Raw genomic sequence first — 543988 nt, 5'->3', positions numbered from 1 at the left:
CATAATTCTCCTGCTAGCCCTAATTCCCCATCCCCACTGCCACCCCCTCACCTTCTCTTGCTGGATTATTCTAATAGACTCCTCTCTGATGGCTCTGCCTCCGGAATAGCCAAAAAGGATCATCTTTTTAAAATGCAAACTTGAAAAAATAAAAATAAAAAAAATAAAATAAAATGCAAACTTGATCCCATCGCACTGTGGCTGAAAATCAGTGCCCCATTCCCTTGGAGATTAGGTCCTAACTTATTGGCGGGGTCCCCAGGGCTACACACTTCTTAAGTGAGCCCCTGGAAGCAGGTTGTCAGTATTCACATATAGGCTTTGCTACTTACTAGTCGTGGGATTTGGGTTGGTTATGGAATCTCCCTGCGTTTCAATGTCCCCATATGGAAAATGGTAAAAACCTTAATGGGTCACTAGTAGTTTATTTACTGAGATAAAGTGTTCAGAACCTGACTGGCCACAATCAGTTATTATGGTTGTTATTAATATCTGGCCCTTGCCTGATTCTTCGGCCACTGCCTCCTCCCCTCCCAGTTAGCAACCGTGGTGACTCATTTAGAGTTCCTTAAACTCACTTTAGCCTTCCTCCTTGTCTCTTTGCCACTGTCTCTGACTCTCCTTTACCTGGATGACCCTTACATACCCCTCAAGACTCAATTCAGAAGCTTCCTCCTCCGGACTTCTCCCCACCTCTGGGGGAGGAGGCTAGCGATGTGTCTCCTCCAGGGTGACACTGAGAACACTACTTTTAATTGTCTCCCCCGCCACACTGCAAGTTACTTAGGAGAAGGAAACACGTATTCCCAGCACCCCATATAATTCTGGGAGTATAATGTGTAGTCGATAAGCATTTGTGAAATTAAGAAGGAATGGCTTTAGCGAAAGCCCTAGAGTGGACAAAAGCCTCCTTTACAGAGGAAGGAGTCATGTCTGAGTAGCTGGAGAGCATAGGAAGAGGTGGAAATTTTCGCCACAAAGGGAAGTTGGGTCAGTGAATGGAGTATCAGGGAATGTGGACTTGATCTCTAGGCTGAGAAAGGTTCTGTAGGAGGGGTGAGGTATCATCAGTCCAGGAGTCACTATCCAGAGTACTCACTTGGAGGTTTAAGACTCCATTTATCCTGCCCCAGTTTCCAAGTTTTTAGAAACCAATAGATTATTCTGTTGGGCTGCACTGCCCAATATGGTACCTGCTAGGGTGGCTATTTGATATGGGGCTTTTCAAACTAAGTTGAAATTTAAGAACTCAGTTCTGTAGTTCTGCTAGCCACATTTCAAGGGTTTGATAGCCACATGGAGTTAGCTGGCTACCACAGTGGACAGAAAACACTGTGAAAATTTTCCGTCATCATAGAAAGTTCTGTTGGACAGAGCTGATCCAGAGGCTGAAAGCTGGTGGCTTGAGGCTGTCGTATGCTGTATGCTGTCATCGAGGTTATTTTTCTTCCTTTTCATTTTTTTTCCACCATTAAGTTGGCTACTAACATTTATAATTGGAGTAACAATCTGGATTTCTGGCCTCTCTTAAAACAAAACAACAACAACAACAACAAAACTCTCAGGAATCTGGTAATGCTGGACTTCTATCTCCTTCCTCAAAACTGTCTGAAGTTGAAGCTGAGTAGTTGCTGTCTCCCCAAACCCCCAAAAGATGTTAAATCTACCAGTTCACAATGATCTTAAGAATAATGAATTGGTCCCTTGTGGAGGAAGGTAGGGAATCAACTTATTATTCTGAAAACTGGTAAGTAATGGGGGAAAAGAAATCACACATTTATCCAGCTTTTCCTGCATGACCTATGTCTCAAGGTAAACAATGAGTTGATGAAGGCACATTCTTACCTATAGAAGAATAACAGGTGACAAGCACAGAGAGGAAGGATGGAATTAAGACATCCCTGTTTTGCAACTCCTCATGAAATAATGCAGCGAGGCAGTGGTGGTCAATGAAAGCAGTAGGTAAAAAGCTGACGGGAACTTTATAATGCCAGCCTCAGTCTGACTACGCCTGAATCCAGCGCTCAGATTTAACACCAGAAAAAGAGAGAGAGGCAAGCAGCCAGGATTAGCCTTCTGATGTAATGGAATAGGAAGGACAGGCCAACTCCCAAGGTGTCTATTTACCAGGAAATCGAATGTGAGACTCCTCAACCACTACTAGATCTAACAACCAGTTTACAAGAAGGAGGAGGAACGGGTCAAATGGCAAGACCAGAGCACTGCCTATAAAGGGCCCTGTGTTTTGATCAGAGAAATTGCAAGGAAGGAAGAAGGAACAATCTAAGATGAGAAAGGAAAGAAGAAAGAAAGAAAGAAAGAAAGAAAGAAAGAAAGAAAGAAAGAAAGAAAGAAAGAAAGAAAGAAAGAAAGAAAGAAAGAAAGAAAGAAAGAAAGAAGGAAAGAAAGAAAAAGAAAGAGAAAAAAGGATTTAAGAGACACATCAACCAAGTGCAACGTATGGACATATGTACATATGATGGGTATTGGGCAACCTGAGCTCTTTGGTCACGTCTGGGATTTGCTCTGCAAAAACCTGGTGGGCCTGGGAGGGAGCCAGGAGAGTCTTGCTGAAACAAGGGTGGCCGCGTAGTGGCAACCTTCGGAGCAGAATGGCAGGCTTCGAAGGGGTTCATCCTCCGATTTTCTTTATTTTTACATCTATTTGAATTTTTCCATGATGAAAATATTTTTTTTCCCCTAAGCTCTTTTCTGACCAAATCAAATGTTAGGAGGTGTGGGTTTCGACCCTGGGGCCAGGGGACCCCGCCCCTCACCTCACCCCTCTCCCGCTTAGGGAAGGACACCCGGTCACCAGCAGTACCTCCGACGGCCACGGGGTGGCTCTAACACTCACTTTTGTGTGACCTCTGCGGAGCACGCTTCTGTGAACGAAGGTCATGAGGAGCAAGGGGATAGACCTAAACGCCTGCTCACTGTTTATTAATTCATAATGTGAAATGTGACTACCGAGTTCTTACTATCTAGTAGGTTCCCGGGGCAGGAAGCCTATTATAAACAGAATGCCCCAAACTTTCCATTGCGGGAGCCCAAAATCTAACTCACTGTCAACCTTGACCCCTTCCTTTTTCCCACCTACTCAGAGCTCGGTGTTTAGACCTTCCTATCTTTTAATGATCTCTTGATTCCTTACACTTTGCCCCACTTTCCTTATTCCACCCTGGTCCACCCTCATTCTGTCTGTTGGCTTCTTCACAAGCCTGCTACTTAACATCTCAAAATCGTTTCTCCGCGTTGCATCTTCTAGAATACAGACCTACGCGGTCTGTTCCCATGGCAGCAAAGCCATGCACCTTGTCTGCTCACCCCACCCCACCCCACTCTACCCTGATCTCTTCTTCCCCTTTGGTTACTAGACTTCAGATATGCTAGCTTCCTTTCTGGTCAATGAACACACACTGGCCACCTTCCAACCTAAGAACCTTTGCACTTGCTCTGCCTCTGCCTGGAAAGTTCTTTTCCCGCAGCATCTCCACACGGCTGACTCCTCTTCATTCTTTTTGTTCCGGGACCTTGGAAAATTTTGCAAAAAACAGGTCCTGGGTTTTGCTCCCTTTCACTGGATGACAGTGCTTTCTTTGTGAATAGTCAGATTTGATAAACTGTCACTGGGGGGAGCTTGTTCTGAAGACCTGGGCTTCCCATTCCTAGGAAAAAAATCACGTGAGTTATAGGCAGACGGAGGCAACCTTCAGTCCTTGCATCTTATATGTGTGCTCAGAATATTTCCGTGTTCCCTCTGCTGACTTCTGTATTTCCCATGGTGGAGAGCACATGGAGCCCCCCTCATTGGACTTAGGACGTCAACATTATCACTGTATTGAGGGTCTCATGCTGGTGAAGGTCACCTCAAGGGTGAGAAGCAGTTGGGTCCACTGTACTTTTGCCTGTCTCTCCCCTCCTGAGGTGGGGGAGGTTTGAAAATATTTTCAGGACTTTAAAACAGTTTGACAATTAAAGAGAGAACCTCCCCTACACACCTGAGAGCTCAGAAACCCGTGCAGGGAATATTTCATTACCATCCAAAATTTTAGGAGTAAAAAAATAAGAGACTTGGCTGAATCTTACCCTTTATACAAATAATTCCTCTGAAAAGTCTAAAAGATTGTTTTTTAGTTTACGAGTTTTGGTGACCACATAGTCTCTGTTATGAGATTGAGGCTGTATTGGCTTAATCTTAAAGAGGTGGTTTAATGTGAAAATGTCACTGCATAGTTTCAGTATATAGGAGTTCAACATGTAGGGACCATCAGTCCTAGAAAACATTCCTTCTTTTTATAAAGCAACTTAATGCCTTAATGATACTACTACAGAAGACCCAGAAGGAAAACATAAAGGGTTGTCATTTAAAACCTTTTATTTTAAATAACTTGAATTACTGAAAAAATGCAAAAATAATATAGAGGGGCACCTGGCTGGCTCAGTCCCTAAAGGATGTGACTGTTTATCTGGGGTCGTGAGTTCAAGCCCCAGATGGGTAGAGGGCTTACTTATAAAAATAGATATAAATATAAACACATAATAAAGAGAATTCCCATGTGCCTTCAGGGCAATGTTCAATGTTCATTTTATTATTGCCTCTCTTTCTATCTCTACAGACACACATGTATTTTTCTAAACCATTTGAGAGTAAATTGCAGACATAATGGTCCTTCACTTCTATTTCAGGAGTGTATTTTCTAGCAAGAAAATACATTCTCTTCCCTAAAGGTGGAATTATAAAAAATCTGGAAATTAACACTGATAATACTGCAGCCTAAACTAGAGACCTTATTCCCAATTTGCCAAGTGTTCCACTAATGTCCTTCGCAATAAAAGAGAAGGTCTTTGGGTTTCTTTTTCTTGTCCCAGGTTCATGGTATTTCTCATCAAATATGTCACAGGTCTTTATAAAGTCTCTCTAAATCTGGAAGAGTTCTTCCAGTCTTCCTCTTTCGTGACCTTGAGCAAACGTCTCTTTGCTCTTTGAGCTGCATTTTTACACACTGGTTTAGAAAAAAGGAAATTATATTGGGGTCCTCAAATAGAGAAATGCGTTTCCTCTCAATTTTGATGTTTCCTACAACAAAGTTTAAGAATAAATGACTCGGGATCCCTGGGTGGCTCAGCGGTGTGGCGCCTGCCTTTGGCCTGGGGCCTGATCCTGGAGACCCTGGATCATAGTCCCACATCGGGCTCCCTGCATGGAGCCTGTTTGTCTCTGCCTCTCTCTCTCTCTGATGAATGAATAAATAAAATCTTTAAAAAAACAAACAAACAAACAAACCTCCAGGAAGGTAGTGAGCCTTCTGTCTTGTCAAGAACACGAGCCCAGCACTTGCATAAATATTTGTTGCACGAAATTAGAAATCCCCCCCCCCCCGGCGTGCGTGTTCAGCTCAGCTCGGCCAGAAAGCTCTGCGATGCAGAGGAGGCAGGGAGGGAGATGATCTGGAAGCCGGGCTGACGAGAACTTTCCGTTCTGCAAGGATCTCAGATCTCGCAGCCGGGGCCCCCAAGGTCACCGAGGACACCGACAGGCAGAGCTTCTGGGATGCAGCTGGGCGAAGTCGCGGAGGGAAGGAAATCCCAGCAGAGACTGCAGCCTGGCCTTCCCGGGGGCGGCAGGGTTGCGCGCCCTCAGCCGGTCACCTGCTCCCTTCCCCACACGCGCCCCTCAGCCACGCAGAGGGCTGGCCATTTTCTGCTCTCTGCCATTCCCCTCCCCAAACGGAGCAAAGTCGTCTGGGGACTCGCGGCGGGGGTCAGAGGATCAGGGAAGGTTCCGGTCCCGGGTCCTGTGACAGCCTGGGGCTCCGTGATCATCTAAGGAGTGATGGCCGGACGACGCAGGGACATCCACCTCCCGAGAGACACAGACACAGACACAGACGCAGAGACCCGGCCTTAGGCCCGGCGGCGCCCTCACGCCGGCAAGGGCTGGACCCCTGTCTCAAGAGCACCGGGGGCGGAGGGTCTTCCCGGACCACGCCCCCCGCAGCCGAGCCCTGGCTTGCGTCATGGCCGGGGGCCGCCGCCGCTCGAGAGTGGACTGCTCTCGCGAGATTTGCCGAGATCCCGCCGCAACGCCCGTGGACGCGGTTGCCAAGGCAACTGGGCGGTGTCAGCGCGAGCGGGAAGGAGGCGTCGGTCGAATTTTTGCGTGCGGGCCTGCGAGGCTTGAGCAGAGGGCGTTTCCCGAGCCTTGAGCCCCGCCGAGCGCGGCCTCCGCGCCCGTCGGTCCCCCTGCGCCGGCGGGGCCATGGGGCGGATCTCGGGACTCGTACCCTCTCGCTTCCTGACGCTTCTGGCGCATCTAGTGGTCGTCATCACCTTGTTCTGGTCGCGGGTAAGATCCACGGCCACCCCCCTCTCGCGCCCTCCCGCCCCCACAGGATCCCTACGTTGGGGTGCTCCCAGCCTCCCATGCCCCTTCCCCAGGGCCGTACGTGGAGGGTCCTCCCATCCCCTGTGACCCCAGTGCTGCCCCGCAGCCCGCCCCTCTTTCACTTTGTTCCTCTTTGCCCTGCTCCCCAGGACAGCAACGTCCAGGCCTGCCTGCCTCTCACGTTCACCCCGGAGGAGTATGAGCAGCAGGACATTCAGTGAGCACGTGGGGTGGGGGCGGGGTTCGGGCTCAGAAGTCAGCAGCAGCGGGAGTGGAGGGGTCTTTGACGAAGTTCAGGAGGCCCGAGCCCGCCTCCTTCCTCTCTGCAGGCTGGTGGCAGCGCTCTCTGTCACGCTGGGCCTCTTTGCCGTGGAACTAGCCGGTTTCTTCTCAGGAGTTTCCATGTTCAACAGCACCCAGAGCCTCATCTGTATCCTTTTATGCACAGGCCATTGTTTCCCTCCTAGGTGGGGAGCTACCTAACTAGGCGTTTCTGGCGCAATGGTGTGTGCTCTGGCGGGCAGTCTGTCCAGTTGATATATCATCTTAGGCAGTGTGGAAGACTTAATACGATCTTCAATCGTTTGTTAAGCTCCCCGCGATGCACCAGATGCTGGAGATCCCAAACGGGAGTAAAACAGTTTTGTACCTCGAGGAAGAGGCAGAGACACAGACATCTATAATTCACTGTGAGAAGCACTGTGCTAAGGGCGTGCGCCAATATTTGAAGCTCTATAGAAACTCAGACAGCAAAATGAATACAGAAATAAAGACAGAAATGAGGAGGATGGATCAGGGAAGGCTCTTGATGCTTGAACTGTAGACGGGGAGGACCAGGGTGCTGCATGGTGATTCCAGCGGTGTATCAAGTCACTGTGAGCATTCTTGTGTGCCTAGGTTGTATGGGGAGCCAGCTCCTGGACCTGAATGGTCCAGGCTAGCCCCTGGATACCGGGGTTTGGGTAGCCTGGGGTCCCAGCGCTGCAGGCCCAGCCCTGGTCTCTACTCACATGGTTCTTCTTTTTATTTTATTTTTTTAAGATTTTATTTATTTATTTGACACAGAGAGAGAGAGACATAGAGACAGAGAGGGGGAGAGAGAGCACAAGCAGCGGGAGCAGCAGGCAGAGGAAGAGGGAGAAGCAGACACCAAACTCCATCCCAGGACTCTGGGATCATGACCTGAGCAGAAGGCAGACACTTCACTGCCTGAGCCACTCAGGCGCCCCTCACATGGCTGTCCTTAAATTTAGAAGTCAGGGTTGCTGGTTCTGGCCTTTGCAGTGTGGTGAGGGAGCAAGAAGGGAACCTGAGTTGCAGGTGTCAGTCCCAGCAATGGCCTTTCATGGCTCATCACTACTTTTTCTACCTATTGAACTGAAGGCTTTCCTTGACTCTGGTGCATTCCCAAGCCATTGCAGCTCACTGTAGTGCCTCGGTGGCCCTATCCTTTTTCATATTCGAACGTTGGGAGTGCACCACTTACTGGTACATTTTTGTCTTCTGCAGGTACGGTAGCATCCGATGTTTGGGGATGGGGGAGGAAGGTTTACTCAATCTGAAGGTTCTTCTCCACCCCTCCCCCACTACCCAGGCCTTTACTCCATGCCCATGCAGAAGAAACCAGACCCACTCCACATCCTGTAGTCCCTTGAAGTCCCCCTCTCCCACACTTTGAGGGTGGAGTCTGTAGTTTGGGAATGTGGGTCATTTTCTTGGAAGGAGCCTTGAACCCATCACCTTCTGTCCGCAGTGCCCTCCCAGCTGTCACCGAAATGGCATTATTCGTCAGTGTCTTTGGGCTGAAAAAGAAACCTTTCTGATACCTTCCTGACGCGAGCACAGGGATGAAGACTGGAGGAGCAGGGGACCACTCAGCATTGCCAAAACAAGGAAGGCAGTCTACAGTCCTCCCTCTGACCCTGCAGTTGGAAGATGTCAGTGTTCACGTTAGGGTAATTATCACTCCAACCTGCGATGATCATCGTTTTATTTAGTGCTTTGTAATAAAATATATTTTAGAGTAAGATCAAGACATACAAAACTTTTAGGGGAGTCCTGGGGTAGCCATACTACTTGGAGAAACGGAAGGCTCTCTTCCAGCCTTGCAGACTGTAAAAAAAATCAGAGGTATCGCTTTTATTTTGGTTATTACGGTAGCGTCTGGCGGAAGGGGGTGGGCGGGAATATGTAAATATCCAGCGGCGTCCGCGGTTAGCGTGCCAAGGTCTGGAGTGGAGCATTCTGGGAGAGATTGGTTTATGTTTTTATGCAGCCAAATGGGGGGGGGGTGTTTTTTAATATCTGCAAAACATATAGCAATAGAGATGGCAGATCCTAGATAGCCGCAGGTTGCTGGGGCTAGCGCGCTCTTTACTCGCCCTAGCCGATAGCGGCATGGTGTGCCCTGAGTAAGGAAGGCGCATGAAAACTTACTATCGTCAGGTAGGATAATCCTTACCTGTTCCTCCTTCGGGAGGGCAGATCGGAACATGATGATTGGAGCTCGCATGATTCGTGATTAGCGTCTCTGCGTAGCTGGGACTTGCAACACCCCGGCTGCTCCTGTCTGATTCTTCCTGACGATCTTCTCTTTATTATTTGTCTAAACGGGCAGAGTTCGGCAGCGTTTGGGGTTCTTTGCACTTTCGTGGTTTTTGTTGTTGGTGCAGGTCTTTTGTGGAAACGGGGGATCTCTGCGGGGGGGGGGGGGGGTTTGCGCGTGTCTGAACTTCACGGTCTCGATTTACTACAGAGAACTCGTGCGTTCGCCGCAGAGGCTCAGGCCCTGCCCCTGTCCCAGGGTGGATGGATGTTCCCAAAGTCCTGTTGCCCAGCGAAGGCTCAGTGTCTGTCCCCAAAGCTGCTCTCTATAGTTTCACTCCTACATGGTGGAGCCCGGGCATCCTAAACAGACTTCCAAGGACAGGCATTCTGGGAAGGCCCTTCCCTTCACGCCTGTCCCTTCTGGCAGCCCTTTATCCTGGGCATTTATTCAATGAATATTTACTGAGCACTGAAGTATATGCAGAGCATCCGGGAAGGTACTGAGGGAATAGTTGTGACTCTGATCCAAGTTCAGCCTCAGCCAGCACGGATCCTGTGACTCATGGAGAGGAACAAGAAGCGTTTTTCCCCTACTCCCAGAGGCACTGAGCAGCACACTGTGGGAAGAACTACCACGGAGACTTACAGATGCCCTGGTCTAGGGAATCTTTTGCCCCGGGTGACAGGACTGGTGCTCCTGGAGGAGCAGTCTGAGGTCAGATTGTGCCTGAGGCCAGGAAGGTGGACATTTGGGGCCCGGCCAAGGTTATGGGTTCAGGAAAGTCCCATCCCCCCACCCCCGCTATTGGTGTGGTTCACTGATTTCTGAAAGCCAGCTTGTTTTTCAGAAACACTGTGGGCTAGTTGCATAACAGCTATTATCAGAAATTATGCAAACTAACATTATACTTAAAAACAGAGGTAATACTCAAACTCATTACTTCCTGATTCCTTTTTCTTGTTTCTTTTTTTAAGTTTGTTAGGAATTTTATTTTATTTCTTATTGAGTATAGTTGATGCGCAATAGTCCATTAGTTTCAGGTTCCTGATTATCTTCTACGTTTTACTATAATGTGCTAATAGTAAATAGTATTATTTACTATTTGAGCTTATTTACATTTATCATATTTGTATAGTGGGAGTGCTATATAATAATGGGCTACTACTTGTGTGTATCTCTTCGCAACTTATAGACATCAAGTTGGGATTTTGAATTTGGCCCTGGTAGTATTTACAGAAATTGGCGAACGCTGTGCATCAGGCTTTGTTGTCTAGATTTAAGAAGACAATGGAGAAAATGTTAATAATGCAGATTAAATTTTAAAATATCCTGCCTGGGCAGCCCAGGTGGTGCAGCGGTTTAGCGCTACCTGCAGCCCAGGGTTTGATCCTGGGGACCCTGGATGAGTCCCATGTTGGGCTCCCTGCATGGAGCCTCCTCCCTCTGCCTGTGCCTCTGCCTCTCTCTCTCTCTCTCTCTCTCTCTCTCTCTCTGTGTGTGTGTGTCTCTATGAATAAATAAAATAAATAAAATCTTTTAAAAAAGTAAAATAAAATGTCCTGCCTGTAACCATTACATTGTGAATAGCACACAAAATGGAGGACATATTGCCCTGGAGGTTGAACATTATTGTCAGATTCAGCAAAGAAGTCAGTCATTGAAGAAAGAGTGAAGTCTCTACATACTCTCAGTGTTTCATTTTTGTCTTCCTCAAAAATATAAATAAAAGTATCAACCAGCATTCATACTGGAGCTACTCCTGTGGTTGGGACACAACTCCATCTATGAAGTCATGAAAGCAAAAGTGGAATTTACAATAAACAATATTGTCTTTTATTATTGTAAATTCTGTTACACATCCTTTGTGTCAGTAAGATAATAAACACACACATACATAAGCTCATACTATTTCTGGAGAACTGGTTGTTTTGGGGGTTTCTTAAAGATTTTATTTATTTGACACAGAGAGAGAATGAGCACAATCGGGAGTAGCAGAGGGAGAAGGAGAAGCAGACTCCCCGATGAACAGGGAGCCCGAAAGGGCCAGATCCCAGGACCCTGAGATCATGACCTAAGCTGAAGGCAGAGGCGTAACTGGTTGAGCCACCCAGGTGCTCCCAGATAGCTAGTTAAACATTTATCAGCAGTTCCTGCCCCCACCATCCCAAGAAATGGCTCATCACCAATCCTTGTTTCTAAATCTGGAGGGCATTTCTCAGACTTTGGCATGATCTCTTTTCAGCATCTAATATGTTGACCACTCCTGCCTTTTTAAAAGATTTTATTTATTTATTAGACACACAGAGGCAGAGACAGGCAGAGGGAGAAACAGGCTCCGTGCAGGGAACGTGACCTGGGACTCAATCCCGTACTCCAGGATCATGCCCTGGGCTGAAGGCGGCGCTAAACTGCTGAGCCACCAGGGCTGCCCTACTCCTGCCTTTTGAAAATTGTTCTCTGGCCTCTGAAAAATAGTTCCCCTCCTTCACCTCCCACTCTTCTGGCTGCTTCTCAGGCTTGTGTAATATTGACTTTGCTTACAGCTGGTCAGTCCCTGGGGACATGCTACTGGGTTGCTTCCTGCCCTTGCCCCTTATGTGTTCCTGAATGCTGCTCTCTGGATAGCTTTACCTGCCTCTTGTCCATGTAAATGCCGCAGGTTTCCAAGCATTGGCTCTCCTACATGAGCCGTTGTCCAGGGCACAGCCTATGGGAACAAGCTGTGGAGTCCATCCTGGGTTCATCCTGTTCTTGGCTGTGTGATTGGCAATGGGTCACTTAACTTCTCTGTGCATAGCTCCCTTCACCCACACTCCCGAAGTAGGTACTATGAGCACTTCAACTATCCGTCTCTTAGTCAACACCAGAGGCTTTGCCAACTAGCATCAGAAGTGGGCTTTCATTTTATTGTGAAGTCAGTGGCTCATCAATCAGAATAAGCCAGTCCCAGGAGACAAATACTAGGGTGGTCCGAGTCCTACAGAGGGAAAGTAGAATGGTGGATGCTAGGGGCTGAGGGTAGGGGGTTGGGAGTTGTTGCGGGGGTAAGAGGGTTGCAGTTTTGCAAGATGAAAAGAGTCCTGGAGACCAGTTGTAAGACAATATGAACGTACTTTACACTGTGAGCCACATGCCTCAAAATGGTTAAGATGGCAAATTTCATGGTATGTTACTTCTGACAGTTTAGAAATTAAATCAACAATTTAAAAAATAAAGACCCCAGTGGGGAAAAGAGAAATCTATTAATAAAGGTTATTAGAAAACTAGTAGCCATCTGGGAAAAAGTATGGATCAGTATCTTACCACCAGTATTACTGATAGATCAAAGGTCAGGGTGCAAAAAAACACAAGCATAAGAGATCCAAAAGAAAACTTCCCATTCTAACTGTGTATCTTGACATGTCAGGCCTACAGAAAAGTTGCAAAATAGTACAGTTTCCTGAATACCCTTCCCCAGCTCCTCCAAGTGTTAACATCTTGCATGGATGTGTCATGATTATGGGAACCAGGAAATTAGTCTGATGCGGCACTATGACCTCATCGACAGCTCTGATTTGAATTTTGCCAGCTTTCCCACTAATGCCCCCTTTCTGCTTCAGGCTCTAATCCAGGATTTCACATCACAGTACGAAAACAAAACAGAAGTCCTCAAAAGCCTGATGAATTCATTTTTAAAAATGCATTATTTTTTAAAGATTTTATTTATTTATTAGAGAGTACAAGCAAGGGGAGTTGCAGGCCGAAGGAGAGGGAGAAGCAGACTCCTCCTGAGCAGGGAGCCCCATGGGTGTGGGGCTGGATCGCAGGACCCTGGGATCATGACCTGAGCCGAAGGCAGAGACTTCACTGACTGAGCCACCCAGGCGCCCACCTGATGCATTTAAATACATATTAAAAAGACAAAAAGTGGGAAACCTGGGTGGCTCCCGGGATGAGTGCCTGCCTTCGGATGAGTGCCTGCAGATGAGTGCCTGCCTTCGATGAGTGCCTGCCTTCGGCCCAGGGTGTGATCCTGGAGTTTCAGTCTTGCATTGGGCTCCCCGCAGGAATCCTGCTTCTCCCTATGCCTGTGTCTCTGCCTCTCTTTCTCTCTCTCTGTGTCTCTCATGAATACATAAAATCTTAAAAGAAAAAAAAAAGGTAAAAAGTATACATGATAAAGAATCATAGGCAAAAGCTAACAGATAAATGACAATCTAGGGAAAATATAATTCATATTGCAGAGAAAGGGCTAATTTTGAAACATGAAAATCTACAAATCTATAAGAAACATACCAACAATCCAATAATAAAGGCACAGAAGAATTGTATGCATATTTCACAGGAAAGGAAATAAAAGGACTCTCAAATATATGATGCCTAAACTCATTCACCATAAGAGAAACGCAAATCGTGTTTATCTTATATTTGTAACCCTCAAAAAGTTTCATTAAGAATTAAAGAGAGTCATCTGGGTGGCTCTGTTGGTTAAGCGTCTGCCTTTGGCTCAGGTCATGATCTCAGGGTCCTGGGATAGAGGCCCACATTGGGCTCCCTACTGGGGGCATCTGCTCCTCTCCTCTCCCTTCTTGCCTCCCCCTCCTCCTGTTGGAGCTATCACTCTTTCTCTCTCTCAAAGAAAGAAAGAAAATCCTAAAAAAAAAAAAAAAAGTTGAGGGTATGGGTTTAAGGAAACAGGTCTCACCTGTTGGTTGGTGGGAGTAAAAATGGGTCATGTACCCACAGTGCCCAATTTGGCAAAGGCCACAAAAATCCAAAGCAATCAAAACCACACTCATGCCCTTTTGACCTAGGATTTTCACTACTAGGAATTAGCCCTGCATATTGACACATAGGTGAAATGGGAACATGCAGATTGTTCTTTGCAGCTTGGCTTGAGTTGGCAAAAGTAGGCTTGTCAACAGGAGATTGGTTGAATTATGTTACAGTGTCAAGAGGGGTCAAGAGGAGTCTGTCTCAGTGGGAGGAGCATGGGACTCTTGATCTCAGGGTCATGACTTTAAGACCCCCTGGGAGTGCAGAGTTTACTTAAATAAAGAGAAAACTTAAAAACAAAAACAAACCCAATATCCAAGATCCGTTAAGTGACAAAAGGACCTTGTGGGATGGTTCCTATGGTTTGCCTCCATCTGTGTAGAAAGTGGAAGTGGAAACCATCCGCACTGCACTTGCACTGAGTCTAGAAGGAGGCCAAGGTTATGGAAGATTGGTGTTGAGGGCAGAAGCTGGGGGGTGGGGAGTCGGGACAGGAGGGAGACCTTCTCCAGGTGCTCTTTTAAACTTTTGGAGTTTTGAAGCACATGTATTATTTAAAAAGACAAAACTGGGGATCCCTGGGTGGCTTGGCGGTTTAGCACCTGCCTTTGGCCCAAGGCATGATCCTGGAGTCCCCGGGATTGAGTCCCACATCAGGCTCCCCGCAGGGAGCCTGTTTCTCCCTCTGCCTGTGTCTCTGCCTCTCTCTCAGGAATAAATAAAATCTTAAAAAAAAATAAAAAGACAAAACTGTAACATTTGAATGTGAGCCCATAGCATACAGCATCCGATGTTTCCTGTCTGGATATGAAGCTAAGTCAGAGTCTCAAAGCTAGAGAGACAGACCCCTGATGACATCCTGTGAGTGTCTGTTAACTTAGACTTTCCAGTCAAGTTGCAATATGTGAGGCCTCAGCTTCTCCTTGGTTTAAATCTGTTTGAGCAAATAAAAATAAAAATAAATCTGTTTGAGCTGTGTTGGCAAGTATCTTGATTGTTACTTCCATCAAAGATCGCCATGTGTGGGGTTTGTTGGTTTTTTTCCCCCGGCTTTATAAGGTCTAACCGACAGACATACTGTGTTTTGATGATCTTTCTTGTGTATTATTGTCGCTCCTGGTGCCAGCACGGAGCGAAGTGGAATGAAAGAGTCCTCAGTTTGCCAATGAGGAACATGAGGCCCAAGGAGAAAGCCATTACCTTCATCGGAAATGGAGAGCTGGGGCTAGAACCCGAGTCTCTAGCTGTCAGGCCAAATCAGTTGACTCAACTCAATCAGTCCTCATTGAGGGGCTCAGGTGGTAGAGCATGTAACGCTTGATCTTGTGGTTGTGAGTTTGAGCCCCATGTTGGGTGTGAGATTACTGGGGGTAAAAAAAAGCCAACAAGTCTTCATTTAGCGTCTTCTACCTCCCAGGCTCTGGACATGGTGTGTGAGATGGAGGGGAAATAAGGATGATGTGGGTTCTTCCTGAACCACAGAGTCTGGAGCTCCCCTACCACCCAGAGGAACCTGTTAACCCCAGTGAATTTCTAATGAATAGAGGGTTGCAGAGTCAGGATTTGGGACCAGGAGATCTCCCAGGTCTGGAAAACTGTGATCTGCCTATGTCTCGGCTTACCCACATTGGGCTCTGGCACCTGGCTTTCCCACTACTCTGAGGCCCAGGCCTGTCCTGCAGCTCTGACAAGAGCTGGCTCCCTGGCCACCCTGCCCGCAAATGATCAGGGCTTCACCAGCTCAAACAGGGCTGTCCTCACAGGACAGGGGCATAGGGGGCACACAGGCCCTGCCTGAACCCCTTCTCCCCAAACAGGTGCCTAGGCAGTCACCACTGGCAATCCATCTGACCGCTCTGCTGGATTGGCGTTGAAAACACCCCCCCCCCCCCAAAAAAAAGAAAGAAAGAAAGAAAGAAAGAAAAGAAAACACACCTCACTGGGACACCTGGGTGGCTCAGCAGTTGAGTGTCTGCCTTTGGCTCAGGGTGTGATCCCGGGGTCCCTGGATCAAGTCCTGCATCAGGCTTCCTGTGAGGACCCTGCTCTGCCTCTCTCTGTGTGTGTCTCTTCTGAATAATTAGATTAAATATTTAAAAGGAAAAATAGAAAACACTCCTCACTGAAACTGTAGTTCACTGCTGTTCATTAGTCACACGCCTGCCTTGTTTCTGGCACTGTGCTTGGTACTTGTGTAGGGAGAACAGAAAAGGTATCACTTTCTCAATGTCTGTTTTATACAAAACAAAAAACACCTTTTAAAAGAGGTATTCTGTATGTGAAAGAAAGTAGATTACCAACTTAAAAAGACTCTACCAAGGCATTTCTCTGAGCCTCATTTTTCCCAAATACAAAATCAAGACCTCACATGGTCGTGATGGTCGTGAGAGCTGGTTGATCATAGGATTTACAACAGCATTCCTAAGAGCACTGTTATAGGAGCAAAAGAATTAGAAACTTAAAAGCTGATATCTGAAGGACTAAACTGTGGTGAGCTTTCTGGCTAAATATGGAAGTCGGCCATGAGCATTTGTCTTCCCTCCCCTCCAAAACTGAAATAAATCACAGGAGAGGAGTCAAAGATGGATAAATTGACAAGGACCAAGAGACCGGAGAGACAATAGTGGACGAGAGATTTCAACAAAGCTTTGGAGGCTGGATAGTGGCTGAAGGGGGTGGCAGCACTAGCAAGGGCAGGGGCTGTCAGGACAGGACATCCAGAGATCGTGGAGGTCACCGGATCCCTAGTCAAGGCCATCAAGGCCAGGCTGAGAGCCCAGATCCAAAGTGTTGAGACTCTGGGGCCCCTGGGTGGCTCAGTCAGTGAAGCGTCTGCCTTCGGCTCAGGCCATGATCCTGGGGTCCTGGGATCCAGCACCGCATCCCATGGGGCTCCCTGTTCAGCAGGGAGCCTGTTTCTCTCTCCTCCTCCCCCTTACTCTGTTTGTGTTCTCTCTCAAATAAATAAAAATCTTAAAACCAAACCAAACCACAAGTGTTGAGACTCTTGGTGCTCCCTCACCTCTCACACCTTAGTCCCACACACCATCCCCCACATCCCGATTTTCAGGGAGGCTTTTTTTTAAGGGGTATTTATTTATTTTGTTCATTAGAGACTCCGAGAGAGAGAGAGAGAGAGAGAGAGAGAGAGAGAGAGAGACCCAGGCAGAGGGAGAAGCAGGCTCCCTATGGGGACCCCCATCCCAGGATCCGAGGGTCATGACCTGAGCCCAAGGCGGATGCTCCACCACTGAGCCCCCCAGGTGTCCTTTCAGGGAGGCTTTGGACTTGGAGATGGCAAGAGCAAAGACTGGAGGCTTTGGAGGCTACAAACAGGAGCCTCAACCCTCTTTCCAGATTCTGCCCCTTTCATTTACAGGGAGGAGGGATGGAGAGTAGAGGATATGCTTCTCTCTGAACAGCCCCAGCAGAAAGCCTGCTACCTATCAACATTTCAGAGTCCCTGGGTGGCGCAGCGGTTCGGCGCCTGCCTTTGGCCCAGGGCGCGATCCTGGAGACCTGGGATCGAATCCCACGTCGGGCTCCCGATGCATGGAGCCTGCTTCTCCCTCTGCCTATGTCTCTGCCTCTCTCTCTCTCTGTGTGACTATCATAAATAAATAAAAATTAAAAAAAAATAAACCTATTAAAAAAAAAACATTTCAGAGTCCCCATGAAAAGGCTTCTTCCACTGTCCTGCAGGAAAGCCAAGGGTCCGTGAATGTTCCCCTAATACACACACACATCTTCTAATCAGCCTGTTGGTGTCTCCGTAATAAAGCCAAGGAGCAGCACACCTGCAAAATGAAAACGAGAATCCTCCCATGTATTAAAAAAAAAAAATCCATAATTAAAAAAAAAAGTGGAACAGGGCCACCTGGGTGGCTCAGTCGGTTAAGATCCAGCTCTTCATTTTGGCTCAGGTCATGATATTGGTGTTGTGAGATTGAGCCCTGAGCTGGGTGTGGAACCTGCCCAAGATTCTTTCCCTCTAACCCTCTCTCCCTACTTCTGCTCATTCTCTCTTTCTCTCAAAAAACGAAACAAAACAAAAAACCTGGAAGAGACTGAGAGAGATGGGGGGGTGGGGCAAGAAAAAAAATAGCCTATAATTGGAAAGCTAAAAAAAAAAAAGGAAGGGGCTTAATGCATATAGTCTGTGAGCATTTGTGTTTTTAAAAAGAGAAAAGAAGTATCTGTATCTTTCTGTCTCTGCACCAAGCATTCTGGAGGGCTTAAAAACCTGGAGAGAGTAGCTGTGTTGCATAGGGGTCTGGGGGCAGCTCAGGAGGGTTGGCTGTGCATTCTTTTGAACCTTGGAATTTTCAGTTTTGATTATGTAACCTATCACCTATTTTAAAACCTAATACTGGGATCCCTGGGTGGCTCAGTGGTTGAGCATCTGCCTTCGGCTCGGGGTGATCCCAGAATCCTGGGATCGAGTCCCGCATTGGGCTCCCTGGAGGGAACGTGTTCTCTCTTTGCCTGTATCTCTCTGTCTGTCGTGAATAAATAAATATTAAAAAACAAATAAAATCTAATACTGAATAATGGAAATACAATTATTATCATCAGAGAGATAAGAGAAGAAATTGCATTTTGGGGAAGGAAAAAAAATCACAAAAACCGTTTTTTCCCTGCCAAAAGAAGAATACACAAAACTTTCTAGGGCATAAAACAAAAAGACAGATGAGTTGGGGGGTGGCCAAGGGAACCTCAGCTTTATGTCTAATGTTTTAATATTTTATAATATTTAATATTTTAATTAAATATTTATATATAATTATATATAATTATATAATTTATATTTATAAAATATATAATTATATATGATTAAATATAATTAAATATTTAAATATATAATTGAATATTTATAATATTTAATATTTTATAATTTTTTTGAAGACATTTTAAGAATAGTTTAACTTTTGCCTTATTCTTAAAGAGTTCCTTCGATGGGAACAAAGTAAGAATTTTATATCAGAAGGAAAGAAAAACACTTGTGAACACGTATAATGCCTCCTCAACCTGAAAAGCAGGAAAGGATAATAGCAAAAATCAGATAAAAATACTTCTATTATAATAGACACCATATTGCAAGTGCATTTAAAATGAGCAATGCCTAACATTTATTTCCTTGACATTTGTCTTCCAAAGACTTCACAGTGTTTCCGTGTCAGTTGAAACAGGGGAAGAATCTCAGGGAAGAATCCTTCACATAATAATAGGACCATTGGTGATAATGTCTCTCAGTTCTTTCCAAATCCATAAAGATGCATTTCCTGATGATTGACTGAGCTCGTGGTCCAAGTCCCTCCTCCGCTGTGTCGGGTATACTTGGTCACAAGCTCAAGCTTGTAAATAAACCCTCGTGTGTTTGCATGGGTGTCGGCTTCTCGGTGGTTTCTTGGATTCGCAATCTTGGGCACAACAGTCCTGTGGTTCTGAGTAGTCCCTTCTGATGTGGACGTGGCCCCCAGTGGCGCCTCCATAGTCCTCCACGGTGTCCTGAGGAATCCGGGCTCCTGTGAGTGCGGACGTGACCCCACGTCCATTTTAATATTTTATTTTATAAATATTTTATTTATTTTATAATGCAGTCACATTTTTTGTGTAATTAAAAAGCAGTCCATTGGCAATCCCTGTAAAGCACCTAGCACAGGGTAGGCTCCTGGTAGTTTGTTTTCCCTCCAGGAGCCCAGGGCTGGGCAGGCAGCCCTGAAGTCTTTCAGAACTGGAGGGCTCAGCCAGAAGTCTCAGGGATCACAAGGCTTGACAGCTGATTGGGATAGAGGTGGGCCAAGCCCCTGGGTCCCTCCCTGTTCCAGGCTGCACTCCCAAGGGCGTGCTCCTTCTGTTCCTAATTAGAAGGCCTTTTCCTTATAAGCATTGAGGGACACACGAGGTTTCTGAAATTAATTACTATGTGGTCAGGTTTGACTCCCGGATGGAGCAAGTTTATGAGTCAGTGTGAGAATGACCTAGCCCTATTCCATCCCAACTTCTAAGTCAGCCGTTGTTGCTAGAAGAGGAAAACATAAAAGAAAACCTTTATTAAAGTTTTTCCCTGTGCCTCCCACATCCCAGGCACCAGAGGTGCTTGTTAGAAATGAACTTGGGCCCCCCTCCCCCATCTTTTGAATGAGCCTTGTGAGTGGAGCCCAGAGATTTGGTTTGCGGAACCCTCTGGAAATAGGCAAACACAGAAGCCACCATCTCAGTCTGCAAATATATTATTCTATTTTTCTTTAGTTCAGCTTCTATTTTGGGTCTCCATTCTACTGCTTGCAGAAAACATTACCTTACCCACTTCCAGGTGAACTGCCATCCTATGCCACCCCTTCTCCTGCCTCCACCATTGATCTAAATTTGGGGGAGCCCCTTAGCACTGCAGCATAGGTGGGGTGGCAGGGAGAGCTCTAGCTCTGAGCTATATTTTCCTGGGTCCTCACATCCATGGATCATCCATGCCCTTGTTTCCATGCTCCTGCTGCTGCAGCCCCCAGGACCCCAATAATGATGTGCCAGCTTTGAAAGCCACACTCCACGACCTTGGCTTCCCAGATGTATTCTGAGTTCTGTCCCTTCCATGTTCTCTTCACATGCCCATTGGGGAAAATGAAGATCCCTGCTAAAACAATGTCTAATGCCTTGTCTGGTCCTCCAGTAGCTTCTCCCCAGCTAGGGCCAGGGTAGCAGGGCAGGTGGGGGTGGGGGCTTTGCCTGTTTGTACCTCCTTCCTCGTGTTAGACCCAGATCCAGACACTGCAGCTTTTGAACTTAAAAGCCTGGAATTTGGCATCTTTGTTGTCGGGCTAGAAAATAGACTAGTCTAGGGGCCAAAAAGCAAAAGCTAGCACCCCACAGTGCCATCTGGGCCCTCAGACAAGCCACTCTTTTCTCCCTTTTCACATAGGCCAAGCCAGCGAGCCATTCTGTGCCAGAGTACACCAGGACCAAGGAAGTGGCTGCTCCCTGCAGGGGGAGGGAGCTGAGAGGATCTTATCTTAGATCTGCTGAGTCCCCACACCCAACACATGCTCCCTGTTCACTCACCTCCCCCAGACAACTGGGAAATGACACCTCTGGTCACAGAGCCAGTCCCCAGGCTTCTGCTGGGAGGGGGTGGGGCACTGCATGAGGGAGGCTCTCACACCAGAGGCCCTGGGAAGCCTGGGTGGGGAAGGGAAGAAGCTGGCTTCTCTTTGTTTTCAAGAGGCCAAGACCACCAGCCTCCCTCTGCTCCTCTTACAGGGATGGAAGGAGCACCCCTGTCCCAGAGCCATGATGCCTCCCCTAAGACACCTCCTTCTTCACTTTTGAGGCTTGCTTTGACCGACCTCACAAGATAGGTGGCTCATCTGGTCCCATCTTGTCCCTGAAGAGCCAGGCCTGCTGGGGATGAGAGGACTGAGTGTGTGGAGCTGCTGTTTAAAGGATCTAAAGAGAGACCAGTTAGGGATGGAGGGGGAGTGGATAATCCTTTCCTACCAGGTTCCGGATCAAACCACTGAACATATATGTTAGTGCCTACAGTTGTAATACACGTGGAGTCCAGAGATAGGACAGGAACTGGCCAAGGTCACACCTATGAGGCTAATGCACATGTAAAGTAGTACCTTGTACCTGGCTACTGCAGGGGGTAGGCAGCCCTTGCCTACCGTCTTTCCCCTTGAAGAAGAAAAACAGAACGAAGAGAAAACCCCCAAAACCCCCTTTCTGTCGCAGTCTGGGATCAGAAGCTGAGCTCTCCTTCTGTTGCCTGGGAGCGGCCCCAGCTCTGGGGCAGGTCCGCAGCCACCAGGGCCACCACGTGAAGCAGCCGCATGGGACAGCCTAGTGCCCTCCGTTGGCCTTAACCTTGCCCTACCTCCGTCAAGCACCTCTGGTCTGCGCCCCGGTTGGGTTGTGAGGAGCTCACACACCCTGCAGTGGCTTGGTGGGGGCGGGGGCGGCCTGCCTCTTCTGCTTTCCTTCACACCCCGAACTCAGCCAGCGGCCGGGGCCCCAAGCCCCCCAGGCCTCCCCTGAGCTGTCCACCTGCAGGGCTGGCGGAGGGGGAGGGGAGGGCCCCAGCTCCCGCCGCCGCTGGCCCACCGCAGCTGCAGGGGTCCCGGCAACCTGCACCTGCCCCTTCCCACGGCCCACCCCAGCCGGCTGCAAACGCTGGAGCTGGTCGCCAGCGCGCAGGCCGAGGCCTCGCGGGGGTGTGTGTGGGGGGGTGCGCACTGGTTTGCGGGTTTCGCGGGTGCTGGAGGACGTAGCCTGGGGCTCACGGGCATCCTCGAGGCCGGAGGCGGGGGACGCAGAGGCGTGGGGCGGCCCTGAGGGCTGCAGCCGGATGCGCGGGGATCGCGGCTCCCCAAGCTGCGGCAGGTGGGGGGCTGCCCCGCCGCCCGGCCGCGCCCCGCCCCCACCGCCCCGCGCCCGCCGCGCCCCGCCCCCGTCCGCAGTGCCCGGATGTGGGTGACGCGCGGCCGCCATCTTCCCGTCCCGGGCAGCCAGCGCCAGTCGGAGCCAGCGCGAGCCGCTGCCGCCGCCGCCGCCGCCGCCGAGCCGTCCGCCTGCCGCCCCCGCCATGTGAGTCGGCCGCCCGCGCCCGCACCGGGCCTGCCCGCGCCGGCCGCCGCCCTTGGGAGCCGGTCCGGGGAGCGCCCGGGGTTCGGCCGGCGCCCCGAGGCCAGGCCGGCGCCCGTGACTGCGCGCGGGCGGCTGCAGAGAGCGCCGCGTCCCGGGCTGGCCGCGCGGGCGGAGGCCGCGGGAGGGAGCGGGCCCGCCGTCCGCCGCCCCTGGCCTCGCCGCCGCCCGGCATTGCGGGTCGACCCCGCACCTTGTCTTGGTGGTCGCCCTAAAATTTGATGGACGGGGAAACTGAGGCCCTCTCAGGAGGGGGGAGGGGGCCTGACTCAAGGTCACGCAGCTAGGCGGCGGTGGGGCCGGACGCCGCGCAGGGCTCCCCTCGGTGGCCTTCCTCCGGGGAAGGAGAAAGGGAGGGACGGATGGATGGACAGGAGGATGGGCGGAGCCCTGGCCGCGGGGCCGGCGGCTCCAGGCCTCGGGTCTTACTCCGTCCCTGCCCCTCAGGTCGGCTACCGCTGCCACCGCCCCCCCTGCCGCCCCGGCTGGGGAGGGAGGCCCCCCGGCGCCCCCTCCAAACCTCACCAGTAACAGGAGACTGCAGCAGACCCAGGCCCAGGTGGATGAGGTGAGTGTGGGGGGTGTCAGGCGGCGGGAAGGACCCCGACGGTTGGCACCGGTGGGGAGGGGGCATCCTGTGTTGGAGATGCTGAGTTTATGAGTTTAGGGACAAAGACGTACCCTGCCCCTGCCCTGCTCAGCTTGCACTTGGAACGGTCTGGGGTGTTAGTCAGCCTTGATGGGCTGGGGCGTTTGGGTCCCGGCAGGTGTGGTCTGGCGACAGACAGGCTGCTTAGAGGGTGCTGCTCTGACATCTGAGATGTCTGGCTGTCAGCATGCCCCTGATGTGTGCTCCTTGCATGTCCCCAGGTGTGCTAGGGATGTTCTCTGTGTGTCCTTGGCATGTTAGCCGGGCAGCATCGGGGTGCATGTTTCCTCTGTGGGTGCATGGTTGAGGAGTGCCCTCACTGAGGCGGCCTTGGCACACCCCCTGCCTCGTGGGCCCCTCCTTCAGGTGGTGGACATCATGAGGGTGAATGTGGACAAGGTCCTGGAGCGGGACCAGAAGCTGTCCGAGCTGGACGACCGTGCAGATGCACTCCAGGCAGGGGCCTCCCAGTTTGAAACAAGCGCAGCCAAGCTCAAGCGCAAATACTGGTGGAAAAACCTCAAGGTAAGGGTGGAGGCACGCAAGAGGGCTGGCATGAGAACTGGTGGGTGACGAGGGTGTCACGGTCTGTGTCACTGAACCCCCCCTTTCTCGCCCCCAGATGATGATCATCTTGGGAGTGATTTGCGCCATCATCCTCATCATCATCATCGGTGAGTAGGGCAGGATTGGCTAGGGCCCTTTCTCTGGAGGGGTTTCCTCTTCTAGGTCTTGAAGGTCATTAACCTAGTTTTTACTATTCAGCAGAAAGTATATATAGCTGGCAGTGCAGCTTTGATTCATCTAGAGCCCCAAACCTTGCTGCACTTTGTTTGGTTCTAGGCAACTCTTGTTAAGATTTTTGGAAACAGGAAAGCTAGTGGATTAGCACTGCTCCCTTGAGGATCCTTTTTGGGCCTGAACCTAGTCTGGGAACCCTGGAATTGGGAAGTGGGAGAGCAGGCGAGGCCCAGGGGCTTGAGACATGGCTAGGAAGCCAAACACCATACTGTTTGAGAGCTTGTGGGCCAGACACACAGATGATTGGAGTCTGTGGCCCCAAGGCCATACTGTGGAGTTGTAGAGACCTTGGAACCTACCAGCTCAGTCCGTTGCTTTACAGATGGAAACCTAAGGCCAAGAGGGCTGGGGAGTGGGGAGGCTGGGAGCAGGGCCAGGCCTGACACACTGCTTTCTCTCTCTTTCTTTCTCCCCCCTCTCTCCTTCCTTCTCTTTCCCTCTCTACAGTTTACTTCAGCTCTTAAACCCCTGAGGAGCCTGCCCTGCCCAGAGAAGGGCCTCTCCCCATCTCCCCCCACCCCATCCCCAGCAGCTCCTCCACCTCTCAGCCATATCTTCCAGCCCCCTCCCCTGGATCCGCGTGTGTGTGTCCCCGTGTGTGTGCACCCCTGTAAATAGCCAGCTGTTATTTATACATATATAATATTATATATATTTGGTCTGTTTGTAGTTTTATTACTAGAAGATTTTTCCGGTTGTCCTTAACACCCCTTCCTGAGGTTCCCATCTCTTTTCTCTTTTCCTCCTTCCCCTTCCGTCTCTTTCTGACCTGCCCTGAATCCCTTCATTTGCATCTGCTATGCAATAGTCCCTCTTCCTCTTTTCCTTCCCTTGGATTTAGCAGATCCTTCCTCCTACCCTGGCCTTCCCCATACCTCCACTCCCTACAAAAAAAGAAAAAAAGAAAAAAAAGAAAAAAAAAAAAAAAAAAAAGCAACTGTCCAGGCCTCCCTGGGTGCATCTTTGCATCTTTGGGAGGCCCTGAGACTGGCCCCACTTGGTCCTAAGAATCCCAAGGTCTTCTGGGAGCTTCCAGCATGTTAATTAGCATTCATTTACATACTGACATCCCTTTTGGTTTCCTCTTTTTTTGTTCCATTACTCTTCATTCTTTGAACCCACGTTTCTTTTTTACTGAGGAGTTAGTCCCCATGGTCCTTGTATTAGTCTTTCATTTGCATGACATTACTTGCAGGTGGTGGGAGCCTGGGCTTTTGGGGAGCCAGGCCCTTCTGGCCCCCCAGAATCACCCCCTCCTGGCCCCTCTAGTCTGGTTTGCCTCCCTATCCCCATTTCCCAAACCTCTTGTCCCTTCCTCCCCCATCCCCCAGCTGGTGTGTAAGTGTCTTGGAGTTCAGTGTGTCATGATGGACCAATAGTTTTGCCACTTGGAGTCTCTCCCCACATTCCTGCTCCCCAGTTTTCATGTGGGGCACTCAACCGACATTCCCATGGGGTCTCCCTCCCTCCCGTCCTCCTGATCTGCCTCCTCCTCCTCCTCCCATCAGGAGAGTTTGGGGGTTGGCCACAATCTGACTCTTTGGGAGAGATGGCTGCCAGTGTGTGGGGGGTCATCACTGCCTTGGGGAGGAGTGGGGCAGGGCAGAGAATCCCCCCAATTCCTGCCTGAAATCTGGCCCCACCCTTGCTGGGGTTTGGACTGAAAACTCCCCTCCCCAATTTGAGGGGGTGTTGCTCCCATCACTGCCCAGCTCCTCTGACTGCCCCCCTGAATTCAGGGTGGGGGTACTAGTCACTGCCAATGTGTGTATGGGACTTGCTGGAAGATGGGGATTCTCGCCCCTCTCCAGGGCAGTTGAGCCCAGAGAGTTGTCTTCTCCTTAGGTGAAGTGATAGAGGAAGGGTCTAATGTCTTTAAATGGCACAATTTTAGGGGTCTGAGGGTGCAGTCCCTTAACTTGGAGGGGACCCCCCCAAACTCTTTCTTACCCCCACACTCAAGGTTTCTGTATGGAGGGGGAGCAGGGAGATCTAAGCTGTGGTGTGAAAGGGTAGGGAGAGATGCTGGGGGTGGGGGTGCTGTGTTCTATACCCCCCCATATTATCCCAGTGTCCCCTGCCCCCCCTTCCCTCCCCCCATGCCCCCAATTCTGTGACGCATCCAGATTGTGAAAATGTACAATAAATGTGTAATGAGTAACCAGTTGGTGTGTGTGCTGAGACCTTTTCTTAACCAGTGGGAAGGGTACAGGATCTGCAGGTCTAACAGGAAAGTTGAGAAGATACATTCGAAATGGACTGAGCTTTGCTGGAGGGCCTGACCTTGGGCAGAGCCAAGTGTGATTCCCAAAGTGGCCACGGGTGGGCATCAGGCGCTGCTGGAGGAAGTGTTCTCGATTGCCTGGGTCAGCCTGGTTCCAACTTCCCAACTTCCCTGGTTTCTCTTCTCTGGAGGCATGCTCTTGCGCTTTATGGCTCCCTCTCTACCCCTTGATTTAATTCCCAGATGCTCTGCAGTTGCTCCCGGGGTCATTTATTCCTAGGCCTGAAGTAGATGGCCAACTTCTGCAAACGTCCCCTCCCCTTGGTGCCTCTCACAGAGCTGGCATCCTGAAGGGGTTAACAAATAACAGAGCAGGGCAGCCCTGGGTGGCTCAGTGGTTTAGCGCCTGCCTTTGGCCCAGGGCGTGATCCTGGAGACCCAGGATCCAAGTCCAACGTTGGGCTCCCTGCATGGAGCCGGCTTCTCCCTCTGCCTGTGTCTCTGCCTCTCTCCCTGTGTCTCATGAATAAATAAATAAAAATCTTAAAAAAAAAAAAAAAAAAAAAAGATGCTCTAGAGGCGCCTGGGTGGCTCGGTCCATTAAGGGTCCTGGGATCGAGACACTCCCCCCCTCCCCCCCCATTGGGCTCCCTGCTCAGCAAGGAGGCTGCTTCTCTCCCTCTGCCCACCCCTTGTGCTCTCTCTTAACAGGAAATCTTAGAAAAACAAAAACAAATAAACGTTCTAAGGGTCCCAGGTGATCTTAAAATTAAGTACGCCGTCCTAATAAAGCCTCGTTCACCGAGGGCTACGTTCCTCACGGTGCTCAGGGCGCTCGCGTACTGCATCTACGGAGGTTTCCCAGCTGCCCCGGACCCGCCCCTTTACAGTGTCAGGGACCTGGCTTTAAACTGCGGCCCGATCCCTGACTGGAGTCTTAATCCAGATTATGCAACCTCTCTGGAGCCCAGGCGGAGTAGTAGTGGGACGGCCTCTAGGCTTTGTGACAGGCGCCTCGCTTGGTCCACAGAGAACGACCCGCGGGCAGCCGCCGTCATCATCATCATCATCATCATCATCATCATCACGGAGCGCTGAGGTCTGAAGGCTGCTCCACCGTTAGGCCGGCCCCTTCCAGCTTCACGGGGCCTTAGAGACACAGGGCCGGAGACCCAGCGCGGAGGGGCGCCCCGGTCACGCCCCGGTCGGCTCGCCTGGGTCTCGGCCCAAAGCTCCCCAACCAACGCCACCGCCGCTCACATCTGCGCCTGCGTGCAGGTCACATTCGCTGCGCCTGCGCACACTCCGCGGGCTCCGGTTAGAGTGTCGTCAAGGAAAATCCCCAGCTTCCAGGTAAACAAGTTGCCGCGTGAGACTGCCGGCACGTGTCCTCTACAGCTCCGAGACCTCCCGGCCTATGAGAAACTTTGGAGGGCTGGACAGGCAGGTCGGAGGATGGGCCACAGCCAATAAGAACTTCTGAAGTGGATGGAGGCGTGACTTTCGGCCAGGCTCCCAATCAACGCGCCGGGGCGGCCCCTCTTGCACGTGGAGCTGTCGTTGCTGGCGGGCAAGCTGACCAATGAGCAGATGACGGCGGCCACGGGCGCCAATGGCGGCTGCGCGGGGGCCGGGCGGCCGCACGCGGCCCGGGGCATGGGTCGGGGCCCCCGGGCCAATGAGCTCGAGGGGCGTGGCCGCGTGGCGAGTGGGCGGGCCTGGGGTGGGGGGGAAGCCAGTGCCCGCGCCCTGGTCCGGCAGGGGAAGAAGCCGTGGCCTCTGCGTGCGCGCCAGGGTGAGTGCTCGCGGGTGGGAGGAGACGAGCAGCGGCCGTGTGTGCTTCTCCCGAGTGCTGCGTCCAGTTGGGGGCGGTATCAATGGAGTGGGACGGGGGGTCGTGCGAATGCAAGATCGCCGCGGGGGGAGCTCTGAGGGTCGTGGGGAATGGGACCCCAGGCTCAGCTCCAGAGGGACGAGGGCGGGAGTCTCCGCCATCTGACAGATCCCTCACTGCTCTAGGTGCCTGGACCACTCCCCACCCTCAACCCCGACTGGCCCAAGGGGTCCTGGGAAGTTGGGCTCGGAAGCCCTCAGCTACCCGAGGGAGCCGAGACCCCTACCCCCAGAGTCCCTGACAGTGCGTGGGGGCCGTTCCAGCCCTTGGCTACTGTTTAGATAGGCACCCTAAGCACTTAAAAGACACAGGGGTTCTGAGGCTGGAGGGAGGCCCTTGTAGGGCAGGTCGGAGGGTACCAAAGGGTTGACATGGTGATTCGAGAAAGGGTGGTGAGATGATGTGTGTGACCCTGAGCCCGTCGCATCCGTCGCGGATCTGGATATCGTTCTCCTGCGTAGAGTGGAGGGGCTCCCAGAGGCCCACCTTAGAGCCATCCCTGGGTGTAAAGGTGGAGTAGCTACTGTCCTGAGAGGGAGGGCAGAGTTGTGCGGATTGTCTGTGCATGTGTCTTCCTGAGCCCCTGGACGCCAGGAGGCTCCAACCTCTCCATATAGCTTTGCTTTCTGTACAAACAGCCGGACCTGTGGCATGGTGACCCGGGGTTGGGTGGAAGAGTGAGCCGGTGGGGCCCCTAGGAAATCCCTGGGGTCAGTGGCTGCTGGGGTGATCTCAAGGACTTTGTGAGCGTGTGAAAACTGGGGCTGAGATGATTGGGGCACGCATGTGGGGAGTGCAGACTGGATGTCTGAGACCAGGCTCTGGGAGAGAAGGGGATGGGTAGATCTATGTTCTAGGCACCAAACTTAGAATCGGCTGGATATTAAGAGAAGTGCTGATCCCCCAAATGCTGCACAGGTGCCCAAAAGGTAAGACGCCAGAATGACAAGCCATCATCAGAGCTCAGAGTTTAACCGTGGGCTCCATTTCTTAACAGCCGAGAACACATTGTGAGGCAAATTCAGTAACTTCTGAGCCTTAGTTGCTTCTGTGGAATGAGGGTAATCCCCATCACCCAGGGGTGTTCTGGGGATTAAATAAGATAATAGACGTATGGTGCTTAGTGCAATGCCTGGGTCATGGCCTAATGTTTTTGTTTGGCTTTTAGCTAAAAAACCAAAAAACAAAAAACAAAAAAGCCTATAGGATCTCAAAACAACAGTGACAGGAATGCTGTGGTTGGGAACTATTCTCATTCTCAGGTTTTTCTACAAATTTTGGTGACTCCCTCCTCATTTCCCTCTTGGCCTTCTGGTGGTCAGGCACCAACCCAAACCCTCTCCCAGGATCCAGGCCCCGACCTGGGCCACTTGCTCTGTCCCAGTTCGATTTCCTCATCCTACACCCATTCTTCTCCACGCCCCTCCTCCCCTCTCTCTGCTGCCATAGTAACAAGAGATTCCAGCTCCGAGGGGGCCTCTGGGAAGGAGCAAAGGTGCGTGTTCTCTCGCAGAACCTGGGCCTCCAGCGTCTCCGCCCCAGCTCTTTGGGATAGGGCCAGCAGATGTGTACAGTTTGACAGAGGGGGGAAGCCAGTGCCAGGAGCTGCGAGAACAGGCCGAGGGGAGGGGCGGCTGCGAATCTCGAGAGGAGAGCCAGGCGCAGGGGCAGGGGCGGGGGACCCCTTCCTCCTAATCCTCTCTCCAGGAATCCCTGGCTTTGGGACAGGACGGCTGTCTTCGGTTGGGGGAGGCGCCCAGGCTGGGTGCATGTCCTGGGCCGCCGGCCAAGAGAACACGATGTTCCCAAGTGCGCTGGCCGCCGCCCTCGGGCTGGCCGCCTCCCAAACCGCTGCCTCTCCAGCCTCCCCGTCCCACATTCCCCGGCTGCTTTGCTCCGCCCTCTTCCTTTGCTTTGACGTCACCGCTCCCTCCCGCCCTCTCTCCTCCATTGACGGCAGCAGGGCCTGGTTACTGTGGGGACTGGGAGGCAGGACAGCCGGGGCCTTGGGAACTGGTGGGGTAGCTGCGGGAGCGCTGGACCCCTTTGTCTACGCAGAACACAGACGTGGAGGTGGGGGTAGGAGAGCCCGGGCTGCCCGTTTATGCGGAGATCACACCCATACCCCGGAGGAGAGCCGGGGAGCAAGGAAAACCGGGTTTCCAGAGGAGAGGTGTCTGCACATGAGACAAGGGACCGGGCCACAGTTTAGGAGTTGGGGGGGCATTTCCAAGGAGATGACACTGAAGATCCAGACTCCTGAGTCCTTTGTTTCCTGTGTTTCCTGGCTTTGGTTTTTCTGGGTTGTTTTATGACCCCACTGTGTCCCATCTTTTGCACAGAGCCCTCCCCTTGTCCCCTCCACGGGGATGGCCATTGTTAAGGAGAGCTTAGGCCACGTGACAGTGAGGGAGTGCACCCCCATCTGATTATGTCAGCGTCAGCTTGGGGGCCTCTTCAATTGCCACCCACAGTAACAGGGAGCCCTGGGAGGCACTACCCATGGCTGTCTTGGATGGAAGAGTGTGTCACTGCGGTTGTTCCCCAGCTCATCCTGGCACTTTATTTCCCCAAATCAGGACTCAGTGTTCTGTCCCTCTCCCCTTTACAGAAAGCATGCTTTCCAGCCCCTGCTCCATTGCTGAGGCCCCTTGTCCTCCCTCAATCTATCCTTGTTTACAACAAAGTCACTGTATTTGTTGATCACCTATGGTGCTACATCAGGCTGTGTCCTGGGTACTGGGGAATACTGTGAGGTGACAGATGAGGTCCTCGGCTTTCTCTTGTCCCAGTGGTGGGGATCTGAAGCCCTTGCCGCCCACCTGTGTCTCTCTAGGGTCCCACTTGGTCTCTTCCCTTGGCCACTCCCTTTGTTTCCCTGTAGTCCTGGCTTCCTGGCCCCCACTTTGGGGCAGTCCTGACTGTGGGTGGCTGCATCCTCAGGAGAGAAGCAGCACCAGTCATTGGGTGGTCATTGGGTACGGAAGCACCTGGCATTGTTTCCTTTCACAGCCTTTAAGGATCCTGGCTGCCCCTTTTGTTTGCATCCTCCCCTGCACTCCACCCCCTATCACAAGGGAACTCTCAATATCGTCGTGGCTGTCCACAGGATCTGAAGTCTCAGAGGAAGAGGCTGGATAAAATGGCTTTATTGTGATGACAAGGGTGGACAGAGGAACCCAGGAGAGGCCAAGCTGGGTTTCTGTGTGCCCCACCCCCTCTCACCTGTCCTCCCAGGGACCAGCCATCTCATCCAGCCTGGCCCACCCCCAGGGTCTGCGTTCCTTTCCCCCACCTCTGGCAAGGCCAAGGTGTCCTGTTCTGCAGGGCTGTACAGTCCAGGGAGTGGACTTCTCTTAAGCACCCACCGCGGACGGCGATTCCCCTGAAGGGCAGCTTACCTCCCCACCCCTCCCTCCCTCCCGTTATTCACTGTGCAAGGCGTTCTGCGCCCGTTGGCTGCGTGGTGGTGTCTGGGGCCCTTCAGCCCAGCGCCAGCACCCAGGTCCACGTGCGCCCGTGTGTGTGACACAGCCCTGACCTCAGTAGGGGCCAGTAGCCAATCAGGCGCCGGGACGGGATCCCCAGCCAATCGGGGGCGGGGCCTGCGGCTCCGCCGGCAGGAGGCCAATGAGGGGCAGTGCCTGGCATTATGCAACCCGCCTCCTGGCCCCGCGAAGCTTCCACTCGGCGGAGGGCTGCAACGGCGGCGGGCAGGAGGCCGGAGAGAGCTCGCGCGGCCAGGTAGGCATCCCCAGGGCCCCCCGGGGCCGGTCTCCTGCGCCGAGTCAGGCCGCCACCGTTTCCAGCCTCAGGCTCTGCTTTGGGCCCCGGCGCTCGGACAGCGTGCCGGCAATCCGCCTTCCCTGGCGCGGCCCACCCCCTCTGTGCCGTCGGGAACCGAGGTGTTCCTCGCAACCCTGCATAGGCTATCCGCGCGCCTGATCCGCTTACCTGAACCCCGGCCTTGACCTCTCCTCCCAGCGAGCCAGGCCCCACACCCGAACCTCGGCAGGCAGGCCCCCGCCGCCTTTCTCGTCACTCGGGGGTCCCTGCTTTTGCCCCGGCTCCGGGACCCCTTCAGGCTTTCCGCGCTCCCCGCGCTCCCCCCTCCAGTCCCTGGCCCCGCGCCGGCCGTGATGTAAGCCTGGTTCAGGCTGGAACATCCCGTTCCCGGCGCTAGTTCCTGCTGCTGGCCACAGCCTTCCTTTTTCTACTGGCGCTCAGAAAATGCTCCGGGGGTTGGGGGTGTGGTTGGACGAGGAGTAGGGGACGAACTACCCTCTGGTGGCGGTGTGGCCCCTGCTCACAGCTGAGTGTGTCCGCTTCGGATGGGGGTGGGGTGATGGGGTGGAATCTGGAAAAGTAGAGGACCGAGGAGAGAGGATTCCCGTGTCCCTGACAATGGCGGGTGCCGGCGTGGGGTCTGGGGGCCGGGAGAACGTGCAGGGGCCGGTGTCGCCTCGTCTTGACCAGAATGGCCGGGATCCCGGCGAGCGCCGGGCCGGGGAGCCTTTGAGCCGAGGGCGGTGGCAGTTGTGTTTTGCCCTGGGGAGCAGGGTCGGCCGCTGGTAACCCGATGGGCTGCCCTTCTTCGTGTGGCCACCGGGCCCTCCCGGGCCTGAGGGTGCATTCGTGGGCAACTCGCGGCCGCGCCCGCCAGCGTGGGAGTGGGTCGATCCCCGGCTCCGTCGGGAAATGGGGGAAGGGTCGCCCCTCCCGCCCTCCCGTGGTCCCTCCAGCAACCGCTGAGCTCAGCTGCTGACGTCGGTTTCCTTGGCGACCGCGGCGGCGGCGGAAGCGCGTGGTGGGGCCGCGGGAGTCCGTGCGCATGTGCAGCGGGGGTGGCGCCGCCCCCGGATAAAATTAGCCGGGAGGCCTAAATATAGGAGGCGACCGGCATGCCCCCTGCCCCGAGGCCTCGGAGTCCCTGCAGAGTGGGGGCCTGCTGGGGATCTGGGGATAGGAAGCGCTCAGGCTTTGGCTCCACTCTCCTGGGCCACGGTGGCAGGGGACGTGGATGGAGGAAGGCCGGAGAAAGGCCCCTTCCCACCTGCAGCAGCCCCCTACCCGCATGGGAAGCAGAACTTGCCCAGGCTCCCTGTTGGCGGAATGCCTGGGTCTCCGGGGACGCGGGGGCACACGGGGGAGGTCTGGGTGAAACCCGGCTGCTCACCTTTCTCCAAGCCTGCGTTCTTTGGTCTCCCTGTCCAGGTGCTGTCTGTGATCGAACTTCTCAATCCTCTCACCTCACTCCCCCAGCCAGGCCGCCCGGCCCCCTTGTGTGCTCGTGGTGGCCTCTCGGCCTTCCCTGTTTTCCTCCTGCCCTCCCCATGGCCCAGACATGAGCGGCCCCCTAGAAGGGGCTGATGGGGGAGGGGACCCAGGGCCAGGGGAGTCCTTTTGCCCTGGAGGGGCCCCATCCCCTGGGCCTCCACAGCACCGGTCTTGCCCTGGCCCTGGCCTGGCAGATGATACAGATGCCAACAGCAATGGCTCCAGCGGCAATGAATCCAATGGGCCAGAGTCCAGGGGAGCATCTCAGCGCAGCTCCCATAGCTCCTCTTCTGGCAATGGCAAGGACTCCGCCCTGCTGGAGACCACTGAGAGCAGCAAGAGGTGTGTAGGGATGTATATTGCAGGGTAGGGGAGTAGCTGAGCTAGAGGACAGGCCTATGCTGTTGGCCACTTTCTCATCTTGGGTCTGTTGCTTCTCCCCCAGCACAAACTCTCAGAGTCCATCCCCACCCAGCAGTTCCATTGCCTACAGCCTCCTGAGTGCCAGCTCAGAGCAGGACAACCCGTCTACCAGTGGCTGCAGGTTCGTGGGCTTGGGGGCCAGAGGAGGGTGTGGGGGGAGTGGGGAGCCTGTGCCCTGATCTGGGGCTAATGTCTCTACCCCCGTCCATCCCTGTGGGCCCTGCAGCAGTGAACAGTCAGCTCGGGCAAGGACCCAGAAGGAACTTATGACGGCTCTGCGGGAGCTCAAGCTTCGGCTGCCACCAGAGCGCCGGGGCAAGGGCCGCTCTGGGACTCTGGCCACGCTACAGTATGCTCTGGCCTGTGTCAAGCAGGTGCAGGGTGAGTGTGGCGCTTCCGGGGAAGCCAATGCCAGGTCCTGGGCTCCTGCACTAGGGCAGTCTCCACACTAAATACCTCACTGCCTTCACCCTGCAGCCAACCAGGAATACTACCAACAGTGGAGCCTGGAGGAGGGTGAGCCTTGTGCCATGGACATGTCCGTCTACACCTTGGAGGAGCTGGAGCACATCACGTCTGAGTACACGCTTCGCAACCAGGTGAGCCACAGCCCGGCCTCTCTGTCCTTACACACCACCCTCCTCACATGCATAGCTGCTGAATCTTCCTCCATCTTCACTTTCCTGCCTAGGATACCTTCTCCGTGGCTGTCTCCTTCCTGACAGGCCGCATCGTCTACATTTCCGAGCAGGCAGGCGTCCTGCTGCGCTGCAAGCGGGATGTGTTCCGGGGCACCCGCTTCTCAGAGCTGCTGGCTCCCCAGGACGTGGGCGTCTTCTATGGTTCCACCGCCCCCTCTCGCCTGCCCACCTGGGGTGCTGGGGCCTCAGCAGGTGAGGCCCCCAAGTGCCTGCGAGGAGGGACCAGCAGTCCCAGGAAGCTCCTGCTGTGGGGGACCCAGGGACCCCAGCGTTTCCTGGCTGGGTGCTTTTCAGCCCAGGGTGAGGTTGGCGGGGGTCATTCTTAGTGCTTTTCTGGTCTGTTCCAGGTTCGAGCCTCAAGGACTTCACCCAGGAGAAGTCTGTCTTCTGCCGTATCAGGTAGCTGGGGGAAGTGGGAGCAGAACCCCTCCCACCCTCCGCTCCCTGCCTCTTTGCTGCGTGGGCGGTGGCCTTGAGGTGAAGGGTGGGTGGCCCTCCACGGAGAGTCACTAATGCCTCTTTCTCTCCCTTGGTAGAGGAGGTCCTGACCGGGATTCAGGGCCTCGGTACCAGCCATTCCGCCTAACGCCGTATGTGACCAAGATCCGGGTCTCAGACGGGGCCCCTGCACAGCCATGCTGCTTGCTCATCGCTGAGCGCATCCACTCGGGTTATGAAGGTATGTGGGCATCGGGCCTGGCCTAGTAGGAGGCAGGGTGACTTCCCTGGGCTATGGGTGAGGTCTCCATTCTTCAGAATTTTGGGACAGAGAAGGTACTAGAAGGAAGAAAGTTTGAGGCCCTTTTTAGAGGGAACATTGGACGAGCACCAGGAACTAGGAGCTGGGAAAGGAGTATGCTTTGATCCTCAGGTTCACTCTGGGTGTGGAGTAGGGGAATTCTCCAGACCCTCTTTGTAGGCTACACAGCCCTGGGCTGAGCTGTGGGGAGGATTGCCAGCCAGCTTGGGCCCTAGGTGGCATGGGCGGGCAGGGAAGCTGGACCCTTCTGGAGAGAACCCAATGGCCATGTTTGCTGTGCCTCAGCTCCCCGGATCCCCCCTGACAAAAGGATCTTCACCACTCGGCACACACCCAGCTGCCTCTTCCAGGATGTGGACGAAAGGTGAGCTCAGGACGTGGAAGAAAATGGGGTGGCCAGGGCTGAGGCCATGGCTACTCTGATGCCACCTCCCCTTTCAGGGCTGCCCCACTGCTGGGCTACCTCCCCCAGGACCTCTTGGGAGCTCCAGTGCTCCTGTTCTTGCATCCTGAGGACCGACCCCTCATGCTGGCCATCCACAAGAAGAGTGAGTTCTCTATCCTGCTCTCCCTTCTCAGCTATCTGTAGGGCTTCTCGATGGCCATGCTTGTGGTTGTATCTTTCGGGGCCTTGGTCTCCCAGGTCCCCAGGGGATGGTCTTCCGTCCTGCTGAACCTCACCTCATTTCCCACCCCTACAGTCCTGCAGTTGGCTGGTCAGCCCTTCGACCATTCCCCTATCCGTTTCTGCGCCCGCAATGGGGAGTATGTCACCATGGACACCAGCTGGGCCGGCTTCGTGCACCCTTGGAGCCGTAAGGTGGCCTTTGTCTTGGGCCGCCACAAAGTACGCACGTAAGTGGGCCATGCCCCAGGGCTGGCTCCATGGGCTGCGTCTCTGCAGGACGGGGCAGGCCTCAGCTTACCCTCCCCCACCCCACAGGGCACCCCTGAATGAGGATGTGTTCACTCCCCCGGCCCCTAGCCCGGCTCTGTCACTGGACTCTGATATCCAGGAGCTCTCAGAGCAGATCCACCGGTTGCTATTACAGGTGAATGTGGAGGGGTGGGGCTTGGAAATGAGGAGATGAGGTAGGGGTGGGGAGCAGAGCTGAGCCATCTAACCCGTTTGTCCTCCTGCTTCAGCCTGTGCACAGCCCCAGTCCCAGTGGGCTCTGTGGAGTGGGCCCCATCACTTCCCCAGGCCCTCTCCTCAGCCCTGGCTCCTCCAGTGATAGCAACGGGGGTGATGCCGAGGGGCCTGGGCCTCCTGCACCGGTGAGTGTCCCTCCTCCACTCCACCCTCCAGGCTTGCATTCCCCTGGTGCTCTCAGAACCATCATGGCCAGGCCCAGAGGAGCTCAGCCCCATCTCTCTGCCTTTTCCTTCTGGTCCTGCTCTCACCATGGCCTCCCTGCCTGCTCACTGGTACCTCTCACTGCTCTGTGCCCTGGGCTTCTGATGTTGGCTGGACGCTCCCAATGCTGGCCTGCTCTGTCACACAGGTGACCTTTCAGCAGATCTGTAAGGATGTGCATCTGGTGAAGCACCAGGGCCAGCAACTTTTTATTGAGTCCCGTGCCCGGCCTATGCCCCGGCCCCGCCTCCCTGGTGAGTTGTTTGGGGTGTGGGTGAGGAGTGAGACCTGGAGGTTCCTTGACTTCCACCCCAACTCAGAGGAACTTGTTTCTCTGTTTTCTGTCCTTGGCCCAGCTACAGGCACGTTCAAGGCCAAGACCCTTTCTGGTCAGTTCCCGGACCCAGAACTGGAGATGGTCCCTGCTCCAGGCCCAGCCCCACTCACCTTGACCCCTGAGGAGGCTGAAAGGAAAGAAGCCTCCAGTTGTTCCTACCAGCAGATTAACTGCCTGGACAGCATCCTCAGGTGAGGCCACTGTGAAACCTTCCCCCACTTGGGCCCTGGCTCACCCCACCTCTAGCCCCACTCTCACATCCTCTGCCGGCCCCTCAGGTACCTGGAGAGCTGTAACATCCCTAGCACGACCAAGCGTAAATGTGCCTCCTCTTCCTCCTGCACCACCTCATCGGCCTCCGATGATGACAAGCAAAGGACGGGTCCAGTCCCTTTGGGGACCAAGAAAGGTAAAGACCTGGCGCGTGCCCTGCCCCTGCTGCCCTGTCCTGCTGGCTCTGTGTCTCTACACATCTGCCTTTGGGGCCCCCCACCTTCCTCTACCCTGTCCCCCTCTGGTCCTTAAGATATGCAGACTCCTGCCTCCTGTCCATGCCCCCCACCCCTGCCAGATTTCCTCTTCGGATCTCCTAGGGGTAACTGGCGCCATCTCTCTGCACAGATCCACCGGCAGTGCTGTCTGGGGAGGGGGCCAGCCTGCAGAAGGAGCCAGTGGTGGGAGGCGCCCTGAGCCCACTCGCCCTGGCCAATAAGGCAGAGAGCGTGGTATCTGTCACCAGCCAGTGTAGCTTCAGCTCCACCATCGTCCATGTGGGAGACAAGAAGCCCCCGGAGTCGGGTATGGGCCTGGCGTCAGTTCGCACACAGAGCCTAGGATGGGGGGTTCAGGCGTCAGGTGCCTGCAGTGTTTGAGGGTAAGGACTGTCGAAAACCCCCAGAGGGTCTTTGGGCATCCGTCATACATGTGAGGGAAGGTGAGCTTTCCTTTGGAGGAGAGAGGAGAGGCATGGAGGTGTCACCCTAAGGCACTGTCATTGGAGGGGACTCTGTATTCTCTCTTGCTCAGGACCACTTTGCACAGAAATGAGGGCCCAGAATGGGTCCTCAGTGGGGAGGAGGTCAAGAGATGCACCTGGGCCCCGGCTTGGCCGTGGGGCAGTGGCCAGGGGTTGGCTGGGCTGCTGAGGGGAGGCTGTGGTGTGGCTGCAGGAATGCCTGAGGTAATTCCAATGACCTGTTTCCTCTTTCTCAGACATCATCATGATGGAGGACCTGCCTGGCCTGGCTCCGGGCCCAGCCCCCAGCCCAGCCCCCAGCCCCACGGTAGCCCCTGACCCTGCCCCAGATGCCTACCGCCCGGTGGGCCTGACCAAGGCCGTGCTGTCCCTGCATACACAGAAGGAGGAGCAGGCCTTCCTCAGCCGCTTTCGAGACCTTGGCCGACTGCGGGCGTTCGACAGCTCTTCCCCGGCCCCCCTGGCCCCTGGCGAGCGAGGTAGCCATCCGGGATGTCCCTGAGCCTTGTCCTCTGCTCAGTCTAGGACCAGACTCTTGGGGGCCAGGGGGTGCTTGAGGGAGACAGTCCTGCTCCAGGGCCCTGGGCTGGTGCTGCCTCCATTCCAGGGCCGGGCTTAGGGACAGGCCCCCAGCTGGCCTCTCCCCACAAGGCTGGGGTTCTGGGCTGCAGCCAGAGGAGGGCAGCCCCGGGGGGCTGGCACTGAGACAGGCAGGCAGAGCTGCTCTGCTCCAGGTAAGCGGTTTTAAGCCGAGTTTGGGGCCAGGGGCCAAAGAACGCCCTCCTATGACCAACTTGTCGCTGGTTAAGAGACCCATAGAGACTCCTGGTTGAAGTCAGGCCAGGCGAGCTGGGACACCACCCCCTGGGGTTGGGGCTTCAAGGGCAGGATGTCAGCCCTCCAGGTGCCTGAGAGAGGCTCCCTGCAGGCGGACACAGGACCCGGGACTGGGCTTTCCTGCCCGCCTCATCGCTCGAGCTAGGCCGAGCACGGCCTCGACGGGCAGGAGGAGCGCCCAGGCTGGCATTGCTGTGGGAGTTTGGCGGATGGACCGGAGCCGCCTGCCCCCTCATCCGCGGACCTGCCCTGCTTCCTCCCATCGGCCGACGTGCCCCTGTCTTCCGTACACCCCCAGCTCCCCCCCACCTGTAACTTTTCCTCTCCTGGCTCCTTTTGCAATAAATCCCCGTGGCCCTGCCTCCTGTGATTCTTCCCTGAAGATTCCCTCTCCTTCCCCAGGGTCCCTCCTTGTTCTGTGTGGCCCGGGGGCCGAGCTCTTCCTGGGGCCCTCTCCTGCCCTCACCCTGGTCGGAGTGGCAGGGCAGTGAGGGTGGCAGGGATGCCGACAGCCAGGTTGAGGCCCTTGCTGATAACCCTGGTCTCTCCCCACAGGCTGCCACCATGGCCCCGCTCCCCCCAGTCGCCGACACCACTGCCGATCCAAAGCCAAGCGCTCACGCCACCACCAGACCCCCCAGGCCGAAGCCCCCTGCTATGGCTCCCACCCACCACCTGTGTCACCCTCTGCCCCCTGGCCCCCCCCACCTGCCACTACTCCCTTCCCGGCTGTCGTTCAGCCCTACCCTCTCCCGGTGTTCTCCCCTCGGGGAGGCTCCCAGTCTCTTGCCTCTGCCCCTACAGCTGGGCCCCCTGCAGCCTTCCCTGCCCCGCTCGTGACCCCAATGGTGGCCTTGGTGCTTCCTAACTATCTGTTCCCTACCCCGTCTGGCTACCCCTATGGGGTCCCCCAGACGCCTGCGGAGGGGCCTCCCACCCCTGCCTCCCACTCCCCTTCTCCATCCCTGCCCCCACCACCCCCCAGCCCTCCCCGCCGGTCGGACTCGCCTCTGTTCAACTCGAGATGCAGCTCCCCACTCCAGCTAAACCTGCTGCAGCTTGAGGAGCCTCCCCGTGTTGAGGGGGGTAGTGCTGGGCCTGGGAGTAGTGCTGGGCCCCCGCCTCCCAGTGAGGAGACTGCTGAGCCAGAGGCCAGACTGGTGAGCACTGACCCCTGCCCTGCGTCCTTTCACCAGCTCCCACTCAGCCCCCTTCCCTTCTTCTTCCTCCTCCTTGCACATGTCCCTGACTTGTGTCCTGTATCTCACTGTCTCAGTCTCCAGAAGATGGTGTCGTAGGGTGGGAAACCCCAGCTGAATTTCTGAAGGAGGCAGAAATCCACTGCCTCATCTGTGGAGTGGGGACAGTCCTGTCTGACAGGTGGCGAGGACATCCCAGTAGCTTCTGAGAGCACTCCTGCCTCCTAGGAAGGGTCCGGCACCTCGTCCCTGCTCTTCCCCAGCTGGCCTTGCTGTCATGGGGTGGGAACAGGGAGCACTGGGCCCAGCCGTGTCCCCACCCCCCCAGCCTAAGGAAGCCTTGGTGTTGATCTCTTGATCCTGTCCTGTCCACCCCCCTCCAGGTGGAGGTGACAGAGTCCTCCAACCAGGACGCGCTGTCTGGCTCCAGTGACCTGCTGGAGTTGCTGCTGCAGGAGGACTCTCAATCTGGCACAGGCTCTGCTGCCTCGGGCTCCTTGGGCTCCGGCTTGGGCTCTGGGTCTGGCTCGGGCTCCCATGAGGGAGGAAGCACCTCAGCCAGCATCACACGTGAGTGCCCCTCTCCCTCCCCAAACACCTGCACCTCAGGGCAGGGCAGTGGAACGGGGAGGCCAGGCCCTCCTCCTGCAGGCCTGGGGGGCTGCAGACATGGCCTTGAGCAAGGGCTCACTGGTAGGTGCAGTGGTTTGACTCTGGTGGCTGCCCCCCCTTTGCTTCACAGGCAGCAGTCAGAGCAGCCACACGAGCAAGTACTTTGGCAGCATTGACTCTTCAGAGGCTGAAGCAGGGTCTGCTCAGGCCAGGGCTGAGCCTGGGGACCAGGTCATAAAGTACGTGCTCCAGGATCCCATCTGGCTGCTTATGGCCAACGCTGACCAGCGTGTCATGATGACCTACCAGGTACCCTCCAGGTGAGGAGTGTTAGAGGCCCCCTCTGTCCACCTCCCAGTCCACCCTCATTTCCCACCGAATTTAGGGGTTTCTTTTCCGGGGCTGGCTCTGCCCTAGGCCTTCCCGCCCTGCCCCCTGCTCCTCGGAGCCCCACCATTAGTTCCTTTCAGAATAAGCTTTCCTGGGTCTTGGAAGCCCTGAACTCCCTGAACCCTGGTTGAGGGCAGGAGGCCATGGGTGGGAAGAACAGTAGCCTTGTGGGCTCTGGCCCTGGCTCCTAGCCTCTACCGTCCAAACCCCCTCCCCGGGCAGGGACATGGCCACTGTGCTGAAGCAGGATCGGGAGCGGCTGCGGGCCATGCAGAAGCAGCAGCCTCGGTTTTCAGAGGACCAGCGCAGGGAACTGGGTGCTGTGCACTCCTGGGTCCGGAAGGGTCAGCTGCCTCGGGCCCTCGATGTGATGGTGAGAGACGATAGGATCGAGGCTGGGGGCTGATCCCCTCCTTGTCCTCGGGGGGGTTGATTCTGAAGGATGTTTGCTGCAGGGTTAGATAGCATTTAACCGCACGAGTCTTTGTAGACCTTTTCTGGGCCAACGCTATGCAGATGGACACTGTCTTGTGGTGGGTTCTAGATAACAGGGTACAGTACACTTTCCCATCTTGTTGGCCCACACGCATCTGTGTAGACGAGTATATTTCTTTGGGAGGACATTCTGGGAAGTGCTCCTGGGCTGGGGGACACGAGGAGCTGGGGTGGCAGGTGAGCAGTGAGAATCCCTCCTGACTTATTCCCTTTCTCCCTCCAAGGCCTGCGTGGACTGCGGTAGTAGCACCCAAGACCCCAGCCACCCCAATGACCCCCTCTTCTCGGAACTGGATGGACTGGGACTGGAGCCTATGGAGGAGGGTGGAGGCGAGGGCGGAGGCGAGGGTGGAGGCGAGGGTGGGGGTGGTGAGGGTGAGGGCGGAGAAGAAGCCCAGGCTCAAGCTGGGGCCAGAGTCTCCAGCTCTCAGGACCTGGCAATGGAGGAGGAGGAACAAGGGGGGAGCTCATCCAGTCCAGCCTTACCTGCCACAGAAAATGGCACCAGCTAGACCACATTTGGGGGCCTCCTCCGAGAGTGCATGAGAAGCTTCCTTCTCCCATGTTCCACCTCTCAGAACTCCAATGTGGCTGGACCAACCAATAGGAGACTGGCCTGGCTTCTCCCACTTAGGGGGCGGGACCCCCGCCAGCAGCCCAGGGTACAGGGGCTGCCAGGGCTTCTGAGGGGACACGGTGGGATTCATAAACCCGGCCCAGAGAAGCCTCATTTCCCACCTCTGGTGAGGAGCCCTTCCTTCCCCTGGGCAAGGTTGCTGACAAGCTGCTGAAGTGGTCTCTCCCAAGTCCCAGCTGAGCCCAGTCCCAGCTGAGCCCAGTCCTGGTCCCTGAGGGTTGGGGCTGCACTTATTTATTGGGGGGAGACAGCTCTCTCCCACCTCCTCCCTGGGCGGGAGGAGGAGGGCCTGAGGCCCAAGCAGGACCCAGCGGTCCAAACCCCTAGCTGCTCCAGGGTGGGGGAGGTTGGTGGACCATGGAGTCCCTGGTGCTGCCCCTCAGGTGGGACCCAGGTGTTCTCAGCTGTACCCTCTACCGATGGCATTTGTGTTTTTGATATTGTGTCTTGTTATTTTTTAATACAAAGAGATAAAAACAAACCACCCCGGCCTTTGTGGAATGAAATGTGGGGTTGGGGGGAGGTGTGGCCCCGCTTTGGGGGGGGAGGGGGTGCAGGGAGAGTGACCGCCCCCTGCCCTGGTGCCCCCAGCCCTCGGGGAGGGGCACCCCTGCGGGCAGAAGGGCCTTGCCCTGCCTGTAGCATCTCCTCGGCCCTGGGCGGCTGGTGCCGTCGGGCTCGCCCGCAGAGAGGGGAGCCCGCCCGGCATGCAGGGGCCCCGAAGCAGGTGAGGGTGATGCAGGGGCCCCGAAGCAGGTGAGGGTGCTGCTCTGTCACCGGATCCCACGCAGCAGAGGGCCCCGTCGACGGGGGCTATGGGGCGTCAGCTCACGTACCCACTCAACGCTCCGGTTGGCCCCCCGAGGTGTGAGGGACAGCCGGGGCAGAGCGTCAACCCTCCGGCTCGGACCTGGGAAGGGTGGGGAGGTCATGGAGACCCGCGGGACCCGCAGGAACCATCATCTTCAGGCTGTCTCATTTCCCGAGTCCCCCGATAGCTCATCTACCTCCAGATGCAAACTGCCTTCTGCCGGCGCCGTGGCTTAGCTGGTTAAAGCGCCTGTCTAGTAAACAGGAGATCCTGGGTTCGAATCCCAGCGGTGCCTGGCTCCGTAAGAAGCAGTATATTATTGCTGCGAGAGCACCGCGCTTCCAGCTCTCTCCAGAGCCTGTGGGTGGCCGGCGCCTTGCGGAAGATTCTTATTCTTCCCCAGCCGATCCCACCTTGAGCTGCCGCTCCGCGCACTTTTAGTGTGAATCCGGACCCTGACACTCCACTTTGCTTCCAGGAACCGGGGTGACGCGGGCATCCCGCGTTCGAGGGCGTGCGGCCCGGGGCTCGGGCTCATTTTGCCCGGGCCGTGCCAGGGCGGTGCGCGCGGAGCGGGGGCGGGAGCATAGCGGCCCTCGCAGAGCAGGCGCGGGCGGCTGCAGGGGGAAGTGCTGGCCGCGGCGCACGCGCACAGCCGTCCCGGGCGGAGGGGCGGGGCCGGCGGGAGGCGGGCCCGTTGATAGGCAGCTATAGTGGCGCAGGCCCCAAGCCGCACGCGGCTGTGATGGCCGAGTGGTTAAGGCGTTGGACTCGAAATCCAATGGGGTCTCCCCGCGCAGGTTCGAATCCTGCTCACAGCGTGTGTACTTTTGGGAATGCGGAGGAGAAAGCTATTTGTTTTCCTAGTGCTTCTTTCCCTCGGGGGAGGAGGACACCGCCTGTTCCTCGGAACCTCCGCCCCCCCCAACCCCCCGCTACCAGCCCGCCAGCGCCCCTTTGCGGGCCCCACGCGCCGGTGTGCACCTCCTCTTACGGCTGTGCCTGAAAAAGGCACCTCACCACTAATTTGACTTCTTGTCTTCAGCCGACTGGGGTGTGTGTGTGTGTGTGTGTGTGTGTGTGTGTGTGTGTGTGTGTGTTCTCGGTGCTACTGGGCCATCGTATTGCATTCCCTTTACCGACCCCGCAAGTCTCTCTTTGACTGTTTCATCCCTTCTCCTTTCGCCCTAGACCATGAGTCCATCCTTCCTCCCTCAGTCTCACTCCCTGTGTCAACTGAGAAAATAAGGCTTTCTGGATAGATGTCCCCTCGATACCCACAGTTGCGCCTGCCTACCTACCTGGCTGCCTACCTGTCTGTGGTTCCACTCCGGTCCTTCCCCATCAGTGGTGTGGGTGAGCCTTCCATCACCTAACCTAGGCACCCAGGCCCACCCCTAAGCTTCCTAGAGCTCCCATTCCCTGCCCCACAGGGGCTCAAGGACATTGCCTCCTTCCTGCACCGTCACACTTTTCCTCTCTACTTGGATCACTTCCACCAGCCCGCACACATACCCAAAGGCATCCCAATTAGCAGGACACCAGAAGCTCTCCTGAAACTACACAATCCCCTTTAAGCTACCACTCTGTCTCTCTGTTCCCCTCTTCTGCAAAACCTGGTATAATATACCCACTCTCCCCCAATTCCATCTTCCCATTCTCCTCTGAACCCTCTCTAATCCGGTGCCTCCCCTACCCCATCCATCAAAGATGCTCTTGCTAAGGTTACCAAATGCCTATGTGTTGCTAAATCCATCGATCATTACTTACAGGTGCTTAGTCTCCCCTTAAAAAGGCTCTCTTCACCTGCCCTCTGGGACACCCTAAGGCCTCTGATATTCCTTCAACATCATCAGCAGCTCATGCACAGACTCCTTTGCTGGTTGATCACCTTCTGATCTCTAAATGTCAGAGAGTGCCCAGGGTTCAGCTTCCCAACCTCTTCTCTATCTGTACTCACTCCTTTAACGATCTCTTTACGTATCAACTAATAATATATTAATACATCCAACATGTTCATCTTCAGCCCCACAACTCTTCCCTGAATTACAGATGCATATATACTACCATCTACTTATCATTCCCACTTGGATATCTAATATCATTTCTGTTTGTGATATCTGATCACAAACAAAATGGCCAGACCAACTCCTGGCTTCCTTCACCTGTAGTCTATCTCAGTAAAGGAAAGAAAATTCCATTTCTTCAGTAGGTCAGACTAAAAGCCTTAGGATAGTCCCCGATTCTCTCTTCCTCACACACACGCTGCATTGAAGCAGTCAGCAGTTTCTTATTTAAAAGATGTTAAAATCACCACGTCACCACGACACCCCGGTCCAAGCCACCCACATCTCTCACAGATTCTTACAATAGCCACTAAATTATTTCTTTGCTTCCTTTCTTGTTCCTTGTTCCTTTACAGTCTGCTGGGAACATACTGGGCAGAGTGATCCTTTTAAAACATGAACCAGTTTCTGTCATTTGTCTCTTCACCATCTTCCCATGGCATGTTGATAGGAATTCATGATTTTCAATGTGTGTAGATATAGAAATAAATGTATGTTATAGTAACATATAAACATACATACATAAACATAAGGATATATACATCTATGTTTATTTCCTAGCTTAGGAAGTAAATTTTGTGTATATTTCCTATATATATATATTTCCTCTATATATTCATATATATATTCCTAGCCTGGAACGTATGATACACAAATAGCAATAAGTACATCAAGTGCCCAGATCGTGATTACTAAATACCATTCTCCTCTAAAATGAACCAGGGCTCCTAGGAAAAAAGGCTGATTCCAGGGCTGCAGTTAGGGAATTATAAGACAGTTTTGGAACATTTTGTTGCAAGAAAGTTAAGAAATTTTCAAAGAATAATGGATATCTATAAAGCAACAACAACAACATAACAGCTAGGGATTATAGCGAAAGGTGCTCCTGTTGGTTTAATCTGGGATAATTTGGGGCTTAAAATAAGGAGTGATTGTGATGGATGATAATTCCTTGAATCAGGTAAGACTCCAGAGTTCCTAACAGTATGAATAAATAAAGTGAGAAGGAAGGGGACAGCTCTTTTTACAGTAAACTGCCACCTAATAAATATAGAGTTAGAGAAACCACCAATGAATACTCGAGCAGTGAGTGAACGTTAATGGAGCTAGAAGTAGCAAAAAGTCTCAACGTATCTTCTGACAAATTACATATTAATTATTCCTGGGGGAGGGGATGATAACTTTACAGTGGACAGCTCTGGCCAACGCCACCTAACCACGTGACCAAAGTCAGTATCTCAGTGTTGAGACAAACCTACATGTGTCTTCAGACGTGATGTGGAAGATTCGAGAAGGCTCTGGCATCCATGGTGATGTTCCTGCCAAGAAGGTATAATCTGAATAACTTGATTCTAACCATGAAGAAACATCTGACAGACCAAACGGAAGGACACTCTGCAAAATAATGGTCCTGAGCTCTTCCAAACTGTGAAGATCAACAATGAAGATTCTTCCAGATTCAATGAGATGGAAGAGGCATAACAAGGAAATGCAATCGTGTGATCCTGGGTTGGCTCTGGGATCAGGACAGAAGAACTATAAGGACATCACTGAAACACTGATATTTGAATGTGGACCAGGGGATGGAATATGGCATTATATTAATTTTAACATCTCGATACTGGGAACTGTCCTATTGTGTTAAGGTTGTCCTCGTTCTTCAGAATTACACACCGAGGTAACTAGGGGCAAAAGGGCCTGATGGCTCCAATTTACTTCCAGATGGTTTCAAAAGCAAATGTTTTCTACTCATCCTGTATTTGGAAAGACGTGACGAAGCAAATGGGGCAGATGTAAAAAACTCTTGGACTTTTCTAAAGGTTTGAAATTCTATAAAAATGAAAAGTGCCACAAAGCTGTGGTCATCAAGACAGTGTGGTACTGGCACAAAAACAGACACATAGATCAATGGAACAGAATAGAGAACCCAGAAGTGGACCCTGAAATGTATGGTCATCTAATATTTGATAAAGGAGGAAAGACTATCCATTGGAAGAAAGACAGTCTCTTCAATAAATGGTGCTGGGAAAATTGGACATCCACATGCAGAAGAATGAAACTGGACCACTCTCTTTCACCATACACAAAGATAAACTCAAAATGGATGAGAGATCTAAATGTGAGACAAGAGTCCATCAAAATCATAGAAGAGAACACAGGCAACACCCTTTTTGAACTCGGCCACAGTAACTTCTTGCAAGATACATCCACAAAGGCAAAAGAAACAAAAGCAAAAATGAACTATTGGGACTTCATCAAGATAAGAAGCTTTTGCACAGCAAAGGATACAGTCAACAAAACTAAAAGACAACCTACAGAATGGGAGAAGATATTTGCAAATGACATATCAGATAAAGGGCTAGTTTCCAAAATCTATAAAGAACTTATTAAACTCAACAGCAAAGAAACAAACAATCCAATCATGAAATGGGCAAAAGACATGAAGAGAAATCTCACAGAGGAAGACATGGACATGGCCAACATGCACATGAGAAAATGCTCCGCATCACTTGCCATCAGGGAAATACAAATCAAAACCACAATGAGATACCACCTCACACCAGTGAGAATGGGGAAAATTAACAAGGCAGGAAACAACAAATGTTGGAGAGGATGCGGAGAAAAGGGAACCCTCTTACATTGTTGGTGGGAATGTGAACTGGTGCAGCCACTCTGGAAAACTGTGTGGAGGTTTCTCAAAGAGTTAAAAATAGACCTGCCCTACGACCCAGCAATTGCACTGCTGGAATTTACCCCAAAGATTCAGATGCAATGAAACGTCGGGACACCTGCACACCGATGTTTCTAGCAGCAATGGCCACAATAGCCAAACTGTGGAAGGAGCCTCGGTGTCCATCGAAAGATGAATGGATAAAGAAGATGTGGTTTATGTATACAATGGAATATTGCTCAGCCATTAGAAACGACAAATACCCACCATTTGCTTCAACGTGGATGGAACCGGAGGGTATTATGCTGAGTGAAGTAAGTCAATCGGAGAAGGACAAACAGTGTATGTTCTCATTCATTTGGGGAATATAAATAATAGTGAAAGGGAATATAAAGGAAGGGAAAAGAAATGTTGGGAAATATCAGGAAGGGAGACAGAACATAAAGACTCCTAACTTGGGGAAACGAACTAGGGGTGGTGGAAGGGGAGGAGGGCGGGTGTTGGAGGGGAATGGGTGACGGGCACTGAGGTGGACACTTGACGGGATGAGCACTGGGTGTTTTTCTGTATGTTGATAAATTGAACACCAATAAAAATTAATTTTAAAAAAAAAGAAGCTCTGATCAACAGAATGTGGCAGAAAAAAAAAAAAAAGAAAAGTGCCAGGAACAGAACAAAACAAAAAGGCTAGTTGTGGCTGGAGTGGGGATGGGGAAGAGACCTCCAATGGGCTCTCATCTCACTCAGAAATGGGTGAATCCTGACAAAGTCCTTGGAATAGCCTAGAAGGTACTAGGTGATCAGCAACCCCCCTCCTCCCCAATCTCTCTGATGTCAGCTCCAGCACTACCTTCACTGGCCATGCCAACCGTGTCCTATGCCGCCATCTGGTCCTCTGACAAGCCAGGCATGTCCTCCCTTCAAGACTTTCCTGCCAGCTGGTCTCTGCCTGGGGTGCTCTTCCCCTCTCTTTCCTCTTAAATTTCACTTTCTCATTGAGTCCTTCTCTGATCATACCCTCTCTGAAATGACAATCCCCACTCTCCACTCCTTTGCTTGCTTTTCTCCAAAGCACTTAACCACCATCTGAGGAATAAGGTTTGCATAATGTTCCTGTGACTGTTTCCCCTATAAGAACATCTGGCCCATCAGGACCCAGGATTATCCTGTTTTGTTTTGGACTGTTTGGGGTCTTCTATCCTGATTCTTCCCTTAGCCCCCAGGGGCCTGGTCCTCCTACTTCCCAACCCCCAAAGCCCCAGGACCCAACCCTGCCTCCAGCAACTCCCCCTACCTTGGGACCCAGGGGGTCCCAGGAAGCCAGCCTCCCCTTTGAAGAACAAAGAGGGAGATGCTGAGCCTTGGAACCCAGGCCGGGAGACGGCCCAGCGGGGGAGGGGAAGCTCAGACACTCCACCAGCTGTGCTGTCTCCCTTCCGTTCCTGCCGAGCCTCCTGCCTCCTTAGGGGCCCAGCGCGTGTAGGACACGAGCTCCCCTCCCCCAGGCCCAGATACAGTCTCCGATGAGATGGCCACTGGCTAGGAAGAGGCTGGAGGTCCAGACACCCATACGCACACCATGTGCAGGGGACCTGCACCCAGGCCCAGGCCATCAGAAGCCTGCCACCCACAAGGAGACCCTCACCCCAAACCCTCAGAAACACTGGCCATCCGCTCTTGGCCACATATCTGTGTGCATGAGCGACAGCTGGAGAAATAGTGCAGCCAGGACAACAGGTCTCAGATTTGGGGGGCCTGAAATGTATATCATTTAGCAGGAAGGCTTTTCAAGGAAATCATACAAAAGTGGGTACCAAAGTAATACTCAGGGTGCAAGGAGAGATCACAATAACTGACAAATTGAAAACGCTGACCAATGCCACAGATGTCACAAAGTCCAGAACAACTTATTTGTGTTAGTGAGCCGCCTGCACATTGCTATCATACCTTCCTCAGACTAGCTACTGGTTCAATTTCAAGTCTTGCTTCTCCTCCACTGTCCACGTACTTCAGGTGACAAGAGCCACTGGATACATGCATATCATGTGTGCCCTCTGGCTTTGCACCTTCACAGCACATCACCAGGGCCTGGTGATGAACACAGGTGGTGGGAGCTTTCTGGAAGCCGTTCCTAACCCACTCTACATGGACCCACTTAACATATCCCACAACACAGTAAATTGTATATCTCTCTGACTCACCTGTCCCATAGCTGGATCCCAGAATAGCCACAGAGGGAGGGAGTGACAGGCAAGCAGAGTGGAGAGACAGCAGTCTTTACCATTTACAGTTAAAAACTCTTACTTTTGCAAATTTTACAGAAGCACATGGCCACACGAATGCATCTGCTAGGGCCCTCCCAGGAGCCTGGGGAAGCCTGAGGTGGGGGTGGGGGGTGGGGGGTGGGGGGTGGCGGGGGTGGTTCCTGAAGCATAAACTTAATTAGCTTCATGGTGAATTGGCCTCTGCACTTGAAACTTTTGATCCCACATCTAGATGGATTCTCAACCTGCCTAGAAATCCTACTCTTCTAGCCTCCAAGGCTTTTCCTTCTCTCCAAAATGATCGTTTCACACCTTCCTTCTCCTCAAACGACCTGCAGTGAGCTGGACTCTTCTTTGAGGACATGAGAGCAACCAGAAGAAACTGTCTCATCATTTCCTGCACCCCAACTGATCCACACCCTCTATCTCCCCTCATCTCCCTGTGGGTGAGGAGTCTTCCTACTACCTGAGGCTGATTTCTGGCCCTGCAGTCTACTGCCCTGCTCCTGCCCCCCTCCCTACTCCCCTTCTTTAGCCTCCCGGATGGCCAGTACCCCTCCCCACCACACACTGTTCTGCTCACCATTTGTGGCAGAACTTGCTGGAGATATCTACAGCTGCTGTCTGCATGCCTTCACTGCCATTCCTCTGTCAACCCATCCTGGTGGGACTGCACCCAGTCACCTCTCCTCCCAGGTCATCCATGATGTCCAAGACGCTAAACTGATGCTCACTTAGCTCTCTTGTCCTGACTTGACCCCCCAGCCGCTTAGCTAGAACTGGTGGCTCCCTCCTTCATATACTTGCTGTTCCTGGTTTCCCGAATGCTTGTCCCAGGGACACTGGCTCCCTTTTTGAAGCCTGCACTCTTCTGGCTTTTCTGCTACCTTCCTGGTCATTCTGGATTCCTTTGCCAATTTCTCCTCCTCAGCCTGGCCTCTAAGTGTTGGGGAGGGGGGGGGCAGGGCTCCTTGTTCAGCCCCTCTCTTCTCTCCACCATCTCTCCCTGGGTGCCTTTGTCTCATAGCATTAAAGCCACCTATCTCCCAGGGACTGCCCCACATTTGCCCTCCAGCTCTGACCCCCAACTTGATATAACCCTGGCCTACTTGGATAACCAAGGGGATTTTAACTACCCTGCCTAAAGCTGAAGTGTAATGTTTGGTCCCTCTCTCCAAAATTTTCCCATAGCTCCACATTCCTGGCGTTTCCCAACTCAGTAAAAGGCATCACCATCATCCAGCCAGTTACTTAAGCCAAAAACGGAGAAGAAACCCATTCACTTCTGTCTCCACTGTTTCTGCCTCACAGGCCACCACCCATGTCTTGCCTAGAATGCTGCTCCAGCAACCCAAATGCTCTCTCTGCTTCCATTCTTCACACAGCAACCAAAGCAGTCATTTAAACAGAAGCCAGTGAACATGACCTCACGGATTAAAACCCTCTGCTTGCTTCCCATTGCACATAAGAGTACAATCCAAAGTCCTTGCTGAGCTTGCAAAGCCCTGTGTGATGAGGACATGCCTGCCTCTCCCTTTTATCTCTGCAGCACTCCAAATCTTCCGTCCCAAGGACATTGGTTCTCACCAGCACTCACTCTCTAGCTCCCACCAGCAAAGTCCATTCCTGCCTCAGAGCCTTTGCACTTGCTGTTCCTGTCATCTGTTTCTTTCGTCTGCCTGGGCTGGGCTGGGCTGAAATAGCACCACTTCATTGAAGCTACCTCTGGCCACCCGGAATAACATAGCACTGTGCTCTCAAGCCACTGCCCTGTCTGGTTGTACCACCTCTCTCCCTCAACCTTATAACCATGTTATATGATTTTCTGCTTCCTTAGTTACTTTCTGGTCTCCTCTCCCCCGATAGTGTAGCTTCAGGAGAGCCCTGAGCCAGTGCACCCTCAGTGAGTGAGTAATAGGACAGACAGATGCCCAGATTGTTGCCCAGTTTCCTTCTGGAAGTCACTTTCGCCTTGCCAGCAGTGAAGAGAGGATTCCCTGGTAACCGACACAACCCAGAGATAGGAAACCCCCAGGAAACAGGCGAGACAGAAGGCAGAAACCAGAGACGGAGCAGGCCCAGGGCGAGCTCCAGAGAGAGACCCCGTCTCAGCGAACCAGAGCTCCGGGCCGCAGGAGCCCAGCGGGCAGCAGCGCGGCAAGCCGCGGTGTGTGTGTGTGTGGGGGGGTGGGGTGGGGTTGGGGGTCGCTCCCGCCCCCATTACCCGCTCACAAGTGGCCGCGGCAGCTGGCGGGGGCGACCCGGCCGCCCGCCGGCCCGACGCGTGCGGGATCAAAGCGGCCGGGAAGGGGCGGGCGGGGAGGTGGCGGGGGCCAGGAGGTGTGAGCGAGCCTCCCAGGGGGCCTGGCAGGAGCGTGGGAGCGCAGAGTGTCGGAAGGCGACAGAGACCCGGAGAGACGACGAGAGATCAGCAAGCGACCGGGGCGCGCGGGAGCCGAGTGGCGCGGGCGGGAGAGGGAGCTAGAGGCGAGCGCTCGCAGGTGCACCGCCAGCCCGACCGCGCGCACGTTGCCGAGACACCCGGCAAGAGATCGAGCCGCCCAGGGGCGGCAGGGCGCACAGGAAGGCCGGGACCCGCGGATTAGAAAAAGCAGGCGCGCTTCGGAGAGGATAGTAACTAGGATAGACGGAGCGAAGAGGAGAAATGGCCAGGAGAGCCCCGCCCCGCCCCCGCGGAGGGTGGGAGGCCCCTCGGGGTAGGGATCCGAGCTGCGTGGTCTTTCTCAGGGTCACGCCTGCGGAGGTTCAGGGACGGGAGGGTGGGTGGGGCGGTGAGGCATAGAGGGAAGAGTGTGGAAGGCAGCAGGAGCCCCCCTGGGTGGGAGGACAGGAGTGGGAGCATGTGGGAATCCGGATCTGGATCCAGAGCCTCCAACTCTGCCACAGGGTAAAAAAGTTGAGGATTAACGTTTGCTACGAATGTTGGACGGAGATGCTTCTCTGACACTTCATCAGACTTCTCCCATTTGGGGGCAAGGGGGAAAAAAAAAAAACCTAAGGCAGTGCATTGGCCGGGAATCGAACCCGGGCCTCCCGCGTGGCAGGCGAGAATTCTACCACTGAACCACCAATGCAAGCAGTGGTAGCTTCCTTGGTGGCCCTACCTGAGCTTGAGGCCACTGGTCGGGCAGAAGGTGTAGGCCCAGCCCTCAGCAAAAGAGTGCTCCCAGGAGCTGACGTGGGTGGAGCGTCAGGCCATCCTTCCTCCCGCCGGGATCCGGCCACCCGGCCATAAAGTCGCCCCATATGGCCAGGGGCGGCCCCACACCCAGGTGCGAACAGCCCGGGGCCCCAAGCCTCGCGTGCAGGTGAGAAAAACTCAGCCGGAGCGCAGGTTCCCAAGGAGGGGGGCCAGGGGGCTGTTGGGGCCACACATCTGCGCTCCCATTTGGCTCAGGTAGGGGGAGGTGGGATGTGCTGGTGGCCCTGATCCCAAATGGGAGCACCCACCCCAAAGTCTGTGTCTCTCCAGGCTCAGGCTTTGGCAAGGCGGGCTCCGTGAAAACAACCACAACCACCACCACAACAAAAATCTCCTCAAGGTGTGGAGAGGCCCTGGGAGGGCTCCGAGGGCCTGGTTGGCTGGGACTCGGCAGCTTATCTTCCGTCGTAGTCTGCAACCTTGTCTCCCTGTGTCCTTGTCCCGGGCAGTCTGGTTGTCCCGTTAAATCTCTGATTTTATCTACTCAAATACTTTATTCTGAAGCCTCCAGGTGTTCACGTATCATTCTGCAGAGGGTCATGTTCTTGGCTTGAGGTGGGTGTTGATCATTTTTCGTATCTCTTTCTTGTCCCTTTAGAAAGACTGCCAGCCCCTTGCCCCCCTGTGGGCGGGACGGGTCCCCAGGAGCAAGTTGCCGGAGCTCTACTGGCATCAGGTGTCCTGGAAGCCATTGGCCTGAATCTCCTAGAATTAGTTTTGAATCAAATACTTCAATCAACAACAACAACAACAAACAAAAAAACCCAAATACTTCTATGTGGGGAGATGTCCCCACGTCCTGCCCAGGCTTCAAAGTCTTGCTTCCTCTTCCCTCAGGGCCCGTCCCCCTACTCCCCCGTGCAGCCACCAGTCAGTATGACCCTTTCCCCAGCACCTAATTCACTCTGCTTCTATACTGGTGACTTGATGTCACATCGTTTTTCCACTAGATCCTGGAGAGCTAAGCTGGGCATCTGGTGCATATGTCAGTATCAGCCACCCCATCCTAGACCAGTGCGCGCAGTGTTGGGGGAATAGAAGAAGATTCACTTAGATGGAGCCAATGGGCTTGTTCACCTACGGACAGACAGAGCCTCAGTTGATTTAGATTTCACCCAGCACACTCAGATGGCACCCTTACCCAATTAGGAGGTGAATTTTGGGGAAAGGTGCATATGATACAGACTGGGAGGCTGAGGGGTGCTAACTTTTATTTCAGAGTCGGTGGGGGGAACCGTGAGCTCCTAAGAAAGCTGCGACTGGTGGTGGTGGTGGAGGTGGTGGTGGAGGGGGGTGGACTCTGAACATTCCTAAGTCCTGTCCCAAATCACTTCAACTCCCTCTCTCCCTAATAACCTCCTCCCTTCAGCTGGGTTCCGCCTCATTATACAGCCATAAGGGCCTCAAACCGGCCGGTGCTCCACTGGCCTCTCATTTCCCACACTCCCAGGCAGTTCCACGCCTTCTCCTCTCCCTTGCGCTCCTCCCCTTTCCGGGAGCCTCGTGCCCGGGGTAGCGGTGGTCGGGATTCGGGTGCCGAAAGGGGCGGGTCCGGGACCAACCCCCACCTCCCCAACCCAGGGGCCGGCGAGATATAAGGCACAAGGCGGGCAGGGGCTCGGTCCACACCAGTGTCCAGAGGAGCGATGGTCACTCGGGATCGAGCGGAGAATAGGGACGGCCCCAAGGTGAGAGGCGGGAGGGGAGGGAGCAGAGGCCCCTGGTCTGGTCAGGGCACGGCGTCCCTGAGGCCCCGGAGAGGGCGCTGAGTTGGAAGGGGGGGAGAGATGCGTGGGGGGACCCTAGGAGCAAAGAGCTGGGAAGGAGGCTGGGACGTCTGATGAAGGGGTCAGGTCAGAGCAGGAGCTGCGTGGGGTGCAGAAGTAGAGGTCTTGGGTTTGGGTAATGGGGTTTGGCACCTTGCGGCTTGGAGGGTGTGGGAGGGGCCGGAGTCAGAGTTCAATAAGCCAGGGGAGCACAGAGATGGGTGGCAACAAAAAGCCGAGGGGGTAGGCACTTGCTCCACGCGAGCCCAGAGTTGGCCCAGGGCAGCCTTATAGACGAGGTCCGAAGGCACTGGTTCCAGAGACCTGAAACCTGGTGGAAGATTTTAGAACCAGTGGAGAAAGGTGACTGCATAGATACGTTAGAGGGGGAATAGGAGGCGCGGTTGCGCTGGTTATCCCCCTTTCTACACTCAGGGCCGCCAACTCAGAGCCCGCACCTTGCGGCCCACGTGTCTGGGCGCAAAGAGGGCCCCCCCAGAGTTCTCCACTGAGACAGAGACTGCACCAGGCGGAGACGTAGAGAGAAAAGAGAAGGAGAGACACAGAGAGGGGAGGAGGGAGGACGAGACGAGACCCGGGAAAGAGGAGGCGAGCTACAGGCATTGATTGACCCTAGGGGCGTCGGGAGGGGGAGCGGAGAGGGATCCCCGAGGAGCCCGGCCCTAGGCTCCGGTGGGGGCGGAGGCGGGACTATCCCAGCCGCGGGACCCGAACGCCGGCGCGGCCGCGCTGAGCCCCGGTCCGGTCGGCCCGCTCTTCCTTTCCTGCTGGTCGCAGATGCTGAAGCCGCTGGTGGAGAAGCGGCGCCGGGACCGCATCAACCGCAGCCTGGAAGAGCTGAGGCTGCTGCTGCTGGAGCGGACCCGGGACCAGGTCAGTCCTTCTGCCGGCCCCGGACCGCCCCCAGCACCCGGGTCCTCGCGTCCCATGGCTTTCCTACGGGGGTGGGGGACACATGCTGCATTGGCGACCCAGGCCCCCAGGCATCCTGACCCGAGTCCCGCCCTTGGAATCCCATCCCAGAGCCCCCTGTCGCCCTCAGAACGCGATCTTCAGGGCCGCCCCTCGGGTCTGTAAGTTTCACACGGGGCTCTGTAAATTTCACTCCCAGGGTCGGTCAGCGTTCCCACGTCTGGGTCTGTAAATGCTCCCTCCTCCTCTTCCCCCGCGCCCCCCTCAGAACGGCCTGCTGGGTGGTTAACTTCAGGCCCGGGGGTTGCCGGTTTCCAAACCCCTTCCTCACACTGTGGGGTCTGGTTTCATCCCCTCGGGTTGGACGGTGTGGTCTCAAGGTTTTCCCAGGACCATTCTTGGTCGTCGCCAACTCCGCGTTTGGTGGCGCGCTCCGTGCGCAGCGCGCGCACGCGATCGGGGGGGCACCCCCAGCTCCCGCATCCCCCCCTCCCTTCTTCCCCCTGCCACTTCCCCCCTCTCTCCCCACCCCTTTCTGTCTCTGCGCCCAACCCCCCTCCCGTCTGTAGAACCTCCGCAACCCGAAGCTGGAGAAAGCAGAGATACTGGAGTTCGCCGTGGGCTACTTGAGGGAGCCGAGCCGGGTGGAGCCCCCGGGTACAGCGCGGGGGGGTGGCGCCGCGGAGGGCGGGCGGGGGGGTCCCGGAGGCCCGGGCCGGGGTAGCTGGGGCGGACCGTGCGATGGACGGGGGGGCTTGGGGAGTGGTAGGTCTGCTCCGAGGCGAGGTTAATAACGCCCGCGCGTGTCTGTCTCTGTGTCTCCCTCATTTTGCTCCCTCTGTCCGTCCATCTGGCTTCCTGTCTCTGTGCGGCTGTCGGGCCTCGGTATCTCTGCGCCCCGCCCCTCCCCTCACCCCTGCGGGGCCCCGCCCTGCCCGCCGGTCCTCCCGCCGGCCGCACCCGCCGCCGCGGCTCCAGGGGTTCCCCGGTCCCCATCTCAGGACGCCGAGGCGCTCGCCAGCTGCTACTTGTCCGGCTTCCGCGAGTGCCTGCTTCGCCTGGCGGCCTTCGCGCACGACGCCAGCCCGGCCGCCCGCGCCCAGCTCTTCTCTGCGCTGCACGGCTACCTGCGCCCCAAGCCGCCCCGGCCAGAGCCGGTAGATCCGAGGCCTCAAGCGCCTCGCCCTCCGCTGGACCCCGCCGCCCCGGCGCCCGGCCCCGCGCTGCACCAGCGCCCCCCAGTGCACCAGGGCCCCCGTAGCCCGCGCTGCGCCTGGTCCCCGTCCCCCTGCTCGCCCCGCGCCGGGGATCCCGGCGTGCCGGCGCCCCTCACCGGACTGCTGCCGCCGCCGCCGCCGCCGCACAGACAAGACGGGGCGCCCAAGGCCCCGCCGCCCCCGCCACCCGCTTTCTGGAGACCTTGGCCCTGAGCTTGGGGGGGGTGGGGTGGGGGCGGGGGCTGGGGGTGAGGTAGAGACTCCAGCCCGAGGGCAGCAGAGGGACCCGGGCGTCGGGGCGAGCAGGTGTTGGGGAGGGCGGAGGGGCGCGCGGGCGCAGCGCGCGGGTGAGATGTGGTCTATATTAGAGTATCTATATAAATATATATTTCCCTGGTTCCTGTCCCTTTTCCCTGTCCCCCTTGCGTCTAGGATTGTACCCTCTCTGCCCCCGGCCCAGCCCCAGCCCCTTCCCGAGTCCCTAGTGCATGGAATAAAGTGGTTATTAAATCCCCGTGTATCCCCGAGCCAGGGGCCTGCCTTTATGTCGGCGTCCACGCCCACTTCTGTCTCCCTTTCCTTCTGTCTCCCGCCCTCCCTTCCCCCCACCCCCAGTCCTGCTCTCCATGGCCCAAGCCCCGGGGCAGACAGGTAAGTAAAGAGAGCAGAGCGGAGACTGAGGTTGGAGCTGACACCAGGTGGAAAACACTGAAATAGGGTAGGGGGAGAAGGGATGGGAGCCTTTAAGGAAGAGCCGGATAAAGAGGAAGGGGGATTAAAAAAAAAAATTGAAATAAAATCGACTCTGGTGGGATTCGAACCCACAACCTTTGAATCGCTCTTTCGTCACTAGAAGTCCAATGCGCTATCCATTGCGCCACAGAGCCACCTGGCGGGCGGCGGCGTCTGACGGCTTACGGGTACTAGCACCGGCGCAGGGGCGGGGAGGGAGAGGGGTGCGAGGGAATTGCGCGGGGCGTGCCGAGAGCGCGTGGTTGGGACGTCGCAGGCCTGCTCCGGAGCGGCAGCGGGCCCAAAGCACCAGAGGCAGGCGGGCTTGCGGGCGCGCACAGGTGGGAGAGAGCATAACTGAACTGCAGCGAGCGAGCCCAGAGCTCCGGCTGCCCTCTTGGGGGATGCTTCCAGCCCCCCCGGCGCACCCCACTCCCAGATACGCCCCGCCCCCCCCCCCCCCCCGTGGAAATAAACTCTTTCCGTTGTAAATACCGGTGTGCCTCTGCTTCCTCCGCTCCGTCAGCTTCGCCCCCCGCTGTTCACCACTCTCCGGCTTCTCAAGAAGGCCGGCTGACCCGCGGGCACAAGTATCACGAGCCCGTCTCGCCCCTCTAGTCTCTTAGGAGGACTACGGGGAGGACTCTCCTCCACGCAGGTAGCGTGGCCGAGCGGTCTAAGGCGCTGGATTTAGGCTCCAGTCTCTTCGGAGGCGTGGGTTCGAATCCCACCGCTGCCAAGTTGGAGTTTTTCTGGTGGCCTGGGCACCCCAGAACTCCTAAGACCCTCTCCTCCGGGGGATGTAAGCCCCTTGTTTTTACGAGGACTCGCCATCCTCTCCTGTCTGGCATTCTGGTCGGCCTAGCTGGTGCCAGCCAGGACGCGGTGGGAGCTGCCAAAGTGACCTTCCGTTCTGCATAAGGCACTTCCGCTGTATGATGCATCCTCAAAAAGCATCCTTCTCTCCCCAAACTAGCACGATCTGCTAATTTTGTAAGTGCTGACCGAGTGTTCTGACGGTGTCTGGGCTCCAGTGCCCAAGTCCGGAAAGCTCTAACGACAGCACCTTCGTTTGCTGACCTCAGACTCGGGTGACAAGAGCTGCTCACGTAAGAATCTGATACGTAAGAGAGTCCAGAGGGTACCCAGTAGAGACAAAAAAGGCTGATACATAAAATAGGCCAGTGGGTACTGGCTAAAATGCAAGGTTCCACCGAGATTTGAACTCGGATCGCTGGATTCAGAGTCCAGAGTGCTAACCATTACACCATGGAACCAACTTCGGGAAAGCTACTTCTGGGAGTGCACATATTACTGAAGTTCTTGGTCTGCGCGGCTCCCTCCCCTCCCATCCTGCCATTCATAGGAGACAAAAGAAGAAAATAATATGCCTGCCGGAAGCAGTGGACACCTCTACGCAGCACCTGAAGTACAAATTGAGATGCGCTGTGACGTTTAAAATCCGCACCATCCTCAGAAGACACGGGGCTTACTGAAAAGATTGTTAAGATCCATTCATAATTTAAAAATAGTGATCTCGTGTTAGGATGATAAGATTTCATTGGGTTAAAGAAATTGTTATTAAAATTAATCTCAAAAAATTAATCTCACGTGATTCTTTCTACTTTGTATTGTGCCTACTAGCACGTTTAAATTATCATAAGAGAGCTCTACTTTCCCTTCACGGTCATTCGTTCTACTTTTTGAAAACTAAAGTCCTTGACTGGGTTACTATCATATTTCTTTTTTAAAGACATGTAACAAAAAATAAATAAATAAAGCTCTGTTACAGCACTTTCACGATCCTTTTCCCCTTGGTTTTGTTTATTTATTTATTTATTTATTTACCCCTTGGTTTTGTTTAAAAGAATATAGATATTACGTGTATTCAAGAAGAGATCTAATCTATACTCCTTGAGAGGGGGAAAAAAAGTTGAGCGCCCGAACAGGGACTTGAACCCTGGACCCTCAGATTAAAAGTCTGATGCTCTACCGACTGAGCTATCCGGGCTCTTGCCTGCTCCTTGCTCCATTGCCTATTAGAGCTATCTACCCCACGGAAGTCCAGGCTCTTGGAAACCGAGGCTGATTGCATGCACGAGCGCAGTGCCCCGGGCGCGCGCCGGGAGAAAGCAAGGGCAGCCCCGCGGCTGCCGCCTGCGCTCTCCCGGCCTCGCTCCAGCAAGGTCCCCGCCCGAGTCGGACCGCCGGGGCCGGAGCGCGGCGGAGGCCGGGCCGCTGCGGTGCCGGGACTGGCCGCGCGGGGCCGCTGCCGCCTGCGGACCTCCCCGGCGAAGCGGTTCATCCGTCAACCGGCTGACCCAGATCCCGGCCACCCCGGCACCCACCCCCGCCCTGCAAGCCGCGCGGGAGCCTTCAGGAGCCGGGAGCTCCGGGCGCACTTTGGGGCCCTGGCCGGCCCCACCCCAAGGAGGGACCGAGATCGGACGGGCGGCGCGGGGGCCCGGGGGCGGGCGCCGCTTGGGGACGGTGGTGCGCGGTGGGAGCGACGGGAGAGCTGTCTGACTCCTCTGCACGGTGCCCCCAGGGCACTCGCCTGGTCACGCGCGGTTTATCCCAAGGATGGCTCACTTGCAAAGCCTGACTCACGTGGATGACTTGCAAGTAGGGAATGCGGGTGCCCCGTGCCCAGGCCCGGCTGAGAGGGGGAAGGGGTCTTGGGATAAGTTGGTGACGGGGCAGACTGAGGCCCCAGCGTATCGGTGAGCCCCTGACCGAGAGCAGGGCAGGGTCCCACTCATACAGGTGTCACCTGCTCCTCGCCTCGCTCCCAGCCTCTGGTCCCTCCCTCCCCAGTGGGACTGGGCTCCTGATATCCATCTGGGTGAGCCCTGTCCTGCCAGCCAGAGAGACCGGCTGTGCTAGAGGCAAACAAACAACTATTAGGGTGGAGAGAGGGAGCCGGCAGTGAGCCAGGACAGAGACTGGGAGCTTCGAGGGAGAGAGGTGAGTGAGCCCCAGAGCATCCCAGAGAGAGCTGGGCCTTCCCGCGGTGGCCCCCCTGTCCCTGCCCCAACCCCCCACTCAGAGGATCCGCAGCCACCGCTCAGCCCCGCTTTGCCCTCTCTACGCTCACCTCCTCCCAGGCCCCCTGCTGCTGTGGCCACCGCTTGTTCTGGGGCATCCCTCCCTCCCTCCTCCCCACCATGGCTGTGTACCGCGTGTGTGTGACCACGGGTCCCTACCTGATGGCGGGGACACTGGACAACATCTCTGTCACTCTGGTGGGCACCTGTGGCCAGAGCCCTAAACAGCTGCTGGATCGCCTGGGCAGGGACTTCGCCCCTGGATCTGTAAGTATGGAGGAGAGGGAGGAGGGACCAGCAGGGTCAGGGCCAGCAGGGGACCCTGTCAGAGGGGAGGGTCATTCCCCCAGGCCTTCCTCCCACCCTGCAGAACTCAGGGAGCCCGTCCTGAGCTCCTCACCATCCTATCCTGGTCTCTGGCTTTGCTGGGGTTGTTGACACCTTCTACCCAGGCAGGACTGCCAGGAAGGAGCCCTGGGCAGGGGGGGTTGCAAGAATTTTGCCTGCTTCCTGGCTCCCCCACCTCGTAACTGAAGGTGGGCTCTGGGCAAGTCGCTTGCTCTCTCTTCTCTGGAGGGGACCTGCTTGCCTCCCTGCCAGGCCCCAGGATCATGTGCTGGGGGCCTGTACAAGGGCTTGGGGGCCAAGGAGGCTGGGCGATCCGGAATCCACTCTGCTCACACAGCATGCCTCCAGGAGCCGGGCTGCTTCTGCCTGGACGGAGGGGAGCCTTTTCCTTCCTTCCTTTCTTTCTTTTTCTTTCTTTTTTTTTTTTTTTTGTATATTTTTTTTTATTGGAGTTTGATTTGCCAACATATAGCATAACACCCAGTGCTCATCCTATCAAGTGCCCCCCTTCACCCAGTCACCCCAACCCCCCGCCCACCTCCCTTTCCACCATGCCTTGTTCGTTTCCTAGAGTTAGGAGCCTCTCATGTTCTGTCACCCTCTCTGATATTTCCCACTCATTTTCTCTCCTTTCCCCTTTAACCCCTTTCACTATTTTTTGTATTCCCCAAATGGATGAGACCATATAATGTTTGTCCTTCTCCGATTGACTTACTTCACTCAGCATAATACCCTCCAGTTCCATCCACATTGAAGCAAATGGTGGGTATTTGTTGTTTCTAACGGCTGAGGAATATTCCATTGTATACATAGAGCACATCTTCTTTATCCATTCATCTTTCGATGGACACAGAGGCTCCTTCCACAGTTTGGCTATTGTGGACATTGCTGCTATAAACATCGGGGTGCAAGTGTCCCGGCGTTTCACTGCATCTGTATCCTTGGGTTAAATCCCCAGCAGTGCAATTGCTGGGTGGTAGGCCAGGTCTATTTTTAACTCTTTGAGGAACCTCCACACAGTTTTCCAGAGTGGCTGCACCAGTTCACATTCCCACCAGCAGTGCAAGAGGATTGAGGGCTACTGCACCCTAGAGCTGCACCCAGGAACAGATGGGCCAGAGGCAGCGGCTGGCCTATGTGGTGGACAGCATCCACGGGGGTCAGGGCGAGGGGCCTCCTGGAGCCCAGGCTGTGGGGACAGGGGTGGGGTTAGGGTTGCTGCACCTTGGAATCCCCAGTAGATGCTTTCTGAACCAAAGTAAGCCTCTAAAGCTCTGAAATGCAAGGAATTTCTGGGCCGTATATACCCCTCTAGAGACCAGACACGCACTCTCATCCACTCACACTACACACATCCTCTCCAACATTTGTTGTTTCCTGTATTGTTAATGTTCCCCATTCTCACTGGTGTGAGGTGGGATCTCATTGTGGTTTGGATTTGTATTTCCCTGATGGCACGTGATGCGGAGCATTTTCTCATGCGCTTGTTGCCATGTCTGTGTCTTCCTCTGTGAGATTTCTCTTCATGTTTTTTGCCCATTTCATGATTGGATTGTTTGTTTCTTTGCTGTTGAGTTTAATAAGTTCTTTATATATCTTGGATACTAGCCCTTTATCTGATACGTCATTTGCAAATCTCTTCCCCCATTCTGTAGGTTGTCTTTTAGTTTTGTTGACTGCTTCTTTTGCTGTGCAGAAGCTTTTGATCTTGATGAAGTCCCAATAATTCCTTTTTGCTTTTGTTTCCCCTGCCTTCGTGGATGTATCTTGCAAGAAGTTGCTGTGGCCAAGTTCAAAAAGGGTGTTGCCTGTGTTCTCTGCTAGGATTTTGATGGAATCTTGTCTCACATTTAGATCTTTCATCCATTTTGAGTTTATATTTGTGTATGGTGCTAGAGAGTGGTCTAGTTTCATTCTTCTGCATGTGGATGTCCAATTTTCCCAGCACCATTTATTGAAGAGACTGTCTTTCTTCTAGTGGATAGTCTTTCCTCCTTTATCGAATATTAGTTGACCATAAAGTTGAGGGTCCACTTCTGGATTCTCTATTCTGTTCCATTGGTCGCCTTTTCCTAACTCGCACACAGGCATGCTTGGGTGAGTAGCAGCTCAGGTTTATATGCCAGGACAGGTGGGGGCGTAGATGCTCCTTGCAAGGTGTCAGAAGGCCCCCGCAGGTCCTTGCCTCTCACCTGCTGGCTGTTTGGTCCTCTCAGGTGCAGAAGTACAAGGTGTGCTGCTCCGCGGAGCTGGGCGAGCTCTTGCTGCTGCGTCTACACAAGGAACGCTATGCCTTCTTCCCCAAGGACTCATGGTATTGCAGCTGTGTCCGTGTCACTGCCCCCGATGGCACCTGTTCCCACTTCCCGTGCTATCAGTGGATTGAGGGCTACTGCACCCTAGAGCTGCGCCCAGGAACAGGTGGGCCAGAGGCAGCGGCTGGCCTATGTGGTGGACAGCATCCACGGGGGTCAGGGCGAGGGGCCTCCTGGAGCCCAGGCTGTGGGGACAGGGGTGGGGTTAGGGTAGCTGCACCTTGGAGTCCCCAGTAGATGCTTTCTGAGCCAAAGTAAGCCTCTAAAGCTCTGAAATGCAGGGAATTTCTGGGCCGTATATACCCCTCTAGAGACCAGACATGCACTCTCATCCACTCACACTACACACAGCCACAGATACACACACAGACACAGACACACATGGTTTGCTTTGGGCTGACTCCCTCTGCACTCCGAGTGAATCCTTCTAGCATCCAGAGTGGACTTAACCTGCAGGCAGAGTAACTGGGTGCCAAGAGGTGCAGAAGCCCTGAATATTGAAAGAATTGAGCTGGGAAGGCTCTGCCGACTACTACTGTCTTTCCTGGTGTGGCAGATGTCCCTGTCCCTGTGAGGTGCTGTTAGGATTTCCTCTTGCCGCTGTGTGTGTGGGGGGTGGGGGCTTTCAAGGACACTGAATCCAGCTCCTTTGGTGTCTGGACTCCCTCGGCTTCTAAGCCCTCTGATCCCCAGAGGCACGACCAGGGCTGGTCTAAGCATTGACATGAGTCTTTGGGATGAGAGGTGATATCCTAGGTCGAGATGAGGTGAGTGATGGTCGCTCACCCCCTAGCGAGTTCTTCACAGACCTCGGAATCCCCACCTATCATCATAACATGTCCATCCATCCACCACTTCCCCAAAAATGTTCATTCATCATTTGTCAAGTGCACGTTATGTGCACAGGGCCGGGGTGGCATGCTAGGTGCTGGGAAGACACAAAATGACTGCAATTTCTGCCCCGAAAGAGTCTTGGGAAGGAGACAAACATACAAACAATTGGGACAGCTGTTACAACTTTCGGGGTAAGGTTGTCTTGAGTCACTTCTGCTGATGAATACTCTTGAGGGCACGGGGTATCGATGTCACTGAGTAATTGGGTTCAAGAGTTAGGGCGCTCAGGCCAGCTCTGCTGGAGGTGGTGGCGTTTGAAAAGAGACCTGTATAATGAATAATTTTCATTCCCTGCAGCGAAAACGATTTGTCAGGACTCCCTTCCCCTCCTTCTGGATCACAGGACTCGGGAACTCCGGGGCCGACAGGACTGTTACCGGTGAGGATAGCCTAACCTGACTCCTTTTCCCATCTTTATTCTAACTTCAGCCTCAATGAGACTGTTACTAACTTTGACCTCAGATCCAGCCTTGGGGGCCTGGCTCCAATCGGGATCCTCGCGTCAACTTAACTTCCATCTAAGGTTAAATCTAGACCCAGAACACCAGTACTGATAGTTGTCCCTATACCATCCGTGACTCCACACTCTACCCCCACCTCCCTCAATAATGCTCTTGATATCACCTGGATGTCAGATATGACCCTGGTGTTGGCCAGTCTCAGCCCCAGCCTCACCTCTCACCCCGAAAACCAGCCATGGTCTTAATCTCAATGCAAACCTAACTCAGGTCTAGTCATCCTCAAATGCTACCCTGATCTGAAGCCTGATGCCTTCAGGGAGAAGATTCCAATTCTTTGTCACCTACCCAGAAAGTGGGGGTTTCTGAGAGTTTTAATTTAAAGTCATGTCTTTATTTATTTGGGAGAGAGAGACAGAGACAGTGAGGAGGAGGAGAGGGAGAAGCAGGCTCCCTGATGAGCAGGGAGCCCGAAGCAGGACTGGATCCCAGGACCTTGGGACCATGTGTCACCTGAGCCAAAGGCAGACATTTAACAGACTGAGACCCCCAGGTGTCCCAAAGTCACATCTTTAAAAGCTAAAGTCTATTAGTACCCTGAATTTGACTAGCCACCCCTGACCTTTCTCCCCTGAAAGCTGGAAAGTCTATGCCCCTGGCTTCCCTGGCATTATAGACGTCAGCAGCTTTGAGGAGATGGAGACAGACAAGAAATTTGCCTTGACCAAGATGACACCTCGGGTGGACCAAGGGGACAGGTGAAGGGGGGCCCAGGCTGGGGACCAAGGTTGGGACCATGGGGCCGGGAGGCCAGGAAAGAGGATGGTGCAGGGAAATAAATCCAAGAGGCAAGGGCAGCAGGGGCCGGGTGACCCCGAGGGTCTGGTGGGGAGGTGGCTTCAGGCGGACAGGGTCGGGTGGAGTCTGGAGCCAAGGGAGGGCCCAGGGCAGGAATGAGGGGAGCGGGCTGCAGGTTCCCCTGACCAGTGTCCGTCTTTCTGCCTCCCCCGCCGCCCTCCACAGCAGCGGGAATCGCTACCTGCCTGGCTTCCCCATGAAAATTGACCTCCCATCCCTGCTGCACATGGAGCCCAATATTCGCTACTCGGCAACCAAGACGGCCTCCCTGCTCTTCAACGCCATCCCTGCGTGAGGCCACTGCCCTCCCTGCACTCCTGTCACTGTCCCTTCGCCTCCACCTTGCCATGCATATCCCCCCTCTGTCTCCCTGTCTCCTCCTCTCTGTCACCTGTGTCCCCGTCTGTGCCCCCCATGTCCTCCCCTCTGTCCCCCATGTCCCTCTCTCTGTCCCTATCTCCCCCCTCTGCCCCCATGTCCCATTCTCTGTCTCATTCCCCCTCTCTGTCCTCCATCCCCCATCTCTGTCCCCAGTCTCCCCCATTCTCTATCTCCCCATCACCTCCTCTTTGCTCCTTTGTCATCACTTCTCTCTCTATTCCTTGAATCTATGAAATGAGCTGAGTGCCTTCTCAGTGCAGAGGTTGGTCCTAGGCGCATAGGTGGGTAGGACAGGGAGCAGGACGGGAGCAGGATGGGGGACAGGACGGGGAGGCCTGGCTCTGAAGCCATAAGGAGGTGAAGTCAGACCACATCGCCTTCGCATCCTAGCACCCACACTTTCCAGCTGTGTGACCTTCATCCACAGCCTCTAAGCAGTTCCCTCATTTGTAAATGATGGTAATAGCTGTGCCTACCTCCTTGGTCTAGGGGAGAGTAAGCCAGATGACACCAAGTACCAAACAATCTCTGAGCGGATGTGACTGAGCATTAGGATGTCATCTTCCACCTCGAGGAGCTCCGTGTCCCCAGGGAGACATGTGGCACAGTTAGTTAGGACCTGGTGGGGCCGTGAGCAGACTGAGTCCATAGCTGAGGCTCTGAGTGTGACTTGGTGGAGGGGTACAGTCCACACTCCTGACCAGTGTCAGCAGGGGTGAGCCGGGGCCAGGAGGTGGCTTCCGGGGAGGCGGGTGGGATGGAAACAGGCTTTGGGCCATGGAGAGGACAAGTGAGGAGAGAGTGGGTGGGTCCTGGGCAAAGCCAGGTTGGTTCGGCCGGAGGACAGAGAGGCTCACCTGGCCACCGGTGCAGTAGCTGCATTAGAAGGCCCGGCGGAGTCGAGGGCAAGGGGCTGGATCCTCATCCTCGGGGCTTCTGTGCCGAACTGATTCTTTGGGAGAAGGACTACTGGGAGGTGCAGAGGTGGGGTGAGCAGGGAGCTGGGGGGTGTCTGGGCTGGAGTGCAAGGCAGTTGCAGGTGGCTCGGGGCTTCAGGGCAAGGACCCGTGCGAGGCCCTGGCAGGGCTGAGGGACCAGGATCGGCTGAGCTGGTCCCCAGATGGACATGTGGGTCTAGGCCAGGGAAGGCCCGAAAGGCCACTAGGACAGCCTGCGAGGGGCTCAGAGAAGGGCCCGTGAGCTGAGGGAGCTGGCATTGGGCAGCCATCAGGGATTCAGAGAGGAGGGCTGGTAGCTGAGCTTCCATGTGGGCAATGGCAGGGTGTTCTGAAGGACAGTTGCACCAAACCCTTGGAAAAGGAAGACATTATCTTTCTTCTCCTTTGTCTCTGCCTTTTTTTTTTTTTTTTTAAAGATCTTATTTATTTCTTTGAGAGAGATAGCATGAGTGAGGGGTAGGGGTAGAGGGAGAGGGAGAAGCAGACTCCCCAACAAGCAGGGAGACCAACACGGGCCTTGGTCCCAGGACCCTGAAATCATGACCTGAGCTAAAGGCAGATGCCTAACCCACTGAGCCACCCAGGGGCCCCTCCTTGCTCTCTGCTTTAACACCAGTCTCCTGCCCCTTTCTCCTCGACTTTGGGGCCTTACTGGGCAGGTGCTCAACAAATGCTGTGAACTGAGGGGCCGGCAACTCAGTGGACACTCAGGAAGTTGTCCCTGGGCTTGTCAGGTCATGGCACCCCCACCCTTCAGGGCACCTGAGCACACCTGCCCACCACTTGCCACACACCCACCTATTAGATGTTGCATTCCCTTCCATTTGACTTGATGCAGTCAGTGAGTGATTATTATGAACCAGTATGTTAGGGCATCCGGGGCCAGTCCTGGCCCTAAGGGGCCCATAGTATACTGTGTCATCCCAGGTGGTAGGAGTACATGGGATTCACAGTGTAACACAGGGAGTGAAGAGCGTTTTGTGGAAGATACACACCAGGTGGGGCACCAGCCAGCCAGGAGCCAGTGATGGTCGGCAACAAGACAGGAGCTTGGGGAAAAGGCCAAAGCACCCATGAAGGTGACCTGTCTGCCACAAGTGGCACATATATGTGTGAAGTCCACCCTACGAAGCCTCAGTGGGCCACTAGACTTTTCTCACCCTTGTTAGGTGCCTCTATTCTGGACGGTGACCTTGTCAGGTCCCTGCAGGCCTCTAGGCAGGGGGCACAGTGCCCCTGTAGCTCCAGGCCACACCCTCGCTTCCCCTCGCCCTCAGGTCCCTGGGCATGAAGCTCCGTGGGCTGCTGGACCGCAAGGGCTCCTGGAAGAAACTGGATGACATCCGGAATATCTTCTGGTGCCACAAGACAGTCACTTCAGGTGTGCAGAGCCAGGCAGATGTCCAGCCTCCTCCTGACCCCATGTTCAGAGCCCTCTGCCCCATTCTGGGAAGGGGACCCTCTCCCAGCCCCCTCAGGGAGACTGCAGGATCCCAGTGGGTGGGGGTCCTGGTTCCATGGGTGGCAACCTCACATATTCCCCTTGGGAGCTCATGTCACCTCCCCTTTCTCTGGGACGGGACAAGAATAGGGGAATGAGGACAGAGAGACACTCTGCTTCCCTGGGAGATGGCCAGGGGTCCTTTAGGGAGTTCTGATCCCGATCAGGGCCCCTTTGGGGCCAGGCTACACCTACCTCGTAGGGTTGCTGTGAGGAAAGCCTAAACCATAGTGAGCAAAGGGCTGGACTCGAGCAGGCTCTAGGGGAGAACTTTCCAGACCGAACAGTGCCCTCTCTTGCCCCCCTAGAGTATGTTACAGAGCACTGGTGTGAGGACTCCTTCTTTGGGTACCAGTACTTGAATGGCGTCAATCCCGTCATGCTCCACTGCCTCTCCAGCTTGCCCAGCAAGCTGCCTGTCACCAATGACATGGTAGCCCCCTTGCTGGGACCCAACACCTGTCTGCAGACAGAACTAGAGGTAGGTGAGGGGCATTATGGACAAGGGATGGGTGTGGAGGATAGGAGTGGGATGGCTGGGGCTGCATCCAGCCTGCAGGCCTCATCCTCTGGGCGGCCCCTTGCACATTTGAATTGGAGCAGGTGGGATGAGAGCCGGGGGGTGGGGGGTGGGGACAGTGAGCATGACTGGGAGCCAGAGGTGAGGCTTGGTGAGTGGTATGAGGGGTCCTGGGATCGAGTCCCATATCCGGCTCCCTGCCAGGCGCCTGCTTCTCCCTCTGCCTGTGTCTCTGACTCTCTGTGTCTCTCATGAATAAATAGGTGAAATCTTGGGGCGGGGTTGGGGGGGAGCTATTTTAGGGCAGTGGAAGGCAGTGCCACTAGATATAAGAGGAACTGTCATGGAGATTAGGAGCTCGGAGGATGTGGGAAAAGATGATGCTCAGTCTCTCTGGGGCAGCCAAGCCCTCAGGTATCCTCCAGAAGGCTGGAGATGTGACAGTCAGTTCTCAGTGTGGGGCCATTTTCCTGTTGTTGGATAGACCGACAGGGTCACTGCGTTGAGAGGGCAGGAAGGACCAGGTAAGGGGGGACCGGGAGAGGATGCCAGCTTATCCAGGCGCAAGGTTGTGCAACGCGGGACTCAGCTGGACCTCATTCCGGTAGTTCTGCGGAGGGTGGGGTACCGGCCTCGGGCCATGAGTGCGCATTATTGAGGCCCCGGCTAGGGTGCGAGTGGGCGGGGAAACGAGGGGGCGCGCAGCGCGGGTCAGAGGGCCGGTGTGCCTTCCGCAGAGGGGGAACATCTTCCTAGCCGACTATTGGATCCTGGCGGAGGCCCCGGTCCACTGCCTCAACGGCCGCCCGCAGTACGTGGCCGCCCCGCTCTGCCTGTTGTGGCTCAACCCGCAGGGGGCGCTGGTGCCCTTGGCCATCCAGGTGAGACCTGGGCGGGATTCCGGAGGCGGGCCCAGCAGGCACACTAGCAGCCTCGAGCCTCACCCCGTTCTTATTCCTGGGCGCAGCTCAGCCAGACCCCCGGGCCCGCCAGCCCCATCTTCCTGCCCACTGACTCCTACTGGGACTGGCTGCTGGCCAAGACGTGGGTCCGCAACTCGGAGTTCCTGGTGCACGAGAACAACACGCACTTTTTGTGCACGCATTTGCTGTGCGAGGCCTTCGCCATGGCCACGCTGCGTCAGTTGCCGCTTTGTCATCCAGTCTACAAGGTCTGTGTGGGATCCCCCTCACCCCAGGCGGGCCCAGAAGGGACGGGCCAGCTCGGCCTGCTGCCCTGACCTTCGGCCCCTGTGCCCTCATCCCGCTCGCAGCTCCTGCTCCCCCACACTCGCTACACGCTGCAGGTGAACACCATCGCGCGGGCCACGCTGCTCAACCCCGAGGGCCTAGTGGACAAGGTGCGGCCCGCGTCTCTGAAGCCCCGCCCCATCGCCGAAGCCCCGTCCGAGGCAGCTTTTCCCCGCCCACAAACATCTCCGGCCTCCAATCCCGTTCCACGGTCCCCGCCAGACCCTGCCCACAAGCCCCGCCTCTCCGCGCCGGTCCCCTCCTCGCCCCGCCCACAAGCCCGGGCCCCGCCCCCTCGGGCCCAGCTTCCAAGGTCTCCAGGAGGTGGGCAGGGCGGCCCCCCTCGGTCACAGACCCCCTCGGTCACAGCCCCCGGCCCGCCCTGCGCCCAGTAAGCTCTCGCGTCTCCCACTCCCACCCCCCACCCCGCATCACTGCTTTCTTTTGGTTACCAAATACCCAAGCATTTCCTCCTATGCACATAGTAGGGCCACCACCCCCGCAGCCCCAGCCGGTCCCCCTGGGGGTTCGGCCCGAGGTCTTGGACTTCTTGATTAAGTGAAAAATCCACTGGGCTGAGTCACTGGCCTTCTCTGGACCCCAAGCCAAGCGGTGTTGTGTTCTCAGGTCACCTCGGTCGGGAGGCAAGGCCTCCTCTACCTTATTAGTACTGCTCTGGCCCACTTCACCTACACGGATTTCTGCCTTCCGGACAGCGTGCGGGCCCGCGGTGTCCAGGCCATCCCCAACTACCATTACCGGGACGACGGCCTGAGGATCTGGGCGGCCATTGAGAGGTGCCGGGTGCGGGCCTGGGCCCCTCCTGCAGCCAGTCTGGCCCAAAGAGGGCACGGGGCAGTGTGGCTCATGTACTCATGGGGCCCTTGGTGCTGGGGGTCACAGGTGCTTCAGGCCCCAGCAGGGAGCACCCCAAGGGTGAGAGTTGGGGTCAGGGTACTTAATGAAATGATAGGTAGCTGCAGGCTGGGGAGAGGCTGGGCTGTGCATGGGCCCCGTGGAGGAAGGAATGGACAGAGTGTCCAGAGGAATCAGGGCAGGTGCAATTGTTTGAGCTGGGGCCCTCCAGCTCTCCTCAGGGGTTCCCCACCCCCAGATCCCTGGGTGGGAAGGAGGCCCTGAGCACCCATGACTCAGGGGTGCCCAAACCTGGGCCCTCGGGTTCCATCTGGATCTGGGGGCTCCCACTGGGCCCTGATGGGCTCTCAATGGACACTGGCTGTCTGGCTCTCCCCAGCCTGAGTGGCACTGGGTCTTGGATTTCAGGGCAGGCCTGAGCCCAAGGTCACCCCCTCAGCACGAGCATCTCTTTCCTGCAGCTTTGTCTCAGAAATCGTGGGCTACTATTATCCCAGCAATACGTCTGTGCAGCAGGACTCAGAGCTGCAGGCCTGGGTCCGTGAGATTTTTACTCATGCATTTCTACGCCGGGAAAGCTCAGGTACCCCCTCTCTGTCCCCCGACCTTGGGCTCCCAGTGACCCTGTGCTCCCTCCCCTTGGCCTCGCTTGTGACTCAGTTCTTACTTATGGACAAAGGTTTGAAGTCCATCCTATTATTAACCCCACTGACAGATGAGGAACAGGCTTTGCAGATAGTAAGTGGCAGAGGCAGGATCCAGAGCCAGCTCTCATCATCCCCAAAGTCCTTGCTTTCAACCACTGCACTGTGACCCTCTCATTCCTCCTCGACTTTTACTTGAGTCTGTCCATTCACCGCTGCTTGCTGAGCTTTGTGGTTGTGTCCCATCATGCGGTAGGAGCCATGTCCAGCCTCAAATGTTGAGGCTTCTGGAACCTTCTCTCATACTTCCTCATGCTTGTCCCCTCTAGCCACTGACCTCTTTCATTTCATTTGGCCTCATGAGTGACATGGTTCTGATGCCGCCTGATTCTTCCCTATTAACACCTGTCACCTGGCTTTAACTCTTCCCCCTTCTTCTGACACTGCCTGAGAGGCTTTGGCTCCCTCTTCAGCCTGCTTTGCTCAACTTCAGTGCCAGGCAGATGCCTCAGGCCACCCTCCCTTAAAATCTTGCCTTGGCCCCAGGGAGGAGATGTCCTCTGTGCCTCCCACCTCCTCCCAGGCCCCTGCCATGTCTCCACCCCAGCCGTTGTCTTGTCCTGCCTGGGTCTCCATCTCCTCTCTACCCTTTCATAATGGAGTGATCCTTTCTTGGCTTCTCTTCGGTAGCTGATTGCATACTTGCAAATCCCCCTTCCTTCCATTCCCTGAAGAACTTTCCATTTTAGCTGTCTCATCGTCACCTTTGAGAACAGCACACAAAATCAATAATCCATCAGTTGTCTTCTGGCCTTGCTCAGGGTATATACCCTATTGCTTCTCTTTGTAGCCTTCCTCCCTCGTGTCATGGTATTATGTGGGCTCCAGACACTGGAAAAAGTAGACAGGCCTTCTTCATACCTGGGTGCAGTGAAAGACAAGGAAAAGCTCAAAGTGGCCCAAATGTCCACCCTGCAGTTCCCCCAGCCCTGGCCCCCAGGGTGGGAGACTCTCAGGGCCTGGGATGCGGCTTCTCAGCTTACTTAGTGCATAGGTGGCTTCATGGAGGGGCTCCTGGCTGGGGAGACCCAGGGAGGAGGGATGGTCTCTTGTCACCTGCAAATAGAACAAACTACTGCAACCCTACCTATAATAGGTTCTGAGGCTTCCCCCCGCCTTAAACAACAAATTTTAAACACATAGAAAAGTAGAGAGTATAATGTAATGAACCCACCCAGATCCACCCACATTCAACAAGTGCTAATTTGATCAATCTGTTGCTTTTCTTTATTGCTGAAGTCTTTTAAATTACACATATTTCATATTTTATTACTGCTCAGTATGCAACTAAAAAAAAAAGTTTTTTCTACACAACCACGATACTGTCATCACGCTCGACAAAATTGACATTAATCTCCAATGTGGCGTATATTCAAATTTCCCACTTTCCCCACATTTCCCTAATTGATCCTGTGGATTCCAGAGCCAATCAAGGACCACACGAGTCTCTTTAAATTTCAGATGGCCCCTCCCCCTCTTTAAATCACATGATGTCTGCCATCAAAAACCCAGGACTAGTTGTTCTGCAGTGTCCCACCTTCCGTGAATTTATCTAATGGTTTCCTGTCAACTGGAAGGGATATGTAAAGGTTAAATGTTTTTGGCAAGAGTATTTCTCAAGCGATGCTGTGTTCTCCATGATTCATAACAGTTGGAGGCACATAGTATCAGGTCTTCTTATTATTGGTGATGCCAAGAGTGATTTCTGGGTTTTTATTATTTTATTTTATTTTATTTTATTTTATTTTATTTTATTTTATTTTATTTTATTTATTTTATTTTATTATCTGAGAAAGAGAAAGCATAAGCAGTGGGGAGAGGGATAAGCAGTCTCCCCACTGAGTAGGGAGCCCAACATGGGACTCAATCCCAGGACCCCAAGATCATGACCTGAGCTTCAGGCAGATGCTTCACTGTCTGAGCACCCCCAGGCGCCTTTCCTTTGGAACTTTAAAAGATGACCCATCCCTGCTTTGCAAACCCAGTGCTAATCCTTGGGCTGGCCAGATCCTGACTGCACCTCCCCCATGGCAGTTTTTTTTTTTTTCTAGTTGGGGCTGTTTCCTACTTAAGACCTGGAGTAGGGGGGTGTCTAGTTACTGTTGGCTGACTCTCCTATCTTACCTTATTCAACCTGTCTCTGACTCAGTACATCAGAGCCTTCTTCAGGTTGACAGACATCTCTGTGCAGGCTTATCGCAGATTCCTGTTTTATGGCAAGGCACACTCATTAATTAACTTCAGTCAGTGTGCCTTTTGCTTCCACATTTCAAGGGGAGCGAATAAGGAAGAGGAGCTACGGAACAATCCCCACAGGTAGTCCAACCTCCTTGCCTTTTAATCTCAGCCCTCCAGGTTAGAATATCTACCGCAAAGGGAACATTCAGGAAGTTCACACAGGCTCCCTGGCAGACGCCCAGTCCTTCCTCCAGCCCTCTCGGCCTGCTCTACTGAACTTGAAGCCGTCTTTGGCTCATGTACCCCTCTGTCTTCCCGTTTCCCTAAATCCAGTTGGGTGGCCAATTCCTATTGTCCCCCTTGTGTCCCACTGTCACCACCCAGTCCTGGTCCTCATACTCCTGCACAGTGGCAGCTGCTTCTCTATAGGCCTCACCATCCCCAGCCTCTTGCTGCCCACCCTCCAGGTCTGTGGGGGCCCCTGCCCTGGCAGTCCTCTGAAGTTCTGCCCAGAAACTGTGTGGCTGGTCGCACTGCTGTGACCTCGCCTCCAGTGAGTTACCCTCCCTGCTCCCTCTCCTTGCTGTTGCCTCAATCTGCCTTCTTCCCTTCTTAGGATTCACACCAGTCAACCAATAATTACTGGGCTCTTAATATTACGTATTTTTCTGGGTGCTGGGGCTCAGTAGTGAATATGACAGACAAAAGTCCCGGCCTTCAATGGAGCTTCACATTCTCAGTGGGGAGATTCAGATAATCAACAAACAATTGTATTAGGTGGTTGGTTATAGAGCACTCAGGAAAAGGAATTGGCATGTTGAGGTAGGGGGGTTATTTCAGGTAGGTGGTCGGTCTGGGGGGGCCTCTCAGGGGAGGTGATGTTTGGAGGAGAGACCAGAAGGAAGTGAGAGAGCTTGTTCTGTGGATCAGTGGTTTTAGCAAGGAGGTGACATGACCAGATTTATGCTCCTAAAGGATCAGTCACTCTGGCCGTCGTGTGAAGAACGGGCTATTGGGGGCAAGGGTGGAAGCAATTGGATCCCTGCAAGAGTTACACATTGGAGACTGGGTGGCTGGTGGTGGAGCCCGGAGGTGGTGAGATGAGATTGGCTTCTGGAAGTATTTGCCGATATGCATGGTACGAGATAAAAAGAGGAAAGACCACACAGATTGTGGCCTGAGCAACTGGATAGAGACGGGGATGGGAGTGTTGTGTGTAGGGAGCAAGGCAGGCATCAGGCTCTGCAGATTTGCAGATGTGACATCTGGGAGACCTTATTGACACCCAACTTGGAGTGTCAGGTGGCAGCCATTGATTTCCTGCCAGAATTCAGGGGCCTGCAGGAGCCGGAGGTGTGATTTTGGGAGTAGTTGGCCAGCAGGAGGCGGTTAGAGCCATTGATTTGGACGAGGGGAGTGATGGACAGAGGAGAGGACCCAGGGCTGAGCCTGAAAATGCCTTCCTCTGTCATCTTTTTCCCAAAGCTCACCGACTCTTCAGCTGAGGGGGAGCCCTGTCTCTTCCTGCTGGGGAGTCTCCCCTAAGCACCTCAGCCCCAATGCCCGACTCTGACCCAAGCCTGGCCTTGGGGACCCCTTCTGCTTCCATCACTGGGACCTTAGGAGAAACATACTCTGATCACCCACCTCTCTCACTAAAGCCCAGCTGTGGGTGTTCCACTACTGGGTACTTGGACAAATCTTGGTGAACGGGGTAAAGTTAAATCATTAGGTGCTGGGTTGCCTGAGTAGCTCAGTCTTTTGGGTGTCTGGCTCTTGGTTTTGGCTCAGATCATGATCTCGGGATCCTTGGGATCAGGAAGTCTGCTTGAAATTCTCTCTCTCCCTTTGCCTCCTACCCCTATTTTCATTCTCATTCTCTCAAATAAATCTTTAAAATAAATTAAGTGCTATCGGGGGCTGCAGATAAAAGTGCCTTGGCAGTCAGGGAGAAGAGCCAGCTTGACTGTCAGCTTGAATTTGGCTCCTCCCTTGCGAGTTCTGGCTGGACATTTTCTGGTTGGATCCCAGCAGCTGGCTCCTATCCTGACCCCATTCAGAGAGCACAGACCTCGATGATGACCGTCCCTAACCTCAGCCCAGCCCTCATCTTAGTCAAAAGACAGTGGTGGCCAAATGCTCAGCCCTGTCATCCCCAATCTCCCTTTGCGGTAAGCCCCAGCCCCGCACTGCCCCTAGGAATCCAGTCCCCTCCCTCCACACCCTTTCTCCTTCCTCCCACATCCAGGCTTCCCACACCGGCTGTGCACTCCAGGAGAACTGGTGAAGTTCCTCACTGCAATCATCTTCAACTGCTCCGCCCAGCACGCCGCTGTCAACAGTGGGCAGGTGAGGCCGCTGGGGGTAGGAGGGCAGGCCTGGGGGCACTGGGCTAGGCAAGGTTGGGCTCAGCATGGGACAGGAGGCCAGTGTTGGGGTTGAGAGCATGGGTGGGTCAGGGTTGGGATTGGTTTAGGATTGGGGCTGAAGTTGGGTGGTGACTGGGTGGAGTGAAGGAGTGAAGGGCTGGCTGGTATTGGATGAGAACTGGGGTGGAGCGGGGTTCAGGGTGGTAATGGTGACTCCAGCTGGTGTTGTGCAGGGAGTAGAACCTGGACCTGTCACGGTGGGGACGAGGTTAAGGGGGAGTATCAGGTGGCTCTGGGTGGTGTGCTAACCCTTTGCTACGACCCTTATTGGACTCTGCTCCTTCGTTGGTGATTTGCAACCCCCCAGTCCTGAAACACAGGGTGGGGAGTGACAAGGGGTGAGTCTCCTACCCCACATCTGGAACTTCCTACCCTATACCTCTCTGACTCTTCCCTTTCCACCATCCTCTCCTTTTCCAACTGCCAGACCTGGGACAATAGGTGCAGGATGGGGGATGATGAGGGAACTGGTTCTCCCACCTCTGGCCAGCTGACTTAACTGGGGTGGGGTCTCTACAGCATGACTTTGGGGCCTGGATGCCCAACACCCCGTCATCCATGAGGCAGCCTCCACCCCAGACCAAGGGGACTGCCACCCTGAAGAGTTACCTAGACACCCTCCCAGAAGTGAATGTCACTTGTAACAACCTTCTCCTCTTCTGGTTGGTCAGCCAGGAGCCCAAAGACCAGGTGGGTACAGGATGTGGGATGGGGTGGGGGTGACGGTTTACAGGGCCTAGGCAGTGACAGTGGCAGTAGCTGTTCTAGAGAGGGCTTGGGGACTGAGTGCTGCCATTTATGCCCACTGCTGAACTAGTCTTGGGTTCCTCGGTTTTTTTAGGAAACTGTAGTTGATCCCCAAAGGCATACATTGAAGCAAATACCAGCTTAGTGGCTGGGGCACAATGTCTATTGAATTCACCAGTTTACCAATCCATCCATCCATCCATCCATCCATCCATCCATCCATCCACCTGTCCATCTATCCATCCACCCATCTGTCCGTCCATCCATTCATCCATTCACCCACTCACCCACCCATCTATCCATCCATTATCCATCAACCATTCATCTGTTAACTGCTCATCCATTCATCTAGACATTCAACATACATTATTTTGGATTCCTTCTACATGTCAACATGGCACTGGGCACCAGGCATATAAAGCAGAATGAGACCTTCCTGACTTCAGGAATCCTATGGTTTGGTTGAGGAGGCATACAGGAAGATGAAAAAGGTACCACAGTGCTGTAGGAATCATTTAGGTATGAACACATACGTCTTGAGCACTTGCAATGTGTCAGACATTGGTGGGCAGATACGAACCCTCTCCTCATGAGCTTAGTCTCATAACAGAGGTGAGAATGGGGACTTGTGGAACCTGAATGAGTCTGGGCAAACCTGGGAAGGCTTCTTGGAGCAAGTGACATCAAAGCTGAAACCTGTAGGACAAGTAGGAACTTGGCAGGCAGAGGGAGGGCAGGGTTAGTTTCTAGGCAGAGGAAGGACATAACCAAGTGCAACAAAGTGAAGGTGAGTTGGTGTGTTGGTAGGATTGCAAATGGTTCAGTGTGGGCACAGTGTTTATTCAGAGGAGGATGGGGAGCCATTGACGAGCTTTAAGCCCCAGGGTGACGCGGCCAAATCTGTGTTTAAGCAAGGGCACCTCTGTGGATGGTTGGGAGGGGCAGTTCTAGGGAGGAACAGATGAGACAAGGAGGCTGTCAGGTCAGCTTGGCGAGGGGAGCGGCCCCTTGATCCCCAATTACCAATGTTTCTGTTCATACATGGGGTCATCGGTCCTGCCTCTGCCCTCCTGGTCTTATTCACAAGCTCTCTGATGTCACAGGAATGTCCTTATGTCTCATACTTGACTCTGTTCCGTGCAGATGTGTGTTATCTTCCTAACAAGTTTTAATTACAATCTCATAGACTAGGAATGCCAGGAACTTGTCCCTGGATCCTGCTCCTTCCTGGTCCCATTTCCCAAGGGCTTGGAGACATTCATTGTTGTCATTATAGGGGAAAGCACGCTGGTTTTTTTGGTCTATTCTATGACTGTTCCCAGTACTCTCACTCAATACTTCTGGCCACTGAATGTGTGGGGGACGAGCTGGGTATTGGATAATTTAACTCTACTTGCAGATAGTGTCAGATCCCACGGGTTCAGACTCAGACCCACAAGACTACCCCCCTGACTCCCAATGCCAACCACAAGCCCAAGTTGTCACCTGTGCTTCTGATCCACCAGCTAAAAATCAGAGGTTTCTAAGACCCCCCCCTGCCCAGCCCCCATCAGTTTTGGACATTTGCTATAATGGCTCACAGAACTCAGGAAAACCAGTTTACTTATTAAATTACTGGTTTACTTTAGTATTTTTTTTAACTTTTATTTATTTATGATAGTCACAGAGAGAGAGAGAGGCAGAGACATAGGCAGAAGGAGAAGCAGGCTCCGTGCACCGGGAGCCCGACATGGGATTCGGTCCTGGGTCTCCAGGATCACGCCCTGGGCCAAAGGCAGGCGCTAAACCGCTGCGCCACCCAGGGATCCCTACTTTAGTATTTTTTTAAGAGAGAGAGAGAGCACAAGCAAGGGGAGCAGCAGGCAGAGGGAAAGGGAGAAACAGACTCCCTGCTGAGGAGGGAGCCCAATGCGGGGCTGTATCCCAGGACCCAGGGTCATGACCAGAGCTGAAGACAGATGTCTAACCGACTGAGCCACCCAGATGCCCCAGATTACTGCTTTATTATAAAACGACATAACTCAGGAACAGCCAGAGATGTGCTGGGCAGGGTGTGTGGGAGGGGATGCCGGGCTCCCATGCAGTCTCTGGGTGCACCACCCTCCCAACACCTCCACCTGTTCACCAGCCTGGAAGCCCTCCAAACTGCTAGGGTTTTTCTGTCTCACTACCTAGGTGTGATTGATCGAATCATTGGCCATGGGGGATGAAGTCAACCTCCAGCTCCTCTCTCCTCCCTGGAGGTTGGGGGCAGGAATTGAAAGTTCCAACCCTCTAACCACGTAGCTGGCTCTCCTGGCCACCGCCCCCATCTTTATGGCTTTCCAGAACACCTTATTAACATAAACTCAGGTGTGGTTGAGAGGGCCTTATTATGATAACAAGAAGCCTTTAACACTAACACAGAATTATAAGGGTTTTAGGAGCTCTGTGCCAGGAATGGGAGGAAGCCCAAATGTATATTCCTTACTGTAAAGCACAATATCACAGTAGCAAGGGATGATAGGCAAGAGATGAGGGTGAAGGGCTCCCACCTAGAAGCCAGTGAGGGGTCTCATTAAGTCAGGTATCTTGGGCGCCTGGGTGGCTCAATCAGTTGAGCATCCACCTTTGGCTCAGGTCATGATCTCGGGGTCCTGGGATCAAGCCCCACATCAGACTCCCTGCCCAGTGGAGAGACTGCTTCTCCTTCTCCCTCTGCCCTTCCCCACCCTGCTCATGCTTGCTCTCAATCTCTCTCTCAAATAAATAAAATTATATAAAAAAATAAATCAGATACCTCACGTATGCTATTTTAAGACACAAAGTAAGTAAGAAGCTTACTTATTTAAAATGCTTAATACAAAAAAATGCTTAATATAGTGCCTGGCATACAACTGTTCAATAAATGGTATTTGCATTTTTTTAAAGAATTTTTTTTAATTAATCTCTACCCCCAACGAGGAGATCAAGACCCTGAGACTCACAACCCTGAGATCAAGAGTCATGTGCTTCACGGATGGAGTGGGTCAGGTGCCCCAAATAGTAGTTGTATTTTAAAGGGAAGAAAACTAAACAAATTGGTTCAGAGACGCTAAGTAGGTTGCCCAAGGTTACAGAGCTAGGACATAGGCTTTGAACCCAGCCTGTCATGTTTCTGTGTTCTGCTTTTTGGAAAGCTACACTATAGTTTTAGGAATTAGATGTCAATCTGGTAAATAAGACACACAACTGATTCTTTGAAAAGACCAATAAAATGAAGAAACCAGAGACAATCCCAATCAAGAGAAATGAGAGGTGCAACATTAGGTAGGAGTGGAAAGACAAACAGCCAATAATTGAGAAGGTAGAAGAAATTACAAGAAAATGCTACTTGTAGTTTTGCACAAACAGCTTTGGAAATCTAGGTGAAAGAGGTGATTTTCTGGGAAAACAATAAAGAAAACTTTGATGCCAGAAGACATGAAAACCACACATAAATAGAAAAGGGTGTGAAAGATCTGATCCCTCTCCTTGCAAAGGGATATTCTATGATTCTATTAAACCTTCAAGGACCAAGTGATTCCTAAGTCACTCAAATGGCTGGGAAGTTTAGAAAAGAAGTGGAAGCTCCCCAGATCGTTTTACTGGGAGCCTTGGTACCAGCACCTGGCAGAGGAGTACTCTTAAGTAGAGAAGTGGGTCTCCCGTAGAAGGTTCCAGTCCCAGATCCACATTTCCCACCTGTGTGACCCTGGATATGCAATTAGGCCTCTCCAGGGCCTGTTTCTTTATCTGTTAAAGTGGGAATGATAAGAGCAGCTGTCTCACAGGATTGTTGCCCTGTCGTGATAGTCCGCGTAAAGTGCTTGCAACACGTTAGCTGTAATTAAGAAAATGAAGTGACAAACTTGTTTCACTTAGCTATAACAATCTTAAAAATATATCATTAGCCAACGAAGGCTAGTGCTACCTAATAAGACAATAATCCGACATGTGAGGTCTAGTTTATTCTAGGAATGAGAGGAATGAGAGGTCAGCTCAATCTGATGAAATCTAACAGCGTAATTTCTTACATCAATAAAGAAACACACCATGTAATCATCTCAATATGTGAAGGAAGTGTGTGGTAAGTGTGAACAGTCATTTCTAATGAAAACTCTGTGTAAAATGAAGCTCCCATACCAAGGTGTTTTTTTTTTTTTCTTTAAGAGAGCGAGCGCAAGCAGGGGCGGGGTGGAGGGAGAGGGAGAAGCAGACTCCTCGCTGAGCAGGTAGCCTGACATGGGACTTGATCCCAGGACCCGGGGTTGGAGGCCTGAGCTGAAGGCAGAGGCTTAACCCATGGAGCCACCGAGGTGCCCCCCTCTACTGAATTTTGATTAAAAGTATATTTCAGGGGTTGCCTGGGTGGCTCAGTGGTTGAGTGCCTGCGTTCAGCTCAGGTCGTGACCCCAGGGTCTCGGGATTGAGTCCTGCATCGGGCTCCCCATAGGGAGCCTGCTTTTCCCTCTGCCTCTCTCTGGGTCTCTCATGAATAAATAAATAAAATCTTTTCAAAAAAAGTATATTTCAGGAAACACTGTCTTTCTGGTGAAGCAGCAGAGGCCTCGCAAACAGCAAAGTACTGTGCGCCCGGACTGCCCTGACGTAGCACTGTTCTGGAGGGCTCTGCCCGGGCAGGAAAACAAGATCAGGCGTGTTTATAAAAAGACTGATTGATTTTAGAGATGGGGGAGGGGCAGAGGAAAACAATCTTCAGGGATCCGCAGGGATCACGGAGCGCACCTCCTTGAGGCCCCATCTCAGAACCTGGAGATCGTGGCCTGAGCTGAAGCCAAGAGCCAAATGCTTTAACCGACCGAGCCACCCAGGTGCCCCGAGACCAAGAATTTTTAAGCATCAGGGTTCTTGGCAACGGTTACATTGGTTACATCGTATGAAGGGTACAGAGGATGGGAGGTGCGCGTGTTGGGGAGGAGGCTGGACTGCGGAGGTGAGCTGGTTGAGCGGGCTGATCATGGAGAGGGGCCCAGGGCGGCGGAGGGGGGGGGGGGGTGGCGCGTGGAGGGCCCTGTACTGCCACGGGATGGCATCCGCTACAAGCTCACTGCGATCCTGGCCGTGGTTGTGCAAGTGGTTTGCTGTGCTGTAGGGCGAGCTGGTGCAGGGCTGTGGTGCTGGGCGCAGTGGCAAGATGCCTTCAGACCCGATTGTCTTGGGGGGTTGAATTCTGTGCAACGGTGGGGTAGCAGGTGTCTCCTTGGTCGTATTTGCTGGAACGTATTTATGTTGATTTCATAATGTGTCGTGTTGATTTGTGTGACAGAAGTGCTTGCTTGTGTGCTTTGAGTTCACAGAGCAGTGGGCCAGGCCCTGGAGGGGCCTTTACAGGTGTTCTGGTCCCCAGTTTCATTCAGGCCCAGGTGCGGAAATGGTCTCCGACCTGAGGAACAGGCCCAGGGCTACCAGCAGAGGGAGCACTAACCTTGGGCTCTGGGCGCCCGGTCCCATTCCTGCCCCAACGCACTCCCTGGGTGTCAGGTGTTGGGTGTTGGGGTGTCAAGGTGTCGGTGGGGCTGCTCCGGGCAGGTAGCCTGGAGTGGGGGAATGCGGGTTTGGAGGGCTTGCGTTTGCGGTAGCTGTGGCTGCATCATGCTCTTAGAGCTACCTTGACTACGTGTTGGCAAATTTGCTCCTTCATTATCCTTCATCCCATCCTGAATGTCACCCCGATTTCTCCCAGAGGCCTCTGGGCACCTACCCAGATGAACACTTCACAGAGGAGGCCCCTCGGCGGAGCATCACCGCCTTCCAGATCCGCTTGGCCCAGATTTCCAGGGAGATCCAGGAGCGGAACAAGGGCCTGGAGCTGCCCTATGCCTACCTGGACCCTCCCCTCATCGAGAACAGCGTCTCCATTTGACCCCCTCCTCTTACGGCCCTGGAAGAAAGGCTCCAACATGAGGACTCGCAGAGGGCCAGCTTGTCAGGGTCCTCCAGGCCTCCCATCCTTGGTCCCAGTCAACCCAAGCCTTCTCTGCACTTGGGGACCTTTCTTCCCAGGATGGCTCCAGCCTCACATGGGCGGCCCCTGAGCCGTGAGGGACCAGTACAGCAGTGTCCGGGCTGAGAAGCCGCTGCCTCCCATCAAATGCGCAACAGGCCCTTGGAGAGGAAGGAACCCCATCACCTCATCACTTCCCTCTACTTTGAAAACCTACCTCCTGGGGTGCCTGGGTGGCTCAGTGGTTGAGCATCTGCCTTCCACTCAGGGCGTGACCCCAGGGTCCTGGGATTGAGCCCTACATCAGGCTCCCCATAGGGAGCCTGCTTCTCCCTCTGACTGTCTCTGCCTCTCTCTGTGTGTCTCTCATGAATAAATAAATAAAATATTAAAAAAGAAAAGAAAACCTACCTCCTCCCATTTGGGAGCCCCACAGGGACTCTTGAGCTCTCCCCTCTAGTTCTCCCCTTTCCCCAAACTCTTCCTCTTACCTGGTCACCTCGTTTTTGCTTTCCTCCAAACCTAGGACTGACCAGTCTAACTCCCCTTTCTGGGAGAGTCTGGGAAATGGGCAAAAACAGACGTCTGCCCTGGGTCTGTCCGGTGGTCCCCTTTGACGTCAGCGTCTTTAAGGGGAGGGTTAGGATCAGAGAGCAGTTTACCTGGACTTATAGCCGTAGTCCTCAGGGCCAGGCTCCTTGGCCTTCCCAGCCCTCACCCTGTCCCCTCCCTCCTGTTTTCCTGTCCTTGAGCTCAATGAATTTAATAAAATCAAACACATTTGGCTCCCATTTCATTCTTTCTGTTTTGATGTATGTATATGTATCTGTCTGGGAGGCCAGGGGATGGGAGAAGGAGGGAGTAGTCCCTGGGTCATCTGCTCAGCCCCCCACCTAGCCAGGCCCTACCGTCCTGCCCTTACCTCTCAGAGTGTGTCGTCTATCCAGAGGTGAAGGAATATCCAGATTCAAGGGGCGGATAGGAAAAAAGTAGGTACTTTGCAAAGCTTGAGAATCCAGTTGCTCCTTCTAGTCTGCCCCTGGGATCTGGTTCCTCTTCTGGACGCAGGGAAAGCTCTGTCTCTGGCTCCCTCGTGGATGGGGGGAGTCATGATGCGCTCTGGCCAGCCGCTCTGAGCAGAAGGGATGCGGTCATCTCCAGGCTGGGGCACTTAGCCGCCAGCAAGAGCCCCTCCAGAGTTCCCATTTCTCTGCCTCTGCTGTTCTAGAAGCCCACGCGGAGACGGCACAGCCATCCGCTCCTGTCTCGGATGAACCAGGATGGAGCAGGGCTGGATGCAGAGCTGAGCGAGAAATATGCCTTCACTGGGTCTCCCACCTCTGAGATTTGGGGGTGACTCATCATTGCAGGATTACTGACACAGATGGTGATCTGGGGAGTCTGATGTTCTCACTTCCAGCCCCCAAAGCCCTTAATAGACCTCAGCTTAGCCCTCCGTATCCGTATCCAATGATCCCACCTCTGTTCCTCCTTTCCCTTGACCTCAGATCCAGCCCCTTTACCTACTCTACCTGTGGAGTCAGATTCTATGCCTGAGGAACCCTGGGATAGAGGGTTCAGCCTCTCTCTGGCTAGAGTCACTGTGTCTTCAGCCAGTGACATGTAACTAATCCTCCATCCCTATAGCGCTGGTGGCAGGGGACTTAATCACATGACTTTACTACCCCCTAACTGGTGACCCATCCAGAGAATCCCCTGGGTGAGGGTTTTGCTAGACTGCGGAGTCTCCCAGCCCTGCTCCAGACCCCACCTGGCGGGGCCTCGGGAGTGGGGTCCTCCAGCTGCCATGGCCTTGGCCACCAGGGTTGGGGATGACAGGAGTGCCAAAGCCCTTCTCCCTCTGCCACAGGTGAGAGGGGACAAGTGCTGGGGGCAGGAAAGGACAGTCTTGGGCCATCGTTGGAGGTGGGGTTTTCACTTCCTGCACCTGTGACCCTCAGGGAAGAGCATCCCCGAGCCACGGTGCACGAGGAGGTGCACCTGGGAACATCTCACTGGTAGGTTCCAATCCGAGAATTTTGCCAAATCTCCAGATTCTGTTCACCTTCAAACAAGATCAAAGGACTAAGAACTGGCCAGAGGCACCCCTTTGGGGCTGGGACCCTGGCAGAGGCTGGATGGTCGGTTGGGCCCCTTACGCCTGGGCTCTGGCTTAGCGCAGCATGACAGGCTATGCTACGGTGGTGGCAAGACGCACGCACTCACGCAGCCTGTCCCTCCAGGAAGCCAGATACTCCTTGGTGTCCACCGGAGTTAGCATTCGAGGCATGCCCAAGCTAAAAATGCCCCCAAGCTGGAGAGGGAGGGATGGGGGTGGATAATTAGAATCTGGTTTCCCAGAAAGCCAGCTTGGAAGAAGACTTACTGGGGAGACACACCCAGCCATGCATGGGATTCTGCACCCGCTCTGGGGACAGAATGGAGGGTAGGGGGGGCTCGAGCCCTGTCAGATAGGGGCCTTCCTTCAGCCCCACTCTGGACCCCTGTACATTGTTTGGTCTGGAAAGCAACTGGTATAGTAGGGAGCACACCAGCCTCTTTCCCCAGCTGGCTCTGAGCCAGCGCCTCAGCCTCAGTGGCCCCAATGTGTCGTATAAAGGGGAAGACCAAGAAGACCTGGAAAGTCCCTTTGAGCATTGGCATTCTAGGATCTGCCTGCCTCACGGCTCCTGTGTCCCTGGACGCTGTTCCATGTCAGGGAAGCAGTCATGAAGTCCCCTGGCCCCATCTCTACTGCCTCCGGCTTGTGGGGAGACCAACTGACTGGCACACAAACAAATCAATCCTTTCAGACATTTGCGGGTGGGGCTGGGAGACGCAACAGGGCGGTGCGTCAGCATGACTGGCGGTGGGGTGACGTTAGGTCTGGTGGTCAGGGAAGGCCCCTAGGGGGAGGTGCCAGCCAGTTGAGACCCAGATGACTGAACAAACCCACTGAAACAGCTTGGTGCTGGTGGGGTGGCAGGTGCCACAGACCATGTGTTCAAGGAACAGAGAGAAAGCCAGGGTAGCTGGGGTAAGGTGACTGAAGGGTGGATAGGAGAGAGTCATGCATAGTCCTGAAGTCCGCAGTACATCCTTGGATTTATTCCTTTTTCTTTTACGATTTTATTCATTTATTTATTCATTTATTTATTCATTCATGAGACACAGAGAGACAGAGACACAGGCAGAGGGAGAAATAGGCTTTCTGTGGGGAGCCTGATGCATGCGGGACTCGATCCCAGGACCCCAGGGATCACTCCCTGAGCCGAAGGCAGACACTTAACCAATGAGCCACCGAGACACCCCTTGATTTGATTCTAAGGGCAACATCATATTACGCTCTGGTGAGTTTTAAGCAGGAGAGTGACCCCATTTGATTTTTTTCCTGTGTCCTAGGGAGGTGGGGCTTGCCTTGCAGGACTTGGGGTGGGGTAAGCAGGGGGTGCCTCAGCAGCAAGGACTCAGCTTCCTGTGTGGGTGGCCATTGCGAGCCAACTCAGCAAGCTCGCATCCTTCCCAGAGACCTCTCCTGCTCCCTGGTCCACCCCAGGTCCAGGAGAACCAGTTCTTCAGCCTAGTGAACACCTACCCAGAGGCACGCAGTGTCCACGTTTTGGCCCTAAGTGGGGAGTGCCCCATCTGCGTTCTCATGCCTGGTCCCATCCATGTCCCCAGCCACGTTTGCATCCCTACCATCCTCCACTGTGCCTGTTTCCTTTAGGGACCTAATTCCCAACTCCAGACTCTTGCCCTCATCAAACCATCACTCAACAGCCATCACTCCTGGTGTTTTGGGGGGTAAAAACAGATTGGCAGAGGGAGACCTTATTGAGATTGTGTTATGATTTGAGAAGGCAGCTTTTGGGGGATGGAGGTAGATCCCCACGGTTTGTGGTGACACCCAAACACTTCTACACCATTAGCTCCCTGTTCTGCTTCCCCTTGCAGGCCCTCTCGTGCCCCTGCCTCCTCCACACACTTCACTGTGTGATTTTACCATTGGATTAGAAGGTCAAGGCGGGCCTCTCACCCCCACTGCTCAAGAGTCTGGTCCCAGAGGGGCCTGCAAGTGCCACTTCCCAAACTCCGAGGCCTCAATCCCCAGGCCACCCTGCCCAGCCCAGCTCCTCACCAAGATAAGCAGCCCCCTGGGGCACAGTCTCAGGAAAGGGGAGTGGCGCTACAAGGTCAGAGGAGGCTGGGAGAGCTGCCCTGCATGGAATTTGCATCTTATGATGCAAATTTGCACCATCAGGCTCCTAGCATCCCCCCCCAGAGTCATCTGCATGGCTGAGCAGAGCCCAGGAGGGCAGGCCCGACCTGCCTGACAGCTCCTGTCCTCAGCCCAGGGCAGCCCTGTGCCCTGGCAGATGAGACAGCCCTCCCAGTCATCCGGCACAGGCATGACTACCCCCAGCCTTCAACCCAGGCCAACCCCCCCCACCCCGTCCCCTTAACCCATTCCTCTCCCCTCCACATTGCCACCCGCACCCCACCCCTGCCTGGTGCTTACCCCCTTTGAGCTCTCCTCTCTGAGTCTCCCCCTAATCCAACCCCATCTCTGATGCACTTCGCAGCCCTGACCTGGTCCTTGTCACACCAGCCCACCCAACCATTAGGAACCATGTTTGGGGCGGCTGGGGGGCTCAGTCCAGTAAGCATTTGCCTTTGGCTCAGGTCATGACCCCAGGTTCATGAGATGAAGTCCTGGATCGTCTGGCATCGTTCCATATCAGGCTCCCTGCTCCGTGAGGAGCCTGATTCTTCCCTCTCTCTCTGCCGGCCGTTCCCCCTTCTCGTACTCTCTCTCTCTGTCAAATAAATAAATAAAATCTTAAAAAAAGAATCGTGTTTCAAGAGTCTCCCGGGTGCCAGGTACTATGCCAGGAAGTGGGGAGAAAATCCAACCAAATGACAGACATTCTAGCTGGGAAGATGGGCATCAATTGAAAATCTTAGCTGGGGATCCCTGGGTGGTGCAGTGGTTTGGCGCTTGCCTTTGGCCCAGGGCACGATCCTGGAGACCCGGGATCGAATCCCACATCAGGCTCCCAGTGCATGGAGCCTGCTTCTCCCTCTGCCTATGTCTCTGCCCCTCTCTCTCTCTCTGTGACTATCATAAATAAATAAAAATTAAAAAAAAGAAAAAGAAAATCTTAGCCATAAATAGTTAAATTTGGCTTTCTTTGATGAAGCCATTATCTTTTTTTTTTAATATTTTATTTATTTATTCATGAGAGGCACACAAAGAGAAGCAGAGACACAGGCAGAGGGAGAAGCAGGCTCCATGCAGGGAGCCCGACATGGGACTCCATCCCAGGTCTCCAGGATCACACCTCGGCCGAAGGCAGGCGCTAAACCGCTGAGCCACCCAGGGATCCCCGATGAAGCCATTATCAAGCTAAGATCAGAAGGGAAGAGGAAACTAAACCAGGTCTAGGACGCAGAGTGGGACAGCATGTGCAAGGGCCCTGTGGTTGGAAGGGGGGGGGGTGCTTTGACCTCACTTCCTTGGTGCCTTTACTCAAAAGTCCCCTTGTCAAAGGCCACTTTCCTGACCCCTCTCTACCTAACGTTTGCTCTCTCATACTTTACAATTGCCTTCCTTCCTTTGTTTTTTCTCTCCAGCGCTTAATCACTATTTAATATAATATTTTATTGACTTTATTAGCAGGCTGTACTGTTTCCTCCACTACAATGCAAGCTCCAGGAGGAAGGGCGGGGATTTGCTTTGGGTACAGGGCACACTTAGGGCCTGACCTAGGGCCTGCTGGGCACACAGCAGGGGCTCTGTTAGCATCTGGAGCTGGCGAATGGAAGGCACCCAGGAGGAGCAAAGGGGACAGTGGTTGGGGACAGACCTCAGAGACAGGCCACAGGAGCTAAGGGAATGGATGAGGTCATTATCTAGAAGGTCAGAAGGAGCCACGGCCAGGCCTGAGCTGGGGTTGGATGGGGTGAGGGTGTCATTTCACTCCCCATCTCCAATCACATCCCTGTCCCTAATTCAGCTCACCCTGAATTGCAACCTCATCCCCATTCCTCCCCCAATCCAGAACCTACTGGAATCTTCTCTCCATCTCACAATCCCAGCACTCTTTGGCTCTAAATTGGCCCTGGGCATTGTGTGACCTTCCCTCAATGGTGGCCAAAGGGTGACACCTCAGCAGGGGCCTGGGCTGGTGCTTCCTGGTTGGCAGGAGCTGCCCCCTGGAGGCAGGAGAGAGGGCAGGTCTGAGGGAGCCCAGTGGGTGGGAGCCCCCTCATTCTCCTTGAGAGTAGAACTCCCACCCTCTCTCCTAATCTACTCAGGGTCCTGACACCAAGTCAGCTCTATCCTGGGGCCTCGGCCCTAGCCACTCCTCATGGCCCCCACCTCAGTGATTCTATCCCAAAAGCACCCCCGACCCTGACCCCAACTCCCTTCCTGCTCTGGATTTTCTGCAGAGCACATAATATCCAAGCCCACCACAGACAAAACGCTTCTCCCCTTCTCGCCCATCTGCAGTAGTTCTGTGAGCACTTCATTTTTTCTCCACATCTGCAGTGCCTAAAACAGAGCCTGGAACGCTGGGTGCTCCCTGAACTTCTCCTGAAGGAACGAAGGCAGAAGGAAGCAATGATTTAGTTCCGAACCCACTCAACTCTGTTAGGATTGTGCTACAGATTACATGTCTGCCCCTTGGCTTACTTCTTGTGGTCCCAGTTTCTCTGCAATTGTCACTACTGTCATTTGTACATCCGTCCCTCATCTCAGCTGATCCTGGTCCTGCTGGAAGGGACGGCACTCTCTCCCCCAGCCCTGATCACTGCTCCCTGGAGCCTCTCTGCTCCCTACAGCCCAAGCTCCACTTGGGCATCTACCACTCTTCGTCTCAAGGGCTCTGGGCCCTGGGACAGGATGGGGACGGGCTGGCCCCATGTGCTGTCCCTCGTGTGTTGGCCCCCACCCACTGCGTGTAGGGGGGTAACCCGCTGCCCAGGGATCTGCTCAGCAGGGGTGTCCGGTGCTGCAGCCCATGGGGGCGGGCAGGAGGAAGGCGCTTATTAGGGTGATAAAGATCTGGGGGCCCCTCCCAGCCCTGTCCCCTCACTTCCCTGGGGCCCCGGCTCAGGCCAGACTGGCTCTCCCACCCTGAATCCTCCTTCATCCAGGCATGTTCCATCCACCCTCTCAGAAGCCAGCCCAGCGCTGCGCTGTCTGCTGTCCCTCCCCGCGGCTCCTGGAGGCCTGGCGGCTCCCCTTCGACTTCGCCCCGCCCTGCTCGCGCTCCCCGCCTCTCCAGGCTCCTGGCTGCCAGTGGGCCAGACGTCCCTGCCTCACCTCTCCCTCTGGGAGACTGGCCCCATCCACCTCCCTGCGTCCAGCTTCCCCTGCCAGGCCTGGGCACCCCCGTGTGGCCCCCCACCCCAACCCACGGTGTCCAGACTCAAGCCCTCCCTCGTACCCCCTGAAGAGCAGCCATGGCTGCCTACAAAGTCAAGGTGGCTACGGGTACCGACCTCTTGTCGGGCACGATGGATTCCATCTCACTGACCATTGTGGGGACCCAAGGAGAGAGCCATAAGCAGCTGCTGAACCATTTTGGGAGAGACTTTGCAACTGGGGCGGTGAGTATGTGCGTGTCTGTGTGAGTGTGTGTGTATGAAGTGTGTATGAAGTGTGTGAGTATGGTGTGCGGTGTGTGTATGTATACAGCATACGTATGTGTGTGTGTCTGTGCATGTGTGTCTGTGCAGTATATGTGGTCTGTGAATGTGCGTGTGTAATGTGTGTGGTGCGTGTGAGTCTGTGTGTGGTGTGTGCAGGTATGTGGTATATGTATGTGTGATACGCGTGGATGTGTGTGTTATATATACGTGAGCGTGTATGTGGTATGTGGCATGAGTGTGATGAGTGTGAGTGTGGTGTGGTGTATGCGTCTGTGTATGTATGTCTGAATGTGTGGTATGTGTGTATGTAAGTGTGGTGTGAGCGTATGTGATGTGTATGTGGCATGTGAGTGACGTGTGCAGTGTGGGAACATGGGGCATGTGAGTGGGAGTGACTGTGTGTGTGTGTGTTGTGTGTGTGGTCTGTGTATATGTGTGTGTGGTATATGAATGTATGTGTGCATGAGTGCATGTGTGGTGTGAGGGTATGTACGTGTTTGTGTGTGCTGTGTGTGTATGGGTTGTATGTGTGTGTGTACTGTGTGTGAGTGTTTGTGTGTGTGTATGTGTGTGTGTCGGGGAGCACGAGGTGGGACGGAGGTGTGCAGGGGAGGGAGGCCGTGGGCAGGAAGAGATGGGACACTATGAAGGACTCTGAAAACTGTGGCTTCAGGGGGGCTGTGGATGCCCTCCCCCCAGACGAGGCTCCCAGCAGTCCCTGCTCTCTCAGCCGTCCTGCCTCACCCCTGCTCTAGCACCTCTCACCCCTTTGTGGTCACTTCTCATCTCTCCCACCCTGTCTCACCTCATCTCATCTCTCTTCCTCTTCATCACTCTCCCCCTTCCTCATCCCTCCCCATGTCTTCTCCCCCTCCCTCATCTCTCTCATTTCAGGCCCCCCCTCCCTCGAGCCCTCCCCTCACATCCCTCCCCACAGCCTCTCCCTCTCCCTCATCCCTCTCTGTCCCATCCTCAGTCTTCCTAAGTTAACTTGCATCACAAGTGGCTTAAAAGCACATGGGATTATCTGTGATTTAAAATGGCATCAGACCAGCCTGTCCAGTGGCACCTGCCAGCTCCACGATGGAAGGCGCTCTTTGCCACCCCTTGGCCCTGATTCTCAGTCAGGTTGAGCCACCCGCTGCTATGTCATCTTAGTAGGTCACTCTGCCCCTATGGCCATGTCTGTATCTCCACATCTTCATTGATAAGGAGGAGGAAAGGGGGCTGGCTGCACCACCTCTGTCCATCTAAGACTGTAGGAGGTCTGGGGGGCCCAGGACCCCACTTGGGCATCTTTGTAGATCTGCCTCTGGGGGCCTGCATGGCTTCCGCAGCCTCAGGTGGCTGAGGATGGGGGCTGAGGATGGGACCTGAAGAGGGTGCCTAGGAATGGGGGGGGTATTGGTGTCCTGCTCAGCCCTGGGTAGATGGACCCAGCAGGTGACCCCCCACCAATGGAGGGGGGCAAGTGTCCTGCTCAGCCCTGGGTAGGTGGGCCCCGTAGTTGCCGGCCCATTGGAGAGGAGAGCCCAGCGATTGGGTCTCCAGGGAGCAGACCCTGGGTGAAGGGCCGGACAGGTGGGGGTCCTGGCACTCATTGGGGCCTGTACCCGCCAGGTGGATGAGTACACCATCCGCTGCCAGCAGGATCTGGGGGAGCTCATCATCATCCGCCTGCACAAGGAACGCTACTCCTTCCTACCCAAGAACTCCTGGTACTGCAACTACGTGCAGATCTGTGCACCCGACGGCCGCATCTACCACTTCCCCGCCTACAGGTGGATGGATGGCTACGAGACCCTGGCCCTCAGGGAGGCTACAGGCAAGCCCTGAGCACCCCACCCCTGCCGCCAGGCCCCCAACTCCCACATGGCTTTCCCCTGCTGGGTCCAGTCACTCTGGGGCCAGCCCTGTGGGAACTCCTGGGACCACCTGCCACCCTCACACATCACCCTCAGTCACTGGCCCTGCAAGACCCCAGCACCGGGCTGCACCCTGTCGGGACAGAAATGAGGGCAGCTGAGGGCCACCCTCAGGACCTCAGGTCTCGGCTGAAGACAAGCGTACTCTCTACCAGCTCCCCCTGCAGTCTTGCCACCGCCCCCCCTCCTTTGGGTTGGGACACCTGCCAGGCTACAAAGACCCCTGGCTGCTCTGAGTACAGCCTGGGGGAGGGGGTCTGTTCATGCCAAATAGCATGTGTTGCCACTACAGCAAGACTCCCCGGTACTCCAGTGGGGTCTGTTCCTGCAACAGGATGCCTTGTCCCTCTGACAGGACTCCCCCCCCCCCCACCAGCTCCTGCCTGTTCTGTTCAGAAGCCCTGTTCAGAAGTTCACCTGGGTGGGACTGTGGTTGGTGGTGCATAACAGGAGGCTTGGCACCTTATTATAAGAGCCCTGGGTCTCCAACCGGGCAGTCTTTAGAAGGCTGGGGTGCTCTGTGGCTCCAAGGGCCTCTGTACTCCTCCATCAGGACACCTGATGTCTCTAATGGGACTCACTGCTGTTCCGAGGGGCCCTCCTTCACCCAGTAAGGCTCCATCATGGCCCAGTAGGAGCACTTGTTGATTGTAGATTGACTGGGTGTTCTTTAGCGTCCGGTCAGGGCTGCTGGCTATTATTCTGGTCACTTGGCTACTCCCTTGGAAAAGGGACAGGGACTCTCAGCTTCGTGTGCCCACCCCTGCCACAGCCCTTGTCTGGCGGGCTTGGGTCAGTGTCCTAACAGGTGGCATCTGGTCCTCTTTTGTCCCCTTGGCTCTACCACCCAGCTTCTGTTGGCCTCCATCAGGATGGGCAGGAGGGGAGGGCACAGCCAAAGGGGTCTGGGGGTTGGAGATGCGTCCTCCCAGCAGCTGACCAGTCTCTTGCACTTGTTGTTTCCCTGGCAGTGGGGACACAGAGCCTGAGCTGGGGACAGAGGCGGGGGGCAGAGTGAAGCAGGGCTGGAGGAGGATGGGGAGGCCAGGGGGAGATTCCCCCCACCTCGGGGTGGGGGGGATGCAGAGCATCGTCCCACAGCCGCAGGTCTGAGTGGCAGGGAAGCAGGGGAAGGGCAGGATGATGCGGGGTGGTGGTGCAGGAATGGCGCTGGGTGGAGCAGCTGTCCTGCAACAGCAGGGCCGGGAGGCTTGAGTCACCTACTGGGCCCTGGAAGGAGTCCGCCACCCCCCCAGGGGAAGCCGAGCTGCATCTCTGGCTTGCACAACTCCAGGGGGCACTGTTCACCCGGAACACAATGTGAGCTGAGGCAGATGGAGGAAGGGGAAGGGGTGGAGAGGGCCTCAAAGAAAGAGATGGGGCTGCCAGCCAGGACCCTGGACAGAGATGGGCCGGGTGCGGATCTCTGCTCCACCCCCTACTAGCTGGACAGCTGGGTCTACTTCTGAATTATTATTGTTATTTATTTATTATTATTTAATTTACTCACGAGAGACACACAGAGAGGCAGAGACACAGGCAGAAGGAGAAGCAGGCTCCCTGTGGGGAGCCCGATGCAGGACTCGATTCCGGGACCCCGGGATCATACTCTGAGCCGAAAGCAGATGCTCAACCGCTGAGCCACCCAGGTGCCCCTACTCTTGAATTCTAAGCCTCAATGTTCTCCTCTATAAAATGGGGCTAACAGCAGAGCCTACGTCATATGGAGGACGCGAGAATCCAGGTACATAGCCTCTAAAAGTTTTAGTTTTTTTTTTTTTTAAGATTTTATTTATTTATTTGAGAGAGAGCACACACACCTGGGGGAGGGGCAGAGGGAGAAGCAGCCTCCCTGCAGAGCAAGGAGCTGGAAGCAAGACCCGATCCCAGGACTCCCGGGATCATGACCTGAGCAAGAGGCAGATGCTTAACCACCTGAGCCACCCGGGAGCCCCTAACAGAAGCTTTAAAAGGCTTACCAACTCTTGGTGGTTGTGGATGGTGGGTGAGTGGTCAGAAGCAGACTGCCTTGGATCAAATCCCAGCTCATGCTCTCTTTCTGGGTAACATTGGCTGTTTTCTCCTAGTAAAACAAACGCCATGATATCATCCCTCAGCTGAAATTTTTGGGGTTGAGAATGTCTTAAAATTCAGATTTCAGGGGCACCTGGGTGGTGCAGTGGGTTAAGCATCCAACTCTTGGTTCGGGTCAGGTCGTGACCTCAGGGTCCTGGGATAGAGCCCTGCATCACTTCCCTGCTCAGCGGGGTGCCTGTCATTCCCTCTCCCTCTGCCCCTCTCCCTGCTCATGCTCTTGCTCATGGTCTCTCTCCCAAATGAATAAATTTTAAAAAGAGAGAAATGCAGATTTCATTTAGAATATGCGTGTATAAATACATCTATATCTGCCGATTGCATTCACACAGTCCACACGTTACCTGATGTACCCACCAGGGTACCCCCTAGTCAACTCTGGCAGAAACCACCAACGGCTACACCAAGTGAGTTCAGTAAAAACTGTGTACGGCCTCTGGTAAATTCAGAGTAGGTTTTGCTGACTGAGGAATTTGGGCCAAAGGTGTGAGAAAAACAAAGTTGATTTCTATGGTCTTCCTGGTTTTGGAATTGTGGAGAAGGGATCGCAGGCTTATATATAAGGGTCACCTGCCTTGTGAGGTCATTACTGGGTGGTCATCAGAGTGTCCAGAAAGTGCCTGGTGCCTCCGACTTGCCACACAACTGCTCTTGATTGATGTTTTAGTGGGGCCAGAAGAGGGCTTCCCTCGCAGCAGCAAGCCTCGCTCCAAGGGTAGAGTGAGTGGGAGGAGGGTGCTCTTTGATCCTTCTGAGTTTTGGGGAGGACACACGCCCCCCTCCCCTAAGCCCTCCCCATCCTTGTCTGTGGAACCCCAGAGCCAATCTACAGGGCAGGAGCTGAAGTCTGATCCTGGAATTCAGGCAGGGCTGGGGTCAGACCCTGAGCCTCCTCTATGGTCTCCCCTGCAGGAAAGACGAGAGCAGAAGACACACTCCCCATTCTTCTGGAGCACAGACAAGAGGAGATCAGAGCCAAGCAGGACTTCTACCAGTGAGGGCAGGGAGGCCCGGTGGCGGGGGTGATGGCTTGGCCTTCCTTCCTGGGGCTGGAGCACCAGGGCCCACCCACTCCCTTCTCTTTGCAGCTGGAGGGTGTTCGTTCCTGGCCTGCCCAACTATGTGCATATCCCCAGTTACCGCCCTCCTGTCCGGAGAAACCCCAACAGGCCTGAGTGAGCACCTGCGGCTGCCCTGGGGCCCCTCCCGTGCCAGATCCCTGGGCAAGGGATCGAGGGTGCACCCCTGCACTCCCTGCCCCCCACCCCCACCCTGCGCCTGGCCCCAGGTGCCTGGCCCCAGGTGCCCGGCCCCAGCCCTGCACTTCTTCCTACAGGTGGAACGGCTATATCCCCGGCTTCCCCATTCTCATCAACATTAAGGCCACCAAGTTCCTGGACTCAAACCTCCGCTTCTCCTTCATCAAGACCGCCTCCTTCTTCTTCCGTCTGGGGCCCATGTGAGTGCGTGAGCGAGGGGTGGTGTGGGCACCTGCAGGGCACCTCTGTCCCTGCTCCACCGCAGCCCCCGCAGAGGTGGCTGCCCAGACCCCTGGACGCAGAAGGACCCGGAGCGGTGGCGCCAGAGCCCCGAGGGCCAGAGCAGAGAGGGCAGCCTGTCTGATCCCCTCCCCCTTGAACCCCGTCTCCTAGGGCGCTGGGCTTCAAGCTCCGCGGCCTGGTGGACTGCAAGCAGTCGTGGAAGAGGCTGAAGGACATCAAGAAAATCTTCCCCGCCCACAAGTCTATCATCTCCGGTACCTGGGCGGGGGGCGGGGCACGGCGGAGCGGGCCAGAGGCGGGACGCCCCGTCGGGGCAGCGGGACCCCAGGAGCCAGCCGGGCACCCGGCCCTAATGGGCGGCTGGGCGGGCGCGCCCTCTGGCGGCCTCGGGGGAATGCGGCCCCGGGGGAATGCGGCCCCGGGCTCACCGAGACGCTCAAGGGGAGGTGGGGGCTTCCTGGCCCCGGTGGTCTTCGTCCTGGGCCCAGGGGGACCCGGGCGCGTGGTGACGCCCCCGTGGTCCCCCACCCAGAGTACGTGGCCGAGCACTGGACAGAGGACAGCTTCTTTGGGTACCAGTACCTCAATGGCATCAACCCAGGCCTGCTGCGCCGCTGCACGCAGATCCCTGACAAATTCCCGGTCACAAATGACATGGTGGCCCCATTCCTGGGCGAGGGGACATGCCTGCAGGCGGAGCTGGAGGTGAGGCCTGAGCCGGTGGAGATCTCTCCTTCCCTGGCCCCCGGTCTCTCCACTCCCACCTTTGCCATCTGCAGAGTCCCATCTGCGGCTGTATTCCCCACCAGGATCCTCACCCAACCCTGCATTTGGGGGACCAGGATGACCTTCGCCCAAGGTGTGGGTCACAGGTGCGCCATGTTGGTGCCCACCTGCCCTCTCATTGCGGCCCTCTTCCAGAAGGGGAACATTTACCTGGCGGACTATCGCATCTTGGACGGCATCCCCACCATCGAGCTCAACGGGCGGAAGCAGCATCACTGCGCCCCCCTCTGCCTGCTGCACTTTGGCCCCGAAGGGAACATGATGCCCATCGCCATCCAGGTGCCTAGAATGCAGGCCTGGGGCCGCTGCGTGAGCACATTGCCAATACAAGATGTGTGTGTGTGTGTGTACCTGTTTGTGTCTGTGTGAGTGTGCATATCTGCATGCTCGTGTGTGTCCACGTGAGTGTACATCCTTGTGTGTGCATCTGAGGATGCGCATATGTTTATGGATGTCCCTGCTTGTCCCTGCATGTGCGCATCATTGTGCTACCACCGTGTGCTTGGTGCCCGTGCATGAACTTGGCTTCCCGTGGCTGCCCTTGTGTGCAAGTCCCCGTGTGTGTAGAGTATGCGTGCTGTGTATATATGTGCACACATGACCAGATGGGAATGTGCTTGCTTTGCTCGAGCTGTTGTCTTTGGGTCCATTCATCCAGTTACTTGATAAACCAGCTCCTGCTGTGGGCCAGGCCTCTGCTGGAAAGATACTGGGCTAAGCCGACTTAGCCGCTGCCTTGACAGTCGCCTGGCATGAAAGGGGAGTGAGGTGCTGTGTTCCCAAAGGTCTCCACCAGTGTCACCTCCAAATTAGAGAGAGGCACCTGTGTGGGCCAGGGGTGGGGGTGGGATCAGCCAAGCCCCCGATGCTCCTGGCTCATTAATAGAACACCAAAAGCTAGATTGCAGCGACTCTCTCTGCCCCGGGGGTCTGGGCGCCCTTGTGCAATGCACACACAGCTTGCACAGCTGAATGTGGTGCCTGTGGGGTTGAAATAAGAAAATCTTCTCAAAGAAGGGAACTTGCGAACTGCTTCTTGAATGAATGGGAGCTGAGAGAGGTAGAGAGAGGGAGAGGAGGAAGCAACTACAGGCAGAGGGGAGAGCAAGAGCAAATGTGAAGAGAGAGAGCAGGGCCCTGGTGTGCTCGGGACCAGAGGGCCTAGAGTGCACAGAGTGGCTTACTCTTCTCTGCCTCCTTCTATCAGTGGCGGCCCTTGTGCGGGTGTGTGCCTCTGCCCTCACCTAACTCTCCGTCCTTCCCCATCCCCAGCTCAGCCAGACCCCTGGACCCGACTGTCCCATCTTCCTGCCCAGCGACTCAGAATGGGACTGGCTGCTGGCCAAGACGTGGGTGCGCTACGCCGAGTTCTACTGCCACGAGGCCATCTCCCACCTGCTGGAGACACATCTCATTGCGGAGGCCTTCTGCCTGGCCATGATGAGGCAGCTTCCCATGTGCCACCCCCTATACAAGGTATGGACGTGGCCTCAGGACCCCCCCACCTCAGAAAGGCACCTGGCTCACTCAGCAGTCAGGGGGGCCCCAGGGAGACTTGGGGACGTAGGTGGGGACTCACGAGGGAGGGTTTGGGTGGGGCCCCCCAAAGCGAGAGGGTCTGATACTGCACAAGGCAGAGGTGGGTGGGTGCTGAGGCCCTTTGGGGCTAACTGTAGTCCTCCCTCCTCATCCTCCTGCTTCCTCCCAAGCTCCTCATCCCCCACACCCGGTACACCATCCAGATCAACAGCATCGGGCGGGCCCTCCTCCTCAATGAGGGGGGGCTGTCAGCCAGGGTAAGACTCCTGCCCCAACCCCAGCAAGACATCTGCTGCCTTTCTGGGCCTTTGCCCTTAGACTAAAAGTAGGATTTCCCACTTGCCTTCAGATCACAAGGGGGCATGGTGGGTGTGGACCAGTGGAAGTGGGTGCTGTGCCTATGAAGGTGCACTGGGGTGCTGGCCCAGAGTGGGGGAGCTCCTGGGGCTGGGGCTGGGGCTGGGGGAGCACTCACTGAGTGTGTGCGGTGGGTGTGATCCTCAGAGGGGAGGCCCTGCCAGGACCCTGCTGGCCTCAGTGGCTGCATCCCCCCAAACAGGGCATGTCCCTGGGTCTGCAAGGCTTTGCTGAGGTGATGGTGCGGGCTCTGTCAGAGACAACCTACGACAGCCTCTACCTCCCCAATGACTTCGTGGAGCGCGGGGTCCAGGACCTGCCGGGATATTACTACCGCGACGACTCCTTGGCAGTGTGGGACGCACTGGAGAGGTGAGGCTGGGCGGGCAGCAGGGTGAGTGCCCTGGGATGTTGCAGCTCCGGGGCAGCCGAGGCCAGGGCATCCAGGGGGAGGTGGGAGGACCTGTGCTGGGGAGGGAGAGGATGCAAACTGAAGCCTGTCCCTGGTCAGGTACGTGACAGAGATCATCACCTACTATTACCCATGTGATGCGGCTGTGGCAGGTGACCCGGAATTGCAGTCCTGGGTGCAGGAGATATTTAAGGAGTGCCTCCTAGGGCGTGAGAGCTCAGGTATGGGCCTGGGTGCCGGGCACCCGCAGGGACATGGGGCTAAGGGGTGGGTCCTCCCAGATCATGTCATGCTGGGGGCAGAGGGAGCCAAATCTCAGAGAGGCTGGGGAAGGAAAACTGTGTGAACTCAGAGCCTGTGGGGCAGGGTCATCTCTGGGGAGACCTGGGGGGCCCCCAGTCCCTCACCCTGAAACGAGCCTTTGTGGCCTGAGAAATGAGCTCAAACAGGAAAGAGTAGAGTGTTCTGGAGGCCAGGGAGCTGGTGGGCTCCAGCAGGACGGGGAGCATCCTGGAGTCAGGCCGCTCAGGCACCACCCAGCAAATATTTAGTGAGCATCTATGTTGTGACAAACGCTGTGCTGGTTACTGGAAGGCAAAGGGAATGAGACGGGAGAGGTGCCTGCCTTCAAGTCTTGGGGGGTGGGAGGGTGGTCCACTCAGTAGAGGGGCAGGTATGTTATCTTAGGACTGCTACAGTGCAGGGTGGGATGGGTGGGGTGGGGGTGCATAGGAGCCAGAGGAGGCACCTGGCCCAGCTGGAAGAAACGGGGGAGAGCAGGGGGTTGCAGCATGCTAAGATCTGGCTGAGATCTAACATCTGGCTAGCGCCTGCAGGGATGAGGAGGTTAGCCTGGAGGTGTTAGAGAGCTCTGAGTGGGAAGGCAGAGCGGGCAGGGGGAGTTCCGGGAGCTGCTTAGAGGTCCCTGCATCTGTGCTGAGGATGGGAGTTGGCTGGGGCTCTCCAATGGGCTAAGCTAGGGCTAAGCTAAGGCTGAAGCACGGGCAGCCACCCTTCGCAGGCCTGGTTAGAGATGTTGGGATTACCCTGAGCACCAGAGGGTGCCATCGAGGTGGGTAGTGTGCAAGGAGATCAGGTTTGCACCTGCCAGGCTGCACCTTGCAGTTGGGAGACAGTTCAGGAAGCTGCTGTCTGTCTGGAACAGGGGTGACAGGAAACTGGCTAGGGTGGCAGTGGCAGGAAAGCAGAGGATTGCCGAGCTAGCCAGGAGATAGAGATAAATGACAAGCCTTGGACACTGGTTGGGGTTCAGTGGTGGGTTTGGAGGGAGGGGCCAAGGATGACTTCCAGGTGTGGAGCTATCATAGCTGGGTGGGTGGTGGGTGTCATCCTGTGAGTTGGGGGCCTGAGGAGTGAGGAGTGGTTTGGGGAGGAAGACAATGGTGTTAGGCTTCTGGAACCTGGTGGCAATGGGAAGGAGAAACAAGCAGCTTGGTTACATGTGAGACCAAGAGTCAGGCTACTGGCATGAGTGCAGAGGCTCAGAAGAGTGTGCGTGTGTGTGTGTGTGTGTGTGTGTGTGTGTGTGTTTGTGTAGTGGGGTGTGTGTGGGTGATGCACTTTCCAGGTCAGGAAAGCAGGGAAAAGCCTAGTCCAAAGCCTAGTCCCTCCTGTGTCCTGGGACCAGAGAGGCCCCCCTAAGGGAGCTGGAATAAAGATCTCAGGGCCCCACCTCAGGCTGGTGCCCTGAGCAGCCCTGGAGAACATCTGGCCGAGGACTTTGGGGGCTGCCTCCCAAGGCTTGTGCCCTGGACGGTGTGGGCGAGGTGAGTGGGGTTGGGTTGCGGTCACAGGAGGGCCAAGCAGGTGGAATGAATGGGCAGCACTACCCCGAAGTGGCCCCTAGGAGCAGGGGCAGGACAACGGGGTGGGGGTGGGGGGGTGGGGGTGGGGGTGGGGACACACACACACCCACACACACATAGGACCTGGGCTTGCTGGTGCCTTCTGCTGGCCACGCGGGACCAGGGCAGGACTGACGCCCTCTCCCCGCCCCCAGGTTTCCCGCAGTGCCTGCAAACTGTGCCAGAGCTGATCCGATATGTCACCATAGTCATCTACACCTGCTCCGCCAAGCACGCAGCTGTCAACACAGGGCAGGTGCCTGTGCTCCCCAGCCCCAGCCCCAGCCCCAGCCCCAGCCAGGCCTCCCCCCACGTTCCAGCCTCACCCCCCAGCTCAGTTTAAACCTCAGAGTCCCGGGGTGCTCGCTCTGTGACCCAGAACCCCTCCTCTACCTGTTCCCCGCCCCCACCGCAGCTGGAGTACACCGCCTGGATGCCCAACTTCCCCTCATCCATGAGGAACCCACCGATGCAGGCCAAGGGGCTGACCACCCTGGAGAGCTACATGGACACGCTGCCAGATGTGAAGACCACGTGCATCACCCTGTTGGTGCTCTGGACACTCAGCCGGGAGCCCGACGACAAGGTGCTCCAGGGGGCCTCGAGGTGCAGGCGGGGGTGGGGGGGCTACTCTGAGTACAGGCAGAGGGAGGGCTGGGAGCTGGGGGCGGGCGACAGGAGAGGAGGTGTCCAGGGTGCAGAGGCAGGGGCAGAGAGGGTGCTGCAGGGGCAGGGCAGAGGGGTGGCTGGGGGGGCTGGCAGCAGGCGGTCGCATCTGCCCGGTTCTGTGTCCGCAGCGGCCCCTGGGTCACTTCCCTGACATCCACTTTGTGGAGGATGCCCCGCGGAGGAGCATGGACACCCTCCGGCGGCGCCTGGCCCAGATCTCGCACAACATCCGCCAGCGCAACAAGTGCCTCCCGGTCCCCTACTACTACCTGGACCCGGTGCTGATAGAGAACAGCATCTCCATCTAGGCTGGCTCTCCCTCCTCGCCTCTCCCAGCCTGCACCTGTTTTCAAAAAACAAAAAAATTTTCACTTTAGACATGCCTGGCCTGTCTGTGCACCTGGCCATTTACTGGGGGCCCCGTGGGGGTGCAGGCTGGGGCCATGCCATTCACCAGAGTGGGTCTGGGTAGGCTCAGGGCAGCACCAGGCCCTAGGTCCCACCCTCATGTCCCATGAGATGCAGGCCAGAAGGCTCTGGAAGGTGCTTGATACCCTGACCCCAGGCTCCTGAGTGAAGTGCTGGCAGGTGCCAAGGTGCTCCTGGGGAGGGCAGGAGAGAAGGCTAGGACCTCCACACCCTGCCATACCCAGGCCCTGTTTTTCAACCCAAAGCCATTCTGGTTCACCTTAAGAACCCCTACCTAGGGACCCAGACGTGTGAGGATCCCAGTCCACCAGAAAATCTACCAAAGGACCAGCCCTGCCCACCTAGGCACTCAGACCACCCAAGACTAGTCCAACTTGAGATGTAAACTACTCATCTACCCAGGCAAGAGACCACCCTAAGCCCAGCCTACCAGAAACCTAGACCATCCAAGCCATGCTCACTTTGAAACCCAGACAACCCTAAACTCCACCTACAATGGACCCATAATACCCGAAACTACACCCCATTACCTACCAAAACCTACATCACTCCAGGCTCTGCCCACCCAGGAGCCCAGCCTGCTCAGCGCACCCTCCAAGTAACCTGTCCCCAAGATCCCTTCCTCACCGCAGGAACCTGAGAATCGCCCCCTTCTGCTCCTACACTGGGCCTAGCTTATGGTTTCATCGCTGACATCCCGGAGGAGCACAAGGGCTTGGCATGTGGAGTTGATCTCAGGGACTGAATCCAACAGGTCTGTCTGGCATTTGGTGGTAGGTGGTGGTGGTGGTGGTGGTTGTTCCCACCCCGCAGGGGTGGACTGCGTGGTGGTAGGAATATTGGGCATCCAGGCACTGAATTCAAGCTGATCCCTCAAACTTGGTAAGCACAGAGTTGCCAGTGCTCCTGTTATGTCCCCCCGTGACCCTGCTTATCCCCCCAGGTGTGGCACTGGCTCACCTGGCCACTGTCGGTGGCAGCGTGTTGGGCTGGGCAGTTGAAGGTGGTCATGGGGAGACATCTGATGAGCTCCCCCCAGGGCAAAAGGGACCCATACGTGGGGGTGGGGTGGAGAGAACAGAGCTGAAACCCCAGGGCTGTGGGGTCTAGAGGGCAGAGGACAGGTGTGGGCATCTCACTGGGGCTCACAAGTCTTAGAAAAAACCCTCCTGTAAGACTTCCCTGACCTAGGCCCACAGCTATGTTTGGATTGGCTGCCAAGGTGTCTTATTTGTTCCTTTTTCAAGTTGAATTAATGGCCAACCCTTAAATCTTAGACAATGTCTGGTTTCTCTTGAAAATTCTAAAGACCTGGCTATAGTCATAGCTGGGTGGCCAATGTCCCCATTAGACAAGTAATTCTCCCTGGCCACAGTCCCCACCCACCTGCATCCCTTGCTCGTGCTGCTTGCAAGTGCTATAGGCACATATTCCAGCCTCCTGAGGTAGAGCAAGCCACAGGGAAAGGTCAGATGCCAGGGCCCCTCTGCTGGGACCAGGGGATTGGATCCATCTGTGCCACCGGTTCCCAGAGGGCAGAGCTGATCCGCCTCATTCAGCCTGGCATCCAGCCTCAGCCATAGTTAGGACTCATGAACCCATGTGGATCTGTGGGGTGCCCCTGAGGATTCAAGGGGACATAGGGCGTGGGCTAGGCTCAAAGGGGCAGCATTTGGTTAGGGAGAGAGGGAGCATTGGGGTACCTGGCCTCCCCTGGCTCTAGTCTGTGCTGAGACAGAAGAATGGGGAAGGGGGGCAGGCAGGTTCCAGAGGGGCTGAGACGCCACAGTGGACACTGCATTCCGGTGGCCAACATGGAGCCGCGTGAGGCTAATGAGCAGGGCTGCCCTAAATCCCAAGGCCCAAGGAAGGTTGTCATGCAGATTAATGGCAGGAGATGGAGACCCACAGGGAGGCCACACCACCGGGGTGAAGGCCAGAGGTACATCCTGCAGGGGTCTTCTGTGGCAGAGATTCGGAAGGAAACCCTAGAGACTCTTCCTATTCACCTGAGGTTTGTTCTTATGGCATTACATTTAATTCTTTTTTTGGAAAGATTTTATTTATTTGATAGAGCACAACCCAGGGGAGTGGCAGGCAGAGGGAGAAGCAGACTCCCCGCTGAGGGACTCGATCCCAGAACCCTGGGATCACAACCCGAGCCGAAGGCAGACTCATGAGCCACCCCGGGTGCCTCACATTACATTTAACTCTAATAATAGTCTGTAAGATGGTGCTCTTCTAGTCCCTGTCTTCAGATGAAAGAGACACAGAGAGATTAAGTGGCTTGCTCAAAGTCACACAGCAGAGAAAGAAGAGGATGCAGGGGGCGCCTGGGTGGCTCAGCAGTTGAGTGCCTGCCTTCGGCTCAGGGCGTGACCCTGGGGTTCTGGGATCGAGTCCTGCATCAGGCGCCCCACAGGGAGCCTGCTTCTCCCTCTGCCTGTGTCTCTGCCTCTCTCTCGGTGTCTCTCAGGAATAAATAAATAAAATCTTTGAAAAAAAAAAAAAAGAGGAGGCAGGAAGGGGCTACGAAATAAGTGTATTTGGGCAGAAGGGGCAGGGGAGCTCTCAGGCCCCGGGGCGGGAGGAAGGGGGCTACATCTTTGGGGATCAGCGTCATGCAGCCTTCCCGTTCTGTCCCAGCAACACTGACCGGTGAGCAGAGAGCCCTCACTGCCCAGGGCCAAACCTCAGCCGCTCCCGGGCCCCTACTCCGACCACTGGACTCCCAGGCCTCCCCGGGCCCTGCTGCTCCATGAGCTTTCCCGGTGAACGGAGCCCAGCATGGGGCTCAGTGTTGATGTCCCAGTGTAGTAGAAACAGGGACAGCCAGGGTCAGAGGTTAGATGAGGCCGCCCCAGGGCCCCAAGACTCCAGGCACTGTGTGTGTGGGGTCCTCCCTACCTTGAAGACAGGGTGGCCCAAGGGCAGCTACTGCACCTGCAGAGAAAGGAGGTCTCCGTCATAAAGTGGATTCAAAGCAGATGAGTGAGCGTCTCGCGTGCGTGCCAGGACCACTGAGAGGTGGACCTGGGTCTTGGCCGGGAGCCAGTCCTCAGCCACGTCCCTGGTTAGGAACATGGAACTGTCTGGGCAGATGTCTCAGTGGGCTGGAGTTGGGGGGCAGTGTACAAGGGGAGGGTAGCATCAGGTGGAATCTGGCTGCAGAAAGTGCCCTCTGTTACCATGTCCATGGGGGCAAATCACCTGGTGGACTTCCCTACTAGCTGTGTCTCTTTGGGAAAGTTAACCAACCTCTCTGTGACTCAGGTTCTTCATGTATAAAGCGAGATTGATGGGGACACCTGGGGGGTGCTCAGTCAGTTAAGCTCAGGTCATGATTCAGGGTCCCGGGATGGAGTCCTGTGTTGGGCTCCCTGCTCCGTGGGGAGTCTGCTTCCCAGAACCTCTGCCCCTCCCCCTGCTTGTGCGTGCTCTCTCCCTCTCTGTCTAATAAATAAATAAACAAATAAAATCTTTAAAAAAAAATGAAGTGAGGTCGATGACAATCATCCTTCCTTCCTTGGGTTGCTTTGAAAGATTACATGAGTTAAATCTAGGGAGGTGCTTAGACCAGCGATGGCGTGCTCTAGGCGAGGTATGAAGGTTCCCCGTTCTGATCACTTCTGGTAATACAGGAGAGGACACGGTCACAGGGAGGTGAATCGGCCTGAGCCACCTTGTGGGCGCATGTGGCAGAGCCTGGTGAAGGGCTGCTGGTCCGAACCCAAAGTCACCCAGATCCCTGGTTGTGTGGGGACAGAGCCTGGAAGGTGGAAGTTTGGGTGTGGAGATGCCTTCCAGAAGGGGTTCCGTTTTTAACTGTTGGGAAGCCAAGACTATTCCACTTAAAGGAATTTCATTCCCTGGAGCCAGTGGCATTGAACCCAGAACCACCCTCTGATTCTAAAGAAAGAGGCCCACCCCCAATATCCCTCCCCTCCCCCACTAGAGTACTGGAGGTGCTTTTCTGTGGTCAGGCTGGGCTTTAAGAATAGACAGTGACACAAGTGACCCTTACGAAGCAGAAGCACTGCCCTGGGGTTGGGGCACATCTCTTCCCAGTCGGCCCTCAGAGGGGAGCCTCAGCGGACCAGCTGTAGGGCAGCCTGAGAAGCCGTGACAACTGGCAGGTGTCCTGCAAGTGCGCGGATCCAGGCAAGGAAGCAGGACAGAGCACTCCCCACTCAGCCCTCCCTGTCACAGAGTTACACCCCTCCCTGCAGGGATGAGCAGGAGGCACTGAGCTGGCTGGGAAAGGAGGGGGACGCAGGGCAGCAGGACATTGGGAACCTGGGCCCTGAAGGCACTGGGGTGGGAGGGAAGGGTGGCTGGACCAGCACAGCGGTCTGTGGCTGCAGTGATGGGGAAGTTCTCCAGGATGCAAGATGGTGCTGGACCGGGATGGGAACGAGGCCATTCAGGAACTGGGAGGCAAGGAAGGTGTCCTCCTGTGAATGTTCAGACACATACTCTGCAGAGAATGGGTGTGGGAGTGGCGAGGGCCACCCTGGTGACCCAAGCCCCCACATCTAGCATCTCCACGGCTCTGAGAACCCAGATCTCCAGTTGCCCACATTGGTCTCACCATGATGTTCCCTTTCTGCTACTCCAACTGGTTGGGTGACTCTACTAGTAAGTGGTTTCTCAGAAGAGAGGGTGTTGGAGGCCTGGGTTCTGCCGGAAGGAGGGAGCCACTGACTCCGGCAGCCGTGCCCATTCCCAGCACAGCTTCCGTGCTCCACAATGTGATGTGCGCCAAGACGGCATCTGGGATTTGAGTGCCATGTGGGAACATCAGAGGGAGGAAGGCGGGAGACAGCAGAGCCTGGCCTGCTCTCTCATCCTTCCTGGATGGCTGCTCTCCCGCCTCCCTCCAATTCCCAGCTAAGAGTCACCGGGCCGTGTCCTGTTCTCCTGCTCTTACCTGCGGGGCTCGCCAGGCTCACTGGTGCGCTGTCCCAGGTCCCTGAGCCCAGCCAGGGGCCGGCGGTCACACGTCCCAGTCCTCACGCACCTGCTGTCCATGCAGTCCCTGCTGGCGTGGGGTTGAGAGGTGCTGGGGCGGCTGGCAGGCAGTTCTGGGGAGACCCCGAGGCACCTGTCACTGCGTGGGTGTGCACCCACCCTGGGCTCCTGTCGCTGCAGCCCAGGCTGCCGCCTCCTCACTGACCTCAGTCTGCTTTTGGCTCCAGGACATTCCTGGTCCCCTCCTCCAAGGTGTGGGGATAAAGGGCTGTCTGTCGATGCCTCCTCCTCTGTGTCTGTCTGTCCAGCGGACTCCCAGCCCTGGAGGCCAGTGTCCTGTAAACCCCTCCGAGCACCCCCACCCTTGTGCCATGTCCCCCCTCTCTGCATTCTTGCTTTCCTTGCCTCCATCCCCTTCTATTCCTCTTCCACAGAGCAGTGGGGGTGGGGGTGAGCCGTAGTGATGTGATCCGCTCTGGGGTCCTCCGGGGGGACAGAGCAGAGGCTTCTGTCTCTGGAGGTGGGGGTGCACCCCCGAGAACATAAGGAGGAGGCTGGGAGAGGACCGCAGGGGCAGGGCCCTCGCTCCAACCTGTCAAAGTATCATTTTCATGAAAATTACCAACACGACTCATAAAATTAGAATGGACACAAGTTAAAGGTTTAATTCCACTTGGTTAAGGTGGTAATGGTGGTTCCAAGAGCAATTAGGATGCTGCGTGCTTAGCGGCATTCAGGACCATGCCTTGTTTTGTTGTGTTTCAGGTTATTGTGCTTCACAGATATTATTTGCTTTTTTTTTCCCCACACATTGAAGAGTTGCGGTGACCCTGCATTGAGCAAGTCTATGGGGTCCATTTGCTCACTTTCCCTGTGTCATATTTTGGCAATCCCTGCCGTATTTCAGACTTTTTCATCATTATCTTTGTTATGGTGATCTGTGATTAAGGAGGATCTTTGATGGTACCATTGCAATTGCTTTGGGGTGCCATGAACTGCACCCATATGAGATGGTGTGGGTGTTCTGACTACCCCACTGACCAGCCATTCCCTGGTCTCTCTCTCTCTCCTCTGACTTCCTTATTCCCTGAGGCACAGCAACACTGAAATTAGGCTAATGAATAATAACCATACAGTGGCCTCTAAGTGTTCAGGTAAAAGGAAGAGTCATGCGTCTCTCACAAATCAAAAGCTAGAAGTGATCATGCTCCGTGAGGAAAGCATGTTGAAAGCCGAGATCGGCTGAAGGCTTGGCCTCTTGTGCTAAAGCAAAATTAGCCAAGTTGGGAATGCAGAGGAAAAGTTCTCGAAGGAAATTAGACTGCTACTCCAGTGATCACACAAATGATAAGAAAGAGAAGCAGCCTTCTTGCAGATGTGCAGTGTCAGTGGTCTGGATAGAAGACCAAACGAGCCCCAACATTCCCTTAGGACGAAAGCCTAATCCAGAGCAAGACCCTAATGTTCATCCATTCTGTGAAGGCCGGGCAAGGTGGTGACCTCAAAGTGCAAGGGCAAGGAGCAAGTGCTCCAGAAGAGGGAGCTAAGGTAACGAATGAAGGTGGCTACGCTCAGCAGCAGATCCTCAGTGTAGATGAAACAGCCTTCTGTTGGAAGAAGATGGCATCTAGAACTTCCACAGCTGGAGAGGAGAAGTCAACGCTAGGTGCTCATGCAGCAGGTGACCTCAAGTTGAAGCCAGTGGTCGTTTGCCATTCTGAGAATCCTGGGGCCCTTCAGAATGAGGCTGAATCTACTCTGTGCGCTGTCCACAAAGCCTGCGTGACGGCACCCCTGTGTACAACCTGGGTTACTGAATATTTTAAGCCCGCTGTTGAGACCCATGGCTCAGAAAAAAAGGATTCTCTGCAAAATATGACTTCCTATTGACAGTGGACTGGGTCTTCCAAGAGCTCTGATGGAGGTGGGCAATGAGGTGGTGTTGCTTCCATGCCTGCTAACGCCACGGTCATTCTGTAGCCCATGGGTCAAGGAGTCATTTTGACTGTGAAGTTTTAGTAATTAAGAAATACATTTCATAAGGTTCTAGCTGCCACAGATAACGATTCCTCTGATGAATTGGAGCAAAGTAAATTGAAAACCTTCTGGAAAGGATTCACTATTCTAGATGCCTTTGAGGACACTTGGGACTCCAGGGAAGAAGTCAAGATATCAACATGACCCAGGGTTTGGAGAAAGTTGATTCAACCCTCACAGATGACTCTGAGGGGGTCCAGACTTGAGTGGGGAAGTTACTGCAGATGTGGCGGCAATAGCAGGAGACAGAAGTAGAACCCAGAAATGGGACCGAATCACTGCAATCTTATGAAAAAACCTAAACAGATGAGGAGTTGCTTTTCTTTCTCTTTCTTTTTTTTAAAAATAGGTTTTTATTTAAATTTAATTTATTTAAATTAAATTTTTATTTAAATTACTTAACATACAGTGTAATATGAGTTCCAGACGTACTATATAGTGATTCGACACTTCCATCCATCCCCTGGTGCACCTCATGACAAACACACTCCCTCATCCCATCACCTATTTCCCCCATATCCCCATTCCAGTGCTGGGTAATTTTTCTTAATAAGGCTATTCCCTGCGAGCACAGCAGGCAATCACATAGATCTCTTCTGGGTTTCTTCTCTCTCTCAATGGAAAGTCCCCATGCCCTGACTCCTCACCTGGTCCTGCTGTGCAATCCCTTCTCTTCTTCACCCAGCAGGTGGGTTTGCATCTTTCCAGACTTCCTCCCAGGCATTGGTATTTATTAACAAAATCAGATTTTTTTTAAACCGTAAAAGGTATCACACCATGCTTATTATTGTATGACTTGTTTTCCACCTATGTTAATACATCATGGATGTTTTCCCTATGTCGCCGTTTATGGGTTGATCCTATTATGAGCTATGTTATTTTTCCTAGTTGAACATTTTCTTCCCGAGGGACACTTGGCTTTTTAAAAGTACTTTTCCTGTTATACACAATACAGCATAGAACACCATTGCAGGGGCGCCTGGGTGGCTCAGTTGGTTAAGCATCTGACTCTTGGTTTCAGCTCAGGCCATGATCTCAGCGTCATGGGATCAAGAGCCCTGAGTCAGGCTCCTCTGCTCAGTGCAAAGTCCACTTGAGATTCTCCTTCTCCCTCCCCCATGGCTCTCCCCTTCAGCCCCTTGCCCTCTGCCCCTCCCCCAACTCATGTGCACTCTCTCTAAAATAAATAGGTAAAATCTTTTTTTTAAAAGATTTTATTTATTTATTCAAGACACACACACACACACACACACACAGAGGCAGGCAGGCATGCAGAGAGGCAGAGACACAGGCAGAGGGAGAAGCAGGCTCCATGCAGGGAGCCCCATGTCGAACTCCATCCCAGGTCTCCAGGATCACACCCTGGGCTGAAGGCAGCGCTAAACTGCTGAGCCCCAGGTCACCTGGGTTGCTCAGTGGTTGACCATCTGCCTTCGGCTCAGGGCATGATCCTGGGGTCCTGGGAATAAATAAATAAAATATTTCAAATAAATAAATAAGAACAGTGTTGTAAACATTTATTTATGCAAATGTGGGAATTTTCAGTAAGACTCCTCTTTATAGGTGGTTTGTTGGGTTAAACTTTTTTCTTTTAGATTTTTTAAAAAAGATTGTATTTATTTATTCATGAGACACACAAAAAGAGAGGCAGAGACATGTGGGACTTGATCAAAGGACCCCCCCCACCCCCGGGGGCAGCCCCCGTGGTACAGCGGTTTAGCAGCCCAGGGCATGATCCTGGAGACCCTGGAACCAGTCCCATGTCAGGCTCTCTGCATGGAGCCTGTTTCTCCCTCTGCCTGTGTCTCTGCCTCTCTCTCTCTCTGCATCTCTATAAAAAAAAAAAAAAAAAAAATTAAAAAAAAAAAGGACTCCGGGATCACCAGATCACCAACTGAACCAAAGGGAGACGTTCAACCACTGAGCCACTTAGGTGTCCCTGAATATATTTTCTTAATGATCAGTGAGATTAAATATCTTTTCACAGGTTGGTTAGACATTTAGGTTTATTTTATGGACTATCTTTTAAGAATGTCCTGTAAAATTTGTGCCCTCTTTTCCGGGGAGTTACTGATTTGTACAAGCTGTTTATATATTTTAGATATTTGCTCCTGTTTGTATATAGTTTTCCTTCTTTGTTATTTGCCTGCAATTTTATGCCTGCCTGCATTATTTCATTAACCCATTCTGTGCTACTGTCTTAGAGCCTTGCATCTCTGTTTCTAACTCTTTTTCTGCCACCTACCCACACCTTTGTCCCCCTCCTTCTCTGGTGACTCATTCCATCTAGTCCTGGAACACTGGGCAGGGAGTGGCAGGGATAAGCTGGGCTTCCACTCCACTTTTAAGGCCATGTGCCCTACACTCCCTCATTCCTGAACTGAAAGGCTGGAGTCATTGGGGTTGTAAAGAGGGAGCTGTTCCTCTCTCTCTGGCCGGCAAGCCCAACTGGAATGGGAGTCTCCACAGCATGACTTTGGGACCTGGATGCCCAATGACTAATTGTCCATGAGGAAGTCACCATCCCAGGTCAAGATGACCACCATTCTGAACTAGATCTCTCCTAGAGGTGAATGTTACCTGTAACAACCTTCTCTTCTTATGGGTTGTCAGCCAAGAGTCCAAGGACTAAGGGTGTGTGTAGTGAGAGACAGAAGAGAGATAGAAACAGAGAGAAAGAGAGTCAGAGGCCTGGGCAGTGGACGTGGTGGTGGCTTCTCCAAGGAGGATTGGAGACTGACTATTTAGATTTCTACCGCTGAGCTGCCTTAGTTTCTCCAGGAGACGTTAGTTGCTCTCAAAAAACATACACTGAAGCAAATACTGGCTTATTGACTGGAGCATGATTGCCTTCCAATGCACAGTGGCGGGGAGGGAGTTCTCTCCCCCGAGGCAGGAGTGGGGGGTGGATGGGAAGCAGGGGTGCCGTGGAGCGGGAGGCGGGAGGAGGCTGTCCAACTCAGTAGTTAATCCATCTATCTGCCCATCCATCCATCCATCCACGCATACATATATTCCTTTTTTAAAAAAGATTTTATTTATTCATGAGAGACAGAGAAAGAGAGGCAGAGACATAAGCAGAGGGAGAAGCAGGCTCCCTGCAGGGAGCCCGATGTGGGACTCAATCCCAGGACCCCGAATCATGACCTGAGCCAAAGGCAGGCACTAAACCACTGAGCCACCCAGGTGTCCCCACACATACATACATTCTATCACTCTTCCTTTTATCCACATCAAACAAACCTTTGTTAGATTATCTTTCATGTGTCAGCACAGCACTGAGCACCAGGAATATATACTGAATGAGTCCCAGCTCCTGCCTTCAAGACACTCATGGTCCAGTTGGGGAGACACACAGGTAAATGGAAAGGGCCCCCAGAAGGCTTTGAGGAACGATTTGTGTATTAAGTCCTCCATTCAACACCTACTCACTGAGCACCTGCTGTATGCCAGGTGCTGTGGTGGGCAGTTATGAACCCTAGCTTCATGAGCTTGCGGTCTAGTGGTAAAGGGGAGGATGGGGGCTCATGTCTTCTGGAACATTCCACCAAGGTAGGCTCATAGGTGAGGGAAGGGTGGGGGAGGCACACCAGCTCTTAATTGCCTTGTGGTGGAAGTGACATATGTTCCTTCCTCCATAATCCATTGGCCAGCATTGGTCATATGGCCCCAACCTGAAATATTGAGGGAGCACCAACTTTCTGCTATAGCAACTCCTAGTTTCTGCCACTGCAAGTTGTCAGACTCTTCTTTGTGGAATTTGCAAATTGAGGCAAATAATTCAAAGACAAAAAAGTGATAGGAGCATGGTCATTTTGATGGTGGCATCTGAGGCAGATATATGGGGTGCTATGCCCAGAGCCCGCTGGGTTTCCAGTCCTTCCTGAGGACCCTGCTTAATGCTTTTTTTAATCCCTTCAGATACTCAGTTTCTCTTCCATTTTTATTGATCTAATCACTTAAGTTATGACGAATTGTTTTCTATTGCTTGAAAACAAGGAGTCTAACAGCTCTACGTCTCTGACTTGTTTGTGGCACACAATCTTGACAGAGAAGGGACAGTTCAGGAGCTGCCTGCTGGCACTTTCTGGGGCATCGCTCTATCTTAATAGTTATGTGTGTGCAGTGATTCGAATACATATTGCTTTCCGTCCACATTGTTTTATGGAAGAGATGGAAGTCATTAGGTGAATTCAAGGGGACCCATTTTGGCCTCAATGGACACTTCTTGATTTGGACCGAGAAAAAAGAAAAACAGTATGAAAAAATGTGTATGAAGTGTTGACATTCCAACACTGAGGGTTGAATCTGGAAGGCAGTATGTGATTAATGGTATGCTATTTTCTTTTCTTTTTTTAAAAAACACGTATTTATTTATTTGAATGGGGAAAGGGAGAGAGAGCACAGGCAGGGGGAAGGGCAGAGGCAGAAACAGATTCCCCGCTCAGAAGGAAGCCCGACTTGGGGGCTCAATCGCAGGACCCCAGGATCATGATCTGAGCTGAAGGCAGATGCCCAACTGACTGAGCCACCCAGGTGCCTTTTGTCCAACTTTGGAGCAAGTTTTTTTTTTTTTTTTTTGGAGCAAGTTTTTAAGAAAGCATATGTGGGCACAGCCTGCGTGTCCCAGAAAGTCGTCCTTCTCCTGCCCTGCTTCTGGTGGCCCCTTCTTTGTGGGTTGTTCATTTTCTAGCTGGGACCATAGGTCACTATCAACTTCTTGGGCGATTTTTCCATCTGCCACCCCTTGTGCTGCTGGGCAGCCTGTAGGAGGTGAGGTGGCCAATAGGTCCACTCAGCTGTGGTCAGTGGGATCAGGGGTAGGATTACATCCCCCTCACATCGTAATGTAAGGCAAAAATGCAAAGCAAAACAAAGTTATAAAACCCTTTAAGGGAACTGTGGGTGTTCAGGCACTTGGAAGCTTGGGTTCTTCAAAAGGTACTGTCTCATGAAAGTCCTGTTCTCTGGGACCTTTTGTTTCTCTGTTTTGTTTCTGTTGTTGTGTTATGTGTGTGGGGTGAGTTACAGGTGGCTTGGTTGTCCCAGGTGAGGCATATGGGGCACAGGTTTTCTGGGGGAGTCCTTTGGTCTGGGTGGCCTGGATTGATGGGTCAAAGGGAGGCCTCAGAGCACCTCGTTCTTCAGGGGAGTTAGATGGACACACTGTTTTCAATGAGCGGAGGGTCCAGGTAGGTGTAGGGCAGTGCCAGCTCCTGGTTCCGCTCCCGGATCTCCTTTGAGATCTGGGTCAGGCGGCTCTGGAAGGTCGCGATGCTCTGCTGGGGAGCCTCCTCTGTGAAGTGCTCCTCTGGGTAGGTGCCCAGGGGCCGCTGGGAACCAACCACAAGACTGAGTGAAGGGGACACTCAACAGGTGTGACTCGTCTTCACCCTCCTGGAAGCAGACCCCACTGAGCCTCATTCATGCCTTTCCCTCTAGATGGTGAAGATCCCTGCAGGCAGCTCTTGGAGACTAAGCTCAAGTCAGAGTCTTAAAGGTGGCATCTCCACCCCCCAGCACAATCACCTTGCAGCTAGGGTGACTTTGCATCACCTCATTTGATCATTTGACCCTCCTTGCAATATGCCCAATGCTCATGTGTCCCCCTGGGAAAGCTCAGTGAGGTGAAGGGACCCAGGTCCATCAATTGATGGCAGTGTTGGGTCTGGTCCAGAGAAGGGAAACAACAACCCCTTGCACATCCCAGAGCTGGCCCAGCTCAGCCCCCAGCCCCCATACTCACTTGGTCTCCAGGCTCCTTGCTCAGCAACCAGAGGGCCACAATAATGTCACATGTGGCATTGACCGGCGGGAGGGTAGCTAGAAACCCCTCTGGCCTTGTCTGGCCTTTAGAGGTAGGGGGTGGCAGCTGCATGCTGGCAGGCAGGTTGGGCATCCAGACACAGGAGTCAAACTGTAGGCCGAGAAGGCCACGTTGAGTCCTCGGAGCCCACCCCATCTCCAACCCGCCACCCTGGCACCGAGCCCTCTCACCTGCCCCGCACTGACGGCATAGTGCTTGGCTGAGCAGTTGAATATCACCATGGTGACATACTGCACCAGGGCTTCCCGGGTCTCCAGTGAGGAGGGCATACCTGCGGGCAGAGGGGGGCTGGGCATGTGGCGGCCAAGTCCCCAGGACCAATGCTGCAGGGGCCTGAGGTCCCCATACCTGAGCTCTCCCTGCCCAGAAAGCCCTCGGAGAAGATCTCCCACACCCAGGCCTGGAGTTCACCGTCCTCACGCACGGATGCATCACTCGGGTAGTAGATGTTGATTATCTCGGAGACAAAGCTGCAAGGGGCACTGGGTTCAGTCCCGACTTTGGACCCTGACCCTCTCTGAGGAGCAGCGCTGCTCAGTGTCAATGTCCAGCCCTCCTTCTTGCCCCGAGCCTCCCTGGTGCCCCCCCAACCCCCTGCTCCTCCCCCATCTTCTTACCTCCCCGACCCCCCAGCTTTCTGAGGACGGCCACCTCACCTCTCCACTGCACCCCAGATCTTCAGCCCATCATCCCGGTAGTAGTAGTTCGGGATGTCTTTGACTCCACGGGCCTGGATATCCTCAGGCAGACACAAGACGGAATAGTTTAGCTGCTCCATGTTCCTCTGTATCAGCTCAGAGAAGCCTCCAATGCCAATGCCTGTGGACTGGAAGACAGAACTCCTGGGTGCCCGAGCCCCAGCCCCAGAAGTAGCATTGGTGGGAGAGACAGGGAGTGTCCCACCACCCCCTTCTGGCCTCCCAGAGGCTGAGCTTACCCTGTCCACCACCTGCCCCGGGGCAATGAGCAGCTCGCGGGCCAGAGTGTTGATGTGCAAGGTATACCGAGTATGTGGGATCAACAGCTAGAAGGGTCAGAGAAGACAGAGATAGGTGAGGCCTGAGTCTCCCCAGCCCCAGACCTCCCCGCCTGGAGGCACCAGGTCTTAGAAATCACCCATAGAAAGAGATGACAGGGACAAGAGGGCCAGCTTGGGAGAGGGATTGGGGCTCCAGACCTAGTGCTGGGGGCTGCATTCCACCAGCACCTTGTACTGGGACCCGGGCCTGGCACCACCTTCCCCTCTCTGGACAAATGAGGGGCTGATCTGGAGGAGCATGACAAACCCCCAGCTCTAGCATTCTATGATTCACCAAGGCACCATGAAAAGCAGGGCCTGTGGAGCAAAATGGAGCCATTCCCCCAAACCACCAGGCCCTAGAAGCTGCAGATTGTCAGAAAGAATCAGCCTGGACCGAAGGGGATAGAGAAAGGCCTGCGTCTAGGACCCAGGACACTGTCTCAGTAAGAATCAGTGAATCCAACATGCTGTGGACTCCACACGGGGGAATTGCTGCCCTTTGAAGAGGAGAGGCCCCAGGTCCCTGGGGGAAAGGAATCGGGGCCATCTGAAGGCTTAGCAGAGCCAGGGAACCTACAGAACCACTTTATAGACATAGGTCTCCCTCTGAGGGCTCCATCTCCCTGCTGCCGTCCACAAGAGACCTGCTGGCCTCTTGGAGCCGTGTGCACACCCTGACATCTGCAAGCCCCAGAGCTCTCATAAGAACTAGGCTTGCGGATGGCTGCTGCCTGCTGGTCTGCTCTGCCCCAAGAAGTCACATGCAGTCTCCTCCCTCACCCCAGTCCCCGTTCACCTCACCCAGGCTCAAGGCCTGTGGGAAAGCAGGTTCCCAGGGTTGGAGTGGGGGGAGCAGTCATACAGGGAGAGGCTGTTGAAGCAGGATGGGGGCCCTGCACCCCATTCTGGAAGGATAAGGCCATATGGGGACAGGCCGCAGAGTACCCCGAGGTGCAGGGCCACGATCCAGGCCACCCTGCTGAGCCACTGACCTTGAAGAGTGGGTGGCAGTGGGGCAGCTGGCGCAGTGTAGCCATGGTGAAAACCTCTGGCAGCAGGTGCGCATGCAACAGGTGCGTGACAGCCTCATGGACCGAGAATTCGGCGTTGCGCACCCATGTCTTGGCCAGCAGCCAGTCCCACTTGTTGTCACTGGGCAGGAAGATGGGGCTGGCGGGTCCTGGAGTTTGGCTGAGCTATAGGAGGAGCGGGTCAGGGAGAGGTGGCCGTGGGTGTCTGCCAACCCCTCGGCCAAACCCCTCCGTCTCCCTGCCCTGCTGCTGACCTGGATGGCAAGGGGAAGCAGCGGCCCTCCCCCGGGGCTCTGGTACAGCAGGGTCATCGGGGCTGCGGAGAACTGAGGCTTCCCGTTAATGAGATTGGTGTGGACGCCGGAGAGGATGCCGTGATCCACCAGGAACAGGGAGCCCCTCTGCAGGACAGAGCAGGGGAGCAGGGGCTGCCATCTGGCTTTCTAAGGGAGGCAGGGGTGGGGCTGGGAGAGGACTCAGGACAGGGAGAGGAGTGTGCCTGGGAGAGGGTGCCCTTGGCACGCGGCAGGTCCTTAGGGTCCTCTCTAGGAGGGGATGGGCCAGAGGCACTGGGACAGCAGTGTGCAGAGCCTGGATCCCCAGTCCCTCACCTCCAGCTCGGCCTGCAGACTGGTCCCGGGGCCCAGCACCGGAGCCACCATGTCATCAGTGACGGGGAAGTTCTCTGGGAGGTGGCCACAGCGGCGGATCAGGACAGGGTTGAGGCCATTCAGGAACTGGGAGGCGAAGAAGGTGTCCTCCTGCCAGTGTTCCAACGTGTACTCTGGGGCAAGGGCGGCGGGGGAGGGGGGCCAGGTCACGTCAGCCCGGAAGCCCCCTCTGGGAGCTTCAGGGTGGAGTTGCTCTGGGTCTGTCCCGGGCTCCCTCTGCTTTTCACTCTATACCTTTCTCAGCCTGGGCTTCAGTCACTGCCTTTCACCAAAGCAGCAAGGCCCAGTCCCCTGCCCACCTGTCCTGCCGTTTCCCTGACACCCCAAGCCCAGGATTCAGCAGCCTCAAATGCACCATGTCAGAGAGACTGGGCTGCGGCTCTGGCCCCGCCTCACTCGTCACCTGGCATCTGAGGACGGGCACCTCTATCCAGCGGTGGCCACGGCACAGCTGGGGACCCCTTGCATGAGCTCCCTCTCCTCCTCTCCCCCTCGGGTCCCACTGATGCTCCGTCCTGAGGTGCTCTGGCCCCACCTGTCCACTCCGTCTCTGCTGTCACTGCCCTGCTGAGGCCACCATCCCCTGCTGACTGAAGACCTTGTAACAGCTCCTCCTGTTGCCAGTCACATCTGCTAACGACCTGCCACCCACAGGGCACATCTGGCCACATCAGCCCTTCACTGGCAGCCAGCCAAAGCTTCCCATTGCGCCTGGGAAAAGCCGAAATTCCCATCCTGGTCTACAGAGCCCTGCGCCCCTGGGTCCCATGCACCTCCTCCCCTCTGTCTCTTTCTTCCCTCCCTCTGGCCAAAGCAGAGGACTTTCTCCCTACCACCTTACCCCCCGCTCCCCAAAGGCCTCTGGTCCTTCCATCTTTGGGGCCTTCACATTCACTATCTGCCCTTTCTTGGTACTGTCAGACTTTCAGGTCTCGGCACAGAAGTCGCCTCCTTGGGAGAGCTTTCTGGGACCGCACCCCCTGCTCCGTCACTGCCCAGACTAGGCAGGTCCCCCCTTTCTGTACTCTCGCTGGGGCCACTGAACAGGTTTCATAGGTGAAACTTGGGGCACCTGGGTGGCTCAGTGGTTGAGGGTCTGCCTTTGGCTCAGGGTGTGACCCCAGGGTTCCGGGGTCGAGTCCTGCATTGGGCTCCCCGCAGGGAGCTTGGGAGCTTGCTTCTCCCTCTGCTTGTGTCTCTGCCTCTCTCTCCGTGTCTCATGAATAAATAAATAAAATATTTTTTAAAAAAAAGTGAAACTCATTATTTTGATTTTGAGCCTAACATCCACTCACCTGCTTGGCTGTGAGCCCTATAGGGACAAAGACTGTCCACAGCCCCTAACCCAGTGTCTGATGGGCAGCTGCCCCACCAATGTCTGTTGGATTAAGAAGCATTAGAAGGTTAGGAATGCACCCAGTGTACACCCTCTCCTCTATATGTGGAGGAAGTAAGGCTGAGCGAGGGACAGGGGCCTGCCCAGGATCATACAGTGAATCAGTGCTTGGTTTTCTGAGGCTCCAGACAACTATGAGAGCTGACGTCTCAGGGAAGAAGTCAGGAACCCCAGCCCGGGTTCCTCACCAGCGGCTGGGGTCTTCCGGAAGTTGAACATCCTTTTCATCTCATCCAGACTCTTCCAGGGCCCCTTGCGGTCCAGCAGCCCCTTGAGTTTCAGCTCCGTAATCCTGCCAGAGAATATGAAGGGTGGGGAGGGGGCAAGAGGCCCTGGGAGACCCTCTCCTGTCAGCTAGCCTTATCCTTCCTAGGTTCTTGAAGCAGCCCCCAGATCCTGAAGTAGCCACTGTCCCTGAGATAATCATTGTCCTGTGGGAATCGGTGGCGGGCAGAGGCTGTGCCCTGGGTAGGGCTGTGTGACCCAGATCCTTGATGGTGAGAGAGGGCAGAAGGCAGGAGTTCTAGGGCATCTGAGGCCCAGGGTCAGGAGGGAGCGGCCATCCTTACGCAGAGCTGACTTTCAGGTAGAAGCAGGAATTCTTCATTACAGAGTATTTGATGTTGAGATCCAGATCTTTCACAGACTTCTCATCCAGGCAGTGAGGCCAGCTCGGGCTGTACGTCTTCCAGCTGGAGAGAGGAGCAGGAAGGTGGTCAACAAGAAGACTCAGGAGCCCACTGACTAGGGCAAGGGCAGAGGGAGGCCCTCGTCACAGCCAGCCACCTTCTGCAAGCAAGAGTATTCTCGAGCTCTGCCTTTGCCAGGCACCTACAAAGCTGAGAGGGGAGCTGCCACGTTCCCACAGTGAGACTTCTTCCCTGAGCATAGGTGACAGGTCCAGGGCTGGGCACCTAACAAGAGCGAGGCCAATCAAAGTCTCTTCTGGGGAATCAGAGATTGGGGCTGTTGAAAAAGAGACATCGAGGGGGTGCCTGAGTGGCTCAGTTGGTTAGGCATCTGTTTTTGGCTCAGGCAGGTCATGATCCCAGGATCCTGGGATCGAGTCCTCACATTGGGCTCTCTGCTCAGCGTGGAGCCTGCTTCCCCCTCTCCTGCGCCCCCTGCTTGTGTTCTCTCTTTGTCAAATAAATAAATAAAATTAAAGAAAAAAAAAAAAAGAGAAAAAGAGACATCGAGTCCAAAATGGAGTCACTTGTGCTAAGCCCACATCCACAAACCAAGATTTAATATCTAACCTATTTGCAAGTTCAGCCTCTCCCAGGAATGTGACCTTTAACATCAGTCAATCTGGAATTATTGGGTCATCACCAGTGAGGTAATCTCCTAACAGATTCCCCACCTTACCCCACAGGAAGGTGACCTTGCCTGAAACTCTCTGCTTTTTGCTGGAGAATTCCTTTTGCTGCCTCCATCTGCCTATAAAAGGCTACTATTTTGTATGGCTCTTCAGAAGTCCTTATTTTATTTTAAAAAATATTTTATTTATTTACTCATGAGAGACACACAGAAAGAGGCAGAGGGAGAAGCAGGCAGAGGAGCCTGCAGGGGTCCCGACGCAGGACTCGATCCCAGGACCCCCAGATCAAGCCCTGAGCCAAAGGCAGATGCTCAACCACTGAGCCACCCAGGCACCCCTTCAGAACTCCTTCTTTTCTGCTTCATGGGATGCTGCCTAATTTGTGAATCATTGAATAAAGCCAACTTGATCTTCAAATGTACTTGGTTGAATTTTTTTTTTTTTTAAACAGGGCTGAGCCAAAGAGGGTCTCAGTCTGGATTTCTAGACTACCACATGTAAACATAAGGTTTGTTAGTGATGGCCACTTTCCGCTATGTGGACTGGGATCCAAAGAAAGCTGTTCTACAGAGAGAGAGAGAGAGAGAGAGAAACATGAAGCAAGAGAGAGAAGCATCTAGGCCCCCAGAGACAGAATCAGCTTGGTTTCTGGCCTGTGAGATCTGGCTACGCTTCCAGTACTTCTGAGAGCCCCCCTCCGGTCTGCTTGGGGATCTATTTTCTCCTTACAACCCAAGATCCCTGACTTACACAGATGCATCTCAAAGATGGAGGCTGTCTTGAAGCAGGGAGTTCAGAAGGCTTCAGTAGCCTTCGGCAGGCATCCCATGGAGAGACACTTTGACTTCCACAGCTTGGGGGAGCCTGGAAATTTGCTCTGCCCAAGGCCTAAGGCATCTTTCTCAAGCAAGCAATACAGCCTGAAGACTTTCCCTGCAGTGGTAGAAATCAAGTCCCTGCAAAGCTGAGCCCCGCCCCTCTGCTCCCCACCCCTGGTGAGTTCTCTTATTCATTCAGTCATTGCCTTTGGGTTTGAACTTTCAACTTTAAAGAACAAGTTGCAGCTACAGTACCTTGTCCTAGGTGGTGGTCCAACCTGGCTTCTCAAATGTGAAGGTACAAACCCATTCACCCAGAGATTTTGGGAAAATGCAGGTTCTGATTTAGCAGGTGTGGAGTGGGTGGGCCTAACACAGATCAGATTGGTAATCTTAGCTTCTTTTGCAGAAGGAAATAAGGATTTAAAAAGTTAAATGAGGGATCCCTGGGTGGCGCAGCGGTTTGGCGCCTGCCTTTGGCCCAGGGCGCGATCCTGGAGACCCAGGATCGAATCCCACATCGGGCTCCCGGTGCATGGAGCCCGCTTCTCCCTCTGCCTGTGTCTCTGCCTCTCTCTCTCTCTCTGTGACTATCATAAATAAATAAAAAATTAAAAAAAAAAAATTTAAAAAAAAAATAAAAAAAAAAAAATAAAAAGTTAAATGATGCCTCCTTTCGGCAGCGCCTAGTCTAGCTCTAGGTCTCTGAACCCTTGGGTCTTTTTTTTTTTTTTTTTTTTTAAGATCTTATTCATTTATTTGAGAGAGAGGCAGAGATAGAACCAGCAGGGTGAAGGGCAAAGGGAGAAGCAGAAGCCCTGATGATCCTCAGGATCATGACCTGATCCAAAGGCAGACAGAGCTTAACCGACTGAGCTACCCAGATGCCCCAGGTCTTCGTTTTGATAGGAAAGGAAGAAAGGCCACATTACAGACATATCTGTTCTCTCGCAGATATGGGGCTAGGGCGGGCTGTTTGGGTGCAGTGGTTTCTTGGGGACAGAATTCACAACACAGGTGGAATCATCAGGAACCAAATGAGCCAGCAGCTACTGGACCCTCCCAGAGACCTGGAGCTAAAGGCTTCAGGCAGCGGCGGAGTGGACCAGACCACAACCTTTTGAAAACCTGCACTTGAGCACAGGTGGTCCCTAGCCCCCTGCCTCTCAGGAGCTTTCCCCCCAGGCCCCAACTCCCCTGCAGCCACCCTGCACCACCAGGGCAGCCTCTAAGGAGCTGAGCCTAGAGCAGAGGAAGAGCCCTCCTCCCACCTGCCCTGGAGGGTGAGTTTCCTGGGCTTTGGCATGGTGGATTTCTGGTTCTGCCTGATTTCCAGGAGGATAAAACGAGCTGATGTAAGAAAAAGCCCCAGGCATTACCAGCACTGGTTTTCACACACTGGCAGAGTCTTCCCGAAGGCTAAAGCCGTTCTGCTGCCCCCACCCTCAGGATGTGATTCAGTAGGCCTCAGGGTGTCAGTGAATTTGCATTTCTAACAAGCTCCCGGATGCTGTTGTCTTAGAAGAGGACCACTGGCCGGGACTTGAGTTGGTGTCTCCCAGGGCAGCCCAGGCCAGGCTGCCCACATCCCTCGGAGGCCAGCGCCACCCCCCCCCCGCCCCCACAGTGGCCCGCTCCTCACTGGTACGAGTCCTGCCTGGCCTTCAGCTCGTCTTGGCGCTGTTGCTGGAGGATGGGGTGGTCGTCCGCCCAGGGGACTTTGGCTGTGAGAGCACAGGAGAGGGTCAGGGGGGCAGGGACCCCCGCCCCACCCCCTCCGGCCCCAGATTCTCCGCCCCTCGCCCCCGGTCCTATCAGCATCCCTGCTCCCACACGGGGCTGGCCCCTCCCGGTCCCTGGGGGCCACACCCGCCGGCCTCTCTTCTCCCGCGACCCGCTCACCGGCCCCCGCGCGCAGCGCCAGGCTCCCCGCGCCCTCCAGCCACTGGTAGCAGGGGAAGCGCAAGGGGGCGCCCTGGGGCGGCGTGAGCTGGAACCAGCGGCAGAACCAGGCGTCCCGGGCTACCGGCCCGACCGGGGCGGGCAGCAGCAGGGGCGCCTTGTGCACGCGCAGCAGCAGCAGCGGGCCCACGTCATGGGGGGACGCCACCTGGAAGTCCTCCACCTGGAGGGGAGAGATTTAGGGTCGGAGGGGGCGGCCCCTGCTCCCTCCTCCGCCTCCACCCCGCGCCGCGGTGCACTCACAGCGCCCGCGCTGAACTCCTTGCCCGGATGGTCCAGGCGCAGGGGGGGCGTCTCTCCCCGGGTCCCCACGAGGCTGACGGCTATTTTGTTCCACGTGCCGGCCCCGATGGCGTCCCCAGTGGACACTGTCACGCTGAACTCGGCCATAGTTCCAGCCCAAGTCTGGCTGTCTCCTGCGGCTGCTGACAGCTTTAAAGCTGGCGGCTCAGCCGGGGACACGCCCTGCCCCTCCCTGCCCCGGTCACCCGCTGCGAGTGCCCACGAGCCCCGCGAGCGAACGCGGGGCGGCCCCGGGACAGAGAGGGGCGGGGCTGGGAGGGAGGGATGCTCAGCGTGCAGGGTCGAGCAGGATCCGGGGGTCCTGAGGTTTGGGGACTTTTTTTTTTTTTTTTAAAGATTTATCTGCTTATTCATGAGAGAGACACACACAGAGAGAGAGACACACACACAGAGGCCGAGGGAGAAGCAGGCTCCCTGCGGGGGGAGCCCGACGTGAAACTCGATCCCAGATCCTGGGATTAGGCCCTGAGCTAAAGGCAAATTCTCAACCACGGAGCCATCCAGGCGTCTCGTCTATTAATGTTCTTTTTTTTTTTTTTAATTTATGATAGTCACACAGAGAGAGAGAGGCAGAGACGCAGGCAGAGGGAGAAGCAGGCTCCATGCACCGGGAGCCCGACGTGGGATTCGATCCGGGGTCTCCAGGATCGCGCCCTGGGCCAAAGGCAGGCGCCAAACCGCTGCGCCACCCAGGGATCCCTCTATTAATGTTCTTTACCCAAACAATCTATTCTGAATTATGATCCTTTGTCAGGCCAGGTTTTCCATTTATCATGTAAACTATATGCAAGAACTACACTTCTCTAATATATTAAAAAAAATTTTATTTGTAGGTCACTCTTGTGGTATAAGTCAATATTGTACATGTGCATGTGCCAGGGCGCACAGTGAGGCTAAGGAAAAGTAGGAATGCTTTACTGTTTTCCCACCCTAAAATACCTCACTGGATTCCCTTTGTTTGTTACTTTCTGCTTCCTTTTCCCTTTTATAAATTTAAATGAATTTTTTATTTTATTTAAAGATTTTATTTATTTATTTATTCATGAGAAACAGAGAGGCAGAGACACGTAGCCACCCAGGTGTCCCTAAAAGAATCTATTTTAAAGGAGACTTTATGTCACTACTGTAAATTGAAAATCAGCTTCAGTAGTGCCTGAGGGACTCTGGGGGTTAAGAATCTGCCTTCAACCTGGGTCATGATCTCAGGGTCCTGGGATAGAGCTCCACCTGGGGCTCCCTGCTCAGGGGGAGGTCTGCTTCTTCTTCTCCCTCTGCCCTTCCCGCTCCCCTTCTCCCCAGCCTGTGCTGTGCTCTGTGTGTGTGTGTTTCTCAAACAAATAAGTAGAATCTTAAAAAAGAAAAAACAATCAGTTTCAATTGCCATAGAGAGGGTCCCAGTAGACACAAGTCCTATGAGAACAGAGTTACTCAACTCTAGGTGGATTCTGTTTGCCAGTAGTTTGTTCCTTGTTTTAGGGAAAGACATTCACAAGGTATTGGCAGTCTCTCTCTGGTGTAATGACAGTTGACTTGTGATTCACTGTGACCCCACACCTCCTAGGCTCTGGCCTAGAGCACTCTTGTGTTCAAGGCATGCCAAGTAGACCACTTGCATCACAACATAGATATCAGGACCATGGGTGCTTGTTAAAAATGCCTCCCCAAGCCTGCCTACCTCACACCAGGGAGGCTGTCTCCAGAGATTGAAAGTGGGGAACGTACGTTTTCAAGAGACATAATAAGGTGATTCTTCTTCAGACTTCCTGCCCCAGAGCATTTCAATATTTGCCTCTGTTCTGGCCCACAGCCCCGGATGAGCTGGCAGGGTCTTCCGGGAGCTGTCATCTGACCATTTGAGATGCAGAGGAAGGAATCAGAGCTCTGATGGGTAAAGGAACTTACTCGAAGCTTTAAAATACCCATCAGATGATGTGTGCCCTTGCTTTGAATTCCTGAATGATTTGGTTCCTTCCTATCTTCATCCTCCTTCTCTCCCTGCCTCCCTCCTCCACTTCCTTCCTTCTTTCCCATCTCCTTTTCTTCTTTCTTTCAAATTCTAAAATTTTGATCAAAGCTATAGATGCACACAATTCAAAGAAACAAACAGGAGCAGCCCTGGTGGCTCAGTGGTTTAGCGCTGCCTTCAGCCCAGGGCATGATCCTGGAGACCCAGGATTCAGACCCAGGATCGAATCACGCGTCGGGCTCCCGGCATGGAACCTGCTTCTCCTTCTGCCTGTGCCTCTCTCCCTATGTGTCTCTCATGAATGAATAAATAAAACCTTAAAAAAAAGAGAGAGAGAGAGAGACAAACAGTTCTGGAAGTTTCTCACTGACAACAGGGGTTCTCTGCCCCACCCCTGCTGTTTTCCTCTCATCAAAGACAATAGCTTTCCTCTCTTTTAGTTTGTATTCTTGGTATTGATTGCCACATCTCAAACAGCTCGCAAGTATCACTTATTTATTGTTTTTGTTTTGTTTTGTTTTCAGCTTTAGGAAGAGAGGGTTGCTGGCCTCCCTCCTAGCTCCTATGACACCTGCAAACCTATCTTACCTCACCTTCAGATAGAAGTTCAGTAGGACTGCAGCAAACCAGCACTCAGTAGTCATGTGATTTGACTAGGTGGATGCTTTTCATAGGGGGGTTTATAGTGAACTATAGGGTTATTTTTTTCTTGCCTACAAAACCCTTTCTGTCTTCTCTAGGTAATAATTATCTACTTGTTATTATTTGTCTAATTGTCTAGATGCTTGTATTAACTTTACCTGTCATCTGGATCCCCAAGCACGCTCAGGCACATCAGATACTCCCAGGCTGTCACCAGCAGTGCGGTGCCCTCTGGCTCCCTACTTAGCTGTCATCCTGAGCTCTGGCATCGTTCCCCCCCACCCCAGGGATTCCGTCTCCACTAGTGCACCCGTCTCCTGTACCCCAGGCTTTCCTCTTTCTCGGCTTATTTCATTTCCATGGAGCACACTCTTCACTAGCTAGCTGCTTCAAAAAGGGTACAGGGGAGGGACGAGAAGCTTTCAAGACCTCGCATGTCTGGAAACGCCCATAATCCACCCGCACACCTGCATGATAACTTGGAAGTGATTCTGGTTCCGAATCTGGAGAGCATTGCCTCACGGAAGCAGTATTGCTATAAAGAAGCCTAAAGCCATTTGGATTTCTGGTTCTTTTCATATGACCTGATGTTCCCTCCAGAAGCTTTGAGGATCTTCCCTTTGTCTCTTGGGCTCTGTAACTTCATGATGACCCGCGGCCATCATTTCCTCTTTGTTCAGGCCTCTTACTAGGACTTCTCAATCTTGAAGCTCATGTCCTTCACCACGGGATTCTTTCTTCTCTTCATGTCATCTAATGTCTTGTTCTTGGACTCTGATGATTTAGATGTTGGATCTCCTGCACTGATTCTCCAATTTCTTTAATTTTCTTCCCTAGTTTCCATCTGGTTGCCCTTGGTCAATTTCTTCAACTTCCTCTTCCAATCGATTGCGTTTTTATTTTATTTCATTTTTAATAAATTTTTATTTATTTATGATAGTCACACAGAGAGAGAGAGAGAGGCAGAGACACAGGCAGAGGGAGAAGCAGGCTCCATGCACCTGGAGCCCGACGTGGGACTCAATCCCGGGTCTCCAGGATCGCGCCCTGGGCCAAAGGCAGGCGCCAAACTGCTGGGCCACCCAGGGATCCCATCGATTGCGTTTTTTTTAAAAAAATTCTATCATAGTTTTCATTTCAAGAGCTGTGGTTTTTTTTTGTTGTTGTTGTTCTATGCATACATTCTCTAATAGTGCCCTGTTTGTGTTTCATGGTTGCAATGTTTCATTTCCCTGAGGTTATTAATGCTGGGATTTGTTTTTGATATTTGTGGGATAGGCCTCCATCTATGTAGGTCATCTATTGTATCACCAACCAGCCAGAATCATAGTTAAAAATATGAAGAATTGGGATCCCTGGGTGGCGCAGCAGTTTGGCGCCTGCCTTTGGCCCAGGGCGAGATCCTGGAGACCCGGGATTGAATCCCACCTCGGGCTCCCGGTGCATGGAGCCTGCTTCTCTCTCTGCCTGCGTCTCTACTTCTCTCTCTCTCTCTCTCTCTCTGTGTGACTATCATTAAAAAAAAATGAAGAATTGTTTATTTCCTGATGATTTTACAGTTTGGGCAAGACTCCATGTAGCATCAGACAGGGTCTCTCTCCCATTTGCTTGGGAGATACCCTGAAGCTGGGGCTTCCAAATTGCCTGTGCTCACGTGTCAGCGGCTGAGGGGCTGGCTGGGTCTTTCTCTCTGTCACGTGGCCTCTCACCATTCAGTAAATCCTGCCTAGCTTCGTTACAGATTGCCTGGTCCCTGAGAAACCCAAAGCTCTAATTCCCTAGGCTTTGAAGCCTTGAGACAGGAGCTGACACAGCATTGGGGCCCACACATTCCATTGGTCACACCAAATCACCGAGGGGCTCAGAGTGATGTGGGAGGGGAAATGGACTTTTGACAGAAAAGGAAGGAATCTTTGAATACAGTTCACCTACCACAAGACCCTTAAAAAACATAAATAAATAAATCCCTTTGTTGCCATTTTAATGGACCTTGGGTAGGAGGTAAAAGTCAAAGTTTGTGTTGCACCTGGTTTTATCCAGAATAACTTTGAAGATCAACTTGTTGCATTTCTTCATCTCTAATTCCCCCCACCAGTTTCATTCCTAGGCCCCCTTCTATTACCTTTTGTTGTTTGCTGTGTGCTTCTGCCTAAGCAGGCTATATCTTGAAAGAGGCAACAGTTATGTTTTCTGGATTGTGGGGACTTTTGTGGGGGTAGAGCCTCAACAAAAAGTGGTGGGCCTGGGGGCACCTAGGTGGGACTCCGTGGTTGAGCATCTGCCTTCGACTCAGGGTGTGACCCTGGGGTCCCAGGATTGAGTCCCACATCTGACTCCCCGCAGGGAGGCTGCTTCTCCCTCTGCCTGGGTCTCTGCCTCTGTTTCTATGTCTTTCATGAATAAATAAAGGAAATCTTAAAAAAAAAAAATAAATGTGGGCCCTTGTAAAAGTTCTGCATTCATCTTTATTTTTTTTTAATTTTTTATTTATTTATGATAAATACAATAAATATAACACACACACACAGAGAGAGAGGAGAGAGAGAGACAGAGACATAGGCAGAGGGAGAAGCAGGCTCCATGCACCGGGAGCCCAACGTGGGATTCGATCCCAGATTTCCAGGATCGCGCCCTGGGCCAAAGGCAGGCGCCAAACCACTGCGCCACTCAGGGATCCCTCATCTTTATTTTCTTTTTCTGCATTTGTCTTACTGGTTTCTTTAAACTTGCAAAATGATAAAAAGAAGTGAACTGAATGAAGGCAATTAGAAACAGCAAGGGTACCCAGCCTCCATAACTGTGAGAAATAAATTTCTGTTTTGTTTAAAAATAAATAAAGGGCGCAGCCCAGGTGGCTCAGCGGTTTAGCGCCACCTTCAGCCCAGGGCCTGATCCTGGAGACCCAGGATGGAGTCCCATATCAGGCTCCCTGCTTGGAGCCTGCTTCTCCCTCTGCCTGTGTCTGTGCTTCTCTCTCTCTCTCTCTCTCTCTCTCTCTCTCTCTGTGTGTGTGTGTGTCTCATGAATAAATAAATAAAATCTTTTTTAAAAAATAAGAAAGAAAGAATGAACGAGAGTAGAATAGTTTTATTTTTTTTAAAGATTTTATTTATTTATTCATGAGAGACAGAGAGAGAGAGGGGCAGAGACACAGGCAGAGGGAGAAGCAGGCTCCTTGCAGGGAGCCTGACGTGGGACTCGATCCTCGGTCTCCAGGGTCACACCCTGGGCCAAAGGCGGTGCTAAACCACTGAGCCACTGGAGCTGCCTGGTAGAATAGTTTTAAATAAGTTTTGCTGTGAAAGTGAGCAGAGGCATGAGGCAATAAGAAGGCATATAAGACCGAAGGAGAGATTCTTGCAAGATGAGCAATTCTTCTTACAGTGATTCTCAATCCCGGCTTCACATTAGAACTACCAGGGGCACTCGAAAAAGCAATGCTCGGGTCTTTCTCTGGGGCCTGGGTGTTAGACCCACGGTTTTGTTTTTGTTTTTTTAAAGATTCCCAGGTGATTTTTTTAATTTTTTAAATTTTTAAAGATTTTTATATATTTATTCATGAAAGACACAGAAAGAGAGGCAGAGACACAGGCAGAGGGAGAAGCAGGCTCCCTGCAGGGAGCTCAATGCGGGACTCATCCCGCATCCACATGCCCTAAAGCATGTTTAAGTTGTTGAGAATGAGGAGAGAAACTGATGCAAAGGAAGGGCTAATCTCAGAAGTAAAATCCTGGGAAGGTGAAAGAGTAGGGCCCAGAGCCCAGATGGGGACACTGGCCTCTCATGGGTGCAACCAGCAGGACTATTACAGGTTGGAGCAATAGACAATCCCAACTCAAATCGACTTTAGCAATAGAGGTGATGATCGGAACTGAAGTATACAGAGGTAAAGTGTTTAACAGACGCAATGAATTACGCATCCAACATCTACTCTCCTGTCTACCTTCCTCCTAGAACCCAGATTTGGTTCAGAGTAGGAAGGTAGCTAGCCCCAGTGCTGAACTGTGGCATGTCAAGGGTGACAGTTTTGTGCATCCTCCACCTTGGGGTTGTCATATGGCCGCGCCAAATAAGACTAAGACTTCTTGCCTTTCCATTTCTCCTCTCTGCCTTCTGCAGCATTGGTTCCCTATAGTGTGGTGGTGACAGGGGCAGTTCCAAACCTCGCATCCTCACACCACACCAACTAAGAGAACAGAGGCACTTTTCTTTAGGTAGCACCTATGAAAGAGGGCTGACTTTTTCCTTTTCCAAAAATTTGTCGAATGTCTTTTCACCTCATCCTTTTTCATTGCTCTAAATGGGTTACACTAGGATCCCCAAACCAACCAATGTGGCCAAGAGGATGGAACCCAAAAGTCAACCAAAGGAGTATCCCAAGGTGAGTCCCACTCAACTATACACAACTACATGTAAATGAACACAGCTGAATGTGAGAATGGGTGGTTTCACTAGGGAAAGGTGAAGGGTTGGTAATAGGAGGAAGAGAAAGATTAGGCAGCAAAACGTAACAGAGAGATACACCTTCTATTGTTGTAGATGGGGGTTAGTTGGATGCAGTTGCAGGATGGTCTGTTGTCTGGGAAGAGGATGATGAGGGAGCTCTTTTCTGGTTATTTTACTTTGTTGCTGAGATATGGGCAAAGTCTTTAGCTGGCAGGGGTCTGCAAACTTCTGTGTGTTAGGCCCTGCACTGGCGCCAGGAGTGAAAAGATAAGCAGAACAAGTCCTTGTTCTCCAGTCACTCTTGATTTGGTGAGAAAACTGTAGGGCCCACGGGGAGCATAAAGGACAGTTTGTGGATGGCAGCACCCGTACCCTTTTTTCTGGTGACAAGCCCCTTGCCCTGTAGAGAAGAGCCCCTTCCCATTCTCAGTTCCAAATGGATACAGTGGAACTGACTTCACCCTCTGGCTCCAAGGACAGGCACATTATCCAGTTCTACTCAAACAGTTTGGGGCAGAGTTTGGGAATTGATTCAGGGTTGAATAGGTGGTTTTGTTTAGGCCAGTAAGAATCAGTCCTAGGATTTTCTGTCTTTGAAATTGTCCTTTTTTAAAAAAGATTTTATTTATTTATTTTAAAGAGACAGCGTGTGTGCATGCAGTGGGGAGGGGCTGAGTGAGAGGAAGAAAGACTCAAGCTGATTCGTCGCTGAGTGAGGATCAGCCCCAATGTGGGTCTTGATCCCATGACCCTGAGATCATGATCTGAGCAGAAACCAAGAGTCAACCGCCCAACTGACTGTGCCACCCAAGCACCTCTGGATTTTTTGTTTTGTTTTGTTTTGTTTTGTTTTTTTGTTTTGTTTTTTAAAGCACTTTCATTTCCTAGACTTGTGAAGTTGACAAGATACTTCTAAATCTTAAAGCTGCTGCTGACCATTTCTGTAACCATTTTGGGAGGGCCCATCTGAGAATGAAGACAACAGAGGAAATTATACCTGAGGATTATATAGAGACACCTCATGTGAGCTCCCAGATACAGCCATGCCTGTAGTGAGATGTAATACTCATGAACTCTTGAACCCTTTCAACCAGAAGAATCCTGACTAGTACAAATGTCCATGTCAGACATGAAAGTGGGGCATATCAGAGAAAGCTTCCTTCAGGTAAGAATGTTCATACTGCAGGGTGCCTGGGTGGCTCAGTGGTTGAGCGTCTGCCTTTGGCTCAGGTCATGATCCTAGGGATCAAGTCTTGCATCAGACTCTTCATAGGAGAGCCTGCTTCTTGCTCTGCCTATGTCTCTGCCTCTCTCTCTCCCTCATGAATAAATAAAGTCTTTTAAAAAAAGAATGCTCACCTGCATTTTGTAGGATGATAAAGATGTAGATGGAGATGAGAAGAGTGCTCCAACCCACCTGCCACCACACCCATGTATTTGATTCCTAAATTGAGAGCACCAGATGCCTCAGTCTCTTCTGTACGATTCATCCTCACATTGTCCACTTCCTGTCACTCTCCCTGAATGGGTCTCTTAAACACTAATTCTTGCCATGTATCCATTCGACAAGTAAATATGAGTCTAGACCAGGTGAGGCACTGAGTTGGATATTGTATGGAAGGGAAGGATGTGTGACAAGGTTAGAGAACAAACATGGTGGACACTCAGCCCCTTCCCATTTCGTGCCCACTGCAGACCTTGCCAATCAACCCATGTATTTTTCTTCTTGAGCCCAAAAGTAACCTGAGAATCTTTGTCATTGCAGCACTCAAGACAAGCACAATCATCTGATTGGAGTCGGCATTTATGATGAAACCTATTGTCATCCTCAAGGTAGGGTATGGTCCAGGGCAATATGGATTCAGAAGAGAAGGGAGATGGGATCGAACCACTCCAGAGATCAGGGAGACTGTAAGTAACAGATACCCATGAGAGAGAACTTGAGTGAAAAGGAGAAATTATTATAAGGACACAAAGCTGGAGATACAGGTAAGCCTTGGGGACAGCCTAGAGGCAGAGACTGGAGCATTATACAAACTCAGGGAATTCCCTGTCTCCATCTCTTTTCTCCCTTGACCAGTTCTTTCTGTTTCCAGTCCACATGGTAGAGATGGCTGCCACACCATTCATGTTCACATATTCTTTTTTTTTTTGTATATTTTGTTATTGGAGTTCGATTTGCCAACATACGCACAACACCCAGTGCTCATCCCGTCAAGTGCCCCACTCAGTGCCTGTCACCCAGTCACCCCATCCCCCCACCCACCTCCCTTTCCACTACTCCTTGTTCATTTCCCAGAGTTAGGAGTCTCTCATGTTCTGTCACCCTCTCTGATATTTCCCACTCATTTTCTCTCCTTTCCCCTTTCACTATTTTTTGTATCCCCCAAATGAATGAGACCATATAATGTTTGTCCTTCTTCGATTGACTTATTTCACTCAGCATAATACCCTCCAGTTCTATCCACATTAAAGAAAATGATGGGTATTTGTCATTTCTTAATGGCTGGGGAATATTCCATTGTGTATATAGACCACATCTTCTTTATCTTCACATCTTTCAATGGGCACCAAGGCTCGTTCCACAGTTTGGCTATTGTGGACATTGCTGCTATAAACATTGCGGTGCAGGTGTCCTGCCATTTCACTGCATCTGTATCTTTGGGGGTAAATCCCCAGCAGTGAAATTGCTGGGTCGTAGGGTGGCTCTAGTTTTAACTCTTTGAGGAGCCTCCACACAGTTTTCCAGAGCGGGGCTGTACCAGTTCACATTCCCACCAACAGTGCAAGAGGGTTTCCCTTTCTCCACATCCTCTCCAACATTTGTAGTTTCCTGTCTTGTTAATTTTCACCATTCTCACTGGTGTGAGGTGGTATCTCATTGTGGTTTTTTTTTTTTCTCATTGTGGTTTTGATTTGTATTTCCAATGTTTACATATTCTCAGTCTAAGACAGCAGATGGGTTTAGAGCATCTTGGTTCAAATTTCAAGTTCCCCAGTAAAGGGTTCTCAGTGACCCAGTTTGGGACAAGGATCCACCTTGGCCCAAGTTCCTCTGTCCAAAAAGAAGGAGTCAGACAAGATGCCAGGCTGGGTGTGTGTCCAGCCACGTTGGTGGTGAAAATGAGCTGTGGGGATACTGTAGATTTTTTCAGAAGTATGTGAAGAAGTGATTTCTGGCCAACAGAAAATCCCAGGCAATAAATATTCCCTGTATCATTCAATGAGGTCTCCTTGTAGGAGGTGAGTTTTAAACTCGTCATGAAAAATTGGTACAATTTTAATTAGCAGAGCTGAATGAATAGGATATTCTAAATTCAAACTAGCTTGATAAAATATGGGAATATACCAACTTGTGTAACTGGAAAGTTCAGCAGTAACCGGTTTCAGGCTTGGATGGATCCAAGTGCCCAAAACATGTGTCAGAAATTGTTCTCCCTCACTGTTTCAGTTCTGCTTTCTTCTGTGTGGAACCGTGCTGACTGTATTCTCAGGTAAACTCTTCCCAAGTGGTGGCAGAGATGGTTTGCAGCACCTGTGGGCTTCTATCCTGTCAGCTTAGCGACTGCAGCACAAAAACCAGTGCAGTGTCTCCCTGTTACTACCTCTAACAAAGATCCTGGGGCTGACCCTCACTGAACCCCCCTTGGTCACAGAGTCCAAGGCAGGGGCAGGAGTTAGCTCCACACAAACCACATGAGCTGAGGGTAGAGATGAGTGGATCCCCAAAGGAAAATCAGATGTAGCTACTAAAAAAAGGAGGCAAAAACACCATCTGTCTATTCAGCCTTTTCTGGGCAGAGTCCCTCTCAGAAACTACCTGTCAGTGAGTTGCTGACCTGAGGTCTTTCAAAGCTCTTGGCAAAGGTTTAGAGGACTTCCTAAGTGGAGAGGTGTGCTCTGGTTGTTCATGACTGCATGATTAAGTACACTAAACTTAGTGGCTGACAGCAATCATTTGGTGCCCCATGATTTTGCATAACAGAAACTTGGATAGGGCTCTACTGGGTGGTTCTTCTGTTTCCTATGGCACCAGCAAGGATACTGGGTCCCCTTCAGGGCAAATGGGTTGGAATACAGGCTAAAGAGAAGTTCATTCCTGTGTCTGACAGCTTGAAGTGGATGGCTCCAAGGCTCCACTCAGCTGGGACAGTCAACAGGTACAGGTGCACATGGCCTCTTCAGCACCGTGACTTCTTAACAACAAGGCTCAATGTCACAAAGAGTCCAGGAGGCTCAGACAGGAGGTGAGAAGCTTCTTATGATAATCCTTTTTTTAAATAAAGGATTTTATATATTTCTTCATGAGAGACACAGAGAGAGGCAGAGACACAGGCAGAGGGAGATGCAGGGGCCGGGCTGGGAGCCCAATGTGTGACTCGATCCCAGGATCCGGGGATCATGCCCTGAACCAAAGGCAGACACTCAACCACTAAGCCACCCAGGTGTCTTTTGTCTTAGAAGTCCTTAGATGCCCCTTCCGACATTCCCTAGGGCCAGGGTAGCTTCCAGGGGGAGGAGATGGAATCTCCACCTTTCAGTGGGAGAAGTGCAAACAACATCATTTTTATCTCTCCCAGTCCCGACCAGACTGTCATGATATCATGACACGGTGATGGAATGATGGAAAACGGGTGTTGACTGGTGATGATCTATCCTCGATTATCCATGCTGCCTGCGGGAGACTGGCTGTGGCAGGTAGGTTCTCTGGGGAGAGAGCAGAGGCCCGTGCCGGCTGCTGCAGACAGCGGAGTTGAGGAGAGGGACCCCTGCTCACGGCGAGGGGGGGGAGGGTGTCCAGGCCCAAGAGAGGCCAGAGGAGCTTCGGGACCCTGAGCCCCCGTATCCGGGCCAATTCTGGGGTCTCGACCTCCTCCCTCAAGGCACAGGTGTCTCTGTTCCTCACATTGGCTCCACTCCTCATTCCTCTATTCTCTTTTTCTGCCCCTTACCTTTTTATTACCGCGACCCCGTATTGACCTGATTCTAACCCCCACCCCTCCTAACTTGAGCCTTCCGCTCGAGCGCTGCCAATCACTTCTCACTTCTCTCCACACTTCCCTCTTCCGGTTTCCCAGACTGAGACTCCAATTGGCTCAACGCCTCTTTTTTGCACCAGGGCACATCATTGGTCACACTTTAACCAATGGCATTGCTGGGATTGAGTCAGGTGGTGACGCCTTATCCAATCAGCTGGGGCTGGACAAGGAAGGCCACTCCGACACGGGTGGCTGATCCAGGGCTGTGCTTTCGCAGGGGTTGCGGTCGCAGCCCTTTCACTGGGGTGGCCTTGGGTGTGTGCTTGGTGGGCACGCAACTGCGGTGTCTAAACGAGAGGTGCTGACACAACCTGGAGAAAATACTTCCCTCCCTCCGGTTCTACTTTCAGCCCCTCTCTGGAGTCAGAGGGTGCTGACGACCACCACTGCTGGTGTGCAAGTTGTGGAAGAGGCTGAGAGTGATGGAGGTGGGAGGAGAGCCACTGTTTCCCCATCCCCCGCGGCCCTCCTGCCAGCCCTCCTTGTTCCAGATGCCCTGGTTGAGCTCCGTCCCCCTTCCTGGCCCCCGGGTTGGGGCTGCCAAGACACAGGAGAGCAAAGCACAGCCTTGCATCTTGGAGCCTCCGCACCTGGGAGGACTCCCATCCCCGGGTGAAGGGCTGGTGCCCTAAACTGTTTGGTTGTTCCTTTTATGCATTTTCCAAACTCATTAATCCAAGTCATCAGAAATCCCAGTCTGCTTTGACTAGTGTGGGGAGGAAGTGGCCCTAGCCCCAACCATGGCCTGGCCCCCAGCACTGCCTGTAGGTCCCAGGCCTCTGGCCCAACCCTACCTCCTTTGAGCACCTGCTTCCCCTCCCCTAGTCCTGTAATGACCTCTCCTGTCCACGTGCTATTTGGGACCCAGCATGCCGGAAAGCACCTCGAGAACACCAGAGAGGAGCTCTTTCCTTGGGGTCTCCACACTCAAGGACTCTGAGGGGCTAGAGCCCTAGGGGATCTGGGATTCTTAGAGACCTCCTTCCTCTTGAGCTTCCTCTTTGATCCCCACACTCACCAGAGTCACCTCAAATCTTCACCTGACTCCTTAGCTCCCATCCTCTTGCGGCTAGCAGATGCATGGCTATCTTCATCCCTGACCACACCGAGGACATAGGAAGAGAAAATCGTTGGCAGATTCTTCTTCCCAGTGAACACTTGCAGACTGCACCTGTCTTACTCCTACTTGGAGGAAGAGGCTGGGCCACTGCTCTCTAAATCTGTTTCCCCATTTCCTCAGGGACTTGGTCCCATTGGTGTTTGCCTCCTTATTAACAGCATAGAATTTAGGGCCTTGGGAAAATTACAATCCTATTATTTAATAACCAGGCAACCTGGGTGACTCAGTCATTTAAGTGTCTGCCTTGGGCTCAGGTCATGATCTCAGGGTCCTGCGATTAAGCCCCATCTTCAGGCTCCCTGTTCTTTGGAGAGTCTCTTTCTCCCTCTGTCCTGCCCCTGCCCCTGCTCTCTCATTCTCTCTCAAATAAATAAATAAATCTTTAAAAAAAAAAAAACAAAAAACAACAACAGGTGACTTTAGGCAGGTTATATCACCTTTCAGAGCCTTAAAGTTAGTGTTTGTAAAATGGAGTTAAAATAGGATCTACCTCATAAGGTTGTTGATACTGAACCTGATACTCATAAGGAGTTGATACTTTCATGAGTAAAGTGCTTAGTAGAGTTTCTGGCATATAGGAAGCACCCAAGAAAACAGTGCTCCTTCCTTCTTTTCCACATGCCCCAAAGATGACCTCACTCCCTATTTTATTGAGAAAACAGAAAGCTCCAGTGGAGATTTCCAGAAATCCCCAAATGTACCTGCTCCCAAGGCCTATCCTGTCTTGCTCTAATTCTCTTACAAGGGCTTCCCCTCCTCCCACCCAAGGGAATCCCTCCTCCTAGGCTTGTATCTCCCCTGAAAGACACAGGAACCTGGCTCCTCCTGGTCACCACCCTCCAGTGAGTCCCTCTCCACTCACTGCCACCCATCAGCTGTTAACAGGCAAAAATTTCTCCCTTCTTCAAAAAAAGAAACCCAACACATCTACCGATGCTTCCTCCTTTCTACAGTTCTTGAATGTCTTATACAGCCATGTTATCATGGGGTGTGTCCTCTGGCCTTTTTCTGGAAGGCATTTGACTCCTGGAAGGACCAGTTTCTGGGACTGGCTCTGGTCTTGAGATGTTTCATGATCATCCAGTCCAACCACCTCAGTGTATATGGTCATTGCCCTATATTTGGGCACCAGGGCCCAGGAAGCCACCAAGATGGAGACCAGGTTGGGGTCTCTTCTCCAAGGGCCAGAGAGGCTTCCATGACTTGGAGCCCACGTTGAGAGTGAAGTGCTCAGTACTGGGTCTCTCTTCTTCCCCTTTCAGGGCCTGCCAAAGTTGGTCAGGAGCCTTTTGCTGCAGGCCTTATGGGCGCTATACAATTCCTCAGGCCTTGTTTCAACAGGAGCCACCAGATGCCCTGGTGAAGACTGGGGCAAGAGTTCTGGGTGTCCCTCCCTGGCATTAAGGCTAAACTCTAGAGGAGGAGAGTTCAGGGGCTAAGGCAGAGGACCTGCCAATGACATGGAAGAGAACCCATGTGACCCCAACTCAGACAATATGTTGATAGAAGTTAAGAGGAAGTTGTGAAGGAGGCACATGGCTTGGGAGTGGGGGTGGCAGGGGGAGAGAGTCAAGACTTCAGAGCTGATGTGCCGTGTGCCACTGGAGGTTAGAGGTGGGGCAGGGCCCTGAGTTAGGTGGTTATGAACATGTCCTAGCTTGGCTTGGTGGTTTGGATGATGAGGGAGAGTAGAAAGAAGAGCCCTTTGTTGACCTAGCAGTCGGGAGCACCATGCAATCAAGTGGACCACCAATTTTGTCACAGTGGAAAAATCATGAGAATTTTGTGATGTGTAACAGAAGTTAATTTTGTCTGGCTCTAGGAAGTGGTGTTTGGCAATAAGCCCTGTAGCTGCTGGTGTAACCTATTCATGAAATACATATTCATTTGGCCGTAAGAGGATGTCCAGCGAGCTTTTCCTGTGGCCATGGAACTAGTGTCCACCATTGAAACCATGAAGTACTAAGTAGGGAGGTCAACTGTTGGCTCGGCTCCCCTCCCTTGCATCCCTATCCCAAGGGCTGTCTGAGAGTCTGAACAACTGGCTCCCTCAACCCTCCTGCTTCCCAGGCCAGGAGCAGAGGTAGGGGTGGGGGGTGAGATAGGGGTGGGGAGGAGTTGGTGGGACATGGCATCTGGGCTGAGGGTTGCCCTTCCTCCCAACAACCACCAGGGTGGCAGCTCTTGGGAAGAATCATTTTTGGAGACTAGAGGGGCCTTCAGGAGTGGTAGGTAGGCATCTCGCTGCTGGCTGGGGGAGGCGGGGCTGCAGAACAGAAAGGAGACTGTGTGAAGACAAGATCGTGGGGGTGCCCACCACTGTTGGACTAAAGGAAAACATGGCTGCTGCCTTCCGAGGGGTCTTCGGGGGTGACAAAGGCTTAGGGGAAGCCAAGCCTGGAAGTGGTCCCCAACCCCCAAGAGACCACATTCAGGACAGATCCAAATGGTGTGGAGACCTCAAGCTGATCCAAATTTGAAGGCCCTCTTTAGGAAAAAGAATACAAAATTGGGTGGTGGTGGGGAGGTGTTTGGAAGGGGCTTATGCAGATGAGGGAGCCCATGAAGTTTCCATTTTCTTGGCTTCGTGTTGAGCTCACCTCTGCAGGGGCATGTGGAGTGGGCACGGTACCCCCAGCTGGTGTCTGCAGCCGCAGAGCCAAGGTGAGACCAGGAAGTTTACCCAACAGGAGACTTCCTCTGTAGTATCCACTCGCAGAGTGAGGGAGTAGGGGTCCTAGGATCAAAGTGTACCTCCCTGACCCTTCCCTCCTGACCAAGGAGCCAGAGTTGGGAGAGCAGGGAAGGGCCAGGCATGTACTCCCAAGCCTACCCACACCCTCAGGTCCCTCAATGGGCGTGGTGAGGAGCCAAGATGTTTGCAGCAAGGAGGAGAGTGGAGTTCTCAACTGGACCAGCCTTTTGGGGGTACTGATTGGAGAAACGTGAAATGTGTCCGTATCCCGCCAAGTCAAAACTCTTTAATAATCCTCTTACAGAGACAACAATTTCAGAGTTTAAAATGCGTTCTTGCAGAAAACAGTCAAGAGGGCACGAGGCAGGATTGCCTGTAAGATAAACATCTCCGCGGCACCTTTGACAGGCAGCTCAAGGGCCAGAGTCTGAACTCTCGGCTTTGCTGATCTCAAGATTTGTCAGGTGTGTGGCCCTGGACAAGTCATTTCACGGCTGACAGTCTTACTTTTCAAGTGTGTAAAATGGGTCATCTGAAGATTAAAGACAGAACATGGGGATATGGTTTTTGAATGGCTGTATCAACATCTGTGTGAGCACAACGCTTACATTACAAGGGACATCACCCCCTTTTGTGAGTCCGGGGCCAAAGACATAGGCTCAGGGAAGGGTGCTGAGATGAGATGTCCCTGGTGACATAATGTCTTTAGTTTGGAAGGGTGAGTCTCCAGACTGAAAAATAAGCCCTGCCCTGGGGGAACCAAGGGATCCCAGATGTCACAATTGTACTCCCCCTCAATTTCTTTACTTCCTTCTCTACTCAGGGAGTGGGGGAGCCACCTGCCCCACCAAAACCTGCCTGTCAAAGCCTAGTCACTTAATTCCCAAGGGTGTCCACGGCCAGCACGGTGCTGAGCTTTGTGTTGAGCTCACCTCTGCAGGGGCAAGTGGGGTGGTCACGGTACCCCCAGCTGGTGTCTGCAGCCGCAGAGCCAAGGTGAGACTCAGCACCAGTCAGAGCTCAGCACCAGTCTCACGGGCCTTGTCTCTGAGGTCGGACCTGAGTCCGGCCGCTGGGGCAGCACAGGAGTCCAGCTCCCCCCAAGTCCTACCCTTTCCCTGAGTTAGGTCCTCGTAATTGGAATTTTCTGGCCCAGTCATAGGGCAGAGAGAGGCACTGGCTGACACTTGGTGGAGTCAGGGCCCGGAGGCTGTGTCTTCCCAGCAGCTCGGCCTGCGTTCCCTGCCTCCCTCCCAAGCCAGCCGTTTCTGCTTTTCGTTCCTGTTAAACCAGTCCAACCCCCACTGCATCATAAGCCCTCTGAGGAGTGCATCAGGACACTTTTAACTGCCAAGAACAAAACCCAATCCGGTCTGGCTTAAGCCCACGGCTAGCCCATGGTGCCCGAACGGCCCATCTGGCTTTAGGCCCCTCGGGGTGCAGGGACTCCAGCAGGGGCAGGGAGACTGGTCTCTGCCCCTCTGATAACGATGCCCTGTGTCTCTGCAGCCTCCCCTGTTGGGAACCCCAGAGAAAAAAAGGCAACTTCTTCACCCAGCTTCCAGCAGCATCTGAGCACCAAGCCTCCTTGCTCCACCCACGTCATCTACCTGTCCTTGAAGCAATTCTGCTGGCAGAGGGAGGCAAAGGGATGCAATGATTGGAGGGGGAGGCCTGGGGTCAGTTCCAGGGGGACTGGCGATGGGGCATGGGGAAGCCATGAAGGCACCGCAAGATGCCCATCACGAGTCTTCATGTCAGAAACAGACAGAGACAGTGGAGCTCCGAGATGATGGATGACCAATGAGCCAGTCACTCCCTGGTGGCTTTGGGATTGTCTCTTCTGCTCTGATGCCCCAGTGGCAGGCTCTTGAGGGGTGAGAGGTGGAATGCGGGTCATGAAGTCCTGTGCAGAGATCATGGTCCTTAGCTTCTACATTTGCAGCCCTGTTCCTTCCATCTTGGACTCTGGCTTCCATGGGTCATGGTCACAGAATAGCTCTGCTATTGTCTTCCCTCTCATCTCCCTCCAACTGCCAAAGGATGAGGCCATACCACACTTTTCCAGAGCCTCGGAGCCCCTGGTCTTTTCTAGAAGCTGGAAAACCCTGAGGCTTCCCTGCTTAGCCTCAGAGCAGACCCTCTGAGCAGAGTAGTTGCTGGGATGGGGGGCTGATGGCCTCAGCTCACTTCCCCTTGCCTCTGCCAGCTTGAAGCCTTACCCCTATCTGAAGCCCTGCTAGGAAATGCCAGGTTTGAACGCTTTAGGTAAGGGGGTGTTTGGACACCCCGGGCTGAAAGGATCGCACATGATGAAATGGAAGAAAGTACACCTTTATTTCAGCCCCCACCCTCCCAGGACCCAACACCATGGCACATGGCCTGGCATCCACAGCACACAGTCCAGAAGATCCCAGTGAACAACAGCCCCACAAGGCAGCGAAACGGATCCCCCAGAGGGGGGTCCCCGGGGTCCACTGCAGGTGAGGATGGGGAGCAGGGCCCAGACCCCGAGGAGCAGCAGAGAAAAGGTGCCGAGTGAGCCCTGGGACATGATGGGGAGTCCCAGCTACAGGATCAAAGCAGCAGCTGCAGGAGGGCCCTGCTTTGGCCATCACCGGTCCTGGCTACAGAGCCGCCACACAGGCGGGGACAGCCCCCAGTGTGGGTCCTGGGGATGGACAGCCAGCAGAGGTAATGTAAACACATCTGAAGGTAGGGAGTGCCTGATGACCAAGCAGGTGCTCTCGGGGCTGGGGGGGGTGCCCGGGGCCCAGGAACGACAGGGGCTAGCAGGTGAAGAGGACTGGAGGGGGATGGGTAGCAGGGTCTAGGACCCTGACTGGGCCCAGGAAGGAAGGTTCCAGGGCAATGGCAGAGAGCTTCAGGGACCACAGGGAGGAAGTATGGGCCGAGAGAGGGGAGACGGGGCAGGGAAGGGAGCAATCTCTGCTCAGCTGAGACTGAGGTCTCCGGACAAGGCAGGGTTGAAGGTGGGAAGGGACCTGCTAAGCCCTGCTGCCTCCATGTTAACCTGGCCCCAACCAGGTTTGGGCCCCAGCTCCTCCTCCTCTGACAACTGTCCTGCCCCAGCCTGCCCACACTAGTCCTCTCACACATAATCCGGTAATCCCCGGGTCAACTCTGCCCTGAGGTTCCCTGAATCACAGGCCATCCTCACAGGTGGGACGGAAGGAGACAGAAAGGGTGGGAGTGGGGGATACTGGGAGGGCTGGTGGGGGGTGGCAGGGGGGCCGGGGAAGAGACAGGGGAGCGAGGGCTACAGCCACATTGTCAGGTCCAGCGCCAGAGAGGCAGTCTGTCCCCCATCCCTGGGACCAAAGTACAGAGAAAGTCTGAAGGGAGATATTTAAGAACGTACATAATTAAAAAACAAACAAACAAAAACCATGTGCGCACACGCATGCGCACCTGCATGTGCATCAGGGTTTTTTTTTTTAAGCCTTGAACTCATCATCTCCAGACTTGGTTAAAATGTTTTGTAATTGAGCTAAATTACTCACTCTAGCAGCACCACCTCAAGTAACCAGAACCTACAAGTGCTGGGGTTTTAGAGTTCTTCTACATTCGTTCTCAGCCTTTAGGGAGGAAGGGGGGAGGTGCTACGGAGCTGGAGGATCTCACAGCCAGGCAGGAGCATCGCCAGGAGCCCGACCGCAGCTATGCCGCTGGGGAGTCCTGAGCTCAGATGCCCACAGGCACCAGACAGAAGGACTGACGTTTAGAAAATCTTGGGGCGTGGGGCACCTGGGGAGCTCAGTGGCTCAGGGCCTTTGGCCCAGGGCATGACCCCGGGGTCCTGGGATCAGTCCTGCATCGAGCTCCCCGCAGGGAGCCTGCTTCTCCCTCTGCCTGTCTCTGCCGCTCTCTGGGTTTCTCATGAATAAATAATACAGTCTTTAAGAAAAGAAAGAAAGAAAATCTTGGGGTCCTGGAGCCTCGGGGAGGGGCAGGGACCATGAGAACAGAAGAGTGAAGCCCTAACACTTCTAAATATTAGCTCAAAACAAGAAACAAAAAACTGCCCCAGAGACCAAGTAAAAGGAGTCTCAGGGCTAGAGTCTAGCCTGGTGTTTAATGAAATCTTAGAGATTCTCAGGATCACTTAGTGACACGATTCACAAATGTTCGGCAGGTGAGTGCTTGGAGGGGACTCGTTAAAATGCAGATTCTGATTCAAGTCAGGTCAGGGCCTGAGACTCTGCATATCTAACAAGCTCCCAGGTGAGGTCGCTGCTACTGGCTCCCAACCATGCTCCACCTGCCGAGGATCAGGTTCATCTTTACACCTAGAACCTGTCTCAGACTGCTCCATCCCTGGCCAACAATGTTGCCGGTTCTGCTTGGAGACCTCCAGGGACTGGACGCTCACTACCTCAAGCAGCCCTCTGGTTGGTTGCGGCTAACTTTCCAGGGTCTTAAGCCATGGGGAAGGGCACCCCGAGTTAGCCGTGCCAAGGCTCAGGCTCTGGAACATCACTTCCACAAAAGAAACTTCAGGTGGACGGGCAGGGTGGGGGCAGGTTGGGGTTGTTAATGCGTGCTGGAAAGATCTAAGTAGAAGGGATGCTCAGCGATACCCAGTTAAGCAGTGAATGTTCTGGTTAGCAGAGTTTTGGAGCAGCCAATTTGCCTTCCTTTCCCCCAAGCCTTGAAGCCAGCTTTTCTCTGCACTTGAGCAAGTCGCGATGGGAGCAGTGTCTGACAGGCGGGGACGGACTACGGTGGAAGCTAGACAGAGGCTCATCCTTAGGCCATGTGACAGCCCTGCGCTGGAAGGGTCTCCTCCACTGCCTCTGGGGTTGGGGCCAATCCCAGACACCCCATCCCTGGGGTCTTGGGAGGCGCTGGACAGTGGAAAATCCCCACCCCAATCTCTCCTGATGGGTTCAGAGACCCTGGGGCTGGAGGCCCCGAGCCCAGTGCCCCATATCCCCAGGCCAACTCTGCTGAAGCAGCTGTCAGAGCAGGGGAGCATGGAAACCACACAGGCCACTCCTCAGTTCGCCCTGGAGGGGGAACCCAAGCACAGAGAGTGCACGAGACTTTTCCCAAGGTCACACAGCAGATTTGCAGCCAGCACCTGTAAAGGCCCGGAATCCTTTGAGGCAGAGCTGGCTAGAAGCCACTGGTGTCAGCCAGACTTTTGGTCACCTATAGCAGCAACTTTCAGGAAGAGGACCTTCCAGTACCCTGAGAGAGAGAGGAGTGTCTCAGAGGGAAATCGTGGAAAGGGGTCATGGGGGTTCCCCTAGGAAGGAGAGGGTCATGGATCAAAGTTTCTTCTAGGAAGGTAGAGACCTCTAGAGACAGCATTCATCTTGTCCTCTGATGAGTGGTGCTCCCTAGAGTTCTTATCTCTTGTGTCTCTTGCAGTCTGTGCAGCCTGGCAAGGAGGCCTGGTTAACACAGGGTAGGGGTGGCCGGAGGAGAGGTCTTGGGTCACCTTTATAGGGGTTCTCAAGTCTAGATTCCTGGACCACTCCGGACCTACTGAGCCAGAATCCCTGCAGCTGGTACTTCACTGGGTTTAGGAAAATCCCTGGGTTTAGGAACGAGCCTAGGCTCACTCCTCACACAGGGATAGGGACCTCCGACTTGGGTGGGAAGTTCAGCAGGTAGGGCTAGGCCCTAAGGCTGGGGAAGAGGTGCCTGTTCCCCAGAAAGCATCTCCCATTGATGGGGAGCCCATTCCCCCAACTCTGGAGTTCGAGGGGGGACAGGCAGCGGGCCTTGTGAGCAGAGGGGCAGCACCTGCTCCAGCTGGGCCTCACTTTCCAGAGAACTGGCCCGGCCTTGCCTTCTCCAGCTTCTGGCGCCGATCAAGAGGGATCTCCTGCAGACTGATGCCGTGGTTGCTGGCACTGCGGGAGAGAGGGCGAGGGCGGTGGCTTCAGAGATGGAGAGTGGGGAGGGGGAAAGGAGGAGAGGGGCGGGGGAGGGGAGACTCGCACCCAGCTGGAGCCGGGGAGAAGGCTGGCACCTCACCCTGGTTGCAGGTCGGGCGGTTTGGGGATGGGTTTGTTGAAGCCACGTCTGCCCACCAGCCAGTACGTGTCTTCGGCGCCCTTGCCCTGGGGGAACACGGGGAGGGGAGCACTTAGGCTGCTGGGGTACAGGCAGGAGGATGTCCAGGGACCCCAAGGTCCTTCGCGTGTCGTCCCCCCCCCCCCCCCCCGCGCCTATAGCCTCACCTTCAGCTCCGTGCGGCCACGCACCTCCGTCTGGAAGCCCTCGTCCAGAGCGCGCAGAATCCGCACGGTGCTCATGTTCACGTGGATTCGGTAAGCTGGAACAATAAGGGAGGGGGATTTCTGAGACTCCCCTCCTGTGTCCCCCGCCCCAGGGCCATCGCCCCCTTTGCTCAGTGAATCCCCCCCAGCCCCCCCAGCCCCACTCCACTCACGCAGCCCCGTGGACTCCATGCGCGAGGCGGTGTTGACCGTGTCCCCAAATAGGCAGTACCGTGGCATGGTGAGGCCCACCACGCCGGCCACGCATGGGCCTGCAGAGACACGCAGGGTTGGTGGCCGTGCAGGCTGCCAGGTGGCACCCAGCACCTCGGGGGTCGCTGGCACCCCATGTTCTCCACCAGCTCCCCAAGGCCATGCTCTCAATCACAACGGGGTGCCCTGGATGCGAGGGCGGCTTCAAGACAAGCCCTCTCTGCCCCCCCCCCAGGGGGTTTACGTCCTGTCTGAGACACGTGGAGCGGGGCCCCAGTGGGGGAGATGGGTGCAGAGTCCTCTAGGTACCCGAGTGCAGGCCAATACGGATGCGCACGGGCACTTCGGGCATGTGACGCATTCGGAAGGAGCCCACGGCGCTGAGGATGTCCAGGGCCATGTTGGCGATCTCCGCGGCATGTCGCTGCCCGTTCCGCTGCGGCAGCCCCGAGGCCACCATGTAGGCGTCCCCGATTGTCTCCACCTGTGGGAAGGGGTAGTGTGGATTCAGTACTGAGCACCCCTCTCCCCCCAAGCGATTGTCCCTGGTCAGGGGTTAGTGCAGAGATCCTGGGGAGGCTTCCGATCCTGGAGGGCTGGACTGGGGTCTGGGGCAAATGAAGGAGGGGGGCCAAAGACTGGGGCAGGTGTGCTGGGAACTGGGGAAGCCAAAGGAGGCCTTGCCCCCTGCACAGTCCACCTTGTAGACGTCGTGGGAGCCGATGATGGCGTCGAAGAGGGTGTAGAGATCGTTGAGCAGATCCACCACCTCAATGGGCTCACTCATGGCTGAGATGGTCGTGAAGCCCACAATGTCACTGAAGTACAGTGTCACCTCCTCAAAATACTCGGGCTCCACCGGTGTCCCCATCTTCAGGGCCTCGGCCACAGAACTAGGGATGGCGGGAGGCGGGGTTACCCCAGACCAGCTGCATTCCAGCTGCCCTCCCCTCTACCCCTGCCCCCCTCCCCACGGGCACTGGGCACGCACGGAGGCAGCATCTGCGTGAGTAGCCTGTCGGTCTTCTGCTTTTCCAGCTCCAGCTCCTCCGTACGCTCCCGGATCAGGTCCTCTAGGTTACTGGAGTACTGCTCCAACATCCTCAGCATCGAGTCAATGATGTTGGTTTTCCGGCCCTTGTTGATGCTTTTAAACTAGTTGGAGGAGGAAGCTGGTGGGACTTGGGCTGCCCTTGAGAGCGGCTGTATTAGGCCTGAACCTCCCCTTCCTCCATCACTTTTGACTCATCACCTGCCCCCTACTCCGGGGATAATGTTTTCACACATTATCAGGAGGCATATGGGAAATGAGGGTTCCCAGAGGTCAGCTGCTCTCAGCTAGTCATTGACAGGGTGCTGGAACCAGCCCAGCCTTTGGATTCCCAGGCCAAAGGTCTTTCTGCCACACTGTGCTAAGCAATTCAAATGTCATTTGAATTGAATTAAAATTTCTCCCACCCAGAACTCAGTCTCGCACTCCAAAGGCCTCCACAGCCTCTGTTCTAGCTCTGCCCCCACCTAAACCCAGTCTTCAGACTACCCCTTGGAGAGCAGAGATCCTGATATCCTGCCTTCCTGAAGCTTCCCCAGGTGGCCAACAGGTGGCCAGCCCAGTCCCTGCCCAGTCCCAGCCCCTGACCTGGTCGAAGATGTGGCCCAAGGAGGGCCGAAGATCAGGGTGCTCTGCCCAACACTGCTTCATCAGCTGAATGCACTCCACAGGTGCCTGGTCCATGGACACAGAGGGCCGGCACAGTGGAGGGGGGCTCCGCACCCTCTCCACCACTTCTGGAGGCATAAAGGGACCGAGAGGAGCCACCTGACTCTGGCCTGATGGCTGAAGCCCAAGATGGGGGGACTCTACTGGGGTTCTTTAAATCAGAACTCCAGTGGGTGGAGGAGTGCAGTGAGGGAGGGGTTGCTGGAGCCACAAGAGGACCCTGAATCCCGGGGGGCGGGGCAGGGGGCAGGTAAGAGATGACAGGGGGAGCCTAACATCCATTGCACATAGAAGAGGGAGGGTGAGGGTGATCAAGGAGCTTGCTGACTCTCATAGATGGTAAGTAATATGGATTTGAACCAGACCGGAATGCTCTTCACCCCTTTCCCACAATACTGCTGCCCTGCTGGGGATTTGAAGGAGCAGGTTGGATCCTGGATGAGGACAGAGGCCACCAGTGAAGTCTGGGCGCCTTAGAGCCACCTGTGACCATCCCTATGCTGGGCTCTCCACTGTTCTGACCCCTCAGACCCACATAGGGGTGGCCCAGGCTCAGCTCTGGGCTTCTGGGAAAGAGGCTGGCTCCCCCCAGGCTCTAACAGCAGGCTGACTTTCTGTGCGCACCGCAAGGCCCCGGCGGGGGTGCGGGGGGGTGGGGGGGTGGCGGCGTACCCTCGGGAGTGAGCTCCAGCATGGCATAGGGGGCGCTGCGACACACGACCTCCTGCATGATGATGCCCAGGCTGAAGACGTCGCCGGGCAGCGTTCCGCGGCGCTCCAGGGCTGGGTCCCGAAGCAGCTCCGGGGCTGTCCATAGCTGGTCTGGGGGCGGCGGGGGGGGAAGGGGGGGAAGGGGCGTGGGCATGAGGAGGACCTCGGGGGAGAGGGGCGCTGGGGACAGACCCCCATCCTAACCGGAAAGGCCAGGCTCGCACCCACTCACCAACTCCCAGCCTGAGTCTGGCCCCGCTGCCTGCAGCTACCCCCAGGAGGGACTATGGGAAAACCAACACGGGTCTCAGAGAAGGTGAGCCCCCCCCCCCCATCACAGAGCCCACCCTTCCTCTCCCCAAAGTCACAAGACCTTTTCGTGGCAGGGCTGTGGAATGGGGCGGGGGCTGGAAATGACGGGAATCCCAGGGGCTTTGCGTCCCCTCAGGAGGCAGCCCAGGAATCTTACCCTCCGCGCTGGGAGGCTCCAGTAACACCCTTTGAGCTTCCATAAGTCGCGCGTGGCCGTGGTCCGTGACCTTAAGCACGAACCTCCCGTCCACCACGCAGTTCCGCGACTTCAGGCGCCCGTGGGCCACGCCTCGATGGTGCAGATACCTCATTCCCTGGGGCGGTGGGAGAAGAGGCAGCCTCAGCCCCGTGGTTCCCGGCCCTGTCCTCCCCGCCACCCCCGCACCCCCTTACCCCGCACCTTGATGAGGTCCAGCAGGAGGGAGGACTTGAACATCCAGTCCAGCTTAATGTCCCTTTGGGCGAGGAGGTCGTGGAGGGAGCCCCGGGCACAGTGCTCTGAGACCACGGCCAGAACGCCTGCCCCCGCGGCCGAGCCACCAGCTCCCCCGCTGCCGAGGAAGAGCCCCAGGTAGAGCACCACGTTCTCATGCCGGAGCTCCCGGAGCTGGGAGGGAGAAAGTGAACGGGCCTTTTCTGCCCTGGAAGCAATGTGGGAAGGAGACCTGTTATGCAGGCCTGTTTCTGGGTGTCCCAGCTGGGAAGATGGCAGAAGAATGACCAGTGGAAAGATCCGTGGGGATTTCTTCCACAGATGGCCTCTCTCTGCAGAAGGCACTAGTCGGTCAAAGGCCAGCTGTTCGGGTACTGAGTATGGTTTAGTTTCAAGTTAGGGCTGAAAAGACAACCTTGCACGGGGAGCCAGGACCCAGGCAGGTTCTGATGGTTTAGCTGTAAGACTTTGAACTGCCTGGCTTTAGGAAAAAACACCGCAGGCAGAAGCCCCTGGCACCACGACCCTCCCCTCCTTGAAGAGAGAACCAGGAAGAGGCCGCACCACCACTTTCAGAGAACACCAGAGGGGCATCTGGGTGACTCAGTGGTTGAACATCTGCCTTTGGCTCACGATCCTAGGGTCCCACATCAGGCTCCCCACAGGGAGTCTGCTTCTCCTTCTGCCTATGTCTCTGCGTCTCTCTCTGTCTCTCATGAATAAATAAATAAAATCTTAAAAAAAAATACACATACACACAAAAAACCCAAAGAACACCAGAAATGGCTGTGCTGGTGACAGCTCAGGGCTGTTTTGCCTGGTCCTGTCACTGTGTCAAGTATGTCTGAGACTCCCCACCTACCCAGGTTAGGGAGGCAGGGACTGAGCAGTCAAGCTGTGGCCCCAGAGAAGGACAGGGGCCCTCACAATCTGGGCATGCTAGGAAAACAGGGGTTCATGGGTGATGGCTGTCCTTTCTGATTTTCTTTTGGTCCAGTAAGACAAGACCTTTCATCTGAGATGCCTGCCATTAAATGGTAATTTAGCTTGTTGACCCTAAGTCATTCTGCAGCCATGGCCAAAAGCTTCTGTGGAGACGTCAGGGAAGGAGGCCAGGTCGAGGCTGCATGATGTAAGGGGGGCATTACGGAGAAAGGACTAGAATACAGTCTACAGCCTGCTTGCCAGCTTTCCACCTCACTCAGTTTGCATTAACTAGGCCATTCTGCACAAGTGGCTCAACAAAACTGGAAAGCCCTTATTGTCTCACTCAACAAACATTCATTAGGTCTCTCTAGTCTGTTCCAGATACTGTGCTGCGTGCCAAAAATGCAATGATGGGGCAGGGGGAACCCTCACTTAGCTCACAGTCCAGTGAGGGAGGCAGATAAGAAATGAACTAGAAGAACACCTGGGTGGCTCAGTTGGTTAAACGGCCAACTCTTGATTTCAGCTCCCGTCATGATCTCAGGGTCGAGGGACTGAGCCCCGTGTGGGGCTCCACAATCAGTACAGAGTCTGCTTGAGATTCTCTCCCTCTGCCTCTCCCCTGCTCATGTTATCTTTCTCTAAATAAATTAATTAATCTTAAAAAAAAAAAAAAACATGCAAGGGCAGCTCTGGTGGCTCAGCGGTTTAGTGCCGCCCAGGGCTTGATCCTGGAGACCTGGGATCAAGTCCCACATCAGGCTCCCTGCATAGAGCCTGCTTCTCCCTCTGCCTGTGTCTCTGCCTCTCTTTCTCTCTCTGTGTCTCTCATGAATAAATAAATAAGATCTTAAAAAAAAAAACATGCAAGCACACATTGAACATATCATGACAAGCACACCACAGGAAAGAGCTAGCATATGAGAGAGCGGAATGGGAAATCTGCTTTTGAGAGGAGGGGACACCTCCACTGAGACCTCTTGGTCTCTCCCACATTGGGGTCTACCTCTGTAGGGTAGGGCAAAGAGAGGGCAGGGAGGTTAGGAAATGATGCCCACCCCACACCCCAGCCCAGGCCCACCCTCACCTTGGAGAAGGCCATCTTGGTTGCTGGGCGGATGGCTATGTGCTGGTCCCCGGGGAATTTCTTCAGCCAAACCCAGTCTCCCTGGAGTAGAGATGAGAGCAGTGAACTCAGTTTCTTAAAACCCCACCAGGCAAGGAGCCCTAGGGCCCCTACATTTTCACTTGCCCACTGCCCCAGAACATATCTTCCCTGTGACACAGAGCATCAGGGGCAAGAGGTCTGAGGTCTGCCAGCCCACTTCACAGCTAGCCAGGAGGGAGGGAGTCCACCCTTGCAGGGGTGTCCTCACCACCCCAGATGCACTCACCAACAGCCTTATTAAGCAAGCCATTGCTACCACAAATGTCACTGAAATCACAGCTCTTGGCACCATCTGTTGCCACGAGAGAGCACTGTGCTGGGAGTCAGGAGTCTGGGCTTTTTATTACAAACTGCAAAGTATAGGCAGCTTCCCTCCAAGCTCTGAGCCTCCCTATCCTTAGCTGTCAGTCGGGCTGGTGGGCTGGTTCACGGGGACACAGCCCCAGCAGTCCCACTGGGCCCCACGCTCAGAAGCGCCTGTGTTTGGTTCACCCATCTGCATTGTCACCCTGGATGAACAAGGAACCCTTCACTTTAATTCTGCCTTAGGCTTTGCGACCTATGTAGCCAGCCTCGTCTGCCAGTGAGGGATTTGGACTAGAGGGGAATCCTGGTGGTTAGGTATTGACTCCCTAAAGAGCATTTGGAAATAAATATGAGACATTCTTAATCGGGAACTGTGTTTAGCGGACAGGACAAGAGACGCTATCCATTCCTGAAGGCACAGGGTAGTCCCTTATGGAGGAGTAACAGCTTGCCCCAAATGACAATAGTGCTCCCCTGAGAAGCAGCTGGCAGTGGCCTCTAGGTGACAGGGCGGGAGCCTCTGCGTTCTCTGACACTCGGGAGCTCTAAATATCCACCGACTCTTGATTAGCTGAGCTCCCTCTGACTCTGTTCACAATTTTGCCCACATCCCACCACATTCAGATCAGCTGACCCATAGTTGAGATCCTAACGCCCTTTTATGACTTTCTTTTCTCCCCTCTAAGGCTTGCTGTTCCTGAATCTGAGCTGAACTGGGTGGAAATGCTGGATGGGGCTCTTGAGTGGGAGATAACCCCATCTGGAAACTTCCCATCCTGAATAATCCATGCCCTAGAAATGTCCTCTTTGTGACCATGAGGCCACATCCCAGATGCTGCTCTGCCCCAAACTTTCCAGGGAGGCCTGTGTCCTCTGGTAACCTGAAATCTTGGATGACTGAGGGGACAGGGACAGGGGATCCCAACAGGGCAGGGGATGGCTTCAGTGGCCACACCAGGCTGCATGGTCCCAGTACACACACCCCCACCAGTCAGGCCTCCAGCTTCTGAGCCACTGTGATTGGCCTTCAAGGAGCTCTCATCTGGATAAAGGCTAAGGCATAATTTTGGGGCAGGAAGGAATCTCAGATGCTCCCCATTGGGGAACCCATGACCTCTCCCTAAAGCCCATTCTGGACTCCTATCACCATTTCCTGGAGCCTGCAGGATATGATACAAGTCCAGGAATAGAGCTGGGCCTGGCTAGGAGTAAGACTCACTTCAAAGAGGCCAATGTTGGAGTTATCCAAGGGCTGGCTGGGGACGCTGCGAATGTCTGATGTACTGCGGGCGGCTAGACTCGAGCGACTTCCCTGGACCACCTGGAGGGTAGAGGCCAATCAGTGGAAAGAGTCAAAGTATACTGTGGGGTCAAGTCATAGGTTGAGGTCAGCCTGAGTTCTGATGGTTACAGAGGGGAAGGGGAAGAAATCTCAATTTAGGAAAGTGATAATGATATTACCTCCTCATAGCACTGCACTTTACAGTTTACAAAGCTAACAAGTAGCTTTTCTTGGAAAAGCTAGAAACTGCCCCAGGAAAGCAGTGGGGACAGGGGCTCTTACTCTCACTGCACACCCCCAGAGCTCAGACCTGAGATGGAACCAGGGCAGGAAGCAGGCCTTCCCAGGTGGGGGCTAGGGTGAGGGCTGGCCCAGGCAGGGGAGCAGATATACAGGGAACACTTGGAGACCTGGCTCCCTGCTGTCCCACCTTTCGCGTGCTGCCCCCATGCGGGTGGAGAAAGGTGACATCGTCCAGAGTCAGGATGATCTTGTTGGGGCCAGAGACCATTTGGATGTGAAGTAGCCGATGTCTGGTAGAGGGAAAGGGCATTAGCGAGGAAGCTGGCAGAGGATCACGTTGGTTCAGGGGAGACCAGCTGTCCCCAAACCAAACATCCTCTGGTCTGCCTGCCTTTTGGGGCAGACCCCAATCCTCCCTTTTTCTACTCTTGAGTGGGTCCAGCCTGCTGTCTTTGCTGCACAGATGCAATTCTGGAAGGTGGGGAGCTAAGCTCACCTCCTACTTACCTCACTCCCATACTCACCTCAAATAATGGGCCAGGAACGCCCCAGTCAGCCCCATCCCAACCACCAGGAGGAAGCCGAGAAAGACAAGGCCGGGCTCCACTCCTGCAGAGGCAGTGAGAGGAGGGACACTGAGGATGGTGGCCTGAGGGAGGCACCCTCTCTATGGAGGTTGCAGTCATGTCAGATGGCGGATGCTCTAGGGAAGGTGGATGGAAGCCCAGGACCAGGTCTGGGGAAAGGCCATGGATTCTGCAAAGGGGAGATGCTAGAAAGGTTCCAAGAGGGCATTGGGCGGGGGGGGGGGGGGGGGGGGGGGGGGGGGGGTGGCAAGGGAGAGGTTCTGCACAAGCCAGGGGTGTGAGAAGGCTCTGGAAGGAGTTACAGGATGAGAGTTGACTGTCTTTCACCACTTTGTGGAGGGTCTGTGTTGACTGTGACTGTCCCAGGGCAGGCATTGGAAAATGGGGTGGGGGTGGCACTGGGGTGCTCGCCCTCACCTCCGTTGCAGATGACACCTGGCTCGAACCAGCATGAGGGATCGGACCCAGGTGTTCCTCCCCCTCTAGGGAAATGCACGGGGGTCCCAGCTGAGAGGAGGGAGCCCCGGGTGGGGTCCAGCATGTATGTGGTGAAGAGCTGGTCCCCCGCCGCGTCCGTGTCCAGCAGCACAAACGGTGGCTCCTGGGCTCCTCCCAGGGCCCCACAGAAGCCGGGGACCTGGGCATCCGGGATGTGGTGGGCTACCGCGGCTCCTGACACCCAGCCGCCCCCTGCGGCCGCCCGTGCCTGTGCGACGCCCCCCGCCAGCAGGAGGACCGCGTCGTAGATGGTGCCGAAGAGCGGGGACACCTGCGCCAGGACAGCAGGGACTCAGGGCCCGGGCTCTCCGCCCACCTCCTGGCTTCTCATGGCTCTTTTCAAGCCCTCAAGGCCCGAGGGTATAGACTGTTCACACTTCTGGGGTGCTTCCCTGTGTCCCTCAGTGGAGGCAACCTCCTCTCTCTCTCCCCATTGGCTCGCTCGCTTTCCCTCTCTCCTCATTGGTTCTCTCTCTCTCTCTGTTTCTCTCTCTCTCTCTCTCTCTCTCCTTCTCCTCCTCCTCCCCATTGGCTCACACTCTCCGCCCCCCAGCCCCCCATCGGCTTACTCCTCCCCTCCTTCATTGGCTCACTCTCTTCCCCTCTCTCTCTCTCCCTCTCTCTCTCTCTCTCTCTCTCTCATTCTCATTCTCTCTCTCTCCCCCTGGCTCTCTCCTCCTCTCTCCCCATTGGCCCACTCCTCTCTTCCTCTCTCCCCACTGGTGGCTCTCTCTCCTCTCCTCCTCTCTCCCCATTGGCTCTCTCCTCTTCCCTCTTACCCACCGACCTTCCTCTTTCCACTCTCTCGCCCCTGGTTATCCCTACTCTCCATCACCTGCAGCTCCTCTCTTCCCTTTCCAATTGGTCGTCCTGCTTGTAGTTTTAATATCATTACTTCTCATTCACCTAAAAGCCTCCTTTCCTATCTTTTGGTTGGCTTCCATTTTCTATTTTTCCTTCTTTTCTTTCCCCAAGGCTCTCACCCCATGTCATCAAGCTTATTTTTCCCAGTTTCCATCTCTCCCCAGTGCCAGGCACTGTGTAAAGTGGTAGGTAAGATAAAGTCCCTGTCCCAAGGAATCTTTCATCTAGTTAGGGAGACAGACAGGGAGGCTGAGGTAGTGCAAGGGGTGGGGACAGGGGGAGGAGGGAGGAAGAGGAGGAGAAGGCTTCTAGAAGTGACCATCCTTCAGAGGATGAGTCAGAATTATCTGGGGGAGAGGAGGGCCAGGGAAGAGTACACCCAGCAGTACAGAGGCAAAAGAGAAAGGCACATTTAGGAAACCCAAAGTTGCTCCATCTGGCTGAATGTCAGGGAAGGTGGAAGAGAGAGGAAGACCAAGAGACCTGGTAAACTGTGTGAAGACACCTGCTTCTATCCAGGACAAGAGAAGCCCCTGGGAGGCTCTGAACAGGGGTGTGGCAGAGTCAGATTTGCCAGATTTCTGAAGTTTGAACTGATTATTGGGTGGAGAAAGGCCCAGGACAGGTAAGCGTGGAAGCAGAGACTATTGGGGAGATGCTGCTTCAAGATTTTGATCAGAGGTGCTGTGTCCTGAACCAGGACAGTGTTGGGGGAATGGAGAAAGTGGACGGATTCAAATGACTTTTACAAAGTAAAACTGTCAGGACTTGACGTCTGGATGTAGGGGTTGGGGGGAAGGTGAGAAGAATCAAGGATGACTTCCTAGGGATCTCAGAAGGAGCCAGTAGCTGAGAACTGAAGATGCTTTTCACCACTTTCTCCACCCACCCCCCCATCCCATCTCACCACGTTCCTGACTCTTGTTCTCCCCTTCTTATTGACTAGTCCCATCCTTCTGCTACTGGCTCCCCCAAATCTTCCAGGAGGAGACTAGGGGTGTTGGTGGAGAATATTTCAACCTGCCTCGACTCACAGCACCTTTGGGGTGGTTAGTTTATTGCCCACTGACATCCAAACTCCCTTCCCTCTTAGTGCTTTCCAGCCCTTTCCCCTTTCTAGGAATTGTATGGAGTCAGACGGTCTGAACGGGGATTCTGGATTCTCAGGGGATCTCAGCTGGTTGTTTGGGTGTAAGCCGTGGATCTAAATGATTATGGAAACTCCTGGTTCCACCTAGGGACCTTTCTGCTCCTCACGAGATGGCAAGGCTGCCAAAAAGCTATTACCACTAGATGAAGCCCCAGAGGAAACCCCTCTACATGGGGTGTGGAGATTGGATCTGCATCCTTGCTCCTTCCTGTTCTGTATTACAGATCATGTGTGGCCATGGTGCTGGAAGTGGGTTTACTTTGAAGCGGACTGCAGTGTTGAGTTCATAGGGTCTAGTGACTGGAGCTGGGCTGGAGAGGTCTCATGTCTACACTCTAGAAGCAATCCCAACACACTAACATGGCCCGAGCAAGGTCAGAGCCTCTACTTTACCCAGAAAACGACAGAACAGGAGGGGCTGCTAGTTGGTCTCTCTCTCTACTGGTGCAGGGCTCCCGGCTCCCATTAGCTCCATCCTCCTCCCCCCTCTCCGGCATATCCTCCCCTCTGCCCTCCTCCCTGGTCCCTCTACCTGCTGCAGATCGAGGTCCGAGGGCAGCTCCTGGTGCTCCTGGGCCCTGCGCAGGCTGTCCATCACGCTGCCCCCTGGGGGACAGTGACGCGTCAGGATGAGCACCGCATCGTGGGCCCTCCGCAGCTGTGAGCTGTTGGCGAGCGCGGCCAAGGCCTCTGGGCCCGGGGACAAGGCGTAGTGCAGCGTGTCGAAGGGCAGGAAGACCAGGGAGCCATCGGCCAGGCCCAGCTCTTCCGCAGCCTGCAGCAGACAGCGCTGCTCCTCGCCGCCCAGCAGCACCGAGTGCATCACCATGATCACCGCTGCGGACCGTCGGACACTCGGGCTCACCGCCGGCCCCGCTGCCTGCCGGCGCCGCCCCCCCCCCCCCCCGCCCCCGCGCCCTGCAGGGGAGCCTACCTCTGACTCTGGGCCCGTCCTGGACCCTCCTCAGGGCCTCCCGGGCCCCAAACAGGTCTGAGGGCTCCATGGTGGTCACCAGCGCCACGGGCAGACCCCGGGCCCTGAGCGCGGCCGACAGCGCGCGCCCCGCCTCCACCCACAGGTCCTGGGGCGCGGTGATTAGGGCCACGCGCGCCCAGCGGAAGGCGCGGAGCAGGGCGTACAGAGCATCGGCCGCCGGCGTCCCGGCGGGGGCTGTGGTGCCCCCCGCCCGCGTCCCCGGGCAGCTCCAGGGCACCAGCGCCACCCCCGCCTCCTGGGCCAGTAGCTCGGCCGGCCGGCAGGCTGCGGGGTTCACCGGCCCCACGAGGCCCGAGACGCGGCCCAGCGCGGAGGACACGGCCCCCAGGGAGCCCGGCGTCCGGCAAGGCTCGGGCAGCAGCGTCACCTCGAAGCGGGGCCCGCCTTCCAGGGCTGCGTCGCGGTTCAGGCGGGCGGCGGCCAGGCGGGCGGCCAGGTCCGGGCGGGCGCGGGCGAAGATGGGGTCGCAGGCCCAGGGGCCCAGCACCCCGACGGTGAAGACGGCGGAGAGGGCGGAGGGCGGCAGGAGGAGCAGTAGCAGCAGGAGCCGGAGCCGGGGCTGGGGCCAGGGCGGGGCCCCGGGGATGCCGGGCGGGGACCGAGCCCACCGCGCGGGGCCGCAGAGACGGGGGTCGGGGAGCCCACCCGCCAGGAGGGCGCACGCGCTCATCGCCGGCTTCTGGGAGCAGAAGCGGGGTGCGATGAGCGGCGAGGCCCCCAGAACTCTCTCAGGGCCCTCTCTGCAACCCCCAGCTTCTCAAAGCCCAACTAACCCTGGAGGCCACTGCCATAGCCCCAGCTCTGGCTTGGACGACCCTCCGGGGGTTAAGGGCATGGCCTGGAAGCCCACTGCACCCCTCACCCCAAACCCCTGTTTCCTTTGCTTCCTGTTCCCTTCTCGCCTGCCCCTCCTCTCTCCTCAGAGCCAACAGGGGTCAGGGGAGACATGCCCACTCCCTCCGTACACCCACTTGGGGCAGAAAGGACCCGGGTCCTGGCCAAGGGGCCTTTGCCACTCACCGGAAAGTCCGGGGCGCGGGCCCAGGCTGGGGGTGAGGGGTCACAGGGCTGATCCCCCTTCTGACGTCCTCCCACAGGTCTCTTTGCCAGCGCGGCCCAGGGTGGGGGTGTGGGAACAGCTGTCCAGAGCCCTTAATCTTCCCAAGCTGATTAGGGTTCCTTAATCTGTCAGGGAGGAGTTGGGGGAGGATGGGGCTCCCTGGAGTGGAATCTATCCTGGCCTCCAGGCAGGCAGGCAGGCAGGCAGCCCACAGATCCCGTCTCCTCCATGCATCTCAGCCCTGGCACCAGACACCCAACATGAAAGCAGCTGCAGGTGTCCCTTCTCAAACTGCTGCCACCTTACCCTGCTCAGCCTGGAAAGCTGGAAGATGAGCCCATCACCTGTGGGTGATCGGTTTTGGGGGGGGAAGGGGGTGTCTCTCAAGTTCATTGCCTCCAGAGGCCCCATCCCTTGGCTGGCAAAGTCCATACCCCAGAGACCCAGCTCAAACCAGACTGATATCTCTCTTCTCTCATCGGCCCACACTTAATTCTCTGATTTCCCACTTCTCCATGCCTGGAAAACTGGCCCTTGGGCCTTGGGAAGTCAGAACCCTGGGAAATAACACAAAGAGCTCTGGCCTTGGGCAGACCAGGGGTCAGATTCCTCCTTCCTGGCTTTGTGACCTTGGGAAAGTTGCTTCACCTCTCCAAAGGTTGTTGTGAAAATTACTTGTGATAGTGAATAGAGTGCCTGGATGACAAAGATGGCTGAGACAAATTTAAAGGAGTAGGTGATGGGTCACTTGCTCTACCATACATCAGAATTTATTACGAAGTGATAGGACTTAAGACACTATAGTATTGGTGTGGAAATAAACAAATAGACCAATAGAACGGAGTAACAGAATAGAGAACCCTGGAACAAACCCAGCAAAAATGAAAATTCGACACATGAGAAAGTGGACATTTCTTGCCAATGGGAAAAGAATGAGCTATTCCATAAATGAAGCCGAGTCGTTAGACATATGAGAGAGGTGAAGGGATAGGATAAGATTCCTCACACTATATAAAATCAAATTAATTTAAAGGCACACATAATAAAACTTAAAAACATTTAGGTGATTCATTTTTCAACCATCATGGCAAAGATTGGACCAGGCAAGAATCATCAGTGGGTGCTGATAACGCTACGGGGAAATTGTCACAAGAAGGGGGAGGCTTGGATGTCTTAAAGCATCTCCCTAGAAGACTTACCAGTTGGAAGGAAGCACAAAATATAGAAAGCATTATCATACAGGGGAGAGATTGGACAAGAATTAGAACCAGGGATCGAAGTTAACCAATGGGTGGCAGATAGACATGTGCCTCCAGACATGATGCCTCGAGAAAGACAATACTGCATCTCCACGACACTGCATAGATGCAGTACCGCACACCACGCAGCTGTGCAGAGCTCCAGCCAAGACTGCTTTCACCAACCTAAATCATGAGCAAACTGGATAAACACAAAATGAGGAACATTCTACTAAAATGGGGGAGAGGGGACTGTATTTTTCAAAAATGTCAGTATTAAATAAGACAAATAAAGGTTAAGGAAGTATTCTAGATTAAAGGAAGCAAAAAAGACATGACAGTTCAATGTGATACCTACCCCTGGTTTGGATCCTGCATTTAAAACTGCTCTAAGATTATGGGGCATCTGGGCTGGCTCAGTTGGAAGAGCATGTGACCCTAGAGCTCGGGGTTGTGAGTTCGAGCCCCATGGTAGGTGTAGAGATTACTAAAACAAATTAGGGACACCTGGGTGGCTCAGTGGTTGAGCATCTGCCTTCAGCTCAAGTTGTGACCCCGGGGTCCTGGGATCAGTCCCATATCAGGCTCCCTGCAGGGAACCTGCTTCTCCCTCTGCCTGTGTCTCTGTCTCTTTGTGTGTGTCCCCTCATGAATAAATAAATAAAATATTTTTTAAAAAATTAAATAAACTTATAAAAATAATCATCTAAAACTACTATATGATTATATGATTTATAGAGTTATGGAAAGGCTATGGAGAATGTCCACATCAAAGTTGTTGACTGGCAAAATTGAGATATGAATGGGAGGTTTGATAAAAACTATTTTATCCGTGTAAATTTATGAAGTTGATAACTGGTCTGTAGTAATGTAACAGACTATCCCTACTCCTAGGAAATACACACCAGAGCATCTAGCTGTAAAGTACCATGATGTATGTCACATGCCTTCATATAGTCAAGGAGAAATATGATATGTGTATGTATTACATATGCTGTCTTGCATATATTATATGTATCAAATGAATAATGCATAAAATGTTAACACTAGGTCAACTAGGTAAAGGGTGTATGAGTGCTCTTTGTACCATTTTTAATTTTGCAACATTTTGTAAGCTTAAAATTATTTCAAAATACAATGTTAATAAAAAAAGCTTTTAGGTTAAAAAAGAATATCTATATCAAATCAGGGTAGGAAAGGATTTCTCCAACAAGACACATAAAGTACAAACCATAAAGGAAAAGACTGATACATTAGAAAACATTAAAAATAAAATGTATGAGGGGCACCTGGGTGGCTCAGATGGTTAAGAGATCTGATCCTTGGTTTTGGCTCAGATTATCATCTCAGGGTCATGAGATTGACCCCCATGTCAGGCTCCGTGCTCAGCCAGGAGTCTGCTTGAGATTCTCTCTCTCCCTCTCCCTCTGCCCCTCCTCCTGTGCTCTCTCTCTCTCTCACACACACAAATAAATAAATTTTTAAATTAAAATTTCTGGGGGCACCTGGGTGGCTTAGTGGTTGAGCGTCTGCCTTCAGCTCAGGGTGTCATCCCCAGGTCCTGGGATGGAGTCCCGCATCAGGCTCCCTACAGGGAGCCTGCTTATCCCTCTGCCTGTGTCTCTGCCTCTCTCTGTGTCTCTCATGAATATATAAATAAAATCTTAAAAAAAAAACAACCAGCAACTCATGAATTTCTACTGTGATAGGCACTGTTTTAGGCTCTAGGGATCACAGTGCATAAAGATTTCATGGAGGCGAACACTTGATCACTCTATAGAGGGATTTTGCATAATTTTAAATAAAAATTTTTGATGTCTGGCCTGTAGTAGATTCTCAAAGCCTAGCAGGTGACAGTGTTCATTTCTCTAGTCCTGGGTATCTTTCTTTTTTTTTTCTTTTTCTTTCTTTTTCACCTTAATTTCCATAGGGTTATTTCCCCTTAAGCTCTCCTCTTCTGACATAGCATCTTGACTTGGAATCACAGACTCTCCACTCAACTCTTTTATTTCATAATGATGAGACCGAGGTCTAAAGATTAACTTGACTTAGTCCTTAATTTCCTGATTTTCTTCTGGGGTCTGTGAAGCGACAGGTAATGTACTTGGGAATGAAGAACAAACCTTTTTTTAAAAAAGATTTTATTTATTTTGGGGGAGACCGGAATGCTCAGCGGTTGAGTGCCTGCCTTCAGTTCAAGTCGTGACCCAGGGTCTTCGGATCGAATCCCACATCAGGCTCCCCAAAGGGAGCCTGCTTCTCCCTCCACCTGTGGCTCTGCCTCTATGTCTCTCTCATGGATAAATAAATTAAATGTTTTTTAAAAAAGATTTTATCATATGGTAATTCTATCTGCAACGTTTTGAGGAAAGGCCATACTGTTTGTCTAGCGGCCACACCATTTTACATTCGAGGGGCAGGATATTGTGAATCTGTCCGGGTCCTCATGTCAAGGTGACACAGCTAGATTTCAGCCGCCACACCGACCCCCCTCTCCCAGTGACCCACAGCAGAGCTTGTTTATGTTTCTAGGCTGTTGCCTGCAAAATTTGTATTCAATCTGTAATTGCACTGAAGCCACACAGCCCTCTTACGTGCAGGGTGGGTAAAGGTGGAGCCAGCTCTGAAAGCAGCAGTTCCTTGGAGTTACCTGAGGGCAGAATTAAATTTAAATCCAACTCCTATAAATAACCTCAGCCACAGGTGGAGCTCCCCCTCTGGAAAGTCTTGGTTTCTCTCCCCATTTAGGGAAGGGAAGAGGTCTTTCTCCTGGGATTTTTTTCCACCACTGCCGCCCGCCCCCCCCCCCCCCCCCATAAACTCATGACATTTGGATTTGACGGAAGAGATTAGAAGTTTCTGTTTGTGGAATCGCTATAGCAGTAACAAGGAAAACCATGATTCCTTAACATTGAAATGAGGCAAAAGGACTTTTGATCCTGTTTATCCACTCTGGTCTGAATCTGAGAGTAGCAGGCAAGTCCTGAGGGAGTCTGATGTTTAAAAAAAAATAACTCAGGTTTAGTTAGGAAAGAGCACTGACTAAGATGGAAGGCAAAAGCCAGGATTGCCCTGCTGTTTGTCACAGTTAAAGAACAGTGAGGAGGAAACATAGAAATATGTTTCCCTATGAAATCAGAAAATGAACTTCAGATTTTTAAAACATTTGTTTATTTGACAAAGAGCACAAGCAAGTAGACAGAGTGAAGTAGGCTCCCCGATGAGCAAGGAGCCTGATGTGGGACTTGATCTCATGACCTGAGCCAAAGGTAGACACTTACCCAACTGAGCAACCCAGGCATCCCAGAAAATGAACTTAAATCATTTTTGGGGGTGCCTTGCTGGCTCAGTTGGAGGAGCATGTGACTCTGGATCTCGTGTCATGGGTTCAAGCCCCACAATGGGTGTAGAGATTACTTAAATAAGCAAAACCTTAAAAAAATGGAGAGAAAAATGACTAAATAAATCACCATGTTTGGTTGTTCTGACTACAGAGACAACGCACATTTCCTATGCAAATAAAAGGAGACAAAAACGTGTAACAAATACAAGCCTACGATGATACCCACTGTTAATAGCTTTTGCAAAAAACGTATACTAGAAAGTATATCATTTTATATACTACTCAACACTTTGCTTCCCTTCTCAAAAATATTTTATTGTATATTTGTTTTATAAAAAGGTAATGCGTTTATAGGATCAAAAATAAAATAAATAAAAAAGAATACTGTGGAGTGACCAGATGCCTCGGTCAATTGGGCCACTTACTCTTGGTTTTGACTCAGGTCATGATGTTAGAGTCATGAGATCAAGCCCCACAATGGGCTCCTCACTCAGCACAGTGAGGAGATTCTGGTTGAGATTCTCTCTCTGCCTCTCCTTCTACCCCTCACTCTGCTACCCCCCTGTCTCAAATAATAAAAGATTTTTTTTTAAGTACTGTTAAAATTCTCCCCCCTACCCCTGTGCCCTCTCAGTTTACCCCTTTGGGTAGGCAGCCACTGCCACTGCAGTTTTAAAATCTTCCCATCTGATATTTGAAAAAAAAAAAAGGGCAGAAAAAAACATCTCAGTGTAGTTTAAATTTATGGCTCTTACAAGCAAGGATGAATATATTTTCATGTATATAAGCCATTTATATATCATATTGTGAGACATGTCAGGGTGTCTATCACTGCTGTGTTGAGTTATTGGTATTTTACTTACAATTTTTCAGAGCTTTTTAAATGGTAAGAGAATTACACATTTGTATGATATGATTCGCAAAAGTAGTTTCTCAGTGTCTGTGTTTATTGGTTGCTCAGAATGTGGGTGTGTTTTTGACCAGCATATTTTTAAGTGCGTCTTTTTAAAATCTTTAGGTACTTTTTGGATTTAAAGTAATTTTTTCACAAGCCTTTGCCAGACCAAAGTTATAAGCAAATCCTCCCAGTGGTTCCTTCAAAGACTTACAGTTTCACTTTTAATGTTTAGATCTTTGGCCCATTTGGAATTTGTCCACATTATTAGGGATCCAACATTGTTTTCCTCTAACCTCTCCCACCCGTCCTATTACGTGATGCACCGAGTAATGCATAGAAATTCCTGAATCTATTTGCATCGATTTCTGGGCTTTCTCTTCTCTTCCATTGGTCAGACTGTCTAATATGAACCAGTAACAGACTGTTTGCATGACTGATGAGAATATTTCAAAGTAAGTAATAGAGCTACTCGTTGCCCCCTGAGTCATTGCATTTCTTTCCAGGATTTTCCTGGGTATTCTTATGCATTTACTTTTTAAAATATAGCCTTTACAATCAATTCATCCAGGTTTTTATACTAAAACACTAGTATTTTCATTGTTACTGTATTTTTAAAAAAGATTTTATTTTTAAGTAACCTCTACGTCCAACATGAGGCTCGAACTCACGACCCCTGAGATGAAGATTTGCATGCTTTTACCAACCGAGCCAGCCAGGGGTCCCTCACTGTGATTGTATTAAATTTAAAAATTAGGGACCCCTGGATGACTCAGTGCGTGAGTGTCTGCCTGCAGCTCAGGGTGTGACCCCAGGGTCCTGGGATCAAGTCTCGCATCGGGCTCCCTCCAGGGAGCCTGCTTCTCCCTCTGCCTGTGACTCTGCCTCTCTGTGTGTCTCTCACAAATAAAATCTTTTTTTTTTTAATTTAAAAATTAGTTTATGGAAGATCTCTGTTTTATGATGTTAATATCTCTACACAGGAATATGGCATATATGCTGATTTGTTCAAGTGTATCTTTGTGAAAAGTTTTAAATTTCTCTTTAAATAGGTTTGATATGTTTCTTATTAAGTTAATTAGAAGGTATTTGTCTTTCAATTGCTCCTATAGGGTCTTCTGTTATATCTTCTGTCTGGATGTTGCTTGTTAACTTCTTTTTCTCTTTGGAATATACCTTGGGCATTTCATCATGTTCTTGAATACAGATTTACCTCATTTCCTTAAATAGTGTTCCTTTGAATGTATATAAAGGTAAGGACCTTGAGATGGGAAATTATTTGGGTGGCTCTAAATACCATCACAGGTGTCCCTATAAGAATGCAATTATGGGGATCCCTGGGTGGCGCAGTGGTTTAGCGCCTGCCTTTGGCCCAGGGCGTGATCCTGGAGACCCGGGATTGAATCCCACGTCGGGCTCCCGGTGCTTGGAGCCTGCCTATGTCTCTGCCTCTCTCTGTGTGTGTGGCTATCATAAATAAATAAAAAATTTTTAAAAACCTTTAAAAATGCAATTATATGTGCTCCTGGGTGGCTCAGGGGTTGAGTGTCTGCCTTCGTCAGGGTGTAATCCCGGAGTCCCTGCAGGGAGCCTGCTTCTCTCTCTGCCTCTCTCTCTCTCTCTCTGTCTCTCATGAATGAATAAATAGAATCTTAAAAAAAAAAAAAAAAAAGAATGCAATTATAGGGGTGCCTGGGTGGTGCACTTGGTTAAGAGTCTGACTCTTGGTTTTGGCTCAGGCTGTGATGTCACGGTCTTGACACTGAGTTCCGTGTGGGGCTTGGGGCTCAGTGTGGAGTTTGCTTAAGTTTTTCTCCCTCTGCCCCCCCTAAAATAAATACATACATACATACTTTAAAAGAATGCAATTATATATAACATATGTAATAGAACATATGCTATGGGACATCTGAGTGGCTCAGTCGGTTAGGCATCTGCCTTCAGCTCAGGTCATGATCTTGGGATCCTGGGATTGAGTCCTCACATTGGGCTCCCCGCTCAGCAGGAAGTCTGTTTCTCCCTCTCCCCCTGCTCACACTCATGTTCTATCTCTCTCTCTGTCAAATAAATAAAATCTTTCAAAATAAATAAAAGTCCATTAACTCACATTTTGTATGGTATATGTATTATGCATGTGTTTTTACAATAAAGTCAGCTAGAGTAAAGAAAATACCATTAAGAAAATCACAAGGAAGAGAAAATACATCTTTAGTACTGTGCTGTATTTGTCAGGAAAAAAAAAATCCACAGATTATGTGCACCCACGCTGTTCCAACCCGGGTCATTCAGAGGGTCCCTGGAAGGTTTCCCCAATTCCCCAAGTAGTAGAGTCAGTCTGTTCAGGGGCAGCCACAGGGAAAAGCCTAGATCACACCTTAGGCTGACAGATTCTGGGTCTTTCTCATCCACCTGGGTTTCCCATAGCTTACCACCTGTAGAGGGTGTTCAGGGAGTGCTGGGATAATGGTAGGGAACCCTTGCCCTGCCCCACAGAATTGCAGTGATCTCTTTTTCAGTTCAGGACACATGTCCTGAGAGCTGCAAAAAAAAAAAAAAAAAAAAATGAGTGAATGGCACCCATGGAGTCTCACCTGCATCTGGACCTGATTTGAAGGATGAAACCCCAGGCTTTGGGTTGATGGCATCCATGAGAGGTGATAAGAAATGGGCACTTATGGGAGGAACCATGTGTGTCATGTGGGTGGAATCTGAACCATCGCGGCCAGAGGGTGGTCTGTGGCAGCACCACCACCCCTCATGTCGCATAGTGTGACTTTGACACTCCTTCCATAGAAGCAGTATCTCCGTCCCATTGGTTCTAGAAGGGCTTGTGATGAGGGCAGAGGGGCTGCCTCGCACCTTCCGGGGCTGGGTCATGAAAGCCACCATGCAGCAGTCTGAGTACCCTGAGGCTCCATGCTGTGGCCACATGGAGAGACCCGAGTCTGTACACACAAATGGGGGGAGACCCTTGTGGTTTTTCTTTTTAATCTGAATTATCGAGGCACAATTCACGAGCCATAAACACATCCGTATTAAATGCACACTTTGGTTGGGTCATGACACATACGTACACCCCTATAACCACCACCCCCATCTAGATTTAGAAGATTGTCATCATCTCAACACTTTCATGGCCATTTGCACCCAGTCCTTCCCCAGCCCCTGCCCCTGGCAACCACTTGTGTCTCTCACTATAGATTAATTTGATTTGGCTTGTGTGTATGTGTGTGTGTTTTGTAATTGAGATACAACTGACATATAACATTGTATTCCTTTTAGGTGTACAAGGTAATGATTCTGTGTACATACATATCGTGAAATGATTATCACCATAAGCTTAGTTATCCATCAGCACTGCACAGAATTTAAAAAGTCTTTTTCCCTGGGGTGCCTGGCTGGCTTAGTCAGAAAAGCAAGCAAGTCTTGGTCTTCGGGTTGTGAGTTTGGGCCCCACATTGGATATAGAGATTACAAATAAAGTAAAATAAAATAAAATAAAATAAAATAAAATAAAATAAAATAAAATAAGGGCACCTGGGTGGCTCAGCGGTTGAGCGTCTGCCTTTGGCTCAGGGTCCTGGGATTGAGTCCCGCATCAGGGTCCCCACAGGGAGCCTGCTTCTCCCTCTGCCTGTGTCTCTGCCTCTGTGTGTGTGTGTGTGTGTGTCTCTCATGAATAAATAAATAAAATCTTTTTTAAAAAAAAAAGACCCAAATAAACCTTAAAAAAATTGTTTATGATGAGAAATACTAAGATCGACTCCTTAGTGACCTGCAAAAACATAAGACAGTGTTGTTAACTATACTCACCCTGCTGTACTTTACATCCAGGGGACTTATTTATCTTATAACTGGAAGTTTGTAACTTTTGACTGTATTTACCCATTTTATCCACTCCCCCCCACCCCACCCTGGCCAGCAACAACCAATCTGTTCTCTGCATCTGTAACTTTGGGTTGGCTTTTTTTGTTTTTTGGGTTTTTTTTTTTTTTTTTTTTTTTTTTTTAGATTCTACATATAAGCAAGATCATACAGTATTTGTCTTTCTCTGTCTGACTTCTTTCACTTGGCATAATGCCCTCAAGTGTCACAAATGGCAGAACTCCTTTGTTTTTTATTTTATTATGTTTTAAAGATATTTATTTATTTATTTATTTATTTATTTATTTATTTATTCATGAGAGACGCACACAGAGAGGCAGAGATACAGGCAGAGGGAGAAGCAGGCTCCCTGCGGGAAGCCCGATATGGGACTTGATCCCGGGACCCCAGGATCACGCCCTGAGCAGAAGGCAGATGCTCAACCACTGAGTCACCCAGGTGCCCCCTTTCTTTTTTATAGCTAAATAACATTTTAGTGTGTGTGTGTGTGTGTGTGTGTGTGTGTGTGTGTGTATGTGTGTTTGTAGCATGTGTATCAACTTTTGATCCATTCCTCTTGGCTATAGTGCATAACACTGCAATGAACATGGGGCAGGGGGCAGAGAGCTCTTCAAGACAGTGATTTCAGGGTGCCGCCTTCAGTCCCGGGCCTGATCCTGGAGAACGAGGATCGAGTCCCACGTCGGGTTCCCTGCATGGAGCCTGCTTCTCCCTCTGCTTTGTCTCTGCCTCTCTTTCTCTCTGTGTGTCTCTCATGAATAAATAAAATAAAATAAAATAAAGTAAAGTAAAGTAAAGTAAAGTAAAGTAAAGTAAAATAAAATAAAATAAAATAAAATAAAATAAAATAAAATAAAATAAAATACAGTGATTTCGTTTTCTTCAGCTAAATACCCAGAAATGGGATTACTGGATCATACGGTAGTTTTACTTTTTGGGGGAGCGCCCATGCCTTTTTCCGTAGTGGCTGCACCAGTCTGCATTCCCACCAACCATACACTTAGGCTCCGCGCTCTCCACATCCTCACCAGCACCTGTTCCCTCTTGGGGTTGTTTTGTTGTTGTTGTTTTTTCCTTTTGATACTAGTTATTTTGACAGATGTGAGGCGTCATCTCTGTGGGTTTTGGTTTGGCTTGCTCTTGACACTTTTTCTTCCTTTCCACTCACCCCACCACCAACCAAAAAGTTGAAAAGCCTCGAATTTCTAGAACTTCAGTTCCAGATTTTTAAAATATTAAGCCTTTTATTTCTTTTTTTGTCACATTATATCTTTTCTATCTTTGTGATTCTTTGCAACAGTGGCACGAACTTTCTCCAGTATTTAGGAACCAGCAGTTCAGACTTAACCACATGTTGTGCTGCTGTGTACTTTCCCACCATTGTTTCTTGTTTATCGTGTTTTACCATTTATTGTGTTCTAAGTTCTGGACCGTGTCTATGCAGCCAGGTTGTCAATCTACATGCATGCTCAGATGTGCCTACGACACAGGCGTTTTGTGTCTGATGGATCTTTTCTTCCTTCCTTTCCCATCGCTGGCAGCAGGAGAAAATACACTCACGCAATGGCTCATGGAATCTGTCTCCAGATTAGATATTCTCTTTGGAGTAAATAAGCAGTCATTTCTGGAAGGCTATCCTTGTCCCCTTCATCACCTTTCCCAGGGCAGCATCAGGGCAGGGCAGGAGGGGGAAGGCTGTCTCCGTGCTGACCTGGGCTGGGTGATGCCTGGACTGGTGTGTGCTGGGGACAAAAGGTTCCACCTGGCCTTGGACATGTCATGACACCCACTGCCGCCCACCAGGCCCTCGAGGCCCATGGCCATCGATACCTCCTTGAGAGCTTCTCAGCAGATGAGCACCCCCTCATTGTGTCGAGCCCCAGATCCCCTGCATCGCACCACATCCTGAGGCTCTTCTCTGCCCTCTCCTCCCTCCGCCTCTTCTCTGCTCTTGCTCACACTCCTACGGACAGAGATTGTTGGGGGGCTTCTCCTGGCTTGAAGCATATCCCCAGTGCATATCCATGAGCTCCCCTCATACCCATCTGGATGGTTCCACCATGCCAGGACCCCCAATTCCAAACCAAGAAGGGAAAAAACAAGAACACACAGAAGGAGCTCTTCCACAAACTTTTCTTTTCTCCCTTTGCTTAACCTGCATCCTCTCGAGAGTTGGGCTTTGCCTCCTGAGGAGGAAAAGCTAAGCTCTCTCTTTTAGTGGGTTGCACCTATGGTTCCCCTTTCTCCTCTCAGGGACCCTCAGCCTTGCTTCCCAGTCTTGAGGGGAGGTGCAAGAAGAGAGGCCTTCTTTGCCATATGGAATGAGCCCTATGCTTTTGCATTTTTTATATTGGTCTGATTTTTTATATTGGAACCACAGACTTGTCTGGAAATAGGACTTACTAAGGATAGAAATAATGATAAACCCAAAGAGTATGCTCAAAAATGTTCCTTTTTTTTTTAATGTTCCATTTATTTACTCACAAGAGACACAGAGAGAGAGAGGCAGAGACACAAGCAGAGGGAGAAGCAGGCTCCATGCAGTGAGCCCGACGTGGGACTCTATCGCGGGGTCTCCAGGATCATGCCCTGGACCTAAGGCAGCACTAAACCGCTGAGCCACCCGAGCTGCCCTCAAAAATGTTCTAACAGAGTTCCTTGGCTGGCCTTGCAAATCACAAGGTGGTGGTTGTTGTTAAGATTTTATCTATTTATCATGAGAGACACACAGAGAGAGGCAGAGACACAGGCAGAGGGAGAAGCAGGCTCCATGCAGGGAGCCCAACATGGGACTCAATCCCGGGGTCTCCAGGATCATGCCCTGGACCTAAGGCAGCGCTAAACCTCTGCGCCACCAGGGCTGCCCAATTCACAAGATTTTTAAAGCAGTATTCATTCTCTCCAGTTTGTCACTTTTTGCCATTATATTCTAAATTACTAAGAATTCTTTTTTTCTGCTCCTTTTTCTACAATAGGTTGGTTTGAGCGGGGTGGTTTATTGTAGTAAGATACATATCACCTAAAACTTACAATTTTAACCATCTTTACATGGTACAGTTTAGGGGCACCTGGCTGGCTTAGTCTGTAGCATATGACTCTTGATCTCAGGATCACGAGTTCGAGCTCCACGCTGGATGTGTAGCCTACTTTTAAAAAAAAGTACAGGGGAAAAAAAAAAAAGTACAGGGATCCCTGGGTGGCGCAGCAGTTTAGCGCCTGCCTTTGGCCCAGGGCGCGATCCTGGAGACCCTGGATCGAATCCCACGTTGGGCTCCTGGTGCATGGAGCCTGCTTCTCCCTCTGCCTGTGTCTCTGCCTCTCTCTCTCTGTGTGACTATCATAAATAAATAAAAAGTTTTTTTAAAAAAGTACAGTTTACTGGCATCAAGTATATCATGGAAGCATCACCCAGAATATCTATATCCCCAACTTTTCCATCATCCCAACAAAAACTGTGCTCATGAAGCAGTAACTTCTCCTCCCCTCGCTCTAGCACCTGGTAACTGTCATATTTTTCCATCTCTGTACATTGGCTTATTCTAGGTACCTCAGAAAGGTGGAATCATGCAGTATCTATCCTGCCTCTACCTTACTTCACTTACTACAATATTTTCAGGGTATATTCATGGTATAGCATATATCAAAATCTCATCATATACGAATGCCACAAACGAGGTTGGTTTTTTTATGTGTGCAGTATTTTATCATAAACATGTTTGAGGTGTTCATTTGAATATTTTAAGTACATTTGTTTTCCCTCCGTTCCACGGAGGGCCATTCCTTTCTAGCCCATCCTTCTTGATTGATCCACCTTTTTCAGGATGCTGACAGTGAGGGGATTCTCTGTTGTCTAGGAGACTTCAGCGTGGTGGTAGGAGTCGAGGAGGCATACAGGCTGGTGGGAGCACCCTGGGTATTTGCACAAATCATTTTTTGCCTCCTCCATCAGGTCTTGTCCCCTTGCTTAGCAGAGTGGAGGGCTGTGTGAGCGGAGACAAGGCAACAGGGACATCTCCCTCCGGGGACCGGACCAGCCACCAGGCCCCCCAAGAGGGTAAGACCAGGGCTGGGGGGACAAGGGGCTGGATTCACACAGATCTAGGGGCACCTGGCTGCTCTTCCCACCACTCTGTAGAGCCATGTGGGGCAGGGCCACCCTCTCCCAGCCTCTCCTCCTCTGGCTGCCACCTCTCTGGCCAACCTTAACCTTTCCCACCCACTTCTAAACGAGGCCTTGGCAGGTTCCCTGCTGGCTTATTGAGGAAGGGAAGACAGGGTGCTGAGCCACTAGGCACCAGCGCAGCTCACAAACCCTCCTACCTGGCCCTGTGCTCAGCGCTGGGGGCTTGCAGGGGATGCGCTCACAAGGGCAGGTGAACACTTGGATCGTCTTTGAAACCAGAAACCAAAGAGATCACACTTGACCGGATTTTAACATCCCACCACCTACAGTTTCCAGTGTCTCTTCTATCCTCCTTCTTATTTTTCTCTTTTCTGATAGTTGTAAAAATAGGCTCCTAGGGGGCAACTGGGGTGCTCAGTAGTTGAGCATCTGGCTTCAGCTCAGACTGTGATCCCGGGGTCCTGGGATCGAGTTCTGCATCAGGCTCCTTTCAGGGAGTCTGCTTCTCTCTCTGCCTGTGTCTCTGCCTCGCTGTGTGTCTCTCATAAATAAACACATAAAATCTAAAAGACAAAAAAAAGTAACCCAGACATACATAGACTAAGGGGACACACGGATGGAAGTCCTGGCCTTATACCTGGACTCTGAAAAAAATGCAATATTTTCCACCAGGGGGAGCTGTAGGCCATGTCTGCAGATTTTTAGAGGCATTGTTTCTTTGTGTCTTTCTGGTGCCACTTTTAAACACGATTCTCCTGCCAGATGCAGGAGGGCCAGGAGACCAGACTGGCTAAGTGAGAGAGCCCAGATGGTCTCTTGTTACTGAAAACTCCAGAGATAGATCTCACTGCAGGCACAGCTAGATCCAGGCGTGGACAACCCATCTCAGACCTTGCTCCAGATCAGCTTGATTATCCCAATATCGTCCCGCTCCTCTCACAGTGGCAAAGTGGCTGCAGCTGCTCTGGCCCCCAGCCTCCCACACTTAAGTCCAGCAAGCAAAGACCCCATTCACCCGACAGCTTCAACAAAAAGTCCAAGAATTTGGGTCTCTTGTCTCTGATTGGCCCAGCCTTGGTCAGGAGTCCACTCCTGAGCCCATCTCAGCCACCGACAGCGACAGCGTGATGGACTGGCAAGGACTGGGCCACAGGGGGCTGAGGGTGGGGCCAGCCCAACCCAGAAGACAGGGACGGAGGGCGAGGGTGGAGGGGTCTACAGACAAGATCAGGCTCTGCAGGGTGAACGCGGGCTGGTCGGTCCCCAGGAAACCTGGTGAGGATGCAGAAAACTGGGCATTCACAGATGGGGGTGGGGTGGGATCTCCTTTGGCTCTAGGGAGAGACTCCCTGGCCATCGTGACCAGCAGGCCAGTGCTAAACTAGTGACTTCAGCGATGGGATGGGAGAGGATGCAGCCCAGCCTGAGCTTGGTCCTGTGAGGGTGTGGCTGAAGCACGTGTGCTCTGCATGCCACAAGGAGGCCAGAGTGACAGAAAGTTCCATGGGGGGCGGGGTGCCGAAGTCTCCAGGATGAGAAGAGGAGATGGGGATGAGCAAATAAATGGTGTGCTCCTCAAAAAGCACGGGCAGTGAGGAAGACACCGACCCCAAACCTCCCAACCCGCTGGGAGGACCCCCAGAGCAGAGGAGCCCGTGGGTAACAAAGGAAAATTCTGTGCACATGGGAAGAAGGCAGGAGAAATGACAAACCCACAGATTAAACATCTATTTGTCTCTGCTCCAGCCCAAAGCCCCACGGAAATAACTCTAAAGGAGCCAAAAGGGGTTCCTTGTGAACCCACAAGGACAAGAGGAACAAGGAAGGGAATGAGAGCAGATAGAGAGAAGCTGGCATTCTGGAACCTGGGAAGGGTGTGGACGAGGGAGAGTGTAGACGATCCTGGATTCATGTGGCAGAGAAGGGACAGCTGAACCCAAGGGCTGGCTGGAACACAGATGTCCAAAAAGCAGAACCTGGGAAGCCTCGGGAATTGCAAGTACCAGGTGTTTCGTCTATTGATGCCGGGGAATAAAATGACCCAATATTTATTTATTTATTTATTTTTAAAAAATGTTTTATTTATTTATTAATGAGAGACGCAGAGAGAGGCAGAGACACAGGCAGAGGGAGAAGCAGGCTCCCTTGGAGAGCCCGATGCGGGACTCGATCCCAGAACCCAGGGGTCACGTCCTGAGCTGAAGGTAGACGCTCAGTGAAGGTAGATGTTCAACCACTGAGCACCCCCAGGCATCTCATCTTCTCCCCATTTATACGCACATCTTTCCACCTTGGGAAGGGACACTAAGTTTGGCCACTGGGCTGGTCCAGAATGCCCTTGGCAATGCCGTTCTGGCAAATGCCTTCCCTCTCAGTCCCTCCCATTCATCCAGAGTGGGTCCTGTAGGCACAGAATAGTGGGCTGTCTCCACCACCAGGTAGCGTGCCGTAGTCATCGTTCACCCCAACTTTGCCAGATGAGGTGAAGACACATTCTACCCCATGAGGCCCTTAGGGATTCTGACACAAATGTTTAATGGTGCAGTTTCTTGCTTTGGAGTCACACCCCTGCTTCTGATCCCCACGATCCCAGCCCTGGTCCTGGGAGCCCTGCATTGGGTAGGCCAAAAGGAAGGAGGGGCGCCTGGCTGGATCAGCTGGTGGAGCATGCAACTCTTGATCTCAGGGTTGTGAGTTTAAGCCACACATTAGGTGTAGATATTACTTTTAAAAAAAAATTAAAAAGAAAGAAAGGTGATGTGAGCAAGAGCTGTAGGGCTGTGCCAGTTTCTTTATGCTGTGGCTGCTCTCCAGGGCCTCCCCTCCTGTGAAATGTGGCCACACGCTCAGGAAAGTGTGTAAGCCAGCTCTTCATGCCTCATTTTGGACAACAAAAGTTTCCATTGTCTGTTCTGATTCCTGTCAAAGCACTGCTCTGAGGGTGAAGGTGTGGTCCTTGGCTTGAAATACAGGCCTCAGGACCACAGACCAGGACAGTGTTTTCTGTTCTAATCCTCTTGCAGAGTTTTGGGCATTGGCATATGCCACGAGTGTGTAAAGTCCCATCCAGAGTACATGTGTGTTCTTTTTAGGGCCCACTGGTAGCACCCTACAGTCCCCTGTCTCTTCCTGCCAGATGGAAAGGTTCTAGGTAGCCCTTGGCACTTCCGAGGCTGCAGGAGCAGTCTGGGTCCATTCAATGCATCTCTGCTTCCTCCGGATGCACCCATGTCCACTCGCTTTATGGATGCATGTGGCCTCTTCAAGCGAGCGCACCAGGATATGCTGGCTCACCTTGCTGTCACCTCCCAGGCCTGGAAGGGAGTTTTCGTGGGGGGCATTGGCATATCCTAATGTAAAGCACCCCTTAAATTCTCAATGATTTCCATGGAGCCGATGCTCCCTAGAGGCATCCTTTTAATAGTCTGGTCTTCTCCAGCCCCTCGAATGACACTATGGCCAGGCCATCAGCCACCACCCTTGAGCGGGTCGAACCACATGCCACTCCGTCTCCTGAGCTGAATGGACCTTCCCTTCTTTGGAGAGGTGGTCTTCTAAACAGGATGCTGCCTCTTTGTCTTGGAACTCCCATCCGTAGACCAAGAAGCTCTTTGCTGGTCCCTGGAGAGCTGTTCATAGGGTGCCACCCTAGGATCAGCAACTTTTCAGGTGGCTCTGGAACTGACCCCGGGGGTGGGGGGGGAGAGATTCCTGGCTCCTGAGGAGCTTCTGGCATCCCCCTGGCAGCATGTTCCTGCATAAACCATTTCTATTTAGTCATGGAACTCCTCCCAGCACCGCCCTTCCCATTGGGCTGGTTCTCCAATGTCACCCAAGGCGTGGGTATTTAGGTTCAAGATTATTCTCTAATCTTGCGGTCCTAGAGGCAGTTTCAGTGAAGGTCCACTAGCAAGCTAGTAATTGTGTCTCAAATGGAAATCTTGTGGCCCCAAATCCCAGTGGTCAGTTTTCGGGGGCGCTGTAGCCACAGCTCAGGCCCATACGGCACACAGGGCTGCCTCACAGACAACCTGTGGACACTGGGCCTCCACCTGCTAACCTGGCACTACTTAAGGCGGCAATCACCTCTTGGCCACCTGCTATCCCACACTGTGTCGAATTAACAACCTGTGTGGGCTCGGGCAATTTTATGGGCTCCCATTTAGCATGACCGATCAGTATTGGCAGGAGGGCAGACTTACGTGCACTCCGTGGCACCAGGCCGGATGGGGTGAGAGAGAGCTGTCTCCAGACGGACACCATAGCCATCCCCGGAGCACGCTCACGTAAAGGACGACAGACCACTGCACACGAGGTCTGTTTAAACATTACAATTTGCATCTGAACTTCCATTTTCATCCCATCAGCTGCATTCCCAAATCCTTTCAAGCTAATTGTAGCCCCCAGGAGGACTCACCACGGTTTGGGAACTGTAGTAATTGAGGGCTTTGATAGCAACAAGTCCTGGAAACCCAGGGACACTGGCCCTTCCAAAGGTCCTTCTTTGATTAGAGTGTGGGGTCTAAGGCAATTTGAAGTGAGGGTTCTCGTATTTCTCCAAACCATGGCAAATAAAGCAGATTTGTTTAGGGTCCCTCAATGTTGGTGGAGCAGTGGGAGCTTTCATGTGTCTACCCAAATCCTAAGAGTGCTCCCTGAAGACCTTTGTTTTGACCTCACCAATGGAGGTCCTCTTCATTCATTCCATTTCTTGTAAAGAATTAATTTATTTATTTGAGAGAGAGCGTGGGAATGATCAGGGGAGGGAGAGAATTTCCAGCAAAGTCCTCACTGACTGTGGAGCCTGACGCAGGGCTTGATCCCATGACCTCAAGATCATGACCTGAGCTAAAACCAAGAGTTGGATGCTTAACCCACTGAGCCACCCTGGTGCCCCCATTCCATCCCTTAATTACCCTTTGAAGATTTTCACCTTGCTGGGATGAGTCCTTGAACTCTCCTCTCTCTCTCTTTTCCATTCTCTTACAAGCCAGTCTCACTTCTTTTGCCCTGGGTGGCTTCAGCACAAGCTTGACCCTTGGCAGCGACCCAGAAACTAGAAGCTACAACTGGGACTGGCTGGAGTGCAAGGCTGCCCCAGTGAGATCCACCCCAACACCCCCTCTCGTGTCAGCTATTGTGGAAAACAATACCCAAGAGAATGTGTCTTGGAGCCTTGCACTTCCTTCTGTGTCCAGTGAGCCAACGACTCGGGAGGCAGATCCACCATTTCTAAACCTCACTGGTAACTTTTATCTCTCTTAACAGATCATGGTGCAGCTGCAGTGTCAAACCAGGGGTGACTCATGCTCAGACTGCAGGGGTCTCTGGGGACCGTCTGTGTCACCATTCAGGGTCACTTATTTCTAATGATGGCCCTGAATCATTGGGGAAATTATTTATTTTTTTAAATATTTTATTTATTTATTTATTCATGAGAGACACAAAGAGAGGCCGAGACATAGGCAGAGGGAAAAGCAGGCTCCATGCAGGGAGCCTGATGTGGGACCTGATCCCAGGACTCTGGGATCACGCCCTGAGCCGAGCACAGATGCTCAAACGCTGAGACACCTAGACATCCCTCATTGGGGAAATTAAATTATGTTCACTGGGCTCTGCTTTTTACAGGAAGGATTTTAGGACTATCTTCCATTAAAAAATGATTTAAGTGATTTAAAATGTGTGCTTCCCGGTTGCCTGGAAAGTCCACTTCTTTGCCCTCCTTCCTGGAGGAGAGGCTCCAGCTCCTTTGGGAACTGTTCCCTCTGGCTCCACAGGCTTCTGCAGTCCCTATGGGTCACCTCCGGTCATTCCATAGTGCTCATTCCATCCTGGTCACCCTCTGGCCCTGTGCCACTTACAAGTGACCACGATGCCAGAGCTAAATCCTATGCAGAAACCTGTACCCCAGGGAGCTATGGTTGACCAGTTGTCCGGACAGTATGGGCTTTTGGGGGACTGTTGACACAAAAATCAACAACCTACATTCCTCCCTACAGCGTGTGCTGCCTCTTCTTTAGTAAAAGGACTTAGGGCTGGAGTTACTTTCACCAGAAATCTGGGCTGCAGAGCTTAGTTTCACACTATTCACTAGGAACCCTAGGCAAGTGAATTCTCCTCTCTAGACCTTCGTTTCTCTCACTTGTCTAAGAAATAAAAATATGGAACTAGATGACTTTGAAGGTGGCATCCTTCTCCAACATTGACAAGCTCTGCCATCCCATCTGTAGATCCCTGAGCTCCTGTTCATGTCTGGCATCCCAAAGAACAGGTGACAAGTTCCATTCTACCCTCCCCTGCTGACCGTCTCTAAGTCTTGGGAAACTTTTTTGCAAAAACAACTAAAAATCATGGGACAATGATTTAGTCGCCTGGGTGACTCAGCAGCTGAGCATCTGCCTTTGGCTCAGGTCCTGATCCTGGGGTCTTGGAATCGAGTCCCTCACTGGGGAGCCTGCTTGTCCCTCTGCCTGTGTCTCTGTCTCTCTCTTTGTGTCTCTCATGAATGAATAACATCTTTTAAAAAATGCTAAAAATCACAACTGTATAAAAAGGCATCGCCAAGAAGCCAAGAAGCCTGGCTTTCCCTCTTGTTTGCCTTGCTTTTCCTCCTCCCCCCTCCTCCCCTAGAGACTTTTGGTACAAATGTGTATCCTGATCCCCTTTCTTCACGGTGAAACAGCATACCCTTTATATTGAACATTGTTTTCTTCACTTAGCAATGAACCATGAACTCTCTATCAGTACATGAAGACCTTCATCTTTCTTTCTTTTTTTTTTTAAGATTTTATTTATTTATTCACGAGACACACAGAGAGAGGGGCAGAGACACAGGCAGAGGGAGAAGCAGGCTCCCTGCGGGGAGCCCAATGCAGGACTTGATCCCAGGACCCTGGGGTCACGACCTGAACCTAAGGGAGATGCTCAACCCCTAAGCCACACAAGTGTGACCTTCCTCTTTCTGACCCTCATATTCTATTAGTCTATTATGTACCTGGCTCATAATTGATCAACCAATTGCCATAACAGGACCGTTTGTTTCCAGTCTTTTGCTATGAGAGCATCCCATTGACTATCCTGTGCTCGTGTCATCTCATTTTTATGTGTGGATCTCTATCTTGTGCACACCTGTATGCATCCCAGGTGTGCCATTGCTGGGCCAAAGACTCTGCAAATGCAGAGTCCTGTTTCCAGCCGACAGAGTGTTTGCCCACCTTTGGATATGGTTTTTTTTTGCCAATCTAGTAGGTAGAAAAAACGGTGTCTCACTTCATTGTAATTTGAATTTCTCTTATGAGGACGTTTGAATTTCTTTTCACATGCTTCAAGACTTATCCTTTCTGTGAACTGTCTCTTCATGTCCTTTGCTTTCTTTTTTTCCTATTGGATGGGTGGTCTTTTTATTCTCAATTTGTAGAAGCTCTTTGTATATTAGAGTCAGGCCTTGGTCTGTGATAGGAACTGCAAATATTTACCACAGCTTGTTGTAGGTATTTTGACTTTATTTACAATGTTTTAATTTTACTTGTTATTTTGAGGTGTGTGTAGATTCACATATAGCAGTAAAAAAAATAACACAGCATCATCTTGTGTACACTCTCCCTAGTGTATCCAAGGGGTATGTAACATCCTGCAAAACCACAGTGCAATATATTTCTGATTTTATTTTTATTTTTTATTTTTCCTACCCAAAGTTTGGGTTTGTTTTTTTTTTCTTTTTAGGCTTGGACGTAGGGGGATTTACCCACTGATTTACAGCTTCTGGATTTTGATGCAGCCACAAAGCCCCTCTTGCAGTATCTGTGCCACCACTAGAGGAAGCAGGGACTTCCTCTAATCTCCTACTTCCTTGGGGAGGGCAAAAGGATTCCTGGAGAGCTGCTGTCTTCCTCAATGGTCTCCAGTTGCCCTGGTGCTCCCCTTCCCAGCAGAGCCTGCTTCCTGTAGCCTCTGCCTTCCATCCCAGCCTGGGGCAGACCGGTTCTGGCCACCTGGGAGCACACTCAGCAGCCCTGTGAGGCTCCACTCACAGGTCAGCAGCTGGGTAGGCAGGCCTGAGGCGCGGTGCCACCGTCAGCGCCCCCTCGGTCCTGTCCCCCTCCCCCAACCACCACCGCCCTGGGCTTGGGACAAACATCTGGATGGCTGGTTTTTCAACTGCGGAGCCTCTTCTGCTTGCCACTCTCCTGTCCTTCCTGCCCGCTAGAGATTCAGGGGCTTTGAAGTCAAACTCATCCCCAGGCTGCTATCGATCACCTGTCATTTCTGCTGCTTAAGCCACAATTACTGTGCTTCCTACACTTGACCTATAATTGAATTTCCTTGGGAACTCAATGACAAGATTGATTCAGCCTAATTGAGTCAAAGATCGACCCTCTGTGCCATTCATCTAGTCTATGTCTCTGCCTGGGGCTGTCTCCCGTGCGGCTCTTAAGATTTGCCCAGTTTTGGTCTTAAAAGTTGAGAGCCAGCTGATACATTTTAAGGGCCATTTCTTCAAATGATCTTATGGGATGTTACCTTTCTTCACCTTCCCCTGTCTTGGCCCACGGAGAGTAGAGGAAACCCATATTTAAATTGCTTGTGTTTCCTTCCAATGAATGCTAAAATGCAACTCTAAGGGAATGAAAATCTGGTCTGGCTCAAAAGCAGGTGGGAAAATGTATAAGAAGTCGGGGTCTGGGCAGTTTGGGAAATTAGCAATTTGTTCTTCCTAAATTCTCATGATACGACTCAATGATAAAAAGAAAAATGGCCCCATTTTAAGATGGGTAAAGAATCCAAATAGACATTTCTCTAAAGAAGACACATGAATGACCAACAAGCACACGGCAGGATGATTAACATTGCTGGTCATCAGGGAACTGCAAGTCAAAGTCACAGCGAGCAATCCCTTCACACACCCCAGGATGACTGGAATCAAACCAAGAGGGCACAGTGTTGGTGAGGTTGTTGGAAAACTGGATCGCTCCAGTGCTGCTGATATGTGTGTGTGTGTGTGTGTGTGTGTGTGTGTGTGTAAATGATATTGCAGCTGGAAATAGTCTAGCGATCCCTCAAAAGGTTAGCCACAGAGTTACTCTGTGACCCAGCAATTTCAACTCTAGGGATGTTCCCACAAAACAAAAACAGGTCTTTGGGAAAAACATATATACAAATATCTAAGCAGTATTACTCACCATTACTGGTGAGTAGAGAAACAGAATGTGGTTTATCCACACAGAGGAGTATTACTGAACCATAAAAAAGAGACAAAGTAGGGACGCCTGGGGGTGCTCAGTCGGGGAAGCATCTGCTTCGGCTCAGGTCATGATCTCAGGATCCTGGGATCGAGTCCTGCATCTGGCTCCCTGCTGCGCAGAGAGCCTGCTTCTCTCTCCACCTCTGCTTGTTCTCTCTCTCTCTCTCTCTCTCAAATAAATAAATAAAATAAATCTTTTTAAAAAGTCCTTGAATTGATCATGACTGTGTTTATGAATAGAATAGAAACTCTTGAACTGTATATGTCAAATGGGTAAATTCTATGGCATATGAATATCCCAGTAAGACCATTAGGAAAAAGAAGTTAACTCCAGGAAAGGGACCTTCCTGAGGCAGAGTGTCCCCAGCTGCAAAAAAACCAAAACCAAAACCAAAACCAAAACCCCTCAAAAAACAACCCCCCAAATTACACACACACACATAAAAAGACCAAAAAATCTGGTCTGTTGAGAAACACACAGAGAAGCAGAGCATTTGTTGTCTACCTTTCTCGAGCTTGAACTTTCATGAATCCAAGAGGATTCTCTTGCTTTTGGGATGCTCACCCCCCACCCTCCCACCCCCCACAAGAAGCCAGGCACTGTGAGGAGTCGGGGCCCAGTGGAGCTCCCAGCCAGCAGCCAGAGACAACTGCCAGCCATGTCATGCACTCGGACGACCTGTGGAGGGGAGGCCCGAGATGGGTGCCCTCCACTGCAGGTCCTTGGCAAGAACCCCTCAGGAAGTCCCACCAACCCATAGCACCGCCAGTGAGGGGGAGACCTTTTTGTTTAAGCTGCTGAGGTTTGGTGTGGTTTGTTATGTAGCAATATACAATGGGGACAATGTACTACCCCACGCTCGTCACCTGACAACTGCCTGAAACTGGAAGTCAGGGTAGCAAATACTCTGTACCCAGATCATCACTGGTCTAGTGCTGCATGCCAGGGGCCAGTGACTGGTTTTATTGCCTAAATTTCAAACTCCTTAATAAGCCCCTCAGGCAGTTCCCAGGTTTGAGATATCACAAAAGAAAATGAGGACAGGAAAAGAAGCATAGAAAAAAAAAAATGGGAGCAGCTTAACAACAGGAGAGTCAGAAAAATGAACTTTTTATTATGTGTTATTATTTATTATGTATTTATTTTATATTTATTTTATTAATTTATTTATTTAAAAAATTTTTTTGAAAAATTTTAAAACTTCTAACATTTCTCAGGGATGCCTGGGGGGCTCAGCGGTTGAGCACCTACCTTCGGCTCAGGGCATGACCACAGGGTTGTGGGTTCGAGTCCCACATCGGGCTCCCCGCAGGGAGCCTGCTTCTCCCTCTCCTGTGTCTCTGCCTCTCTCTTTCTGTGTCCTTCATAATAAATAAATAAAATCTTAAAAAAGAAAACAAAACTTCTAACCTTTCTCAAAGACTTTATCACAATATCCATGTGACGCATCTCTGGCATGTGTGATTGCGAAAAAGTGATGGGTGCAAGTGACAGAAAAACCAAAATTAAAGACAATAACAAATTAGTTCAAATGGCACATATCACAAACAACTTCTTTAAAATATTCGTGAAGAAAATCAATGTAATGGCAAGAAAAGATTCCATTCACAATAGCGATGGAAGCTTAACTACCTGTGAAAAATTAATAAGATATGTGCAGGACCTATAGGAATAAAATTGTTAAGCTTTATTGAAGAAGAAGAAAAAAAGAAACAGATAAATGGGAAAAATCACAAAGATAAGAGACGTACTATAGTAAAGACAGAAATTCTCCTAAATTAATTTGTGTTATATCTTGTTTCTTCGATGCCCTTCAATTATTAGCTCTTGTAATTCTGAGGAGCTTTTCATTTCATTTACAAAACATGATAGTTTTATTCTTTCCTATTCTTTATGTGTCTCTTTCTGACTCTCCTCAAAGAGCTTTGTCAGAATTTTAGAGCTAAGTTAAATACTGCTAATAATGTGCCCTTGTATTGTTGGCGTTTCAAAGAGGAATAATTCATGTTTCTCCATTAAGTGTAATTTTGACTTTTGGTTTTCAATAGAGCCTTTTGTCATGTTAAAGAGGCAACCTTCTATTGCTTTCAGAAAGAGTTTCAATGAAGAAATTCCCTTTTGGCATTGATAGAAATAGTTACATGAATTTTTACAATTTTTTCCAATAATATTATTGATTATATTGATGACTTGAGCTTTAGCGGGGGTCAGAGGAACTGGGAACTAGTTAAAGTGTATGTTCCTTTTAAACTTATATTATATTCTGATTGCTAAAATATTTTCTAGAATTTTTGCATATTTGTTAATTCATGAGATTACCATACAAGCTTTTTTTTTTTTTTTTTTCGGATGTCATTCTTGAGATGTATGTAATGATCAAAATCTCTTTCATCAAAGGGAATAGGACAACCTACAAAAAGGTGAAATAAATAGCAATAAAATTTTTTTTAAACTCCAACCTCACGAGAAAGAAAAGAAATGTTAGATAGAACCATAACAAGAGGGATCCCTGGGTGGCGCAGCGGTTTGGCGCCTGCCTTTGGCCCAGGGCGCGATCCTGGAGACCCGGGATCGAATCCCACATCAGGCTCCCGGTGCATGGAGCCTGCTTCTCCCTCTGCCTGTGTCTCTGCCTCTCTCTCTCTCTGTGACTATCATAAATAAATAAAAATTAAAAAAAAAATATTTATTTGAGAGAGACAGTGATAGAGCACAAGGGGGAGAGGTACAGAGGGAGGAGCAGAGGGACTCGATCCCAGGATTCCGGGATCATGACCTGAGCTGAAGGCAGACATTCAACCCACAGAGCTCCCCCAGTGCCTAAGTCTGTAGACCTTGAGTAAAGCAGATGGCTCTACATACAGGAGGGGGCTCATCCCTTCAGATGGAGGCCTAAATGGGAAGGCTGGCCTCCCCCTCTGCAAGGAGGAGCTCTCCCTGCAGCAGTGGGCAGCCTTTGCTCTGAAATGGCAACTCTGGCTCCCGCCCCCAGCCTGCCACCCTACCCTGCAGATCTGGGACCTGCCAAGCCTCTGCAATTGCATGAGCCAATTCCTAAAAATAAATCTCTCAATCTCTCTCTCTCTCAATATATGTACATATTTATTTATACACACGCACACACACACACACACATACTATGGGTTCTATTTCTCTGGAGAGCCCTGACTAATACAACCTATAAATATTCATGTTCCATATTTACTCTCACCAAAGACTTCCCAGTGCAAAAAAAAAAAAAAAAAAAAAAGCCTTAATATTATACTGCATACAAACACTTAATTTGTGGTTGTTGGTCCTTCTTCCTCAGTCAACCCAAAAGGCAGGGGTAATAAATTATTATCAACATTGGCAGCACCAATTTCCTGCCCCAATGTGGCACGGCCACAGCCACCAGTGCGGAGTCCCGCCGTGTGGTTAAACCGTACGGTTTGCAATCCTGGCTTCAGAGCCCGGAGCCAGCCTTAGATCATTTCAGCACAGACATAAGAAGATGTTTTGTTCACCAATTTCTGACTATGAGGTAGTATTATATTTGAATTTTATTTTTTAAAGATTTTATTTATTTGAGAGAGAGAGAGAGAGAGCAAGCACAGAACCAGGGAGGGGGAGTGGCAGAGGGAGAGGGAGAAGCAGGCTCCTCACCAAGCAGGGACCCTGATGTGGGACTCGATCCCAGAACCCTGAAATCATGACCTGAGCAGAAGGCAGACGCTTACCCGACTGAGCCCCCCAGGTGCTCCTATATATTAATTTAAAAGAAAATTTACATCCACCGTAAAAACAAAAGCCAAATGATAAAAAGTGGTGCCAAATGAAAAGCCTCCTAGTGAGAGAGGCTCAGAAGAAGGGGGCGGGGGCCCAGGACACCTCATTTTTAATTTTTTATTTTTTTGAGGCTTCTGATACAGCAAAAGGAAAAAATGCCAAAGAGCACCAGTGTGAGAATAGAAGACTCTATGTTGGTCTCTACACACAGAGCTCTTGAAAACCCTGTAGTCTCCTGGGTGGCAGGAGTAGTTTGTGTTCTACTGAGGTGACCCTGAGTGGGGGGCCCCTGGGTCGCTCCTGCTGGGGGCTGAGCCAAGCTGGGAAGCTTAGGAGTTTTCAGCCTCTTGAGAAGGGAGGTGGTCTGAAAGTAGACTTAATGATCCATCATGTTTGCGTGATGGAGCCCCCATCACAATCCCAGTGGTACAGGGTTTGGGGAGCTTCCAGTTGGGTGAGCACACCCCCTCCACGGGGGCAGAAGATCCCACACATCTCTTCACTGGCTGGTCACCTGCATCCTTTACGACACCCTTTAATAAAACGCTAAGTGTGTTTCTCCGAGTTCTGGGAGCTGCTCAAGCAATTTAGTAACCTGAGGACGGGATCGTGGGAACCTCCAATTGGCAGCTAAAGCAGACAGCCGTGGGTAACGGGGAACCCACTTGCTTGCAATGGGTTCTGCAGTGGGGGGCAGTGTTGCGGGGCCAGGTCCTTAACCTGTGGGATCTGATGTTGTCTCCAGACAGATCGAGTCAGATTTACCTTGTACTTTTATCCCAATCCAGACCTGGAATGGACCATTCCCCCCAAGGAGTCCTTCTTCCTTTTCAGCACAGAATGGCATTTAAAAGGCAAGAGCCGGGTGCTAGGTGTGTTCCTTGTTAATGGAATTGTTATGGGTTGGATTTGTATTCCCCCCCCCCCCCCCAAAAAAAAGATGTCTAAGTCCTAACCCCTGATACCTCTGAAAGTGACCTTATTTGGAAATAGGGTCTTTGCAGATGTAATGAGATAAGATGAGGTCCTACGGGATGAGGGTGGGTCCTAATCCAACGGTTGGTGTCCTTGTAAGGCCAGGTGAATGCACAGGGTGGGCGGACAGACAGAACCCTGTGTGACAACAGAGGCAGGGAGGTGCTGTGTCTAAAAGCCAAGGAATGTCAAGGACTGCTGGTGGTGGAACTAGGAAGAGGCAAGGAAGGACCCTCCCCTAAAGTCTGCAGAGAGCAGGGCCCTGTGGACATCTCGATCCTGGCCTTCCAGCCTCCAGAACCCTGAGAATACACTTCTGTCATGGAACGCACCCCGTTGGGGGCGGTTATAGGGCAGTCCTAGGAAACTAATACGAGGGTGTGCTGGGGAATCTGTGAACACACAACACACACCAACTTACACCTACGTCTATTTCCATAATATCTGTCTAATGTGGGAGGCCGGGAGTCCACACTGACGCATCCAGTTCTAATCCAACACCAGAGAGTTCTAGTTTTTTCCCTTTTTGGTGTTTGTAAATCCTTTCTCCAAAAGTGAAAATCCCAGCTCCCACAGCACCATCCCACACTTGGTCCTCCTCCTAAGTCCCCATATTTGACGATCCGCCACCACATCCTCCCCCACACAAACACCCTGCCTCTGCCATCCCTGCCCCGACACCTGCCGGCCGTCCTGCCAGCCCCTTGCCTGCAGCGCCCAGCCAAGCCACCCCCGTTGGGGCCCCTTCTCACCCCCTTGGGCTCCAACAACACCCCACGCTGGATTGGACTGCTTGTTTTCAAACTTTACATAAATAGTGTACAGTGTATTTTCTTCTGCAATCTGCTTTTTTCCACTCAACATGTTTGCGAGATTCATCCATATTGATGTGTGCAACTTTAGCTCATGCATTTGCACCGCTGTGCAGTGTTTCATCACACGAGGGCACGTCTGCTAAGGGACGTTCCTAGTTTGCAGGTTTCTGCCGAAACATTCTCGGGACTGGTCTCAGATGTGCACACCGGCAGGTGTGGTTGTAGAACACACCTCTAGGGATGGATTCACTGTGTCTTAGAGCGTGAGCATCATCACCTTTACTAGATAAAGCCAAAATGTTTCCCAAAGGGGCCTGCTGACCCTCTCCTGGGCTCCCCACCAGTGGAGCACGAGGGAAGTTTCCATTGCTCCTTGGGGACACTGGAGGCACCTGAAAGCTTAGGAATATGTACACATGCCCGGTGAGTTGTTCCTTTGGCTGCAACTTAGTACTGATGACTGGCATGCACTTCTCAGCAACTGTTGTCACCGTCTCCGAAGTGCCACGCCCGATAGGGCACACTGTCCGCTCCAAATCCATCCTACCTTCTTCCTTCCTTCTTGCATCCTCCCAGAGGTAGGCCTGCAAGCATGGAGGCCAGCCCAGCCACACTTCTGAGTCTCCTGTGGTCGTGTGTGGCCATGTGACTCGGGTCTTGGCAATGAAACATAAGCAAGCGCTTGATGCTTGGCATTTCCAAACTTGGTTCTCAAAACATCAGGCCTGGATCTTCCCCACCTCTTGCCAACTGGGAGTCCCATGTGACAACCATCTTGCTTCGACAACACAAATGACACTGATCTAGAAGGAGGCAGAGCAGAGGGACAAGGAGCCTGGGACCCTGGGTGACCAAGTGGAGCAGGACCAGACACCTGCTGCTCTGGACCATTTCCAGGGAACTTACACTTTGCTCCAGAGCCAGCATACAGCTGGATTTCTTGGTTGTGGGGCTTAGTATTCACCCCAACAGATTTCCCTGCTGGAACCCCCCCACGCGCACCCTCTGGTGGCTATGGGGATTCTTGGTGGACAGGGTCCCATGTCACACTCCATCCACACTAAGTGGAAACTGACTGAAAGCCTGCACCCACCCCCTCTCTGTGTGTGGGCCTTTCTAGAACTCAACATCTTTCATTTCTTCCCCTCTTAGAATATTTCCAGGATGATTATGGAAGGAAAAAGCGAGGGTGCTGCTTGTCTGTGGGTTTTCTCCTGCTCCCCAGCCCCTCATTGCTGGTCTTCAGTGAAGAAACAGGCTTTTAATATACATTTTTAAAAAACTGACGTGAGTTAGCTCACAAAATGGTTAAATCAGCACTGTGCCCCATTCTGATTTCGTTCTGGAGAGCTGGGCAGCATTCTGCAGACCATCCTTCACGTCAAGAAAAATGCAGGGTCATGTTGACGGATGGTGGCAGGTTGAGACCCAGGAAACGAGGTGAGACTCAGTGTTCATTTTACCAACTTTTCAAAATGGCACAAAATGATCTCTTGCCCATGGTGACAGAATGCCACAAATCACAGAGCTTGTTCAGATCGGTTTTATGCACTTGAGGTTAAAAAAAAAAAAAAGCAAAGTAAAAGTTTTCCTAGGTGGGTAGAGAGACAGACGGGGCTTGGAGTGTGGCCAGAGAGGCCCTCTGTTTCTCCGCCAGAGGGACCAGCCCTGAGCATAGGCACTGTGGGCCAAGCTGTCCTGGCCAGAGCTGGTCCTGGGCACTCACATCTCCTTTTCCCTCCTCTTGGGGGCTAGAAGGTGACTTCACGGTGGCGGGAAACAAGACCCATACATTCACTGATAACGAACCCGTGTGATGGGTTCTATCGTGTTCTATTGCATGCTATCGCGTCTGTTCTGGTGCTAACCAAGCCATTTGTAGCTCTGGGCTCCATGGGCTCTGGGCTGGAGCCAGTGTGGGTCCCAGAGTGTCGTCCTGCAGCTGGACCCCAACTGTACTCACTGGTGTTCAGTGTTTGTGCTGTGATCCTGGAGCCTTCCTCAGCTTCGCACATGGGCCAGTTCTCAACTGGTGTTTCCTTATTCACTTTGGTATGAGGATGGTGGGTTTTGTAATGATGGCTTTTTTTTTTTTTTTCCTGGCCAGCAGTCTAGTCTCAGACCCATGTTTTACCACCGCAGCAAGTCTGCTGGCTGGAGCATGAGGCCAGTCAGCATCCTACCCATGCAATCCGCAGGCTTTACTGGCTCCTGAAAACCAATAATCTCCCCGACAATCAAATTTTTACATAAACTCTTTATACAATAATTTATCTTTTATTACAGGATTTTTCCAATTATTAAGTAATACATACTTGTTTTAGAAAATGTGGAAATACAGAAACGTATGAAGAAAATTAGGATCATCCATAATACCTCCACCAGCCACGGCTAATCACTGTGTGCTCTGCTCTTGAAACACTGAACCTTAGCTCAGTGGAACTTCTCAAACCTAGCCAGGGGCGGTATTTTCTTCAAAACCTAGCCAGGCGGGATCCCTGGGTGGCGCAGTGGTTTGGCACCTGCCTTTGGCCCAGGGCGTGATCCTGGAGACCCGGGATCGAATCCCATGTCGGGCTCCCGGTGCATGGAGCCTGCTTCTCCCTCTGCCTGTGTCTCTGCCTCTCTCTCTCTCTCTCTCTCTGTGACTATCATAAATAAATAAAAATTAAAAAAAAAAAAAAACTAGCCAGGGGTGTTCTTTTCTTGGAGGCATTCGTGTCTTTTCCACAGAATAAAAAACAGGAACACAAAACATATAAAAAAAAACATACTCAAAACAGAATAAGGTTTCTTTACAAAGTCGTTTCCTAGAAAAATCTCCATCTTTTCAGATTCCTAGGAGTCAGAGACTTGAACACAGATTCTCAAGTATTTATTAAAAGAAAAAGAGTAGGAAAAAAAAAAAGAAAAAGAAAAAGAGTAGGAAGGGCAAAGGGGGCTCATCTCCAGATGCCACCTCGACTTCTCGTGCTACTAGGGCCAGAGTGCCCACCTTTCCTGCGAGCTGGAGGTTTTTCAGTCTTAGGGGCTGGAGCCAGGCGGCGAGGGAGCGCCTGGGAGGGGATCTGAGGTGAGAAGAGGAGGGAGAGTCAGTGTCCCTGCCAGGGGAGAAAGGCACCTGAGCAGTCAACAAGCAGAGGAGAGACCATGCTACCCAAGGTACACAGGAAGCAAGGGGTCAGGCAACAGAGAATGGGCCCCCACCATGCCCCCGTCCCTGCCCCACTATCCCTCACCTCTTTCCGGGGGATCTCACCCAAGCGAGAGTCTGTGTTCCTTCTGGGGACATTATCCCCTTGGCCGTCCATCCTGCCACACAAACCGAGGGATGAGGATGGGGAGCTGCCTCCCACCCCACTCCCCATCTGTCTCCTGAGAGGAGGAACAAAAGAGACAGACCTGCGGATCAAACATGAGGAGCCACTGGTGGACTCACTAGTGGGCTATGCTAAGAGGTCACAGTCCTACGTTGTGGGTTCTGAGCTGCGGGGCAGAGAGGAGAAAACTAAAGCAGAACCTACAGGCATGGAGGTGGCGTTTACAGGTGAAGAGAAGACAACAGAAAGGAAGAGACCAGACAAAGGTGGGAGCAGCCAGTGACGGAGGGAGGGAGGAGGCCCTGGGCCCACTGCTCACTTGTGCTTTCCTCCCCCGAAAAGGACAACAGATGCTTCTCGGGAACCACACCCGGGCCTCTCCTCCTGCCTGAGCTGGGCCCACCCATGGGCCAGACCCTAGACCCTGTCCGTCTGGCCCTCTCCCTCTCCCTCCAGGCCAGTACCTGCCCTGGTCCTGCCTCTTCAGGTAAAGCAGCAGGTCCTCGGCAGGCAGTGCCCCCCAGCCCCGTGCCTGGTACAGTCGCAGCAGCTGAGACACGTCCATCAGCTGTCCTGTGGGAGCTGGCCCATCTCCACCTGAGGGGCGCATGCGAAAGGCCGGTCATGCTGGGGCCCTGGCTCTGCCTCCCCAGGAACCCAGAGGGGCCTTCAGTCCCAGGTCCTGGCTCTGCACCCACAACCTGCCCTCTTTGTGTCCTGGGTAGCCCTGGCCCACGTACCCCTCTCCGGGGAGCCGCCACTGGGACCGCTGCTCTGGGAGTGGCTTGACGGAAGCTCATGCCCCCGAAAAAGACTAGACGCCATGGCTAGGGGCACTTTCGTTTTATGAACAGGGGGTGGGAGGTGCAGCACTGGCGGGGCTTCCTCCCAGGATGGGACAGCCAGACCTAGAAAGGGAAAGACATGGAAGAATCAGGAAACGGGCAAGAACTAAGGACACCCCACCACCCAGCCTTCCTTAGGCTCTATGATGTTGGCCAGCTCCCCAAAGTCCATCCTGATAACCAGCTCTCACCTTCTCCATGCCTAGGTCCAATCCTCTTTGGAGCTGGCACTCACCAGACTTAGGGGGCAGATCAACAGGGGGGCCCTCGCTGTTCTGGGGTACCGTCTGCAGGAGCTGGGGGAACAAAACATAAGGTTCCCTAAGAGCTGATAAGGAAGAAGACCTGGGTCTGGGAGGCAGGCAGAGGCCAAGGAAGTAAGGTGAGGGTTAGCCACCGAAGGTCCAGAAGGCACTTAGGAGACAGGACTCAGGCCAACTGGGAGAGAAGCCCTGTCCTGGAAGGGGGTGCAGCTGGCACCCTGGACTCCTGGAGGAGAAAATGAAGAAGGGAAGAAGGTGCGAGGTACGACAAGTGGGCCCTCTCTCACCTGGTGCAAAAAATGCTTGAGGCCCTCGAGCTGGGTAGGGGGCGGCAGCCCCTGCTTTAGGAAGCTTTCCCCGTAGGATCCAAGATCTTCCTCAGGGAATGGCCGCTCGGGCCTGTGGTCAGGGTGGAAGGCCCCAGCTGGAAAGTGACACAGGGCTGCATGTGCTGCAAGGGAGGGGAGTCCTCCACTAATCAACTCCCTAAACGCCCAGGGAAGGGGCCTGTGAAATACAGGAGGGAATCCCAGCTGGGAGAAAGGGAGGGTCAGAGTTCACAGCAGCAGAGGTGGCTGGCAGGTAGCACAACTGAGCTCTGAGAAGTGTGGACACAAGGGAAAGGCTGTGGTGCTCAGACTCTAAGAAATCCCACCACAAACTCCCTAATGAACAGAAATAGATACTTGGACTGGCTTGGGATTAACAGACAGTCTGGCCTTTACCAGAACACGCAATCATCCTTCTTAGTTATTACTACATAATTTTTAAATTTAAAATTGTGATGTAATTCTTCCCTCATTCTTCACTGGACCTGGGTTGTCATGTTTGCACCACACAGAACACCGCTATCCACCCAAGCCCCAGCTGAAGGAGCCAGGGAAAGCCACCGCACCCAAGGGTGGCCGATCCAAGGAATAGTTACCAACCTGCCAGGTCACCTCTCCTTGACGGACCCAAGGCACAGAGACATCAACATCTCTATATGGTTGTCTAGGGTATCGGCTGGAGCCAGGGTCACAGCTGGTCAAACCCACATGCCAACCCAGCTTAGGAGAGCAAGAGCCTAAGAGAGAGTGCTGGTCTACCAGAGGAAGGAGCTGTGCAGCGAGAGGCAGAGGGCCCACCTGGCTCAAGACCAGTTCTGGAGAGCGCTTGGGTCTCAACGCCGGTTCTCATGAAGCCCAGTGACGTCGGATCCCCATGAGCTCTTGCTCCCTATTTGAACTAACATGAGTGGATCTCTGCCCGTTGCACCTTCTGGTCAATAAGACATCTGGGAAACTAATTGCTTAAGTCCCAGGCAGAAAGGAACCTCGGTAAGAGGGAGCCTGTCAGTGTGTGTGCCAGGAACCCCAGTGATGTCTGTCCCGTTACCAGAAGATGAGGTGAGGCCTGGCTTTGGCTCCAGGGGCTGGAAGGCGTGTTGGCTCTGGAAAGTGGGGCCCAGCAGGAGGCTGAGATCTGGGGAGGAGCTGCAAAGAACCTGTGGCCCTCCAGGCAACTCTTCGCCAGCTTCCCGGCTCTGCTGCAGTACGGGTTTCAGGGCCACGGCCACGGGAGGCAGAGTCCAGAGCTTCCTCTCCCCCTTCTCTAGGTCCTGCGGCCCAGGGCTGGCAGGGCTGGTGGTCGGAACCTGGGCAGAGGATGGAGGCAGGAAGGAGGATCAACACCCTTGTGCGCGAGCGCACGCACACGCGCGCGCACACACACACACACACACACACACACGGTACAGACACTGGGATTCCAAGTACAATGTTACAAATTAGCACAGAGTCCTTAGAAGGGGATTTGGTGACGCCTATCACATTGCTATCCATTTTTGAAATGCTTATTTTTGACCTTACAATTCCATTTCCAGAAGCTGTACAGAGATGCTTGCATGAAGACAGGTGTGAATGCTATTTATTTCAGCACCGTGTGTAGCAACAAAATACAGAGAGCGACTCTGACGTCCACCAATAAACACCTGGTCAAACGACAAGTCGGACAAGTCACAAAACCACATACAGGAGGCGACGGCTGGGGGCCAGGGCCACACCTGAAGCTCGAGCACCAGCGGGTGCTTCCAGGGAGAGGGCCCAGAGACTGCGGGGCAGTGAGAAGATTACACCTTTTTGAACTGTTCAAATTTCTTTTTTGACCACGTGTGTGTTATCACCCATTCCAAAAAATATTTTAGCTTAAAGTAACAATCTCATAATTACAAAGAGGAAGGGAAAGCTGCCAACATAAGTGTGCCAGGGCAGGATGGAACAGTTCTCGGCCCTTGCTGCGCAGCAGAACCTGGGGCAAGCTATCCCTTACCACCTCTCAGGCTGCGGCAGGAGAGCTGTGCCTAGTGCCAGCACCAGCCTGGGTGAGCTGTGACCACAACAGAGACTTCCTGGGATGAGGGTGCTCTTGGAGCAAGTACACGGGGTTGTTCCCCCCGACCCCAATGCAGGTATGAGAACTGAACTTAGGACCAGCTGAGCTGGGGGGGGGCGGGGGGCGATGCCTACCGGGGGGTTAGAAGGCAAGATGGTGGCGCTGAGCAGCTGGTTGGCCTCCTCCCAGTGGGCGTGCAGCATGGCCTGGAGCCGCTCCACCAGCTCTGCCCGCTGTTCCTCTAGCTGCTGCTGTCCGCTCTGCAGGTCCCGCACCCGCGCTTGCTCCCGGGCCAGTCTGAAGCAAAGACGGGAGAGGGGGTGGATAGCCTTGGAGGGAGCAGACGTGTGAAACCTGGCACAGTGCCAGGGCCTCCGCAGGCTGTGGGCAGGCAGCCCTTGGCCACTCTCAGAGTGGGCTCCGTGCAGAGAACAGGCAGAGGCCTACCTGAGCTCATACTCCTGGGCCACCTGCTGCTGCCTTTCCTCTCGCTCAGCCATCTCCACCTTAAACTGGGCCAACTGGGTGGACAGTTCCTGCTGGTGTTGTCCGTTCAGGTCCTGCAGCTGCTTCCTGAGAGGACACAGGTGAGGGAGGAGGACTGAATCTGGAAACAAAAGTCATCAAATGCAAAGAGCCAGAATGCGTGCATGTGACAGCGAGAGAGCCAGCCAGCCAGGCCAAAAGCACAGCGATTTCATCAGGAAACAGGGACAGAGCTGGTGACTTAGGACAGGCTACCCTGGGGGAAGAGACTGGGGTGAGGAACTATGGGATAAGTGATTCATTCAAGAGGCATTTCCAGAAAAAGCTGGTATGGGAGAGGGGATGGGAAGGGAAGGGAATGGTACAGGTCATAGCTCAGCACTGTCCCCATCAATACAAGGGAGCTGGAGATTTATATGCACCCATGAGTTACAGGTTAAGGGCTGGCCCCCAGGGGATAGACATGCCCAGGCACTCGCGGCTCTCCGTGTGCACCCAGGGACACTCTCCCTCGAGGAGACTCGGGTCCTGGCTGATGGGAGCCAGGAGGCTGGAAAGTGGCAAGGGGACGAGGACACGTGTGGGTGGCGCTGCTGTTCTGCAGCCACAGAGAAGCAGGATACAATGAGTGCCAAGTACCTGTGATGCTCCCGCAGAGAGGCTGCTTGCCGCAGGCTGCTCTCCTGAGCCTGCGCCAGCCGCTCTGTCACCCGCTGCTCCAGTTGTACAGCCAGCTCTGACTCCATCTGGATCCGCTGGCTCTCGTACCGGGCCTGGGAGTAAAGGGAGGTGAGCTATCTGCTCAGTCCAACTTGGGCTGCGCAGAGGATGGAGGCCATGAGGGCCTGAGGCACAGCTGGTGCTGAGCTAGTGTCTCTGACCCCTCCTGATGCAGGATAGGGCTGCATTGCCGTCTCTTCTTTCTCACCTTGTAGCCCTTCTGCAACTCACCAGAACCTGATTTCCCCTAATAGGAGTTCACGATGGAAAACTCAATTTCTAAATTTCAGTGATGATCTCAGTCTCTCTCTCAGGGGATTCCCCTGCAACACCTACCACCCACACCAACCCCTGCGACCTTGTGCCTACTGCTCCCCGGCCCCAGCCCACTGCTCTTCCTCCAACTGCTCATGCTTGAGCTCTGTCCTTGGTCTCCTTTCTGACTCCGTGCTAACATTCCAAGTCACTGCTCTGACACGTGGATAATAAATGTGTAGCATTTAGGCCATGTCTTTTCTTACCACTTACACCTTAAAATGCTTTCTAAGTATCTCTCTTTAGCTGGACCTTTCGTCCTCCAGGCTTTAAGTCCACATGCCCAGAAGCCTAGTGAAGAAGTGTACTTGGATACGCTTCGAATAAAACACGTTCCAAGTTGAGCTCATTTGGTTTCTGAATCTTGAATCTTTTCCTCCTATTATATTTCTCACCTTAGTTCATGGCACTGCTCTCAACTGAAACATTCAGGCTATCTGAAACCCTGTGTTACTCTTGACTCCGACTTCTTTCCATCTTCCAAGGAATGGGTCATTCCATCCTACTTCCTTAACATCTCCTGAATTTATTCCTCCACTCACTACACCATGGTAATTCAGTATTAAAGATTTTATTTATTTGAGAAAGACAGATTTATAGATATAGATATAGACAGAGAGAGAGAGAGAGAGAGAGAGAGAGAGAGAGCACATGAGCGTGCATGAGCAGGGGGAAGGGCAGAGGGAGAGGGAGAAGCAGACTCCCCACTGAGCAGGGAGCCAGAGGCAGGACTTGATCCCAGGACCCTGAGATCATGACCTGAGCCGAAGGCAGATGCTTAACCAACTGAGCCACCCAGGTGCTCCTTCTTAACCACTTTTAAGTGTACAGTTGAGTAGTGTTAACCGTATTCACATTATTGTGCAGATCTCCACGACTTTTCATCTTATAAAATTAAAACTCTTTCCCCACCGAACAAGCTTTCCCCATTTCCTCCCACCCCAGCCCCATTCTAACTGCTGTTTCCTGATATTGACTGCTCTCGACAGCTCATTACCTAAATTCTCCTAATGCAAAAGTCCCTCTGAGCCGGCAATGGCACTTTATGGAATCTATCCTACAGAAGTGGCACTGAAGATTTATGTACAATGATGCTCACTGCAGCACTGCTTTTAATAGTGTAAAAAAACTGGTGTCAGTGTACATTTCTCATGGAAAGGAAAATGCTTAAGAAAACTATGATTCACCCATTCACTGCAACATTATACAAATTCTTTTTTTTTTAAAAGACTTTATTTATTCATGAGAGACAGAGAGAGAGAGGCAGAGACACAGGCAGAGGGAGAAGCAGGCTCCCTACAAGGAACCTGATGTGGGACTAGATCCCAGGACCCCAGGATCATGACCTGAGCCAAAGGCGGATGCTCAACCACTGAGGCACTCAGGTGTCCAACATTAAACAATTCTTAAAAATCCACAATGTACATCTACCTACATGTACTGGGCATACTGGACATGAAAAGATGTTTCTATTAAGAGGTAACAATGACAAGTTGCAGCAAATGTATAGTTTTTTAAAGCAGCAACCCCCAGGGGCACTTGTGTGGCTCAGTCAGTTAAGCATTTGACTCTTGGTTTCAGCTCAGGTCATGATCTCAGGGTCCTGGGATCGAGCCCCACATCAGGCTCTGCACTCCGTACGCTCTACTTGGTATTCTCTCTCCCTCTGCCTCTGACCCTCCCCCCCCACTTGTTCCCTCTCACAAATAAATAAATCTTAAAAAAAAAATAAAGCAGCAACCCACAAACTCAAATGAAAAGGTCCTGAAAGGACACACACAAAGGCGTGTGCTAACAAGGTAATCAATACTTTTACCACTGTATTATTCAAACTTGCCTCATAGATAACTTTATATCTTAAATATACTCTTAAAACTTCTTTGGGAATCACCCAAAAATGTTGGTACTGGCTCCCTTCTTCGTCCATGGTATTTACCTCCAATAAATTCACTTTGAAGTATGAGTGTTATAATTCCTAAAGGAGCCCCTAAACAAATAGAAACCAAGTTTGTGGCTTTAAAAATAGCTGACAAAGAAAGAAAATGAGGGAAAAAAGTAATGAATCTAAAAGATGACAAGAAAGGAAAGGAAAATAAACATTAAATAGGTAAGACAAAATGAAACCTAAAGTTAAAACACAGATCCGACCATATTCACCAGGAAAGCTCTACTTTAAGGAAAAGACTTAGAAAAAATATTTTTTAAAAAGGCTGATAGAAGTCTTATAACATTATAATATACTATTAGGCAAAATTAGACTTTAAGGTAAAGATAAAAAGAGTCACCTCATATGGATAAAACATTCAATTTACCAGCAAAGATATAGCAATTTAAAAATTTATATGCTCTTAACAACAGCCTTAAAATGTATAAAGCAAAAACTGATAGACTACAGGAGGAATAAAAAAACCAAATTCAATGAGATTTTAAAGAAAAATACCAATAAGGAAACAATGATTTAAACAGCAAAATTAACAAACTAGACATGTACAAATAGACACATACACAAAACTTCACCCAACTATAAATTACATACTTTCAAGCACACGTGAAACACTTAGAAAAATGGACCACATATTAGAACAAAAAATAAGTCTCAAAAAAGTTCAAAGAATTTATGTAATAAGAATAACATATTATCGGGCAGCCTGGGTGGCTCAGTGGTTTAGCGCCACCTTTGGCCCAGGGTGTGATCCTGGAGACCCGGAATTGAGTCCCACGTCGGGTTCCCTGCATGGAGCCTGCTTCTCCCTCTGCCTGTGTCTCTGCCTCTCTCTCTGTGTCTCTCATGAATAAATAAATAAAATCTAAAACAAACAAACAAAAAACATTCTCTCATGTCTACAAGAAAACTGTACAGTGATGGGGCTTGGGGAAGAGAGAGAGAGGGACAGGGAGGTGCAGCCAGACAAAACACAAATGTTGCAAAATGTCAAAAATGTCAACTGGTGAATCTGTCATTTGTAAAAAAAAATGTCATTCATTATACTATTCATGCAACATTTTGTTAACACAGAACTATTTCAATACAAAAAGTTGTGCGGAATACACATCAGCAATTCTTTTTTGAAAAGACCATGCTTTTTAATCACAAAGTTAAGCTATAAATCAACAATAAAAATGTAAATAGAGGGGCACCTCAGCAGCTTAGTGGGTCAAGCAGCTGACTCTTGATTTTCGATCAGGTCATGATCTCAGGGTTTTGAGATCGAGCCCCGCATCGGGCTCCAGCTGAGCTCAGAGTCTGCTTAAGATTCTCTCTCCCTCTGTCCCTTCCCGAGCTTGCACTCACATGCGCTCGCTCTCTCTAATAAAGTCTTTAAAAAACACATACATAACACACACAAAAACTCAAAAAGTAAATTGAAAAACCATAAATGTTTGAAGATAGCTCAGGAAATCAACAACTACAACTAAGATGGTTTTAAAAAGAGACAAATGAACAAAAGAATAGTATCAGGAACAAATAGAAGTAGAAATGATGCCATGAACATTAAAAAATAAAATTACGTACAATTTTAAGTCAGTAAATTAGAAAATTTAGACTGGATGGATAAACAGATAAAGAGTGCCAAAAATAATTCAAGAAGAAACAGAAAACCTAAATGTTTCCATAAACAGTAAAGAAGCAAAACTGGTAGTCAAATATCAAATATTCAAGAAACACATGAAATCCAAATGTACAAACTACTTTAGAGTATAAGAAGAGAGGCAGTACATCTTCATGTTTCTAATACTGGCAGGTAAAGTTGTTCAGATTAACTCTCCTGCTGAACCAAAACAAATATTTTTTATTAGCAGAGACACAGGAAGAGGGAGAAGCAGGCTCCCTGTGGGGAGCCCAATACAGGATTTGATCCCAGGACCCTGGGATTGTGACCTGAGCTGAAGGTGGATGCTCAACCACTGAGCCAGGTACCCCTATTTTATTATTCCTTTTAAGTAGGCTCCACAACCAGCATGTAGCCCAACACGGGACCTGAATTGATGATCCTGAGATCAAGACCTGAACTGAGATCAACAGTTGGATGCTCAACTGACTGAGCCACCCAGGCAACCCTGAATTAAATATTTTTAATATAGATTTAAATATATATATGTATATATATATATATAAATTTTCCTAAAAAGCACCAAAGAGTTAACAGAACCATATGGAATTATTAGGCCAGAGCAAAGGAAACATGGGGGCTCAGCTAGGTTAACAACCATGGTAGAAAGCCACTTTTGCCATAGGGGTATCTGCCTACCCTAGAAAGTTAAAACCCTTGTTTGGACTGTCTTTCAAGGGCACATGAACAGAAATCAAAGGCCAGGGCCCATACAGGTTGGAAAGTCTAACCAGAGACCCTCTCCACCATAAATTAGGGCTAATATCCTTACCCTCAGGATGGAAGGTGAACCAGAAGTACAATAGCCTAGACAAAATTAAAGCTCAGCTTTAATAATAGAAGAATCCCAATCCCTGAAAATTTGCTTTAAATCCTGGTCTTGTAGTATCTTTCAGGGCCTGATAAAAGCAAATCTTCTCTGGAGTAAAGTACTTTCACTGTAGGCGTCAATTTATTCCTATAATTTTTCAAATACAGAGTGTAGCACACAATCTGATATACACAGAACCTGGGGGTGTCTAGCTGGTTCAGTCAGTAAACCATGCAATTCTTGATCTCAGGGTCTTTTTTTTTTTTTTTTTTTTTTTTGATCTCAGGGTCTTGAGTTTAAGCCCCACGTTGCATATGGAGCCTACTTAAAAGAAAAAAGAAAGAAATAGGGCCTAAGGAAAGTAGACTCTATGGGAACTGGTAAAAACAAGAGATAGCAAAAAAGGATCATCAAACATTTTACATAAAATTATCATCTGTAAGTAATAACACTAAAGCGATCAAAGACAAACATGAAAATATCAGAAAACAAACTATGAAAAAGCAAGATTTAAAAAATAAAAATAGTGGGCAGCCTGGGTGGCTCAGCGACTTAGTGCTGCCTTCAGTCCAGGGTGTGATTCTGGAGACCCAGGGTCGAGTCCCACGTCAGGCTCCCTGCATGGAGCCTGCTTCTCCCTCTGCCTGTGTCTCTACCTCTCTGTGTGTGTGTGTCTCTCATGAATAAATAAATAAAATCTTTTAAAAAATTAAAAAAATAAAATAAATATAGTACCTTATAAAATGAAAAAAATACAATAAATACAATTAAAAATCCAGTCAGTGGCTAGAAAAATAGACAAAACTGAACACAGAATTAATGAACTGGAAGATAGGAAGTTATCCAGAGTAAGTATGAAAACAGAAAAGATGAGGGAAAAAACGGCAGCAAAGATACAGAAAAAAGGTAAAGGTACACTTAACTGGATTCCAGAAAGAGATGACAATGACAATGGAGCTGAGGCAATATGCAAAGATAATGACAGAATTTTCTAGAACTGATCAAAGATACCACACTGATTCAAGAAGCCAATTGAATCCAAAAAAAATTATTAAAAAAAAATTCATATTAAGGGCATCCAGTTAAAAACATAAAAATTACAAAGAGAAAAATTTAAAAGCAAGAATAGTCCAGTGATAGCTGATTTCTCAACAGTAATAATGAACATCAGGATGACATTTTCCATATGTTAAAATAACTACCAACCTAGCATTCCATGTCCAGGAACTACTTCAAAAATGAATGTGAGGGACACCCGGGGGGCTCAGTGGTTGAGCGTCTGCCTTTAGTGTCAAGGCATGATCTTGGAGCCCCAAGATTGAGTCCCACATCAGGCTCCCTGCATGGAGCCTGCTTCTCCCTCTGCCTGTGTCTCTGCCTCTCTCTCTCTCTGTATCTCTCATGAATGAATAAATAAAATCTTAAAAAAAAAAAATGAATGTGAAATATGGAGTGCCTGGGTTGCTCAGGTGGTTGGGCATCCAACTCTTGGTTTCAGCTTCAGTCATGATCTCAGGATTGTGAGACTGACCCCCGACATTGGACTCCGTACTCAGTGGGGTGTCTGCTTCAAGATTCTCTCCCTCCGCCCCTCCCCCATGCATTTTCTCTAATAAATAAAAATAAATCTTTAAAAAAATGAATGTGAAATATATTCTTTTATTTTTTAAAACTAAAAATTTTTTAAATTAATTGAGTAGGCTCCACACCCAGCATGAGCCCAATATAGGGCTTGAACTCATGACCCTGAGATCAGGACCTGAGTCAAGATCAAGGGTCAGATACTTAACAGACTAAGCCACCCAGGTACCCCTAAAAAACTTTAAGGATTTATTTATTTATTCATGAGAGACACACAGAGAGACGCAGAGACAAAAGCAGAGGGAGAAGCAGGCTCCCTGCAGGCAACCCGATGTGGGACTTGATCCCGGATCCCAGGAGAGAAGGCAGAGACACTCAACCACTGAGCTATCCAGGCATCTCCCTAAAAACGTTTTCAAACTAAACTAATAACCAAAAACGTATGTACATACATATATACATGAATAAGAGATTTTTCCATTAAGAAAAAGATCTCACCGGGAAGGTCTGAGTTCAAAGAAGGCTAGAACAGCAAAGAAAACAGCAAATTCTGTAGATACTCCTAAAGAATATTGACTTTAGAGAACAGTATCAATAATGTTTTATGGTTTTTTTTTTTATTAAAACAATTTAAAATAGTCACATCACAGAAAATGGCAAGACAGGAAATTGCAGGGGTTAGTCCTTCTCCTGAAATATCCATTAAGCTGGTGGAAAAATATCAAAACCCACTATTTGGGAATTCTGGAACTTGATCAGACACTGAGACGACCAGGAGGGTGCTTGATGAAGGCAGAGGCTGCTGGACTTTGGTATAGAGCTATGTATGGCAGTCTGCTTCCATTCCTGCATCCCTCCACAGCCCTGACAATGGTAGCCCTGGAAACCAGAGGGGCTGGCTAAAGCAGGGGTGGGCAGTAAAGACTCTCTCCTCTAAAAACATGGGATTGGGTGTTTTGGTCAATTTGGCAGTTCCCTGAGGAACCAGAGCAAACTAGCACCTTTGTTTGGGGCCACTGCAGAAGCTTCCCTGGTGGCATCAATCATAAGATTTAAAGAGACATATATACTTATTTGGGAGAGGAATTCAGACATTGAAGGAAATCTCTGTCAACTTCCAGGCTAATCAGAGAAAACAGAACAGAAATGTCAGTCACCACATACAACAAGAAACAGATTTTGCAAAAACAGTTGAAAAAGTCACTATACAAATGGATGACTGTAGCCATCAAAAGAAACCCAAGGAGAGAGAAAATATCATTTCTGTAATTATATTATAATACATAACATGTCTAGTTCTCAACAACAAACTATAAAACATCAAAACAAAATATGACTCAAAGGAAAAAGAGAACTAGGAGCACCTGGCTGACTCAGTCAGTAGATGCAACTCTTGATCTTGCGGTTGTGAGTTTGAGTTCCATGTTAGGTGTGGAGAGTGCTTAAAAAAGTAAATCTTAAAAGAAATAAAATAAAATAAGGAAAAAAGAGAATTTGACAAGAACATTTCCCGTGGAAGCCCAGACACTGGGATTACCAATCAGAGACATTAAATCAACAGTCTTAAATATGCTCAATGAGTGATTTGGACAACAAACTAAATGAAATCAGAATAATGTTTGAACAAATAAAAAAATATCAATAGAGACGTAAATTGTAAAAAAGAACCAAGGAGAAATTCTGGAGCTGTACAGTATAATTGACAACATGAAAATTTCACTAGATACCACTATATACCCCCATTTTGCAACATAGCCCTATTGAAATAACCAAAATCTAGAACACTGACCACAACAAACATTGGAGAAAGTGCAGCAAGAGGAACGCTCATTCATTGCTGATAGGAATGAAAATGGTACTGCCCCTCTGGAAGACACTGTGGTGGTTTCTTACAAAACAAAATGTACTCTTACCATATGATGTAGCAACCACGGTCCTTGGTATTTACCCAAAGGAGTTAGAACTGAGGTCCACACCAACACCTGCACAAGGATGTTTATAACAGCTTTATCCTTTTTTTTTTTTTTTTTTTAATTCATGAGAGATACAGAGAGAGAGGCAGAGAAACAGGTTCCATGCAGTAAGCCCAACGCAGGACTCGATCCTGGGTCTCCAGGATCATACCCTGGGCTGAAGGCAGGCGCCAAACCACTGAGCCACCTAGGCGTCCCTAGCAGCTTCATTCTTAACTGACATAAGTTAGAAGAAACCAAGATGTCCTTCAGTAGACGTATGGATAAATAAACTATGGCACATCCAGACAGTGGAATATTACTTAACACTGAAAAGCAATGAGCTATCAAGCCATGAAAAGACATGGAGGAAACTTAAATGCATATTACTAAGTGTAAGAAGCCAGTCTGAAAAGGCTATGTACTGTAGGATTCCAACTACATGACATTCTAGAAAAGGCAAAACTATGGTGACAGTAAAAAGATCAGCGGTGGCCAGGTGTCAGAAGGAAGAAGGGATGAACAGGCAGTGCATAAAGGATTTTTAAGGCAGTGAAACTAAGTGTGACACTATAAAGGTGGATACATGTCATTATAAATTTGTCCAAACCCACAAAATGTACAAAACCAAGAGGAACCCTAATGGACTCCAGGTGATAATGACGTGTCAATGTACGTTTATCAACTGTAACAAACATACTACTCCAGTGGGGATGTTGGTAATGGGGACAGCTATGTATCTGTGGAGGTAGGGGGTATATGGGAAATCTCTGTACCTTCTGCTCACTTTTGCTCTGAACGAAAAACTGCTCTAAAAAATAAAGACTATTTTAAAAATTCACTAAAGGGGCTCAATGGCAGATTTCAGCAGGAAGAAAAGGCCAATGTACTTGAGGATAAGCCAAAGAAATTATCCAACCCAATAAGAAAAAAATAAAATAAAAAAATCAAGGAAAACGAATAGAACCTGAAGGACCTGTGAGACATCATACCAACCGATGCACTAAGGAAGTCTCAGATTGACAAGAGAAAGAAAAAGAACAGAGAACAGAAAAAAGAGGGATCCCTGGGTGGCGCAGCGGTTTGGCGTCTGCCTTTGGCCCAGGGCGCGATCCTGGAGACCCGGGATCGAATCCCACGTTGGGCTCCTGGTGCATGGAGCCTGCTTCTCCCTCTGCCTGTGTCTCTGCCTCTCTCTCTCTGTGTGTGACTATCATAAATAAATAAAAATTGAAAAAAAAAAAAAAAGAACAGGAAAAAGTAACGGAAAAAACAGACAGAAACTTCCCAAATTTGATAAAAGACATAAATCTACCCATCTCCAAAACTCAACAATCTCTAAGCAGAATAAACCCAAGGAGATCCACAGTACAACACATCATAGTCATAGTGTCAAAAGCCAAACACCAAGGGGAGCCTGAGTGGCTCAGTAGGTTAAGTGGCCTACTCTTGATTTTGGCTCATGTCATGATCTCAGGGTCATGGGATCAAACTTGCGTCAGGCTCCAGCTCTGCACTGGGCTCTGTGCTCAGCACAAAGTCGGCTTGTCTCTCTCCATCTGCTCCTCCCCCGGCTGGCGTGCATTCTCATTCTCTCTCTCTCTCTCTCTCTCTCCCTCTCCCTCTCTCTCAAATAAATTAGTTTTTTTGTTAAAGACAAACACAAAGAAAGGAGCAAGGGAGAAGCACCTTATGAAGCCATATGAAGAAATAAAAACACAAATAAGGTAAATACAAATGTCTATTACTGTATTTTCAATTTATAACTTCCTTTTTTCTATAGGATATAAATGGTAGATGCACAAAACAGTAATGGTAAATCTGCATCAGTAACACTATGAAAGCAGAGGAACACTGATACATAGGATTAGTGGTTGTATGCTACTGAAACTAAAGCTAGTATCATTCAAACTACGTTATTGTCACTTTAAGATGTTAATTGTAATCTTAGGATAATCATTAAGAAAATAACTTTGAAAATGTACAGAAAAGGAAAAACGAAGAGAATCAAAAGCGGTACACAAAATATTGATGAAATACCCCCAAAAGACAGTAATGGAGCAAATGAAAAACAAAAACAAGTAAGACATACAGAAAACAAATAGTTAAATGGCAGAAATAAGTCCCTCTTTACCAGTAATTACTTTAAATATAGTAGGATTAAACTCTCCAACTAAAAGTAAGAAATTGGCAGAATGGATTAAACAACAAAACAAAATATGATCCACCTGTATGTTGTTGACAAGCAATTCACTTTAGATACAAAGAAACAAAAGCCTGTTAAGTAAAAGGATGAAAAAAGTCAGCCCATGCAAACAGCAACCCAGGAGAGCTAGGGTGGGGGCTAAATTATCATTAGACAAAATAGATTTTAAGCCAGAAAAGGTTGTATCAAGAAGATATAACAATATAAACTTCTATGTATCTAACAAAACCCCCAAACATCTGAAGAAAAAACAGCCAGACTTGAAGGGAGACATGGACAGTTCTATAGTAACAGTTGGAAACATCAACACCTCCCTTCAGATAATGGAAAGAGCAATAAGAAATTTATGACACGAATGACACTAAAGCCAGGGACTATTGTGGGATTCAATAATGAACAGACAAAAATCTTTGCCTTCAAAAAATACACCAGATTTTAAAAGGTACAGAATGTAGTACGTTAGGAGAATCAAACAGGGAAGGGGAACGGGGATTGTCAGAGGTTACAGATTTCATTCAGTGTGGTTGGGGGGAGACCTCACTAGGAAGATGACATCGAGTCAAGAGTAGTTCTCCTGTCCATCAACTTATCACCTATCATACTACTTCAAGAATGTGTGTGCTAGGGACATCTGGGTGGCTCTTTTAAAAGGGGGTGGGGGGGCACACTGATGAGGTTCTCAGAACAAGTCAACCTGAGTGACTTTCCTTATTAATTAATGATCAATGGAAGGAAATGCACCCAGGTTCTGGGTTAGTGAGGTCAGTGTTTGGAAAAACACACTTTTACTTTTCACCTAGCACACTGAATTGGCGGACTGAATGCACGGAAACTAATTTCTCACGAACCAAGGGAAAAGATGTTTAGTACAGTTCCATAGCAGTGCATGAGCCCTCTGGACTGGTGCTTGCTGTGTGCGTGTGTTCACTGAGTCTACTCAATGGCCCCACTGAGTAAGTGCTGTTTTGGGAGCTAGGAATAGTCCTGGCTGATGAGGAGCCCAGTAGCTATATGGGGAGTTGCCTAGCACATACATTCTTTTTTTTATTATTATTTTAAATTTTATTTATTCATTTATGAGAGACAGAGAAAGAGGCAGAGACATAGGCAGAGAGAAAAGCAGGCTCCCTCTGAGGAACTCAATGTGGGACTTGATCCCAGGACCCCGGGATCATGACCTGAGCCGAAGGCAGATGCTCAACCACTGAGCCACCCTGGTGCCCCTCACTGTGCCCTTAGTACCATGTTTTATACACACTGTATTCCTCTCTCCACAGTTTTGCTCTTGGCAGTTTCAGTTATCCACAATCAACGGTGGTCTGGAAGCAGGCAATCCCCCTTCTGACATATTGTCGGAAGGTCAGTAGCACCCTAAGGCTGTCACACACCTGTGCCCCTCACTTCCTGCATCCCACCCTTCAGGCACTTCCCCATCTCACATCCTCACTAGAAGATGAGTGAGCGCAGGACATTAAGATGTGTTGAGCAAGACCTCATTCACATAACTTATTATAATTTGTTGCTATAAGGATTCAAGTTCACAACAAGTTATCGTTAACCTCTTACTTTGAATAACTTATAAATTAACCTTTACCATAGGCGCACACATACAGAAAACATGTGGTATATATAGGGTTTAGTACTGCAAATGGTTTTGGGAATTGTACCCCCCACCCCATGGATAAGGGAGGGGGGCTCCTGTAAAAGCAGAAGCCTTTAGGAGTCAAAATTCTAGCTGAAACTGGGAGTGACTGCCATGACTCCCAAAGGGTGCCTCAGGCCTACTTGTCCTCACCAGGAAGGCAACCTCAGGTGCCTGTCACCACCTGACCTGCACCAAGCTCATTTCCAGCTGCAGGGCGTCTCTCTCTCTCCGAGCTGTATCCAGTTCCCCCTCTAGCCGTCGCACCTCTGACTGCACCAGCACTAGCTGCTTCTGGGCCTCCCGCACTGCCTGGGCCTCCCTCTGGGTGTTCTCCTGACGAGGGAAATCAAGCATAAGTACAGGCCTTGTTTCCTGTCTCCCGTTACCTCCATTCCCCAAGTCATCCTCCCATGCCCTAAAACCCGCACTGCTTCTCTCCTTCTTCAAGTTTGACTATTAGCTCATCTCTGGTTAATCTCACTCTTCCGCCTTCTGTGTATAGCCCTTCCTGCTGGCCCAGCACTCTCTACCTCGTCCCCCACAAATCGTTCTCCACTCTCCAGACCAGCCCCCTACCCGCCATATTTGGACATCCCATTTCATTCCATTATTATGCCCTTCATTTGTTCCCCATTCCCCAATGGCCACTCTGATACCTTCTCCTTTTCTAACTGAGCCTGCACCTCCTCCTGCAGGGCCCCATAGCGCCCCTCCATCTGGCGCTCTTGCTGAACCCAGGCCTGCCGCTCCTCCTCGAGAGCCAGCTTCAGTGTCTCCAACTGTCGATGCTCACTGAGCTGCCCAGCCCGAGCCTCGTCCAGTTCCTCCTGCAGAGCCCGGCACCGCTGCTGCTCCAGCTCCAAGCTCAGGCTCAGAGCTTGCCTTTCCTCCTCCTACAGGGAAAACCAAGATTCTCAGCAAGCCCTCAAACGACCAGCAATCGGCTCCCTCACCCGCATACAGTGTACCCGCTGAGAGTCAGGTCCTCTGAGAACATAGCAGTTGACAAGCCCCCAGGATTGTAACATAGTAAACAGGAACTTCTGTTCCAGAATTAGGTACCTCTGTGTTCAAATTGTTTGAATCGGTTTGAATCCCAGCTGTCACTATGTTCTTAGGCACACATCTTTACCTGAGATATTGGCATAATATCTAGGGCCTACATTTTGAGGATTAAAATAAAGAGTGTACAGAAAGCAATTAGCACAGTGTCTGGCACATAGTAAGTGCTCAATACAAAATAGCTGTCACAATCATCATCAAAAGAAGATGCACAAAGACTAGAAAACCCAGCCTCCGATCATGTACTAGCCAACCAGCAACCATCATCGGTGCTGTTGGATAAAGCCTGCTAAGACGACAAGTGCCAGCACGCGTGGAGCAAGCATGCATCATGCATACAACTGAGTTCCAAAAAAACAAAAACAAAAACAAAAACAAAAAAACAACTGAGTTCCAAACCCGGCTACTAATCGTATGGGTAATCACCTTATCATTTCAGCAATAAGAAGCCTGAGTCTCATCCCATAACTTTTCGGGCTCTGCCCTGGTCCAGAGTTCCCAAACCTGGCTGCACACAATCACCCAGGAGGCTGCTGAAAATATTTAACCTCCCCAGCCCCACAATAGATCTACTGAATCAAAACCCCTGGTGATTAGTTCCCCAAATCTACATCTTAAAATGATCCCCCAGATGATTCTAATTAGGAAATGATTTGCAGTCTCTCAGAGCCTTGTTTGCAGAAGATCTAGCAGAACAAGTGTTCTAAGGGATACACTTTGGGAAACACTCCCCTGGCGCGGTTCCCACAACCCACCAATGGGCCACAGTCCTGTAGAATTAGTTAGTGGCCTCTACTGGAATGAACCAGCCTGGCATCCTCACCAGTGTCTCTTTTTCCCGCTGTTGCAGTCTGGCACTTTCCTGCTCACGATTCAGGGCCTCCACGGCCTCGGAAAGGCTTTGCTCAAGGTGGGTTACTGTCTTTCAGAGACAGGGGGGCACAGGACACAGGAAGAGAGGAAAATCCCTGCAGGTTATACTTCAATAAGCATTAGCGATATATATATATTTTAAAAGTGAGACCTAACTCAATGACTTAGGGGCCACAGAGAAGACTAAGTGGTGTGGGGAAATCTGGAAAGACATCAATGATGCAAGTCTGGCAGCAAAAATAGTGAGGGGAAAACGGGAGAATGACCAGGCCAGCAACTGCAAGGCTGAGCTCAATCTATTTCGGAGCTATTTGGACTCCCTTCCCTCTACCAATCTGTGACTAGGTTCTATGCCATCTGATCCAGGTTGCCCACCTCCTGCTGCTTGCTTCTGGTGATTTCAGCTGCCTGGCGTTCCTCCTGGAGCCCCCGAAGCACCTCTGCCCGCTCAGCTTCGTGACGGTTCCAGCCTTCCACGACACGGGCCAGGGTCTCAGGAGAGGAAAGTCATAGGGAATTTCAAAATAGTTGTTTTGCCCTCTTTCTGCCCCTAGGGGCGGGGTCAACAGCCACTTTCTCCCAGTAGTCAATAAACCCACCCTGTACCCTAGCTCCTAGCGTGAACAAAGAAATGCTGGTTGGCCATCCCCCATTTACTATTCTTTGGCGTCCCGCCCCAAGGAGAGACCCACCCACATTCTGCTACCCTGGCACCTTGTCCAATTGTTCGATCATGATATCTTTCTTGCGGTCAGCAGTCACAGCCACAGCTAACTGTTGTTGAAGCTCCAGCACTCGGGTCTGTAGGCTCTGAATATGGTGCTCACAATGCTGGGAAGAAGGATGGGAAGTCTGGGTGTTACCATCCCTAATCTGACCAAGGCATCAAACCTTCCAGCTCCTTTAGGCGAACATGGGCTGGAGACAGGAAGCCTAGGACCCAAGAACAGAACAGGTTTGTAGAAGAATAATCAAGATTTTTGGAGCGGGAAATTAGAGGCCTGAGACCTCTGACACCTTCCTCTACAGCTCAGGAGACAGGGGCTTGGCTTTCAGGCTCTTTCCTCCTCTGGATATCCTGAGAAAAATTTCCATGAACCTTTTTCTTCTTTTTTTAAAAGATTTTATTTATTTATTCATGAGAGAGACAGAGAGAGAAGCAGAGACATAGGCAGAGGGAAAAGCAGGCTCCCTGTGAGGAGCCAGATATGAGATTTGATCCCAGGACCCCAGGATCACGACCTGAGCCAAAGGCAGATGCTCAAACACTGAGCCACCCAGGTGTCCGTCCACGAACCTTTTGGCAGGAGCTCAACAGCCCACATTGCAAAGAATGGGAAATGACTCATACCTAAGAAGCTCACATAGTGAAACACGGCAAGGAGAAAGGAGAAAGCCTTTCATTTAGGTCCAAGCAGTTTAAAATAGATAAAGAGATGGTTCCCAAAGTGACAACACAGCCAATGACTGTAATCTTTCCCCTGCCCAGTCTGCCTCTCTGCCCCCTTCAGATGAGCTGAGGTTTGCAGAGATAATGTCACCAGTAGCTATAAAGCCTTCACACAAGCCAGCACAGCTTGTTGTTCATTCAAGACACAACACATGCTTCTGGAATGTTTCTTTGTGTTAGGCACATTCTAGACCTTAGGAAGACAGTGCTGAACAAAATAAGGTCTGACCCTCAGGGAGCTTAGATTTTAGAGAAGCAGACAAGATATACCAGACGGTGATTACCTATATGAAGGAAACACCAGAGTGCCCAGAATGAACACCTGGAGGAGAGGTGTGCCTCTTCGATGGGATTTCAAAGTCGACCACCCTGAAGAGCCATCTGAGCAAAGTCTCAGCTTGCAGGCCCTCAACCCTCAGCCCTTCCCAGCACCCAGCCTATTTCTAATCTTTGCTGCTTTCAAAAGGAAGCTTTGGTAACTCACCTTGCGACGGGTATGCTCGGAATCCAGTGCATCTCTCAGGCCCTGGAGATCCGGAGGATTGAGTGGGGGCCCTGGCCGAAGACTGGTGTAGCGGGGAAACAACTCCTCCAGGGCTTGAGCTGAGCTAGATGGAGATAAGTCTTGCAGGGGCCGAGTGCTGAGCAAATCAGGCAGAGAATATCAGGGTGGGAAAGCTTTCGAGAGCCCCTAGTCCAACTGTGACATTTTAACAATGAGGAGATGGAAACTCAGAGCAAGAGACTTGCCCAGTCTTAGAGCTAGACAGCACTCAGGTTCTGTGATTCACTCTAGAGTGCTCCTTCCTGTATACCACAATCCCCGCAGTGAAAGTCTTAGCAGAAACAAGCCAACTCTTCTGGAGAAAGATGGACTAGAGGTTGGGAGGAAGCCAGGTAGTAGGCATCAGATGCCCATGTTCCTGAAGGAGTAAAGGAGGCAGAAGATGGGAAAGAAAGGATGAAAATGAAAACTAAAGCACAAGCACCTTAGGTCCCTAAGAGGTAGAAGAGCAGTAAAGAGAGAACTAGGGAAGAGAACAATTGGCTTTCCAAGAAAGCAAGCAAGCAAGTTAGCAGAACCCTAAAGGGAACTCACTTAAGCAAGGTGGCTGTGCTGTCACTGTCAAAGGAGTCCTCTTCTCGCCTTTCTGAGCCAGGACCTGGAGTGATGGGATCCCCTGCATGCAGCCACAGGGACCCCACAGCCAGGGTCAGTTAAGGATAAGAAGAGGGACCACTTGAAGGTGAAGGGAGGAGAGGGCCTTCCTTTCTCCTTCACCCGCTCCTCCAGTCCCTCTTCCTGGAGCCTTTCCTCCTAAACTCTCTTGTCTCCAATGTCTTTCTTTCTCCACCTTCTCCCACCCCTTAAATCTGGGTTCTTCTTTACAGAGAATGAGTTAACTCACGATAGGCTGTAACACGTGAGGTTTGGAGCATGCTCTGGAGTTGACCTCGAACACTTTCCATCTCAAAGATATGCCTGGAACCATCCTAGGAAAAAGCAACATGAAAATCGGATGCAACCTGAATGATCTATGTTCTACTGACTGCCAGGGTACATGACATCTGGTACCCTCTAAAATACAAGAGTTTTTACTCCAGCACCTGGGAAAGCCCAGAAAGCCAGAACTGGCTCAGCAAGGGTTGAAACTCAAACGTCTACAGAAGCCAGACAAGGGATGCCTGGGTGGCTCAATGTTTGAGCCTTCAGCCCAGGGCATGATCCTGGAGACCTGGGATCGAGTCCTGCATTGGGCTTCCTGCAGGGAGCCTGCTTCTCCCTCTGCCTCTGCCTCTCTCTCTGTGTGTGTCTCTCATGAATAAATAAAATCTTAAAAAAAAAAAAAAAAAGAAGCCACACAAATAGTGTAAGTAAATTAACGGGGTACAATAAGACAAGCCTGATGAAGATCCTCGCCGACTAGAGAGTAAGTATCTTGTCTGAAGACTGTACAGTCCATGGCTATCGGTTTTTCAAACTCTGGAAGACCTATGCAGTCTTCAAATTGTTTACGACACTTTTTCTACCCAACGCTAATAACCAATCTCTAACATGTGACATCGATTAGACCGTATTTTAATGATTGACAATACCAAACTGAAAATCATATAATCAAACTAGCTTTGAGCTGGAAGGATTTTAGCATATTTTGCTACCCCTAAGAACCTAGTTCCCCCCCTTGAGCTGAAGAAACCTTATCCTCACTTGGTGCCCAAGTCCCAATCAAAGCACAGTAATCTGTCCCCCATGGTGCAGGTGTCTCTGACCAAAAAACCCTAGAAGTTTCACCATTTTTCAGATTATGGCATCCCAGGACACTTCCTCCCTCATAAACATTTTGTTCCCAGGAACAAGCACAAAGAACACTCCGTAGTTAAAAGGAATTGAAATCCAACAATAGGAGTTCAAATCTCAGCAAATTTTTTATCACCTCCAATTCCAAGATCCTAGAAGTCCCCAAGACACACCTCTCTCACCTTTTTCTTCAAATTGTTCTCCAATCCAACCGACAAGCTGTGACTCAGCTCTTGGGCCAAGCCACCTAACATTTCATGAGGAGGAGGGGAGGCGGTGGGGAGATACAGCTGGGCTCGGGCTGTCGCCTCCGCCTGACGACTGAGGTGCAAGGAGGCATAGAGCTGGGAGGTCACCTCAGAGGATACTTGGTTCAGCCCAGGGGCTTCAGATGGATCACTCAGAAGATCCTCAGCCCGGAGAGGTGAACCGGGTCTGGTAGCTGACGTTGCCATGAGTACAAGCAGGAGACAACTGCAGACAGCAGAGCTAGGAACACCTGGTCCTGCTTCAGGAGACCCCAGGCGGGGAAGTGCACGGGGAAAGATTTGGGAGAAAGGAGAAAGGCTCCAAGCCAAGAATCCTTGGTGAGTAACAGTAGGGAAGCTTTCTGGTTAGAGGAAAGGTTTCCAGCAGTTCCAGAGGCCATGGGAGAGGGCAAAAGCATTTCCTTCCACAGGGCCTGGGACCGGTGAAAAAGGAGGGTGAAGCAAGGAGGGGCTTGGGGACAGAAGACCGAGGGGCGACAGCACTACTGCAGTTCCTTGGAGCGCTGAAGGTTCTTAAATTCTCACACCCAGAACGTGCAAAGTGAAACGGACCCAAATCCAACAGGGGCCTGATTGCCCTCCAGCAGTCTTACTAGGCCCTCACCTGGTCCCGGTCTCGGAGGCAGAACCCTCACGCTCCCCACCTCCTCATGCCCCTCGCCTCGCCATGCACCTGTTCCAGCCACGGTCAACCCCCCTGTATGTCCCCTCTGACCGCTCCTGGCAAGAAAGCCATTGGGGGCTCCCCAGAACCCCTCCCTCCGTGCTATCCCAAGAGAAACTCTGTGAACACCCGGTCGCCTCCTCAGACCTCTCTGAAAAAGTCCGCCGCCCCCTAGCCCAGGCTGAGATCCTCTACCCGGACTACGCCCGGCCACTCCACCCCACACCGCCGGACCTCAGCGCTCCCCAGTCTGCCGAGATCTGCCGGGATCTTCCGCCTCCCCTGAGCCCGGACCAAGGACCCCTCCACACCCACCCTCACCGCCTTCCCTACACTCAAAACCGTTGGCAGCCTCCCGCCCACCGTCCGCAGCCCCGCCTCGCCCGCCTCGATGACGTCACCAGCCCAGCGCACTCCCTGGTCCGTGCCCAGACAGCTTCTGCAGTCCGGGAGCCCTAGACGCGCATGCGCGGCGCCACGGATTGGCTGAGGGAGGCACGGGCGGAACTATTGCACCACCGCCGCAGTTTGAGGCGCCGACGGGGCGGGGCTCTGCGGAAACCGGAAGTATCTGGTGACGGGCCTTAGGAGCAGTTCCGGTGAGTCCGGAGGAGGGGTTCCCGCCTGCTTGGGGGAGTCAGGGATCCGGCTCTGTAGCCCCTGGAGTGTGGGGGTCTCGCATCGAGGCTTACACCCTCTGCCCTGCAGATGACCGTTCACAACCTGTACCTGTTTGACCGGAATGGAGTGTGTCTTCATTACAGCGAGTGGCACCGCAAGAAGCAAACGGGGATCCCCAAAGAGGAGGTGACGAGAGGGCCCCGCGCAATCCGGGTGACCTCGCATCTCCAAATGCGTATAGCCCCAGCCCAACCCTTCCTCTCCAAACCCCGTCTGGTTCCCAGCTCTATCCCGTCCCCTTCGACAACCCGAGCTAATTCTTCCCCTTTCCCTCTAGGAGTACAAGCTGATGTACGGGATGCTCTTCTCTATCCGCTCCTTTGTCAGCAAGATGTCCCCGCTAGACATGTACGCGGAGTCAGAGGGGATGTTGAGGGAAGGAGGGCTAGCCTTGGGAATTTGGGGGTTGGGGGAGACTGGAGTGGAAGAGACATTGGCACCCAAGAGAGGGAAAGGAGACAGAGAGAAGAGAGGCTGAGTCTGGAGTGAGAGCCCTGGAGCTGTGATGGGGAAGATCTGACGATAGAGAGGTTGGGTGCAGGGGCCAAATCGAGGGGTGAAGATGGGAGGTGTCTTTACTAAATCAAGCTCCTAGGAATGATATGTTTACGGAGTCATCCTAGACAGGATCAGAAGTATCTCTTTGGAAGAGATTATGCTCCTGTTCCTTAATGTCCTCATCTCTGCAGGAAGGACGGCTTCCTGGCCTTCCAAACTAGCCGTTACAAACTCCATTACTACGAAACGCCCACTGGGATCAAGGTGGTCATGAATACTGACTTGGGTGTCGGACCCATCCGAGATGTGCTGCATCATATCTACAGCGCGGTCAGTGCCAGCCCCTGGGACCCTTCCTTCCCCTAACAGCTGTGGCCACTTAGAGCCTCAAGACTCCTTGAGCTTCCCTGCCTTAATCTTATTGTAGCTCTGTTGAAGCCAAAAGTTCTCCTCGGGACTCTTGAGGTCCTGAAACACCACCACTTTCTCCTTAGGGAGAGCTTGCCTCCCAGCCCGTGATCCTTGTGTATTTGCACACCCCTGAGGTTACACTAGGTTTGGGGTTGAAAACAAGTGTCCAATGCCTGGTTCTAACACCCTTCTTCTCCGTAGCTGTATGTGGAGCTGGTGGTGAAGAATCCCTTGTGCCCGCTGGGCCAAACTGTGCAAAGTGAGCTCTTCCGCTCCCGGCTGGACTCCTATGTCCGCTCTCTGCCTTTCTTCTCTGCCCGGGCTGGCTGAAGGAAGCATCCTACCTCACCCCTCAGGAGAATCCCTGTCTACCTAGGGCCATTCCTAACCTGTTTCATGTGAGGGCCCCCACTGCATGCCCCTCCACCCCCTCCAGCTCCCCAGCAGCCCTCCTGGGGCAATGGCCTACAGCCCACTCAGGTGCCCTCCCCATCAGAGGAAGGAAGTGTACAGGAGTCCCTACACCTCCACACCAGGCCCTCTCCAGTTTTATCCCCTACCTGGTGCTGCAAAAGTACAGAATAAACTTTGTCACCCTCTGCAGCCTAAGTGTGTCACTTTGAGTGGTTGGTCGGGGTCCTGTCCCACTCACGAAGGCATGAACAAGGGTAGCCACATCCCCTGAGCCTGTAAAGAGGCTTTGTCCATGGGTTTCTCAACAGTGACAGATCTTACTCAACTCACAGTGGGGTACGTCCAGATAAACTCATCATTAATGGAAAATATAAGTCCAAAATGCATTTAATGCACCTACCCTACCAAACATCATAGCTTAGCCTTTTAGTATATATGCTAGTATATGAGCACCATAGCTTAGCCTTAAATGTGTTCAGAATACTTATATTAATCTACAATTGGCTAGAATCATCCAACACAAAGCCTATTTTTATAATAAAGTGTTAAATAGATCATGTGACTTAACTGAATACTGTACTGAAAGTAAAAAACAAAAAACCACACACAGTATGGCTGTAACTGTATCAGTGGTTTACACTCAGCATCCCGTGGCTGACTGGGGGGCTGAGACTCCCTGCCACTGCCCAGCGCCAGGAGGTATACAGTATATTGCTAGGCCAGGAAAAGATCAAAATGCAAAGGTTTCTACTGAATGCCTATTGCTTTTGCACCATCCAAAAAAACAAAAAAATTGTAAATCAAACAGTAAGTAGGGACCCTCTGCATTGACATTTTGGGGGAGAGAGGCTGTCCTGCGTTTTGTCCTGGCTGCTGATAGCACATCCTGCCCCCCAGTCCCAGTCCTGACAATCAAAAATGTCGCCAGACCCTGCCACATGACCCCTAGGGGACAAAATCGCCCGGGACTGAAAACCACCGTGCTGGAGGCAGGCCGACCTGCTGCGGGTCCCAGGAGGGTGGGATAACCACCCTCCCAGGTTCTGCCCTATAGGCTTCTCCTAGCGCACAGAATATTCAAGCTGCAGAGCCTTCGAAGGCGGGGCTTATGCAGATGAGCGGCAGGCTTGGCTGAGAGGTGGGTTTATGCAGATGAGGGGGCGGTGCCTACATGTTGATGATCTGGGCCGGCTGCCGCCGCTGCTGGGAGACTAGCGGTCCCGCTGCGGTCTGGACAGAGGTGGCATCTCTCTTCTACCACCGCTCCTCGTCCCCGGGTCCCTATCCTCCGAGGACCGCCCTCGACCTTCACCTTCACTTATTTTCCCGTCCTCCTCCCCGCGCCAGGGACCCCGTATCCGAATATCTGCACTCGTGCCGCCCCCCGCGTTCCTCCCCTCCCGCCGCAAACCCCGCGACCTCCAGCAGCCCGCCCCCGCGGGCCCGATCCTGCCCGGCGGCTCCCGCCGCATCCTGCTCAGCCCTCCCGCTCTCCCGGGGCTTACGCCACTACACCCCCCGCCGTCCGACCGGGGCTTCCCGGTTCCCAGCTCCTCCCGCCCCCTTAGAGCCCCCTCCCCCGCCCTGGCCAGCTGACATGCAGGTGTCTATCGCGTGTACCGAGCAGAACCTTCGCAGCCGGAGCAGTGAGGACCGTCTGTGTGGACCCCGGCCGGGCCCCGGGGGCGGTAATGGAGGTCCGGTCGGCGGGGGGCATGGGAACCCTCCGGGGGGAGGAGGGTCGGGCCCCAAGGCCCGGGCCGCACTGGTCCCCCGACCCCCAGCGCCCGCTGGGGCCCTCCGAGAGAGCACCGGCCGAGGCACTGGCATGAAATACAGGTATGGGGGTGGCCGAGCAACCCACCCCAGCTGCTCCCCTTTCCTGACCCCTGAGGCTTCCTGGGATGCCGCCAGGACCCCCTCCATCTGCGTCCCAGCTCATTCTATCTCTTCTTCCCATCACCGGGGGACTCCCTTACTTACTCCCTCTCTTTGTCTCCGTGGATACCCCTGACTAGGAGAAAATCAACTTTACCAAGGTTGACTGTCAGAGAGCCGGGGGATGCTCCTGAGCTTGCCTCCTTATCCCCAGGAGGGCCAGGGATGCACAGATCTCCAGGCTGGGCCCCTTCTGGGATGGAGTGTCCTTGGGTCGGTGTCCTGGGAAGAGGCAGGGAGGAAACAGCTTCTCACTCTGGCCTGCTTGGGATACCTGACCCAGATACTGCCCTCACCTGCCCCAAGGGCAGGTCTCCTGGGACCTTTCTTGGTAGGGAGGGGAAGGGGGCTCTTGGAACATTAGACTTCATCTCTCAACCCCATGCTGAGGGACAGAGGCCTGGCGGAGAAGGTGGGCTGAACTGTAACCGACTTTCTTAGAACCACTGGGCTCTCAGACTTGCATAAGGGAGGGAGGGAGGGGCTCCTGCTTGGGAGTGAGCAGAGGTCACTGATCTGACCTGACTCTGCCCCTTGAGAAATTAGATCTCCTTCATGTGTTGGCTCTGATTGAGAAACTGAGCCAACTCCCTGGGTGAGGAAGCCTGGGGAAGAGGGAGGAGGCTCTCTGGGTCAGAGACAGACTCCACAAGCCCGCAGGAGTGGAGGGAGTGGACAGAGAAAGAGGGAGAACTGGCCTTTCCCAACCCCAAACTCCACACACCCCAGAGGTGACTCTAACACAGAAGAGACCCCACCAAAAGAAACCTGAGCCAGGTAGCACACCACCAATGTGATAGGAGGGAACAGAGGCACTGGACATGGGCTCCAGAGTCATTTACTCATTCATTTGCACTATGGGCATAGCAATGACCAACTTGGGAGGCCCACGGGGTCTAGTTCCTTTGAACTGAGATACCAGAGGGCTTCTGATTCTGGAAGGAGAGGAGCTGGGGGCTGATAGTCTCTGTCCTTAATGGAGGCTCCACCCTTTCCTGCTGCTTCTGTATCCTGCAGGAACCTAGGAAAGTCTGGTCTTCGAGTATCCTGTCTTGGCCTAGGTAAGTTAGAAAGCAGAGGAATTGGGGTGGGGACATTCGTGGCTTGTGTCCCCCCCTCCCACGGTCACATGCCTGGTTTCTTTCTCCCTTGCAGGCACCTGGGTCACATTTGGTTCTCAAATCTCAGATGAGGTATAAGTGATGGGACCTAGAAGCAGGGTGAGGGGGTGTGAGGGAACCAGAGAAGAGGGAAGTGGATTTGGAGACACGTTTGGACAAGGCACAGAGAATGGGGGGCCTGAGGCTGGTGGGTGGGGGAAAGGGATAATGTAGAGGTCAAGGCCAAAGTGCAGTGGGGCTGGAGTGCAGAGGGTCCCTGAGGATCAGTGGCTGATCTTCATCTATTTCTGTCACCTCCCTAGACAGCAGAGGACGTGCTGACAGTGGCCTATGAGCATGGTGTAAACCTGTTTGACACGGCTGAAGTGTATGCAGCGGGGAAGTAAGGACCAGGGTGAAAGAGCCAAGTGACATTTGGAAAGCTTCTTATTTTCCCTCTAGAGAACCCTGGGAACTCTGGGAACACCAAGTTCTGACCCTTCAGCTGATAGGCCCCCAAGGCACTCTAGGAATTGTAAACCCAACATTGGTCCCTCTTCAGTTTAGAGGACAAAGAGCATTCTGTGCAGTCAAAATAAAATAAAGCTAACAAATATATCCTGGGCATCAGTGATGTGCCACAATGTAAAGATTCCAAAGCTGAATTTTCAAACTTTGCATACCTACAGCTTCACGCTGGGTACTCCCAAACCCAGCCAAAACCTAGGATGACCTTTCCCTGCTGTTTCTCCATCTGGCAAACTCTTCTGCTCATCTTCAACACTTGGCCCAATGTCAGCTCCTTCAAGAAGCCTTTGCCCAGCTCCCCAAATTGGTCATCACCCACCTCAGCTCCTAAAGCATTTTACACTGCCCTCTGACACACCATCTGCCAATGATGGCTAATGTTGATTGGCTAATGTAGCCATGTTTGCTGCTCAACTGGGAGGGTCCTCCTTCCACAGAACTTGTCTTGCTCTTCCCCATGTCACCTAAGTACCTACACAGAGCGGAGCACAGAGCAGGCACTGCTTGTGGGATGACAACACGCCCCCCACACACACACACCCCAAGCTCATAGTTGAAGTGGTTAAACAAACTGAAAACACAGGGAGATAGGTTAAGTAATAGGAAACCTTCAGTGACTATCCACCATAACAACCTGAGACCTGTCACATGTTAGCTCCTAAGTGCCAAAAAAATTGAGCCCACAGCAGCTATGCAAGGAGCTGAGCACAGACTGTGACAATCAGAGAACATTTTCAATAAAAAGGGGCAGAATCCAAGCTAAGCTTTGGAGGATGTGTGGGATTTTGCAGAGACTCAAGAGAAGGGGAAGGGCAAGGTGGATGGTTGGAACCAGACTAGACAATGCAGTGTCCTCCCCCCTACATTCATCTGTCCCTATGCCCTCATATTCTAACCCTTTGACACCCAGAAGAGAGCTTGGTGTGTAGTTGAGGTACAATTTACCGAATGAATGAAAAGTTTATAGGACTTCACCCCAAGTTCTGGGAACCCCTTATTTTGTCCAGGATGGGTCTGACAGCCCAATGGGTTCCTGGTGGATGGTCTGCTTTATGAGAGAGGAAATGGGTTGAAGAGGTGGGGAGGAGGGGAAGTAACTGATCCACCTTGGAGGGTCAGTGCTTCCTTGTCTTATTTCCAGGGCTGAAAGAATGCTAGGCAACATCCTCAAGAGCAAAGGATGGAGGTGAGACTGTGGTTGGAGGGGTCGTTGGGGAAATAGTCATCCCGAATTCCTTTTCTTGGTTTTCCTTTTGTCTCTTTTTCCAGGAGGTCAAGCTATGTCATCACCACCAAGATTTTTTGGGGAGGACAGTAAGTGGCTGCCACACTCTATTTGGGGAGAGCTACAGAAAATGTGTGAAAGCACATGGGAGAGGTGTGTGGACAGCTGCCACCCCAGGCGTGTGTCCTGCCCGTGAGGACCCATGCAATCCCAGCTCCTCGTGGCACCAGGCCAGCCCTGGTCCCCTATCTTTTCATTTTTCTGCAGGGCAGAAATGGAGCGAGGCCTGAGCCGCAAGCACATCATTGAGGGTAAGAGTTAGGGGCTAGGTACAGAAGCCAGAAGAGTTGGGAACACCCTCTGAACCTTTGCATTGGAGGCTTTGAAGAGGGAGTCTGGGAGTTATGTGGCTGTGGCAAGGGGGCAATGTCTGAATTCTCAGCAAAGGGAATCTGAAGTATTGACCTTTCTCCCCCACCCCTGCCCCAGGCTTGCAAGGATCCCTGGACCGCCTCCAGCTGGGATACGTGGATATCGTCTTCGCCAACCGTTCAGACCCCAATAGTCCAATGGAGGGTAAAAGCAGCACCTCAACCCTGACCGTCCTTCAAAATGGCAGTTCCTCAAACATTCAGCAGGAAGCCAGCTCCTGCTCAGGAGGCCTCCCAGCCTCCACGGTGGAGGCTCAAGACCCCAGGTCTTGGACAGGGAGGGAGGTGAAGAGCAGATGCTCATCTCTCTGGTTACACAAAGATGCCTGGGGTCTTGGCATGGCCTGCAGAGGTCTACCGACCTGGTGCCCTAGATGCCAGGGGGGTCTGACAGGTTTGCTCTCTCTCTCCCATGTGCCTAGAGATTGTCCGAGCTATGACCTATGTCATTAACCAGGGCCTGGCCCTCTACTGGGGGACATCCCGATGGGGAGCTGCGGAAATCATGGTGAGTGTGCTGTCCCACTTGCCCCTGCCCCACAACCGGCTCCTGCTTTTCACTCTAAAACCCACTCTACTGCGGGGGTAGGGAAGGGTGTGGAATAAAGTGTGAAAAGTGCTCTGACCCCCCCCCCCCCCATCTCTTCCTCGCCCCCAAACTAGGAGGCCTACTCCATGGCCAGACAGTTCAATCTGATTCCTCCTGTGTGTGAGCAAGCTGAGCACCATCTGTTTCAGAGAGAGAAGGTGGAGATGCAGCTGCCAGAGCTCTACCACAAGATCGGTTCGTAGCCCCCTATACCCTACCTTTCCTTTGGCCTATTGGTCACCTGGATCCCAATCTCCACAATCCAATTCATCTTAGGTGTTGGCTCAGTGACCTGGTCCCCTCTGTCCTGCGGCCTCATCATTAGCAAGTATGATGGGCGGGTCCCAGATACCTGCAGGGCCACCATCAAGGTGAGATTTGGGGGCTCAGGATGGCAGGAGGGGCTATCTGGGCAGCTCTCTCTCAGGGGGGAGTGCTGATTCTCCTTGGCCCGCAGGGCTACCAGTGGCTCAAGGACAAAGTACAGAGTGAGGGCGGCAAGAAGCAACAAGCCAAAGTCCTAGACCTTCTTCCCATTGCGCACCAGCTGGGCTGCACTGTGGCGCAGCTTGCAATTGGTGAGACACTGCCAGCCCCTGGACCCTGCGGGGGTCCTCATCTCCTGCAGGGACACCCCCAAACCCAAGACCGATTTGTCCCTAGGGAGGACTTCCTCAGTGGCACTTCTGAAAGTGTGGGTGCTTGGTGTTCCCATCAATCCCCTTTCTTCTCTCCTCTGGCCGCAGCATGGTGTCTCCGCAGCGAGGGTGTCAGCTCGGTCTTGCTGGGGGTGTCAAGTGCAGAGCAGCTGCTAGAACACCTGGGGGCCCTGCAGGTGAGCTAAGGACTCAGAGGCAGAGCCCATACCGGTCCCCTTCCCCATCAGTCAGGGCCTCGCTGTCCAACTGGCATGGCCTTGGGACCTTCAACCACTACGTCCCAAGGAGGAGAGGTCCCGGGGGCGACAAGGCAAGACTCTGTTCCAGTCCCCCACTCCCACCTCCGACCCCGCTGCGCTGCTCCGGGGCCCTGGAACCCCACGTCCTGTTTAGTAGAGCCAGCCTGTGCCGCTCTTTCCTCCAGGTGCTAAGCCAGCTGACGCCGCAGACGGTGATGGAGATAGATGGACTCTTGGGGAACAAACCGCATACCAAGAAATAGTCCGTCGGGGGGCACAGGCACCCGCAGCGGGGCCGCCTCACTCGCCCAGAGCGCTTCCCCGCGGCCACCCCGCCTCCCGCCGCGTCCCCCCCTGCCCCGCGGCCAGGGAGGCTCCACCCCTAATGAGTCCCGGCTTCCAGTAGCGATGCGCATGAACAAAGCCATATCCTCCCGCAGTGGGGCTCCAGAGGAAAAGTAGTGCGCCGCCCCCCAACCCCCTCCTCCGCTGCGCTCTTCCAGGCCTTCCTGCTAATCCCAGGCATGAGCTTCCGGGCTGTCCCCTCTCTGCCCTTTGGTCTCGTTTCCTTCTCCCTTCCCCTAATCGCTGAGGCCCCGGGGGGGGGGGGGGGGGGGGGGTAAAAAAGAAACCACAAAAAACAGGGCAGATACAGGAAACATGCACATTACCTCAAAAGTGGCCCTAGAGATGTCATCAAGGGGTGATAATCTAATAAGAAGTGAGTTGCGACGTCATCTGGGACCAAGGAGCCGGGGCTCTAGCGTTATTCTGTACAAAGGCAGCCAGGCTGGTCCTGGCAGGAAGTAAATGACAGTTTTGAGGGACCCTGCCTCCCCGTAGAAGAAGGTGAAGGGGAGCTTGAAAGTAGCACTAGTATCAGTCAATACTTTGTTCTTGCCAAGAGGGGACATGGAGGGAAATGCAGTGACACACTGAGGCAGAGTGAGGTAGAGTGGTTCTTGAGGTGGCCTTGGGGAAAGAGTTGGGCTGTGCTTTGCAGGACATGGTGACAGCCTTTAAGGGCAGGGCAGAGACCTGGGGCTGGCATAAAAATGCCAGCCTGGAGCAGGATTTCCTACCTAGCAGTGGATGACTGCAGTTTTCCTCCTGGCAATAATCTTTTAAAGCAATAATGCCGGCCCCTTTTCTGTAAGACTTTCCAGGGAACTGTAAATAAAAATCTCAGCTTGATCCTCAATAACGTGTCTGAAATTGTGGGGTTGGGAGGTTAGGACCTCGGTCTCGGATAGCTGGACCTCGGCTAGCTCCCTGCCATTAGAAAGCTCCAGTACTTGCTTTCTCTCCACTGACCAAGGCACCGTGTTACCCATCACTGCCCTCACTGAGGACCCAGGCCCCAAGGGCCACAGGCTTTAGAGGCCAGAGATCTGGCTCCATTGTTTGGTTGCTCTTCCCTCTGACAACTTTGCCTTTTTTTTTTTTTTTTTTTTAAGATTTTATTTATTTATTCATGAGAGACACAGAGAGGCAGAGACATAGACAGAGGGAGAAGCAGGCTCCCTGCAGGGAGCCTGATGTGGGACTTGATCCTGGGCCGGGGATCATGCCCTGAGCCAAAGGCAGATGCTCAACCGCTGAGCCACCCAGGTGCACCCCCCCACCTTTTTTTTTTTTTTTTTAAGATTTTATCTACTTACTCATAAGAGATACAGAGAGGGAGGCAGAGACACAGGCAGAGGGAGAAACAGGCTCCCTACCAGGAGCCAGATGCAGGACTTGATCCCAGGACCCCGGAATCATGCCCCTGAGCTAAAGGCAGATGCTCAACCACAGAGCCACCCAGGTACCTGCCTTTGTTTTAAGTTATATGGGTCACACTTCTTGGCCCATACTTCTCAGTTCCCTTTTCCAGATACCCACACAGACGCCAGGCAACTCTTGGGATGGTCATCTTGTGTAGCTGAGTGGGAGGGGCCATTCTGAAGTTGAAGCCTTGGGATTTGGTGAAGGAGACATAAGCTGAAAACTGGTCTGTGGCTGAGATGATCCAGAGGGAGGGAGGGAGGGGAAGGAAAACGTGAGACCAGTGAAAGATGGGCTGTGAGGGTGGCAGAAAAGCAGACTCCAGCAGGGTTATGTCAAGATACCACCCCTTAATCTTCCCTAAAGGACTCTGATTTCCCTGGGACACAGAGTGGGTGGAAAGTTACAAGCTTTAAAGATCGAGACACAGGAGGATGCGCTCTGCCTTCCTTAAAATACAACCTCTCCATCTCCCTTCCACCCGTCCTCACCCTTCCTTGATCCTGAAACTGGGAGAGCAGCGTAAAACCAATTTCCAAAAGGAGAAAAGTCAGCAGTCTGACATTTGCTGGCTGGCAACCAACTGGATCAACTAATGATACTTCCATCCACTCCTAACATCTCCCACTCGTTTTGGAAGACTGTGGAGGAAACGAGGTAAATGTGTGACTAAACTATGATTAGTTATTCTGTAACAAGCATACAAAAATTCATAAATTCAAAATAGTATTCCCTTTAAATGGTTACCTTGGAGGAATATTCTTTTAATAGATATTTCTCCTCCCAACCTCGCTCATTAAAAAAAAAGTCCTCTAAGAAATTACCTTCAGAGGCTGTTTGTAAAGCCTTGGTAAGAACCTTCCTTTATAGTCACACTTCATTTAACGTATTTATCACCCATCTTGTTCATTAACTTAACAAGTATTTATTTACTGAGTCCTACTGTGGTATGGCACAGAGACACAGTGGTGAACAAAATCAGACTCAGAACAACCTTTGTGGAGTTTACAGATGGGAGAGACAAATAACATCGAGCAAACACATTTACTTACATTGTCCAAAGTCCAGAAGCAAGCATGTGCTGCTTGCTACCAGTCTACAGTGGCATCTGACTTGGCCAGGCTGCACACTGTGGTGACGGATCAGCAGGTGTTAATAAGGTGAAAACAAGACGGTGAGGGGAAGAGTGGCACTTGGAAGTTTTGTGGCAGAAGGGAACACTCACCAAAAGTCTCCAAAGCTAGAGGGTCTAAGGAGAGCATAGAAGCAGAATGGGAGATGTGGGTAATTCAGAACATACAGGACCTTATAGGGCAGTTTGGGATATTCTCTTTATCCTAAGGGCAACAGGAAACCTTCTACATTGGTTATTCAGTGATACCTACAAACCACCCCAGAAATTTAGTGGCTCAAAACAACTTTTTAAAACTTTAGTTTTTCTGTATTGTCCTGTGGTTTGGCCAGTTCCTCTGCTCTTTTCACCTGGGCTAAATCATGTGGCTGGACTAAGCTGGCAGGTCAGTTGAGTGGGAAAGTCAGATGGCCTCACTGTACATCTGGCCATAGGCTGGGACTCCTCAGTTCTCCATGTAGCCCTGTGTGCTGGTAAATTCCCTTACATAATAGACTCAGGGCAGTGATCCAAAGGGATGAAGGCAGAAGCTGCAAGGTCCCTGAAGGACCATGCCCCAGAACTCATACGATATCACCTCTGCCACGTTCTGTTAGTCACAGGAAGTCACAAGGCGAGCCCAGATTCAAGGATAGGGAAACACCTGGAGGCTGAGAAAAATTAAGGCCATTCCACCTCAAGTTTAGCATTAGCACAAGTACAGCCATTATGTAGGTCCCTGGGAATAAGAGCTGAACTTTACAGGAAAAACTGCAGATTGTCCTAGGCAGGGAATCCCATATCGGAAAGACAATAAAGCTCAGAATGCCCTCGGCAGAGAATCCCATATCGGAAAGACAATAAAGCTCAGAATGCCCTCGGCAGAGAATCCCATATCAGATCTTAAGAAACTCCCCCACCCTTTCCCCCATATCGGAATGGAAAAAATTCCTCCACCCCTTCTGAAGATCCCCTAGACCAGCCCATGCTGCAACCCGCTTCGGGATCCAAGTCTCTGCTCTGCTGTGTGGAGTATACTTGGACCCAAGCTCAAACTTGTAAATAAATCCTCATGTACTTGCATCGGCGTTGGCTCCTTGGTTTCTCGGATTCGCAATCTTGGGCACAACAAACAGACCCCAATTCTTTAAGAAAAAAATTTTTTTTAATTTATTATTTATGATGGTCACACAGAGAGAGAGAGAGAGAGAGAGAGAGAGAGAGAGAGGGGGGCAGAGACATAGGCAGAGGGAGAAGCAGGCTCCATGCACCGGGAGCCTGATGTGGGATTCGATCCTGGGCCTCCAGGATCGTGCCCTGGGCCAAAGGCAAGCGCTAAACCGCTGCGCCACCCAGGCATCCCAGACCCCAATTCTTGATGGAAGAAGCAGCAAAGTTGCATGGCATAGGAATTTGGGGCTACTAAACTATCACCACATTAAAAGATCTTATTTTATTTTATTATTTTTTAAAATTTATTTTTTATTGGTGTTCAATTTGCCAACATATAGAGTAACACCCAGTGCTCATCCCATCAAGTGCCCCCCTCAGTGCCCATCACCCAGTCACCCCCACCCCCTGCCCACCTCCCTTTCTACCACCCCTAGTTTGTTTCCCAGAGTTAGGAGTCTCTCGTGTTCTGTCTCCCTTTCTGATATTTCCCACTCATTTTTTCTCCTTTCCCCTTTATTCCCTTTCACTATTTTTTATATTCCCCAACATTAAAAGATTTTAAACAGGAATGGAAGTGGTGTGTGGTAGAAGCTGGTCGGGCTTGAGATCTGGAAAGATCACTGGGAGCAGTGTAGAGGGAAGCCAGCAGAAGGCCAGAATGGCCATGGACAGACTGGTGAAGAGGGTCCTACCAGGGTCTAAGCAAGAGATGATGGCAGCCTAGATTGGGATGGTGTACTGGAGGTGAAGAAGAGTAGGCGGAGCAGGGAAACATTTAGGAGGCAAGATGAACGGGGCTTGCTGAGAAGTCGGTAAGGAAGGTGACAGTGTGGGGGGCTGGTGATCAAAGATGACTTTAGTTTCTGGAGCTGGGTAGATAGTGAAAGAGGTGGGAAATGCTGGAAGAGGTGCCAACTTGGGACAAGGAGACCATCACTTTGGGTTCCTGAAGACAGACAAGAAACGAAGGTCTGGAGCTCAGAGAGGCTTTGGCTATCAAACACTTTGGGAACATCTATATAATCACATGTACCCTAAAAGTTTAAGATGTAATAATCAACCAAAGATATTAGAAAATGTGAGGACAGGGTACCTGGGTGGCTCAGTCGGTTAAGCATCAGCCTTTGGCTCAGGTCATGGTCTCATAGTCTCAGGGTCACAGGGTGGTGGGATCAAGCCCTGTGTCGGGCTTCCTGACCCATGGGGAGTCCGCTTCTTCCCTCTTCCTCTGCTCTCACCCTGCTCATTCTCTCTCTGTGTCTCAAATTTAAAACCTATAAATACATAAAGATGTGAAGAGACCTCTGAACAGCATTCCAAAGTTCCCAAAAAGTTTTGAGTTATGACAGCATCGCTGGCATACGTAGATAGCTTCCCTCATGTGACCATGAAGACAATGCAACTCAGAAGTTCTGAACTATTCGCTTTCAAACAGTGGTATGCCTCCTTGCAAAAGATTATCCTCTAGGGTCGTAACAATCTAGTTAAAAAAACAAAATCAGCTCTGTGCTGCCTGTTAAAAGCCAGCAATGCCATGCGTGTAGAGAAGCCCACCCTGTATTGATCAAAAGAGACAGGTACGAAGAAGTGAACACAATATAGGCTGGGGACACGATAAAAACAGCGAACACATGGTGCTAGCTGGTGTAGGTCAGGCTCCATTCTGAGTACTTTGTCTCACATAAGCTCATTCAATCCTATTATTATCCACATTGTACAGACCAGGAAACCAACCAGCCCAGAGAAGTTAGGTAACTTGCTCAGGGTGTCACAACTCCTGAGTGCTGGAAGGCTAGGATTTGAACTCCAGCCAGCTGGCCAGAGTCTGCCCTACTGCCTCCCACCACAGAACCATGCCTACAGGTCCAGGAAAGGAAGATGAGGAGCCAGCTGGAGATAGGTGTGGTACCACAAGGGCATGTGGGCTGTGTTATGTCCTGTTTACCTGTGGGGGAAGTCAGACCCCTGAGTCAGAGCTCCAGCTGGGCTGCTTTGCTGAAACCATCAGGGTGTGTGGGTGTCCGGGCCTGGCTTCTCCGGAAGGAAAGGATTCCCAGCATTCTTGGGAGGAGGGCCAACTATGGTCCTGGCATCCAAGTGCCTCCACAGGCTCAGAGGTCAGGTGAGATGTGAAGTTTGGGAATGTGTTCAGGAAGCTAGCCTCAAGAAAACGCAGGGAGGGCGCATGTAATATAGCAAGCAGTGGGCTGCAGCCGTGCCGATGTCCAGGGGCCCACCAAAGCTTGGGCAGCCTGGGCAGCCTGGACAGAGCCTTCCGCCGTAGGCAGTGTGTCTGAGTGGGGCTGTGATGAAGCGTAGGCCTCCGAACCAACAGGCCCGGTGGGCTGCGGGCGGCCAGGGCTGGGGTGCTGCGGCAGGAGGCTGGAGACTTGCACACAGGCTCCAGGAGCACCGGCTCGGGGCTCGGGTCGACGAGGGAAGGCGTGGAGGGTGTGAGGGGCCGTACGGGCCGTGCACTACCCCGGACGCCTACTCCGCTCCGCTCCACGAGCTCCGGCGTCGGGGGGCATCCCAGGCCTCGGGCCTCCACGCCCCCACGCGTGCCTCAGCGGGGAGCGGCGCGACCGCGTGACTCCTCGAGGGGCGGGCTCTCGCTCTTAAAAGGGGCCCGAGGCAGCGGCGCCCGCCCCAAGAGCCGACCCAGCCGCGGGGTGAGCGTCCCGTCCCGTCCAGCGAGTGCGCGCCGGGCACCATGCAGCTCTTGGTGAGGGTGCCGTCCGTCCCGGAGCGGGGCGAGCTGGACTGCAGCATCTGCTACCGGCCCTTCAACCTCGCGAGCCGCGCGCCCCGCCGCCTGCCCGGGACGGCGCGCGCCCGCTGCGGCCACACGCTCTGCACCGCGTGCTTGCGCGAGCTGGCGGCGCGCGGCGACGGCGGCGGGGCGGCCGCGCGCGTGGTGCGCCTGCGCTGCGTCGTCACGTGCCCCTTCTGCCGCGCGCCAACGCCGCTCCCGCGCGGCGGGGTCACGGAGGTCTCCGTGGACCGAGACTTGTGGTCGCGGCTGGAGGAGAGCGCGCGGGCCGAGCGCAAGCAGGATGAGGCGGGCGGCCCGGTGCCGGGAGGCGGCGACGCCCACGACGGAGACGAGAGCGAGGAGGAGGCGGGACCCAAGAGCGCGGGCTGGCGCGCGTTGCGGCGGCTGTGGGAGCGGGTGCTGGCGCCTGCGCGCCGCTGGCGGCGGCCGCTGCCTAGCAACGGTGAGGGGCCGGGGGGCCTGAAGGCGGGAGGGCAAGGTGGGCCGCCGGGGGACTTTGGGGGGTCGGGGCACCCAGGATCGCCAGGGGAGGTTTCCGGGATCGGAGTGTGGGGGGATGCCTGGGATCGCCGTGGGGAGGCTTTGGGGTCGGGGTGTAGGGGAGCGCCCGGGATCGCCAGAGAAGGCCGTGGGGTGTGTGTGTGGGGGCGCCCTAGGTCGGCAGGGGAGGCTGCGGGGACCGGGGCGGGGGGGTGCGTGGAGCACTTGAGGAAGCTTTCGGGGTAGGAGTGCAGGGGGCGGGGGGGGGGGAGGAGGAGGAGGCTGTGGGGACCGGGTGCGTGGGAAGCGACCCGGAATGCTTTTGGGGTCGAGATGCAGGGGGGCGCTTGGGGTCGCGGGGGGAGGCCGTGGGGTGTGTGTGCGGCGCCTGGTTTTGCCGGGGTAGGCAGCGAGTGGCGCGGTTGGGATGGGAGCGCCCGGGATCGCCAGCGCTGCCCCATGCCCCGCCGACACTGACCCTCCCTCTCTCCCCCAGTGCTATACTGTCCGGAGATGAAGGACCTGGCCCGCTTGAGCCGCTGCACGGTGTGACCACGGAGCCCGGTGGGCGCTGCATTTTCGGGGCGTGCTGGAGTGCAGGAGTGATGACAAGGCCACCCAGCGCCCATCCGGGGAATGGCGCTGCTGCAGGAGTTGAACCTAGGGCAGGAGGGGCCACCCTAGCCAATGGCCCCCTCCCGTGTACCTGCTGGACCAGCCTCCCCAGTCTTGTGTCTTCAGAGGGAGAGGCCTGGAGATGGTGGAGACGGGTCCTCATTCCCATGAGAAGGACAGAGTGTGTCCCTAGCCGTGACTCTGGCTTTTGTCCAGGGCAGCTCTGGGCAGTGGGAACAAAGGCCTCTTCTAGCAATTCTGTTAGTGGTTTGAAATTTTTTTAAAGATAGAACATGAGAAGAGGCTGATTTTTGTGTCATGTTAATGTCACTTCTGTGGCAGGTTAGAGAACTGAGAAAAAAATTTTTTTTCCAGTGCTGGTATGCCTGTCTCCCCAGACCTAGTAGTGTGTTCCTAAAATTATTAAGATGCCTCTGTTCCTCGTTTCATTTCACAATCTCCTTTCAACCTGTGAGGGCAGGTATCACAAGGTCCAGAGGGCATTCATCTGAAGCACCTAATTAGGGCCTATCAGGGATAGGAAAGCCATTTGGTATCACATTTTAATCTTTTGATATTATCTATATAATTACAGGGAAAGCATTGTTATTATGGAAAAAGATGCGTCTCATACAGATTTTTTTTCTTTTTTTAGAGTGAGCACAGGGGCAGGTACAGAGAGAAAGTGAGAGGAGCTCAGGCAGGCTCTTTGCTGAGCTGGAGCCGGACTCGGAGCTTAATGTCACAACCCTGAGATCATGACCTAAGCTGAAACCAAGAGTCGAAAGCTTGACCCACTCAGCCACCTTCCACCCAGGTACCTGTCATCCTCCAATTTTAAATTTGTGCTCCTTACTTGGACATCTCCTACTGTAATGCCATGGATTCTATTTTAAAATCCTATAAACATCTCAATGTAGTTATAGTTTTAGTCTAGGAGCCGCAGCAGCATCACTGCAATTATAAGATCTCAGGATCCCACTTCAGACTCCTCTGAGTTTTCACAAGAATCCCAGGTGATCTGTGTGCACATAAACATTTAAGCATCACTGATTCAGGTCCTGGACTTGCTGGGATGTCACCTTCTGTGGGTAGTATATTTAACACTAGTTGGTATAAAGGATATAAACTCTATTGGAAGTTGTAAAGGACGTTCTATTGCTAAAGAAATCTGTATGTATGTGTGGCTTATTTATTGTGTGACCTTTTCCTGAATTACAAATGTGAATTTATGAAATATAAAACTCAATTTTTATAACCATATTTTGGTATTTTTCCTGTGTTTTGTCTCAACATCGATGTTCCCTCTTTGGGGAGAACTTTCTCAGTATTCCACGGAGTGTGGCCCCTTCCCTCACAGGTCCTGTTACAGAATGAATGCCTTGTTTTATAACCCGATAGCACGTGTTTTGTGGGCAGAAGCTCCATGATCTCCAGGACAAATGGTAGTGTTTCACATGTAGTATGTACTTAATAAACGTTTGTTGGATTTAGTTTTTTTGATACACTAGCCCCTAAAACTAAGTGTCTGGTCCGAACCCTTGAGAAGCTCTGGTAGTGAACATCACGTGTCAAGTAAGTGTCTAACAGTTCACATCTTGGGCAAGTATGACCCCCCAACTCTACAAAAAACCAGCACGCTACTTGGAACCGAACCTGTGGAGCTGTACTGACCTCTACTGACTCTTGGGGGAACTAGGCAACTTGATGGAGGAAAAGATGATCAGACAAGGCCAAAAGGGAGGCAGCTAAGAATCCTGCCAGGCACCCTCCCCCTTTTCACCTCTTGCCTCGTGAGCCCCACCATGTTTCTGATCTCAGCCCTGGTGACTGGGTATCCTGCTGCTCCCTCCAACTCTACACTGAGTTCTTCACATTGGGGTTTGATGATCCAAGAAAAAAAACAGGAAGTCACAAGATTAAAAAAGAGATGGGTAAGGTGGAATGTCAGAAAGCAATACCCTTTCTTTCCTTATCCCCCCCCCCAAAACGGAGAACTCCCACCCCCCCCAAAAAAATTAACAGAGCACACAGAAAGGAAAGTATAATTTATATGTACAACCAATACACCTGATACAGAAGAGGGGATTGGGACAGCCCAGGAGTGGGTGCCAAGAGACCGGGAAAGGGGCAGCGGAGGGGAAGTGGGGGGTTCGCCATGCAAACTGCCACTCTCCCCAGCCCCTCCTGGGGAGGAGGACGTGCCCACGTCTCCCCAGCCTGCCCTCCACTACTTTGTTCTGGTCCCAAAGGCAAGGGAGTCCCCCAGCTAGGCCTCCCTGCCTGGTCCATTCAAAATTCAGTCAGTATCTAGGCCTTGGCGGGGAGGGAAGCGGGGGTAGGGTAGAAGTGCTCCCAGAACCTGAGCCCCAGAGCTGGGGCTCCCCCACATCTGGCCTGTAGCATTTTCTCCCACCCTTTCTAGGTTACCCGGTCCCTAAAACAGAGGAGCTCCTCTTTGGCTTGAGGGAGTATCACCCAACCATCACTCTCTTGGGGGCGGGGTGGTGGTGGTGGTGGTGGTGGTCCTTGGTCCCTAGGGAGAGGGAAGAGTCCCAACACAAGATGCCGGTACGCAGGAGGTAACTGAGCCAGTGAATGGCGCCTTTATTCGGAGGCTGAACAGCAACCGACTCCCTCCCTTATAACTGCTCCTCCCTCCTTTTGGGAAGAGGTAAGGGGAAGGAAACATGCAGCCACCCCTCTTCTTCCCTTCCTCCCTCTCTGAAGTCCCCCCTCCTCTCTTCAAAGCTCTTTGCCCCAACCAAGTTCCTAAGGTCCAGGCCAGGCTAATCCCCCAGGGTTGTAGATGGAGCTCAGCTGTAGATGGAGCTCGTATTGCAGGAGTAGAGACTGGGGGAGGCTCCACCGCTTTCCTCCCTCCACAACCACTTACTGGGAAGCTGTGTGTGTTTGGTGTGGGGGATAAAGATACTTGGAAGACCCTGCTCACCGCCCCCCACCCAGACCTCTTCTCACCAGCACAGGCTTCAAAACATGGTGGGAAAGGTGCACGGGAGTGGAGAGAGACAAGGGGCCCTTCCCGAAAAGAGGAGTTGTAGAGAGGGGCAGAAGGGCTCCTAGCCCAGAGGTGGCCCATGGGGTGGGGAAGGTGGAGGATTGGCAGCAGGTCCCAGAGCCTGAGCTGGGGGTCGACCTCGGGCACGGGGCCTGGGCGATGGGCAGGCCTGGGATCCAGTCAGTCGTCTATACAGATCACCTCCCCGGCTCGGGGCTCCTTCCGATCCAGCCCGTCTGACACCAGTGCCCCCACCATTTCCTTCTCCTTCTTCACCAGCACTGGAGGGCCGTTGGTGGCGGCTGTTAGGGAAGGGGGTAAGGAAGTGAATCCCTGACTCACTCCTAAACATCACGTCCTGTGCATAGTGTAGTACTGCTAGGTTGTCTCCTGCCACTTTTCCGTTCCCAGGGTAGCAGGAGTGGGAAGACCAGGGTGAACCCCTCTCCCTGAGGGTCCCCCTGTGCCTGTGATAGACCCCACGTGCCAACTCTCACCATACCCCCTCCTGATCTCATAGTCTCTTTCCTGGGGACAACCCAGATGGAGGAGGCTTAGGAAAAAGGTACCAGCCATACAGCCACTGACACCCTTGGGGCATTTTGGATGATGAGAATGGTAGAGAAGTCAGGGCTGTGAAGAACAAAGCCCAGAACAACTCTGTTCCCTAGAACCGTGGACGCTTATAAGGAAGTGACATAGGCTGGAAAGATAAAGGGCGGCTGAGCAGGGCTGAAGCTTGGAAAAGAGAGTTGGGAAAGGCAGAGAGTGGGAAGTCATCACCTGACCTGTGATGAAGGACCCGGCAGGCATCTGGCTGTAGTTGGCGCCTGCGGCGGCCAGGGCCCCGACGGGTGCGGCGCTGAAGGCCGCCCCGTACCCCGGAGGTGTAGCATAGGGCCCCGGGGGAAAGGCCTGGAAGAGAGAAGAGAGCAGAGCCATGTCAGAGGCTCCAGAGTCTGTGAGAGGAAGAAACTTAGGGGAAACTGGGGCCAGGCTGTACAGGCAGGGACACTGTACTGCCCTGTACAGGCAGGGACACTGGATGGTGAGGAGTGTGTCAGAGCAAGTCTCCACACTAAGGTGCTGGGAATGTGTGTGGGCGTGCATATGCATGTGTGTACAGAAGGAGGACTTTCAGGGACAACTAGAGTTAGGGGGAGGAGAGTTACCGGTGTGGGGTGAGGCTCCGTGCCCTTGCTGGCCAGCCGGCTGAGAATGCTGCGCTCGGACATCTGAAGGCGGGCTGCGATGGGGGGTATTCGGGACAGCGTGGCTGGCAGGCGGGTCACGTCCGCCTTCATGTCGCTCAGCAACTCCTCCAGCTGGTTCAGAACTGGGGCCCGGGCCACAGAGAAAGAAGGGCAAGAGAAAGACAGGGAAAAGGAGAGATGGAGCCAGGAAAAGAAAAGGAGTCAGATGGACAGACACAGAAAGGAGAGAGAGAGAGAGAGAGAGAGAAAGAGAGGAGAGAGAGGAGCACACAGATGTCAAAGAACCAGAGGCCAAGAAAATGCCAGAAGGAGGCAGAAAAAGTGACTCGGGGCAGAGGGGGGAGAAAGAAGAGGCAGAGACCAGATGAGCAGAGAATAGACAGAGAAAGAAGACAGGACAGGACACGGGAGGCGGGGGGACATTGGGAGACATGGGGCGGGGAGTTGTCAGAACATCCCATATTGCCAGAGTGACGTTTAGGGGGTGGGGATGATGGGGAGGAAATAGGAGATGTGGGAGGAGGTAAGTGGTGTCAAAGATTCCAGGAGTCAGGGTTTTCATATGTGAGGGGGAGGGAGGTTAGATGGTCAGCATCACAGATTCAGGGAATTAGAACAGGAATCAAAGGGGCCGGGAGTCAAGTCACTAGTCAGACAGGATTAGGTCGTTAGAGGGCTCTGGAGATCAATCTATCATCATCAGGATAAGAGGGTTTGAGAGGAAGGGTTGGGGGTCACAGGGAAGTTTCAGGGGGTAGGGTCACGGGGGTGAGATGGGGTAGTTTCTGCCTGGTGGGGCAAGTGAGATGGGGGGATGTGATTTGCAGGATGGGGGTAAGGATCTAGGAGGGGTCTATACGCAGGCCACGGCCCCGGAGAGGGTGCTACTAGCAGTATGGCAGGCGTGTGGGTCAACGAAGTTCCGCCCTGTGGAGGGGACGTGGCACAGTCTCACGGAGTCTGGGGAAGGCGGGGGGGAAGGTCCCTCTACCGGACACTGGCATGAACACTCTTAGGTACAGACAAGGGCAGCCTCGCACAAACCCAAGAAGCTAAAAACCACGGGGTGGCCGGGTGGGTTGGGTTGGGGTGGGGTCAGAGGGGGGTGGTTCAGAGGGAAAGGGGTCAGAAGGGTGGGAAGATTTTGAGGGGTGCGGGGTGAAGACTTACGCAGCGTTGTGGGCCCTCCCCCGCGCGGGGCCGCCGCGGCCCTTACCCTTGTGCAGGACGGCGTTGGCTGGCTTGTTCCCTGCCAGCGACTCCTTGGAGAGGTGCTGGTGGCTCTCGGCCAGGCATTCGGCCTCGGCGAAGCGGGCGTGGAGGGCCATGGCGGGGTGCGCCGGCTCCTGCGATAGGTTCAGGTAGGCTGCCCGCCGAAGCTGCTCCTCGATCACCAGCGCCTGCTCCAGGAGCTGAGGGCACGGGGGTGGGGGTAAGTGCGGGCATCTGCCAGCCGTGGGGGCCCAAGACCCGTACTGCCCTCCCTGCCTGCCCATCCTAAGGGTGGACCTGGCACAGACCTCAACCTGCACCATCCCAGACACAGGGTACACCCTGCTCTTGGCCTCAGGCACCTTCCCTCCATTCCAACTACCCCTGGGCCCACCTCTGACCCAAGCTCTCCACCTCGACGCTGTTCCTCCTCTCTCTGATCCCCACCTTGAATCTCCGGGCCAGGAACTTATTTTTCATCTCCAGAAAGTTCCCCTTATTGGCTTCAGTTTTAAATGGCTCATTGATAATGGCAAACTGAGCATCATTCTGGATGTCCTGCCACCGTGCATAGCCATGGCTACGACACAGGAAGGAGACGTCAAGGAATTTAATAGGAGAATTTTACACTGTGCCATAAACACTTCCTCCTGACTCGATCTCCCGAGTGAGACACGACTCCCCCTTCCCTGGGTGTGGACTCATCCCCGTTCCAGGTTAAGAAAACCACTTCTTTCTTGTGTTTGTATCAAAGGATACAGGACAATCCCAGCCAGAAGCCAATAGTCATGTCTTCGGTGCCAGATCTCATTGAGTTTTCCTGAGGAAATAGCTGCCCGTTCCTCATTCTGCCACAGTGTGTGAAGCTCTGAAAAGCGGACCACAGGGGGAGGGCTGTCAGGAGTTTGGGAACCACTGCCAGCTCAACAGATGGGCAGAGATGAGGGACCTGAACAGTGGGAGAGGACCAAGGACTCTTTAGGAGAAAAGGGAAAGGTTAGGTTCAGGGTGAGGGGCAAAGTGGTTACAAATAAGGTTCCAGCTCAGACTAGGAATAAAGGGGGATAAAAGACACTCTGGAGGTAGGGGTGCGGCCACAGAGGCCTGCAGGCCAGGAAGGGATTGGAGGCAACACAGCAGGCGGTGTTCCAAGGGCAGCTACTTGGATGGAAGGCAGCAGAAGGCCTCAGGCAGAGCGAGAAGGCTCAGGAGGGGGAGCACACCTCAAGTGAGGAGCCCACCTCAAGTGAGGAGGCCACCTCAAGTGAGGAGCCCAGGGGGGCGAGCACAGCCCAGCAAGGGGCCCCCACCTGTGAAGCCTCCATCTGCGATATTGAACATGAACCGAGGCTTCTCTGCCTTCTCCTCGCGCCGCCCATTGGGCCGTGGCTCGTCCCGGGGAGGGCCAGGTCGCAGCTCCCGGTCCCCTTTCACATCTTCTGCTAGGACAGACGAGGCAGAGCTCACATCTGCCGCCAGCCTCTGCCCGCCCCGAAGACTACCCTGTACTGGACTGTCCCTCAAACAACTACCCCCCAGGACCCAGGCGTCTGTGCCCCCAGACTCCACCTCCCGATTCCCTCGGGGACCCAGTGCTTCCACCCATTACCTCTCTTGCCCAAATCCCCTGTTTCCCCCTCCGGCCTCTCCCTGTGCTCCTGTCCATCCAACGGCTTCTCCTCCCCCCTCTCTCCTGGCGTCGACTCTGTGGCTGTGGGAGGGGGTGGGGGACAGGAAGGGAGGATGTCACCCTCATCCCCTGACCCCAGAAGAGGGAACTGCTGGATCCTAAGCCCCTCATCGTCCCTAAGCCCATGCACCCACCTGACTTCTCTCTGTCCCCCCGGTACCCAGGCTCAGGCTCCATTTCTCCAGGCACTCCTGGCACCTCCTCCTCTAGAGAAATCTTCCTTGGTTCCAGCCGCTCCCCGAGTGATGGGGCTGGGCTAGGGGCATCGGCCTAGAAGATGACCGTGGAGTTAGGATGGGGCACAGAGATCCCAAGCACCCGGCCTTCACTCTCTCCCCTCCCAGGGAGTCAGGGAGCCACGAACCTCTGTCTCTATCTTCTCCCCAGTTCTGTTCTTCTCAGGCTTCTCCTCCTGGTTTTCCACTTCATCCTTTTCAAGAGGTGTCCTCGAGCCGTCTCCCTTCTCACTTGGAGCTGGAGTAGCTGCGGGGGGAGGCAGAGTGAGGAAGCAGAAAGACTCACCCTGACTCCTGTCTATGTTTGCAGGGCACTGACCCCACCCCCACCTCTCCTGTCATCCTGATCCTTGTTACCAGGTTTAGAAGTGCAAGGACTGTTGGTGGCAGAGGCCTCAGGGGTGGTGGGAGACGTTTTTGTAGGAGAGGAGGCTCTAGAGGAGCGCTTAGAGTCGGCACTGGGATCAGGCATCAGCTCAGGCATTGACCAGCGCCCATTGATGTGTTCAAACTCCTGTACCTGAGGGGGACAGAGGAGCATAAGGACGGGTCAGCTGCGGGCCCTGAGGGGGGCAGGTCGGCTGCAGGCAGTGGACATACAGGAAGCTCAGTCTTGTGTCCCCTCTCCCGCCAGCCTGACTCCAGAACTGAGCAGTGCTAGGCAGAGGGGGGACAGGGACTAGGTGGCCAGTCTGACGCAGGCCAGAGAGATGGATACCTTCTTCTTGACAAGAGACATGACTCCAATTCGGGTCAGCACTTGCTGGCGACTCAGGCCCTCCCGAGGAACGCCGTCAGCAAATGTTTCAGAGCCATCCGCCCCGGGCTCACAGAGATGGCGCATGAACAGAGACACGTAGGCTCTGAGAGGCGTGGGGGCGGAATACAGGTTAGGAGGGGGCACAGGGCCTACCGAAGCCCTCAACCCTTCAACTCCGCAGGTGCCTCCATGGCTCCTCCTAGGGATGAACCCTCCACAGCCCCACTCCCACCTGAGCCCCCCCCACTCCCCGCATCTCCAAGGCCCTCAGCTGCCAGGCCCCATCAGTCAGCACATCATCCTGTCCACTGGCTCCGGGCCGATGAAATGTGAGGCCAGGACAGGCCCAGGGCAGGGCTCCCATCTCCAGCGCCTCTCCCGTAGTCGGGGGACCAGGCCTCTGTGCTCTAGGCTCAGCTGAGGGGACATGGGGCGCACTGAGCCCACGCCCCAGGAAACCAAGCCATGCGATGCCCCACAGTGCCATGTGGCCGGGAGTGTGGTGATCAGTTGAGTAAGGTCACATCATGTGGTGGCCGAGCGAGCGAGCACAAGACAGGAAGACCCAAGGCTCCCTCCCAACCCCTCTGGCCAGCTGGGCCTGAAGCACCCACACTTACTTGAACTCCTTCTCCGTCTTTCCCCTCAGGTCCCGCACCAGCCACTGTGTGGTGAAGGCATCCTGCGGGGGCATCCCCCAGCGCATCACGGCATTGAGGAAGGCCTTCCGCTGCCGGGTATTAAAGCCCAGCACCTGTGGAGTGGGGTGGGGGAGGGCATGAGCCATCAGTGTCCTGGGGTCTCTCTGCTGGGCCCCCCAGGGGACACACGGGGGCCTGAGCCCAGCTCCCACCTCGATATTGCCCCCGACTCGAGCCAGCAGCGGAGGCAGTGGTTTATCCTTCTCATTCCGGAGCTGCCTCTTTGACTGTCGACGCCCTGGGTGTGTGTGGGGGGGATTGGCCTGGTTAGTGAGGGGCCCTATCTCCCCCAACCCTCAGTCCTTCTCCGCACCCCACGCCCCCAGGAGGCAGAACCGGGGAAAGGCCTGGGTCACATCTGAGCCACTTCTAATTTTCTTTCAAGCACTTTCTGACCTAGCAACCGAGCGGATCTAGGAGAAGCTGGTCCCGTTAAAAGCACTAGTACCAAGACCAGCCCGTGAGGATGTAAAACATAAACTCTCGATTTTCCTCTAGGCAACTAAGCCTGTGTGATCCTACACTCCAAGTTTTAACACTAGAGAAATTACATATGTCTTGCACTTTTAGCTTATCTGTGACCTTTAGCTCATCTACACAAAAGCACTCATCTGTAGAAAAGCAGGAGATGAAACAGATGTCGTGAGGAATGGGAAGAGCTATAGCTCTTCCTCTGAAAATGAGGAAATCAGATGTCACCTTCTGGACGCTCATCAAAGTCTTCGTCTTCTTCCTCTGATCCCACTGAGTATTCGGACTGGTTATCTGTGGGGAGACGGCTCAATGGTCAGGGACAGCTCCTGCGCTAAAAGCCCACACGGGGGCCCTTCCTGTCTGGAGGCCTACTGGGGATGCCGTCGGACTCCAGGGCCACATACCCTGCACAGGGCCCACTCGTCACTCACCTGGTCCCTGGGCACCTCCCAAACCCCACACATCTTGTGCCAAGTGAGGACCCTGGGTGTCCAGCGGGCCCCCCTCTGCAGCCACCAGCCGGCTGAAACCACCTGCGAGCCCCTCCAGCCTCCAGACAGCTCCTTCCGCCTCAGCAGGAAAGGCCCTGACCCCTAGGCCTCCCTCTTTCCCTTGAAACGCCCTCCAGGCTCCAGGCTCCCTGTCAGCACTCCTGCCTTTCCTGATCTTCCCTCTTGGGCAGTCCTCACCTTGGTCCTCCTGAGCAGCATCGTTGTAGTTGACCTGTTTGCGAACCCGCTTGCCTTTGCCCAGGTTCCGGGCCAGGTCCTCCTGCTGCTGCTCATAGTGATGCCTCAAGAGCTTCTCCCAGTAGTCAGGGTCCACATTCTCCTCCTGCTTGATGATCTCCCGTTCGATCTCCTCAATCTGGAAGGCAGCACAACACATGCTGGCAACTTCCCTCTGCCACCCGGTGCTCTCACCACAACCAAATTCCAACTCCCCTGCTGCGCGGTCTCATCAAGGCTGCGTGAATATTCTGGATGTTGCCCATCTTCCTTGCCTCTTACCCGCAACGTGCTTCTCCTCTCTGCTCCCTGAATCTTCCCTGGAACCCTCCTCTAGCACCCTCCACATCCCTCCCACTCTGACTCCTAGGCACCCACTTAGGTTCTCCTTAAAGCCTGGTTTCACCTATCAGACCCTTACTGCCTTTTGTTGGGTGCTATGGTAAGAGATAGGGTCAAAAATGAAAACAAAAGGGATCCTCGCCCCTCGAGGTCCAACAAAAGACACTGTTCTTCTGAGGTGGTCCAGGATAGAGCATCTAGTCCCCAATCTCTCACCTTGTCTTCCTCCCGCACCACATACTGGGCCACCTTGAAGGAGCTGAGATACTCGTTCATGTTCTGCACGTCTGTGTCCTCTGTTGCATCCTGGTTCCGGTCCAACAGCCGAGCGATGGCCTCATTGTCATAGTGAATAACACTGCTGTCCTCCTCCTTGTTCTCCCCTGGTGGAGATAGGGAATGAGAGGGGACTCTGAGTTCCAACCAGAATCTGGCGCAACTGGACAGAGGTCTGGGGGAGAAGGCCCTTCCCCAGGGAGTCGACGGACACGTGTTGGGGCTTCCAAACATCCACGCAAGAGAAGAGACCCCCTTTCCCCCCGAGGGCCGCATGGGAAAGGTTTTATTCTGGAGCTTCCGAAAGAAGCGTGTCCAGGAGAGCAGGTTCTCACCCTCGTTTTCGTCCTTGAACAGCTCCTCAGTGCCAAATTTGAGGATGTCATCCAGCTCTTGCTTGGACATGGAGCCCGCCTTGGAGCCTAGCCCAGGCCGTACCACCAGATGTGTCAGCATCATCTTCCTCTTGGCTACTTGCGTGATTCGCTCTTCCACGGATGCACGGGTCACAAACCGGTAAATCATCACCTTGTTGGCCTGGCCGATCCGATGAGCACGGCTGAAGGCCTGCGGGGAAAAGGAAGAGGTGGGGATGGACCAGGGGACATGTGGCCCACGTGCTGGGGAAAGGAGGCTCTTCTACCCGCCGGGACACAACTCCCTCCACTGTGAACCCACATCTCCCTGCTAATTGGTACACGGGCTTTCGGAGGTGAGCTCCCACCTGGATGTCGTTATGGGGATTCCAGTCAGAATCGAAGATGATGACCGTGTCAGCGGTGGCCAGATTAATGCCCAGGCCTCCAGCTCGGGTGGACAGCAGGAAGCAGAACTGCTGCGCCCCGGGAGCTAGGAGGGGACAAGATTATGCAATGGTTCTGTGCAGCTGGTACCAGACACCCTGACCGACAACCGTGTCACCAACTCAGAAGCTAGGAGGCACATATCCTCCTGTACCAGGGGACCTAGCACAAGTGGCTCGGGCCTTGCACACCTAGCAGGGACCAGGGCCTCTCCTCCTCACCATTGAACCGATCGATAGCCTCCTGCCTCAGAGCGCCTGTGATGCCACCGTCGATGCGCTCATACTTGTACCCTTCGTAGTCTAGAAAGTCTTCTAGCAGGTCCAACATCTTGGTCATCTACAGAGAGAGAACCACAGAGTTCTCTGGAATGATGAGGCAGTGGGACAGGCCCAGTCTGTACTGACCATCTATCTCACCACTGTCCTCAGATGCCATGCCTCCCCAGTGCTGCTCCCCCTCCTCACCCCACACTCTTATCACACTCGCTTGACTTAGGGTCACTTCTCCTAAAGCAGAGATTCTCTTCTGAGACCTATGAGAATGTTTCAGGGACATCTCCAAATGCCCTGAAACTTTACGAAATTGTGTGGCTTTCCTCAGATTTCCAAGAGCTCTGAGCCCTCCTCTCTCTCCCATGGTTAAGAAACAGGAAGGGTCCCACAGGCCACCCTCAGGCGACACGTGATTACACGTGGAGTGGCTCACCCTTGCCCTGCTCCCCATTTCCAAGAAGCTGGCCTGCAACCTCCCATGACTTTAATTAATAATGGGGGTCCGCCCACCCAGAACCTCTCAAGACTGCCACCACTTGACCTCTCACACCACAGCAGCCACAGAAACAAGGGAAGGGCCTGGCCCCAGCGGCGACACAAGGTGAGGGGTACAGGTCACCTGAGAGAAGATGAGGACTCTGTGTCCTTGCTCCTTCAACTTGCGGAGCATCTTCTGCAGGAGCATTAGCTTGCCAGATGCCTTAATAAGTGCCCCACCTTCGTAGGCCCCACTGGGGAGTTTTGGGGACTCCTGCAAAGAAGAGAGCAGAGAGAAGAGGGTCAGAGAATGCACCCCCATGTTTGGACCAAGCCCAGAAAGCCAGGAGTCGAAACCCAGCCTCCAGCCCTTTTAACTGCCCACTCGTCTGGGGGATCCCATTCCTAGACCCCTGCCCCCTGCCCAGCTCCATGCCTGCCTTGGCTCCTCCCATCCCCCATTTTCAGAGAGCAGCACAGCGGCAGCCCCCAGCTCATGCGTCACCATAGCAGCCACGGGGAAGAGGTAGGGGTGGTTGCAGCACTTCTTAAGATCCATCATGATGTTGAGCAGCGACACTTGGTTCCCACCACCTCGCGAATTCAAGGCCTCAAAGTTCCGAGTCAAGATGTACTTGTAGTATTTCCTAAAGACCAGAGTGGGGGCGTGGAAGAGACAGAGAAAGGAAGTGGTGATGAGGCCACTGCACCCCCAACCAAGCCCCCAGTCCAGGTCACCCTGCTCTCATCTCACTTCTGCATGGGGCTCAGCTCCACCCGAACAATGAGCTCTGTCTTGGCTGGCATGTTCTTGAAGACATCAGCCTTGAGCCTCCGCAGCATGTGCGGCCCAAGCAAATCGTGCAGTTTCTTAATCTGGTCTTCTTTGGATATGTCGGCAAATTCCTCCAGGAAGCCTTCCAGGTTGCTGGCAGCCGGGAGGAGATAAGGAACTGAACAGGCTGTCGGGGTGTTTTTCCCCTGGCCTGGGGCTCCCTTCCTCACTTGGAGGAACCCTCTGCCCACTCAGGTTCTCAGCCCCTCCACCCTGCATCTCCCACCCTGGTGGGGCACTTACTTAAACCTCTCTGGGGTGAGGAAGTTCAGCAGATGGAAGAGCTCCTCCAGATTATTCTGCAACGGAGTCCCTGTCAGCAGCAACTTATGATCTATCTTGTAGCCATTGAGGACCCTGAAAAACTAGAAATTGGGGCAAAGCAAGGCAGAACGGTCCCGTTAGCGGCTGGACCACGGTATCTGCGTTTTCCTGTTCCCTTTGGGATAAAGGCCCCAAATCGCTAGTCCTCCCTCTTTCCCAACCTGCACTTCACCCCTTCTGGACTGCACAAAGTCCAGAACCTTCCTTTCTCAGGAGCAGGGCAAGACTCCAAGGTCTGGGGATCTCACTCACCTTGGACTGGTTATTCTTGAGCCGATGGGCTTCATCCACCACGAGGCAGGCCCAGCGGATGGAGCCAAGGGCCGCCTGATCGATGGTGATCAGCTCATACGATGTCAGAAGAACGTGGAACTTCACCTGCGCCTCCCTCTGCCAACACAGCCACTGTCCGCTGGGCTGCCACCCGACACCCACGCACCTAGACGTCCACCCTGGTTCTTTCCCCGACACCCCCCCTTCCTGAGATTGCCAAAGGGAGCCAGGAACCCTGTCCTGCTACTTGGGGTCCAGGTGGGGATTACAGAACATGAGCCCCCCAACCCCTACCACACCATCCACTAGGGACGTAAGTGTATATTCCTCAGAGGACCTGCAGTGCCTCCAGGACAAGACAGCAGGGCGTGTCGTTGGGTGGAAGACGGGGAGAGGCCAGTGGGGAACAGAGAAACTGAAATGCTGGTCAGGGGGCAAAGAAGTAAGATGTTGGGGTCTCGGAGAAGACAAGATTGAGGGGCCTACCTTCATCTTAAAAGCTTTCTTGCCACCCTTGATAGCATTGTCTTCAAAGGAAAACTCGTTCTCTCGAATGATGGCACGGCTGTCCTTGTCACCCGTGTACGTCACCACATAGAACTTAGGTGCCCACATCTGGAACTCCCGCTCCCAGTTAATGATGGTAGAGAGAGGGGCGCTCACCAGGAAGGGACCCTTTGTGTGGCCCTGGGAATTGGGTGGGGGTGGGGTGGCCATCAGTCAGGGTTCAAGGCTGTCAGCCTCCACCCCTACATTCCCCTGAGCCAGTCAGGCCTGAGCCTGGCTGCTCCCCTTAGGGCCCCCAGCCCCCCACACCTCCTTATAGAGCGAGTAGAGGAAGACGATGGTCTGTATGGTCTTGCCCAGTCCCATCTCATCAGCCAGGATGGTGTCAGTTCCCTGGGCCCAGGAGAAGCGCAGCCAGTTCAAGCCTTCCAGCTGATACATGTGCAGTGTGCCTCCCGTGGCTGTGATAAACCGTGGCTGAGTCTCGTATTTCACCGTAGGCTGTGGAGTCGAGAAGGCAGGACACTCAGAGGAATGGACATCTGGGCTCCTCTGGTCCTAGGTCTCCTCCGCCTGCCTCCCTGGCACTGATCTCAAGCTGGGCCACAGTTCCCTCCACGAGGTCTAAGCTCAGGAAGATTCTCATCTTCATTCCCCCGCCCCCAGTTCCTTAAAGCCAGACAGGACAGCGGCAGCAGCATGAGGAAGGGAGCTGGGGATGCCAGAGCCCCGTCTGCTACTCCTAGCTGCTCTCCGGTTCCTTTGCCAGAGTTCCTAGCTGCTCTCGCGGCATGGCTGGATACTGTTCGGGAGGCTGCTGAGACTCGGGCAAGCCCTGTCAGTAGCCCCTGGGAAATCTTCAATCACCACACTTCTAGAAATGGGAGAGAGGCCAAGAGAAAGGACTTACGTCATTAGTAGGAGAGCTGGGAGGTCCATCTCCCTGCAGCTCCTTCTTCTTCTTCTTGTACTTGCGGGGCTGGGCGGGGTCCTCCCCCATAATCAGTTCTCTGGGAAAAGAGCAGGTCTGAGTGAGGCCTGCTCCTCAGGACCTTGCTTTCTCCTGAACCCACTCCAGACCCACCTCCTGCTTCCCGTAGGCTTGATTCTCTCACATTTCCTTTCTCCCAGGCTCTTTATCCTCACTGCTTGATTTTCACCTCTAGAGGTGACCCTCCTCATCCTCAGCATCCTCTTCCCCACGACTCTGGCTGGAAGTCCTCACACTGCCTCTTTGTCAGTCCCAGCCCAGAAAGCTAGAGCCGGCTCCCATTGCCCTCAATTCCAGGTTGGATCTGTCTGGAGTGGACCTCTTCTTATCCTAGAGGGGTAGCTTTTTCACCGCCTGCCCTCAGCATCCCCTCCACCCCTCGACCTGGCTCCCTCACCGGTGTCTCCAGTAGCTCTGCTTATGGTCTTCATATTCAGGGATATTCATTTCATCCTCCTCCCATGTGGACTGGTCATAGGGCAAGTCCCTCCATTTCACTAGATAGTGGTAATTCCCCTTTTTATCCACACTGTAGGGCAGAAAACAGAAAGAAGGAGCAGGAAGAGAAAAAGAACATGAACTGTATGCAAGTAGAAAGAAATCTTAACAAACGCAATCACAGGCAAACACGGAGCCTTTGTTATTAGTGAATCAACCACAGTGGGCCCCTGGGAGGGAATTCTGGATGGCTAGAGTACCACCCTACCCTTTTCAGGACAGCTGCTTAAAAAATCAATGATCAGGAACGCCTGGGTAGCTCAGTGGCTGAACATCTGCCTTTGGCTCAGGTTGTGATCTCGGGGTCCTGGGATCAAGTCCTCCATCAGGCTCTCCACAGGGAACCTGCTTCTCCCTCTGCCTATGTCTCTGCATCTCTAGTAAATCAGTAAATAAAATCTTTTTTTTTTTTTAAAGATTTTATTTATTCATTAGTGAAAAACAGAGAGAGGCAAAGCAGAGACACAAGCAGAGGGAGAAGCAGGCTCCATGCAGAAAGCCTGATGTGGGACTCGATCCCAGGACTCGGGGATCACGACCTGAGCCAAAGGCAGATGCTCAACTGCTGAGCCATCCATGCGTCCCTCAAATAAAATCTTAAAAAAAAGGGATCCCTGGGTGGCGCAGCGGTTTGGCGCCTGCCTTTGGCCCAGGGCGCGATCCTGGAGACGTGGGATCGAATCCCATGTCGGGCTCCCGGTGCATGGAGCCTGCTTCTCCCTCTGCCTGAGTCTCTGCCTCTCTGTCTCTCTCTATCATAAATAAATTAAAAAAAAAAAAATTTTAAAAAAAAATCTTAAAAAAAAAAAATCAACAATGAGAAAATATCCCTGGGCTTCTTATCACGTGTTCATCTAATTAGTATTAACCAAACACCCATTAGGTGTGAGGCACTATTCCAGACGGCGGTGATTCAGCAGTTGTGAACCAAACAGACCACCGACCCTATTCTCATGGGGCTCACGTTCTGCCATGCGTGGCAGCAACGAAACGGGAATACACGCACAGAGAGCCATCACGCTGTGACAAGGGCCACAATGGAAGAACCACTGCAAACACTGGCCTGGTTGAACTGCATTTTTCATATTTGCTTTCACACCCCATTATACCCAGCGTCATGTGTCCTCAGATTAAAGGCAATGGCTGGACTCTGCTCCTGGATTCTCTCAACCCTCCCAAAGGAGCCAAGCCCAAGGAGGGCTGGCGGGCAGGCAGGAGTTACGCAGGTGGAGCAGGTGCCGGGCTCACGGACACACACCTACGTGGGGCTGTTGCTGCCAGCCCCAGAACGGCCTAGCTCAGGCAGCCGTGCCCATGGCCAAGGCTCACCTGTGGTTGATGATGCGGTGGACGGTCATCCACTCCGGCTTGATGCCGAAGCGATAGTACTTCTCTTCCATCTCTGCGTAGTGCGGGTCCTTCACCTTGCGTTTGTCGCTCTTCCCGTCGTCCTCACCGGAGCCGTAGTCCAGGGGTGGGGGCTCATCCATGTCATTCTTTCGCTGGTAGTTTCGGTACATTACCAAGTGGAAGATCTCCAACTGAAGGGGCACAGGAGGGGAGGGAGAGAGATGGTCCCAGACCCCAGAAAGGACTCAAGGGGACGGGGACAGGCCACAGGGGCAGTGGTGGGGGATGAAACACCCAAAGTGACCTGGGCAAGCTCATCACAAGCAAAAGGAAGCAGGGAATATGGTGTGATAGAGGAAGAAATCTGAGGGAGGCTGATGGGAAAAGGACTGGAGGTGAACGAAGGAGGGAGGGTGTGAGGGCCGGAGACCGGAAGTGAGGACGAGCACAGGGTCTGGAACACAGGAGCCACAGGGGACAAGCGAGAAGAGTGACAGGTGGGGTCACAGGGAGGCACAGAGGAGCCTGGTACCTGAAGCTCCTTGGCCCAGGAGCAGTGCCAGTAGGACAGCCCCACCCACTTGACGAAGAACTCGCGCTCTGAGCGGCCTTGAAGAGGACGGGGCGGCGGGGCATCAGGGTTCCCGTCCGCCTGCTGGGGTGCTGGCACGGACACGGGTGGCTCCCCCCACCGCCAGTGCAGGATCTTCTGCACACGGCCCTTCAGCACAGGGCACTGCGGGAGGCAGAAAAAGTGCATCATTAGGGGAGGAGGACCATGGTTCCCCCCAAGGGAGGCGACAGCCCACTGATGGGGCAGGAGAGAAGGATGGAGTTGGATGAGTGGGTCCCAGGTATGGGGTGAGTCAGGGAAGCCAGGTAACACAGCAGGAAGGGGCCACTCACCGTGCACCGGGGACACAGCCACTCCCCATTGGGGATGTCGGGCAGGGGCGGGTTCAGACAGTGAATGTGGTATGAAGAGATACATGCATCACAGCACAGGAGCTCGCCCCCATCCTTGCACACGCGGCAGTACTCCATGTGGTCATCTTCCTCCTCCTTCTCCCCTTCTTCCTCTCCCTCTTCATACTCTTCCTCCTCCTCCTTGGCCTCCCACTGTACCCCCTCCTTCTCCTGGGAGGCCGAGGCCAGACATAGAGATGCATGAAGGGAAGGAGACGGACAGTGAGACCAGGAGATGGTGACAGCGACAGGACATCTAAACCCTAGATGCACAAAGAAGATGGGCAGGAACGAGGGAACGGGACACCTCTGTTTCCAAAAATGATGATGAGAGCCAAAGGGGACGGGGTGGCGGTGGGCAGAGGAGCCAAGAACATAGACCCATACACACCAGGCACCGAGAAGGCCAGGCTTCAGGGGGCAGGCGGGGGATAGGGGACAGGTGGAGGACAGTGAGCCAGCACAGGAAATGGCCAGTGGGTTTCCGGGGACACCAGGTACTCACACAGTGGGGGCAGCTCCATTTGCCCTCAGGAGCCCGGTCCAGCTCAGGATCGAGGCAGACAAGGTGGTAGGCACGAGGGCAGGTGTCACACAGAATAATTTCCCCACCCTGCTGGCACACCTCACAGTAATCCTGATGATCCGTCTCGTAGCCATCAACCTCCTCCTCCCCGGCCACTGTGGGACAGCCCAGGACTGTCATATACACCAGTGGAGGCACATGGCAGAGAGAGACAGTGAGAGAGAGATGATGGAAGAGAAAAGGGCTGAACAAAGCAGTCAGAGGGGAAAATAAGAGGGGCCCCCAAGGAATGAGGGGAGGCTAGACCACCAGGTCACACACGGCTGGCACTCCCTACCTTTCCTCTTCTTCCTTCCTGGCCGCCCTCTCTTGAGCTTTTTGGTGCGGACAGGGCCGTCAGGCCGGCCTGAGGCGCTGTGGACGCTCCCGCTGTCCAGATCTGACTCCTCGGCCTCTGGTTCAGGGCCCTCATCACTCTGCAAGACATACTGCCCGTAGCCCTGTGGCGGTCAGGGAGGCCAGCTTCATCCCACTCCCCTCCCTGGGCCTCTGGCTCCCGTTCCAGCTTCCCGCACGGACCCCTGGCCCAACATCCCCCTCAACCTCTGGGTGCCTAGTAGATGGGGAAGAGCCACTCACCGAGCCTCCCTTCTTCCTCTTGCCACCTAGCAGCCCTAGTTTGATTTTGAGCGGTGCCATCTTCTTTCCCCGAAGCTTCTTGCGTCCATCAGGCACTCGGGGGCTCTTACTCCGCCTTTTATGGCCTGGACCTGAATGAGGAGTGGGGTGAAAAAGAAATAGCAGAGGTCATGACATCCTGGAATCATAGAGGTCATAGGGGCCTCTGGACCCTTCTGTGGGCTACGGCTTCCCTGAGACCTCTAGGAAGAAGCGTTTCTTTTACAACAATCGCGGCTACAAAGACAAAAAAAAGTTCTAGACTCTAACTTGAGAGTTGTGTGGTTTAGAGAGCAGGGGCGACAGTTGTTCTAACCAGAGATTTTCTCACCTTTGCCCTCTTTGGTTTTGGCTCTTCGGATGGGTGGGGGCTGGGTATCAGCAGAAGGAGGTGGTGGGAGGGTGGGGGGTCCGGAAGGTGCTACTGGGGCAGCCGATGACACAGCAGCTGACACCTGCTCAGCCACAGCTGCGGCCGCTGCTGCCGCCGCCGCCGCCACAGCAGCTGCCGACCCCTTGAAGGGGTTGTTGGCACTGAATTCTCTCCACTTGGCCCCAAGGATGGTCATCATCTTAGACATTGGGATCTTAGGATTCTTCTTTGCAATCAGGGGCCTGTGAACACAGAAGCAAAGACGCAGGATCTTCACAGATGCTCCGTGAATACTTCTCTGTCCCTCACTGGCTAAGTCTGGGTGCTGAGAACACATCCGTTAGGAATGACGGCACTTCGAAGGTAAACAGATACAGAGCCGGAGAGAGAAAAAAATTATACAAAAAAAAACAAGAAAAAGAAACCGCAAATGTGAAGCAGATAAAACAGAGATAAAACGACATCAATAAAAATGCTTTGAACGTTTTAGTTTGTGAGATTTTTTAACACAGGTTAAGTCTCATTTCATCTTCATGAGAACATTACAAGCTGCTAGGATTCTCTGCATTTTTCTAGTAAGTTCCACGGGCCCTGGTGAAGGCTTCCCGTACTTGGAGCCTGACGGGCTGCGCCGGTTCTGCTCTGTGGCAGGGTGTTAAACTCCTAGGAGGACACGGAACCACAGTGCTCACAAGAGCCCTGCCCTTAGCAGCGAGGCAGGAGAGACAGAGCATCAAAGACACCAACGATAGCTACCAGGCATGGAACACACACTAGGGGACAGGCCCTGAGCACACAGGGCTCTGCTTACCCCAGCAAATCTCCACAAGACCCCTACGAGGGACACACTGTGACTGAGGGACACACCACGACTACATCTATTTTGCAGATTTGAAAACTGCAAAGCAAAGAAGTCACCTGCCCCAAGACGGCAGCAAGACCGCTGCTACCTAAAGCACCTGCTCCCCAACAGGCATCTCCACTCTGGCTTATTCTACTCAGGGACTCACTGAAGCTCAGCCTCCTCAGCCAGCAGGCCATGCGCCTCGCGGCCACAGGGTCCTAAGCAAGGGACAGAGGGCTTGATAACAGAGCAAAGGAAGTTGGGCAACACCGATCTTGCAGCTTTGATCTAGAGAAAAGTCACGCATGGGAAGGGCCACCGGCCCTCGGGGTCTGCCATCTCTTGGGCTTTTGAACCTAGTGCTGGAGTTAGGACCCTCCACCCTCCACCCCCGGCCACTGGGAAGGGTCCCTGGTGGGGTCGCGTCCCTAGATCCTCTGGAGTCCAGAAATTCTCCGAAGGTGTGTGCACAGTTGTGTGTGCCTGTGCTGTGCATTTCTCTGGGGAGCAGTGTCTGAGCTTTTTATTGGATTCCAGAGGGGCTCTCCTGCCACTCCCCCCACCACCCCTAAAGTAAAGCATCTGCTCGCAGGCGCCCACCAGCCCTACCGCACCTCATGAACTGGCTAAAGGCTTTGTAGTTGGTAAGTGTGTGGTAATCCTCCTCAGAGAACACATGTTCCACGTCCTCCAGGCCCCAGGTCAGAAGCAGAGTGGCTGACGACTTCTGTTCTACCTGCTGCAAGAGACCAGGGTTCATGGGGCTTTCAGCAGGGGGGGGGCTTCAGTGGGGGTCTCCCCCACATGCCTCCCTACCTACCCAGAGCTTCCAGCTGTGCTCTCCAGCTGATTCCCCCTTCACTGCCGCTCCATTGAGCACCCCTCCTTGGGGCCCTCACTCCCTCCCTCTTCAGGGATTGATGTGTCCTCTCCACACTAATTCCACTCACCTTTTGCCCCCCATCTCCCTCCCCCTTTTTCCGCCGCTTTGTCTTCTTCTCCTTTTTTTCCCTGTGCTTCCGCCTCCGTTTCCGACCTGGTCCAGTTCCATATTCGCTGCCTCCACTCTCTGACTTCTCCCGGTACTCATCCCGCTCAGAGCCAAATTCCTCCTCACTGTCCTAAGGGACAGAAATAAAAATAACATTTCTTCAGTCCGACCATGTGCCAGGAACCATTCTTAGCCTAACATGTATTACCCCTTTCAATCTTCACAACAATTCTCTGGAGATAGTGGCTCATCTATTTTTACCTAGTTGGTTTGTTTTTTGTTTTTTTTTTTGCAGATAAGGAAACTGAGGCACGAAGAACTAAGCAAACTGCCAAGGAGACAAAGGGCTGCTTGTCTCTGAACACATACAGTCTGCTCCCTGGAGCCTGCTTGCTAGGGTGAGTCATGTGCACAGAGGGGCTCTTTCCGGGGTCATGGTGAGTGAGGTTAGGGTCCCAGATCCAGGAGCCACAGGCCAGCCAGAGGGGAGAGGATGTCAGGCCTCCCTGATTTCCAGATTCCCCTCCTCCACCCTTGAAATAATAGGACCTGAGAAAACCCTAGTCCCTGGGAAAGGGTCTGCTGAGCCTTACTGTGGAGACATGAGTCTTTAACACTTACAAGCTTCTTGCGTTTTCGGGGTTTTCCTGGCTTGTTCTCCTTCTGCTTCTTGGGTCCTCGTTTTCTCTTCTTCACACCCAAAGCTGAAGGCAGCAGCCGAATGTCATCCTTATCTTTGGAGCAGAGAGCACCAGAGAAACTAAGTTTCCAGGTTCCCTGACTCAGCAGCCCCTAGACCTCCCCCTCCTCACCTTTTCTGTTCCCACTCTCTAGGAACTCAGGCATTAACTCCTGCAAAACTCACCGCCCTTCACTGGGTGCAAACACAGAGTGTTTCGAGTACTCTGGGATGCTTGGGTTCTGAATGGGAGGTCAGGGGTCAGAAGGGAAGAGCAGCCAAACCACTCCCCCCTCTCTCCTCCTACTAACAAGGGAGCAGGCTCTAGGCCATGGGCTCTGACTGTGGCAGGTCCTTTCAATCGCCGCCAGGGCTCCTCCTGCCTTCCCCCTCACTTAGCCAGCTGGCATCATGCCCAGGAACTGGGGAAGCCATGCCCAGCTGCTGGCCTGGCCTGACCCCAGCACATGGAGTGGGGAGACACAAGCTGGCAGCTCCCTAAGCCAGATGCTGAGAAGGGAGAGCCAAAGGTGGACACCTGGGATCTCACACTAACACCCAGGGCCCTCACATCCTTTCTGCCACGAGGGAGGCCTCTATTTATACTTCCTCAGACGATTGCCAAGCCTCCTGTCACCCCAACACAGCCCTGGAGGAAAAGAAGTCCTTGCCAGTCATTTTCACATCTTGCCCACAGGACCACAGCGGCTGGCTCCTCCATAACACCCTAATACTATGGGGAGCAGTCTCCACAATTACCTAAACGTTCCTCCTCTTCCCAAGTAGCCTGGAACTTTCCCTCAAATCTATTTCCATATCCCTGCTCCTTTTGAGAACTCAGGGGCCTGACCCTTTGACCCTTTGTCTTACCCTTCGTGTCCAAATTTAGTCCCATTCATACACAGGCTGTGTGGGAGACCCAAACAAAGCTGGAGACAAAGACACACCCAGCACACACATTGTCAGATGCACAAGCATGCACACACAGTCCTGAGCACAAATCCAGAGGACAGCCTGTACCCTTCAGCAGGACTAGGTGTCTGGCTTTCTCCCCAGATGTCTGTCAGGGGCCTGGGCTTCCCTGATGTGTTCCCAGGCCCCCCTTTCCACACCGGCCCCTGCCAGTCTGGGGAAGACACAGATGCCACACATCTAGGGCCCTGCTTGGCCTCTCCCCCCCACCCCCACCATGCCCCAGCGGGCACTAGACTAACCAGCCAGACCTGTCCTGCTCAGGCAGAAGCAGCTGTGCAGGAGGAAAGCCCGGGCGGGCCCAGCCCCTTGCTCTAGGACACGCAATCCTTCGGCCCATAACAGCCAAGGGAAAATTAGCCACAATTAACACGGCTTGCTTCCACTGCCTGCGGTTCCGGGCGTCTCCTTCCTCGGCGCTACCTGCCCTCAGAACTCCAGCATCCTGTGTCCTCTGCAGAGTACAGGAACACCCTCTAGGACGGAGTGCGGGGGGGGGGGGGGGGCGGGCGGCGGGGACGGGACGCGTGCAGCAGGCCCCGGGCCGTGCAAAGAGCGTGCGGGCTGGAGTAGGAAGTCAGAAAGACGCCATGCTCCTCCCCCGCACCCCTCCCCCGGCACCCTCCTCCGTCCCCGGCCAGCAGCCAGCTCTCCCCAACCCCCGGGACGTCGCTTAATGTGAACATGAGAACGGGAGGCCGCTGGGGCGGCGGCAGGGGCAGGCCCACTGGCTCCGCGTCAGGGAACAGGCCGGCGCGGCCACCCGCCCCTCTGGGGGTGGGGCACCTAACCCCGGGACCTCGCCGCCGGTTCGCCCCGCTCTCCACTCCCCACCCCGCAGGACGCTCCCGAAGTCGGGAGACCGGCGGCGGCGGCGAAGGGAAAGGCAGGGCAATAAAGCAAATCCAAGTCCCAACCTCGGTCTCAGCAGCCACTCAATGCTGGCCCGGCGCCCAGACTCTCCCACACCCCGGCTCGGATCCCGGGAAGCGGGCGGGGGCGGGGGGAGGGCGGTGCGCGGCGGGGGCGGAGCCTGGCGCGCCGCGGCGGCGGGCGGGGGAGAAGCGGGCGGAGCCGGGCCCAGGCCGCGCCTCCCGCCCGCCCCGCTCTCCCTCTAATCTCACCATCAATCTCTCACACATATATTTATTTTTTCTCAAATTCCCCTCCCTCCCCCACCACGCACCACCATAATAGGTCTGCTGCACATGCGTACTGCAGGCAGGGGGTGGGTTTGTATTTTCAGACCTTTTGCAAAGAAACTACCAGAATTTTCCGCACCACCCACAATCATTCCCCACCCCCACCCCCAAGGAATCACATCTATATATTATGTTATATTATTTCTCGAGACTTGCCAGAAGGGGGAGGGAGAAGAAATGAGTTTTTGGCTTCCTGCTCCCTTCCCCCACCAACACGAGTGCTATTATTTTAAACGTTTTACAACGTAAGGAGCCGAGAAGGGGGGGAGGGATAAAATTGGTCGGGTAAGAATGTAAAACAAAATGGTGAGAATCAAAGCAGTCAGGATGAAAAACAATAGACCTCTAATATGTGCGAACTCATATTCTGGAGAAGGATGAGGGAGGGCAGCCCGCACACATTTCCTTCTAGGAGGCTTATTTTGCCCACACCTAGGTAGACAGAAATGACGAGCGGACCAAAAATATTTTTCTCAAAGTTTTGCCTCAGAAAGTCCGGGGGGGGGGGGTGCATCTGGGTCACTCTGTTGACTTGGGAGGGCCTCAAGACTGGGGTGGGGGGTACGATGGCCCTGGAAGAGGGAGGAGGTGGGTTTTCATTTCAGATACAAATTTTTAAAAAAACATTTGACATTTCTTCTGGGCTGTTGAGAGAGCAGGGGGGAAGTGGGGAGGGAGGACTGACACAAAAGACCCAACCTGGACCTCAGATTCTTTCATGCCCCTCTCTTACATTCCCAGATCTCAGACCAAAAACGCATAAACACCACATTCCAAGTTGGCCCTACAAATAGGTGAGAGCTGTCCGCGGGGCAACACAACCTGACATCCTTTCTCTCCCTCTTTTTAGCACATCAGCTGGGTTCCAGGCACCCCCTCCCCACCATCCTTTATTCCTCCTCCCTCCTGCAACCTCGTGGGTTCTCTGGGATAACTTTCTGAAAACTTTTCTCTTTTTCAGACAAGCTTGGGGAGGGGAGGTGTCCCCGTTTCCATCAGACACGTACCCTCCACCACCCTCACCCCAAGAAGGTACCCCATACTCCCTCAAAGGCTGTCTCAACCGAACAGGAACAGTTGCCACATAAGCCACACAGATCAATGTGACAGTTTTACAAAGATAGACGTCCTGAAGTTTGATGCATTCGTGCTACAGGGCTCCCAGAGGCCTGGGGGTGTGGGTGTCCCCTTTCAAGCCCCAAGCAAAGATGCGCCCCTGTCCTCAAGAAGATCGGCAGTCACTGCACTAGGAGGGTGGTCTGAGGGGGGCCGTTGCTGCCGCCCCCCCTCCACTCCAGGCAGCAGGCTGTCCCAGTCCCTTCCAGCCCTGGTGGAACTGCCCAGAGAGCGCCAGAGGACTTGTCATCCCGGGGGAGGGGTGCCGAGTGACGGTCAAGCTGCAGAACAGCTGGGTGGGCAGTGCACGCCCCCCCATTCCTCGGCATGATCAAGGTGCGGGTGGTTTCAGCGAGAGTGACAGTGAATGGCAGCCACGTGAGAGTCACAGCTGGGCAGCTCGGCCACCCCAGACTGACGGGGTCACACGGCGGGGGGGGGGGGGGGGGCTCGCACTTGACACAAAAGAGCCTGGAGCAGGGTGCTGATAAAGGGGGTGGAGTTGGGGGCATCTGGTCCCAGACACTCTCCCCGCGCTCCCCAATCTTCAAGGAGTGCTCTCCCGATTAGGACGGGGGGAGGGGGTGCCCCGAGGCGGATCAAGCGTGAGTCCAGGAAGTGGTCTGCGTGGAGTGCGGCCACCACCTGCCCCCCATCACCCGCCGCCCGCAGGTGCTCACGCGACCTCTCCCCCACGCGCCACCGCGCGTCCCGGGGAGTCGACGGGCGCCCAGGTTCCCGCAGGTGGGGGGTCCGAGGGACGCTGGCCCCCACCCCCACCCCCGCCTCCCCCGCCCCTGAGGGGGGGGCGGTGAGGCCCGCGGTCCGCTCCACGCGCGGAAACTCCCCGTCACCTCAGTGCAACCCCACTCGGGCGGGAGCTCGAGGGGCGCCCGCGCGGCCGCCCCTCCCCCACGCGCCCCTCCTCCACGCCGCCGTCCGGCCGCCAGGGTCTCCGCGGTCCCTCGCTCGGCCAGGGAGGGGGCCCTGGCTTCGCCGCGGCCGTTTCCTGCCTACCCCCTCCCAGCCGAGGGTAAAAAAAAAAAAATCTCCTCCTCCTCCTCCCCCGAAAGCCGCGACCGAGTGGCCCGGTCCGCGCGCGCAGCTCGCGCCCAGCGCTCTCCAGCCCGGGCGGCGGCGACGGCGGCGGCGGCGGCGGCTGCGGCGGCGGCGGCGGGGGAGGGGTGCGGCGGGGGAGGGGAAGAGGCCTGGCCCGGGGGCCGCCGCCGCCGCCCGCCGCCCGCCGGCCCGGCCCGGCCCGCGCGGGGCCCCGGGCCCGACGCTGGCGCCCCGCGCCCCCGGATTCACCTCGGCTCGGCCGCGCGGTGGGTGCCTCGCCCCCGGCCGGCCTCGCGCGCCCGCGGCTCCCGCTCGGGCCGGGGGGTGGGGGACGGGGGGAGAGCTTCGGGGCGGCCGCTTACCTGGCGGCGGGGGCGGCGGCGGCGGCGGGGGCAGCGGCGGCGGCGGCGGCGGCGGGAAGAGGTGGCAGCCGGGGGGGCTGTGGCGGTCGCGGCCCCGGTCGTGGCCCGGCCCGCGCCCGAGCACTCCCTCGTCGTCGTCCTCCTCGTAGTCCTCGTCGGCCGCCTCCACCTCCTCCTCCTCCTCGTCGCCCTCTTCTTCCTCCTCTTCTTCCTCCTCCGACACCACCATCTCCTCCTCCTCCTCCTCCTCGTCCCTCAGAGGGGAAGCCATCCTGTGGCTCTGGCCCCCCCACCACCCCCCCACCCACCGCCCGCCCGCCTCCCCCACCGCTACCACCACCACCTCCTCCTCCTCCTCCTCCTCCTCCTCCTCCTCCTCCTCCTCGGCGGCGTCCTCCTCCTCCTCCCCACCGCCTCCCCCAGCCCCCCAAACCCCCGGGCCACCCCCCTCCAGAACCCCCCCTCGGGGCCGCCGGCTGAAGAGGGGGGCCGAACCACCCCCAAAAATTGTCTTGGAAAAAATTGAGAGACTTTCCCCCCTCCCCTTCCTCCCAAGAGAACGAGAAAGGGGGATTAAAATATATATATATATAAAAGTTTTCGACTTCTCTCTGCCCCCCTCTCCGTTGCTTTAAATATATTTAAATTCTGAGGGGGGCGCTCAGAAATATTTCTCAGAGCTGAGGCAGTAAGATGGCCGCCTTGAAATTATTTTTAAAACAACCCCCCCTCAAGCACCGCCACCCCCTCCATGAAGAAAGGGAGAGGGGGGAAAAATCCCCTTTTAAAACAAAATGGCTGGCTTAATATTTCAGTTTTCACCCCCCCATTCTCCTCCCTGTTACACCCCCATCTCCAAGCCTCTACCCAGAAACCCACAAATTTCTCCCTTTTTTCATAACTGATTAGTGCACAGATTAATAGAGATATTTTCCTTGTGTACTGTGTGTGTGTGAGTGTGTGTGTGTGAGTGTGCGCGTTGGGGGGGCACGAAGGGTTTCTGCATAAAACAAAAATGGCTGCTCTTTCTAACTCCCCCCCCCCCATAAAAATATTTGAGGGGGGGCATTAATCAGTACTCATGCTCAGTCTGACATCAGCATAAATTGTTAAAGGTTAACTAGTTAGATACTAGTCCAACTAGATTTAAATATTTTTCTTTTCTTTACTAGTCTCTTCCTCCCCACCTCCCTTCTCTTAAAGAAAAGCTTTTTTTTTTTTTTCTGAATACTTCAGAAGGGAGTGGTTTGATGTGAAGGGTTTTTTTTTTTCCCCTTCAGGCATTGAAAAGGAAAAGATGAAATATATGTTTATATATAACTCTTGTTTCTACATACCTCGCTGGAGTCAAAACGCATTTAATTGTGTACGTACCGTCCAAGTGAGGCACGGGGCTGGATTTTTTCCCCCCTTTCTTTTAAAAAAAGTGACAGAAATCCTAGTGACTTTTGGGGGGGAAGAGATATGAATAGATACGATGATTGAGGTTTTTTTTTTTTTCTTCAAAGGAGTCCATGTTTGATTCTCCCCTTTGCCCAGGCTTTTCAGTGATTTATAATTGTTGTAAATTTTATCTGCACTCTTTTCTGATTTACTCGCTCCCCCCTTACCCGACCCCGCCTCCCCCAATTGCCTCGACTAGAAAATTCATCTGACTTGGGAAATGAATTTAGGGGGCCAGGAGTACAGATTTTTAGAATAAAGGGGAGTCAAGTCTGAAAAATTGTGAAATTGTCTCCTCTTTTCTCCCATTGCAGTACATTCCCCTGTCTCCGTGGTCTTCTGACAGTGGTAAAGTGGAAGAAACTGAGGCACGGTGAGACACAAAAGTATCTGGGACTGAGGAGAAGACAGAGGTAGGGGTCCCCTGGCATTTCCACTGGGCTTGCCCGGGATTTCTCACTGTACCCCGGTGTTTATGTTAGAAGTGGTGCCGGGAATCGGATGGAAGATTGGAGAGGAGTCCAAAAGTAGCTCTCCCGTCCAGAGATTCCATCAGTGAAGTCCTCTAAAACTTGCCCCTGGAGCAGTGCTAGCAAAGGAGGGAAGGCGAAAAGCTCAGATCTACCTTTTTTTTTTTTTTTTTTGGTCCTCACCTTTCCAAACTCCACCTTCCTTTCATTCTTTTCATCTCTCTTTGCCTGTCCTTGCCCCAGGGCATCTTTTCTGTCCTGGGTTATTCCTCTCCCCCTGGAGTGTAGCTGCCAACCCCCTGCCCCCGCCTGGCAGCCCCCCCGCAGTCCTCCAGAGCATCTCAGGCCTGAGGGGCATCTCAGGCCTGAGGGGTAGGTAGGCAGCAACCAGAAAGCATTAATGACAGGGGATACCACGCCAGTGTTTGCTTAGGAGGCTGGAATGTTCTTTATTGACACGCCACCCCCCTACACACATGCACACTGATGCACTTCGTTGAGCGTGGATGTCCATCTTTTTCTTAACCTGGCCTTTGGACATCTCCCGTCTCGGCTCCTGTGTCCTTCCTGTGTGCTCAGTCTACCTTCCGTCCCTCTTCTGTTCCAGTCTGTTCCCTTGCCCGGTCTTTTTGTACGAGGCCATCTGGGTATCCTCCTCTTTCTGTGCGTGGGCTTCTCTGTACGTGTAATTTTATTCCCCCTTCACCACCCCCCCACACACACACACACACACGGACTCCCATCCCTTTGATTCTCTGGACTCTCAGGCTCTGTCACCTCCAAGTGACTTTCCACCTCTGTCTTGTTTGTGTTTACTTCTCTCTTTCCAGCCTCTGACTCCATGTGTGTCATCCTCGTGTGTGTGTCCGGCTCCCTCCTCTTTCTGGCCCTTCTGTGTGTGTGTGTGTGTGTGTGTGTGTGTGTGTGTGTGTGTGTATCTGTCTGTCTGGGAGAAGTGTCCCCACGTGGATATGGGCCAGCCTACACATGGTGTGCACCGCAGCTGCCCTGTCTCCCTGCACCCCCTGCCTGGGTGCCAAGCACCCAGGCCCGCTCGCCACGTGTGCCAGGAGCTGCAGGTGTGCCTGCCTGTCCAAACATTTGTCATGTTGTCAAGTGTGCTTTGCATGTGGATCTACTCATTTGCTCCCTTCCCCCTCTGGTCCAGGGCCCCCTCTGCCTGCCTGGCCTGCCCTCGCCTGGCCTCTTTCCTTTCAGCCAACCTCTCCATTTCCCCTTGTTGGGTCCTTGTTCCCGCCTGCCTCCCTACCTGCTTGCTCCTGTTATGGTGTTTGCCTGCCTGCCTGTCTGCTCCTCCCTGACTGGCTGGCAGCCTCTTTCTCGGTTGTCTGTCTGCTTCTCTGGCTGTTTGCCCACCACTCTCTCTCCAGCCATCTGTCTCCCCGCCTGCCTGTCTCTGTCACTTTTTTAGCCCCCATCTCTTGGTTTTTCTACCTTCCAGGGTCTGCCATGCTTCCCCATCTTGGTGGGCCTCCTCTCTTGCCCTTCTGCATGGCCCGCCACTCACGTGTGTGCCCGTGGGGTGGGTGGGTTACACTCACCTCCCTGGACGTCCAGCCTCCCAGCCACCTGCCCCACCGTCCAGTCCTTGCATCCTTCCAGTCTGACTTCCTGGCAGCTTTTGGTTCCTTGGCTTCCTCAAAGCTGCACCCCCATCCATATGGGTGGCCTCTCTGCCCCAAGGCTGGCTGCCCCCGTGCCCCTGAGTCTCTGGGCCTTCTGGCTGCACTGTCGTCGTGTCTTTTCCCTCTTCCCTTAGACGAGCAGCCCACCCCAGCCTCCCTACTACCTTCTTTGCAGCGCCTGCTCTTTCCCGCCTTTTTGCCGCTGTCTGCCTGGCTGGCTCTGGCTGGTCACGTCTCCACTTGCTCTCTCATCTTTGTCTTCTTCTTTCCTTGTCCCTCGGGGTTCAGATAGGTAGTACATACACAGCACAAGATATGTGAAGTGCTAATGGTGTCCTGTGGGGAGTAAGCCTCCCTCCTGCATCTCTCCCGGGGGTCCCCTGTTCCTCCCCCGGAGGCGGTCACTGCCTGATGCTTCTTGGATGTTCCAGAGGAGAGCATATCTGAGTCCACTTGCTGTTGGCCGCACCCCTTCCTACTTTCCTCCCTGTTGTGCTGGACACTTCCTTTTCTGTCACTCTTATCGATATGCTTTCCCACTTCCCTGGGCTTGCCATTTCTTGCTCCTTGTCTTTTTGAGTCGACTCGGTGGCACCTGTCTCTTTGATTGACGGGCTGCTAGTTGTGTGCTTTTGCTGCCAGTACCTGAGGATGCTTGGGAAGGCCAGCTCCCTCCCGGGTCCTCCTCTGAGTAATGAGCTACCTGGAGACAGCACAGCTCTGCTGGTGTCATCGCCAGCGAGCTGCGTATTAACCGACACAGATGTGAAGGCCCAGGGAGAACTGAAAAGGACCCCATATAAATGGGCACGGTTACTAAGGTACAGGTAGCCCATGTGTACAGAGTCCATGCAGGCCCGTGCGGCCTTCCCAGCACATCTGCGTGCACACCCATCCGGGTGCAGTCTCGACAGGCCTAGGACTCTAGATCCCTGGAGTGCGTCTTCCTCCTGGTCTGAACAACTGTTTCCTCCTCTCACTTTTCTCCCCCTCTCCTCCTTCCTGTGGGCTCCTCTGCCCTGCCACCTCAGGGATGGTGACGCTCAGTCCTCGGGGGGAAACAAAGACATGCCCTCTGTCCAGGTCTCTCTAGAAGGACGACAAGGAAACTTTGGCACAGAGCGCACTGCCCTTTGCCCATATTCCTGAATCGCACGGTGTCAGCCTCTGCCTTGGGGCCTCCAGGCTTCTGGGCCTCTGTCCTCTTTCCCGCCCACCCTCTCTCACTTCTCTTTTCTTGGTTCTGTCCTTCCCCTCAACTGTCTGTCTGGGGCTGCATTCCAGCGTCCCTCTGATTGGCCACCTTCCCCCTCTTCTGTCTGATTGGCCTACATCCCTCCATCACCCCATCTATCTGCCGGATTCTCCCTGTCTGCCTGTGGTAATGTATGTGATGGCACTTTATCAGTCACCGAGCCCCGTGCGGCATTAGACACTGTTACCACTTTGTCTTCTCTCTCTCCTTGTTCTTTCCCCTCCCAGCTGGCCTGCCTTCTCTCCCTCTCCCGAGGCCTGCTTGTCCTCCCTGGTCTCTCCTTGCACTCTTACCAGCCTCCCTGTGTCTGTTTGTCCTTAGGCCTTTTATCTGTGCCCGCATATCTCCCTGTCTCTAGTTGCTTGTCCCCGTACCTGTCAGTGTCAACGTGGGCACTGCCCCCTGCCTTTTTCTCTCTCTACTTCAGAAACTAAAACTGAAATACAAAATTAAAATGCCATCCGCCTCATGGTTAGAGCAGAATGGTTTTTGGTTTTAATGAGAAGACCATTAAGGTGAGAAAAAGGAACTTAGGCACACAGCCTGTCTAATGTAAACCAGAAATTAGACACCCCCTGTTCCCAAGAAAGAACTAGAAGAAAATTGTGAGGGACTCCTAAGCCACAAGATTACTTCTTTAAAGCAAATGCAAGAAACTTACTTATCCAAAACAAGAGTTGCTAATCCTTTTTGGTTCATAGAAAGCTACAAGCCCTTCCCCCAGAAAAACAGTATACAGTTGACCCTCGAACAACACAGGTTTGAACTGCGTGGGTCCACTTTATGCGGATTTTTTTCAATAAATATATTGGAAAATATTTTGGAGATGTGTGATAATTTGAAAAAACTTGTAGATTCACTGCATAGCCTAGAAACATTGACAAAAGTAAGAAAAAGGTTATTTCACGAATGCATAAAATACATGTAGATACCAGTTTTTCATTTGCTACTTAAAATATCACATAAATCTATTTTTTAAAGTTCAGACTTATGCACAAAAAAATTAGAGACCACATGCTATGTTTTCATTTTTGACATCCGGTATTAGCAATGCACATCCACGGTATATAACATCTACCAAGTATCTATATTCTATCAGACAGTATAGACATAGGTACTGACAGATGATTCATCTTGTAAACAGATGACATAAACTTACAGTATCGAGGACGTCTGGGTGGCTCAGTGGTTGAGGGTCTGCCTTTGGCTCAGGTTGTGATCCCAGGGTCCTGGGATTGAGTCCTGCATCCGGCTCCCCAGAGGGAGCCTGCTTCTCCCTCTGCCTATGTCTCTACCTCTCTCTTTCTGTGTCTCATGAATAAATACAATCTTTAAAAAAAAAAAAAAAAAAACCTTACAATATGGATACGGTACTGTAAACATTTTTTTTTTTTAAGATTGTATTTATTTACTCATGAGAGACACAGAGAGAGAGAGAGGCAGAGGGAGAAGCAGGGTCCATGTGGGGAACCCGAAGTGGGACTTGATCCCGGGACCCCAGGATCACGCCCTGGGCTGAAGTCGGCGCTGAACTGCTGAGCCACCCAGGCTGCCCTATAAATGTGTTTTTATGACTTCCTTAATATCATTTTTAAAAAATATTTTATTTAAGAGAGAGCACAAGTAGGGGCAGGGGGAAGAGCAGAGGGAGAGGAACAAGCAGACTCCATGCTGAGCACAGAGCCTGATGTAGGGCTCGATCCCATGACCCTAAAGCTAAAATAATCGTTTGCTCAACCCACTGAGCCACCCAGGCACCCCCCCCCCCCAGTAATATTTTATCTTCTTACAGCTTTATTGTAAGAATACAGTATGTAGTACGTATAAAATATGAGTAATCAACTGTTTGTGGTGTCCAAAAGGCTTCTGGTCTATAGTAGGCTATTAGTGGTTACCTTACGAGAAGTCAAAAGTCGGGGCAGCCCGGGTGGCTCGGCAGTTTAGCACTGCCTTCAGCCCAGGGTGTGGTCCTGGAGACCCAGGATTGAGTGCCACCTCGGGCTTCCTGCAGGAAGCCTGCTTCTCCCTCTGCCTGTGTCTCTGCCTCTCTCTGTGTGTCTCTCATGAATAAATAAATAAAATCTTTAGGAAAAAAAGTCAAAAGTTGTGCACGGATTTTCACCACACAGAGGGTCAGCACCCCTAGCCCTCATGTTGTTCAGGGATCGACTGGTATGTGCAAACCATGTAGGTTTTCACGGTGTTAGGAACACCCAGAAATCTGTGGGCCCGGGTTAAAATTCTGATGTAGGGAACTGGTGACAACGATCGGTAGAGCACAGACGTGTCGTCGTGGCACCAGGCAGGTCAGAAGACTGAAAAATCGCTCTGCGGCCTATGATATATCTACTCAAGGAAATGTTAAAAGAGATTCCTGGTTGTCTTCTGAAATCTATAATTTAATGGTAATCATGCAAGTCATGTAAATACTGAGGGTACTCTAGACTTATTCACGGAATTTTAGAAAGGCATCTAGACCAGTGGTTTCCAAATGGCTAAATAAGCTTGCCACCATCCCTCCCTGGGAGGGTCTGTCCTTTGTTCTAGGATGACTTTTTTTTTTTTAAGATCTTACTTTATTTGACAGAGAGAGCACAAGCAGGGGGAGGGGCAGAGGCAAAAGGAGAAGTAGGTTCCTAAGCGAGGAGCCTGATGTGGGGCTCGATCTCAGAACCCCGAAATCATAACCTGAGCCGAAGGCAGACGCTTAACCAACTAAGCTACCCAGGTGCCCCAAATGACCTATTTCTTATATAGATTTTTTTATATGGAGTAAATACAGAATATACTATGTATGTAAAAAGCATGTCATATATATGCATGCTCATATATTAATAATATATTTGTTTAAAAATGACCTTTCTGGGCAGCCCCGGTGGTGCAGCGGTTTAGCGCTGCCTGCAGCTCAGGGTGTGATCCTGGAGACCCGGGATCGAGTCCCACATCAGGCTCCCTGCATGGAGCCTGCTTCTCCCTCTGCCTGTGTCTCTCCCTCTCTCTGTCGCTAATGAATAAATTAATTAATTAATTAAAAAAATAAATAAAAATGACCTTTCTAAAAATGAGGTAGATCTGTGTGGAAGGAGGTCCATAATAGATTTTATGAAGGAAGAGAAAGAAAGTGACTTTTTATACTTCCATACATTGAAAATTTTTCTTTTTTTTAAATTTTTTAAAAAATTTATTTATGATAGTCACACACAGAGAGAGAGAGAGGCAGAGACATAGGCAGAGGGAGAAGCAGGCTCCATGCACCGGGAGCCTGATGTGGGATTCATTCCCGGTTCTCCAGGATCGCGCCCTTGGCCAAAGGCAGGCGCTAAACCGCTGCATCACCAAGGGATCCCTGAAAATTTTTCAACATGCACTTCTTTTATAATTATACAACATTGTAAGGATCATTTCACTAAATAACGGTGATAGGTATATAGGTTTGGGTTTTGTTGTTCTTAATGTACTTAAGACAAAAAGCAACTCCATGTTGGTCAATACTTTTTTGTTGTTGTTTATGTTTTGCTGGCTATCAAAGTCCAAAGGTGTGGGATCAGGGTGCCTCAGTGGTTGAGCATCTACCTTTGGCTCAGGTTGTGATCCCCGAGTCCTGGGATTGAGTCCCACATTGGGCTCCCCTCAGGGAGCCTGCTTCTCTCACTAGGTCTCTGCCTCTCTCTCTGTATCTCTCATGAATAAATAAATACAATCTTTAAAGAAAACCCAGAAAACAAAAGTCTGAGATCTATAGCTTTAATCTAACCTCTTCTTGGTTCCACGAACAAAGAAAGAAACTTCAGTTCTTCTTATACTGTATTCATGATTTGCCATATTTGCATACCACCTTGTGCTGTTGTATGCATGCTATTTTTCTTTAAGTCAGTTTGCTTTAAGTTAAACAAATGTCCTTTAAATTTTTGTTTTAGGGGATCCCTGGGTGGCGCAGCGGTTTGGCGCCTGCCTTTGGCCCAGGGTGCGATCCTGGAGACCCGGGATCGAATCCCACGTCGGGCTCCCGGTGCATGGAGCCTGCTTCTCCCTCTGCCTGTGTCTCTGCCTCTCTCTCTCTCTCACTGTGTGTCTATCGTAAATGAATAAAATTAAAAAAAAAAAATAAAAAAAAAATAAATAAATTTTTGTTTTAAAGTTTATCATTAGGGACACCTGGGTGGCTCAGCAATTGAGCGTCTGCCTTCGGCTTAGGGCATGATCCCGCGGTCCTGGGATCAAGTCCCATATTGGGCTCCCTGCAGGGAGTCTGCTTCTCTCTCTGCCTGTGTCTCTAACTCTCTCTCTCTCTCTCTCTCTGTGTGTGTGTGTCTCTCATGAATAAATAAGTAAATAAACCTTTAAAATAAATAAATAAAGTTTATTATTATTATTTTTTAGTAATCTCTGCCCTGAATGTGGGCCTCAAACCCACAACCCTGAGATCAAAAATTGCATACTCCACTGACTGAGCCAGCCAGGCACCCCAAACAAATGTCCTTTAAAAAGTAAATTTCATGGTATGGAGAAATAATATCTATACATATAAATGCTTGATTTGATAGGGGAATTACTTCCTAATTTGTTTTTTTTTTTTAAGTTTATTTATTTATTTATTTATTTATTTATTTATTTAGAGTGCAAGCGGGGGGAGGGGCAGAGGCAGAGGAGAGAGAAAGAGAGTCCCTGCTAGGCCCAGAGCCTGGCTTAGCTTGGGGTTCAGTGTCATAACCCTAAGATCACGACCTGAGCCAAAATCATGAATCAGACACTTAACTGACTAAGCCACCCAGGTGCCCTGTTCCTAATTTATTTTAAAGTACAAGTAACTTTTTTTTTTAAAAGATTTTATTTATTCATGAGAGACACAGAGAGAGGCAGAGACACTGGCAGAGGGAGAAGCAGGCTTCCTGCAGGGAGCCCAATGTGGGACTCAGTCCCAGGACCCCAGGATCATACCCTGAGCTGAAGGCAGATGCTCAACCACTGAGCCACCCAGGAAACTGTAAACTACAAGTAATTATTAAAAAGTAATAATATACTAGTAATTATTAAAATAAAAATCAAGAAAAATAAAAGCATCTTGCATGCTATCAATGGTGGTAGAGGCCATATTTTAGGAAACCACGTTTCATCTAATTTTGTAGATCCAGAAACAGACCCTTAAGTTGAAAGGATTACCTGAGATCAAGTTGGTTGTTATGAACGGAAGCAGGATTTGAGCCTCTATCTTCCAATTTCTAGTCTGGCATTCTTTGTACTATATACAAGACAAGACAATGCCTAAGTCAATGGGATATCCTCGGGTTTTAAAGGGACTAATGTGAAATTGATGGCCCCAGGTATAACTTATCTGTAACAACTATATTGTAGGACTGGCAATAGTCCATTTAATTGTATCTAGTACACTTTTATTTATTTTAATTTTTATTTATTTATGATAGTCACACGGGGGCAGAGAGAGAGAGAGAGAGAGAGAGAGGCAGAGACATAGGCAGAGGGAGATGCAGGCTCCATGCACCGGGAGCCCGACGTGGGATTCGATCCCGGGTCTCCAGGATCGCGCCCCGGGCCAAAGGCAGGCGCCAAACCGCTGCGCCACCCAGGGATCCCTCTAGTACACTTTTTTTTCTTTCTTTTTTTTTTAATTTTTATTTATTTATGATAGTCACAGAGAGAGAGAGAGAGAGACAGAGACACAGGCAGAGGGAGAAGCAGGCTCCATGCACCGGGAGCCCGATGTGGGATTCGATCCCGGGTCTCCAGGATCGCGCCCCGGGCCAAAGGCAGGCGCCAAACCGCTGCGCCACCCAGGGATCCCTTTTTTTTCTTTTTGAAGTAATGTGTCTGCCCAATGTTGGGCTGGAACTCAGGACCCTGACTACCAACTGCACCAGTCAGGTGCCCCTCAAGTACACCTTTAAACTTACTTTAAACTTTTCTTTTTTGTTTGTTTGTTTTAGATTTTATTTATTTATTTATTTGAGAGAGAGAGAGCACAAGCAGGGGGGAGGTGCAGAGGGGGAAGCTGACTCCCCACTGATCAGGGAGCCCGAAGCAGGGCTCCATAGCAGGACCCTGAGCCAAAGACAGATGCCTAACCAGCTGAGCTACCCAGGCGCCCCTAAACATACATGTTTTCTTTTTTTTCTTTTTTTTTTTTTAGATTTTATTTATTCATGAGAGACACAGAGAGAGACAGAGAGGCAAAGAGGCAGAGACACAGGCAGAGGGAGAAGCAGGCTCTATGCAGGGAGCCTGACATGGGACTTGATCCCCGGTCTCCAGGATCACGCCCTGGGCTGAAGGCGGCGCTAAACTGCTGATCCACCGGGGCTGCCCAATATACATGTTTTCTGACGCAGAATTCCACTTCTTATCATCTACCCTGAGAAGCAGTCATCATACTTGTGTGTGCATAAGATGACAGGTACAAAGATATTCATTACAGCATTATTTGTAATAGCAAAAAATTAGAAACACCCACATCTCCAGCAGTAAGGAATAGCTAAATCAACTACCCAGCAATTGAGAAAGTGAGTTACATCTACGTGATAAGATTCATTAGTGTATTACCAAAAGACAAAAAGCAAGCTGCAGAACAGTAAATATAATATCATTTAGTTTATGTTCAAAGAAACTAAAAACAATGCTTTATGTTTCTACAGACATATGTAATTTATAATTACATATAAATTATATATGTTACATATAAGTATTTTATATATTTATTAAATGCCTTTAAAAATTCTGGGCATAATACATACCAAATTGATAATCATGCTTACTTTTGGGGAAGAATAGTCAAGGGGGTATGTAGCTCTATTTATAATTCTGAATTTTTACAATGAGAAAATATTAATCATATGTATAAACAAGGGCACTTGGGTGACTCAGTCGGTTGAGCAGCTGATTCTTGGTTTTGGCTCAGGTCTTAACCTCAGGATTGTGAGATCCAGCCCTGCATCAGGCTCCATGCTCAGTCTAGAGTCTGCCTTGCCTGGATCCCCAGGATCGCGCCCTGGGCCAAAGGCAGGCACTAAACCGCTGTGCCACCCAGGGATCCCAGATGTTGGTACCTCTTTGATATACCTGTTAGTATATCAAGTGAAGAGTAGAGGCCAGAAGTTCAGAGGAACTTTGAAAAATGGGGAGTGGAGAAGAGAACCCAAAGGGAAAACAGAAGTTGCTAAAATGGTAGGTACACCAGATAGTGTTACTGTGGTGGGACAAGGAGACAGCTTCTGGAAGCAGGCAGGCATGATCAGTATTGCCGGATGCCTAGTGGAGGGCAAGAAGAGCGCCAACTGTTCCTCAAAATGTGAAATACAGAGTTATTGTATGACCCAGCGATTTCAATCTTAGGTGTGTACCCAGGAGAATTGAAACGTGTCCACGCAAAAACTTTTATGTGCATCTTCATAGGGGCATTATTCATGATAACCCCACAGCAGAAACAACCCAGATGTCCATCAACCGATGAATGGAGAAGCAAAATACGTCCAGAATATTATCCCACCAGAAAAGGGAATGAAGTAGCAATAAACACTGCAGCATGTAACATCACACTAAATGCAAGAAACTAGATACAAAAGGCCACATGTCATATGATTCCACTTGTATGATATGTCCAGAATGGATCAATTCATAGAGATAGAAATCAGAGTAGTGGTTGCCCAGAGTCTGAGGGGAGTAGAGCATAGGGAATGAGTACTAATGGGTAGATTTCTTTTTGCAGTGATGAAAATGCTCTGGAATTAGATAGTGGAGGTAACTGTACAGTCTTGTAAACCTTATATTAAAAGCTCCTGACCTGCACACCTTGAAATAATAAATTTTATGGGATATAAATTATATCTCAACTTTCTTTTTTAAGTGCAAATTGTGAAAAGTATTGTTCTTGGCAGCTTATCACCTTTTTTCTAAGACTTTAATTTTTTAAAAATATTTTATTTATTTTTAGCAAGTGTGAGCAATGGGGAGGGGCAGAGGGAGAGGGAGAAAGAGAATCTCAAGCAGACTCCCCCCTGTACACAGCCCGAGGCAAGGCTTGATCCCATGACTCTGGGATCATGACCTGAGCCAAAACCAAGAGTCAGATGCTCGACCAACTAAGCCACCCAGGTGCCCTAGATTTTCATTTTTTTTTTAAAGTAATCTCTACACCCAGCATGGGGCTTGAACCCACAGTTCAAGACTCCCATTCTCTACTGACCAAGCCAGCCAGCAACCCCAGCAGTTGGTCACCCTTAAAGGTAGTTTTGGTGAGGAAGTCAGCAATGAAAGATTAGGGGAAACCATTAACATGTTATTTATGGAGCTTTTTAATTTAAAATTCTTACCTACTAATGAGAACTATTCCATAGGCTCAAAAGAATCCACATAACATATATCAGCCACAAAGAATCTTACAATGAACATGCGAATCCCTTACCTGGTTTAATAAATGTAAGACCCTGTCTCATCTTCCCACATTCCACATCCCCCCCCACCTCCACCCACCCAGTATCCTGAATTTTATGTTATTGTTTCCTTGCTTTTTCTTTGGGATTAGGTCCCTTCCCACCTGTAACTTCTCAATTTCGAGAAATTGCAAACCTACAGAAAAGTGGAAAGAGCACTGTAGACTCTATATACTTGTTTTTTTAAGTTGTTATTTACATTCTAATATTATGTTTCAAGTGTACAATGTAGTGATTGAACACTTCGTACATCACCCAGTGCTCATCGCAAGTGCGCTCCTTACTCCCCATCACCCATCCCTCCCCTTTGGTGACTGTCAGCGTGTTCTCTACAGTGAAGAGTCTGTTTCTTGGTTCGCCTCTGTCTCTTTTTCCCCTTTGCTCATTTGTTTCTTTGTTTAACCGTTTTTAAAATTTGAATTCAATTACTTAACATACAGTATATCATTGGTTCCAGAGGTAGAAGTCAGTGATTATCAGTTGCATAGAACCCCCAGTGGTCGTTACATCACGTGCTCTCCTTCATGCCCCTCACCCAGTGACTCCATCCCCAGGTCCCCCTCCCCTCCAGCGACTCTCAGTTTGTTTCCTATGATTGAGTCTTTTATAGTTTGACTCCCTCTCTGATTTTGTCCTGTTTTATTTTTACCTTCCTTCCCCAATGCTCCTGTGTTCTGTTTCTTTAATTCCACCTACAAGTGAGATCATGAGGTATGTGTCTGTCTCTGGCTGACTTATTTCACTTAGCATTCTAGCTCCATCCATGTCATTGCCAATGGCAAGATTTCATTCTTTGTCATGACTGAGTAATATTCTGAGTACACACACACACACACACAGACACACACACACACACCGTGTCTTCTTTATCTATTCATCAATGGATGGACACCCCCCTGCTTCCATAATTTGGCTATTTCCCATAATGCTGCTATAAGCATCAGGCTACATGTATCCCTTTGAATTTGTATTTTTTTATCCTTTGGGTAAATACCCAGTAGTGCAATTGCTGGGTCGTAGGGTAGCTCTACTTTAACTTCTTGAGAACCCTCCACACTGTTCTCCAAGAGTGGCTGTGCCAGTTTGCATTCCCACCAACAGTCCCCTTTCTCCAGACTCTCACCAACACCTGCTGTTCCCTGACCTGTTGATACCTATACACTGTCCTAAATTCATTGACTGTTCACCTTTTTCCACATTGACAAAATGAGCAAATGCACATGATCTGATTTCGTTTTGTTTTTTGTTTGCTTGGTCGGGGTTTTTTCAGGTGTACATCTTGAGTTTCTACCAATGTATACTCTTGTGTAAACACCATCCAGGTAAAGACATAAAATATATTTACGGCACCCCAGAAGTTTCCAATGTCTTCTGAGTAGAGGCCTCTTCTAGAAACAAGCACTGTTCTTACTGTCAGCATGGCTCCTTTTTTTTTTTTTAACAGCTTATGATCTACTGTGAATTGTATAAGGCAATATAAAATCATTTATGTAGTATAATCGCAACCATGTAGGAAAATACTAGGGAGGAAGTGGTTAAGATGTTAATACTGGTTTCTGCTGAGTGATAGGAATAAGACTGATTATGCTTGCCTACCTGGAATTTTCTGTATGGTCTACAGTGAAAATTGAAACTAAGCTTTAAAAAAATTAAAAGAAAAAAGGGGGCCACCTGTGTGGCTCAGTGGTTGAACCTCTGCCTTTGGCTCAGGCCGTGATTCCGGGGTCCTGATATCGAGTCCCACATTGGGCTCCCCACAAGGAGCCTGCTTCTCCCTCTGCCTATGTCTCACCTCTCTGTGTGTCTCATGAATAAACAAATAAAATCTTTTAAAAACAAGTAAATAAGGGATCCCTGGGTGGCGCAGCGGTTTGGCGCCTGCCTTTGGCCCAGGGCGCGATCCTGGAGACCCGGGATCGAGTCCCACGTCGGGCTCCCGGTGCATGGAGCCTGCTTCTTCCTCCGCCTGTGTCTCTGCCTCTTTCTCTCTCTCTCTCTGTGACTACCATAAATAAATAAAATAAAAAAAAAAAAATTAAAAAAAAAATTAAAAACAAGTAAATAAAATTTAAAAATTAAAAGACATACAGAAATAGAGAAGAGGAGGTAGTATCGAGCATTTGGTCACCAAGTTGGGTAGTCTCCAAAAACTAGTTTACAGTAAAGTGGCCAGTAAGTCTGGAGACCACACATGTAAAGGAATCTGTTTCTTCATCTCCAGGGTTGATTCCAGGTCTCCCATCCCAGATGACAAGCCCCACCCGAAGGTCCTGCAGCCTGGCTGGGCACCCTGGCACTCATCTTCCTGGCCACCTGTGCTCCCCCCTGGTCCTGCTCCTCATTCACTGAAGGGTGGCACCTGGTTTGCCAGGTTTCCGCCCTCGGCTCCCTAACCAGAGACCTTTCTCTCCATTCCATGCTGGTCCCACCTCTGCACTTACCTCTTCTGAAATTCTAGAATTCGAGCCCCCTGTTCTGCCTGCAAATTTGTCTCTCTGCTGTTATTTCTCTGCTGTTCTTGGGTCTGTAAGACAATCAAGTGCCTTAACCGGCCATGATCCCTGTCCAGCTTAGAGCCCGCGGTCATTTCAGCCACTGTCTGGCCGGTGTCCTGTTCCAGTTGTCCCCCACACGTTGCTAACTGTGGCCACTTCTGCTGCCTCTTACCGCCACGCTGCCCAAGGAACCCCAGAGGCCCTGCCCAGAAATCCTTTCCCCTAGCCCACCTCCTTTCAGTTCTCTAAGGTGACTTTTCCAAACTGTCCTTGCCTTCCTCAGGCCGCCTCCACCCTACTACCCCAGTTGGAAGCCTTCTCCCCTTCCAGGGGCCGGATCACCAGGTGAGGGCTCCCTTGAGACAGTGGCACTGAGGCACAAAAGCCTGCATATTTTGTCCTCCCTCCTGATGGTCCTGTCGGAAGCTGGTCTGGCGCCCCGGCCTTGGTCCCCAGCCCGGCCGCCTTCTTGGGATCCAGCATTGCTCCCTCACCTCCCATTTCACCTGCTCCTTCTCAGCCACATCCCCCTATCTTTAAAAGAAGTCCTCTGGACCCCAACCTCCCTCCAGCTGCCGCCCTACCTCCCTGTGCCCATTCACAGCCTCGCTGCCTGCACTCACCATCCACCTGCCTACACATGCCCGCTCCTCTGAAGCTGCTGCCATCAGACTACCAACAGCTACCCGGTTGCCAGTACAGAGGCTATTTCTGAGTCCTTAACTTGCCACCCCATTCTTGAAATAGTCTTTGCTTGGCTTCTGTGATCTCACATCTGCTTACGCTTCTATTGCTGGCTTCTAACTAAATTCATTCCCTGGCTCTTTGTTGAGGAAGAAGCTCTAAGCCCCCCCCCCCCCGCCACCCTCCCCCCACCCCAGTCCTCGGTCTTTCTCCTAGGCCTGCACCAATGGACCACTGTCATGGAAATCAAATGGCTGAAGCCAACCCTTTCTTCCATTCTGACATTGCCTTTTAACGGCGTCTTAATACCATTGGCGGGCCAGCTAGAAATGCCATCTAATGTCAAGCCCAGCATTTGAGCAGAATTGCCCTGACACCTTTCCTGGCTGATTAACTGTCTTTCAGATTATAGATTTGTCTTCCAGATGATAGATTTGTCACACTAAATGCTAACCCCAAGCTTGTTGCATCTTGTGTCTTGGCCTGCCCTTGGGCCTTTTCACCATTTAGCTCTCTGGACAAGAGTCATTTTGTTTTTATTTTTTTTTTAAGATGCACTTATTTATTTTAGAGAGAGAGAGAGAGCATGCAGGGAGAGGGGCAGAGGGGGAGAGAGGATCCTTAAGCTGACTCCTGCTGAGTGTGGAACCTGATGCAGAACTCGATCCCACAACCCCTGAGATCATGACCTGAGCTGAAATCAAGAGTTGGACGCTTAACCCACTGAGCCACCTGGGCACACCAGAAGTCATTTTAATTTTAGACTAAATTAGATATAATCAGTAAATTAAAATCAACTTTTTTTAAAAAAAGATCCTATCTTCCAAAACCGCGTAACTCCTAGCATGTAGTCCAGAGTCAAGTAATGAAGTTTACCCAGTCCTTGCGTTGGAGTTTGAGCTTCGGGGTCAGGGAGCACCTGCAATCCAAGCTCTTCCACCTACAAAGTGACATTGGATGAGTGGCTTCTCCCTCTGGTCTCAGCCTTCCCACCCGTGAAACAGGCCTATGTCTCAGGGAGAGGATTAGGGAGCTAACCTCCATGCTGGCCACTCCGACCCTAACCAATCACATTCACCATTGGCCATTTCTCACTGCAGAGAGATTCACTTAAGGGGATTGAAGGTGAGAGGATTCCGCGACCTGAGGTTCAGACAGCATGTAACTCTGAAGGAGGTGAGGACTGCTTGCAGCTTCTCTTGCTCCCAACAGTTGGCCCTGTTTCCAGACTCTCGCCAGCTTCCTCTCTATAAGCCCAACCCTGGAAAATAGGAAACAAACCAGGTTTTTGGACCCCATTCTAGTGGAGGCACAAACACAATTGTTAGTCACAGGTATGCCCACTGGTTGTTTTTGTTTTAAGATTTTATTTATTTGTGGGAGACCCAGAGAGAGAGGCAGAGACACAGAGGGAGAAGCAGGCTCCCCGCTTCTCCCAGGACCCTGGACCCTGGGATCCCAGGACCCTGGGATCAGAACCTGAGCTGAAGGCAGACCCTCAACCACTGAGCCCCCCCTCGGCGCCCCGATCTACTGGTTTTCTACTCATGACAAGTGTTACCTGGATGTTGAATAACGCTGAATCTCAGGCAATCCCACAAGAAGCATGAATTACTAAATTGTGGCTGGCCCAAGGAAGGGAAAAGAAAACTAAAATTTTAGGGTGCCCGTTCAAAGTGCCTTTCGTACTGCTGGTGGTTCTCCCATACTCCATCTCATTTAATTTCTCAACAACATCGTAGGGAGCTTCTACGTAGAGAGATGGTGTCCTGCTTGATGCCTTTTGTGGAACCTACCTCCTATTGTTCATAGGTGTTCATAGGTCTATAGATGTTTACATCTATAGAAAGGGAATCTGAGGAAAGCAAAGTATTCTGTGAGTGGTTCCAAAGCCTCCTGCAGGTGTGGTTTCCTCGTCTGGGTCTTGATGGAACTCTGCACACCTGCTGCACACCGTGTAGCACCCCCTCCCCTCAGACTCTCTTTGGCGTCCATGGCGCACCATGGTCTCACCACCCTGGCTTCTCTCCCTCCTCCAGGGGCTCTTCCCCAAACCTGGCACCTGGCGACAGCTGCTCAGCTGATGAGTCTCACACCCCTACCTCCAGCCCTGAGCCCTCTTCTCTCTTCAGGATCCTGTCCCATGGAGCCATAAGAGCGGGACATTGGTGTTCAGTGTTAGTGTGGCCCAGGTCACTTCCCAGCCAACTCACAGCACATCACCTGCTTCCCAGATCAGGTCCCCTGCTCCGCCAGTGGACTCCTCACCCTTTTGCCCTGTGGGGTGTCCCTTTGTCTCCTCCTGCTGCCCCAGACCTGCTCCCAGGAATCATGTAGCTGTGCGATTCTGTCCTCCTCTGCCCTCCACTGCCCCTGACTTAGTCCCAGCCTGGCCACTCCAGTCCTCTCCAGGATGGCTCCACTTCCTCCCTCCCTCTCTCCTCTCTGAGGCAAGTCACCTTTTTAAAATGCAAATCCGATTGCACCATCGCACCCTTCTCCCTATAAAACCATTAACCCTCAATTGTATGCTTTGAAAGGGTGAATGTTACAGTGTATGAATTATATCTCAACAGACAAAAGCCAGGTTGAGAAAGTCTCACTCCACCTGGTCTGACCTCCACACCCCTCCTCACATCCCCTCCCCAGCCTCTAGCCTCTGTTTCTTAGCTTTGCCTTCTCTCCAAGCTCTGAGCTCTCTGCTCTTACCCCTAAACTCTGCACTGTTTGTGCTATTTATTCTTTGCAGGAGGCCATTGGCCCACCAGGCTCCAGTTATCCTCCCCCTGGCCCCACCTCTGATCCCTGTCCTGGCCCTCTGGGTCTCAGCTGGAGGTGATGCTTCTCCCTGAGGCCTTCCCTGATCACCCAGCTGGGAGTCACGTGTTCCTCAGGCACCTTGTACTTAGTCTTGGGTATTTGTGACTGATCAGAGACACAGAGACATGCTGTCTGCCCTCCTAGAGCTTCGAATCTAAGAAGCAAGGAAGGCAGACATTAAACTGTGAATTATAGTCAATAAATTCATTGCAGGGAAGCCTGAGAGGGGGTGAAGGAATATTTGACCTCAGCAAAGGGATCCGGGAAGACTTCCCTGAGGAGGTGACACTGGAGCACAGTTTTCAAGGGGAAGAGCTGGCCAAGCAATGAGTGGGGGGTGGAATGTTCCATGCAGAGGAAGCCATGAGACAGAAGGGAGCCTGGGGGTTGGGGGTGTCTCAGGAATCACATCTCACAGCAGCATGTGTTTGCTACAACGTAACTTTGACCCTTTTCCCTCTGAGCAGCCCAGCCTGGTTCCCTCCCTTTGGGTAGGAAGCTCCCTGGTAATTACAGAGGACTCCAGCCACCAGGCTGGGAGGGAGCCCACACTGCCCTACAGAGGGGTGCAGGTCAGGGGTCCCCACGGTCCCCAGCACCTTACTGCTGTGCATGTGAGCCGCTTTGCAAGCAGATCCTGCGGCTCTGGGGGTGGAAACACACAGTGCCCCCTGCGCCCTGCCCGCATCACGTCCACCCGCAGAATGAAGGGTGGTGGTTGTTTGAAGTCTCCTCCGGAGTCCTGGGCTGGCTGAGGTAAGCAGGCCACTGGGGCGGCACCCATATGTGGCACGCAGGGAGGTGGCGCCACTCCGTGGTTAAGTGGGTGGCCTGCAACCGGCTTGGTTCAAAGCCCATCTTGGCTACTAACTAGGTAGTCCTGTGACCTTTGGCGAGTTACTTCATCTCTCTCTGCTTCCATGTCCTTGCTTTGCAGTGTCAATAAAAACAGCTCTTAAGCCTGTTGTGATGGCAGGTGAATGATTGATTGGGGCCGGTGAATGCAGCTCTCCAGGTCACACGGGCCCGGCCTGTGTCACTGGCCCAGGCAGGCCTCGGATCATTTGACCATCACTCTTTCAGGCGGCTCTGCTGCTTCGTTTTTATAGTACTTGTAGCAGATGTGAGCATGTGTGTGTATGTGTGAGCACATGCATATACAGTGTATCGCTCTTAGTACTATGTGCAGTAACCCTGCCTGTGCATTTACTGTTTATCCCACCAGAATGCTATGTCCCTGGGAGTCGGGGACCCACACCTGACCCTCGCTTATGCATCCCCAGTATCTGCAACAGGACACAGCACCTAGTAACTTTTTGTGGCTCACAGGTGGACAAACAGCATTGCTCATGACTCACGGAAGACATCGCTGGTCCCCACCCAGTATCCATCCTGACCCTGCTTTAGTTGTGCGCGTCAGTAGAAAATACACCGTCGGGGATCCCTGGGTGCCTCAGCGGTTTAGCGCCTGCCTTTGGCCCAGGGCGCGATCCTGGAGTCCGGGGATCGAGTCCCATGTCGGGCTCCTGGCATGGAGCCTGCTTATCCCTCCTCCTGTGTCTCTGCTTCTCTCTCTCTCTCTCTCTCATAAATAAATAAATAAATAAATCTAGAAAGAAAGAAAGAAAGAAAGAAAGAAAGAAAGAAAGAAAGAAAGAAAGAAAAAGAAAATACACCATCCCAGATCCCTCACAGCCAAGGGTCCTGGTGTTACGTGCATTGCACCAGTGAGACACGCTCCAAGATCTGCCAAGGACAGGTGCTTCCATCGAGGCCCTAGCCTCCCTGTCTCCCCTTTCCCTCCTTCCTGCCCACCCCACAGGCTAGCAGCAGAGTGGCCAGAAAGGTAACAAACACGAGGACAGAAGTGAGAGCAGCCAGATACCGTGACCTACCCAGTGGAATGACTGCACCACAAATTCTCTTATTATTTGGGATAATTCAGTCTTTATTGGAAGAGTCAGGCCCCAGCACTCAGCCTTCCAATCTTTGCAGCCAGGGTCATTCTCAATGACCAGCTGGGGTGGAGTAAGGTCCACACAACAGGGCCTTCTGATGAGGGTGGGGGAACATTTCACCTCCTTTCCTGCTCTGGAGGCCAGCTGGCAGTGTTCCCCAGCACGGATGTGATCAAGGGCATCTCTTTGGCTCTCTCCTCATAGTGCGATTGGGCAAGCAGCTAGGGGCTTCACATCATCCACATCCACTTGGTTCCCGAGTGCAGACATTTCAAATAGTAGGGATTATGTGTCCCGTTATTTCCTGCGTAATAAATACAAGTATGTAGTTTTTGCCACACTTTGCCAGGCGTCCTATGGCCATTGTGGATACAGAGATGAGCGAGTGGAATGCTGGAAGCCGAATGCCCAAGTTCCCGCTGAACTTAGGCTCCCAAGAGGCAGGAAGAGAGAGACCCAATTCTGGTGGTCTCTCCACTGTCTTCATCCCACTCTTCTTTACCCTAACCCCATTTCGGTGGCCTCACTTGACATACTCATTCACCAGCTTTTTGGTTGTTTTTTTGGTTTTTTATTTTATTTTAAGTGTTTGCCACATGCCTGGACTATCCAGGACTCAGGTGGCCTACCTGTTTGTATTTTGAACGCCTCATCTTTGGTTTTCGAGATCATTCGGGTTTCAAACTTTGCTTTCTTTACAAGTAAACCTCCGTGTGTTCTTGCTGATCCCTCACAAAGTGGCTGTTGTTCCAATATCGTAAAGTCCCAAAGATCAACAATATCTGTGCGGTTTACCTGAACTCAGCTGCACGGGCTGGGCGCATTACCCTGCCATCAGTGGCTGGGTGTTAGAGTCAAGCCTAAATGAGAGATCCCCTCATTCGGCTCCAGGGTACATCCAGATTGGAATTTGGGACAGTAGTAAAATGCTTCAGACAAGACATAAACTTAGCCCCAAGGGTCGCAGCTTTAGGAAGTGCTGCTGTGGGAACACAGGTGTAACAGTTGAGATAGAGCATTGAGACAGAACTACATTACATTATCACCTTGGCAATTTTACTTTTGGGGGTCTTTAAATTACCTGTGTGTGTGTGTGTGTGTGTGTGTGTGTATGTACTATTTTCAGGGCAGAGGATTGGGCCATTTTGATACTGATGGGAAATATAGCTCCTTTCTCCAAAATAATACATATCTGAGCTTGCACACAGGTGCCAACACACACACAGAATATTTAGACACCACCTCTGTAGTTCTGCAGATCCAGCTTAAGAATCAACTTGTGATTTGCCATTAAGGTGGAAGAGTCTCTATACCATAATCTGGTCCTTTATCACATACTGTTTTCATTTCCCTGTTCACGTGTATGTGTTTTAGCCCATTGAGTGGGCGGCTCCCTGCAAAGACATACATGTCTTTATTATCTTCAGTGATACATGTTTGTAGGGACCCCGGTCGTGGGAAGTATTTGACAGTTGAGTCCTTTGAAGTCACAATATCCCAGCTATCACCCCACGTCCCTCCAAAACAAAAGAGGTCACCACCAGAGGACTTGGAGCCTACACTCATGTGTTATTTACTCTCTAGATTTTTGGCCCAGGCATTTTCTACTTACTCATGCAAGTACCCAGCCTTGGATTGGGAGAGAACGACAGAGTGCCTCGTGAAAAGCCTTACACTGCACACATGAGTCCCTAACTATTCCTAAAGGAATGTAGTCTATTATCTTTGAAGCACGTGGTCTGTAGGCCTCCCACAGCCCCCACGCTTGCCTGTAATCAGAGCCCCTACTTGTGCTACCCCATGGATTTTCTCTCAAACTGCACTCCTTTCCTGGCACGTGCTTGTGGACAAAATGTAGAACAGAATTTAACCCAATACTGATAAAATAGCAGCCATGTGGTTTTTCCTTTTTAAAAAGATTGTACTTATTCATGAGAGACACACAGAGAGAGGCAGAGACACAGGCAGAGTGAGAAGCAGGCTTCCTGCCAGGGGCCCGATACAGGACTCAGTCCCAGGACCCCGAGGTCACGCTCTCAGCTGAAGGCAGACGCTCAACCACGGAGCCTGCCAGGCATTCCTTCCTTATATTTTCTGATCCTTCCCCCCACCTGTACCTCTGGAGGAACCACCTTTGATTGTAACCTCTTTAGAATTTGGGCAGGTTCTCACTCCTCCCCCGCCATGCCAACTCTGTAGGCGATTACAGCCACCTGGTGGCAGTATGGGGGAATGGCAGATGGATGCCCCCCTCCAAATCTGGGGAGAGGAAGCCTCTCTAGCCTTAGGTCTTGGTTCTGAGGAGAGCCAGCCAGGAGCCAGACCTCCTACTGCTTGGCCTCACCTTGCCTCCAGGACACAAGGCCCCATCCACTCATTATTAGGGACACATGGATTCACTCAACATTTGAGGTCATCCTATCAAAGTTTATTGAGGAGCTACCATGCGCCCAACACTGGGAAGATGACCGTGAACAAGGTGGACCTGGCCTCTGCCCTCGTGAGCTTCCAGCCTAGCAGCTGACCAGCCAACCACATCTAGGATCTTAAAATTTCCATTGTAAGAAGTGCTTTGAAATAAGGGTGATGCTAAGAGACCATCTCATGGAAAGTCTTGCTTTCTACACCAAGATAGCAGAAAAGCTTGCCAGAGGAAGAAACCTGCGGGGTCAGCTAGGGGGTCGATGGGAGGAAGAGTGTGGGGGCAGAGGGAACAGTGTGTGGGGGTCCTGAGGCAGGAGGACATTCCATGGGCGGCAGGGACATGGAACAGAACAGAGTAATGTGAGGCGGGCCCAGGCTGGTTCACACAGCATCTTCGGACTGACAGGGCTTTATTTATTTTTTTTTAATTTTTATTTATTTATGATAGTCAGAGAGAGAGAGAGAGAGAGAGAGAGAGAGAGAGAGAGAGGCAGAGACATAGGCAGAGGGAGAAGCAGGCTTCATGCACCGGGAGCCCGACGTGGGATTCGATCCCAGGTCTCCAGGATCGCGCCCTGGGCCAAAGGCAAGCGCTAAACCGCTGCGCCACCCAGGGATCCCCTGACAGGGCTTTATTGCCAAAGCACCTGGAAGCCACTGAGGAATCTGAAGGAGCAGAGGCAGATGCCCAGGTTTGGTTCTCAGAGCTCAGCTGTCCTGCTGCATGTGGGGGCAGGAGTTGGGGGCTGGTTAGGACATCAGTACAGCAGTCTGGACAAGGGGGACAGTGGCTGGGAGGAAGAGGGTGGATCCCTGGGGCATTTAGGGGCTAGGATCTACTTGGAGGGTGACCAGGGTGCAAGGAGCAGGAGGCACTGAGGCGGGAGACTCTGGGGGAGGGGAGCAGGTTTGGGCTGACCCTGGAGGCTGGCGCCAGAGCAGCAGCATTGCTTGGGTTCTCGAGTCGTGTCGGTGCAACTGAGCCAACAAGAGGCACATGAATCCACCGCAGGGTTGACTACACATCAGAAAGCTTCATCACTCACGGCCTCTTGGAGGACGGGACGAGGGGCAGCCCTGGGTCTCAGTGTGTTTGGAAAGTGCTGAGGCAGGTACCTGCCTCCACCTCCGGGCAGCCCCTCGGCCAGCCCCTCTGAAAATGCCCAGGCCTATGAACCTGGCCCTGAGCCTCTGTGGCCCGTCGGGACATTCACCTGTCATTCTCATCCCCCTTCCCAAGGTTCAAGGGGACAAATCTGGCCGCTGCCTTCCACGCGGTTGTCTTTTGATCACCAGTTTTCTGACCCAGTGAGCTTCTCTCTTTACATCACCCGTCGAGCCCCCTGTGGAGTCGCTATCTTGCAAGTGGACCCTGTTTTCCTCACCTTCCCTAAGGGGCACAGGCCCATCGTGAATATGTGCTACCATCTGCCTCCATTTTGATTCCCTATCCAAAGGCCCTTTCCCTATTCTCGTCTTCCATGGAGTCCGTATCCATCCACCTCTTTGCCTCAGAAAAGCCAGAAGATTTAGCTGTGGGCTACTGGGGAGCAGCCTGGCTAGCCGTTGCTCAGCTGGTGGCCCTCCCAGCCTCCTCCCTACCCCTTCCCTGCCACCACAGAGCTCTGCTAACTCCCTTCCCGAGACACTAAGGGCAGAAGAAACTGCGAACACAACAGGCTGGCAGTGTCCTGTTGTGCAATGAGACGAGGACAGCGAGGTCCTCTCTGCACTGAAAGAACATGAACTTTGGATTTGGATTTGGATTCGAGTTTGCATCCTGGCCGCTAACTTGTGTGCTTCTGTGCTACTAAATATTGTTGAGTTTAGGTAGCTCCCCTCTTACTTGCTGGAGGCGACGCTGCCAGGGTCACCCATTGCTTACTAACCCCCAATAGGGAAAAAAAAAAATCTAAGCTTCAAAAGACTCATGTATAAAATCATGGGGATGGTGCCCATCTTAGAGTAGTCATATTAAAAAGGATGTATGAGGCATGTGGCCTTAATTACCTAGTAACTGTTCACTTTCTTTCTTCCCTTTGGGGTTTCAACTATCAAGCACTCTTCAGGAGGCGAGTCAGCCAGTTTTGTAAGGCCAGCAATAGACATTTCCTGTTCCTGTCTGTGTAAATCACATCTTCCTGACGCACTGCCACAAAACTCCTTCCATCCCTCATCCCTGGGTAGGACTTCTTCTCTGACTGTCTAAAAGTTCTTCTTAAGCTCTGGCTGGCTGTCTCCCTCCTCCAAGATACTTCTCGTTTCACTCCTGAGAATTAAGTAACGTGCTTCCAACATTCTCCCTAACTCTCTCTGAGCAAATCACAGTGGGCCTAGGAAAAAAGATGTGCACACTTCAGAAGGACGCAAGAACCACCGGCCAGTTCCCAGCATGGAATGGAGGTCTCAGCCAGCACTGCTCGCCACCCCCCACTCCCAGCTCTCTTCCTGCAGGGGCACAGAAATAGCAAACTCAAAACATGTTTTGAGTCTACATAAGCAGTCGTCTCATCCCCTATAGCTCCGTGAGGTCATCATTGAAGTAGAGCAGTATGGCAGGTGTGTAGAGTGTTCCGTCCATATTGAGGTAATCAAATTCTTCATCCTCATCCCGGATCCCATTCTCTTCCAGGGTATAATCCATGTTCAGTTTCTTCCCTTCGTATTTCCATGTATAGCTGGCAGCATGTGCGTTATAAGGGAGATACCGGTGGAGGATTTCCCACATTGATTCCAGGGCCCCCACCTGCAGAACATGAAAGCACCCCATCCCCCAGGATTTCGGATGGGACACGTGCATGCATCGTGTGCATGTCCCACGCTGAGGCCAGGAGCCCAAAAGATGACAGTGCTGAGAACAGAGAGCCTCTCTTTGGCAGATAGCATTTCTAGGCACTTCTCTGGTCCCCAAATGAAGCTGGGGCTCCAGCACGCAGTGAATGACCCCGAAGTGTCACCTGTCTCTAGGGCAGCCACTTTTAACAAACAGATGGCCCTAAAGGGTCAGAGTCAGTGCCCCCTCCCGTCATCCCTTCAACACAGTTTATTAATAAGAGAGTCCGGCTGCAACTGCTCTCCAAAAGACAGCCTGGAAGTGCTTCCAAGCCACCACCGTGGCTAAGGTGCACGAAGGAGTCTCGGGTATCCTGTGATCCGGCCACTACTAGGATCCCAAACCTGGAGACCGCTCTCCAGGTGGTCCGCCCTCCTCGGTCGCCCCTAAAGATGGGAGGGAAGGGATCCTGCTCCCATTGGCTACGGGGAGACCCAACGGCCCGAAGATCTCCTGGCAGACTTGTTGGGATCCCCAGTTCCCTCCAACCTGCCCGCAGGCGCCCGTTCTCACCTCCAGCGTGTGCTCCTGCGACGTGAGCGTGTTAATGATGCGGATGCTCCGGGTCTTGGCCGACAGCCGCCCCACCTCGTAGCGCGTCCCCTGCCACCAGGGCTTCCCGAAATCGTTGGCCCAGTCGGAACGGGGCAGCTGAGGCGGGACGTGCAGAAAGCGGCCGCGGGGGGTGCGGTATCTCAGCGTTCCGGTCAGCGGATCTACGTGCTTGCGGATCTTTAAAGAGGGTTGGGGAGGGGGTTGCAGGGGGAGGGGCAAGTCAGCACCTCCGACTCCCGCCACCCCCGCTTCTCCCCCCACCCCACCCTCAACCCGCGGTCCGTCAGGGCTCACGTCTCTGGTCTTCGGGTCAAACCAGTGACTGATGTCCTGGCCCGCAACTTCTATGATGGGTTTTAGCAGCAGGTCCCCTGGGGAAGGAGCAGCCGCCGTCAGGGTTGGCTGCCCAAGCCCGCCCCCGCTCCCATGCACGCTCTGCCCCTGGTCCAGAGCGCGGCCCTCACCCTTGTGCTCCTGAGCCAACGGCGTCAGGTCGTACACGGATCCCTGGTAAGACACCCACAGGTCTTCCGGCAGGTTGTGTTCGGCCACCTCGGCCGGCGTAAAATAGCGACGCTGGAAAAACTCAAAGTCCGGCCCGTTCACGAGGCCCCGGCGCTGCATGGCTCTTGCACTGTCGGCCATCAGCTTCTCTGGTTGCTTCGTCGCCCCTCAGCACGCCCTCACTCACTCACTCATTCACTCCCTGCGCGGCATCTTTCCTCCTAGCGAGCGCGTTGCTCCGCTGACATGGAAACCATTGTCCCTTCCCGGCCACCGTCCACGGAAATCAAACACTCGGGACGAGGGGCTGTCCGTGCTCACGGGAAACGTAGTCTGAATCTAGCTTTCAAGAAACTGAGTTGCGTCCTGCAGAGGTTTGGGGGCGGGGGGAAGCGAAAGCTCCGTGTTCAGAGTGGTCTGGGCTGGAGGGGATATTTAGAACAGACTGTGTCGCGAGGCAGAAAAGCAAAGGACGATGGGGTGCAAAGCGATGACGAGAAAAGATCGTCTCGCTACATGCCAGGATCTCTGAAGGATTCGTATGAAACTAAGGAGGGAAAACTTCTCGCGATATCTTAAGGCATCCGGCGCCGTAGGCCGCAGTGAGCCACAGTGCCGGAGCAGTAGGAGAAACTCGCGAGATCTCTGCAGTTGCCCAGGAGACAGGAGGAGGAGGGGAGGTGATCTCGCGAAAGAAAAGAGGTCGGGAGCACTCGCGAGATCTCGGACCACCGGACTCAAAAGGTTCTTAGGAAGTTGAAGGGCCCGGAGCCGGCCCCGGGGCAAATGGCCGGAGCTGGACCAGCCATGCTGCTACGAGAAGAGAATGGCTGTTGCAGCCGGCGTCAAAGCAGCTCCAGCGCCGGGGTTAGCGCGGGCTCGGGTTCTGGGATCGAGGGCCAGCCGGGGAGCAAGATGGGGGGGACGGAGGGGGAACTGCAGCTCCCGGCAGCCCCCGGGCTCCGTGTGAGCGCCCCGCGGGCTGTCGGGAGCTGTGGTTCCGCGGGAGGGCGGCCGCCGGGGCTGCGCCGTCTCAGCGCGTGTCCCGCCCCGCGCAGGACTCAGACGGGGAGCGCGAGGACTCGCCGGCCGCGCGGGCCCGGCAGCAGCTGGAGGCGCTGCTCAACAAGACTATGCGCATTCGCATGACAGACGGACGGACCCTGGTCGGCTGCTTCCTCTGCACCGACCGCGACTGCAATGTCATCCTGGGCTCGGCGCAGGAGTTCCTCAAGCCGTCGGGTCAGTGCCCGAGGACATCCTCCCGGGACTGCGGCAGAGTCCCCCGGTGTTCTGGGGCGGGACCGGCTGTGGCCCGCCTCCCTGATGCTCTGACCTCTTCTTTGCAGATTCCTTCTCCGCGGGGGAGCCCCGCGTCCTGGGCCTGGCCATGGTACCCGGCCACCACATCGTCTCTATTGAAGTGCAGAGGGAGAGCCTGGCGGGGCCTCCCTATCTCTGACCACGATCGCGATCGCGCGTGCTTTGCACACCATTAAACCTGTAACGAAGTGCCTGGTGTCCGAGTGTGGCTGGGATGTCGGGAGCACTCTCAACTTTCCTTTGCCTACCTGCCCGTGTGGGGCAGCCAGAGGCTCCCTCCGGTTCGGGGGTGGGGATGCACTAAGGACCGACAGGCCCCAGGGTGGGCCCCTCCATCTTCCCTCCCACGCTGCTGCTCCAGAATTGTGGCTGGAGGGGGTGTCATCCTACTCCGGAAGGCCCATTGTTTCCCTCCCCGGCCTGGCAACACCGAGTTCCTCCAAGCTGGGGTCAGAGAACGGGCTCGGGTCCCCAAGGGGGAGCAGGGCAGGCGACAGAGGCCTCTATTGAGGGGGAGGTGACTCTAGGGTCAGGGACAGAGCTCTGGGGTCTAGCCAGGAAGAACGGGCGAACGCGATAAGGGAAGGCGGGGAGGCTGAAGGATGCGCTCTGGAGCCCCCGCCCCCCATCCCCTGTTGTTTCCTGCCTATGGGCACCAGGCAGGAATGACAGGACGTGTGCCATCCCTCTGTTCACAGGATCCCGGGAACGCATTCAGTTCACTCTTTATTTTATGCGTGGTCACTCCTTCCCCTCCAACCTGGCCCCCCCAGCCCGTAAATACTAGAGGAGCTGCACCAGAAGAGGACACGAAGCTGAGTGGTCCGAACGATGGGGGCGGGGGAAGGGAAGGGTGGAGTGGTGGAGTGTGTGTAGGGTCCAGCCCAGATGTTCAGGATTCGGATCTAGGTAGCAGGAGGAACGTGGGTTTTCCAGGGTGTGGCGGATTTCCGCCAGCTTTGGGTCCGTAGATGCTCAGCGGTTCTTCGAAGGGATGCTGGGCCCCGGCTTAGGCTGGGGTGGGGGTGGGGTAGGTCGGGCGACCCCGGGCTTCAAGTTCTCGGGCCCACTGAGAGACGAGGAGGGGGGGGGGGGACGGTCGTCGGGGTGGCTCTTGACTCGAGAGGATCCTCAGACCCAGACCTTTCCTGACGTGGGGCCGGCCTGGGTGCCCGGCGAGGCCCGGGTCTGCCGCGGCTGCGGGGCGCGCCGGCGCCGGTACAGGGCTCGGCTGTAGGGCACGAGGCAGTCGGCCAGGCGGAGGCGCAGGCACAGGCGGCGGTAGCTGGCCAGGGCCAGCACGAGCAGCGGCACGAGGAGCAGGAATCCGGTGACCAGCAGGGCCGTGAAGCCCGGGTCCCGCAGGTGCGCGGTGCAGGGGGGCGCCTGGGAGCGCAGAAACTGCAGGAGGAGACGAGGCGTCGGGCCCTGGCCCGCGGACCCCTGCGCCCCCCGCCCCACGAGGGCCCGCGTGCTCACCTGGGAGTGGCAGAGGAAGCCGAAACCTAGCATGGTGACGGCGGGCAGCAGGATGGTCCCCAGCACCAGCGCCAGCAACAGGAGGTTGAAGGCGGCCACCAGCAGATTCTGGGCCGTGACCAGCACCGCGCAGGCCCAGCAGTCCAGGGGGTCCCGGGGCTCCGGGCCGCCGCCGGGAGCCGGGCGCTGCGCCCCGGGGACCTCCGCCATGGCCGGCCTGGCTCCCGCCCGCCGGGGCCGCAGCCCTTATAGCGCTCCTTCCTGCCCCTCCCCCGGCCCAGCCTCTCCCCACCCCCCCTTATCCTGGAATGCGGCGCCGGGATTAGGCACCCCCCCACCCCAGACCGAGAAGCGGACCGGCGCTCTGGACATTCCACAGGCGCCTGGGGAGGGGCTCGGCCGCCGGGGTCTGCGCAGTTGGCCTTATAGCGCCCCCCCCCCTCCCCCCGCCGCGGCGCGCCCCGCCAGCACGAGCACGTTGTCAAAACCAAATGTTTTTCTCTGATTTTATTTTTAATATTAATATTCTCACACAAAAATCACCGAAAATAGGGATAGGGTTGGGAAGACCCCTCTGCCCCTTGGGCAGAGAGACAGTGCAGTGCGAGGGGCGGGACTGTAAACCCCCCACCCGACCGCAGCCCCAGCTTGGGAGAAAAAACCACCGACGAAACAAAAATCAAGCCCCAGAGAAACTCATCCCGGGGTGTCCCTGCCCCAGTGAGGCCCTGGCCCTGGGCTGGTTCACGCTTTGAAAAGAAAAGGGGGCGGGAGGGAGTAGGGAAGAGGGAAGGTCAGTGTGTTTAAAATTGGCCGGGGCTGGGAAGGACGGGGTTCCTTTTCCTCATAGTTCTTTCTTTAAAACTTTAAATTTTTTTATTTATTTATTATTATTATTATTTTTTTTACAAAATACCATTTCAGTTCCCACTTCTTCCCCTACAGTACAGGAGTCGCTCACCCTCAGGTGGGGTTGGGGTCGGGTCGGGAGTGGGGGCCTGGTCCGAGAAAGTGCAGGACGTCGGGGAGGGGAGCGGGTTTGAGCACCATGAGAACCCGGCTGGAGCCGCGGGCGGAGACGGACGGGCCGGGCCCAGACACACACTGGGGGGGCAAGGAGAGCCCGGCTACAGGCGGTCCCTGGAGGGGCGGGCAGGATGGCTTGGGGAGGGGGGTGCGGGAGATCGGGTTTTCCCAAAAATGAATAAATAGAGGTGAGTGGGACTGTTATAAATTAAAAACCAAAAAACAAAAAAACCCCAGAAAGTACAAATCATAACCGAGTGAATAAACAGAGACATGTACAGGGATCACAGCTAGCATTGGAAGTAAAAAAGGAGGTTCTGGGGGAGGGGTAAAGCCCATAGAAAGAATCTCATGAAAACCTCGGCTGCCGTAACGTCTATGTACATACACGAGCCGCGTGCATCTGTGCCGGGCGGTCGGGCGGCTGGCAGGCGTGAGGGAACCCGTATGTGACCCCCGCCGCCGCCGGAGCCTGGTCCTTGTGTCTGTTGCTAGAAAGGCCAAAGTCGGTGAGGGGAGGCGCTGGTGGGCGAGGGGCTGCCAGCCCTCTCCCCCGTCTCCCATTTTTTTTCCTTTTTTCCTCGTATTTGTTAAAAAACAAAACAAAACAAAACAGAAAAAACTTTCTTAATAAATTAAGTGAAGGGGAGCTGCCAATGGGGTGGAAGGGCTGGGCCCGACCCCCTTCCCGGCCAGAGGCGGGACCTAGGTCCAGCCCAGGCGTGTGCTGGTGGCCCCGCGGCGCCTGCGGGCGTGCGGGGCGTCCGGCCTCATCGCGACGTGCTGGCGGGGGCCTGCCGGGAGAGAGCAGGCGGCGGGCTCAGCGGGGGGGGGGGGGGGCACAGCGGGGGGGGGGGGGCCCCCACGCCTGGCCCGCACCTCTTGCCCACCCGCCCCGGTGCTCACCAGCGTGAAGGCGTCGTAGGCCTGCGCCAGCTCCTCAGTGCGGTACTGCTCCAGCACGACCACGCCCTGTAGGCCCGCACTGCGGCGCCGCGCACAGGCCTCGCAGTGCACGAGGTACGTGTTGCGGCTGCCGTTCTCGCTCGTCACAAACAGGATGTTGAACACCTCCACCTGGGGCCGGACGCAGGAGGCGGGCAGGGAGCTGTCAGCAAGAGGACAGCCCCAGGGGGAGGGGAAGAGGGAGGGGCAGGGGCGGGCCCACTCACGTCGCACTCGTTGCAGTAGTAGGCGGGCTCATCCTTGACCCGGCCCTGGTAGGCGATCTTCTTCCCAGCCCGCACCAGGCTCTCGCGTTGCACCTGGCAGTGCTTCATGGACTGCAGGAGGCAGAACCTGCGCGCGGTGGGGGGGTTGTTGGTGGCGGTCAGGCCACAGGTGGGGAGGGCCCCGGTCCCTGACAAGTGATGGGGTTTGTATCTATTTGGACCCGGCGAGCGCCTGGGGGTGGGGTCCCTGTGGTCTGCCCCCCCCCGGGGGGGGGGTGCCCAGGAACCGCACAGGGCAAGGGGGGCAGGGGTGGAATCAGACAAGTAGAATGGTAGAACGAGAGCCCGGCCAGGTGAGGTGGAGAGGGATTCCTCCCCCCATGAGGCCCTCACTTGATCATCCTGAACAAGTCCGGGTCGCTGATTTTGACCGTACGAGCCACATTCCAGGATACGTGAATCATGGGCACGATGGATTTGACGTTCTTCACCTCGTTCCACTCGTATCGTTCCAGGGCCAGCTGGTACTGATAGGCTGTGGGCCAGAGGGGGACGCTGAGGCTGCCAGGCCCACCCCGCCGCGGTGATGGGGTGAGGGGCAGGCCCTTCCTCTCCCAGCTGTGGCCAGCTCCCGCCACCCCCCTCCTCCACCCCGTGCTGGGATCACTCCCTGCGGGCGCCACCCTCTCACCGGTGAGGGGCCCCACGTTCCAGGCGATGTTGTTGCACCAGCCAGTAGCCTGCACCCAGTGCACGGTGCCCGCATTAATCCACACGAGGTCTCCAGGGCGCTGCACGAAGCGGTACACAGGGATGTTGGAAGCATAGAGGTCATCCAGGATTGGCCACCAGGAACCGGTCAGGTAGTCCACGCCGTGCCTGCGGGGTGGTCACAGGGTCAGGTGAAGTCCGGGGGACCCAGGGCCGGGTCTGCGGGGCAGGGGCTGGGGCGGCGCGCACCGGTCGCAGAAGGCGCTGATGGTCTCCCAGTAGTGTTCGTGCACAGCGAACCACTCGCAGTCGCCTGGCCCGATGTTGATGTTGACGGAGCAGAAGTTGTTGTTCTCCTGGTGGCCTGCGGGGGGCAACAGAGTACGGCGTGGCTGGCCAGAGCGGAGCCTGCGCTCCGCGCCCAGCCCGCCCTCGCGCCCTCATTGGCTGGCGGAGGAGCGCCGGCGGCAGCCCGGCCCCCGACCGCCCCAGCCCCTGCAGCGCGCGCGCCACGCCTAGAAGCGCACCTGGAGTTCGACTGCCAGGGACCTTCATGTACAGCTGCACGGTGTTCATGCCCAGGATGGTGTGGCCCACGTGGCTCAGCATGTTGCCGGTGGATGTGACCCGCATGAAAGCGGGCAGCTTGAGCAGCTCCTGCAGCTGGGGCTTCCACCTGCGGGGTTCAGGGTGCAACAGAAGTGAGGCGCGACCCCCACCCAACTCTGCCCACCCAGCAGCACAACAGGCCCCACCTCACCGACCTCTTGGCATCAGACAGGTCGATGTTGGTGCCAAACTTGATGATGTGATGGTTCTTCGGGTCCGGTGCGCTGCTGCCGGGGACAGAGAGCAGGGGTTGGTGGAGAAGCATCGAAGGAAGGAAGGACTCAGGGAGGGGAGGGCCGAACCAGACCCACCTGGGAAGGGTTCCTGTGGTGCTGTCGGGCTCCTCAGATTCCTCATCCTCACTCTCCTTCTCCTCCTGCTTGGCCGCGAAGGTATGAGAGGGGGGCAGGAGTGGGTCAGTGCCTATCCAGAGGGTGCCCCCCACCCCTTCGCCTACGATCCGGACCACCTGCCTCCACCACCCCCCCTCACCTGCAGGGACTCCTGAAAGGACGAGGCCTGGTACTGCGCATACTTGGCAATGGTGGTGTGGGAACGGGAGCTCTCGCAGGGCCAGATCTGCCGCGTGCCCGTCAGATCCCAGTTCTCATCGGAGGGCTGCTGCACCTGCGTGCGCACCTCCACCGTGTGCTCGCCGCTTGCCTCCACCAGCGTCTTGGTGGAGAAGAGGCCCAAGTCTGCAAGGGAGGACCGGGCAGTGCGTTGGGGCAGGGGCAGAGGGCAGGGGGTGGGCCTCTGACGGGCTCAGCCCAGGAAGCACGGGCCACAAGCCCAGGCCCACAGGCAGCTGGGAGGCTTGGCTCTGGGGGCCTGGCCTTCATCTGGGTCACCTGCAACCCCCTTTCTCCCACTGCTGCTGGGCCCCTCCACCAGAATTGTCGGTGTGCACACAAGAGCGCTCTACGCATGCAGGTTTCCTTAAGTTATCATTGGCTCCCACGAGATTTAGTCACGTGACAACCTAGAATATGTTTCAAATAACTCAGTGGGGAGAAAGGAGGATATGTGGAGATAGAGGATGCTACCGGGATAGAAAAAACAGAATTTTTGTTTCTATGTGGTTTCCCTTTCTATGTATGTACCTCTGTCTGAAATTTTCCACAATAAAAGGATTGAAAAAGGGAAAAACCCCAAACCTGTGGGTTCTGTATCATCTGTACCCTTCTCCTATAATCAACCAAGAAAACCAAAAGTGACTCTAACCAGGTCCTGGGATCCATCCCCAGTGCAAAAAGCTGGGACAAACAGCTGGGAGACAAGCCCGAGGCCCGCAGACCCATCCCTCTGAGCACTCTTCAGATATGGCCTACAGGTGACCAAGAGCTCGTGATAGGCCCTGGCAGGGGTCCCCAAGTACAGGGGCAGCCCTCAGAGGCCTCTTCCCCACACCCTCCTGTCCTCTCCCCACTCACTGAGCCGCAGGGAGCCCGCCAGGCCCCGGATCACGGTGATGGGATTTCGAGGGTCCGTACAGAACTGCAGTAGCACGGGTGAGAAGGCGTCCCGTTTGCTCTCCAGCTGAGGTGTGAGGAGATGGACAGGGGTGAGAGCCGGGTCTTAGGCTCAGGGCCTGAGGGTCCCCCACCCAGCCCCTGGCTGAGAACCCAGTGGCAGAGGTGGTTCTGAGCATGCAAGAGGCACACGTACATAGATGCTGGGGGTGGGTGGGTTGAGTTTTTCCCGGGGTAGCTTCTCCTCAGTGTTGATCTTGGGTTTCACAGACTGGGCGGGGGAAAGGTAGGACTCTCGAAACTTCCCTTTCACCTTGGCGTTCCTGTGGGAGGACAGAGACGGAGCGCAGGAATACCAGGGCGACAAGGCAGGTGTGGGGACAGGTGGGGGAGCCTCCTGGGTGCCTGCCCCTGACTTACTTGCTGGCCCGCACGACGTCGGCAGCGCAGTGGCTGATGGTAAGGTCTGCCATGCGCAGCCTCCGCTCTTCCACCTCAGAGGCAATAAAGGTCTCCTTGTCACCGCTCTCCACCTTGATGAGGCGGATCTTTAGCTCCTTGGGGGGCCCCTCACTAAGCGAGCGCAGCTTCAGCATGTCAGCCCGGCTGACCCCAGGCGGCCCCGGGGCTTCCTCCCGGGCCTTTTTCCCGGGGGTGGGAGCGGAGGGCGGTGCGGGCTGGGCAGCAGGTGCAGGAGCTGGCGGAGGGGCCGGGGCTGCGGGTGGTTTGGCCTTGGAGGCCCCGCCGAGATCAGGCCGAGCCTTCTCACGCCCCTGGATCTCCTCGCTCTGCAGGTCCAGGTTGCCCAGCACCCGGCGGCTCTTTTCTTTGGGGGCCTTGGCCTTGGTCTTCACTCTGCCCTCTCGGGGCCGCCGACCTGTGCTGTCCTTACAGGCTCGCCGGTGCCGCCGGTGCTCCTTCTGGTGCTCCTTCTGATGCTCCTTCTGCCGCCGCTTGCCACTGCCAGGTCCTGCTGCTGCCACTGCCCCGCCACCCTCCTCCCGGGCCTGGGCAGGAGGCAACAGCCGCTCTGTCCCACTGTCCACCGGGCCTGCCGTGTCCACCGGGCCGGCCAGGTCTGCAGTGCTCCGGCCCACCCGTTCCACGAGGGTCTCACAAGCCCGACTGATCTCTTCTAGCACCTCAGACTCAGATCGAGCAGGAGGCAGAGGCAGGGGTGGGGGCGGCGGCGGCAGTGGGGCAGGGGCTGTGGGGCCTCGGGCTGGCTCTTCGCCCGCCCTGCGCTCCCGGGCCCAGGGCCCGCCTGAGGTAGAGAACTGAGATGACGAGGAAGCAGAGGGCTGCGGGGAGCCCCGGGCGCTGGGGGCCGCCGAGGCAGGCGGCAGGGCGGTAGCACCTGACGGGGGGCCGGGGGAATACTGCGTGGTGGGCAAGGGCCCGGGCCGGGTGGCAACAGCTGCTCCAGTCCCCCGATAACAGTACTTCTGTCCCTCCAGCACGGAGGCCAAGGATTTGAGCAGGCTGGCTGGGCTGGCTGCTGGGGGTAGCGGGGGTGGCGGTGGGGGCTGGGGCTGGGGCGTTGGGAACTTCGCAAGAGGCGGCGGCGGTGGCAGGACTGGTGGTGGCTTCTTCTCTTCTTCCTGGGTGGCAGTGGTGGTGGTAGCGGTGACTGCCGTGGTGGCTGGGGCTGTGTCACTGGGGAATGAAGGCTGCAGAGATGGAAAGGGCTCCTTCAGCGGGGGCGGGGGGCCCACGCCTGCCTCCTGTTGCTGCTGCTCCTCCTCCTTGCGAATGGATTCGTCCAGCATCTTCATGATGTTGGCCAGCCCGTCAGGGAGGATCTTGAATTCAGCCGGCTCCTCAAACTGGTCCTCCAGCGGGGTAGGGGGAAAATCGAAGAGCCGTGGGCCTCGGGCAGGCAGCTCCCCAACCCTGGGCGGCACAGGCTGGGGGGCTTTATTCAGTGGGCCTGGGGATGGCCCCGGCCCCACCTCGGGGGTCTTTGGGAAGGAGACCCTGGGCCGAGGGCTCTCCGGGCGCCTGAAGCTTCCTGAGGTATTTTGGTGGCAGGAGGAGGGAGGAGCTGGAGGCAGGGCAAGAGTCAAGGGTGCAAGAGGTGGGTCCTGGGGGCTCAGTGTGGGGCTGGGGGGCCGCGGAAGGGGGTCCAAACTTCTGGCCAGATAGGGAGGCGGAGGGAAGGACAAAGGCCCCGTAGGGCTGCTGCTGTGGCTGCCATGGTTGCTGCTGCTGCTGCTGGTGGCTGGGGGGGTGGGAGGGGTGTGAGAATCCTGAGTGCCCACAGAAAAGCGGGGAGCCGGAGGCCCCAAGAAGCCCTCGCGGTGGGGGAGGGGTGGTGGGGGAGGGCGGGGGCGTCCCTCAGCCCCAAAGAAGAGCTCCTCTAAGATCTCCCCATCCTCGCGGGCTGCCCGGCAGGCCGGGCCCTTCAGCCAGGCAGGAGGTGGTGGGGGGCGTAGGAGGCGGGGACAGGGTGGTGGAGGAGGTGACGGGGGTCCAGGTGGCAGGGACAGGTGAGGAGTGGCAGCGGGAGCCGCCAGGAACGGTTTCCGACTGCTGTGCGCCGAGGGCCCCAGGCGGCCTTGGTGGGAGGAGATGTCCAGCGCGGGAGTTTGGTAATGGTCAGCGCCGGGCTGCAGGCAGAGAATGGGGGGAAGCACCAGTCAGAGGGCTGTTCTGGCCACTCCCCACCTTCTTAGAGTTCCCGGAAGTCCAGCGCCTCACTCCGCCCACCGCCTCACTCTGCCCAGCCCACCGCAGGCACTCACGATGCCTGGGTTCGGCTCCGCGCCCCGGAGACCGGTGTTGCTGCTGCTGCTGCTGCTGCTGCTGCTGCTGCTGCTGCTACTGCTGCTGCTGGTGGTGGTGCCGGGGAGGCCAGGGGGCCGGGAAGGGGCGTAAGGCACGCAGGCGGTGGTTGCTGCTGGTGAAACGCTGGAGTCCATCCGCGACCTCTGAACTCTGCTCTCTCTAAGGTCACTTCCGGGGGGACGGGTGGCAGGCGGGCAGCCATGGCTCTCTGCTCCTGGGGGGCGGGGGCCGGGGCCTGGGGGTGCAGCCGGGACCAGCCGGTGGCCAGGGGGGTGCGTGGTGTAGGCCGGAACTGGGTATGGATACGGGTGGGGCAGCGGGTGCCGCTGTTCCTGTGGGAAAGGAAGGAGGACCACAGGTGAGGAATGCAAGGCATGGACCTCGCGCTTGAGAGATGAAGGACAATAAACAGGTAGGTGCTTACCTGGCGCTCTGGGGGCACCGAACCCTTGCGGTCAGGGCCCCAGACGTCTCCATGCAGGGTGCTCCACAGTCCTGGCTTGGTCAGCTGAAATGGAGGGCTAGTGGCTAGGCCAGGCAGGGGTGGGGGGGGCGGTGGCGGTGGTGGCGGCGGTGGCAGTGGTGGTGGAGGCAACGGCAGCCCTGGGGGAAGGCCAGTCTAGAAGGAAAGGGAGTGTGAGAACCCCTGCTCCGCGCCCCAGCCCTGTATGCTAGCTGCCTGCCTGGTCACATACAACCATACCTGCTCTGAGCTACAGCCTCTCCTGCGCTTGCCTCCAGGACTGAGGCCCTCGTCCCCCGAGGGGCCTGAGAGCGCTGCGGGAGGCACGGGCTGTACCACAGGGGGTTCAGCAGCTCGCTTCACTGGGGGGCCTCCCCGCTTGGCCCCATAGCTCCGCTTGTGCTGGAGACAAACCAAAGAGAGAATGGCACAGCTGCAGCCCCAGCCCGGGGCCCTCCCCACTAGCCCAGTCGAGCCCCCAGTCTCACCTCGAGGTGCAGCAAGTTCCACACTTGCTCCAGTGGGGGCAGGACCTTGGCTCGGTGCTGGCAGGAACCAGCATGAAAGTTCCAGAACTGGGCCTGGGGGCAGAAGCAGAAAACGAAGATGAGGGTCCTGGTGCAGAGGCACAATTTGGGCTCCCCCGGGGCCTGCCTCATCCCACCTGCTGTAGTCGCCCGATGCGGGGCCCCAACTCAGCCAAGCTTCCTCCGTATCGAAGGGCGCTGTGGTAGCAGCGAATGGCCTCTTCACTATCGTGCTCAGACTCGTACAGCTGCCCAAGCTGCTCCCACAGCCCTGGCTGAGCTGGCTCTCGGAGCAATGCCTGCACGCAGCCATGCAGAGATTCCAGCTTCCCATGGAGGGGTCTCGGGGTGGGGGTCCTAAAGAGCAGAAGGGGTTGTGGGGGTGGGTGAGGCTTGGGGAACTCCTCCCAGGGCTCCAGACTTACCACCTGTCCCCAGCAGCTTTAACTCCTTACTCACCCTGGAGCATAATACGGTTTGTTGGGGTGCCCAGAGCTACTGCCATGTGAAGGGGGTAGGGGAGCAGAGAGTGGGGGCTGCCCGATGCTGGCAGAGCACCTAGAGAGAGAATGGCTGTTAGCATACAGAAAAATAAAGTAGTCCTGTCCCTACCTAGAAAGGAGGAGCCTGAGAGGCCAAAAGAAAGCAGCCAAGAGCTGTGCGGAAAGGCAAAAACCCAGAGAATGACAGGGACTGAGGAGCCAAGGGGACGGGAAAAGGGGTGCCTAGAAACAGACCCCAAGTTCTCACCTGCCTCCAGGCAGCCATGCGCTACGAGGAGGGGGATGGGGCGGGCAGGAGCTCCAGGCCCCAGCACAGCTCAAGCCCCCAAGGGCAAAGGCTTCCCGTGCAGCGCGGGCCCCTGGAGGGTCCACTGCCCGATGCATCCAGCCTGAGCCAGGGAGAAGAGATGACGTTGTCAGTGGGGGCCCAGCTTGAGCCAGCAGGATGCACCCCGCCAACCGGGTCCCAGTCTTTCCCTTACCAGGTCAGCAGTGGCCCCAGGAGCCCTGGAGATCGGGCACGGCCCCCTGCCCCAGCTCTTGGGGGCGATGGTCCGCTCCAGCCGCTCTGACAGGAGTGCCCACTGCCCCCAGATGGCCACCGGCAACTCTACAGAGGGGAGGAGGAGGAGTGAGGGGAGCTGGCCAGCACTCACCTGAGGCCCAGGGGCTGACAGAGATGACCGCGGGTCCGCCCGGCTTCCCCCAAGAACGACCCCCGCTGCCCGCAGAGCCCCCAGCGGTCCGGGAGGGAAGGCGGGCGGCCGGCGGAGGGGAGCGGGCCGGCAGAGGGGAGCGGGCCAGGAGCCCGCAGCCCCGCGGTCCAGAGCCCCGGGGAGGACCGGCAGCACCAGCACCGGCAGCACCAGCACCGTGGCGGCTTACCCGGCCTCCGTGGGAGCGTCCTCTCACGGCGTCGGCGAGCTCTTGAGATCCGGCCAATCACAAGACTTCCTCTCTCCCCAGACAGCCAATCATCACCCGTGTCTCCGCCTCAGTAACAGCCTGGCCGGGACCAATGGGAGCCAGGTTAGCCCGGCCGGCCACGGCCGGCCGGGGGAGGAGGGGTGGCGGAGCCGGTCAGACGGGCTCGGCCCGGGGTGACCCCGCAGTGACCCCGCAGCTCCCAGCTTGAGTCTCCATCTCGGACCTGCCGCTCGGGCCGCGGGACCCCGGGACCCCCGCGGGTGACGGCGGCAGGTCGCACGCTTCGGCCGGCCTGGGGGACGGCGCTACCCACGGGTCCCACGTACCCACGGAGCCACCGGTAGTTCCGGCAGGAGCGCCCGCAGCGGCCCCCACCCCGCCGCCGTGAGACCGACGACTGGCACGGACTCCCCGCGCGGACTAAGGCGTCGCTCCCCCTTCCTCACCTCCCCTCGCGCAGTGCCTCACTCCCACCTCGAGCGCCCCTGTAACTAAGTGCTCGGGCTGGCCGGGTCACGGGGACCTCTCCGGTACCCGGGCCCGCCCGCGCCGCGAGCTGAGCGCTCCACCCCTGGCGCCTGACCCCATCCCATCCACAGCCAAGCCCCCCGCCGCCTCGCACCTAATTCCCCCAGCTCCTCCACTCCCCCCACCTCTCTACATCTTCAATACCTAGCGGCCCCCCAAACCGAAATCTTCAATCCCCCCAACTTCTGAGAAGTCGCGCACCGCGGTCCCGAGTGGCCCCTCTCGCGTGGCTCCCGTATCCTCTATGCCCTTCCCCGTCGGGGCCACGCGGTTCCCCACGGCCCACGTGGCCCCCGCCCCCCAAGGGAGGGGGGATTTCGGGGGTTGCCCGTGACGTGGCTACTTGCGCAGCGGAAGCGGCGTGTGTAAGTGTAAGGGGGGGGGTCCTTTGGGAGGGAGGAGGGCGGGGCCCGACAGGCGGTGACATCACCCCAGTCCCACTCTCACCGCCCACTCCCTTAAAGAACCCAGAGCCCGTTTCACTTCCTCCTTCGCCTCCCCCCACGCCCCCCCCCCCTTCCCGTTGGTGCCGCCACGACCCAAGACGGGCGCAGTGCTCCCCTTGCGGGCACCTTCCCTTCAGCCCCAGCTCTTCCCGGTCGCCTCTGCGGGCCTAGGATCCCCGTCCCCGCGCCTCCGCCGTGCCTACCCGGCGTCCCCCAGGTAGGGAGCCGGCTCCGCTCCCGGGATCGGTCCATTGAGAGTCTAGAGTACAAAGAGCTGCGAGAGGCCAGCGTAGAGTACAAAGCGGCGGGGGCGGGGCCAGCGCTCCAGCTGGAGCGAGCGCCGGGCAGGAAGCCGGGGGAGAGCGCGGCCCGGGGCTGGGGGCGGCTGGAAAGTTCGCCCTCGCCCGGAGAAGTGTGCGCCGCGGGGAAATTTCCACCCAGCCCGCAAAGGCAGGCGGGCTTCTGCTGAAAACAGCCTCCCTCCGCCGGACACGGTCGTCTGTTGATGTGCGAGCGCTTGGACCCCACCGGCCCCAGCGCGTCCCTCCCCGCCGAGGCCGGCTCACGCCCGGGCGCTGCAAACCCCCCCTCCGCGGCTCTGGTCGAGTTTCTGCCCCCAACTCTCTCTCGTCACCACAAAGACTTTCTCTCGGTTCCCAAACCCCGGTGCAAGTGGAGCGCTTAACGGCGGTCAAGGGGAGCCGCGACCAGGTTCCCGCACCCAAGTCCCGGGGCACGCATGGGAAGCCGGGGGGCGGGAGGGACGGGACGGGGTGGGTACTGGGAGTCCGGGCATCGGAAGAACAGGTCCCCGCTTGCGAAGAGATGCCCAGGGCGCCGGCAGTTGCCAGGAAATGCAGCTTCCCCCAGTGCGATGATGACACTTCCCCTCCACCACTTCCCCTTTCCCACGGGGAACTGACTCAGCTCTCCCTAAAGCGCGGAGCCCCGTCCCTCCAGCCCCTCTCCACCTTTGTCCACTTAGAATGCAGCAGCCCTCACCGGAGAACAAAAACTTCCTGTTCACTAAACACACACGCACTCTCGCCAACAACCTCCGATCCCTGTCCCCACCCGGGACCCAGGCGCCTGACTGTCCCCCCACCCCCACCCCGCGCCCCATCCGCCTCCCGTACAAAGCCCTCCCTCGGGGTCTGATTCAGGATGGGGGGGGGGAGAGCGTGAGTCACCCAGAAAACCTTCCCCTATTCCCACTGACTCAGTCCCCGCCTCCCTGAACACACACAGACACACAGTCAGAGGCAGACACAACTCAGCCCACACACCGCTCACCACCGGTCCCGCGGAAATTCCCCTCCCGTCTTCCCCACGACGGCCCCCCCCCCCGCGCCGCCAGTCCCGACGCCCCGCGCACACCTGTTCCCCAGGCCCCGGCGGTGGCTCGCGGTCCACTCTCACCTCGACTCTCGCTTGGGGGCAGGAATAGCCCTCCCCGACTCCCTGCGTCCGCACTAACCGAGGGGAGGGGACGGCCACGGGCAGGCACAAAGACAGACACAGCCACAGACTCCTCGAAGGCAGAAGGGAGGAAGACGCACGCGGCCAGGGCCAGGCTGGGGAAGACGGGGTACTTCTGGGGCGGACCTTCCATTCCGGCCTCTCCCGCCTGGCCCGCGCGGTCCCGGGGACCAGCCGCCCTGAAAGGGTTAACGCTTCTCCCGCCGAGGCCACGCCCTCTCCATCCGGGCACTCCCGGCGGAGCCCAGCTCCGCCCATTCCATCCGGGCCCTGGACTCGGGGACTTTAACCGACCCCCTCCCCTGGAGACCCGAGAGACGGGGGGGGGGGGAGAGAGAGAGAGAAAAGAGAGGAGAGAGGAGAGGAGAGAGGGAGAGAGAGAGAGAGAGGGGAGAGAGAGAGAGACACCCACTCCATCAATCACACCCACTTAACCCTCTCCCCGCTCGAGCTCGAGAAGCCCCTTCGCGCGGCGCTCAGGAGGCGCGGGGCCGGGGGCCAGACGTGCGCACGCAGACTCACGTGCCGGCCACCGACAGGACCCCGCCGCCGCGGCCGTCCCGGCAGGCCGTAGGCAGGCAGGCAGGCAGACGCGCCGAGGTGGGGCCGGTCCGGGGTCCCGCCGCGTCCCGCTCCCCGCCAGGCCGCATTCTGCCCGATGGAAGCGAGGGGTTACACGCTCGCTTCTTACCTGGTGGAGCGGAGGGGGGGAGGCAGAGGAGGGGAGGGCCGCCGGCTGGGGCGCCGCTGTGACTCAGCCGCCCGGGCAGGCCGCCCGCTCGGGATTCCCTTCCCCAGCCTTCCCCCGCTGCCGGCCCCTCCCCGCCCCCCACCGCGTAGTGACAGTGCTGGCCCCGGCCCGCTCGGTGTCACTGCGAGCCTTGTGTCTGCCTCTGACTGGACCGCTGTGTTCCCCAGTGTGTCTGACAAGTCGGCTGTGTGCACCTGCATATCTGCTCATCTGGTCCCCTCCAGTGTCTGTGTCTGACGCGCTCCTGTCATTATGCCTGTCTACATGACTCTGAGGGGCTGGCTCTCTGTCTGTGTGTCTGCCTGGCTCCTGTCTCGGTCTTTTGTCTGGGTCTGCCTCTGCATCACTTGCGTGATCACGTGTGTCTCTGCACATGCCCTTCTGTGTTTGCCTTCATGCTCCCGAACAGAGTCTGGGAAACACTGGAGCCGGCTGACCCTGCCTACTCCCTGCCTCACTCCCCTGAATCCTGCCGGCTTGCTGGATCAGTGATCCTTCTGTTTGAGTCAAATATTTGGGCGTCTGTCTGCCTTCAATCAAGTTCTGTCCTATTCCTCAAGGTCCTTGCTTATCCTCACAGCTCCCTGCGGCTCCCATTATGATGATAATTGCTAGCATTTAGTGAATACTTATTACATGCCTGGCACTGTGTTAAGCACTTTACATACATTTTTTAAATTACCCCCGCCAACACCCCAAACCTAAAGTAGGAGGTACTTTTTTTTTTACCCCATTTTACAGAGGAGGAAATCGAGGCTCAGAGAGGTTAGGTAACTTGGTCAAGTTCACTCTGCAAGAGAGTGGAAGAGCTGGGCTTCTAACCAGGGCCTCATGCTTTCCACTCTTCTAGAAGGCCTCTGTCCTATTCTGGCTCCCTTGGTGTTATCTTCACAGGCTATCTCCTGGGCCAGCCTGACCCTAGGGTTCCACCCCAGGCATCTCTACCATCCCAAATGCCTCATGGCCTCTAGAGCAGGTGTGGGCAGGAGACTGTGTAGCAGATCTCAGAAGCCATTCCTTTCTTGGCAAGAAAGCTCATCCAGTTAACACATTCATTCAACACAATTCCACTGAGGCACCCCAAAGTGCAAACCATCTTGCCAAATAGAGACACACAGAAGAAAACAGTCCCACTCAAAAATTCAGTGAGCAGTGGAGAAAAGCGACACACACTCAGAGAACTCAAGTCCCTGACTTAGGTATCATCTTTTCTCCTAGAGAGTGAGGGGTGGAGGATCTGTCCTCCAGAGCCTCAGACAGGACCAGCAGAAACAGAGGCAAGCAGAGGAGATGGAAGATGGAGGGTGTCAGGGGGCAAATGCTGTAGTGCAGTGGGGACAGAATGGTACAGAAAGGACTCTGGAAGGAAAGGTGAAATTCCACGATTGCCACGGCAACAGCAGGCCCTGGTGGTAGTTGCCTCCAGTGCCTCTCCCCATCACTTTCCAATCACCATCCGTAAACCAGACTTCAACAACTCTTACAGGGCACTCCTGCCTCAAGAAAACCCCCTCCAAGGCAGCTCAACGTCTATCTTGCTGCCTGCAAACTCTGGCTCAATTCAATTCGATAAGCAACTGAGTTGTAGCACTGGGGGGTGACGGGGAGATGATTTTTTGGTGGTAGTGGAGAGGCTGGTGAAGTACCAGGGCTGAACCATTCAGAAGCAACAGAGGGGAGCTCCATAAACCAGGAAGGCTAAACCACTCAAGCACCACATGGTGGGGGGATGCTCAGAGTTGGACTGGACCATTCTGAGGAGTGGGCACGATACAGATCATACCACTGCACTTCAAGCATGTGGTTCAGAGTTGGACCCAGCTGGTAGGGGGAGGTGTCGCTCAGGGGCAGGACTTACCAGATGGAATCTGATGTGCCCTGTCTCATTGGAACCAGTGCCCCAGCGGTGGGGTGCAGCAGACCACAGTGGGTGGGGTGGGTGGTACTACGGGGCTGGCATGGTGCCTGGGGGAACCTAAAAGGGAAAAAAAGCCAGTTAGAAGTAGGGTCTCCCAGACTGAAGAATTTTCCTGTGCTCCCTATCTTCTTATTGAGAAACCTGGCACTGGTGGTCAGATGGGATGGGAGAACCTGTTTCCATGGCAACCAGAAAAAGCCATCCCCAAAGTGGTCCTCCAGCCTTCCCCTTTCGGAAGCAGCCTGGACAGGAAGGGGGGGCATGCCGTGGCATCTGTGTAAGTCCATGGCAGACACCCAATCCATGATCTCTCTGCTGACTGAACCCTCCTGCTGGGAGCCCCTGGTCCCAGAGTAGCCCCAGCTGCCCCTGACCTCTGCATCTGAGTGGGGCCTCCATCCTGGCCCCAGGCCTACAGATCCTCATCGGCCTTCTGCTCAGCCTCCTCCCTAACCTTATCAAGACACCCGTCAACCCCACCCTCTGGACTCTGCCCCCTCCCCTTCCCCCAGGCGGGTGCAGGCAGGTCTTGGCGAGGAGCACAGGTGGCCAGACTAGATGAACGGGCCCAGCAAGGAGGAGTCTCCCTCGGAAGGAGGCCCTGACTCTGGGCCTGGGTCTGGAAGTGGCCTCTGCTGAAAGCCACCCTTCCATCCCACCCCTCAAGGCCATATCCTGTTTCTCCATCACCTCCTTCCTCTCTGTGGCCCAAGGTGACAGAGGCCCACTCCCTCCCCTCCTCTCACAGACAAAAAGCTAGGCCTTTGAACAGAAGTCCAGGGTCAAGAATCAGGTGTCCGTCTAGGGTCAGGCCTAACTCTTGCCCTTTCACCTCCAACTCCCTCCTCAGAGACCTATGGTTGTTGCTTCTTTAGCCACAGCTGTCTGCCCTCAGGGTCCCAGACACTTGGGTTCCTGATCTAGTCCCTCCATTCCCTGGCCTTCCAGCCCGCATCCTTCCCCCTGCCCTAGGGACTCAGGCCTCCAGCCCCCAGCCTCCATGATGCAATATGCTGCAAGCTGCCTGGGGTGATGACACAGCCCCAAGGGAGGTGCTACTTCTGACCCACGCAGGGCCCCTCCCGTGGGCCAGGTAGTGGTCAGTGGCAGGCAAGGGATGCCAGGTGGGCAAAGTTCTCATGCTAGAGAAGGAAGCTTGAGGCTGGAACCGTCTGGACAGGGACATTGAGAATGTGGGACAACTGTGTGTGTGTGTCTGTGTGTGTGTAGTCTGTAGCATTTGTGTTTGTGGTCCTGTTGCAGGGGAAGGGGGAGCTGGGAAGGGTCTAGCCTAGAGAGAGAGGAGTGGCAGGCCCTTAGGGCAGACCAAAGAAGGAGTGAGGGGCAGCCAGGGGGGTCACCGGGTGCGTATGGGGTATCTGGACACAGAGTGGGGGAGGGGCCACCAGCCATTTAAAGGGCCAGCCCCAGAGCTTTAATCCCTCACCAGCCCTGGCCCCAAGCCGGAGGCTGTAATTCATCTGTCCAACAGCTGGGGTGGGTGTGTGTGTTGGGGGGGGCACGTGGACGGGAAGGGGGAGCTGGGGGAGGGGCTGGGGCTTTCTTGTGCATGGAGTCAAACAACAAAAGGGAAAGCTGAAGGGCCAGCGCCAATGTGCCCAGGCCAGGCTTCAGACCTGCAAACGTGCCGGCGGTCCCCATCTGATGGCCCACAGACTCCACAGTCCGGACTCAAGGACTCTTGGCCAAGGAGTCCAAGAACCCAAAGGTGGGGCCCAGGAGAAGGCCCAGGCTGAGTGCCCCCCCTCCCCCGCAAGCTGTCACCCCTCCTTGCAGGTCCCAGCCGCAGCACCATCCCAGACCTGGCAGGCCCCACAACAGATTCAGCCTCAGATGCCCTGCTCACCAGCCCTGCCTCCCCAGACACGGCCTGCCGGCTCCCCCTCCCGCCGGCACTGGGTGGCAGCGGCCACACCGAGGCTGTCCCTTTAAATCATTACCACCCCTGATTGTGTGGACAAACCGAGGGCCCTGCCCCCCCAGGCAGGCGGCTGGCCACCTCCCCCCCAAGAGTCCCCAGAAATGTGAGGGCCATTTAAAGGGACACAGAGAGGCAGCCAGGTCTCCAGCTGCCCCCACCCCCACCCTGCACGCACTCATAGCCCCTTCCCCAACGGGCCCCCCAAATTCCGGTTCTCTCCCCACCCCTGGAGACTGCTAGAAGGAGAAAAGGGGCCAGAGTTGGGGGGGAAGGGAAGGACAGGGACTGCCTCCTTACTCAGAGCCCCAGGGAACAGGTCGGAAGGAGAGCAAAGCGAGCCGGAGACCCGAAAGGTGCCGCGGGCAGAGCCGGGGTGCACAGGCTGTGTGGCTGCACGAGACGGCGGTGCGGCCAGCAGGCGACAACCCCAAGTGGGGGAGACGGTACAGGGAGGGCAAGGAGGCAAGGCTGGACGAAAACGGGGAAAGGGGTCATCCGGGAGGGTGTGGAGGAAAACCCGAGAAGGGAGGGCCAGCCAGGCCGGGGTTACCTGCTGGGTGTCTGTCCCCCGGCGGTGCCCCCGGAGTCCGGGTAGGGAGGGGGGGAGCAGCAGGGGGGGGAGTGGGGGCTGGGGGGGCGGGGAGACGGTCCCTCCTCTGCCTCCTGGGCCTGCCCCGGCGCTTGCAGCCTCTGCCTCCCTCCCTCCTCCTCCCCGTCCCTGAGTCCCGGAGTCAAACAAAGAACTGTAGCAGGCTCTCCCCAACCCCCTCCCTCCTCCTCCTCCTCCTCCTCCTCCTCCTCCTCCTCCTCCACCTCCTCCTCCTCCCCTCCCTCCCTCCCTCCCTCCCTCCCCACCAGCAGGCTCCCTCCTCCTCCCTTCCGGTCTCTTCCTTTAACCACCCGCCCCCCCCCTCCAGCCCCCAGCACTCGGCTCTCTCCACCCACCCACCCAACCTTTTACACACCCCTCAGCCAAGCCCCGGCCCCGCAAAGAAAACTGTGGAGTCCCTCTGCCAAATTGAAAGGCTCCAGAGAACATGGGAGGGGATCGGGGTCTTGCTTAAAAATCAAGAACCACAATACAATTATTTTATTTTCACGGCCAGAGGAATAATGTGAGCTGTTTCTTCTCCAAGAGAGGGAAAAAAATACTCCTAAAGAAAGCAATACAAATCTGACTAAAGCCTTCATCAAATAAAGTGCACAAAGCAGTGGACGCTAATCCCTAGCCCCCTCCCTCCCACCCGCCAAATTAACACCAACTCTCCACTCCTCCCTAACGAACTCCTGAGGTCCCAGCCAGGCCGAAGCCAAAGCCGGCCTAACAACTACAACCATAAAAAGAATAACTACCACCATTTAACAAGAATGAGCATTTCATAACAAGCATCCGTTCAGGATTTATTCTGTGCCAGGCACTGTGCTAAGTATTCTGCATAAATTATCTCACCACCACCCCATCGCCCAGAAGGTATGTATTGATATTTAAATTTTTCAGATTAAGAATATGAGGCCCTGGGAGGTGGTGACCTTTCCAAGTCCCTACAGCCACTAAAAGGCAGAGCTGGGAAGGGAATCTGGATCTGATCTGACAGCCCAAGCTCTAAAGTACCTGAAAAGAAAAACGAAATTTTGCCAATATCATAACCAAACCCCAAGACTTAATAGGGAAGGGCACTTAGCAGCTCTGAGCCGAATCTTACTCCCTCAGGAGGACTTTTAGGTCTAATACGGTTTCCTGACTCTTTCCTTCACGGTTGGGGTGTCAGTGATTAAGGTCAGAGAGGAGCTGCCGTCCAGCGAACCCCCATTGCGCACACACTCTTCTCCCGGGAGTCGCTACCTTGCAACCACTCCCACTTCAACTCGGAATGAGGAGGGGGCAATAGGGCCCTCAGCAAGGCAGCAGGTGGGAAATTAGAAAGACGCCCGGAGGCTCTTTCAAGGAGAGCAGGGGGCTGGCAAGGAACGCTCTCCGTACCAATGAGAGGAAAAGTGACCCGGGGTTCCCAGAGCCAGCCAAGGGGCAAAGTCTCAGGGCCACACCACACCCGTGCCCCTCCCCCTCCCAAAACTCCAGGCCAGGGTTTCCCACCTGCAGGCCGCTGAGGCCAAGGGAAGGGAGAGGGGGAAAAGATGGCACGGGGTTGGAACTGGACTCGGGGCAGGGGTGGGGGCAGCGAGTGTGCAGGGGAGGCGGCCCCCGGCCGGGCAACAGTCCCAGGGCACGTGCATTGGTGACATCATCCCAGGCCACCTCTAACACAGACCTTTGACCCCTAGGGGCGGAAAGGGGCCTTTGGCTAAGCTTCCTGGGAAATAGCCTTAGGAATTCTGGGAACCCAAAAAGGAGGGGAGGGCAGGAACCCGGGCGGCTTGCCTTTATCTCTCGTACCCCCAGCGCGGCTCCGATTCCGGGGCTCGGGCTTCTCCGCTCCTCCTCCCCGCCTCCAGCCCCTGACCTCCCAACCCACATTTCTGACGGGAGTCCCGACACGCCTCTCGCAGATACTGTGCCTTCTCTCTCCCGGGCGGGGTCTCGGGTGGGGGGCGGGGCGCCGGGTCCCGCGGGGCTCCGTCTCCCATCGGCGGGCTCCCCTGGGGCCCGACCGGCAGCCCGCCGGAACCCGTCTGGGTCCCCAACTCTCCTGCCCCTCCCCGCGCCGTTCCAGGGCGGAGTCTGTGGAGTTGAAACCAGGACACAGCGAGAGGAAGAGTTATATAACCGGGAGAAGCCGGGAAGGACGCGCGGAGAGCAGGGCGCGCGGCCTGAGGGGAGCCCCGGGAGCTCGCAGAGCGCGAGAGCAAGCGCGGAAGGAACGTTAGGGGTGGGAGGATTTCGGGGTGCACCAAGGAGGAAGCCACGCGGACGAGGGGCGGCAGGCCCGGCGGGAGTCACCCGGGCCGCCCGGGGCTTCCCTGCAGCGTCCTCCCCGCCGCCCACGGCCGCCGAGCCCGAGTGCGAGCAGCCGGGGAAGGGGCGCAGATACCCGGTCCGCTCCTCCTGAGGAGGCAACCGGAGCCCAAGCCCGGGAAAGGCGGCGGCGGAGCAGAAGGGGCCGGAAACCACAGGTCCGCCCAGCCCACCTGGGAGAGTGGGGCGCCAGCTAGGGTGCGGTGGGAAACAGGTAGCCGGCCCCTCCCACGCCGGGCCGGGTACAAACGGTTCGAGACCTAGCGAGCGAGGACGGGCGCGTCCAGACGTCTGGGTCCCCAGGGCACGAGGAGCGCGGCCCCGGACTAGTTTGCAAACAACACAGCCTGAAACCGGGTTGGGGAGGGGGACAGTGAACGGCGTGCGCCGACTCGCCGCGCAGGCGCAGGGGAGTACCCGGGCGCGTGCGGAGGAGGGAGGGGGGGTGGGCGCGAGCGTGTGGGAGTGCACGTGCGGGTCCCGAGCAGCTTCCCCCCCCTCCCTCCGCCACTCCCCCCCCTTTCCAGTCGCTCTAAGAGGCCCCCTCCGTATTGGCTGTCGGGGCCTTGATGTCAGGGACGTCCGCCGGAGCGGATTGGCCGGACGCGAGAGTTCGGGAATCCTGCTCCCGAGCCCGGCTCTCCGGTTACTCCGGCAACGAGGCAAGCAACCCCTTGGAGGGCGGCGGAGCGCCGCTCGCGGCCGCGCCTGGGGCCCGCCTCCCTCCGACAACCGCCGCACCTTCACTGCCGCAGCCCGGCCCGCGGCCTCCCTCCGTCCTTCCCCGGCTCTCCAGCTCTCGAGAAGCGGTCGCCCCCCCCCACCGGGTCCCCAGGTCACCGCCACCAGCTGCGGCGGACTGGAAGCGAATGCGCGTTGCTTAGTAACCTAGCCGCGTGCCCCCCTCCCCGCTATTTACCCGGGCCCGAGGAGGCGGAGACTGAGTCCCAGCCCCCTCCCCATCCTTCGCCCTTCGCCCTCCCGCCCACAATTTCCTGTGAGGGGCCAAGATGACAGGAAGTCAGCGGCGCACCTCGGCCCACCTGTCCCTCGGGCCGGGCGGGGGCTGCTGCCGCTCTCCCGGCCACCGCGCCCACCCGGCTCCCGCGGCTCGGGCCGCGCGTCTCGCCCTCGCCATCTCGTGGCTGCGCGGCGAAGGTCCGCACGGCGCTGGGCCCGGGGCCGGGCGAGGAGCGGCCAAGTGGGTCGGACCGGGAATGGAGCGGCTGGCGAGGGCCGGCGGACTGCACGGAGGCGGAGGTGCCGCACGGAGGCTGGCTGCCGGCGCGAGGGGCAAGGCTGAGGCCACACACACACCTCACGGTGCGGAGAACTGGGCGACACCGAGGGAGCCGCGGGCCCGGAGCCCCATCCCCACCCGACCCCCGGGGAGCCGTCGCTCTGCCCCAGCTGCAGACTCTGACCTTCCCTCCTGCCCTTCCGTTGGGGGCCGCCGCGCCACGCCCCAGTGTCGGGGAGGGGAATCCCAGCCAGGGGGGACCCGGAGCCCTAGCAGGCCCCTCTGGACACTCGAACCCAAGGGTTCCGCCTCTCAGCTCTTCCCCCACCGCGCCCCGCCCCCCCCTAGGGAATCCTGGCATCCTGCGCCCCGGTCCTCTCGCCAGGTCCTTTGCTGAGACCCGACCTTCCATCCCCAGCTCTACCGGTCCTGAGACTCAGGCGTCCCGCCCCCCTGCGCGGAGATGGGCTTCTCTCTCTCCAGACGCCCCCGCAGCCCCCCGTTACCTGGTTCTGGGGTGTCCCAGGTGCTCATGCTCCCCGAGGTCTCCCAGGGGGTCGAGCGGGCCCCCCCTCTCCCAGGCCAGGGCCGGGGGGGCCGCTCCGCCCCGTGGCGCAGTTGGATTTTCCAACACAAACACCGCCCCCCCTGCGCCCCAGCCCCGCCCCCTCCTCGTTGTCCCGCCCCTCCTCGCGCCCGAGTCCCTCTCCCGGGCCCCGCCCCGCCCCCTGCCTGTCCCACTCGCCTCCGCGCAGGTGCGGGGTAGGGTGCGGGTGCGAGGTGCGGACGGTGCGGCGCAACGTGCTGGGCGGGCCCCATCCCTGCCTGACAATCCCTATTCGGATCACGCGCCTTTCCAAAGTAAGCCCCGCCCCGCCCTCTCACGTCCAGCCCCGAAATTTAGCCACACCCCGATTTAGGTCCCACCGCCCAGCCGAGGGTTCAGGGCCACGCCCCCTCCATCTCTTGGCCTCCTACTTCCCTAGCTCCCGTCCCGGTCCTGTAGCAGTTCCCTGGAGTTCCCTTCCTCTGCAAATCCCGGATTCCCTCCCTCCCCGAGCCCTCACCCCATTGAGAGGCTCGGTTAGGGCGTCTGGTTGAGAGTGTTTTACTGCTCTGAGTTCCAATACAGTTCTTCCACCTTCACGGCTAGCACGACTGGCCATCGGTCGCTGTTAGGCAACAAATTCAGCCACGGCCAACCCCCCAGTTAAGTCCGGCCTTGGTCCCTGGAGTCCCCGACCCTCCCTCCAGCGGGGAGGAAGAGGAGGCCTTCTCAGTTGTCCAGGCTCATGAGGAGAGCAGTCCCCCTCTTGATCCAGTGATCGGGGGGCATGGTCCCAGAACGAAGGTCAATGCCGATGACAAAGGAGGCTCTCTCGGAGCTGCCGGCCCGGTTGGGGTAGTAGTAGCACGGACAGGAGTACATGCCTGAGGAAAGACGGGGGAGGGGAGTGAGAGCCCTAGAGCCTCTGGGAGAGCAGGCAGAAGGGGGGCAAGGGTGGACTAGAACCCAAACTAAGGATGGGAAGGCAGGTCCCAGGGAGCTATCCCACCCTTGGCGCTCTTCTTTCGACTTTCTGTAGGCCTGAAGTGGATCGTGGGCATGAGGCAGACAAGCTGCATGGGCTCTGCCTCCACCAAGCAGGAGTTCTTCCTATCCCAGCCGGCACCCTCCAGGTACAGGCCACGGACCCAGACACCATCCTGGGAAGACATGGGGGCAGGTTGGGGGGGAGAAGTCCACATCTTCACTTGCCAGCACCCCTGATTTCTCTTCTCTCTCTCTCTCTTTTTTTTTTTTTTTTTAAGATTTTCTTTGACAAAAAAAAAAAAAAAGATTTTCTTTGACAGGACAGCCCTGGTGGCTCAGCGGTTTAGCGCTGCCTTCCACCCAGGGCGTGATCCTGGAGACCTGGGATGGAGTCCCACGTCGGGCTCCCTGCATGAAGCCTGCTTCTCCCTCTGCCTGTGTCTCTGCCTCTCTCTCTCTCTCTCTCTCTGTGTGTGTCTCTCATGAATAAATAAAATCTTTAAAAAAAAGATTTTCTTTGACAGATAAAACACACAACCAGGGGAATAGCAAGCAGGAGAAGCAGGCTCCCTGCTGAGCAGGGAACCCGAAGGCAGGGCTGGATCCCAGGGCCCTAGGATCACGACCTGAGCTGAAGGCAGATGCTTCACCAACTGAGCCCCCCAGAGGCCCCTCTTCAACCTTCTTAACCAGTTGTTTTTCACCTGTGCTCCCAGCACCCGCCAGACCTGCCTTTGCTCAGAGCCCTAAGCTCATCTGGCTCCCACCTTGGGTGGGTACACGAGGTTGCTGTCATCCACCGTGGAAACAATAAACTCCCAAGAGAGGTTGTCCACTGGAATCTGGGGGTTAAAGGTGAGCATAAGAGAGAACCCCTCAGGAGGAGAGCAAGTCCATGTCCCCAGCAGCCACCCTGCATCACACTTGCCACACTGCTCACATTGTTCTGGCGAGCTGAGGACTGCAGCACAGCAGTGAGGAAGCCGGTGGGGAAGGTGAAGCCAGACAGCCAGAAGATGACAGGAGGCCGGGCACGGCTGGCCCACAGCTCAAACTGTTCCACACGCATGGCCAGGTCCCGGGTCCATGAAGCCAGGGGCTTTTGTGAGGGATATGCCTGGAGGAGGAGGCAAGTGTGTGTTTTTGCACTTATTTTCTCATGCATCGAAATCTTGATTTTTGAGCACTTGGAGCAGATATGAGAAGAATACGGGGTATCAGCCCATTCCCCAGTTACAGTTGGGCAAAGCTCTCCAAAAGCCAGCTCCCGGGCGGGAAGCATAAAACAACAACCATTTCACAATGAGAGCAGCAGTAAGACTAACCCGTTACTGTTAACAAAGCACCTACTAACAGTCACACACAGTACTAAGAATCCTGGAACCGTCCTTGGGGAGGTTAGGAACTTGCGCTAAGTTCCTAGGTTAATAGGTGCAAAGCCAGTCTGGGAAGAGCAGAGCCAGATTTCCACCTTGAATCTATCTGGCTCCAGACCCCAGGCTCCCTGCATCCTGCCATATGCCTCCCGGGACCCAGAGACTGAGGGCACAGGGGGTCAAGAGCCAGTGATCTTGCCTTTCCCCAGAGTGGAGGGACATGGGCATCGAAGATGCAGTTGAAAATCTCTTCCAGGCTCGTAGACATGACGATGAGGCCCTGGATGCCTTTTTCCAGGTCTGTCAGTGAGGACCTGGGCAGGATAGGGTGGGGGCTTAGAGATGGGATGGACCTGGCAGAGCCATGGGCGGTGGGGGGGAGGGCATTGGCAGGGAGCCCTTTCACTCGCCCCTCCCTGCAAGCCACAGAGCCCCTCTCCATCTTACAGGATGGTCTCCAGGAGCTTGTTGTATCTCTGGATCTCCTGTAGGAGGACCACGTTGAGGGGGGAGGGATCCATGGCCAGCAGTTTCCGGGTCCCCTCATAGTCGATCATTTCAGGGATCTTCTGTTTCACATCAGTGGCCAACTCGAGGACCTGGTGCGGCGGGAGCTGTGAGCAGAGGCCTCTCTGCCTCCTTGCTGGCCTCCCCACTACAAGTGGACCCGCTCATACCTTCTCTTCCCGGCTCTGGCCCCCTACCCTTGTGGGTGTAATCTGGGGTTGCAGGGACAGCAGAGTCTCAAACAAAGTTCGGGCCTCGGTGATCTGGGAGGCCACATCCGCATTGGGGTGCTGGCCAAAGGCCTCGGGGGGGTCCATGCCGGGCAACATGCTGATGTACTCTTTGTAAGAGGCCAGACTCCCATCTTTTGGGATGACATAAGCCTCCAGCACAGACAACCTGGTGGCCCACAGCATAATTATCACCATGCAGTGGGCCTTGGGGGCTTCAGTGCCAGGCTGAGACCCTGGTCACTGTGCAGGTCCCCGTTACCCTGCTCCCGCATATCTGCCTCTCCTTGGTCTCCTGGCCTCTCCTCCCCACAAATGCATCTGCCCCCCCACCCAGTCCTGCCACCGGTGGCCTCTGGCCCCGGGTTCAGTGCCACCTCCCCTCACCGGTAAGAGGGGGTTGACAGAGCCTGGTCACAGAAATAGTCATTGATGTAGGTTGTGAGCAGACGCCGGTCCCAGTCATCCGTGACGTGCCCACCGTAGTTGACACCGGCAATGAGATACTTGAGTGCGTCCCATGGTGTCTCCTCATATTCATCCAGGTATAGACTCAGCAAGTTCTCGGACACCTGTGCATGCCCCCCCACCCCACGCACACAGTTATGGCAGGAACTCTTCCAACACAGGCTTTTCATGCAGGCTCTCTGTCTGTGGCTCTTCCCACAGGGGGGCCCAGGGCAGGAGGTAGAAGGACAGAGGGCTGGGGGGACAGACCCCTGTTAGTACAAACCTCAAAATCAGAGTCATTGAAGCCATAGATAATATTCCAGCCAAGCTGCAGGAACTTTTTGCGTTCCAGCAGCACAGAATGGAAGAAGCAGAGTGCAAACAGCAGTTTCTTATACTTGGCAGGTTTGGAGCAATGGGAAAACTGTGGTTCCGTCATCAGCTGGTAGAGACGTGTCATGTTGGCCTTCAGGCCCTGGGGACAATACAGAACAGAGGTGGGGTGACGTGCATAATGTTCAGCCCTGCCCCTAGCACCACATTATACAGTTGTGGAGGTTGCTCACTGCACAAGGGTGCTGGCTGAATGGGCGAGTGAAGGCTGAAATTCAGCCCTTTATCTGCATGCCAAGATGTGCACTGATTCACAGGATGGGGTGGGTGCCTTTCTTTAATTTTCATGCAGGCACTTGTCTCCCTCAGTTTTGATGTTCTCAGCCACATTGTTCTACATAGTGGGTAGGTACCCAGAAATACAAAGGAAGATGAAGACAGAGACATGCAACTATCAATGAACAAAAATGTACACTGCCATGTGCTAAGGTTCAGCGTAGATTAAGGGGCCATAGTATGTCATCAAGGAGGGACTATCTGTGTGATGGATTTTTCAGGCTTTGTGAATGCCCTTGTGGGTCAAGGTGGATTTACCAATAGGAAGGACATGAGGAGGCTGAGGGGAGGGCATTGGTATCCTGGAGATGGAAAGGGTGGAAGGGATAAAGGGGAGAAGAAGTGAGAAGATGAGTCTAAATGAAGTCAAGTGCAAGGACACGGGTGGGGTCAGAAGGGGCATGAACAGATGGCGCCATCTGGACTTGATTCACCAGGAATCAAGTCATGGGGCCACTTTCTATCTTGAGTAGCCCAGTGATATGTTGAAACAGTGCTTTTACGAGGATGCATCCATAATGGACGTGATGGAGTGTTGAAAACATTGGAGTAAGAAACCTTCCATTTATAACCTCAAAATACATAGAGTTTCTAGGAATAAATAAAAATGTACAAATCTTAGAGCACCTGGGTGGCTCAGTGGTTGAGTGTCTGCCTTTGGCTCAGGTCATGATCCCAGGGTCCTGGGATCGAGTCCCACATCAGGTTCCCCACAGGGAGCCTGCTTCTGCCTATGTCTCTGCCTCTCTCTCTGTGTGTCTCTCATGAATAAATAAAATCTTTTTTAAAAAAGAATACATTTTTTTTTAAATGTACAAATCCTTATAGAGAAAATGACAAAATTTTGTTGAAAGAAAGATCACATGTGGAGACATACTATAATCATGGAAGGAAAGGCTCAATAAGAAAGATGTTTTCCTCCAAACTGACCAATAGGATTTTTTTTAGTAGAACTTAACAAGCTAATTCCAACATTTACATTGGGGAATAAAGGGCCATGAATAGCCCAACAAGGAATATGGTATAGAGACTTGCCTTACCAGCCAACAAGGATTATTGTAGAGCTACATAGCAATTGAGACCATGCATATAGACCCCAATACTAACAACCTGACCAATGCACAGGATAAAGAGCTCAGACACCTTGTGTATATAAACATGATTTAAGGCTTAGCAGACACAGCAGGTCCAAAGGGTAATCGTGGGCCATTCAATGATGGTCCTGGGAGAACTGGTTATCTCTGTGGGGGAAAAACCCAAATTAGACCCCTCCCTACTCATTCCACACTTACAAGAATCAACTTCAAGGGATTAAAACACTGAAATGGGGAAGTCAAATTATAAAATGCTTTTTTAAGATTTTGTTTATTCGTTCATGAGAGACAGAGAGAGGCAGAGACACAGGCAGAGGGAGAAGCAGGCTCCCTGTGGGGAGCCCGATGCGGGACTTGATCCCAGGACCCTGGGATCACGCCCTGATCCCAAGGCAGATGCTCAACCACTGGGCCATCCAGGGGTCCCTATAAAATGCTTTTGAAGACAAAGTATAGGAGAGCGATTTTACCACCGTGGAGTAAGCAAAGATTTCTTGAACAAGACCTAGGAGGACAAACCACAAAGAAGAAACAAGGTGAATTCCGCCCACCTCCTAAAAACTAAGGACCTCTATTCACCTAAATAAATAAACAAATAAATAAATGACAAAGAAAAAAGACAACCCACAAAACACAAAACTGACAGAAGGATTAGGATGTGGAGCAAGGGGATCCCTGGGTGGCTCAGCGGTTTAGCACCAGCCTTTGGCCCAGGGCGCGATCCTGGAGTCCCGGGATTGAGTCCCGGGATCGAGTTCCGCGTTGGGGTCCCGGCATGGAGCCTGCTTCTCCCTCTGCCTGTGTCTCTGCCTCTCTCTCTCTCTCTCTCTCTCTCTCTCTCTATCATGAACAAATAAATAAATCTTAAAAAAAAATAAAAGGATGTGGAGCAAAACAAGGAACCATGGAATGTGAGCCCAGAGCGCTGAATGAGAAGAGCACACTGCTGTGCGTGTGCAGCTGGTGCAGTCCCTCCAGCCAGACACCTCAAGGAGAGCGGCTGTGTTCCAGGGCTGAGGGAAGGCGACGGGAGGGACAGTCATGGCAAGACAGGCAGGCGGGTGTGTGTGGAATTAGGATCCTTCACCCCTTGCATATGTTTTCTATTCTTTTGTATCTGCCTAATATTTAGTTAAAAGGAAAAGACCAGACAGCAGGCAGTGACCCAAGAATACACTCCAGAACCAGATCCTGACCGGCACCTGGAGGCTTCGGTTATGCGGACCAAACCGCGACCGCGGTTATGCGGACTCCCCGTGACGCTAGCAGGAAAAGCATGGTACCAGAGCACGGTACCTTCTTATTTGAAGTAAAACTTGGATGAATCACCGTCCCCTTGATTGTTGGGGTTGGCTTGTATGTCTAGATGCAAAAACTGGCCTCCTTCACGGGACAACAAAATTGCTATATCTGATCTAGAGTGGATCCTGTGTCAGGGGGCGAGGGAGGAACCGTATAGAGGACAAGATTGGGTCACTTAAGAAAATTAGAATATATAATAGATTTAAGTTAAACATCATCGGGGTGCCTGGGTGTCTCAGTCAGCAAAACATCTGGCTCTTGGATTCCCGCTCAGGTCCTGGTCTTGGGGTCATGACATTGAGCCCCACATCCGACTCCACACTGAGCATGGACACTGCTTAAGATTCTCTCTCTTTCCCTCTGCCCCCCTCCCTTTTCTTGATCGCTCCCTCTCTCAAAAAATAAAAAATTAAAAAAAATCAGGGGTGCCATGAAAAAATGGGACAAAGAGGCACTCTCTGGTGGCGGGGCCTGGCAACTGGTTTTGTGAGTGTGGGATTTCTGGGGCTGGCTGCCTGGAAGCCATGTGGAATCCAGGCCTGGGACTGAGTGTGGTTACTGAGGCCGGAAATAAGGACTGGAGTTGAAGTGAGGGAGAGGACAATTTCTCCACCAAAGGAGGAAATGTAGCATGGGCCGAGCTGGGGGCCAAGGAGCAAGTGTGGAGCTAAGACCATAGGAGGACAAGGGACAAGGAGACACGGATGTGGTAAGTGACCAGGCAGGAGGTGGAGGAAGAACCCAAAGCTGGAAGAGCACAGGTCACAGAAACCAGGGGAGAGACCAGCAGCTGTGTCAACACCCAGGGGCAGCCAAGGATTGAAGTAATGAATGACGCATGTTCAGATGATACTTATTTGTTGAGCTCCTACTACATCCAAGCCCTGGCGCTAGTCAGGAGATGAGCAAGACATTGAGAGGGGAAAAAATTTAGAAAGACATGGCCTCTGCCCTTGAGGAGCTTCCAGTCTCGAGAAGACAGGAGTCTATCTGAACCTTGCGATTGCGGCTAAGATGACCGGGTGGCAGGGGCTGCAGGAACAGTGGGAGCAGGAAATGGTTTTATGAGCAGGGATCCCTGGGGTGACGGCCTAAATGTGCATGGCAGGGGCTTCTCAAGGAACTGGTAATGGGCCCAGGAGGGGGTGGGGAGTACGTAAGGGGGGCTGCAGCAGGTGCTTCCAGAAGCCTTGGGCTGGGGGAGTACAGAGTCTAGAGGAAGAGGGACAAGACATTTTAAGAATGAACTGTGGAGGTGCAGCAAACAGAGCCAAGGGGACCCCGTGGCAGTGGGTGATGCTAGGAGGCCCCCTCTAGGGGTGGGGTGGGGGAGGGGGACACACACAGGCTGTGTAAGGATGGGGTTTGACCTTGGCTGAAAGTGATGAAAAGCTGCTAAGGCAGTATACGCAGAGGTAAAGGCCAGCATCAAGACGGTTGTGGGCTGTGGGATCTTAGAGGATCAGCGTGGTTGCATTTAATGGTGACTTTGTCATTCTGGAGAGAAGCTTCCAACAGAGCTTGCGGGAGGAAGCAGGGAGGCTGGGGCCCAGCCTGGACCTCAGGGAGAGATGAAAAGAAATGCTGGGAGGCAGAAAAGTTCTATCCACTAGTTATTTACTACTACTATTCTTCTTCTTCTTCTTCTTCTTCTTCTTCTTCTTCAAGATTTTACTTATTCATGAGAGACACAGAGAGACAGGGACACAGGCAGAGGCAGATGCAGGCTCCCTGCAGGGAGCCCGATGCAGGACTTGATCCCAGGACCCCAGGGTCATGCCCTGAGCCAAGGGCAGACACTCAACCACTGAGCCACCCAGGCGCCCCATACTCTTCCATGCCTCAACTTCCTCTCTGTAAAGTGGGGGTAGCAGGACTTGCCTGATAATAGGGTGTGTGCATTTTAAATGAACTAATAAATAAACAATGCCTGGCGCGCAATAACGCTCAAGAAATGTTTAGGGATTACTGTTACCTTCTAGGGGTTTGGCACATGGAGGGAAGAACTAGGGTAGAATTTTTTGAGAGCAGGAGAAGCAAAAAGCCGTGGTTAAGGCTGGGACTCCCCGTGACGCTAGCAGGAAGAGCACGGTACCAGATGGCATGGTCGGCACTGGCTATCTACTGTCACGGTACCTTTGGTGGTTCTGTGGTCATCTTGATGCTGGCCTGCAAGATGGAGATCGGGAAGTCTGGGTGGGGGCTGGAGCTGAGCCAAAGGCGGAAGGAAGGGTGGGGATCTTCCACCTGCAGCTGTTCCACCAGTTTGTCCAGATTCGGCATCCAAGACAGGGACAGGTGGCAGTTGGCTAGGAACACCCAGTGTCCTGCAAGGAGATGCCGGAGTCAGTGGGAACCGTTCCCCGAGCCCCATCTGTCCCATGCTTTGCACCTGATGGTGTGTGGTTGGCGGGGAAGGGGTCCACACTCCTGGGTCTGCCTTTCCCAGGCCTCCTGGGGAAGTGGGGGCCACAGTCAGAGTCCTGGACTGAGCTCAGAGGCTCCAGGGAGCAGGACCAGTGCCAAGGCTGGGGGCAGAGGAGCCAGGTGGCTACTGACCCTGAATGACGCCCTCTCGGAGGAGCCGCGCCGCGATGGGGGCCTGGCCCTGGCCCAGGGACAGGGCGTGGAAGCGCTGGGCCATGCCCGTGTGCTCTGCCAACTGGAGCAAGGCACTGGTGGGGTCCACACCAGGGGACAGGATGAATACCAGTGGGGTTCGTGGAGTCGAATCCTCCATCACCTGCCGGGATCACAGGACATGGCCTCAGGCAGGAACCGAGAGAGAGAGAGAGAGAGAGAGAGAGAGAGAGAGAGAGAGAGAGAGAGAGAGACTGCAGAGAAGCGTGAGGGTGGAGGGACAGAAGGAGCCAGGGCGGGGTGGCCTGGGAAACTAAGCCACTGACCAGCTTCATGTTCAGCACAGGCGGCTCAATGAAGCGGGAGCCCAGGTTGGACACGATGAAAGACGTAACGCAGAAGGCCACGCGGTCCTGGCGCAGGGAGCGGACGATCAGCATCCGCTGCATCTCGTTGCAGGTGTTCTCCCACTCACCTGGGGATGAGGGGAGCAGCTGCAGGGACTGAGCCCCCTGGGGGTGTGGGGGTGCAGGAGTCTAACCCAAGGGGCCCCTGCCAGGGATGCTCCACCAGGAAGCACAGGCAGGGCCGCGGGAGAGAGGGGCACACAGAAGGCGGGAGAGAGCACCTGGCAGCATGGCCTTCTCCGGGGTGGCATTGGTGTACCACAGGTGCCAGTCCCGGGGATACTGCTCAAAGGAGTTCATGAGTCCGTGGAAGTTGGTCAGTTTGTCCAGTTCTGTGATGTTGTCCCAGTAGGCATCCGCCAGCCAGCTGGTACATGGGTTATCCATTTGGCCCTCCCGGTCCAGGACCTGGGCAAGGAGGGAGGAGGAAGGGATTGAGCAAGAACATCTCCAAACAATGACCATTATTATTATTATTATTATTATTATTATTATTTTATGATGAGGAGTCTTGCATGAAAGAGAATGAAGGAAGGAGGACAGGAATCTGAGATAGATTGGAATCTACCTTTTGTTTTTAAAAGGATTTTATTTATTTATTCATGAGAGACACACAGAGAGGCAGAGACACAGGCAGCGGGAGAAGCAGGCTCCCTGCGGGGAACCCGATGTGGGACTCGATCCCAGGACCCCAGGATCACGCCCTGAGCGGAGGGCAGACGCTCAACCACTGAACCTCCCAGGCGTCCCGATTGGGGTCCACCTGGATGGGGGAAGTCTAGGTGGGGGTCCAGGTCTCCGCCTGCAGTGACCGTGCAGTGCAAATTTAGGAAGCTGGCGCCCTCTGGTGGTTTGCTGGTGTTACTGTCCCTCACCGTAAAGCTCCCCGATGGGAGCCTCGCCCCTCAGAGTGGTTTGTTCATTCCCTTCTTCAACAGATATTTATTGCTCACCAACTACGTATTTTCGGCCCTTGGGGCACATCAGCAAATAAACAGGATAGATATCTCGGCCCTCGAGGAGCTTATTTTCCAACACGGGAGGGCAGATAATGAGCCAAAACACATACCAGATAATTAAACCATCTAGTCGGTTAAAGATGGCAATGTCACACAAGAACAGAGTAAGTGGAGGAGGATAAAGACTGGAAGTTCTGGGGGGCGGGGGGCGATGAAGTATTAAAAAGAAGGGGCACCTGGGTGGCTCAGTCTGTTGAGCATCCAACTCTTGGTTTCAGCTCAGGTCGTGATCTCAGTGTCCTAGGATGGAGTCCATCCAGGCTCCAAGCTCAGTGGGGAGTCTGCTTCTCCCTCCTCCTCCCCTACACCCCGTCCCTCACTGCTTTTCCCTTCCCCTCAAAAAAATAAATAAAATTAAAAAAAAAAATGTCAAGGAGGTCTCAGGGAATCCAGCACAGCTCGAATCCAGTGTCAAAGGAGATGAAGGCAGGCTGCATGCACATGTGTGGCCAGAGGGACGAATGCAGAGGTGCGAGGGTGGGGCCTGCCCTCGGAGGGCCTCTGGGGCTGCCGCAGGTGGACGGAGGGAGGAGTTGGGTGGGGGAAGGTTTTAAAAGTCTCTGGGCGGCCAAGCTGAGAGGGTGGGGGCAGGGAGCATTGGGAGGCCTTTGCTAAAATCTGGAGGAGAGGTGAAGTGTGTGCAGCCGAAGAAATAAAAGGGAATAAAGGGGAAAGGAGAGAAAATGAGTGGGAAGTATCAGAGAGGGCGACAAACCATGAGAAACTCCTAACTCTGGGAAACGAACAAGGGGTGGGTGGGAGGGAGGTGGGCAGGGGGTTGGGGTGACTGGGTGATGGGCACTGAGTGGGGCACTTGATGGGATGAGGACTGGGTGTTATACTATATGTTGGCAAATCGAATGCCAATAAAAGATATACAAAAAATAAAATAAAATAAAATAAAATAAAATAAAATAAAATAAAATAAAGAAACCAGTTTGTCTCTGAGGGTGGAGAATGACTGGCTGGGGGAACCTGCCATTGCGGTCTGGCGGTTTTAAGGGCCTAAAGGATTTTGAGCAAGTCCGTTCAGCGTCGGAGTGCGCAGGAGCAGGAGAGCTGGGTGCCACCAGGGTGACGGTTTTGCCAAGCAGAAGAACCATGGGGGTGGGCAGTAAGGGTGCTTGCAGGGAAGAGAGCAGGATGTGGCACGGCAGCCAGGTGGGGGGAGGAGAGGATGAGCAGCAGTGAGAGAGGCAAGATCACACCAATCAGTAGGTCCCAGGTCAGAGGGGCCCCAAAGCTCTGCCGGCAATGCAAGTGAGGAAGCACGTGGCCAGTCAGCCCCCACGTCCCCAGGGAGCTGGGTGTGCACCTGCTCCCACTGGTGCTCCTGAGACCGCTTGCTAGGGCCTTGGGCCTTCTGGTCGGCCTGGAGTCCTCGTCACATGTACCCCCGGTCCCCAACCTTGATGCTTCCGCCTGACTCACCACACCCCCGCGCAGAAAGAAGTTGTACTCATCCATATTGAGCTTGCCGGAGGTCTCTAGGATTTTGGCGCACATCTGGAAACTGAACAGTAGCTTATGGCGCTCAAACAGTGTGCGGCAGGTGTACCTGTGAGATGGGCGAGGAGGGTGAAGGAGGTGGGAAACACAACGTGAACACTTGCTGCGCAAACATCATGCAAATGCAGGCTTGCAAGGCCCCGGGGCAGGGCCATTTGCAGAAAGACTGGTGAGCAAACCCTGGTGCCCGATCTGAGGAGGAGGGTTGGGAGAGGAAAGGTCAGGGACAACTTCCGATTTCTGGCCTGGGTGACTGGGAGGTGGGTGTTGGTGCCACTCGGGGTTGGGGGGAGGCCCCTGAAGGAAAGGGGGAGGTGAGGGGTTTGGTGTGAAATGCGCTGAACCTGATAGGCCTAGGGGCCATTCATGTGGAGAGGTCAAGTTCACCACTGCCCAGAGGTGGTCCCCAGACCACCAGTAGCTGTAGCGCCCCCTGGGACCTGGCTACAGATGCACAACTTCAGGCGGGCCCCAGGCTGAATCTGAATCTGGATCTTACCAAGATTCCTAGAACTTCCAGGGCACTGCCCCTCAAGAAGCGCAGAGACAGTGGACACTTGTAGGTACAAGTGTAGGGCTCAGGGACAGCTGATGGCTGGGCCCAGGGGTCCGGCTAGAGCCCCAGGGGGACCCGCTGCCTAGGGAAGGTGTAGGGAGGGAGAGGGGAGCAGGGGACTGGGGGTGGTGGCCGCAGCTGGGACAGCACCAATGTGGGAGGGCAAGAGGGGCAGCGGCCACGCAGACGCAGTGTGGTGCGCCGACCTGTACACTGCGTAGGTGTGGTACTCGTTCAGGTAGTCGATGCGGTCCTCCAGCTTGTTGCTGCGGTGGCTCTTGTCGATGCTGAGGATGAAGAGGCCAATGTAGGCGTCCAGCGAGAACTGGTACATGGGGTCGATTCGGCCCATGTCGTTGAGCACGAAGAACAGCACTGAGGCCCGCTGGGCGCAGGGACGGTAAGCCTGCAGAGGGGGGGAGTCAGGGTGCGGGGCCATGGGGCGGGGTGGGGGTTGGCCATGGGGATGACCCCCCCACAGAGGCAGGATCCCCCCTCCCTCCTCCGCAGCTCACCTCGCGGGCCATGTCGATGTTGATCTCTGTGGTCTCACTGGTCTCCAGCTGCTCCGTCACCTCGGTGGCTGTCATCTTGGAGGTCCGAAGGGTGTTCACCAGCTGCACATCATCGAGCAGGGAGCCCGTGGCCTCGTTCAGCAGCCTGCAAGGAGCCCCGCAGGTGCATAGAGCCAGAGATCAGGACACGGGTGCGGGCAGGCCTTCCTCCACTGCAGGGCCTGCGAGGAGGCCAGTGGCGGGTCGGGGGTGATGGGGGTGGGGGCAAGCTCTCACCGAAGGATCTCGTCTTCCAGCTCCTTGAGCTTCCTCTTGCCAGCAGCAATATTGATGACGAGTGAGTCCTTCTGCTCTTCCAGCTCCGGCCGCTCCTTCCGGACCACAATACCCAGCAGTTGAGCCTCCAGGCCCTGGGAGTGCCAGGATGTATGCTGAGAGCTGAGACTCTCACTCTGGTGACCTCACCCTTGTCGCCCCACACATCTCCCAAGCACTCATCCCCTGCGGCCTGATGCCATGGGCCTCCTTCTCCATCCCTCTACAGTGCCTCCTGCTTCACTCAGTTGAGTCCTGCCACTGCCCCCCCCCCCCACTTACCTGCTCTTTAACAGCAAAGTTGACAATGGTGGTCTTGGCAGAGGTCTCCGGGCTGTAGTGGGGGTTGGAGAGCTTGGTGGTGATGTAGAACCGGAAATTTGTATTGTACTCCACCTCCTTGTCGCCAATACGCATCAGCAGCCGCCCACCTGTAGCCACGGGGGGTCACATGGGTCAAGGGTGAGGACCCACTGTGACAGTTGTGGGCTGGCCCATCTCCCCACTCCAGTGACCACCCCCTCACCCCCCACCCCTGCCCTCAGCAGCCTCAGCCCAGGGCTAACCGATTCGGGCAACAGATTTGTGGAGCACAGGGTTGAGTGTGGGATCCAGATACTCCTGCACATTCTGGAGCAGCACAGGGTATCCAAACTGGATGGCCTTTTCTAGAACCTGAAGGTAGTCCCTCATCTGTAGGTCAATGATCTGGAGACCCTGGAGAGCAGAGGGGACAGTGGGAGAGCCACTGAGAGACCAAGGGGGAACAGTCTCAGGGGGCAGGGCCTCGGGAAGAGAGAGGGTTGGAGAGCAGCCCCCACCCCCAGCTTTGCACCTGGTTCCCTTCCATGTTCTTGATCCACTTCAGGGCCTGGGCCTGGGGGTCAATCATCAGTGCCCACCTGCAGGAGGACGGCCCTTCAGAGGACAGGGTCTGCCCTCATCCCCCTCCCATCACCTCCCCTCACCCCCCCTCCTATCACCACCCCAACCCCTGCCCCCAGGAGCATCCTAACCTGTTGCCACGGGTGACAATGATGCCATTCTCGGTGGAAAAGGCATCCGAGGGTAGCCCTTGGATGTTCCAGTCTCGAACTTTGGTAGGATTGGACAGGAAGTTATCAAAGGTGAAGCGAGGGGAGCAAGGGACCTGAAGCTCTGAGATCTGGGTGAGGAAATGCCCCACATGTCAGCCTGGCGACCTGAGCCTGGTACCCTGGCCCCTGCCAGGGATCCCGAGCCCTGCCCGAGCCCTGCCTCACCTTCCTCATCCAGATCTGGTTAACTATCTCGTCCCGGTAGTTGGTCAGGAAGGGGCCCATGTAGGACAGGAAGGCAGCGGCCAAGAGACAGTCACCCACCAGGTAGCCCAGATCCTTCTCCAGGCCCTAGGGGGCAGCAGGGGGGAGTAAGCCCTGCAGGCTTCCTCCTCAAGACACTGTCTAGATCAAAGAGGTGCCTCCCCTGTCCTGAACCTTTGGCCCTGAGGGCTCTAAACTGATTCTAATAACTTTTGAGTCGTTCCCCCACACACACACCTGGTCTTTAACAGCAGTTCTGTTTACACTGTGGTGATAAGGCCTAACCCTTTCCCAAAGCCAGGAACTCAGTAAAGGCAGAGACAAGATGCCCCAGGACTGTTCCTACCAGGTGGGCCGGCCACAGAGAGGGCCCTGTTGTGTGACCCCCTAAAGGGCACAAAGGTCTTTCCTTCTACTCTTCTCCTGAAATAGGGGGAGAACTCCCACCCCGCATTCGGACGTCCCTGCACCCATCCCCAGATGTCCCCTTGTCCCTTGACTGTCCCTCAGCCAGAAATGGGTGGAACTCTGGGAACTGGTGGGCGCGGGGAGGGGGTGTGGAGGGCGGGCGGTTGGTGGCGCTGAAGTCACCTGCACGGTCTCCTCCCAGCGCGCCTTCTCGCCAGCCAGCCCGGACACCAGCAGCCCGGCGCGCTCCAGCTTCACCTCCATCTCCTCGGACCTCTTGCGAAGCTCCTCTTTCTGCGCCAGCTTCTCATCATACTGTTTCTTCAGCATCTCCAGTTTCTCGGCCACCTGGGAGGGACCAGAGCACAAGGGTCGAACACAGCACTGGCCGCCCAACGGCTCTGGGTTCGAATCGCCTGTCTGCCATTTTGTGGCTGTGTGGCCTCGGGGTGAACTGATTTCTTTGCGCCCCGGGTTCCAGGCATGCAGAATACAGATACGAACACCTGCCCTCTAAGGCTGTTGTATACAGAAAACGAGATAAAGCATGCATGATGAAAAGAATTTTCTTTCCCTTCCCTCTGCCACGGTTTCCTTAGGCCAGGAAACCGCTTGTGGTGAAACCCAAGACTGGGCTGCAGGCGGACCTCTTGTGGCAGAATAAGCCACGCGAGATATGATGGCAGGAGAGGGTCAGATGGCACAAAACACCTGCCTGTCTACGCAGGTGTTTTGTGGCAGGACCTGGAGAAAGAAAAATCTAGAAATGGTCCCAGGAACTGTTGGGAGAGAGGGTGAGGGGCTCTGTTCCAGAGAAAGGCCCAGGTCCAAGGACCCACATAGGGATGGGGACCTGGGAGGAGCTTTCCCTACTAGAGAAGACTCCAAAGGGCACCTGGGGGGCTCAGTGGGTGAGCACCTGCCTTCGGCTCAGGTTGTGACCTCAGGGTTCTGGGATCTAATCCCACATCGGGTTCCCCACAAGGAGCCTGCTTCTCCTGTGTCTCTGCCTGTCTCTGTGTGTCTCTCATGAATAAGTAAATAAAATCTTTAAAAAGAAAAAAAAGAAGAGCTCCTGTGGACTCATTGCCACCTGCAGGCTCTGCTGAGCTTGGCACCTGTCACTCAGATCTGAAGTACAAGCCTGATGAGCTTCTTCCAGGATGTGGACGTGTGCCCAACTAGCCAACACAGTACTTGCCGTGTCCCCCCCCCCCACACACTTTCACGAAGCGCACAGGTCTGGCGTGGCTGTAAGCACCTGGCACACAGTGCACACAGGACAGACATTTGTTCCCTTCCTGCTGCCCACCCCCCCCCACCCCCCGCCGGGACAGGCAGCCTGCAACAGTGCGGAGCTTACACTCTTGCCCTGCTTCACAGACAGGCCTCGTCGGGTGGTTGGAAGGAGAGTGCAGTCCTGGCACAGAGCACTTAAGCGGTACCTGGGCCGGAGGGAAATGGGACACCCGACTCCCCAGGATGTCGTCCTTCAAGCCGAGTGGAGGTTCCAAACGTCACCTTCGGATGACCGCTTCTCTAGGTGGGGCCTCAGTGGCCATCCATAAGACAGCAGTAACATCTACAGAACCACGGGGTGAGGCCTGAGGGTCTAGAGGTTTTGAAAGGGGTGCCCTGGCCCCTTCCCTGCATGGTAGGCATCACCCCCAGGCGAAGCCACACATCCTGTGGTCTGTGCTGTGTGCCACCTGTCATCGGTTCACATGAACGCCTCCCTGCACTGGGTCCACGTTCATCAGCAACGCTGATTATAATTGGGCTTCCCATGGAGATGTCTGTGGGGAGGCAGGCAGCCCACGACCGTTCTGTGTTTCACTACTCATTTCGCATGTGCTGTCGTCTTCACGGTTTCTATTTTTTATATGAGAAATCTGTGCAGAAGGTTAAAGACCTAAATGATACGATGGAAGGGTCATAATGACAAGCAGGAGTCCTCTGGCTGCCTCCTGGTCCTGCCTTTCCGTGGCAAATTCTTTTTTAAGTATTTCTCTTCTTATGTCTTCTGGCAGCTGCCTCTGTATCTTTGAATATTATACTTAGGCTAGTTTTTTTTTTTTTTCTTTTCTTCTTTTAAGTAGCCTCCACCTCCATCACAGAGCCCAATGCAAGGCTCGGACTCACAACCCTGAGATCAAGACCTGAGCTGAGATCAAGAGTCGGTCTTTTAACTGAGGGAGCCACCCAGGTGCCCCCTTAGGCTACAAATACATATGTATGTATTTTATTATGCATTACATAAAATATATGTATTTTATTAAATATTATTAATATACATTACATATGTATATACACACAAATCTGCAGTTTTAAAATTGTTGTAGTTTTAATCTTTTTAATTAAAAAATTATGGGATTCCTGGGTGGCTTAGCGGTTTAGCGCCATCTTCAGCCCAGGTCCTGACCCCGGAGTCCTGGGATCAAGTCCCACATCAGGCTCCCTGCATGGAGCCTGCTTCTCCCTCTGCCTATGTACTCTGCCTCTCTCTCTCTCATGAATAGATAAATAAAAATAAAAATCTTTAAAAAAACAAACAAAAAATTATGAAAAGTCTCGAACCTAAGTAAAAGAATCCTATGGTAAACACCTCTAGGCTCGTCACATTTTTTTTTTTTTTTATTCATGAGAGACACAGACACAGAGAGAGAGAGAAAGAGAGAGATGCAGAGAGAGGCAGAGGGAGAAGCAGGCTCCCTGCAGGGAGCCTGATGTGGGACTTGATCCTGGGACTCCAGGATCATGCCCTGGGCCGAAGGCAGGCGCTAAATCGCTGAGCCACCCAGGGATCCCCGCCTGTCACATTTAACAGTTGTTCACATGTTGCTATTTTTAATCTCATTGCCTTGGGTTTGGCCAAAGTATCTCAAAGGAAGTTACAAACTCATGAAATTCCCAGCCTCAAGACTTCATGATGCTTCCCGAGAACAAAACCATGACATTTGCCACATGACCATGACCATAACCCCATTATCACACCTAACCACAACTTTGTCTTTCTTTTTTTCTTTTTTAATAATTTCCCTCTTTTATATGTCTTTTCATAAAGAGTGAATCCACATCAAAAGGAAGGAAGCGTACACACGGTGAGGCATCCGGCTTCCTCCCAGTCCTGGGCTGCCCCCCACCCCCACCCCCCTTGCTGGCTGCTGGCTCCAGAAGCTTTCCAAACAGAGCCCGCCAAGAATAAATACAAGCTCCGTGAAGGCAGAGCCTTGCTCGCCTGCTCAGTCCTCACACATAGAAGAGTGCCTGGCGCTCAGGAAGCGCTTCATGCCTGCGTGGATTTTTTTCCATGAAGTTAAATGCTGGCACATTACTAGTCATTTACTATTTTTTTCCCTGTCTCCAAGTCGGTGCTCGTCAAGCTGCCTCATTCTCTTTAGCAGCTGCAAAAAGAATCTTGTGAATGACTGAACCATAATTTATATAACAAGTCTCTTTCTGATAGACATGTGTGTCTTTCCCACATTTTCTATTATTAACAATGCTGGGACGGATGTCCTTGTACGTGCGCAAGCACATCTTGACACTGCTGTTTCTTTTTCGTTTACGTGGTGAATAAGTCGCTCAAAAATTCAGAAGGCATGAGCGCCTGGACAGCGTCCCAACCCTGCCCTCCATCCGCCCTGCTCCCTCCTCCAGGTAGGCAGTGTGACCAGCTTCTTGAATATTCCTCCAGAGGCATCTTGTGGACACACAAGTACATTCCACACGGCTGTTTCCTGATTTCTCCATTCGAAACTATTTTTATTACGTCGATGCTATGATGGAGGCAGGTGTCACCCCTGACCCTCCACACCGCCACCTGTTTCTCCCTGATCCTACTAGGTTTTTGTTTTGTTTTTTTAAGATTTCACTCTTTATGTATTTATTTGACAGAGAGGAGGAGGGTCAGAGGGAGAGGGAGGGAGCAGGGAGCCCGATGCAGGGATCGATCCCAGGACCCTGAGATCATGACCTGAGCTGAAGGCAGATGCTCAACCGACTGAGCCACCCAGGCGCCCCCACTCTTTATTTTGTTTGTTTTTTTAAAGATTTTATTTATTGGGCAGCCCCGTTGGTGCAGCGGTTTGGCGCCACCTGCAGCCTGGGGTATGATCCTGGAGCCCCGGGATCGAGTCCCACATCAGGCTCCCTGCATGGAGCCTGCTTCTCCCTCTGCCTCTCTCTCTCTGTCTCTATGAATAAATAAATAAAATCTTAAAAACAAAGATTTTATTTATTTATTCATGAGAGAGACAGAGACACAGGCGGAAGGAGAAGCAGGCTCCCTGCAGAGAGCCCAATGCGGGGACTCCTTCCCGGGACTCCAGGATCACACCCTGGGCTGAAGGCAGGCGCTAAACCACTGAGCCACCCAGGGATCCCCCCACTCTTTATTTTGTAAAGTACTCTACACCCAATGTGGGGCTCTAACCCACAACCTTGAGATCAAGAGTTGCACACCCCTCTCCTACCAGTTTTAATGCTTCTACTGTTGTTACCTTTGTAATGCTGAAGAACATCTTCAAACCCTGTTTTACCTTATCTACTACAGAAGCATTGCCCAGTCTCCCCTGTTCCCCCACCTTTTTGGTCATCTTTTTATTTTTACATGGTCGAGATTGATAACAATGTTCCCACTCAGAAGTCACCGTCTTCTCTAGGTCAACCGTAGTGGCCCAATGCCACGAAGAGCCCCAAACGTGCCTGTGACCAGGGTTGCTGTTGCATGCACCTGGTGGCTGGCTGAGCCACCTGCAGGTCACTGCACACGCCATGCCGATTGTGAAGTATTTTCCTATTGAATTTCCTTGTGGGAATTCTTATCGGTTGGATCGGGTCTCGGGTCTCGTAGCTCTCTTGCAGGGTTGAGTTTGTTGTGGCTTTTCATATTCCTTGACCCTGTCTTTCCACCCTTCTACTGACTGTCAGATGTTGATTGTTTTTAATTTTCCCGGAATTCTTTCTTTTTCTCTGTTGGTGATTTTTCTCTTACCGTCCTCTTTTTTTTCTTTTAAGATTTTATTTATTCATGAGAGACAGAGAGAGAGAGGCAGAGACAGGCAGAGGGAGAAGCAGGCTCCCTGCAGGGAGCCCGATGCAGGACTTGATCCCAGGACCCCGGGGTCACAACCTGAGCTGAAGGCAGACACTCAACTGCTGAGACACCCAGGGCCCCTCTTACCATCCTCATTCTGCTTTCTGGGTGTAATTTCTTCCTTAATTACTCTCTGATGATACCAATTTTTACCTTCAGTTTGCTTAAGTGCTTCTCCATAACCTGAATGATCTCCGGGTTTATTTTTTCTTCTGGGGCCATGCTTTGCTACAATTCCTAATCGTGGCCATGCCCTTGTATGCTGGAAGACTTCTCCAGAGCTTCACACACTCCTTCTCCGGGGGACATGTGTGGCTGATCTGAGTGGTGAAATCAGGGAAAATAAGCTAGAATGCTCAGCCGAGCTCAGCCCCTTTCCACTCTGGCCCCCAGCATTGCCCAAGACCAGGAATGTGTGTCTGATGCCCAGGTCGTGTCTAGCAAGGCCACTCACAAACCGTGTCAGCCACGTCCTCCCACATGGTCTCTACAGGGGATCTTCTGGCCAAACCCCTTTTGGTTTATTTTCCAGTGTGTTTAGAATCCCAGGAGTAGAAGGCAGCTGCTCAGCTTGCTCAGATTCCTCGAGAGTATGTGTGCAGACTCGGAAACCCACTGAGAGGCTTTGGGCGGATGAAGGGGCAGCATGTCACGCGCACACTTTGGGATGTGGATGCAGACGATTTGTACGGGCTCATATTAGGCCGGGTGGGTTTTTGCACCGGTACAGTTGGCTTCTTTTTTTTAAAGATTTTTTTTTTTTTAATTTATGAGAAACACAGAGAGATAGAGAGGCAGAGTCACAGGCAGGCTCCATGCAAGGAGCCCGACGCAGGACTCGATTCCGGGTCTTCAGGATCACGCCCCGGGGCTGAAGATGGCGCTAAACTGCTGAGCCACCAGGGCTGCCCCGGTTGGCTTCTAACAGCTGTCGCAGGGTGATAGGGGGGTACGAGGAAAGCCGTCACCTCAATATTCTGACCTTGGCAGATGACGGTGGCTTTGTCCATGGGTGGGTGGTGGCTGTTTTTGGAGAAGCACGACTGTCCCACTGTGAGCAGTGAGAACCCGTCAAAGGAAAGATGTGGGCTGCAGAGGTGGGTGGCCTCCCGATGAAGGCTGCCATGGCTACGGCACAGAAGCCACCTGCCCCGAGTGGCTCGCAGTGGGGGCGGGGTATGGAGGCTCGAGGACAGCGAGGACAACATAGGACGTGTGTGGTTTTCCAACAGTAAGATGATGTGATCTGTGTGCGCTACGGGTTCTAGCTTTCAGTGGTGATTGCCAGGCCTGCGTGGCGCTAGGCCAGCTGTGTCGCTCTTCAATTTCTTTGCGTTCAGGGCTAAGGAGGCAATCGTGGCAGATGGATCTGAGTCCACGTGGTCTGTCCACAGGCTTGTGGGCCACCAGGATTCCGTTTGGGCTAAGATTCCAGGAGACGCAGGTAGGGTAGGCAGCAGGTGGGTCTTACCTATGCCTAGAACACTTGGGGCACTCAGATGAGGAGGAAGGCTGTGCCCTGAGATGCAGATGGCAGAGGACCGGTGCCCTGCAAGGCATGGAGAACATCTTCATGCCACTCGATTCTATGCTTTCTGATGGGCGATGGTGGATCTGCAGGGGTAAATCTTGTATTTTAACCGTGATAACTGCCATCTCCAAAAAGTACATACAGACGTATGGATTTCCAGCCTGCCCTCGATGCAGCAAATGCCTTTTGGTTGGATGACATCTCATATTAATGTCTTGTGGGAGGCTCCCCCAGTTTAAGTTCACGGTCACGGTATCCTGATAACTGACACACTGGTGGAGCTAAAAGCAGGATTTTCTCCATGAATCCTCCCTCCGGCAAACACCGCTGAATTTTTACTGTGGTCTCTGGGGCAACAAGAACGGCTGGTTCCCAGGAACATAATTTTATCTGGAAGTCATGTATGCCTTATTAACTCCTCCAATTTTTTTTTTTTCTCAAATGCTGCTCACAAGAGACTTGATTTGGAACCGCTGCAGCCTCTGAGGCCCTGCAGGCATGTCGCCCGGTTCCAGCGCGTGACAGCCCTGGCCGAGGCTGAAAGAAATGGGCTCTCCTCCCCATGCTAGGAACCCCTCGGCTGAGACTGAGCAGAAGAAACTGGATGGTTTGGGGACTTTAACTTGACAGTGTTGGATTCTAGATTTTTAACTCTCAAAAGCAAGATAATTTGATTTCAAATTTTAATTGGTTTGGACTCTAGTTCACATGAGGATGGGATCTTTGAAATGTAGTGTCGTTTTCTCCCCGCCCCCCAGAGTTATATTCAAATGTGTGGACTTTCGGGATCCCTGGGTGGCGCAGTGGTTTGGCGCCTGCCTTTGGCCCAGGGCGTGATCCTGGAGACCCGGGATCGAATCCCACGTCGGGCTCCCGGTGCATGGAGCCTGCTTCTCCCTCCGCCTGTGTCTCTGCCTCTCTCTCCCTCTCTCTCTCTCTGTGACTATCGTAAATAAATTTAAAAAAAAAATGTGTGGACTTTCTATGGATTATTCATACTATTACAGCATTTACCGCTGCCACACAGTCTCCCTGCACAGCCTGTGACACGCTGGGTTGGGTGGGGTGACCAGACGTAACTGGGATGGGCAAGGGGAGAGAAGGCCAGCATTCAGCCCTGGGTATACAGTAGCTGTCTTGAGGTCGATGAGGAATCTGCTCAGATCCATTTCAGAGCCTTTTGGGGCAATACTAAGCCAGTGGTTTGTAACCCCGGCTGGGGGAAAAGAGGTTTTCAGGGTTCCCAAGCAAGGGAGTCAAGGTTAAGACTATGTACTCAAGATCTGAATCGATAAGCCATATAGCTGAGGTCGGGCCCTCTTTGCAGACCTCTGGGTCCTAGAGCTAGGGCCGGGCCCTCCTACCGTGGCTGGCTCTGACAGGCTTTCAAAATGCTGATTTCTGGGCTCTTGCCAAGTTGTGCCCTAGCCTGTCTGGGGTGGGGCCTCAGCACCGTGTCCGCATGGGTGAGGGCAGGCAGGCCGGACATGTGGCTCTTGCACTTCAGAGCCTGTCCAGGAATGGAAGGGAAATCTGGGGTCCTTGTCTGCTTCCTCTTATCAGTTAAGGGCTCTCAAGGGACCTGACACTGGGCACCCTACGAATGCTTGACTGCTCGTCCAGCACCTGATGTTGGCTGGTGACCCTGCAGGCCCCACTTTTCACATGTCAAGAGAACACTTCCTAATTATTCATCCTAGGATATGAATCATCCAGGGGTGAGAAACCTTTCCAAATAAATCTCCATCTCTGTGATTATTCACTTTCATTAGAGAGAGGAAAGGAGTGGCTGCTCTGAGAGGGGCTGGAAGGTGACACTGCCATGGGGAAGGGCGGGGAAGAGGGTGGGGAGGAGCAAGTGCAGGCAGGAGCAGCTTGCCCAGTCTGGGCGGCTCTGCCCCAACGAATCAGAATGGAAAGAGGCCCCACGGGCAGCTGCCCCTCTGACAGCAACTTCTGTCCGAAGCGGGGAGAGTGGGGCCTGGGGCCAGGAAGCCTGGGCTCTAGCCCCGCTCCAAACCTGAAAGTCACTTTGTTTCACTAAACCTTGGGGAGGTCCTCATCCCATTCCAGGGGGTTAGGCCTGCATGATCTTCATTGGTGGTTTCTGGTGAAACATTCTGAAATGGTAGGACCAGCTTTGGATCCATAAAAACTTGGAACTGTGCTGTGGTTAAAGCTAGCGTCAACAAAGTTTGAGGACCCACAAAGATCCAAAGCTTGGAAACGATGAATATCTCCATCAGAAAGGGCAACGGAGGAGCAAATGCACCCTCCTGCAGGGTAAGAGGGAAGTGCAAGCACATGTGCCCACACAGAAGGAGCTTCCATGCACAAGACGGGAAGGCCTAGAAGCTGCGTGTATAATGTGGAAAAAATGACAAAAATGTGCTTATGTAAGCATGGAACAGCACCAGACGGATAAACACGGAGTTGTAAGGAGGCTGCTTTCCAGGAAGGGGAGCTGAAGGCGTGAGGGAGGCTCCTCGCTCGATTCTCTATATAGCTTTGGAAGTTCACAGCACGTGGATATTAAATCCTCTTGAATCAGGGTAGGAGGCATACAAAGAGAGGGGAAGAACTCTGAGCTCTTGACACTATCATTCTGCGTTCTGTCTCGTGGGAGGAGCTCGGCCCCGTGTCTCCTAGGAAGGCACCTGGGAGTTTGGCCTGCGCCACAGGGCTGTCCCCTCTCCCTGCAGCCAGCCAGGCACACCCCCACTGCTCTGGGCCTCCACTACCATGCTTCACTCCTGCCTGGTCCCCCATGTCAGCTACTCTATCTCCAGGCCCACCTCCCCAGGCCACAAGAGCTTGCCAGGCCAGGGGTCAGTGTCTGGAGGGGCTCCCCCGGGGCAGTGCCTTTGCAACCCACTGCCAGGGACTCTGTTCTCTGAGCCAGGGCAGCCCGTCCCAGAGGGCACAGGGTGGGGGGTGCACGGGACAGTGAGGCAGAGGTGGCCGTGAAGATCCCCAGAAATCGGGGAGGGGCTGCTGTGGAAGGGACGGGCTGAGGCTCACCTCCCGCAGCTTCTCCTGGGCCTCGGCCAGCGCCGCCTGCTTCTCCTGCAGCTGTGCCAAGGCGGCATTCATCCGGATCCGCTTGGGCTCCACCACGCGGTATAGGCGCCCGTACAGCTGCGGGTGGACAGCCAGGCTGTGGTGGCTGCCTCCCCACTACCCCATCCTAGGCCTCCCACAGCATCTCCCCCCACCTTCCACTGCCCGGGGGCTGCCCGCTCACCTCCATGGCCCGCACCCACATGCACAGGGACTTGGCGGCCAGCGACACCCGGCCGATGATGTCAGGCTGGAAGTCGGGCTGGGCGCAGTAGGCCCCAATCTTCTTCAGAACCTTATCTGAGATATTGTCTTTATCAAAGTGGATCAGGGACTTGATGAAGTTCTGCTCCCCTGGGGGGGTGGAAAAGGGGGGCCTCAGCCTGAGTGCCTAGCAATTCCCAGGCGTGGCTGCCAAGGCTGGAACGTCTGACTTCATCCCGACATCCCCCCGAACCCCCAACCTTGCTCCATCCCTGAAGCCTCCAAGCTGCCAGGACCTTCACCAATCTCCCTAGCTCCATCTGCCACCACTTTCCTTGGACACTCTCAGCTAAACCCCCCACCCGTCCCAATATGCACACACGTGCACACATACGTGCACACGTGCACCATCATTTCTACATGCACACACTGACATTTTAGGGCAGGGCTCACCACCAATGGCTTGCAGGCTTCATTCTACCAACACTCTGGTTTCACATTTTCTGATTCTCGTCCCTTGGGGGCCCCCAAAGGCATTGCTGTCTTTGGATTCTGACATGTGTTCCTAAATCTTTATAAAAAATTCTTTTTTTTTCTTTTTTTTTTTACATAAAGATGAGTTGTTTTCTGTTACTTATGACCAAAGAATCTTAACTGCTAGAAGTCTCCTCCTTTGTACCAGGCTCTATCTGCTCTTGCGGGTCAGAGGGACGCCTCACTGGTCTCTGACGCACAGCAGATGATTTAGGAAGCGTACGGTGAACTGGTGTGGGTCCTGCCGTGGCTCTCTAGCTTACCTAGCTGCCTCTTGGCCTCTGCCCAAGTGGGCTCGTTGCCACGGAGAATCATGACTGCCTGCATCACGATTTCCACTTGGGCGGGGGGCCGTCCATAAGACTTGATCTCCCCTATATCCTTCTTGTTCAGGGACTCCAGGGCCTGGGCAGAGGGACTCACTTAGGGAGTAGGGCCAGAGACGACTCAGGTGGCAGGACAGGTCCCAGCTGAGGCCTGCCCACCTCTTCCCACTTCCCCTGGGACTTGGAGGGCGAAGAAGACTGGTCCCATTCCCTCCCCTGGCCTTCCTGCTCTGATACCCGCATGGCTTCTTCCAGGGCTGGCAAAGCCTCTTCTAGATCCTTCTGGGCATTGTCAGCCAGGGTCTGGCACTTGACTTCCTCGATCGCAATCTTCTCACTATTGGCTGTGACCGCCTAGGGACAAAGAGGACAGGGTTTCGTCTTCACTTCAGGCAAAGGTGGGAGCCAGTGTTCGTGGAAGTGATGAAAATGAGGAAAGGCATGAGGACAGTCACTGGGCAACTGGGAAGCCCCTGCCGTGGGTGCTGGTAGTGGTAGGGTGGGGAGTGTGGTGGGGGGCAGGGCCAGGGCACGGGGCTCCCCACCTTCTGCTGCTCATCCGCTTCTCGCTTCTGCTGCACGATGATGACCAGGTACTCCTCACACTGCTTCTGGAACTCAGCCACCTTTTTCTTGGCATCCTCCAGCTCCAGGGACATCACTTCGACCTTCTCTCTGGTTTCATCGATCTTAAACAGTCCCGTCCGCAGCTTGTTTGCCTGGTCCAGCAGCTCCTGCCGCTTCTCCCCCAGCAACCTGGGGTGCGGAGGAGAGGGCACTGGGGATGCTGGGCCCCCAGAATGAGGAGCGCCCCGGATGGGTCCCCATCTCCCTTTCTTTTGCCACCACTGCCACCACCACCATCGGGTCTTTATCATTTCCTGCCTGAATCACTGCTAACAGCTTCCCAGCTGGTCTCCCTGCTTCCAGACTCTCATCCCTCTGGTTTATTCTACCTGCCGCCGCTGTCAAAGCAGTCTGTTAGATGCTGTTGTCCTCACACCCGCTCCCTCTGTGAGGTGCTCCCCACTGCTCCCCGCTTGCAGTAAGCAGGGGCTGCAGCAAACCAGCAAACACAAGCCTGTCCCCAGGGGATGGCCACCCCTCATCTCCACCCCGTTTTTCCCACATGGAAAGGAACGCGGGCTTGATGTTGACCCAATTTCTGATTTTTAAAGAAAAGCTGGAAATCTGGATTTTTCTAAGCCTCCCATGTTGTTAAATGCTAGCAACTTATTCAAAAAGTTTTCAACACTGTACAGGCCAGAAAAAAAAACATCTATGCAGGATTATTTTCTGGATGAAGTGAGAAAATGTGTGCGAAGGGCTCAGCACAGTGACTGGCAACTGGCCACCTCGGTGCCCAGGGAAGGCAAAGGGCTTTATTTTGCAAACTGTGGGACTGCCAGTGCCTGGAATAGTGCACGGCATGTAACAGCTGCTCAGAAAGTATGTTAAGCGGATAAGCAGATGATCATCATTTTTACAAAAGGCTCTTTCTTCACTTTGATGGAAATACTGAACCCAATAAACTAGGTGGGTTTCTTTTTACATCTGTCTTATATCTTTGAAAGCAAATTATTGCTGTGTCATGCACATGAAAAGACACTTGATTCAGCTTAAAAAATGAATATATGATTCTCAAGAGCAGTGCCAAGCTTAGAAGACATGAAAGGCAGAGGGGAGAGGACTGGTCTCTGTCTTATTGGGCGGATATGGCACTGGCCATTGTGTGGTGCTTGGAGAAAGAAACGTCATGGCAGAGAATGAGGACAGAGCAGAGAGGGTGTAGAGAGGAGTGCTGGCCTGAGGGCCCTAGAGAAGGCCATGGGCCTAGGTGGCACCCTGGCTCTCATTAACTCCTCTGATGGAATGAGACACCCATATCTGGGCCTCTCCACCTGGGTGCCTGGGTCCTCGAGCCCCTGGGTCCCCCGCCCCCTGGGCTGGCTCCAGATATTTCCCATCCCATCATTCCAGCAAGTTCCCTGGGCCTCCCTGTCCTCCACTCCCCTTCCTACTTCTTGTATCCAGATACGAGCTCTAGGTAGTTGGTGGGTGTGACGTAGTTGTGTCTCCGAAGCTCCAGCAGCATCTTTTGAGAGTACTGTGCCACTGACCAGTGCATGGTGACGAAGATCTTGGCCACCTTCTTATGGATCTGAGGCCCGAGGAAAGGATGGGGGATGGACAAGGAGTGAAGGCCAATGAAAACCGGATGTGGGAGGGGGGCCAGGGCTGGGTGCAAGGCAGGGAGGGCTCACGTTCTCCTGCGTCCCCAGGTCCACTCCCACAAGGTACTTCTCAGCCACCTCCAGCAGGGCCTCACGGGGCCACTCTGAGAACCAGTTGATGGTTGTGCAGTTCACCAAGGCCGGATACTGGCGGATCCAGTTCCTGGGGAGGGGTTTTGAGAGGCAGTTAAGCCCCTCTGGGGAGGCAGCCTCCTCTCTTGGCCTCTTCACAGGTCCATCCACTTTTCAGGAGCCTCAGGGTCCCATCCCTGTGTCCTGATCCCGTTCCCCCTCAGAGCTAGCTCAGTGTGGGATTTAGGAACAGGTTCTGGCTCTAGCTGGGGATCTTGGGCAGGTGTGCTAACCCTTAGAACATCAGTTTCCTCATCTCTAAAATGGGAGTAACAGGAGGAGCCTGGGGGGGCTCAGTCGACTGAGCATCTGACTCTTGAGTTCAGCTCAGGTCACGATCTTGGGTCGTGGGACTGAGCCCTGCATTGGGCTCTGAGCTCAGCATCTGACTCTTGAGTTCAGCTCAGGTCACAATCTTGGGTCGTGGGACTGAGCCCTGCATTGGGCTCTGCGCTCAGCGTGGAGTCTGCTTGAGATTCTCTCCCTCTGCCCCCCACACTTGCTTGCTCTTTTGCTCTCTCTCTCTAAAGAATAAATAAATAAAATCTTTTTAAAAATAAAATAAAATGGGAATAAGAGGAATACTAACCTGGGTTGTTACTGGATTCAATGAGGTGACACATATAAAATAGTGCAGCACCCAGGTGCAATAAATACACCACGTACCACAAACATAAAAACACAACATGGGATCCCAAATTGCCTTTCCCTACAATTCTGTTTCCCTCCTCCTTTCTGCTGCCCTTAAAAATTGAGTCACACCAAAAATGGATCAACAGAACATGGTACGTATATATAATGGACTATTATTCAGTCTTACAACAGGAAATTTTGAGGCTTTGCAGCATGCTACAACAAGGAAGAACCTTGAGGACACAATGCTGAGTGAGCTAAGCCAGATGTAAAGACAACTACTATATGATTCCACTTACATGAGCTATCTAGAGGAGTTACTTGAAGAAAAAGAAAGGGGCTGGTGGTTGCCAGGGGCCGGGGTGGGGGTGGGGAGTGGCGTGGAGGAAATGAGGAATTATTCAATGGATATAGAGTTTCAATTTTGCAAGATGAGAAAGTTCTAGAAATAGAAATCTGTTGCACAATGATGTGAATATGCTTAACAACACTGAGCTATATGCTTACAAAATGGTTACGGATGGTAAATTTTATGTTCTTTTGTTTTTGTAAAATCACAATTAAAAATTTAAAAACAAAACACAAAGCAGCAGCAACAAGGTAATCTAGTCATTGGAAAAGGGAGTGGACACCTCCTCTGTAAGCAGCAGGAGCTCTGGAAAGAAGGGGAGGTCTGGGGAGAGGAGCTGGGCCATCCAGGGCAGGAGAGCCCGGATCATGTGGGAGACTCACTCGTGGAAGGCAGGGCCACCCTCCCAGAAGAGTGGGGGGCCAGGACAGGGGGAGGGAGAGGCTGTCACCAGAGTCACCTGAAGGGGTCGCCCACAGGGCTGAGGCAGAGCACGATGTGCAGATTGTTCCGCACACGCTCAATGAGGTAGGTGAAGAGGCTGTCCGAGGACTGGGACACCTGGTCTGCCTTGGCCTGCTCTGCGATAAGCATCTGGATCTGCACCAAAGCCACACGCGCACTCACAGGGCTGCGCCACTTCCAGTAGCAGAGCCCTGGGAACCAGGGTAGGGGGGACGGCAGGGGGGGCAGGGGAGCACCTTCAGAATAGCCCCCCTGCCCCAGGGAAGGGACTTGGTGGGGGGATAGAGGGGGCAGGAGGGACGTGGGAGGGATGGAGGGGGAAGGAGGGGTGTGGGGGGAGATGGAGGGGGAGGGAGGGACGTGGGGGGATGGAAGAGGGTGGCAGCTCCTTCCTCAAGAGTGAGGCTGGAAGCAGCTGGAGGGTATGGAAGGGCTGGTACCTCTTCGAATTCATCAGTCTTGTAGAGGTTGGGGACTTCGCCCGAGCTCAGGATGTTGTTAATGTCCTCCAAGAAGGACTCGTCTGCGATCTGGGTGTCCACGAAAAGGAAGGATGTGGCCTTGAGCTCCACTCCCGCCTGGCGGTACAGACGTTTGATATCTGGGCCAGAGGTGGGAAGGAGGAAGGGGGGATAGGCTGACTTCAAAGTCGCCTTCCACCCCCAGCCAGCACCTGGTAGGCTAACCGCCTGTCACTCTGGGCCTCCCCGCTCCCTGTTCAGGTCACCGCAGGAAGTCAGGCAGCTGACCTCGCTCCTGCCCCCAAACACCCCCATCACCTCCACCCCCCAGCCCAGGAGCCCAGCTATACCTTCTCGGAACTCCTGCTTTCGGTAATGCTTGGTGACCTCGATCTGGAAGGTGATGTACTCGCAGATGGAAGAGGCCAAGCGGGCCAGGCTCTGGCGCCCGCTGCCCCCAATGCCGACCAGGAGCATGTTGCCACGAGGCTGTCCAATGACTCGCACGATCCGTGTGACTGGGGAGTCGAGACAAGTGCAGTGAGGTGGCCAGGCCACCTCCTGGGACCCCCAGGCCTTAAGCTAGAGACAGGGATGCCTGCAACTGAAGTCGAGGGACCCAGGGGTGTGTGTGGGGGGGCCTGGTGCCTAGATAGCTGCGCCACTTGGAGCAGCCACCCCGTCTGTAAGGCACCACCCTCAAGCAAAAGCTGTCGGGCCAGAAGGGAAGGCAAGTCCCTAGCCTTGCAGGGGCACAGCTGGCCATTGGGATTCCGGGATGGGGACGCAGGCGCGGTGGCTCACTGTGCTCTATGGCCTCACGGAAGAGTACCAGTTGCATTGGCACCACAGCAGGGGACAGGTTGTACTCCTTGAGCGCCGTCTCCATGGCTGCCTTCAGTACCCCCAGGTCCGTCAGGTCCTCATATACCTTGGGCTCCCGCATGAAGTCCCCTGGGCCGAGGGAAGTGGGGCTCAGATCTCAAATCCCAGCCTTCACCCCTCCCCTCCACCATGGCCCCAGCTCTGCCCCCAGGGCACCAGCTCACCAAAGATAGGGGAACGCCTGCTGGGACAAAGATTATGAAAGGTGAGGTCAAAGAAGGAGCCCAGCTTGTCGCTGATGATGCCCATGAAGGCCTCCATGTCTGTTGCATCCACCAGCCGGTCAGAGAAGACTCTGCAGGGAGGGAGTGGGCTGAGACCTGGGGACACAGAAGGGCAGCGGGCAGGGGCGGGGGGCGGGGCACAGGCATTGCACCTGAAACACTCATGGATCCAAAGTCTTGTGATGCTAGACTTGGTGTCGTGAAAGTCCTTGTTGGCTCTGAGCATGCCCTGGAACACCTGGGGAAGGGGTGTGGCCAGTGGGTGGGCGACGTAGAGGCCCTCTAAGGCTCTAGGGGGAAGGGGCAGGCTGACCTAGGGGGGGTACTGAGCCTAGAACCCCCCCCCCCCCGTGAGGGGAGGGAAGGCCTCCATCGAGGCAGGGTGAGAGGCACCAGGCCAGAGTGTCACCTTGGAGATGTCACGGAGGTTGAAGAGGTAGTGGATCTTGGCGGGAGTGGGTAGGAAGCGCTGCACCACTGTGTTGTACACGTCCAATGTGGCTTCGGTCACCACGTTCCCGATGGGCTTCACCTCCTCCTCAAAGTCCTGAAGCTTCTGATTGATCATGGTGCCAAATATCTGGATGATCTGGGACTCCTAGGAACAGGCCCCCATACTCACCTCCTTCCAGCCGCCGCTGGGACCCCAATGAGGGGAGCACAGTGCCGGGGTGAAGGGCCACTCAAAGGGGCACCAGAAAACCCCACAGGATCAAGAGAACTAATGTTTGTGTGCAAGATTTAAAAATCACAATCAGGGCAGCCCAGGGGGCTCAGCGGTTTAGCACTGCCTTCAGCCTGGGACGTGATCCTGGAGACCTGGGATCGAGTCCCACGTCGGGCTCCCATCATGGAGCCTGCTTCTCCCTCTGTCTGTGTCTCTGCCTCTCTCTGTGTGTGTGTGTCTCTCATGAATAAATAAATAAAATCTTTAAAAAAAAAAAGTTTAAAAAAATAAAATAAAAAAATAAAAATCACAATCAATGCAGGATATCCACAATGGACAAATCCCAATATATTATATGCAGAGGGCTCAGGATTGTTGCTGCTTCCTTTTGCCTTGGGCTCTAGTATTGCCAACAACTCTCGGCGCCAAGCTCATGTGTGTAAAATCGTGGTGCTTGTTCACCATGAATTTTTGGCATCATCTGCTTTCATGTTGCATTAAAATGTAATTTATCTTGATTCCCGAGGCTTTGGGGGGGCACCCCTGGGAGCCTTGCTCACCTCCCCAATCCTGGCGCTGTTCTGGGCTGCCAGCTGTAGGATCTATCTTCCTTCATCTACTTGGGCCCCCTGAGCTATCTGCCCACAGGGGCCACTGGGACCCTCAGGCTTCACATTCCAGAGATTGTAGCTAAAGCTTGCTTCCTGTAGCTTTCATGGCTCAGGAGAAGCTAGGGCTCCCACAATAGCAGCCTTCCCCCCACAACCCATACACACGTCTACTCAGGGGTCTCCCGGCCCCCCTGGATCTGCCCCCTTGTTCTCTGGGACACAGGTGATTTTGCCTCTTACAGTACCCGCCTCCCCCCATGGCCCCCACTGCCCCCTCACTGTGGGGAAGGTCATGTTGATGATGTTGAAACGACTCTGCAGCCTCGGAGAGATGACAGTGCGTCCGCCCCCGGGGGGACCCATGGCGGCCATCAGGAACATGTCCTGGGGAACAGAGATGGTCAGTCGGGTGGGAAGAGACAGGGGAGGGAATAAGGAGGGTGTCAGAGGAGCCGGAGGAGGGGAGTAAAGGGAGTGAGGATGCGTAGAGGGGAAGAAGGGCTGGGACAGAAGGGTGCAGGGAAGGTGAGGGAAGGAAGGGATCGGGGTCATTTCCTTTAGAATTCTCAAAGCATCATATTTCTTTGTCATTCACTATGATCCATGTACCAAAAACAGAAAATACAGGTAAAGTTAAAGAATATTTTCTAGCCTTCACCTTTTTCTCCTTTTCTTTGTGTGTGTGTGTGCACGCGCATGTGGAATGTGTGTGTGTTCTTTCTCAGAAACAGAAGAATATACTAAGTGTTAGGAGAGTTTTTGGCCCCAAGTGCCAGATGGACGGGCCCCAGCAGTGAGGATGGAAGAGTTGCTGCCCATGGATTTCGGAGAAGGAGTCAAACAAGATGCTCAGAATCTCAGGGGAGCAGAGCCTGGCTGGAGGGAGATGCTGGAAACATGGGGGAATGGGGACCCCAGGCACTTGGGCTGTTGGGGGCGGCATCAAGGTTGGCAGGTGAGCTCAGGGAAGGAGCAGAAGGGAGAGCAGAAGATCCTGAGGTCCCAAAGCACAGGGCAGAGTCCCCAAGGAGAGTCGATAATAGGGACGGATAATGTCTGGGTGGAGAGGAACCCAGGTTACAGGATTCTTTCGGGGGGTCCCCGGGCATGGGAACTGACCCTGCCATGGCAGGGAACAGAGGCCTGAAGAGCAAAGTCTTGGGAGGCTTACTCTGATGTACTTGATGGTCTGCTTGGAACGATCATACCAGAAGCCATAGTCGATCCAGAGGCGAATCAGTTCCAGGGGTGGCTGAGACCCAAAGGTGTCCTTGGCTGGCATGTTCAGGTCATCCATAAAGGTGATCATGCTTTTTCCCCCAAATGGCACGTAGACACCCTTGGTTCGCTTCTCTACCCTGCTCTCAATGATGCTCTGCACGTTATTGGATGTGGTCTGGTGGAAGGGGGGGAACAGGAGGAGGGCTGGGGTCTCACAGGAGAAAGACAGGGTTCGGAAGCAGTGTGGCCAGGCCCAGACCCCAAGGGAGGGCCAAAGGCAGGCAGAGCCAGGGTCCCCGGCTGCACACCTGCGCAGACATGTTGACTGTGAGCACCGACCACTGGATGGAGGGCAAGGACTGCAGAACACTCTGGGCTATGGATGTCTTTCCGGTTCCCACGGGGCCCACCAGCAGGATGGGATTCTGGTTGGCCACCAAGGCGCTCACCAGATAGTTGTAGCGAACAGTGTCAACAGTAGGCACCATGATCTTATAGAAGGGGGAGCTGGAGAGGAAGGTGAGCGCTGTCCAAGGGCCCGGGCCACTCCTTTCCTGCTCCCGCTCTCCTCTGCCTCACCCGTCACCAACCCTGACCCCTGCAGAGCAGGCGTCCTCCTTCCCTCCTTAAGAACCCTGTCCTTGCCCTCTAGACCCTGCTGCCCCCCATCCGGGAGCCCCCCTCCCTCCTATAGCTCCCTTTTGCTTCTGGCCACATCTCCCACCAACCAGAGCCCCAAGGCCCGCCCACCTGGGGCCTGCTCTCACTTGGGAGGGTAGCGCCAACTCTTAGGGAGCTTGTCCTCAAAGGATGTCCAGTTCCGCATCTTGGGATCCACGAAGTATTCATACACCGTGTCCTGAGGAGGGAATGTGTGTGAGGCTACCATGGCCTTCATTAGTTCTCCGCAGCCCGGCAGGGGTGCCCACGGCCCACTGGGTGAGAAAGCCGTGTTGGCAGGCTGAAACCCCGGCAGAGCGTGGTTCCAGGGGTACTGCAGGGTTCTGGAAAAATAGGACACCGAGGGGGCGCCTGGGGCCTGGGTGGCTCAGTCGGTTGGGCATCGGCCTTTATCTCAGGTTGTGGTTCCCAGGATCCTGGGGTCGAGCCCTGCATCCCTGGGCTCGACCTGCTCAGTGGGAAGCCTGCTCCTCCCTATCCCTCTCCCTCTTTCCCTCCCCCCTGCTTGTACTGTCTCTGTGTGTGTGTGTCAAATAAATAAATAAAATCTTAACAACAACAACAAAAAAAATAGGATGCTAGAAGAGCTGGGCCCAAGCGTCCTGACCTTATTGGGAAAGGAGCCCTCAATCTCCCGGAGGTAACTGTCGATCTTCTTGCGTCCCTCCTCATCCACGGAGGCGCACACTGACCAGATCATGCTGAATACAAAGGTCAGCTCCACCATGGAGATGTAGTTTTCACCATCGGCTGGGTTCACCTGGATGGGAGGAGAGAAGGGGAAGTAGCCTCCTCTTTCTGTAAGAGATGGGGGTGCGGGGGGTGGGGTTGTCTATCCTGACAGATCACTGCAAGGGCGTGGAGTTCTCCCTTCCTGCTCTGCTTGTAAAACCACGTTGTTGTGGATGACCTGAGATTTAAAACACTGAGGTAAGCCTGAAGCTTCCCATAGCTCAGCAGTCACCCCAAGTCTCCTCTCTGCTGTTCTGTAAAGACACGGCGTCAGGGTACAGTCAGCTGAGTGTCCTGACTCTTGGTTTCATCTTGGGTCATGATCTCGGGGTCGTGAGATCGAGCCCTGCATCAGGCTCTGCACTGAGCAGGGAGTTTGCTTGACATTCTCCCCCTCCCTCTGCCCCTTCCCCTGCTCATGCTCTCTCTCTCGCACTCTCACTCTCTCTCTCTCTCTCAAATAAATAAGTAAATAAAATCTTAAAAAAAAAAAAGACACAGCAGCGATGTCACCACACCATATCTACCCTAAAGAAGCGTCAAAGGCGCTCAAGGAGATAGGTCCAGGGGCATCTGCGGTGTCTTCTTTGTAAGTGCAAAAAATTGGATTTTGTATAAGATACACTGGAGAACAAAGGGAACTCAAGATTTTTCCACACCCCACATCTTCTGTAAGCAGATCACAGATTACTTCTGCAGATTACTTCTGCAGAGCACAGCTGCCCCTGCCAGCTCCTCCTGTGGCTTTCTGAATACTGGACAGGGTATAAGGTATAGATTGTGAGCGGGGATTTTTTTTTTCCTGTACAAATTTGTTAAAAAAAAAAAAAAATCAACTCATTTGAATTACCTTAAAAAAAAAAAAAAAAGCACGACCTACACGTCCACCAGTAGAGGGATGGAAAAATAAAATGCTGTGTTCTGTGGTGGAATAGTATACAGTGGTTATGAGCAATGAAATCAATCTACACGGAGCAACGCAGAACTCAAAACCACATTGCCGCTTAGTAAGCATTTTGCAAATACGCTATGTAACATGATATGGTTTTCAAATACCATATCATGGTATTTGGGGCCATGATAGGGCTTGGGCCACCTATGGGCTTGCACATAAATATGTACATAAAAGTTCTGTAACAGGGATCCCTGGGTGGCGCAGTGGTTTAGCGCTTGCCTTTGGCCCAGGGCGCCATCCTGGAGACCCGGGATTGAATCCCACATCGGGCTCCCGGTGCATGGAGCCTGCCTCTCCCTCTGCCTATGTCTCTGCCTCTCTCTCTCTCTCTCTCTCTCTCTGTGACTATCATAAATAAATAAATAAATAAATAAATAAATAAATAAATAAATAAATAATTCTGTAACAATACTACAAACACACTGCAGTGGTTACTTGTGTAGAGCAGGGGAGGTGGCAGGGGGCAGGCCAGGATTGGGAGGAGAGGGTGACCCAACCAGACTTGAGCTTTTTTATATGAAAATTTTTAACTTTTATAAAGGAAATTAGATTCAACTATCACTTGTGTAATGCAAAATGAATCTAAAAAAATGAAAATTTAAATTTAAAATGGACCAAGTTTGCGGCAGAAACAGCATGTTTGTTTATTTTTAAGTAAGCTGCACGCCCAACGCAGGATTTGAACTTATGACCTTGAGATCAAGAGTCACACACTCCACAGACCCAGCCAGCCGGGGGCACCCCCAGAAATAGCGTGTGTAGACTCCTGCTCTCAACACCCACCCCGAGGGCAGGTGGCAGGTGCTGCTGACACAGGGGGTGTGGAACACACAAGGCTGTCTCTGGGACGGTGACATCTGCAACCTGCCACAGGCCATGAGTAGGAAGCTCTTGAGGATGGGTTCTGAACTCATATACCTAGAACTACAGATAACATGACACACAAGTTGCTGCCAATCCAGAATATTGGATTGGGGCCTAGAATAACCCTCAATCACGAGTCGTAGGTGGGAAACCATATGGAGGCTTTACTGTCCATCACATTTGATGTGGGGTCCTTAGTCTGCTCTTCCAGCTTAGCTCAGCACACAGCTCACCTCACCCCCTCTCCCCTCCCGACCCCACCCTGGCCTGCCCTCCCCAGTACCCCTGTGCCACCATCACTCTACCACGGGCCTTGTTCTGTCCCTTGCCTTCCTAGTTCATCTAGAGAGTTTCAATTTAGATTAACTGTACCAGGAACGGCACATACTGTTGTCCTCTAACTTCATATTAACAGCCTGGTTACCTGGCACTGTCCTTATAAACAAGAGGAACCGTTTCTAGGCAGTGATTTAATCTCAGAAAAATATCTAGTTTTGGTCCTCACCCCACAATCCTAAACTGAACAACATTTTTCCTAAATATCAGTCAGCCTGAAAATTTCTGAAACCCCCTTGTCGGAGGAGGCTGGGGGCTCCGTCCAGCTGAAACAGCATCCCAAGGCCTCCCCTATTCTAAAATTTAATATATATTTTTTGAAAGGATGGAGAAATGAGGAACCAAATGAACTACCCTCCCAAAATAATGGTCAGAGATCACAGTGAGATTTCACTGTGTACGTAATAAGCAAGTCCGAGTCCTGAGTCTGGCCCTCCACGACCGGCACGCACATGCACACGCATGCCCCGCACTGTGCCACCATGGGTGAGGCCACCCTCTGGGGGTCCCTGTTCCACTCATGTATATTCAAACCAAGGCTGAGACACACCATGTCCCGAAGTTGTTCCCGTGAGGTCATGAGCCCTTCCTGCCCTGGCTCTGCTCCAACCCTGCTCACCCCATTCTCCGGTGTGGCCAGGGCTGAGTACAACTTGCAGAGGGAGACAATCCCGCTGTATTCCGGGAGGGGCACCAGCTCAGTGCAATTGTCTTTCTTGAAGGCCAGCATCTTGTTGATGAACTTCTCAAACATGCGCTGCAGGGGCTCCACCTCAGTCTGCAGGCAAACAAGAAGGGTTCTGCAATCGCTCGTCGGCCTCGGGCCACATGGGCTCCTCTCCCTCCCACAGCTCCCTTCAGACCTTTGGCCTCTTATCCAGCCAGGACTGCACATATGGCTTCCAGCCCAGGTCGGTGTAGTCAGTGTAGACCATCCCGCAGCGGGAAACTGTGGCAGGAGAGGCCATGGCCAAGTTCTCCACTTCGAACACAAGAGACACCTATGGAGATATTTTGTCGAGCTTCATCTTTCCCACCACTCGACCCCCAGTGAGAGAAACACCCAGACGTCCCAAAATGTCTCTATCCAAGTGCCAGGTGTGGCAGGATGAATAAAGAAGGAAGGTTTACAAACGACTGGCTTTTTAAAAAGAATTTAGGGCTCTTTCAAGGTCAAGCTTATGCAAGACCACTCTCTGGCTGCACCAAGTGGATGGATGCAGCCCGAGAATCCAGAACCCCAGGCAAACAAGGGAAGGTGGTGTCCCCGCAGGTCCTTGGGGTCTGCATCACTGTGCACAGGGCTTCCTGGCACACAGTTGTCCTCACAGCCGCTGGGATACTCTCCCTCAGCCACAGGTCTCTCTGAATCCAGGTGTTCTCTTCACCCCTCCCCCAGAACCTTTCCCTCTGGGGGTGCCCCTGCCCCCCTACCAGCCCTGCTGGGTCCACACCTGCTCAGGCATCGCGATGCGCTCCCCATTGATGAGGGTGAGGACTTTGTTGTCGTCCATGACCGAGTTCATGCTCTCGATCCACAGCGTGTCCACGGGGCCGTCGAAAAGGATCCACTTCTCGTCCGGCTTCTCATCTTGGCAGGAGGAAGATGGTCAGGAAGCCAGACCTTCTTTCCCCAGATACCTCCCCCTCCACGTCCCACACATTCATCTCCTCAGGGATGTGAGCACGTGCCTCCTGGTACCTCAGCACTCCCCAGGCATCTTGCCCCCAAATGTGGACTTCCTAGCCCCAGACCATCCCCCCACCCACCCCCAAGACTCAGGCACCTGCCCTGCCCACCCCATGGCCCTCTGGGCACCTGCGCATGCTGTCCGCATGACGCTGGACAGGACGCCATCCGTCCACTCGTTAGTGTTGAGGTCATATTCCCCATACAACTCCCCTAGGGACAGCGCCTTTGGGTTCAGAGGGAACTCCTAAAGGGACAAGGGGGTGGGGTGTGCGTTGAGCGGCTGGCAGACACCAAGGCCAAGGCCTCCGTCTACTTCCATCCCCACCATCTCCATTTGCCCTTGGGTCTCCCATCTGTCCCAGAAACCCCTCCTGGCCCCCAGCCCTGCCCTCCTGGACCACACTGTGCCCCTGGTCCCCGCCCCCCCCAATACCCCCACCCCGCCACCACGGTCTGCCCACCCAGCTGGCCTCTGCCAGGTGCTTCACTGTCCCAGCTCAGTACCCTGACAATGTTGAAGTTGGGCTCTCCGGCGCGGCACAAGTTGGACAGGGAGGATTGGAGGACACGCCACGAGGTGGTCTTGCCGCTGCCTGTGCAGCCCACAATCATGGTGGAGTGGCGGGAGTTCTTGGTCTCATACAGCTGGATGACCTTGGTGAGGGTGAACAGTGTGCTCTGCAGGCCCATGTCATGGATCTCCTGCTCGATGGTCTCCCGCAGCTGAGAGAAGTGAAAGTACACAGACATGGAAGAGAAAGCCAGGGGCCGAGAACGACTCTCAAACCACCCCCTGCCCGTTGCCGCCATCCGGGGTGGGGGGTGTCACTTTCGGGCTGTTAGAAACGGCTCCAGAGCCCCTGAGCTCCAGCCACCACACACTCAGGAGCAAGCCAGCCCACTGAAGGGCAGAGACCCCAAAGGGCCTGCTCTGGGCCTCAGTGTCCTCCTCCACTAAATGGGAGTGATGAGGGCGCATTCCTTGTCAGGGTGTTGTGTCATCTCCCTGCTTTCACCCCCTCCCACCCCAGAATCTTTATTCTTTCTTGGCAGCTTAGTGACCCATTTACAAGGATATATTCTAACCAGTACATTAGTGGTTTCGAGTGAAAGGATCATCCAGGGTATCTAAACCATTGATCCACCAGAGAAGATAATTCCTGTACTTTGGAGAATCGTCCTCCCTCCCACCCCTTCGGTCCTACTGTTCTGACACGGCTCCTGCTCTGGCAACCTCTCCACACCCCTGAGGAGGGTAGTAATGTAGAGGCAGGAGGGATGGGTGGGTGCAGAGAAAGTAGGAAGGCTCTGGGGGCTCCGTAGAGTCAGAGACCCGCTGAGTCAGGAGCGTGGGGGCCGCAGCGAGAGTGCGGTGTTGGAGTAGGTCTACATGGTTTCGTGGATAAGGAGGCCCGGCCTGTGGATGGAACAGGGCCTGGGAGCCAAGCATCCGGCACCTGCACCCACATGCCCATGTGAGGTTGGCGAGGGTAACGAGGAGCAAATACCTTGCCGTAGTCAATGACAGGCAGCTCAACGTTGGGGAACAGATCTTGCACGATGGCATTGAAGAGCGGCACGTCGCCCGAGGTTAGCTTGGCAATGTTCATGTCCCGCATCGAGAGCAGCAGAACCTGGATGGGGAAAGACGAAGACTCCGGCCTGAGGAACCAGGGCCTGGGCACCCACCAGGCCCTCCCTCTGTAAAGGGCTGAACAAGGCACACACCCGAGTGAGTTGTCAGCGGTATGACAGGCAACGTGGGGGACAGGCAGAAGGGTGGGGGGGTCTTGATCTGGGGAAGGGATTTGCAGAGCTTTGGTGGAGGCACCAGGGGACCAGTGACTGTGAAGGGTAACCCCCAAGGGCTGAGGCCCCGATCTACCTCTTCATCAGACAGATCCGGTTGCAGGCGGCGCTTCTTGCCGGCGTAGCGCAGGAGGGACGTGAGGGCACGCAGGCCAAAGTCATAGTGGTCCTGCCTGGAGAGCTGCTGCACAGCCAGTGAGTAGAGTGTGTACACTTTCTTGGCCAGAATCTGGGGAAGGAACACAGAGGGGGAAATCTCGACCTCCCCAGCAGCCTCCTGCCTCCACAGGGACTATTAGCAGCCAGCCCTGGGATGCAGGGTGGCTGGCTGCAACCTGTGGACAATCCCAAGGAGAAGATGTTGGGAATGGTGGCAACACGGATCAGGGACTTGGCTGAGGGGAGGCCTCCGCACCCCATGGACAGCAACCAAGACGTTCCATGGAGGACAGGCCGGCTGTGAGGCTCCTGGGGCGCCTCCGTCTGGGAGTCACCGTGGAAGGGAAGCAAGATAATCAATGCCAGGACATCGCGGGCATACCTTACAGTTGCCAAAGCCCTCCCCAAAGAGGATGATCTCTGCGATAAGAGTAGAATCAGGCACCACCATGGCGATGGGGCGGAACATGGATTTCAGGTTATCCGGCAGCTCCGTGCGACCAGCGTAGCCTGGAAAACAGTGAGTTTATTTAGAACCCAGACCACTCCCCACAGACCCACTTCTCACTCGGCCCTGTTCTCCCCAACCCTAGTTTGCCCCCTGCCACCCCCCTTCCTCAGCTCCAGCTCCAGGCTCTCCCCTCCTCGGGGGGGTGGGGGGGCCCTCGGTCCAATCCCTGGTCCTCTCCTTCCTTTCTACGTGGCCCTGTTTCAAACTCAGATCACAGAGCTGACAATCTCCCACCTCTCCGAGCACGTGCATAACTCACGGCAGCCCGTGTCCTCACCACCCATCTCTCTGACTCTTTCATTTCAGTACCTGAGCCCCTTCCCGTTGGCCCCACAGATCCCTCCCCGGGGCCCGTCCTAGGGAGCAGGAAGGAGAGCGCCCCGGCTCTGCATTCTGTGGAGATCCCTCATGTCTGCAAAAGGGGTGGCAGGTGGACCAGAACTTAGGGAGCAGGTCTAGCAGGGGGATGGCAAAGTATCCCAGAGGACTGGGGTGGGTGTAGACACAAATGGTTATCGACCCGTTTAGGGCAGCCAGGAAGACTGCCTCCCCTCCTCCAGAAAGTTGGATGTTTACCCTCATATCATGCTTTATTGTCCTTAGCCACCTTCCACTTGGGCTAAACATGCTTCCCTGGGAGGGGGGCGGCACGCAGCTGTTTGCCCTGGACACCCAGTTCTGCTCCCCACCCCGTACCAGGGTTCATGGTGATAAAGATCCCACAGGACCACACCAGGTTTATTTCAAAGCCCTCAAAGTAGAAGCGGGTGAGGCTGGCGGCCAGGGCGGACAGGATGGACAGGATCTGCTGGGCCACCACTGACAGCACCTCCACGTTGATGCGGTTAAACTCATCAAAGCAGCCCCAGGCGCCGGTCTGTGGATGGGAGGCAGAGTCGCTGGGGCCAGAGAAGTAGTGGCCCCTCCAATGGGGAGGCACTGGGAACCCTGGCTAGCATAGCCTGCCTGAAATGTCCTGATGGGTGTGGGGGTCTCTAAAACATCTGTGCTCGGTGGGGTAGAGGGCAGTGGGGTGGCACGTAGCCCCATGGCAGTCTATGGCCAGAACTTCCTGGCCAGACGGGACAATCTCAGAGAGTGCTAGAGCAGGTGCGGGCTGGGAAGAGCCCAGAGTGGGGAATTTGTGAGCACAGAAGCCTGTGCCCTAAACCGGTTGATATGCGTTACCTCATTGAGCCCTGACATCATCTTTCAGGTTTTCAAATAAGCAGAAATTAAGCCTGAGCGAAGCTCCAGGAGGCACAGGGACCTGAGGGGATGACCTGAAGGATGAGGTGGTGGATGTGACAAAGCAGGGAATTGCACTGGGTTTTAGCTGACCTTCTGGGACTGTACCATACATATGGGGCCTCTGGGTTGGGGTTCGGGGTACGGACCTGGGCCAGGCCTGAGTACATCCTGCCCATGGACTTATAATCCAGGCCCTCGGAGCAGTTGACCACGATGACGTATATGCCAAGCGCCTTGCCCAGATCCTTGACGGTCTCCGTCTTGCCTGTGCCTGCAGGACCTTTGGGGGAGCCCCCCCGATGCAGGTGCAGTGCTGTGGTCAGCGTCATGTAACACCTGCCAATTGAGGGCAAGAGTGGGTCAGACTCCTAGCAGCATCCCCACAGCATCTGCCGCCCTGCCGTGCCACCGTGTCACCGCACCCAGCCCACCTGTCTGTCAGGGGGGTGATGACGAGCCGGCCAGAGTTGCCCAAGTACTCATAACTGTACTGGAACTGCGTGTTGGTCTGGCGGATCATACAGTCGTCCAGATCCTGGAGAAACGGGGGCGGGGGGTGCTTGCAGGAGCCAGAGGGCACGAGCAGGGGTTCCGTTCAGACTGCAGAGGGTTCATGGCCCAGATGGACAGTGGATATCATGCTGCACGACCCCCCTCCCCAATGTACACAGCAGCTGCCCGCAGTCTCTCTGGGCCCAGTCAAGTGACAGTCACAGTGGGCACCACCAAAAGAATGATTTGCTACTCCTGATCCAGGAGACGAGGATCCTCCTAGGATCCTAGGTTAGGGTACCGTGGTGGGAGCGAGGGTGGGGTTAGGGTACCATGGCATCAAGAGAAGGTGATTTAAAGCATGGTGGCCCGCAAGCACCTTCTCCCAGTAGAAGCGCAGCTGGCTGAGCCAGTCGAAGGAGCTCATGTCCATGAGGCCGCTCTTGTACAGCTTCTCCAGCACGTCCCGGGCATGGACTTCTATCGTCACCAGTGCCACAATTTTCAGCCGCATGATTTTGGTCAAGTTCCCCCTGATGGCTTCTGAATACTTATTCAGCACCGACACCTGTGGGATGAGGAGGCAGGGAAGAAAGCAGAGGGGGCAAGGCAACCAAACCCTGACCACGCCTCATCCCAGCCTCACCCGACTTCCCATCCCAGCGCTGATCCCAAACCCCTGAGATTCCTGACCCCCAACATCCACCAGGCAAATGCCCTTCTGAGCCTCCCAGACTTTCATCGCCAGACTTCTGCCACAAGGCACCCTTGCTGTGACCCTAGCTCCGACCCATAGGGCTCCTCACCTGCTTCTTCTTCATGACCTTGAGGATTTTCTTGTCTCCTCGCTCCTTAGCTGTCAGCAGACACTTGGTGACATCTGCCGTCCACTGGATCTGACTGGCAGTGATCACCATCTGGGACACATGCAGAGGCTGGATCTGCTGGCCACCCCCGCAGCCCAGCTCCCAAACCCCTGCCTCTTCCTGTGCCTGGTGCTACTCCTCTCTCCATACACTTCATCTGCTTTGAAGGATGGGGCACAGGCCTACAGGCAGGAGCTAAGCATCTAGCACTCAGGGTGGCAAGGCCTTTGCCCAGAACAGGGGCAAGAAGCTTGCATTTGGTGAGACTCAACATTCTGTCTTGACATTTGCTGCTCCCCTTCAGCCCTTTCTTATTCCACGGTTTCTGCTGACCCCAGCTCACCTGGCCAGCCCACTCCTTCACCCATTTGTCCCTCTTGTTAAGAAACTTCTTGAGGGCCAGGCGACAGTTCCGGAGAAGGTCCCGTAGGGTCACCTTCATGGTCCGTTCCACATCACCAAGCCAGGACTGGGGGGAGGGGACAGGGCCTTAGGGCCAGAGACAAGCATCCCCAGAGGGCAGGGGTTTAGGAAACGGGACTCCAAGGCTTTGGGCCCCAGAGACAAGCCCAGGCTAGGCAGCAGCTGGCTGGGGTCCCTGAGGGACCTGGAGGCTAGGAGGCAGGCTGTCTGCTTTTCAGGTTCAGGGGAGAGCTTAGGGTTTTTAGCAATGGCAGGTGGGAGGGGGAAAGTGACCAATGTGCCTTCACAGAAAGGTTCTCTCCTCACAGAGCCAAGCAAACTCTCCAAGGGGAAGAAGAGTCAGCTAGATTTTTAGACCCTCACTACTACTCACCTCCACGGGCCCTTCTAGAAGTACTGGGTGGAGGAAATCAATGTACTCGCCATCACCCGAGAACATTCCTACAGCTTCCCATTTGCTGCTGGGTCCCCCAACCTATAAAAACGGGAAGCTCTTAATGGTCTGGCCTGCACACTCATGATATCCACCTAGAAGTTCCTGGGCCCTGTGAAGGTAGTCTCTGCTCCTCCCGCCAACCCTAATGTTAACCAATTCTAAAAAGTTCTGTCCCAGGTAATCCAGAATCATTCATGTCCCCCTCCTGTTGGGAGGGGACGGTCCCTTCCAAGGCCTGGAGTACCTCTAGGTCATCACTGTCTCTCCCCCGCCCTCCATCCCATCCTGGCTGGCTCTACTGACCTTCTGTATTCTCAGCAGTTTGATGTTGTCAAAGCATTTTTTGAGGTGGGGCTGGACAGCCTCTGGGTTGCGGGACTGGCCCAGAATCTCCAGGAGGTCATCATTGGACAGGAAGTAGAAACGGGGGAAAATATGGCGTTTGGTCTCTAGATACATATCCAGAGACTTCTGGATATCTTCCAGGACTGTGTTCATTTCTATCAAGGTGTCCAAAAGGCCTGGAATAAGAGCAAGGAATGACATTTGAGGGCCCTTTACCATGGCCCTGAGTGGATGTGGAGTGTGTGACTGTACCCACTTTGCCAGCTCTCAGATATTGGGGTACACATTGCTATAATGGTTGCTAGAAGCAGAGAAGTGTCTCCAAATCACTCTATCCTGCTTAGCCCATCCTCTTCATTAATTAATCATCAAGTGTCCATTGTACACTAGTCTGCATTTTTTTACACTATGCATTAATTATACGGTATACAGGATTCCACGAATATAGCAACATGTCATCTCCCTTTAGTCTCACAATGACAGTTCCATCCCTCCAGCTCAGCCAGTCACCTCAAGAGCTGGATATTAGAGCCAGTTCCGCATGAGCACAATCCAACAAATTAGATCATTTGATTTCAATATATATCATATGCACACATCGAAAGAAGTCTGCAGGGATCCCTGGGTGGCGCAGCGGTTTGGCGCCTGCCTTTGGCCCAGGGCGCGATCCTGGAGACCCGGGATCGAATCCCACATCGGGCTCCCGGTGCATGGAGCCTGCTTCTCCCTCTGCCTGTGTCTCTGCCTCTCTCTCTCTCTGTGACTATCATAAATAAATAAAAAAAAAATTAAAAAAAAAAAAAAAAAAGAAAGAAGTCTGCAGGCACCAGGGGTTCCAGTGTCCCTCAAGGTAGAGTGAAAAGCGCATTAGACAGAGGAGCAGAGATGGCCATTCAAACTGCTGCCCTTTCACTAACTAGCATGTCTGTTTGAGCTTTTACCTCTTTATGGGTTAAATGGTAGTAGTATCTACCTCAAAGAACAATTCCAGGTTCTAAGAAAAACAGATTCACGGTTGCAGGTTCTCAATAATCTTAGTTTCCTCCAAGCCTTGGGTTTTGATTGGTTTATTCCCTTGTTTTCCCAGTTTCTAGCTTTCTGGAGAAAATATGAATGCCCTGGAATCCAAACTCTGAGGAGATCCTCGTGCCTTCAAGTACAAAGTCCATGGGCTGCTGGGCCTCTGTGTGGCCCCTGAAGATCACAGGGTGTTTCAGTAGCAGTGGGTGAGATGAATTTGGTGCTTGTGCTCAATGAAGGGATACTTGTTTCTCTGGCTTTGCTTATAAATTGTTCCAAAATGTAATTTTGCCAATGATCTCAAATATTATTTTCTAACAAATGCATGCTGTCACTCAACTTTGCATATCCTCGTGCAGACATTGATCAGAATAATTAAAATTAAGGCTTTTTAAATACATATACCCAAGGTTCTTGGGAAAATGAAAAATCATTAAGTTGGCCCAAGGATAAACAAAGGTGTCTTCTGAACCTTGTGACAGAACTCTTCTCCTCAGGATGCCCACGCTTGGCATCCATCATCAGACCTTACTTCCTGAGTCTTGACCACACTCTACCAAAACCAACCAGCCTTTCTGTGTGTATGTCTCTCTTTCACCTCCTCACACGCCATCCCACTAGTTTACTCCACCCAAGTATTTGTTGAGTTTCACTCACTAAACTGTTATTTCATGCTCAGAAGAGGCAACGATGGTGCTGGTACAAAAGCCAGGTACCACAGCCTTTCAATAAATGAAGCATGTGGACACGACATCACACGTACTCAGCATCAACCCAGCCTCTGTCAGGATAAGAGGCTATGAAGCTCAACAGACCTGGATGGTGAGTGCTCCGGAGAGCATTGCTGTCCTTGCTCATCCGGTCCATGATGGTTTTCCAGTTGCTGTTGACCTGGTCAAAAAGGGCTGATTCACTAGGCAGCTGCTTACGGATGTCCTCTCCAAGGAAGATATTCTGAGGGGCCAAGAGTTGGGGATGAGAGGCTGTTTCTCACCTGTTCCCCACATTCTGCTCTCCACTCCCAGACCAGGAATGACAGCTAAGTGGAAGGTAAGGAGCATTAGAACCAAAGGCAAGATGCCCAAGTTCTGGAAGGACAGTTGGGACTGGGAGGCCAGATCCTGGGTTCAAGAAGAAAAATGGAAGAAGGGCTAAGGCTGCTCAAGGAGGGAACTGAACCTGAGAGGTCATCACTAAGACTCAGACACTTGGGCCCAGGGAAAGAATGACTTGAGAGGTGGGAAAACATGGCCAGTAGAGCCAATATATAGGTCATATGCAGAGAAAGGAGTAAAGGTGGTTTACAGGAGCAGCTCAGGCAGGGAGTCCTGACCTCTAGGTACATCCACTGGCGCTGCACTGTGAGCACCATCTCAACAACCTCCAAAATGAGGGAGAGGCAACGTTCCCAGTGGTCCACGTCCTTCTCAAAGGCCTTGACAAAATGAGAAGCCTTCATGGTAGACAGGGCCACCTGGTTATCTTCCAATGCCTGGAACACCTCCTCTGTGCCTCTGCAGTAGAAAACATCAGAACTGTAGTCCATCCCCATGTGCCAAACCTCCAGAGGCTATGCAGCCCAGATCATGCAGCCTGTCCCCTGCCCTGCCACCCTGAGGCCCTCACTACCTGAGTCGGTGATGGCCTTTATCCTTATAGGGCACTATGTCCAGCTGAATCACATTCCAGGTCTTGGCAATGTTCTGTAAAGCCTGGAAAAAGAAATTGGGGGACAGAACAATCCTGTTTTTAGTCCCTAGGGGGAACAGAACTCAGAGGGGCCATTGGATCCTGAAAAGCTGGCGGCAGAAGACTCAGGGAATAGGGGCTGTGGGAGGGGAATCAGTCATACCAACTCTATAGCCAGTTCTTTGGTCGCTGATGCAGAGATCTCCCCAATTTTCTCCACATGCTGGTCCCTCCCAAGGTCCACAATCTGCTCCAAGGTGAAGCTCTCAGATTCTTGATCAAACTCCCGTTGGATCTCGTCCCTGATCTGATCCCAGTGCCTGTGGCCAGGGACAGAAGGTCAGGTCATGAGGCCCGATATCAAAATCTACTAGAAAGTGTTCACATCAATCCACAGGTTTTTTTTTTCCCATTGGGACAGAATACTCCATTTACGTATTTATTCACGATTCAACACACATTTACTACATAGGCCCTAAGATGCGATCTTAGGCACTGTAAGGAGGTCAGAGATTGAGGTGTTGATTCTCTGGGAAGGGAGTTCAGACTGATCACTGCAGGTTTACTGTAGATCGTGCACAGGGCCAAGCACTTTGCATGAAATGCCCCATTTAATTCACATACCCACTGTAAAGGAGGAACTTTGGTTCTTCCTATTGGACCCAAGGAAGCTGAGCCTAGGGGAGCTTGAACAACTGAAGCAGGTGAGGTAGTCAGGTTGTACATAACCACCAGATGCTTAATGGTAAAGCACTGTCAAAATCACTGTACTGGATGCAATGGGTAAGAAATGAAATTATTTCCTTCTAAATGGATAATTATTAAAATGCCACTTATAAAAGAGTTTATTCTGTTCTCAGTGGCTTCAAAGGCCTCGTCTACAATGTAATGGATTCCACACACGTCAAAAGAGTAAAACTTGCAAAATAAAATTATAAAGTATTAGAGGAAAGTACAGAAAGAGTGCATGTTTAAATCTGGGAGGTTTGGGATCCCTGGGTGGTGCAGTGGTTTAGCGCCTGCCTTTGGCCCAGGGCACGATCCTGGAGACCCGGGATTGAGTCCCACGTTGGGCTCCCGGTGCATGGAGCCTGCTTCTCCCTCTGCCTATGTCTCTGCCTCTCTCTCTCTCTCTGTGACTATCATAAATAAATAAATAAATTTTTTAAATGCTTTAAAAAAAAATCTGGGAGGTTTTCTTCAACAAAGACCTAAAGCAAAAACCATGAAAGAAGAAAGAGATACTTTTGGCTACAAAAAAAGAAAATCTTCCAGGGGTGGCTCAGTCAGTGGCTCAGTCAGTTAAGCATCCAACTCAGTCAGTTAAGCATCCAACTCTTGGTTTTGGCTTAGATCATGATCTCAGGGTTGTGAGATCAAGCCCTGCATCCAGCTCCATGCTAAGCAGGGAGTCTGCTTGAGATTCTCTCTCTCCATCTGCTCCGCCCCCCCATATTCACTTTCTTTCTGTCTCTCTCAAATAAATAAAATCGTTTTTTGAAAAGAGAATAAAGCCTTTTGGAGACAGAAGACATAAAGCGAGGGAGATGCAGGGGGAAGGAAATAGGGAAGGAGCCAAGAAGGCTAGAAAACCCAGGACGATGCATGAGACAGAAGACTGGGCAGGCCCAAGTGAAGGCCTCCTTAGGGTGTGTGTCTGTGGGCATCACCAGGTGGTGGCCCAGGCCAGGGGATGGCCCTGAGGAGCAGAGGAGCAGCCTCACCTCTCTCTAAGGGCTGGGTTTCGAAGGTCTGAGATGACAGGCATGATCCTCTTGAACTGCTCTATTTTGGAGCGAGTGGTTTCAATAATTTCCCAGTTGCGATCCTGGGCAAAAATCAGAGGCATCAGAAGCCCTGACCACTGTCCCCACACTATCCCCCTTCCTCAGCGGGCTTATCTCCTGCTCCCCCTCCACCCTGCACACACCTTGTACTCTTTGGCCAATCTGGTGAGGCGGCGGAACAGACCATGTGCCATAGTCTCCATGGCCTCTGTCTGTAGGGTCAGGAACTGGCCAATCTTCCACTGGTTCCAGTTCTCCTCCCAGTCCCGTGTGATCTCCCAGACTTGCTGGAGTGCATCCAGCTCCTTCATGGCCAAGAGCAGAGAGGTGCATTAAGTGACAGAACACCTGCCCTCTTCCACGCTGATGACACTTAGGTCCACAGCTCCTCTCATTCTAAGAAGGCTTTCCCTCCACATAGTAGGGCTGCCTCCTCAGTTCAAACTTTTTCCCTACTCACTTGCCTTAGGATCTTGTCAAGAGACAAACACATGAAAAGATCCTTGATATCATTTGCCAAGAGTTGGACATGCAAATCAAAGCCACCTTGAGATACCACTTCACACCCAGCAGGATGACCAGGCCAAGAAATGTCATGGGGTGGGTGTGGATGAGGATGTGGAGAATTAGGAGCACTCACTTGGTGCTGGGGGGAGCATAAAACACTGCCCTGCTGGAGAAAAGAGCTTGATGGCTCTACAACAGATTAAGTGCAGAGTTGCCTCCTGACCCAGCAATTCTGCTCCTATGGCTGCACCCATGGGAACTGGGAAGGGGCCGCTGGCAGATACAAGTACACACATGTTCATAGCAGCTACACAGCTGAAAGGTAGAAATGAGCCAAATGTCCACACAACAGAAGATTTCTCAGCCATAGAAAGGATCAAAGCACCAACGTGTGCAACAATGTGGATGAGCCTCCAAAACATTATAGTGAGTCAAATAAGCCAGATCTGAAAAAGCCACATATTGTGTGGTTCCATTTATATGAAATGTACAGGGCAGGCAAATTCATGGACAGAAGATGAATCAGTGGTCATGGGAGGCTGAGGGGAGAGGGCTGTAGGTTTCCTTCTATGGTGATAAAAGTGCTTTGGAGCCAGAGCTGATGACCTCACAACATCGTAAAATGTACAAAATGCCACTAAATCATTTGCTTTAAAATGGTTATCTTGCTTTCTGAATTTTACCTCCTTTTTTTTTTTTTTTTTTTTTTTAAGGTTCTCACACTCCCATCTTCCTGGTTGGGCCCTCAGACCCCAGGCTCCTGCTCCCAGTGCCCAGCCCCGTTCACCACAGGGGCCTCGCCCAGCACACCACCTTCTCCAGGTTCTGCAGGTCCTTGGAAGCTGGCTGCTCGATCTTGAAGATGCCCAGATTGGAGCGGAGGCTGTTTTCTTCTTCCCGCATGGCATTGAGCATGGCCCGCACCTGGGCGATCTGCTCTAGGGCCGCCTGATATCCCACATTACTGGTGAAGGGGCCTGTGGGAAATTCAAGGTGAAGCTCAGGTTCCTGCTTGAGGCCATTGTCCTTTTGGGGGATCATCATGGCTCTCCTGACTCTTTGTGGGTAAATCTCCCTTCTTGCCTTGCACAACAGAGGTGGGCAGGAAAACGAGGGAATGCATTGAAAGAACAATGATTAGCCTTAGGAAAAACTCCTAATTGTGACTTGAGAATCAGAGATGGTGGGCCATGGAAAAGAAAACATGGAAAAGAAATACTGGGCAGTGTGTCGCTGACAGCAGTACCAGCCCTCTATCCCTCCCCAGCAGCCGCCTTCCTCTGCTCATCCTTGTCCCTATCTCCCAGAGAATGAGGCTTTGAAAGATTGGGTCAAAACAGCAGTAAAGAGGGAGGGGTCAAGAACAAAGTACCTTTGGATTCAAAGTCTTCCAAAAGATTATGTGCTTTCTTCTTAAAATCGTCAGCTGAGTGGATGAGGCCTGTCTTGAATTTATCCTTGTGTTTCTTCAGCATTTGCTCACTGTCCAGCAGGATTTGTTGGAATATGACCCACTCCCCATTGAGACTGTCCAACATCTCCAGGACCTGAGGACATGAAGGAGGGGATGATGAGCCATGAGCAGGAGGTCTGTCCTCCTCACCTATGCTCTTAAGGCTTCTTTTCTGACCCTGTGGACCAGAGTCTGTGACCATGTTCTACATGCAGTGAGGCCCAAAGACATGAAGCCACGGCTTCTGGGACAAAGAGGAACCCATCACCTGACCCAAAATATCATTTGAGGTCTTTGGCTCTCTCAGAGGCCTTGGAATCTCACAACTTCTGCCCAGATCACTTCTCTGCTGCCCCTCCTGGTGACACAGGGCCTGCTACGTGGGGGTTCACTCTTTCCCCCAATCCACGGCTGGTATGAGCCCAACTCCAGCAGACCGTCTGCCATGGGAACTCACGTTTTCCTGAACTAGCACCTCGTACTTCTCAAGAATGGTGAATTGCTCGTGTATGGGGGGGATCTGGGCCTCCAGGTTGGGCAGGTCATGCTGCAGGGTTTCCATGAGTTGCAGGCTGACCCCTAGTTCCTCCAGCGTCTGTGGGGGATGGCTGATTCTGAAGTCAGGCCAAAGAGAATGTTGGTGAGCAGAAGGGACCAGGCCTGCCCTCCCACACTCCTGCCGCCCTGTGCCAGCGCCCATACTTCTCTGCATTGTCCCGCAGGTAGGTGTGAAGCTCCAGGAGGCGCCGGGCTGCCATCTCCTTGAGCAGAGTCGTGAACTTGTTCTGCCACTCATTGCAGTGCTGCACCAGTGAGAACTTGAGGTGTGAGCAGTCCAGCAGCACAAACTGAATGTTGAGGACCGTCTCCTCCTTCTGCACATTATTGGCAACCTCCGTGTAGCTGCAAGGGGCCATGTCCCCATGAGGGTGGGTTTTTTTTTTTTTTTTTTTTTTAGCAGACAAGCCTACTGCCCTGTTGCCAGTTCAAGTGCTGGCTTCCTACCCCTACACCCATGAAGGGTGCTCCTTGGGTCTCCCATTTCAATCCACTCCAGCCATATGGCTGGGATCGTATCATTTTCCCCACCCCTACCTACTAGGCAGCAGTCAGACTCTGGCATTCAAGGCTTGAGGATCTGAGTTGAGTACCCAGTGCTGCTCCCTAACTCCATGACCTCAGATGGGTTATTGAAACTGTCTGGGCCCCACTTTCTTGTTTTTTAAGAATTTATTTATTTATTCATGAGAGATACAGATAGAGGCAGAGACACAGGCAGAGGGAGAAGTAGGCTCCCTGCAGGAAGCCCGATGCAGGACCCAATCACCGAACCTGGGATCACACCCTGAGCCAAAGGCAAATTCTCAACTGCTGAGTCACCCAGGCATCCCCCCACTTTCTTATTTCTTATTATCACATGGTGATAATAAAAGAACCCATGTCATGAGGCTGTCAAGAGAATTACATTGTCTACTCTACATAAATCCCTGGGCGCCCTTCCTTTCCTGCCCCTGTGTTCTAGAACACTCACTGCTCGGTGAGCATATGCACATGTTATCACCTTCATGCCTCTCTCACACCATGTTCTCTACCTGAAATGCCCTCCCACTGCCCATTTCTGCCTGTGGGAATCCTACCCACTCCATAAAGCCCAGCCCCAGCCATTCCCTCCAAGTAGCCTCTCCTAATGTCCTGGCTGGAGTGGTCTGTCCTTCCACTGACCTGTGCTGATGCTCTGTACACCTTAATTACAGTCCTTATCACACTGCCACTTGAATAATGAGTACAATTGACAGTGCTTTAGAGTTTGCAAAGTGCTTTCACATAGATTTCATGACCTCACAACCTTGAAAGGTAGGAAGGGTCATATCTGCTCCCCAGGAATCTGAGGCCCAGAGAGCAGAGTAACCTGGCTGTGGTGCCGCAGCCCATGAGGGGTAGGGCTGGGATCTCAAGCATCTTCAGGACACCACTGCTGCTGCTCTCTCAGGGACACCTTCACCTTCCCTCCTGGGCTATATCCCTTAAAAGAAAATCCTGTTCATTTCTTTATTCCTCACTTCCCATTCATGACACAGTGGGGTTTACTGAGTGAATAAAGAGAGGACAGAGAGATGGGAGCTCAGAGCAAGACTCAGGAATGATCTTCGATGAAACTCTAATCTGCCTTCTTAAAATGGAGGTGCTCGCTTCTCACCCTTCAAAACTTTATGTTTCTTCTTTCCCACCAGGACCCTGTAGGTGACCCCTCCACGCACACACACACACACACACACACACACACAAAGGCTTTTCCCCTAAATTTTGTCCAGCTCTTATGCGGTCCCCACCCCATGAGAAATAAAGGTCCTGGAGTGCCTGGGTGGCTCAGTGGTTGAGCGTCTGCCTTTGGCTTAGGTCGTGATCCTGGAGTCCTGGAGCCTGCTTCTCCTTCTGCCTCTCTCTGTGTGTCTCTCATGAATAAATAAAATCTTTACAAAAAACAAAAACAAAACAAAACAACAACAAAAAAAATAAAGGTCCAATGCTCTAGCTCCTGATCTTCTCCCATAGTTGAGGACACAAATTTTCTACAGCTCTCCCTACCCCAGGGAGAGCTTCCAGGGTTTGTATTCCTGGACCTCCTCCCAGGATTCTATGCTTCACAGAGACAGAGCTTCACAGCCACCAGAGCTTCACACTCCTTACCGGGCAATGTCAGCATCAAAAGAAGAGACAGGGGGGTTGAGACGCTGATAGCGGCGAATAAAAGAATCCTTGTTGATCTCCCAGATCTCCCGATACAAATCCCAGGTCTTGAGGTAATTCTGTAGTAGGCTTGCGTTGTTGGTCATGCCACTGCTGATCTGGGCCTGGATCTTCTTGATGTCCTCATCTCGCTCTTCAAGAACCAGCAAAATGTTTCTCACTCACTTACAGCCCAACCCAAGCTCCAGCCTCTGTGTTGGCCACCGGACCCTCCTCACCACCTCCCAAAAGAAATTTGGCTCAAACATGAACATTAATGAACAGAGGGAGAGGTGGAAAGTAAAAATAGGACTCCAGCCTAGGATTCAGATGGGTACCTCCTATCCTGCCCCAGTCCCAAACTCATCCTTCCTAATCTCCCACCCTAATCCCAAAGTCCTTGAGCATTAGTCTCCTACTCTCCACTCTGACTGCCACCCTTGCTCCCTTCCCCAGTCTGGTCCCTGATCTGGCACCAAACCTGGCCTTCCCAGCATCATGTGTCTGGAAACATCATGTGTCCCAGCATCTTCCCTGGCCTCTCCTCCTGGCTCTGCCCATCCTTAAGTCTCTGATACCCCTGCACCCAGTGCCCTCCCCACCGCCCACTCACCCACGATTACATGGATGGGGTCACGATGAAACTTGCGCTTGATGAGAATTTCTGGGAGGTGGCGGAAGACAGAGATGGTGGAGAAGAGGTGGTGGCCAATGTCATTGACTACACCTGCCAGAGTCTGCAGAGTTGGTGAGAATTCCACCTGGGGGGCAGGGGACACAGGGGAGAGAGCCTTAGCCTGGCTGGAAGAGACCAGCCTCAGGGCTGGTAAAGTTGAACACCTCAGAACCAGCCCTGGAGGGGCCATAAGATGAAGTCACAGCTAAGGGCTGAGGTTAAGGGTTGAGGGAAACTGAAAACAGAGTCTGAGAGTTTTGGAACATGAGGAGTAAAGGTCCTCACCTGTGCCACACCTCCCTGCATGTCATTCTGCAAAATGACCAGGACTTGGAAGAGTGGGTTGGGTGTGGTCTTTCCATCCCCATTGATGGCCTTGGACAGTTCTAGTAGCGACCACTTCACATTCAGGCGCAGGGCATCCTCCATCATGTGGTCCAGCCGGATTGTGTACAGCATCCACTGCTGCTGAATCTGGGTGGAGAGGGAAACCCTCAGGGGAGATGGGGCAGGTCCTGGGGAATAGGAACCAGCAAGAGGGGAAGGAAACGAGCTAAAGACAAAGGTAGGATTCTGAGTCCCAAAGGAAGAAGGTCTGCAAAACTGAAGGCTGGGTGCACCCAAAAGTAGAGCTGTGCATCTGAGAAACACCCACCAAAAGTAGGAGGGAAGAACCGAGAGAAAGTTCTGATGGCACCAGGGACCTCACCTAGCCCCAAAGCCTTGACACCAGGACCCCCCACCTCAGAGCCATCATTCTTGAAGACTTCGTAGGAGTTGGTCATGATGGCCACCACATCCTGGTGCAGGCTCATCAATTTCTGCTGCACAGCTGTCCGGTGCTCCTGCTGGTCCTCCTCAAATTCCAGGTCTCTGTACACCCGCTTGTCGCTGATGTGCACCAACAGCGTCTCGGATATCTCTTGGGCTCGCCAGCCAATGGTCAGAGTGGAGGCCTTGAACTCGTTCACAATGGCCTGCAACTAGAGGCAGACCACACACATGGGTGTGGGAGGGGTGCTCAGTTTGGGAAGGAACCCTCTGGGCCTAGTTCTAGCCTCCCACCTGTCCTATCACTAGACTTGCTGAGATTAGAAATAAAAATAGAAGTCCTGGGGCACCTGAGTGTCTTAGTTGGTGGAGCATCTACCTTCAGCTTGAGTCATGATCATGTGTTGGGCTCCCTGCTCAGCGGGGAGTCTTCTCCTCCCTCTGCCCCTCCTCCCGCTCATGTACACTTGAGCATGAGCACCTCTCAAATATATAAATAAGATCTTAAAAATAAAAATAAATAAAAGTCTTCCATAAGCACAGTTGGCTTCTTTCCCACCACCCCCTGGTCTCTCCAGCACTAGCCAAGACTCAGGTACTGATTATCCATGCAGTGGCCTTTGGGTGAGCCTCGCCAACCTCCAGAGGCCCATGATTGTGACCCACCTTGCTGGCGTGTATACGGCATTCTGTGATGAAGAAGGCACTGGCCCCCTTCAGGGCCCAATGCAGTTTCTTGAGTCCAGGGTGGATCTTCTTATCCAGGAACCGGATGCGTTCTTTGAAGAGGGCCTGCTCGTCTGGGGACAGCATGGCAATGATCCTGTGCATGAGAGGAGACCAGCAGCTGGCGGGACAAGCTCTGCAGGCCTCTCCTCCACAACAGGAGACCTGGTGGAGAACTCTGGAAGCTCACAAGGCTGAACTGTGCTTTCCAAGAAAACTTCTGGTGGTAGTGGAAACACTCTACAATTTGTGCTGCCCACACATAGTCACCACTAACTGTGTGTGGCTGTGGAGCACTTGAAACGTGGCCTGTGCCAATGAGGGACTCGATTTTTAAGTTTTCTTGAATTCCAAGTAATTAATTAAAATAGAAATAGCCATGTGCAACCAGTGGCTGCTATGCTGGACAGGGCGGTTCTGGACACCCAAATAAGGATGTTTTCTCCACTCCTTGCTCCACCCACTTGGACCTTAATGGGGCTGAGAAAGGCACTCAACCCAGAGCAAAGCCTCACTCCAGAGAGAAGTATCAAGGGTAGTAAGAGAAGGGGTCCCTGTGTGGCCTCGGTTCAATGAAGAGGATGTTATCTCGTGCCCACAATCTTAATGCACCCCCCTTCACTCCTAGAAGTGACCCGGGCCCACAGTACACATGGTCCCAGTGCCCTGTGAGGTTGGAGAGGACCTGGTTTGGGTTGTTTTGCCCTCTACCCTGAAGCTATAAGACAAAAGTGCAAGGGACAGGAATAATCACAGGGCCACATGAGAGAGTAGGAGAAAGAATTTTCTTGAGATGGTAAAAAGTAAAGGATAGATCCCACAGGAGATAGATGACATCACGGGACAGATAAGACGCAGACGAGGCCCAGAACACACGCAGAAGGCCCACTGAGGACTGCAGCCTTACCGATTGTAGTCTCGAGCCACCAGTAACAGGTTTTCCCGAAGAATGCGCAGGTCCTCTGCACGCTCGGCTACGTTCATCACGTAATGGGGCGTCTCAAAGAGCAGCCGTTCCCAGTAGTCAATCTCCACAAAGAGAATCAGCAGGGACCTCAGGGAAAAAAGAGCCAGGCAACTCTGGGAAATGCTCTGGGGCCTGGACAGGAGCCAGTAGGGGCACCAGGGCAGTGGGCCAGGGAGGCACAGAGAGGGTTAGGCGTAGGAAATGAAGCAACGCCTCCAGGTAAAAGAAGGCTGGCTGGACTCACTGACCTTTGCTGCCCTCCCCAAACCATTACAAGAGGAAAGGGGGTTCTGGTGTGTTTAGGGCATAAGCTCCCTTCCAGGCAGATTGGAAGCTGAGAGGCCAATGGCTAAGGAACAGAACCAGCATCCTCAGCCGGCCATGGAGACAGTGGAGAGGCCACTCCATTCATGCCCAGGGTGGTGTCTCCAAGTGTCTCAGGAGGGGGAGGTGGGACCGCAACACCAAGATTGTGGAAATGGTTCCCCACCTGTCCCCTGCCCCCCCCCCCCATTATTCTGCACAGTTAAGCAAGTGGCCTCCTCATCCCAGCATTAGATGGAAGTCTTCTTGTCTGGAGATGCTTTGCAGAGACAGGCAGACAGAGGGTCTTGGACTGGGGACCCCAAGTCCAGTGGAAGGAAGAGGTAGTAGTGAGAGGAGGGGGCGTGACGGGCCCATGTGCACACTGAATGTTAAGACCACCGGCCTTCTTTCCCACCCAGCAATGGGCACTCGGGCAGCTCCGACCAGTGTCCAGAAAGAAGTCTGGAAGACGGTTTTCTGTGACCTCTGGCCCAGCTAGAGGTGAGTCCCAAGGATGGTGACCTCAGGAGTCCCCTCAAGACAGCCCACCAGATAAGCCTGCAGTGAAGCTCACAGGTGATAAACCCCACGACCTGCTCAGGAGAGCTCCCAACCACTCTCCAGCTCCCTGCCCTTGAAGATGGACAACCAAGGATCACAAAACACTGGGCTCTGTCCTTCCCAGCAGAGGAAGGTGGAAGCCAAAGCAAACAAACAGAAGCAAAGAAACTATGAGGAGAGACAAGGGGACAAGGGCCACGCAGAAGGATAAGAGCCGTCCCACACAAAGAAAAAAAACTAAAAAAAAAAAAACTGTGAATATCCTGAGAGAGAGAAAAGAGACAAAAGAGCATCCGTGACCCAAACCCCAGATGCTATAGAAGGGAACACCCAGAGAGCTCTCGGAGGTTCAAGAGGATAACAGGATGTTAACAAACCAACAAACCCATTAACAATGAAATCAACAGAAATCTCTTGGAAAGTAGAGAAAAAGACACAGAGATGGAAGGCAGAGAGGACTCTTCTGAATAAAGGAATAGAAAAGCCTCCATTAATAATGTTTCTAGTAGGGCATCTGGGTGGCTCAGTGGTTGAGCATCTGCCTTTTGGTTCAGGGTGTGATTCCTGGGGTGCTGGATTGAGTCCCGCATTGGGCTCCCTGCAGGGAACCTGCTTTTCTCTCTGTGTCTCTCATGAATAAATAAAATCTTTTAAAAATAATAATGTTTATATTTATATTAATTATATGTTGGAATGAGAATATTTGGGGCAATACTGGATTGAGGATTAAAATCACTTTCAGCTGTTTCTTGTTCCTTTGTTAAATGCAATCCCAGAGAAATCTGCATTGCACATGTGGCTGTCCTACCCAGGGAGTTCTGGCCCTTCCCTCCCGGCTGTCAGGCTGTCACTCCCATGTCCTGCATCCTCTACCTCAGAGATCAGCCCTCAGACACCCCTCCCCGCCTGAGCCCAGCTTCCTCCTCGCTTCCAGCACTTGCTCTCCCAAAGGACCAGTTCCTTGACCTCACAAGATCTTCAGACCACTGACCACGGGCTCCCTTCCAGCCTGTGTGTCCCCTCCCATCGCTGCCTCCTCCTGCACAGACCCTGCCATCTGTTACGTTCCTGGCCCTCCTGCCACTCCTCACTTGTTCTTTAGTGTAAGCCACCTGGCGGAACCCGGACCCAGGCTAAATCTGCTGCCATCCCCCCAGGGTCCTGTGTGGGGCTCCCCACCCTGTCCTCCCTCCTGTTCTCTTGGCAATTGCCAGCAGCACCTCCCCACGCTCTCAGGCCTATCCTGCCCCATCTCTGCAGAAAGCTCACCTCCTACATCACAGACACAGAATCCACCAGGAGACTCCATGTACTTCAGGCTATAAAACCCAGAAGCCCATGTTTGTGGGCTTGGTGTGTCACACCAAGGCTTCACCTGTTTAGGGCAGAAGAGCCCCTCCTCCCACCTAAGACCAAGGCCTCTTCCTGGGCTCCATGTCCCAACACAGTTTCCTCCTGCTTCCTCAGACAGCATCCCCTCCCACTCTCTTCAACCTGCCAGTTCCATCCCATCAACAGTCAAGGAAGGCCAAGTTTCTACCATCTTGAAAAAAACAAACCAAAAACGGCCCCCCCACCCTGGACAACATATCTCCCCTGCAGGTACCTTACCTTGCATCCCGCCCCCCCCCCCCCCGCTTCTTTAAAGATTTTATTTATTTATTCATGAGAGACACACAGAAAGAGGCAGAGACACAGGCAGAGGGAGAAGCAGACTCCTCACAGGAAACCCAATGCAGGACTCCATCTCAGAACCCCGGGATTGCAACCTGAGCTGAAGGCAGATGCTCAACTACTGAGCCACCCAGGCGTTCCCACACTCCCCTTTACTGTGCACCTTCCATACAGAATTGTCCTCACGAGCTCCTCTGTCCCGAAAGCTGCCCCCTTCGCCTGCACAACTGACTTTGTCAAGTCTCTCCAGGACACCTTGTCCCCAAACCCCACAGGCCTCCTCGGGCCTGGGCCTCCCTCCTCTCTCCACAGGCCTTAACCTTGTGCTGGACTCCACCCTGCCTTGCCTTCCTCGGACATGCTCTTGTGCTCTGCCCTGCCTTTCAGTACAAGAATACTTCTGTCTCTAGAATCCCTTGGAAATCCCACCCACCTAGGCCCTGGAGATCCCGGGGAAGAATCTGCTTGCCCTGCACTTCCCTTCAATGCAGGCTCCTGGATGTTCTTCACATCCAGCACTTTCCCTGGGTGATCTTGTCCATGCCCATGGCTTCAGCTGCCTTCTAGAAGCTGCTGACCCCCCAGATCTACTTGGCTTAACGTGAGCTCTAGACTTGTATGCCCAACTGCCTTCTAGATGTCTCCCCACCTTGGCCTACAAGCACCTCCCATGTGTCCAGAAACAAACTCATCATCTGCAGAGCAGATGCATGCAGGGAGCTCCTGTCTCTGTGAATAGCCCTGTCCCACACCCTAAACCAGAGCCAAGTGTCTTCCCTCAGCCTCACCTTCCAGCATCCAACTGACTACCAACTCCTTCAAGTTTTAGAGTCAAGCAAAGTACAGAAATTCTACCTCCAAGGCACCTGTAGCTCAGGTGTGGTGCTAAATGGCAATGGACGCTCAGGTGTACCAAAATCAAAGTTTTCAATATAAAAACCATAACCAGTTAAACATTATCATGGAGGAAAAGAGACCCATGACAATTAAAACAATAAAAATAAAATACAAAAATTAACCAATTAACAAGAATTCTTTATATATAACATTTTTATGCAAATTTATATATATTATGATATCTCTTGTCAATTAGTCAATTTATATGGAAAAATTATTTATAGACATGTTATATGGATTTAAATACATTGAAAGAAAAAATGCTATTCTTGGGTAGAAAGATTCAAACCTTAAACATGTTCATTCTTCTTAAGTTAACCTATAAATTTAACCCAATCCTTGTTCTTATAAAAATAGGAACGGAACTATTTTTGGAACTAAACAGATTGATTCTAAAGTTCTTATGGGAAATAAATATTAAAAAATCCCCAAAAACTCTGCAAATGGAGAGGAATGAGGTCAATAATTAAAGCAGTTTGGTCCCTTCATATGAACAGACAGACATACCAGCACAGAAAAGTGATTCCTGAAATAGACACAACTCTCGATGGGAATTTGTTATGTTATATAAATGAGATCGGGTCAACTGGCTAGCCATCTGGGGATTAAGAAACACAACAATCCAGTCACATGTGCAGTTCTCTCCCTACACCAAAATAAGTTTCACATGGATCAAACATCTACATGTAAAGAATAAAATCATAAAACGCCAGAATAAAATATAGAATATTTTCAAAATTAAAAATGCTTCAATTCTTTAAAAAAAAAAAGCTTGAATAAAAATCACGTGATTTGTAAAATCTGTGTGGTTTCTCTCTCTCTCTCTCTCTCTCTCTCTCTTTCTCTCTTTCTCTCTCTCTCTCTTCTTTTAAAGGAAATTGCATTTTTAAATCACAGACAATCAAAAGCCCCACAACCTGGAGATGCTCTCATGAAACTCTGGGTTCTGAATATTACTGAAACGCCACTTGGAAGCACATGAGGTAAAAATTCCAGAATATTTTGTGTCTTCTCTACAGGTAAGGACTGAAATAATAATATAAGAAATATTATCATGGGATGCCTAGGTGGCTCAGTGGTTGAGTGTCTGCTTTTGGCTCAGGGTGTGATCCCAGGGTCCGCATCAGGCTCCTTGCAGGGAGCCTGCTTCTCCCTGTGCCTGTGTCTCTGCCTCTCTCTGTGTCTCTCATGAATAAATAAATTAAAAAAAAAAAAAGAATATCACATTTGAAGTTTTGCAGAGGGTTATATTTCAAGTGAATAGGCCTCTCTCACATGTGAACAAACAGTAGATCACCAGGCATTTAAGGGAAATCTCCAGAATAAAAGAGATAAAAGAGAGAGGTCAAAACAAAGGAAAGTTACTTTCAATCTAGGATTCCAAATACAGCCAAATGTCCAATAAGGGGAGGGGAGAAAAAATTGTGGTCAATCACATAAAAACACAAAAAATTTGCCTCCCATGCACCATTTCCCAGAAAGCTACTAAAGAGTGCACTCCGCCAAAACGAGGGCATAAACCAAGAAAGAGGAAGACAAAGGAAACAGGAAATTCAAGGAGAGAAGAGGCTCAGCAGGGAAGCTCCAGGCTGATACCCTGATATAGCAGGCCTCAAAACCAACCAACTGCACCGATGCAGGAGGAAGGGGAGTTCTAGCAGGGGTAGCTCAAAGAAAAATATGAAAATCATGACCTCCCTTACCAGTCAGAGAGTGAGGAAAAATATTACCACTCTGGGAGAATTAACAATAGCAAACAATGTGCTCACAAAAATAGTAAGGCGATTGTCAATTCTGAAAAGGGCAAAGATCAGACAAGCGAGGGAAGACATAACAAAATTCCTCTGCGCGGCAGTAAATGGGACTAACAGAGTCATGTTAAGCTAAACAGTGACCTGCCCCAAACTTGCATTATAGCTACACTGGAAGGACAGAGGGGTCTGAGTACATATGGGAACGCTTCTGGCCACATGAACATATCCTCCTGTGTTCTTCAAACTTGCGTGTGTGCGCTACCCAACACCACATCAAAATGTCATCCTGACAAGATTTTCAAAAAAACTTTAAGGCATATTGTCAAATTGTAATGCATCAGTCGATGGGAGGAACTTGGAGGATACCGTCTTGATGTTGAGCTGGAACCCTAGGAGGAACGCATCCCACAGGGATGCTCAGTCTTTGCCAGAAGCGTGTCAGTTAATTTCCAGAATGCAAATTTTATTTTATCGATAAATAAAATTTCTTTTTTAAAAAGGTTCATTTATTTATTTATTTGACACAGAGAGAGAGTGAGCGCGGACATTGACACAGGGCTCCATCTCACGACCCTGAGATCATGACCTGAGCTGAAATCAAGAGTCACATGACCAACCGACTGAGCCATCCAAGTGCCCCAACGAATAAAATGTCTTTGGAAAAAAAAATCCACCTGGGGAATGATTTCTGTAAGATATTTCATAATTGATCCTCAGAGCAGTGGTCAGGCAGCAGAGGCAAGAGAGTGAAACAAGCTGAGGTCAGTGTTGACAGCCCAGAAAGAAGTGACCCCATAGAGAAAGCCCTATGTGATGGGGAAGAAAGGAAGAAGCGAAAGCCCTACACACAGAAAGCCAACACACATTCCCGTGTCCCCTCTCCTGCTCTGGGGCACCTGCACTGCACAGAAGGGCCTGCTGCGTACATAGGGATAACACCCCTCTTCTCAGCCAGGGCAGAGACAACATCTGGAACATATTTGAGTTAAGTCCAATCTGGAAAGTTGCTCTGGCCGTAAAAACGTGGTAAAAGCCAGTTTGGACTTCAGAGTTCAAGTATGTGGGATATAAGGTGGATAAGAAAACCCCTTGTGAGATAAAAGAGGTTCTATTAGGGCCTGGAAGGCTCCCAGAACTCAGAGACAGTCGTGTAATTCTGAGTGCAGTCAGGACACTTGAAAAGTAGGCTTATTTCAAGATCTTATCTAGACCTGAATACAGAAGAGTCAGCCTGATAAAGTCATCTGCACCTCCTTGGAGAGGTGAGATAGTTTGGAAGAGCTGATTGGGTCTTGGATTTCTTTACCAGTCTGATGAACCCAGACTCTCCAAAGTCCTTCCCTGGGATCATGGGTTTGTTTTGGTTTTGGGGTTTTTTTTGTTTGTTTGTTTTTACCATACATAATTTACTGGGTTTGAGGCAGTTTTATCTTAAAACCACAAAAATGTAAAGCAGCTTATAACAGATCCCTCTAGTAAACAACCACCAAGGGACAGAAACACTTGTCTCTGGAAGAAGCGTCTCGCCATTATTTGGGTTTCAGTTAAACCCAGGCCATAAATATTTGGCCCAAAGTTGCCTTGTTAGGCTCTACTATAAAGATTATGCAAACAGTACTTTCCATAAATACCTAATGTGTTCCTCGACAGGAGATGATCACAGCAGACAGGAAAGTTTTCTCCTAAGCTTCTCTGACTCAGATGGACACTGTGCTCGGGCACCAGGTAAATGCACCACTGGGGAGGGATGGGAATAAGCTGTAGAGAGCCCACCCGAAGCCCTCTGGTACAGAATATTCAGAAGCCTTACAGAAATCGCACAACTTATAAGTCCATCAATCCTGAGCTGATTAAGTCACAGTACACCCAAATTATAGGATGCTATACACCCCAGAAAATAACTACATACTTCTCTACATACAGAATGGAAACCCACACACAAACCCAACACATACCATTAACCCTTTAAAAAGCAAGTTGCGAAAACCCTGTTTATAATGTGATTCTATTTTGTGTAGAGTGCATATTTTTTATCACCTGGTGATCAAGATTACCTCTAGAGGACAGGGCTGGGTACTGGATTTTCACTGTTTCCTGTATGTACTTCTATATCAATTTTTCTTTTACAGTGAGCATATACTATTTTTATAACTTAAAAATATCCACAGGACACCTGGGTGGCTCAGGGGTTGAGCCTTCAGCTCAGGTCATGATCCCAGGATCCAGGATCAAGTCCCACATCGGGCTCCCCACAGGGAGCCTGCTTCTCTCTCTGCCTGTGTCTCTGCCTCTCTGTGTCTCTCATGAATAAATAAATAAAATCTTTTTTAAAATACCCACTAAAGATTTTAAAAATCAAAGAAAACAAATGTATGAAGTAGGGGGTAAAAGAGAGTGGGGGGAAAAAGACCAAATCATTAAGCGTGGTTGTCTTTGAGGAAATTGTTCTCTCTTCTACTTTTTTGCATTTTGCAAATTTTCTAAACTTGTCAACACTTTTACAATGGGAAAATAAACCATTTTTAAAACTGTGGATGCACAAAACCGTGTATATAGTATGCTACTGTTTATACAAAAGGGCTATTTATGTAACTATACACTCTCGTCGCTGGAATGTTATGCAGCAAACTAGTGACAGACACAGACTCTTTAGAGAGAAACTGAGTCATGGGGTACAGCAGTGAAGCCCGATTGTTCTTTTTCTTTTGAATTTTGTAACATGTACCTTCTGTCACCCCTTGTAAAAGGCTAAAACTTTTCAAAATTAAAACTACTATTATAAAAAATAATAAAATCTAAATACTATTCTATCACCTTGCTAAGTTTGTTTTGAATGTCCTGTGTTCACAGAAGCTTTATGAGGCAATTCTTTTCAAGGGAAAGTAATGTTTGCTGATTGTTGTTTGCTCATCGTGAGGACTTCCACATATGCCATCTCGCCTCGTGACCTCAGAAAATGATTTTTGGAGTAGATAAGGAGACTCCAGCTCAGAGGAATTCGGTGGCTTGCCTGAGGTCACAGAGCAAAGCAGATCTGCTCCAGGGTTCAGATTCTGCCCTGAGGATGTGGGGGTGGTCAACCTGTGACACCTCTTGACCTTTGGCTCAACCTTTATCTTCTCTCATACTTAAAATGTAAATATGGATCATTAGTGCTAATATGCTTCTGTTATTTGAACACAATCCTCTGATTCTGGGGGAGAATAAAGCAACTGCTGTTGGGGCTGTGCATGTTCATCCTGGTGTCAATGCAATCACGTCCAACTGTCTTGTCCATCCATCTGTCCATTGTCTCTCTTAGCACATTGCCTTTGGAGGCAGCCAGCTTGACAGAGCTGTGTGTCTTGCAGATTCAACCATGTTGTGTGCTTGCAAATGTTTCAGCCAGGGTGATACTGGCCTTGTCTCTGTCTTCTTAAAATCATAGTGCTGGGGGCCGCTGAGTGGCTCCGTGGTTGAGCATCTGCCTTTGGCTCAGGCTGTGACCCTGGGGTCCTGGGATCGAGTCCCACATTGGGCTCCCGTGCTTCTCCCTCTGCCTGTGTCTCTGCCTCTCTCTCTGCGTCTCTCATGAATAAATAAAGAAAATCTTTCTTTAAAAAATCATAGTGCTGACTTATGAAGCCGGTCTTATATGCTGCTGCTCAGTCGTACCTCAAAAACCCTTGTGCCTTACCAAAGCCACTCTCTGATACCCCTCTCTAGCCAAAGGCACTGTGGAGGCCAAGAAAAATTAAGGCCATTCCACCTAAAGTTTAGCATTAGCACAAGTACAGCCATCTTAGGCCCCTGTGAATAAGAGCTAAACTTTACTGCAGAATGTCCTCAATGTCCTTGGCAGGGAATCCCATATCAGAAAGACAACAGAGCCCACACCCATGGTAGAAAGTCCCATATTAGAATGAGAACAGAGCTCAATGCCCTTAAGCCCCATATCAGAATGTAAACAGAACTTGAGAAATTCCTCCACCCCTTCTGAAAATCCCCTAGACCACCCTATAAAAAACCCACTTTGGGGTCCAAGTCCCTGCTCTGCTGTGTCGGGTATACTTGAACCCAAGCTCGAGCTTGCTAATAAACCCTCGTGCGCTTGCATCAGTGTTGGCTCCCTGGTGGTTTCTCGGATTCGCAATCTTGGGCATAACAGGCAGATCTCCAACCTGCTCCATCTCTGGCCCTTTCATGAATGCTTCTGCCTCCCCTGACACACAGCACTACTTCTCCACCTTTGCTTCCTTCCTCACCCATGGTGCATCACCTCACCCATGGCAGCTCCATCTCCACCCAGGTCTCCTCTAGCAAAAGCCCTCCAACATGTGCCCAACAGATCAGGGCGTCCTGTGAGTTGAAGCCCATGTGAGGAGCAACAGCCTAGAAGCCTGGGAAGCAGCTCCTCTTACGGAGCACAGCTAATGACAACGGGGTGCCAAAACCCATCAAGTAGAAAGTGATTTCCTTCCAATTAGGAAAAAAACTGTCACAAGGAGGTTTGCAATCTCTGCAGACAGATGTCTTACATGGCTCCTTCCTTGTTTTTCTCTTCTGCATCTTCCACAGAACGGAAGCACGGCCTCCAGTTCACTTGCAGGGAGGCAGAGGGCAGGGGCTCAGCTCCTGGCACGTAGAAGGCACTTGCTACACAATTTTGAGTAACTTAATACGTGAATTAATTACATCTGAAATAACTGTCACCTGAGAAGGTCATAACTGTAAAGCTGCAGGAGAGAGCACAACCGGCCCAGAACGCCTGCTCCACCAGTTCTCAGGGAGGCCCGCCCCTTGGCTGGAGGTCCTCGGGATGCCTTAGCTGGGCCGTCATGGCCATCTAGTGGCAGGACACCTACATCACTGGGTTAATGGGTTCCTGGGGGCTGCTTTTTCTGCCGCTGTTACTCTGGAGATACACTCTAGAATCAAACATAGGCAGTGTGGGTACACCTGTTACAGCCTGAGAGAGAGCTCGAAACAAGGCGCGTGGAAGAGAATCTGGGTGGCTCAGTGGTTGAGCCTCTGCCTTTGGCTCAGGTTGTGACCCTAGGGTCCTGGGATTGAGTCCCGCAGGGAGCCTGCTTCTCCCTCTGCCTGTGTCTCTGCCTCCTTCTCTGTGTCTCATGAATAAATAAATAAAATCAAGAAAGAGAAAGAAGAAAGAAAAGAAAAAAGAAAAAAAGAAAAGAAAGAAAAGAAAAAACAAAAGAAAAGAAAAGAAAGAGAAAGAAAGAAAGAAAGAAAGAAAGAGAGAGAGAAAGAAAGAAAGAAACATGGAAACAAGAGAAGGGAGGAGCAAGCAGAGGGAAAGTAGGGAAAGTAGTCAGCCTGGGTCTCCTACTTATCAAAGTTGACGTCCAGCATGCCTGCCTTCTCCTGGCTGATTCGTAACAGTGGTGTGTCCAGCCGCCGAATACAGTCCTTGTCCAGCGTTAACGTCCAGTCTTGGAAGGTTTTTCGAACTAGTTCATCGATGGCCTGAACCATCTGTTGATAGGTATGCACGCTCTCCTCTCCCGTACCAATGTGGGGCAGGAAGTGAGCGCTGGAAAGACACTGAAGGGGAGGGACAACGGGTGGCCAGAGCCCACGTGCCCCCCACCAATATGGTCCTGTCTCCCACACTGCACACCCAACCCACGAGCTGTGTGGCTCACCAGGGAGGCCTCCTCTGACCACTCTGGGGACCGGAGGGGCTGCACAGCAAAGTGAGAGGAGGAGAAAGGGCACAAGACAAACGACGTCAGTGGCACAAAGGGGAGGCACAGGGATTTGGCTCAAGAGAAGGTGGCAAAGAAAGTAAATTATAGGAGGTGAGGATTTAAGCGGGTCGAGGTTGAAAACCAGTATGAACCCTTGGTCCTAGCTCAGTGCTCAGGGAGACACCATATTCTTACCCAGAGCCAATGACATGATAGCCAGCTCCTCAGTAGCCTTAATCTACATTCCCCAAAAGGCCTTTTCGAGGGTTATTCCTGTTTCTTTCTGGTTCTTCCAGGACTAGGCGCCCTAAGGGCCCATCCAGGTCTCTGGATTGTGAGGTTATATTCCTCTTCGGGTGGCCCGGTTTCCCTGAGGTGACCCTCTTCCTCCTCCTCCTCCCCACTTTGACAGGAAACACCTCCAGGCCACCAGCCACACTGGCCACCGCTGTGCATCCAAAGCCAGGGCCACCTCACCCAATGGCACCTGCCACTCCCCAGAGCCCCACTTAGTCTCCCATCATGGAAAGTCCCTGGGGAAACGCCCTGGACAGCGGGGGGCACAGGGGGGTGGCTACCCTGCCAGCATGTGGCTCAGCCTGCAAACTCCACCTGCTCTCTGAGAACAAGTTTTGGGGACAGCCAGGTGCTCACATTCATGACCCTGTCGATACGATGCCGCAGGATCCGCATCCAGTGCGCCTGCCCAGAGTACTGGGCCATGTAGGGTTCCAGGTAGGGCCATTTCTTGTTCACCTCACGGTTCACCAGGGCCAGCTCGCTATTGAACAGCATGTAGAGATCCACTGCCTTCTTGTCGTAGGTTCGCTTGATAGCCTAAGGAAGGAGAGAAAGAACCTGACAACATGGCCTCGGGTGCGGCTTCCCTCCGGGGACTCATGCTACACCCGATCCTGGCCCCATGGAAGGAGGCCTGCTCCCTAGTGATCCGCAAGCAAGGGGAGCAGGAGGACGACGAGGCTCTTGGGAAAGAGCAGGAAGGGGGTTGGAAACAGGAAGCACCGAAGAAGAGGAAGAAGAGGGCGGAGGAGGCAGGGGAAAGGGGAAGTGGCGGGGGGGGGGGGGGGGGGGGGGGGGGGGCAGGGGGGAGCACCTCCCGCGTGGCGAGCCTGTGGAAGGTGTCCAGCAGCAGCACTCCTTGCTCCACATCTCGAACTAACTCAAAGGCGGAGGTGATCAGGTTCTGAGTCATCACCTCCAGGTCCTTGACTCCAGTGCGAAACCTGCACCGTTAAGGAAGCGTGGAGACAAGCGCACACCCTTGGTCATCCCCTGAGTAAGAATCCTGGGTGCCCCGGACCCAGAGCTCCCTCCGTGCCAGCCACAAAGTGCATCATGTGCATTAATCGTTTGCTCCTGAAGACAGCACAGTGAGATGGGTCCTATCACTAGCTTTATTTTTTAGTTGAAGAAACATAGGCTCTAACTGGGGGAATAATTTGCCCAGAATCGCCGCCGCCCCCAATCTGTGGCAGAATGGGGACTCCGGCCCTCGGAGCTTAACTGGGACCCTGGCTCTGAGCAGTGGCTCCTTCCCTGCACTCTCTCCCACTTTCCCCATCTGGATCTGTCACCTCCAGGCTCTCCTTTGGACTCTGGCCACTCCTCCTGCATGGTCTCCACGCCTCCCTCCCCTGCAGCACTAAGCCACCTGGGATCCTCACACCTGTTGTAGTCTTCATGCCAGGAGGTGTTCTTGACATCCAGGATGCCCCCGCGAACAGCCCGCAGCATCTGCAGGTTCTTATAAAAGATATCCTCAATCTCCAGCAAGTTCCGTGTTATCTGGGGCCCCTGGGCACCGAAGAAGCAAGGAAGGGGAGCTTGCTTGCCATCTTCCCAGCGAGCAAAATGGTACTGGCAATCACATACCTGAAACCAAGTCGGCGTGAGGACTCCTGCCCTCTTTTCTGACCTGGTGGGTCCTGAGCTCTCAGGATTGGCTTAAAATGTCTAAAGACAGGGGAGGACCCTCCAGGTGCCGGGTGCTGCTGAGGTAAGTTTTGGCCACAGAATGAGCTATGAGATACCAGGGTTGTGATAACAGGTGACAGTCTGACAGAACAGGACGGTGGCAGCGGCTCACACAGCCACACAGAAAGAGCTACAGTGGAGAAGCTCCCTGCTGACCCTCTGCCCCTCTCTCCCAGCCCCTGGCCAGGGTCTAGAGCCTGCTGTGACACCCCCCACCCCTCACGACGGTCTGCCCACCTCAATGAGGTCCTTGCAGCGCTGCACAAAGGCATCCACCTGGGCAAATATGCTGGTCTGGTCCAGCACCCAGCCCCGACTGGAGAACCTGTGTTCAGAGAAAAATGGACCAAATCACAAGTTGGGGCACGACATATCAACCTGCCTGTGGGAAGCTAGAATCCAGAGTCCTGGGTTTTGGGGGCCTTAGGGAAGGAGACCCCAAGAGGCAGTTCTCCTGAAGAGCGGAGGGAAGAAAGGCAAGATGAGAAGAACCAGAGAGGAGATAAAGCACCTCAGGTCTAGAAGGTTTATACATGATGGAATTTCAGACTTCCAGGCCAAGAGTGGAAGAATAAACCAGAAAGGATTCTTGGAATCAGGGTAGAGAGGTTATGAGACTAAGGAGAACCAGGATCCAGGGGCTAGAAGATCTGCATCCAGAGAGAAGAGTGGGATCTGTAGGCTTTTAAAAAGTGCAAGTGAGAGGAGCCCCATCTACAGTCATTAGGAATGGCAGGGGTAACAGATGGGATGGTGGGGGACATGCGTCGTACTGGGTATGCATCTGCACAGCCCGTAGGTAATGATCTTTCCAGGCCTGACAGCAGGCGATGCAGCCCTGGAGCTCCTCCTTGCTAGAAGTGACGTGGCCCTCAAAGATGCGGTCCAGGGAGATGGCATGGCAGCACAAGCGGATGATCTCATTGCTCATCTGCAGAAGGGGCCGATGGCCTCCAGTCACAGCCCAAATCTCCGACCCCGCCTCGGGTCTCAGCCTCCCAGTCTTGACCTGGCTCCCTGCACCTACCTGACACGGGCCTTCGCTGCCGGCTGTCGGCAACCCCGTGAGGGTCTACCCATACTGTCCCCAGCTCAGCTCACCTCCCAGTGAGCGCTCAGCTCAGGGACCCACCTCGGTCATCCCAGATGATATTCGGGCCCTGTGCCTCAAAAGCTGGCTCTCCTTCCCAAATCTGCGTCTCACTCCCTGCAATTTCCACCTTGGGAAATGAGCAGAAGGGGGTCGTCCCCTCCTGCATGGCTCAGCCTGGTGTCTGTCCCCCCTGCCCCCCCCCCCCCACTGCGCTCTACTGCCTTGCCTTCTCAAAGGCCCTCTTCCCACCTTGGCTACTTCTATCTGGAAGCAAGCTGTCAGGCCCAGGCCCCAACCCGGAGCACAGAGCACGCTGGGGGATGAAGAAGCAGGCAGAGAAGCCCGGGAGCCCTGCCTGACCCCCCCCCAGGCTACTCCTCAGTGCCTTTCAGCACATATGTCCCCCTGAACGCCTCCCCGTCCTTCAGCAGATCAGAGCTGCCCTTTGTCCCGGCCCCATAGACACGCACCTTTCGGAAGAGAGAGGTCAGTCTCTCCCGAGTGTTGTAGTGGGGAGAGTTGACCCAGATGATGCGGATGAGACTAATCAACTTGGGGAGCTTACTGGAGATGTCCTTAGGCCGCATGTAGGCCAATTCCTGGTAGGGCTCCTTCAGGATTGACAAAAACGTCAGGTTGGATTGTGCTTGATGGGAACCATCCTGGCAATGAAGAAATGCTGGCAATGGACTTGTCCATTGGAAAGAACTGGTTCAAAGCAAGCACTGCTTACCCCTCTGGAAGCCTGGCCTGACCTGCCCCTCTCAAAACCTAGTACCAAGCATCTCAGGCCTCCACGGACCCTGGGGACCCCACCTATCTGCTCTCATTCTTGTGCTAGTTCCAACCAGTGTCCTGTCTCTTCTTATGACGAGTCTCAACCCCCCGCCCCACTAGACTGAGAGTCCCCAAGCTCAGGCTTTGTGTCCACTCCTCCAGTTTCTCCAGCTGAATTCAGAACCCGGCACAAGGTAGGTGCATCAGCTATTGATCAGCTGATGGAACAGCCCTCCCATCCACCCCCGGTTTCACCCCATGCCTTTGGCCACCCTGTTCTCAACCAGGCTTCTAGACATCTCCACCTCACTGCAGCTGTTTCCTTACCATCTAGCTCAAAATCCTGCCTGGGAGGAGAAAAATCCTCCATGTCTAAACTCCACAGGTCACTGCAGCCTTCTGTGTGATCCCAATGTTAACATAATCAGCTTGCCATACTTTATACCAAATTTATTTTTTATGTGTTCATCTTGGCAATTCTCTTGGTTGGACCCTATAGGTTCCTCTTTGACCCCATGCCATCTGGTGATCCTGTTTTGTGTAAGCCTGGTTTTCTGAGCTAGACTGCAGAGGTTGGGCTCATGGAGGTTGGACTCCATGTGTATTTGTCGATGAACTGAGGTCTCCCTAACGAAACTATGAGCTCCTTGGGACCCTGTGTTCTACTACTTTTGTACTCTTCCCCCAAGTGCAAGTCCAAACATTAGGATCTATCTTTGCTGTTGAGGATTACGCTGGCCTCTTATTAGCACCTGACTAACTACTGTTCCAACCACCATCCATTCTCTGCTAAGCCTCCATCCTTTGGTCCACTCACAAACCTGGATCTGCTGGGCCAGTTTCATAAAAGGTGCCAAGTAGGATGATTTGGCGAGGCGCAGGATGGATTCAATGTGCTTCACTCCCTGCTTCACCAGCTGTTTACTGATGCCAGACAAGTCCATGCATCGATTGTGCCAGAACTCAATCTCCTCCAAAGGACCTAAATTTTCTCCTGTCTCCACAGACTCCTGGGCACTGAGTACCTCCTTTATCTGCCGGGTCCAGTGTATCATGGAGGCTGCAGGGGAGAGTACAAAACCTCTTGCACTTCTTTATGCTGCTTCCCGGTTGTATCCTTTCCTCTATCACCTATGTAGCCCTCTTAACTCAGCTCTTTTCTCAGCATCTAGCCCTCCCCTCTCCCCCAACACACTGGCAACACCAGCCACTCACTCTCCAGCCGCTGTACCAGCTCTTTGTCCCTAACCACCACCTCGGGTGCCATGTTCATGGCCTCTGCAGGAATGTAGAGAACGGTGTGACCCTCCAGTTTATACCGAGTATCTGAGGAAAAGAACAGACCATGGAAGTTCACAGAAGGGGGAGAGTTTGTGCCACCCTGGTTCCAATCATGACTGATGATCTAGTATGGTGGATTTCAGGAGAACAGGCAAAAGAAACTATGACTCATTGTCTGGTCTGGGCAACCTTCCACAGCAGAAAACTGTATCTGTATTGGAAGGCAAGTTCTGTGCCCTGATATGCTCCACATAAAGGTACCCATTCCATGCCAGGCTGTATTCAGGATGAGTCTCCCACCTGCCTCATTTGCTCTACTGTCAGTGCAGCACCAGAGAGAAACCAGGCACCCAAGTCTTCCTGCTCACCTGTCAGGCAGGCCAAGAATCTATGCAGATGAGAAGCAAAATGATTTCGAATACTCTCAGGCCAGGTTGTGTTTGTAAAGATCTGAGGTGCAAAGACACCACTGAGCAGCCGAAGCAGGGCCGGGATGTAGGAACCACGCATGGTCCCAAACTGCACGGTTGCCTCAAAGTTCTCCGTGGTGATGGGAACTGGTGCGCAGCGAATGAAGTAGACAATCTGGTTCTGGGGCTGCATGAAAATACAGGGGACCAGAGATCAGTCTCCAGACCCAGCACAATACCCAGCAGAATCTGAGGCACCTGTCAGGAAAGAACTCTGGCTGAGTTCTTTGCCACATTCCTTTGGGGTATCCTGATCCTTCACCAAACATGTCTCAAGGTGCCTCCTATTTCTTTCAGGGACATAATAACGGAGTCTGTACCCAAAACTGTGGGAAGGAAATGCAGAGAGTAGGCCTTGCAGGTAGGGACTGTGTACTCTGTCCAACTTGGCTCCAGAACCAACACAGTTGACTAGAACATATTAGATGCTCAATAAATGCTGGACGGATGGATGGAAGGAAAAGGATAGAACGGAGGAAGCCTTTGAGCTATAGGATAAGTGGGGAGGAGAAAGAATGGAAGTAAGAGGCAACTGTCCAGGGTCTCCCATTTCAGTTGTGTATGCCTGGTCCCCAAATTTTCATGTACCCTTCAATTCTGTTCATGGTGAGTTTGTGTGGCTGTTGTTGTTTACATCCAGAAATGTATGACCCTCATGTAGCTACGGCTTTCAAATTTCAAGTTTCTGACTCCTACATGCTGAGAAAAGCCGTTCGTCCCTAAGGCCAGATCCACCTTTCATGCGTGCATGCTTTTGTACCCACTCTTTCTTTATAATTTATGTAATTTCAAAAACTGAAAATAAAGCACAAAGAGGAGATTAATAATCATCCATCTTCCCACTACTCAGAATTGAATTTTGGCATTTCGAGTGTATTTTTTTAAAAGCTTCACACTATTATTTTCGTTAAAATGATATACATATGTAATACCATATGATTTTACTCATGTGTGGTATTTAAGAAATAAAACAAACGAGCAAAGGGAAAAAAGAGAGAGAGAGAGAGAGATAAACCAAGAGACAGACTCTTGGGGCACCTGGCTGGCTCAGTCAGAAGAGTGGATGACAATTGGTCTCAGGGGCATGAGTGCAAGCCCCATGCTGGGTGTAAAGATTACTTATAAAAACGAAATTTTTAGGGGCGCCTGAGTGGCTCAGTCAGTTAAGAATCTGCCTTCAGCTCGGGTCGTGATCCCGGGGTCCCAGGATTGAGGCCCCCACATCAGACTCCCTGCTCAATGAGGAGCCTGCTTCCCCCTCTCCCTCTACCTACCACTTCCCCTCATGCTCTCTCTCACTCTGTCAAATTAAATAAAATCTTTAAAAAATAAAATAAAGGGGAAGAATAAATCAAATGAAGCCTCATCATTTAAAAAATAACATACATAGGTTAGTTATAAATAACTGAAGCAATACAGAGGAGTACCGAGATAAAAACTAAACTGTCATCTAAAACTCCACCAGCCAGACATTAATGCTGTTAACACTACAGAAAACATTATTCCAGACATTTCTATAGATCGACACGTACAGAACAAATTGATTAAAAGTTATTTCAAAGTAGGATCACACTATTTTTGATTAAAAGTATTAGATTTAATTTCACTTGGATTTCATAGAATAAAAGGACTCTGCTGTGAATAAGATAAAGGCACCCCTGAGCTTCAATAAGTATTTCTTCACCTGCAAGAGAGATTTCTTTCTGAAAGACCCCTTTCTAAAGTCATATGAGATTATTAAAAATACTGAGTTTCAGGGGCACCTGAGTGGCTCAGTCTTTTAGCATTCAACCCTTGGTTTCAGCTCAGGTCATGACCTCAGGGTCATGAGATCGAGCCCTGTGTTGAGCTGTATCCTCAGCCACAAATCTGCTTCTCTCCCTCTGCTCCCCACCCCAAACTCTCACTCTCTTAATTAATTAAATGTTTTTTAAAATATTGAGGCTCATTTTCCACTACCTTCCAATGTTAAGTCCTAGTGACTCACTGCTTTGAGAAATAAGAACACTAGCACCTCATACCCTCCCTCTTGCTCAGCGCTGCTCAGTGTTCATTATACTGTTACGTTTACACTGTCCAGGCTGGTAGCATTTGCATTTCACAGCATAACCATAACACCAGTGGTTATTTAGTATTAGTTTTTATTTAAATGAATTGAATGTTCGTAGAAGCTCTATTCCTGAGTTGTTTACTTGGTTCACTTTTTTCTTTTTTTTTTTTTTTTTTACTTTTTTCTTTTTTTAAGTGATTTTGTTTTTAAGTGATCTCTCCACCCAATGTGGGACTCAAGCTCACAACTCCGAGATGAAGAGTCAAGCGCTCCATCCACTAAGCCAGCCAAGCACCCCTGCCTGCTTGGTTCATTTCTAATGGAATAGATATTCCACGGATGATATTATTTTTGTTTTATAGAGTAGGGTTCTTTCAAGATTGAAAATGACTGCTCATTAGTGGCCTTTGTATTTGACCATCTCGGCTGGGAATAAAATGCTTGGGGCACACGGTCCTCCTGGAGAACTCTGTGAAAGTATTCTTCTGGGTGATTGGAGAAGTCTGCCACCAGCTAATGTCTCCTCCTGCTAGACAATTTGCTTTTTTGACTAGAACACTAAGTAATTATTTCCCAAATTTTTATTTTGAAAGCAATTTCAACTCCTAGAAAAACTGCAAGAAAAGTGTAAGTGAACAACACACTTGAGTCACTAATCTTGAGTCACTAATTGTTGACATTTTGCCCTATTTGTGCTCAAGTTCACTCTCTTACTCTCTCTCCCTCTCCTGGCTGAGCCATTAGAGAGTGAGCAGTAGACACCATGTGATATTGCACCCTTAAATACTTCAGCATATAGCTCCGAAAAATGAGGATATCCTCCAACATACCCAATCCTGTAAATGCCACACTCAGAAAATTGAACTTCATACAATACACAATACATATTCAACTTTCCCCAATGGTCCAAATAACATCATTTACAGCTGTTGTTCGCCACCCAGGATCCAGTCTGGGATCACACATAGTCATGTCTCCTCAGTCCCCTTGAATCCTGTACAGTCCCCGAGTCTTTGTCTTTCTTCCATGGCACTGATCTAACAGTCCAGGCCAATCGTTTTCCAAAATGTCCCTTAATTTGGATTAATCTGATTGTTTCCTTGTCATTAGATTCAAGTTGAATATTCTTGGCAGGAAAGCTGCATAAGTGATGCTCCTAAAGAATTAATTTCTTTGGAGGTTACAGCGTACCTAAGATGTGTCTTGGCATTAAACATGGTGTAACAGAATTTTGAGGAGAAAGTACATTCTTTCAATTCCCAGATTCAGTTCTTTCTGTAGGTCAGGGAAATGCTTTGTATTTTATCTTTACATTTACACTATTTCATTAGTCGGTGCTCTATATTAGATCACCTTGTCTTATTAACTTTTCTCTAATTATGTTGTCATTGGCTTTCTCTTCCTCGTGCACTGTAATTATCTCAAGCTTCTCTTCTGTGGCAATTCAGATTTGCAGTGATAGCTAGTCAGTTCCTTGCCACTTCTAACCTACGAGTTTTATAGTATGCTGCTTTATTTCCTAAAATCTGCTATCTCCCTTTCATCTCTCTCTCTCATGTTGCATTATTTTGTCTCTCTGCATTTTAAAAATTGAATTCATGCTCCTACTAAGTTGTACTAGGACATGATGCTGTTGTGAGGAGTTTCTTTCTGCTCCACATTTTGCCGCTTGATGTAAGATGCTTGCAGTTACCATGCAATTTCTTTCCTCGTGCTTGAGGAGCAGCTCAGGGAATTCATCCTTTCTGCTCTAACACCCTGTGGGTGACTTCTTGATGTCCTGCTATGAGAGCCCAGTTTCTTCTCCACCACCTCCCTACCAAAGTGAAAGAATTGGGTATTTTATGTTCTATTCACTTTTCTCTAACCTAAGAGAATTGCGTGAGGGGATGGGTAGGTGGTGAAGACTAATTTCAAGCAGTGTAAGATACCTGGGCTCTTTCTCCTTTTTCAGATTTTTGTTACATGTCCAGCTAAGGTTGCCAACTTTCTGGGCATCCACCATTCCTGTGGGGAGGATGGTTTTCTTAACTCGGGGCATAGACCTTTCATTGTTCATCCACTCTTAAAGTTGATTAGATTATGCTCTTTTCCTTCTTTACACTTGGGTGATTTTTTTTCTTCTTCTTCTAGTTTTACTTTTTTGACCATTTTATCAACAGTAGTAATTTTTTAAGGAAGTTTCAATTGGCCATCTTAACCCAAAAGTATACAACTAGGTCCCTGATCTTATTTAGAGTATATTTCAGCATATCAAATAAATTTTCTTCAGCTTCGTTAAGGCATAATTGACAAATAAAGATTGTATGTATTTAAGGTGTACAACTTGATGTTTTGTTATCACAATAAAATTAATATATCCAGCATTTCATGAGGTACCTTTTTGTGTATGTATGTACAGCGAGAACACTTAAGATCTACCCTCTTAAAAAAAAAAAAAAGATTTACCCTCGTAGCAAATGTCATGTACACCACATAGTAATACTGTATAATAGATACAGTAGATACATGCTGTATAATAGATCTCTAGAACCATTGTCTTGAATAAATGAAACTTGGTACCCTCCCTCGCTCAGTTTTATTGAGCTATAATTGACCTGTAACACTGTGTTAATTTGGGTGTACAACATGATTTATGTATTTATTGCAAAGTGATTGCCACAATAAGTGTAGTTAATATGCATCACCTCACACAGTTACAATTTTTTTCTGTCTCATCAGTGAGAACTTTTTTAACCTTAGCAACTTTCAAATACACAAGGCAATATTAACTAGTCACCATTTGTACATTATACCTCCAGAACTTACTTAAGACTGAAGTTTGTACCTTTTGCCAACCTTCACTCATTTTCCCTACCTCACTCTAGCAACCCCCAATCTGTTGTCTACTTCTATGAGTTAGCATGGGTTTTTTTTTTCCCCTAGATTCCACATATAAGTGAGATCATACAGTATTTGTCGTTGTTTGACTTATTTCACCTAGTATAATGCCCTCAGGGTCCACCCAAGTTGTTGCAAATGACAGGACTCTTCTTTCTCATTGCTGAATAATATTCCACTGTGTGTATATAGAATTTTATCATTCATCCACAGATGGACACTTAGGCTATGCCCATACCTTGGCTATTGTAAGTAATGCTGCAATGAACATGGAGTATGGATAGATTTTTGAGACAGTGATTCCAGTTCCTTTGGACATATACCCAGAAGCGGACTGCTGGATCATATGATAGTTCTATTTTTAATTTTTTGAGGAACATCCATATCGTTTTCCAGAATGGTGGCCCCAACTTAAATTCCCACCACAGCACATGAGTGTTCCCTTTTCACATCTTCACCAACATTTGTGATCTTGTCTTTTTGATGATAGCCATTGTCAAACAGGTGTGAGATGGTATCTCACAGTGATTTTGATTTGTATTTCCCTGATTAGCAATAGGGACAACTTTTTGAAATACCCGTTGGCCGTTTGTATGTCTTCTTTGGAAAAATGTCTCTGCAATACCTCTGATCAATTTTTGATCAGACTGTTGTGTTTTTTGTTTTTTGTTTTTTGTTTTTTTTGCTATTGAGTTGAGTTCTTTATATATTTTGGATATTATATATTTTGGGTATTTTTTTCTTTTTTTTTTTTATTTTTATCTATGATAGTCACAGAGAGAGAGAGAGGCAGAGACACAGGCAGAGGGAGAAGCAGGCTCCATGCACCGGGAGCCCGATGTGGGATTCAATCCCGGGTCTCCAGGATCACGCCCTGGGCCAAAGGCAGGCGCCAAACCGCTGCGCCACCCAGGGATCCCTATATTTTGGGTATTAACCTCTTATCAGATATATGATTTGTACATATTTTCTCCCATTCCTGAGATTGCCTTTCCATTTTGTTGATGGAAGAAACTTTGCTGTGCAGCTTTTTGATCTGATGTAATTTCACTTGCTTAGCTTTGGTTGGTTGCCTTCGCTTTTGGTGTCAGAAGCTTTGTGCCCTCTAACATCTCCCTGTTCTCCCCTCCCCCCAGCTAAATATATTTTTTTAAGATTTTATTTATTTATTCATGAGAGACACAGAGAGAGAGAGAGACAGAGACACAGGCAGAGGGAGAAGCAGACTCCATGCAGGGAGCCTGACACGGAACTCAATCCCAGGTCTCCAGGATCAGGCCCCAGGCTGAAGGCGGCGCTCATCCACTGAGCCACCCAGGCTGCCCTAAATAGATTTTCAATGGAAAATTTTGTTTTCTGGGATCCCTTGGTGGTGCAGCGGTTTGGAGCCTGCCTTTGGCCCAGGGCGCGATCCTCGAGACCTGGGATCAAATCCCACATCGGGCTCCTGGTGCATGGAGCCTGCTTCTCCCTCTGCCTATCTCTCTGCCTCTCTCTCTCTCTCTCTGTATGACTATCATAAGTAAATAAAATTTAAAAAAAAAAGAAAATTTTGTTTTCCCTATTTCCCAATTCTATTCACTGAATAATCCATTCTTCCCTACAAATTTTAAATGCAATTTTAATAGAAAATGCTTACATATACGTTTCTGTATTTTGTGTCTTTAATGTTGTGTATGTGATGCATATTCCTGGCCCAGTACAAGTCTGTTTTATTTTTTAAAATTTATTTTTAAAGTAGGCTACATGCCCAACACAGGCCTTGAACTGATGACCTTGAACTGATGGAGAGACGGGCGTCCCAACTCTGTTTTAATCTCTATGGTTTAATATGAGATGTTCGTATTTATAGCTCTCCTCCAGTACTTTCATCTTCATCATGTTCTTTGTGATTTTCATGCATTTTTCTGGGTATATCTTAAAATCTTTACACAAGGGATCTAGGGACTGTGGTACTTTGATTGGAGTTGCGTTAAAATGGTGCACTTGTTTAGATGCAACGGTCTTTATAATTAAGATTCCCACCTAGAAACAGGATATGGCTCACTGTGTAGTCAGATCTTCTGACATGGCCCACAGCACAGTCATTTTCTTTCATAGAAATCCTACACATTTTTGCAAATTTTTGTTCCTTTTATGAATGAGATCTTTTTTTTTTTTTCTTCCATGAGGTCTTATAGCTGACTACTGCTCATGTGCAGGAAAAAGTTACAGTCTGTTTTTGCTTTTGTTTAATCTGGAACATTTCACAAATTGTGTCACTGCACAGGGCCATGCTCATGTTATCATTTCAATTTTTGTATGTGCACTGCCAATAAAAGCAAAGCAAAAGCCTTTCTCTTTTCCAACATTTTATTTTAAAAATTTCAAATATGTAGAAAAGTTACAAGAATTTTACAATAATGATCTGTACACGCCCTGCCCAGATGCTACTCTATACCCGTCTTTTAACTGTCTCCCTACCCATGGTTTACTCTTCACTGATGTATCTTCCACATTGCTGAAATAGTTATCTACCTACCCATGAAGGCCTTCGCTAGTTCCCTCTGGGACAGAAGCCAAATTGTATAAGCATAACACACAAGGCCCTCCACAAGCTGAGCCCTGCCTACCATTCCACTATCACTTCCCAAAGCTCTTCTCCACACATAGAGTGTTCTTAACCAGAACAGCTCTTACCCAGACTCAGTGAAATCCTATTTACCTTTCATCTCCACCTGAAATATCACCTGCATCGCCAAGCCTTGCCAGCCCTCTACTGGCTCTATTAGTTGTCCCTATAAAGCTCTTATGAAGCTCTGCCCATGGCATCATAAGATTTGTAAATTTTCTGCATATGCCTGTCTTCCCCACTAGACCATGAAATCACCAAAAGCAACACCCCACCGCATTCCTCTCTGTATTCCACCGCCAAGCAGGGTTCCTGACACAACATGAGGCTCAACAGACCTTGGGTTTAGCAGATAAGACTCAAAGACACTGAGATACACAGAACTCTCGGCTCCCCTGCAAGAGCGCCTTGGAGTCTGGACAGCAGAGTACCCACCTGTACTGGCATACTCAGTTCTAGCTTCAGCCCTGCATAGGGGTCGATGAAGATGGTGAGGACGAGCTCTGAAGGGTCCCGGGCAAAGTGTTCCAGAACGGCATCATGCTCTGCTGTCCATACGGCATCCACTAGACCTGTCAGCATGGCTCGGGACAGGAAAAGGGGCTTCTACAGAAGGAGAGCAGAAAGCCAAAGCAGGTATGGCTATTAGGATGAGGCCTTTCTCCTGAGTACACTTGAAGACAAGGAGGATGAGAAGCCACACGGATCCAGAATGGTGAAGACAAGGCTGAGGATGAACTGAATGATAGGTTTCAAGCTTCTGAAGAAACAAGACAATAAGATTACCTTGCTTCTACAAGTAAAACTAGAATAGATCACTGGATGAAAAGTGCAAGACATTACCTTCTCAAGATCTCTCCTTTATGCCTATGGTTGTAAAAATGCATCGTCAAGCAATCCTCAACCTCGAAGTCAAACTAAATCAAGAGAACCCATAGGATATTAGCCTGAAGCAAGCAACCAGGAGCAAAGATGGCAAGCCAGAAAAAAAAGGATAAGGCTGCAGCCTCCTGGGACACAGAAGTAATAGGAGATATCCAGTAAAAGCTGATTAGGAGGTAAAAAAGAAAAAAAAAAAAGTAAAAGCCAGAGAGGAAGAAGGGAGGGGAAAAGACAAAACTGAGAAACACCAAAGAATATATAACTTAGATGAAAAATACACTGTAACTGGTGATCAGAAAAAATATCATCTGTAGAACTCCACTAAATAATTCAGGAAACTTAGGGCATCTAGCTAGCTCAGTCAGAGGAGTGTGTGACTCTTGATCTCAGGGTAGTGAGTTCAAGCCCCACGATAGGTCTGTACAGATTACTAGAGAAAATAAAAAAGCTCTGGGGCACCTGGGTAGCTCAGGGGTTGAGCCTCTGCCTTCGGCTCAAGGCATGGTCCCAGGGTCCTGGCATTGAGTCCCACATCGGGCTCTCCACAGGGAGCCTCTTTCTCCCTCTGCCTATGTCTCTGCCTCTGTGTGTGTGTGTGTGTGTGTGTGTGTGTGTGTGATGAATAAATAAATCAAATCTTAAAAATAAAGTTAAAATTGAAAAGCTGTAAATATTTAAGGAAACTAGAAGACATGAAGATGAACACAGAGAGCCACCCTGCCCTTCTCCCTGTTCTCCTGAAGGATGAGAAGTCTCTTTCACTTATAGTTTCCAAGCCGAGAAAGCCGGGTGCTCTAAAATTTCCCCTATATAAAGACATAGATGAGCCTATGAGGAAAACATAGCAACCCCAGGAAATGCATGAAAAAAAGGACAGGAGTGGACATGTCACATCATAGAAAATGGAAAGTGAAAATATGAAGAAATGTTCAATTTCACTTGAAATCAAGGAAATGCAAATTAAAATAGCCAAGCTATAGCGTGTATTACTATGCTGCTGACACCTAGGCCTGGAAAGTGCTTGTTGCCAGGGTGTGGCCACAATGTGCAATTCGTCTGATAACGAGTCGGGTGTCACAAACTAAGCTTGTCCCAGTTTGACTCAAGGTGGGGAGACAAGGATGGGAAAGCTAAGAGACCTGCCCCTCGCTTAAAGCCCTCTTCTCCTGGGGGCAGAGGCTGGGGGGTCAACTGTGCCAGTGGACCAGATTGGTGGTAAGCAGGCTCCCGGCAAAGAGGAGAAGGAAGCAAGTGACAGACCGAAGACAATCCCTCGTGCACCATCTTACAACTAACCCTCTGATGCCCTGGTTGTGGGGGAAGAATGTTGGGGTGGGGGGACCCTAACTTACCACATCCACCTCCGGCTCCTGTAATTCCTCCTTCTCTACTATGGTTTCCTCCAAGGTTGGTTCTGGGGAGAATAAACATTCCAAAGTGAAGGCGTCCCTTTGAAACTTAAACACAGAGTCACAGTACGACCCAGGGTGTCTCCCCAAGAGAAGGGGAGGCAGGTACTCAGACACTCAAGCACACGCGTTCACAGCAGCCAAAAAGTGAAAATAACTCAAGTAACTCAAACAACAAATGATGGGATGAACAAATACCAGTGGAACATTATTCAGCCACAGAAAGGAATGGAGTAGCCACAATGCTACACCATGGATGAGCCTTGAAAACACGACACTGGGGCGCCTGGGGGGCTCAGCTGGTGAAGCGTCTGCCTTCAGCTCAGGGCATGATCTCGGGGTCCAGGGATCGAGCCTCGAGTTGGACTCCCTGCTCAGTGGAGAACCTGCTTCTCCCTCTCCCTCTGCAGCTCCCCTGCTTATGCACAAGCTCTAGTTCTCTCTAATAAATAAATTAAAAATTTTTAAAGTTTTTTTTCAAATTACAAATATAGAATTACAAACCTGTTCTTCTTCTTTTCTGAATGGGAACTGAGAAATGTTTAAGGAAGCACAGGTTGTTAATACAGACCTTGACGGGGTGTCTACCCTTTTAACCCACCTTTACTAAGAAACATTTCAGGCTCTCCTTAGACCAGCATCTGCTCTAACAAACCACCACAAACTGAGTGGCTTATAAACACCAGTAACTTATTTCTCCCATTTCTGGAAGCTGAAAGTCCTACCTGGGGATGCTGGCCTGGTCACTGAGAGCCGCCTTCTGGGTCACAAACTCCTCATGGTGTCCTCACGTGGAAGAACTGGGCAAGGGATCTCTCTGGAACCCCTTTCATGAGGCACTTATCCCATCCTCATGACTTAAGCACCTCTCAAAGCACCCCCCCTACTAATCCCATCCCATTGGGCACTAGGATTTATTTCAATATATGAATTTGGGGGGGAGGGAAACACACAAACACCCAGACCATAGCTGGCCCCTCCATCTCCAACAGGACAGGCTGCAATGCCTCCCCAACTCCAAAGCTCACAGGGATTACTGTGTTTCAGGGCTGCTTTGGAGGCCCCGGACCCCTCTGAACCTCTGCTGGGGTTACTCATCCACACCAAACGATAAAAAGGCTTAGAGCTAAGGGACTCGTGGAGTCTTTGTATTTGCTGGTCAGTGCTCTCATTTAGAATCTCCCTCCCTCCCCACACTTGAGGACCCTCCCAGCTGAGCCTCACTGCCTCTCCTGCTCCCTCCCTCTACTCCAGGAAGCCAACCTCTAGGAGCTGGTCTCATTTTCTTTCTTTCTTTTTTTAAGATTTTATTTGTTTATTTATTTATTTATCCACGAGAGATACACAGAGAGAGAGAGAGAGGCAGAGACCCAGGCAGAGGGAGAAGCAGGCTCCATGCAGGGAGCCTGACGTGGGACTCTATGCCAGCTCTCCAGGATCACGCCCTGGGCTGAAGGCAGCGCTAAACCGCTGAGCCACCCAGGCTGCCCTGGTCTCATTTTCGATGCTTGCTTCCGAGAGAACTCAAGAGAAAATCTGGGTCCTAGGTACCTAGGTACCCTGCATGCCCTGGACCCTTCTTCCCCACCCATGTCTAATCTCCACTGTTAATATGAAAAGGGGACTCCATTTTCTCTCCATCTTGACAGGCTGCCAGCTGTGTAAAGAAGCCCCATGGAAAAGAGGAGGGCTATACTTAGTTCAGAGTCATAGCTCCACTGGCCAGGGCTCGAAGGGGGACAGCCCCGTGACAGCCGCAGGGACCAGAACCCTTCAGAACCCTGCTGACCCACAGGGAAGGAGGCCCTCAGATCAAAGCCATGGGAGGCAGCCTCTTTAAACTCTTTTCTCAAAAAAAAATAAATAAATAAATAAATAAACTCTTTTCTCCCTCCATGCAGACATCAGGCTGCTTTTCTCGTGGCCCTGAACCTGAACCCCCCACCCCAGTCTACCGAGGCCCTGCCAAAATAGAGGCAGAGCTACAAGAGCTTTAAACAGATGGGAGAAACGATCAGTCAGGATTAGGACTCAAAGGGTGGCAAAGCAAGCTGGGTCGCCATGGTGATGGGCTTAATGGGAGAAAAACATTATTTGTTTTGCCACCCAGGGTGAAAACGGGAAAAACGGAGAGATCAAACCCTCTTCAGCGTGGCAGGAGCAAGGAGGAACACTCCAAGCGAGGAGGAAGGGGCTGAGAGAAAGCACTGGCTAGTGAGGTGAGCTCTTGGTACGTGGCAGGGGCAGGGGGAAAGAGTAAGAAAGAACAGGTCTAAGGCCGGCGAGGAGAAAAACACAGAAAAAGGACCCCAGCAACAGGCCTGAGATGCCACTGAGGCCCTGGCTTCTTACCCAGAAGCAACAGCCCTCCGACCCTCTCTAAACACAAAGGTTCTGCCTCCATGCTCCTCCCCAGCAGGTACCCACCAAGCTCCTCCTTGAGGGGCTCAGGCTCCACCTCAGGCTCCCAGGAAGGCAGCGTGGTCTCTGCAGTCTGTGAGGTCAGAGCAGCCTGGGCAGCTCTCTTGCGGGCCCCTCCACGGCTGCCATTGCCCCAGGCACTCACTTTCTGCTTCTTCTCAGCTTTGCTGGACATGGTGTGGGCAGAACCTGCGGACACGTGGGCAGTTGAGGGGCGCACCCACAACCAGATCCACCCTCACCCGGCCCCCCACCCAATACACTCAGTTCTTTGTGAATTCACAAACTGACTGAGACACCCCTCCCCCCAAGATCATCGTCTCATCTGGGGATACCCACACTCTGCTCCATGAGCCACAGAGGGTCTTGCAGACCTCACTCCTTCCCCTGGGGCAACCTGCTTTCTTCAGGGCATTGGGTCAAAAAACAAAGTCTGTCACTCCAAAGCTTTAGGAATGAATGGAAGTGGAAGAGACGGTAGCCTGACAGACACCCCACTAAGGAGGGTTGAGGAGCCCCTGTCTCTGCCCAGAAGTGTGAGATCAGAAGATCATGAGGCAAAAATAAATAAATAAATAAACAAACAAACAAACCAAGCTGAGGTGTGGTTGCACACGCCCTCAAACACCTTACCCCATGAGGGCCACAGGTGTGCGTGAGAGAAGGCCCAGGGGAGGTAAGACTGTCCCCAGCCTCCCCACCCTTTGTCCTTCTGTCCAGTCAATGAAGCACACCCAGATGATCTTCCTAGGTGGCTCCTGTCTTCCCAGCTTACTAACCTCTCTTGCAGGGGGGAGGCATGATGAAACTCTCCTCCTACCCACACTAAAATGTGCAACCTCCATAAGCAAAGAAAAACCCTATTTGTGACATGTCTCATTAGCTTCTCATGGCTGTGGGTGGGTAGGAACCTCCGTCTGTGTGTACTGGAAAGGTCCCTTAGCATAGTTGATTGACTATGCTAACTCATCACGGAGACCAAGGTCAGCTGACTCCTGGTGCCCTGAGAACAGACTGGAAGAAGAAAGGAGAAAAAAGTCCCCCAAGGTGGAATTTCCAACTGTGTCTGGGGGAGAAGGCACTGGGGAAGGAAGAAGGCTCCGCAAAGTAGGCGCGCCCGGAGGCAGGAGCATCTCTGGCAGGCTCTCAGAATCCCAGAAGAGGAGGGCAAGGTGTGAGCAGCTGGGCATCCCTCCTTGATCCAGCTCCAGCTCGGCAGCCACCTGTGGCTTTCCTCCCTCGTCCCCACAAGCCGCCCCAGGCATTGATCACAGGTTGTGAGCTTCCAACGTGAAGGATGTGTACTTTGCTCCAAGGAAACCAGTTCTAGGAGGCTGGCGCATCGATAAAACCAACTGTGGCAGCGCCGAGGGTCTCCAGAGAAGCGTCAGGCCCTCCGAGCGTTCGCGGGTCAGGCCCGGAGCACTCGCCCCCCCAGGTCCACCATGGACCTGTCATCCACACCCAACCCTGACAGGCCCAGGGGACCGGCCCTGTCCTGCAGCGGCCTCCCGGGCGGCAGACTTGCCTACAACGGTCACAACGGCCCCCGCCCCCGCCACGCCTCGACCCCGACCGCCCCTTCTCCTCCCCTCCAAGTGCCCCTCAGCGCCCTCTGCCCCCCGCCGCCCTCTGTCCCTCCACCACCGCCACGGCCCCTTCCCACGTCTCCCTTTGTCCTCCCTGCCCCTGACACACACCTCACGACACCTCACGACGCCGACCTCGTCCTCCCTAGGCCTGCGGGCCGGCCACTCCAGCTGCTAAGTGGCCCCGCGAGCCCCGCTCCTGCCCGCGCCGGCCACGCGTCGCCAAGGCAACCCGGCGCGGGGAGGGGCGAGCGGCGGGGGAGCCGGCCCGCGAGCCCGGCCCCCACGGCGCAGGCGCAGGCGCAGGCGAAGGGTAGCCCCAGCTCCGCCGCCCGGGCGCCCGACTCGGCCCGCCCGCGCCCCATTGGGCCCCTGGCCACAGGGCCGGCGAGTGGGGGGCCGGCCTCCGAGTCCCGCTGGCCGGGGCGGGGCGGGGGCGGTGTGTGGTCCGAGGACAGGCAGGACCGGCCGGGGCCCAGACTTCTAGCTGCCCTCCCTCGGGTCACCGGGAGGGCCGGCCAGCCCCGCGCGCCAGACCCCGCGCCCGCATCTGCGGGCCCGCTCCCCGCGCGTCCGGCAGGTGGCGCCCGGCGTCCCGCCTGCGGGGCCGGTCTGCGCCCTGGAAGGCGCTCCAGGATTTCGAGGCAGCCGCGGCCGCAGCTGGGTCCGGGGGAAAAAGCGGGGCTGGAGCACCCCTGCCCTGCCGCCCGTTCCCTCGTCTGCGCCCGGACTGGGGTCTCGGAGCACCGGGCTGCGCGGGGCGGGGGAGGCCAGGGAAGAACGGAACTGGAATTTAGGGGAACCTGGGGATCGGCTCTGAGAAGCGTCGCCCGTTTTGGGGGGAACGGGAGGCGGGGACTCCCTGGGGAAGGTGACCGGGCCGGGGAGGGGCTCGGTTCTCCGTGAGAACAAAGGCTGGGTCCTGGGCGAGCGAGGTGGGGGGCGGGGAGGGGGGCAGACCTCAGCGGGGGCTAGGGGGCGCTGCAGGCCGGGAGCCGCAGAGGGGGCGCCCGCGGCCCCGGGCTCTACCTGAGGCGGGAGGAACTGAGGGAGGAAGCGGGTCCGGGGGATGGGCAGGCACCCTCCCTGCTTCCATCAATAGTGCCTAATTAAGACAAAGCCCTCAGCGAGCCCACTGATTACATTTCCATGAGGAGCTAAATGGATGACATTTTCTTTGCTGGATCAGGAGGGGGAGAAGCTGGCACCTCCGTTCCCCCTCTTTCTGCATGGTGTTCACACCTGACAGGTCTCTGATGCCAACCTGGCACAAGGCTCGGCTCAGGTGCTCCTAAAGGGCCCTGGGAGTCATCCACACCCAACACTAACCTCACCATCCCACCTGTCCTGATTTTCAGAACTGACACCCCCTGCCCTTGGGACCTCTCCCCACCCACACCCACACCCCATTATCCTTAAGGGAGGCGCCTGGGCTCTGATTTGCGGTCCCCTGCCCAGACCAACGTCTTAGTGCCAACGTCCTAGTGCCGAAGACCACGATTGAAGTTGCCAGGGGTCCTGCCACACCCCAAACCAGCTGCACAGCAAGGCGAGGAGGGCTAAGCGATTCATCCTCTAACCAAACAGGCGGTGGGTGACAGAGAGGTGACATGATTGGTCCGATCCCCCCAGGGAAAGGTCCCCAAAGGAGTGAAGATTTGTGGGGAGGTATGAGGGGGGCTTCCACCGCAGGGCTCATTGGCTTTCTCAGGAGAGGAAGGTGGTGTGGACCCCATTTCTGACCACCCCCCTACCCTTGGCTGTGCTTGGAGATCCCAGCCCCCTACATTATGCTAAATAGGTAATCAAACATCTTGCTTTGCTAATTACTGCTCAATCCGATTAAACACTGCTGAAGCTCATCAACAGAGGTGGAGGTAGGGGGAAGGGGTGAAGGGAAAGCAACCACAGCTGTGATGGGGGGGGTCCTGTCCCCAGGGGCTCCAGGGGACAGCCGAGCAACAGCCAGGACACCAAGGCGCAATACCTCCCAAAGGAAAGGGACAGAAGAGTTGTACCTGGGTGCAGGACCCTTACCCTTCCTGCACCCCCAGCCTCAGAACCTTCCCTCCTCCCAGACCTTCATTACCCTCAGAACCCAGGCATCCGGCCATTCCCACAGCTCCCCGTGCACACCCCTGTCCCGGATTTAATAAGTTCTGTTCTCTCACTGTCAATATTTGATGTCTCAGAGCCATCTCCACGGAGAGAGGGGGACTCTTTCCTTGCTTCCCCCCTACCTTGGCCGTCTGTCTTTTGCCCACCCCAGTCTCTGGGAGCCCAACCTTCTCTAACTAGCTGACTTAATGAAATGATATTAAAGTCTTAAGCAACTCCCAAAGAATGGTTGTTATGGTGAAGGGAGTGGGCAGGACGCCTGGGTCCCTGAGGGGAGCAGGGGCTGAGGAGAGGGAAGAGTGTGCCAGAGGCTCCCCAGTGGGGAGCAGCAGCAGATTTGGGGTGAGCTGGCCGCTGGACCTCTGGATCTTGGCGGGAAGCAGGGAATGAGGGCTGGGGGCCCGGAGAGGGTGGGAAGAGAGGACATTCGGGGAGTGGGGTCTCAGCCTGTTCTCCAGAGCATCCGTCAGGGATGGAGAGGCCAACGAGGGAGGGTGGGGGGGACAGGGCCTCAGTGCCAGCAACCTCCTACTGACTGTGCCCTGGGCTGTCCCGTGAGAACCAGAGGAGAGTCTCCTTCAGCCCTGACTCATCTTTCTTCCCCTCTCTTCCCCCAGCAGACCCCCACAGGTGATTTGTAGCTGATGCCCTCACAATGCTTGGGGCCAGGAGAGAGTCGGTCTATGACACGAAGAGCCAAGAGCTTCCAGGAGAGAAGAAAATGAACAGAGGCCAAGAGATGGGAAGCCAAGGACCCCACACACACAACTCCCCCCACCCATCCCCATCTCACTCCCCTGGGGACCCTGGCCCAGCCCCAGTCCCCTTGGGGTGGTGGGAATCCAAGGACATTTGGCTGGGGCTGATTGATGAGGGAGGAGGCAGCCACGGGCACTGGGGCTGCTGTTTGCTGAGCACACAGATTCCTCCCCATTCACCAGCTGCCGCCCCCAGAGGCTGCTCAGTCTCACTGCCACCACCGGCAGCACCAGCCATGGAGCTGGAGGGAGCTGGTGCCTGAGTTTCCGAGGGCACTGGGAGAGGAGGGAGAACCAGGACCCCAAATGCTTCAATGCCCCGTGGAAAGCAGGGGTCCCTGGGACCTGGTCCCCGTGAGACCTGCCTTCAGGACTCTGCCTTCCCTGCTCCCTCCCAGACATCTCCGGTGTTCCCAGCTGTCCCCAGTGCTCTGAGCCTATCCCAGCCAGCCCCCTGCCTCCAGACTGCCCTGTGGCATTTCTCCTGGCCTGCCTACAGATCTTGAGACTCACCCTACTGTCAGGGGGTGCCCTGTGTTCGCGATTCCCCAAAAAGCCACTTAGGAAGCCCCATTTTTCATTCTAAGAGGAATTCCACGTACCATGTCGACCATTCCCCCATCAGAAATTCCCACTGCAGCTCTACACAACTTTCCTTAAAAGCCCTCAACGTAACCCGGCTACACACACACACACACACACACACACACACACACACACACACATCAACCTCATTCATATCCTGCAAAGTGTGAGTCTCTGCAGCTCACGCCCCAGGAGAGCCTCTGCTGTGGGGGCAGCTTTAGCACCTGTGATCCCCAGTTCCCCTGGTTTCTTTACTTCCTCTTTGCCTGCCCACTCTAGACGCTGTACCATAGCCCCCACAAAAACCTCAAAGCCTCGTCCTTGCCCTCCCAGAGCTTAAAATGTAGTTGAGGAAAACATAACTCACGCACAACACACAAAGCAAAGAAAAGCAAGACCAAGTTAGACCAAGTTCTTTATTGTAGGCTCTGGACCTTAAGAGACTTGCTTCCCTCCAGACCGAGGCTGAGGCAGAATGGGGCACATCTGGGGCGCATCTGGGGCTTCCACAAGGTTATGAGATTCTTCTCGCTCTTCCCAAACACACCCAGAGGTCACCTCCGTGCTTTGCACTTGCTGTTCCCTCTGCCAGGGCATGCCCTTCCCACAGTGCAGGCCTTTCTCTGCATCACTCAGGGTGTGACCCAAATGAGCTCCTCGTCTGAAGCATCTCCCTCTTACTCTCCACCCTCTTTGTCCCATTACTCTGTTTGGTGTCTATCACTTGTCCTTGCCTGAAACTTTATTGGCTTGTCCCCCACCAACATATGGACTTCATGCCAACCAGGGATGTGGCTGCATTTACTCTATATTCCCAGGAGCCCGACAGGGTACCTGCTACAAAGTAGACAACTTAATAAAATGTTGAGCGAATATATATGTGAACTCCCTCCAAAAAAAAGAATGTCATCCTACCTGTGTGCGTTGTGTTGTCGTTGTTCCCCAGGGAACGTGTTGGCGTATTTGTACCCAGAAGGAGCATGGGGTGGCATGTGTTGTTCTGTGTGGAGGTCACCAGTGCCTTCACAGAGCTTGAGAGCGACACAAGCTACCACACATGGCAGGGGGGCGGGGGGGGGGGCAAGCTGCAAGGCTTACGTTGTCAGTGTGTGCCTGTTTTGTGGGGGGAGCCCAGAGACGCCGGGGCTCCGAGGGAGTGTGTCGTGGGGTGCTTTGCAGACTACACTGCTCCTCGCCCCAGCTGTGCATCTGTCCCCAGGTGTCTTCCTGTCTCTCAGCGTGTTATGATGTCTTGGCTGCTTTGGCGAGCTGTTTGTCACCGAGACTATTTATCCCACTTCTCTTCCCTCTTGTCTCTCCACCTGTGCTTCTAGATGTATTTAGGGGGGCCGTTCTCCCTGGGCTCCCTGGCCCCCTCACCACACACAGCCCTGGCCCAGTCTTGAACCCCTCCCTTTCTCACTGGGCCCTGTTGCTGGGCTCTGGGTTGCCATAGTGACGGTTGCCAAGTCCCTGAGGCTGATAGCCAGCGATGGGGCTGTCGGCTCCATCCACGCGGGAGGCTGAGGGGGGCTTCCCATTGTGTGGAGAAGGGGATGTTGCCATGACAACCAACCCCCACTAAGGGGCAGGGACCAGCCCTCTCACCCCCCTCAAGCCTCCGCACCTCTGGCTGCTCCGGGGTGGGCTCAGGAGGACAGGAGTAAATTCCAGACAGCCCAGCACCTGGCCTCAGTTTGCAGCTCCCCTCCTAGAGCACCTGTACCTCCCGGGGGGCCCGGCGGGGGGGGGGGGTGCGTCTTGCTGGGACAGGGGGAGGAGGAGGGGTCCCATTGGACAGAGTGGGGCAGGAGGACCCCTTGACCCCCAGGCAGATGGGAGACAGCGGGAGGGGAACCTAAAGTCAGGGGAGGGGCAGGCAGGGCAGAGGTTGTGACCCCTGCCGACTGGCTAGGGCATGCTCCTGATGCTGCTTTTGTGGCTGGAGAATGGGGCTGAGTCTAGGTGGCTGGGCACCCAGGATTTTTAGGGAAGAGCCTGGGTTATGGGCACATAGGGAGGCATGGGGCAGGCAGTGTGGCGCCCAGGTCCCCGAGTATTCTGGGGAGTCCCACCACTTCTCCCCACACTGGTCCCCAACAGCAAAACTCCCCAAGTCAGGGGTGCCTTGGGCAGGGGCAGCAGGGAGTAGACTTGAACCCATTCTATTCCTGACTGCGACTTGCCTCGCTCATCCCTGGTGCTTGGGTTTAGCAACAGACACATGTGAACATATATTAACCAATGTCCCCACTGGGTGCATTGGCAACTCCTGCTCCTGGCCAGGTTCCCCCCTCCATCCCCGGGAAGCGGCTGCCTTCCTCAGCCTTCCCACCCAGACCATGTATCCCCAGGTGCTTGCCCACCTCACCCCTCCAACCTAGCCTGGCTCCCTACGCTTCCCCTTGGCCCATGTGATCCAACTCTCAGCTTGAAAGCCAGTCTACCCATGCGTCCTCTGTCCCAACTCACACCTAGTCAGCCTACCCATCCCTCCTCTGATCCAACTCATGCTGTCAGTCTACCCATGTGTCCTCTGTCCCAACTCATGCCCCGTCGTCAGTCTACCCATCTGTCCTCTGTCCCAGCTCATACCCACCCAGTCATTCTCCAGCCTTCTTATCAACTTTTGAAGTCTTTTATTCTTTTTTTTTTTTTTTTTTTGGTTTTTGTTGTTCAAATTTCCCTTTTACAGTAAAACTACTGAGGTGACGGCCATCCCCCGCCACCTCCCCCATGGCAATATCAACTTCCTGTCCTCTGGAAGGAGTGATTAGCAAAATCAGGAAGGAGCTGGGAGCTACAGTACCAGAGAGATGACTTGACCTCTGGTGGACAAAGTAACCATCTTGGCTGGTGATTGAGGTGGCCGACTTGGTGCCCAAGGGCAGCTCTGATCTAATGGAACAGAGCTAGGAGGAAAAAGAAGGCAACACCCGATTTGTGCACTACAGGGCAGGTAGAGGTATGAGCTGGTCACCATGGAAACGGTGGCGGTTGCTAAGTACCACCGGCAGCTAGACCAGTCAGTAGGCCACCATTTTGGTCACTAAGAAGGGAGCTGTGTTGAGTTTGAAGGGACGAGGAAGTGGACGATGTGATGGACAAGACAGCCCTCTGGGTTACTGGGGACAACATGTGGGTTCTCGATAGTCCTGTTGATTGACAGAGGTTATACTGGGGTAGGGAGAGGGAAGAAGAAGGGGACAAACTAGGCCTGCCACAGCTATGGCAGTCACCCTAACTGTCCTAAAAGCAGCAGAGGGAACGGGGAAGGGAGATCCCGGGAAGTGCCACTGAAGACTAGGAAAATCCTCCTCAGTCTACCCTGTCTTCTTACAGCCAGTAAGTTCCAGCTTCCTCCTGCAACAGGAAGTCCTTCCTGTCCCCCCCTGCCCCAACTTCTCCACAGAGTAAGAACCAGCCACCAAGCACCCTCTCCCTTCCCAACCCCGCCCCCCAGACTAAGCCACTTCAATTTCCAGCCAGACCACTTCCTCTTTCAGAAGTGCTACTTCCTGTCCTGGATGAAGGCACTTCCAGTGCCCGCCGCACTGCTTCCGCCACTTGCCAGGCCACTTCTGTCCAGGCCCGGTCACTTCTTGTCTGGAGCCAGTCACTTCCTGTCCCAAGTGGCCCATTCAGTGTCAGACCAAAATCTGCGCACTGTGTGTGTCCCGACTAGTTCATATCTTGCTGCTGGCCACTGACAAAACAGGACACCTCTTCTCCTGGCAGCTGTCATGACCCAACCACCCCAGAGGGCTGGAGTAGGTAGAGGCCTGAGGCAGGGCCTAGAAGGAGGCCCCACCTCCCATGCCCGGAGCTGGGGTGCAGCACCAGAGCCAGAGCCTTCCCCACGAGGCCCGCATTTTTGGCAGACTGAGGGGAGCAGTTGGTAAGAGAGGTCAGAAGAGGGAGCTGAGGGGAGAATGCTTGCACCTCCCCCCAACCCACCCAGGGAGATGGGAGAGGCCTAGGATAAGAAGCCGAGAGGGTAAGAGGAGCCGGTAAGAGGAGCCTCGGGAGGGGACTGCTAGGGAAGAGGAACAGACCTAGAGACAGGAGAGGGAGAGAGAGACAGAGAGAGAATAAGAGAGAGAAGAGAAAAAGAAGAGAAAAACAGTGAGAGGCAGAAAGGAAGAGATGCCAACCAAAAGACAGACAGTCCCCGCCCCTAGATCTAGGTGTGTGAGGGGCACACGGGGACCAGGGATGGGGGGGGGTACGCTGGGTCAGAGCAGGAGGCTGAGTCTCTGCAGGGGGCACAAGAGGGAGGGGCCAACCAAGGGCAGGAGTCTCAAGGAATCCTACAAGTGAGGAAGGGAATGACAGCAGCAGGAACACAGGAGCTGATGGGGCAGAGGGGCCGAGGGGATGCTAGAGGTGTCCCTCCAACCGTGACTCACACTGGAGGAGCACCCCCGAGAAGGGCTGGATTCAGGAGAGCCAGGTGGGAGAGAGCCCTCATACCTTGTAGTAGATGTTGGGAGGGCTCTGGGGGGGTCCATCCTGCACGATGTACACAGGATGCCCATAGTCACCGCTCACCTTCTCATAGTGGGGGCAGAAGGGGGGGTCTGCAGCCCCACCGCCCCGCAGAGCTATCCCTAGCTCCCCAGGCTCAGCCTCCCGAGGCCCCATGCCACTTCCGCTGCCCAGGCCCAGAGACCCTCCCCTCCCGAAGGAGCCAGGACCAGGGTGGCGACTCTCCGAAGGCTTGGCCCGCCGTCTCCGCCAACACATGGCACCCCCAGCCCCTGCCACGCCCAGCAAGAGCAGCGCCAGCCCCCCCGCTGCCCCGGCCACCGCGGGCATGCTGGGAGGGGGCAGGGGGCCTTCAGCACCCCGGGAGGTTGCATTGCTGGTGGGGTCACCTGGCAGGGAAGGGGTGGAGGAGGAAAGAGGGGAGGGGCTGAAGGAGCCACCGGGGCATCCAAACACCCAGCCTTGGGGGGTCCCCATGGGCTTCCCCAACAGTGCCCAAGCCCTCCCGGGCACCCCACCTCCCCTTCCCCTCCAATCCCACTCAGAATCCAGGTGTGTCCAGCCCTTCAGCTGGGTGCCGAGTAGTCTTCCCCACTCCTCTGACAGTACTGATTGACGCACTGGCTGGGCTAATTAGTTCTAATTGAGTCTTTTCCTCATTTGGCTTCCACTCCCCTCCCACCCTCCCATCCTCACTTCTCTTTCCTGTATCGACCCCCCAACCCTCACCCCACAAAACTGATGGCGGAGGGAGAGGGCGAAGGCAGGGCAGCTGGGGTCTGAGAGCAGAGGAGGTGTGGGGGGTGCGGGGAAGGCAGGAGGCTGGACCCCTGGCTCCTACCTGGCATGTTGTCCTTCCCAGGCTCCAGGCCGTGGGCCGCCCCCCGGTCTCTCTCCATGGGCATTTCAGACACAGGTTTCCTGGGGGCCGCCCCTCCCCGGGGACCTGGAGATGGTGAAGACCCAAGACAGAGGGGCTGAAGACAGCAGCCCCCTGAGCATGCCCGTGCAGCTCCAACCCCAGAACCCCTACTCACTTTGTCCCACTCGGAGAAGCACCTTCATGCCTCTGGTGAGGCACACGCCTCCCTGCAAGCTCTCCAGGCCTTCCCGGGTCCCATCCGACGTGGCTGAGGGAGGAGAGCCAGAGGGAGAAGTTGGCAGCCCAGAGCCCAGCCCCTGTTCCATTCTGACCCCATCCCCAGCCCTGCTGCCACCCAGGGGGAGGGTATCATGGCTCTCTCTCTCTCTCTCTCTCTCTCTCTCTCTCTCTCTCTCGGCCCCTCTGCCCTCAATCTCGGGAGCACCTCCCCAGGGGCCCTGCCCTCTGCCCAGCAGTACCAATTATGTAGTAATCGTGGTGCGAGCGGAACTCGTGGCCCCAGAGGTTAGGGCTATACTCCTGGAACTTGATGGTGAAGCGCAAATCCAGGTCTGGCCGGTCACAAGTGAGAAGCAGGTTTGGGGCAGGGGGTGCCTCACAGCGCCGGCCCTGGGCCCCCCCTACCAGGTACAGCTTGTAGAACTCATAATTAGGAGAGGAGTGGGGGCCAGGAGGCCGGGCTCGGGGGCAGAGCAAGTCTAGCCGGTCCCCGATCTGAGGGTAGAGCACATAGCCACCCTCCGCCTGGAACCTGTCAAGAGGAGGGCAAGGTGGACAAGGAGAGTTGTCAGAGGTCTGGCCCCCAGACCTTGGTCTCCCTCACCCCACATCCCTGCAGGACAGCCTTCGTCAGAGGGCAAAGTCTTGTTCTGACAGGGCAGGCACTAAGGACTCAGAAGCAGCAGGAAGCCAGGCTCAGAGGTCTCCAGCCCCAAATGTACTCTCCAGCCCGCCCTCACCACATGCACACTGCCATCTCTCGCTCCATCACTAGCCCCGTTGCCATGGCAACAGGATGCCAGTTACCAAGGAGCTGGCCTCTCTGGAACCACACAGCCCACCCATCCCAGGTGATTTCACTATACCACGGCAGTTAACCATGGGGGCAGAGCCTCCCCTCCCCCAGGCCACCACTGAATTTGAGGGGTTTCGGGGCAAAGGAGAGGTGAGGAGCAGGGCAGGGGGCCAGTGTGGAGGGGAATCCAGACCAGTGTCCCAAGTTAGTCAGGCGATGTGACAGGAGTTAAACGCCTGGTCAGGCAGTGGCCCTCCATGAGGCTAATGGGGAGCAGGGTCTAGGGGCCAGCTGCCCCAGACGTCTCCCTGTTGCTCAGCAGCCCTCCTGCCCTGGGGCTCATGACTTCCCAGGAAAAGTGCCCTATTGCTCCAGAACTGAAGGAGCTGACTCTCTTAACCACAGCCTCTGCAAGCCCACACCTTCCTCTGCCCAGGTAGCCACCAGCCTGGTGCAGCCACTACTTACTTGCCCATGACAGCAGCCCCTCCCTGTGCATCGACAGGGACAGGGACTGCTACTCAGTATCTTCCCAGGCTCCCAAATGACCCATTTTTCCCCCACCTCCCAGAGAGCCCCAGAACACCCTATGTCCCTTTTCTCAACCCTATAAGAATAAACCTAACTTAGATCCTCCTGGTTCCCCCTGACACTCAAACTGTAGCTGGGAGTTGGTGTAGGAGACTGAGAAAAGACATTTGAGATTATACCCAGAGACGTAGCAGAGAGGCAGGGAGGCTGGGACGTCAAGAGAAGACAAACAATGATCCTAGTTCTCCTTTAATGAGCATATAATAACTTCAAACACTTCACCTCTCTAATCCTCATAAAAGGTGTGAGGATTGAGGATACAGACTTAGAAAAGTTAAGTGGCTGCTCAAGGCCATGCAGCTGAAAGCAGCAGAGCCAGAGCTCGAACCAAGATCCAGGCTGTAGTGGGCTCCAAAGCCCACCCCCTTCTGGCAGCCTCACACAGCCTCCCCAGGGAAGGGGGGGAAGTTTGCAAACCATGGAACTCTTTTGCTAACGCAAAGTGGGCTCTGCATGGAGGCCAGGGACCTAGATGACCTCCCAAGGGTTCTGTCCTATCCCGTGTGACTTGAAGTTTCGTGTGACCCCTGGCCTTTTTTTTTTTCAGAGCAAAGCAAGCATGCTGGGGAACAGAGGGTCTGATGGAAGAGTTTGCAGCAAAGATGGGGGAGGGAGGCACAGGAGTCCCGGGGACTCTAGATGCAAGAGAGAAAAAAGGGGTTCCAGGTTTCTCCTAGAAAAAAAAAAAAAAAAGAAAAGAAAAGAAAAAGAAAAACAAAGTCTCCAAGCCAGGAAGGCAGGTACATCTTCTGGTTGGGAGCTCCATCTGCCAAGGGCTCACTGACCCTCTGGCTGTGGGCAAGAGTTAGGGGGTAGATGGTGAGGAGAGAGTCCAGAAGCCCTGCCTGAGCTGCCCGGGGGAGGGGGGGCGCCCGGAGCCCCCTTCCCGCCCCTCATCTCTGCTGCCAGGTCCCTCCTGGGGAGGGAGGCACCCTGCCCTTTCCCTCTGCGCTCAGCGGCACCCACTCAGCGGCTCTCCTGAGAGCTGACATTAACCAGGCTCCCTTCAAGCCCAGCCCCCGACAGGACACAAGTCCCTCAGCAACCCAAATAACCGCTCCACTACCCTCCCGGCGGCGACCCCTGAACTTTCCGCTCCTCGCCCCTGTGGGGTCCTTCCAACTCCCGACACATGGTTGTCGCCACCCACAGCCAGCTCTGTCTGTGACCCAGGGGTCTGGCTCCCAAGATCACCTCTGTCTTGTTACCATCAGCTCGTTTCGCAGCTCCGGCACCCTCCCTCCCTCTGGCCTCCTCCGGGCTCCGAGAGCCAGCCCCCCTCCCCAAATCCCCGCAGCGCCCCTGCTCCCCGCCCGAGGGGTGTGGGGTCGCCCCCCAACCCGGGGCCGCTCACCTCTTATTTGCCGAATTCCAGTAGACAGGCTCCAGGCTGAGCCCAGACACCAGCCCCAGGGCGCCGAACAGCAGTAGGGCCCCGACTCGCACGCCCCCCGGCCCAGAACGCAGGGCCCCCATGACCCCGCCGAGGCCTGGGGGGGCGGGGCACCAACTCCCCCAAAAGTCGCTCGCCCCCTGCGGTGGCTGCCGCGGCGGCCCCGGCGACACGGCCGCGACCACCCCGGTGGCGGCCGCCCCCCGCTCCCACACGGACCCGCTTCCTGCTCTGCCCGCGCCCCCGCCGTGGAGCGCTCAGCCCGCGAGAGCCCTTCCTGGGGCCGCCTGCGGGCGCCCGACGCCCCCGGCCCGCGCTCCGGTTCCCCGGGATCGCAGGGCCGGCCTAAGTGGGGGACTGGGGCGGCCGGGGGCCGGGCGGGGGCGGCATGGGGCGCCGGCCGACGGAGCGAGGGAGGGGCGCGAGCCGGAGCCCCAGCCTCGCCGGGATTGAGGGCAGCGGGCTCGGGGAGGAAACCAGTGCCGAGCCCGGGCGGGGGGAGTTAAAGGAGTGGCGGGGAGGGGGAGAGGATGGCGGAGGGAAAAGCCGGAGCTGGAGCCGGCGTCGGAGCGGGCGGCGAAGCCCGCAGCCCACGCCCCCCGCACCTCCCTCACCTCGCGCACCTCCCGCGCGCCCTGCCGCCGCCCCTTCCCCACGCCGCGCCCCTCCGACCCCGCGCCCCTTTGTCCCGGCCACCCCGGCCCTACCCCGCCCCCGCGCCACCTCCCCGCTGCTGCTGCCGCCGCCGCCGCGTCTGCCCTCCGGCCCGCGGACCGCGGGGGCAGCTGGAACCTTCCGCGCCCAGATCCAGAAAGGCGCTCGCCCTCGCCGCCCCAGGAGCCCAGCCCCTCCGGCTCCCGCAGCCTCCGCCCCCCTCCGGCCCCCCCACCCCAGCCCCGAACGCCGCCGCAGCTCCCGGCAGGTCTGGAGAGAATAGTGATAACCTTGAAGGCTCCACTTTACAAAGTGGGCTGAGTTGGTCGTCACGACTACCTGTGTGCAGTGGGAGGGGCAGAGCTTTCGGGTCCCCACGGTAGGGACGCAAGCTCTGAGGCACGGGGTGGGGCGCGGGGAGCCGACACCGGCCCAAGGTCACGCGGGCGAGCCCCGAACCGCAACCCGGGGCGCCGGCCTCCTGTGCCGCTACCTGGGACCGGTGAGAGGCAAGAGTTCGGGGCGTGAACTGGGGCCCAGGCTGCCAGGCGACGGGGAGAGCCGGCCTGGAGAGGAAAGGGAGTACCTACGGCCCCAAACCCACAGCAGCCGGAAGGGCTGTTTCCAATTATCCTGGGGGAAGGGAGGAGGATTTGCCTCTTCGGGTGTAACCCTCCTTTCGGCACCTCTGGGCAGAGGTGACATTCCTCCCCGCCTCGCGGGCCTTCCGTCCCTGCCCCCTGACTGGGAGGTCCCGCGTCTAGGCCCCTGCCCACGGTCCCTTCTGAGCCCCCTTCTCAGTCTGGCAAGGCTGGGGGGTGGGGAGCAGCCACTGCTGGAAATAACACAGTCGCCCCCCACCCCCAAAGCAAGTACATAAATGGAGAAACAAGACCGGTGACAGCTGCCCAGGGAGACGCTCCCGCCCTGGTCCTGCATCTAGCGGGAATACAGAAGGTGATGTCGGTGGCTTCTCAGCACCTTTACTCTCTCATGTGTGTCCTTGACTCTGGCGACTCAGTCGCCTGCATCCTGGGGGAGTCCAGGGGAGGAGAGGCGGGTGCTCCCGCTCCCCTTCCCCCAGAGCTGAGTAATGGTCCCTCTGCTGCCTGGTGATGGTAAATAGTGTGGAGCGGGAGTGAGCGGGTGTCTTGTCTGTCACCGTCTGCACGGTCTCACGCAGTCACACCCGACAGTCTGACACACAGCGCCTGCCACTCCCGCTCAGCCAGGCTCACCCTGACCCCTGCCGCCCCCACCTTGGGAGTGAGATTTCAAACAGGTTCCCCCCTTCAGTTTACCGAGTTGCCTAGCAACCCGCCAGTCAAAGGCACGAAGCCCCACCCCCACTTGCTTGACTTCACACCAAGTTCGGCCGCCCCATTGGCTCCTGCCTAGTCCCACCTCTCAACCCCGGTTTGGGAAACAATATGCCAGCCCCCACTGCCCCTGGACATAGGCGCCCACTTGTACCCCACGGGCCCCATCTCCATCATGTGCCTCCCAAAAAAAGACACAAAGACCCTAGAGCCATAGAAAACGGTTTTATGTAAACTCACACTCACTTTCCTCAGTCCCTCCCTGGCCCTTCTGGCCCTGGGGAGCATCAGCTATCCTGGAGTCCATGTCCACCCCACACCACCAGAGCTGAAGCTGACATTCGAGGTGGACGTGGCGCATGGAAAGCAGGGGAAGGTCCACCTCCCGCTCCCCTTCGTCCTCACTCTCTGTGGGCTCTGGGAACACACGCTGACCGGAGGCAGTGGCCAGCAATGGCAGGCTAGGGTGCAGACTGGAGGGAGAAAGACCCGCAGGGTCATCAGCACCTCACCTCCCTCCCAGACCTGAGCCCCACGACCTGTGGGAGTAAATGGTCACCTCACTCCGTTGGTACAGTCCTTCTGGGGCAGAAAACTCAGCAACGGCTCCGGCTTCCCTTCCTGTCCAGCTCCACCGGTGTCCCACACAGACACAGCCCCACTGGTGCTCCCGCTCACCAAGAACTGCCCAGTCCTGGGAAGAGAGGCACTTGTTGACACAGAATCACCTCCTCAGGGCAGGAATCCCTCACCATCCAGGGCCTGGGACCTCCAGCTGGGCTCTGACATCCCTGGGGCAACAGGACCCTGGGCAGGAAGGTCCCAGTCACTCACGGATCCAGATCGAAGTAGATGCGCTGATTGGTGGTCACCTCTCGACTCAGCGACCACAGTGGATGGCCAGGCTGCCGGAGGTCCCAGCACAGAAGCTCAGCATCCTAAAGACATAGAGCAGGGGCCTGGAGTCCATCCCTCCCCTGCCCACTCCATTCACCCCCTCGAGACATCCTTGCTTCCCTCAACGTTTACAGATGCTTCCTTAGCTTGGCTTAATTTTTTCCCATGTCTGTCCCTCAACACATCACAGATGACATCCCCATTACTGCCTTCTGTGCACCCTCTTTGGAATCTCAGGACATGACCCCTACCTTGCGGGCTCCTGAGAAGAAGCGGTTGCCATCAGGGTGAAAGCAGAGGTGAGTGATGCCTCCTTGGTGTCCTCCCAGCAAAGCAAGAGGGGAGCCATCATCACAGGCATACAGACCCAGGGAACGGCTATAGGAGCCACAGGCGTAGAGGGGTTGGGCTGGGCTGAAGGCTATGCAGGAGATGATGCCACTCTGGCCCTGCTTTTTGGCTAGGAAAGGAAGGAACAAAGTTGGGGACAGGGTAAGTACACCTGACATTAACCAACCTAATCAGCAGTGCACATCCATCTCCTGTCCCACGAGCTGGGAATCAACGTCTCCCCTGTCCCGTCTGTCACAAGCAGGATAAAAGACCTCTGATACTCAGACTCTTCCATCCCCACAAAGGACCTAAATGCTCAAGACTTATTTCCTCCTTCTCAAATATGTATCTTGAAGGATGGAAAGCTGAAGGCTCACAAGAGAATGAAATTGGCTTCATCTCCAATTTCCTAGATACCAGGATTTTGGAGAGCAAGGGGTACATAGCTGACAGGGCATGGGCTCAGGAGTGAACCAGCTCTTTACCATATAGCTTGACCCCAGGAAAGTTTCACCCCCTCCCTAAATCTGTTTTCTCCTCTGCCCACTTAGTACAACCTGCCCCCTCCCCACCGCCCTGGGCTGCCCTGAAGATGATGTGACATGCCTGGTCCCCTGGCTCACACAAGGTCCCTCTGTACAGGTCAGTGCCCTTCTCCTTCCTCCTCCCTTGGGAGGCAGAGATGCTTACCAAATGTGGCTCGGACCTCACAGTCACGGCCAGGCCGGGCTGTGGAAAAGACCCGTATGGTCCTGTTGAAGCCACAGAAGAGCTGGGAGCCGTCAGGGGAGAAGCAGAGTGAGTGGGCTGCCGTCAGCTCGTCCTAGGAGCAGGAAAGCACTGCAAACAGGCCTAGCAAAGCCTCAGCTGTCCCCAAGGAAGGAGAGCTGGGGCAGGATGAGCCCTGGGACTGGGCGGGACAGTCCCTACCAGGTGGTTGTAGGCACGAAAGGAAGCCCGGAGCTCTCCAGTAAATGCATCCCAGATGTGAATGGGGTTCTCCCGGCTGCTGCTGGCCACGCTGAGAGAGACACGGACACTGAGGTCCCCATACTGTCAAAGGAAGGGGAGGAAGCCAACTGGCCCTCTCCACTTGCATCTGAAGGGTACACCAAGCTGTCCTCCCCAGAGACACCTGGCAGCCCCCAGCTCTCTCCCAGTAGGGGCTCCCCATGAAACTGGGGGGAGTTGAAGGCAGGGGGTAGGCAAAGGACATCACTTACTATGAGGTGTCTGGCTCGGATGAAGACATCAGAGAATACCAACAATAATCATAGATGGTGTCACCTTCCACCATTCGAAGGACAGGGACCTAGACAGAGATGCGGGAATGCTTGGGTCACCAGCAGTTTTATGACAGAGCGAGACGGTCAGCACTTAACCAAGTGGGAGAAGGCAGACGGCATTAGTATGAAGAACAGAATCCTGATCTCAATATTCAAGAGTCAGCTCAGACTTTAATGTCAGGTTTGGGCCACCAAAAGCCATGCAGATTTATCCTTTTACTTTTTAAACACTTAGAAAGAAGCAAATAATGTCCCAAATAGAAGCCAGGAACCAGCCACTGAAATGAATACTTACTGAACACCTAACTACATGTCATTTGATCCTTTAGAAAAAAAAAAAAAGTTAAATAAATAAATAAGGGATGCCTGAGTGGCTCAGTGGTTGAGCACCCGCCTTTGGCTCAGGGTGTGATCCCGGACTCCCAGGTTTGAGTCCCGCATTGGGCTCCTTGCATAGAGCCTGCTTCTCCCTCTGCCTGTGTCTCTGCCTCTCTCTATGTGTCTCTCATGAATTAATAAATAAAAATCTTTTTAAAAAATTATTAAATGGTTCAAACAAAAGAAATATTTGTAAAAACTCCTGGGACGACTCCACACAGCTTAAAAAATAAAAGACAAAAAACAGTTAAAACTTCTTCCCAAGGAAATCCTCCCTCAGAGGTAAATACTATCCTGAATTTATCATTATTGTGCATTTTTTTAGAAATACATTTTTTTAAGGGATTTTATGTATTTATTCATGAGAGACACAGAGAGGCAGAACCACGGGCAGAGAGAGAAGCAGGCTCCCTATGGGGAGCCCGAGGTAGGACTCGATCCCAGGACCCCAGGATCACTCCTAGTCGAAGGCAGACGCTCAACCTCTGAGCCACCCAGGCGTCCCTAGAAATATATTCATACAGGGGCACCTGGGTGGCTCAGTTGAGCGTTAGACCCGGCTCATGTCTTAGGATCACGGGATCTCAGGGTCCTAGGATCAAGCACCATGTCAGGCTCCTAGCTTAGCCCAGAGCATGCTTCTCCCTCTCCTTCCCTCTGCACACACAATCTCCCTCTCTCACTAAAATGAATAATGAGGGGCAGCCCCGTGGCTCAGCAATTTGGCGCCGCCTTCAGTCCAGGGCATGATCCTGGAGACCCGGGATTGAGTCACACATCGGGCTCCCTGCGTGGAGCCTGCTCGTCCCCCTCTGCCTGTGTCTCTGCCTCTCTCTCTCTCTCTCTCTCTCTCTGTGTCTCTTATGAATAAATAAATGATATTTTTTAAAAATAAATAAAAATAATGAATAAAAATCTTTAAAAGAAATACATTCATACCAAAAAACTCCAAAACACAATGTATATCGTTGGCTTGCATGCCTTTACATTTAATGCCAATGGTACTAGGCAGTACACATCCCTTTGTGACTGGGAGGCGTAACCATGGCGACACATCTAGCTCTAATTCAGACATCTTGCTACTGGACAGTACCCCACTATCTTTCTCTATTGATAGTCACCGGTGTTTTTCCGTATTTTGGCAGGTATGCTTTGAACATTCTGGGGCACATGTGTGAGGGTGGCTCTGCAATTCCTGCTAAGGTACTAGGCTCTCTGGCATGCGCGTCGCCACCTCCGCTAGGTCACAGTTGGGTCCCAAGTGCCCACCCCAATCCACTGTCCTCCCAGGTGGCATGCAAGGGCCGGTTGCTCGGCGTCCTCTTGGTATCGCCAGACTTTTAACTTTTTCTCCACTCAAGGCTGTGGAACAGATTTTCACTGTGGTATAAATCTGCATTTCCCTCATGATCACTGAAGGTAGACACGCACCCATGCTCACTGGTCACTTAAGTATCGCTTTTCGTAACCTCTGCTCACTGTTATACTGAGCATTGTCCTTTCCTCTGATTTGAAGAGAATCTTTCAAACATCTGGGTGACTGTCTTTGTCACTTACTTGCTGGTCCTCGGCATGACATCCTGTACCCCTGACTTCTCTCCACTCTGAACCCACATATCAGACCTCCTGGCACAGCTCCACTGGCACACCCCAAGGGCATCTCATACTTGGTGGGTCTGTAACAGACCAACTCCCACCTCCTTCAAACCTACTGTTCTCCCAGGGCTCCACATTTGTGTATCTAAGCCTCCAATCTGAGCACTAATCTTGACCACTATGGCTCTTCACTCTGCTTCCACTCCTGGTCCAGCCTGAGCAAGACCAAACAGCTGCTGGCGACATGAACCTTGCCAAGCCCACCTTCTGGGACTCTCTCAAACATGTGCACTCCCTTCCCATGGAGTGGGAGTCCCAGGGAGTACCATGGGACTTCCCTGGTCCCATGCAAAGTTACTGCCTTCCTGAAACCATTGCTGCAACACTACAAGTTCTCCAGGCCTCCCTACACCATCACACTCCAACCTACCCGTCGTCAGTGCTCCACACCGCAGCCACATGCAGGCCGAAAAAACAAAGACAGGAAACTCTTCCAGCAATATAAGAGCCCCAGTAAGAAGACCTGAATTAAAGCAGGGTTAGCAGAGTGGGGAGAAGCAGATGGATCTGAAAGATTAGTGGGACTTGATGGACTCTGGTAATCAATTGGGTGTGGGGCATCAGGGAAAAGGAATTAAAAGATGAGACCTAGGCTTCTGGTTTGGATACCCGAGATCACCAAGATGGTAGAAAGAGTTGGGGTGCACAGGAGAGCCAGATGTCTTTGGTGAATGGAGACTCGGCATAACCCTCAAAGGGAAGGTTTTCACAAAGAGAGCCCCCCTCGGAACCTGAGATATGCAGGGCACCTGGATAGGGCTAGAGCAAGTGAAGGTCTCAGGTAAGAGCCTCAGGGTAGGGAGAAAACGGGGGAGGAGTGCCAAGGCTGGGGAGTTAGGAATGGGAGTTCCAGAAAGCTCTGTGGAATGTCAGAGACGGGCACGTGGGTGGCTCAGTCAGTTGAGTATCTGCCTTCAGCTAAGGTCATGATCTCAGGGTCCTGGGATCAAGCTCTAAATTAGGCTCGCTGCTCAGTGGGGAGCCTGCTTTTCTCTCTCCCTTCACCCCTCCCCTCACTCATGCTCAAGTTCTCTTTCCCTTCCTCTCTCTCTTTCAGATAAATAAAATCTTTTTTAAAAAGAAAGAAAAGTCAGAAACGGGAGGAGAGGAATTAGGAAACTAGGTTGGGAAGAAACAGGTATATGGAAACACTCAAAAACGACCTCCCCCAATTTCTCCACCTACATTAATCGTGCCCATTTCCAAATACTAAGCTTGCAGACATAGAAAGTGAAATTATCTAATGAGTGCAGCCGTGATGGAACTGGTATGTCCACACTGTGAACAGCAGTACAAAAAAAAAGGAAAAAACATGGGAGGTTTTGAAAACAAGTTGGCTATCTGTATCACAAGACGTAAAACAAATATCGATACTCCTGACCCAGGGTATTTCTTACTCATAAATCTCTCTTATGAAAAGAATTTCCATCAAAACACATGAAGGTGTTCACTGAATAACTGATGATACAAAATCCCAGAAACCCAACTGTCCAAAACAGGGGACTACGTAAGGGAATGATCTAGCATCGGCACTCAGCACAGCATCATACAACTGACACGTGACCATGGAGTCCTAAGTCCTGCGGAAATCATTTAGAATACAACTGTTAACAAATTTTAAAAAGCACTATAAAAAACCACCTACTATAGGATCATAACCTCGCCTTAATAGTGAGGTCTTAGTGACCATCCTTTTTAAAATTGCAGTTCCCTTGCCCGATCCTCTTCCTTCCTTTATTTTTCTTCATGGCCCTTGGCAGGTAGATCTTTTACGTGGTTATTTCTTTATTCTCTACTCCCTGTGCTAGAATTTAAGTTATCACATAAAGAGGACAGGGACTTGTACCTGTTTTTGCTCCCAAATGATCCCTGGTACCTAAAATAGGGCCTAGCACCTAGAATGCTCTCAACCAAAACGTGTTGACTTAATGAATCAATGAAAGAACGGAACAGCTCCATCTAACACTCTGGTCTCCCCCATCACCTGACTTCCGGAGCACCACCCCCTGCCATGGCCTTCCCTGGACATCAGCCACCATTCCCATGATCAGGTCCCAGGCCCTGTCACCCCACAATCTCTACCATCTCCAACCTATCCAGCTGACTTGCTCTATTTCTCCCACCACAATTATTCCGCTTCATCAAAAACACATTTACAATCCATTTCCTTTATCTGCTTTACATGCGAGTCAACCACTACATCCACCCTCCTGCGGGTGCTCTCAAGACACCCTGGTCTTTCTCTGCTGGCAAACCCGAGCCAGGCCATCCTCCTATTCCATGCTTGACTCAACTAATACCAATGACTAGGGTTTGCTGAATACAAACCAGCCATAAGTTCATACATGTCACGTTAATACTTCTAATTCTCACAACTCCCCTGTGAGCACGATCCTCATCCTCACGTGACAAACAGTGGAAACACAGCCAGTTCACGTACTGGGGCGAGATGCACGATGAGGTTACCAGACTTCACTTTAAATGGTTACCAGACTTCACAATGAGGTTACCAGACTTCACTTTAAAAGGGCCCACACATTTCCAGTGGGCCCTGCACTGCCACGTTCCTTGATGCCTTGGATTCCTGACTGCACAGGACCAATCATTCACACCTTCTGCGCTCTCCCCACAGACCCTCTTCCTTCTGCTGATAACCTTCCTTTATGCTTCACTGAAAAGCCAAGTGAGGAGAGGCAGAAATCTTCCAACCACAAGCAGCTGCCTCTCGTCCTACTGCCAGAGAGTACTCTGCACCTAACAAAGTCCTCTGCTGTGCTCTGTATCCTGTCCTCAGCCAGCTGCTCAGGGACCTGTCACGCCCCTCTCTTCTCCAGCATCAATTCCTCCGTCTACTGGGTTATTCCTGACCCTGGAGAAGCACCCCGTTAACCTTTCTTTGGCCCTGTATTCCCTCTGGTCACCATTCCATTTCTTTTTTTTTTTTAATTTTTTTAAGATTTATTTATTCATTCATGATAGACATAGAGAGAGAGAGAGAGAGAGAGAGAGAGAGAGAGGCAGAGACACAGGAGGAGGCAAAAGCAGGCTCTGTGCCGGGAGCCCATTGCGGGACTCGATCCCGGGACTCCAGGATCGCGCCCTCGGCCAAAGGCAGGCGCTAAACCACTGAGCCACCCGGGGATCCCACCATCCCACTTCTCAACTCCCTTCCACAGGAAACTTTCCAAAGATTTGTCTACGCCTCCTCCTCCACCTGCCCTACTCGGTTTCTGCCTCCATAACTCCTCTATAGGAGCTCTTGCCAAGGTCACTAATGTCTTCTTAGGTCATTCTCTAAGTTTGTCTCAGCCTTAACAGCATTAGACCAGACTCTGCCTCTGCTTTTGTCACCCCTCCTGCACTCCACCTCCATCTGCTGGAGCACTCCAGGCTCTACGAAAGTAGAGCCTCTCTATTCTTCTCTGGCTACACTCTTGATACTGAATCTGTTCGCTAGACAGCAGATATCATCTACACACTTCTCCACTTCCTAAAGTACACCCCCAGCCCCAATTTCTCTCTTAGCTTCACATGTCACAGATCTAAACACCCTTGATTTGTCCCAATACGTCTTCATGTCTGTTTCCTCCTGAGTAAATCGTACCACTATCTACCCAGCTGCAAACACCTCTACCCTTGATTGCTTCCTTCCCTACACCTTTCATTTCCATTTGACCTCCACGTCCTACAAAATATACTTCAAATCCACTCACACTTCTCCATTTCTCCTGCTGACACCTCAGGCCCCAGCCACCAGTTTCTCACCTGGACCACGATAAATGCATCCTAATGAAGCCCCCTGATTTCACTCTTGTTCACCATAATCCATTCTCCAAATTTCAGCCATCATTTCACTTTTTCGTTTTAAAACTCTCCCCTGGTTTCCTAAATAAATTCTAAATGGCCTACCCACCAGATCGGACACAATGTAGGTCGTTCATGGGATCCATCTTACACTGGCCTCCGTCCAGGTGGGCCAGCCTTCCTCCTGTTCCCTGAACATACAAAGCTCCTTCCTCACTCTGAGACTCTAATGTCATTGCCTCTTCCTAGGATGCTCTTTCTACAGCTCTTGGCATGACTGATCCCATCATCCTTCACATCTTAGCTCAAACATCTCCTCAGAGAGCCTCCCTTCCTGACAAGTTTATCTAAAGGGGTCTCCTCTGGCTCTTCCCTCCTCATTCTGTTTATTTCCTTCATGACATTTATCATAATCTTTGACGAACTTTACTCTTTATCGGTTTACATGTGTGTTATCTAACTCTCAGGTGAGAAATGAAACCAGCTCTTCATCTGCCTCGTTCAGCACTTTCTCTCAGCATCAGACACAGTAACTGATACATTAACGATCACTCAATAAATATGTGTAAGTCAATTAAACACTGCCACGAGAAATTTGTTACTTTTAGGAAAAACACATATTCACCACTAAAGGAAGAATGACTACCTCTTTAAACATGAACATGCCACCTGTGTACATTCACGAAGAAACAATGTTTGTGAACAGAAAAACATGTGGACTCAAGTTTCTCCACCTACACAGAGGGCTGAAATGCTCAGCGTCCGGTGAAGGGGCAAGGTAGCCCCTACCCTTACCATCTCTGCATATTCCAGCTGTTCCCCCTCATCGTACAGCTCTGGGGGCAGGTTATAAATCCGCAGGATGTTATCCGCACTATTGGTCAAGATGCAGGAACCATCAGGAGCCCTGTAGGAATAAAAAAGAGTCAGAAAGCTGGACAGGGCTACAGGCCTACACTTTCCAAGTGCAGGGCTAGGGCCCAGCCTACCTGTAGGGTGGGTCAGTGTAGGACCCTCCCCCGCCAAGGCCCTGAGGAAAGCAGAAGACACATAATCCTAGATGAGTTTTAAGCTCAATCCAAGAGGAACTCTTACTCCTTCTCCCAGATAATCAGGGTTTTTATCAATGGTGAAAATCCTGGGCATGGTGATATTCCCCGCCCCCTTGTCCTCACTTACCACTTACAGCCTTTCAAGAAGTTCTCGGGTTGTGTGCTGAATTCTGACCAGGAACCACTGAGAAACCGAGGGAGCTGGGAGAAGCAGTAGTTCCAGGTGCTGGAAGGAAGATGGGGGGGGGGGGGGAGATAGCAAACCCAGGTGAGCAAAGCACGGAGAAAGCGGGCCCGCAGCGGTGGGGCTGCCGACCCGCGGGTACGCGTGCAGTGCACTCCCACGCACCTTCCACACCGCCGCGGCCCTGCCACCACCACCTACCTGTATCCTTCGTCCTCCGGGGCGAGGTCCTCAGACACTCCTTCCACCGCCTCTCCTGGCCCCAACTCCGGCGCGTCCGCTTCTTCTGCGGGAAGGCTCACGTTTTCACCAACCTCTGGCTCCTCGATTCGAGGGCTCAAGTCGGTAGGAGCAGCGAAGCCCGCCTGCAGGGCGGTGGAGGCAGAAGCGGGGCCGCCCTCCTCTGGCGCCCGGGAGCCCGCCGCGGGATCCGGGAACGAGCGGGCCGGGCCGTCCCCAGCGGGAGGTACCGGCGGTGGCAACAGTTCAGAGTCCGGACTCTCACCCGTCGGGGAAGCCCGAGGAGACAGGGGAGCCGGAGCGGGGGCCTGGTCCGCAGCAAGGCAGTCCGGGGCCGACCGGGGCGCCTTGGGCGCGCTCATGCTGCCGAAGAAGCGCGGACTCCGGCCCGCGCCGCGACCCTCGTCCCTCGAGCGCCCAGCTGCCCTGCCGGTACGACAGCCCACACCGCCTCAAACTTCTCGGCTCCCAGACGCAGCCCCGGAGAACCCGTCCGGGGCCCTTCCTCCTTCTTCCGGGAGAGGGCGGAAGACCCCGGAAGGCGAGCGGGACAGGTGAACGCGCTCCGCCGCAAGCACAGCGTCCCTCAGCCCCCGCGGTCGCTAAGCGCCACTTGCTCTCGCGGGATTTGGCCTCGCCTTTCCATTGGACCTCCGCATCCCGGGTCAGATTTCGCGGGAGACCCGCGGGAGGGGCGGGGCAAGCACGTGACAGATCGCGGATGCTTACCGTTCCCATCAAGCCCTAGGGCTCGTGGTGGTTGCTGGGTGTTGTAGTCCGAGAGCCTCTGCCTCGGCGAGCAGTGCCTGAGCTCCCCCTGCCGTCTCCCTCCGGCACTCCTAAAGCACCTACTACCCACCCTCACCTGCGGAGGGCGCTGGCGCTATGTTTGATTTTACAGCTTTTGACCTTTTTTTGCTTCTCATTCCGCCAAATTCCTCAGACTTCCGTCTCTTTTCATTCATTCAATAAGCATTTATTACTGAGCTCTTCCTTGCTACCCAGTACTCTACTAGGCACCGAGAAATAAATACAATGAATAAGATAGTTGACAAGGTCTCTGCCCCCCCCCTCCCCATGGCTTACGCTGCTGTGTAACTAAGACAAGGAACAAATCTTTGCAGAAAACGGTAAGGGCTGCGAAGGAAATTAAACAAGATGGTGTGACACAGGGTCTCTGAAGGAATTCGTTGGATTCGGATAGTAAGGAAGTCTTTCCTAAAAGGTGACGTTCTAGCTGATGAGAAGAGCGTATCCAGCCATCCGGGAGAGGAATGACAGGTACAAAGGCTCTCTCCCTCCCCACCTTCATGTCTGACACAGGGGCAGGTGTCTCCTAAAATGGTTTCCACTTATTCTGCCCTCCCCGCTCCAGCCTGCCGACCGTCCCCACCCACAGTGTAAAGTAGCTGTAGCACCAACCCAGTGAGAATCCCGACTGGCTCCCGGCCCTCCTCCCGGGCTCCAGCCCCACCGCCTCCCCCCACCGGCTAACTGCTTGCCCTTACTTGTCATGGCGACTGTCCAGCTTTGTGCCAGGAGCTTCGCGGGGGTTGCTGGGATTGGGATTTTCCCCTCCCATGTGCTCGGACTCACTGGCGCTAAAAGTTTTGAGCTTCTCAAAAGTCCAGAGCCACCATCCTGGGCGCAGGTAGCCGCCGGGCTCCGGGATCCCCTGGCGTCCGGCCTCGGAGCGTGCTTCCCAGGACGGTGACACGCTCCCCTGAGGTTCGGGTAAGCTCCTGACTGAGCCAGATGAGTCCTGTCTGAGTCACCGGCTCTCGGCTCTGTGTGTTTTGAGCTTGGGGAGAATTGGGGTCTGGGGGTGGGGCACGCGATCAGCGATCGCGGGGGAATGGAAGTTTGGCTGGCGGCACCAATACCGGAATGCACTGCTGGGAGGCCTGGGTGCAGATGAAGGGGCTGTTGGGAGCAGCCGGACTCAGCTTTATAGGAGGGGGACGTGCAGCCGGCCGAAGGGGTTCCTCCTCACCCCTCCCCTCCCTTTCTCTCCCCGTGCCGGGTGTGAGGAACCCCGAAATAAGACGCACAAAGCATCAGGATCCGAGATTGCTTTTTCCCCGATCTCGGGATTTTGGGGACCCCCGCGGCCCGAGATCTTCGAGCCCGCAGCATCCCCGGAGGGGCCTCTCGGGCTCCGTTCCGACATGATCACATTCGGGGGGGTCGATCCAGGAAGCCCAAGCCGCTCAGGTCCCAGAACTTCCGGACCTTTGTCCTTCCCGGAGGGATCTCCCCAGCGGCCCCTGGCTCCACTAGATGGAGACGATCCTAGTAGACTGCCTGGCGTGGACGTGGGTAGCGCTCCACGAGCAGTCTGCCCGCGACGCCCGGCGGGACGGTCCGGGTCCAGGAGGCCCGCGAGCTCTGTTATTGTTTGGTCGAACATTTACATTTCTGCCCCTTGCCGCAGCGTTTCCGGTTTTTTTTCCGGAGCAGCTCACTGTTCCCCCGAGGAGAGGGAAAGTGTCATTTAGACTGGCTCCTCTGACGTGCTCAGGGAGGCTGCGCGCCCCCTCCTCTACTCTCTTTCTTTCTTTCTTTCTTTCTTTTTTTCCCCTTAACTCCTTAGCTGCTACTTTTGGCAGGCCGGGAGGGAGGGTCTGTTTGGATGCAAACCTCGAGCCCTCCCCCACTCCTTGAATGGTGCGCCCCACCCCATCGCCTGCAATCTGGGCGGGCGAGGGACGAGGTCTCCAGAAGCGTGCCGACGGCAAGTCCCGGGTATTTTCGAGCACGAGTACATTTGAGAATGACACGATGGCAGAGTGCGACGATGCACCGTTTCTGTAGGGCCGAGACACGGTTTCTCTGGCATCCGGCTCGGGACTCAGCCATTCCAAGTTCCGACGCAGAGCGAACGTCGTGAGGGCGGAAGGGGCGGGGCTTGAGGGGCGGCGCCCGCCGAGCCGAGCCGAGCCGAGCCGAGCCGAGGGGACGGGATCCCGCCTCCCGCCTGTCAGTCACTCCGGGCGCGCGGTGCTTCCAGCCTGCGATCGCTCACCTACCTGTGCACCTGCTCGGTACCGGCCAATGCACGCGGTGCTTGTGTGCGGCTTGTTCTGAAATCGAGGTAGCATTTACACTCACTGCAATTAGACAGGTTTGGGCTGCTAACCAGCAGCCTGTCAAATGACACAATTTACACATCGTCATCGCCCCAGAGAAGGTTCTCCGGCCTCTCCCCTCTGGGGGTCTCTGACCCTCATCTTGGAGTTCTGTCACTACTTGTGCCTGTTGAAGAGAACGTAGTGTAAATAGACCCACACAGTGTGTGCTCCTTTGTGTAGGCTTCTCGCCAGCAGCATAATACCTGTGACATCCATCCTTGTTCCTGTGTAACCAGTACTACTGTATCAGTAGTGTATCAGTGTTTTTTGCACCTTTGTATTTTTGTATTTAGCACATCTCACTGGATGAATAAACCGTGGGGTTTTTTTTAATCCGTGTTCCTTTCGGTGACCGCTTGGGTTGTTAACCATTCAGGGTTATTTTGAATAAAGCTGCTATTAACATTCTTGTACAATTCTCTTTGTGGTCCTATGTTTTCATGGGGTTGGTTTTGGGTGTTTTGTGTGTGTGTGTGTGTTTTGGTTTGGTTTGGTTTGGTTTTGGTTTTGGTTTTTATAACCGTCTGGGAGTGGAATTTGCTAGGTGAGAGAGATCTAAACTTGATTTTTAAAATTAGTATATTTCAAAGTGGTTGTTCTGTTTTATGTGCCCACCAGCAACAGCTGTCTTTCCCCACATCTGGTTTTGTCAGACTTTCGAATGTGGTGCATCATTGTGGTTTTCATTTGCAATTCTCTTAGCTGTGATCAGTTTCCATGTGCTTATTGGCCATTTTAACTTGCGTTCAGCTGCATGCAGTTCTTTATATATTCCGGATAGGAGTCTTTTGTCAGTATCTATTTTCTCCTGACCTGTTGCTTGCCTCTCTGTCAGCGTCTAAGGCAGAGCAGCAGCAGATTTATCTTGTCTTTCAAATGTGTTCTGTGTGTTTAGAAAATCCTTGCTGACCCCAAGATCATGAAGATATTCTAGGATATTTTCTTCCAGAATCTTTAGGGTTTTAGGTTTTATATTTAGGTCTATGAGCCATAATTAATTAACTAATTAATTTAAGAGTAATTTTTATCGTGATGTGAGGTAGGGGTTCTGTTTTCTTTTTGGGTTTTCCTAGATGGATATCCAGTTCTTCTAGTGCCACTTGTTGAAACAGCCCTCCCTCCCCCCTCACTGGATCACTTTTAATTGGAGTGCTTGGTCTATTTAATTTAATGCAATTAAAGAATGTAGAAGAAGTAACAACAGAATGTAGAAGAGGTAACATCTTCCCAACTAATTTCATGATATCCTGAGAATCCTCATATCAAAACCAGACAAGAATGTTACAAGAAAAGAACATTTAGACCAATATTCCTGCTAGCATATATACATATGTGTATATATACACACATATGTATATATGCAAAAATCTCACAAATCTTAGCAAAGTAAATCTGATTATCTATAAAACGGATAAATACATCCTAATCAAGTGGAGTTTATCTCTAGACGGCAATGTTTTAACATTCAAAAAATCAGTGTAGGGATCCCTGGGTGGCGCAGCGGTTTGGCGCCTGCCTTTGGCCCAGGGCACGATCCTGGAGACGTGGGATCGAGTCCCACGTCCGGCTCCCGGTGCATGGAGCCTGCTTCTCCCTCTGCCTGTGTCTCTGCCTCTCTCTCTCTCTCTGTGACTATCATAAATAAATAAAAATAAATCTTAAAAAAAAAAATCAGTGTAATTTGCCACATAAACAGATTGAAGGATAAAAATCCTATGATCATTTCAACAGATAAATAAAAAGCAGTTGACATCATGCAACACCTATTCATGATTTTAAAAAAGAAAGAAAAGAAAAGCCAACCTCCCAGCAAACTAGGAAAGGGAAAACTTAGTCTGATAAAGAGCACCCCCAATCAAGTTACCATCAATACGTAACAGTGACAGACTGAATGCTTGTTTTCTAAGATGAGGAACTAGGAAAGGATTTGATTCTCACCCCTTCAACATTATACTGAAGGTGTTAACCAGGCTAATAGAAGAAGCATTGAAGGGGATCCCTGGGTGGCTCAGCGGTTTAGCGCCTGCCTTTGGCCCAGGGCGCGATCCTGAAGTCCCGGGATCGAGTCCCACGTCGGGCTCCCGGCCCGGAGCCTGCTTCTCCCTCTGCCTGTGTCTCTGCCTGTGTCTCTGCCTGTGTCTCTGCCTGTGTCTCTGCCTCTCTCTCTCTCTCTGTCTATCATAAATAAATAAATAAATCTTAAAAAATAAATAAATAAAAAAAGAAGAAGAAGAAGCATTGAAAAACTCACAAGGGGCACCTGGTTGGCTCAGTCAGTAGAATACATGACTCTTGATCTCAGAGTTGTAAATTTGAGGCCCACCTTGGATGCAGAGATTACTTAAAAAATGAAACCTCTTAAAAAGAACTATCATGACTGATAAAGGATTATAGCAAGGTCCCAGGTTACAAAGGCAATATACATAAATTTTATTTTTATGTAATAACAACCATTGAATCTGAAGTCGGAAAATGAATTATAAAAGCAGTGGCATTTACAAAGCATCCAAAAACATGGCATACCCAGGGATAAACTGAAGAAAGACGGACAAGAGTTCTATGTTAAAAACTGCAAAATATTGCTGAGAGAATTTAAGGAAGATTTTTATTTTATTTTATTTATTTGTTTATTAATGAGAGACACAAAGTGAGAGGCAGAGACACAGGCAGAGGGAGAAGTAGGCCCCACGCAGGGAGCCCACATGCGACTCGATCCCTGGTCCCCAGGACCACACCCCAGGCCGAAGGCAGTGCCAAACCGCTGAGCCACCCGGGCTGCCCGGAAGATTTAAGTAACAGTACCATATTCATAGAAGGAACACTCAATAGTGTTGAGATGTCAGTACTCCAAGATGATTTTATTTGAGCCCAATCAAAATCCTAGCTGGTTTTGTTTGTAGAAACTGACAAGCAATTCCAAAATGAAAGTGTAGTACAAAGCTGGAGGTCTTAAACTAGCTGACTTCAAGAATTCTGTAAAGCTACCATAAGACAACAACCATGAACAGAATAGAGCCCAGGAAAAGACACAAAAGTGTAATCAAATGGTTTTCTACAAAAGCTCCAAAATGAATCCATGGGGGAAGGAAAGTCTGAAGAGAGTGCTGAAACAAGTGGAGCTGAGTGGATTCTGACCCCTACCTCATACTATACACAATTTGAGATGGATAGTAGATCTAAGCATAAAATATATTAACTTTCAGAAGGAAACATGGCAGCAGTGTCTTATGCTTGGTAGGGCTGGGTGACAAGGTTGTATCAAAATGTGTCAAACTTTATCTAAATGGCAAAATTAAGATTGTGCATTTCAACTTACATAGATTGTACCTCAAAAATATCTGTGGGCTTCTGCGGAGCCACTAGAAGTATAGGGGAGACAATAAAGGCAGAATGTTGATTATTCTTGAAGCTAGAAGATGGATACATGAGGGTTCATCATTCTTTTTTATCTTTTTATATGTGTTTGAAATTGTCCATAGTAAGTCTTATACAATTTTCTTTTTTTTATTTTTTTCATTTTAGAAAAACACAGATGAGAATAATACAACACTCACGTTCCCACAAAATAATTATAACACTTGACATTTTGTCGTGTTCATATTATAATAAATAATGTATGAATACCATCTTTTTAAATTTTTCTTCATTAATCAAGTAAGGTTGCTTTGATGGTACCCCCAGTCTCATGAGTGTAAGTTTTAATTCTTTTTACCTGTCTTTCATACTTTCACATATATATGTTGATAAGAAATTCAGTTGACCCTTAAAAAACACAGGATTGAACTGTGTAGGACCACTTATACATGGGTTTTTTGGATAAATACAGTAACAGTATTGTGAATGTTTCTTTTTTCCTTGTGATTATCTTAATAGCATTATCTCTAGCTTACTTTAAGAAGTAAATATATACTATATTTACATATAGTATATGGGGGGCACCTAGGTGGCCCAGTCGGTTAAGCTTCTGCCTTTAGCTCAGGTCACTATCTTAGGGTCCTGGGATCCAGCCCTGCATAAAGCTCTCTGCTCAGCGGGTAGTCTGCTTCTCTCCCTCTCAAATAAATAAAATCTTTTTTTAAAAAAAGAATGTAGTATATAATATATATATAAAATATGTTTTTTAGTTACTTATGTTATTGGTAAGGCTTCTCAATAGTAAGCTGTTAAATTTTGGGTCAGTCAAGAGATAACACATGGATTTTTTTTTTTTTTTTAGATTTTATTTATTTATTCATGAGAGACACAGAGAGAGAGGCAGAGACACAGGCAGAAAGAAGCAGGCTCCATGCGGAACTCCATCTGGGCACCCCAGGATCATGCCATGGGCCAAAGGCAGACACTCAACCACTGAGCCACCCAGGCGTCCCTGGATTTTTTTTTTTTTTTAAGACTTTTTAAATGTATTTATTCATGAGAGGCAGAGACATAGGCAGAGGGAGAAGCAGTCTCCCTGTGGGGATCCTGATGCAGGACTCGATTCCAGGACCCCGGGATCACGACCTGAGCCCAAGACAGATGCTCAGCCACTGAGCCACTCAGGTGCCCCAACTCATGAATTTTCTATAGCACAGGGTTCGATGCCCCCGACCCCCACATTATTCAAGGGTCAACTGTACTCATTTTATATTTTTAATTCACATAAACTACTTAGGTTACCGTGTTTTTCTTTTTTTTCCCCTGCGAATTGTATTTTTTTAATCAATCTGTTTGAGCTATATCTATCTAGTTACGTACACACAGATACATTCATTTCCTTAAACTGCTGCAGTAAACTCTTGTATTTCATGTAGCCAATCCCTACTGATGGATAGTGATGTTTCCTGTCACCTGTCATGGAGAACATCACTGATATGAACGTATTTGTGCAGAACTCCTGCTCCCTCCATACAAAACTCTTCTAAGGGAGTCTTACCTAGAAGTGATTCTGCAAAGTACTAAGTTGTTGAGTCTTACCAGATACTGCCTTGCTGCTTTTAAGAATCATCGTGTTTTTCCAGTCAAATAGCTTTCAGCCAAAAAAACCTTTTTGCACCAAAAAAATATTATTATTATTATTATTTTGCAGACTCTGGATGAAGCCAGAGGAGCATAATTATTTAGAGCTTGGACAGTGGCTTTTGGACAGCCCAGATTCAAATCCCTGGCTCGGGAGGTTTCTGAATCTGAATGAGTGAGTTAATTCCTTCAACCTCAGTTCCTTCAGCTGGAAGATACCCACTGCTATGGTTTCTTGAGAGGATTAATGAGATAAACCACCGGAGCAGTGAGCCCCTGTGCGGATTACAAACAATAGCCATTGTTAGGATGGTGGTGGGCTGGGCAATTGGATGAGGTCCCAGCTGAGTTTGGCCTTCTAACCAGGGATATCTATGAGTCCTGCCTCCCCAGCCATTTGGAAGGTCTGGTTGAGCTTCTGACAATTTAGTTTAATGGCCCTTGATCCTAATCCATGGGAAGTACATGCTCCAAAAAGGTTTCCTGGTGATAGTGCCTGCTTTTTTGAGAAAAACAGAATTTACTTGCTGCCAAGAACCAAGAGAGGGAGAGACCTCCTTTGTCTATGAGGCTGTCTCCCTCCCAGTGGGATTGGGACCTCGGGCCTAGCATCCCAGGACAGCCCCTCCTGGCATATTTACTGAACAGAGTTCCCTGAAAGAGGGGCACTAGCATTAATGAGGCAGGACTACAGAAGCCCCACCCACTCAATTACAAAGTTCTGGGTCTAAAATAATAATCGAACTAATAGAATGGAAAATCCTATAAACAAACACATCTGTTGAGCTCTTACTGTGCCAGGCACAGAGAGGTTAAGTAGCCTCCCCAGATGATACAGCTATTAGGTGGTGGGCATGGGATGCAGGCCTAGCCTGTCTGCCTCATAGCCCATGCCCTGCTACAGCTGCTCATGTCTCCCCATCCTAGGTATTTTTCACTAAAAAAAGATGAGCAAAACTCAATTCCTGCATGTAAGGAAGCCAAAAGGCTAGCCCTTGGGATGGGTAGAGTTGCACAGCAAATATAAGTAATGATACGATGTCAGACCTAGGGCTTTGACTTCTGAGCTGCCTTCCATAAAATCTCAAAAGCTTTTTTTTTTTAATTTTATTTATTCATGAGAGACACAGAGCGGCAGAGACACGGGCAGAGGGAAAAGCAGGCTCCCTACAGGGACCCCAGTGCGGGACTCGATCCCAGGACCCTTTGGCTCACAACCTGAGCCAAAGGCAGGTGCTCCACCACTGAGCAACCCAAGCACCCCATGAGTGGTCATTTCGAATAAAAGCTCATCCATTTGCCTGTGTGCGGTGGGCGAGTCCCTCCACCTCTCTGAGACCAGCTTCCTCACCTGTTGGGCAGCCAGGGTGGTTCTGAGACAAATGAGATAACCCACAAGAAAGGATTTCACAAACTCTGAGGACAGAAGAAAGCAGGCCTTCAATCCAGGTCGAGGTGAATGTTCATGGAGATGCTAATGGGAAGAACTGCTGGGGGTGAGGGTGGGGCCGTAGGCTTGTCAGTGCTTTACAAGACAAAAAGGTAATGAATAGGGACTTTGGTTTGCAGTGGGTGTGGTTTTTTTTGCAAAACTCTTGACAAACTCGGGAGTTGGGGAAGATGTCATGAGATGGCGGCAGCGCGGCCTAGTACAGCGCCAGGGCCCAGACTGGGACCTTCCCTCTGACCTGCTGGCTCCTGGGGACACCTCACAAGGTGCTCCTGGCTTCGGCATCATTCACTTGCTGACCACAGTGAGCCCAACCAGGTGAGAGGCATTTTGCTAGTGCTGCAGTGAGCCGGACAGGTAGCTCACCTGCTTCTCCCTCTCCTTCTCCCTCTGCCACTCTCTCACTCGTGTTCTCTCTCTCTCAAATAAATTAATTAATCAAATCTTTTTTAAAAAACCTGGTGACAGCGTTTGGCTGGCAGTCTTTGCCTGGGTGGTCTGGGCAGACATCCCTGAGGAGCTGTGACATTCGGGATGAGCTGCTAGAAGGTGCCTCCCCTGCAAGCAGAGGCTGGACCAGGGTTCCCAGTAGAGGGAACCCCGAGCCAGTGAACTGGGGTGTGTGTGTGGCAGCAGAGAAGGGCAGCCACTGGCTGGAGAGTACTGGAAGACGAGGTTGGGGATGCCGGTCGGGAGGTCCTGAGGACTCTGCAAGCCAGGGGTGGGAATGGAGATAGCAGATCCTTAGGAAGCTTCGTGATGAAGGGGATCAGGTGGGGAATGAGGGGGTCCATGCAGGTATCTTTGTCCAGGTGGAGGGTGTGGGCTGACCTTCTTCATCCTTATAACCAGGAAGGCTTGTGGACTCTGTGATGGGAGGGCTGGAATCCCCTCTCTGGTTATCTTTGTACCTTGAGGATGTGTGGGGTAGGCCGCCCAGGGGTGGGCTGGGCAGGAGCAGCCCTGCTCCTGGGGAGGCCCAGGTTGGGGAGCCAAGGCATCCCAGGCCCTGGTATGATGTTGCTGGAAGGGTTCCTCCCACCTTGGGGCTGAGGGACCCCCGCCTGGGCTTGTCTCCCGCTGACCCCTCGCCTTGCCCTCCACAGCACCCACACTCCCTTCCCAGGAGCTGCGATGCAAGAGCCACAGTCAGAGCTCAATATCGACCCCCCTCTGAGCCAGGAGACTTTTTCAGAATTGTGGAACCTGTAAGTGGAGGGCAGGCCAGGCTCCCCACCAGCCCTCTGGGACCCCTGCCCACCCACCCCAATCCCAACCCCCAGCACACACACACACACACACACACCCCAGTAGAAGCCCATAGGAAGCAAAACCAGCACTGACTTTCTGCTCTCATCTTCCAGGCTTCCTGAAAACAATGTTCTGGTAAGGACTGGGTGTGGGGAGGTCCAGGGTGGGGGCGGGGGTGGGGGTGGGGGGGTGGGACCTGGGGACCTGACCCTTGACTCTGGTCTCGCCCCCTACAGTCTTCTGAGCTGTGCCCAGCAGTGGATGAGCTGCTGCTCCCAGAAAGCGTCGTGAACTGGCTAGACGAAGACTCAGATGATGCTCCCAGGATGCCAGCCACTTCTGCCCCCACAGCCCCTGGACCGGCCCCCTCCTGGCCCCTATCATCCTTTGTCCCTTCCCCGAAGACCTACCCTGGCACCTATGGGTTCCGTTTGGGGTTCCTGCATTCTGGGACAGCCAAGTCTGTTACTTGGACGGTCAGTGGCCCTGCGAGGCGGGTTTCCATGGGGCTGGCCGGGGCCTGGCTGTGGCCCCTGGGTTTCTCTGTTTGGGATTTTGAGACTCCGCTCGGTCCGCACTGTCAGTCTTCCTGCATTACCTATGTATTCTGTGACCTTTGGCCTCAGCTCTGTGTCAAAGTTGACATTTCCCCCCCTTGACCTTGGGCTTTCACGTTTCCTGTCATGGGGCAAAGGGACTCTTCTTCATTTTCCTTCACTTGTTCATTCCTTGGCTTTTTAAAGTAAGCTTCTGGGAGATGCCTGGGCGGCTCAGTGGTTGAGCGTCTGCCTTTGGTTCAGGGTGTGAGCCCCAGGTCCTGGGATCGAGTCCCACACCACTTCTCCCTCTGCCTGTGTCTCTGCCTCCCTCTGTGTGTCTAAAATAAAGTAAGCTTCTGGAATAGACACCGACCCCTCTACTTCTCACCACCCACCCTGGGCACACGTGCCCTGACCTGTCCATCTGTCCTTTTCTTACAGTACTCCCCTCTCCTCAACAAGCTGTTTTGCCAGCTGGCGAAGACCTGCCCCGTGCAACTGTGGGTCAGCTCCCCACCCCCACCCAACACCTGTGTCCGCGCTATGGCCATCTATAAGAAGTCGGAGTTCGTGACCGAGGTTGTGCGGCGCTGCCCCCACCATGAACGCTGCTCTGACAGTAGTGACGGTGAGCCGTCGGGGGCTACAGATGGGACAGGGCTGCTCCCCAGAGGGCCCAAAGCCCTGATTCCTCCCCAATGGCTCTTAGGTCTTGCCCCTCCTCAGCATCTCATCCGAGTGGAAGGAAATTTGCGGGCCAAGTACCTGGATGACAGAAACACTTTTCGGCACAGCGTGGTGGTGCCTTATGAGCCACCCGAGGTCTGGTTTGGCATCTGAGGGGTCTCTGGGAGGAGGGGGCTGGAGGGATTTGTGAGGTAGGAGTTGAGGGGGCTTTCTCCTCGTTCAGCCTCCCCACAGCCCTGTGAGGAGTGCAGAGGCAGGTGGGTCATCCCATTCTGCGGTTGGGAAAAACTGAGGCTAACAGACTACAGGCCTGCCCAGGGCTGAGTGGCCCGACCCTGGGCCTACCTTCTACCTCAGGTTGGCTCTGACTATACCACCATCCACTACAACTACATGTGTAACAGTTCCTGCATGGGAGGCATGAACCGGCGGCCCATCCTCACCATCATCACCCTGGAAGACTCCAGGTAGGGACCTGCATGCCACCCTTCCCCTGGCCACTTCCTTACTGTACCCCCCTCCATCCTTCCCATCCATTCCTGTCCCCACATGTGGAATCTCCTCTGCCATCCGCCTCCCCTGGTTTTCTTTCCTCTGGCTTTGGGACCTCCCTGACCTGTGGCTTCTCAATAGTCTGTAGGCTTTGGCTGTACGTTGGATGAGGGTGGCTGGGAGTCGGTGGGGCCCACCACCCTCACGGCCCCCTGCTTCTCTCTTCTCACCTGGGTAGTGGAAACGTGCTGGGACGGAACAGCTTTGAGGTACGCGTTTGTGCCTGTCCCGGGAGAGACCGCCGGACTGAGGAGGAGAATTTCCACAAGAAGGGGGAGCCTTGTCCTGAGCCACCCCCCGGGAGTACCAAGCGAGGTAAGCAAGCAAGACAAGAGGAGGTGAGGGAGGGACAGAGGGACACCTGGGTGGCTCAGGGGTTGAGCATCAGGCATGATCCCAGGGTCCTGGGATCCAGTCCCGTGTCAGGGTCCCTGCAGGGAGCCTGCCTCTCCCTCTGCCTATTTCTCTGCCTCTCTGTGTTTGTGTGTCTCATGAATAAATAAATACAATCTTAAAAAAAAAAAAAAAAAAAGGAGGATGTGGGGCAGATACAGAGGGTGCAATTCTGCTCAAAACATACTCTTGTCTTTTCCTCCTTTCTTTCCCAGCACTGCCTCCCAGCACCAGCTCCTCTCCCCCGCAAAAGAAGAAGCCACTGGATGGAGAATATTTCACCCTTCAGGTACCAAGGCTGGGAGGAACAGATAAGGCAGGCTCTTGCCCCCCGCTTAGCGGGATTAGATGAGGGAAGAAAAAAATGTGAATGGAGCACATGTGAGGCTAGGCCTGTTCCTCTCTCCATCCTTTTCTCTGGTCCTGTCCCTGATTCTTGAAGTTGATATTCCTGGATTGAAGATTTGTTTCAAGCTGAGGGCCAAGAGCACAGTTTTCTTTTGACTGCTCCGCCTGCAATTAGCACACTTGCCATCAAGGGGCAGTGATGCCTTGACAGTGGCTGCGGGCTGTGCCTCACTGCAGATTGGCACTTACACCTTAGTCTGAGTTAAATGGTACTGTGGCTTCCCCCTCTTACTCTTTCTCCTCCCCCCCCCCCCCCCCACTGCCAAAGATCCGGGGGCGTGAACGCTATGAGATGTTCAGGAATCTGAATGAAGCCTTGGAGCTGAAGGATGCCCAGAGTGGAAAGGAGCCGGGGGGAAGCAGGGCTCACTCCAGGTGAGTGACCTGGGCCAGCTTGCAGCCCCACCCCCCTGCCTTCATATGTTGGAAAGCCACAGGATTCCATTCTACTCCTACCTTCAAGGTGGAAGGGAACTGATCCCCTCATGGTTGGTCCCACCCTGGGCAAACCTGCTTCCACCATCCCCCCAGTTGGATCCTGCACCCCCTTTCCTGCCTCAGGAGGTCCCCAAACCCCTTGAGGGACGAGCATGGGTGTTTGTCATTTCCAGCAACCCCTAGTGCCAAGTGGGGTCTCCAATAGGGACCTGATAACCGTGTGGGAAAATACTGGACACAGCAGGATTGGGCCAGACCCCGAGCCCTGCCAAGGATGAGCAGATCCGTGTGGCTCGGTTTCCTTGTTCATCAGAGGGGGTGAGGGGAGAGGAAGCAAACACACAGAAGTTCCCTGGGTGCTCAGTAAATGTGTCTGCAGCATTTTAACTTAAATTCCCTCATTCCAAAAAAAAAAAAAAAATTTCCCTCACTCCAGCCTTGGACCCTTCCAAGCCTAGATCTAGGACAAGGAGCCCCGAGGCTCCCACTTGCTAATATCGTCTCTTCCCCTCCACCTTGTGTCCCCAACAGCCACCTGAAGGCAAAGAAGGGGCAATCTACCTCTCGCCATAAAAAACTGATGTTCAAGAGAGAAGGGCCCGACTCAGACTGACTTCCCCTGCTTCCTGTCCTCCTCCCACATGCACACCCTCACTCTCGTCCTCCTTCCCTGGCATTTTTGGAATTGGGAGCTTGAGCACACCTACTCGGTGTGTTACTTTGCATGGTACAGATGTGCCTCAGAAACACCCTAGATTCTTCCATTTGCCTTTCCCGTAAGTCTCTACTAAAGAAGTTGGCCTGCACAGTTGGTAGGTCGGGAGATAAAGGACGTTCAAGCCTGGTTTTTAAGTTTTTTACTGTGTAGAACCATGGGAGAGGTAGGAAAATGTTCCTGAATGTTGGGAGCATTTTATAGCCCCTAAGACACTGAGTCATGAGCCCAGGTCTCTATCATTGTAGCCAGTGGCTGAATTTTTCCTAATTTCACAGGCCATTTTTATGAATTGCTAATTAACCATACCTACCTCACTGAGCTTGTGAGGATGAATGAAATAATGTCTGTCTGACCCCAAAACCACCTTTTATCCCATGTCTGTGACTTGGTGCCTGTGTAGGTGCTCATTTCCTGCCCTGGCCAAATCCTGTCCAGCCTTTTTGGGAGACCCCTGCACCTAAGATGAAATCTCACTCCCATCTCACACCCTGCAGAATCCCATCCCTGGTGTAGGATCTTTGTCTACCAAGGGCTTTTACTGCTCCCCCCCACCCCCAATTGCTCAGGATCAATTTCTTTTGCACTCTGTGAGGCACATCTGCATTCAGCACCCCCACCCCTCCTCCTCTTCCCTTTTTATATCCCGTTTTTATATCAATCTCTTATTTTACAATAAAACTTTACTACCATGTGTGTGTCCGCGGGCTGCATGGGGCCCGCCATGCCACAGGGATGAGGAAGGAGGTGACGTTGGGAGGCAGCCACCTGAGTCTCCAGGGAGTGTGGGCTGGGGTGGGGGGGGGTGCCCAAGGCCGGGGCTCTGGAGAACAAAAGCTGGAGACTGGGTCAGTCTGCAGGCTGCATGACAACAAGGGAGGGGGGTACTCCATTCATAACCCGAGAACCAACTGTCCTTCCCTCCTCCCCTTCTGCCAGGGCTGGCATAAAGTTCTCTCCTGCCCCTGCTTCTAGGATTGGGCTGCTACCCCCCTCCTTCGGCCTCTCACCAAGGATTATGGGATTTAAATGTCTGATTTAGCAAGCCTGAGCCTCTGGGGTGGCCATCTGCTCCACAAGAAAGGGGCAGGATACCTGGGTCCCCGAGGGAAAGGTGGTGGGTGCTGTTGGGTGAAGAGAGGGGAACAGGGGAGGCCTGCCAGCCAGGGTCCCAGGAAAGTGGGGGCGGCTAAGGTGAGGGCTGGAGTGTGGGGCCGGGGCCTTCCCGGCATCCCCTCATCCTGGGCCTCATGCCAGGCAATTCAATGAATTGAAGCTTTAAACTCTGCCAGGAAAACCTTTCAAAGGGCTTCTTGGGGTAGGGAGGAGAGCTGAGGTTGGGGAGCTCGGCACCCCGCCTGTTCTACTCCTCAGTGCTGCTGGCTCCCAGGGAGGGGGGCTGGGAGCGAGCTCTCCCCATCACCCACTGCTGGTGAAGCCAGTGCTTGAAGGGATGGTGAGACAGTGGGGACATGGCTTGGCCCACCCCCTCCCTGGAGGCAGAGGGTGGGGTACTAAGGTCCAGAGAGGCCTCTGGGGCCAGTGTCCTCTCTGCCTTATCAAGCAGACTTAAAGTTCCTGTGGGAGTACCTTGGCTTGCCCCAAAGGTCCCAGATGGCTGTGCAGCCACCAGCCTGCCTGGCCTCAAAACGACCTTCTTCCTCTTTTTTGCCTGGGCAATGCCAAACACTCCCCAGGAGACCTGGAACCATCTCCAGAGACAGTTCTCCATCTCTCTCCACCCACTGCAGCCTTGGCAAACCAGAGCTCTTAAAACCCCTCTCACTCCTAGATGGGTCACCTTGAAGCTCCCTTATGACCAGTGTCCAGCACCCCTGACTCACATTTCCCTAGACTGTGTGTCCCTGGCTGTTTTCATTTCTGCTCTGCTCCTTCTGAAAACAGATCCCTTCTGGCTCTGCTGAAACCTCTGTGAGCTGATAGATCACTGGCCGGGCATGAGGCTGGGTTTGCAGGCCAGTTCTGCGATGAGTTGTGTGACCTATAACGGGTCCCTAACTTTGGTCCCACCTGGCTGTTTTCTTACCTCATGTTCATTCAGTCATCAGTGGGCATTTGCTGGTGTTTTATTCTGCCTATCTCTGTTCTAGAATGTGGGGGCCTGTGACAGACATGGCCCCCGCCCACAAGTTCCAAACCTAAGCCCTATATCACTGGAATTTGGAAAACAAAAACTTACCTCCCTGATTCCAAGAACATAGGGTTGCCGGGACACGAGGGTAACTCCATGGTTGAGTGTCTGCCTTCGGCTCAGATCATGATCCCAGGGTCCTGGGAGGGGCTCCAGCATCAGGCTCCCTACAGGAAGCCTGCTTCTCCCTCTGCCTGTGTTTCTGCCTCTCTCTCTGTGTCATTCATGAATAAATGAATAAAATCTTTTTCATTTTATTGAAAAATGGAAAAAAAAAAAAAAAAACGGGTTCCCAAAGCTGAGACCCAGCCAAAGCGGTACTCTGAGGAACGTGTATAGCCGCAAATGCTTTCATTCCAAAACAGCAACAAAAGGAACCTAGCATGCAGACTAAAAAAAAAGATACAAATTGTTGAGAGACCAAGCAAACTTGGTGGAAAAGGTAAATCTAGTTAAAAGTTTAGGGGGAAAAACGTATAAATTTTAAAAAGGAGAGAAGAGTGTCTGGCTGGCTTAGTCAGTGGAGCTCTTGATCTCAGGGTCATGAGTTTAAGCCCCACATTGGGTGTAGAGATTACTTACAAAGTACAATACAAAATAAAATAAAAATTTAAAAAGAAAAAAAATAAAGAGCTTGATGAAGAAAACAGCAAAGACCACTGACTGGTCCAATGCTACTTAACTATTCCATATCACAAGAAAAGAATGAAATGTCTAATTTATGTAAAGTTTTTGTGGTTTCATTAATAGAAAAATCTGATAAAGACTAAAAATGGGCACCTGGGTGGCTTTGTTAAGCAGCTGCCTTTGGCTGGGGTCATGATCTCAGGGCCCTGGGATCCAGGCCCAGGTCCCGCTCCCTGCTCAGCGGGGATTCAGCGTCTCCCTCTGCCTCTACCTCTCCCCCCTTGTATGTACTCTCTCTCTAACAAAAATCTTTTTGAAAAAGACCATAAGGAGGATCCCTGAGTGGCTCAGCAGTTTAGCACCTGCCTTCGGCCTAGGGGCGTGATCCTGGAGTCCCAGGATCGAGTCCCACATCAGGCTCCCTGCATGGAGCCTGTGTCTCTGCCTCTCTCTCTCTGTGTCTCTCATGAATAAATAAATAAAATCTTTTTAAAAATAAAATAAAAAGACCATAAGTAATGCCTGGGTGTCTCAGTGGTTGAGCATCTGCCTTTGGCTCAGCGCGTGATCCTGGGGTCCTAGAATCAAGTCCCACATCCGGCTCCTCACAGGGAGCCTGCTTCTCCCTCGGCCTATGTCTCTACCTTTATCTTTGGGTCTCCCATGAATAAATATATAAAATATTTTTTAGATAATTAAAAATTAAAAAGACCATAAAAACTCAGAAGCTAAATTAACTTACATTGATGCAAAACTCTAAAAATCATACCAGAATACATTGATGAATCAAAAGATGAACACTGTACGTAAAGGTTTATTTCAGGAGCACAAGGTTTGTTTAGTAGAGAATCTATCAATGTAATTCATTACATTAACAAGTTAAAGAAGAAAAATATGATCATATCAACAGATGCTGAAAGGATTTGATTAAATTTCAGCATCCATGCCTTTAAAAAACATCTTAATTTAAAATAGTAATGGAATACCAAGAGGTGTTATCCTAATGGTTAAACACTAAGATTGAAATAAAGAACCATACGGGATGCCTACTGACAATGTTATCATGCATTCAAGAAGTTCAAAAAGAAGAAGCCAACATGGGTGAAATATTCCTTTGCCTTTTTGATCATATGACTGTACCTAAGAACTCAAGAGACTATGATAAAGAATTGTTGGCTCAGCAGTTTAGTGCCGCCTTCAGCCCAGGGCCTGATCCTGGAGACCCTCGATCGGGTCCACGTCGGGCTCCCTGCATGGAGCCTGCTTCTCCCTCTGCCTGTGTCTGCCTCTCTCTCTCTCTCTCTTCTCTCTGTCTCTCATGAATAAATAAATAAAATCTAAAAAAAAAAAAAAAAAAAGAATTGTTGGAACTAAAAGTAGACACACAGTAGATGGGGAAATATTTTTTATCTTCTCAAAAAAGTACTGAGAGGGACGCCTTGCTGTCTCTGTTGGAAGAGAATGAGACTCTTAATCTCAGGGTCAAGGGTTTGAACCCCACGTTGGGTGGGTGTAGGGATTACTAAAAAAATAAAACCACTCCTCCCCCCAAAAAAAATCAATGCAGGAAAACCTACTCACTTTGCTAGACATCAGAAAACACACTGTAAAACCACTGGAATTAAATCAACATGGCTTGGTGTGCAGAGTGGTAGACAAGCCAGGGGCAGCAGGTACTGAATCTGAAAGTAAATCTCAGCTTACAGGAAATTTGATTATATGGCCAAAGTTGGCAGTTCAACTCAATGGGAGTGAATCATAGATTTTTTATTTTTATTTTTTTTTTTTTTTTTTTTTTTTATTTATGATAGTCACACAGAGAGAGAGAGAGAGGCAGAGACACAGGCAGATGGAGAAGCAGGCTCCATGTGCCGGGAGCCCGATGTGGGATTCGATCCCGGGTCTCCAGGATCGCGCCCTGGGCCAAAGGCAGGCGCCAAACCGCTGCGCCACCCAGGGATCCCAGATTTTTTAAAAATATATTTTTTATTATGTAAACTAGGCTCAACCTGGAGCTCAAGCTCACCATCCCAAGACCAAGAGCGAGTGCTCTACCCACTGAGCCAGCCAGGTTGCCCTAGATTTTTGAAATAAAAGCAAAATAGACAAAACTGGAAAACCCAATAAAATTGGACTCCTGGTTTACACCACACACACACACACAAAAGCAAATATCAGAGGAATTAAAGTGAACATTGAAGTTTAAATGAAATTAATATCCTGCTCCCCACCTCCAATCTAGAAAACATGAGTATACTCTAGTGACTAGAAACCCAGAAACTGGAAAAAAAAAAAAAAGCTAAGCATGTTGGACTATCTTAACACCTAACACTTTTCAACAAAGAGGCAAACAATCACTTGGGGGGAAGTTCTCAACGCAGAAAACAGTTTATATCTCTAGCTATCAGAGAGCTTGAACAATTTAAGAAGGAAAGAACAACCCACTAGGAAAAATTTTACACAGCCATCTAAAAAAAATAATAATAAAGCATATATTAGAGCTCAACCAGGTGAAATAGTGGCACGTAAAATGTATTGAGTGAAAAAACCGGAATGCACCTAAGGGTATATACTAGGATCCAGTCCTGGCACAATGGCCAAACCCAGTGATCTGTGTGCACGTGCAGTTGTGCGTGTGTGTACTATGCACTCATGATAAAATTGTGCATGTATGTGCCTATGTCATAAAGCTACTCTCATGGTAAATCCTAAGACTATTTGTAAACCAACCAACAAAAATAAACCCCAAGAAAGCTAAAAATTAGCTCTAGACTCATCCCCATACATCACAACAAATATTTTATATGGACCCATGCATCCTTTTTTCCTACGCTTGTGTGTTTGCTTTTTACACAACATTGAGATCCCAACAGTTACATTGTTCTGATATCTGTTTCTTCTGGTCAACTTTTCTTATATCCCTGGGCATTTTGCTAACATTCTCTCTCCCCAAACACCCTATGCTTTTAAGCCTCTAAGGAACCTGCCACCCGAAGCCCCCAACAGAAAGTCCAGAATTTTGTCCTTGCCGGCTTGCTCCCCTCCCTGGAAGCACGTTTGTGGAGGTCTACCTGGTATGAGTTTCTCGTGTACTCCTCACCTCTCCCGTTAAACTGGGAGGTTCCTTGGGAGCAAGAACTCTGCCTCTTTCATAAGTCTGTCCTCACGGTGCCTAGAATGCACACAGTAGGCACATCATAAGTATCACTATACAAAGTGGTGTAGGCTTCCTGCCTCTTGCACCAAATGATCTCAAAGATGGTACAGATGAAGGAATGATCTGGATGCTTGGATATTGGACGGAGAGGTCAAAGCTGAGAAACAGGCCTGGGCAAGCCCTGGATCACTCAAACCCACCATCCCAGACCCCCTTTCCCAAAGCCCTTCCAAATGCTTGAAAAGGAATAACCCGCACACAGGGCTCCGTGTATGATATATATTTATATATATAATTGCTCTCATTTTATTGTACTTTATCCTCTTTTTACAGTAGATCTGACACAGGCATTAAATAACTGCAGAGAGAGACCACTGGGGTGAGGAGAATGCAGGAGAACATGGGGACCCAAAGGGAAGAGACTCAGATCCAGCGAGAGGGAAGAAGGGAAGGGTCCATCTGAGGGTGGGGTGTGGAGGGTGCAGTGTCAGAAAAGAAATGGACAGTTAGAGAGGGCGGAATGAAGGGCACTATCGCTCAAGAACACCAGAGGCCCCTCATGGAATGTTCTATGGGCACTATGGGGTCGTTTAAAAACGCCGAGGGGTCTGAAGGAGATGGGGGGGGGGGCAAGAAATTCAGAGCCTTAGACAGAGGGGCTATTTGCAATGTTCAGGCTGTCATGCAGAGGAGGAGGAGGAGGAGGAGGAGGAGGAGGAGGAGGAGGAGGAGGAGGAGGAGGAAGGAGTTAGTGATTAGTTGATAATGTGCTCAGAGAAGCCAGAGAGAGGATGGTGGGGGTAGCTCTGGGCCTGGAGGCGGTGGGGGAAAGGAGGTGAAATAGTCCCACAGCCAGCTGACGTTTCCAAGGTGGCCACTGGGGACCCAGCCAAAAAGGCTGCCCCTCCCCCAGGGCTCCGGGGAAGTGGAATTTGAAGGATATTCTGGGAAAACAAACAGGGAGAAGTGAGCCATCGGCAAACACAAAGGCATATTCAGCCTAGGTCAACCCCATCCCTCCGAGGACTGCCTATTTGGGTGACAGGAGAATATTCCAGAAGAGCCAACAGGGACTCCTCTTCCCAACCCTCCTTCCCAGCGCACGCTGTCACCAGAGGGTGAGAAGACAGATGTCCCAGAAAACAGGGAAAAGGCCACGGAGCCACCTGGTCCTTGATGACAAACAGCTGTCTTTCCAGAGGAGGGAATGGGGATGGAGGAGAGGTGGGGACAGACCTGCCACTGCCACCACCACCATCACCGCTGCCAGAGGAGCCGGATAAGTCAAAAGCCACGGAAACAAGTGACTGTGTGGATGAGGCAGAAAGTGTGGGAGGGACAGAGAAAGGTGAATGGAGTGTCTGCAAGCTGGCATGAACAGAATGTGTGTGTTGTGGGGGGTGGATGAGTGTGAAGGCAGGTGTGAAGGGGGTGGGTGTGGTGAGAAGGTGTGAAAGTAGGCAGGTGTGAAAGTGGGCAGGTGTGAAGGTGTGAAGGTTGAAGGTGGGAAGGTGTAAAGGTTGAAGGGGGCAGGTGTGAAGGTAAGATGGTAGGCAGGTGGGAAGGTGTGAAGGTGGGAAGGTGTGAAGGTGGGCAGGTGTGAAGGGTGAAGGGGTGGGTGTGAAAGGGGGCGGGTGTGAAGGGGAGCGGGCAGGCATTTCTGGGGATGGGAGGGGAGGAGACAGCCCACGCACAGCTAGAGCAGAACCAGAACAGTTCCTGACTGGGGCCGCCCTGGGACCGGTCTCCTGCCCCGACCCAGCCAGAACCGGGAGAGGTCGGGGGCTGAAGGCAGGGACTAGCAAGGGCCATCAGGCTGGATTCACAGGTACAGAACAAAAGGGCGTGAGGCTCAAACAAGTCATAGCTCTATTATAAAAAATACCTTTGGGGTGGGTGAGGGAGGGATCAGGCAGGGTCAGGGACATTCCAGAAGCATCCATAGGAAAGAGGTGGGGGGGGGGGCGGGAGAAAGGGGCCTCAGGTTTTGTTGATGCGGAGTTTGAAGGCCACACGGCCAGCGAACTTGTCTCGCTCATCATCTGTGGCGATGTTGGCGGCGTTGATTCGGCACTCCACATTCACCTCCACATTGGGGGTCACGTTCAGGAACTTCACAGCCACCAGGGGCTGCGTGTAGTTCACCTGGGCCAGAGGAGGAAGGCAGAGGTCCGGGCCCATGGCAACTCAGTGTCCTCCCCAAGGACCCCGTTCCACCCCTCCTCCCCCGGGGAGGCATCAGTCGGGGCCTCCCACGGGACTTACATGGAACCTTTTGCCATAGTAGGGGAAGTACATGAGGTCGATGTTGCCATTAGCAGGGAACATGACAAAGTTGCCAAGATTCTCAGCATCTTCATCTCGCTGCGGGGGCACAAGGAGGGGAGGGGGAGAGCACGTTAGGGATGCCAGGAACCCAAGAGCTCTCTAGACTTCCCTCCATTTTTCCTTTGCCCCCAAATAATTTCTGTCTTGGATCTGATTCCCTTGGGCTGTGAGCCTCTGTGTGTGTGTGTGTGTGTGTGTGTGTGTGTGTGTGTTTGCCTAAACGCAGGAGGGGGCATCCTGTCTCCATCAGACTGGGAAGTCCTGAAGGGTGCTAATGACGCTGAAGCGGCCCACTGCAGTCCCCACACCACGTTCTTACCCCGGTCTCAGGAATCGGTTTCTGGAGCAGAGCCAAGAGAGAACAGAGAAATGAATCAAGGCTCAGTAGGAAGGGGAGGGTGGAGGCAGAGTGAGTGAAGAAGGAGAGAGACTTTCTAGAGCGGAGAGAGGCGGGGTCCAAGGACAGTGAGTAGTAGCAGATGATGCTAACTACCAGACACCTAGAAAGAACCAGGAGGGTGAGTGAAAGCCACAGTCACCAGGAACTAGATGAGAAGATGGAAGGGCTGGGGCTAGAAGCCGGGGGCCCAGGCTTGGGTTGAGTCAGAGAGGTGGGTGTCTATCCATCTACACAAAAGCAGCTTCCTGCATCCTAGAGAGAAGCAAGGGGGTGGGAGCCCCTTGGCATTTGAGCCACATTGGCACCCACTCTTACCCCCTTGTCCCTATAGTGACGGGGCCTCTGAGAGAAGAGAAGACACGGAGAGATAAGTGAATCAGGTGGAAACCATGAAGGGCAACAGGTGGGCAGGTGGACGAGGCTCGACGAACTCACCTTCCCCACACAGGTAACATTCATGCTCTGATTTGCTCCTGCATAGAAGTTGATGACCTGGAGGGAGGAGAGAGAGGGTGAGGAGCCAAAGAAAGAAGATGGAAAGGACACATGCATTCAGCCTTCCCTCCACAGATCTCAGCCTCCAAAGGCCCCATCTCTCTTGTTGTCCCAGTCACTCAAACATCCCAAAATCTCTCCAATGCCCATTGGGGAAAGAAAGCAACTGCCAGCAGAGGGTGGCCCCAGGTCACTTCCTGCGTTCTCCCTGGTGACCAAGATCACACATACCCGGTTCATCTTGATGAAGACACAGGGCTGCCCCGTGCTATACCCATAGTGGGTAGGGTCCCCAATGCCAGAGCAGTCCCCCAGCTGGGTCCGGTTGAACTGGCAGGCACGCTTTGGGTAGTTGAGAACTCCATTATCCGGCTGTTCATAATAGTGTCCAGGGCGGCAGACATCATTCTTTTGGGCTTGGATGGAATCGTTGTAAGCTAAGGAGATGGGGTGGGGGGGAGAGTCACAGACCGGCTGTCCTGCTCCCAGGGTCCCCCAGTCCCCATCCCAAGCTCCTACGCGGCCACACTCACGCTCCAAGAACTTGTTCAGCTTCTGAACGTGCTGGTCCCAGCTTTCAGTGTCACTGACATTGACAATGACATCGAGATTCTCGGTCTTGGGGCGAATCATCAAGCCTGTAGCCAACATGGGCAGGGGCAGAGAATATATATATATACACATACACACACACACACACACACACACACACAAATGGATATATATGTATGGACCACACACTGAGGAAAGACGACAGAAATAAGGAGCTGCTGCAGGATGATGGGTGCATGGGGTAAAGATGTGAGATTGTCTTCACAGGAGGAAGATCTAGCACCTTCCCAGATCACAAAGGTCTCAGGTACAGGAAATGAGAAGAAAGGCGGACTCCAAGCACTTCCCTGCATGTGGTCATTGGGTCATCAGAACCAAGTCTCTGTGAACCATGAGTTATTTTGGGGGGGAGGCTTGGCAGCACAGGAGCAGTTAAAGGCTGGTGGGGAGCCACATCACTCACCCGGTGTGGCCAGCCGGTCCTGATACTTGGGGATATGGTCAGACACGGTCTGCAGCATGACCCACATGGTGAGGGTGAACATAGCCGTGAGGAAGCCATAGAAGACGAGGTAGAAGAGGAGGATGAAGGCTAGGGAGGAGGAAATGGAGTCAGGGGGTTCCAGGTCCCCTGTGATGACTACATCTGTCCCCACACACCCTTCTCCCCCTCAGAGATTCAACACCCGGATGGGTCACAGAGTCTTGGGGACATCTTAGAGCCTTCCCCCTGGGAGCAAAATGAGACAAGCTGGAAATAGGCAGTTGTGTCTGGCTTCCAGCCACGGCTCCCAGCCCCCTCCGGTCCTAGGGCATAGTGAAGCCCAACCTTGTGGAGGCCACAAGAGGCCTAAATTCTCGTTGCTGGGACAACCCCAAGTATAGGCCACAGTCATTTTGCATCAAATTATGTTCCCAACTTCTCGAACCATTCATGGCCCTGAGAAGGCCCAACATCTGTTACTGCTACATCAGTACTGGTCCTTACAGCTGTCCAGCGCGATGACTTTAAGCTGACACTGGCCACCACTCACGACTAAACTCTCACACACACCCCAGGAGAGTGGACCCTCACACTCAAATAGCAAACTCTCCTCTCCCCTGGCACCCATGGAAGTCAAAGCTTGGACGCAGCTCCTGCCCACCTACCACATCTCTCAGAGCTGCCCAGAACCTTCAACAGTCACCCCACCCCCAGTTCACGCACAGCTCCCACAAAGCAGAGGTGGAGAGCAAAGGTAGAATGTCCCAGAGCCTTCCCGTGGAGAGCAGGTCCTTGCTGGGCCTGACATGTAAGCACCTGCTGTTTCCACCACACCGGACCTCCAGTCTTTCCATCTTAGAAGACGCGTTCCCCATGAAGCTTCCCCAGATTGCCCCCCAGCAGTCAGGGACCCCACCAATCCCAGGCGCTGGACTTCCAGGTCCCCTAAGGCAAGGACAGCACTGGACCCGCCTCAAGGGCCCCCAATTAGGGGGTGCTGATGGGAACAGCATGCAGTGTGGATGAAATGCAAATTCAATTGCTTCGAATCCCCAGTTTAACAATTATTTTTGGAAAAATGGCACCCTTCTCCCGCACTCAAGCCCAGCACCAGATCCTCGACTAGAGACCAACCACTCCCTCCACACCGCCTGAGTCCCTCTATGGGCTGGGAAGGCGCCCGGAGCCACGGCAAGCCCACAGACACGCTCTGCCAGAGGATGCACGCTTCTCACCACCACTGGTATCTACTCCTCCCTGCGCCTTGCGACATCCGAGCCCAAGCCGAAGCATGCAACCTCCACAACCTCCCCGGACCACCCCTCCCCGCCAGCCCCCCACCCACAAAGCAGCCACAGAAAGCTGAGAACGCTCAGCAGTGGAATACTGACAACTTCCGCTGTGAAGAGCCCCCCCCACACACACACCCCCAACCTCTCCAAGACCCGCCCCCTCATGAATGTTCCCAGGGTCCAGGGGATGGGCACGAGCTAAAAATAGACGGGCTTGGCTAGCTAGTGAGAGCCAGAGGGAGGGAAGGGGCGCTTTTCTGGGGACGTGGGGGGGGGGGGGGCGCCGGTGCGGAGCTGACCTGCCCCGAGAGGGAGCGCGAGCGCCGCGGTGCGGACACGCGCGCACAGCCCGCGACCCCCCGGGCGAGGGGGCTCGGCGGGGGGCGGGCAGGCGGCTGTGACCTACTTTCTCCGCCTCCGCAGCGGCCGGCCAGGGAGATTAGACCGGCGATTGGGCCCCCTCCCAGGCCAGAGCCCGGCAGGGGGGCCGGACGCCGGGGACCCAGGGAGGGAGCCGGGGCCGAGCCCGCGGGACCCAGTGCCCCCCTGGCGTCGCCCGGCGGACCCCCACCCCGCCCCTCGCGCAGCGGGCCCTGCGTACCCCAACTGGTCCCGGTGCGGCCCATGAACTGGTGCGTCCTTGGGTTCCACACGAACTCCTTCCACTCCTCAACCACCTGCCCGCAGCTCTTCTTCTCCTTCTGGATGACCATCTTGGCGGCGGGGGGCGAGTCCTGCGCGGGGCGGGGGGCTGCGGAGAAGCTGGAGTGCGGCGCGCAGAGGCCCCCCCACGCTCAGGAACGCGCGGGAGCAAAGGCAGCGGGGGCGAGGGAGACCCTCCTCAGATAGGCAGCTGCTCCAAATTCCGGGGTGCACCGCCACGCGCTGCAGGCTGCTGGCAGCTCGGCGTAGGATGCACGGCTCCTAGGCCCCCCAGCTGCGATGAAAAGGGGGACCGTCAGAGCAGGGGAGTTTGAAAAGGGAAGGGGTGCGTTGCAGCCTCACCCCCCCCCAAACCTTCTAGAAACAAAATGAAAACGGATGCAAAAATAGACGGCTGCAAAACGCGAGCGAAACGCAGAAAAAATAGGGGTGCAAGGAGGCCAGGGAGGGGTGGGGGAGGGGGCTGCCCCTAAATCCGAGATGCAAAGAGGCTGTGGAAAGGGACCGGGGGACCGCTCAAGGCCCTTCCGCCAAGCGGAGACCGCCACACCAGCGGTGGCTGGGCCGCGGGGGTGGGGTAGGGACGCGCAATTGGGGGACGGCCAGGGATGGGGGCCCCCCAGGCGGAGGCTCCGCTCCTCAGCAGTGCGGGGCCGGCAGTCGCGGCGCGCAGTCTTTATACTCGGCGGCTGTGGGGGTGTCCGCCCCCTTCCCACCCCCAGAAGCCCCGCCTCCTCGCCGCTGGCCCGGGCGACCTCATGCATATGCAAATATGGAGAGAGGGATTGGGTCCGCCCCCCTGCCGCCTCTTTAGGACTAGGAGGTCTCTCCCCTCCGCCCGCCCCAGGTACTGGACGGGATCAGATGGACGGAGCGGATGGAGGGCGTGTCGGGGCGGAGCGGAGGGAAAGATAACCCCGGAGAGATAGCGAGCCGGAGAGGGAAGCCGATCTCTGCCGAGAAGGGGCCCCAGGCCGGCCATTGGAAACTAAGATCTGGAGATGGACAGGGCCAAATGCGAGAGGAATGGAGAAAGAGCCAGAGACCAAGACAAACAGAAGACACCTGCCAGGATGCTGGACCAGACCACACAGAGAAGGACAGACGTCACTATCGGAGGGAAATTCTCCTTGGGGGAGCAGCTACCACAACACCTCCTTCTCCACTTCCCCAGCCCCTGGTCCTCTCGGAATTCAGGGGCTTCCTCATGTCCCCACCCACCCTCTGGGCAAAGCCCTTCCCAACATCACATTCCTGGCCCCTAGCATGGCCCTGAGACCCCAGCCCTGGACATAGTCTGCTCAGGTGTTTTGTGTCCCCCCCAATCCCCCATGTCTGAACTCCCCCTTCCCCATTTACCCACTTGGGTCCAGGAGCATTTATTGAGTATCTACAAGAGACCTTGCACAACTCTAGCCCTGGGGATGCAAAGTCATGATTCTCCTGGAGCTCAAGAAGCCCACAGTCTAGTAGGAGGGCTACCGGAGCCTCTAGAGACCACGGCTTAAGAATCATTATCTGTCACTTTTTATCTCAAATCTTGTCACTTTTCCTTGGAGAGATGTTTCTTCTTTCAACTTTCACCTCCTATCCTTGGCTCTAGTCCTTAACGATGCCTGTTCTATCACCCTCCCCTTTAAATTCTCTCCCCCCAGCCCAGTTTCAGGGACTTGGGATCTGCTCAATGAGGCTGGTGCTCAGAATGGCCTTGTGCTCGGTTTAGTGCTCTGCTATCACCATCTTGTAACTCTTCATTTTATCTTTGAACTTGTCATTTGTAAGTGAAGTCCAACGGGATAGTGGAGTATGTGTGCGCAGAGGAGATACTTGTACCCTGCCATTTGTGATGCTCCCTGGGCACAGAACTCCAGCAGACCCACCACACGTGGGGGCTGGGCCAGATTCAAAGGGAAGAAAGCTGAGCGTTTTAGGCATACACCTGAATAAGCGGAGTGCTAATAGCTGAGAGGCCACGCTTTATGTTGGAAGCAGGTGTTGCTTGGAACACGGAAAGAAGGGAATGAGTGGCCTTCTAGAAGACATGGGTGATTGAAGCATCTTATTCTATTCTTTTTCAGGTGCGCAAGCTACTTCCTGACTCAGCAGACCACTTCTGCTGACCACGGTGACATGGGAGGAAGGAGAACTCTGAGCTGCCCACGATTCCTTTTCCTTTCAGTCCTTCTGTGCTCATCAGAAACCTGAAGGTAGATAAATGTTAATTTTTCTTTATTTCGAACAACATTAAATAATAAAACCTCGTAAGAATTTGAGACAAGAACACCAGAAGAAAAGGAAAGCCTTTTCTCTTTCAATGCCTTGAATGGCACTTTCCCCCCTGCGTTTTGAACAAGAGATTCCACATCTTCATTCTTGCACTGGGTCCTGCAAATTATACAGCTGGCTCTGTTTCGGTCTCTTCTGTGGCAGGCTCTGGATTAATTTTCTCAAGATACAGTTTTAATTAGGCCACTCCTCAGCTCAAAGATCTTCAATGGCTTCCTGTTACCCTGCAGGACGGAGTCCTGATTCTTTTGTCTGTTCTTCGGAGCACTCCACAATCTAGACCCAGCCCGTGTCCCCAACCTCCTTTCCCAGTAGGACCCGACTAGTCCTCTGCTGGAGCTGAGCCGGCCACTCCCAGGACAGGCTGTGCTTACTCCTGACTTCACACCTTTGTCCATTTCATTCCCTCATCCTGGAAGACTGCCCACCCTTCAGAGTCCAGCCCCAACTCCCATTCATTCATTCAATGCGTAGCTAATGACCATTTACTTAGAGCCAGGCACTGTTCTGGTCCCGGAATTCCCATTCCAATAAATAACAAAAACAAGCAAACAAATAAAGCAGTGCATTATAATATTATGCAGAAGAAATAAAACACAGTGAGGTGCCAGAGAACCCCTGGATGGTCCGGGAGGGCCTTACCAAAGAGCTAAGGGTCAGCGTGAGACCCGAGTAACTCAAAGGACCCATGGGGACCTGTAGAAGAAGACTCTTCCTTCCAGAAGGAGGAAAGTGTAATGCAAAAGCTGGGCTCGATGAAGGAAGGTAAGATTGGTTCAACAAGAGATCTGAGAGGTAGGCAGAAGCCAAATCATACAGGTCAAAGGGAGTAGTTTGGATTTTAATCCAATTATTGTAGAAGCAATTCTAGGGTGTTAAGCAGGGGAGTGATACGATTAAATTTCATGAAAATCACCATGGCTGCCGAGTGGAAAGTGGACCACGGGAAGCAAGGAGACCAGTTGAGAGGGCTTTGCAGGAGCCAGTGCAGGAGACATGGGTGCTCTGGACCAGTGTAGCAGGTTTGAGGGTGGAGACAAGAGGATAGGTTCAGGATTTACGTTGGAAGTACCATCACATGAATAATGGGGGTGACAGAAAGAGAGAAATCAAGCCTAATGTCTCAGTTTTCATCTTAAGTAACTGGACTGAAAACCTCTGTGGTGTATTTTCAATCAGACTGCAAGCATTTCTAGAACAGGCCTTGGCCTTAGCCTTCATATATGTTATCCTATGCCCAAGCAACCCACAGAGCTCTGGAAGATAAAGTCTGATTACCGAATTGCACTTCAACATGGAATGGCCCCTTCTGCTAGAAACCGCAGGGAGGCTATCAGGCAAAGAGCATAGAAATGAGCCAGGCTCCATCTGGAGAGATAAGGCCTGGATCATACCCTCAAACCACATGCCCTGGCAAATACAGGGGTGGGGATAGCCTCCAGACTGCTGGCTCAGTCTCTGTCCTGTACACCGGTCCCTTGAAAAATAATGTATTTTTGGGGTGAGGCCGAGCTACCTGTTGCTCCCATGCACGTCTTCTTCTCCTACAGGTACGAGGGAATTCGCTACTAAGTGCAGCACTGGTATTCAGAGGGAAATAAGCTAAGGAAGGAATGGGGCTCAAAGAGCCATCACAAACCTCCAACCTCTCCCTGGAACCCAGTCTTCCCACCAGCATCTCCAGGAAGAAGGAAGGGAACAAGAACTCCCACACCCTCTTTCCCACATCCAGAGGCTATCATGAAGTCTGTGTTCCTTGATCCTCCTCTCCACCACCCCAAATCCCAGGGACTCAGCTATCTGGGTCCCCAACAAGATGAATCTTTGCAGAGACAAGAACAGGAAAGAAGATAACTCCAACACACAGATATGGGCATGTTGGCAGGAGGGCTATCATTTAATGGGCACAGAGTTTCGCTTTTGCAAGATGAAGAGTTCCAGAGATGGATGGTGGGGAGAGTTGCCCAAAACTGAGAAACGTAATGCCACTGAGCCATACAAATAGTTAAGATGGTACGTTTTAGTCCATCAGGGTCAAATTTAAAAAAAAATTTGTTTACAAAGATGGTAAATTGGGGGTGCCTGGGAGGGATGAAGTTTGGTTGAGCATCCGACTCTTGGCTTCATCTCAGGTCATGATCTCAGGGTTGGGAGATTAAGCCCCAACTCGGGCTCCACGCTCAGCTCAGAGTCTGCTTGTGTTTCTCTCTCCCTCTGCCCTTTCCCCCTGTAGAGCTCTTGAGTGTGCTCTCTTTCTCTCTCTCTCTCTCAAATAAATAAATCTTTTTTTTTCTAAAAAAAGGATGTATGTTATGTGTATTTTGCCACAATTGGAAAAAAAAGGCGGGGGGAGGAACATAGATGTCCTGCCACTGACTTGACCAAACCCCCCAACTCCTCAGGAGGACATACAGGGCCTCTCACCACTAGGCCCAAGGAAGCCTCCTTGGGATGGCTCAGATGAGGATGTCTGCCTTCATCTGGTCGCAGCTTGCCCCTGGTCAGCCGCATCACACCACCTTCTTTGTCTTTTACACACGGCAGGCTCCAACTTCTATTTCAAGAACTGTGCATGAGGGATCCCTGGGTGGCACAGCGGTTTAGCGCCTGCCTTTGGCCCAGGGCACGATCCTGGAGACCCGGGATCGAATCCCACGTCGGGCTCCCGGTGCATGGAGCCTGCTTCTCCCTCTGCCTATGTCTCTGCCAATCTCTCTCTCTCTCTCTCTCTCTCTGACTATCATAAATAAATAAAAATAAAATAACTTAAATCTTAAAAAAAAAAAAAAGAACTGTGCATGAGGTTCATGGTGGCAACAGAAGCAACATCTCTCATATACTGAACACTTCCTACAAGGCCGAACTCAGTGCTGGCAAGGCCTTGGGCCCACATGACTCATCAGCAGCTCACAGCAGGCCTACAAGTAGAGTCATTTCCCCATTTTGTAGATGGGGAAAGTGAAGGGTCAAGAGACCTAGGCATTTCTTCAGGTTCATACATTCAATAGTTGACCTCTTTGATGATCCTTGGCAGAACTTTGCAGCCACTTCATGGGGATCTTTATGAAAGCATTTTATTTTTGCAGCCACTTCATGGGGTGCATGAAAGCATTTTATTTTTTACTTTTTAAAAATTTTTATTTGTTTATTCATGAGAGACACAGAGAGAGAGAGGCAGATACACAGGCAGAGGGAGAAGCAGGCTCCATGAAGGGAGACTGATGTGGGACTAGATCCCGAGTCTCCAGGATCACTACCTGAGCCGAAGGCAATCACTCAACTGCTGAGCCACCCAGGCATTCCCATGAAAGCATTTTACACGTCTTTCTACCTCCCTCCCAAGACTCTGGCTCTCCAGGACCAAGGGTGCACCTTATTCATCTTTGGAATCTCTCTGGACTACCCAATACAGTATATACTACAGTATGCCTGGCATACTGTCAACAGCCAATACTCTCTGGTTAAAAGCAGGGAAAGGAGAAGGAGGGAGAAGGGGAAGGAGGGAGGGAAGAGAGAGCACGCAGGGTGGAGTGAGTAGGTAGACCAGGCCTGGAAGCTGCAGGTTATGCTGCCAAGCTCCGGAAAGGTTTGTAGGGGTGTGGGAGAGCCAGGGGACACTGGGCAGGCACTGGAGGTGCCCTTGGTGGGGGCCTGGCAGCCTCTGCGTCAGAGCAAAGTCAGTCTTAATGAAAGAGTGTAGACAGCTCTGGATGGTAATCAGGAATCCTGAAATCTAGGGCAGACTGGGAAAGAGGTTGGGAGTGTGGTGCCCTGGACAGGGTGGGGTGTGGGGAGGAGGGAAGGGCCAGCCCCTGGGAGAATCCTCAAGGACAAAAGTTCAGGACATTGCTGCTCAGAACCACCCCTCGATGGGGACCCGGGTGTGTTTAGGGTCCTTTAACCCTCCCCGCTAGCTCACACCTGAGGTGCCCACGAGACTGGTTTCTTTTCATTATTCAGGTCTTTGCTCAAGTGACGCCACCATAGAGAGAGCATCCCTGACCACCTGGCCAAGGCTCCCCATCTACTACTGTCCTCTGTGACGTTACAGGATCTTATTCCCTTTAGAGCACCAAGCACTACCTGAAATGATCTTGCTTACTTACTTTTTTTGTTTATGGCCTGTCTGCCCTGCCCCCATGCTGGGAGCTCCATAGGACGGGGGATGGTGGGGGCACCTGGGTGGCACAGTTGGTTTAAGCCTCCAATTCTTGGTTTTGGCTTGGATCTGTGATCTCAGGGTTGTGGGATTGAGAGCCCCTTCTGGGGCTCTGTGCTGAGCATGGAATCTGCTGGAGTTTCTCCCTCTCCCTCTGCCCTCCCTGCCTGGTGCTCTCTCTCCTTCTCTCTCTCTCTCTCAAATAAATAAATTAATTAAAAAAAAAAAAAAGAAGAAGAACAGATTGTGCCTTTTTCATCAATGCGTTGTCAGTGTCTAAAATAGTGCCTGGTACACAGTAGGTGCTCAGTAAATACCCGCTGAATGGACATATCCAATGGCCTAGGCAGACCCCAAACATTGCTCAGGGAGTTGAATCTGGGCTTCCTGACCATGCTGAGGACTCTCCACAACACTCCACCTGCTGGAAGCATCGGTAGACCAGCAACCTCAAGATTGGGAGGGTCCAAGGAGAAGCCTAGGCTTTGTTTCTTCCACCCCAGAGCCTCTCCTGGAGCCTCCTCATCCAGGGGTCATTTAGGTCCTGGCTGATCCCTGCAGAAGGGGACAGCAGGGCCAATGAGTGACTCAACCTGTTGCTGGGGTGACTGGGAGAAAAATCATTTTAAGAAGCCAGGAGGCAGGGATCCCTATGGGTTCTGGAGATGGGGGATGGGTTAACAGCCCTAGAGAGGGTTTGAAGTTTTCCCAGGAAGCTAGGGGCTGAGACAGGAGGGTGCCCCAAGTAGGGGCTGGGGCACTGGGATTCTGCAGAGGTCTGGGGGGCTGAGGGCTGAGTTACCATATTCTTTGAGGGCAGAGATATTCCTGACTCTGTTTCTCCCAGCTGGGACCAGCCTAAACCAGCTCTTTGTTTAATGGAGTAGAGATGAATTCATCTAGGAATGCTGCAAGTAGACCAAGACTGGAAGAGATGCAGACTGCTTCTTCCTCTGCTAGGACTCCTTTTTTCTTTTCTCCCAGCTGCTCCCACCCTCTTTCCCAGAACCCCTGCCCTCTCTCTCAGTGGCTCTCTCACACCCCCTGCTGTCCCTTCCTTGCACAGCAGTGGCCCATCGAAGGGACAACAGAATTCCACTGATTTCCTTCCCTCCAGACCCCTCAGGAACCCCTGGGCTGGGAGAAGGCTGAAGTTATACAGGGAGGAAATGCCCCGGAAGTGGGGGGGCTCCTGGTTCCCAGAAAGTGACCTGCACTGAAGTGTGTGTGTGTGTGTGGGGGCGGTGAGTGGGTGCTGCTGGAATCTCAGCCTGAGAAGTCACAGCTTCCTCCCTAGCCCTGAACCCCCAGACTAGGTTAGGGTCCCAAGCTTTCATGATAATTCCCTTTATGGTGCTCATCACTTTCCAATCATCTGCTTATGCCTTGGTCTTTGCTGAATGACTGCCTCCCCCAGGGGACTGGGAGCACCACGGTTGGTTTTACTCATCAGTAGGACCCACTGCTCAGCACAGCGACAAAGTTGAAGACGCACAGCTAACACTTGTTGAATAAATGAATGAGCAACGTTCAAGGGGATTCGTAGGTGGGGATTTAATGGGTGGTGTCAGTGCCATTGCTTGGGATCTGGGGACAGCTGTGAGTCCAGATGTCCTGACTTCGTCTAAGGGCCCGGTCCATGTCCAGCTTCTGGCCTTGTGCCCAAAGGCCATCCAAGCAAAAGGAGGCAGAAGAAGCCTCTCCTAGAGGGAGGGCGCAGCTTAGACCCCCAAACAGCCCCCCATTTTCGCAGCTCTCTGACTTAAGTTTTTTAAAGTGCTTCCTCCCACTGCCTCTATATCCCCTCTCTTCTTGTGGCCTTTCTTCTTCCTTTCCAGACGTTTCCTTCCCCCTAAAAACACACACTTGCCTGTCTTCTCCTCTCCCTCTGGCTACTTCCAGCTGTGTGCTGAGGAACATGAACAGCACCATCTTACCTGGCAGAGCTCCCAGGAATAGGAGCCCCTGGGGCTGGGCCCACAGGTTGAGGAGGAAGTCAAAGTGCAAGGCAGGCAGAGCAAGGATCTCCTTCTTATAACCCTGGGTCAAGACCACCCTGGACACAGCCAGCTTCAGCTGAAGAGGGAGTCCCAAGACCAAGGGCAGATCCAGCTCCAGCCCTGACCCAGAGGACAGCACCATCTTCTGCAGTGTGTGGGACAGGGGTGAGTGGGCGTGTGAGGGGGAGAGAGAAGGAACTGCATCAACTCCTCGTAACCCCACCCCTTGCCATTGCAATGGGGCCTCTGGGCCATAACTTTCATCTACTGACCATTCCTACCACCTAAATGCTGCCTCAATTTTCCTTGCTTGATACTCTAAAACCACACTACCCACCCCCCCACCCCCCCACCGCCCGGTAAATGCAATCTAAATAAAAGCCATTTGTAGGGGCGCCTGGCTGGCTGACTTCCTACAGCATTACAGCATGTGACTGTTGACTTCAGGATTGTGAGTTCGAGCCTCATGTTGGATATAGAGATTCCTTAAACATAAAATCTAATGAATAAATAAATAAAATGCCATGTGCTTACTGTGAGCAGCTTCAAGATGTGTCTTTAGCTTTCCTCACATTAACAGTTTGGAGTCCCCCTTCACCCCATCCCAGCCCTATCTGCCCCCAGGCTCCACTGAATACAGGCAGCACCCTCTCTTACTTGGTCTTGGAGATAGAGGCTGAGCCAGGAAGGGTTTTCTGGGGTCCCCAGGGCAAGGAGGTGGCCGGAACCTGCTGCCAGCTGGAATCCCAAGTCCAGAGAGAAGGCCCAGGGCTCTGCGTGAGGCTGGGGAATGTCTGGGGGCGGGGGAAGAAGTGATCCACCTGAGGACTCAAGGCTGGGGACTCATGGAGGGAGGTGGCTAGTGGTGGAGGGAGACAGGGGAAGGCAGACACAGAACTGACCATAGAGGAAAAAACAGCCTTTTACCTTGGAGACTGAATTCTGCACGAGTTCCTGGAGGGAAGAACGTTCCAGGTTGGGACTGGACAGCACAGCTTCTGAGGCTACTAGCAGGGGTAGACTCTGAGGTCTGAGCCTGTGGGTCCAGCCAATTACCCTGGCGCACGCAGCCATCTAGGGCAGGGACCAGCTGGAGCAGGTGGACAGAAGGGAGGATGCGGGGGTGTCGTGATCAAGACATGGGAGTGCCTGTCCACCCTCAGTTTATTCTCCTCCAGACACAGCATTTGGCCTCTCCCACCCAACTCTCATGCCCTTGGCTCTCTCTCAAAGTGTGGCCTTATCTTTCTTTAAAAAGGGGGGTGGGGAAAAAATAAAAATTAAAAAAAATTAAAAAGGGGGTGGGGGCAGCCCTGGTGGCTCAGCGGTTTACTGCCACCTTCAGCCCAGGGCATGATCCTGGAGACCCGGAATTGAGTCCCACGTCAGGCTCCCTGCATGGAGCCTGCTTCTCCCTCTGCCTGTGTCTCTCTGCCCCCCCCTCTCTCTCTCTGTTTGTCTCTCATGAATAAATAAATAAAATCTTTAAAAATAAATAAATAAAAATAAAAATAAAAAAATAAAAAAGGGAGTAGGACAGCCCAGGTGGCTCAGCGGTTTATCTTCTGCCTTCAGCATGATCCTGGAGACCTGGGATCGAGTACCATGTCGGGCTCCCTGCACGGAGCCTACTTCTCCCTCTGCCTGTGTCTCTGCTTCTGTGTGTGTGTGTGTGTGTCTCTCATGAATAAATAAATAAATTTTTTTTTAAGTGTGGCCTTAGAGCCCCACGGTCACCTAGCCAGCCACACTTTAACAGCTCTGGTCTGTGATCTCTAGCTCTGTTGTCCTAGTTACCGGCAAATGGAGGTTGGAGATGGGAAACAGCAGTCCCCCCAGTGCAATTCTGATGATGGACTGGGGTTTGTTGGTGGCTGGAGGCCCAGAGACCTGTCTCAGGCGCAGCACCTCCTCCCCATCCACAGTCAATAGCAGTGAATCCTCAAGGATCTTCACTTCCACCTGCAGGGAGGAGTGGAGCCTAATCAGGGGCCCCTGGGTCTGCCTCCACCACTCTATTCAGAAGCAGTCATGTATAGCAGAAAGAACATGGACTTGTGGAGTCAGCAAGCATCCTTGGCTCACTCAGTCTTTGAGCCTCAGAGCTCCCCTCCAGGAAGCTGGAGATGAGCATAGCAACTCCCCCCATAGTGGGGGTTTTGTGTGGATTGAATAAGATGACAGTAGGACAGGGATGCCCAAAAACCCATTTCTGTTCCCTTTCCACGGACCAGCTCAGGACACCCCGCCCCTCAGGACCAGATCTAGCTTACCTGATGCCACGTGCCATCATCTAGCCGAGGCCCAGCACTCACTGTAAGCTGGGCCAAGTGATTGTGCAGTTGGATCTCAGGCCTGCCATCTCGAAGTCCTAGCACAAACCAGTCATCCTTTGAGTTGGTATCGCCATAAAAAATCACTCCCTCTGGATCCCAGGTTCGAAGCTCAAAGGAGGAAGAGCTTCTGGGAGGACAGAGAAGGACAGACTGTGTATGAAGCATGTCCTCTGGGGGTGAAAATGGGATGGGGGAGACTAAAGGTCAGGGATGGAGACAGGAAAAAGAGAAGATCCACAGGAGAGAAGGTAGGGTCAGGGGACTCAGTCAAGGGGGCTAGGTCAACCTCATACTTCTTGATCTTGGTAAAGTTGAAGGTCATGACAGTGACAGGCTCTCCTCCTGAGCCGTTGCTGAGGTGCACAGAAGGGAGGTCCTGTATCCTCTATCAGAGAAAGAAAACAAACAAGGTAGACCGAGGACAGGAGGACACGAGGTCACTGCCACAGCATGGGGGAGGGGAGGCGAGGAAGGGAAGGCAGGAGCAGAGCCAGAGTGTAGCTCATTTAAACACACACATGGGCTAAGCACCCATCCCAACAGTCCTGCACCTGAGTGGAGAGACCCTGTCTCAGGGCCAGTCCCTGGTGGCCGGGAGGTGGAAGCAGCAGCAGCAGTAGCAACAGCCACCCAGGCAATGTGGCCAGCGGGCCTCTGCAGTCCATGGTCAGCTGCAGTCCTTTCTGTGGCTCAGAGAACTCTGGGGATAATGTGTGGGGGCAGGAAGCCTTTCTGTAGTTGGTATTGGGTTAAAGGTTGCCCTGGGGGGAAGAAGGGGGGCAAGAGACCGGGCACTGACCCTCTGGCCCCTCTGACCCCTCTCAGGACAACTTGGGGGAGGGACAGTATTCCTCCACTACACTCCCCCTGCCGGGAAGGTTTATGAGCTAGGATAGGATACTTCCCCACTCCTCCTTAGAGCCTGGCCTGGGACCTGGAACCTTCTGCCCAGCTGAGGAGATGCCTCTACTGGCCTGAGGTCTAGAAAGAGTCCTGCTCTGCACCCCAAGAAGCATGCTCTGTGCCAACTACAGCTGACACATGGAATACCCAAAATCTAGCTGGGTGAGTCTGGGGACATCACTCTCCAATGGTGCTTTAGTGTCCTTATACATCAAATGTGAAAATAGGACCTACTTTATGGGATTACTGTAACCAGGATTCATTGAGATAATGCAGTGCTTGTTGTCTGCTCTGAGCTCCTTCCTCAGGATTTTCCCAGGGCTGTGAGGCTAGCCTTAGAGGAAGGCTCTGGCCCTGAGAATGATTTAGTGACTACTAAGAGGAGGCCTGGCCCCCACTCCTAATTATCTCCTCTTCCCCATTTACTTGGAAGTTTCAGCATCTACCAATAGAAATTCATTACCCTCTCACTGACCCGTTTTGAAATCCCAGTGCACCGGGAGAAAACACCTGGAGTCACTCAAGATCTCCTCTACAAAACACGTCTCGGAGCTGGGGGACTTGGCCTCCAGTGAGGGAGCGAGAGTGAAGGGTACAGCCGGGAATCACTGCACATTTCACTTAGGGAAGTCCAGGGGAGGTGACTTTTGAACTGCGGGGTTTCACCCACCGGAGGCTGGGACACCCAGGCCACAACAGCAAGCTAGCGGCCAGTGCAGCCTTGACCCCTGCCCTGGGGCCCAGTCACGGGGGCGGGCGGTGGGGGGCAGGGCCAGGGCCCGGGGCGGGCCTGCTGTGCCAGCTGATTGGCTGATGGGGCGCGTCCCGCCGAGGTAGGGGTGCGGCGCGGAGAGGGCCCCTCCCCCCACCCCACCCCTGGGCGGAGCACTCTGCAGGCCTCCGGCGGGTGCGGGGTACGGCGTGGAGAGGACCCCCGCCCCTCGCGCCCATCGCTCCCCGGCCCCAGCTGGCGGCGCCCCCCCACCCCCACTCCCGGGCGGTCCGGGGTCCCGTCCTCCTCCTGCCTGCAGGACTGTAGGGAGAGTCGCGGACTTCAGCCCCAGACGATGGCGGGGGTCCAGATGGCTTCCGTGCGGATCCGAGAGGCCAAGGAGGGAGACTGCGGACACATCCTGAGACTGATTCGGGTGACGGCTGCGACCCGGGGAGGGGGGGGGAACGACCCCGGGGCAGGGGTGCGTGGTGGGGAGGCGGGGTAGCCGCGGGAGGGGCCCCCCCAGCCCTGATCCGGCGTCGTCTTGTCACCGCCGCAGGAACTGGCCGAGTACGAGAAACTCTCGGACCAGGTGAAGATCAGCGAGGAAGGTAGGGACCCCGACACCCGCGTCCAGGCCCGGGCTGGGGAGAGAGGACGGATGGGGGGAGGGATGGGTTCTCCAGGCCAGGTTCTCTCTCGGTCTCTTTGCCGCCCCTCCCTCCCCTGCAGCCCTGAGAGCAGATGGCTTCGGAGAGAAACCTTTCTATCACTGTTTGGTGGCGGAGCTTCTCCCCGCCCTCGGGGAGCCGCAGGGTAAGAAGAGCCGGACCTCCGAGGTCCCCTGACCTGTCCTGCCAGGTGCCCAGTCCCTGAGCCCTCTTCTCTGTTCCTCTCAGGGCCCTGTGTGGTGGGCTATGGGCTGTACTACTTCATCTATAGCACGTGGAAGGGGCGCAACGTTTATCTGGAAGACATCTACGTGATGCCCGAATATCGGGGTAGGAGGTGGAGGCTGGGGCCAACCCCATCCCTGCTCCCTGATCGCAGGCCTCTTCTGATTCCCTTCAACTGAAACAACCCCCCTTCCCTTTTTTCCCACCTTTTCTCCCACAACAGGTCAAGGGATTGGCTCCCAAATAATAAAAAAGGTGGCTCAGGTGAGGCCCTTGAAAAGCAGGCGGGTGTGGGAGGCACAGGGGTCAGGTGGAGGGTCAGAAAGCCTTTTCCTAAAAAAAAAAAAAAAAAGAAAGAAAGAAAAAAAGAAAAGAAAAGAAAAGAAAAAGAAAAAGAAAGAAAGCCGTTTCCTTTCTTTAGTAAAGATTTTGATTTATTTATTCATGAGAGATACAGAGAGAGAGAGAGAGGCAGACATGTAAGCAGAGGGAGAAGCAGGCTCCATGCAGGATGCCCAATGTGGGACTGGATCCCAGGACCTGAGCCAAAGACAGACGTGCAACCTCTGAGCCACCTAGGTGTCCCACCTTTTCCTTTTTGAAAGGAAAGGTAAGTGATGTCTTCTCCCACAGGTGGCCCTGAACAAGGGCTGCTCCCAGTTCCGCCTCGCCGTGCTGGACTGGAACAAATCAGCCATGGATTTGTACAAGGCCCTAGGAGCCCAGGATCTGACGGAAACTGAGGGCTGGCACTCCTTTCGCTTCGAAGGAGAGGTGATGAGGGAGCTGGCAGGAAAGTGACACCATGCCTTGGGGGGAGTCTCTCTTCGTTGATCTCCTCCTTCCCCACCAGCTCAAGCACTCAGAGACTTGTGTCCCCTGGCAGAGATCTCCCTGAGGAACGGGAGGTTGGGTGTGCAGAATCGGGGGAAGGCCTTTCCACCTCCTTGTTGAGGGTGAAAAATAAATGAGAATTACTATAAGCATGGTGCTGGCAGAGCCCTGGGTGATTCCATAAGCTTCAGCCACTCTGGGATCCTTCCCGAGCACCTTGGTCTGGTCTCCTGATGGCTGGATCCCACTGCTGGGGGTAAAGGTGAGCCCGAGGTGACTTTCACTCTCAGCGGCCCATACTTTTGGCTCTGGCCTGTGGAATATAGAGAAAAGAAGAACAAGCGGCTAGCTAGGCACATCAGGCCCATTGGTCCCTTTTGGGACCCAGACAAAGGGTGTCTGGGGTGTGTGGACTTCAGGTGTAGGCCATGAAGTTGAGGCTGGCTGCTGGCTCAACAGATGGAGCGGGCTGCCACCTGCTGGTGGCGTTTTGGGGGTGCTGGGAAGGGCCATTTAACTCAACTTTGGGGAAAAAAAATCAGCTTGCTAATGCTTTTTCTTTTTCAAAAGTCACAAAGTCCTTATTTTCCAGTTCAGCAAAACCAAAACAAACCTTTAGTACCCATGGAGACAAGGAAGGAAACAAGCTCATGTCCTACTTTCACAGCATTTTATTACACTGGTAATGTAGATTGGCTGCACGAAAATTGGAATGACCGTATGAAATAAAAATAGAACCCATAGCCTTACTTGCATAACTATTATTAACCCTTCACATAATGAGTTAAGTGAATAGAGATGGGATCATATACTTTTTTTTTTTTTTTTTTTTTTTAGTGAGCTCTACACAAAACATGGGGTTCAAATTCACGACCCTGAGATCAGAAGTCACATGCTCTACTGACTGAGCGGGCCAGGCACCCAGGAATCATATACTTCCTAATATATCAGAAACATCTATTTTCCATCTATTAAACATACACCTGTCATCATTTTTTTAAAAGATTTTTATTTATTTATTCATGAGAGACCAGAGAGAGAGGCAGAGACACAGGCAGAGGGAGAAGCAGGCTCCCTGTGGGGAGCCTGATGTGGGACTCAACCAGGACCCTGGGATCCTGACCTGAGCCAAAGGCAGACTCTCAACCACAAAGCCAACCAGATGCCCACATCTGTCATCACTTTTGATGGTGGCATATTATATTCCTTTTGTTAATGAACCATTGGTTAAGTGGTCATAATTTAGACAGTGAAAGGGGGCAGGTAGGTAACATAAATGGGTAATTGTAAGAAACAGGATCTCTAGACTTCTATGGAAATGTAGAGAACTGAAGTTTTTTTTTTTTTTTTTGAGAACTGAAGATTAATAATAAAATTCAAATTTAAAAAAAGGATGCAGCCAAACAGAACACATCAGGGCCTTGATTCTTCCTGAATGGTGCCAATTTGGGGCCCTTAAAACCAATTTAGAGCAAATGGGCCTTTAGGACAATCTTAAGAGATAACGAAGGTGGTCAACCCCTCCTATAAATGGGAGCCAGAAAAATCCAGTACTCTTATCCTTGGCTTATCTCAATCTGACAGGGATTTATATACACACACACACACACACACACATAATTAATGTATAAATAATTAATATACAAATAAATACAATGCATATAAATTATATATAATTAAATCTAATATAAAATATATATATTTAAGGATTTACTTATTTATTTGAGACAGAGAGCACAAGTGCACATGAGCTGGGGGAGGGACAGAGGGAGAGGGAGGAAGAGAATCCTCAAGCAGACTCTGCTGAGCAGGGACCCTGACTCCAGGCTCAATCCCAGGACCCTGAGATCGTGACCTGAGCCAAAATCAAGAGTCGGAGGTTTTACCAGTTGAGCCACCCAGGCACCCCAGGATTTATATCTTTCAAGGATGACCAACTTATCTAGTGATGGGGCTTTTTTTAAACCTTAAATATCATTAGAATGCATTATTTCTGGAAAGATGCACAAACAAGCACAGAGAATGCAGTCGCCTCTGAGGAGAGGACCTGAGTGGCCAGGGGACAGCTTTTTCCACTTGCCACTTTGAATTTCCTGAATTTTGTGCCATTCTCATGTATCACTTCAAAAAAAAAAAAAAAGGCATAAACTTTAATACTTAATCCAGAAGAAAAGGGCATGAACTAGGAAACAATACTGCCAAAATTTATCTTGCCCCACCTCATTTTGCCTTTGCATTTCAGAGTTTAGGATTTTCACGTTATTCTCTTGCCTTGGCCCCAGTCTTGGCCGGTTTTCACAGGATGTCTGCAATCCAGCATCACTCTGTTCTACAGCCACAGGCTCGCCTTGGGCTCCTGCCCACTCATCACCTCATTAGCCTCCCAGGAGTTGATTCTGTTAGATGTGGAGCCTGATTAGTGGTATGAGGTGTAAGGGCCTGGGTTCTGGCCACAGCAGCAGTGAACAAACTGGAGGGCACTGAGGGGGAGGGCTTTTTAAACAGAACATAGAGGGGTGCCTGGCTCGTTTAAGTGTAAGACTCTTGGTTTCCGCTAAGGTCATGATCTCAGGTCCTGAGATCCTGTCTGCGTCATGATCAGGCTCCACACCCAGCAAGGAATCAGCTTGAGATTCTCTCTCTCTCCCCCTCTGTCTCTCCCCCATTTGCGCATGCTTGGGCTCTCTCTTTTTCTCTCTCTCTCTCAAATAAAATATTTAAAAAATAAATAAATAAAGGGAGTATAGAGGGGCAAAGGGCTGGCTCAGTAGGTGGAGCATACGACTTTTTTTCTTAAGGTTTTATTTCTTTATTCATGAGACACACAGAGAGAGAGGCAGAGACATAGGCAGAGGGAGAAACAGGCTCCCTGCGGGGAGCCTGATGCGGACTCTGTCCTGGGACCACGGGATCACGCCCTGAGTCGAAGGCAGATGCTCAACCACTGAGCCACCCAGGTGGCTCAGGATACAACTCCTGATCTTGGGGTTGTGAGTTTCAGCCCCACAGTGGGCATAGAGATTACTTTAAAAAATAAATAAAATCTTTAAAAAAAAATAAAGGGAGGTGTACTGGGTGACTCAACCACTGAGCCACTCAGGCATCCCTAAATATATTTTTAAAGATTTTGATTATTTATTTATTTATTTGTGAGAGAGAGAGAGCACTCATGCACAGGAGTGGGGGGAAGGGCAGAGGGAGAGAGAATCACAAGCTGACTCTCTCTTGAGTGTGCAGCCTGACACAGGGCTCAATCTCAGGACCTCAGCCAAAATCAAGAGTTGGATGCTTAACCAACTAAGCCACCCAGGCACCCCCACCCCTGATAGTTTGTTTAAAAATGTTTTTCTCCTTGCATAGTCTTTATTTCTTCTAAACTATTTTTTTCTTTCTCAATTTTTTTATTTTTGTTTTTTTGCAGGTAGGGGGTGCAGCTCTGTCTTTCATTTTATTTTTATTTTTTTTAATTTTTATTTATTTATTTATGATAGTCACAGAGAGAGAGAGAGAGGCAGAGACATAGGCAGAGGGAGAAGCAGGCTCCATGCACCGGGAGCCCGATGTGGGATTCGATCCCGGGTCTCCAGGATCGCGCCCTGGGCCAAAGGCAGGTGCCAAACCGCTGCGCCACCCAGGGATCCCTCTGTCTTTCATTTTAGAGGCTTTCCTCAAACATCAGGTAGTCCTCAGTTGTGTGCTCATATTTAAGATTGACACACTAAGGTACAATTGAAAAATGTGTGAGTGTGTGTTTATGTGGCAGGTCCCTCCCTAGGCCTGTTAAATGTGGACTTTACTAAGGGGCAATCCACTAGGCCATTTCCTTGAGGAATCCCTAATGCCAGTATCTTTAGGTCTTTTTTTCTCATCTGATCAGATTTCTCAGAAAATTCTTCCCCACTCCTACTTGGAGGGTAAAAGATTGGCCATATGTATTCTTAGAGTGGGGTGAAGAAGAGGTCAGGGGCAGGTGTCAACACTCAGTATGTAAATTTTCATGTAGTCCCCATTTTCAGTATCTATCCAACATTCTTCTATCAACCTATCCATCTTTCTAGCTCCTCTTAATCTCGGTGTATTTAGAAGTCCAAAGACAAGCTGGGCCTTTTCTGTTGACACATCCTTCATAGTCTGACCAGAGTAATCTTGCTAAAAGGCACGTTGGCTGAAAATCCTGTAATGGCTCCCACTGCTCTCAGCAGAAAGTCCAAACTTCTAAATTTGTTCCACTTCCTCCAAGCTCTGACCCAACGCTTCCAGCCTTGTGTTTCCTGTCCAGTTGGTTCTAACCATGTTAGACTCTTTCCAGTACCTCACTGTACTCTCCCCTTTGGGCCTTTTGCACATGCCATTCCCCATCTGAAATGCTGTTCCCTCTTTTCCTACTCCGATCTTTTGTCTGAATAAACAACAACTACAGCAGATAAAGAAAAGTTAAACCCGAGAGGATGGTTGGTGTCAGAGGCTTGGAAGTTTGCGATGGTACCATTTCTAAAACAAAATTCAGTCACTGCTATTGCTTAAGAGCCCAAACCCAGGGCAGCCCAGATGGCTCTGGTTTAGCACCGCCTTTGGCTCAGGGCCTGATCCTAGAGATCCAGGATCGAGTCCCACATCAGGCTCCCTGCATGGAGCCTGTTTCTCCCTCTGCCTGTGTTGTGTCTCTGCCTCTCTCTCTCTCTTTCTCTCTCTCTCTCTCTGTCTCTCATGAATAAATAAATAAAATCTTTAAAAAAAAAAAAAGAGCCCAAACCCTAACTGTTCCGTCTGACAGCCACCGTCATGATCATCTGCTCCATTTAAACTCTCTCTCCCTCTCCTTGTCAGAATCGCTGCTGTTCTTTACCGTCTCTCTACTGTCTCTGCCACCCTATTTACCAATGCTTGGATACTCTTGAAGGCACCTCTTCTCTCTCTCTTTTTTAAATTTTTAAAAAATATTTATTTATTTATAGAGACAGAGAGAGAGAGGCAGAGACACAGGCAGAGGGAGAAGCAGGCTCCACGCAGAGAGCCCGACGTGGGACTCGATCACGCTGGTCTCCAAGATCACGCCCTGGGCTGCAGGCGGCGCTAAACCATTGCGCCAACAGGACTGCCCTCTTTTTTGAATTTTATTTATTTTTTCTTTTTTTAATTTTAAAAGAGATTTTATTTATTTGAGAGAGAGTATGAGAAGGGGGAAGGGCAGGGACGCCTGCGTGGCTCAGCAGTTTAGTGCCTGCCTTTGGCCCAGGGGATGATCCTGGAATCCCGGGATGGAATCCCACATTGGGCTCCCTGTATGGGGCCTGCTTCTCCCTCTGCCTGTGTCTCTGCTCTCTCTCTCTCTCTCTCTCTCTCTCTCTCTCTTTCTCTGTGTCTCTCATGAATAAATAGATAAAATCTTTTTAAAAGGGGGGGAGGAATACAAGGGGGAAGGGCAGAGGGAGAAGGAGAAGCAGGCTCCCAGCTGAGCACAAAGCCCTATGTGGGGCTCAATCCCAGAGTTGACTACTGAGACCACGATGCCTGCAGAAATCAAGAGTTGGAGGTTTATCCAACTGAGCCATCCAAGTGCCTCTGAAGGCGCCTCTTCTTTTGCCAGCCCTTTAAATACTGCTGTAGTTGAGAGTTTCATCATGAACCAACTCATTTCTCAGTTGACACTTCTCTTTAGCGATTTATTTTTGTCTTGTATCTTTAGCTATGACTAATATACTGATGATTCCTACATCTGCCTCTCTAGCCAAGACCTATCCTGGACCACGTACCTGTGTGTCCATGGACCTGCAGAACATTGATCCTTTCATTTCAGTTGATATTTGCCGTTCAGGGATCTGTGCTAGATACTGGGTATACAGTGGTGGGCACAAACAGGCATGGAACCCAGTCTCTGACCTCACAGATGGCAGAAGACAGACGTTGAACAAATTATTAATAGTACAACCATGATGAGTCCCACAAAGGAGTATAGGATGCTTTGGTGGTGTGAGGTGGAAGGCCTGACCTAGTAAAGGCATAGTGGAAGGCTAAAGAAATTATATTTAGGGGCATCTGGGTGGTCAGTGGTTGAGTGTCTGCCTTTGGCTCAGGGCATGATCCTGGGGTCCTGGGATCGAGTCCTGCATTGGGCTCCCCACAGGGAGCCTGCTTCTCCCTCTGCCCCTTTTTCTTGTGTCTCTCATGAATAAATAAGTAAAATCTAAAACAAAACAAAACAAAACAAAAACCTATATTTAAGTTGAAGGAGAAGTTTGTTGAAGACAAGGGATGTCTACCTGGATGGTGGACCCTTAAAGAGCAAAACCAAACTCAAAGTCATCAACGTGTCATCCAAAATTTTGTCTCCTGAATTCTTTCTTCCATGATTGGCAGCATCATTCACTCGGAGACGCTAAGTACAAATCTGAGAGTTGTCTGGGGATCTTCCCATTTCTTTACTGGCTCCTGAGCCCACCTCTCATCACCCTCTTCACCAATTTTTATTGATTCTATTGTAAATTTAACCGGCACCAATCAACTGGTACCTCTGTTGTCCACAGCCCCAATCCAAGTAGGTCCTCAGCATCTTTCTTACTTACCTGCAATAGTTACTCACCAGTCTCACACCTTGGGACCTTGGGACCACCCTTACTCTTTAATCCATTCTCCACAGTTGAAGCATGCAATTCTTGCCACATTACACAACTGCTTAAAATCTTTCTGTGGCTCTTCAGTATTCATAAAGCAAAAAGCCTTTCTCTTTAATCTGATTTACAAGTGCCTCACAGACCACCTTCCTGCAGCTCCCTGCTTCAGGCCTATTTGAACTAGTTGTGGTTCCCTAAAGGACAGGCTCTTTCTGCTCCTCTGCATCACCAGCCATATTCTGATAGCTAGAGACTACTCTTACTGCGCTTTCCCTCTAGCAAACAAACACTTACTCAGGCCTCATATCTCAATTCAGGTTACTTCTTCTGTCTTCTTCTGGTCACTCTGAAGACCCTTGGAATTCCCTCTAAACCTAGTCCTGGTCTCTATCACGTCTTCGGTCAATCTCTATGCACTTACGGATTGGTTTAAACTTGTTTATCCTTCCCTTCCCGGTATATTACAAAATCGTTCTTTTGTGGACTATATCTTGTCTTTGTACCCCTAGTTCTTAGCACAGTGACTGGAACACCGTGAGGGCGAAACAAATACTTCGCTGAATGATTAAATGCACAACACATGATTCTAATTTCTGTGCTAAAAAAAAAAAATAATAATAATAATAATTTCTGTGCTACTTTATATCCATTTCTACAACTAAATTTCTTTTTTTTTTTTTAAGATTTTATTTATTCATGAGAGACACACAGAGAGAGGCAGAGACACAGGCAGAAGGGGAAGCATGGTTCCCGGCAAGGGAGCCCGATGCGGACTCGATCCTGGGACCACGGGATCACGCCCTGAGCCGAAGGCAGACGCTCAACCACTGAGCAACCCAGGTGGCCCTACAACTAAATTTCCTATCTTAGTTCAGGAATCTAAACTTTTCCCTCTACGACCCCTTCTTACTCCACTCCATTTTTTTTCCTATTGTGAATATCCTCAGTATTTGGATACCAAATCCAGTAGCTAATCTAAATCGTCTTTGCTTTTTTGGTACCGCCTTGAAATCATCCTTTAACGTTTCATTGTATGCACGATCGGCATCTTCTCGAGGCAAGAACGCGGTCCCTAAGTCTCCAGCTAGAGTTGCAGATGCTCCTAAGAATCTATACGTGCGTGCGGACGATTAAGCCCGGCGCAAGAGCACCAGGCTGCTTTTTTTTTTTTTTTTTTTTCCTTTGGAGCGTGCGCACCAAGAAAGACAAAGGTGGGGAAAGTGACCAAGCAGTCATCCAGGCGCATGCCCGTCCCCAGCTCGCCCCAGCCCGGGGATGCTCCCGGCGGGGGAGTGGGTGTGGCCTGACCCGGAGCGGCAGAAACCCAATCCGACCGAGTGGGCTCGGCCCCTCCCTCCGCACGATTGGTTCGCGCTCAGTGTTGTGGGGCGGGGAAAGGAAAAGATGTGGGCGGGGGGGGGCGGATGGCGAAGAAAGGAAGCCGTCTCGTTCTGCGCAAGCGCAAGCGAGCGACCAGCAGGGGGCGCGAAAGAGCGAAGAGGAGTGTGGAAACCCTGATGTGCTGGCGAGCGCGAGCTGGGTCGCCAGCCTTGACGCCTGCGCCGTGGCCCTCGGGGCCCCGCGCGCGGCGGGCGGGTGCTCGGTGCGCCTGCGCAGTAGGCGGCGGCGGCAGGGGGAGGTGGAGGCCGTGGAGCGGCAGCGGCAGCAGCGGGTCCCGGGACTGAGGCAGCAGCGGGGGCGGCGGCAGGCGGAAGCTGAGGTGACGAAGGCAGCGGCGGCGGCGGCCGTTTCCCTCACGGTGGCGGAGACCAAGGCGGCGGCGGCGGACGGGGAGCGGCCCGGCCCCGGCCCCCTGCTCGTTGGCTGTGGCAGGGCCGCCGTGGGGCCGGCCCGGCTCCCGCCCCCGGCGGCTCCCCCTCCGGCTCCTCCCCCGGGGAGACGCCGGGGGCCTGGCCCGGCCCGGACTCAGACCGCCGCTGCAGCCGCCGCCGGGGCAGTCGGAGGCGGCGGCGGCGGCGGCGCCATGGGCGGCCTGGCCTCCGGGGGGGACGTGGAGCCGGGACTGCCCGTCGAGGTGCGCGGCTCCAACGGGGCCTTCTACAAGGTGAGGCGGCGCGCGGGCCGGGGACACCCGCGTGCGGCCCCCTCCCCCCGCCGGGGCGGGGGCCGGTGGGGCGGGATCGCGTTTCGGGAGCCAAGTCCTGACCCCGCGAGCCCCAGACCCACGCTCCCGTCCGCAGCCCTCCTGGGGGGACCTCTGCAAGTGAGCCCCCTTTCCTCCGATTTTCGCTCCCTCTATTAATTGCACTTGCTCTTAACCACCCCCACTCCCCAACCCCCACTCCGTCTCGGAGAGAACGAATATCGGGGCATTATTGTGCTCGGATCGGCACCCGGTCGTTCCCCCCACCCCCACCACCACCAGGAGACCCCATTTCCCCAGCTTCTCGTTGACTTTTCTTGTTTCCCTAGTAGAAGACATACCTTAAACCTTCATCACATCCCCCCACCCCGCACGGTCCAAGCACATGGAGAATTCTCTTTATTCCTCCCTATTACCCTCTTGGGAAGGCCGTCCCATATTAGATCCTTTTATCTTTCTCCGAGAGGCCTCTGCCTCCTGGCTCTGCAGAACTCACCCCACTTTCCTGCAGTATTTCTGCTCCCAACCCAAGGAGAAACGGTCAAAATCCATTGATGACATTTGCTATCGTTGACCTCAGCAACTCTGGGTTGTTGTACCAGTCAAGTTGCCTCCTAGCCGTAAGGTGGCATCTTTCCCCCAAGTCTCTCACCCCAGCCCTTTATCCCAAGGCTGGCTGGTCTGCCATTCCAGGAGGGTGCATTTCTTTTTTGTATCTCACTTTGACTTCAGCTATCTTTAGATCATTCCTATAGGTTCTTCCTCTGGAGCAGGGTGAGCTTCACCTTCCTAATCACATGAAGAGATCTTCTGAGGGATTGCCACTTGGAGAAGACTTCTGGTCAACTCTCTCAATTTGGGAATCTGATAGCTTTTTTTTTTTTTTTTTAAGAAGGGGATTTATCTTTAAAAGGTCCTTGTTTACATCCACTTTTGCCTTGCCCAGGATGTGGTTCCTTAGAACTCCTTTTGCTACCACCATTTTTATTCTGAAACCATTTTCTAGGATATTGTTTTCCCCTTTGGATTAAGCCAGAGGGAGACCCCTTCTTGCCTCTCAGGAATTTTTCTTTGTGTAACTGTTATTTTTGAGCCTCTTTAGATTTTATGCCTGGAATTGTCCCAGAGACTTTTCTCATTCCTGTCTTCTTTCATTTTACCCTGAGGAGCAAGAGCAGGGATATCTTCTTATCACATGGGAAGAGGAGAGTCCCCTCTCTTTTTCTTTCAGGCCTTTCCTTCTGTAAAAGACCTCTGCATCTTCGTGCCCTTGGAAGTGACTTTCTCCAACTCTATCCTAGAAACTGGAACTGAAGTCCTGTAACTGTAAGGGTCTTGTCTTTGCCCTTAGAGTGGAAGGTTTTTGCCCTGGCTTCAGTTGATAAGTTGAGTGTAGTGATTTTTTACCCACCCTAAATGCTTATCGATTTCTGCCTGGCTTCCCTCACCAAATTTCATTCTATTCAGAGCCTGTGGCAACACTTATCTCTTTATTTTAGATTATCCTGTCAGCCTTAGTCTTTGGTTTTTTATCCTAAAACTTGTGTATCCCCCAGGAACCACCTTATTCCATGTCTGAAGGAAGTTCCCAACTGACCGCTTCTGTCGTTTTTTTCTGCATACTTTTCTAACTCAAGACTTTTTCTTCTAGCCTGCCTCCATAGTGTTTCTGTTTTCTTTGGCAGAAGTTTCTAATTCCTTTCTGATTCTGATAGAGTATGCTTGTCTCTTGTATCCCTTTTCTTCAAATTTGCGTACCTTTGTTGAAATACCCTTCCTTGTAAGATTTTAGCCCCATTTTCCCCAGTATCTTGTCCTTCATTTGGGTCTCTCCCACCCCGAATTCTGGGTTTGAAGAAAAATGACTCTAAAATTGAGATAATGATACTTGCTTTTTTCTAGGAAGCATAGGCACCAAGCATTGCTGGGAAAGATTGGTATCCAGTTCAGATGAACTGTGTGAGACTGGGGACACATTTCTCTTTACACATACAAGTGTCTAACAGAAAATCTCTTAATCTTTCCCTTTCCCCCGTGGACTATGACAATGATAGACTTGGGTGAATTAGGGACAGGATGCTTTGTTTTTTTTTTGTTTTGTTTTGTTTTGTTTTGTTTTGTTTTGTTTTAGGGACAGGATGCTTTGAATCAGAGTTTGGAGTTGAGCTGAAAGCCAGGTGATGTGGATTTTGTGTTCTGGCCATGTTAGCATTTTCTGCCTCATGGGTCAGTTAAAAACAACAATAAATTCCTAAATTCAGACTAATCTTTCTTCAACTTTCAGTGCCATATAGATACTTATCCATTCTGACCTTGCTGCTGATTTAATATTCATGACTCAGCAAACTTTGGTGTGGGTCAAGAAATGTTTACATTGCTTCTAGAACTATAAATTTGGGGAGACCCCTTTCTCCTGTCTCAGAATTGGGTCCTGTTATTGATCATTTTCCACGATAGCGCTGCACATGTCAGATCTGGAATATAAGTTATCCTGTAGCTATCCCACCAACTCTTCATTTTCTCTGGTACCTAAAAGTGTTTTAGTTTCTAGGTTGTACTGTCCTCATGAAATATCTGTTCACCTTTCAGGGCACAATCAGCCAACGTTCCAGACCTTGCCTGGATGTCCACATTCCTCTTCCTGTCTTAAGGAATACAGCATCCCCAGCTTCAAGCTGTGGTTTTTATCCAGACCCCTCCTGTTTTTCTCCCAGAACCCCCTCCCTTCTTTTGAGAGTCCAGGACTAGAAAATAGGGTAGAGGTGGGGAATAATTTCCTATCTTATTTAAGGAAACAAGTATCTAGAACGCTTGGGTACTCTTCCTCTTTCTGGTCCTAAGCCCTTTAAGCCAAAGCCAGGATATGCTGCAGCCACTGAATTGAGTCATTCTTTGGATCTAGTTGGCTTTCTAGAGATTGATTCACCTGCTCCTGCCCTCACCTGCTTATCTCCTTAATGAGCATGGAATGAGCAGAACTAGGTTCTCACTTTCTACCACTGGTATCTTTGGAGGAAAAAAATGGATGATGTGGGTGAAGTTAACATGAGTTTGGGAAGAAAGCTTGTTCTGGTGAGTATTTGAAGGAAAAAGACCCTAGAAGTCTAAGATTGTGTGGTGTTTGGTTGAATTGCTGAGTAATGTGAGGGGAAACTCCATTCTGAACTATTTCTGCCTTGGGGACAGATAGTGGTAGCTAGGAAAAACAGGGTGGTAGTGCTACCTCTCCCTGAGGGCCAACCCTAACATGTTGGGGGAGAATGGGATTAGAGCCATGGGAATATCCTTTGCGAAGAAGTATATCTAGGAGCGGGAATCTCTTCTTAAAGGAGGCAGACAAGTGATTCTCTTCTATCTCCTCCATGCTTTTTATCTCATCCCTAAAATGTTTTGAGAAGAGCTAACCCTCTCTTAAATTATTTTTCAAGTTTAGAGACAGACATTTTGGATAAAGAATTGGATAAAGAAAAAAAAAAAGAATTGGATAAAGACAGAAGGAGCTGGGTGAAATGTTTCTAGAAATCCCACAGACCCTCACAGAGGGAGAAAAAAAAAGGAAAGTGATGCTGTTAGGAGGGGAGGGTGGAGGATGCTCAAGGAGCTGAGAACCCAAGGGGGAAGAAGGACTCAGGCAAACAGTGAGGAGTGAAAAATGCCTCAGAAGACTCGTGTGTGGAATAGCAGGCTTGGGTATAGGTGGAGCTGTACGAAGAGTGGAGAAAATATGGGGAATGGCAGAGAAAATGAAAGCACAGCTGAGCAGGAGGGCAGGCACCAGGAGGACCAGATGCCTTGGTAGTAAAGCTCTGCATAGTGAGGCGCCGCAACAAGATCTGATCCCTAAAGAAGAGGATGGCCAGCTGGTATCAAAGAGTGAAATCTGAGTTTTGGTTTTCCCACCATAAGGAAACAGCAGTATAGTAAATGTTTACTTTCGACCAGTTCATTGAGGTGGTAATGATAGAGGTGTGCATTTTCGGTGTTTTCTCTCCTAAGCTCAGCTGTTACGCATAGCTGCAGAGTTCAGGAATGGTTCTTGTGTGTTAGACTTTTGAAATCCCTAAATTTTTTAAAAAAGATTTATTTATTTGAGGCAGGGAGGGGCAGAGAGAATTTCAAACAGACTTACTGCAGACTCCCTGTTAAGTGTGGTGCCTAAAGCCCGGCTCGAGCCTACCACCCCAAGACCATGACCTGGGCCAAAATCAAGGGACAGACACTCAACCCATTGAGCCACCCAGGCGCGCCAACCCCTAGTTCTTTGTTAACAGCTTTATTGAGGAATAAATATTGAAGTACATATGTTCGAAGTATAAACTGATAGGTTTTGACTTAGATACCTGTCTACATATCTATATAGATACGTGTCAAACCATTACCACAATCAAGATATTTCCATCACTCCCAGTTCTTTCAACCACCAATCTGCTTTCTGTCTGTTGGTAATATGTTAATTTGCACTTCCCTGATTTTTGACAAAAGCAAAAAGGCAATTCAGTAGAGAAAGGGTAGTCTTTTCAACAAATAGTGCTCAACCTGACTGTCCATGGGTAAAAAATGAACTCTGCATATCTTGCACCATGTACAAAGTTTAACTCACAGCAGATCATAGATGTAAATGTAAAATAAAAACTACAAAACTTAGGACGCCTGAGTGGCTCAGCGGTTGAGCGCCTGCCTTTGGCTCCGGGGGTGATCCCAGATTCCCGGGTTCAAGTCCTACATTGGGTTCTTTGCATGGAGCCTGCTTCTCCCTCTGCCTGTGTTTCTGCCTCTCTCTCTCTCTGTGTCTCTCATGAATAAATAAGTCTTTTTTAGAAAAAAAGAAAAAAAAACCTACAAAACTTGTAGAAGAAATAGGTGAAAGCTTTGGGTGTTGGATTGAGCAAAATTTTCTCAGGAAACCAAAAGCTCAGAAAAGAACAAATTGATAAATTAGACTTTCAAAAACAACAATTCCTAATTTGAATATGTGAAAATTAGAGAAGGTAGAAAAATTGGGACCATAGGATTGAACATAGAGCTTGCCTGTCTTTGTTGAGACAGTAGGAAGTGGACCAGAGCTATTCAGTCATCCCTGTTCCTCTCCCAAGTCATGGTCTCAATTTGGGGTGTGGGGGTCTTACCCTTTTCAGATTCGTAGCAGCGTGTCATAGTCTAGCATTCAGAAATCTCACATATCCTAAGTCCTGATTTCTCCTTCTATAAATTATGTTCATCCTTTTGAACTTCAACAGTGTTCCAAGAATTCACTTAGGACACAGGCACGAAGGCACCGAGTTTGCTCAGTTCTCCTCCTGCGTTGGGGAGCTAGACCCTTCTCTCTCTTGGCAGATCCTGATGTCCTCTAGGTGTTCCAGGACAGCCTCACACTGTCTCATGGGATATTCTTAGCCTTGCTGAGTATTGTTGGTATTTTAATTGAACTCTGGCAAGTTGCTCAGCACAACAGGAGGCAGATAGATAGGGAGGCCCCTGTGGGAATTATAGTAGACCCATCAGTCTCCAGGCTGTTCTTATGCAGGTGATGTTTTCCCCTTCTGTGTCATTTGTCTCCTCTTATTTGTGGATTTTGCCAGTTGTCTTTCCATGTCAGTGTCATTTCTTTTGTCCCTGCCTCAACTTCATATTCTTGCCCCAGTCCCCAGTTCAGGTAAGTTTTTCTGGTCCTATCTTTAGATTTCCTGTGTCTCTATCTAAAACTCTAGGTAACCGTCTCTTTTCCCTTGATGGTAGTAAATTGTCGTTTTCTTTCTTTCTTTTTCTTTTTTTTTCTTTGTTCTAAAATCCATTCTAGGGCTTTGTGAAGGATGTCCATGAAGACTCTGTCACCATCTTCTTTGAAAACAAGTAAGACCTTGGGAATAGAGAATCCAGCATACTAGGTCCTAGAAGGAGAGTGGAGAAGAGGGGGCGGCTGAGTCCTATGAGGCATGTAATAGGTGGGGGAGAGCCAGGGGTGTGGGTGGTCAACTTATATAGACCCCAGGAGAGGAACGGGCTGAAATGTGTGTGTGGGGGGGGGAAACGGTTGACCTAGTATTTGGATTCTAGCAGGAGACAAAAGATACAGTGGAGCAGGGCTTAGAATTTAGCCTCTAATCACCAGAGAAGGTGGGAACTGCCCAGCAGAGGCAGTAACCCCTTCCTGAAGAAATAGCAACATGAGCCCAAATAGCTTTCATGTCACGGCTTCCCTTGCAGCTGGCAGAGCGAGAGACAGATTCCTTTTGGGGATGTCCGGCTCCCACCTCCAGCTGACTATAATAAAGAGATCACGGAGGGGGACGAGGTGGAGGTAAGAGCCAGGGCTCCACCCCTTCTAAATGTCACTTTTTCCAGGATTCTGTGGTCTCCCTTGCCCTGAGACCAGTATCCCAGGCTCTCCTCTGGTTGGTTCACTCTCCTCCCTCTGAAACCCAGCCCAGTAGGCTATGGAAGAGAGAAGTGCACCAGCTCCCTTTCCCTGTTGTGATCAAACTCGGGGAGCTTCCCAGTTTCAGGGGAGTCACTTTCCTGTTATGGTGACAGCACCCTCTGGGCTTTTAATTAGCTCCTTCCTCGAGTCTCCTTTGTTGTGGTATAATGTGCTTCCCAGGGTCTGAATGTTCCGTTCGTGATGTTTTTATTTTTTTATTTTTTTTCCGTTCGTGATGTTTTTAGCTGGGCCTCAGTATCTCTTTATTTTCGGCTCCAGGTTTATTCTCGAGCCAACGAGCAGGAACCTTGCGGCTGGTGGCTGGCCCGGGTGCGGATGATGAAGGGAGATGTGAGTGATGGGAAGCACGGACCATAGTCACAGGAAAGGGGGGAGACAGACGCTCAGGTCATCCACACTTGTTTCTTCCTTTCTGCCAGTTCTACGTCATCGAATACGCTGCCTGTGATGCCACTTACAATGAGATTGTCACCCTGGAACGGCTCCGGCCAGTTAATCCCAATCCCCTTGCAACCAAAGGCAGCTTCTTCAAGGTTACCATGGCTGTGCCTGAGGATCTGAGAGAGGCGTGAGTCAGGGACATCGGGATGGGGGCTCCGTTGACAGTCCTCCTGTTGGCCCATCTTTCTCCCAGGCCCCTCTTTTTTTTGTTTATTTGTTTTTAAAGATTTATTTATTTATTTATGAGAGAGAGAGAGGGGCAGAGACACAGGCAGAGGGAAGAGCAGGCTCCATGCCAGGAGCCTGATGTGGGACTCGATCGCGGGGCTCCAGGACTGCGCCCTGGGCCAAAGGCAGGTGCCAAACCACTGAGCCACCCAGGGATCCCTCCCAGGCCCCTCTTGTACTGTCAGTCTTCCTCGTCCTCCCCCATCCTTCCTCATCTCATTTTTGTCATCCCCATCTCTCTGAACTGCACACTGTGCCCACTGAGGACTATTCTCTTCCTTGGCAGCTGCTCCAATGAAAATGTCCATAAAGAGTTCAAGAAAGCGTTGGGAGCGAACTGCATCTTTCTCAACATCACAAATAGTGAGCTCTTCATTCTGGTGAGTTATTTGACCTGACTTAAAACGTAAACCCTCTCAGTGATTTTTTTTTTCCCCTCCCCTTTTAACTCCTTTGCAGAAAGGAAGGGGCTCAGATGTGCTTCTGTTTATTTGTCAAAGAAGACTTTTTGTATGGCTCCTGACCCCTGCGGGCCCAGGTAGCCCCATGTTTCCTGAGTCTTCCCTCACGTATGACCTTAAGTTGTTTTTTTTTTTTAAGCCGGGCCATCCTTTTGCAGTCTGGACCTTCCCTTGCATATTTGGGCTCTGAAAAAATAGACTATACGATTCTCACCTCTCCCTCTGCCTAAAATCGATAATAGTAGGCCCTTGTGAAACTGATAGTGATTTTTCTCTTCTCTCATTTCATTTCTTAACTCCTGTCCTTTTCCAGAGAATGAGGCATCCTGGTTCCCAGTCCTGGGTCTTCCCCGGTGTGTATTCAAAGTCAGTTTCAATGATTTTGTCCATTGGTTTCTTCCCAGTCAACTACAGAAGCCCCTGTGAAGCGGGCGTCTCTACTGGGTGACATGCATTTTCGAAGCCTGCGCACCAAACTCCTGCTTATGTCCCGCAATGAAGAGGCTACCAAGCACCTGGAAGTAAGTTTAGGCCTCACTTCATACTGCTGAATGGTATTGTTATCATCCTGCCTTCCCATCCCATCCTCCCCCCATGCTCTTGTGTTTACAGAACAAAAAGACTAAGGTCTTTCTGGGCCATTAAACCTGGGTCTGCTATTTTTTCCCAGACTCCTCCAGATGGCAGAGCTTCATCATGTTATAATAGTACAGTTGTTTTCATTTTTTTCTTAACCATGGGACCCTTTGATCAAGTGAAGTTTTACTTGAAAGCACAATGCCTAAAACAGATCAATCAGAGCAGCTCTGCCTAAGTAGAAGAAGGGGGTGTGACCCGGACCTCCACTGGCCTCCCCCAGATCACCTCTGGGAATCAAATGGCTTTGCAGGGTCTATTTGAGAACCATTTGTATTCTGGAAGGACCACTGTCAAATATTGACCTTTGGCAAATCATTTGATTTCACTGAGCTTTATCTGTGTGACAATGAGGTGCTTAGACTAGAATATTTCTACAAGGTCTTTTTGAGTTTTGATATCTTAGGATGGTCAGATTCCCTTTGCTTAGGTGCTATACCATCCTATACAAATAGAGTGTGTGTGTGCACATCCATTCCGTTTATCAATAGAACTGATCTTTTTGGTAGGCTTTTCTCCGAGCCTGTGCACATTGTGGATCATAGTGGTCTGTCACTTCTCCAGGGATGCTACTCAGGGCACTGGCAGAACTTCACCATTACCCCCAGATGATACAAATTATGTCTGCTCAGGATCCCTGGGTGGCGCAGCAGTTTGGCGCCTGCCTTTGGCCCAGGGCGCGATCCTGGAGACCCAGGATCGAATCCCACGTCCGGCTCCCGGTGCATGGAGCCTGCTTCTCCCTCTGCCTGTGTCTCTCTCTCTCTCTCTCTCTCTCTCTCTCTCTCTCTCTGTGACTATCATAAATAAATAAAAATTAAAAAAAAAAAACAAATTATGTCTGCTCAAGTTCCCAACGAGCAGATTCCCTGGTGACGAAAGGTAGACTTCAACTCTCTTAGGACCTGGTTGTATTGATCAGTGTGGTAAAGAGTGCCAGATATGGGGCGCCTGGGTGGCTCAGTCGGTTGAGTGTCCAACTCTTGATTTTGGCTCAGGTCACGTTCTCAGGGTTGTGAGATCGAGCCCTGAGTTGGGACTCCGTGCTCAGCACAGAGCCTGCTCAAGATTCTTTCTCTTCCTTTCCGTCCTTACTTTTTCTTTCTGTCAAATAAATAGTCTTTGAAAAAGATAGTTAAGTTAGCCATACGTGTAGTCTTGTTTTTGAGATATCTTGTTTTTCTTCTTTTTTCTCTGTTTTGTTTATTAAATTATCTTGAAATAATTGTCTGCATAAAGGAAAAACATAGTATATTAGGTACACTTGTACCCGTCAGGCAGTTTAAGAATAAAACTCTTGACAAACTTCTAGAGGACATTTGTAAATCATCGTAGAGCCTCTCCCTTCCTCCCTAATGCAGTTATTTTGAATACCCAGCATGGTCCCTTTTTGTCCATCCCCTTCTTGCCTGAGGTAAGTCCTTGCCATAATATAGTCCCACCTATCTTGGAAGTAGGTTGTAGTGGACTGGGATCAGGAATGACTCCTTTCTTTTTTTATTTATGATAGTCACACACAGAGAGAGAGAGAGAGGCAGAGACACAGGCAGAGGGAGAAGCAGTCTCCATGCACCGGGAGCCCGACATGGGATTTGATCCCGGGGCTCCAGGATCGCGCCCTGGGCCAAAGGCAGGCGCCAAACCGCTGCACCACCCAGGGATCCCCTGACCCCTTTCAAATAGCTTTCCTGTTCGGTGCTTCTACCTAGGACTCCCTCTTCCAGAACCTCCCATGTCTTTCTGCCCTTGTGCCTAGGTATATGAGGACTGATGGAGAGAGGAAGTGGTAGTGTGGTTTCCATAGCTCTTTATATGCTTTCTCAGCCTCTTGCTTTCTACTCAGCTTTTTGGGTTTTATTTTGGGAGTTGATATTAGTTTGGTCAGAGTAATTGTTCCTTACTCTTACATTTACCTTGTGAAAGAGCCTTTCACACCAGCCTTAATTAATCCTCCTGATAGTCTGGGAGTGGGATGAGTCAGGTGGAACAGTTCAGCAGATGACAGAACAGACACTGAGAGTGTATTGTGTTTATTTTTTTTAAAAAAAGATTTTACTTATTTATTCATGAGAGATGCAGAGAGAGAGCCAGAGACACAGGCTAGGGGAGAAGCAGGCTCCCTGCAGGGAGCCCCATGTGGGACTTAATCTTAGGACCCCAGAATCACGCCCTGAGCTGAAGGCTCAACCGCTAAGCCACCCAGGTGCCCCGAGGGTGTGTTGTGTTTAGCATCACATAACCAGATAGTGTCAGAGCCAAATCCTGAACTGTGGTGGCTCCCAGCCCAAACCCTGCCCTCATTTACCTCCCTCACCCCCACCCCAAGCCATTGGTGTTCACCAGGTAGGAGTGGAATGGCTGGTTCCTGAATTCTCCATACAGGTCCCAGGGGTCTGTGGATCCAAGGTGGTTCTGGCTTGCTTTCACATATTTTTGTCTGCTTAAGTCCTGCAGAGTGTTAGGGACCCGGGACAGGTGTCTGGGGTTCCGCCGCCACAAATCCCACTGTGCCTTTTCATTTCAGACAAGTAAGCAGTTGGCGGCGGCCTTCCAGGAGGAGTTCACGGTGCGAGAGGACCTGATGGGACTGGCAATTGGGACTCATGGTGCCAACATCCAGCAGGCCCGAAAAGTACCTGGGGTTACTGCCATTGAGTTGGGTGAAGAGACCTGCACTTTCCGCATCTATGGGGAGGTCAGCAAAAGACAGCTGCTCTTTAGGTCTCTTGGGGGTCGAGAGAGGAGAGTGTGTGATGAAAAATCTGAATCCTGTGGATCTCCCTCCTTGACTTTGGTGGCAGTGCACTTTCCCAAAGGCAGAGAGTGGCAGGAAAATGAGTGTCTGGGTAACAACTCCCTACTCCTCTCCCTGTAGACTCCTGAGGCATGTCGACAGGCTCGAAGCTACCTTGAGTTTTCTGAGGACTCTGTGCAAGTGCCCAGGAACCTTGTTGGTAAGTTGAGGGTGTGTATGTGTAGGAGAGAGTACAGGGTGGGAGGAGGGAGATTCCCAAAAGCTGTTCTGGGCTCAGCACCTCAGTTTTCACAAGGAAACTTCAGTCTGTCATAGGAGTGACAAGAATGGAAGAACAGGGTAGCCCTGGTGGCTCAGCGGTTTAGCGCCGCCTTCAGCCCAGGGTGTGATCCTGGAGACCTGGAATTGAGTCCCACATCGGGCTCCCTGCATGGAGTCTGCTTCTCCCTCTGCCTCTCTCTCTCATGAATAAATAAAATCTTAAAAATAAAAAAAAAAAAGAATGGAAGAACAGATTCCTAGGGATTGTAGTATTTTGTCCCATGAAAACTCCCCTGAAACTTAGAAGGAGAATAAATTGAACAGAATCCATATGTAGAAGTTGATTTTATCTTCTTTTTTTTTTTTTTTTTTTAATCTTCTTTGTTTTTACTCTTCTTTCTTTCCTTCATTTCTTAAAAAAATGTCCTAATTTCTCCTTTATCCTTTCAGGTAAAGTGATTGGAAAGAACGGGAAAGTGATTCAGGAGATTGTGGATAAATCTGGTGTGGTGAGGGTTCGAGTAGAAGGTGATAATGACAAGAAGAACCCGAGGGAGGAGGTATGGGGCAGCTGCATCTAGAAATTGGTTTCCAGAAGGAGATGGGATTGTTCTTGAAGCCCTTCTCTGTGGGCTGGGATTTCTAGGGTGGAAGATGGGAGTTCCCAAGGGGTAGAGGATGGGAGCTTCTGTTTCCCCATAGTAGATGCAGAGCCCAGATGATCCCACACAGTGAGCTTCCATAGGAGAGGTGTGTTGACTGTCCTGCTAACAACCCCCCCCCCCCCCCCGCCCCCTCTGCTCTCCAGGGGATGGTTCCTTTCATATTCGTGGGCACCCGGGAGAGTATTAGCAACGCCCAGGCCCTGCTGGAGTACCATCTCTCGTACCTGCAGGTACCCGAGCCGGGAGCCAGGGCCCAGAGGGTGTGGGTGTAGCAGGGAGGCTAAGGTGCTGGTGGATAAGTTAGGAGCTGTGGTGCCAGTTTGTCTCTGAGGAGAACAAAAACCACTGAGTGCAAATTGGGGGCAGTGGGGTTGGGTCCCGTAATTTTCCTGTTCAGCCAATGTCTCTCTTGGTTACTGAGCGTTTCGGTATGTAGGGGCGGTCAGGGCAAAGAAGCCTGAGTGAAGGAGCCTGTTCATCCATCTTACATTTATTCCTCCTTCTGTACCTTTCTCCGTCTTCTGCCCAACCAGGAGGTGGAGCAGCTTCGCTTGGAGAGGCTGCAGATTGATGAGCAGCTTCGGCAGATTGGGCTGGGCTTTCGCCCTCCTGGGAGTGGGCGGGGCAGCGGTGGCAGTGACAAGGCCGGGTATACCACGGACGAGAGCTCCTCCTCTTCCCTCCACACCACCCGGACCTATGGGGGCAGCTACGGGGGCCGGGGCCGGGGCCGGAGGACAGGTGGTCCTGCCTATGGTGAGACGCCACGGGTCTTGTGGGGAGAGGTGCAGGTCTGGGGGCAACCTCTAGGACAGGGTGACATATGGAAGATGGGACTGACTGGGGGGCTGAAGCCAGGGCGGGTGGGTAACCCTGACTGAAGCCCTCTGCACCCTGCAGGCCCCAGCTCAGACCCATCCACAGCTTCTGAGACCGAGTCAGAGAAGAGGGAGGAGCCCAGCCGAGCTGGGCCAGGTGACCGGGATCCCCCAACCCGTGGGGAAGAAAGCCGGAGGCGGCCAATTGGGGGCCGGGGTAGGGGACCCCCCCCTGCCCCCCGGCCCAGCACAAGATACAACGCTTCATCTATCAGCTCAGGTACTGCTGTCAGCTGGGGTTGTGGATGCAGGCCAGACGGACAGGGGACAGACCCCTGTAACAACCTCTTCCTCCTCTGACCAGTGCTAAAAGATCCAGACAGTAACCCCTACAGCCTACTGGACACATCTGAACCGGAGCCCCCAGTTGATTCTGAGCCTGGGGAACCCCCCCCAGCAAGTGCCAGGCGCCGCCGCTCCCGCCGCCGCCGCACAGATGAGGACAGGACCGTCATGGATGGGGGCCTGGAGTCCGATGGGCCCAGTATGACTGAGAATGGCCTGGGTAAGGGCTGCTCCGGGGGTCTGAAAGGTTCGAGCTGGGCAAGAATCGATGTGTGGATGTGAGATGCACCACTTGAGTTTTCTCTGCCCCACAGAAGATGAATCGAGACCCCAGCGTCGGAACCGGAGCCGCCGCCGCCGTAACCGTGGGAATCGGACGGATGGTTCCATCAGTGGAGACCGTCAGCCAGGTCAGCCAACACTGGGTGCTGGCATCATTCCTCAGATCTGGGGGACAGGGTGCCCTGTGCCAGGCGGTGGTGAGGCTGCGTGGGTGTCTAGGGTCTGGACACCTGCTTCCCCCTGAAACCCTGTCCTCTGCCTTTCCCAGTGACCGTGGCCGACTATATCTCCCGAGCAGAGTCTCAGAGCCGCCAGCGGCCCCCCCTGGAACGCACTAAACCCTCAGAGGACTCTCTTTCAGGACAGAAGGTAGGCAGGCCAGGTGGGATGGACCCCATGGCGTTTTCCTCCTAGGGCAGGGGGCACAGGGGGTACAGGGAATTCACGGACAAGGCTATGTCAGATGGAGTTTGGGCTGCGTGTGCAGCGGGAAAGGTTGGGCTCGGACTTTCTGGGTTCCCTAAAAGTCCCCAGAGCATCAGGGCTGGGGCGCCAGCCGCCTAGAGCCCAAGGCTGGGGGCGGGGAGGTCATTAACCTGAATTTCCACTTACCGCTTCCTTCCTTCCTCTCCTTTTCTTTTCCACTCTCCCCTCAGGGTGACTCTGTCAGCAAGCTTCCTAAGGGCCCCTCAGAGAATGGGGAGCTCTCAGCCCCCCTGGAGTTGGGTAGTTTGGTGAATGGGGTTTCATAAACCCTCCAGCCCGCATCCCTCCCTTCTCCATCTCGCTTGCTGCCCAACACCATGGCCCTCACAGGCCCGACTGACCTGCGCTGGAGCTGCTCTTTATCTAGGGGGGAGGGGGGTGGCACAGCAGCTTGGGTCCCCCCTCAGCCTCCAGGAGCTCGTGGAGGGGTGTGTAACAGGGTCATACCCCCTTCCTCTTGTCCGCCCTACCCCCAGGGTGAGGGGAGCCTCTCTCCTTCCCCATCAGACTGGATGTGCCTTTATCCTCTAATGCCCCAATCTCTCTGAACACCCCCGTTCTCCGCCTGCTGGTGCGGGGTGCTCCTTGACCCACCCAGATTTGACAGTTCAGGGGGGCTCCCCTGCTATCCCTCCTCCCATCCTGTACCCCCCATTTCTGGGGCCTCATCACTGTGGAAGACGGGGATAGTAAGGGTTAAGTGGGTGGGAGGCATGGGGAAGGTTTTGGAGTAGAACCAGGGGTGTGTGTGAAGGGGGGTGACAAGGTCCCCCGGGGGAGGGGGACCAAACTTGTCTGGTGGATGAGAAGGCGTATTTATTTTTCACTGTACAGTATTTAAAAAGAGAATAAAAAAATCCAAATGGCTCCATGGTTCCTGCACCTTCCTTGTGCCCACTTGGGTTGTTTGGCTTCTCTAGGATTGACCTGCCTCTGCCTAGGCCCTTGTTGGCTGCTTCTCTGGGCTGGCTGCTTTGGGAATTCCTGGCATTCCTGTGTCCCCAGGGCCCAGGTCCCTTCCTAGTCCAGAACCCAGTGGCTGGTAGCCTGGGTCTTGTTGCCTGTCCCCTCCCCCAGGTGCGGGGCGGGCGGGCTGTCGAGGGAGCTGGGCCACTCCTCTACCTTGAGTCACGGTGGCTAGGTAGGGCTGCTCTGGGCTGGAGCTGTTCCTGCTAAGAGCTGAGAGCCAAGGCCGGCTGCCTAATCCGATTACTTGAGGCCTGGGGCTTGGGCCGGGCCTGGGGCAGAATGGGGAGCCAGGCTCTCACTGGCAGCCTTGCAGACTTCAGTGTCCCGCTCTTTCTGCTGGTTCTCTGCTCTGGACCCACCTAGACTGCTGACCACTCGGCCCCTAGTGGTGGGATTGGGGATGGGGGTGTCCCGGGGCCCCTGGCTCCCTACCTTCAGACTCAGGTTGCAGATAACACCTGTTGTGGAGAAACCAAGGTTTGGGGCTGGAGTTGGGAGGGCCTAAATTTTCTCACCTGAGAAAGGGGCTGAATCACCACCTAAGCACCTGCTGGGATGACTCAGGAAGCAAAAATGGCCCGTCTTCTGACTGTCTTGGCCCAGGGGCAGGTCAGGGGTTTGAGGAGCGATAGGCACCAGAAAAAGATTTGGGGTAGGGGTGGGGTGTTCTGACTTCCTCCTGGTTCAGTTGTGACCCTGAGGGCTTGTGATTCCCCTGTGCTTGATCCCATTGTGCAAAAGAATTGACTTTAAATTGCCAAAGCTCAAGAAGGGAGGGGAAGGCGTTCAGAGCTCCTCAGGCTGGAAGACTTGACGTCTGGGTCCTGGGTGGGGAGGGGGTGTGGTGCCCCAAGGGGAGCGTTGGGGGCTGGGGAGAACAGGACACCTGGGTTTGCCTAAGGGAGGGGGACGGTGGCGCCCTTAAGGAGGCGCGGTCTGCTGGGAGGGAGTGGGGAGGAGTCTGGTTAAAAGCTGTTCCCGGGTCTGGCCCACCCGCCAGCCACAGACGCTGAGGCCAGGTGAGAGGGGCCGTGGCGCCGGAGCCCAGGACCGCTCTGGAGACCAAGCGCGCCTCAGTGGAAGGCCACCTGGGTTTGGAGGACCTCGCGGCATCCAGGACCCGAGTGCAACCTGCCCGGTGCACCGGACCAGACAGCGGATTCGGCACCGGCTCTCCAAAGTGCCTGATTTGTTGGGAGCAGAGGCTCCGTTCTAAGGCCTCTGAACTTGGGGACACCTACTTTTTAAGGACACGATTTGTCTGGAACGACTCCAGACTAGAAAAACACTTCCGTTTTAAGGACACCGGTTTGGGCATCCACGCTCCACTTTAGAGGGGAGGGCGTGTAGGACGGCCTCTCAGGGCTTCCCTCCATCCCCCACCCTCCCCATGGCGCTTCCTGGCTCATCCCACGATCAGGCTTGGAGCCTGGCGCCTCTTGCTCCCCCGGCCCCGACCACCTCGTCTTCGGGCTGCCAGGAACGGGAGGGTGCTGGGAGCCCAGGGGTACCTGGGGCGCTCCCGCTGGAGAAGGTGAAGCGGCCCATGAACGCGTTTATGGTGTGGAGCTCCGCCCAGCGCCGCCAGATGGCGCAGCAGAACCCAAAGATGCACAACTCGGAGATTTCCAAGCGCCTGGGCGCGCAGTGGAAGCTGCTGGGCGAGGAAGAGAAGCGGCCCTTCGTGGAGGAGGCCAAGCGGCTCCGGGCCCGGCACCTGCGCGACTACCCCGACTACAAGTATCGGCCTCGACGCAAGACCAAGAGCTCAGGAGCCGGGCCACCCCACTTCGGCCAGGGAGGCGGTGGGGTGGCTGGCGGCGGGCCGCTCTGGGGGCCCGGACTCGCGACCACCCAGGGCAGCAGGGGCTTTGGGTACCAGCCACCCAACTACTCGACAGCCTACCTGCCTGGTGGATACGGGTGAGTGCCCAGGAAGCAGCTGGAGGGGCTGCAGGGAACCTGAGGCTATTGGGGGAGGCGGGGAACCCCCACCCCCACCCAGTGCCCCACTAGGGTGGGAGCTTTTTGGGGGCCCAGGATTTCTGCGGAGGGCGTCTCCATCCCAGGCTGGCAGCAGCGGCCCCTCAGGGTCAGACAGCAGACCCCCTGGATGTGATTGTGCTCTAGTTACCTGAATTTCCCGTTTCCTCCCTGCTCCTGGCCCTCCTGTGACCCGGTTCCCTCTCCCAACCCTCGGGGCAAGGAGAGGCCAGGCCTAACTCTACCCCTTCCTGGCCTGCCGGCGCAGCACGCAAGCCTGCTGGGGAACATGCCTCAACACAGCTTGGCTGCGGCGCTGCTCTTAAGCCCTTAGTCCTGGGGTCTGGTTCTGAACCTGCGTTGCCCAGTGGGCTCGGCTAGGGGCTAGCAGAAGAGTTCTACTGTTTGCCAGAGTGGGGCCCACCCACCCCCACTTGTGAATGGGGGCCCTGCTGACCCCTCCCGCCCTGAGATGGGCTCTAACTCCAGTGTCTCTCTCTTTGCAGCTCTTCCCACTGTAAACCAGAGGCCTCCTCGCCGTGCTCCCTCCCTCAGAGTAACCCTAGGCTCCAGGGAGAGCTGCTCCCTCACTACAGCCCCTATTTGCCCCCCGGCTCGCCCACTCCATACAACGCCCCCCTGTCAGGGGCCCCCATGCCCCTGACCCACCTCTAACCCTTGTGGACATGGACCTCCCAGGAAGGGCTCCCTTCTCCTCCTTCACCCAGAACCTCCCACCCCCACCCCAGGCTGCAAACCTTTAGAACTCAATGTTCCTCCAGTACTGAGGTAGCCTGTGCTCTGGTGTCTGCCCTGCCCCCAAAACACAACACACTTCTTTTTTTGTAGGACGAACACAGTTTTTACTATTAAACCACGTCTCAGAGTCTTTATTCCCCCATCTCTGTTCCACCCTCCCCTCGCTGCAGCAGGAACCAGCAGTCTCTGCTCCCTTCCGCCTGGACCTGCCAGAGCAGGAACCTCCTCACCCCACCCTGGGGCCCTACCTGAGTCACTCTGTCTCCTGCCCCCCCCCCCCCCCAGTACTGGGGTCCTGGAGACGTCCCAACCAGGTTCGGGGAGGGAGGCGGCCACACGCCTACCACCCGCCCCCATTCCTTCCACTGGTCAGGCCCTGGGGAAGACGGGTAGCACAGGGCAAACTCTCACCCCAGAATACCTAAGTAGCTGGGAACTGCTGCCAAAAGAGGAGTCTCCGCCAAATGATGAAACGAGTTCATCGTACACGCAGGGGACTGTGCACACTAGGTGTCAGCCTGAAAATCTCCTCCCCCCCCCCCCCCCCCCCAGGATCATGTTCCCACTAAAACCCTGGCTCACTAATTCACAATTGCAGAGGAATGAATGATAAATCCCGCCAGCTGACTGGTTTGGATGGGAAGGACCCAGAGGGCGGGTGGATGACTCGAAATGGGGAGTGTGCTATAGTAGCCAGCTCTGCCCTACTGCTTTTTCTTCTCGTGGGGAGCCTTTGCGTTCCAGTAGTACAGCAGCTGGGCGGCAATGACGCCATTGCAGAGGGAAGAGACCACGAAGGTTCCGGCCATGAGGGGGTCTCCAGTCTCCTAGGTGAGAGGCAGCCAGTGGGGGGGGGGGGGGTCACTTCCATACAGCCCAGAGTGCTCAGAGCGAGCAGCCTGAAGTCCCTGGCTGAGCCGGGACGGGATTTTAGCGCCCTCTAGAGGGGAGAAGGTGAGCTCACCTGAATGGAGGTGAAGATTCTGGCCAAGGAGCCCCCAAAGAGCAGAAAGGCTGTGATGGCTGAGAGCTGGCCTGTGTGCCCGTTCTGGTAGTTCGTTGCTGCCTGGATCAGCTGGGGAAGAAATCAAGAACCTTTGTTCTGTTATCTGAACTCTTCCATGTTCCCGTCACAGACTTCCCATTGCCCTCTGTCCAACACCCCCACACCTGGGGCTCCCACTCTGCTCCTCATCCAGTCCCCACCCCACTCCCTCTGCCCAGCATCCTTCCTTCCAGTACTCACCCGCCCCACTACAACAGCAGGCACATTGGAGGCCTGGAGCAGGGTGATTACGGCCTGAGGTGTCAGTGGTGACAGGAGCGCCAGCAGGACCAGCGCATAGCAGGCTAAGAAAGTGACACCTGGGGGCCAAGGAGGTAAGGAGCCCTGGTCAGCCTCTCCCACTCCTCTGGCTTCCCGGAGCCAAAGTTCCCCATCAGGGCCCCCAAGAGCCACACCCTGCTCTCGGGTAAACCCTGGCACCTTTCATAGTCTGTCCTCTGTAGTGCAGGACCAGGAAGCAGATGATGACTGTCTGGAACAGCAGGAACAGAGCTTCACCCCAAGAGCTGCAGAGTCAAGAGTTGGGAGGAAGAAAGGCGGGCCTAGAAAGGGGCAAGGAAAGCCTCCATGGCCCGTCCATCTGGGGACACAGTTCTCTGACGTCCTCCTCAGCCCCCACCTGTCTAGATCCCGGGCATCCCTGGGATGCTCTCCTCTCATCACGTCCACAGGTGATGGCCAGATTTCCAGAAAGGCTTAAATAAGCCCTCTCCCCTGCCTCACCCTAAATCCCACTTGCGAGCATTCACCCTTGGGGATTGAGGGTAGGCTCCCCTCACCTGAAGGGGAAGTTGTTGGTGATGCTGTAGACCATGGTCCCCGTCAGTGCCACTAGTTCTAGCATCACTGACTGAAGGCTCAGCCCTTCGGCGCTCTTGGCTTTCAGGATTTTAAACACCTGGGGCAATTTTACTAGAGAAAGGACGAGAAAGGCAGAGGTAAGGAGCCCACATCCCTTGGGAGCCCCACACAACAGCCATGGGGCAGACTGGGAAGCATGTCACCTCGACTGGTTAAGAGACCCACCCCATTTCTGGTATCTCAGCCCTCCACCTGAAGATAGGGTACATACCCAGAAGTGACCCGGCCACAATACCCAGACCCAGGCTCTTGCTGAGAAGAATCTTGAGGCAGGGGACTGAAAAGAGAAAGCGGAGTAAACACAAAAGCAGCCCCTGGAACCCAGCTCAGGGCTAAAGGCTTTTCAGGCTGCTGGGGGTTGCTGCTGCTCCCTAAGACCTGGGCAAACCCAAACAAGGAAGATCAGGGCTGTCCGATGGCAGGTGAAAAGGCCAGAGGGCCTTCCTGCCCCAAATCCTATCACTGTCAAGTGACTTTTCCAAAATAGGCGGATTTACGTCTAAACTCCTTGACTTCCGAGGCTTTCCATTGCTTCTCTACAGAAAGCTGGGCAATGCCCAGGAGACCTCCCATCCTTTCCCCTCTGAGCAACCCAGGCGCTCCACTTCGTGTGTGTTGCCTGTCCAAGGACAGGCCTCCCGCTCCCTCGTGCCCGAACTCCTGGCCCCTGCTCGGGGGCTTGCTGGGAGGCCCTGGCACACACCTCCAGCCCAGCGAGAGTCATGAATTCGACCCAGACAGGTGCACAGTGGGAGAGTGGGGGGCCGGGAAGGGACTGGGCCTGACGTCTGCGGTGGGCTTTGTGTGGACCTGCCTTGCAGACGGAGGCCGGCAGGCAAGTCATCCCAGGATTAGACCACGAGCAAATGCTGAGGGCGGAGGGCGCCTCTGCAGATGCCCCCAAGCCTAAATTCATCAGAGACTTTGGAGTAAGTGCGGGTTTGCTCAAGGTCTACGGATCTACTAAAGACCGTAGCGACCTGGTCAGATTTTAACTTCGTTTTGTGCAGTCTGAGTCTTTCCACCTTTCACGATCACCAAGAAGTAATGATGCCACCGCCCTCTCCCGGCCTCCCGCTCAAACATGGCGAGCCCCCTCTATGGACGCCAAGGCACTTCCGCCCCCCGCCGAAGGGATTTCCGCCCGGCACGGCGTGGCAGGGGTCGCCACCGTCCGGCCCGCAGTCACGCCCCCTTGATGGCCCGAGGGCGCTCGGGCAGAACTTTTGACAAAGATACCGAATAAAGCTCACCGTGAAGCAAGTCCCACTGGACGAAAATTTGGTCGTAGCATTTCTCAGGTAAGAGAAGCGGTACAAGCGCCCGTTTGAGCAGGCCGTCCTCCTCGGCCGCCATGTTGCAAAGCTAGCTTCCGCCCGTCTCTCCGGGCCGCCATGGAGCGACGCTGCGCATGCGCGCCCTGGCCTTTTCCCCCACCCCCACCGCGCCCCGCCCTCTTTTCCTCGCTCTTTCTTCACGCCACCCTACCCCGTAAAATAGGTCTCGTGCAGCGACCACGTTTCGGAAGCGCCCTGCCAGCTCGAGTCTTATGGCATGCTGAGGCGGCGCGCCTGCGCAGTTCCATTTCTCGCGCCTTTGTTTATGCTTCCAGTTCGGAGGCAACCCCGCGCCTCCTACCTCTATCCGCTCCTTCTGTGCGGCGCCATCTTGTCTTCCCCAGCCGGCTCCACCTTGTTCGAAGTTGAGAGACGAGGAGCATGGGTGTCCGCAAGGGCTTTGGGTGGGGGCGCCATGGCTCCCTATCTCCTGTTGTCTGGGCGGCTCCAGAGGGAAGGGCGCTGGCGGAAGCAGGACAGCGTGCGCCAGGCAGTCCCCCGGAGGCGCCGAACTCCACGCAGCCCCATGTTCCTCCCTCCTGGCTGTCTGCGCCCGCAGCTGCTGAGCTGGGAGGGTGAAGCAGAGGCGATGGCGGTGGGAAGGCGAGCCCCCAGGCCCAAGGGTTCTGTCCTTCTCACCCGCCGAGCACATCAGCGCCCCCCCCCCCCCCCCCCGCAAGGAAAGGCCGCTGGGGATTTGTGACCCCAGCTCCCAGCCATTCCGGTGACCGGAATCAGCAAGGTCTCACGGGCTGCCCGCCGGGTGCGGGCCACGGCTATCTGGGAGACCCTTTGGCTGTCTGGGAGACCTTTCTAGATCCTGGGCACAGGCTGCCCTGGGGGTGCCACCCACTCCCACCGCAGGGGAGGGGAGCAGGCTGGAGGCAGGCGGCTCCTGGGAGCGCCCGGGGTGATAGGGGGTGGAGGTCAGAGTCTCTGCTGCTGCTGCGGCCCACGGCAGAAATAGAAGTATCCCTGGACACGGGCATGGTGTTCGGCATGGTGTTCGTGTTGCCAAGGAGCTCCCACACAGCCTTCGGAAAGGAAGTGACCCAGGTGTGACCTTCCCCCGAACACTCCTCGGCTACTGCTATCTGCTGCACTTGTATTTGTGAAACTGGTTTGGAGGGCCTGGGGAAATGAAGCAGCCAGAGGCCCCAGAAAAAGAGGAGGAAAGGGGATGCGGCAGATTTCGACACCAGCTGTGGCAGGCTCTAGGGCACGGGGTCACAGAGCACATGAGGGTGTCCATCTCTCCTCACCCGCTTATTGTCTAGCTCCCTGAGACTCCACCATGGAAGGTGCAGAAAGGCATGTGACAAGACACAGCTTTTAGTCCTGGCAAGAAGAATGGGGAAATCCGAAGACAGTGTTTCGAGCAGGTTTTATTATGCTGGGGATGGGGGAGGAGAAATATGTCACGTTTATGACCCTTTCTCCTGCATCCCTTCAGATGGCATTAGTTCTATTTTTGTTCCAGAAGACTGAGAAGGAAGGTAACTTTGTTTCTGAGTCAGCTGGGTGATGAGAATGGCGCCCCCACCCCCAAGCTTGATACTGGTATCAAGGATGGGGACATGCTCAGAGGGGCTGGTAGGTAGGTGGGCGTCTCCTGATAATGCAGAATGTAACCAGCGCCAGGGCGAGGAGGCCGAGTGAGATCACGCCGACAATGAGGGGCAGCAGGTTGAAGTGTTCGCTGGGACAAGAGAAACCTGGCAGAAAGGGAGGGCGGGCAGGCATCAGGGTGGTGGTGGGGGGGCACAGGTGGGAGGAGGATGGGAGGAAGGCGTGGGGGGGGACATGGGGAAGTAGAGTGATGAGTGCCCTTGAAGCTCCTAGGGAAAGAGGGCAGAGTCCTGCCGAGGAAGTAGGGCAGTTGCCCTAAAGCTACAAGGCTGAGAGAGAAAAGAAAATTCAAGATCTCATAAAGGAGGCAGGGGGTTGTCAGAGCAGTGGGAGCCTTCTAGGAGGGAGGACTAGTTCTTACTTGGCCCAAAGGCCCCTGAACGGGGCAGCTGAGCAGCCTGCAGCTTCAGGTGGAGCAGGTCAAGGCGCAGAGCTGGCGTTAGAAGGATGCTTGCATTTTTGCAGCTGAAGCTCTGGCCCAGGGGGGCTTGGAGAGCTCGGAGGGATGTGTTCTGACCCGAGAACGTCCACTCTGAAAGAGCGAGGAAGGGTCAGCTCTGGAGCCTTGTCCCCGCCACCCCGATTTAGGTCCCCTTTCAGGAGCCCGGACATTCAGGACAAGCGACCCGAGGGCGGGTGACTCACGCGCCGCCTGCGGAAAGGACACGTTGTACTGCAGAGCCAGGTAGTCGAGGTAGACTGAACCCTGCTGTGGCTCCTGCGGAGGCGACCAGAAAGGCTGAGGGTGGCCGGAGCCCCCAGCACAGCAAAGGGTGGGGGGATAGGCGGACACGAGGGGGCTGGGGTGGGGAGGTACCTGTGTGAACCCGAAGCCGAGCTGCCCGAAGGGGAAGGAGAGAAGCAGATGGGGGCGGGCCCCGTCACAGCCCCCCCAGGGCTTGGTGCTGTTGGGGTTCAGCACTGAGATGCCCCAGGCCTGTAGCAGTTAAAAAGGTTTTGAAGGCCGCAGCCGCCCGGGGTTCCCTGTTTCCTCCATCCCTGCCCTGCGTGCCCCCTTCTCTCTTCTTCCTTCTTCAGTGCGGTGGGCGGCCTTACCCCCACCCCCACGGGTGGCTCTACCTGGCCTCCGGCCTGGGTTGGGTACACAACCCCGATCTGAATCCGGGCTTGGAGCCGGGCGCAGGCCTGGGAACCCGTAGTCCAAGTGTAGTCTCCTATGGCGTCCTGGGGGCCAGGGCCGGGACTGGGAGGTGGTGGCCTTGGCCCTGGCCCCGGCCGGGGGGAGCTGGTGGAGGTGCGGGGTTTGCCGGTGCCCGTGGTGCCCGTGGTGTCCGTGGTGTCCGTGGTGTTGCTTGTGCTGTTGCTCGTGGTTGGGTGAACAGTGGTGTTTCTGTGGCCTGGAGTGGTCGGGGCCTGGTGAGTGGTGGTGTTGGGCGCATGGCTGGTGGTCTCCGCGGTGGTGGTGCTGTGGCTGGTGGTCCCAGGGCTTCCTGTGCTTTCTGTAGCCGTAGGGGTCACCGTGAAGGAGGGCAGCAGGGTGGCCGACTTTTTATGGGGACAGTCGCTCCGGGTCCCCTGGGCTTGGAGCAGAGGGGAGGGCTGGTTAGCAACAAGGGGCAGTGTCCCCCTGAGCCCCTTCCCCTCGGGCCTCCCCCTTACCTGCTAGCAGCCCCACCAAGGCCCCCAAGAAAAATACGGCTGGCCTCATAACCGATCGGCCTCACCCCAGTCGGTGCAGGACAGTGTGTTCAGCACCAGCCTGTAGCCTCTGCCTTCTTTTGGAAGAGGAATTAAGCGTCTGACTTCCTGTGGCAGCCCAGTCCACCCCCAGCCTGACTCAGGCACCTCAGCCCCAGCCACCAATCACTTAGTCATTGAACCCGTCACCAAGTGAGGGGATCTGTCACCAGCCTCAATATCACAGGTAGATGCGGAGTTTGGGGACAGTTGGTCTACTTCAGCCTATGTTTGGTGGGCCTGAGGGGTTACAGAACCAGCGGGGAACAGCACCCCACCCCTTGCTTATGTCCTCCAGTTCTAGGGGTTAAGTGTTTCTATTCCCTCTTTTCCATTTGTCACTTCCTCTTGACAGAACATGTGAGGCACTTATGATGGTGCTTGCGTCCTGGCCTTAAGAGTGGGTCACTGGCCAACAAATGCTACCACTAGCGGGTCAGCAGGGAGGGGATAACAAAAAAAGGAAACCCAAAGGAAATTTGGGGGACTATGAACTGGGGGTGGAGTGGTGGCCCCAGCCAGGGAGGCCCCGGGTCACAGGTGGGAGGGAAGGGGAGGCAAGAAATGAGAAGCCCAAACAGGCAGTTTCCAAGTCATTTTATTCAGAATTTTGTGTTTGTTTTCTGAATCAATAAATACTATACAAAACAATGTAAAAATGGCTACCACTTTTTCTCCCCTGCTCCCCCCCCACCTGGGGACAATCCTCTGGGCCATTTAAACTCCGGGATTCTCCAGATTTGGTCCAGCAAATGAGGTTGAGTGACACTATGGCCCCTGGCAGCCTCTAAAGAGGCACGTGGCTGGGGTGGGAGAGAGAGCCTCTGGGGTTTGGAGGTTGACTAGGTTACGGAGATGGATTAGTGTTTTTGGGAGAAGAGACGGCGCCTGGAGCAAGAGCCTGCCCCAAAGAAAAGGGTGTCTAAAATGTTCACGTTCCTTCTTTTGCCTCAAAAAGTGACATTTATTCAAAGAAAAAAAAAAGGAAAAAATGACAAGATGTCCATCCCTTGGCTCCCTTCCCTCCCCCCTCCTGCTTTTCTGCCCCCCCCCAGACTGAGGCCAGGGTCAGGCTAGGTAGCAGGACCACCCCTCAGATGAGGTCAGCAACATTGAGGGGCATTTCCTCAATGGAGGTGTTGTAGAAAGTCTCGATGTCTCGAAGAGTCCTCTTGTCTTCTTCTGTCACCATGTTAATAGCCACACCCTTCCGGCCAAATCGTCCACCACGGCCGATTCTGGTGAGAATAAAATAGGACAGGTTCAGTCTGGCTCAGGATGGGGGCAGGACAGAGCCTGAGCTCAGGGCTGGGGGAGGGAACGTTCTAGATCTGCACTTACCTGTGGATATAGTTTTCCCTGTTGGTAGGAAGGTCATAGTTGATGACTAGAGACACCTGCTGCACGTCGATGCCTCTGGCCTGGGTCGGGAGAGGACAGGTCAGCAGGAGGAAGGGTGGGGGGCCGGTGCATGTAGCAGGGACCGCAGTGTGTGTAGGCAGCCAAAGGGAAGGCAAAGGAAACAGCAGCCCCTCTTCCCAGCACCCTGAGGCATGTCAGATTTTATTCCAAGTTGCTACTTTCCTGAGGGGGGCACAAGCAAGCCCCCTGGAGAGGGAATCAGCTTGGGTCCTCCCTTCCTCCTTCCCAGGGTTCTCCATTCCCTACTCACCAGCAAGTCAGTGGTAATCAGTACTCTGCTAGAGCCCGAGCGGAACTCCCTCATGATAACATCTCGCTCCTTCTGGTCCATGTCTCCGTGCTAGAGCAGGGACCAGAGGGGAGGGCGTGTGTCACAGGCGCACGGGCTCAGAGGCCCAGGCACACATGCACTACGGGGAACAAGGGAGAGAACGCACCATGGCAGACACGGTGAAGTCTCGGGCGTGCATCTTCTCGGTGAGCCAATCCACCTTCCTTCGGGTGTTGATGAAAATGACTGCCTGTGTGATGGTTAGAGTCTCGTACAAGTCACACAGCGTGTCCAGCTTCCACTCCTGGGAGGGGGGAAGGGAGATCAGTGAGGGGCTCTACCCAGGGACGTGCAGCCAGGCTTGCCCCCTGCACCGGGCCCTACCTCTCGCTCCACATTGATGTAGAACTGGCGGATGCCCTCGAGGGTCAACTCTTCTTTCTTGACCAGAATCCGAATGGGGTCCCTCATGAACTTCTTGGTCACCTCAAGCACGTCAGAAGGCATCGTGGCAGACAGCAAAACCACCTAATGGGAAAGAGCAGCCTTGGGGTAGGGGATCCTCCAGGCCAGCCCCCCATCCCCTAACAAGCAAGTGCCGCTTAACACAGAAGCTAAGGCGTGAAAAGGCTTAAGGCCCCCGGATTCTTTGTGGCTCCTGCGGCATGTGCTGCTGCTGTGACCCCCACCACACAGCCACCTACAAAGGAAACCTTGACCGCCCAGAGTCCGTGAACCCCTTTCTCACCTGGGTGTTGCTGTTGAGCTTTTGGAATATGTCATAGATCTGGTCCTTGAATCCACGGCTTAACATCTCATCAGCTTCGTCCAGTACAAACATCTTGATGTATTTGGGAGCTACAAGAGGAGAAAACCCCAATGGACAGTAGTGAGGGAACCAAGAAACCAGACTTCCAAGTTCCTGATTGATAACACGAAGGAACAAGAGGTCTGCTCTCAGGATACGAAGACTGATCCTTTGCCAAGACTCCCACACGAGGCCAGCTGACAGGCCAGGGAAGTAGAACACTCCCCGGGGCTGAGAACGGGGAAGCCAGGCTCAGATGACACGCATGGGCTCATCACAGAGCAACTCTTTCCCAGGTGCACGCTAGCCCGTCAGAGGGCGACACTGTGCAGAGGGCGGGGGGGGGGGGGGGGCGCGGAGGCACGAGTGGGAGGATTAAAGAGGACAGCCAGACTCACATAGGTATCTCCGGTTCAGCATGTCAAACACACGACCCGGGGTGCCCACGATGATATGAGGAGCCTCCATCTGAAGCTTCTGCACCTCAGCACGTACATTGGTCCCCCCAATGCAGGCATGGCAGGAAGCACCCATGTAATCTCCTAATGCCATGACTACCTTCTGTATCTGGACTCAGGGAAAAAAAATGTACCCAAGTATGAGCTATGATCAAGGCAGGTCCCGTTTAAAATGCTTCTGGTGAAAAAAAATAAAATAAAACGCTTCTAGTGTTCTCTCCAACTCAGACATGCACCATTAAACTCACTTTTCAGGCAAGAAACAGGCAGATACTTCGCTTAAGATCACACTGCCAGTAAGTGAGTGGCAGGCTCAGGATTTGAGCTTGGTCTGGTTCCTAAGAATACAAGGATTCACACTAACAGCCCTTTCTAAAAGCCATGACGACCCATTGATTTGATCTCACTGCAACTAGTCTTATGAATGGAAGGCCATCTACCTGTGTCCTACTGAACTCCTGTCACAGAACCTGTGCTAGGTGACATGTTCCCTCTTTTTAAAAGAGGATGTTCTGCACATACATTAAGGCCCTACTGAATTCTCCAGAACTCTTCACTTACAGTACCTTACCTCAATTCACCGATAAGCATAGAATCATCCTAAACTCTCCATAAAACTAATATCCTACTTATGAGACTAGCATTTCTGACCCTTTCTCCCCCAAGACCCAAGAAAGGTCTCATTAGAATTTTATGTGCCCTAGGCATGAAACAGCTCTGGCCACCAATCCAGGCATCAAGCTAGGATGAACACAGGACTGCCCGTCTGCTTTGCCCCTGGCTGATATAAGAGCACCACCACCACCAAGGTGTCTCTTTGCCCATTGCCAGGGGGGTTTGTTCGTAAAACAGCCACCAAACTTGCCCGGCCAGCCAGGCTCCACCTTGCAACCTTTTCATTTGACTCAGGAAATGGGTGGAGAAAATAATGCTCATTGTGTTTGGGTAGGAAAGACCTCGTAATTAATCCTAACAAGCTCTCAGACATCCGGAAGTCTTCAACTTATTTCTTTACACAGTCCTCCCCCCCCCCCCCCGCCACCATTCAGTTCTTAAATAGTGGTCCTGAGGAGCACACATCTATGCTTCTTTTAATGACCACATTTCTAAAGCAGTCCTTCAGGGGAGGGAGCAAAAAAGCCTACATGCTCACCTGCTGAGCCAACTCCCTAGTGGGTGCCAGGACCAAGGCCTGTGTAGCCTTTAGATCCAATTCAATTTGTTGCAGAATCGATATGGCAAAAGTGGCTGTTTTCCCAGTCCCAGATTGGGCTTGAGCGATCACATCATAACCTAAATAGATCAAGAAAAACAAGACCTAAGAATACACACATTTCAGGGTCATGAGATGTTCAAGACTTTACCTACAAGAAGCCAATGGAGCCATGTGCCAAGCATGACGTGCTCCACAGACTTTACCCCATCACAACATAGTGCCCACACAGGACATTAACTCATTCAGTACTGCACAAAGTTCAGAAACAGGTACCAGCAGAAATCAAACCAGCCACACATGTGGCCAGGGCATGGGCACAGACCAAAAGCCAAGCTTGGATAAACAAGGAATTGCTGGGTCCCCGACTGATAGGAGACAGGCACCACCAACCAGATGCCACTGAACCCAGTTTAGGGACAGCCCAGAACCTGTCCTGAGACAGGAGGCTTACCCTTGATACAAGGAAGAATGGCTCGCTGCTGGATGGCAGAAGGCTTCTCGAAACCATAAGCATAGATGCCACGGAGAAGGGACTCGGAGAGGTTCATGTCATCAAAGCTGTCAACAATCTCATTCCAGTTACTCTGTAGGACAGAGAAAAATCACAGTAGTCAAACGGGGGTCTGTTTTATGGCAGAACAGAGGGCACCTTGGTACCAGCCCCAGAGCTGCAGATCCCTGCACCTCTCCTCCCTCTGGGGAAGCCAGCTGGCTCTACCCGGCCTGGGCAATCAGTGAGGGCCAGTCCACTTGTGAAACCAGAGGCTAAACAGAGCAGGAGAGACCAGACTCCTCCGGCAAACTGGTTCGTACAACCCAGGACGCAAATACTTTAAACCAATCATCAAACAGGAATCAGAATTGAGGACAGGAACCACCCCTCCCGATGTCAGGGGAGGCTGCTACAGACTCTCTTTTCCAGAGAGGGGGAACAATGGCTCAGGGCTCCGGGCTCACCTCGATGACGCCTTCGGGCTCCATCCCATCAGGGCCATTGTCTCTGGATCTGTTGGTGGAAAGCAGATCGACGCCAACTGAGAAGAGTTAGAAATCCGCGCGCCTGGCTCTCCCCAGCAAGCGGCCCCGCCCGTGCCATCAGCCTCCACTCCCCGAGGACACAAGCCCTTCCTCCTCCACCGAGTCGGGCCCCGGCCCCCGCAGGCCTCAGGGAACGCCGCCGCGCCCCCCGGGACTCCGAGGGGGTCCGCGCCCCACGCCCACGTGTCCCGGGCCGGCCGGAGCGAGTGCGCCTCCCCCCGCGGCCCCGGCGCGCCGGAAGTCCCGCCCCTTGCCTCCCGGCTGCGAGAGGACATCCCCTTCCCCCACGTCACTCCGCCCGCGCCCTCCCCCACCCCTCCAGCCCATCTCCCCCCCTCGCGGTGCCCGGATGTGGGAGGCCGCGGGCGGTGGCGGCCTCGCGCACAATGAGCCCCAGCCGAGCTAGCGAAGGGGGAGATTGCACAACACTCAGCAGCGAAGCGGGCTGGGGGAGGGGAGCCCCTCGGGCCGCCATGTGCTCGCTCCCTCGACCACCCGGCGGCGTCTCCCCCCGCCACGGAACAATCCACAGCCCGCCCGCCCCCGTCGCGAAATGGCGTCGCCCTCCCATACCTCAGGCCGCTCACCCCTGAAGGAAAGTGGACCTGCCCATCCGCAGTTTGCCAATTGCCCGGCTTGTGCGGCAAAATGGACCCGCCCGCCCGGCGCCGGGTGGGCTCCCGGTGCCTCACGCGGCCGCTCCTCGGGGTCAGGCTCGGTCCTGGCCGTCAAGAAAACCAGCACACTGAACGGCCGGCTTCTCCCGCCCCGACCCGGCTCTCCGCGCGACCGAGCGCCCGGCTCAGAGGACCCGGGCGCCCCCCGCTCCAGCGAGTGGTCCCGTCAGAATCTCCCAGAACCCCGAGCGCGCGCGAGTGCTCCCTCGCCAAAGAGGCGTCCGGACCCGCCGGCCCGGGCCACGCGCGCTGCTAGCCGCCGCCGCCGCCGCCGCCGCCGCCGTCGTCCCCCGCGCCGGGTCGCGACCCCCGCCTGGCGCTCGCGCCGGGGCCTCGTGCACCGCGTCGGGGACAGAGGCCTCCGGGCAGGCCTCGCACGCCGGTCCCCGAGGGCCGGACCTCCCTCGCCCGCCTTCCCAACCAGACCCGGCCCAGCCCCCTCGCTCCCCCCCCAGGACCGGGCCTCCCGGCGTAAGGCCGCCCCGCACAACCCCGGGAGGGGGAGGCCCGGGGTGGTGGGCCTCGGCTCCCCCCACCCCCCACGGGGCCCTCGAAAAGGAGCAGCTGGGTGAGTAGCCTCGATCTCTTGCAATAAAGATTTCTTACCGAGAATCCTGACTCGCAGACATGATCCTTAGAAACTAGGGCGGAGTGCCCGCCTATCGACAACTTATAGAGCGCCCGACCCCGCCCCAGCCATCGCATTGGCTTGGCCGCCTCGGCCCCGCCGCCGGCGCTCAGCGACTCGGCGTGACGTTAGTTCGCCGGCACCCCGGCACGCCGCCACCATTGGACAAGCTGAACGCCTATCAAGATGAGGACCCGCCCCTGCAGCCCCATTGGCTATGCGGCCCGCCTTTCTCGCCGGTGCGGAAGTGACATACGGGAGTCAGGCCTCGAGGCCCGGCAGCCATCTTGGGGCCCAGCGCCCCTACACGTGCGGAGGCGAGAGCGCCAGGGTCATGTGCTCCGGCGGGCCCTATCGCGCGCGAGGGGCGAGGTCTCAGCCTCCAGGGACTTCCGGGCTCCCGGGACCGCCGCTTCCCTTGGCCTCCGCTCCAGGTGCGCACCGGACCCGCACCTTAGTCGTTCGTGTTGTGCGGCAAAGGTAGACGGACTCCGCCCCGAGCCGTCGCGAGCGTGCGGCGCCGGTGGAAGCCGAAGGCGTGCCCCCTGTCACGGGCAGGGGCGGGGCGGGGGCGCCTCCGGGCACTTGTGGGTGCTAACCCGAAGTTCCCTTACCTCTGAGCCCCAGCTTTCCTGCGGTGGGGGCTGAGGGTGGGGTCCGGGGATGACTGGTCCCGGGGGAGAGGGGGAGGACCCGTGGTCTCAACACCTATGACAGTGTGGCCAACAGTGACTGCTGAGCCCGAGCCTGACAGAAGGAAGACCAGCACTGTGTATCTCCAAAGGATCCTTTATTGACCAGAACAGGACCGTGGCATTTATATATATATATATAAAAAAAAGTTTGAAGATCTGGCAGGCAGTAATCCCTTTGCCCGCCCACCACCCCCAGCACAAGATTTTCCTGCCCCCGCCCCTGCACACAAAAGGGGGATGACTGCCCCACCCAGGCCGCAAGGCGACGCTCCGCCCCAGCAGAGGGGGGAAAGGGGGCTGTTCCGTGGCCACCCCCTCAACATCGGAAATCAACAAGTATTCTCTCAAAGAAAAAAAATAACAGAAATCAATTAAACATTTAAATATGAAAAACCAAAGGGAATCGGGTAGGGAGAGGCAAGAGAGGAAAGGAACTGGAGTTTCAGGGGAAGAAGGGTGCCCCATGTCCCCATGCCCATTAATGAATGGGCTTGAGGCCTGGGATACGAGGCTCACACAGTGAGTTTGCAGTGACACAGCTCCTTGTAGATCTGCCGACGAAGTTTGGGCATGTCCTGCTGGGTGAAGCTGAATGGCTGAGACAGGGCCAGGTGCTTGCAGTACTGGGTGTTAACAAAGCAGGCCATGAGAACCACCTACTGAGCATCCCCCCAGGTCAGGACCTGTGCTGTGCTGCACAGGAGCCAGATCCACCTAACCAAACCTTTCACAGAACATCCACGTTTCACACACAAAGCCAACATCCCATAGCCTGGGGCTCAAAGCCTGACTCTAGAGTCATTGTTCTCGGTACCTGAAGAAAATGCTTTGCACTGGGGGTTGGGAAGCAACTGTACCAGGGTCAGAGACCAAGGACCAAGAGACCCAAGCCAAGTGTGGGCCCGGGGAAGCCGGGAGACCAAGGGGATCCAAGTTTCTGCACACTAACACCTAAGGTTCCTCTCTGCTCCACAAGTGCCTGTGAGCCAAACCAGAGAGGTGGAACAGCCTCCCACCTCCTTACCAAACCTTTAACCCCACCGATCTCTGCTTACCTGTAACACAAAGGCACCACAGTCACTGTCATTATTCTGCCTGGCCACATTCTAGAGAATAAAAATGAAGTCCTTCACCTGGACGCTCCTCGGGGTGTGGCTTCCACTTCTTCCTCCTACCGCTCCTCTATCACCACCATCACCACCTGTACCCCTCCCTCCAGACACTTACCATTTTGAAGTAACCTTTCCAGCCCTGGTGGAAATCCAGCCGGTCTTTCTTCACTGCCTCTGCCTGTAGGTACTTGGCAATATGCTATGGAGACAGGAAAAGGAGGAAGTGATGCCTCGGTTTCCCAAGTGAACCTAGGGTATAGTGGCCCCAGGCACCAGGCCCGCCCTTCTGCCCACGATGCCTTGCCACTGGATTCTTCCCCCGCCTTCCCTCTCAAACCTTAGGGCAGCGGCGGTTTAGGGTGCGCTGCGAGTCAAAGTAAGTGATGGTGCGTCGCCTCACGTCAACAGAGATGAGGGACCAGTGCACCTCCAGGTGGATGGGGATTAGCAGGAGCTCCTTATTGAAGATGTCCACCTAAGGAGGGTGGTGTCAGAGGTCAGGTTGGACAGCAGGAGCCACCTGCCCATTGCCGCGAGGGTCCTAAAGAGTGGAGGCGGAGACAAGGAGCCCAGTGGGCAAGCACACAGCTGAGCCCCTCCACTGTGAGGTGAAGTTCAGCATGTGCAGATTCCAGGGGTGAGGGAAGAAGGCAGGTCAGAAGACCTACTGTCACAACACACCTGAGACCCCAGGATGGCCAGGTACTTTCTTTCCATACATTAAAGGCACGAGTACTTAATAGCTAAAAACCCAGGCTCAGGATTCTGGAGCCAGCCCACCGGGGTTTAAACCCAGCTCCTCCATTTCCTAGCTTGTGACCACAGGTGAGCTACGGAATGGCTCTCCGTGCCACCGTCCTCTTAGATGTAAGAGGCTGCGAATAACAGTGCCTATCTCACTTGTTACCAGAGTTAAATTAGTTCCTGTCCATGATACGTTAACAGCACCGCACAGGACCTAGTAAGAGGTCGGCCCGTTACCACGACCACCCTGTGAGGGAGTTCTCAGTCAGCCTAATGATGGAACTGCAGCCTGGGAAAGTAGGGCACCTTGCTGACGGGCACAGGAGAAAGGACACAGGGGACACAGGCCACGTTCTTTCCACTGTGTCATCCCACCCATACTAGGAGAAGCGGGCCTGCCAGGTCACTGCAGGTGTAAGCCCCTGAACCCGGGGACAGAAACTAAAATGCCAGAGCCAGTCCCGCTTCACTCTAGACAAATTTTTTCGCTTTTGGCGGGAGGGCAGGGACCCCAACTAGAGGGGAGAAAAGATACCCACCCCCACCCCATCACCAAACGCGTTCCCTCATTTTCCCCAGTAACTTCTGCCACTAACCCAGGCCTCCCCAATTCCTAGCTCTTCTTCATTCCCACATCCAACCCATCTGAAAATACCATGGTTCTACTTACAAAACCTATCCTAGAGAAAGCCACTTCCATTTCTTCACTCAGCGCCCTGCTCCAGGCTTCTGTGCTCCCCTCCCTGGCCAGTCTGCCTGCTTCTACTCTTCCCCCCACTTCCAGTCTACATGAAGCAGGAGTTGAAAACATGAGGGACTTCCCAGGCTCCTTAAAACTTTTCAGTGGCTTCTCCATGCACATCAAGAAAGATCCACCCTCCTCCGCCTCTCCTCCATGCCTTACCGGATCAACTCTGACTGAATTTCTTACTGCACTCCCTCCACTCAGATGCTCCCACTATACAGGACACCCACATGGGCCTTCAGTGCCTCAAATGCTCATTCTCCCTCTGGGTCCCATGTACTTGCTACTCCTTTGCCTAGACCACTCCTCCCCCAGATCTGCAGGGCCAGCTCCTTGGCCTTCAAACCTCAGAGAGGAGAGGCCTCCCCAAACCGCCCAATCTAAAGGGCCTAGCTCCCGAGCTACTGCATTACCCTTTCAGGTGATTCACAGCACTTAGCACTAGCTGAAATTTAAGCTGTTTATTTACCCTTAACTCCATAAAGGCAAGTTTTCCTTACTCAACACTGAATCCCTTGTGCCTATGACTACCTCACACATACCAGAGCCTTATTAATACTTGAAAGACTGAGTGAGCAGACTTTGAGGAAGGGCTCCTAGAGAACAGAACTCTAATCCTCTACAGGCAAGGTGTCACACCAGCGTATATGAATTGATAACTCACGTTTTTGGTCCACCTTTTCACCCCATCATAACCCTTGGTGCGGAGTTTATCATAGAAGAAACTGTTGAAGAAATGCACCTGTGCCAATGATACAAAAGACCTGGATGGAACTGAAAGAGATCAGGCCCCCTTGCCAGGTCCCCTCCACCCTGGCCGCTTCCTTTCATTAGGGCTCCAAGGGCCAGTTTCAACAACCTGCACTCCAACTCACTGAGGGTAAAAAACCAAAGCCTTTTTAATCTTATCTTACTGCTTCCCATTCCAATTTGTGGAGTTAGCCACAGGGAAAAACACTACACTGGGGAAAAAGAATCGGTAAGTTCAGGACCAAGATTACAAATTTGAGGAGCGCCTGGGTGACTCAGTTGAGTGTCTGACTCTTGGTTTTGGCTGGTGTTGTGATCTCGGGATTGAGAGCTCAAGCCCCTCGTTGGGCTCTGCACTCAGCAGGGAATCTGCTGGAGATTTCCTGCCTTCCCCCCCACCCTCCCTCCCTTCCTTCCTTTCTCTCTCAAATAAACAAAGCTTTAAAAAAGAAAGATTACAGATTTAACTGACTGCCTTCTACCACCTCTCCCCCAAAACAAAGATCCTCTTTATGGATGAAGAGATAAAGGGGACTGAAAAAGTGGCTCCGAACTGCAGAAGGGCTTCTGGGGACTGAGGTACCTGGTTTGGGCCTACCTTTTCAGGGACCGTGTCCATGACCAGGTCTCCATACATGTTCATCACCTGGGGAGAAAATGGGAGGCAACTTGCCATGGAGAGTGCAGCATAGGTATAGGGCTCCCCCAAACAGAGGGCCCCAGACACCCTGCTCCCTAAATCCCCTTTTGGGCCCATTTCTCCACTACTCCTCACCTGGTCATTGAGCCAGTTCTGTCCATACAAGGTCCCCAGGTCATCCATGGTCAGTACATGCCGCTTATAGGCCACTCGGAAACCCCTCACCATGGCATTGCCTGGCATCCGCTGGTACGACTGGATCAGCTGCAGCACCAGGCCCTTCCTGAGTAGGCCAAGGGTGGAGTCACACAAGAGACAAGGGGGCTAGAGCATACAGAAGTACTTTTCTACTGTCCAGAATAAGAACCTAAACTAAGTTCTTATTCTTAAGAATAAGGGGGCACCTGGGTGGGGATACCTGGGTGGCCCAGTCGGTTAAACATCCGATTCCTGATCTCAGCTCAGGTATTGATCTCAAGGTCGTGAGTTCAAGCCCTGTGTTGGGCTTCACACTGGGTGTGGAACCCACTTCAAACAAAAACTAATCCTTTCTTTGGGCCACACATCCTTTTGAGGACCTGCTAAAGGCCTAGTCTCCAGAGAGGCACAGGAGTATCAGGTATACATAATATTGCAGGATCTCAGGTAAAGACTCCACCCCAGTCAGTTTACAGGGGCATGGCACTCTGCCTACAGGTTCCTCCCCTTCTGTTCTACCTTCCTCCGTCTGCCAAGTACATCCCTATGGGAGAAAAGGCAGCAGCAACCTCTCCCTATTCTCAGGGCCCAGCCCTCTTCTGACGACATCTCTTTCATGCCTCACCTGGAAGGTGTAGAGAACTCCTGCTGAAAAATGTCCTCCAATTTCTCTACCACCTCATCAGTGCTAAGAGGGATGAGGCTGCCATAAGTTTGAAGGAATTCATCCAAGATGCCTGAGTGGAAGGAAAGAGGAGAGGCGTGAGGCCTCCAGATTCCAACTTAGGAGGTGGCTACTAAGCAAGAGACTGGGTCCTCTAGGGTCCCTTACTCTGTACGCAGGTCACATGCTCCTCCCGCAGGGGGCTGTGCTGGCCAGCCTTTTCCCCAGGCCGCTCCACCTCTTCTGCAGCACTCAGATCTGAGCCCTGAAAGAGTTCCTGGGCCACATGGTCCCCGATGCTACACACGTTGCTGATGAGGATGCTGGCATCAGGGGGTGCCAGACCTCGTTCCCCTTCTGGCCCGGGGGGTCCCCCAAAGCCATTGGGAAGAGTACAAGAGAGGAGGCCTGTAGGACGGGGAAACAGGATGGAGATGAGAAATTGGCTCAGATCAAAGAACAGTGGGTTAAGATTAAGTGACGCACACAAATTATAAAACCACGAGGATGAACTGAAACGTATCTACCCATATAAACCCTAAGGATGAAATGAGCATGTCTGAGAAGTTATAAAGAAACAGAAAAGAAAAAGTACTACTCATAACACAAAAGCAAGACAAGACGAAGGAGATAAACTTCAGAGATATCTATCACCATTATTAACCTGGCATCTAGTATAGGACCCTACAAACGCTCAATTAATAAAAACACACCCCGAAATTGTTTGGTTGAGAATCCCTAAAAGAAACATTCTGAGTGAGAATGGCACACAGAACAAGACAGGCGATGTAGTCCACTAGTCAGAGAAATCTCATCCCACCACAAGGAGAATGGCACCCTTTGCAGACACACATGCAAGGGTCCCCTTTATTCTCAAAGGGCAAATGAGGAATTTTAAGTATCTAAAACTGTCCTGACTTTTGTAAACCACGTCTCCCTTTCTGATCTATACACAGGACACCAACTTAGAGACTCTGTATTCCAGCTTTGACCATCTCCCCAGACTTAGTTGCTGCTCAAAGAGGCGCTTAAGATATCTCACAGATATTCCGGACTCACTCACTCTGCCATCCTACTAGCCTTCGGCCCAGCTGTCACCACAGCCAGAAGCTCCTGATCCTCCAGGATCTGAACCCGCCCTACCCTCTCCCTCCACCCATTCCCACCTTACCAGAGTCAGGATCCAGAGGAGACTTTGGAGGCCACCTTAATCCATCTTCCTCCACTGGGGGCCCAGAGGACATTGGTGGAGACCCTCTCACCCCATCCTCAGCCATGAGAGCACCTAGCAGACCCAGCCGGGGTGGAGGTGGCCCCCGAGGGGAGTCAAAACGACAGCAGGGAGATGGCACCTGTGGTGTCGCACCCCCTTCCTGGGGTGAAAGATGGTTCTTGGGGTGTGTGAGGCTCCGCCGCCGGCCCCGGTGGCGCCCCCAAAGCTTCCAGTGGAATGTCAGCGAGGTGCTTTTTGAGTAGAACAGCATCCGGAAAGCTCTCTTGGCTCTGCGGCGGCGCTGTGAGCAGGTTTTTCGATGAGTAGGGCGGGGAGGGCGAGGTCGCTGGGAGGCCCCCAGCTGACCCCATCTTGGGGGCAGCCTCCAAGCTGCCACTTCCTCTTCCTCATCTTCGTCCTCATCTTCCTCCTCTTCTTCCTCCTCTTCACTAGCTGAGGCATCAAAAGAGGGCCGAGGGACAGGGAGGCGTCTGGCTGGCGCTGTGGTCCCTGACCCAGGATCTGGCCCAAACCCTCCACCTGATTTGAGTCGGGGCTTGGGGGGTGGGGGCCAACGAATACGCTCCCGTCTGGGACTTGAGTAAGCTGGGGCTATGCCAGGTCCAGGAGGCTCAGGCCCCCAAGACCCGGACCCTTGTATAGTCTCTTTCATCTTCCAGTAGCCTGTAAAACAATGGTCAGTGTCAGAATCCAAACATCCTATACCCCAGATCTTGCTTCTCTTCCTCAGCATGCCTTCTCTGGAATCAGATGCAAATAATCTAAGGAGAGAGGGCAAAACGCAAAACTACTGACTGCTGACATTTCCGGTTAACACGGTTCACAAGGGGCCCTTTAGAGCCTGTGCCATCATCTCTCCTCTGACCAGACAGAAGCAAGGGAGACTGGCTAAGCAGCAGACCTCCGGGATCTTATTTCTCAAATCCCCAGGTTAAACCCAGTATTCTCAGGCTCTGCTTCTCTATTTTACTGCCAGGAGTATCCTAATTGAGAACCTAACGAGGGACGTGGCTCAGCACGAGAATGCTGACATGACACGGAGACAGCTGAGGAGAACACAACTTCCACAAGGAAACCGCGGTCCAGAGTGGGAAGAGAGTTCTCTACCACCCTGGAATGAATGGGGGGCTGGGGTGGGCAGGGTACGGGCATGCTCAGGTCGTCTCGGGAGGTCTCGGGGGGAACGGGGATCCCAGGGCTACGGTTCAGGGAGTAAAATCCAATGAAAACGGAAGAATGTTAAAGGAAACTGAAAGAGAACCCAACCGGTGCTCAGACAGCGGGATCACGGCGCTGGGACAGAACTGAGCGCGTGAGCCAGGCTGGCCCAGCCCCCTCTCCTGGTTCCCGGGGGCCAGAATGCGTCCCATACCGGTTTGGTCCTACAGGCTCAGGGCAGTTCGGCGCCCGAGGGCCTTAAGAAGCCCCTTCAAGGGCCTCCTGGGCCCCCGTTAGGTAGGAATGAGGTCCAGGATTGGGAGAGGCCGCATCAGGGCTGGGGGAAGGGTAGGGGGCGTCCTCACCGGGAGCGGGGAAGCCGGGCGGACGGGCCCGAGGGCGGGCGTCTCCGGCCTCAGGCTTCCCGGCTCATCTCTCCGGCGACGGCGGCGGCCCCGCCACTCCTGCTGTCTTCAGGCGCAGCCCTCTCAATTCAGGATTCCAACGCTTCTGGGCCGCGCGCCGCGCCGCCGAGCCGCCCCGCCGCGGCCGCCTCTCGCTCTGCTCCAGCCTCCACCTCCACCACCTCCCCCTCCTCCCCCTGCTCCTCCTTCCCCTCCCGCGAGCCCCAGGCCCACCGGCGCTGGCGGCGCACGACTTGTACGTCACACCCGGCAAACAGCGCCGGCGCGGCCAGCACGCACCTAGTCCCGCCTACCCGGGAGCGCAGACGCCGCGGGACGGTCCCGCCCCCCGAGCCCTGCGCCCGGCTGCGCCTGCGCACGCTAGCTGCTTGGGGCCGCGCGCGGCGGTCCCACCGCTATCCCGCCTGCGCGTGCGTGCTGTCCGCTGCTGCGTGTCCCGCCGGGGAGCGCTCCTAGGGGCTTGCGGGCCCGGACCCCGGGGCGGCGGGACCTGGGTCCCCCGGGGGCGCGGGCGGGGTGGGGGGAGGGCAGTGAGGGCACTGGGAGCCGTTTATTCTCTTTTATTGAAGTCTAAGCGGGTCTTGAGCGGAAAGAAGAGCCCAGAGGAGTGAAGGCAGGCCAACCCTAGGGCGCACGCTTGACCCAAGCTCGCCGGCCGCCCAGCCCAGCCCACAGGGGCCCCCACGCCGGCGGGGCGGACAGCACGAAAGGCAAAACTTGGCACCACCCGAGGGAGGAGTGTGGCTGCACGGGGAGCGTCGTCGTCAGGCGCCCAACAAGCACCCCATCCCCCGGAGATCGTGATGGAAACCGGGGCGCCCCACAGCCGGGGAGGGGTGTGGGGGGTGAGGCTGCTTGTGCGGCGAGGAGGCAGCGGGTACCTGGGGACAGGTGTGGCCTGGGGGGCCCCGAGTCCTTCCGAGTGGAGGGAGGCTGCGTGGACGTATGCCAGCAGGCAGGCGGACTCTCTCAGGCTGCCGCTAGGTGGTGGTGCTGTTCTGGAAGCCTTCCAGTGGGACCCAAAGTGGGTCTAGACATGGCCTGGCATTGCCCGCCGCCACCCCTACCTCCCCCAAGAATGTGGGGCTGGATGGGGGACAAAAGCAAGATGTTACACCTCTTTAATATCCGTGAAAGCGAAGTCTAGAAGGTGAGGGCGCGATGAGGCAAAGGGAGGAAGGGAGATGGATGAGCCGTCCAACCCAGGGTTGAGGTCAAACCCAGAAGAGGCCTCTGCTCCTGTTAGCTCCTGGCTGTGTCCAGTATTACCCACCCTCGTCTTCCGAGCTCAAAACCACCATCCGTATCATAATCACAGTTTCACAAACCCCAGGAAGGTTCCATGCGGAGAGAGGCTAAGTTTCGCCCTTCCCCGGGGGATTGTGACACTCAGAATATCGCCCTGGTGCAGGTGGAAGACACCTGAGAAACGGGAGAAGATACACACTAGGTGAAGCACAGTCCTGCGGTGGACCCTCTGGTGCCTCCCCTCCCTTCTCCAGCTCAGCCTTCCTCCTGCTTCCTGGCCAGCATCCCCCAGATCCACCTCTGCACCCAGGCTTCCAGGCCCCACTCCCCCTGGCCTGGTGGCCTGGTCATTAACCCCCCTGGTGTCAGAGCCGCCCTCTGTGCCCACAGGCCTCTCACCCGCACTGTAGCAGCTATTGTAGGCCCAGTCGGGGTTGGAGGGCATGCTTCGGATACATCGGAAGAGAGTCTCCTGCCTTCCCTGGCCCTCCCGAGACACCACCTGACCCATGGTGAAAGTCACATCATGAAACAGGACCTGGCAGGGAATGGAGGAGAAGCTGAAGGAAGTGAGAAAAGAAAGTATGGCTCAGTACTGGGAGGCTCGGGAGCCTGGACAGGGGAGCCAAGGAATGAAGGAGGGTCTTCCAAGTGCTGTGAACAGAGGGTTTGGGAACCCTCAGGACCAGGGCATCCAAGTCCTGGGAGAACAGACCTCCTGGCCCCCAGGCGAGGCTTAGGGTATGTGTGGGATTACCTGGCTGTACAGCAGATAAATTCCAGAGTCCCAGACTCGAACAACATATCCTTGGGCCTCCAGACCTCTCCCACGCTTAAGAGCCGGTTGCCACATCACCTCTGTCACATCAGAGTCCTCTGGAGGTGAGGAGTGTGACAGTCAGGAGTTGTGCACGTTCTCAGAGACTTTCCACCACCAGGATTCTCTCAAGCTCAGGTGCCAGCTCCAAAGTTCCGCGACCTGGCCCCTCCCCCAAAGCCATTATTTAAAACAGTGCTCACCCTTGGAGGTGATATTGATGGGGACAAGGTGCAGAACTGAGTGCTTCTCTGAGGAGAGAAGGAGGAGATCTAAGCAGCCCCATCCCCCTGTGATCAGCCCTCCACCCTCATCCTGGCTCAGGGCAACAATCTCGAGGTCCCCATGCTGCTTGATCACCTCCCACCCCTGCTGCACCCCGGAGGCCTCACTCTTCTGTTTATGGATGAGTGCAGCTCTCTTTCTCCGGGATCTCTCCCCATTCTCCCAGGCTTCCAGGGCATCAGGGCTCTGCTCATGGGAAGGGGGTCAGGGTTAGGCTAAGAAGCAAGGGCCCCCGACAGCTCTTCCTCCCGGCCGCCCCTCCACGCCCACCCCTGCCCCGGCCCCAGGAGCGCCTCACATCACTCCTGCACTTTTCCCCAGCAACCTGAGTCTTGGCGCTGGCTGTCCTCCAGGATCTGGTAGACATGAGAAGCATTAATCTTTAACAATTTCCTTTCCTGGAATGGCTGCTCCCTTGACTTCCAAACCTGGGACCCTCTCTTGCACCTACTCAAAACTTTACAGACCAGGAGGCTAGACCCAAGAGGCCCCGACCCAGCCCTGCCACCCATCCTCAGCTCCCCTCACTCACCTGCTCCTGGAGGCTCAGCCATGGATACCCTTCCTCCTTCTCAGAGGGCCCTCCAGTCCTCTGCAGCCGAGCCACCTCTCTCCTTAGATTTTGCAGCTCTGTTTGTTGGGTCAGCAGGGCCATGGCACAAGCCACGGCCCCCAGAGCTGCCCCCCAACTCAACCAGAGGGCGACTGAGAGTGCCGGCTCTCGGACTGGGCCCCCCATGTCTCCTGGGGGCCCTTTGGGGGCTAGCAAGGAAGGAGATGAGGCTGGCATGAGCTGGGGACCCTGCCGAAGGCTGTGGCCTCAGGAGTGGGGTGGCGAGGAGGTGGTGGGAAGGGTGGGGGTACAGAAGGGAAGAGGAGCGTTACGCAAGGGAGGAATAAAAAGGAACTTGAGAATGAAAAAAGGGAGGAGGAGAGCCAGCAAGGGGCACTGTTGGTGCTCCTGGCACCCCGCCGTGGGGCCAGTGTTGTGTTGAGACGCCCCCTCCTCCAGCGTCAGGAGAACTCGGTGTCAGTCTCTCTAGGAAGGACAGGACTGCCAGTGACACCCAGGAGGAGCGGCCGGAGCATAGGAATCCTGGGACGGCCCCAGAAGTGGGGGAGGGAAGGTTGGCTGGCTACAGGGCATGGTGCCAAGAGCTGGGATGGAGGGACAAGCTGGGCAGCCTTGGGGGTCACGGGTGAGGGCGGGAGACCCTCTGGCTCAGACACCCCAGAGATCCTCCGATAAAGTCGGTCAGGAATGACTGAAGGTGGAAAAGGAGAGGAGGGGGGCAGATGGGAAGGAGAACCAGGGTCGCGGAAGCAAGAGACGGGCTGAGTTCTGGGGTTAAGGCCAGGCCGGGTGTGTTGGAATAAGGCCTGTACTACTCCCTGTGCTGAACTTGGCAAGCAGGACTTCCTGTTTCCCGAGAAAAGCTCTTACATAAGGCTCTGGTCAGAGAGAGAAAGAGAAAGCCCCAAGCACCCTACCACTGTAGGATTCCTGCCCTGGCCCCTGGGGCGCAGGTTCCCACATTCCTGGGCCCCAGCGTCCTGCCGACTGACCCTGGGCTCCCCTTGGGGCCTGCTCCCACCCCACAGGCCGCCAGGCTTATGCCAGCACCTGCTGAATGTCCCGAGGCTGCCAAGAGGAAGGGCTCCTGCTCCTCCCAGCCCGGGATTACCTGCAGGAGGAAGCCGGCCTCCTAGGTAAATGAGGTAGCTGCTGCTGGACCTTGGGCAGATTGATTTTTTTTCCTGGCAGCTTGCCTTTCCAGTCTCTGCTCATGCCTCAGGGGTCAGAGGCATGTGGGTCTCCACTCCTGGGCCTGTACCTTGCCCTGGCATCCTGCACTCCACTCCTAAGTACCCAGGCCCTCTTCCCATGGAGCCCCCAGCTCCCCTGAGCGATGTTCCCCACACCCCAGTAAAGAGAGAGACTGTGGTTTATTCTCTTTAATATCCACTTATTGACATCTTGTCACAATAATAATAAAAATAATATCTGTTTTAAAAATCCACAGGGAAGGAGCTCATCCTGTTCTCAGCCCTCGCGTATGGGAACTCCCGGCCTCCGTGTCCCAATTGCCCTGGCATCTAGCCCTGATTAGTGCCTGAAGTGGGGGGAGGTTAGGGACCCATTCTCACCCAGAATAGACACAGTGTCCTTTGGCTGGTGGGGGGGGGGGGGGGGCGGGAGTTGGCCAAGAGTTAGGAAGTCAGGAGATAAATGGGGGCTTCAAAAGACCAGGGGTTCAGGGGCCAGTGAGGTGGAGAATGGGGGTGTCAGAGGGCAAGAGGATTATGTATGTGGCACGGAAACAGGTGAACAAGTCCAAGTAGCCTGCAGAGGGCAGGCAGGTCAGGGCAGGGGGTGGGGGGAGCTGCAGTGGGGGCGCCCCCAGGGCGCCTCAGTTAACCTGGAAGAGTCCGAAGTAGGTAAGGAAGGGGGCGGCCTTGAGATGGGCCCAGGGGAGGGTGCGGATCCGCAGGGAGGACCCGGGCCGGAGGGGCAACAGCCCAGACACTTGGCAGAGGCGGAGCTGGGGGCCCAGGCTGCTGGCAGCTGTGGCGGAGAACTCTTCCAGGCAGCGCAGGACCAGGGCGTCATCCACCAGCAAGTCCAGCTTCAGGTAGACAGCCTTCCCCTCATCAAAGTGCACCTGGGGACCGGCAGGAGGCCGCAGAGTCCGGGGTCCTCGGTGACCCCAGGATCCCATCGGGCCCCGACCCTAGGCTCCCCACCCCAACCTGCCCCCTGAACCAAACCCTCCCCGTCTCCCTCAACCTGGGCGCCCCCCCCCCTCCCGCTTCCTGCCCTACCATGGAGCCAGGTGGGGCTTACCTGGCAGTACAGGTAGTAGAGCCCAGCCCGCGTGACTATAAATTCCCCGCTCTGGCGGTCATAGCGCAGTGGGTTGGAGCTGTTGATTTTGGCCTCTTCCCAGCCACTCACCGTCCCGTCCACACCTGAATGAATGCAGGGGTTCAGAGATTGGGGACAGTCCCTTTGCAGGGCCTTCTCATGATCCCCAGGGGCCTCTGCAAATTCATAGGCCTGGGGAGGGCCCTCTTACCCCAGGAGATGAAGAGACGGCCCTGCGGCCCAGGGAGGAGCCACAACCCCTGCAGCATCAGAGGAAGTCATGGAAAGAAATGCCACACTTGTGTGACCAGAGCAGTAAGGAGCAAGTTGTCCCCAGCCACCTCTGGGGGGGAAGAGCCAGGTGGAAGGAGAAGCACGGGGGCTTCGATATTTTGTGTCTTTACTATGTGCCTCTCTCACTCTGAGAATGCCCACATACTGTACCTGAGTCATACAGTACCTAATTAAACTAGGGCAGCCCGGGTGGCTCAGTGGTTTAGCGCCGCCTTCAGCTCAGGACCTGATCCTGGAGACCTGAGATGGTGTCCCGCATCAGGCTCCCCACAGGGAGCCTGCTTCTCCCTCTGCCCCTCTCTCTCTGTGTCTCTCATGAATAAATAAATAAAATCTATAAATAATAAATAAATAAATAAATAAATAAATAAATAAATAAATAAAACTAATCACAAGGGGGATGCCTGGGTGGCTCAGTGGGATAGGCATCTTGACTTCAGCTCAGGTAATGATCTCAGGGTTCTGGGATCAAGCCCCACATAGGGCTCCCTGGTCGGTGGGGAGCCTGCTTCTCCCTCTACCTCTGCCTGATGCCCCCCACCCACTCATGCTCTCTCTGTCAATTAAATAAAATCATTGAAAAAAAATTAAAAATGAAAGTAATCAAATGGTACCCAAATGTCCATCAAACAATGGCTGGATAAGGAAAAGTCTGGTGTAGCCAAGCAATGGGGTATTATTCAGCCACCGAAAAGAACTGCTACCATGTGGATGAACCGAAAACATTATGCTAAGTGAAAGAAGCCAGTCCCAAAGGACCACGTATTATGAGGTTTCTATGAAATTTCCGGGTAGATACATAGAGACAGTAAGTAGATTGGTGGGTGCTTAGAGCTCTGAGTGGCGGTGGGTGGGAGACATAGGGGTGCTGGCTACAGGGTACAGGGCTTCTTTCCATGGTGATGCCTGCATAACTGTGTGAACAGACTAAGAGTAAATAACCCACCGAATTGGCACACTTGAAGCGGGTGAATTGTATGGTATGTGAAGCATAGCTCAATAAAACTGTACTGCAAAACAAATTTAAAAAGGCTAGAGCTAAGGTCATTGCCAAGATGAATAATAAAATGACAGAGCAGGGGAGCCTGGGGGGGCTCAGTCAGTGAAGCATCTGCTCAGGCATGATCCCAGGGTCCTGGATCGAGTCCTGCATTGAGCTCCCTGCTCAGCAGGGAGCCTGCTTCTCCTTCCACCTCTGCCTGCTGCTCTCCCTGCTTGTGTTCTTTCTCTGTGTCAAATAAATAAAATCTTTATATATATATATATTTTTTAAAACCAACAGCAGGATGTCAGGTGGCTTCCTGGGTCCTCCCCAGGGCCACCCTGGTCTCTCTCTCCAATCTACCACGACACAGGCCAACTGCCAGGGCTCCTGCCATCCTCTTGTTCCCTCTGTGCAAGGACTCAGCTGACAGGCCTGCCCTGGCCCCCCCAGTTCCAAACAGCCAACCCCAGCCCTGCCTCTCGTCTCTTCCCCAGGCCACCCTGGTTCCTGCATAGCCATCAATGAGCAGGGAAATCATCCAGTTTATTTACATATGTGTGAGTGAGAGGTCTGGCAATGGTCTTACTACCGAGTCGTGGCACTGAGAGCTGGGCCTGCAATGAGTGGGCACCAGCAAACACTGGTGGGAGGACAGAAGGAGGCAGCCAACAGGGCCCACAACTTGGGCAGGGTCTAGATCCGGCTTGGTCTAGATCCACCGGACACTCTCCTGGGCTTCACTGGGCAGCTGCCTTCCCCAACCCTCCCTCCTCCGCACCAATCTGATGCCCCAGTTCCCAGTTCCTGCCAGTGCTGCCACCTAAATCGCTCTGTCCCATCTCTCCGCCCCCAAGCCAGGCCCCTGCCACCACCACTGGGATTCTTCTCAGCTTCCTTCCTCATGCGACTCCCTGGGTTGGCCACCTTGCAGGCTCCAGCTTCTTCCCTGCAGGACCAGAGAGTGAGGTCTCTAAATCACAGATGTGAGCCTGCCTCTACTTGCTCTGACCCCAGAACGACTCCCAGACCCCATCTGTGGCTCCGCTAGCACTTCCCTTCCACCAGGCTGAGCTGCTCCTGGTCCCAGGCTGAGCCTCATCATACTCTTGCAGAACTCGGGACATTGGCACCAGTGCTTCCTTCTCCCTGGAAAGGCCCTGAAGGGAAGGGGTCTTCCCTTGTCCATCGGACGTTCACACATCAGGGCCCATGCCTTCTTGGGGAAGGACTTCCTGACTCCACTGTCTTCCTTCTATGCTCCTGTTTCCCTCTGGCACTTTTGTGATGGTTCTTGTCAAGGCAAACCACAGTTCACAAATGAATATGCTCCTATCCTCTTCTAGATGGGAATTTGAGAATAGGCCTGGGGGTGCTTCCCCAAGAGCACCGAGCCGGGCCCTTCCAAAGAGCAGTTCTCAATGCTTGTGTGTCTAGTTGGTGGAGGAATGATGTCTGGGTAACTACTGAACTAAATGGCCCCTGGAGGGGTGGGGGAGGACACTGGCCTGGGGCATGAAGGGCAGCGGAGAGGAGGAGCGAGGGCATCCCCCACTATGGATCCAGCTCGAGGAAAGGCTGGTTGTGGCCAAAGGGCACAGTGTGGCTGGGACCGCAGTGTCCCTCAGTGTCACCGCCACAAACCTGAAATGGCCATTCTTTATGCCTGGCAACTGCTCTTCCCCATGGAGCTCGAGCATTGATGCAAGATTTTGTACCGTTTCTTCTCTCTCCTCGAACCTCCTGCCCATCTTCCTCACTCTCCAGAAGACCTAGAACTCACCAGGCCAGGGCTCCCTCTCCTCCCCCGACCAGAGCTAAAAACTGACCTGTGCTCACATTCTCCACTAACCCTCTTGTGATGGTGGCATGATGTGTCCCTCCCTTCATCCTGAAACCTCCCTGCCCCTCTCCCTGGGCGCTGCCCTACGGGTTCCCCTCCCCCCTGCACGAGGTATGTCCACACTCTAGGTAGCTTCAAATCCTGGTTCCATGGGGCACCTGGGGGGCTCAGAGGTTGAGCATCTACCTTCCGCTCAGGGTGTAACCCCGGGGTCCTGGGGTCGAGTCCCATATCAGGCTCCCTGCAGAGAGCCTGCTTCTCCCTCTGCCTCTGTCTCTGCCTCTCTCCATGTCTCTCATGAATAAACAAATAAAATCTTTAAAAAAAAAATCCTGGCTCCCCACTGAGTACCATCACTGCCTCAGATGGGTTCAGTAACCTGCATCTGTAAAATCGGGCTGATCAAAAGATCTTCGTTTTAGGACTGTTGGGAGTTCTAGATGAACGGAACATTCAGTAAACGTTAGCCAGGAGTCCTGCAGCACCGCTTAGCACCAGGACTAAATTTGTCCTCCATCCATATCTCCCTCCAGCTACTGGCCCGTTGCTTGGCTCATCACGGAGAAACTTCTGGAAAGGGCTGGCACTGTCTCTGATGGCTATTTCCCATTTTCTCTTAACCCAGTCCATGCTGGCTTCTATCCTAACTGCACCACTGAAACTGCCCTGGCTGAGGTCACCAGTTGACTTTTAAGGTCACCAAACCCCCCCAACCCCCCCACCCCTCCCTGCCCGTGGTCAAATCATGTGACCTCTCTGCTGCATTCAGCACAGATGGCCCCACCCTCCTTGGTGAGAAGGCATCTTCTCTCAGATCACAGGACACTCTCCTTCCCAGTTTCTTCCCTTCTGTCTGGCTGCATCTCTGCTGGATTCTCCTCTTCCACTCCACTTAGGGATGTCTGGGGGCCCCATGGCTTCACTCTTGGGGTCCTTCTTCCCCCGGGTGTCTCATCCAACCCTATGGCTCTAAACACCATCTGCATGGCCACGGCTTCTGACCAGATGCACACTGACCCAGCCTCAGCCGACTACGTCTAGCCATCTCTCCGTGGAACTCACTCATTCATTATCACTTCTCCACTTGTTCAGTGAGAGAGCTAAAATTTCATGACTCATTTACATACCTCCCAACCTATTTATTCCCCGGTTAACCCCATCTTGATAAACGGGATCCTTATTCCCAAGGATGCCCACGTTAAAAATCTAGAAGTCACTTTCGATTCCTTCTCTTCCCTTACCCTGCACATGCAACTCAAGAGCAACCTGTATCCTCCAGCCACACACCCTATCCATCTACTTCGCTCCATCTCAACTGCCAAACTCCCTAGACCAAGCCACCATCATGTCTTGCCTCCTGGCCTGTCCCATGGAAGGACATTCCAGGTGAGGGAACAGAGTGTGCAAAATCCAGAAGAAGGACATTGGTGGGGCGGGGTGTCAGGCCAAGTGTGGAGATTGCATAAAAGTGTGCGACCAGATCATGGGGAGGCTGCAGCCAGGCAGGGAAGCAATGGAATAATGACAGTGAGTTTGGAGGGCCTCAGCTTGGCAACACAGGTGGGATGGAGTAAAGGGGTGGGGAGAAGCTGGGATGGGGAAGGGGTAGAGACTGGATGTGAGGTTCTGATGTCAGTGGTGCTGAGATGGGAGGTGGGGTGGGGTGGAAAAGGAGGACAGTAGAAACATTTTGAGAAAAAACTATCAGAGCGTGAAGACTCAGAATACACGGGGGTGGGCGGAGAAGAGGGAAGAATCAAATGTGTTTCTTGCACAAGAGTGAGGGCTGGTGGCTGGGTGGGGGGAGTCTGCCTGGCTTCTCACACCTGGATCACAGGCAAACACCAGGTTTGGGAGCTGAGAAAACAGAGCCCCCAGGATGTCCTTGACATGGCTTCTGGTGTTCCCAGGCTGAAGGTGGGTGGAGGTGGGGGGGGTGGGGGGATGGGCAGTGGGAAGTGAGAGGTTTTGAGGAGCCCCTTTTCCAGGGGCCAGTGCTGTGGGGGTCAGGGGAGAGCTCAGAGGTGGGAATGGGGTCTCACCGGCCTGTCCTCCGTCCTGTCCCGGTTGTGGATGAACTGTAAGGCATAGGAAAGGGTTGGTGAGACCTGCCCTGCACCTCTGCCCCCTGTCCTCCCTGGGCATAGCTCACCCATCGCTCACCTTCATAGTGCGCTGCAATGGCTCTGCGAGCCCGCGTTTTCCGGCCTTTGGATGCTGAGATTCAAAGAAAGAGACAGGGGCCAAATAGTGCTCCCTACATCTGAGAGGCCACCCCCCAGCACCCCCGTACCCTCAGAACCCCAGCATTCTGACTCTTGTCCAGACTCCAGGCCTCAGAGCCTCACGCCATACCTCCCTCCATAAGCAGAATGACTACATCATTTATCACCCAAACTGGGTTGTTTCTGAGAGCAAAAGAGTGCTATCAATACACACAGAAATAACAGTTGTAAGCTGGGATAGTCGCCTGCAAATCTGGACATATGGTCACATGGTCATCCCATTCACAAGTTTCTTTGCTTACTGGGGCCCCGGTCTCTGTTTCGCCTACCTTCTCCCCATCAGTTTGGGGTTTTTTTAAGATTTTATTTATTTATTCATGAGAGACATGCAAGGAGAGGCAAAGACACAGGCAGAGAGAGAACCAGGCTCCCTGTGGGGAGCCTGGTGCGGAACTCGATCCAGGACCCTGGGATCATAACCCCAGGCAGCCCCCTTGTCTCCATCAGGACCCCAGGGATACTCCTAACCCTGGGCCATCCCCTCTTTCATACGTGGCGTAGGGTCTCAAATGAGAAGCAGGTCCATGTGATGGAAGGGGCTTCAAGGAGAGGCCCAGAACTCTAGGCTTGCATCTCAACTCATTAGATGCATGATTCTGAACTCTAGCCCCCACCCTGTCTATTCGCCAGTTTCTCTAACCCCACTTTGAATGAGGATAATGGTTTTGGCGCTGCCCACTCCGTGGGGATGAACCAAAGCAATAATGGGTGCAGAACCCATCACTGACCGGCCACTATTATTCCTGAAGGTATGATGAAGGGATGCTCACCGTTCCTGCGAGTCCGGACCAGCCGCTTCAGGAAGGGCCCAGGATCCTGGCTCTCCTCTGTCTGGGAATTCAGTTCCTAGGGGAATCAGGGGCTGGGCTAAACCAGGGTTTTGTGGGGACTACCACAGCCTTAAACTGAGACCGACAGGGGGCCGGTCGGGAGAGGCACCAGCCAGCAGCGAGCACAGATGTCTTAGGGAGCCAAGGGGAGGCAAGGTCCTGGGGTCAGGCCCCAGCCCTCACCCTGCTCCCCAGACCTGCCGCACCTTGCCGGCCTCCCCACGGCCCCCCAGCCCCCCAGCACACAGAACAAGCACAGACCCTGCGGAGCAATCGGCACACTGCACACGCGCCCACACCCAGTCGGCGTGCACACTGGGTACACACCCTGCACACATCACCAGCATCCCTCCTCCGCGGCAGGCTCCCCCCATTTCATGCCCCCACAGCACCCACAGCCAATAAACACTCCGGACTCAGGTGACACCAGCCCCTTCCACACGGCCGTCACCATCCCTCCCTCCCTCCCTCCCTCTCGCATACCCAGGCACGGCGGTGCACACCCCCGCACACACGCGGCTGGCACCGTCGGGGGCGCCCCGCAGCCTCGGCTCGCACCCGCTCCCCGCGCCCGGGGGCCCCCACGGCCACTCACCGGCGGGTCCGGGTCCTCGTCCGCCACCAGCTCCCCCTGGGAAGGCTCCTGTGGGAAGGAGGCAGCGTCACCCCGTCCTTCTCCACCTGACATCTCACCCGCCACCCCACTTCCTGGCCCCGAGCCCTCGGCCCACCCGGCCCGGGCCGCCGCTCCCGCCCGGGCTCGCGGCCGGCCCCCGGGAGGGTGCACCGCGGGGCCTCACCTGGGCGGGCGCCGATGCCCGGCTCCCCAGGCTGACCGCGGCCAGCAGGAGGCCGAGGCAGGCCAGCGCCAGGCCCAGGCCCAGCGCGAGCGGGGCCAGCAGGGCGGTGCCCGGCTCCCCCCGGCGCCCCCTCCGCCTCTGGCTCCGACGGGCGGCCATGGGGGCGGGGGGCTGTGCCTGCCTCGCCGCCCCCCCCACCGCCCGGGACCCGCGGGGGGCGGGGGGAGCCGGCGGGCGGGGCGGGCGGCCGGGAGGGAGGGGCGACGGGCGCCCGGGCGGGGAGGGCGCAGGAAGCCGGACGCTGCGGGGCGGCGGGGCGGCCGAGTGCGCGCCCCGCGCCGACCCCTGGAGGAGGCCCTCGGAGCCCGGGTGCGCGGAGGGGGGGACCCGGGCGTGGTTGTGGTGCCGGTGGAGGGGGGCGGCCGGGCAGCGGGGACCCCACCCAGGCTCGGGTGCCGAGGGGGCGGGGGGCGGAGAGGTGGCTGGACCCCCGGCGCCCCCGATCGGGCCGGTGGCGCCTTGGGCCCAACCGGCGACGTGGGGCTCGGGACCGAGGTGCTCTGGCCGCCGGCTTAGGGCCGAAGCCGGTTCGGAGTTTCTCGGCTGCACCAAAGACAATACTTCCGTGCCCGGGACTGGGAAGGAGCCTGAGGACATCACTCACTCGGGTCATGTGCTCACTTCTGTCGGCGGATCAGTGGGGAGTTGATTAAAACTCCGGCTCCCGCGCTGGAGGGGCCGGCTTCCGGGCCGCCCCCGCCCCCGCCCCCGCCCCCGCCCCCGCCCCCGCGCCGGGTTAGCCCGTGCCCCAGACACCTCTCTCTCTGGAAGCACGTGGGCCGCTTCAGCTCGTCGCGGGGCTTCAGTGAGCTCGAGGGGAGCGACGAGAGCCCGGTGCACGAGTTGCGCAAAAGCCGGACCCCTTTTGCCTTGAAAACACTTTTGCAAACAGGAAATCCCTCGAGGATGCATTTAACCTGCAACGTGCCTTTCTGTGCATCTGCAGTGAAAAGTGCTAGAAAGCAATTCTGTTGCGAGAGTAACAATTAGCTCTCAGGCGAAGCCGTGGTTCTGACCAAGGAAGTTCACAGAGATGCTCAGCTCCCTCCTCTCTCCAACACCACCTTTGGGTCTTGTGTTCTGGATTCTGTTCTGGATTCATTGTGTTGTGGAATCTGCTGAACCGCCTCCGGCCGCAGGGTCTCTGACACCTTTATTCCACTTACTTGGCACACTCAGTCCACTCTGTCCCGGGGTTAGTCATTTCTGACAGTTTTCCAGACCCGTCTTTTCTCAAGAGGATCCGAACTGCCTACTAATGTCTCTTCTGGTACCTTCTCTTTCTCAGCTGTCGCAGTTTGTAATAAGAGCTCTGGCTCCTCTCCCCATCTACGTTGTAAAGTATGAAATCATATATTTCCTGATTTCTGCTTATTGTCTGTTTCTAGGCAATAGACAAATTGCACCAGAGTTTGTATTCACTTATATTCCTGGCACCTCGTGAAATACTGGTTCCCGGCAAATATCACTAGAGCACCCTGTTGATAAGACAAAGCAGAGTATATTGCTGGTCCCTCAAAGGCCTGACAATGCCTCATAGGGAGATAGGCAAACCTACGATATTTATGGAGACTTTGAAGTCTGGTTTATTTATTTATTTTTTTAAGATTTTATTTATTTGAGAGAAAGCACAAGCAGGGCGAGCAGCAGGCAGAAGGAGAAGCAAGCTCCCCCCAAAGCAGGGAGCAGGATGCAGGACTCCATCCCAGGATCCTGGGACCATGCCTGAGGCAAAGGCAGATGCTTCACCAACTGAGCCACGGAGACACCCCTGAAGTCTGGTTTAAAGAAGGTCTTTGCAAGCTGGGGTAAGAGCAGGAGTTGATTAGGGTTACAGTGGAATCCTGAAGAATTTGCATATCCAGGTGAGAGGCTCAAACAGTCTTAAGATATAAACTGTTGGTAGATATTTCTATGGAAAATCAGCTGATTTTTTTATTTTATTTTTTTTAAAGATATTGTGGTGTTTTTTTTTTTTTAATTAATTTATTTATTTATGATAGTCACAGAGAGAGAGAGAGGCAGAGACACAGGCAGAGGGAGAAGCAGGCTCCATGCACCGGGAGCCCGACGTGGGACTCGATCCCGGGTCTCCAGGATCGCGCCCTGGGCCAAAGGCAGGCGCCAAACCGCTGCGCCACCCAGGGATCCCCAGCTGATTTTTTTAAAGTAATCTCTACGCCCAATACGAAACCCAAATTCATGACCTCCAGATCAAGAGTTGCATGCTCTGCCCACTGAGCCAGCCAGGCACCTCTGATTTGGTTGTGGGGTTTGTCTTTGTGTGTTTTGTTTTTTTGTCTTTAATAAGCTCTAGGCCCAACATGGGGCTTGAACTCACAACCCTGAGATCAACAGTTGCCTGCTCTACAGACGGAGCTAGAGCTAGCCAGGTGCCCGAAAGTCAGCTGATGTTTTCCATTTAAGAGTTGATGAGGGGATCCCTGGGTGGCGCAGCGGTTTGGCGCCTGCCTTTGGCCCAGGGCGCGATCCTGGAGACCCGGGATCGAATCCCACATCAGGCTCCCGGTGCATGGAGCCTGCTTCTCCCTCTGCCTGTGTCTCTGCCTCTCTCTCTCTCTCTCTCTCTGTGACTATCATAAATAAATTAAAAAATTAAAAAAAAAAAAAAAAAAAAAAAGAGTTGATGAGTCTTTTAGGAAGTTTCTGGAATAAGCAATAAAGTTAATTTGCAACATTCATCTTCCTGGGTGAAAGTCTCCTGGAATACTAGTTAATGCCAGTGAAGACAAGGGTAGTCATGTTAACAGAGATGTAAGTGCCCCCGGGGCTGGTGGTTTCAGTTGTCCCCCTGCAGCGACATAATCATAATGGATGCTTAATAAAGGTCTGTTGGTTGATTGAGCTAAAAGCTCCAGGGGGACAAGGACCACATGTCTTCTCTTTATCCTCCGTGCCTCCTGCAATGTCTGGCACACGGGGTACACTCAGTAAATATTTGTTTTTTTTTTTTAGATTTTATTTATTTATTCATGAGAGAGAGAGAGGCAGAGAGAGAAGCAGGCTCCCTGCAGGGAGCCTGACATGGGACTCCATCTGGGGTCTCCAGGATCATGCCCTGGGCCAAAGGCAGACACCCAACCGCTGAGCCACCCAGGCGTCCCAATATTTCTTGAATGACTGAATGGGCAAATACTTCATTTGGATTTCTAGTGGGTGACATTTGTAAAAGAGAGAAGGAAGAAGCACAAGACACTTTGGTGGAAAGCCCAGAGGGAATTCTGAACACTTTTGGGATCGATATAACTTAATGGTACTGCTCAGCTGTGAGCATCTGCCTTCCGCTCAGGGTGTGATTCCTGGATCCTGGGATCCAGTCCCACATGGAGCTCCCTGCAGGGGCCCTGCTTCTCTCTGCCTGTGTCTCTGCCTCTCTCTCTCTCTGTATCTCTCATGAATAAATGAATAAAATCTTAAAACAACAACAACAAAGAGATCGAACCAATTGCCTGAGGGAAGTTAAACCTTCTTGTATGGATGCTGGCAATCCAGAGTAAATGTTTTTTATTATTTTAGTTTTTGGGGTGATCCATAATCTGACAGCTGACCATCAGCCCTCTCCACCCCAATCTAAGCTCTTCAGTGGATGTTCCTCATCGTATCCTAATCCATGAAGAATTCCTAGGCAGAATTTCCAACCAGAGAAAAACAGTGTAATTTACATAGAAATCTAGAGGAAAAATAGTATAATTTACATACCAGAAGGGGAAACTCAGGATATCATGGTATTTTTTTAAAGATTTTATTTATTTATTTGAGAGACAGAGCATGAGTGTGGGGTGGGGAGAGGGAGAAGCAGGCTCCCCACTGATCAGGGAGCCTGACAGGGGGCTCGATCCCAGGACCCCGGGATTATGACCTGAGCTGAAGGCAGATACTTACCTGACTGAGCCCCCCCCCCAGGTGCCCCAGGATATGTTGGCATTCTTTATGAAATATTACCAATGATCACCACCCATATGAGAATCAAGACCATGCAAAGAAAGACAAAATAAAAAATGGGCACTAGAGAAAACAGACACATGCATAACTCCTTTATTGTGTTTCACTTTCTTGCACTTCACAGACATTGTGTTTTTTACAAACTCCAGGTTTGGGGCAACCCTGAATGGAGCAAGTGTTGGCACCATTCTTCCAACATCATTGGCTCACTTTGTGTCTCTGTGTCACATTTTGGCAATTCTTTTTTTTCTTTAAAGATTTATTTATTTATTCATGAGAGATACGGGGGGGGGGGGGGGCAGAGACAAGCAGAGGGAGAAGCAGGCTCTTCGCAGGAGCCCCACGTGGGACTCGATCCCAAATCCCGGGATCACAACCTGAGCCGAAGGCAGACGCTCAACCACTGAGCCACCCAGGTGTCCCACATTTTGGCAATTCTTGAACTTTTTCACTATATTTATTATGATCAGTGACTTGCTGAAAGCTCAGATGATGGTTAGCTTTTCTCTTCTTTTATTTATTTATTTATTTTTTGAGATTTTATTCTTAAGTAATCTCCATACCCAATGTGAGGCTCAAACTCACAACCTGAAGACCAAGAGTCGCACGCTCCAGCAACTGAGCCAGCGGGATGCCCCAGCATTTTTTAAGCAATCTAAGCTGTTAGTTACTAGATATTGCACATCTAATAGACCATAATATAAACATAACTTATATATGCACTGAGAAACCAAAAAATGTGTTTGACTTGCTTTATTGCAATATTGTTTTATTGCCATAGTCTGGAACTGAACCCACGAAAACTCTGAGGTATGCTTCCAATGCATAACTGAAAAATAAATAAATAAATAAATAAATAAATAAATAAATAAAATCTTTTCAAAGTTAATTTAAAAAAAAAAAGACAAAACATCCATTACACAAGAAGAGGATGCTATGTGAAAAAGGAACAATCAGAAAACAAGAAATGTTTCCCAGTGGCTAAAAATGTAGTTGCCTCAACCACCTCCAAACTGACTTCAAACTTTCTAATTGCGGTCTCCTTTTCAACTCATTTCTTAACTCAGGTAAAAGACCCTACCGCCAAAGCGTTCCCTGAAGGGAACCGAAATTACCCCCCAAGCAATAAGGACTGCTGGGAGCCAGCAAGACCCCACCCATGAACAGCCCCAAGATAGTGATCGACTTGACCTTTTCACTGCCGCTTGCACTGCTTGCACGCACACACCAACCTTGGCCCCAGATACTCCCCACCTAACGCTATAAGTATTTTTAGCACTTGGGAGACTGATTGAGACAGTGTTGGCTGTCTTCCTGGGGTGGGCCTCACTGAAATAATTTTTTTTTAAGATTTTACTTATTTATTCATGAGAGACACACAGAGACACAGGTAGAGGGAGAGAGAAGCAGGCTCCCTACGGGGAGACCCATGCAGGACTCGATCCCAGGATCCCAGGATCACGCCCTGGGCTGAAGGCAGATGCTCAATCACTGAGCCCCCCAGGACCCCCTGAAATTAATTATTTTTTGTTTCCCCACCCCTCATCTCTCTGCCTTTGGATTTTGTCAGCAGCAAGTGGCTGAACCTGTTTTGTTTGGGACTCCAGAGCCCGGTGCTCCTGCACCTGTGCTTCCTGGCTCCCATCTGAGAGAGAAGAATCTCCTTCTAGCATTCTGTGTGGAGCCAGATGATCCCCAAGTGTAAGGACAAGAGAAAGACAAGTGCTGACAAGCAGAGTTGGCATCTACACACTCTTGCCTAGAACACTGGGGCTACATTCCCCAAAATGTGGGAGGACACCAGAAAAAAACAACAGGATATTCAGGAAACAGTGACTCTAACTCAGATGAGGGTCAGGATGACCCCTGTGCGGTTCTCACTGGTAGAGGAGGCAAGATGGGATTTGAATTGACTAAATGTCATGAATCATAACCTGACTAAAAATAAACAGAGAAGCCTGGCTGGCTCAGTTGGTGGAGCCCACTCTTCATCTCAGGGTCGTGAGTTCAAGCCCCACATTGGGTGTAGAGATAAGTAAATAAACTTCGAAAAATTTTTAAAAAATAAATAAAGGTGTGATATAGGTAAAGAGTACCAAAAGAAAGAAAAACAATTAGAATTTCTAGGGAAGTACTGAAGGAGAAAGTCTTTTGTATCCCCCCCTTTATTCCTCAAAGTTTTATTTTGAAGTCATCTCTACACCCACTGCGGGGCTCAAACTCACAACTCTGAGATCAAGAGTCACTGGCTCCACCAATGGGGTCAACCAGACACCCCAGGAAACTCTTCATTTAAATGAAAAGCAAGGTATATTATGACATGATTGTATTTCATTGACACACTTTTATTTAATGATCTTTAATGCTTGAAACAGTCTCCTGGATTGTGGGCTTGAATGCAGGAAGTAGGAAGTGTAATCCCACCCATTGTTCAACCTGGCTTTGACCAACATTCCCAAAGCCATAAGAGTACAAGCACTGCTTCTCGGATATCAGCTTTTAGAGTCAACCTGTAAAAAATCCAGAACACCTGGTTATGGTTGCAGGAACGATTGTCAAGCCTCAAAATCTTGAATTTGTAAATGTGGGCTGAGAAAAGATTGCCAGAGGAAGTGAGGAAGAGGAGTTACAAGCCAGCTTCTCTGGCCAAACACACAAAAGTAGACAGGACAATAGGGTTTTACCTGTATGACAGAAATAAGTAATATAAAACCAGAAATAATTAGACACATATCGTTAGGAAGAGTGGAAGAGGAAGTGGAGCTACTCAAGTGCCTCGTGTTTTGTGTTGGAAAGTCTATATTCACGAAAGATGATACAGAAGGGAATTGAAGGATGCGCATTTTAGCTAAGATTTTGGAAATAATTTCCAGAAGAAATAGGAACAGAAACCCTTAACAAGGCTTGTTTCCGGGTCGCAGGGTTGGAGTGGGGTGGGACAGGACGGGGACTGGTGAGGTAGCATTGCTTTCCAACCTAACAGTCTGTTCTGCTGGGTCTGCTTTCAAGCAAATGCAGCATTTTGGTTCGTAGAAAAAAAGAAATTTTGGGGGCGCCTGGGGGGCTCAGTCAGTGAAGCATCTACCTTCGGCTCAGGTCATGATTCCAGGGTCCCAGGATCGAGTCCTGTATCGGACTCCCCAGAGGGAGCCTGCTTCTCCCTCTGCCTATGTCTCTGCCTCTCTGTGTCTCTCAGAAATAAATAAGTAAAATCTTTAAAGAAAAAGAGAGAGGGAAGAGGGGAAAAAAATGTAAAGCAGAAAAGCCTAGCCGAGCGAGAAAAAGCCTGGACTCACACCTGCTAATGGAAAAAAACAGAGATTGGATCCTTGGAGGCATCATCCTCAGAGCCTTTAACTTTGGCTTGAAAAATTAATTCAGTACGCTTAACCTTTTTGTTCTTGGTCTGCGGCCAAAATGAAAATTAACTTGCATTTGGACACTGACTGGAAGTGGCTTGGGAAAAGTGGGAAGCGTAGGAAAAATACTGAAGGGAAATACGCCAGTCTGATTTGTTTTCCTCTGGCCTTTTATGCTTTCCTTCTCAAATTTTCTACCGTTATGAGAGAAAAATCAGGCTTTTTTGTTTTTGTTTTTGTTTTTTGTTTTTTGTTTTTTGTTTTTTGTTTTTTTGTTTTTTTGTTTTTGAAGGCCCAGTTTGATTAATATCATTCACGTGCAGAGAATTTCCCACGGTCTGGGCGAGGGGGCTGGGAAGGCTCTGCTGGCTGTCCTATTTTCTTTTCTTTTTCTTTTTTTTTTTTTTTTTTTTTTTTAAGATTTTATCTATTTACTCATGAGAAACACAGAGAGGCAGAAACACAGGCAGAGGGAGAAGCAGGCTCCCTGCGGGGAGCCCGATGTGAGACTTGAACCCGGGACCCCAGGATCACGCCCAGAGCCAAAGGCAGAGACACCCAACCGCTGAGCCACGCAGGCGTCCCTGGCTGCCCTATTTTCAATGCCAGCAAAAGTTTGTTGAATGTGTTAAAAAGAAAAGTCCTCAGAGGCCCCCAAATGGTCTCATTTTGGGGGGCTCCATACACCATCTCACTGCAGTTCAACCTCCCGCAAGAATGGAACCCAGCTGTCAGCAAGGGGTTTTAGGGTCCGACCAGAGTGGGCCACCGGGGCTGGCCCCCGTGCCCTGAGACTGAGGCCCTGTACGGGTTAAGACACCTGGCTTTTCCCCTAGAAAGCTGGCCTTGGACAGAACATTCCTTTTCTTTTGCTAATAACTTTCTGGCCCCACCCTCCCCCGTTATAAAAGCCTTGCATTTTGTACAACCCCTCTGAGAGTCTCTCTCCTTGCTCCCTGGGGTGCTGCTGCCCTACTCATGAGGGGCTTAATAAAGCCAATGAGGGGGCGTCTGGGGGGCTCCATCCGTGAAGCATCTGCCTTCAGCTCAGGTCACGATCTCAGAGTCCTGGGATGGAGCCCTGAATGGGGCTCCCTTCTCAGCGGGGAGCCTGTTTCTCCCTCTGCCTCTATCATCTCTCAAACAAATAAATAAAACCTTTAGAAAAACATCAATGAGCTCTTAAAATGTACTTAGTTCAATTTTTTTAAAAAGAGTTTACAAAGACGCTGCATGAATTTTTTTAAAGATTTTCTTTCTTTCTGTCTTTCTTTCTCTCTTTCTTTCTATCTCTCTATCTATCAATCAAAGAGAGAGCAAGTGAGCACAAGCCAGGGAGAAGCAGACACCCCCCTTAGGCAGGGAGCCCAACTCGAGTCTGGATCCTAGGACTCCGGGATCATGACCTAAGCCGAAGGCAGATGCTCAACCGCTGAGCCCCCCAGGTGCCCCCTCCTCTACTGTCATTGCTACTCTGCTTTACTTCCAACACCTGGTAACTGGGTCTCCACACACCCCCACCAGTTCTGTGACAGCCGCTGAGCGCCCTCACCCCATTCCAGGTTCTACCTGGAGGGAGCATGGGATCCCGCATGGTAAGGAAGAGCTCAGTCCTGTAGAGCTGTCCCCAGCCCCACACACTTTGGACACCAGCGAGCATCTGGCACCTGTACTTTTTTTTTTAATATTTTATTTATTTCTTCATGAGAGACACAGAGAGAGAGGCAGAGACACAGGCAGAGAGAGAAGCAGACTCCATGCAGGGAGCCCAATATGGGACTCGATCCTGGGACTCCAGGATGACCCCCTGGGCCGAAGGCAGGAGCTAAACCGCTGAGCTACCCAGGGATCCCTGGCACCTGTACTTCTGACCCACTGGCTATCTCATCAGAGGCTCCCGTGCCTTCCTCTCCAGGTCGATGACCCGGCTAGAGCAGCTCACACAAGAAAACAGTGTACTTGCTAAGATTTGATGATGAAAAGCTACAACTCCGAACAGCCAGATGGAAGAGGTGCTCAGGGCAAGGAGTGTGGGAGGAGGCAAGCCACCTTCCCAATACCTCTGTGTCTTTAGCAACCCAGAGACTCCGGCACTTTGGGGGTTTCATGGGGTTGCATTACCAGGTTCGGCTGATCAAGTCATCACTCATGGGGAACTGAGCTCAACTGTTAGCTCCCCTCTCCTCCCTGGAGGTTAGGAGGTGGGGATAAAAGTTCTAACAGTGCCCCTGGGTGGCTCAGCAGGTGAGCATCTGCCTTCGGCTCAGGGCGTGACCCCAGGGTCTGGGATCGAGTTCCGCATCTGGCTCCCCTTATGGAGAGGGAGCCTTCTCCCTCTGCCTGTGTCTCTGTGTGTGTGTCTCTCTTTGTGTCTCTCATGAATAAATAAAATCTTGAAAGAAAAAGAAAGAGAAAGAAAGAAAGAAAGAAAGAAAGAAAGAAAGAAAGAAAGAAAAAAAGAAAAGAAAAGAAAAGAAAAGAAAAGAAAAGAAAAGAAAAGAAAAGAAAAGAAAAGAAAAGAAAAGAAAAGAAAAGAAAAGAAAGTTCTAACCCTCTAATGGTGAGGTTGATTCCTCTGGGCCACCAGTCCATCCCTAAGGGCTTCTATTAACCTAACCTCATTAATATAAACTCGGGTGTGGGTGACAGGGGCTGATTGTGACACGGGACACTCCATTCATCTTTATGGTTCTGGAGCCATTTCAGGAACCGATGACAAAAGACCAAATACCTCAACAGATGCGCCCATTGTTCTCACAGACTGGGAGATTCCAGGGGTTTTTAGGATCTCCCTGCCAGAAATGGGAACAAAAATGAAATCTCTCTCTCTCTCTCTTTTTTTTTTATAACACCCAGCACTGCAGAGTGTCCCGCCGTGTTTTTCTTCTGATTAAATTCCGGTTGCACATTTTTGGCAGGAAAGCCACAGCAAAGCTATTGTGTGCTTGATGCCTTACAACAGGAGACACAAGGCCTCAATTCATCCTATTACCAGCGATGTTTACTTGGATCCCTTTGGTTGAGGTCTCGTCCGCCAGGCTTCTCTACCCCAATGTGACCATTTTTTCATCTTCATAACGAACAAATGGTCTTTGCAAACACTCTTGGGGCTGCCCTCCAGAATCATGTTCTCCAACCCACAGCCACATGAACATTTGAGTATCCGTTAGTGACCCTCGCCTGAATCAGCTATTACTCCATGGGTCTCAAAATAGATATCTTCATTCTCCCTCTACAGGTCTTAACTACATTCTACTGTGATTTCCCTTCTGCCTCATTTAGTATTTGTTTTTTTATTTTTAGTACAACCATGTCCTCGTTACTCATGTGTTGGTTTTCTTTTTTTAATGCAGTATAATCCATTAAGTCATTATCCATTTTCATACTTAAATTGTTCCAAATTGGGATGCCTGGGTGGGTCAGCGGTTGAGCACCTCCCTTCTGCCCAGGGCATGATCCTGGGGTTCCAGGATCAGGTCCTACATCGGGCTCCCTGCATGGGGCCTGTGTCTCTGCCTCTCTCTCTGTCTCTCATGAATGAATGAATGAATGAATGAATGAATGAATGAATAAATAAATACATAAATAGTTCCGAATTTATTCAGTGGGAGATTTTGCCATCTGGTTCCTGGGTCCTCCTCAGTTTCTGAACTCTTCCTTCCCCACTTCTTGCCTTTCTCTCTCTCTCTCTCTCTCTCTCTCTCTCACTGTGTGCCTATCATAAATAAATAAAAAATTAAAAAAAATAAAAAAAAAAAAGATTGTGTTTATTTATTCATGAGAGACACACAGAGAGGCAGAGACACAGGCAGAGGGAGAAGCAGACTCCCTGCAGGGAGCCTGATGTGGGACTCAATCCCAGGACTCCGGGATCACGACCTAAACCGAAGGCAGACGCTCAACCACTGAGCCACCCAGGTGCTCTGGTGGCAGGATTCTGCAGGAGTGCAGAGTTGGGGTCACCCCATGGCTTACTTTAAAGCAGTGTATTTTGAGACACCTGGGTGGCATATTTTTTAACACAGAGAGAGACAAATGCGTGTCTATATATCCGTGGGGAGAGAGAGTTTTGTACTTGTGTATATAAATATATTTATGCACATGCCTGTGTATAAATGTCTCGCTGTAGAAATATAAGGGGTCTACCGAGCCAGACATGGGGCTGGATCCTGAGATCATGACCTGACCCAACATCCTGAGCCCGAAGCTTAACCAACTGAGCCACCCAGGCACCCCTCTCTTCTTTTTTTCTTCTGTAGGTCCCTGCCCAGTGTAGGCCTGGAGCTCACGATCCTGAGATCAAGAGTCTCAGGCTTTCTTTCTTTTTCTTCGTGTTCCTGACTCCCACCTGGATCTAGAGCCTGAAGCTAACAGTGGGAGCCCTCAGAAAGTTTCAATAAGTCTTGTGTGTACTCCTCGCCATGGCTCAGCTCCAGACACGCTTCTTCACTGACAACAAGAAATATGTGGTAGATGATGTACCCTTCTCAATTTCTGCAGCCTCTGAAATTGCTGACCTTAGTAACATCATCAGTAAATTGCTGGAGGCCAAAAATTAGTTCCACAAACATGTGGAGTTCGATTTCCTTATCAAGGGCCAATTTCTCTGGTTGCCCTTACTCAAACACATGGAACTGGAAAACATCTCATCAGAAGAGGTTGTGGAACTGGAATATGTGGAGAAATACACTGCACCTCAGCCAGAGCAATGCTTGTTCCACGATAACTGGATCAGTTCAGAGGGGCAGAAGAATGGATCTTGACTGGTTCTTAGGATAAGACTTCTCAGATCTGGTCCTTGGAAGGAAAGTCAATAATGAAAATTGTGGGACATACAGATGTTGTAAAAGATGTGGCCTGGGTGAAAAAAGATAATTTGTCTTGCCTACTACTGAGTTCCTTTATGGATCAAACTATTCTCTTATGGGAGTGGAATGTGGAGAGAAACAAAGTGAAAGCTCTGCACTGCTGCAGAGGTCATGCTGGAAGTGTGGGTTCTATAGCTGTTGATAGCATGGGAACTAAATTTTGCAGTGGATCCTGGGATAAGATGCTAAAGATCTGGTCTACAGTTCTTACAGATGAAGAGGATGAAATAGAGGAACCCACAAATCGACGGAGAAAGAAACAGAAAACGGAAGAGTTGGGACTGACAAGGACTCCGATAGTGACCCTCTTGGCCACAAGGAAGCAATTTCCTGGGTTCTGTGGTCAGATGCTGAAGAAACCTGCAGTGGGTCTTGGGACCACACAATTAGAGTATGGGATATAGAGTCTGGCAGTCTTAAGTCAACTCTGACAGCAAATAAAGTGTTTAATTGTATCTCCTATTCTCCACTTTGTAAACGTTTGGCATCTGGAAACACAGATAGATATATCAGACCATGAGATCCCTGAACTAAAGATGGTTCTTTGGTGTCGCTGTCCCTGACCTCACATACGGGCTGGGTCACATCATTAAAGTGGTCTCCTACCCATGAGCAGCAGCTGATTTCAGGCTCTTTAGATAACATTGTCAAACTGTGGGATACAAGAAGTTGTAAGGCTCCTCTCTATGATCTGGCTGCTCATGAAGACAAAGTTCTTTTTTTTATTTTATTTTAAAGATTTTATTTACTTATTTATGAGAGATACAGAGAGAGAGAGAGAGAGAGAGAGGCAGAGACACAGGCAGAGGGAGAAGCAGGCTCCATGCAGGGAGCCCCATGTGGACTCGATCCCAGGTTTCCAGGATCATGCCCTGGCTGAAAGCGGCACTAAACTGCTGATCCACCGGGGCTGCCCGAAGACAAAGTTCTGCGCGTAGACTGGACAGACACAGGGTTACTTCTGAGTGGAGGAGCAGACAATAAATTGTATTCTTACAGATATTCACCTACCACTTCTCATGTGGGAGCATGAAAGTGAATGACAAATTTGACTACAGAGATTATTTCTGTAAATTAAATTGATAAAAAATCCTTAGATTACATCAGTGACGGTTCAGAAAGCCGCCTCTTTAAGTTTATATAATGTTTTCACCCTTGTTAATTGCTATCACTGTTTATTTTTAATTTTATATTTATTATACAATAGTTTGTATTGTTGAAATATAAAATGTGAAAAAAATATTTAAAAAAATATAAAATGTGACCTGCCTTCTCTGCCATATGCAAACTCTTGAAACTAAACTAAGTTTTTTAGTTTCCTTTTAGAGGTATTGGTTTGAATTAAAATTTGCTTTTGAGATGCTGTAAAAGTATGTATTAAAAATATAGTAATTGTCCAGATTTTTATTTCTGATGAGGAAACTTGAGTTTTTTGTATATTAGCTGTTTAAAAAAAAATCTTAAGAAAACTAATACATTCTAATAGAGAAAAAATTGGAAATACAATTTACTTTGGGTAAAATAATTGATATTTAACTATAATAAGACTTTGTGGGGGCAGCCTGGGTGGCTCAACGGTTTAGCGCTGCCTTCAGCCCAGGGCATGATCCTAGAGACCCGGGATCGAGTCCCATGTTGGGCTCCCTGCATGGAGCCTGCTTCTCCCTCTGCCTGTGTCTCTGCCTCTCTCTCTCTCTCTCTCTCTCTGTCTCTAATGAATAAATATATAAAATCTTAAAAAAAAGACTTTGTGGGTATTCAGAAAATTAAAACATTTAGATGGATGCTGTCAATGAAGAGTTTATTGAAATATTTTAAGTGAAGTACTTGGTATTAAAGATATGTCAGAATCCTCTAGAAGTTACACATAGATTTCATGGTAACCAGGAATCTTTCTCCCTAATATTTCCTGGTGTAGAATAAAATCTTTAGACAAACCTTTCAGTCAGTATTAGATAATAAACATTCTATAAATTAAAAAAAAAAAAAAGAAAGAGTCTCAGGCTTTGTGGACTGAGCCAGCCAGGCCTCCCACAGGCTGGCTTTTGTTTTTTTTTTCTGCTTTCCTAGTTTGCCTTCCTTGAGTTTTCCAAAGAAGGCTGGGAGGCGAGAGTTATTATCTGACTGTTACAAAATAAAATAATAAAATGAGGCCAAGGAGCTTTGCCCAAATCTGTCTAGCTGTCTCCCAAGGCCATGGATCCCAGCAGTCGGGAGGGCGATGGCTAGTATCTACTGGGCCTTTGCCATGTGCTGGCAGCACACTTGGCGCTGTCTCCAGCATCTTTCATTGAATCTTTACAACAGACTCCTCTAGTGATTGTATGATGCCCATTTTATAGATGAAAACGGTAGACTCCAAGAACTCAGACAAATAAGTAGAAAGCCGGGGAATCAAGGGCAAGAGCCAGGTCTCTGATTTCTGCTTGTGGCTCCTCCCTGAAGCCCTCGGGCAAGTTTGAGGGTGCATCTGAATCACCTCGAGGGCTTGGTAAAATACCCTCTGATTCTGATTCTGTAGGTCTGGGAGGAAGAATCTGCATTTGGGGTGATGCCACCACTGCTGGCATGGGACCCCTGCTCCAGCGAAGGGAATCCTGTGTTTCCATGTCCTTCTCAGGCCCTGCTGGAGGGGTCTCCTGGACCTAGGGTGGCCCTCGGACCAGCTGGACTTAAAGCCTCCACTTCAAGTTCTTATCTGTGGCCGAACTATAAGAGTTTTTTTTTTTTTTTTTTTTAAGATCTTATTTATTTATTCATGAGAGACACAGAGAGAGAGAGAGAGAGAGGCAGAGACACAGGCAGAGGGAGAAGCAGGCTCCACGCAGGGAGCCCGACGCAGGACCGATCCCGCGTCCCCAGGATCACACCCCGGGCCGAAGGCAGATGCTCAACAACCGAGTCACCCAGGGATCCCAGCCATCTGAGTTTTTACAATAAAAAGCCACCCCTGGCATTCATAAGCAGAAAACGAGCTTATTGGAAGGCCATAGGTGGCTTCTGGAATCACCAGACAGGCTGGATAACCAGGGCTGGGTCTACTGCAACAGGGACAGGGGCCAAAGCTCACCGCTGATCTCGCCCTGGTGAGGACACGCCTGCCGCGGGTCCTGCGGGGGCACGCGCGCGCGCACACACACACGCACACGCACATCCAGGAAGGCCAGCATCACAGGCCCTGGCCGCTGGGGGGCGCTGCCGGCCCCAGGATGCTTGACGCTCTTGCTCTGTTACTTTGCCTCACCAGCCCTCTAACTCAAGTCTGAGGGGACAGGGGGTCACCTGGCTCAGCCTGAGTCACGGCCTCCCTGTCAGCTGCGAGGGATACTGGGAAAGCAGATCTCTGGCTTGGAGACCTCCGAGGGTGGGAAGGCCTACCTCCCACCAACATGCATATGGCAGGAAACTCTCCAGACACGATGACTAGGTCTTGGGCAGCCAAAGGACCCCAGATGTCCACACTGCTGGTAGCTTTGTTCTTGGGCTTTTGGCAGATTCTGAGCCTTGCTTATATCCTTACGTTCTTTTTACTTTCTTTCTTTTTTTTTAAGATTGTATTTATTTATTCATGAGAGACATAGGCAGAGGGAGAAGCAGGGAGCCCAATGTGGGACTCCATCCCAGGACCATGACCTGAGCCGAAGGGAGACACTCAACCACTAAGCCACCCAGGTGCCCCTCTTCTTATGTTCTTGAGTCACTTCGGCTAGGCCACCAACAATTATCGAGGCCCTCTTTCTGTTTCCTGCCAAGTGATTTACTGAGCCCTCACCTGCATACAAGGAGCCAGGCGAAGCAATTTTCCAATGCAATTTTCATATTCAGGAAATCGTAGTGGGATACAGGGTGTATATTCTGTCTGAGCTGACCATTCTGGGACCATCCATCAGGCTTCGCCCTTAACCTGGCGCTGAGGGCAGGCCACATTCCGCAGGTTGCTGAGAGACTGCCCATCCCAGAGCTTTCATTCACCTGACCTATGGGTTCAGGGCCCGCTGTGCATCCCACTGTGTGGGGCGGGGGTGGCCGATGACAAGGACCAGGCCAGTGTGTGCATGCTACCCAACGTACCTGCAGGACAGGCTCACAGGGTCACACCAGGAAGCAGAGCGGTGGCCACTTAGCTCTGTGCCCAGGGGTTCTCAGAGAGCTGCTCAGCTGAAGCCTGAAAGGTCACTGCGCTTAAGGAAAGAGCTTGGCGGGATCCCTGGGTGGCGCAGCGGTTTGGCGCCTGCCTTTGGCCCGGGGCGCGATCCTGGAGACCCGGGATCGAATCCCACATCAAGCTCCCGGTGCATGGAACCTGCTTCTCCCTCTGCCTGTGTCTCTGCCTCTCTCTCTCTCTCTCTCTGTGACTATCATAAATAAATAAATAAATAAATAAAATTTAAAAAAAAAAAAAGGAAAGAGCTTGGTCTTCCATGTACAAAAGGTTTCAGAGGAGCAGAGGTTTCCATGCGGGCCTTGGACTCACCAGCCCCTCCCCACTCACATCTGTCCTGCACCCTGCTGCTGAAGAATCTTTCAGAAGTGGCATTTTACTGTGTCATAGGTTCCAATTCTCATGAGTTTGCCTCATCCTTCTGGTCAGGCTCCTGTGCCCAGTGCCGGCGGGGCACCCCCCAGTCCTTTGGTCCTCTTCAGCTGCCCCAGACAGGCCAGACACCCACTTAGGTCAGATGGCCTTGCTCATTCTTGTCTCTGAAGCCAAGCTGTTCCTTCCAGCCAGAAGCCCTTCCAAACCTTTTCTCACCAAACCTTTCCTGGCCTTCCATGCTTAACTCAGATTTCCCTTCTTTCTGACCACCCAGACTTTCCCTCCCTCCATGGTTGTCTGTCCCGTTGACTTGGCTTGCCCATCCATCCATCCATCCAACCATCTCAACAAGAATGAGTGGAGGTCTGCAGGTGGTGGTTGCTGTGCTGGGTGTTTGTCCTACACTAAGAACAAGAGGCTCCTGTTTTCTTTCTTTTTTTCTTTAAGATTTTATTTATTTATTCATGAGAAACACAGAGAGAGGCAGAGAGATAGGCAGAGGGAGAAGCAGGCTCCCCACAGGGAGCCCGATGCGGGACTCGATCTCAGGACCCCAGGGTCACACCCTGAGCCGAAGGCAGATGCTCAACTGCAGAGCCACCGGGCGTCTCAAGTCTCCTGTTTTCTTTTTTTTTTTTTTTTTATGATAGTCACAGAGAGAGAGAGAGAGAGGCAGAGACACAGGCAGAGGGAGAAGCAGGCTCCATGCACCGGGAGCCCGACGTGGGATTCGATCCCGGGTCTCCAGGATCGCGCCCTGGGCCAAAGGCAGGCGCCAAACCGCTGCGCCACCCAGGGATCCCAAGTCTCCTGTTTTCAAGATGATAAATCCCCACCAAGTAAACACCCCTCTACGTTTGTACAAAGGGGCCTGTAGGGGAAGATGTTCCTTTTTTTTTTTAATTTTTTAATTTATTTATGATAGTCACAGAGAGAGAGAGAGGGGCAGAGACACAGGCAGAGGAAGAAACAGGCTCCATGCACCGGGAGCCCGACGTGGGATTTGATTCCGGGTCTCCAGGATCGCGCCCTGGGCCAAAGGCAGGCGCCAAACCGCTGCGCCACCCAGGGATCCTGGGGAAGATGTTCCATATGGGCCATAAGAAAATGTCACAGGGCAATGGGAGTATGGCCTCCTGGGAAGGACATTCCTCATGCAGCAAAACCAGAGTTGCAGTGAGCCAGGGAGAGAGAATTTTATGAGCATTCCCAGCTACAACTATAAAACTCTTGGAAGAAAATGCAGGGGAAAACTTGGCAATGATTTCTAGTCATTAGGAAAATGCAATGAGGTATCACCTCGCCTCCATTAGGAAACTCACAAGAGGCCCACGAGATAACAGGTGCTGGCAGGATGCGGAGAAGGGGGGACCCTCGTGCCTGCCTGTGGGGATGGAACATGGTGCAGCTGCTGGGGGAAACAGTACGGCAGTTCCCCAACAAATTAAAAATAGAATTCTCATATGATCCAGCAATTCCACTTTTCAGTCTAAACCCCAGAGAATTGCCAGTAGGATCCTGAAGAGGTATTTGCACAGCAGCACTCGCAGCAGCATTATTGCTAGTAGCCAGAGTGGAAGCAACCCCATGTCCATCCATGGGGGAATCTATATGCAAAGCACTGTACTTAAATACATGGAATGTCACTCAGCTTTAAAGAGGAAGGACATCCTGATACCTGTGACAACACGGGTGGACACTGGGGACGCTGTGCTGAGTTGATGTAAGCCGGTCACAAAAAAGACAATTATTGTATGACTCCACATGTATGAGGTACCCCACGTGGTCAAGGTCACAGGAGCAGAATGTTGACTGGGAGTGCCAGGGGCCAGGAGGAGGGGGGGATGGGGAATTGACGTTTAAGGGGGACATAGTTTCAGTTTGGCGAGATGAAGAGTTCTGGGGGCACCTGGGGGGCTCAGTTGGGGAAGTATATGGCTTTGGCTCGGGTCATGATCTCAGGGTCCCAACATCGAGCCCCCACATCAGACTCCCTGCTTAGTGGGGAACCTGCTTCTCCCCCTCCCTCTGCCGCTCCTGCCTGTGTTCCTATTCTCTCTCTCTATGTCAAATAAACAAATAAAATCTTAAAAAAAAAAAAAAAGATGAAGCATTCTGGAGACAGACGGCCGTGATGGGTGCCCCACAGCACAAATATGTTTAACACTGTTGAACCTGCACACTTCAACATGGTTAAGATTTTAAAAAGAGAATGTTTACAGTGATAGATTTCATGTTCTATGTATTTTAACCACAATTTTAAAATGTTGAAAAACAATAAGAAATACGTTGACAGGGGCGTCTGGGTTGCTCAGTCGGTGAAGCCTCTGCCTTTAGCTCAGGTCATGGTCCTGGGGTCCTGGGATTGAGTCTTGTATCAGGCTCCTGCTCCTCAGGGAGCCTGCTTCTCCCCCTGCTTGTACTCTCTCTTTTTCTCTCTCTCAACTAAATCAATAAAATCTTAAAAAAAAAAAAAAGAGAAAGAAATGTTAACATAAATCACATATAGTGGGGGGACTGGGGAGGGGAAAGGAGCATCACTAGAAGGCAGATGGAGGCCTCGTGGTGGGAAGGGCCTGGCTGAGCATGAGAGGGGAAAGCGTGTCCCCAGACTGTGTCCTCCACAGTTTGGAGTTTGTCCTGCGGACAGAGGGAAGCCATTAAAAAGGCCTCAAGCCAGCGAGGGAGGAGACTCTATCTGCCAAAGATCCTGCGGGACAGCCTCTTAGGGGCTCTGCAGCTGGCTGGGGGGGCGGTGGGGGAGGCGGTGGGAATGGAGGTGCGGCTGCCCGGCCACACCCCTTGGAGAGGGTCCCAGAGAAGAGCTTTGGCGGCTGAGCATGTGGGGGATGTAGGTGCCGAGCATCCGGACAGGGACCTCGGGGAGGAAGGCATTTGAGACCAGAGCTCTACCCTGACCCTGCCAGGTTGGAGTGCCTTGGGAGGTCCCAGCAGGGAAGTCGCACCGACACCTGGTGGCGGGCCTGGAGCCAGGCTGAAGGTATAAGCCGCAGTTTCAACCAGGGCTGTGGGAGAAGAGGAGGGAGGGAGGGGAGAGGCAGAGTCGGGCTGAGGGCTGAGCCCCAAGATGCTCAGGAAGGAAGCCTGGAAGGGGGGCAGCCTGCGGAGGAGGCAGGGAGGCGGGGAAGCAGGGCCAGCGAGATTTCACCGGGAGGCTGGGGCAGCTTGGGGAGGTAATAGGGGAGCGGCAGCTGCCCCCCCCCCCCCCCCCCCCCCGGGAGACAAGGTGACGTGGGAGGGGCAGGCAGGCACTGGGGGAGGTGGTGGCTGAAGAGGGCCCATGGCACCAGTGGGAGGGTGCTATTTTAGTAGATTCGATTGTTTTTTTGTTAAATATTAAAAATCTTCCCCTTTCTGTTTTACTTGCAAAAGGAATGCATGCTCCCAGGAAGGAGAATTTGCAGGTGGTGGAGATCCTAGGATCTTTCATTAGTAAAGAAGTCAGTGGTGCAGAAGGCTGGCCCTCCGAGGGGACCCCAGCCAGAGTTTCCCAGTGTCCAAGTATGGGTTTTGTCTCTTTTGATTGTTTTTTCTTAAGATTTTATTTATTTATTTGAAAGAGAGAGGGGGAGAGGATGAGAGTGGGGAGAGGCAGAGGGAGAAGCAGGTTCCCTGTGGGGAGCCCGATGCGGAACTCGATCCCAGGATCCTGGGATCACTCCCTGAGCTGAAGGCAGACACTCAACCGCTGAGCCCCCCAGGCACCCTCCAACATGGGACTTGAACTCACAACTCAACCTGGGTGCCCTGCCTGCTTTGTGTGAGGGGGGCCCCATAAATCTGCTTCAAGCATCCCAGAAGCTAATGTAGGAAGAGAGGTTCGATCATTAACCATTCCAACAGTCCCTGAGATTAACTACCAACCAACTGTTCAGGAAAAGTTTTCCTGCTCTTGGTAAGAGGGTCATGGATGAATTTCTCCTGAAATCCCCCTAAACCCCGGATAGCTCAGTGGTTTAGTGCCACCTTCGGCCCAGGGTGTGATCCTGGAGACCCAGGATCCACTCCCGTGTCAGGCTCCCTGCATGGAGCCTGCTTCTCCCTCTGCCTGTGTTTCTGCCTCTCTCTCTCTGTCTGTCATGAATAAATAAATAATATATTTTTTTTTAATTTGAAATCCCCCTAAAAGAGTGGGGTAGAGAATGACTTCCTCACCAGGCTTTGAGAACAAGAGTCATGGGGCATTTCTCAGAAAGACCCTTCTTCCGTGCAGGCTGCAGCCTCACAGAAGAGTCCTGCAGCCCGCATGGAAGAAGGGTCTTTCTGAGCTCCCTGCTTCTGCAGCTCCAGGCCATGTCCTAGGAGAGCCAGGGTAATCAGAGGCCGAGCAAGGAGTCCTGCCTCCCTGACCTCATTTCTTTGACAGAGCCTGGAGCCTGACAAAGCCTGTGAGGTGGTGACAGGGACACCAGGAAGGCCCCGTGGTTGGTGGAGCAGACTCTGCTTCCCATAGACACAAGGAAGGAGTTGGTTCAAGGACTTTGGGGAAAGCTGAAAGCATGACAAAGACTCAGTCCTGGGCAGAAGGGCCCCTGCCCCAAGTCTCCCAGAGACTAAGGCTAGGGTGACCAACCATACAGATTGCCTGGGACCGAGGTGTTTCATGGGACCCTGGACTTTCAATGCCAGGGAAACACAAATGAGCTGGTCACCCTTGAAAGGGGCTCCTTCAGATAAAACCAACACTGCACAGAAAACCTCTTTCTAAAGGGATCCAGGGAGCCCTGTAATGGGAGCAGCAGGTACAGGCACTCAAATTTTACAGTGGCTGCAGGGACAGGGAGCAAATAAGTTGCTGAATAGGTATCCAAGTATGCAGAGGGGGTTTGGAGATCCAGTTACAAAGCCCTATCTAGGGGCACCTGGTTGGCTTAGTCAGTGAAGCATCCGCCTTTGGCTCAGGTCATGATCCCAGGGTCCTGGGGTCCAGCCCCACATTGAGCCCCACATTGAGCTCTGCTTGATGGCGGCCTGCTTCTCCTTCTCCCTCTGCCTGCTGCTCCCTCTGCTTATGCTGTCACTCTCCTCCCTCTGTCAAATAAATAAATAAAATCTTTTTTTTTTTTTAATAAATAAAATCTTTAAAAAAACTCAAACACATGGGGTCCCTGGGTGGCGCAGCGGTTTGGCGCCTGCCTTTGGCCCAGGGCGCGATCCTGGAGACCCGGGATCGAATCCCACGTCGGGCTCCCGGTGCATGGAGCCTGCTTCTCCCCCTGCCTATGTCTCTGCCTCTCTCTCTCTCTCTCTCTCTCTCTGTGTGTGTGACTATCATAAAAAAAAAAACAAAAACAAAACTAAACACAAAGGCCCTATCTAATTGGGTGCTGGGAGTCAGGGAATGATCAGGGAAGGCATTACTGAGGAAGGTAAGTCTGATTTGGCACATGAAGGATTAGTTACAATTAGAAAGGTATAAACCCTTTAAATTGCTGGTCAACCAATTTTTTAGAAAGTAATATATATATATATATATATATATATATATATATATATATATTTTTTTTTTTTTTTTAAGTAATCCTGGGGCACCTGGGTGGCTCAGAGATTGAGCATCTGCCTTTGGCTCAGGACATGATCCCGGATCATGTCCCACATTGGGCTTCCTGCAAGGAGCCTGCTTCCTGCCTGTGTCTTTGCCTCTCCCTCTGTGTCTCTCATGAATAAATAAATAAATCTTAAAAAAAAAAAGTAATCCCTATGCCCAACATGGGGCTC

General features: G+C 52.9%; 34 protein-coding genes, 1 long non-coding RNA gene, 13 other non-coding genes and 1 pseudogene across 104 annotated transcripts; 21 read left to right on the top strand and 28 right to left on the bottom strand.

Moving 5' to 3' along the window:
- Nucleotides 1–6213: 6213 nt before the first annotated feature.
- Nucleotides 6214–8961, top strand: TMEM107 (transmembrane protein 107). The gene is made up of 5 exons (XM_041770817.1): nucleotides 6214–6349; nucleotides 6538–6605; nucleotides 6718–6818; nucleotides 7801–7897; nucleotides 8142–8961. Exons 1-5 carry the CDS (start codon nucleotides 6263–6265, stop codon nucleotides 8209–8211), a joined length of 423 nt encoding a protein of 140 aa, XP_041626751.1. The 5' UTR covers nucleotides 6214–6262; the 3' UTR covers nucleotides 8212–8961.
- Nucleotides 8208–25942, top strand: VAMP2 (vesicle associated membrane protein 2). Of its 2 annotated transcripts, none has more exons than XM_041770818.1 (5): nucleotides 8208–8343; nucleotides 22776–22896; nucleotides 23344–23502; nucleotides 23600–23651; nucleotides 24226–25942. In XM_041770818.1, exons 1-5 carry the CDS (start codon nucleotides 8324–8326, stop codon nucleotides 24240–24242), a joined length of 369 nt encoding a protein of 122 aa, XP_041626752.1. In that variant the 5' UTR covers nucleotides 8208–8323; the 3' UTR covers nucleotides 24243–25942. The 2 variants fall into 2 exon arrangements, with proteins under 2 accessions (XP_041626752.1, XP_041626754.1); XM_041770820.1 differs by lacking the exon at nucleotides 8208–8343 and adding an exon at nucleotides 21911–22271.
- Nucleotides 8827–8962, top strand: LOC121501063. Its single transcript, XR_005990503.1, has one exon. It is a non-coding gene; the product is annotated as a U8 small nucleolar RNA (small nucleolar RNA).
- LOC121499755 lies at nucleotides 18797–21911 on the bottom strand. The gene is made up of 2 exons (XR_005990226.1): nucleotides 20748–21911; nucleotides 18797–19713 (listed from the first exon to the last, which is right to left on the bottom strand). It is a non-coding gene; the product is annotated as an uncharacterized LOC121499755 (long non-coding RNA).
- Nucleotides 25943–27699: 1757 nt separating the features above from the next.
- Nucleotides 27700–42378, top strand: PER1 (period circadian regulator 1). 2 transcript variants are annotated; one of them, XM_041771620.1, is made up of 23 exons: nucleotides 27700–27797; nucleotides 33111–33515; nucleotides 33619–33717; nucleotides 33823–33977; nucleotides 34074–34195; nucleotides 34288–34489; nucleotides 34645–34696; nucleotides 34834–34976; nucleotides 35343–35421; nucleotides 35499–35605; nucleotides 35759–35912; nucleotides 36001–36109; nucleotides 36204–36335; nucleotides 36563–36668; nucleotides 36771–36942; nucleotides 37030–37160; nucleotides 37373–37549; nucleotides 37964–38206; nucleotides 39120–39724; nucleotides 40147–40333; nucleotides 40506–40695; nucleotides 40988–41138; nucleotides 41485–42378. In XM_041771620.1, the coding sequence occupies exons 2-23, from the start codon at nucleotides 33241–33243 to the stop codon at nucleotides 41770–41772; spliced, it is 3879 nt and encodes a 1292-aa protein (XP_041627554.1). In that variant the 5' UTR covers nucleotides 27700–27797; nucleotides 33111–33240; the 3' UTR covers nucleotides 41773–42378. The 2 variants fall into 2 exon arrangements, with proteins under 2 accessions (XP_041627554.1, XP_041627553.1); XM_041771619.1 differs by lacking the exon at nucleotides 27700–27797 and adding an exon at nucleotides 31358–31640.
- Nucleotides 42379–42929: 551 nt separating this feature from the next.
- On the top strand, nucleotides 42930–43003 carry TRNAT-AGU. Its single transcript has one exon. It is a non-coding gene; the product is annotated as a tRNA-Thr (tRNA).
- A 444-nt stretch (nucleotides 43004–43447) lies between these two features.
- Nucleotides 43448–43529, top strand: TRNAS-CGA. Its single transcript has one exon. It is a non-coding gene; the product is annotated as a tRNA-Ser (tRNA).
- Nucleotides 43530–52733: 9204 nt separating this feature from the next.
- On the bottom strand, nucleotides 52734–52804 carry TRNAG-GCC. The gene has a single exon. It is a non-coding gene; the product is annotated as a tRNA-Gly (tRNA).
- A 1774-nt stretch (nucleotides 52805–54578) lies between these two features.
- Nucleotides 54579–57430, top strand: HES7 (hes family bHLH transcription factor 7). Its single transcript, XM_041772797.1, has 4 exons — nucleotides 54579–54620; nucleotides 55497–55592; nucleotides 56201–56288; nucleotides 56610–57430. Exons 1-4 carry the CDS (start codon nucleotides 54579–54581, stop codon nucleotides 57059–57061), a joined length of 678 nt encoding a protein of 225 aa, XP_041628731.1. The 3' UTR covers nucleotides 57062–57430.
- A 218-nt stretch (nucleotides 57431–57648) lies between these two features.
- Nucleotides 57649–57735, bottom strand: TRNAR-UCU. The gene is given in 2 exon segments: nucleotides 57649–57684; nucleotides 57699–57735. It is a non-coding gene; the product is annotated as a tRNA-Arg (tRNA).
- A 502-nt stretch (nucleotides 57736–58237) lies between these two features.
- On the top strand, nucleotides 58238–58319 carry TRNAL-UAG. The gene has a single exon. It is a non-coding gene; the product is annotated as a tRNA-Leu (tRNA).
- Nucleotides 58320–58785: 466 nt separating this feature from the next.
- Nucleotides 58786–58857, bottom strand: TRNAQ-CUG. Its single transcript has one exon. It is a non-coding gene; the product is annotated as a tRNA-Gln (tRNA).
- Nucleotides 58858–59518: 661 nt separating this feature from the next.
- Nucleotides 59519–59591, bottom strand: TRNAK-UUU. The gene has a single exon. It is a non-coding gene; the product is annotated as a tRNA-Lys (tRNA).
- Nucleotides 59592–60050: 459 nt separating this feature from the next.
- On the top strand, nucleotides 60051–83767 carry ALOXE3 (arachidonate lipoxygenase 3). Of its 2 annotated transcripts, none has more exons than XM_041771601.1 (16): nucleotides 60051–60205; nucleotides 60688–60894; nucleotides 63192–63396; nucleotides 64482–64563; nucleotides 65281–65400; nucleotides 65666–65791; nucleotides 68118–68221; nucleotides 68650–68822; nucleotides 69599–69742; nucleotides 69829–70032; nucleotides 70135–70221; nucleotides 70739–70908; nucleotides 71449–71570; nucleotides 76118–76218; nucleotides 76818–76988; nucleotides 82750–83767. In XM_041771601.1, the coding sequence occupies exons 1-16, from the start codon at nucleotides 60164–60166 to the stop codon at nucleotides 82927–82929; spliced, it is 2238 nt and encodes a 745-aa protein (XP_041627535.1). In that variant the 5' UTR covers nucleotides 60051–60163; the 3' UTR covers nucleotides 82930–83767. The 2 variants fall into 2 exon arrangements, with proteins under 2 accessions (XP_041627535.1, XP_041627536.1); XM_041771602.1 differs by having other exon boundaries at nucleotides 60066–60547.
- Nucleotides 83768–90480: 6713 nt separating this feature from the next.
- On the top strand, nucleotides 90481–102134 carry ALOX12B (arachidonate 12-lipoxygenase, 12R type). The gene is made up of 15 exons (XM_041772047.1): nucleotides 90481–90627; nucleotides 92290–92494; nucleotides 95601–95682; nucleotides 95777–95863; nucleotides 96025–96147; nucleotides 96341–96444; nucleotides 96723–96895; nucleotides 97112–97255; nucleotides 98249–98452; nucleotides 98686–98772; nucleotides 99075–99244; nucleotides 99384–99505; nucleotides 101305–101405; nucleotides 101565–101735; nucleotides 101947–102134. Exons 1-15 carry the CDS (start codon nucleotides 90481–90483, stop codon nucleotides 102124–102126), a joined length of 2100 nt encoding a protein of 699 aa, XP_041627981.1. The 3' UTR covers nucleotides 102127–102134.
- Nucleotides 102135–113954: 11820 nt separating this feature from the next.
- Nucleotides 113955–123692, bottom strand: ALOX15B (arachidonate 15-lipoxygenase type B). 3 transcript variants are annotated; one of them, XM_041771908.1, is made up of 14 exons: nucleotides 123546–123692; nucleotides 123243–123465; nucleotides 122983–123064; nucleotides 119771–119893; nucleotides 119390–119493; nucleotides 117746–117918; nucleotides 117389–117535; nucleotides 117096–117299; nucleotides 116020–116106; nucleotides 115739–115908; nucleotides 115431–115552; nucleotides 115253–115353; nucleotides 115002–115172; nucleotides 113955–114588 (listed from the first exon to the last, which is right to left on the bottom strand). In XM_041771908.1, the coding sequence occupies exons 1-14, from the start codon at nucleotides 123690–123692 to the stop codon at nucleotides 114409–114411; spliced, it is 2034 nt and encodes a 677-aa protein (XP_041627842.1). In that variant the 3' UTR covers nucleotides 113955–114408. The 3 variants fall into 3 exon arrangements, with proteins under 3 accessions (XP_041627842.1, XP_041627844.1, XP_041627845.1); XM_041771910.1 differs by lacking the exon at nucleotides 116020–116106; XM_041771911.1 differs by lacking the exons at nucleotides 115431–115552; nucleotides 116020–116106 and having other exon boundaries at nucleotides 115752–115908.
- Nucleotides 123693–145280: 21588 nt separating this feature from the next.
- On the bottom strand, nucleotides 145281–157848 carry GUCY2D (guanylate cyclase 2D, retinal). The gene is made up of 18 exons (XM_041769897.1): nucleotides 157116–157848; nucleotides 156714–157018; nucleotides 154087–154438; nucleotides 153607–153691; nucleotides 153270–153372; nucleotides 152777–152878; nucleotides 151171–151251; nucleotides 149124–149330; nucleotides 148881–149037; nucleotides 148373–148522; nucleotides 147620–147768; nucleotides 146972–147135; nucleotides 146681–146873; nucleotides 146290–146464; nucleotides 145941–146039; nucleotides 145729–145823; nucleotides 145523–145608; nucleotides 145281–145398 (listed from the first exon to the last, which is right to left on the bottom strand). Exons 1-18 carry the CDS (start codon nucleotides 157846–157848, stop codon nucleotides 145305–145307), a joined length of 3330 nt encoding a protein of 1109 aa, XP_041625831.1. The 3' UTR covers nucleotides 145281–145304.
- Nucleotides 157849–189382: 31534 nt separating this feature from the next.
- CNTROB (centrobin, centriole duplication and spindle assembly protein) lies at nucleotides 189383–227142 on the bottom strand. Of its 17 annotated transcripts, none has more exons than XM_041770994.1 (19): nucleotides 227125–227142; nucleotides 211445–211529; nucleotides 211135–211216; nucleotides 210520–210676; nucleotides 209300–209416; nucleotides 208961–209077; nucleotides 208536–208634; nucleotides 207307–207543; nucleotides 206837–206983; nucleotides 194449–194582; nucleotides 193771–193896; nucleotides 193458–193620; nucleotides 192328–192586; nucleotides 191238–191374; nucleotides 190923–190983; nucleotides 190583–190750; nucleotides 190307–190439; nucleotides 189762–189897; nucleotides 189383–189590 (listed from the first exon to the last, which is right to left on the bottom strand). In XM_041770994.1, exons 2-19 carry the CDS (start codon nucleotides 211503–211505, stop codon nucleotides 189465–189467), a joined length of 2460 nt encoding a protein of 819 aa, XP_041626928.1. In that variant the 5' UTR covers nucleotides 211506–211529; nucleotides 227125–227142; the 3' UTR covers nucleotides 189383–189464. The 17 variants fall into 17 exon arrangements, with proteins under 17 accessions (XP_041626928.1, XP_041626925.1, XP_041626929.1 ...); XM_041770991.1 differs by lacking the exon at nucleotides 227125–227142 and adding an exon at nucleotides 213601–213731; XM_041770995.1 differs by lacking the exon at nucleotides 227125–227142 and adding an exon at nucleotides 213669–213700.
- On the top strand, nucleotides 213773–215460 carry TRAPPC1 (trafficking protein particle complex subunit 1). The gene is made up of 5 exons (XM_041771001.1): nucleotides 213773–213866; nucleotides 213976–214074; nucleotides 214226–214296; nucleotides 214638–214776; nucleotides 215059–215460. The coding sequence occupies exons 2-5, from the start codon at nucleotides 213976–213978 to the stop codon at nucleotides 215185–215187; spliced, it is 438 nt and encodes a 145-aa protein (XP_041626935.1). The 5' UTR covers nucleotides 213773–213866; the 3' UTR covers nucleotides 215188–215460.
- On the top strand, nucleotides 215596–223181 carry KCNAB3 (potassium voltage-gated channel subfamily A regulatory beta subunit 3). The gene is made up of 14 exons (XM_041771000.1): nucleotides 215596–217110; nucleotides 218227–218270; nucleotides 218365–218402; nucleotides 218633–218712; nucleotides 219979–220023; nucleotides 220107–220151; nucleotides 220330–220373; nucleotides 220552–220638; nucleotides 220916–221001; nucleotides 221157–221277; nucleotides 221359–221453; nucleotides 221540–221660; nucleotides 221829–221917; nucleotides 222166–223181. Exons 1-14 carry the CDS (start codon nucleotides 216443–216445, stop codon nucleotides 222241–222243), a joined length of 1641 nt encoding a protein of 546 aa, XP_041626934.1. The 5' UTR covers nucleotides 215596–216442; the 3' UTR covers nucleotides 222244–223181.
- Nucleotides 227143–228527: 1385 nt separating the features above from the next.
- RNF227 (ring finger protein 227) lies at nucleotides 228528–231203 on the top strand. Its single transcript, XM_041769896.1, has 2 exons — nucleotides 228528–229249; nucleotides 229784–231203. Exons 1-2 carry the CDS (start codon nucleotides 228745–228747, stop codon nucleotides 229837–229839), a joined length of 561 nt encoding a protein of 186 aa, XP_041625830.1. The 5' UTR covers nucleotides 228528–228744; the 3' UTR covers nucleotides 229840–231203.
- A 732-nt stretch (nucleotides 231204–231935) lies between these two features.
- CHD3 (chromodomain helicase DNA binding protein 3) lies at nucleotides 231936–256982 on the bottom strand. 12 transcript variants are annotated; one of them, XM_041771226.1, is made up of 40 exons: nucleotides 256656–256982; nucleotides 251887–251999; nucleotides 251225–251395; nucleotides 250889–251013; nucleotides 249389–249672; nucleotides 249019–249149; nucleotides 248717–248867; nucleotides 248359–248534; nucleotides 247794–248024; nucleotides 247420–247623; nucleotides 246867–247078; nucleotides 245437–245568; nucleotides 244959–245058; nucleotides 244358–244549; nucleotides 244028–244228; nucleotides 243521–243658; nucleotides 243188–243309; nucleotides 242864–243037; nucleotides 242615–242756; nucleotides 242252–242383; nucleotides 241579–241696; nucleotides 241279–241403; nucleotides 240890–241121; nucleotides 240495–240661; nucleotides 239898–240075; nucleotides 239434–239499; nucleotides 238887–238972; nucleotides 238654–238787; nucleotides 237992–238136; nucleotides 237631–237793; nucleotides 237402–237520; nucleotides 237172–237307; nucleotides 236957–237058; nucleotides 236658–236789; nucleotides 236107–236215; nucleotides 235795–235927; nucleotides 235306–235547; nucleotides 234094–234257; nucleotides 233710–233836; nucleotides 231936–233223 (listed from the first exon to the last, which is right to left on the bottom strand). In XM_041771226.1, the coding sequence occupies exons 1-40, from the start codon at nucleotides 256924–256926 to the stop codon at nucleotides 232983–232985; spliced, it is 6321 nt and encodes a 2106-aa protein (XP_041627160.1). In that variant the 5' UTR covers nucleotides 256927–256982; the 3' UTR covers nucleotides 231936–232982. The 12 variants fall into 12 exon arrangements, with proteins under 12 accessions (XP_041627160.1, XP_041627159.1, XP_041627158.1 ...); XM_041771225.1 differs by having other exon boundaries at nucleotides 248359–248552; nucleotides 248717–248855; XM_041771224.1 differs by having other exon boundaries at nucleotides 248359–248552; nucleotides 250889–251010.
- On the bottom strand, nucleotides 238359–238499 carry LOC121501086. The gene has a single exon (XR_005990525.1).
- Nucleotides 256432–262399, top strand: LOC121499946. The gene is made up of 2 exons (XM_041771235.1): nucleotides 256432–256559; nucleotides 258413–262399. The coding sequence occupies exon 2, from the start codon at nucleotides 259556–259558 to the stop codon at nucleotides 260504–260506; it is 951 nt and encodes a 316-aa protein (XP_041627169.1). The 5' UTR covers nucleotides 256432–256559; nucleotides 258413–259555; the 3' UTR covers nucleotides 260507–262399.
- A 15157-nt stretch (nucleotides 262400–277556) lies between these two features.
- LOC121499577 (cytochrome b5 domain-containing protein 1) lies at nucleotides 277557–284598 on the bottom strand. Of its 2 annotated transcripts, none has more exons than XM_041770365.1 (4): nucleotides 284144–284598; nucleotides 283974–284050; nucleotides 283638–283856; nucleotides 277557–278171 (listed from the first exon to the last, which is right to left on the bottom strand). In XM_041770365.1, the coding sequence occupies exons 1-4, from the start codon at nucleotides 284322–284324 to the stop codon at nucleotides 278139–278141; spliced, it is 510 nt and encodes a 169-aa protein (XP_041626299.1). In that variant the 5' UTR covers nucleotides 284325–284598; the 3' UTR covers nucleotides 277557–278138. The 2 variants fall into 2 exon arrangements, with proteins under 2 accessions (XP_041626299.1, XP_041626298.1); XM_041770364.1 differs by lacking the exon at nucleotides 277557–278171 and adding an exon at nucleotides 280802–283037.
- Nucleotides 284599–284605: 7 nt separating this feature from the next.
- Nucleotides 284606–285695, top strand: NAA38 (N-alpha-acetyltransferase 38, NatC auxiliary subunit). The gene is made up of 3 exons (XM_041770368.1): nucleotides 284606–285050; nucleotides 285242–285425; nucleotides 285533–285695. The coding sequence occupies exons 1-3, from the start codon at nucleotides 284970–284972 to the stop codon at nucleotides 285643–285645; spliced, it is 378 nt and encodes a 125-aa protein (XP_041626302.1). The 5' UTR covers nucleotides 284606–284969; the 3' UTR covers nucleotides 285646–285695.
- Nucleotides 285696–286219: 524 nt separating this feature from the next.
- On the bottom strand, nucleotides 286220–287320 carry TMEM88 (transmembrane protein 88). The gene is made up of 2 exons (XM_041770367.1): nucleotides 286986–287320; nucleotides 286220–286907 (listed from the first exon to the last, which is right to left on the bottom strand). The coding sequence occupies exons 1-2, from the start codon at nucleotides 287193–287195 to the stop codon at nucleotides 286638–286640; spliced, it is 480 nt and encodes a 159-aa protein (XP_041626301.1). The 5' UTR covers nucleotides 287196–287320; the 3' UTR covers nucleotides 286220–286637.
- A 157-nt stretch (nucleotides 287321–287477) lies between these two features.
- Nucleotides 287478–309056, bottom strand: KDM6B (lysine demethylase 6B). Of its 14 annotated transcripts, none has more exons than XM_041770359.1 (24): nucleotides 308907–309056; nucleotides 302245–302361; nucleotides 297141–297260; nucleotides 296738–296865; nucleotides 296503–296644; nucleotides 296212–296310; nucleotides 295890–296109; nucleotides 295714–295806; nucleotides 295466–295627; nucleotides 295187–295381; nucleotides 294720–295094; nucleotides 292396–294584; nucleotides 292172–292298; nucleotides 291937–292042; nucleotides 290996–291201; nucleotides 290815–290879; nucleotides 290659–290727; nucleotides 290422–290570; nucleotides 290144–290258; nucleotides 289875–290062; nucleotides 289577–289718; nucleotides 289184–289310; nucleotides 288918–289088; nucleotides 287478–288502 (listed from the first exon to the last, which is right to left on the bottom strand). In XM_041770359.1, the coding sequence occupies exons 5-24, from the start codon at nucleotides 296637–296639 to the stop codon at nucleotides 288302–288304; spliced, it is 5136 nt and encodes a 1711-aa protein (XP_041626293.1). In that variant the 5' UTR covers nucleotides 296640–296644; nucleotides 296738–296865; nucleotides 297141–297260; nucleotides 302245–302361; nucleotides 308907–309056; the 3' UTR covers nucleotides 287478–288301. The 14 variants fall into 14 exon arrangements, with proteins under 14 accessions (XP_041626293.1, XP_041626281.1, XP_041626294.1 ...); XM_041770347.1 differs by having other exon boundaries at nucleotides 290659–290730; nucleotides 308907–309055; XM_041770360.1 differs by having other exon boundaries at nucleotides 290659–290730; nucleotides 295187–295270; nucleotides 308907–309054.
- On the top strand, nucleotides 308171–310320 carry LOC121499576 (translation initiation factor IF-2-like). Of its 2 annotated transcripts, none has more exons than XM_041770363.1 (4): nucleotides 308171–308483; nucleotides 308819–309261; nucleotides 309987–310080; nucleotides 310255–310320. In XM_041770363.1, exons 1-3 carry the CDS (start codon nucleotides 308171–308173, stop codon nucleotides 309990–309992), a joined length of 762 nt encoding a protein of 253 aa, XP_041626297.1. In that variant the 3' UTR covers nucleotides 309993–310080; nucleotides 310255–310320. The 2 variants fall into 2 exon arrangements, with proteins under 2 accessions (XP_041626297.1, XP_041626296.1); XM_041770362.1 differs by having other exon boundaries at nucleotides 310213–310269.
- Nucleotides 309269–397251, bottom strand: DNAH2 (dynein axonemal heavy chain 2). Its single transcript, XM_041770369.1, has 86 exons — nucleotides 397135–397251; nucleotides 395441–395623; nucleotides 392957–393018; nucleotides 391158–391328; nucleotides 383080–383308; nucleotides 382646–382756; nucleotides 382252–382490; nucleotides 381124–381315; nucleotides 379253–379458; nucleotides 378680–378809; nucleotides 378220–378402; nucleotides 377205–377419; nucleotides 366624–366770; nucleotides 365657–365813; nucleotides 364963–365202; nucleotides 364505–364693; nucleotides 364157–364304; nucleotides 363505–363697; nucleotides 361519–361719; nucleotides 361274–361430; nucleotides 360736–360910; nucleotides 360177–360340; nucleotides 359000–359161; nucleotides 358794–358897; nucleotides 357233–357389; nucleotides 357010–357092; nucleotides 356714–356894; nucleotides 356196–356334; nucleotides 354319–354536; nucleotides 353953–354054; nucleotides 353500–353625; nucleotides 353097–353207; nucleotides 352670–352858; nucleotides 352230–352333; nucleotides 351945–352134; nucleotides 351244–351424; nucleotides 350419–350546; nucleotides 349954–350106; nucleotides 349577–349702; nucleotides 348573–348791; nucleotides 348195–348312; nucleotides 347830–347966; nucleotides 347239–347376; nucleotides 346995–347153; nucleotides 344096–344248; nucleotides 343575–343666; nucleotides 343116–343314; nucleotides 342758–342982; nucleotides 341866–341970; nucleotides 340718–340906; nucleotides 340461–340546; nucleotides 340249–340379; nucleotides 340004–340153; nucleotides 339550–339717; nucleotides 339179–339339; nucleotides 338734–338873; nucleotides 337190–337322; nucleotides 336947–337086; nucleotides 335471–335681; nucleotides 335163–335279; nucleotides 334863–335004; nucleotides 334046–334215; nucleotides 333823–333939; nucleotides 324356–324520; nucleotides 323726–323851; nucleotides 323480–323628; nucleotides 323299–323365; nucleotides 323030–323180; nucleotides 322746–322894; nucleotides 322425–322558; nucleotides 322149–322293; nucleotides 321840–322039; nucleotides 321000–321126; nucleotides 318771–318957; nucleotides 318469–318617; nucleotides 318122–318305; nucleotides 317699–317889; nucleotides 312781–312972; nucleotides 312435–312619; nucleotides 311988–312216; nucleotides 311758–311909; nucleotides 311510–311624; nucleotides 310875–311051; nucleotides 310702–310776; nucleotides 309957–310107; nucleotides 309269–309831 (listed from the first exon to the last, which is right to left on the bottom strand). The coding sequence occupies exons 2-86, from the start codon at nucleotides 395607–395609 to the stop codon at nucleotides 309677–309679; spliced, it is 13287 nt and encodes a 4428-aa protein (XP_041626303.1). The 5' UTR covers nucleotides 395610–395623; nucleotides 397135–397251; the 3' UTR covers nucleotides 309269–309676.
- A 5875-nt stretch (nucleotides 397252–403126) lies between these two features.
- Nucleotides 403127–408945, bottom strand: EFNB3 (ephrin B3). 2 transcript variants are annotated; one of them, XM_041771193.1, is made up of 5 exons: nucleotides 408816–408945; nucleotides 406314–406606; nucleotides 406010–406102; nucleotides 405814–405918; nucleotides 403127–404539 (listed from the first exon to the last, which is right to left on the bottom strand). In XM_041771193.1, the coding sequence occupies exons 1-5, from the start codon at nucleotides 408935–408937 to the stop codon at nucleotides 404226–404228; spliced, it is 927 nt and encodes a 308-aa protein (XP_041627127.1). In that variant the 5' UTR covers nucleotides 408938–408945; the 3' UTR covers nucleotides 403127–404225. The 2 variants fall into 2 exon arrangements, with proteins under 2 accessions (XP_041627127.1, XP_041627126.1); XM_041771192.1 differs by having other exon boundaries at nucleotides 404398–405361.
- Nucleotides 408946–411037: 2092 nt separating this feature from the next.
- Nucleotides 411038–422079, bottom strand: WRAP53 (WD repeat containing antisense to TP53). 4 transcript variants are annotated; one of them, XM_041771187.1, is made up of 10 exons: nucleotides 420619–422079; nucleotides 420361–420459; nucleotides 419977–420088; nucleotides 413281–413369; nucleotides 412988–413096; nucleotides 412748–412880; nucleotides 411976–412184; nucleotides 411662–411765; nucleotides 411387–411521; nucleotides 411038–411300 (listed from the first exon to the last, which is right to left on the bottom strand). In XM_041771187.1, the coding sequence occupies exons 1-10, from the start codon at nucleotides 421017–421019 to the stop codon at nucleotides 411054–411056; spliced, it is 1638 nt and encodes a 545-aa protein (XP_041627121.1). In that variant the 5' UTR covers nucleotides 421020–422079; the 3' UTR covers nucleotides 411038–411053. The 4 variants fall into 4 exon arrangements, with proteins under 4 accessions (XP_041627121.1, XP_041627123.1, XP_041627122.1 ...); XM_041771189.1 differs by having other exon boundaries at nucleotides 412748–412829; XM_041771188.1 differs by having other exon boundaries at nucleotides 412988–413078.
- A 162-nt stretch (nucleotides 422080–422241) lies between these two features.
- On the top strand, nucleotides 422242–435908 carry TP53 (tumor protein p53). Its single transcript, XM_041771191.1, has 11 exons — nucleotides 422242–422391; nucleotides 431340–431441; nucleotides 431598–431619; nucleotides 431721–431960; nucleotides 432465–432651; nucleotides 432733–432845; nucleotides 433068–433177; nucleotides 433441–433577; nucleotides 433871–433944; nucleotides 434332–434438; nucleotides 435033–435908. Exons 2-11 carry the CDS (start codon nucleotides 431368–431370, stop codon nucleotides 435112–435114), a joined length of 1146 nt encoding a protein of 381 aa, XP_041627125.1. The 5' UTR covers nucleotides 422242–422391; nucleotides 431340–431367; the 3' UTR covers nucleotides 435115–435908.
- A 5509-nt stretch (nucleotides 435909–441417) lies between these two features.
- On the bottom strand, nucleotides 441418–448010 carry ATP1B2 (ATPase Na+/K+ transporting subunit beta 2). The gene is made up of 7 exons (XM_041773148.1): nucleotides 447305–448010; nucleotides 445391–445519; nucleotides 444909–445013; nucleotides 444607–444812; nucleotides 444316–444372; nucleotides 443418–443516; nucleotides 441418–443297 (listed from the first exon to the last, which is right to left on the bottom strand). The coding sequence occupies exons 1-7, from the start codon at nucleotides 447414–447416 to the stop codon at nucleotides 443133–443135; spliced, it is 873 nt and encodes a 290-aa protein (XP_041629082.1). The 5' UTR covers nucleotides 447417–448010; the 3' UTR covers nucleotides 441418–443132.
- Nucleotides 448011–455350: 7340 nt separating this feature from the next.
- Nucleotides 455351–459650, bottom strand: SHBG (sex hormone binding globulin). Its single transcript, XM_041773120.1, has 9 exons — nucleotides 459526–459650; nucleotides 458699–458847; nucleotides 458441–458532; nucleotides 458085–458274; nucleotides 457609–457773; nucleotides 456739–456901; nucleotides 456469–456605; nucleotides 455749–455956; nucleotides 455351–455514 (listed from the first exon to the last, which is right to left on the bottom strand). The coding sequence occupies exons 2-9, from the start codon at nucleotides 458810–458812 to the stop codon at nucleotides 455366–455368; spliced, it is 1218 nt and encodes a 405-aa protein (XP_041629054.1). The 5' UTR covers nucleotides 458813–458847; nucleotides 459526–459650; the 3' UTR covers nucleotides 455351–455365.
- A 28-nt stretch (nucleotides 459651–459678) lies between these two features.
- SAT2 (spermidine/spermine N1-acetyltransferase family member 2) lies at nucleotides 459679–461644 on the top strand. The gene is made up of 6 exons (XM_041773121.1): nucleotides 459679–460198; nucleotides 460325–460376; nucleotides 460498–460581; nucleotides 460665–460766; nucleotides 460885–460925; nucleotides 461295–461644. Exons 1-6 carry the CDS (start codon nucleotides 460118–460120, stop codon nucleotides 461460–461462), a joined length of 528 nt encoding a protein of 175 aa, XP_041629055.1. The 5' UTR covers nucleotides 459679–460117; the 3' UTR covers nucleotides 461463–461644.
- Nucleotides 461645–469716: 8072 nt separating this feature from the next.
- Nucleotides 469717–484894, top strand: FXR2 (FMR1 autosomal homolog 2). Of its 2 annotated transcripts, none has more exons than XM_041772673.1 (17): nucleotides 469717–470171; nucleotides 476008–476060; nucleotides 476415–476508; nucleotides 476908–476979; nucleotides 477069–477217; nucleotides 477605–477698; nucleotides 478184–478300; nucleotides 480940–481110; nucleotides 481291–481369; nucleotides 481882–481991; nucleotides 482240–482326; nucleotides 482630–482852; nucleotides 482997–483194; nucleotides 483279–483479; nucleotides 483574–483669; nucleotides 483810–483910; nucleotides 484198–484894. In XM_041772673.1, the coding sequence occupies exons 1-17, from the start codon at nucleotides 470091–470093 to the stop codon at nucleotides 484291–484293; spliced, it is 2022 nt and encodes a 673-aa protein (XP_041628607.1). In that variant the 5' UTR covers nucleotides 469717–470090; the 3' UTR covers nucleotides 484294–484894. The 2 variants fall into 2 exon arrangements, with proteins under 2 accessions (XP_041628607.1, XP_041628608.1); XM_041772674.1 differs by lacking the exon at nucleotides 469717–470171 and adding an exon at nucleotides 475010–475863.
- A 127-nt stretch (nucleotides 484895–485021) lies between these two features.
- Nucleotides 485022–487829, top strand: SOX15 (SRY-box transcription factor 15). The gene is made up of 2 exons (XM_041772686.1): nucleotides 485022–486919; nucleotides 487486–487829. The coding sequence occupies exons 1-2, from the start codon at nucleotides 486387–486389 to the stop codon at nucleotides 487652–487654; spliced, it is 702 nt and encodes a 233-aa protein (XP_041628620.1). The 5' UTR covers nucleotides 485022–486386; the 3' UTR covers nucleotides 487655–487829.
- A 10-nt stretch (nucleotides 487830–487839) lies between these two features.
- On the bottom strand, nucleotides 487840–491072 carry MPDU1 (mannose-P-dolichol utilization defect 1). Its single transcript, XM_041772684.1, has 7 exons — nucleotides 490919–491072; nucleotides 489877–489942; nucleotides 489584–489716; nucleotides 489225–489310; nucleotides 488985–489103; nucleotides 488703–488813; nucleotides 487840–488565 (listed from the first exon to the last, which is right to left on the bottom strand). Exons 1-7 carry the CDS (start codon nucleotides 491019–491021, stop codon nucleotides 488443–488445), a joined length of 741 nt encoding a protein of 246 aa, XP_041628618.1. The 5' UTR covers nucleotides 491022–491072; the 3' UTR covers nucleotides 487840–488442.
- A 1297-nt stretch (nucleotides 491073–492369) lies between these two features.
- On the bottom strand, nucleotides 492370–494768 carry CD68 (CD68 molecule). Its single transcript, XM_041772680.1, has 6 exons — nucleotides 494252–494768; nucleotides 493712–494172; nucleotides 493449–493568; nucleotides 493277–493349; nucleotides 492993–493163; nucleotides 492370–492717 (listed from the first exon to the last, which is right to left on the bottom strand). Exons 1-6 carry the CDS (start codon nucleotides 494298–494300, stop codon nucleotides 492584–492586), a joined length of 1008 nt encoding a protein of 335 aa, XP_041628614.1. The 5' UTR covers nucleotides 494301–494768; the 3' UTR covers nucleotides 492370–492583.
- Nucleotides 494769–494909: 141 nt separating this feature from the next.
- EIF4A1 (eukaryotic translation initiation factor 4A1) lies at nucleotides 494910–500934 on the bottom strand. The gene is made up of 11 exons (XM_041772679.1): nucleotides 500826–500934; nucleotides 499462–499510; nucleotides 498956–499088; nucleotides 498442–498581; nucleotides 497229–497397; nucleotides 496771–496880; nucleotides 496407–496550; nucleotides 496189–496326; nucleotides 496002–496091; nucleotides 495671–495750; nucleotides 494910–495567 (listed from the first exon to the last, which is right to left on the bottom strand). Exons 1-11 carry the CDS (start codon nucleotides 500846–500848, stop codon nucleotides 495423–495425), a joined length of 1221 nt encoding a protein of 406 aa, XP_041628613.1. The 5' UTR covers nucleotides 500849–500934; the 3' UTR covers nucleotides 494910–495422.
- On the bottom strand, nucleotides 495820–495960 carry LOC121501066. Its single transcript, XR_005990505.1, has one exon. It is a non-coding gene; the product is annotated as a small nucleolar RNA SNORA67 (small nucleolar RNA).
- LOC121501093 lies at nucleotides 496976–497113 on the bottom strand. Its single transcript, XR_005990531.1, has one exon. It is a non-coding gene; the product is annotated as a small nucleolar RNA SNORD10 (small nucleolar RNA).
- On the bottom strand, nucleotides 497980–498124 carry LOC121501081. Its single transcript, XR_005990520.1, has one exon. It is a non-coding gene; the product is annotated as a small nucleolar RNA SNORA48 (small nucleolar RNA).
- Nucleotides 498800–498923, bottom strand: LOC121501080. The gene has a single exon (XR_005990519.1). It is a non-coding gene; the product is annotated as a small nucleolar RNA SNORA48 (small nucleolar RNA).
- Nucleotides 500935–501357: 423 nt separating the features above from the next.
- Nucleotides 501358–509292, bottom strand: SENP3 (SUMO specific peptidase 3). The gene is made up of 11 exons (XM_041772675.1): nucleotides 509153–509292; nucleotides 507567–508292; nucleotides 506564–506803; nucleotides 506357–506468; nucleotides 505669–505816; nucleotides 505492–505539; nucleotides 504808–504885; nucleotides 502992–503129; nucleotides 502770–502853; nucleotides 502598–502648; nucleotides 501358–502165 (listed from the first exon to the last, which is right to left on the bottom strand). Exons 2-11 carry the CDS (start codon nucleotides 508279–508281, stop codon nucleotides 502055–502057), a joined length of 1725 nt encoding a protein of 574 aa, XP_041628609.1. The 5' UTR covers nucleotides 508282–508292; nucleotides 509153–509292; the 3' UTR covers nucleotides 501358–502054.
- Nucleotides 509293–510317: 1025 nt separating this feature from the next.
- On the bottom strand, nucleotides 510318–513324 carry TNFSF13 (TNF superfamily member 13). 3 transcript variants are annotated; one of them, XM_041772682.1, is made up of 7 exons: nucleotides 513248–513324; nucleotides 512095–512324; nucleotides 511670–511748; nucleotides 511481–511528; nucleotides 511218–511336; nucleotides 510860–510998; nucleotides 510318–510634 (listed from the first exon to the last, which is right to left on the bottom strand). In XM_041772682.1, exons 2-7 carry the CDS (start codon nucleotides 512299–512301, stop codon nucleotides 510525–510527), a joined length of 702 nt encoding a protein of 233 aa, XP_041628616.1. In that variant the 5' UTR covers nucleotides 512302–512324; nucleotides 513248–513324; the 3' UTR covers nucleotides 510318–510524. The 3 variants fall into 3 exon arrangements, with proteins under 3 accessions (XP_041628616.1, XP_041628617.1, XP_041628615.1); XM_041772683.1 differs by having other exon boundaries at nucleotides 513187–513252; XM_041772681.1 differs by lacking the exon at nucleotides 513248–513324 and having other exon boundaries at nucleotides 512095–513172.
- A 179-nt stretch (nucleotides 513325–513503) lies between these two features.
- LOC121500710 (tumor necrosis factor ligand superfamily member 12) lies at nucleotides 513504–522119 on the bottom strand. Of its 3 annotated transcripts, XM_041772676.1 has the most exons (7): nucleotides 521463–522101; nucleotides 521258–521305; nucleotides 520603–520678; nucleotides 519711–519764; nucleotides 519590–519625; nucleotides 514408–514532; nucleotides 513504–514225 (listed from the first exon to the last, which is right to left on the bottom strand). In XM_041772676.1, exons 1-7 carry the CDS (start codon nucleotides 521619–521621, stop codon nucleotides 513974–513976), a joined length of 750 nt encoding a protein of 249 aa, XP_041628610.1. In that variant the 5' UTR covers nucleotides 521622–522101; the 3' UTR covers nucleotides 513504–513973. The 3 variants fall into 3 exon arrangements, with proteins under 3 accessions (XP_041628610.1, XP_041628611.1, XP_041628612.1); XM_041772678.1 differs by lacking the exons at nucleotides 513504–514225; nucleotides 514408–514532 and adding an exon at nucleotides 515234–516653 and having other exon boundaries at nucleotides 521463–522119; XM_041772677.1 differs by lacking the exons at nucleotides 519590–519625; nucleotides 519711–519764 and having other exon boundaries at nucleotides 521463–522102.
- An 11476-nt stretch (nucleotides 522120–533595) lies between these two features.
- On the top strand, nucleotides 533596–534749 carry LOC121500563 (annotated as a pseudogene).
- The last annotated feature ends 9239 nt before the right edge of the window (nucleotides 534750–543988 follow it).

The sequence above is a fragment of the Vulpes lagopus genome, chromosome 10, assembly GCF_018345385.1.
Source record: "Vulpes lagopus strain Blue_001 chromosome 10, ASM1834538v1, whole genome shotgun sequence".
NCBI classification, from domain to species: Eukaryota; Metazoa; Chordata; class Mammalia; order Carnivora; family Canidae; genus Vulpes; species Vulpes lagopus.
Note: the sequence above shows the minus strand (reverse complement) of the source record. Positions and strands in the feature narration are given on the sequence as shown.

Excerpts from the sequence above, each read along its gene's own strand:
- TRAPPC1 (XM_041771001.1), top strand. The coding sequence starts at position 213,976 with ATGACCGTTCACAACCTGTACCTGTTTGACCGGAATGGAGTGTGTCTT. Across the intron at positions 214,075-214,225 it reads CGGGGATCCCCAAAGAGGAG|GAGTACAAGCTGATGTACGG; the intron begins GTGACGAGAGGG and ends CTTTCCCTCTAG. Across the intron at positions 214,777-215,058 it reads TGCATCATATCTACAGCGCG|CTGTATGTGGAGCTGGTGGT; the intron begins GTCAGTGCCAGC and ends TCTTCTCCGTAG.
- RNF227 (XM_041769896.1), top strand. The coding sequence starts at position 228,745 with ATGCAGCTCTTGGTGAGGGTGCCGTCCGTCCCGGAGCGGGGCGAGCTG. Across the intron at positions 229,250-229,783 it reads GCGGCCGCTGCCTAGCAACG|TGCTATACTGTCCGGAGATG; the intron begins GTGAGGGGCCGG and ends TCTCTCCCCCAG.
- LOC121499946 (XM_041771235.1), top strand. The coding sequence starts at position 259,556 with ATGGTGTGCACCGCAGCTGCCCTGTCTCCCTGCACCCCCTGCCTGGGT.
- EIF4A1 (XM_041772679.1), bottom strand. The coding sequence starts at position 500,848 with ATGTCTGCGAGTCAGGATTCTCG. Across the intron at positions 499,511-500,825 it reads TCTGCGAGTCAGGATTCTCG|ATCCAGAGACAATGGCCCTG; the intron begins GTAAGAAATCTT and ends TTCCACCAACAG. Across the intron at positions 496,092-496,188 it reads ACTTCACCGTGTCTGCCATG|CACGGAGACATGGACCAGAA; the intron begins GTGCGTTCTCTC and ends TCCCTGCTCTAG.
- TMEM107 (XM_041770817.1), top strand. The coding sequence starts at position 6,263 with ATGGGGCGGATCTCGGGACTCGTACCCTCTCGCTTCCTGACGCTTCTG. Across the intron at positions 6,606-6,717 it reads TATGAGCAGCAGGACATTCA|GCTGGTGGCAGCGCTCTCTG; the intron begins GTGAGCACGTGG and ends TCCTCTCTGCAG. Across the intron at positions 7,898-8,141 it reads TACATTTTTGTCTTCTGCAG|TGCCCTCCCAGCTGTCACCG; the intron begins GTACGGTAGCAT and ends TTCTGTCCGCAG.
- SOX15 (XM_041772686.1), top strand. The coding sequence starts at position 486,387 with ATGGCGCTTCCTGGCTCATCCCACGATCAGGCTTGGAGCCTGGCGCCT. Across the intron at positions 486,920-487,485 it reads TACCTGCCTGGTGGATACGG|CTCTTCCCACTGTAAACCAG; the intron begins GTGAGTGCCCAG and ends CTCTCTTTGCAG.
- TMEM88 (XM_041770367.1), bottom strand. The coding sequence starts at position 287,195 with ATGGCGGAGGTCCCCGGGGCGCAGCGCCCGGCTCCCGGCGGCGGCCCG. Across the intron at positions 286,908-286,985 it reads GCTTCCTCTGCCACTCCCAG|TTTCTGCGCTCCCAGGCGCC; the intron begins GTGAGCACGCGG and ends CTCCTCCTGCAG.
- PER1 (XM_041771620.1), top strand. The coding sequence starts at position 33,241 with ATGAGCGGCCCCCTAGAAGGGGCTGATGGGGGAGGGGACCCAGGGCCA. Across the intron at positions 35,422-35,498 it reads TTCCAGGATGTGGACGAAAG|GGCTGCCCCACTGCTGGGCT; the intron begins GTGAGCTCAGGA and ends CTCCCCTTTCAG. Across the intron at positions 37,550-37,963 it reads CAAGAAGCCCCCGGAGTCGG|ACATCATCATGATGGAGGAC; the intron begins GTATGGGCCTGG and ends CCTCTTTCTCAG.
- WRAP53 (XM_041771187.1), bottom strand. The coding sequence starts at position 421,019 with ATGAGCGCGCCCAAGGCGCCCCGGTCGGCCCCGGACTGCCTTGCTGCG. Across the intron at positions 412,881-412,987 it reads TTCGTGCCTACAACCACCTG|GACGAGCTGACGGCAGCCCA; the intron begins GTAGGGACTGTC and ends TCCTGCTCCTAG. Across the intron at positions 411,766-411,975 it reads TCTTCTCAGGAGCCCGCAAG|GATGCTGAGCTTCTGTGCTG; the intron begins GTAGGGGTCATG and ends CTATGTCTTTAG.
- KCNAB3 (XM_041771000.1), top strand. The coding sequence starts at position 216,443 with ATGTTGATGATCTGGGCCGGCTGCCGCCGCTGCTGGGAGACTAGCGGT. Across the intron at positions 220,024-220,106 it reads CTCAAGAGCAAAGGATGGAG|GAGGTCAAGCTATGTCATCA; the intron begins GTGAGACTGTGG and ends CTCTTTTTCCAG. Across the intron at positions 221,454-221,539 it reads CCTGCAGGGCCACCATCAAG|GGCTACCAGTGGCTCAAGGA; the intron begins GTGAGATTTGGG and ends CTTGGCCCGCAG.
- HES7 (XM_041772797.1), top strand. The coding sequence starts at position 54,579 with ATGGTCACTCGGGATCGAGCGGAGAATAGGGACGGCCCCAAG. Across the intron at positions 54,621-55,496 it reads AGAATAGGGACGGCCCCAAG|ATGCTGAAGCCGCTGGTGGA; the intron begins GTGAGAGGCGGG and ends TGCTGGTCGCAG. Across the intron at positions 55,593-56,200 it reads TGGAGCGGACCCGGGACCAG|AACCTCCGCAACCCGAAGCT; the intron begins GTCAGTCCTTCT and ends TCCCGTCTGTAG.
- SENP3 (XM_041772675.1), bottom strand. The coding sequence starts at position 508,281 with ATGAAAGAGACTATACAAGGGTCCGGGTCTTGGGGGCCTGAGCCTCCT. Across the intron at positions 504,886-505,491 it reads TGGACACGGTCCCTGAAAAG|GTGCATTTCTTCAACAGTTT; the intron begins GTAGGCCCAAAC and ends TCATTGGCACAG. Across the intron at positions 503,130-504,807 it reads TGAAAAGGTGGACCAAAAAC|GTGGACATCTTCAATAAGGA; the intron begins GTGAGTTATCAA and ends CACCCTCCTTAG.
- KDM6B (XM_041770347.1), bottom strand. The coding sequence starts at position 296,639 with ATGCATCGGGCAGTGGACCCTCCAGGGGCCCGCGCTGCACGGGAAGCC. Across the intron at positions 296,311-296,502 it reads GCATGGCTGCCTGGAGGCAG|GTGCTCTGCCAGCATCGGGC; the intron begins GTGAGAACTTGG and ends TTCTCTCTCTAG. Across the intron at positions 290,571-290,658 it reads GACCTGTCTGATGCCAAGAG|GTGGAAGCCCCAGCTGCAGG; the intron begins GTCGGTGAGGTG and ends TGAACCCCGCAG.
- DNAH2 (XM_041770369.1), bottom strand. The coding sequence starts at position 395,609 with ATGTCCAGCAAAGCTGAGAAGAAGCAGAAAGTGAGTGCCTGGGGCAAT. Across the intron at positions 322,559-322,745 it reads ACTTTGCTGTTAAAGAGCAG|GGCCTGGAGGCTCAACTGCT; the intron begins GTAAGTGGGGGG and ends TGGCACTCCCAG. Across the intron at positions 311,625-311,757 it reads AAGCTCCTGGAGACCATCCT|GTCCTCACTGACAGACCTGG; the intron begins GTAAGATGGAGA and ends TATCCTGCCCAG.
- SHBG (XM_041773120.1), bottom strand. The coding sequence starts at position 458,812 with ATGGACTGCAGAGGCCCGCTGGCCACATTGCCTGGGTGGCTGTTGCTA. Across the intron at positions 458,275-458,440 it reads AACTTTACCAAGATCAAGAA|AAGCTCTTCCTCCTTTGAGC; the intron begins GTATGAGGTTGA and ends CTGTCCTCCCAG. Across the intron at positions 456,606-456,738 it reads TGCAGAATTCAGTCTCCAAG|ACATTCCCCAGCCTCACGCA; the intron begins GTAAAAGGCTGT and ends CCCCGCCCCCAG.
- TNFSF13 (XM_041772681.1), bottom strand. The coding sequence starts at position 512,352 with ATGCCAGCCTCATCTCCTTCCTTGCTAGCCCCCAAAGGGCCCCCAGGA. Across the intron at positions 511,529-511,669 it reads ACTCATCCATAAACAGAAGA|AGAAGCACTCAGTTCTGCAC; the intron begins GTGAGGCCTCCG and ends TTCTCTCCTCAG. Across the intron at positions 510,999-511,217 it reads TTTATCTGCTGTACAGCCAG|GTCCTGTTTCATGATGTGAC; the intron begins GTAATCCCACAC and ends ATTCCCTGCCAG.
- CHD3 (XM_041771222.1), bottom strand. The coding sequence starts at position 256,926 with ATGGCTTCCCCTCTGAGGGACGAGGAGGAGGAGGAGGAGGAGATGGTG. Across the intron at positions 248,025-248,358 it reads AATGGAGCTGCCCCCACTGT|GAGAAGGAGGGGGTACAGTG; the intron begins GTGAGTACCTGG and ends TCGGCCTCCCAG. Across the intron at positions 240,076-240,494 it reads TGGTGCGGGAGGAAGACAAG|ATTGAGGAGATCGAACGGGA; the intron begins GTGAGAGATTGG and ends GCTGCCTTCCAG.
- LOC121499577 (XM_041770364.1), bottom strand. The coding sequence starts at position 284,324 with ATGGCCGACAGTGCAAGAGCCATGCAGCGCCGGGGCCTCGTGAACGGG. Across the intron at positions 284,051-284,143 it reads GTTGGCTCAGGAGCACAAGG|GGGACCTGCTGCTAAAACCC; the intron begins GTGAGGGCCGCG and ends CTCCTTCCCCAG. Across the intron at positions 283,038-283,637 it reads CGCAGGAGCACACGCTGGAG|GTGGGGGCCCTGGAATCAAT; the intron begins GTGAGAACGGGC and ends CATGTTCTGCAG.
- CNTROB (XM_041770981.1), bottom strand. The coding sequence starts at position 212,789 with ATGGCAACGTCAGCTACCAGACCCGGTTCACCTCTCCGGGCTGAGGAT. Across the intron at positions 194,583-206,836 it reads TGGAAATGAGCTTGGTGCAG|GCCCGGTACGAGAGCCAGCG; the intron begins GTCAGGTGGTGA and ends CTTTACTCCCAG. Across the intron at positions 189,898-190,306 it reads AAGAGGCAGGACCAGGGCAG|GAGACAGATGGGGAGTGGGG; the intron begins GTACTGGCCTGG and ends TCCTCCTCTCAG.
- CD68 (XM_041772680.1), bottom strand. The coding sequence starts at position 494,300 with ATGAGGCCAGCCGTATTTTTCTTGGGGGCCTTGGTGGGGCTGCTAGCA. Across the intron at positions 493,164-493,276 it reads GTCCTTTCCGCAGGCGGCGC|AGTGGACGTTCTCGGGTCAG; the intron begins GTGAGTCACCCG and ends TCGCTCTTTCAG. Across the intron at positions 492,718-492,992 it reads TTCAGGGGCCTTTGGGCCAA|GTTTCTCTTGTCCCAGCGAA; the intron begins GTAAGAACTAGT and ends CCTTTCTGCCAG.
- VAMP2 (XM_041770818.1), top strand. The coding sequence starts at position 8,324 with ATGTCAGTGTTCACGTTAGG. Across the intron at positions 8,344-22,775 it reads ATGTCAGTGTTCACGTTAGG|GTCGGCTACCGCTGCCACCG; the intron begins GTAATTATCACT and ends CCTGCCCCTCAG. Across the intron at positions 22,897-23,343 it reads CCCAGGCCCAGGTGGATGAG|GTGGTGGACATCATGAGGGT; the intron begins GTGAGTGTGGGG and ends CCCCTCCTTCAG.
- GUCY2D (XM_041769897.1), bottom strand. The coding sequence starts at position 157,848 with ATGAGCGCGTGCGCCCTCCTGGCGGGTGGGCTCCCCGACCCCCGTCTC. Across the intron at positions 149,038-149,123 it reads TCCTGCTGGACCTCATCAAG|GGAATGAGGTATCTGCACCA; the intron begins GTGCGGGGTAAG and ends CCACCGCCCCAG. Across the intron at positions 145,399-145,522 it reads CCGCCCGACCTGCAACCAGG|TGCCAGCAACCACGGCATCA; the intron begins GTGAGGTGCCAG and ends TCTCTCCCGCAG.
- FXR2 (XM_041772674.1), top strand. The coding sequence starts at position 475,729 with ATGCAGGTGATGTTTTCCCCTTCTGTGTCATTTGTCTCCTCTTATTTG. Across the intron at positions 481,992-482,239 it reads AGAAGAACCCGAGGGAGGAG|GGGATGGTTCCTTTCATATT; the intron begins GTATGGGGCAGC and ends TCTGCTCTCCAG. Across the intron at positions 482,853-482,996 it reads GACAGGTGGTCCTGCCTATG|GCCCCAGCTCAGACCCATCC; the intron begins GTGAGACGCCAC and ends TGCACCCTGCAG.
- ALOXE3 (XM_041771601.1), top strand. The coding sequence starts at position 60,164 with ATGGCTCACTTGCAAAGCCTGACTCACGTGGATGACTTGCAA. Across the intron at positions 63,397-64,481 it reads AGAGCTGCGCCCAGGAACAG|CGAAAACGATTTGTCAGGAC; the intron begins GTGGGCCAGAGG and ends CATTCCCTGCAG. Across the intron at positions 70,033-70,134 it reads TTTGTCATCCAGTCTACAAG|CTCCTGCTCCCCCACACTCG; the intron begins GTCTGTGTGGGA and ends TCCCGCTCGCAG.
- NAA38 (XM_041770368.1), top strand. The coding sequence starts at position 284,970 with ATGGCCGGAGCTGGACCAGCCATGCTGCTACGAGAAGAGAATGGCTGT. Across the intron at positions 285,051-285,241 it reads AAAGCAGCTCCAGCGCCGGG|GACTCAGACGGGGAGCGCGA; the intron begins GTTAGCGCGGGC and ends CGCCCCGCGCAG. Across the intron at positions 285,426-285,532 it reads GGAGTTCCTCAAGCCGTCGG|ATTCCTTCTCCGCGGGGGAG; the intron begins GTCAGTGCCCGA and ends TCTTCTTTGCAG.
- MPDU1 (XM_041772684.1), bottom strand. The coding sequence starts at position 491,021 with ATGGCGGCCGAGGAGGACGGCCTGCTCAAACGGGCGCTTGTACCGCTT. Across the intron at positions 489,311-489,583 it reads ACCAACAACTTCCCCTTCAG|CTCTTGGGGTGAAGCTCTGT; the intron begins GTGAGGGGAGCC and ends TTGACTCTGCAG. Across the intron at positions 488,814-488,984 it reads CTGCTGTTGTAGTGGGGCGG|CTGATCCAGGCAGCAACGAA; the intron begins GTGAGTACTGGA and ends TTTCTTCCCCAG.
- SAT2 (XM_041773121.1), top strand. The coding sequence starts at position 460,118 with ATGGCGGGGGTCCAGATGGCTTCCGTGCGGATCCGAGAGGCCAAGGAG. Across the intron at positions 460,199-460,324 it reads ACATCCTGAGACTGATTCGG|GAACTGGCCGAGTACGAGAA; the intron begins GTGACGGCTGCG and ends TCACCGCCGCAG. Across the intron at positions 460,377-460,497 it reads GGTGAAGATCAGCGAGGAAG|CCCTGAGAGCAGATGGCTTC; the intron begins GTAGGGACCCCG and ends CCTCCCCTGCAG.
- EFNB3 (XM_041771192.1), bottom strand. The coding sequence starts at position 408,937 with ATGGGGGCCCTGCGTTCTGGGCCGGGGGGCGTGCGAGTCGGGGCCCTA. Across the intron at positions 406,103-406,313 it reads CCACGATTACTACATAATTG|CCACGTCGGATGGGACCCGG; the intron begins GTACTGCTGGGC and ends CTCCTCCCTCAG. Across the intron at positions 405,362-405,813 it reads TGGGAAGGACAACATGCCAG|GTGACCCCACCAGCAATGCA; the intron begins GTAGGAGCCAGG and ends CTTCCCTGCCAG.
- LOC121499576 (XM_041770363.1), top strand. The coding sequence starts at position 308,171 with ATGACAGGAAGTCAGCGGCGCACCTCGGCCCACCTGTCCCTCGGGCCG. Across the intron at positions 308,484-308,818 it reads GGCCACACACACACCTCACG|CTCTACCGGTCCTGAGACTC; the intron begins GTGCGGAGAACT and ends TTCCATCCCCAG.
- TP53 (XM_041771191.1), top strand. The coding sequence starts at position 431,368 with ATGCAAGAGCCACAGTCAGAGCTCAATATCGACCCCCCTCTGAGCCAG. Across the intron at positions 431,961-432,464 it reads CCAAGTCTGTTACTTGGACG|TACTCCCCTCTCCTCAACAA; the intron begins GTCAGTGGCCCT and ends CTTTTCTTACAG. Across the intron at positions 433,178-433,440 it reads ATCACCCTGGAAGACTCCAG|TGGAAACGTGCTGGGACGGA; the intron begins GTAGGGACCTGC and ends TCACCTGGGTAG.
- ALOX15B (XM_041771908.1), bottom strand. The coding sequence starts at position 123,692 with ATGGCCGAGTTCAGCGTGACAGTGTCCACTGGGGACGCCATCGGGGCC. Across the intron at positions 123,065-123,242 it reads GGCGCTGCGCGCGGGGGCCG|CCAAAGTCCCCTGGGCGGAC; the intron begins GTGAGCGGGTCG and ends GTGCTCTCACAG. Across the intron at positions 115,553-115,738 it reads ATCTGGGGTGCAGTGGAGAG|CTTTGTCTCCGAGATAATCA; the intron begins GTGAGGTGGCCG and ends TGCCCCTTGCAG.
- LOC121500710 (XM_041772678.1), bottom strand. The coding sequence starts at position 522,119 with ATGTCCTCAGGCTCCTTCCCAGTCCCGGGCACGGAAGTATTGTCTTTG. Across the intron at positions 519,765-520,602 it reads GGTCCGGACTCGCAGGAACG|CATCCAAAGGCCGGAAAACG; the intron begins GTGAGCATCCCT and ends TTTGAATCTCAG. Across the intron at positions 519,626-519,710 it reads CATTGCAGCGCACTATGAAG|TTCATCCACAACCGGGACAG; the intron begins GTGAGCGATGGG and ends TATGCCTTACAG.
- ATP1B2 (XM_041773148.1), bottom strand. The coding sequence starts at position 447,416 with ATGGTCATCCAGAAGGAGAAGAAGAGCTGCGGGCAGGTGGTTGAGGAG. Across the intron at positions 445,520-447,304 it reads CCGCACCGGGACCAGTTGGG|CCTTCATCCTCCTCTTCTAC; the intron begins GTACGCAGGGCC and ends CCTCCTCCCTAG. Across the intron at positions 444,813-444,908 it reads GCTGAACAAGTTCTTGGAGC|CTTACAACGATTCCATCCAA; the intron begins GTGAGTGTGGCC and ends CCATCTCCTTAG.
- ALOX12B (XM_041772047.1), top strand. The coding sequence starts at position 90,481 with ATGGCTGCCTACAAAGTCAAGGTGGCTACGGGTACCGACCTCTTGTCG. Across the intron at positions 90,628-92,289 it reads GAGACTTTGCAACTGGGGCG|GTGGATGAGTACACCATCCG; the intron begins GTGAGTATGTGC and ends TGTACCCGCCAG. Across the intron at positions 96,445-96,722 it reads CCACAAGTCTATCATCTCCG|AGTACGTGGCCGAGCACTGG; the intron begins GTACCTGGGCGG and ends TCCCCCACCCAG.